Source organism: Schistocerca piceifrons, chromosome 1, assembly GCF_021461385.2.
Source record: "Schistocerca piceifrons isolate TAMUIC-IGC-003096 chromosome 1, iqSchPice1.1, whole genome shotgun sequence".
Lineage (NCBI taxonomy): Eukaryota > Metazoa > Arthropoda > Insecta > Orthoptera > Acrididae > Schistocerca > Schistocerca piceifrons.
The window spans coordinates 680,716,997-681,224,321 of record NC_060138.1 but is presented as its reverse complement, the minus strand read 5'-3'; the positions used below and the strand labels follow the sequence as shown (position 1 = coordinate 681,224,321).

Sequence of the window (507,325 nt, the reverse complement as noted above, 5' to 3'; positions counted from 1 at the left end):
ATCTCATTCTCATTTGCATGATCCAGAAGCTCTTCACATATTGCAAGGCAAAGGTCTTTCAGGTCTGGACTCGTGAACCATGAGGCGAATTTGACAGCAACACAATGCATTGCAATATGTCATGTCAGGATTTCATGATATGATCCAACTGAAATGTTACATTCTTCTGCAGTCTCTCAGACAATCAGAATTCGAGTGGCACGAACAATTTCGTTAAAGTTCCAGACATGAGCACTGTTGGTAGATGTCGAAGGGCGTCCTGAATGAGGTTCATCTTTAACTTCCATCCAGCCATTTTTAAATCTTGTGAACCACTTGTAACACCAAGTATGACTTACACACTTATCACTGTAGGCTTCCTGCATCATTGGGTGTGTCTCTCTAAAGGTTTTCTTATGTTTCATGCAAAATTTGATGCGGGTGCATTACTCCTCTAACTCTGCAATCTCAAAATTTGCGAACTGTGCAACATAACATTCTACTGAATGCAGCACTGAACAATAGCTAACAGACGTACAACAATGAAACTTCTGGCAGTTACACATCAAACACATGCTCCAACACACAATTGGCATGAAATTACAAATGTTCCAGAAGTTTTTGAACAGATTCGTATTCCCAAAGAGGAGTTGACAACTGAGTGAATCCAACATGGCATCACGGATGTGCAAAATACAAGGAAAAGGTTGGATGGTGATCTGGTCAAATTAGACTCATTTATCCTTACTTTCAGTTGCACGAAACTTCCAGAGCATGTCAAGTTAGGTTTCTTTTGCTTAAGTGTGCTGCTGTATGTCCCCAACTTAATTTGTTTTTTGAATGCCAGCACTTTTGGCACACCATCTCAGGATGTAGTGGTGAACCCACTTGTGGCAAGGCTGCCCATGAAAATGTCACTTGATGATCTCCTCCAAAGTGTGTAAATTACTCTGGGGATCACATGCCTGGAGTAGGAACTGCAGTGTCTTCCTTAAAGAAAGGGTGGATGGTGATCCTTCCTTAAAGAAGATACAGGAGATTACAACAATGAAGTACATTTCCATGTGGTGATGCCAGAAACATCTATAAGGCAATGCAGCCCCAAATGTTCGCTGTCTCATGTGCTAATGTCTTCAATAACCAGTTCAGAAATCACTTCTGTTACACAAAATGAGGTTGCTAGTGTTAGCACTAGTGCTTGTATTTCTCAATGCCCTTGTGCTGTTGCAGTTATTTCAACTCCTGTACCTCCCAACAGAACATCAGAAGAGGCTGTGGTGATTGTGACTCCACACCCTCCGCAGGGGAAAAAAAATCATAGTCAGAGGCGAAGAATCAACCACTGATGAGGATGGGAAGTCAGCAGTTTATGTCAATGTTGCTCTGTCTTTGTCATCCCTCATGATTTGTCTTCAGAGCTACTGGACCTTGCTACTGGCTTGGAGTACTCATCTCACACTAAGACTGAGCCTCCGTGCACTACAAAATTCCCTACCTGGCAGAAAGAGAGGGTGGAAGTGCTACCTCCTTGATAAATAGCTCCCATACTACAGTGGAAAATGAATGGGTTCAGTACACATGTGGAAGAACTGAAACTCATAGCAGGAACATCCCTTGTGCTTGTGTTTGCAGGAAACCCTTGTACTATAGGGCTATACCTTCCATTAAAAGGATGACCTGATAGTAAAGAGCAAAGGGAGGGGTCACTGTGTTTGTCAATAATGCCCACCACTCCTCTGGTCTCACCATGGCTACTGACCAACAAGCAGTTGCAGTTGAAATTCATGTGTGTCAGAGAGTCAAAGTTTGCTCGCTGTACTTATCTCCGCAGTATGTGACACTCTGAGGCTCTTATGGGTCTCATAGGACAACTCCACCGACTGTTTCAGTGCCTATCATGTATTATGGAGCTCGACGTCTGCTTGCCCTCAGGGTTTTGGAGAGCCTCATGATGTCTCACGAGCTGTGCTCATCCCACTTGTTTCTGTGCTGCTACTGGGTCATACTCAGCAATCGGCCTCTCTTTCTGCTCGCCAGCCCCTGCAGACTCTGCTCAGCAGGAAGTCACTGATGACCTTTACTCCAGTGACCACTTTCCACACAGGATTCACATACTGGATGGAGTCCTCCCTAAAAGGACACAGCCAAATTGCATGATCAGCAGAGCCAACTGGATGCTGTTCAGTCAGCTGGTTGTGTTTGAATGCTGCAATAGCGTGTAGTGGTGGGTGGAATACATCACACAAGTGATCCGTCGTGTCGCTGATTCTCCAGTTCCAAGTCCCCTTGTCGTCTTAGGAGGTCAACTGTGCCTTTGTGGGCTGATGAGTGCTGTTCAGTAATCCAGGTAAGACGTGCAGCTCTGCAACGTTAAGTGCCACCAACTGCAGAAAAACTCAGAGCCTTTTGTTTAGCAAGGGCAAATGCTCAATGAATCATGAAGGAGAGCAAGGAAAGATGATGGCAAGTGTTCCTGGAGTCTGTCAACCCTTCTGCTTGTTCTGCTACAGTATGGGAAGCCACAAAGAGGATTTCCGGTGAAGGCAGTCAGTTACCTATAATGTTGTTGAAATGAGTGTCTCCAAACAACACTTGGAGGCATCGCACAGACAATGGCAAAATATTTTGCAATGAGTACTGCCACTGCCAGTCAGAATCCAGCAGTCTGTCATTTTTGTGCAATCATGGAGAGCAGTGAGTTGGATTTCAGGTCCTACAGGTGCCCGTGCTCCATGTGGGAGATGGCTTCAGCATTATCTGCGGCTCTTTATACTGCACCAGGTCGCTACCAAATACGATAAAGCATGCTGCAGAACGTGAAAACTGTGTCAAAGGAACTCCTGCTACAATGTTTTAGTTCAAAATGGCAGCAGGCCATTTTCACAACTCATGGAGGAAGGCAGTTTTGATACTATTCCTCAAACCTAGAAAGGACTTCATGTATCCCAGTAGTTACTGGACTGTTGCCGTAATGAGCTATGTAGAAAAGTCTTTGGAGCAAATGATAACAATTGTCTGGTCTGGATGTTAGAGACCAGGCAGCTCCTAAGTAAAATGTATTTGAATCGTTATGGGCAGGACAATGGTGTTCCTCAGGGCAGCACTTTAATTGTTACCCTTTTTGCCATAGCCATCAACAGTATCATATTACAGTAAGGAGATCCTTATTTGTGGATGTCTGCCTGTTCAGCTGAGTGGAACGTGTTTACCTACCAGCTGGCCCAGGTTCAATTCCCAGCCATGTTGGAGATTTTCTCCACTCGTGGACTGGGTGTTGCATTGTCATCATCATCATGACCAACACGCAAGTCGCCCAATGTGCCATCACCTGAAATAAGACTTGTGACATGGTGGCTGAACTTCCCCGGATAGGGGCCTCCTGGCCTACAATGCCACATAATCATTTCATTTTTTTTAGTGAGTGGAGGATTTTGCAGTTTCTGTTCCTCCTCCATTACTGCAACAGCAACTTGTCAGTTGCAACTTACTGTGAAAAGACTGGAGGAATGGGCTGCAAAGACTAGTTAGATGGGTTTTTACATTTTCTGGAGGTGTGTGTGTGTGGGGGGGGGGGGGGGGGGGCGTCTCATTTTTTACACCAAACTGTAGTCGTTACCACACATGAGGGCAAAGGTCCAGGGGATACTGACCATTTTGAAGTATCTTAGCCACAGGTATTGGGAAGTGCAAAGGGTACATGTGCTTCAGTTTTATAGGGCTTTCATGTGATCACAGTTGGACTATGGGTGACAGTGTAAGGGTAAGCGAGACCTTACCTGAAGACAATTGATATTGTACACCAAGAGGAAATCAGGCACTACAGGACCAGCCTTATACCCACCTCCATGCTGAGCCTGGTGAACTGTCACTTATCATCCAACAGCAGCTTTGCATGGTGCACCAGGCATGTATGTTCCTCACTACTCTCACTTCCCCAGCATACCATACTGTTGCTCCTCCAGCTATGGAACACCTGTTTACCACTTGTCCATCAGCAGCGAGGCCATTTGGGATCCATAGAAAATGTATGCTGGAGACCCTTCGTGTGGGGCATGTACAGGCTCAAATCCAGGGTTTTAACCGATGTCATCCAGGTTACTGCAGAGGGCCAAATCAATTTTAGATTTTGTGCAATACAGGAGAGATTGAACCCCTGCTTCTGTTTTTAATACAATGTTTTCCAACATTTTAAATGAGCACCACAACTATGTAGCTGTATTCACAGATGGGTCTAAACCATGGGATTCCATTGGCTGCTCTGTTGTTTGTCCGAATCGGGTCCTCAAGATTTGATGACCTTCAGAGTTCACTGTATAAAATGCCAAATTATCTGTGAACTTAAGGGCACTGGAGCAGATGAATTGTGCCATACTTGGTAAATTCCTCTTCTGTTCTGACTCCCCAAGTGCCCTTGAATCTCTGCAACACTTGTATCTAGCCAATAAAGCAGTCCATAATATCCAGGATGCTCTTCTCCACTTACAAAAACTGAAGAAGGAGGTATATTTCTTCTGGGTGCAGGGCACATGGGCATTGCAGCAAATGAAAGGATGGATATAGCAGCCAAGGAGGTGGGTCTTGATCCTCAGTTCAGTGCGCCATCCCCTGGGATGCTGCCTCCTCACTGTTGAGATACAGAGTCTTGCCTTGATGAAAAGAAGAGTTGGACGTGACAGATAATAAGCTGTGTCTAGTTAAGTCCACAATGCGGCCATGGCATACTTCCTTCCAGTGATGCAGGTGGGACAAGGTCATCTTTACTTGTCTTCACATGGGCCACAGGCCTGTGACACATGACTTTTTGCACTGGTAAAAGGATCCTCCAATGTGTGTTGCTAGTGACATATAGATACTGTTCACCACATTTAATTGTACTGTCTTCATTTTCAAAACAGAGTGCAGCAGCAGCTTTGCCAACAGCTCTGCCCTTCATTTTAAGTGACTTTCAAATGAAACTGGGGTTAGGGTTTTGTGCAATGTGTTTCCTAAGATTTTAGGGAGATGCTCTTAATACATTGACTGGCTCACTCATGTTGGTCCTTTTTTATTTTAAGCAGTTAGCCAGTCACATTTCTGTGTGCTGTTATTTTAACTCCTCAGTCATTAAACTTATGTTTTAATCCCAGGAATAGCACTTCTCACTCTTTCTCCGTTGTCATACAGCATGCGACTAGAGTGATTGTGTGGTCAACTCAAGTGAGGTTGGAGTGAGTAAGCATCATATTGTAGGTTTCCTTCTCACTCTGTGTCAACAATTTTAGCCATTTCCTGATTCACTTCTTTTAATATGTGTAAGGGCACTTATAACCTTGCCACTGAGTGCCCTTAATCTCCATACACACATTGAGTGACGAAAAGGATGAAAGTTGCTAGGAGCAAGGTCCAGCATGTAGTCGATGAAGTCACAGTGAAACTGCCTCAGTAGCATGGTAGATTTCTTGGCTGTATTCGGTTGTGTGTTGTGAAGGAAGATGATGCCCTCAGTGAGAAGCAATGGCTATTACCTCATGATTCCTTTGCACAATCGTGTCGAGGTCTCACAGTACCTGTCAGCAGTCACTGTCTTCCCTCTTTCTATATCTTCATGAGTACAATCACTCAGTTGTCCCAAAACATTGTGGCCACCACTTTCACAGCAGATGGCATCACCTTAAACTTCATTGTCTATGGAGAGGAGGGGTGTTTCCATTCCATTGATAACTGCTGGGGGGAGGGTGGTGGATCCAGGTTTCCTTACTTGTGGCAATGCAGTGAAAAAAACTGTTCCCCTCCCTGGAGAACTGTTGCAAAAATGGCAGACTTGCCCCCCATGAGCTTCTCCTTGTGTTAGTTGGTCAGATTTTGTGGAACCCATCAAAAACAAACTTTCTGGTGCTGCAAATTATGATGAACAGTGTGATGAATGCTTCCGAATGACATTCCGAATTCTACCATCATATACCATAATGTAACCCTCCTGTTGTTCTGAATCAGCTTTTCCACATGAGCTGTGTTCAGATATTCTGAAGCCATGCTGGGTCAGTCACTGTGATCCTTATTGGTGACTTTTCTGTACCAGCTGCAAACATTTGACATTCTGTAACATATTCTCCATATGCCTCCACCAGCTGCCAATAAATTTCAGTCACAGTTACATGTTTTGCGCGCAGAAATGAAATAACATCAGACTGCTTTCTGAGACCAGTTTTCCAAGTGAGTTGCCATTTGTTTTTGCCTATAAGTAACACTGTAGGTGGCGGGTGGCTGAAACTACATCTACAGCTACATAGATACTCCGGAAGCCACTGTACACTGCATGGCAGAACATACTCTGTACCTCTACTTGTCATTTCCTTTCCTGTTCCACTTGAAACTAGAGCAAGGCAAAAATGACTCAATTATGACCAGCAAGTCCAAGTAGCTGCAGCCAGATATCAGCTTTTTCGCTTGTAGGAAAAGTCGGAACAGACGTACCGTCAGTGGTACACAGAATTGAGTGTAGTTGTGGCAACTTTTACAGTGATTTAATGATTAGAGATGCAGTAACATTCAATGTCCTAGATAGTAGAATATGGGAACAGATCCTAAAGTACTCTGATCTATCGCTTCCTCAAGTCTTGAAAATCTTAGAGCAATATGATTCGAGTGCCACAGCAGCCGATAAGTTTGACCAGGCTCCAATTTGTTGGGTTGAGTCACTCAATGCTCGCAACTGCCCCGAGCAGCCACAACAACGAGCACATACACAGTTGTGCGGACAGCCATGTAGGACGGTAAACAGACCTGTGCAATTAGTGAAGTCTTGCCCTAGATGGTTTGCTCACCATAAAAGACAGGATTGCCCATCACATAATGCAACATGTTACACATACGGAAAAAAAGACCATGTCAAAGCACTTTTTTTTCAATGGCACAAAAACACCAATTTTGCCCATTCCCAGAAAAAACAGGTTTGTGCACATGCAATGAATGTTATGTTTACAAAGTGTTTAACAGGTTCTGACAAAAGTAAAATGAAGGTTGTGCCACATTCTCGCCCTAGTGCTGTGCAACGGCGTTCTAACAAACTATTTGTCTCCTTAAGAATTGCTGGCCATCATGTGAACTTTCAGTTGAACACAGGTGCCTTAGTAACTCTGCTTAATTGTGCCATTTACGAACAGTTAGGCTCACCAAGCCTTTCTAAATCTAGCATGTGTCTCACTGCTTACAATGGACAAGTAATTCCAGTGCTTGGACAATGTAGTTTGCCTGCCACTTACAAGTCTCACTCCAGTATACTGAATTTTACTGTGTTGAAATCAAGACACAGTGAGAACATTTTCAGTTTAAATGCCTTTGATTTGTTTGGAATTAGCATCCATGACAGTGTACTTTCCATATCCACTTGTTATCCAAAAGACAGTGTTGCTAGCTTGCTCAAAGAATTTCCTGAACTATTTTCATACAGAATGGGAAAAGCTAGTAACTTTTTAGTGCATGTTACATTGAAAGACAATGACTGCCTAAGTTTTTCCGGGCCTTCCCCATTCCAATTGCTTTCAGAGCCAAAGTAGCCAGTGAACTGAAAGAATTGCAAGATAATGATGTAATTGCTCCCATTCTAGCTATTCAATGGGCAAGTCCTCTCATTTGGTTGCCTAAGCCATTTGTGCTGACTTCAAGTCTACAGTAAACCCACAGGCAGTAGTTGACACTTATCCGTTACCTCACCGTGAGGAACTCATGCATATTGACTTTGCAGGACCATTTTGGAACACTTGTTGGCTCATAGTGGTAGACTCTTTTAGCAAGTTCCCATTTGTGGTGCCTATGGCTTCTACTGCATCACGTAACACCATTCAAGTATTGTCCTCCATATTTTGCATAGAAGGTTTGCCAGAAGAACTTGTGTTGGACAGTGGACCATAGTTCACTTCACATGATTTTGAACAGTTTTGTGAACGGAATGGCATTCGCCCTCTCACAAGTGCTCCATTTCACCCGCATTCCACTGGAGAAGCAGAACGCTTTGTATGCACTTTCAAACAACAGTTGGCCAAGCTTTGCACCACCCACACACAGGAACAGGTGCTGCAACTCTTCCTCACCTCCTATCACTCCCACCCACAAGACAGACCATCACCGGCGGAACTTCTGCATGGCCGCTGCCAACAGATGCTGCTTCACTTGCTACACCCATTGCAGCATCTGGTGCCGCCAATGGTCCTTAATCATTACTTTGTGCCATGTGATCTCGTTCTTTTAAGTTTTAAGGGTTTATGCCAACTGTGGGCATTGGGAAAGAGCCGTGATCCAGGAACACTCACTACACGAAAACGGTGTGGCATTTCAGGGGGGAGGAATGTGCTGGTGTAAGCTGTTGCCAGCACACCAGACAGCCAAGAGGCTGTGAGAAAATTGTTAGTAGGTGCTGGAGCAAGTGAACCTATCAGGAAAGAGGCCAAAGACAAACTCGCAAGAAACGTGCCGCCAACAGCATCTTGACTGCCAGTATTTAGATCACTGCTGTGGACCGGAGGGTCCAATCAGTCACAATTACAGTCACAGACAGAGTCGAGTCATCACTTGCAGCCCATTCACAGTCAGAATCAGTCAGTACCTAGTGACCAGAGTAGTGTACGTAGAGGGACTTGTATTTCACCAGCCGTGAGGCTAACGTGGACCATTATGGGAAGCTTGTACCACAACACCTGGACTGTCTTAAGTACCTTCCTGTTTACGTTAATAAAGAAATCTGTTAATACATGCATGCAGTTGCGTTACAGAAAGAGGATACCAGCCACCAAATAACATCCCCTCCTTGCTTCCCAAGGTACAAGCCTACAGTGACAACGAGACGGCACAAAAGTTCCATTTCAAATTGCTTTGCAACGTTATGCCCAGATATGTAAATGAATTGACCACATCCGCATTAACTTAAATTTTTCCACATTTAGGGCCAGTTGCCATTCATCATACCAACTGGAAATTTTGTCTAAGTTGTCTTGTATCTTTCTACAGTCGCTCAACTTTGATACCTTACCATACACAATGGCATCATCAGCAAACAACTGCCAAATCATTTATAAATTTAGAGAACAACAACAGTCCTATCATACTTTCCTGGGGCACTGCTGATGATGCCCTTGTCTCTGATGAATACTCGCTGTCGAGGTTAACATACTGGGTTCCTTTATTTAAGAAGCCTTCGAGCCACCCACATATTGTGAACTTATTCCATATGCTCTTATCTTCATTAACAGCCTGTAATAGTGCACCATGTCAAATGCTTTCTAGAAATCTAGAAATGTAGAATCTGCCTGTTGCCCTTCATCCATTATTTGCAGTATATCATGTAAGAAAAGCTGAGTTTTGCACTAGTGATATTTTTTAAAACCATGCTGATTCATGGCCATAAGCATCTCAGTCTCAAGAAAGTTTATTACATTCGAGCTGAGAATACATTCAAGGACTCCGCAGCAAACAGAAGTTAAGGATATCGGTCTGTAATTTTGCGGGTCCGTTCTTTTACCCTTCTTACATACTGGAGTCATCTGCACTTTTTTCCAGTTGCTTAGAGCTTTGTGAGAGATGAGAGTTTCACGATAAATGCAAGGGGACAATGCTGTAGAGTACTCTTTGTAAAATCTAATTGGGATTCTCTATGCAGTTACCAACCGTTTGTATCAGACTTACTGCACACTGCTAATTTCTTTATAACAGACTAAACTCCAAACTATTGGTCTTGTATCCTAGTTTCTGATCATCCCTTGTACCTCCATGTTACTTTTGTAAGATACAGGTAGGAAAAAGGAATATTGGTTAACTGTCTTGGAATGTACACACATGGAATTTTAATATCAAATCACATTGTGATGCACAACACTTCTCATTAGTGTCTGCCAGTGGAACATCTCTGTGAGTTTTCACTTTTACTAAACAAAACTGTGACAAAATATGTTGCTCTTCTTTAGACCTTTTCTATTTCATCTATCGTTCCTATCCGTTAAGGGTCCCAAAGTAAAGAATTATACATATTGCCTGAACAAGGATTTTGTAAGTTATCTTCCTCGGGCTGAACTACACTTCTTGAGGATTCTTCCAATGAATTTGTCTGTCTTTCCTATGATTAGTTTTGTGTGGTTGGTCCACATTAAATCACTACACACACACACACACACACACACACACACTCACTCACACTCTTCCAGATATTTTATGGATATGACTGCTTCCAGTGATTGTCCATAAATCATGTAATCATAAAATAATGGGTCTTTTTTCAGATAAAATCCAGTCAGTTGCAATTGAGAGTGTCAGCACAACAGTGGCCTAAGCCACTTTTTTAAGAAATAAAGAAACAGAAGGTTCAAAGTTATACAATTGTGGTTTTTCTTGGAATTTGGAAATCCCACTTTTTTGGTAGTAGTGTATTCCATGATGATTGGTTAACTTAACCACAATGTTATAAAGTTTTTTGTGAATTAGTTTTAGAAATAGTGCAGTTTTTATGAGGCACCTGCAACTCGTTTTCTTGGTTAGACCACTGTTACATTGACATTTTTGTGTACATGAGAAAGAAGGAAAAATGTTATTTTAATAAATGTAATGTAATTAATCATATGTTCATCCTAATAGTTCTTTTACAAATTTTAATATGAATTTAAAGTAACAACACATTACACAAAGTGGTTCTGTCAGTAAAATATTAAGATTATAAACTTATCATTACAAGCAAGAGCTTTCTTTTTCTGTAAACTTTTTCAGTATGTGTTTTGCAAGATTACACAGTAGGCCTACTATACATAATAGGAATATCAAAAATGTCTTCACTGTCATCCTCCACAATATGTTGTATATTTTCATCTTCCTCAGATCTATTTTGAGATACCAGACTATTGTAAAATGAATGGTGAATGGGTGGAACATATTTCAAAAGGTCATCAATATCTTTAAGATTCTTTGCGTTTATTGGGCTTGGATTGGAATGTTTTGGTACTAGCTGAACATGTTGTAGTTCAAGGGTGTGTTTATTCTTTCTCTTTTGTCCTTTAATGATATTCAGATATGCACCTTGCTCTATACCATCTGAATAACAATACCTGACACAATATTTCCATGGTTGTTCAACAGAGACTTTCAGCATTGAAATGTGACTGAAAGCAACAGGTTCTTTATCCTCAGTATGTTTACAATTAGTTATTTTATCAGTTAAAGTCTTTGAACTTACGAAATCAACCTGTTGCGTTTCAGTTACATTAAATTTTCTTTTACCTGTCCTAGTATTTTTTATAACATCTACCCACCCAGCAGGTGTATACACATATTTTTCCAATCTCTTTTTCATCTCTATGAATCCGAAGTCCCTATCACAGGGTAGGTAGCTATGACCTGATACTAGATTATGATGATGATGAGTCCCATACTTCTTTACAGAGCGTAGGGGAGCGACGCGGGAGACCCGCGCCGCCTTACTAGCAAGGTCCTGGTGGAGGTGGTTTGCCATTGCCTTCCTCCGACCGTAATGGGGATGAATGATGATGTTGAAGACGACACAATGACACCCAGTCATCTCAAGGCACGAAAAATCCCTGACCCCGCCGGGAATCGAACCCGGGACCCCGTGCTCGGGAAGCGAGAAAGCTACTTGTGAACTATTTCCTTAACATACTGTTTGTGAATAAGTTGCAACCAAAAACATACTAAGGATATATTCTTATTTTGAGCAAAACAGTTATCAGAATACACGATTGATTTATCAATATTTTGAAGATGGTTGGAAGTATATTTAATTAAACATGATATTATTTCATCAGCACCCCGTCCTGCAATATGTACTGGCCATACATGCATGTGCAAATCATCTGAAATACAATCATGCACAAAAAAGTTACAAGTCCACAACTGCCTCTTGTAGAAAACTTCACTAGTGTGTAGATGGGTTTCACAGAACTGTGGTCTTTAGAATAAGCTGTATCATTCTTTAGATTATTATATGCCTGTTGTGCTTTTAATTGATGCAAATCTAACTCTTTTAGGACGTTAGCTTTTTCAACATCTTCCTCCTCATGTGAAAGTTTTATGCGCATTGAATCACACACCTTGCATGTGTCAGTAGGTGGTGAGGAAAAAAAGTGAGGTTGAATTTTGTATTTAAAATATCCCTGTAAATATACTCACTAACAATATCTTCAGGATTATGTTGCTGTTTCATCCAAGTAACATAAAATTTATACATCATAGCTGCATTAAGACCTTCAGGCAAATATGTTCTGTTTGGAGCAGAATAATGACTTTCACGCAATGGAAAACTAGTAGTATGATTTACAACTAAACTGAACTGATGATCACTAGTTTTATTGAGTCTATTTCCATGTCTTCCACGACCATCTTGTTTTGGTATTCCCTCAGTCTGTTTCTGTGAATCTGCCCTCAAAAGTCTACCATTACTGATTCCAATCAAAGATATGGATGCCTGTTTGCAAACTCTTTTATCACTACCATCTAACGAAATATAATATTCATGGGTGTGTTGTCTCCTACTCTCATTTCCACTCACACCATATCTTTTCTTCACTAGGTTTACTTTCACACACCCACAAATATACACACTTTGTAAACTAAAGTCACACAAAATTCAAAATATTTTGGACACTGTTTTGGGTTTTTCTTCACTGAAACATGTGTAACACTTATGTTGACAACCACATGGTGGGCCTTGTTTACATTTGTGGACTTTCTTACCTGTTCTCCCTACATATTCTTCTCCTGCATTTCTTTTCCTATTCTTTATATTCCTGTCCCAGGAATGTATACACCTTGCCCTTTTCCTTCCACAGTTTTCCACTGTTTCTTCATTATTTTCGTTGCTTGAGACATCACTCTCGGCCTGAATGTCAGCCATACTTGATGTTATTATACGTGATCCAGATACTGACCTCTCATTGGCTGTTTGAGGTTGCACTCAAACAAAACGGAAGTTTGTTCAAGGGAAGAAATTAGTGGCTTCTAAATAAATGTGTAGGTGGTGATATTGGTGTATGCCACATGATAGAAAGGTAGTTCACCTCACTAGACAACAGATGGCACCAATATCTCATTTTCCGTATTGGAGAGGGTTAGACCACTGTTGCGCCGACCCCCTCAATTTAATCCTGAAAAAATAATACTACAGTTGCTGAAAATTACAACCATGAATAAAATAATAATCAGCCTTTTCACCTGCTTATGTGCCATGCGTTGCTGCATTGTGTCAGACAGGTCCAGACAGCTAAAGAAGCCATGTGGATTGGCCTGACACAGCTGCAGTGTCTTGATTGCTGTCAGAAACAAATTACCACATGATACTCCACTTTATCAATGAGCTGCACCGTACAGCTTTATTTCCTCTAGTAGCTCTTAGTATTTTATTATGTACCAGCCAGCGAGGACTGCAGACAAACACAGAATTGACCACTTTTTGAGACGATTAAAATTTTATGACTACTCCATATAACATTACTGGTGAAGGGTCATTAATAAACAGAAGAAAAAGTAAGGATCCTGAGAGGGAAGCTTGTGGACCATTACATTTAATTAGTTCCCTGTTGGATTATGACTGATAGCTCAATATAGTACTTTTCTATTGATAGTCTTTGTTTCCTATCAGAGAGCATTGTGGCATTTCGTGTTACAACATCATATATTAATTTATTTAAAAGGCTATTGTGCAAGTAATTTACTGAAATATTTTTGACAGATCAGAGGCTACACTAGTAGCCTGAAATGTACTGCCTAACTGTTGTGACTCGCCAATCTTTCAAAGTGCCGCCGCGCAGTTATACACATCCTCTACATGCGGCGCTGTCTGCCAGCTATGCAGCAGCAGCACCACCTAAGCAGCCAGCCAGCCAGCCAGCAGCTGCTAGACTCGGACTCAGTTATGATTTGGCTGTTAAAGTGTACACACGTCTTACTCTGTTTACTAGATCTGTGACTTTCATGTATTGCGTCTTCCTTGAAATATATTTGTTCAACTTGAAGTTATAACAATTGGCGACGAGGTAGTGATTTTTCTTTTCCATCGCTGACCCACATGTTTCCATGGCTACTTTAGAGCAACTATTGCAAGGTCTCATAGAACAGCAAACGCTTCTCACAAATGCGCTTTGTGATTTCATCGCGGCATCAAATGCGGGGCATCTCTAGTCGTTGTCTCTACCTCCTTTTCCTCCTTACGAGATGGCGGAAGACTGGTGTGATTACGAAAAACGTCTTCAACAGCACTTCTTGGCATTTCATGCCGCAGACGAACAAACATGTAAGTCTCTGTTCCTTTTATGGATTTCACCTCAAATGCATCGGTTGTTGTCGCAATTGGCTCCTACATCTACATGATTACTCTGCAATTCACATTTAAGTGCTTGGCAGAGGGTTCATCGAACCACAGTCATACTATTTCCCTCCCATTCCACTCCCGAACAGCGCATGGGAAAAACGAACACCTAAACCTTTCTGTTCGAGCTCTGATTTCTCTTATTTTATTTTGATGATAATTCCTACCTATGTAGGTTGTGCTCAACAAAATATTTTCGCATTCGGAAGAGTAAGTTGGTGACTGAAATTTCGTAAATAGATCTCGCCGCGACGAAAAACGTCTTTGCTTTAATGACTTCCATCCCAACCCGCGTATCATATCTGCCACACTCTCTCCCCTATTACGTGATAATACAAAACGAACTGCCCTTTTTTGCAACCTTTCGATGTCCTCCGTCAATCCCACCTGGTAAGGATCCCACACCGCGCAGCAATATTCTAACAGAGGACGAACGAGTGTAGTGTAAGCTGTCTCTTTAGTGGACTTGTTGCATCTTCTAAGTGTCGTGCCAATGAAACGCAACCTTTGGCTCGGCTTCCCCACAATATTATCTATGTGGTCCTTCCAACTGAAGTTGTTCGTAATTTTTATCGAGTAATCGAATTCCAACGGATTTCTTTTGGAACTCATGTGGATCACCTCACACTTTTCGTTATTGAGCGTCAACTGCCACCTGCCACACCATACAGAAATCTTTTCTAAATCACTTTGCAACTGATACTGGTCTTCAGATGACCTTACTAGATGGTAAATTACAGCATCATCTGTGAACAACCTTAGAGAACTGCTCAGATTGTCACCCAGGTCATTTATATAGATCAGGAACAGCAGAGGTCCCAGGACACTTCCCTGGGGAACACCTGATATCACTTCAGTTTTACTCGATGATTTGCCATCTATTACTACGAACTGTGACCTTCCTGACAGGAAATCACGAATCCAGTTGCACAACTGAGACGATACCCCATAGGCCCGCAGCTTGATTAGAAGTCGCTTGTGAGGAACGGTGTCAAAAGCTTTCCGGAAACCTAGAAATACGGAATCAACTTGAGATTCCCTGTCAATAGCGGCCATTACTTCATGCGAATAAAGAGCTAGCTGCGTTGCACAAGAACGATGTTTTCTGAAACCATGCTGATTACATATCAATAGATCGTTCCCTTCGAGGTGATTCATAATGTTTGAATACAGTATATGCTCCAAAACCCTACTGCAAACCGACGTCAATGATATAGGTCTGTAGTTAGATGGATTACTCCTACTACCCTTCATAAACACTGGTGCGACCTGCGCAATTTCCCAATCTGCAGGTACAGATCTATCGGTGAGCGAACGGTTGTATATGATTGCTAAGTAGGGAGCTATTGCATCAGCATAATCTGAAAGGAACCTAATTGGTATACAATCTGGACCTGAAGACTTGCCCGTATCTACTTCTAAGAAACTCATGCTAGCAGCTGTTCATGTTTCAAATTCTGCAATATCCCATTCATCTTCTCTGGTGAAGGAATTTCAGAAAACTGCATTCAATAACTCCGCTTTAGCGGCACAGTCGTCGGTAACAGTACCATCGGCACTGCACAGCGAAGGTATTGACTGCGTCTTTCCGCTTGTGTACTTTACATATGGCCAGAATTTCTTCGGATTTTCTACCAAATTTCTAGACAATGTTTCGTTGTGGAACCTATTAAAGGCATCTCGCATTGAAGTCCGTGCCAAATTTCGCACGTCTGTAAATTTTAGCCAATCTTCGGGATTTTGTGTTCTTCTGAACTTCACATGCTTTTTCCGTTGCCTCTGCTACAGCGTTCGGACCTGTTTTGTGTACCATGGGGGATCAGTTCCATCTCTTACCAATTTATGAGGTATGAATCTGTCAATTGCTGTTGCTACTATATCTTTGAATTTGAGCCACAACTCGTCTACATTTGCATAGTCAGTTCAGAAGGAATGGAGATTGTCTCTTAGGAAGGCTTCTAGTGACACTTTATCTGCTTTTTTAAATAAAATTATTTTGCATTTGTTTCTGGTGGATTTGGAAGAAACGGTATTGAGCCTAGCTATAACGACCTTGTGATCACTAATCCCTGTATCAGTCATGATGCTCTCTATTAGCTCTGGATTGTTTGTGGCTAAGAGGTCAAGTGTGTTTTCGCAACCATTTACAATTCACGTGGATTCATGGACTAACTGCTCGAAATAATTTTCGGAGAAAGCATTTAGGACAATCTCGGAAGATGTTTTCTGCCTACCACCGGTTTTGAACAAGTATTTTTGCCAACATATCGAGGGAAGGTTGAAGTCCCCACCAACTATAACCATATGAGTGGGGTATTTATTTGTTACAAGACTCAAATTTTCTCTGAACTGTTCAGCAACTATATCATCGGAGTCTGGGGGTTGGTAGAAGGAGCCAATTATTAACTTAGTTCGGCTGTTAAGTACAACCTCCACCCATACCAATTCGCATGGAGTATCTACTTCAACTTCACTACAAGATAAACCCCTACTGACAGACACAAACACCCCACCACCAATTCTGCCTAATCTATCTTTGCTGAACACCGTCTGAGACTTTGTGAAAATTTCCGCAGAACTTATTTCAGGCTTTAGCCAGCTTTCTGTACCTATAACGATTTCAGCTTCTGTGCTTTCTATTAGCGCTTGAAACTCAGGGACTTTCCCAGCACAACTACAACAATTTACAACTACAATTCCGACTGTTCCTTAATCCAAGCACATCCTGTATTTGTCATGCACCCTTTGAGATTGCAGCCCACCCCGTACTTTCCCGAGGCCTTCTAACCTAAAAAACCACCCAGTCCATGCCACACAGCCTCCACTACCCGTGTAGCTGCCAGCTGAGTGTAGTGAACTCCTGACCTATTCAGCAGAACCCGAAACCCCACCACCGTATGGTGCAAGTCAAGGAATCTGCAGCCAACACGGTCACAAAACCGCCTGAGCCTCTGATTCAGACCCTCCACCCGGCTCTGCACCAAAGGTCCGCAGTCGGTTCTGTCAACGATGCTGCAGGTGGTGAGCTCTGCCTTCATCTTGTAAGCAAGACCGGCAGCCTTCACCAAATTAGATAGCCGCTGGAATCCCGAGAGGATTTCCTCAGATCCAAAGCGACACACGTCATTAGTGGCGACATGTGCCACCGCCTGCAGCTGGCTGCACCCTGGGCTCTTCATGGCATCCGGAAGGACCCTTTCCACATCAGGAATGACTCCACCCGGAATGCACATGGAGTGCACACTGGATTTCTTCCCCTCCTTAGCTGCCATATCCCTAAGGGGCCCCATTAGGTGCCTGACATTGGAGCTCCCAACTACCAATAAGCCCACCCTCTGCGGTTGCCCGACCTTGAAGGCTGAGAATCATCCTCTGAAACAGGGCAGGCTGCTGCATCTGGCTCAGCCAGAGACAGCACCTGAAACCTGTTTGTCAGACGCACCGGGGAGGCTTTCTGATCAGCCTCCAGGGACGTCTTTCGCTGCCTGCCATGCCTTGGAACGACCACCCAATCAACCACAGGCGAGGGCTTAGCCCCACTGCGGGCAGCAACCGGGGCAACCACAGCGGCAGACCGATCTGGGGACAGACGGGACAAGGTTGACATCCCCGTGATACCCAAGTCCGGCTTTCCACAGTGGTGCCCATTGGCAACAGCCTCAAGCTGCACGACTGAAGTCAGTGCTGCCTGCAGCTGTGAGCGAAGGGATGCCAACTCAGCCCTCATCCGAACACAGCAATCACAGTCCCTGTCCATTCTAATCGCTGTTGAACAACAGTTACTGAAACACGAGTCCGTGCCTAGATAACGCAAGGCAAACACGCAAAGAATGTATGAACTAACGTGTACAAATGCCTAACGACTGCGCTACAATCTGCCTGAATTTACGATTACAGTAACTAAAACTCGAAATTACACCTCCTATATGAAACTATGTAACAAATAAGTGAGCTAGGAGTATACGACTTGCTGCTGGCAGCTGCTTATCCAACGGCAGCAGGAAGCACACTGGCTGTGACCAACCGATACTAGCCATTCAAAACAAAAACAGAAGACAAATGACTACGCGAATTTACACTATTCAGGTACTAAAGCGCGATGCTACAACTCTCAAATACTATAATACACCCGAAATTTATGTATTAAACAATGCAAGTACCCAAAACACGCAAAGAAATTAAGAATTAAACTATGTAACAAATAAGTGAGCTAGGAGTATACGACTTGCTGCTGGCAGCTGCTTATCCAACGGCGGCAGGGAGCACACTTGCTGTGACCAACCAACACTGGCCATTCAAAACAAAAACAGAAGACAAATGACTACGCGAATTTACACTATTCAGGTACTAAAGCGCGATGCTACAACTCTCAAATACTATAATACGCCCAAAATTTATGAATTAAACAATGCAAGTACCCAAAAACACGCAAAGAAATTAAGAATTAAACTATGTAACAAATAAGTGAGCTAGGAGTATACGACTTGCTGCTGGCAGCTGCTTATCCAATGGTGGCAGGAAGCACACTGGCTGTGACCGACCGACACTCCTTTGAAAGATCCTGCGTCTTTGTCCTTTGCTGAAATGTGCTCACTTCTGTCCGTCTAGTGTCAAAAGCAAACGGATGTGGTAGCATCTCGTGTTGCCTTTTATCGTTGTCAAAAACAACCGAATCAGTCCTATCACACTTGGGCTGCTGAACTTCATGGCCTCAGTAGGAAGTGTCAATTTGTTACTGAAGTTCACAAAGAATCCTACGCCGATTCCATGGTACGGGATGCTATTATCCGATCGGCGCCCGACAAAGAAGTTACGCAACATGCCCTTCAGTTGGCAAATCCAACTCTAGATGAAGTCTTATCCATCGCTCAGTCTTTTGAAATTTCTCGCACCACCGGAGCGCAAATAGAGGCATGGGGTGACATCAGGGAAATACAACCTCTGTGGGATGTTGACGAAGCGTGTGGCGTGTCCCCGATGGCCGACGTGGCCGCAGTACGCTCCCAAGCGCAGCCTTGGCCTAACCGTAAACAAACCTCTAAGAAACTACAGCAAAACCAATGGCAACTTCCTTCATGTCTGCGGTGTTTTACGAAACATTCCTGAGAAGATTGTCCACAACGTTGGGCCATGTGTCACAAATGCAAAAAAAAAAAAAAAAAAGGGGGCATGTGTCATCCGTTTGCAAATCCGACCACATACATGATGTTCATGAACATGACACTGATTCTGATTCTGTGTTGTCTGTCAATTGTACTTCTTCCCTTTCAGGGAAGTTATTCCTCACTGTCCAAATACTTGGTTGAGACGTTCACATGCAGGTGGATACTAGTTCTGCTGCCACTATCATCAATTCTCAGACGTATCTTCTGTTGGGTTCTCCAATCCTGTCACCTGTCACAAGGCAATTATGGACTTACAATAAACAGAAGATTTCTCTCTTGGTACAATTTGATGGTGAGGTATCTTACAAATCTGTCGTTCGTACTGTTGCCATATTTGTGGTTGACCATAGTAACGCGGAGAATCTTTTTGGTTTCGATGCCTTTCGCGTTTTTGGGTTCTCCATAAATGACTCTGTCAATATCGTCTCTGATGCTATTTCTTATGCTCAATTGGATTCCTTTTTGACGACATTTTTGTCCCTTTTTTCTCCTGGGTTAAGCCGTGCAAATGACTTTGAAGCTCATATCACGCTCAAACTCACTGCTCGGCCTAAGTTTTTTCGGGCTTGGCCCATTCCTGTGGCCCTTCATGATCAGGTCAAACTGTTGTTATCAATGGAGAGACGTCTACAGACGTTAAAGTAACCTCTGGCGTGCCACAGGGGAGTGTTATGGGACCATTGCTTTTCACAATATATATAAATGACTTAGTAGATAGTGTTGGAAGTTCCATGCGGCTTTTCGCGGATGATGCTGTAGTATACAGAGAAGTTGCAGCATTAGAAAATTGTAGCGAAATGCAGGAAGATCTGCAGCGGATAGGCACTTGGTGCAGGGAGTGGCAACTGACCCTTAACATAGACAAATGTAATGTATTGCGAATACATAGAAAGAAGGATCCTTTATTGTATGATTATATGATAGCGGAACAAACACTGGTAGCAGTTACTTCTATAAAATATCTGGGAGTATGCGTGCGGACCGATTTGAAGTGGAATGATCATATAAAATTAATTGTTGGTAAGGCGGGTACCAGGTTGAGATTCATTGGGAGAGTGCTTAGAAAATGTAGTCCATCAACAAAGGAGGTGGCTTACAAAACACTCGTTCGACCTATACTTGAGTATTGCTCATCAGTGTGGGATCCGTACCAGATCGGTCTGACGGAGGAGATAGAGAAGATCCAAAGAAGAGCGGCGCGTTTCGTCACAGGGTTATTTGGTAACCGTGATAGCATTACGGAGATGTTTAATAAACTCAAGTGGCATACTCTGCAAGAGAGGCGCTCTGCATCGCGGTGTAGCTTGCTCGCCAGGTTTCGAGAGGGTGCGTTTCTGGATGAGGTATCGAATATATTGCTTCCCCCTACTTATACCTCCCGAGGAGATCACGAATGTAAAATTAGAGAGATTAGAGCGCACACGGAGGCTTTCAGACAGTCGTTCTTCCTGCGAACCATACGCGACTGGAACAGGAAAGGGAGGTAATGACAGTGGCACGTAAAGTGCCCTCCGCCACACACCGTTGGGTGGCTTATGGAGTATCAATGTAGATGTAGATGTAGATCATCTCACTGCTTCAGGGGTCTTGCTTCCTGTCACTTCCAGTGAGTGGTCCTCTCCTGTCATTGTTGTTGTTAAGCCAAATGGTGATATTCGTCTCTGTGGCGATTTGAAAGCCACTGTAAATTCTCAATGCCTTATCGACACTTACCCTATGCCTCGACCTGAAGAATTGTTCACTAAACTTGCCGGAGGCCAGTATTTTTCTAAACTTGACCTGTCAGAAGCTTATCATCAACTTCCTCTCGACACTGCTTCCCGGCAGTTTCTGCTCGTTAACACGGCTTTCGGCCTCTATTAATACCAACGATTGCCATTCGGGGTTGCCAGTGCCCCTGCTCTCTTTCAGCGATTCTTGGAACAATTATTGCTCACTGTCCCTGGGTGTATAAATTACCAGATGACATTGTTGTCACTGGTTCCACCACTGACGAACATCTTCAAAATCTCCGCACAATTTTCCATGTCTTACAGACTGCAGGTCTTAAGTGTAATCTTCAGAAATCAAAATTTTTTCAGGCATCTATCACGTACTTGGGGTTTCAACTCTCTCAGGATGGTATTCGTCCGCTTCAGCAAACTGTCGCTGTGATCGATGCCCTTCCTCGCCCTACATCTGTTAAGGAACTGCAGGCCTTCTTGGGGAAAATAGCATACTATCACAAGTTTTTACCATCTGCTGCTTCGGTGGCTAAGCCCTTACATCGCCTGTTGCATAAAAACGTGCCTTTTCACTGGTCCGCGTCATGCGATGCGGCTTTCCAGAAATTGAAGACTATGCTGAAACAGGCCCTGTGCCTGACTACTTATCGACCTGACCAACATCTTGTTTTTGCCATGGACGCCTCTCAATACGGGGTCGGTGCAGTCCTTGAACACTGTTTTTCTGACGGTTCTGAACAACCCATTGCTTATGCCTCCAAAACGCTCATGGATGCCCAACAAAAGTATTCTCAAATTGAAAAAGAAGCTTTGGCCATTATTTATGCTCTTCATACGTTTGGTGTTTTTCTCTATGGATCCAAATTTCATCTTGTTATGGATCACTACTACGCTTTGCATTACTGCCTCATGGCTAGGAATGACGCACTGCAACACCCATGTCCATCTGGATTTCACACAGGCATTGGCCACGGTGTCGTAAGATGCGGCCAGGACTCCATTTTGGCTGCCTGCCATATACCCATACCCATACAAGGTCGTCGGTGATGAACCGGCCAAGCGAAGGCACCCGTGACCATGAGGTGGAAGGCCGCAGAAGATGAAGTAGCGTGCGGAGCTGTCGGCCATGTAAGAGCTCAGCCGGGCTGTGGTCGCCCATGGGGGTGAAATGGTAAGAAGCCAGAAATTGGAGAAGTGCATCATCAGCAGCAGAAGAAGTCAGGAGTTTCCTCATCTGACCCTTAAATGTGCGGACCAGTCGTTCAACCTCACCGTTTGACTGTGGATGGAATGGAGGGGCCATGACATGCATGACGCCGTGACGGGCACAAAAATCCGCCTAATCAGAAGAGGCAAATTGTGGACCATTATCAATAACAAGAGTAGAGGGAAGGCCTTCCAAAGAGAAAATGCAAGCTAGAGCATTGCTGGTTGCCGCGGTGGTAGGCGATGTGCAACGGACAATGAAAGGAAAGTTAGAGTAGGCATCAGTAATGAGAAGCCAATAAGTACCTGAAAAAGGTCCAGTGAAGTCACCATGAATACGCTCCCAGGGCTTCTCAGGCGAAGGCCACGGTGACAAAGATGACTTTGGGGCGGCAGCCTGTGATGCACAAGGGCCGCATGCAGTGACCTTCGGCTCTACCTGATGCTCGGGATACTGGAATCTCTCATTACTCACAATGCCGTCCAATCACCATCATATCGGTGCCAGCACAAGAACTGACACCACCAGGAGACGTGCCCATGCAGGAACCAGATGACCATCATCTGTCGGAGTAACTCTACTCGCCTCCTTCTCCTACGGACACGGACACATTGCCCATGTCTCCTGTTATAACAACCAGACTTGCCGCAACAGGCAGAGTGGTGCATGGGGCCCCAGCAGATTCGACCCCCACGTCTCCTGTCATCTCGACCCATTATCATCAGGGACACTTCCGTCCATATGGGAAGCCTCCTCCTCGAGACTTTACGGCCGGTCAAACAATGGATGTTAGCAATCTACAGGCCACCTCCATCTAGACCTGTGCAAAAACTTCAAAGGGGGGAAAAGTGTTGTGACTCACCGATCTTTCAAAGTGCCGCCGCGCAGTTATGTGCGTCCTCTACATGCAGTGCTGTCTGCCAGCCATGCAGCAGCAGCGCCATCTAAGTGGCCAGCCAGCCAGTGGCTGCTAGACTCAGACTCAGTTATGATTTGACTGTTAAAGTGTACACACGTCTTACTCTGTTTACTTGATCTGTGACTTTCATGTATTGCATCTTCCGTCAAATATATTTGTTCAACTTGAAGTTATAACACTAACAAATTAAGTATGTGTTCTTTCTATATGTGTAAATAGCCTTTTCAGTATCAGAACACTTCAGAACTTTTACAGGAAAGATGCATTGTTATGTTTATTATATAATCTGAGAACCAATAACAGTTAGAGGATTTAGAAATGATTTGAACAATATCTTCACTTGTGACGTTATTTCCATGTAAAACATATCTCCTAGGTAGCTCAGCACTAAGATATGTGTATATGTTGGGTTGATTGTGTTCTTCAGTTCAATTAATGCGAGAAAGTAATGATTATATGCTCACAGTCCAAGAGGTATATCTTGCGTGTGGACATTAACATTTCCTTCTTTGATAATATCCCATTCTGTGTTGTATTTATTGTCATATTCTATGTAGTATATGCATCACACATCTAATGGTAGCGAAACCATCAGAATACCTTTTCAATGTTTCCTCTTTCTGTTTGTGACAAAAGCTAAGTTTCACTAATGCTGAAGAAGGGTATCTTTTTTTCCAGCTGCCTTTTCAGTCTGAGTTGTCATACTCAAGGGTCCAGCTTATATTTCTTACACTATTTTAATAGCATTCTTTTGGAAAATTTAAAGCTCACATTTTTCAAGGAACATTGAGCATGTAGTTCCTTGATATTTAACTGATATGAAGCCAAGTGCCATGACATGTAGGCCATTAACTTTTCATAATGAATCTTCTTCTGAGGTGGTCCAAGTCAGGTGGCAAAGTGGTATGAGAGTGGATTCATATACGGGAGGAAAGTATTCAAATTCTTGTGCAGCCATACAGATTTAAGTTTTTCCACGATTTCCCCAAATCAATTAAATAAAATGCTGTGGTACTTCCTTTGGCTGATTTCCTTCCCAAATCAGAGCTTGAGCTCAGTCACTAATTAGCCTTTTGCTAATGGGATGGGAAACCCTAATATTCCCTCCTTTTTCTGAGTGCAGATAAATAATCAAAAACACTCGAGCTTTAGGAAGAAGAATATGTAAAACTGAATGTTCTGATTCTTGGGCATGCATATTGACCAGAACTAGAACTGAAAATTGACCAGAATTTGAATTGGAAATCACACAGGTTTTCTCAGGCTTATCATTTAATCAAAGTTTACTCTACATGTGTTGTGATGGAAAGATCAGAAAGTTACTTTGCATGCTTTTATTCATTGATAGCATCAGGAACAATGTTCTGGAGCAATTTTACAAGTAATATTCATTGTACAGAAACATTCTGTAATGAAAAGCATCCATGTTTTACATGTGTATAGGCAACAGGATTTTTTTAAAAAATAATCTAGACTTACTAATAACAGTCTCAATACAAATATTCTCATATGAAGTTTGTTATTAACAACCAATCACAACATTAATACAGCAGTAGCATTCATGAAGAAATCACTAAGAATAAAACTGGCCTACACTATTCAGACCTTAACCTTATTCTTGTATTGAAAGGAGCCAAGTATGCACCTATTAAAAGTATCTGACAATTTTGTTTGTTAAATAAACACTGCTGATAGACAATGAAAACAATTTTCAAGCAAACTGAATTTTTTCTGCTTGATATCTACTACCACTCTACGTAAATTTCTACGTTTGTAATATCAATGTGAGATTGGGTTGTACTTGGCAAATTTGTTTGTGATTGAAAGTTAAAGTAAAAATCAAATAAAGTAAATGTTCAGCATGTGGTCATATTTTCACCAAGAAAATGTATAAATATGTAACCAACTGTCATGCTACATGTCATGAGCAGCTGCATATGGTGTTAGACATAACTACATATATGTTCGAGGATATGTAAGAAATAATATTTGGTTTTAAATGAAACAAACTGCAGTGTCACGCCTCTTCACACAGCACACATCACTGTGTTTCACTGTGTGGAATTCAAGTGTGTATAATTTGTAATGAAAGCCATCAAGCCTATATTCAGGACAATAGAAATTGAAATGTTCTATGATGCCTCTCCTGCTCCCAGTCGGCCGTTCCTCTGGGTGGTGATGTAGGCTGGGCTTATGCCGAGTGGACAGGACATTTATAAATGGGCATTTGCCTAGTAATTTGCCAAATGCAGTTTTAAATGCCCAGAACCTGGGCATTTAAAAAAAAGTACTTTTTTTTTTTTTTTTTTTTTTTTTTACTGCCAGAGTGTATAATTTACTAATTCAAATTGGGGGAATGGGATGATACTCCCAATATAAAAGGCAGTAAATGTTTACACTTGCCTTTATTCTAAGAATAAAAGGAAGGAAGAGTGTAGCCGGGTGATGTGTGGATGTGTGTGAGGGCATGTGTTGCTGACAGTTGCTTATAATTTAGAATGTCCTGTTTATTTTTACCAGTTCTACTCTTCTCTCTCTCTCTCTCTCTCTCTCTCTCTCTCTCTCTCTCTCTCTGTCCCTCTCAAAAACACACACATACACACACACACACAGCACAGAGAGAGAGTTGAACAGCTGTGAACAATGTCCTTAGGTCATTGCTTTGTAATGTAACACACTTTATAATCCATGTCAGATCTCTGAATAATACTGAGGAATTATTACTGATAGCAAAATTATAACTGAATTTTATAAAAAGCTGGTATATGTTTCATGACGATAAATGTATTCTTAAATGCTAAACTGTTTTCAGTGGGGGAAAAAATGGTTTATTATCAGATGTAGTGACATTGTAGTTTTACTTTCTGCTCATTTCTTTATATACTTTTGAATGACTGGACTGCTGTGAAGATAAAATGAGAACACTAACATAAAAAAGATTTGATAACAAAGATTCAGTGCCCAAAACACTGGAAACGTTCAGTTCCAATACTAGGCAATTCCTAAAGAATCTGCAATTCTTGGAATTGTAGAATCAGAATTTGTATGTGATACATCCCTAATTAAAATCACTATGAATAAACTTTTCTACTGATATTCCAGTTTTTCTAAGTACATATTAGTGCTATTATTGCAAATAGATAGTAGATGAAATTTTGAGTAAGCAGCTGGTAATTTCAGGTAATTCATACAATTCTGTGGGTTATTTAGTTAATTGGAATTGTCTGACTGTTTGGCAGTCATTAAAATCTGTCATTGAGTGAGAAGGAACATAACCTGATCTCTGTTGTATTTACAGTGTTATAAACAATGGGCTATTGAACAGTAGCAAGATGGTTAAGAAAAAAGAACCTCTTTGATTTTTCACTTTAAAAGGGAAAGAAGGATCTTGGAAATATTGTTTTAAGGAATACAAATAGTCACATTCTGACAAAATGGGAAAGCATATCAAAAAGTGGTTCAAGTGCCTTCAGAATTTGAAAAACCTGCTTGAGTTTGGTACAGTGATTGAGAACAACTTTCTCATTCTTTTACAGTAGTATATTATAAGTAGAAATAATACCCACAGGCTAGCTACTTAATATAAACTCTACTATTTTTCAAAAATTACTTTTAAACTTGAGTGTCACTTTCTTTTTCCATTATGTACTACCCCAAGAACTGACCTCATTAAAGATGTAAAAAGTTACCTTTGCAGATCAATTTATTTGCCCTAATAACTCTTCCCTAATCCTCAAACAGCTTTTTCAATTTGGTTAACCAATCTCTGAAGAAGCATTGTTGCAAAACACCTTTTCCAGTACAAAATACCAGCTTAAAATTTATTTATAAGCACTGCTTATCAATTGATCTTTAAAATGCATAAATGCCTGTGCATTTATGAATTTTGGGCATTTGCCCAGACATTTATCCTGGCCATTTTCCCCAACTTATAAATACCCAGGCATTGTATACCACTGCCTCTGGGGTTTCAGAAGACAACTGCATGAAAACAGCAAGATCAGTGGATAGAACATCTCTCTTCTAAGTCTGCATTTCACTTCAAAGGCGCTCAGTATAGGCACCTTTTATGATGCGGCAAACATCTATATCATTGTCAAACTCTTGTTGTACATGTCCCAACACTTCAGTGTAGATATTAGTAACCACATTAATTATCCTTTCTTACAACTCTTCTAAATTAAGTGGCAGGGAAGGCAGCAACATACAGTCTTTGAAATAATACCATTAGAAGAAACCACATGGAGTTAAGTCAGGTGAGTGTGGAGCTATTCAAGGAGAGAAACCACGTGGAGTTAAGTCAGATGAATGTGGAGCTATTCAAGGAGAGAAAACTCATTATAGGAATCATGTCCAATCCAACGCCGAGGAAGTTTAGCATTGAGGTAACTGCAAACGTCTGAAAGAAATTGTGGGGAGCATCATCTTGCTACAAAATGAAGTATCTACTGTCTTGCTGTAATTGTGGCATAAGGGGTTCTATAGCCTGTGCAGCTACACAAAATCATTCACAATTTCCCCTCAAAGAAAGTTGGTCCATGAAAGGACATGCCACAAAAGTAGCACCATATAAACAGTCTGTCTGATAGATATGTTGTACCGTCCATGAATTATTTGGTTTGTTGGAGCCTTTATCTGATATTTGGTGCAAAATTGTCACTGAACCATCACAACTCACTCACATTTAGTGAATTCAAAGGGACACAAAGCATGCATCACTACATTATACACCACATTCTGAAATGCCTGCCCTGTAGTGGCATGCTCTTCAACTACACCATGGTACATTTAAGAATCTAAACTTAGAGAGATATTTTATAGTTTTCAAACAGCTGTTTTCTGAAAGCTTGGGGGTACTTATGAATAATCTTGTATATTATCCAAGTATATGCCAATAATTAAACTAAATAAACCAATAAACTTATTTTTCTGCCAGCACTTAACCGTGTGAAAACTTAGCTTACCATTGCTTGGTACAGCTGACTGTAACCATTATTTAAAACCAAATGTGAAAAATAATTGTTCATGGTCTGCATAACATCCACAAGCAACATTGAGTTTTCACACAGCTCTTGAAAAAATTCAAGCAAGCAAGCATTGTTTTATTTAGGTCTATAGTATGAACAATTAAAATTGTGGTCTCAAGGCACTGGAAAATGTTCCTGGAACATTGCTTTCCTTTGTTTGAAACACAACAGATAACTACATTTTGTTCTAATTTTAGTGTTTTTCTCACCAGGAAGAAAAATTTTCTGAAAAAAGGTGTTGACATCTCCACCTGATGGTATAATACAACATAACAATGACAGTATTCTCTACATCCAGTCTTACATAGCTGTAAGTGTGGATGCAAGCAAATCCCTTCTAATTTCAGAACCATTTTCATCCTTCAAATCTTTTCAATATTTCTTCTCAAAGTAGATTATGATGTAATAAAAAGCTGATAATAACTTCTTAATGACCTTTCACAATTAACTTCTAGTTAACTCCTACATACAGAAAGTACCATTTTTCTTCCATTTCAAAAGTATTTGAAAACAAAAGATCAGAACACCTTAAACACTTTTCAGTTTTAAGTAAAACACAGTTTGACTTTAAAGAATGGAACAATTGAAGAGACAATCTTCACATTTATGGATGACACCTTAGAGTCCCTAAACAAGAACTGTTTGCCAGTACATGTAGTTTTTGATCAGATTAAATCCTTTGATTGCATTGATCACAGTCTACTATTAGTGAGGCAGTCTTCAGCTTTCGTGAACCATGCAAGAATTTTTTCAGTGATGCAGCTAGGAGTGCTTGTTTGTGAACAGACTGATGGTAAAAATTTGTTACATCAAGAAATCATTGTAATTCTTCAAAATTAAGTGTATGCCTTTCGCATTCATAGTATAGCCTAGGAACTGTACTTCAGCTGCGCTGAAGATGCATTTCAACAATTTGATGAGCAGGCTGTGGGCACCTATATGAGTGGAGATCTGTCATAAGTGTGACTTGTGTTCTGCTTTTGTGTATGACATGACCAGGACATCATCGATATACACCTAAAAAATGTCCTAAGTTATATGTGACTTCATTCATGAACTGTTGAAATGTTTGGACAGCATTACAAAGTCCAAAAGGCATTTGGATAAATTCAAATAGTTTCAACAGTGTGCAGATGGTGGTCTTAGCTACATCAGCTGGTGCCACAGGTACCTGGTAGAACGCACATACCGAGGATGCATTACCATGGACAGTGACTGTAAAATCTTCAATATGTAGCACTGGATATTGATCTGGAATGGTTCTGGCCTTGCGCTGTCTATAGTTGCCACATGGACACCATCCGTTATTCTTCTTTGGAAATAAATGTAATGGAGGTGCCCAACTATTACTAAATGGGTGGCAGATCCCTTGTGCAAGCATGGACGAAAATTCCTGTTTAACTAACTTTAGTTTATGGGGGGGGGGGGGGGGGGTCAAGCAGCATGGTCAAACATGAAGATGTGCTCCAGGTGTAGTCAAAACTAGTGCACCACAGAGTGCTGTGCTGCATAGGTGCTAATTTGGGACTCTGGCATGTGATCTCCGGGAACTGTCTGAGGAGCTCTATGAATGGAGCATTACCAATAATCATCCATAAAGCTTTTTCTTCCACACAATGTTCTTGCACTTGGCTTACTAGATTGGTAGAAGTGTCAAGAAAATGTCAGTGATGGAGGTCAGGCAGCAGCTGATAAAATGATTAAAAGTCTATATGGGCTGCATCACACCCTCTTTGACAAACTGCCATTCAGATTTGCACTGTAGGCCTAAGTTCAGCACTAATGTGATACAATTATACATTGTGAGCATAGAACCATTGGTGGCTAAAAGGTGGCAGTCATTACAGTTGCAACACGTTGTACGGGCAGACAGATAAACTAACTTGTCAGCAACTGTGTCTACCAAAAACTGCAACTTTGTGCCATGTTATGTTACAAAGAGTCAATGGCTGCCATCTGGAGAACCAGTGGCCATCATCACTGACTTCCTGCTGAGATTCCCTGATCACGTGGCAGGCTGTGCTTCCACACTTTGGAACCGTAACATTGATGGGACTAGCTGACTTTTGCTGTCTAAGATAAGCAGCTGTGTTTTTCCAGTGAGCGGTGGTGATGAGATCAATGACAGGTAGTCTGGGTCCATAATGCAGCAACCTGGGCACTGAGCTCAACAACCTGTGCTTATAGCATGGTGAGGGTGTTATCTAACTGAGGCTATGAGCAAACTGTTGCCACATATGTGGACAGATACATTTCTGCTAAGTGATTTGTGGTTTGCACAAGTGCATCTAGCTCACTGGCAGGTGCAATAACCAGTATTCTGCAGAATGTCATCACTGACTGCATTCTGCATCTTCAGTGTAGAGTAGTTTATCTGATCTCTTCGCCTCTGCCTGTGAGAGCCAGGTAGTCAGGGCATCCTTGCTGGTTATGTAACAATCAGTGCTCACTGGTGATGCCAGAATTTCCTGCACTTCTGTGATCACATCTTCATTGAGCGCAGCAACTACATAACTGTATTTTGTGTCATCTGCTGTTGCGTGCACTAACATAAACTAGTTTCTAGTTATGCAAACCAAAGCATGGGATTCTGTTGTCAAAATGGTAGTGGTTTTACTGTCAAGCAAATAAATACTGTGCCAGTATATGGCTGTAGATGGGAGGGGTCTGACGTTGTGGAGTTGCATTGAACTGGGATGCGGAAGATGCGTGACATGTTTGACGCAGATGTTTGTTCTCAGTGCAACGGGACACAATACAAAGCATTAGTGACCATCAGATATCATGACAGGATCTCCAGTTGTTGCAGGGCTAGATGAATTAACTTTATTGCGACATAAAAACTTAACTGCACCTCATATGACACTGTTTAATAACACATTCAACAACAAAGTAAAACATATATGAAATGAAGAGAAAACATAAGTTAACAACTGCACCAAAGATAGTCATTAAAATTAGTAATCAGTTGAGCATAACATAACACTACACTTAACCACATCAAAAAACATATGCAACTGTGCCACAAAATACCTCGTTTGTGAAATTTGTCTCATGAACGTTTAACAAACAAGGATGTAAAAAAATATGGCATACAAGGAGATGACTGAAACATTTCTAGACAGTATTCTAACTGTGGAACAATGTGTTATAAAAATTAACAGTTTTTCCAAATGATGGAATACCTCAAAATCATACAATATCATTTCATGATGTGAACAAAAATCGGATATAATATATTGTAACCGAGCGAGGTGGCACAGTGGTTAGACACTGGACTCGCATTCGGGAGGATGACGGTTCAATCCCGCGTCCGCCCATCCTGATTTAGGTTTTCCATGATTTCCCTAAATCGCTCCAGGCAAATGCCGGGATGGTTCCTTTCAAAGGGCACGGCCGAATTCGTTCCCCGTCCTTCCCTAATCCGATGAGACTGATGACCTTGCTGTCTGGTCTCCTTCCCCAAAAAACAACAACAACAACAACATATTGTAACCTCTTTCGTAACAAACTGTTTTTAGTCAGATTGTAAAAATGTTTCATTACAGGCCACTAATAATGCTTTATTTCAATAAAATGAAACATATTTGATGACAAAAATAGGGATTTTCCTTAGATGCAAAGACAGATTTAAAATACCTTCAGTGATTTCTGAAATAAATCTCAGAAAGATGTACGTCTTTTGAAAGGAGCATGAAAAGGGGGGTGGGGGACTATGAGTTGTATAAAGCAACACTATAGTGAGCACCAATAAAATGTTGCCCCTACTATCTTCATTATTGTAGACTATTACCCTTAACTGTGTTGTCTCCAATATTTAACAGCTATTATAAATTATTATACTTCACAAAGGCTCAAACAGCCAGCAACTGCCACAGTTTTCTCCCTAGCATCATCCATACTTTCTCTTGAAGATATACACCACTTTCAAAGTGTGAAGAAGTACTGCAATAAATAAAATGCCTATAAAACATCACACTGTACAACATACTTGTGGTGAGAACAGTTGCAACTCCTGAAATCTGTCACCTGTGGCCTCTGGCATCACATACATGCACAGCAGTCCTGGGTCCATGGATATATCACGAAAACCCGCCAATTTGCCCACACATATGAACGGACCTGGTGTGTGGGTAAATTGGAGAGTCGGATATGACAGACAGGGACTGCTTGCTAGACTGCTTTCACAGTGGCTCTAACAACAGTCATCAGACACCATAGGTCATCCAAAAACATCGGCCAATAACTTGATCATGGTGTATCTGATCTCATTTGTCAATTTTTGGTGGAACCAAGGAAGTTAGCTTAGGTTAGAATCTATTGTATGTATGGAGTAGGTTGGGTGGGATGGATACCACAACACATCTGTGCTTGGAGATGGGTGCTGCAATGCAGTGATGGCGAGTTATTGGAATTATCAAACAAGTTTTACAAATATATGAGATGAAGAGAATAACACCATATCATAAAAGTTAATAAAAACTTCATGATACCACTTTCATTCTCTCACCACTTGTTAACATCAGAAGAGGCTACCACCTTTGAAGTTAAAATGCCATAACGGATGTGTCATATTTATATGTGTGTAATATGAAAATATATAGTTTTAGTGATACACCATACTAAGAATGTCTCCGAAACATGTTGTTCAGAGTGTGGTTTATTATGCTACAGTGGCAGGATGTGCAACATCAATGTGTAAAGGTTTTGCCAATGAGGTTATGAGACATAACATTTAATTTATGTAGTAAAACTAGATGTTTCTATTAAGCACTGAGGTAGCAAAAATCATGGGATACCTCCTAATATCGTTCTGCACATCCTTTTGCTTGGTTTAGTGCAGCAACTCGATATGGCACAAAGTCAACAAGTCATTGGAAGTCCCCAGCAGAAATATGGAACCACACTCTGTAATGGTCCATTATTGCGAAAGTTTTGCCGGTGCAGGATTTTGTGCATGAACTGACCTCTCGATTACGTCCCATAAATGTTTGTTGGGTGGCCAAATAATAAGCTAGAATTGTTCAGAATGTTCCTCAAACCAATAGCGAATAACTGTGGCCCGATGATATAGTGCATTGTCACCCATAAAAATTGCATCATTGATTGGGAATACAAAATCCATGAATAACTGCAAATAGTCTCCAAGTTGCTGAAATACTCATTTGCAGTCAATGATCGGTTCAGCTGAATCGGTGGACCCAGTCTATTCCATGTAAACCCAGCCTACACCATTATGGAGCCCCTACAAACTATCACAGTGCTTGTTGACAACTTGGGTCCATGGTTTCATGGAGTCTCTGCCACAGTTGAACACTACCATCAGGTCTTACCAACTGAAATTAAATTCATCTGACCAGGCCATGGTCATCTAGGGTCCAACCGATATGGTCATGAGCCCAGAAGAGTCACTGGAGGCGATGTCATACTGTTAGCAAAGGCACTCGCATGGGTCATCTGCTGCCACAGCCCATTAACACCAAATTTCACTGCACTGTTGTATCAGATATGTTTATCATACATCCAACATTGATTTCTGCAATTATTTCACACTGTGTCATTAGTCCGTTAGTACTGACAATTCTACGAATAAACACTGTTGCTCTCAGTTGTTAAGTGAAGGCTGTCAGTCACTGCACTGTCATTGGTAAGAGGTAATGCCTGAAATTTTATATTCTCAGCACATTCTTGACACTGTGGATCTTGGAATACTGAATTCCCTAAATAATTCCAAAATAGAATGTTCCATCATTCCATGTTCAAAGTAAATAAGTATTATTTAAATAATGAAAGGGTAATTTATTTCACAGCAATTGACTTTATTCTAAAAATGGTGAAAATTAATGCAATAATGGCAGTATATTTAGATAATCAGGTCCTAGTACTGGAAACTTCACTGCTCTTTAATCCTTTCAGTCCTGAGAGAAAACAGATTGTAGAAACTCAATTAATTTTGATGGCCTTGCTTAAAAATTTTAACGAATACAGGAAAATCCAATAGAATGTCTTTATTTCAATTTTTTCCCACAAGTTTGGACCCACACAAATATTTGTTAGGCTCTATCTGTAACAATTTGTCAGAAATAAGTAACCCAAACTTCAAATATAGAAAAAGTGTATTTCATCAAAAAAAGTCATGAAGACGATACGACGTAAACTGGAAATGAACTTGTAGAATAAAAATGAATTTTCAAATGTTGAGACATAATTTTCTTTCAAGAGGAATCTCCCAATTGCTACAAAACAAATTGTAAATTAATATATACATGCTACAGAGTTATCACTTCTGTGTATGGTATGAATTTTTTGAAAGGCACAAATATACATTACATTTGTTACACTGGGTTCTTGTTTGCTTTTTACAGCCTGCATTACTACAACACCCTACAGCAGACAAGTTATCAACCGTGGGTCAGTGTGCATATTCATCGAGCCTTTTGTTCAAACACGGTTGTTCAGCAGGTCAGTACTTTTTCTCAGGAACCTGTGCTGCACCATTATCAGGGTTTACTGTGGAAGGCCTTAATTTAGCAGAGAACAAAAGTGACTCTCCAAGAGCCATTCTGAAACCAAAAAGATCTACTTTATCCTCCGCAGGTACTCCAGTAACTTGACAATCTTCCTTGTGTTCTGTCCAGGAACTGATGCAAACCAGGTCTATGATATGAATTATGAGTTTAAGAGTCCATTTTCTTGTTTCTATATATGTTCTGTAGGCCTCCATCGTCCGATCGGCAAATGTCAACTCCTCCCATACCCGTATTATATTCTGTAACAACTGATGGACAAGGACATACACTTTTTTCCTTTTTACTCCACCATTCTACATTTGTAACTGAATTACATCTAAATTGGTTTGACGCCAATGGCACTGCTTTTGTGCTTTCCGCTGAATGATGACAGCATTGTGGGCATTCCTGCAGAATTCTTCCATGTCACCTCTTTTCAATTTTTTCTCCTCAGTCAGGTACACATCTCTAATTCTATTAAGCATGATTGTTCCTGTTCCATACAGTCCTTTTTCTCACAGGGCTTCCAACAGCAAAATGGTTGTAAAATATCTGTCAAAGAACAGATAAGAATCTCTCTCTCTATTGTTTGAATCAGTCGAAGCACAATACTAGGCCATGGGCTGTAGTTGCTTTCAGGCAGAGGTGTTGATTTTCCCTGGTAAGTCTCAAAATCTAGGACTAATCCTTTGCTCATTACTGAAACAAATTTTTTAAAACTTCTTGGACATGATTTGTTTGGTACATATTGCTTCAAGGAACAACAACCAGTAAAAGGTATCATGTGCTCATCGATAGAGTAATGGCCTCCACTTGCGTGGGCACTTTGACACAGGCATTCATCATGAAATCTATTGCAGGTTGAACTCTCCAGAAAGCATTCTTCATGTTCCTTTCTGGAAAACGATTTGTATCAACAACGTGCTACGACTTTCACACAGAAAAGAAATGATGCCTTGTGATATTGTCTGCTATTACTGGAAGGCGAAATCCTTGTTGCCGATACATTCTCATACGTGAGTATTTGGTATTGCCCATTTGAATGAGTACTCTAAAAACTTTTTTTACTTCCTGCATGGTAACTCCCAAAACATTCTTTGTTTTAGATAAACGATACATGTTTTTGTATGTGGATGCAAGCTCAAAATATTCATCAGGAAACTATGTTTGAAAGTACTTCATAGGAGTCATTGGTGATTTATGGAAACTATCAGATATTGGAGTGCTTCATGAAGAAAAAGGGCATTTCCTCCATAGGTGTTTTCTCGCTGTCACTAGATTCAGTTGTTTTGCACATTGTGGTACCTGCTCATTTTGCATTTGCTCCTGTATTTCACTTAAATTTTCTGCCTGCTGGTTCTGAAGGAGGGACTGCTCCTTAGAGTCATTTGATGAACTACCACTTTCAGCAATTTTCCTTTTAAATGTGGCATCCAGAATTCATCAACAATGTTATCGTCACTGCTAATGTCCTCCGCATCTGATTGGGCGAGAAGGTAATGAGTCTCTGCATCTGTCAGCATATCTAGAAAGAGGGACACCTATTAACGCCAACACCTGAAATTGACACAATTGTGTCACTTTGATTATCAAAGCATCTAATGTGGAAATAGTGTTGAACAAACAATCTTTATGCAATGCATTTGATTCATTCATCATTCATCTATACTTCTAAATTTTGATGCACTCTGAAAGCAAGTAGAACTAGTAAAAATTAGCAGTACCTCTGTGCTGGTACTGCAAACAGCTGAAAGCAAGAGGAAACTACAGCAATAATTTTTCCCAAGGGCATGCAGCTTTGCTGTATGGTTAAATGATGATGACATCCTCTTGAGTAAAACATTCTGGAGGTAAAACCACAATCTGTTGGTTATGAACTGTAGGTTAAAACTTAAGAAACTACAAAAAGGTAGGAATTTAAGGAGATGGGACCTGGATAAACTGAAAGAGGTTGTAGAGAGTTTCAGAGAGAGCATTGGGTAATGACTGACAAATACAGGGGACAGAAATACAGTAGAAGAAGAATGGGTAGCTTTGAAAGATGGGATAGTGAGGGGAGCAGAGGATCTAGTAGGTAAAAAGATGAGGGCTAGTAGAAATCCTTGGGTAACAGAAGAGACATTGAATTTAATTGATGAAAGGGGAAAATATAAAAATGCAGTTAATGAAGCAAGCAGAAAGGAATACAAACATCTCAAAAATGAGATTGACAGGAAGTGCAAAATGACTAAGTAAGGATGGCTACAGAACAAATATGAGGATATAGAAGCACCACTGAGTGGTCAGCGCAACAGACTGTCAATCGTAAGGGCCTGGGTTCGATTCCCGGCTGAGTCAGAGATTTTCTCTTCTCAGGGACTGGGTGTTGTGTTGTCCTAATCATCATCATTTCATTCCCATCAACGCACAACTCGCTGAAGTGGCGTCAAATCGAAAGACTTGCACCAGGCGAGCAGTCTACCTGACGGGAGGCCCTCATCACATGACATTATTATTATTATTACTAGTGGTAAGATAAATACTGCCTACAGGGAAATTAAAGAGAACTTTGGAGAAAAGAGAACCACCTGTATGAATACCAAGAGCCCAGATGGAAAACCATTCGTAAGCAAAGAAGGGAAAGCAGAAAGATGGAAGGAATATATAGAGGATCTATACAAGGGCGATGTACCTGAGGGCAATATTATGGAACTGGATGAGGATGTAGATGAAGATGAAATGGGAAATATGATACTGGGTGAAGAGTTTGACAGAGCACTGAAAGACCTGAGTTGAAACAAGGCCCCAGGAGTAGACAACATTCCATTAGAACTACTGACAGCCTTGGGAGAGCCAGTCCTGACAAAACTCTTCCATCTGGTGAGCAAGATGTATGAGACAGGTGAAATACCCTCAGACTTCAAGAAGAATATAATAATTCGAATCCCAAAGAAAGCATGTGTTGACAGGTGTGAAGTTACTGATCTATCAGTTTAATAAGTCACAGTTTCAAAATACTAACACGAATTCTTTACCGACAAATGGAAAATCTGGTAGAGACCAACCTTGGGGAAGATCAGTTTGGATTCTGTAGAAATGTTGGAACACACAAGGCAATACTGACCCTATAACTTATCTTAGAAGATAGATTAACTAAAGGCAAACCTATGTTTCTAGCATTTGTAGACTTAGAGAAAGCTTTCGACAATTTTGACTGGAATACTCTCTTTAAAATTCTGATGGTGGCAGAGGTAAAATAATGGGAGTGAAAAGCTATTTACAATTTGTACAGGGACCAGGTAGCAGTTATTAGAGTCAAGGGTCATGAAAGGGAATAAGACAGGGTTATAGCCTATCCCCAATGTTGTTCAATCTGTATATTGAGTAAGCAGTAAAGGAAACAAAAGAAACATTTGGAGTTGGAATTAAAATCCATGGAGAATAAATAAAAACCTTGAGGTTTGCCAATGACATTGTAGTTCTGTCAGAGACAGCAAAGGACCTGGAAGAGCAGTTGAACAGAATGGACCATGTCTTGAAAGGAGGATATGAGATGAACATCAACAAAAGTAAAATGAGGGTATGGAATGTAGTCAAATTAAATCAGGGGATGCTGAGGGAATTATATTAGGAAATGAGACACTTAAAGTAGTAAATGAGTTTTGTTATTTGGGGAGCAAAATAACTGATGATGGTTGAAGTATAGAGGATATAAAATGTAGACTGCCTATGGCAAGGCAAGCATTCCTGAAGAACAGAAATTTGTTAACATTGAGTGTAGATTTAAGTGTTAGGAAGTAATTTTCTGAAAGTATTTGTACAGAGTGTAACCATGTATGGAAGTGAAACATGGATGATAAAGAGTTTAGACAAGAAGAGAATAGAAGCTTTTGAAATATGGTGCTACAGAAAAATGCTGAAGATTAGATGGGTAGATCATGTAACTAATGAGGAGATACTGAATAGAATTGGGGAGAAGAGGAATTTGTGGCACGACCTGACCAAATGATGGGATCAATTGGTATGACGCTTTCTGAGGCATCAAGGGATCACCAATTTAGTATTCGAGGGAAGTGTGGAGGGTGAAAATAATAGAGGGAGACCAAGAGATGAATACACTAAGCAGATTCAGAAGGATGCAGGTTGCAGTAGTTACTCGGAGATGAAGAAGCCTGCACAGGATAGAGTAGCATGGAGAGCTGCATCAAACCAGTCTCTGGACTGAAGACCACAACAACAACCACCTCTGTGATGTCATCTCAAGGCCACCATTGTAAGGGAACTTGAAACAAACTGCCACGAGGTGCAGCTCTGAGTACAAAATACTAACTAAAATGGACTGTAGTACACAATTTGAAACTTGAACTATTGTATGGACCAGGTCTCAACATTCGTACTTTAACCATGTCACTGTAATCTGACAAAAAACGTATCCACACAGTTGTGTGTATACATTCTGAAAGGGTTAAACACTTGCCCAATTTATTTTAGAAATGAAGTAACAATATTTCTGGTGGGAGTATTATTTCAGATTGAGTTTAGCATATTTTGCCTAGTTGTTGTTTCCAATAAATCTGCAGTTTAAGTCCATAGATTCTGAACTATATCCCTGTTATGGTACTTTTCATTCTCAGGATGCCACAAAGTCCTCCTTTGACTAAACATATAAATTTCTTGCAGTTCAGTTATCAGGCTATACTGCCAGTATTGTATTAATTTTCACCATTTTTAGAATAATATGAGCTGCTGTGAAACCACAAATCTACTTTTCGTTAATTAAATAATACTTGCTTACCCACATACAAATTTTGTTCATGCAGCGTATAATAGAAACATCTACTTTCACCATATAAATTAACCATTATGTGCTCATAACCTCATTAGCAAAACCTTTATATATCAAAGTATGTGAGTGTCTTTAAATGTGACTGCCTGCAACTTGAGGCATCTTCTTTATGGTAAGTAGTAATCTATCTTTCCCTACATTGTTGATATTTGTACACCAAAGTTGTACATTCTGCTACTGCAGCATAATAAACCATGCTCTGAACATGTCCTTAGTGAATGTGTTACTGAACCTACAAATTATTGTAATACATACTTACAAATATGATAAACATCAGGTATTGAATATTAGCTTCAATGGTGGTGGCCCCTTCTGAAACTAATCAGTGGTGAGAGAAGGAAAGTGGTGTCACAAAGCTAACGTGTTTTTAACTTTTGTGGCATGGTGTTTTCTTTTCATCTCATATTTGTAAAACTTTCATCTCATATTTTCATAAAACTTGTCTGGTAATTTCAATAACTGAAGGCAAAATATTTAGTACTCACCGCATTCCTTTCATGACAGATATAGCTTATTTACATGTGTCCAGCTTCTTTTTGATAGTAAATGCCACATTGTAACACTAGTCTCCAAGTATAGAGGTGTCGTGGTTTCCATCCCTCCCTTGGGAGTTAAAGTCTAACCTACTTCATACATAGAATAGATTCACAACTGCCCTAAACTCCTCGATCCCACCAAAAACTGATGAATGAGATTGGACACACTGTGACCAAGCTGTCTGCCTATGTTATTGGGTGACCTCTGGCAATGGTGCCTGATGACTGTTGTTGGTGCCACAGTGAACACAGTCTTATTGGCCAACGATGGACCTCAGATCACGAGGCCAGAAATATCCATGGAACTGGCACATGGTTCAGGCCCATTGCTGAAATGCCCTTGTATATGACCACCTGTTGTAAGAGCACTTGGTCCTTGAAGAAACTTAAGTAATGCTACATTATTTTCCACTTTTTCAAAAAATATAAGCAACTAATTTCTGAGACATTACCTCCTAAGACAACTATAGGAAAATATGTACACCATAAACTAAATGTTTTGTCCTCTGGTCAAAACAATATGGAATTTCTGAGATCAGAGAAATCTCATTGGCTATTTTTGTATTTATTCGTCTGAACACCAAACAGTTATGCACATGAGCTTCAAATATTTTCTATAATGAACTGTTAAAGTGTTTCCATTTAACTATTTACAATCCTATTCAGCTAAGCCCTTAACTGTATGTGGTAGGGTAGACTTTGAACCCTTTAGTATTATGCTTTAGTATTGACATCTTTGGTAGGTTATTACTGACAGTCCAGAATGGGAGTGAGGTAAGTACTGTACCATGTGGTATGCCGTGTCCATAAACCTTTTCCTTCTTCTATTTCTATTATAAGGTTTATAATTTGAAACAGCAACCAGCCAAAAGCATGGTTTTAAAAGTTTATTTCAATCAAACCTTTACTCATTTCAGATTTCTTGCAAGTCAGTTGTAAAATGGCCCATACAGATTTCTTTATTTTCTTCTTGTAGCCTTCTTTTGTTGCTGTTACTGGTTTCATGCAGTGTTGTATACTTCTGTGTAATGTATTCATCATGTATAACCCAATTCTCTGCTATGGAAATAAGATTTACATATCACTTGTTGGAATAACATGTCAGTTTCTCTAATAGAATTTCATGATTTTGTGGCGATGCAAGCAGTTGGAAGTGTGGACTGGGCCTATGTCACAGATGATCTAGCAGCATCCTTGTCTATTTGTTAGCCCTTGTTTTGTGAGATCTCTCTGGTTTTTTTGTGTTTGATTAAAGTAATAAATTGTATAATATTTACATAATATTATACTATTTATAGTCAGTTGTGGATTATAGTTCCCACAAATGTGACACTGAGAATGGCAGACGATAAGCTAATCAAGAGTGAGATTACTTTTCCTACTAAGGTGAATGTTACACCTCCAAGATGCTTACTGAGTGTTTCAGAACACCCTTGGACTATTCCGCAACCAGTGTTAACTTCCAGGGAAGTGCCAGGTGCTTTGCATCTTCTGCAGCTCACAGACATTTCACTGTCAAGCTGCATTGTGTCTTCCAAGCCAAGTAGCAAATTCATCGTGTCACTGTACCTGCTGCAACAGCCTGATCTTTGAAGCCTACTGCATCTCAGATGATAACTTGCTATTCACCCTCACTGTTGGAGTATTGTACTCACACACTTTATTGTTAATATTGGATGTTGTGCACAAATGCCTCCTGGGGTAAATATACACACATAAAGAACAGCATGCTTCACCACATGCACAAATCGATGTACATCTGCAGTCAACAAGTGCTACAAGGTGAAACAATTGGTGACAAGGCCCTGTGTGCTTTTTTTTCTTTTTAGCAGCACTTACAACCACTGCTTTCCATGACCAAGGTTTCGTATGCCACACTCAAAACAGATATGGGTGAGGCAGTTACATTTTGTGGTGAAAAGCATAGTGATTTCCAGTACTTTCTCATCTTATGACTTGCAATCATTGTTCACAGATCAACTAGATCATGTTCTATCATTCAGTGTATCATGTTCTATCATTCAGTGACACAAGTGCCCCCCCCACAAACTGGACAAAATTATGTCATGGATATGGTTACAGGCACTTCCTCTAAGGAGCAACAGCTTCCATTTGTGGGACAAGTGAGTGTACTTTGCAGCACCAACACTCCTTAGTGGCAGCTCCTAGGAACTCCAGCCACTTCCAGACCACTCAGCATACCACATGGTGCAGTGCAAAAGGTAATGTCTGCCAGCAGAAAAAAACTCAGTGATTGAAATTAGGCACTACCAATTGCTGCACTCTACAATGCATACTCACTACTATAAATAATTCTACCTCCACTAGAAGGAGGTGAAAAACTTATACTCTGCTACACGATATCAATGTACTCCCTTGTATTGACCATGTATCTCTCTCAGATACAGCTGACAGTCTCTATTCTTCACAGTGTTCTGACATCACATCGGCTGTACTTTAAGGGTATGTCGAATGAGCTAGTTTATATAATAAACATAGGCTTGGATGTCACTGTTCTCCCTACAGCATCAAGAACCCATTCATCCATAAAATCATGGCTCACAGCAGTGAACAATTCAAGGATTCCTACCATTGGTCTCTGAGATGCAATCATTAATTTAAGATTCACACAGAATTTTCAATGGACTTTCATGATCTCTGATGTTACTGAGCCCTTTCTTGTGGATTTTCTCCTTTGTTACAACATAACTGTGTCCACGTGGTAGGCTGTACTTCATATGAACAATGAAACTGTACAAGGTGATATGATAATTCTATGAGATGCTTTCGGGTTGGCAACTACCACATCCCTGCATGAGAGGACTTCAGCATGTTCAGCAGCACATACGAAAACACCACTGTTAAAGGAGCTCCTTACCTTATCATCCAGTATTAGTGATCTAATTTCAAAAGTTATGAAGATGCACAAACTGACGGGCAGCAAGGCTCTGAATGCCTTCAGTTCAGACAGTGCCACTGCGCTTGCTACAGCTCAGGAGCACCTCCGTTACTCAGGGATGACATCTCTCCCAGCATGATTGTGGATGCCAGCCCGCACAGCAGTTTTGTTAGAATTGTGTGAACATTATATTTCATGTAAGGCAGCAGCAAAGTGCATCATGTGAAATATAATAGACCTCTCTGTTGCTGTTGTAAGCACTGAGTTTTATGTGTGTAATATAATGTTCCTTGGTTGTTGTGTTCTAGGTATTTTACCTGGAAATGCAAATATAGTTACTGGCACTAAATGTCTTTTTCTCACTATTACTTATTCAACTGTGTTGACTCTAATAGGTTATGGGCCCAGCAATACATTTGGAACAAGTATATCCATAATACAGTAGTGAGAAAATATACGAAAAGTTCCAAGTAGTGCACTTGCATGAATTACGAGTTATCCTTACAAGACGAATGCAACTCTTTTGTATTATTCTTTACATTAGGAAAGATCGAAGTTACTGTTGAAATGAACACAGCATAAATTCCGCAGATTGAAAGACTTATGGGTCGCGAAAACTATGCAACTTGGAGATTTTCAATAGAAGAGTATTTACGTTTGGACGTCCTATGGGATGTGGTGGATGGGACAATGAAATCCACAGATCAGAATTATTCAAGTAAGTTTAGGAAAGCAAAATCAAAATTGATATTACTGGTTGACTCAATGAATTATGTTCACATTGAAAAGGTGCGATAGTGAAAGAAGTCTGGGACAAATTACGAAGTGCATTTGGGGATGGAGGTTTTATAAGGAAGGTAGGATTATTACATGAGTTAATCACCACTCAGCTGGACAAATACAAGAGCATAGACAAATACATCAACAAAATTATAGTGACATTGAACCAAGTGAGAAACATTGGGTTTGAGATCGCTGACGAATGAATAGGGACACTACTACTGTTAGCATGAGTGACGTAAAAGTAGATATCTTAGGTGTTGCGAAACAACTCAGATCATTTAAGAAAGGCAAGTCTTCCAGTCCAGATGGTATACCAATCAGGTTCCTTTCAGAGTATGCAACGCAATAGCGCCTTTCTTAGCAGTCATATACAAATGCTCATTTGATGAAAGGTCTGTTCCTAAAGACCGGAAAGTAACACAGGTCACACGAATATTTGAGAAAGGAAATAGGAGTAACCCATTGAATTACAGACCTACATCACTGACCTCAATTTGCGGTAGGATTTTGGAGCATACCAGTATACTGTACTTGAACATTATGAATCACCTTGAAGAAAATGACTTATTGATACATAACCAACACGGATTCAGAAAATATTGTTCTTGTGCAACACAGCTAGCTCTTTATTCCAATCAAGTAATGAGTGCTGTTGACAAGGGATCTCAGATTGATTCCATATTCCTAGATTTCCAGAAGGCTTTTGATAACGTTCCTCACAAGCAACTATTAATCAAATTGCGTGCATATGGAGTATCATCTCAGTTGTGTGACTGGATTCGTGATTTCCTCTCAGAGAGGTCACAGTTCATACTGATAGACAATAAATCATCAAGTAGAACAGAAGTGATATCTGGCATTCCGCAAGGTAGTGTCATAGCCCCTCTGCTGTTCCTGATCTACATAAATGATCTAGGTGATAATCTGAGCAGCCCCCTTAATTTGTTTGCAGGTGACGCTTTAATTTACTGTCTAGTAAAATCATCAGATGATCAATTCCAATTACAAAATGATCTAGAGAGAATTTCTGTATGGTGCGAAAAGTGTCAATTGGCACTAAACAAAGAAAAGTGCAAGGTCATCCACATGGGTACTAAAAGAAATCCAATAAATTTTGGGTATACGATAAATTGCCCAAATCTAAGGGCTGTCAATTCGACTGAATACCTAGGAATTACAATTACGAGCAACTTAAATTGGAAAGACCACATAGATAATGTAGTGGGGAAAGTGAAACAAGCACTGCACTTTGCTCGCAGAACACTTAAAAGATGTGACAAACCTATTAAAGAGACAGCCTGCATTACACTTGTCTATCCTCTGCTGGAATATTGCTCCATGGTATTGGATCCTTACCAGGTTGCCGGCCACGGTGGCCAAGCAGTTCTAGGCGCTTCAGTCCAGAACCGCGCGACTGCTATGGTCGCAGGTTCGAATCCTGCCTCAGGCGTGGATGTGTGTGATCCACTTAGGTTAGTTAGGTTTAAGTAGTTCTAAGTTCTAGGGGACTGATGACCACAGATGTTAAGTCCCATAGTGCTCAGAGCCATTTGAACCTTACCAGGTAGGATTGGTGAAGGACATCGAAATAGTGCAAAGAAGGGCAGCTCATTTTGTGCTATCACGCAGTAGGGGTGAGAGTGTTACTGATATGCGAGTTGGGGTGGCAGTCACTTTGCAGTGAGATCCATTTATGAAATTTCAATCACCAATTTTCTCTTCTGAATGCGAAAATATTTTATTGACACCCACCTTTTTCCCACACGCCATTTGAAAGTGGAAGGGTAGAGAATTAGTATGCAAATGGTTTGATGAACCCTCTCCCAGGCACTTAAGCGTGAATTTCAGAGTAACGATGTAGATGTAGATGTACTGTTGGCAGGACTGCCCAAAAGGTATGCACCTATGATTGTGGGGCTGGGAAGCTAAGGTATACCGATTATGGGCAACAGTGTTAAAGTGAAAATCCTACAGGATGTAAAGAGTATGTCAATCTGTCATGTTGCTGAACTAGTATCAGTCTTAGTTGTAGGAAAGGGGAATTTTATTAAAATTCAGTAAAGACGCAGTTGGGCGATGAAGTCTGGGGCGGCTGGCAGTGTGTGGTAATGGTCGGCAGCCAGTAGGCCAGGCAGGGTAAACATGGCATGGAGTTGCAGTGGCTTATTGCACGTACAATTTGTTTGGATTGGAGCAACAGCGAGTTAGGGAACTGCAGCATTGCTTTAAGTTATTGCAGTGTACGTGGTGAGGCAATAGGATAGAGCCGGGAGTGGCAATGTGTATGTGGCTGATGTATGGGAATTTATCCCTGCCATAGTTTCTGTCTCTCTCTGACACTACATCAGAGGCGAGGGGAAAAGCAGTATAAATAGTCAGGCACTTTTAGCTTGCGGGTTATGCCAGGTCAGTCGAGAGTCGAGTCAGACCCATGCTGGTCTATGCTTATAGGGGCCAGTCTGGCAGCGATGTTGTAAATATTCTGTGTAACCCTGTACTTTGTTTCTATGTGCTTGTTTGGGCTGTATTCCGCCTCTGGGGGCACAACACCGGGTGGGACGGAACGGCAGCTGGGCACTTGGAAATTGCATGGTCTGCAGCGGGTCCAGGACAGGCCACATTCACTTCCCACCTGGCATACCGGGGTCCAGGCGAGGCGTATGCTGTGGGAGGTGCAGCAGCACTGAAACAGTGTTAGGGATGGCCGTGGGTGTTGCCATCCAATAAGCACCACTAACGGCAAGTTGCGGCTCAGTGTCCAGGAGGGCACAGGTTTGAGTCTGGTCCTGTGCTGGGAGCAGCAGTGGCCGCAGGCCACGGGTGATCAGTACAATCATCTTCGTCCAATGATCGGACAGAGCAGGCCGAACGGGGTGGTGGGCGGCGGGGACCATGGACTGTAACAGTCTCCGGAATCATGGGCAGTAGAGTGGCACCAGTCACTATGCCTTGGCGGGTGCCAATCGCAGCTGCGCTTCTGTAAACTAGCTGAATAAAGGAATATTTCCAAATACCGCTGTATCACTCTGCACTGCCCCTTGATGCAATTGAACTTGCTCGGCCTCCTGATGAAATACGGCGCAGTGTGTCCCGGCTTCAGCTCGGCCATCTGGAGTCCTGGGTTCGACCACTGATGGGGCGCAACATATAGGGTAGCACGTCATATGCAACCACTGCTAGAGGTGTTTATAGAACAACAGCTACGGGATGGAATCATAGAGCAAAGTGATAGTCTGTATTCAAGCAATGTAGATCTCGTACCTAAGAATTCGGTGGATGGTACAAGGAAATATAGGTTTTGTTGTGGTGTCAGAAGTGGTACTGGTTACAACACTGGTACTGGATTTCCTTTCCCATATCTTAAGTCGAGCAAGTAGCGTTGAGGTGTGCCTGTGTAGAGGGGTATTTCAGGTGTTTGCTTGCATTTGTGATGGGTGGTCATACACTTCTTGTTATGCCTTGTCGTTCGGGAAGTGTTTGTCCATACTAGTATAGGGAGGAAATCAGGACTGTCACCTGCGCATGAGCACGATGGGCATGGGTGAGCGACATTTGATTTACTGTTTCTGTGTCATTCTTTTGTGTTTTAAGGGGTTAAGTGCCAATTAGGATGGACTTTTTGAAGGTGTCTTTTGTAAGGCCGGAGGAGCCTATAGATTTATCTGAATTCAGGGGAAATGGGGGACATGACGACATAGCGCCTAAGTGATGTAATTTTTGTAACCTGTCAGGCCACGGATTAGCATGTACAAAGTGGGTGCCAAAGAGTTGTTTTATTTGTAACAGATTTGGACATTTGGTGCGCAATTGTTCAGAACGTAGATGGGATGGTTCGCCGCAAGAACTAAGTTTTAGGAGTAGCAGAGTGGAATTAATACTGACAGTAGAGCTATAAGAAAGAATGGAGGAAACACAGCAAGCAGCGGAGGCTGCGGCAGTGACTACAGCAGAAGCTGTAGCCGCTTTAGCCGAGCAAATTCAGGTATTGTCAGAGGCAAGGATAAGGGACAAAGAAAAATATGAAGAACTAGCGGGGAGAGATTTGAAGCATTGCAAGTTGGGGAAGGGATGTCAGGTGAAAGTAAATTACAGGTTGTGGAGTGTAACAGACCATTTGACCCAACAATCGTGGCACTGATTAACCCCTTTTTGGGTAAAACAACGGAGGATGTGTCGGTATTCCTTAATGACATTATCACAATGGCTGAGGCCAATGGGTGGTCAGATGATTTAATGTTGAGAGTGGCGAAGTTACGCTTGATAGGGGATGCCAAGTCATACATACTGTACCATGAATTGCTGAACAATGTGGGGACGTTTGGAGAGCTTGAGGCTGGGTTACGCCAGAGGTACCAAAAACAGAATAGTACCAGGTTTTCTCAGGAAAAATTAAGTGCGTTAGTTACGAGAAGAAATGAGACTGTGGAGGTTTTCTCAGTCAGGATTCAAAAGCTGAATGCACAAATGTTCGAACTGTCACTGAATGGGGAGACGAATAGAGTGCTGTTACAGGAGGCCGATAACAGGGCTTTAGATGTGTTTTTGCAGAGAGTACTGCCAGAGATGTCATGTTGGGTGAGAATGTAGAATCCCAGTGATCTTGCAGCAGCTCTAAGGATTGTCACATACTTAGAGGACGTAGATTATATGACGAAGCAAAGGGTGGAGCATAAAGTTCTGGCAGTGGAAATTAAGTGTTTTGGTTGTGGCCAGGTAGGGCATATTAGGAGGTAGTGTCAGCATCAGTTGCGGTGTCACTCATGTGGGAAAATGGGTCACTGGGCAGTGAACTGCAGGAGTAAAAGTAGGGGGGAACCTTGGCGACAGCAGCCGTTAAATGAGAATGGGACTGCTTCAACCTTCCAAGGGCAGTCCCAGTGAAATTAGGTAATGCGCTTGTAGGTGCACAGACGGAAAGCTGCTTATTAGGCTGGATGAGCAGAAGGGAACAGAGGTTTCTGGTTGACACAGGGCACATGTATCTGTTATTACTTTAGACCTGGTTAGCAGGAGAAGGCTTGAGCCACCATGATATAGGTTACATGGAGTGGGGGATAATAAAGTGGAGTCATTGGGTATGACGATACTTCAATTTGTGGTGATTACAGGACCTAAGTTTAGTGAGCAGGTGGAGGTATTACCATGTATGGGTGAGGGGTATTCGGTGATTCTCGGACTGGACTTCCTTGACAAACATTGTGCGAAGATAGATCTTTGGCAACATACAGTGGAACAATGTTTTGCATGGGGAAAATGGTTGCAAATGGATGAATGTCACAAGGCGCACTTAACGTGAAGGTCATGCCAGCTGAACTGCGAATGGATTTATTAAAGGTCAATCAGCAGGATAACATACTGGCAGGTACAGGGAAGGTAGTCTGGGTTTCGATAAATACGGACCTATCAAAGGAAACGTTGTACATGGTGGAGCCACTTACGAGTAATGAGGAGTTGGATAATGCGCACTGTTTTGTGCAGAGGAGTTTAGCTCACGCAAGTTATGTGGAAGGAGATTATAGGGTTCCTGTAAGTATAGATAACTTCAGCAGAGAAGATTTTAGCTTGTCAAAAGAGTTGTTATTGGTCACATTGGGGGTTTTTGATGAAGATAACCTTGATAGGGAGGATTTGTAGGAAACCATATAGGGTAGCATGTCATGTGCAACCACTGCTAGAGGCGTTTATAGAACAACAGCTACGGGATGGAATCATAGAGCAAAGTGATAGTCTGTATTCAAGCAATGTAGATCTTGTACCTAAGAAGTCAGTGGATGGTACAAGGAAATATAGGTTTTGTTGTGATTATAGGTTTCTGAATGTGGAAACCATTTCGGACGCGTATCCGATTCCGAATATCACAGACACATTGGATAATATGGGACAATGTAAGTATTTTATGGTGATGGATTTACAGAGTGGATACCACCAGTTGGAAGTAGCACCAGGGGATAAGGCAAAAACAGCTTTTACTGTTCCTGGGGGACACTATCAGTATATACGTATGCCGTTCATGTTGAAGAATGCTCCAGCCACTTTTCAGTGATTATTAGATGGGATTTTAAGGGGATTGAAACAAAAGACATGTATGGTTTACCTAGATGACATTATAGTATTTTCAAACAATATACCAGAACATGTATCGCGTTTAAGAGAAGTCCTTAGAAGACTGCGATCGGCATGGTTAACATTAAGTTTAGAAAAATGTAACTTTGCGCAGACGCAGGTCAATTATTTAGGTCATGTAATCAATGAACAAGGGGTTCAAGCCAATCCTCGGTTAACAGAGGCAGTTCAAAATTTTCTGACACCACGTACGACGAAGCAATTACAATCATATATTGGGCTATGTTCATATTATCATAAATTTGTAAAGGATTTTGCTAAAATAGCCGAGCCATTAACAAAGATTTTTAAAGAAAGGGGTTATATTTCAGTGGACGGAGGAATGCCAGCAAGCTTTTGATGAATTAAAAATGAGATTAATTTTAAATTAACAACAGCCTAAGTTGCAATGTTTACCTAGATTTAACTAGGTTTCAGTTGGGATAACCCAACCTTCTTCAGAATAAAAGGAAATATGATTTGTCCATAATGGACCACGTCAAAAACTATAATATAGTAATACATCATCATATTGCAATAACTTATCTGGAAAACAGCAATATGATGATGTATTACTATATTATAGTTTTTACTTTTTGACATTATCCATTATGGACAAATCCTAGTTCCTTTTATTCTGAAGAAGGTTGGGTTATCCCAACTGAAACCTAAGAAAATTTAGGTAAACATTGCAACCAAGACTGTTGATAATTTAAAATTAATATTTGTACAGTTGCTGACAGTGCCGCAAAATGTTGAAAATATTAAAAATGAGATTAGTTTCTGGTCCAGTGTTGGTGTTTCCGAATTTTGAAGAAGACTTCATCTTTTCATGTGACGCTTCAAATGGTGCAGTAGGATGTGTTCTGGGGCAAATGGTAAAGGGACAGGAGCATCTGGTGGCATATGCTTCCAGACAGTTAAATAGGGCAGAGCGGAATTACTCCACAATGGAAAAGGAGATGTTGGCTGTAATATACGGAGTAACGTATTTTCATTGTTACCTTTATGGTAGGAAACTTAAGGTCGTGACAGACCATGCAGCGTTGAGATGGTTACTGGGACTCAAGGATCCTTCTAGTCGGTTAACATGGTGGGCTCTAAAATTGAGTGAGTTTGACTTTGAAGTAATTCATAAGCCAGGAAAGGGACACGGGAATGCAGATGCATTAAGTTGCAAGTTAGACGCATTAGAAGTAATGGGTAAGACTGTCACGGAATGGCAAAGGGCACAAGCAGAGGATGAGGAGTCCCAGGGTTTTAAAACTCAACCACATTTCATTGTGGAGGGAAATTTGTTGTGTAGAGTTACCAGGTGTGGACCACAGGTAGTACCAAAGATTTTGAGAGAGGAGGTCTTAAAGTAGGCCCATTATCATGTGCTTTCAGCGCATGGGGGTCATCAAGCAACGGAAAGACGAGCAGCAGAATGATTTTGGTGGCGCACTTGGAAAAGGGATGTGGAACAATACATAGCAAATTGTGGACCATGTGCACAGTGAGTGAATGCAATATGAGCAAGAATTCCATTGCAATGGTTACCAGAGGCTTCGAAACCTTTCAAGTTTATCGTGCTAGATATCTGCGGGTCATACAACAAAACACTGGCAGGGAATCATTATGTTTTAACTATAATTGATCATTTTTCGCAGTTTCTAGCCCTGGTCACAATACCAGACCAACAGGCAAGTATTGTAGCACAAGATTTAGTAAATAACTGTTTATTGAAGTTTGGGGTGCCTGATACCATAATTATGGATCCGGGAACAAACTTAATGTCCGAATTAATGTCACAGTTGTGTCGTTTATTGAGAATTAAAAAATTACAGACCAGTCCATTTCATCCATAGGTGAATGGGAGAATGGGGTGAGTACATAAGACAATTTCAAAAATGCCAAGTTATTATGTGAATGGAAACCCTGATAGCTGGGACGTTTATCTTCCGTACATGATATTGAGTTATAAGACCAAAATACATTTGGGGGTTGGAATGTCACCATTTGAGGTTGTCTATGGAAGAAATATGCCATCACCATTTGACATTCTATGTCCGAAATTGGGAGCTAAAGAGAACGCAGGGAGAAAATTTGCACGGGCAACGCGGGAAGTCTGGAAGAGGGTACAGAAAGCCAATACAAAAGCGTTGGAAGGCAAGAAGAACAGAATAAGCACTTGGGACCTTTACCGCAGTACAGGGTAGGTCAATGGGTACTGATCATGAATCCATAAACTCATAGGGGAAAGACGACAAATTCTTGATGAATTACCACGGACCATACCAGGTCATGGAGATGACTCCGCCTGTAAATGTTAAAGTGCAGCTGCCAACAAAATATCTATTATCCACATAAGTATAGTAAAGCCTTTTAAAGGAATGGTGGACAGATTACCTCAATTACAAGGAAGTGACCCAACTGCAGAGTCTAGGCAAAGCAAACGGAAGAAGAACATCACAGCAGAGGGACAACAGTGGGTGCATAACGTTCAATATGCATTACGGTCATGGAGGGAGTAAATTATTATATGTGCAATATTGTATGGTATGTTTACATTTTGTGTTTTTGTATCAAGAGATAGTTTGCATAATTTTTATTTTTTTTTTTTTTTTTTTGGGGGGGGGGGGGGGGGGGTCAGATAATAGTTGCATTTTTCTTGTTTGTTGTTTTAGTTTTGTCATCGTATGGGGGAGACTATTTTCAGAGAGTTCGATAGGGGCGGAGTGTACTATCGGTAATTTTGGAGAATGTCATACGGTGTTGTAGTAACTTGTAGTGGAAAGGGGTGGTACAGGCATGTTTCATTTCTTTTCTCATAGGGTCAGAATATATGTGGACATGTGGGATGATAGCCATGGGGATGCTGGTCTGTGGGTACAGCAGGGAAGGGGTTCTAGAGATATTACCAATGAAGAATCTGACATATTTAAACTCCACGTTAAATCCAAAGGTTTTGAAAACATTGCATTCCTTTATTAATGCACAAGAAGGATCTATCACAGTTAATAAAGTATTGGAACACGTTCGAACACTACAACAGCATTGCACCGACCGAATAATGACAGAGAGCATTTCAGCCGCAGGGTGAACCGTTTTTCTATTTTTCTTGAGTATAGCTTTGTGGAGAGTGTGGAAATGTGCACCAGTAGAGGAGGTGCCAACACATTGGTTGCCTATGGCATTGGTAATCAGTGTAAACAGTGTAGAGGAGTAACATTAATGTTTTTATGTTCTCAATAGTTTTAGTCAGTGGCATATAAGTTTTGTGAACAAGGTATGTTTATGCAGCCACAGGCCATGGCTATTATATTTTGATTCGGGATGAATCTTGTTGAAAGGAAGGAGGTATGCTATGCTAGTATTAGTTGTAGAAAAGGGGAATTTTGTTAAAATTCAGTAAAGGTGCGGTTGGGCGATAAAGTCTGGGGCTGCTGGCAGCGTGTGGTAATAGTCGGCAGCCAGTAAGCCAGGCAGGGTAAACATGGCTGCAGCGGCGTATTGCATGGACGATTTGTTTGGAGTGGAGCAACAGTGAGGCAGGGAACTGCAGTGTTGCTTTAAGTTATTGCGATGTATGAGGCGAGGCAGTAGGCTAGAGCCGGGAGTGGCGATGTGTAATTGGCTGACGAATGGGAATTTACCCCTGCCATAGTTTCTGTCTCTCTCTGACACCATGTCAGAAGCGAGGGGAAAAGCAGTATAAATAGTCAGGCACTATTAGCTTGAGGGTTGTGCCAGGTCAGTCGAGAGTTAGTTCGGACCTGTGCTGGTCTGTGCTTATAGGGGCCAGTCTGGCAGCGACGTTGCAAATATTCTGTGTAAACCTGTACTTTGGTTCTATGTATTTGTTTGGGCTGTATTCCGCCTCTGGAGACACAACACCGGGGCAGGACAGAATGGAAGCTGGGTACTTGGAGATTGCATGGTCTGCCTGAAGGAGAGCAGTGACAGTGGTCTGCAGCTGGTCCAGGACGGCCCACGTTCACTGCTGGAGGCGCCACAGCACTAAAAGCGCATTAGGGATGGTGGCGGGTGTTGCCATCCGGCAAGCACCCAAGCACCACTAGTGGCAAGTTGCGGCGTGGCGTCCAGGAGGGCGCGGGTTCGAGCCCGGTCCTGTCCTGGGAGCCGAAGCAGCCGAGGGCCATGGGTGACCAGTACAACCACCTTCATCCCATCTGGCTGAGTTCTATCGTCAGGCGGCCTTGATGACCGCAGCAGCGGTGTTGGCAGTCCAAGAATGCTGAGATGGCCGGACTCGCGGAACAGCATGCGGGTGGCGCGCCAACATTACGCTTCTGTAAACTACCTGAATAAAGGAATACTTCTGAATACTGCTGTATCACTCTGCACTGCCCATAGCCATTATTGAACTTGCTCAGCCTCCTGACAAAGTACGGTGTGGTGGGTCCCGGCTTCTGCTCGGCTATCTGGAGTCCCAGGTTTGGCCATCAACAGGCCGCAACAATGTATTGGAGAAGGGAACTGCACCCACTCATTATTCAAAAAACAAAAGGAAGAAATCAGTGAGGTTGTATAGATATCAGAAGAAGGGGCATATTGAATCTCACTGCAGAGAAAAAGTAAACCCAAGGTCAGACATGCAGAAAAAGAGATATGTTGCTGAGGGACCAATAATAACAGTAAGGCACTTTCATGTTTTCATTCTTTTGGAGATGTGGGTAATTGTCAACTGGAATGGATTTTATACTCAAGTGCATCTGTGCATATTGTTAAATTGTTTTCTTTCAATGTTAAAGGTAAGACTTAAATGGGAATATCTACTGTTGATGGCAGCAAGCTCCAATGTCATTTGCCTGGGAAATTAGATCTACATGTAACTGTAAATGGTGAATTTGATATGGTTACAGCACATGATGTTCATTTTGTAAAAAAAGGTTGCTACTAACCTACTGTCTGTACGGCAAATTGTCGTGAAGGGAAGTACAGTCACTTCTGACATGTACGGAGCAAGAGTAATCAACAAAAGGTGTATTTTTAAATTGGATACCATTGACAGTCCTCCCCCCATGAACCATGCACCTTGCCGTTGGTGGGGAGGCTTGCGTGCCTCAGCGATACAGATGGCCGTACCGTAGGTGCAACCACAACGGAGGGGCATCTGTTGAGAGGCTAGACAAACATGTGGTTCCTGAAGAGGGGCAGCAGCCTTTTCAGTAGTTGCAGGGGCAACAGTCTGGATGATTGACTGATCTGGCCTTGTAACATTAACCAAAACGGCCTTGCTGTGCTGGTACTGCGAACGGCTGAAAGCAAGGGGAAACTACAGCCGTAATTTTTCCCGAGGACATACAGCTTTACTGTATGATTAAATGATGATGGCGTCCTCTTGGGTAAAATATTCCGGAGGTAAAATAGTCCCCCCATTCGGATCTCCGGGCGGGGACTACTCAAGAGAACGCCGTTATCAGGAGAAAGAAAACTGGCGTTCTACGGATCGGAGCGTGGAATGTCAGATCCCTTAATCGGGCAGGTAGGTTAGAAAATTTAAAAAGGGAAATGGATAAGTTAAAGTTAGATATAGTGGGATTTAGTGAAGTTCGGTGGCAGGAGGAACAAGACTTTTGGTCAGGTGATTACAGGGTTATAAATACAAAATCAAATAGGGGTAATGCAGGGGTACGTTTAATAATGAATAAAAAAATAGGAGTGCGGGTTAGCTACTACAAACAGCATAGTGAACGCATTATTGTAGCCAAGATAGACATAAAGCCCATGCCTACTACAGTAGTACAAGTTTATATGCCAACTAGCTCTGCAGATGATGAAGAAATAGATGAAATGTATGAGGAGATAAAAGAAATTATTCAGGTAGTGAAGGGAGATGAAAATTTAATAGTCATGGGTGACTGGAATTCGTCAGTAGGAAAAGGGAGAGAAGGATACATAGTAAGTGAATATGGATTGGGGGGAAGAAATGAAAGAGGAAGCCGCCTTGTAGAATTTTGCACAGAGCATAACTTAATCATAGCTAACACTTGGTTCAAGAATCATAAAAGTAGGTTGTATACCTGGAAGAATCCTGGCGATACTAAAAGGTATCAGATAGATTATATAATGGTAAGACATAGATTTAGGAACCAGATTTTAAACTGTAAGACATTTCCAGGGGCAGATGTGGATTCTGACCACAATCTATTGGTTATGAACTGCAGATTGAAACTGAAGAAACTGCAAAAAGGTGGGAATCTAAGGAGATGGGACCTGGATAAACTGAAAGAACCAGAGGTTGTAGAGAGTTTCAGGGAGAGCATAAGGGAACAATTGACAGGAATGGGGGAAAGAAATACAGTAGAAGAAGAATGGGTAGCTTTGAGGGGTGAAGAAGTAAAGGCAGCAGAGGATCAAATAGGTAAAAAGACAAAGGCTAGTAGAAATCCTTGGGTAACAGAAGAAATATTGAATTTAATTGATGAAAGGAGAAAATATAAAAATGCAGTAAATGAAGCAGGCAAAAAGGAATACAAACGCCTCAAAAATGAGATCGACAGGAAGTGCAAAATGGCTAAGCAGGGATGGCTGGAGGACAAATGTAAGGATGTGGAGGCTTGTCTCACTAGGGGTAAGATAGATACTGTCTACAGGAAAATTAAAGAGACCTTTGGAGAGAAGAGAAACACTTGTATGAATATCAAGAGCTCAGATGGCAACCCAGTTCTAAGCAAAGAAGGGAAGGCAGAAAGGTGGAAGGAGTATATAGAGGGTTTATACAAGGGCGATGTACTTGAGGACAATATTATGGAAATGGAGGAGGATGTAGATGAAGACGAAATGGGAGATAAGATACTACGTGAAGAGTTTGACAGAGCACTGAAAGACCTAAGTTGAAACAAGGCCCCGGGAGTAGACAACATTCCATTAGAACTACTGATGGCCTTGGGAGAGCCAGTCATGACAAAACTCTACCATCTGGTGAGCAAGATGTATGAGACAGGCAAAATACCCTCAGACTTCAAGAAGAATATAATAATTCCAATCCCAAAGAAAGCAGGTGTTGACAGATGTGAAAATTACCGAACTATCAGTTTAATAAGTCACAGCTGCAAAATACTAACGCGAAGTCTTTACAGACGAATCGAAAAACTGGTAGAAGCGGACCTCGGGGAAGATCAATTTGGATTCCGCAGAAATGTTGGAACACGTGAGGCAATACTAACCTTACGACTTATCTTAGAAGAAAGATTAAGAAAAGGCAAACCTACATTTCTAGCATTTGTAGACTTAGAGAAAGCTTTTGACAATGTTAACTGGAATACTCTCTTTCAAATTCTGAAGGTGGCAGGTATAAAATACAGGGAGCGAAAGGCTATTTACAATTTGTACAGAAATCAGATGATAGTTATAAGAGTCGAGGGGCATGAAAGGGAAGCAGTGGTTGGGAAGGGAGTGAGACAGGGTTGTAGCCTCTCCCCGATGTCATTCAATCTGTATATTGAGCAAGCAGTAAAGGAAACAAAAGAAAAATTCGGAGTAGGTATTAAAATTCATGGAGAAGAAGTAAAAACTTTGAGGTTCGCCGATGACATTGTAATTCTGTCAGAGACAGCAAAGGACTTGGAAGAGCAGTTGAATGGAATGGACAGTGTCTTGAAAGGAGGATATAAGATGAACATCAACAAAAGCAAAACAAGGATAATGGAATGTAGTCAAATTAAATCGGGTGATGCTGAGGGAATTAGATTAGGAAATGAGACACTTAAAGTAGTAAAGGAGTTTTGTTATTTAGGGAGTAAAATAACTGATGATGGTTGAAGTAGAGAGGATATAAAATGTAGACTGGCAATGGCAAGGAAATCGTTTCTGAAGAAGAGAAATTTGTTAACATCGAGTATAGATTTAAGTGTCAGGAAGTCGTTTCTGAAAGTATTTGTATGGAGTGTAGCCATGTATGGAAGTGAAACATGGACAATAACTAGTTTGGACAAGAAGAGAATAGAAGCTTTCGAAATGTGGTGCTACAGAACAATGCTGAAGATAAGGTGGGTAGATCATGTAACTAATGAGGAGGTATTGAATAGGATTGGGGAGAAGAGAAGTTTGTGGCACAACTTGACTAGAAGAAGGGATCGGTTGGTAGGGCATGTTTTGAGGTATCAAGGGATCACAAATTTAGCATTGGAGGGCAGCATGGAGGGTAAAAATCGTAGAGGGAGACCAAGAGATGAATACACTAAGCAGATTCAGAAGGATGTAGGTTACAGTAGGTACTGGGAGATGAAGAAGCTTGCACAGGACAGAGTAGCATGGAGAGCTGCATCAAACCAGTCTCAGGACTGAAGACCACAACAACAACAACCATTGACAGTAAACATAGAAACGTTAGTCATTCAGTGTACTCAGCAGAAGGTTTTTTATGGCACCACAGACTTGGACACTTAAATAGAAAGTGTATGTCTGTAATAAGAGATATGGTAAAGGGATACAGAATTACAGTGTATGCAAGGACCCTTATGAGATATGCACAAAAGGAAAACAAGTGAGGCTACCTATTAAGACTAGTAAAAGTAAATTTGCAGATGTCTTACAGTTAATCCATTAACATGTATGTGATCCGATGGAGTGTGAATACATAGGTGGGAGTCATTATTTTCTTATGTTTATTGATGATTATTCATGATATACTCATGTTTATTTTCTTAGTTCCAAAGACCAAGTGAGTGACACTTTTGAGGAGAGTTGTAATATGGTCGAAAGGTGGACGAGAATGAAGATTAAGATCATCAGGTTTGAAAACAGGATAGAATATATTAACCAGAAATTGAAGACACTTCTGGCAAAAATGGGAATCATGCATGGAACTACCAAAGGTACAGCCCATCTCAAAATGGGTTTGCCGATGGGGCTAATAGGACCATTGTTGAAATAGCAGGGAACATGATAACTGATGCTGGATTATCAAAAGATTTTTTGGGCAGAGGCGGTATCAACAGCCTTATATTTGAACAATATATCACCTACAAAAGCATTAAGGAATACATCCCCCTATGAGGTATGGGTAGGAAGGAAACCTGACCCAAGCAATATAAGGGTTTTTGGGTGTGAGGCAATGGTACATATTCCAAAACAGCTGAGTGGAAAATGGGACCCAAAAGCTAAAAAGTATATTTTTGTAGGCTGTTGTGAGAATTCAAAGGGCTACTAATTAATGGATCTGTTGAATAAAAGGATAGTTACAAGCAGAGATGTAGTATTCTTTGAAAATAGAAATGACTCTGAAGAGGGCAAGACTACTAAGTTAACTGCACCTAGTTCCAAGAGTGAAACCTTATGTGAAGAAAAAGGGAGTGAAGAACAGGAAGAGGAGAGTCAAAGGCAAATTGGGACTATTTATGATGAAAATGAGTTTGAGGACGAACAAAATGAAGAGAACACTGTAAGGCATTCTTCTCACATACCAAAACCAAAAGAATATCTGGATTTTGAGATGTATGCAGCACAGTATTTCAATGATGGGCCAGCAACAGGAGAAGAAGCAATGAGTGACCTGAACTCTCAAGAATGGAAAGAAGTGATGGAGAGGGGATTGGAATCTTTATCTCAGAATGAAATCCTTGAATGGGTAAATATTTCGTCAGATAAGAAACCATTACAGGCAAGATGGGTATTCACTTTGAAGAGCCCCGAAAATTCATCACCAAGATATAAAGCATGACTTGTAATAAAAGGATATTCGCAAAAACAAGGGGTATATTACAAAGAAACTTTTTCATCAGTAGTCAAGTATGCCTCATTGAGATATCTTCTAGCCTTGGCAGCAAAACGAAATTTAACAATTCATCATATGGATGTAAAAACAGATTATTTAAATGGGAAATTGAGGGGTGAATGTCATGCCAACAAGAGAAGTCATGAAAACCAAATCGGAAAGGGAAAAGATTTGGCGTTTGTGAAAAAGTATTTATGGACTTAAACAGAGTGGACATCGCTGGAATCGATGTATAAATACAACTCTAATAAATATCAATATGAAGTAGTCTATGGCAAATCCCAGTACATACTATAAAAGGGGAAGAGAAGGGATGATAATAATAATGGCAATAGGGGTGGACAACTTCTTTATCCTGACTGAAAACAAAAGCCAAATGAGAATTTTTAAGAAACAGCTGCAAATCAAGTTTAAGGTGCATGATTTGGGAGACGTTAAACATTATTTAGGTATGCACATCATTAAGGATGAAGAGAGACAAGAATTGAGCATAAATCAATCATCGTATACAAAAAATATCTTAAAGAAATTTGGCATGAGTGATTGTAAACCCATAACTACTCCAATGGAAGTAAGAGTGAAGTTAAATATAAACGAGACAGATGTGGAATGTGATAAGAATGTTCCATATTTAGAAGCAGTAGGGAGTCTGTTATATTTGTCTCAAGCGTAATGACCTGACATTGCTTTTGCCACCAAAGAAGTAAGCAGATATTGCAGAGACCCAAGGGAAAAGCACTGGAAAGCTGTGAAAAGGATGTTCTGATATCTAAGAGGAACTTCAAACCACGAATTAAGATACCAAAAAGAAGGTAATGCAAAACTAGAAGGCTACAGAAATGTGGACTGGGGGAGTGAATTGGGAGATAGGCACCCCACTACTGGCTGCTGCTTTAAATTAATGGGGGGGGGGGCTCATTTTATGGTTCTGTCAAAAGCAAAAAACTGTTGCTCTGAGTACCGTAGAGGCCGAGTATATGGTGCTATCTTACACCACACAAGAAGCATTGTGGCTAACAACATTAATATGTGAAATAGAACCCAATTTAATCGTGGAACCTATAACAATCTTCTGTGACAATGAAGAAGACATTAACCTAGCTAAAATGAGGTCACTAGTGCTAGGACAAAACAATCGATAAAGGCACTGTTTTATTTGGGACCACATAGAGCAACAGAATATTGCCGTGTACTACCTGTGTGCAGATGACATGTTGGCTGACCTTCTGACAAAACCCTTGCACAAAGAGAACTTTGAAAAGATTGTGGGGCTATTTGGTTTACCTTGTAAAGGCAAAAAACCACAAAATATATGTTCATAGGGGGGTGTTGGAATTGTGTGAACAAAATATTTTGTTTGAGATGGCAGCAAAGTGCATCATGTGAAATCTAATAGCTCTCTCTGGTACTATTGTATGCAATGAGTTTTATGTGTGTAATACGAGGGCCATTTGAAAAGTCTGTGCAAAGTCCAAGAGATGGTATCAAGGTCATGTTTAGTTAGTAGCATCTTTGGAAGGGACGCACACCAAGTTCCAGACATATTGGTCTATTTCTTTGTGTTTGACAATCGTGTGAATCAAGGAAGTCAACTGAGTCTCAAGAAATGGACAAAAAAGAATTTCGTGTGGTGATTAAACATTAGTTTATGAAAGGCAAAACGCCTCAGGAGACCAAAGAGAAGCTTTATAAACAATGTGGTGACTCTGCCCTTTGATTGGTTTCAAAATTTTCGGAGTGGCTATATGGGCACAAGTGATGCTGAATGTTCTGAATGCTCTGTGGAGGTTATGACTTCAGAAATCATTGATAAAATCCACGATATGGTGATGGATGACAGAAGAGTTAAGGTGCATGAGATTGCTAGTGCTGTGTGCATCTCGAATGAATGGGTACGTAATATTTTGCATAAACATTTGTACATGAGAAAGCTATCCACAAGATGGGTTCTACGATTGCTCACGCTTGACCACAAACGGAATTGTGTGAAGTGTTGCAAGGATGGTTTTCAGCTGTTCAGGAAGAATCCGCAGGACTTTAAGCATTGTTTCATGGCTGTGGATGAAACATGGATACATTACTATACTCCTGAGACCAAACAACAATCTAAACAATTGTTTACCAAGGGAGAATCTGCACCAAAAATGCGAAGACCATTCCTTCGGCCGGAAAGGTTATGGCGACTGTCTTTTGGGATTCGCAAGGGATAATCCTCTTCGACTATCCGGAAAAGGGTAAAACTATTACAGGTGCATATTATTCATTGTTATTGGACAATTTGAAAACTGAACTGCAAGTAAAATGCTGGCTATTGGACCGCAAAAAAGTCATTTTCCATCACGACAATGCACTAGCACACACCTCAGCAGTTGTGGTCGCAAAATTAATGGAAATGGGATTCCAACTCGTTTCACATAACCCCCCCCCCCCCCCCCCATTCTCCACTCTAGGCACCCTCAGACAACTATTTGTTCCCCAATTTGAAGAAATGGCTGGCACGACAAAGATTTTATTCAAATGAGGAGGTGATTGCAGCAACTAATAGCTATTTTGCAGACTTAGACAATTCCTATTATTTGGAAGGGATCAACAAATTAGAACAGCATTGGATGAAGTTTATAAGTATAAAAGGAGACTATGTCGAAAAATAAAAAAGGTTTACCCCAACATGTAAGTAGTTTTTATTTTTGCACGGACTTTTTAAACGCCCCTCGTATAATGTTCCTTGGTTGTTGTGTTTGATGTATTTTACCTGGAAGTGCAAATATAGTTACTGGCACTAAATGTCTTTTTCTCACTATTACTTATTCAACTGTGTCGACTCTAATAAGTTTAAAGTAAAACATGATACTAAATGCACCATATTTCCACTACGCCAGGTCCACCAGTGGCTTACAATACCCTTCGGTTGGCTCTTGATAAGTATGTTGTTACAAAGAAAGAGTTTAAAGAACTGCTGGCCATGGGTTTACTAAATATTCCAACAGTCCTTGGGCATATCCCCTACATCTAAATTCGAAGAAAGACAGTTTGTTGCATCTGTACAGGGCTATCACACCCTGAATGCATAGGCCACGTTGGATTACTACCCTATTCCCCACTTACATGATTTTACAGCTGCTTTGGCAAGCTAACAAATATTTAGTGCTATTGACTTCCAAAAGGCCTATCATCAAATCACAGTAGTACCAGGGAGGTACAACAGACAGCAGTAATCGCACCTTTTGGCATCTCTGAATATGTATGGATGCCATTTGGCCTTAAGAATGCCACAAAAAACATAGCAACATTTTGTTGACGAGGTTTTTTGCTTTGTGTACCTCAACGATGTGTTAATTTTTTCTGCATCTGCTACAGAGCATGACTTTCACTTACGGACTATTTTTAAGAGAATTTCTGATCACAGATTGAAGATAAACAATGACAAGTTTGTGCTTCACAAACAGGCAGTGGGCTTTTTGGGACATTAGGTGACTCCCGTAGGTAAGAGGCCCTTATAATTTAAGGTATATTTATTTCAATTATTTCCCCTTCCGAAAACACATCAGTAGTTATGCCACTTCTTAGGCATGGATAATGCCTACAGGCACCACCTATCACAGTCAGTGGCAGTCTAGGCACCATTCAAAGTAGTGCCTCCCAGCATCACTTCACAAGAAAAACTCTGTGTCACATGTACACCAGACATGTCTGCTTTCCACAAAGTCAAATCCTCCTTGTGAAGCAGTCCTTGCTCATCCTCTCTCTTCAGCACTACTGGTTGTGGTCGTAGACCTCAGACTGCTATAGGAGCAGTTCTACAACTGAAGGTAAAAGGGCTGTGGCAGCCACACGATTTTTTCCCATAAATTGTTGACCACACAGACTAAATGGAGTGCTTATGACCATGAGCTGTTAGCACTCTATAAAGCAGTTACAAATTTCTGGCCAGAAGTAGAGGCATGCCACTTCACTGTCTTTACAGATCATAAACCTGTTTCTTTGGTATTTAACATCCCTTGCAAATCCTGTTCTCCCCAGCAGTTTTGCCAGTTAGAATTCATTGCACAATTCAATACCAATTTCTGTCACATGCGAAAAGCTAACAATGTAGTTGCCAACTACTTCTCAAGAACCAACATGCTCTCTGAAAGAGTGGATCCAATGGATCCAACCCAGCTAGCTATGTCACAGGAAACAGACGGGGACTTATACGAGTTTCTTACCAAATAAATGACTGGAATGCAGCTAAATCAAGTACCTATGAGCACCTTCCTCATCCAGTGTGACATTTCTCAGAGCTGACCCTGACATTTCATACCTTTTCATCATAGGAAACAGATTTTTAACACAATTCACGACTTCGCACATTCTGTAGCCAACATGACTATTTGTATCGTAGGGGTCAGGCATGTTGGGCCAGGAGTATGACATGATTGTCATTTGGGCAGGAGTATGACATGATTGTCATTTGTGGGTTAAAACCTGCATACTTTGTTAGTTGGCCGAAGTTGGATGCCATATCCAAAAGCTTCTCGGCTCCTTTCAAGGTCCACCAGGCTGTTTTTCTCATATCCACATAGACCTCAGAGCCACTTGCCCCAAGTGCAAGGATTCAAATATATTCTCATAGTTACTGATAGGTCTACTAGCTGCATCAAAGTCACTCCAACTATAGACATTTCTGGGGAGATCCTGGCAAAAAGCCTTCCTGACTACATGGATTTTAATGTTTGGGTGCCCAACATATGTGACAACAGATCAAGGTTGACAATTTGAGCTTCTTTGTTTGACAAACTAGCTGCTTTATGTGGGTTCACTCCTCAATGTCCCAGCAGCTATCATCCAGCAAGCAATGGCATGATGGCACACTGGCCACTCACGTCAGCAATAATGTGTCACAAGCTTTCCTGGTTGACAGCACACCACTGGTACCACTCAGGCTGTGGACTGCATCCAAAACCAACCTTGGTGCTTCAGCAGGAGAAATAATGTATGGTGAAACCCTGAGACTTCCACTGGACTTTTACTCCATACAACAAAAAATCCTAAAGACCCTTGCTTATTGGTGCACAAGAAACTGTATTTCAAATTTCTGACCTTCTATGGTGTCTTGCCACACAAATCCACCCATTTTCATTCATAAAAGCCTCCATCACTGTGCCCATGTACAACTGTTATTAGAGCACCCTGGCAAACATCTTACATCAGTCCCTTTCCAGTTTCTGATTTAGGTTTTCCGTGATTTCCCTAAATCGCTCTAGGCAAATGCCGGGATGGTTCCTTTCAAAGGGCACGGCCAACTTCCTTCCCCGTCCTTCCCTAATCCGATGAGACTGATGACCTGGCTGTCTGGTCTCCTCCCTCAAACAACCCAACCCCCTTTCCAGTTTTAGAAAGAGACGCTCATACGATGACACTCTTTATTAACCCCAAGCTAAACAGGGTTTCCACTGAAAAAGTAAAACCAGCATACCTGCTTCCTCAGATGACACTGTGCAACAGCAGCCTCTCCATCAGCTGATACCTGCTTTTAGACTTTCTCCTGCTGACCAGGCCTCCACTCCACTGGCCCCAATGACCACTATGCCATCATTGTCAGTGTAGTCAGATGCTGCAGACACTCAGATATAAACAGGCACTTCTTGTCTCAATGAGTCCTCTCATTCACTATTGCCAGTATGGGCCGCATGGGAGCAGGCAGGATAATTCAGCACAAGTTTTCTTTTATTGCAGGAGCTCCACTCTACAGGAGGGGGGCTGTGTGGTGACAAAATTAATCAAACAAGTAACTGATAATGTGGACTATCTATGTGCCTATGTGATGGGCACTCTAACAGCACCTTTGTCAATTTCTTACTCCTTATTATGTGAGATCCCTCTGGTTTTCCCCAGAGGATTTTGTTCACCGATTTTCACGTTTGATTAAAGTAATACAGTGTTTAATATTTTCACCATCCGTATTCAATTGTGCATTATAGGTCCTGCAATTTACAAACTCATAAACCTTGGTAAGTTTGCATAAAATTCAGAAATGACTATTTACCTCATATAGCTTGTCACATTATTTCCAAATCAGCTACATCAATCATAATGTTTCATTCTACAAAATCTCCATTTATTATCATATAGCCAAGTAGTATCAAAACATGCAACATGAATCATTATAAGTGCATTTTTAGCAAATTAACAACTAGTTTTTCACAATACGTTTCTCTGTGGAAAGTAATATTTTTCCTGTGGTTTGGTAGAATAGTTGCAGATAAACATTGACTGCAGTATTTATTTAAAGTGGATTTGGCTTCATGTTGATTGAGGCTCTGCCTCTTTCTTTGGAAGGTTGTCATTTATTTTCCTGTGGTTTTCTTCTTATAAACATCATCTTGAAATTAAAAAAAACAAGCAGTCATGGTTGTAGAGGTTTTTTTTGTTATTATTTCCCAATGATGTTGCGATGTAACATGCTCTCTCGCACATCAATGGCAGTTCTGCAACATAAATTGTCCACCTACCTTGATACTGCTGCAGATCTGCATACATAACTCCTGACTGCAGCTACTTAAGAGATCTCAGAAAAGTAGTGTTGAAGAAACTGAGATTTCATAACTACACGTCGGAGGCCACTATAAGTGCAAAAAGCTGAAAATAGTCTTGTGAACTCTAAATAATAAATCAGAAATGGATTGCTGTTCAAATTTCTAAGTTCAATGGTCCTTTTAAACTTGCATTAGGATTTTTTTATTGCTATTAAGCAAGATCATCTGCCCACATGTGTTCAAATCATTTAAGTTCCTGGTCACAGTCCTTGTCACACTCAAACAGCCAGAACTTTTCCTATCCAATTCCGAAATCATTTATGAGAGTAACACAGTCAATAAACTGCTATTTACTTTTGCACTCGGCATTCAGTGGTTGTCTTTAAATAACGTTTTTGCTCGCCATAAATACTCAGTTATAAAAAATTTACTTAGTACCACCACATTTTTAGTTCAAAGTTTACACACGCGATTTTCTCCAGAACAAAATATCTCTTGACTCTTAAAATTTCACAAATAGTTAATGGTAAACACCAGCTACCTTTATCACTGTACCGAAACGCGGAAGTCACAATATCACTTCATTTTACACATAATGCGTCTGGACGCTTTCAGCATGACCGGCTCCTTCGAAAGCTAGTCCACCACTTCCTTCTCCTCTCTCTGCCTCTACAAGCACCTCTATCTCATCGTTAGGTGGCAAAACTGTCTCAATTCTTATTGGCTGTACAGAATTACAGCCAATCTGAACTGACTTTCAGGGCACGGCTCACGCCAAAATCTAGCAAGAACCAACCACTGCTCTCAGCTCATTGACTTCATTAAAATAAGCAACTCAAAACTCTCTTGTTAAACAAATAAAATGAAATAAACTTTAAGCTGTACTTTACATCTGGAATTTAACTATATAGTCGCGAACATTCTGGCTGTCTCTTACACATTCAAACACGCTTGGACATCCGTCATCCACTAGTAGGGGAACCACCGGTGGATTCGTTCCCACAATACAAAGCTGGAACACTTGCAAGTTCCTATAGAGAATTTCAAACTGACAATTTAATATTGGCGAATGTCCCACATACACTCACACAAGTACTCCCTTCACACTCACCCTAACACAAAACATAAATATCTACTTGAAATTCTTAAAGTTATTACTACAGCAAAATTACAAAAGGTTTTCTAAAATGAGAACTTTACAAATTTGAATCTAAACACTGAAGGCATTATCACATCTTTTCAAATAGTCGCATTTGGTGAACTATTGACATATATATATTGATTTAGTTTTTTAAGTGACGGATAATTACGTTTTTTACTGACTTCTATTTTTTTTTAGAATGAAATTTTCACTCTACAGTGGAGTGTGTGCTGATATGAAACTCCCTGGCAGATTAAAACTGTGTGCCAGACCGAGACTCAAACTCGGGACCTTTGCCTTTTGCGGGGAAGTACTCTACCAACCGAGCTACCCAAGCACGACTCATGACCCATCCTCACAGCATTAATTCTGCCAGTATCTCGTCTCCTACCTTCCAAACTTCACAGAAGCTCTCCTGCATACCTTGCAGAACTAGCACTCCTGGGAGAGACAATATTGTGGGGACATGGCTTAGCCACAGCCTGGGGGATGTTTCTAGAATGAAATTTTCACTCTACAGCAGAGTCCAAATTATGACAGTTATTGACTTCAGATTTTGGCAGATTGTTCCTTTACACAACAGAAGGTTATGTACCTAATACGAAGTTCCTCAAACTATTTCTAGATCAGTTATTAATTTGTAAAGTTCCAGAGAATGTAACTACTCTGTAAGTGCCTCTCCGATACTTTCACACGCTGCAGTTATGCCATATGGTCATGATGCACATCTGTGGGACATAGCTCGCCCGTTGCAGATTGTATAAGATTCTGACTGCTTACACTGGAGCCCACATACATTCATACAAGAAGGCTTTAATAGACAAATTGGTGATCGTGCCCTAGCTGCGATGCCTCAATGTGATTTACCTTTATTTAGCCATCTTTGGATTGACTGATATTTGGTAGCGATGGGTACATGGGATACTGCACATAAAGTACCCAGCAGGTAAATGCCCTTTGTCAAAGCTTTAAAAATAGTGTGCGGTGTCCTTATTACGGTATGTGGTGCAGTGTGGCGCAAACCAAACAGGATCAGGCCTACAGTAAATTTTTATATTATAAACCTGCTGGACGTGTAGTTCGTATTCTGACTGTACACATTGTGCTGGATATCCAGTTTGTTTTACTGCTTCAAATTGTTAGTTTTTGTTGTTTTAATTCAATTTGAAATTTTGTGTTCTAAACTTCAAGAATTTGCATTTTTGTTTCATAACATTATTTTTGAAAGAAGTATTTTTTGTTTAACGTAAGTCACTACTCTTGCCGACACAGAACAGGCTGTAACCATAAGTCCCAAATGATTTAATTAACATTTGTCTATGTAGAAATGTTACACAATTTTTCACACTTGTGTACATTGCAATTCCTTGTCAATTCTCCTTAAGTTACATGCTTTCACTAAAACTAATTATGTCCTTTCAAACATGCTGCAGACATACACATTTTGAAGTATTAATCTGAGTCTAATTTGTTTCAAATGAATTTTTTTAAATTTTGTACATTTGTTTGTGATTCATTACAAGTCAAATAAACTGTATGATAAAAAAAGTGTCATATCAAATAAATACTCATTTCCAAGTTTACATCTCTAATTACTTTTTCAGTTTCAAAATAATCAATGAGATGGTGAACCTTCAATGTAAAATGTTATACTTATGTATTGTCCACAACAATGTCCCCAAAAGAAATGTTTCTGTTGATTCAGATTCATAATAATTGAAATAATTTCTTCAGTGTGACCAGTAGTATCACATAACATGTATGCAAATTTGTTTTTGAAAGTGTACATGAGAGACCTTGTATCAATTACTTCATTAATGGAATTCTGCCTACCCCCCCCCCCCCCCCCCGATACATATCAAGCTCAGACAGAATTTAATTTATTTTTGTATGCATGTTCCACAGATTTATACAGCAGTAATATGGTCAGAATGAATATTACTTTTATAAAAAAAAATTACTTGCACAATGCACAATAATAAAATACTTATTCATATTATTGACTCAGCAAAGGACTTGGAAGAGCAGTTGAACGGAATGGACAGTGTCTTGAAAGGAGGGTATAAGATGAACATCAACAAAAGCAAAACGAGAATAATGGAATGTAGTCTAATTAAGTCGGGTGATGCCGAGGGAATTAGATTAGGAAATGAGACACTTAAAGTAGTAAAGGAGTTTTGCTATTTGGGGAGCAAAATAACTGATGATGGTCGAAGTAGAGAGGATATAAAATGTAGACTGGCAATGGCAAGGAAAGCATTTCTGAAGAAGAAAAATTTGTTAACATTGAGTATAGATTTAAGTGTCAGGAAGTCGTTTCTGAAAGTATTTGTATGGAGTGTAGCCATGTATGGAAGTGAAACATGGACGATAAGTAGTTTGGACAAAAAGAGAATAGAAGCTTTTGAAATGTGGTGCTACAGAAGAATGCTGAAGATTAGATGGGTAGATCACGTAACTAATGAGGAGCCATTGAATAGAACTGGGGAGAAGAGGAGTTTGTGGCACAACTTGACTAGAAGAAGGGATCGGTTGGTAGAACATGTTCTGAGTCATCAAGGGATCACCAATTTAGTACTGAAGGGCAGCGTGGAGGCTAAAAATCGTAGAGGGAGACCAAGAGATGAATACACTAAGCAGATTCAGAAGGATGTAGGTTGCAGTAGGTACTGGGAGATGAAGAAGCTTGCACAGGATGGAGTAGCATGGGGAGCTGCATCAAACCAGTCTCAGGACTGAAGACCACAACAACAACATTATTGACTACAATACTGTATTAGAAACACAGTACTGGTGTATTTGTACTTGAAAACTTGTCTAAACTAAGCAATCTTTGCATGATAGTAATCTTATATACGTGATACTGATATTTGCACTTGAAAACCTCATGCAACTGTTCATGGTAATTACTTATTTTCAAAGCTTGTATATGCAAACTCATAAATACAGTAAAAATTCTGATCCAACCAAAACTACCATAATTCCACTTTTATGTATGTCATCAAAAAAGTGATGAAGTATTTTTTATGCTGCAAGTATTTTTGACAATTTATTTCATCATTTCCTCAGAATTATTGAGATCCTTAGTACAGTAAACCATGCAAAACTATTCCACCTGGCATAAAAGATGTAAAGACAGGTGAAATACTCTTAGACTTCAGGAAGAACGTAATAATTCAAAAAAAGGTGGGTGTTGAAAGGTATGAATGTTACAGATCCATCATTTTAACATCGCAGTTGAAAAACACTGAAATCAATTATTTACATAATGTTTGGGTTCCGGAGAAATGCCGGAACACATGAGGCAATACTGACCCTAAATTTTAGCTTAGAGGGTAGACTGAAGAAAGGTAAACCTACATTTATAGCATTTGTAGGTTTAGAGAATGCTTTTGACATTTACTGACTGCACTCTGAAACTTCTAAGGTAGCAGGATAAAATAGATGGAGCCCAAGTTCGTTTACAACTTGTACAGAAATTAAACATGAAAGGGAAACAGTAGTTGAGAAGGAAATGAGATGGCTCATAGTTTTTCATGACAGTATTCAATCTGTACACTGAGCAAGCAGCAAAGAAACTGTGACGAAATTGGGAAAGGGAATTGCAGCGAATAAGACAGCTGCCAGAGACACTCTTAATTTGGCAATGGCAATTTTTTGACACCCCATGGAACTAAAACATGAGATTTTCTTTGGGTTAATGAAGACACATCTCACCATACATTACATCTGAAGGCAAAAATTCTAAAGAAGATAGTTTTCTAAGCCATGAGAAGTTGCCTGCACTAATCATGTCATGTCCAGAAATCTTTTGTGGCATGTTGAGAACTGCTTCCTTGTTGTTCATTTCATTGTTTCTAAAGTCTGTTTTGTCAGAACAGTGACTTCTGCTGCAATTTAAAAGATTTAATGATTTGCATCTCATCAACATGTATCTTGTAAATAAATGATCTGTTATTTTTAGAGTTCCACAACTGCTAATAAATCTGTGCCATGCAATGGCTGATTTACCTTATCACATGCACATAAGAAGTTAGGATGGTCATTGCACAGCATTACTGACATTACTCACCCTGATGTGATTAAGCCTACAGGTGACTGACCACGGAATTGTGAAATTACCAAAATGCATGTGGTAACACAAGAAGATATCAGACAGTAAGCCATTACATTACCTAGGGCACCTGCGTAGTAAAATCAACATAGTAACTGTGCCTGACACAGATTAGATTACATTAATACTAGTTCCATGGATCATGAATATGATATTTCATAATGATGTGGAACGAGTCAAATTTTCCAATACATGACATAATTAAGTTAATTTAACAACATAATTAAGTTAATATAACAACTTTTTTATTTTTTTGGTTTTTTTTAAATTTTTTTTCTTAATTTATATCTAAAAATTCCTCTATGGAGTAGAAGAAGTTGTCATTCAGAAATTTTTTTAATTTCTTCTTAAATACTTGTTGGTTATCTGTCAGACTTTTGATACTCTTTGGTAAGTGACCAAAGACTTTAGTGGCAGTATAATTCACCCCTTTCTGTGCCAAAGTTAGATTTAATCTTGAATAGTGAAGATCATCCTTTCTCCTAGTATTGTAGTTATGCACACTGCTATTACTTTTGAATTGGGTTTGGTTGTTAATAACATATTTCATAAGAGAGTATATATACTGAGAAGCTACTGTGAATATCCCTAGATCCTTAAATAAATGTCTGCAGGATGATCTTGGGTGGACTCCAGCTATTATTCTGATTACATGCTTTTTTGCAATAAATACTTTATTCCTCAGTGATGAATTACCCTAAAATATGATGCCATATGCAAGCAATGAGTGAAAATAGGCATAGTAAGCTAATTTACTGAGATGTTTATCACCAAAATTTGCAAAGACCCTTATTGCATAAGTAGCTGATCTCAAACGTTTCAGCAGATCATCAATCTGTTTCTTCCAACTTAATCTCTCATCAATGGACACACCTAAAAATTTTGAATATTCTACCTTAGCTATATGCCTTTGATTAAGGTCTACATTTATTAATGGCGTCATACCATTTACTATGCAGAACTGTATGTACTGTGTCTTATCAAAATTCAGTGAGAGTCCATTTACAAGGAACCACTTAGTAATTTTCTGAAAGACATTATTGACAATTTCATCAGTTAATTCTTGTTTGTCAGGTGTGATTACTATACTTGTATCATCAGCAAAGAGAACTAACTTTGCCTCTTCATGAATATAGAATGGCAAGTCATTAATATATATTAAGAACAACAAAGGACCCAAGACCGACCCTTGTGGAACCCCATTCTTGATAGTTCCCCAGTTTGAGGAATCTGCTGATCTTTGCATATTATGAGAACTGCTTATTTCAACTTTCTGCACTCTTCCAGTTAGGTACGAATTAAACCATTTGTGCACTGTCCCATTCATGCCACAATACTTGAGCTTGTCTAGCAGAATTTCATGATTTACACAATCAAAAGCCTTTGAGAGATCACAAAAAATCCCAATGGGTGGTGTTCGATTATTCAGATCATTCAAAATTTGATTGGTGAAAGCATATAAGGCATTTTCTGCTGAAAACCTTTCTGGAAACCAAACTGACAATTTGTTAGTACTTCATTTTTACAGATATGTGAAGCTACTCTTGAATACATTACTTTCTCAACAATTTTGGATAAAGCTGTTAGAAGGGAGATTGGATGGTAATTGTTGACATCAGATCTATCCCCTTTTTTATGCAAAGGTATAACAATAGCATATTTCAGTCTATCAGGGAAAATGCCCTGTTCCAGAGAGCTATTACACAGGAGGCTGACAAACTTACTTACCTGTTGAGAACAAGCTTTTAGTATTTTGCTGGAAATGCCATCAATTCCATGTGAGTTTTTGCTTTTAAGCAGGTTTATTATTTTCCTAATTTCAGAGGGAGAAGTGGGTGAAATTTCAATTGTATCAAATTGCATAGGTATGGCCTCTTCCATTAACAGCCTAGCATCTTCTAATGAACACCTGGATCCTACTATATCCACAACATTTAGAAAATGATTATTAAAAATATTTTCAACTTCTGACTTTTTGTTCGTAAAGTTTTCATTCAATTTGATGGTAATACTGTCTTCCGTGCTCTTGGTTGACCTGTTTCTCTTTTAATAATATTCCAACTTGTTTTAATTTTATTATCAGAGTTGCTGATTACAGACATGATACACATACTTCTGGATTTTTTAATAACTTTTCTTAATATAGCACAGTAGTTTTTATAATGTTTGATAGTTTCTGGGTCACTTTCTTGCTGTCAGATACATTTCCCTTTTCCGGTTACAAGATATTTTTATACCCTTAGTAAGCCATGGTTTGTTACATGGTTTCTTAAGAGTATATTTAACTATTTTCTTGGGGAAACAGTTTTCAAATGCATTTACAAAAGAGTCATGAAATAAATTATATTTTAAATTGGCATCAGGTTCACGGTACACCTCATCCCAGTCTAACTGCTGTAGGCTTTCCCTGAAATTTGCAATTGTTAAATTGTTGACTGAACGTGCTACTTTGGAGGACTGTTTAGTAGTGCTGAATGGAGCTATGTCATATATTGTAACACATTACTTCATATGCTCTGGAGTAGTTGTCTTCCATCTTGAGTTAACCCCTTCATACCCAAATAAATTTCTACTCAAAAGAAAAGTCAAAAGTCATCTTTTGTTACTAGTAATGAAGTGTTACAGAGTACATAAGGTCAAATCTATATAAGATATATTATACCTGTCAGGTATAACTGGGTATATCGCATATTTCTGACAACAGGCCTTGAGAAATGAACACTTATGACACTTCATTTAATAATAAATCTTTATTTAACTTTTGATGATGCAGTAATAGGATTTAAAAATGATTAAAAACAAAAAATACAAGCTGAAATATATTTTCATTAATTATATGTAACTGGAATTCTCAGATGAAGTTTACTCTTTTGTTTGGGCAAAGATGAATGTTAAACTTACCACAAATGAATACTGCCTGTCCTTTAGCATTTGATCTTTTAAATCCCTGCCTTGCATTTGTAACCTGAGGCCAATGACATACTGCATTAATTTGGATGGACTTAACTGAAACTGGTTTCGTTGAACTCTGAAGTTTCTTGTATAATAATTCTGCCTCAACACTGGCTGAAAGGCTACTTCTCTTTTTTATCATGGCTTTTCCCTACTTGCAGAGTGCATCTACTACTTTGGATTTGAATTCTAGTGGATAATTTTGTTTCTTACAGGGTATCTCGAAACTGTCACAGACCCTCTCCACGGTTGGTACATGAGCTCTCAAATGTCCATTTGCATTTTGAGATGCACAAAACCCTGGAGATACAGCACTAAAAAAATAAATGCTTTAGACTGTTAGCAGTTCATTAGAATTTCCACATCACATTGAATGTGAAATGTAATCAGTCAAAACATGCCGTGGTCAGATGTTAATACAGGGTGTACATAAAGTCTGGGAACACTTTCAATTATTGCACAAAAATCAAACATTGTACAGATATCACACATATGTCATTTTGAAGAGAAACCCTGAAAGTTTTTTTCACATATACCGCCATAGCATTTGCCGACAGTCAGCACTAGTTGCAAACATGGTAAGTTCAGGTGCAGAGCGAGCTTTCTGTGTGGTGAAGTTTGACAAAAATAAGTATGCTACAGCTGTTCAACAGATGTTTAGAACCAAGTACGGTAAGAAGCCACCAACAAGGAGGGCTATTTACCACTGGCACAACAAATTCATTACCATGGGTTGCTTGTGCCCAGCAAAGAGAAGTGGACATCCCAGTGTGAGTGAAGTAAATGTGGAGCGCGTACGAGAGACATTCATAAGGAGTCCAAAGAAATTGGTGCAACATGCATCCCATGAACTCGAAATGGCTCCAATGACAGTGTGGAAAGTCCTGCAGCAGAAGCTGTCGATGAAATCATTCAAATTGGAGCTAGTGCAGAAGCTCAATGATGACAACATCGACAAGCGATTTGAGTTTTGTTCGCAGTTGCAACAACTGAATGAGGATGGGGATGTCATTGATGATTGCTAATATTTTAGCGACGAAGCCACTTTTCACGCTAATTGGAAAAATAACAGGCATAAGTGTCGAATCTGGGGTACAAATCATCCACATGAATGCATTGAATTAAAGTGTGATTCCCCAAAGGCAAATGTTTTTTGTGCCTTGTCATGTCGAAAACTGTACAGGCCATTCTTCTTTGCCAAGAGCACTGTCACTGGATATTCCCACTTAGACATGTAGCAGCAATGGCTGATGCCTCAAATGCAATCAGACTCTCTGTTCATCTTTCAGCAGGATGGGGCTCCACCCCATTTTCATCATGAAATTCTTGGGTACCTGAACACGGAGCTGCCACATCGATTGATCAGCCGTACTACAGAAGGGGACAGCTGTTTCATGAAATGACCTCCCCAATCACCAGATCTCACTCCATGTGGCTTTTTTCTGAAGGAAGACATTAAAGATGTGGTGTATGTACCACCTCTACCATGTGATGTAGCAGAGCTCCGGGAGAGAATATGGCCAGTCGAAGACATCATGCTGGGATGGGTATGGCTAAAATTTGGTTACTGCATTGATGTCTGCCAGGTCACTCATGGTTCGCTTACTGAATGTTTGTAAAAAAACTTTCAGAGTTTATCTTCAAAATGCAATATGTATGAAATCTGTACAATGTTTAGTTCTTGTGCAATAAATAATTGAAAGTGTTCCTGGACTTTATGCACACCTTGTATGTATTATTGAAAACAACACAATTGGTCACTGAAGTATCCCGGTGCTACAAATCAATGGGAATATTTACTTTCATTGCATTTGATTTTATTTCCACAGAGTTACACAAACAGTCTTTTCAAATTCACTTGCACATGCAACTAGATTATTGCATTAAAATGTGATTTACATCACATCACAGATATAACACAACAAACAAATAATTTTCAAAACTGAACTTCCCTCTGTGACACAGAAGGCCCTGCAGTTATTCCAGAATGAACTCGTCAGTTGCAAGTGGTGCAGAGCAGTCACCTACATCGTGTTGGTTTCACTGGAAATTTGATCAGGTGCACCTTACCTTGCACCTACTCAAATGGCAATGGCAGTTGGACATAGGCACATTGGATTGTTGGACAGTCTCTGTACTAGTGACTGGGAGAGTGGATGGAAATTTCTTTCAGATGCAGGCTCAGATTTGTGCATTTACCCATACACTTTCCTATATAACTGCTGGCTGCCAACTTTGTTCTGACATTCTGTTGCTAATAAGTCATCAACAGCCACTTATGATATGGAATGTACTGAGCTGGACTTGGGGCTGTTTTGTGCCTTCATCTGGAATTTTAGTGTGGTGAATGGCACATAGCTTATATGTGGAACTGATGTCTCAGTATATTACCACATGTTACCTGATGTAGCAAATGCCTGCCTCATTGACAATGTCACCAAAAGTTCTGCTGCTGGATTCAAACACAGTGCAGTGATTCATAGTGTCAGGCTAGTGCAGGCAGCTAAAAGCAGAAATGCCTACTTGCTCGATCAGTTTCCAGCTATAAGCAGACCACTGATGCGTCAAGGGAGGTATGTCACAACACTGCATTTTGTCAAAACTATCAATGGTCCACCAGTTTCATGCTGCCCTAGATGTTTAGCTCCCAACCCTCTCACAATCACAAAGGCAGAGTTTAATTCAATGCTTAGGGTGGTATTATTCACCCCTCTTTTAGTCCTTGGTCTTCATCCCTCCATCTTGTACTCAGAAAGGGTGGTTTGTGGCACCTGTGTGATGATTACTGTGTGCTGAAGGCAAGAACAATTCCATGGTCATTGCTGCTACCAGAGAAACTGGAAGCCATCATGAAGATCCCACATCTGGAAACCATCAAGGAGCTGTACCATTTCTTAGGGATGATGAATTTTACCTGCAATATCTGTCCCACTCTACTGACTGAATTCGCCCATCCACTGGACAGATGAGATGAGCTCTGCTATTAAAGCAGCAAAGCAAATCCTAGCAAATGTTGCACTATTGGAACACCCTGTATTGGATGCAACACTAATATTAGTAGTCAGTGCCAGAGAGACAGCTATTGGTGCAGAGTTGCTGCACAAGTCAATGGCAGCCACCTACCTTCTTCTCACACAAGTTCTCCACATCTCAATAGGAATGAAGTGCTCATCATCGTGAGCTTCTGTCCATATAAGAAAGCAATCAGGTACTTTTGAACACAGTTGCAAGCCAGAGAATTCATGATATTTACCAGTCACAAACCACTTACCTATGCCATCAAACAGGGTAACAAGCGTTCACCATGGCAGTGCAACCACCTGGAAATTATTCGTCAATTCAGCACATTTATTATGTAAACAACATGGTCTCCAACTGTCTGTCTTGGATTAACAATGTGATAAGTTTTATTGATGATGTTCAGCTTGCAAAGGTATGGGCATCTGATGAGAAACTTCAGAAGCTACTGTGTGATGTACTGTATTGTATCAATTACAACTTGTCAACATACCTGGTTATGATGTCCAACTATATTGTGACATTTCCAGTGGAAAGTCTCACCGTTGCTGCCATCTGCTTTCTGCAGACCTTTATTTGACAGTGTCTACAGCCTTTGCCATGCTGGCATTAGAGCAATGACTCACCTGCTGTCAAAATGTTTTGTCTGGCCTGTTTTTCAGAATAATTGTCACAAGTAGGTTTATGCATGACTTCAGAAATAGCACAGTAAAATAGCCTGTCATGTGCATGTGCCTATTGGAAAATTTTCATACATAGCAATGGACTTTGCACATGTGAACATTGATGTTGTAGGCCACTTCCTGCTTCTAGTGGTCAACGTTATTCATTGACTGCTTGCTGATCATATTGAATAATAACCACTTGGCTGCTCTTGTAATTAACTTGTTCAACAACCAGTTTCATAGCCTAGGAGCCACACCATCAGATTAAATCTGTTAAATTAAAAAATGTGTCCACTACAACTGTGGCTGAATCATAGTTACAATCAATAGTGGGAAATGGAGCAAATTACTTACATGGTGAATCAAGACCTTGAAGTTGCAACATGGGCAGGACCGAACACTCCTTGTCTATGAATAAATGATGTAGTCAGAAGATTGTCTAGTAAGTGGAAATTAGGGTCCATAGTTGCTTAACCAAGCCTAAAAATTTTTTAAAAACTATAAGGATCGTCAAGAAATATCCTCCCACCTTAATATGATAAAAGATGGGCTAGAATACCAAGTTAAAAATTAAAAACACCTACCATGAGTCCAACAGACAACAATAGGCCAAATATTACCAATTAACTATGAGATATAGAGACACAATCTATCCAGAGGGCCAAAAAATTAATGAAAATGTGGGAGGTACCAAAAAGAACCCACTTAGTAACAAAAACAGTATAAAGATGATAACTTATGGGGAAATTTGTGTGAAAATGATGTACCATAAATACAGCAGACTGCCTATTGACTTTTACACAATGGCCAGTATCTGTACCTGTTGTCTACATACTGACAGAGACACTAGCCTTTGCATTTCATTTCAAATTGGATTTCTTGCTTCAGATGGCATCTGCAAATTACTATAGATAATTCAAGTTTGATTCAGAGTTATTTAACCAAATCAGCAAATTCTGTGGCACTTTCCATTGATAAACAACCAGTTACTACCTTGCAAGCAATGACATCGAATGAGGGTACCATTCACTAAGGGCTGCATTAACATGTCGCACCACACGCCGGACAACCACCACATTACCTACAGTCTTACTTGGTCTTTGCACTACTCACAAAATGGACTTAGTGTCATCATCAGTAGAACACATACATGCCAAAACAATTCAGCTGCCCACTGAATTCATCGATCTGAGAACTTCATAGCTACCAGATCGTTGTCCATCAGACTTTGTTTGTCACTTGAAAACCACATCAAGCCTCCAGACATGGAGCAGCACCTACCTTCATGCATCAGGATCTGCAAATGTACCCAAAATGTAGATGGTGTCAAACCTCTAGCTCCATATACAGGTCCACATCGGTTGGGCAAAAGAGGAGTACTAAATGGTAACACTACTACTGTCCCAGCTGACAGAGTAGAATCAGTGAGCTTATTTCCACAAATACTACCTACACTTGTAACTCAAAACCATTCTCAGGCTCAAATGCAATACTAGTCATTTCCTTTCCTGTTTATTCACAACTTCCATCCTGATAAGCCGCCTGTTACTACACAGACAGTGCGCATGCTTGTGGCAGTAAATGAGGGAAATGTGCTGCTTAATTTTACATAATTCCATAGATGATCACATACTGTCAGTGTTTGATCACTTTTCCAGTATATTGGGACCCATTAGCACAACAGATACTGGTACTCATGGTGTTACAGGAGTGCTCTACGTTGTTTAATACTATTTCATAACTGACATCTGATACTAAGCAAAAAATACTTCACTATGAATGCTGGGTCATCCCATTCTCTTTTCTCTATCAAGATATGACTATTTTATTGCACCTAATGATGCTGTGAAACCAGTCATGCTTATAAACAAAGTACTTACAGCTGAAGTGGTCTCACCTCAAAACCTACTGCAGCTGGCCATGACACTAAATCAGTGGAACTCCACATGTGTATCAGCATCTTCAAGAACTTCGTTGACTCTCTTTCTGCATGCCTCACAGAAATCTACACTGCAAAATGTGGATAGTCAAGCTTTTGACAGGTTATCACATTAATGTGACTGGGTAGTGTATAATATACTAGACTTTTCCCATTGCTTCAACCATGTCATGTTTGATACATACATCACAAAAATTTCCTCCACTTCTCTTTGTCATCTCCTCCTGCTCCCTATCTCTGCCCATCTCCTCCTATCCTCTCTCTGTCCATCTCCTTTTCCCTCCCTTTTCTGTCCCTCTACTCATCCTCCTCAATCACTCTGTGACCATCTCCTCCTCCCTCTTCTCTCTCTATCCATTTCATCTCTCCCTCTACCTGTCTCCCTCTCTTTGTAAATCCCATCTTCCCCTCTTTTTCTCTGCAGGGCAACCAACATGTAAGGGGCTTGAAAACAGTTTTTTTTTGTCCCTGATGTGTAGGCTGTGTTGCAAAATTGATTGACAACCCAGGCTTCTATTACTGCAACCCAACACGTCTGTTGTGTGAGGCAGCCTACATGTCAGGGGTTGCAAATTGTTATGTGCCCCTGACGCGCGCGCACACACACACACACACACACACACACACACACACACACACACACACACACATGTACATATACTGAACACACCTCCTCCTCCACCCTCTGTGTCCACCTCTTCCTTTCCACATCATCCTTCCATCACTATCTTTCCATCTCCTCCTCCCCACTCTCTCTGTCTCTTAATCTCCTCCCCCTCTATCTGTCCATTTCTTCCATCCCTTCCTTCTGACCATATCCTTCTTCCCCTCTCTCTTTCCGTCTCACGTTCTTCCTTTTCAACCTTCCCACTATCCCTCTACACCGTCCACCTGCCTCATGCATCTACCCTCCACAGTTCTCAGTGTCCATTTCCTCCTGCCCCTCACTCTGTCCATCCTCTCCTCTAATAATCTCAAACTGTCCCCAGCCATGCTCATTGGAATGTGGAGCCCCTATAATACATTTAAATAAGGCTTGTCAATACTACTCCTACACACACCTGTCATGCAGGGCAGGCTACACATATGGGACTTGAAAAACCATTTATTTGCACCTGATGTACAGGCCACTGTGCATACCAGACTGATACTGCTCCAACACATCCCATGTATCATGCAGGGCAGCCTTCATGCTGTGGCCTGAAACACTGTTTCTTGCACTGCCATGTAGGTTACCCTGCAAAACTGGTTGATTTAGCAGGCTGATATTGTTTGTACACAATATGCCTACTGTGTAAGGCAACCTATATGCCAGGGATCGGGAAAAATACATTTTTAACTTTACCCCCCATCCCTATGTTTAAAAAGGGATAGGGGGTACAGATAAAAATGCGTTTTCCCGGTCCCTGGCATATTATGTGTGAACAGTATTAGCCTGCTAAATCAACCAGTTTTGCAGGCCTCATGATACTCATGGGGCCTGCTGTTTCTGTACCAAATTTGGCTGAAATCAATCTAGGGGTTTGGGAGATAATTCCGAACATACACACAATTGCTCTGATTTATATAATATAAGACATATATAGAGTAGCCTTCTTCCGATGGTTTTGCCCACATATGGATTTGGCACATCTCCTCATCCTCCCCCTCTGTGTCCACCTCTTCCTTCCTCTGACTTTTGTCCACCTCATTCTCCCACCACTATTTATCTACATCTACATATATACTCCGCTAGCCACCAAGTGGTGTGTGGCAGAGGGCACAATTCGCACCAAAGTCATATTTCCCCCACTCTTTTCCACTCGCGGATCGCACAAGGGAAAAACGACTGTCTCAACGCCTCAGTACGAGCTCTTATTTCCCTTATCTTTGAATGATGATCATTACACGATTTGAAAGTTGGTGGTAATAATATATGCTCTACATCCTTGGTGAAGATTGGATTTTGAAATTTAGTGAGCAGCCCCTTCTGTTTAGCGCGTCATCTATCTGAAAGTGTGTCCCACTTCAAACTTTCTATGAGATTTGTAACGCTCTCGCGATGGCTAAATGTACCAGTCACGAATCTTGCCACTCTTCTTTGGACCTTCTCAATCTCTTGAATCAGACCCAACTGGTAACGGTCCCATACAGATGAACAGTACTCTAAGACTGGATGAACTAACGTATTGTAAGCTATTTCCTTTATTGAAGGACTGCATCGCTTCAGGATTCTACCAATAAACCGCAATCTAGAGTTCGCCTTAACCGTTACTTGTGTAATCTGATTATTCCATTTGAGATCATTTCGAACAGTCACACCCAGATACTTGACCGATGTTACCGCTTCCAAAGACTGATCACTTATTTTGTACTCATACATTAAAGGAGATTTTCGCCTCGTTATACGCAGTAGGTTACACTTATTAATATTGAGAATAACTGCCAGTCATTAAACCACGCATTTATTTTCTGCAAATCCTCACAACTTTCGTGTGATACTACTTTCCTGTAAACTACAGCATCATCGGCAAACAGTCTAAGGCGCTGTCAATACCATCAACCAGATCGTTTATGTAAATCGTAAAAAGCAGAGGACCTATTACGCTGCCCTGGGGCACATCTGAAGTTACTCTTATTTCTGTTGAAGTTACCCCATTCAGGACGACATACTGCTCCCTGTCTGTTAGAAAACTTTCTATCCAACCACATATGTCATTGGATACGCTGTAAGTGCACACTTTTTGTAGCAAGCGACAGTGTGGAACTGAGTCGAATGCCTTTCGAAAGTTGAGAAATATGGCATCAACCTGGGAGTTGGTATCTAGAGCCTGTTGTATATCATGCACAAAGAGGGCCAGCTGTGTCTCGCATGACCGCTGTATCCTAAAACTGTGTTGGTTTCTGCAGATGAGCTTCTCAGAGTCTAGAAAGATCATTATGTCTGAACATAAAATATGTTCCATGATTCTACAACAAATCGATGGCAGTGAAATTGGCCGGTAATTATGTTCATCTGATTTTCTACCCTTTTTATAGATTGCTATAACTTGGGCCTTCTTCCAGTCCCATGGAAGTTTTTGCCGTTTCAATGATCTCTGGTAGATGACGGATAAGAATGGTGCTATATTTGTAGCGTAGTCAACATAAAATCTTACAGGGCCAGATGCCTTTCTGGCATCTAAGGATCTTAACTGTTTTACAATCCCAGATACACTAAACACTATGTCAGCCATCCTTTCGTTTATTCGATAGTTGAATTGGGGAATGGTGCTCCAGTCCTCTATCATAAATGAGTTTTTGAAAGCTAGGTTTAGAATTTTGGCCTTCTGTTTATCATCATCAGTTACATTACCCGTACTGTCAGGAAGAGAAGGTATTGAATTATTTGTAGCGTTCATAGATTTTACTTATTGCGGTTATTTTTAGAATCTGCAGATAAAATATTGCTTTCAAATTCGTTAAAAGAGTCTCTCATTGTCCTTCTGACAGCTGCTTTCATTCCTCCACCCTACTCATCTATTTTCTCTCTCCTTTTATCCAGCTCCTCCACTCACCCTGTCTGGCCATATCTTCCTTCCTCCCCTCCCCCTCCCCCTCCTGACCATATCCTTCTACCCCTCTCTGTTTTCATCTCCTCTGCCTCCTCCTTCTTTTCCATCTGCACACTCTCTCTGTCCATCTACCCTGTCCCTCTCTCTACATCCACCTCCTCCTCCACACTCTCTCTATCTGTCTCCTTCTACCCCTCCTATCTCAGTCTGTCCTCTCCTGGCCCCCTCTCTCTGCTCATATCCTCCTGCCCTTTCTCTCCTTATCTATTCCCTCATGGCCCCTCTCACTGTCCATCACCTCCTCTATCCATCTCAACAATTCCTCTGCCATGCCCATCCACACAAGTAGCAATGCAGACAGGTTGATACTGCAGGCTTCTTACTCCCAAAGACACCTGATGTGCAGGATAGCCTTCAAGTCAGGGTCTTCAAACCAGCTTTGGTCCATACATATAGGCTGCCATGAAAAGTAGGCCAATATTACTCCAAATTAATGTGCCGGGGCAACAAATACAGCAGGAGCTGGAAAAAACATGTTTTTCCCCATAGCTACTGGAGCTAGGTTATAAATCCCACAGTTCTGATACTCCTGAGGTTTGCTGTTTGTGTGCCAGATTTATTGAAATAACAGAATAGGTTGACTAACCACATCCCATACTGTTTGTTTAGTACAAATAATGCAGGTAAAAAACATTGTAAGCACAAAACATTGACGTTATATGCAGAAATAGCAAGCTGACAAGGCATTGTGGATTTCATTTGATCTGGTATTGATCTGTTCTTAATGTACTGTCCCATTCTGCTACATTACAAACACCCCCCCCCCCTCTCCAAGTACTTCACCTACAAATAAGACCTAAGGGCAAGACTCAGCCAAGGCATGCATTCATCAGGGAGGGAAATTTGTTACAAAAAGTAATTGTGGTGTGTGTTTTTGCTTGTGAGACAAAGTGGTGACAATAACCTGTGTATTAATCATGTTGTAGGAAAGTTCTTGTAGGATGAAATACTTTCAGATTAAAGGAGTGCTACTCCCTCCCCCCCCCCCCCCTCTCTCCCCCCCCCCCCTCCTTGCCCTTCTTCTATGGTACCCACTAGACTAACAGTGCCAATGCTGTATTTACCAGCAAGGAATGTGGGAGGAAGCATGGCAGATATGTAGGCTGGCACAACTGTATCACTCACATAGAGATCATGAGAATAAGATTAGAATAATTACTGCAGGCACAGAGGCATTCAAACAATCATTTTTCCCATGCTCCATACATGAATGGAACAGGAAGAAACCCTAATAACTGGTACAATGGGACATATCCTCTACCATGCACGTCACAATGCTTTACAGAGTATAGATGTAGATGGCTTCACCTACCATTACCAGTGATTTTTATTCAAACTCTAAGCAACGACCTGGATCGAAATTGGAATCCAGGACTGTTCGATTAGTAGTCAGTCATTACCACTAAACTACAGTAATCAGTACAGATTTCTTATAGAGTGGATTTAAGAAGGATGCATGGAAGCTGAGTCATTTGGAGACAAATAGAAAAGAAACTGAAGTCATCGTTGTAACTGCAATTTTACACAGTCATACGATAGCAATGGGTAGATACCTCATGGGTCAACAGAAAGCTCCAACTTACCACAGACTCCTCCCTGTAGAATCCTGTGTAAGTTCCATGACAGTCTCCATTATCCTTTTGCAGGAGTTACACCAAACTGTTACAATCCTTGCAACAAATAGTTTAATTCCTTTTATATCTACTGTCACATCTTTCTTATGTTCTCTGGTGTCAATGAATAGTTTTGTAAAAGTTTGGCTTTTCTCTTAAGTGATGACTTCTGATTGTGGCTTAAGCTCACCTTAATGCCTGACCTTTGGTAAAACTAGAATTTCATCTTTAGATTTGGCAATACAGGCTTTGAGCCAAGAATTTAACACAATATCCAACTGCATAAATAAATATGACACCACCAGATCTATGTGCCATTCATTCTTGATCTAAAATACAGTAACTCTTCATATTAAACATTTCTTTACACAGGGCATTACAATAATTGCTTAATTCTCAATCTCTATGAAATATCACATTGACAGATCAAAATACAACAACAGACTGTACTCATTTGTTCAATTTAGTCACTTTCCCTATTTTCACTAGTGGCTGTTCCTCCAGGGTCCGTGCACTTCGCTGACCTAGACTGAGAATGCCCCTCAGCAGATACTGCAACTTGCTTAGTTACTGTAATTATTGTCCCACTCTGAAGACACGTCATCTCTTCCAATTACTTGCCACATGCAAGTATATACCAAAAACTGCACAACAGTTGCATTCTCACAAATATTATGTTACTCTGTCATTTTATAGTTCACGAGCATCATTTACAGTATTAGCAAGGTAGAAGCAGGGCTACCTATGATCTTTCCAGAATGATGTGTAACACCACCTATTCCATCACTCAGATGTACCATTTTATCAAGTTCACAAATTATACATGGTGATCAGTTCTCCCATATTTCCTGGGAGCTCCTGTAACATAGCAATTTATCTTTAAAGTCCTCCTGGCTTCTTTATTGACTGCCTGCTTCTCTTGCATATTTTGTTAGTGATTTACTGTTACATTAATCCCATGAAGTACAGGATATCACTACCAGAATTCTACACCTTTGTAGATCAAGTGTGAACTACTTATGCACAGATGTGATACCACGTTTCCTGGCATTCCCATAGTTTTTCTCACTACTTTAGGGCCACATGTTCTTAATGTATCTGACATTGCACTGATGACTGACTGGTCAGTATCTTTTATTGTTAGCATCTGACCATCATGATCAGATAAAACAATGGCTACTGGTTTTACAACTAAGTCACTGCAGTGTATTGGATTTAAAAACAAATTGTCAGTTGTTGTTGAGCAATGTTTTTCAATCCTCATAAGGAATGTTAACATTGCAAATAGCACAAAGTTGTGCATCAACAATTGTAGGTGTCCTTGATCAGTATCGTCTGACAAAAGAGTCAACATAGAAGTCCCCATAAATTATGATCTTCCAGTTAATTCTCTATAACATTACGCATATTAAAACTGTCTCTAGCTCCTTTATGAAGCTTATGATACTTCCAACTGGTGGTCTGTAAATTATCAGTATTACAAGCTTGTGTGTTTTCCGGTACACTATTGTGGCACAGCAATCAAAGTGTTGTGCAACATAATATTCATTAACCTGAATGATCTAAATGACTTAAATCTACTTTTTCTGATATAAACCACTCCCCCTTCCTTCTTACTGGTTCTCCAGTAGTGCAGTAGTGGCTTGTGTGAATCTAGATGAATCTATTCAACTGTAGTGATTTTGGAGTAGTGTTCTGATATGCACAACAAATCTGTTGACAGACCATCTATCTTACTAGTTTTCTGTATGGATATGAGATGTTCAACCTTTATTTGTTTTTAGTTTTTTTAAAAAAAATGAGACTTATGATGTTTTAATTGAAGATACTAAATGTGTATTCCTTTCCATCCATGGCTTGTCCAAGCTACAGTATTTAGTTTTGATAGTAACTGTTTCAACTGTACTTATATTTATTCTACAGCTTTCTCTATTGAATAAAGTTACCCTTAAAAATGTCAAGGGAACACACTGAAAATCACTCAAATGGAATAGATACTGCTTTGGTCAGACAGGTTGCTCCTGGCAATTAGTTGTGCAAGTGTTCAGATGTAAATCATGCCATGTATGACAGTTAGTGTGCAGTGTTACATCAGTCACACATGAGTGCACATCCTTCTCTCCTAAGTGATTTTTCAAGCTCTGTGTTAACATGTTCCACATAATATTTCATCAAGGGCTTGTCACATGGTTCAGAGTGATATGGGTTTCACTCTAGTGTGAGAAGTGTTCTCACCAATGTGCCTCATTTCATCCTCAGTTGTTTAATTAAAGTTATGGTCCAAACTGTTGCTTGCATGGGCCTCTATTTTTACAAAATATTTTTCCAGAACCTTATCCAAAGAGCTTAATTATAGATGACATTCCTGAGCCCTGTACTTTGGTTAAAAATATCAGTTACCTGGTAAGTTTCTCCCAATGAGTTCTGTACAAGGTATGACATTTCCCTCCCATTATCACCAAACAGCAAAAAGATGTCTTGGTCTTCTTAAGACTTTTCTACCTAGACTTAATTTGCAACTTATGCCTTGTACCTACAGTGAGGCTCCATCTAAATTTCTTCGGTTGTTTAAATGTTTTTGTCCACAGTCTCACAAGTACTGAAGCCAGACTGGAGGTACCTGATTTACAGAGTCTCTTGGATCTTCCAATGATTTGGATATCCTGACTATCATCCTGTTTTCCGGTCTAGCCGTAACATTACTCCTGAAAACTGCTGCTAATAAAACTGCTAACTCCTCTTGTGTTACTACCAAATTGGCTTAAAGCTTCTAGATAGACTGCTCTTTTTCCAGTATTCTGTAGTGGGTGTGACAATCACTACAAACATGATCATCATCATTCCTCATGTAGTTTGTGTTGTAAAATCCCAAATTGAAATCAACACTTACATTCCTCACACTGACTGCTATTCCTGATGATTTTCTGGCAGTTTGCACACTTATCCATTTTGATAGTCAGTTAAATTGTAGACTGGAGGAAAGAGTATAATTACCTTTCTCTGTAATCCACTGGTTTTGAAAAAAAAAGCTTTTGCTTTAGTGCAACAAAATTTGTACTAACAACCCTGAAGAAACAAGATATTGTTTCAACATAGGCTGAAGTTACGAGTAACATCTGCAACTTCCAACTGACTTTATCAGGATAGTAAGAATGACCTGCATAATCAGAATATTTCAGGAGGAGTAGGAGGAGGAGGAAGAAGAAGAAGAAGAAGAAGAAGTAGGATGAGGTGAGAAATTCAGAACTGAAAGGGGAGTCAGGTAAGGAGATTCCACCTGATAAAAACTGTTCTCAGTAACATTACATCAATTTTTTTTTTACCTTTAAATTGGAAAGAGGAAGAATATCTCTGAACAACCTTTGTTTTGTACAGTTTGCGTCTAGTGGGGTGGAAGAAAACTTTTGGTAGAACAAGTCTGAACGTAAGTGCATATCAGCATCTGTCATTTGATGTCCACTGCAAGGTAAATGCTTCTTCTAGAGTTTCTCATGCACTGCGGTCTTCAGCAATGCATATCCATGCTGTTCATATATGTTTTCTGTCATCGAATAACCTTACATTAGGCTGTCATCTTATCTCTTGAAATCCAGTAAAGAACTACTTTGGTATACCCATCATCTGTTTACCTTGTTACAGAGGAACACCCCCCCCCCCCCCCAAAAAAAAAATGGAGTTTCATTTTCATTACAGCCATAAGCTTGTTGATTAGCAAGTAATGGATGATGGAAGTTGGGAATTATTCAGAGAGACAAGAGAAAAATGGAATAGAACACATGGTTATAGCTTTACTGTAAACTGGAGATGGGCTGCACAGGTAGATAGGTGAAGGAAGCTCATCACTCACGTCCAAGGGATTGTAAAATGACCAAATCAGGCGAGATGATGGCTTTAATAAGACATATAAGAGCAATATGTCTGCTTACAGCGGAAGACTGTAACATATACAGAAGTGTGGTGGAGGCCTTTCCAGCAGTAGCTATCAAATGCCTGCTTTTGCTGATGATAATTATAATACAATTATCAGTAAAACTATGATTGCTGTTTCTCTTTGTTATATTGTCAACACACGACCTTTTGCTGCATGGTAGTATTAAGCTGTTCTTTTTTTCTCAAAATATATACTTTATTGCCAGTGACTAGAACTCATTACTTCTTACTCTTTGTTATACAGGGTGTTACAAAAAAGTATGGCCAAACTTTCAGGAAACATTCCTCACACACAAAGAAAGAAAATATGTTATGTGGACATGTGTCCAGAAACGCTTACTTTCCATGTTAGAGCTCATTTTATTACTTCTCTTCAGATCACATTAATCATGGAATGGAAACACACAGCAACAGAACGTACCAGCGTGACGTCAAACACTTTGTTACAGGAAATGTTCAAAATGTCCTCCGTTAGCGAGGATACATGCATCCCCCCTCCGTCGCATGGAATCCCTGATGAATAATGGCGTATTGTATCACAGCTGTCCACAATACGAGCACGAAGAGTCTCTACATTTGGTACCGGGGTTTCATAGACAAGAGCTTTCAAATGCCCCCATAAATGAAAGTCAAGAGGGTTGAGCTCAGGAGAGCGTGGAGGTCATGGAATTGGTCCGCCTCTACCAATCCATTGGTCACCGAATCTGTTGTTGAGAAGCGTACAAACACTTTGACTGAAATGTGCAGGAGCTCCATCGTGCATGAACCACATGTTGTGTCGTACTTGTAAAGGCACATGTTCTAGCAGCACGGGTAGAGTATCCCGTATGAAATCATGGCGGTGAATCGAGGAAGTGCAGTACATACTGACGAAACTAAAATGAGCTCTAACATGGAAGTTAAGCGTTTCGGACACATGTCCACATAACATCTTTTCTTTATTTGTGTGTGAGGAATGTTTCCCGAAAGTTTGGCCGTACCTTTTTGTAACACCCTGTATACTGTATATTCCATGGTGCTAGAGTTCTGAATTATGTTATTGTTTGACTTGCTGAAAAACCTTCCTTTTCTTGAGCTTAATTTATCTTTTTAAATATCAATCTACCCCTGCATTTGAATAGATGTGCAGACTATTTTGGTACAGTTGCCAATATTTCATTTCTTCTTTATATCTTGATGCTGAATTCTTATCTTTTGACAGTACCATTAAAAATGATAAATTCATGCCTTGACAAACATGGAATGCTCTAATACACTCTACGTCAATTTTTCTTAGTTGGAAGAGAACAGTATGGCAGATTACACACGTACACAATCAGTTCTGATTATATATTTCTTAATACCGAAACCCACCCCATTGCTCAACTATGCTAATGTTCGCATTGCATTGGTTTTTCGTTTTTAAATATTACCAACTCGTAATTAAATTATGCATGCAGTGGGCATAAGAAACCTGATACCAGTACTTCTTTTGAGACGCATCCGTTGCTCGTGCGTGGGTAAGGGAACACGGTTACTCAGCTAAATGGTTATTTTTGTCACTGCTATGGGCGGGGTCCCAGTACGACCGTCGCTAATCAGAACTGAAGTGTTCTGCTGAATCGCTTTGTTTTAAGAAGCAACCTAAGACATTACATAAAAAGGCGGAACCGCTATCGTTTTAGACTTCAGCGCTATTAAGAGGCAGTAATTACTTAGCTGACACACAGCATTTGTCGCTGCTGCACTTATGACCAAACAAACTTTCTCATTATAGATGAGGAATCCAACTGAATTTAATGTGCAGAAAGACAAACTGTTCACGTAATAATAGAATATTGAGGTATTCATAATACTCGAAAAATACAGCAGCGCGTTTCACAAGAACGGCGCAATTTTCTTCACCATCCAATACTTTTTATAGAGAGTTTCTCCTGCGTCCCACTTCCCCTTATTAGGGCAATCAGCTGTGCTTTATATGGCACTGAAATGAGTGTTGAACATACGAGTTAAAAATCAGCTCAAAAATTCCTGGAACAGAGTGAACTTCTGAAATGCTTTTTCGGTGGCAACAAATGTACTGGGAAATATCGAAAGCCATCTCAACAATATGTGTACTTTGACTCAATAATCAATAAAAACTCAAATTCTTGACATATCCGTACTCTACATTCCACTACAATTACGAAGCTGCTGCAGGTAAGCCAACTTATAAGTGAGCTACCGAATAGCTGAACATGTTTATTATATCCACGAGACTTGTTTCTAAGCAAGTAATGCAGAGCAGAATTAATTATATGACTATTATAATGCATATTTTCACATGACTGTGAATTCTGCCTTAAAGGACACAAAAATAGTAATCCCACACTCTATTTATTGGTTGGTGGACCTGTGTAGATGCTTCAGTTGTTTTGAAATATCTCGGTCGCTACGGGTGTGGTGGGGTGTTTACATCTGAGTCATCAAGGCGTTTATACGAACATTGTGGCAGTTGTGAGCTCGGAAATTTAACGGCAGGTACCTGAAACCAGGTAATTTCAGAAGTGCAACATACTTTAAGCTTAGGATGCCGGGGTACAAAAAATTTTCTGCAATACTGTACATTAAAATGTTTTTGTTGTAAGAAGCTGTCAGCTGCAGTGCTGTTATTATCTGCTAGCACGGCGGTGAACTAAAAGAAAATATTTTTCGACATTATAGTAAAGCTAGTATCGAATAAATGCCCTCAAATGAAATCTCAGTAATCCCTCGCCCTTCTTTCATTTTCTGAAGTATTTAGTTGTCGCTTTATGTGTTGTTCGGTGTAGTAGTAATAGTCGCAGCTGTACTTCCATGTGTTATGGAGAGTAACTGTAAGTCACAAAGACTGATTTTATATTATTAGCTGACAGTATTACTCTAGTACTTTCATTTTATTATCAATAAAATTTGTCCTTACAGCGCCTTTACAAATATTTGCATTGTTTCACTGCAACTGCAAGAGTGCAGCTGTGGTTATCGCCTCAGCCTGTAAAAGTAAGAATTGAGCAGACATGTATTTAGCAAAGAATTAGTGTGCCGGAATATATAACTCCTCAGATATTATTTGTAGAGCTTGAAACTATAACCACACCTGCACTCTGTCAGGTGCCGTGAAGCAAATGCAAACAGTTGTAAAGATGATGTAAGAACAACTTACGAAGCTGTATTTTTCTTCTTTGCAAAGTAACTAGAAATACGTTATTAAAGTTAAAACGATTCCTAATAGTATCATGTAGCCACTGTAAAGCCTAACAGGAATTCAGTCAGATTATCACTGTTTTAGAATATTTCTTGTATTTAACAAATATATCGTGAAATCTTTTGTTTAAATGTGATTTTACATGCAGTACAGAAAATGTCAACTTTATGTTGCTGTGCCAAGCAATAAGATTAAGAGAGCAGAGGCAGTAACAGCCCTAGTTTGCGCAGAGGAGGCCTTGCATAGATAGTTTTGAGTATGCTTGTTCTGATGAGGTTGGTATTTAAGCAAGGGCTTGCACCCCCAAGTTTAGAGAAAAATGTGAGTGTAAGAAAACAAAATAAATGCAGTCTTTGCACCTTTTCAAAAGCAAACAAATAGGAAATGCACAGTTCAAGGATATTAGCTAATGCCAGTTCACACAAAAATGTTATCAACTCCAGATTACCAATAAATTGAGCCAGCTGTTTAATTTGCTTTGTGAGAAGATATGGGTCTACAAATCCATAACTCAACAGCAACACAATAATGTCACACACTGAAACATACACTACTGGCTATTAAAATTGCTACACCAAGAAGAAATGCAGATGATAAACGGGTATTCATTGGACAAATATATTATACTAGAACTGGCTTGTGATTACATTTTCACGCAATTTGGGTGCATAGATCCTGAGAAATCAGTGCCCAGAACAACCACCTCTGACCATAATAATGGCCTTGATACGCCTGGGCATTGAGTCAAACAGAGCTTGGATGGCGCGTACAGGTACAGCTGCCCATGCAGCTTCAACACGATACCACAGTTCATCAAGAGTAGTGACAGGCGTATTGTGATGAGCCAGTTGCTCGGCCACCATTGACCAGATGTTTTCAATTGGTGAGAGATCTGGAGAATGTGCTGGCCAGGGCAGCAGTCGAACATTTTCTGTATCCAGAAAGGCCCGTACAGGACCTGAAACATGCGGTTGTGCTTTATCCTGCTGAAATGTAGGGTTTCACAGGGATCGAATGAAGGGTAGAGCCACAGGTCGTAACGCATCTGAAATGTAATGTCCACTGTTCAAAGTGCCGTTAATGCGAACAAGAGGTGACCAAGACGTGTAACCAATGGCACCCCATACCATCACGCCAGTATGGTGATGACGAGTATACGCTTTCATTGTGCATTCACCGCGATTTCGCCAAACACAGATGGGACCATCATGATGCCGTAAACAGAACCTGGATTCATCCGAAAAAAGGACGTTTTGCCATTCGTGCACCCAGGTTTGTCGTTGAGTACACCATCGCAGGAGCTCCTGCCTGTGATGCAGCATCAGGGGTAACCGCAGCCATGGTCTCCGAGCTGATAGTCCATACTGCTGCAAACGCCGTCGAACTGTTCGTGCAGATGGTTGTTGTCTCGCAAACGTCCCCATCTGTTGACTCAGGGATCGAGACGTGGCTACACGATCCGTTACAGCCATGCGGATAAAATGCCTGTCATCTCGACTGCTAGTGATAAGAGACCGTTGGAATCCAGCACGGTGTTCCGTATTACCCTCCTGAACCCACTGATTTCGAATTCCGCTAACAGTCATTGGATCTCGACCAACGCGAACAGCAATGTTGCGATACGATAAACTGCAATCGCGATAGGCTACAATCCGACCTTTATCAAAGTCTGAAACGCGATGGTATGCATTTTTCCTCCTTACATGAGGCATCACAACAACATTTCACCAGGCAACGCTGTCAACTGCTGTTTGTGTATGAGAAATCGGTTGGAAACTTTCCTCATGTCAGCACGTTGTAGGTGTCGCCACTGGCGCCAGCCTTGTGTTAATGCTTTGAAAAGCTAATCATTTGCATATCACAGCATCTTCTTCCTGTTGGTTAAATTTCCCATCTGTAGCACGTCATTGCCGGGGTGTAACAATTTTAATGGCCAATAGTGTATTTTTTTTGTTACTGTCTCTTGATGTATAAGGATGACATGAGTGTGAAAGTATCAAACTTACTCTTAAAGTGACTCAGTTGATTGTTGATGAAGTAACAAAGAGATTAGCATTTAACATATTGACAAGATTGAGGAAAAGTTCAGTTTGGGGAAGGAAACCAGTAGTATGCTTTTCAAAGGAGCCATCGTGGCGTTTGGTGTAAGCAAAACTTTAATGTGGGTGCCCAGGTAGGAATTTGGACCATAATTCTCCCAAATGAGTGTCCAGTGTCTTAACTGCCACATCATCTCAGTTGTTTATGGACATCTGTTGGGTTACATACTCTGCCAAATAGATGATGATGATGATGATGATGATGTAGCAATTTTCAATGCTTTGGCTATCCTTTTATCAGCTGTAGAAGTTTATTACAAAATTCAAAATAACTGTCTTGTACTGTGCCCCACATATCTCGGCAAAATGAAGTCAGCACAGAACGAATTTTCACTCTGCAGCAGAGTGTGGCAAAAGCTATGGCCTCAGGTTTGAGTCCCAGTTTGGCAGAAAGTTAAAATCTGCCAGGAAATTTCAGGTTAACAATTTTTTAAAATACATAAAGGCTCTAAGTTGCTTAAGTCTGACAAATTAGGAGTGAGACCTGTCAGCAATTCCATAAAATGGCAAGTTACTCATGGCACATTTGGTTCATGGTACAGCATGGAAGTTGGTTGATTTGCTTATTTCTCTGTATATCTTTAGGGCCTTCATCTAATGTCATATTGTTCCAAAAATCATTTGTGCATCAGTGTTCTTTACATTGTTTTTATAATATTGTTAAGTTGCTTTTATAGGTTGTCAATATTCCTTAATACACTGACTGGCACGCAAAAGTTAAGCACTAAAGTAACTTCCACGTGACATCACTGCCAAGTAACAAAGCTCAATGAAACCTGAATTATATGTAGAAAAAACTGCTAAAGTAGTTATATAATTATAGTAATACTAATAGTATAGTAGGTAGCTGGGAGCAGTTCCAATGATTGGAGAGTCAATTATGCTGAAGTCACTGTGATTTGTGAAAATCTGCTGCATATTACAAAAGCCATGATTGTTAATAGAATGTGTAATCATGTTTGACAACAGTGTACATGCTCTGCAATGTTCTCCCATACTGGGTACAAAGTTGGCAAGGAATTCTTATGGTAGGATGTTCCATTTCTCCCATCAGTGCAGTTTACAACAGCTGGAAGGTCGTTACTTTACATGTGAGTGTACTGCAGTACGTCCCACCGCCACATCCCACACTTGCTGAATGGGATTAAAGTCGAGGAAACAGGTAGACCAGTTCATTTGCCAAATATCTTCTCATTTTGAGAACTCCTCTGTATGCACTGTTTTATGTGGTTGCACATTGTCATCCATAAAAATTAAGTCCGGGTCAGATGCACCCCTGACACACACATTGGGAAGGATTACAGTGTCAAACTAGCAATGACTGGTGAGTTTGTGCGTTCAAAGATTTTGAAGTCAGCACACCCATGCAACATTATGCCTTCCCACATCATAACACCTGGACCACCATAACGTTTGTGTTTGACAATACTTCTGGGTGCATTACGTGTTTCCACCTCTTGTCTTATGCGTGTGTGTCCAGAACCACAACTCGAACTGAAATTGGGCACATCTGAGTGGAGCACGTGGGTCCGCTCCTTATTGGGCCAGTCCCTATTCTCTTTACGTGAAATTGGGTGCCTTGCAGTCCTGTTAAATGTGGTTGCAATTGCACCTGCTGTTTGACGTGGGTCCCTTCTTGCATGTTGCACAATGTAGTGGTCATCTGCTGCTGTGGTTGACCACTTCCTCTCCTTCGGGCAGCAGTGCCTGTGGTTCAGAATGTACCCCTTGTACACAAAACAGTGCTGTAAGCAATAACAGACCCTCAGGTTACACTGATCACAAGTTTGTTCTTCTTCCAGTTTTGTAAAGATTCTCCCCTGTGTGCAGTTATTCAAATGTTGTTTCCAGGTCACATTGTAATGAACGTCGCCACAATGCACAGTAACTGCTCGCTGATTGGCACACATTGTTGCGGGGCCAACCTCAATATTCGCAATAGTTACACTGATCCCATGCCATATGACATCCAACTTCCTGTGCTTGACTCTGAGACCTCTGGCAACGTGCTGCTCCTGAACTTTCATTCATTATGTTGTGTTACTGTATTTAACTTTGGCAGAGTATTGTGTACTATGCCAGAGAAGAAACTGGTAAAATTGCTAATGGAATTATTTCTAACTCATAGACAGCTATTCAGTGTTGGTTGGCCTCTTTTTCTCAGTTACTGTCTCAATGAAAACTCCATTTCGTACTTGGCTTTTTGCGGCTATCTCTTATTGCTGTAATTCTCATGTGGGTGCTCAGGTTTTGAGTTTTGTGATGAGCCTGTCTCCTCTATCTTTTTGGGGTTACATCATTTAAAAAGCTTTTGTGTGATAACCTCGATTTTACTTTAAGCTTTGTTCATGAAACTATTATTTTCAGGAATTTCTCTTAAGTTTCTTGATATTACGGAGCTATAAGTAATTTTTAATTTTAGTTTACATTTTTTGTTCCAATACCTTTTTGCTTTCAATGTATAGCTTTACATAATTGAGCCTTCTCATAACTTAAGAGTAATTTTATTCTTGTGCTGCAATGGATGTCTGCATTTTCTGACCCAATAGCAATTTGTACTGGTATGAAAACAGAAATTCTCATTAATCACTATCAAGTTATGAGATTGTTATTTAACATTGAAAATAAATGTGTACTAAATTCTCCCCATTCTCATATGCTAATGGAAGCTGAAATATCAAAAGTACTTTTTGTCTTTCACTCAGAAAAAATTATATGATGAAACTCCTATAGGTATTGTTGGTTGGTTGGTTTCATGCTGTAGGGATTATTTGCATTACAAATTGTAACGATGTGGTATGTTGAATGAGTCATGTTATATTCACTTCGCAAATTAATGTGTAAATATGGCTGCATGCTGAACATAAATAAGATTGTTTTGTTTTCTTCTTCTTCTTCTTCTTCTTCTTCTTCTTATTATTATTATTACTACATATACAGATGCACGCCAGTAATTCCTACCCAGCACCTTTCACATATTAGGCTACATTAACAGACATTCTTGTACAGAATAGAAACTGTCAAGCAGAAACTTTTTCAGTTTGTTTTAAAGTTCTGCTCTACTGTCTTGTCAGACATTGTATGTGAATGAATAAGTTGCAGCATTGTGCATCCATTTTTGTGCTAGAGATAACTTAATGATAGTCAAGAATTTCATTTTTCCTTCTGGTATTGTAATTACATATGTCATTGTTCCTTTTGAACTGCAATAGATTATTTACAAATTTACAACAAACTTTGTGAGGGAATAAATATGCTATGAAGCATCAGTCAGATGCCCAAATCCTTAAATAGATGTCTGAAAGATGATGGAGGGTGAGCACCACGCAATTCTTGCAGTATGTTTTTGAGCAATGAAGACTTCCTTAAAGATGAGTTACCGTTGATCATTATTCCCTGTGACATTATTGAACGACAATATATATCGCTGATTTCTCTCTCCCAAGATTTGCAATGATTCTAAGTGCAAGTGTGGCGGCACTAAGTTGTTTTAAGAGTTCTAAGTCTGCTTTTTCCAGTTTCAATCCTCATCAGTATGTACACCTAAGAATTAATGAAATTTCTGCCCTATTTATTATTTTGTCACCATGTGTCACACTTACAGTTAATGTAGTAGAGCTAGATGTTCAGAAATGAATATGTTGTGTCTTTTTAAAATTGTGTTTCGCAACGTGTTCAGCAACAGGGTGGTCCACTTGTTTCTTGGCCACAGTTTGTCGGTGACCATTCATGTGGCCAGACAGCTTGTTGGTTGTCATGCCTACATAGAATGCAGGACAGTGGTTGCAGCTTAGCTTGTAGACCACATGAATGGTTTCACAGGTAGCCCTGCCTTTGATGGGGTGGATGACGTTAGTGACCAGGCGAGAGCCATGGCTCATAACCCCTGTAATAGACCTAGATGCAAGACCTGTCCCACACATCCTCCCACCACCACATATTCTAGTCTGGTGGCCAAGAAACAAGTGGACCACCCTGTTGCTGAACATTCTGCCAAACACGATACCTTTCATTTCAATGACTGCTTCACAGCCTGTGCCATATGGATCCTTCCCACCAACACCAGCTTTTCTGAATTGTGCAGGTGGGAACTTTCCCTGCAATACATCCTAAATTCCCTCCTGGCCTCAACCCTCGTTAGTCACTCTTCTCACCCATCCAGCCTCTTCCCTGTTCCCATTCCAGCACTATACAGGCATCATTCCACCAGCACACCCACTCTTTTTATTTATCTCCTATTCCGCTCCTCCCCCTGCCCCCCACTTCTCCCCTACCCTCCGTCTAACCTTCAGCACTTCACTGTCCACCACCCCCACCATACTATCCCTCCCCGCCCCAACCTCTTCCTTACCCCCTCCCAGTCGCCACTCTCATCATGCATTGGTGCTGCTGCTCGCAGTGTGGATTCAGTTCCCTGAGACTGCAGTCGAGAGAGTGTGTGTGTGTGTGTGTGTGTGTGTGTGTGTGTGTGTGTGTGTGTGTGTGTGTGTGTATTGTTGACAAAGGCCAATGACAGAAAGCTTTAATTGTGAGAGTCTTTTTGTTGTGCCTATCTGCGACTCAGCATCTCCGCTATATGGTGAGTAGCAACTTTCCTTCCCGGAAAATTTTAAAAATTGTGCCATTGTGCTGGAGAGCATTGAAAAAGGTGAGGCAATGGACATAAGTTTTGACTGCTGTAACCATGATTGACAAGGCCTGGACAGATGTCAACCCTACCACTCTTTATAACTGCTTCAAAAAGTGTGGGTTTGTAATCCAAAGAGAGAAAGCAGAACAGCCAATAGAGTTGCCATAATTAGCAAATTCAATCCTGCTAGACTCGTGGTGGTCACTTCTACCCAGCTGTGGTGAGTTAAGCTTTGAATATTTCATTCATGTTGATGACGACGACATTGGTGTCTGTGTTTGGCTTGTCTGGATGAGAAAAAGAAAGATGATAAAGCACAACTGCTAACTTCACATGCTAGAGTTTACTTTCAGTCGAATTCTCATTTGTCCCCCCCCCCCCTCCCCTTTCCCCTCGATTATTTGAACTCCTATTATTTTGAACTCTAGGTAATCTGAACTTGTTCCCCAGTCTGTTGAGTTTCAAATTGAGAATTGACTGTAGTTTGTATTGGAATCATAGCTGGAGCATTGGACATTCTCTTATTGACAAGATACAAGAGCAGCATAAAAACCGAAGACTCTTCTGTTAAGATTTATTGTTAGTCTTTACACCACATCGGGCCTATGTGTGTTAAAGAAAATAAAAATAATTTACTCTCTTACATGGATAGACAGATTATATTCTTCCTGTCTCCACAGCTAGACCTGAAAGTGGTATAAAGATTTCCTAGAAATCGTGGTGAAACTTTTCAGTTTTGAAAATCTAAAATCTCATTTACTGATGATGATTTGGCTGTCTTCAAGTATTGCATTTGAAGGAAATTGCTGTTTTGAGTTGTCTTATGACGCATCATAAATAGTTTTGGAATGTTAACCTTATTTATTACATGAAAGCAGATAGTGCACACACAATTCTAATGCTTAAAACTTGTGTATTCTTTCAGATTAAACATGTCTTCACGCAAGACTGCAGGACGTCGTGCCACGACCAAGAAACGTGCGCAGAGGGCGACTTCTAATGTATTTGCAATGTTTGATCAAGCACAAATACAAGAATTCAAGGAAGCATTCAACATGATTGATCAGAATCGTGATGGCTTTGTTGATAAAGATGATCTTCATGAGATGCTGGCATCTTTAGGCAAGTAATTTTGCTGTCAAGCGACATGGACTTAGTGCTATTAGAGAAAGCAGTTCTCGTACATAACAAGAAATGATACCTATATTAAATAATGTAATATTTGCACTAAAATAGTCATATTTATTCCTAGCCTGAAAGGTAGTTATGTTAATAACACTTTGGCTTTGACATTATCACTTTTTGGAAATCAGTTTTGTTACGTTTAGAAGGTAGTATTGAGCATAGTCTTACTTGTTTACTAGTAAATATCTATACAGTTTTTCCATTCATTTAGTCCAACGCTCAGTTGATTCAATCACATGATGTAACTCATCGCTTTGGGAAGGGACATATCTAAAAGTTAACTGGTAGACTGCACCAACAGTTGTGCATAGTATGCAGCCTCAAAAGATTTTTGTAATGAAAGTAAATAAATACTTTTGCAGTACAATTTGATATTCTTCTGTAATAAATATTCTGTTGTTGAAAACAGTGTAAGACTTGGAGGAGGAAATTAATTTGCTTATATCCCTTTCCAGCCATTGACCTGTTTCGAATATGTTGCATTATTTCTCACTTTGTTAGGTCTTTTTTGTGACTTAGGCTCATCACAGTCTCTGATCCTAATTTACTTCACTTCTTGTAGAACTAGCCAAATTACTTTATGGCTATGCCTAGTTTCATTCTCTTCTATCCGTGAAAACATAATCAGAATGTTCTAATGCTACTTTATATGCCAGGGTTTTAATTGTTTTCTTGCTTGTTTCAAGTGTTAAATAATGAGTTAGGCCCTTGTTTTTTTTCCACTGTGGCTCAATTTACAGAGTGTTAAAGATTGATACAATTTTGCGAGACCACATGAATGGTGATAGAAACAATATGTAAATTTTGACTTAGTCATATGACTGCAAAGTTTTTATTTTTTAAAAGAACCATATGATTTTACAAGTGGGTTTCTTTTATGCATACACGCACAGCCTTGATTGCAAGTTTTACAATTACATTTAGGATCAGTTTCTGTTTACCTTTCTCCAATGTTCAATGCGCCATTTTCTTGATGCACGAAAGGATGTCAGATGATGGCTTTTGTGAACATGTCTGGAGGAGTTACCGTGTTCTGTGCTGTTACTATGCTGTGTTGTAATTCATCCAGAGTTATCGGAAAGGGAGGCACATAGGCCTTCATAAACCCTCACCCCCCCCCCCCCCCCCCCTACTCCCACAAAAAATTACATATTCCGAGATCAGGTGATCTTGGAGGCTAGTGGTGCAATATGAAATCTGTACACTCCCTACAACCAATTCAGAGCTGTGCTCTCAACAAAAATCACCCCACACTGTTGTAACTGAATTACAGCTGTTGAAACAGAGAACAGAAAACACCCCCCCCCCCCCTTTCCTTAATACACATATGGTAATGGATTTTTTAACCCATGCTGACAGCTTACAACTGGTGCCGAAGTAAACTTTCAGTTTTGACTCGGGAGTTAAAATCCACCCCAACTTTATATCTTAATTCATATGGAAATAGGCTTTTACAATTGAGTGAATCCTTTCGAAACAGCTTGATTTTATGCGGAGAGATATTTTGGTTTGAGAAGAGTGCTGTAATATCTTTATTTTGTGTGTTGAGAGGTACATTTTGTGTTTAATTATTTTTGGGTGAGTCAGAAGTCTGTCCTCTTAATCTCTTTTTTTAAAAACTGATGTCAGTTATTTTTACTTGTTCTGTTTTCATTCTCCTGAGTTACCACACAACATTATTTAAATTGTTGTACTCGTGGTGGTGGTGGTGGTGGTGGTGGTGGTGGTGGTGGTGGTGGTTGTGGTTGTCTGTCTGTCTGTTCTTTATGTAATTATAATAGAAGGAAACATTCCACGTGGGAAAAATTATATATAAAAACAAAGATGAGGTGACTTACCGAACGAAAGCGCTGGCAGGTCGATAGACACACAAACAAACACAAACACACACACAAAATTCAAGCTTTCGCAACAAACTGTTGCCTCATCAGGAAAGAGGGAAGGAGAGGGGAAGACGAAAGGAAGTGGGTTTTAAGGGAGAGGGTAAGGAGTCATTCCAATCCCGGGAGCGGAAAGACTTACCTTAGGGGGAAAAAAGGACAGGTATACACTCGCACACACGCACATATCCATCCACACATACAGACACAAGCAGACATATTTAAAGACAAAGAGTTTGGGCAGAGATGTCAGTCGAGGCAGAAGTGTAGAGGCAAAGAAGTTGTTGAAAGACAGGTGAGGTATGAGTGGTGGCAACTTGAAATTAGCGGAGATTGAGGCCTGGCGGATGACGAGAAGAGAGGATATACTGAAGGGCAAGTTCCCATCTCCGGAGTTCGGATAGGTTGGTGTTGGTGGGAAGTATCCAGATAACCCGGACGGTGTAACACTGTACCGAGATGTGCTGGCTGTGCACCAAGGCATGTTTAGCCACAGGGTGATCCTCATTACCAACAAACACTGTCTGCCTGTGTCCATTCATGCGAATGGACAGTTTGTTGCTGGTCATTCCCACATAGAATGCATCACAGTGTAGGCAGGTCAGTTGGTAAATCACGTGGGTGCTTTCACACGTGGCTCTGCCTTTGATCGTGTACACCTTCCGGGTTACAGGACTGGAGTAGGTGGTGGTGGGAGGGTGCATGGGACAGGTTTTGCATCGGGGGCGGTTACAAGGAAAGGAGCCGGAGGGTAGGGAAGGTGGTTTGGGGATTTCGTAGGGATGAACTAACAGGTTACGAAGGTTAGGTGGACGGCGGAAAGACACTCTTGGCGGAGTGGGGAGGATTTCATGAAGGATGGATCTCATTTCAGGGCAGGATTTGAGGAAGTCGTATCCCTGCTGGAGAGCCACATTCAGAGTCTGGTCCAGTCCCGGAAAGTATCCTGTCACAAGTGGGGCACTTTTGTGGTTCTTCTGTGGGGGATTCTGGGTTTGAGGGGACGAGGAAGTGGCTCTGGTTATTTGCTTCTGTACCAGGTCAGGAGGGTAGTTGCAGGAAGCGAAAGCTGTTTTCAGGTTGTTGGTGTAATGATTCAGGGATTCCGGACTGGAGCAGATTCGTTTGCCACGAAGACCTAGGCTGTAGGGAAGGGACTGTTTGATGTGGAATGGGTGGCAGCTGTCATAATGGAGGTACTGTTGCTTGTTGGTGGGTTTGATGTGGACGGACGTGTGAAGTTGGCCATTGGACAGGTGGAGGTCAACGTCAAGGAAAGTGGCATGGGATTTGGAGTAGGACCAGGTGAATCTGATGGAACCAAAGGAGTTGAGGTTGGAGAGGAAATTCTGGAGTTCTTCTTCACTGTGAGTCCAGATCATGAAGATATCATCAATAAATCTGTACCAAACGTAGGGTTGGCAGACTTGGGTAACCAAGAAGGCTTCCTCTAAGTGACCCATGAATAGGTTGGCGTACGAGGGGGCCATCCTGGTACCCATGGCTGTTCCCTTTAATTGTTGGTATGTCTGGCCTTCAAAAGTGAAGAAGTTGTGGGTCAGGATGAAGCTGGCTAAGGTAATGAGGAAAGAGGTTTTAGGTAGGGTGGCAGGTGATCGGCGTGAAAGGAAATGCTCCATCGCAGCGAGGCCCTGGACGTGCGGAATATTTGTGTATAAGGACGTGGCATCAATGGTTACAAGGATGGTTTCCGGGGGTAACAGATTGGGTAAGGATTCCAGGCGTTCAAGGAAGTGGTTGGTGTCTTTGATGAAGGATGGGAGACTGCATGTAATGGGTTGAAGGTGTTGATCTACGTAGACAGAGATACGTTCTGTGGGGGCTTGGTAACCAGCTACAATGGGGCGGCCGGGATGATTGGGTTTGTGGATTTTAGGAAGAAGGTAGAAGGTAGGGGTGCGGGGTGTCGGTGGGGTCAGGAGGTTGATGGAGTCAGGTGAAAGGTTTTGCAGGGGGCCTAAGGTTCTGAGGATTCCTTGAAGCTCCGCCTGGACATCGGGAATGGGGTTACCTTGGCAAACTTTGTATGTGGTGTTGTCTTAAAGCTGACGCAGTCCCTCAGCCACATACTCCCGACGATCAAGTACCACGGTCGTGGAACCCTTGTCCGCCGGAAGAATGACGATGGATCGGTCAGCCTTCAGATCACGGATAGCCTGGGCTTCAGCAGTGGTGATGTTGGGTGTAGGATTAAGGTTTTTTAAGAAGGATTGAGATGCAAGGCTGGAAGTCAGAAATTCCTGGAAGGTTTGGAGAGGGTGATTTTGAGGAAGAGGAGGTGGGTCCCGCTGTGACGGAGGACGGAACTGTTCCAGGCAGGGTTCAATTTGGATGGTGTCTTGAGGAGTCGGATCATTAGGAGTAGGATTAGGATCATTTTTCTTCGTGGCAAAGTGATACTTCCAGCAGAGAGTACAAGTGTAGGACAGTAAATCTTTGACGAGGGCTGTTTGGTTGAATCTGGGAGTGGGGCTGAAGGTGAGGCCTTTGGATAGGACAGAGGTTTCGGATTGGGAGAGAGGTTTGGAGGAAAGGTTAACTACTGAATTAGGGTGTTGTGGTTCCAACCCTTCCTTCCATCAGTCCCTATACCAGTTCCAAACTGAACAATCCATTGCCCTCACCCACCTAATCCTTCACCTACACATCAACTCAGCCAATGAACACACCCGTCAACTCCTATCCACAATAAAAGTCCTTAATCTTTCCTCTCCCATATCCACACCGGCTGTTCAGAGCATCCTCGTACAGGCCAACCGTCAATTAGAACAGCATGCCACCCTCCACCTCAAAAAACTATCCAATCTCCTGGTTTCCCACCTCCGGAAAGGCAACTCACTCACCCTTCACAACCTTTCCAGCAAACCTCAACCTCCTCTCATTGCACACAAACCCAGTCTCTCCCATCTACTCAATCTCCCACTTCCAGCTCCACTCCCTCCAAAACCTCAAAATTCCGATCAACACAATCTGGAACCACAACACCCTAATTCAGTAGTTAACCTTTCCTCCAAACCTCTCTCCCAATCCGAAACCTCTGTCCTATCCAAAGGCCTCACCTTCAGCCCCACTCCCAGATTCAACCAAACAGCCCTCGTCAAAGATTTACTGTCCTACACTCGTACTCTCTACTGGAAGTATCACTTTGCCACGAAGAAAAATGATCCTAATCCTACTCCTAATGATCCGACTCCTCAAGACACCATCCAAATTGAACCCTGCCTGGAACAGTTCCGTCCTCCGTCACAGCGGGACCCACCTCCTCTTCCTCAAAATCACCCTCTCCAAACCTTCCAGGAATTTCTGACTTCCAGCCTTGCATCTCAATCCTTCTTAAAAAACCTTAATCCTACACCCAACATCACCACTGCTGAAGCCCAGGCTATCCGTGATCTGAAGGCTGACCGATCCATCGTCATTCTTCCGGCGGACAAGGGTTCCACGACCGTGGTACTTGATCGTCGGGAGTATGTGGCTGAGGGACTGCGTCAGCTTTAAGACAACACCACATACAAAGTTTGCCAAGGTAACCCCATTCCCGATGTCCAGGCGGAGCTTCAAGGAATCCTCAGAACCTTAGGCCCCCTGCAAAACCTTTCACCTGACTCCATCAACCTCCTGACCCCACCGACACCCCTACCTTCTACCTTCTTCCTAAAATCCACAAACCCAATCATCCCGGCCGCCCCATTGTAGCTGGTTACCAAGCCCCCACAGAACGTATCTCTGCCTATGTAGATCAACACCTTCAACCCATTACATGCAGTCTCCCATCCTTCATCAAAGACACCAACCACTTCCTTGAACGCCTGGAATCCTTACCCAATCTGTTACCCCCGGAAACCATCCTTGTAACCATTGATGCCACGTCCTTATACACAAATATTCCGCACGTCCAGGGCCTCGCTGCGATGGAGCATTTCCTTTCACGCCGATCACCTGCCACCCTACCTAAAACCTCTTTCCTCATTACCTTAGCCAGCTTCATCCTGACCCACAACTTTTTCACTTTTGAAGGCCAGACATACCAACAATTAAAGGGAACAGCCATGGGTACCAGGATGGCCCCCTCGTACGCCAACCTATTCATGGGTCGCTTAGAGGAAGCCTTCTTGGTTACCCAAGTCTGCCAACCCTACATTTGGTACAGATTTATTGATGACATCTTCATGATCTGGACTCACAGTGAAGAAGAACTCCAGAATTTCCTCTCCAACCTCAACTCCTTTGGTTCCATCAGATTCACCTGGTCCTACTCCAAATCCCATGCCACTTTCCTTGACGTTGACCTCCACCTGTCCAATGGCCAACTTCACACGTCCGTCCACATCAAACCCACCAACAAGCAACAGTACCTCCATTATGACAGCTGCCACCCATTCCACATCAAACAGTCCCTTCCCTACAGCCTAGGTCTTCGTGGCAAACGAATCTGCTCCAGTCCGGAATCCCTGAATCATTACACCAACAACCTGAAAACAGCTTTCGCATCCTGCAACTACCCTCCTGACCTGGTACAGAAGCAAATAACCAGAGCCACTTCCTCGTCCCCTCAATCCCAGAATCCCCCACAGAAGAACCACAAAAGTGCCCCACTTGTGACAGGATACTTTCCGGGACTGGACCAGACTCTGAATGTGGCTCTCCAGCAGGGATACGACTTCCTCAAATCCTGCCCTGAAATGAGATCCATCCTTCATGAAATCCTCCCCACTCCGCCAAGAGTGTCTTTCCGCCGTCCACCTAACCTTCGTAACCTGTTAGTTCATCCCTATGAAATTCCCAAACCACCTTCCCTACCCTCTGGCTCCTTTCCTTGTAACCGCCCCCGATGCAAAACCTGTCCCATGCACCCTCCCACCACCACCTACTCCAGTCCTGTAACCCGGAAGGTGTACACGATCAAAGGCAGAGCCACGTGTGAAAGCACCCACGTGATTTACCAACTGACCTGCCTACACTGTGATGCATTCTATGTGGGAATGACCAGCAACAAACTGTCCATTCGCATGAATGGACACAGGCAGACAGTGTTTGTTGGTAATGAGGATCACCCCGTGGCTAAACATGCCTTGGTGCACAGCCAGCACGTCTCGGTACAGTGTTACACCGTCCGGGTTATCTGGATACTTCCCACCAACACCAACCTATCCGAACTCCGGAGATGGGAACTTGCCCTTCAGTATATCCTCTCTTCTCGTCATCCGCCAGGCCTCAATCTCCGCTAATTTCAAGTTGCCGCCACTCATACCTCACCTGTCTTTCAACAACTTCTTTGCCTCTACACTTCTGCCTCGACTGACATCTCTGCCCAAACTCTTTGTCTTTAAATATGTCTGCTTGTATCTGTATGTGTGGATGGATATGTGCGTGTGTGCGAGTGTATACCTGTCCTTTTTTCCCCCTAAGGTAAGTCTTTCCGCTCCCGGGATTGGAATGACTCCTTACCCTCTCCCTTAAAACCCACTTCCTTTCGTCTTCCCCTCTCCTTCCCTCTTTCCTGATGAGGCAACAGTTTGTTGCGAAAGCTTGAATTTTGTGTGTATGTTTGTGTTTGTTTGTGTGTCTATCGACCTGCCAGCGCTTTCGTTTGGTAAGTCACCTCATCTTTGTTTTTATATATAAATGTTCTTTATGTAATGTATATTCAGTTTCCTTTAAGTGTTCTCCCTCTTCTTACAGTAGTGCTGTATTGTTTTTAAACATGTGGCAATATTTGTTATTTTTCTTTTGTGACTTTTTTTCAGGCTGATTACTTAATGTTAAGGATGACTTTTTCATTTGTACTAATCTAGTACAATGTTTTCAAGGAATTATTGAGAGTGAAGTAGTCAGTATCCAAGCATTTTGTACCTTGGGCTTCACTTTGTATTTTGTGTCAATGTTTCTTGTGATTCAAAGGCATCATGCAGCCAGAATAATGTATAAAATTGTTATGAAAGGGATAGATTGTTAATCACCATAGAGATGACACATTGAGTCGCAGACAGGCACAACAAAAAGTCTGTTATACATTTAGCTTTCAGCCAGAGCCACCTTCATAAAAAGAAAACACAGAAGGCAATAGCAGCTCTGGCTGAACTGAAAGTTAACTGTGTAGCAGTCTTTTCATTATTTTTTATATAAAATGCATTTTAACCATCAGCTATTTATTTGTCTCGTTAGTCATCTGCCGGTTTCGGTTATTAGCCATCACCCAGGATGTAGGGTAAAGCATCCCATATTTCTTTGAAGCTGAACAATATTGAAATTGTACAGTTTGTCTTACAATACTGACACTCATATCTTAATGTCAAACAGACAGACATCACAGGAGAAACTAGACAAACAATTACTCATAACTGTTAGTCTTGTTTCTCCTGTGATGTCTGTCTGTTTCTCATAAGATATGAGTGTCAGTATTGTAAGACAAATTGTACAATTTCACTAGATAATTTCGATGCTGTTCATCTTCAAAAGAATATAGGATGCTTTTAACTAATCTCTTGTACCCTACATCCAAAAGGATGGTTAATAACCGAAACTAGTAGATGACTAATGGGACAAATAAACAGCTGATGATTAAAATGCATTTTATAAAATACTTAATGGCTGTTGAACCTCACATTTCAGATCTTTTCATTGTGCCTGTATGCAACTCTACATGCCATCTTTATGGTGAGTAGCAATCTGTTCTTCTCATGATATTGTTGATATTCCTACCTGGTCTTTCCATTGTTTATATGATGATGGTGTGATATAAATGTGGTAAATTGTTTCATTCTTGAATTTCAGTACACACAAAAATCATATCTAATAATGGCTTCACAATCACCAACATTAGAACTGATTATTACATAGTATCTTTTTTTGCAGGGAAAGATGTAACTGATGAGTATCTTGAGGCAATGATGAATGAAGCTCCGGGCCCAATAAATTTCACAATGTTTCTGACACTGTTTGGGGAACGTCTACAGGGCACTGATCCAGAAGATGTAATTAAAAATGCATTTGGGTGTTTTGATGAAGAGAACAAAGGAGTCATTAATGAGGAACGACTTAGAGAACTCCTGACATCAATGGGTGACAGATTCACAGATGAAGAGGTAAGGAACAGTTTTCTCTAGTGGAAAATATTTTCATAGGAACTTTCGAAAGTAATATATTACAAATTTTTTTGTAATTGTTGCATCAGATTTGTAATATTATTCTGTTAGTCTTGTTAGTCTGTTTTAGTGTGTGTATGCATATACACTGAGGTGAAAAGTCATGGGATAACAATATGGACATTTACATATGGCAGTAGTATTGTGCACACAAGGTCTAAAAGGGCAGTGCATTGGAAGAGCTGTTATTTGTACTTAGGTGATTCATGTAAAAAGGTTTCTGATGTGACTGTAGCCACACGACAGGAGTTAAGGCTTTGAACACGGGAGGATAGTCGGAGCTAGACACGTGTGATATTCCATTTTGGAAGTCAAGAGGAAATTAGATATTCAGAGATCCACAGTGTCAAGAGTGTGCTGAGAATACCAGATTTCAGGCATTACCTCTCACCATGGACAATAGAGGTCAAAAGTCTTCACTTAACAACCGAGAGCAGCGACATTTGTGTAGAGTTGTTGTTCCCAAGGCAAGCAACACTAAGTAAAATAATTGCAGAAATCGGTGTGGGACAAAGGACAAACACATCTGTTACAACATAGTGGTGAAATTCGGCATTAACGGGCTATAACAGTAGATCACCGATGCGATTGTCTTTCGCTAACAGCAGGACATCAGTTGCACCACTTCTCCTGGGCTTGTGACCATATTGATTGGACACTAGATGATGGGACAACTGTGGTCTGGATGGCTGTAAAAACAGCATGGCCCAATATTTCTGCCGGGAACTTCCAATGACTTGGGGAGTCCATGCCACATAGAGTTGCTGCATTACGCCGGACAAAGGAGTTCAGACACGATATGGGGGGTATTCCATGACTTGTCACCTCAGTGTATTTTTATGTTCCTTATTGAGGTAAATGATTTGCTTTTTGAGAGGAAAATTATGCTGGAATTCATATACAGCAGAAAACTTCTGCCGCGAAATGGACAAGACACACACATTAGCATAACAAGTTAGTTATAAATCGCTTCTCATCTGTGATATAATTTTTTCAAGAATATTCCAGGCATGTGAGAAAAGTAATGAGACCGACAAGACTGTGAGCAATATGGCAATGTTGTTTCTTCTGTTTGTGGAGACTGGTGTGTTCATCTGTTCCAGATTCTCAGTCAGAGTTTCAACTCAGAACAGCCCTCATGTGATTTTTGAGTGTGTCATCACTGAAGTTGGGTTGTTGTTGTTGTGTGTTATGAAAATGGGACACAGGGATTTAGAACAATGTTATACCATCAAGTTTTGGGTTAAACTCTTGTAGTCTGTGATTGTGACCTTTGAAAATTTGAAACAGGCCGAGAACATGTTAGAGATGAACCTCGTTAGGGAGACTACAACTTTAATTACTGATGAAATCGTCAGATGTATGCAAGCTCATGTGAGATCAAACATTTAACAATACTAACTGTGTACTTTACAAAGATGTCCTTGAAACACTCACGAAAAGGTTGCAGACAAGTGGATGCCGCAACATGACAACGCCCGATGTCACACGCCTACTTCCATCATGGAATTTTTGACCTCAAAAGGCATTCTTATTGTTCCAAAAGCCTCCTGTTTACCTGATCTGAGTCCATGAGTCTTTTTTTTCTTTGATCTAAATTGAAAAAGTCTTAATAGGATGTCATTTTGGAACTCTGAAGATCATTCAAAATAATGTGACCGACATGTTAAAGGCCCTACTATTTTAGAAGCTTTTCAGTGCTGCTGCCAAGACTGGGAACAACTGATCTGCTGGTGCGTAGCTACCAAAGGGGACTACTTTGAGGGGGACATTATTGTTTGAAAAAAATAAAAACTTTGATATACAGAAAATAAATCTTACTTTTCCCCCGCACCTCATAAAATCTCTCTCAGGGTTTAAATTCACTTTTTTGTTTTGCCATAAGCAGTTAGCAGGTGTCATTAAAAGCGCATTTCAATGTGAGTCGTGACTTACCAGTATCATACTGGTTTAATATTAGTTTGCTAAAAGCCTCCTGTTGTGTTAGATGAATTTAAGTTGCAGTTTCCTTCAACATCAGTGCATAGAACATATTCTTCGCCCTTTCAAGTGATAATCAAAATTAGTATTGCTGCTAGTTTGGTCAGAATTCATTAGTTACACTTGTCATATTCCGTAGATACCACAGAGAGTGGCCTCTGTGATATGGACAGAAATTAAAGATCTACATTTTACATAATTTAAATGCAGATTAATGACAATGCTAGGTACTTTTCAGCTTGTAAATATTTGTAAAAGGGCATCTTCTAAACATCATGACCAGCGTTTTAAGTCCTTTAACAAATAGTGCTAATTATAATTATAAACTAAGTTAGATTAGAGTTTCTGTGAGTATACTCCTCGATGGAGTAGCAGGAGTTGTCCAACACATTTCTTCAGTTCAGTCATACACTCTACCGCATTATTTTCATGGCATTTAATGGGCCCAATGAGCTCAAATGTCCAGATACAGTGCGAGTTGTGCTTTTTCTGTGCACGGGCCCCCGCGCGCGCTCGCGTGTGCGTGTGCGTGCGTGCGTGCGTGCATGTGTGTGGGTGCGCGCGTGCTTTCTATTTTGGAAGAAGGAAATACCATATTTACTCGAATCTAAGCCACACTTTTTTTCCAGTTTTCGTAATCCAAAAAACCACCTGCGGCTTTGAATCGAGTGCAAAGCAAGCGGAAGTTCTGAATAATGTTGGTAGATGCCGCCACAACCAACTTCTGCCGTCGAATATATGTAGCGCTACACAGGCATGCTTTGTAGGCACAGAGATAAATACTGGCGCCAAAACCTCTGGGTGGAAGACGAGCTTTTTTTTCTCCGCCCCGAGTTTTGACCACTGCATTTTCATACATTATCCAACAAAGTAAATACAAATTCCGTATTCTTCATCTTCGAAAGTAGCAGAATTTCGATGTACTACAAAAATCCGACTGGCAAGACTGTTGCTAATAGGAACCTGATGAAATGTGAATCACGTGCAGTTTTCTCTTCACCATAAGAATAATACGAATATAAACATTTTGCCATATATTCTTTCGTGTTTGCTGCTATCTCATTTAAATCCTGTCTGCCTAATAAACTAAGAAACTAGAGTGAGACAACAGCAAACGCGGAAGAATATACGTATCGTGTCATGTTTATATTCGTATTATTCTTATGCCTAATAGTGATACAGTCAGAAATGAAGCATGGCAACTGACTAGATTTTTTAATCTAAAATGACTAATTTCTGTGCAGAATTTGATATACTAAAGAAGTGGCCGCAAAGATTTTCAAACGGAGAAAAATTTTCGTCTTAACTCTCGTTCAGAACATGTTCTATCGTACGCAGTCTATTATTTGGTTCTTGTTGATCATTATCAAAGAAAGCAGCAGTGTAAGTAACAACAAGTAGCAGTCACTTGCCATTGTTTCGCTAATGAGACAATTCCTCTCTTTTTTTTAATTGTAAGCGGCAGTAGCGCGCACAAAAGCAAGCCATGCCGCGGGCAGCGACAGGCCGTAAACACGCACTATCAGAATGCGACAAACAATGCATGACGCAGTACAGTAATGCATTTTCAACTTAGAGTGACGTAAACGCCTATAACAAAGAAAACGGCACTTATCAGATCAAAGCAAAATAAGCAATCCATTCAAACCACACGAAGCACATGAAAAATGAAGGGTACCCGTATAAATACGGACGGAGCGCCTGACGCATAGCAATGGCTATCTGGTAAAGCTTAACTGCTAAGCTTACGACTCGAACCAAACTATTGTAGCTGTATCGTCTTTCATTCGACCTAAATTGTGTCTCATATTACAATGGATCAACTTTGTTTCGATTTGAAGGTGCGGCCTAAAACTTTTCTCTCCCCTTGAATTTCGAGTCTCAAATTTCAGGTGCGGCTTAGATTTGGGAATTTTTTTTTTTTTTCCTTGATTTCGAGTCTCATTTTTCAGGTGCGGCTTAGATTCGAGTGCGGCTTAGATTCGAGTAAATACGGTAGTCTGAATGCTTAATATTTCACCAGTCTTCTTCATTGTGCCTGTCTGCAACTGAATACCATCCGTATGTGGGGAGTAGCAATCTATCCATTCCACATTGTTGCTATAACAGTAATTGTTTTTATTGCAAATATATGTGGTATTTTGGGTAATATCTTGCACAAGTTTTTTGTGTACTGCACCTGAACTTAATTTTTATAGTAACAAGTGTGAGCTTGTTATATTGAGTGCCTGGTTACAGCATTTGTGTGTTTGTAATGAGAGCACACCAGAGATGTACTTTCATTCTTTGCACAGTGTGTTCTGTAACATCATAAAAATATCTTTGCTCTGTTTTGTCATCGTTGTCACTGTCACTTTTAGTTCTAATAAAAAGTGTGTTTTGTTGTTTGACTCAGCTTTTATTCTGCTCTGTGAATTTCAGCAAAATATAATGATAGACAACAGCTTATGGGCTCAGGCAATCATATACATATTTGTTTTGCAAATTCACTGTGTTTGATCAGAGTTTTATTCTAGTGAATCATGATGCTTAAGTTTTGACACTTTGGTTCTGGAACCATCATATTTCACTGGTCTTTTGGGGAAAACTGTATGTTTGAAATACGTCCAGATTTACCCAAAGATGGGTAAATTGAAGACTTATAGTATCCAGAAATTTGACTGTAAGAATTTCCAACTGTGAAAATATCAGTTGCAAATTATTTTTCATGCTGAAAAAGTTCGTGGTATCATGGAGGGAAAACAGAGGCCAAATGAAGCTGGCGAGAGTCAAATAGCATGGGATGACTTAGATGCGAAGGCCATGCCTATTCCATCTACTAAAATGGAATTTGACCAATTGTACTGTGTTATGATATGCACAAATGCGCCTGAAATGTATTTCATAATAAAGATTATTTATGAACAGCAATCTGCAGTTAATAAAATTGCCTTGAAGTGTAAATTTTGTGATTACAGAATGTTCTCAACTGACACAATCGCACAACACAAGTTAAGTCGAGTCTTTGGTACGAATATTAGCTGATATTGGGGAACCTGTTACAGAAGTTGACAAAATGGCTAAAATTTTGGGAAGTCTGCCCTCGAAATTTGGAACTTTCTCGACTGCTTGGGACTAGTGTTGAAGATGAGCAAACATTTGATATTGGACTTCCAGGATTATTGAAAGAGGAACAAATTTTTTTAGCATGGGATGAAATGTCAAAAGCATTACATCAGTTAATGTGGGCAAAACAAGGAAGTTAAATTCAAAGAACAACAATTTGCCTAATAGGTCATTAGTAAAAAATGTTACCTCTGAACACCAGGCTTTAAGTGCAGAGCAAGTGAATGTTTTCACTCCAGGTTATGAAAATACTTGGTTAACTGATAGTGCTGCTTCAAAACATGTGATGTCACCCAGAGATTGATTCAACATACTTTTGAACAAATTCAATCTGATGATGCCTGTGTTCAAATTGGAGAGAACTCAGTTGTTAAAGTAGAAGGCATCAGATCCATTGAAGTATTGTTTCTTTAGTTGATGGAAAATGGCAGCCTCACACTTTGGAAAACAAATTATACGTTCATTAGCTAAAAAGAAATTCATTTCCAGTGGGAGCTGTTACAAAAAGAGTGAAAGTGGTTTTTGATAACAAGAGAATAAAAGTATGCTGTTTAGGTCTAATTGCAGCAGGAATTAAGGTAGGTAATCATTGTTATCAAATGGTGTTTAAATGTCCAGATATACTACAGGCAAATTCTACTTTCTTGAATTCTATTAGGATCACTCCAAAAGAAATGCACAGTATTTTTGTAAAAATACAGTTTTCATTCTGCGTGTGTGAAAGTTGTACAGTGTGTAGATACATCCTTTCTGTTTGTTTTCAAACTTAGTTCAACCTGTTCCCGTGAGTGGTGCTGTCACAGCATGTCTTAAAGATGTCTGCTACACTTGACACTCGTCAGAAGCAATGTACTGCCATGGAATTCTTGTGCTGTGAAAATGAGACAGTGGGAAACATCCACAAGAGGTTGAAAAAGGTGTGTGAAGATACTGCTGTTGATCACAGTACAGTTAGTCAGTGGGCAAGCAGGTTACGTGATGAAAGTGGGCACGGCAGTATTGAGGATTGTCCTCGCAGTGGCAGGCCTCGTACTGCACACACTCCAGACAATGTGCAGATAGTTAATGAATTGGTGACTGCTGACAGACGCATCACAGTGAATGAATTGTCATGCTACGTTGGGATAGGGGAAGGAAGTGTTTGCAGAATACTGAAAGTGTTGGCATTAAAAAGGATTTGTGCCAGGTGGGTTCCCAGGATGTTGACAGTGGCTCACAAAGAAACAAGAAAAACAGTATGCAGAGAACTTTTGGAACAGTACGAGAATGGTGGAGATGAATTTCTTGGAATAATTGTGACAGGTGATGAAACATGGCTCCATCATTTTTGTACCAGAGACGAAGAGGCAGTCAGTGGAGTGGCATCATGCAAATTCACCCAAGAAAAAAAAAAAATTCAAAACCACACCTTCTGTTGGAAAAGTTATGGCTACGGTGTTTTTCGATTCCGAAGGACTCTTGCTTGTGGACATAATGCCAAGTGGAACCACCATAAACTCTGATGCATATGTGACAACACTGAAGAAACTTCAAGCTCGACTGAGCCGTGTTCGACCACATCGGCAAAAGCAGGATGTTTTGCTGTTTGCACGACAGTGCACGGCCACGTCAGTCAAAAAACCATGGAAGCGATCACAAAACTCGGATAAACAACACTGAAACTGCTGCCTTACAGTCCTGACCTGGCTCCACGTGACTATCATCTCTCTGGGAAATTGAAAGACTCTCTTCGCGGAACAAGGTTTGAAGTGATGACTCCCTTGTGCACGCTGCCAAACAGTGGCTCCAACAGGTTGGTCCAGTCGTCAGGCGCTGGTTCCAAAATGGCGTAAGGCAGTTGAGAGGGATGGAAATTATGTGGAGAAATGAAAATATTGTTCCTAAAGGCTGTATCTACACACTGTAAAACTTTCAAACATGTAGAATAAAAGATGGATTAAAAAAAAAAAAAAATAGTGTGCATTGCTTTTGGAGTGACCCTCGTACAATGATCAAGTCAGCACACAAAATATTTTTAGCAGAAACAACTAAAGCACACAATAAGTGAAGTATGGCGCTACAATAAAGCAGCTTTGTTACTACTAAATTTTAGAGTTTTAGCGGACTGCTGTTAATGCGAGGTAAACAACAACAAAATTTTCTTACCACTGTCAATCACTCTCGAGAAGGATTTTCCACTTTTATATGCGAAGTTCAGCTGAGAAACAGTTTCTTCCTCAATAAAGAGATCATCTTGTAAAACGCTGTGCATTGTCATGAAATGAAGATAGAAACAAGGAACCACTTTTGAACACTGGAAGACTGGTAGTAACCAATAACAATGTGCTGTGGCTGCATGCACTTTTTCATTTATGCAGTATTGTTTATTACATCCAAAATAGTATTTCATTCTCTCTCTCTCTCTCTCTCTCTCTCTCTCTCTCTCTCTCTCTCTCTTTTTGTCCCCCATATATGTGGTGGTTTAGGTCATTTTATTTGCAGATAATTTAAAAAATTGGTATTCTGCCTGTAAGAGTAGGTGCACTAAGAGTCAAGGATATGAACTGACTGAAAAATGCAAAATCGATAATCTCAGTTACGGGATATTGTTTCTTCACCGAAGATATCCGGAATTTACCAGGGGGGGACCAGGATGCAGATGATGATCAAGAGGAATCTGTAAACGATGATGATAGCAAACAAGTCAGAGAAAATGAAAAATTGAAGCTGAAAGATTGATATAGTCTGCTAGCACCTGCCCGTTTTGGAGCCTGAGATACAACCTGTTCTGCCATTTATCGCTGAACGTCACATTTTTGAAGAAGCAATGACATCAAGATACATCAAAGTGAAAGAGAAGATGGCATCTTTGAAGAAAAACAAAGTTTGGGCTCTAGTACTACAATCACACAACCGCAAAGCAGTTAAATGAAAGTGGTCTGTCGTGTGAAGCTTACTTCTGAGGGAAGAATTGATTGCTTCAAAGATAGACTATGTGTTTGCAATTACAGTGTGCTATTCACTTGATTAAAACTGCAGATCATCACAAATGTAAAAAATTATTAAATATTGCTGCATATGTGAACATGTCGAGAGCAGTGAGACTGAAGTTTATTTTGCTTTTTCTGGTAGTTGGCAGATTTGTTTACGAAACCCTTAAGTAGAGACAAATACATATAGGATAGAAAAGATCTGTTAGTGGTCCTTAAAAAATCAATAAAACGAGTGGGACTGTTAACAGGAGTGAGCTAGGTATATTGAATGTCTTGTTTTCAGTATTCACAATATGAACACATCAGAGATGTACTTTCATTCTTTTCATGACAATGTTCTGTAATGTTATATATACTTAAATCTTTGCTGTGTTTTGTTGTCTTGATTACTGGGTCACTTTTGGTTCTGAAAAAGAGCTTTTTGTTGTGAGTTTGTTCTGTTCTGTGATTTCCAGCAAAATAGAATTACAGACAACATTTTAATATGCTCAGACCAAAGGTTTTTTTGGCATTTTTATGTTTAGATTGCAGTAGGAGAGTGACTCATTCCTTGTTTCACAGATTACTGAAACTGATTTGGACAGGAACAGTTTCCAGAATTTCTTCTTATACTAAAAAATTACACAGTTTTCTTTTTTACAGGTTGATGAAATGTATCGTGAAGCTCCAATAAAAAATGGGATGTTTGATTATATTGAGTTCACTAGAATCTTGAAGCATGGTGCCAAGGATAAAGATGAGAAGTAGAATCACATCTTAGCTGTCAAATACTGATGTGCCTTACTTCTTGACAGTGTTGAAGAACAATCATGTCTTACAAAATGTGTAAAAATAAACCCTAACTTATTTGGATTTAAATTTTTTAGCTTTTTATTAGTAGGTTTCAAAAAAATCTGATGCAAATATGTTGTAAAGATCCTTGTATATGGGACCACAGGTGACTGGCATTTTCTTCTTACTTGCATTTTGGCTTTTGTTATGAAGTGATAAAGGCATAATTGTAAACTGTTTGTGTTTTACTATGTGTAATTCATTCCAACATATACTTATATTAATAAGTTACTTGTACAGAAAATATTTTATTAATTTTTGGCTCTTTCACCCTATTAAAGTCTGTAAGAAACTTGAATTCTGTACTTTGATAATACAGAAATATGATTGTACCCTGGTAGTCTCACATTCAGTATTCCCGATAAATGTGATATTTTTTAATACATTTGTTACATAAAATTGTGACATCATCTACATTTTGTTTGTTTCCATATTTTAGTCAGAGCTGAATCCCGTGACGGTTCCTTAATAAAATATACAAAATCAGTAGCGTGTTTGAGTTGTTACACCCAAATTCACTCATTTTTTAAATTTTTTGTTACTTTTGTTTGTACCAGTGTTACAATCATTTCTATAAAACTTTGTTTAGTCCCTTTATTCTACTAGGATCGATCCTGTCCTGCTTGCTTCACGTCTCATTAAATTAGCTTACTCAAATATTACTTTTCATACCACTGCGTATATAACTGGCTTTTGAAGAATTCACGAATTTTATATATATATATATATATATATATACATATATATATATATATATATATATATATATAAAAAAACAAAGATGAGGTGACTTACCGAACAAAAGTGCTGGCAGGTCGATAGACACACAAACACACACACACAAAATTCAAGCTTTCGCAACAAACTGTTGCCTCATCAGGAAAGAGGGAAGGAGAGGGGAAGACGAAAGGAAGTGGGTTTTAAGGGAGAGGGTAAGGAGTCATTCCAATCCCGGGAGCGGAAAGACTTACCTTAGGGGGAAAAAAGGACAGGTATACACTCGCACACACGCACATATCCATCCACACATACAGACACAAGCAGACATATATGTCTGCTTGTGTCTGTATGTGTGGATGGATATGTGCGTGTGTGCGAGTGTATACCTGTCCTTTTTTCCCCCTAAGGTAAGTCTTTCCGCTCCCGGGATTGGAATGACTCCTTACCCTCTCCCTTAAAACCCACTTCCTTTCGTCTTCCCCTCTCCTTCCCTCTTTCCTGATGAGGCAACAGTTTGTTGCGAAAGCTTGAATTTTGTGTGTGTGTTTGTGTTTGTTTGTGTGTCTATCGACCTGCCAGCACTTTTGTTCGGTAAGTCACCTCATCTTTGTTTTTATATATAATTTTTCCCACGTGGAATGTTTCCTTCCATTATATATATATATATATATATAATGGAGGGAAACATTCCACGTGGGAAAAATATATCTAAAAAGAAAGATGATGAAACTTACCAAACAAAAGCGCTGGCAGGTCGATAGACACACAAACAAACAAACACAAACATACACACAAAATTCTAGCTTTCGCAACCAATGGTTGCCTCGTCAGGAAAGAGGGAAGGAGAAGGAAAGACAAAAGGATATGGGTTTTAAGGGAGAGGGTAAGGAGTCATTCCAATCCCGGGAGCGGAAAGACTTACCTTAGGGGGAAAAAAGGACAGGTATACACTCGCACACACACACATATCCATCCACACATACACACACACATATATATATATATATATATATATATATATATATATATATATAAAAACAAAGATGATGTGACTTACCAAACGAAAGCGCTGGCACGTCGATAGACACACAAACACAAACATACACACAAAATTCAAGCTTTCGCAACAAACTGTTGCCTCATCAGGAAAGAGGGAAGGAGAGGGAAAGACGAAAGGAAGTGGGTTTTAAGGGAGAGGGTAAGGAGTCATTCCAATCCTGGGAGCGGAAAGACTTACCTTAGGGGGACAAAAGGACGGGTATACACTCGCTCGCTCGCGCGCTCGCGCACTCACACACACACACACACACACACACACACACACACACACACACACACACAAGCAGACAAGGGAGCGGAAAGTCTTACCTTAGGGGGAAAAAAGGACGGGTATACACTCGCACACACACACACACACACACACACACACACACACACACACACACACACACACACTATCCATCCACACATATACAGACACAAGCAGACATGTCTGCTTGTGTCTGTATATGTGTGGATGGATATGTGTGTGTGTGTGCGCGAGTGTATACCCATCCTTTTGTCCCCCTAAGGTAAGTCTTTCCGCTCCTGGGATTGGAATGACTCCTTCCCTCTCCCTTAAAACCCACTTCCTTTCGTCTTTCCCTCTCCTTCCCTCTTTCCTGATGAGGCAACAGTTTGTAGCGAAAGCTTGAATTTTGTGTGTATGTTTGTGTGTCCATCGATGTGCCAGCGCTTTCGTTTGGTGAGTCACATCATCTTTGTTTTTAGATATATTTTTCCCATGTGGAATGTTTCCCTCTATTAATTCATATATATATATATACAAAAATGATGTGACTTTCCAAACGAAAGCGCTGGCAGGTCGATAGACACACACAATTCAAGCTTTCGCAACAAACTGTTGCCTCATCAGGAAAGAGGGAAGGAGAGGGAAAGACGAAAGGATGTGGGTTTCAAGGGAGAGGGTAAGGAGTCATTCCAATCCCGGGGATTGGGGGGAAAAAAGGACATATACACTCGCACTTACCTGTATACACACGTATCCATCCGCACATACACAGACACAAGCAGACATTTGTAAAGGCAAAGGGTTTGGGCAGAGATGTCAGTCGAGGCGGAAGAACAGAGGCAAAGATGTTGTTGAAAGACAGGTGAGGTATGAGCGGCGGCAAATTGAAATTAGCGGAGATTGAGGCCTGGCAGATAACGAGGAGAGAGGATATACTGAAGGGCAAGTTCCCATCTCCGGAGTTCTGACAGGTTGGTGTTAGTGGGAAGTATCCAAATAAGCCGGACGGTGTAACACTGTGCCAAGATGTGCTGGCTGTGCACCAAGGCATGTGTAGCCACAGGGTGATCCTCATTACCAACAAACACTGTCTGCCTGTGTCCATTCATGCGAATGGACAGTTTGTTGCTGGTCATTCCCACATAGAAAGCTTCACAGTGTAGGCAGGTCAGTTGGTAAATCACGTGGGTGCTTTCACACGTGGCTCTGCCTTTGATCGTGTACACCTCCCAGGTTACAGGACTGGAGTAGGTGGTGGTGGGAGGGTGCATGGGACAGGTTTTACACCAGAGGCGGTTACAAGGGTAGGAGCCAGAGGGCAGGGAGGGTGGTTTGGGGATTTCATAGGGATGAACTAAGAGGTTACGAAAGTTAGGTGGTCGGCGGAAAGACACTCTTGGTGGGGTGGGGAGGATTTCATGAAGGATGGATCTCATTTCAGGGCAGGATTTGAGGAAGTCGTATCCCTGCTGGAGAGCCACATTCAGAGTCTGATCCAGTCCCGCAAAGTATCCTGTCACAAGTGGGGCACTTTTGGCGTTCTTCTGTGGGAGGTTCTGGGTTTGAGGAGATGAGGAAGTGGCTCTGGTTATTTGCTTGTGTACCAGGTCGGGAGGGTAGTTGCGGGATGCAAAAGCTGTTGTCAGGTTGTTGGTGTAATGGTTCAGGGATTCCGGACTGGAGCAGATTCGTTTGCTACGAAGACCTAGGCTATAGGGAAGGGACCGTTTGATGTGGAATGGGTGGCAGCTGTCATAATGGAGGTACTGTTGCTTGTTGGTGGGTTTGATGTGGACAGACGTGTGAAGCTGGCCATTGGACAGGTGGAGGTCAACGTCAAGGAAAGTGGCATGGGATTTGGAGTAGGACCAGGTGAATCTGATGGAACCAAAGGAGTTGAGGTTGGAGAGTAAATTCTGGAGTTGTTCTTCACTGTGAGTCCAGATCGTGAAGATGTCATCAATAAATCTGTACCAAACGTAGGGTTGGCAGGCCTGGGTAACCAAGAAGGCTTCCTCTAAGCGACCCATGAATAGGTTGGCGTACGAGGGGGCCATCCTGGTACCCATGGCTGTTCCCTTTAATTGTTGGTATGTCTGGCCTTCAAAAGTGAAAAAGTTGTGGGTCAGGATGAAGCTGGCTAAGGTAATGAGGAAAGAGGTTTTTGGTAGGGTGGCGGGTGATCGGCGTGAAAGGAAATGCTCCATCACAGCGAGGCCCTGGACGTGCGGAATATTTGTGTATAAGGAAGTGGCATCAATGGTTACAAGGATGGTTTCCGGAGGTAACAGATTGGGTAAGGATTCCAGGCGTTCGAGAAAGTGGTTGGTGTCTTTGATGAAGGATGGGAGACTGCATGTAATGGGTTGAAGGTGTTGATCTACATAGGCAGAGATACCTTCTGTGGGGGCTTGGTAACCAGCTACAATGGGACGGCAGGGATGATTGGGTTTGTGAATTTTAGGGAGAAGGTAGGGGTGCGGGGGTGTCGGTGGGGTCAGGAGGTTGATGGAGTCAGGTGAAAGGTTTTGTAGGGGGCCTAAGGTTTTGAGGATTCCTTGAAGCTCTGCCTGGACATCAGGAATGGGATTACCTTGGCAAACTTTGTATGTAGTGTTGTCTGAAAGCTGACACAGTCCCTCAGCCACATACTCCCGACGATCAAGTACCACGGTCGTGGAACTCTTGTCCTCCGGAAGAATGACGATGGATCGGTCAGCCTTCAGATCACGGATAGCTTGGGCTTCAGCAGTGGTGATGTTGGGAGTAGGATTAACGTTTTTTAAGAAGGATTGAGAGGCAAGGCTGGAAGTCAGAAATTCCTGGAAGGTTTGGAGAGGGTGATTTTGAGGAAGAGGAGGTGGGTCCCGCTGTGACGGAGGACGGAACTGTTCCAGGCAGGGTTCAATTTGGATGGTGCCTTGGGGAGTTGGATCAGTAGGAGTAGGATTAGGATCATTTTTCTTCGTGGCAAAGTGATATTTCCAGCAGAGAGTACGAGTGTAGGACAGTAAATCTTTGACGAGGGCTGTTTGGTTGAATCTGGGAGTGGGGCTGAAGGTGAGGGCTTTGGATAGGACGGAGGTTTCGGATTGGGAGAGAGGTTTGGAGGAAAGGTTAACTACTGAATTAGGGTGTTGTGGTTCCAGATTGTGTTGATTGGAATTTTGAGGTTTTGGAGGGAGTGGAGCTGGAAGTGGGAGATTGAGTAGGTGGGAGAGACTGGGTTTGTGTGCAATGAGAGGAGGTTGAGGTTTGCTGGAAAGGTTGTGAAGGGTGAGTGAGTTGCCTTTCCGGAGGTGGGAAACCAGGAGATTGGATAGTTTTTTGAGGTGGAGGGTGGCATGCTGTTCTAATTTACGGTTGGCGTGTAGGAGGATGCTCTGAACAGCCGGTGTGGATGTGGGAGAGGAAAGATTAAGGACTTTTATTAAGGATAGGAGTTGACGGGTGTGTTCATTGGCTGAGTTGATGTGTAGGTGAAGGATTAGGTGGGTGAGGGCAATGGATTGTTCAGTTTGGAACTGGTATAGGGACTGATGGAAAGAAGGGTTGCAGCCAGAGATGGGAACTTCAAGTGTGAGGCCTTTGGGGGTAATGCCAAATGTCAGACAAGCCTGAGAAAATAGAATATGGGAGCGTAATCTGGCTAGGGCGAAGGCATGTTTGCGGAGGGAATGTAAATAAAACTTAATGGGGTCGTTGTGGGGGTGTTGTGAGGGTGACATGGTATTAGAAGGTGGAAAGTGTAACATGAGGAAATGGAAATGAAAATAAAAATATTTGGGGAGCGATAAAGGTGGACTGGAAAGTAACTGGAGATCCTCATCACCTTAGCCAGCTTCATCCTGACCCACAACTTCTTCACTTTTGAAGGCCAGACATACCAACAACTAAAGGGAACAGCCATGGGTACCAGGATGCCCCCCTCGTACGCAAACCTATTCATGGGTCGCTTAGGGGAAGCCTTCTTGGTTACCCAGGCCTGCCAACCCAAAGTTTGGTACAGATTTATTGATGACATCTTCATGATCTGGACTCACAGTGAAGAACAACTCCAGAATTTCCTCTCCAACCTCAACTCCTTTGGTTCCATCAGATTCACCTGGTCCTACTCCAAATCCCATGCCACTTTCCTTGACATTGACCTCCACCTGTCCAATGGCCAGCTTCACACGTCGGTCCACATCAAACCCACCAACAAGCAACAGTACCTCCATTATGACAGCTGCCACCCATCCCACATCAAACGGTCCCTTCCCTACAGCCTAGGTCTTCGTGGCAAACGAATCTGCTCCAGTCCGGAATCCCTGAACCATTACACCAACAACCTGACAACAGTTTTTGCATCCCGCAACTACCCTCCTGACCTGGTACAGAAGCAAATAACCAGAGCCACTTCGTCATCCCCTCAAACCCAGAATCCCCCACAGAAGAACCACAAAAGTGTCCCACTTGTGACAGGATACTTTCCGGGACTGGACCAGACTCTGAATGTGGCTCTCCAGCAGGGATACGACTTCCTCAAATCCTGCCCTGAAATGAGATCCATCCTTCATGAAATCCTCCCCACTCCACCAAGAGTGTCTTTCCGCCGTCCACCTAACCTTCGTAACCTGTTAGTTCATCCCTATGAAATCCCCAAACCACCTTCCCTACCCTCTGGCTCCTATCCTTGTAACCGCCCCCGGTGTAAAACCTGTCCCATGCACCCTCCCACCACCACCTACTCCAGTCCTGTAACCCGGGAGGTGTACACGATCAAAGGCAGAGCCACATGTGAAAGCACCCACGTGATTTACCAACTGACCTGCCTACACTGTGATGCATTCTATGTGGGAATGACCAGCAACAAACTGTCCATTCGCATGAATGGACATAGGCAGACAGTGTTTGTTGGTAATGAGGATCACCCTGTGGCTAAACATGCCTTGGTGCACGGCCAGCACATCTTGGCACAGTGTTACACCGTCCGGGTTATCTGGATACTTCCCACCAACACCAACCTATCCGAACTCCGGAGATGGGAACTTGCTCTTCAATATATCCTCTCTTCCCGTTACCCACCAGGCCTCAATCTCCGCTAATTTCAAGTTGCCGCCACTCATTCCTCACCTGTCATTCAACATCATCTTTGCCTCTGCACTTCCGCCTCGACTGACATCCCTGCCCAAACTCTTTGTCTTTAAATTTGTCTGTATATGTGTGGATGGATATGTGTGTGTGTGTGTGTGTGTGTGTGTGTGTGTGTGTGTGTGTGTGTGTGTGTGTGTGTGTGCGCGAGTGTATACCCGTCCTTTTTTTCCCCCCTAAGGTAAGTCTTTCCGCTCCCGGGATTGGAATGACTCCTTACCCTCTCCTTTAAAACCCACTTCCTTTCGTCTTTCCCTCTCCTTCCCTCTTTCCTGATGAGGGAACAGTTTGTTGCGAAAGCTTGAATTTTGTGTGTACGTATGTGTCTGTCTGTGTTTCTATCGACCTGCCAGCGCTTTCGTATGGTAAGTCACATCATCTTTGTTTTTAAATATATTTTTCCCGCGTGGAATGTTTCCCTCTATTATATATATATGTATTTATAAAAAATTAAAAACAAAGATGATGTGACTTACCATACGAAAGCGCTGGCAGGTCGATACACACACAAACATACACCAAGTAGCATCATTTTATATATATATGAAAGGATGTGGGTTTTAAGGGAGAGGGTAAGGAGTCATTCCAATCCCGGGAGCGTAAAGACTTACCTTGGGGGAAAAAAGGACATATAAAAAATGATGCTACTTTGTGTTGGTGCTAGAAATGCAGTTTTGTGAACTAAAACACTTATTTTTTAGTTACAGTCATTACTTTGTAATTCCCTGTATCAAGAAAAGAACAGGCAAATGTTCAAGAAAATGAAAATAGGAAAAATTTCTGCTTACCAGAACTTAGCAGGTGTATGCAGACCTAATAAGACATAGCCTAGCTTTCAAAAACAGTTGCTTCCAAACTTCAGAAAAAGTGGACAGAATCCATTAGCCTGATAGGGCAGGAAAGTAAGTTATGATCGGGGCACAACAGATGGCAGCAACACAGGACTAAGAGAGAAACAAACATCATCAATTAATAAATGTAAGTGAAGAAATTGCTTCAGGTACAACAAAATATTAAGAAGAGACAGAAAATAAGAACACACATACAACAAAAAAAGGGACAGAACTGGTAAAAATTAAAAGGAAGAGACCTGGATGACTCAGAGTAACTTGACCCCATATGAGTGATAACACACAACATATCAAATGCACTAAAAAGTAAATTAGTCAGAGGCTGTAAAATTAAAATTACTGAAGGGATCATAATGCCATTGCCTACAGAAGACTGTGAGGTCACTGTAAGAGTGCTGAGGCCCCTAAGTCGCCGCTAGAGGGACATTGGCAAACACCCACAGGACATGGTGAGAATTTTTACACTTCGATCATCCACTGCACTCAGTAGTGCTGAAAACAGAGAAATGGAGGCATTGCAAGAAGAGCAAAGGAGTGTGGTATATTTCTGTGCTGTGGAAGGCGTGCGGGGTATGGAAATTCATGAACAAATGACACAACTTTATGAATAGCACTGCATGTCAGTCACAAGGGTCAAAGAATGGCACAATAGACTGAAGGAAGGAAGGAAGGACGGACGGACAAAGGGATTAATGTCATAAGCCACTGATGCATCATCCGGAACACCATGTTGCATTACAATACCATTGTTCAGCAGGTGGATGCTCTCAACATGGAAGACCAAAGATTAATGATTGTAGCCATTACACCCAGAGGTCAGATTGAGAATCAAAATTGCAATGGATGTGCATTTCCATTATTCAGTGAATTTCTGTTCCTCATACTCCTGTTGTGAGGAAACACACAATGCCCCTGTTGTTCTTCTTTCGAAGACGCCATTTCTCTGCTTTTAGCACTACTGAGTACACTGGATGGTTGATGTGTGCGCATGCTAACTCTGCGATGTGTGTCCTTGTCTGTAGCAGTGAGTTTGGGACAGCGTTTGTATAGGGGTCACACCGTCTCCTATGGGTAATGGTGTTATAATCCCTTCAGCAGTTTTCATTTTACAGCTACCAGCACATTTCTTTTTGTATGTGCCTTATAGCTGAACTTCTTATAAGTAAAGGTGTGAGACAGAGGATGCTGGAAGGAAGTATCAAAAGTGCAGAAGTCCACTGTAATCTTTCTTTTGGTGAGATTCATATATCTAAATAGGATCATTTGGCATTGGTCAGGTACTTCACCTAGTCATCCAGTCTTCCAGCTGATGAAGGTATGTTGAAATCTTGCTTTGTACTGCAGTGTTCTTGAGCTGTATCAGTAATGTCTACTCCTCCATTTGAAGTTCTTGTCATGATCGATCAGGCTCTATAATGATTTCATTATTATTAATCATGGGTAGTCCCATGTGATTAACTCATAAAAACAAAATTTTCTAACTTTGTAGAGATGTATGAGGTTTAAACTATTGTTAACCATAAGAAAATAATCAATTATTGATAGTATAATGTAAATGGACAGATAAAAAATCTACTCACCAAGTGGTGGCAGGGAACGCACACATACAAGGATTTAACTTTTACAAGCTTTGAAGCCACAGTTAAACCCTTATGTGTGTGTGTGTGTGTGTGTGTGTGTGTGTGTGTGTGTGTGTGTGTGTGTGTGTGTGTGTGCCTCTGCCACCGCTTGGTGAGTAGATTTTTTTTTATGAACCATAAGAAGTTACATGCCGGTATTTTGCTCTATATTACTTACTACAATTCCAAATCCCAGATTAGTGATAAATAAAACATGTAATGAAGCAAGGATGCGAAACATCAATCATTTGTTTTTGACTATTTTGGAACACACTTCATCTGTGTGACTTCTCATCACTGTATGGCTTCATACCTGTGTAAGAGCAGCGCTCAGACCTTATAACATGGAACATACAGTTTCGTCTTTGCGATGTGGGTCTCCCTCTCATTACCCCTCTACATAAAAAACAGCACACCTCATCAAGGACTTGATAATCCCTCCTGTGGGTCCATTTATCCTTCCTCCCTCCTGTACAAAAAGGTGTTTCCACATCATCTTAAAAGCCAGTAATTGTCTTCTCAGCTTATGACCCTTACTTCTGTAACTTCCAACACTGAAGTTTCTCGTTAGCCTAGTGACTTTTATCCAGCTAATTAAAACAGAAGTCTCGTGCTTCCTTCCTTTACATCTTCTCTTTATGCTTTTCACAATGCCGTAACTCACATATGTTATCACAAATATTTCATAAAAAGCCTTCTCTCAGATGCACTTGTCTTCTAAAAGCTGGTTGTCAAGCACTCATTCCTTGTTACTACCTCATAAAATTGTTCCTTGTTTTTTATTATTCACACAGTTACATTCTGCTTATTTAAAAATAAATCATGGAGAAGTACAGGCAAGTATACCTTTGATTTGTTGTTTTTCCTTTCCATTAATTGGACAAATACAAGCTTACATGTGTGTATATATTTATTTATTTATAAAATCCCTAGGTCTTATTAAGAACAACTCTATTTAAGCCTTTTATCAATTATCAGGTACAATACCTTCGCTTTATAGCCCTTCAATTCTTTCCCTTTATCTTAAAATATGTAACAGATTACTAATTATTGTGGCTTTCTTATACTCTTAACGTGCAAATTGTTCACTAGTGCATTCTTCTCGGAATGCTAGTTCTTTTAGATTAATTTCGCTACACATCTGAAATAAATCATCTGCATTTTCTTATCAGTGATAATGCTAAAGACATCTGTCGTGCCATCAGCAAAACAGTTAGCGTTCCTCGCGATCCCATTCTCACATACTTGTTAATACACCACTTGTTGCTTTTTGTGCTATCATTAGCATCCTTCCTCTCCCCCTGTGTAATAGATGTTACTGGCAAGTGCGTCCTATCATAATTTTCATGACCTCGTCCGTGTGTCAAAAGAAAAGAGGGAGAAAATTGTCAATATGTCTTTTGTGTATTATTCTGTACCATCTCTCGGCGTTAACGAAGAAAACATGTTGTAATTGCCACCATGTGGCACAGATAAATGGGGGGGGGGGGGGGGGGGGTCCAGTGACAGAAACATATGAATCTGGAAAGAGGGAAGACAGAACTCCCGTTGGAGAAGAATGAAAGGGAAATATAACAATGAAGTTGTTAGGATTGAAGACACACAGAAGACAATTTCTGTACCAATGCCCACCACAAGGTACCATTCCTGATAGGCTTCTTCATCGAGTTGCTGAAGGACAAAGTGTGGTCTTCATGACCCATAGAACAGACTTGTCTCAGTTTCACACAAACAGGCCCTGAAAATTGATCCTATCTGCAGCCCTGTCAGTAGCCAGTACAGATTGGGTAATAACGTGTCAGTTGTCAGTAGTAGACAGTTTTGTTTAGTCATCAGTCGGTAAGTCAGTGGCTATTCGCAGTACGTCACCATTTTGAAATGTATGTATTTACGTATAAGTATCTCGGCTTACAATACATACAAAACATCTTGCAGCCCCTAACTTACTGCATAAAATATGTACAAAACCTAACCATTATTCATATGAGATGTACACTGTTTATGAATAACAGTCTTTTTCCGTTACTTTCATGATGTGAGATAGGATAGCAAGTGAGCGATATAAATTATAGACAGTAGGATTATTGAAGAGGAAGAAGCTGCTCCATGGAAAACTGATATGAAGTAATGAAGCATTTAACTCTGAACCACGTGGTAATCTATCTGCCTAATCTGCAAAGGTGGGATATTCTCCTAAGGGCTAAATTTCTTTAACGTAATCAGTATTGTATAAGCCCTTCTCCTTACCAGTCTGTGGGTCTACTGAGTATACTGCCTTCGGATGTGGTCCTTAGTAGTATGGACAAAAATTTACGTGTTTCCTTTTTTATATTAGAGCTAGGATGAAAATCCTTCACCAATAATAAAGCTTTTAATCTGGAATGCAGGTACAATTCCTTTCTCATTGCATTTCTTCAATCTGTTTTCTGTTTGTTTTCGTAAGCTGCCTTTTAGCATATTCTGCAGTTGACGCTCCTGTAAATATTGAAGTGTTAAACAACTTTAATAGTGAAACTTACTGGCAGATTAAAGCTGTGTGCCGGACTGAGACTCGAACTCGGGACCTTTGCCTTTCGCGGGCAAGTGCTCTACTGCCTGAGCTACCCAAGTACAACTCACGACCCATTCTCACAGCTTCAGTTCTACCAGTACCCGGCACACAGTTCTACCAGTTCTACCAGTACCCGGCACACAGTTTTAATCTGCCAGGAAGTTTCATATCAGCGCTCCCTCCGCTGCAGATTGAAAATCTTATTCTGGCAACATTGCTAATGGTTTGCCAATAAAAGCCCTATTCATAATTTATACTGGTGATAAAACCCATAGACATATGGGGTAATTCATTCAGTGTAGACTGTAACTCTGGAATCAATTTAGCCCATGTTTTATGTTTGTTAGAAAAATTGTTCTACACTCCTGGAAATGGAAAAAAGAACACATTGACACCGGTGTGTCAGACCCACCATACTTGCTCCGGACACTGCGAGAGGGCTGTACAAGCAATGATCACACGCACAGCACAGCGGACACACCAGGAACCGCGGTGTTGGCCGTCGAATGGCGCTAGCTGCGCAGCATTTGTGCACCGCCGCCGTCAGTGTCAGCCAGTTTGCCGTGGCATACGGAGCTCCATCGCAGTCTTTAACACTGGTAGCATGCCGCGACAGCGTGGACGTGAACCGTATGTGCAGTTGACGGACTTTGAGCGAGGGCGTATAGTGGGCATGCGGGAGGCCGGGTGGACGTACCGCCGAATTGCTCAACACGTGAGGTCTCCACAGTACATCGATGTTGTCGCCAGTGGTCGGCGGAAGGTGCACGTGCCCGGCGACCAGGGACCGGACCGCAGCGACGCACGGATGCACGCCAAGACCGTAGGATCCTACGCAGTGCCGTAGGGGACCGCACCGCCACTTCCCAGCAAATTAAGGACACTGTTGCTCCTGGGGTATCGGCGAGGACCATTCGCAACCGTCTCCATGAAGCTGGGCTACGGTCCCGCACACCGTTAGGCCGTCTTCCGCTCACGCCCCAACATCGTGCAGCCCGCCTCCAGTGGTGTCGCGACAGGCGTGAATGGAGGGACGAATGGAGACGTGTCGTCTTCAGTGATGAGAGTCGCTTCTGCCTTGGTGCCAATGATGGTCGTATGCGTGTTTGGCGCCATGCAGGTGAGCGCCACAATCAGGACTGCATACGACCGAGGCACACAGGGCCAACACCCGGCATCATGGTGTGGGGAGCGATCTCCTACACTGGCCGTACACCACTGGTGATCGTCGAGGGGACACTGAATAGTGCACGGTACATCCAAACCGTCATCGAACCCATCGTTCTACCATTCCTAGACCGGCAAGGGAACTTGCTGTTCCAACAGGACAATGCACGTCCGCATGTATCCCGTGCCACCCAACGTGCTCTAGAAGGTGTAAGTCAACTACCCTGGCCAGCAAGATCTCCGGATCTGTCCCCCATTGAGCATGTTTGGGACTGGATGAAGCGTCATCTCACGCGGTCTGCACGTCCAGCACGAACGCTGGTCCAACTGAGACGCCAGGTGGAAATGGCATGGCAAGCCGTTCCACAGGACTACATCCAGCATCTCTACGATCGTCTCCATGGGAGAATAGCAGCCTGCATTGCTGCGAAAGGTGGATATACACTGTACTAGTGCCGACATTGTGCATGCTCTGTTGCCTGTGTCTATGTGCCTGTGGTTCTGTCAGTGTGATCATGTGATGTATCTGACCCCAGGAATGTGTCAATAAAGTTTCCCCTTCCTGGGGCAATGAATTCACGGTGTTCTTATTTCAATTTCCAGGAGTGTACATAGACATAAAATTTCCTCACTATGCATTCACAAGGATTTCATTTTCAATGATATTCCGAGACAGTTATATATGTCATACCTTCCCAATCTAAAAGTTTCTTGAAGTTATTACTTGTAAACTAGCTCTTTTTATCAGTAAGGTGTCTAAGAGGATTACCCACATCTACATTGGCTTGTTTAATGGGGTGAAGTTTTATATTTCGACCCACACATTATTAGTATAAAGATGTGTTACCCTTCTCAACCTATAGGTAATTCTCAAAAATAAATAAAATAAAATAAACTGATAGCCGTTAAATCATGTAATCTTTCTAGTATTATTGTCATGCAATCCTGGTATTATTGTGTAGCTTCTATTGTAGATGGCTATTATAATCGTCAACTTTTTGACATACCACACAGGGTGCAGTAACTTCATTATTTTCCTACTTCAGCTCTTAAAGTAATAAAAATTATTCATGTATTTAATGCACTTGCAGATACCGAAATGTCTGTATTCCTTACGGATAAGCTATATTAATTCTTCTTCAACACTTCGAGATATGCATAACTTCCAACTAGATGCAGTGTTGTTTAATCTCCAGAATGAAATATCATTAATTATTGAGGCGGACAGTTCCAAACCTCAACATGCCCAAAAAATTTGAAAATCAAGATACAACACACTCTAGAATCCTTGTAGCATTCTTTGTAATGTATTAAGAGTTATGTCTGTAATTTCTCATGACCATTGGGTATTAAGCATTGAAATTTGCATTCTGATGCATCCCAAAACTTCATCTGTCCAATGTGAATTTCAAAGTTTCTCAAGGAAATGTTTACCTGTTATGCTTGTTTAATGTACTCAAGAAAAAATATGCGCACAAGCAGTTGTATTACACACAGTTACATGATTCATCACTTTATAACTCTAAAAATACTGAAAACGAGCTGTGTTCAGTTAACAGAATGCTGCAGGATGAAATGGTTTTATTTATGTTGTTTATACCCATATAACAAACTTAAATACTGGTAAACAATCAGTGTAAACAGTTCAACACTTGAACAACAATGTACTTCTGCAATGGGTTTTGCTTCATTAATAGCATGCAGCATTATTGAGCACTGTAACTATAATGATGCAGATTCAAATGGCCAAGGAAAAAGATGATGTTAGTTTGTGAAAGTATTATTACTTCTATTGAATTAGGGCACAATAAGAAGAAGAATTAAGATATCTCTACGTGGAAGAAAAACCAAGAGGAAACGAGCAAGGTAAGAAAGATTTTGAAACATTCCTTATATTATTCCTACAAAGATTGCCTGTAGTTTATGCAAGGTATCCGATTAAATCATTTTTTTTCGTGAAATTGTGAATTAACCTCAACTGAATGTTACTAGTGCTGCTGCTCTGTGTTTTTAACCTGTATCTTGCCATTAAATAGTCAAAAATTACAGATCCAGTTTTTTCAGTATTTCAAACATGTCATCCAAATCTCTTTCAAAGAAATGAAATTGTAGTCACCCTCAAAAGTTTAGCTTTAACTGCAATGATCTTGGAATGCAAGACCTCAGAAAGTTTCACCAGTCATTTTATGAATCTCGCAATAAAGTATGCTAAGATTCATTCATTCTTCGTTACATGATGCAAGAATCCCCACAGTGCAGAAGGCCAAGATTGGGTGAAAGAAAGCAAAGTTGTCACATCGAGATACTATACACCTCAATTTGTTTCTGAAAAAAGAGAATCACTCAGTCTGTCATAATGTTTGTTTCCATTTTGGAAATTTCAAAATCTAGGGTTCAAAGACTTGGTAGATGTCAGTTAAGACTGGGTTATCACCACGAGAACGAAGAGGGGCGATAAACATTAAAAACATTATGTGAAACGAACAGATGGTGTAAAGAAATTCATTCAGTCTCTGACACCCATTAAGTCTTGTACTGCTGTGATCTCTTGAAAGTGCCAAGTGAACTGTCCATTCTAACATTGTGGAGAATGCACAGTGCAGCAAAAAATCTTGAAATGAAAGTGAAATATGATTTCTTTTATAACATTTTTAGCACAAAATATAAGTTTCAGGACACTGGCTACAGACAAGTGCTCAAAATGTTCTAAGTTAAAAGAATGCATTCAGAGAGTCAAAACAGCAGGTAATGTTGCATTAACAGATATGTTGCTCAGTGAACTTGGTTATCATGAATGGTGTGTGAAACTGCTGAAAATTCAGAATGAGTGAGAAATAGCTGTCTTTTAACTGCAAAAAATATCTCTTAACAACGGAAGCTATCAGATCAGGTGTCATATTATATAATATGCTATATAGCCACCAGTTTTATATGTTTAACTTCAAAACTTGCTAAGGAACTTTGAAGGTAAAGCAGTCTTAAGGAAAATTCAGTTATATATTGCTGGACAGAAAATTAATGTTTCAAATGTTCTAATGAAATAGCTTCCTGTGTGCATCATAAATTAAGAAATACATTTTGTACTCCAATGGTCGACACTGTATGCCTTTTTGCCAATGGATGAGGGGGTCTAAACAAAAACCAAATGGTGATGGGTATGCTAAGTAAGTGGTTGGCAACTGAAACACCAACCCAATTAAAAAAGGTAGTGGTAATTTTTCCAGTGTCTGGCCACTCATATGCCACCAGATCAAGTTTCTGGTTATGCGGAAAAAGATATTCGACGATGGGAAATAATTCTAAATCCACAAGACTACATAGATGTACTTTAGGACTTTGGAACTGTCATCCATTTGGATGTATTCTGTAGTGGAAAAGAGGCAGTGACTAATGGAATGAAACCACAGCAAATTGGCACTTAAAGTTTGCCCCTACAAAATTATTCATTATCCGCAGAAGCAAAGTAACAACAATCCAATGTGAAACAAGGTATCTTGCACATCTTGGAGTGGCAAGGGGTGTCTGGGGAAAAAAAAGAGCGGAATCATTAAGCAGGTGGTTGTTGAATCCAGCTACCGAAATCTTCAAAAATCAAAGACATTTTGAACCGCCAAATAAGCACTTTGGCACTGAGTGTGACACTAATCTGAAGCTTAAGTTTTACAAATAACTGCTCACGTCGTGCAATTTTGACTTGAGACAGCAGCAAGAGGAGGAGGAGGAGGAAGAAGAAGAAGAAGAAGAAGAAGAAGAAGATGATGATGAGCCAATGACTGACAAAGATGCTGTTTAATCCCATTCTTCACTGACTCAATGTTTTGTACACCATAAACCGTTATTTTTAAGCTATTTTCAGCCACGACTGTGTGTTCAATGTATGCTATATCAATAATGCATAGCATACACATTGTTAACCATACAGTCAAACATTTTCGAAATTTTGTTAAAGAAAGAACTGCTTGTTTGTTTCAAATTATATTTTGAATTACAAATAATTTTCAATGGTAACAAATGTATCCCAAATGGGTGCTCCATTAATAGCCCAAAATATTTTATGTGGGCAGCTAGAACTCATCTGAATTTTGTTCAAGGAAACAACTTTTTTTTTCATTCCAGTTGTCATAAATTACAGTTATCATTCATAAAACACATATTTATGAAATACATACTTTAATAATGCAAAATATTTCACCTGAGGAATTTAAATTTTAATTATTACCTAATTGTGCTCAGAGAAGCAGTTTTGTTTTTAGTACATTGAGACACAAATGATTATAAAATACATATAATGTAAATAGTAATTACTTTGTTCGTGTAACTACTTTATAATGATATTAAAAATGAGAATATGTCTCAGATTTCTTATAAATAGTTAATGATTTCCAGAAACCGTCATGTTTTATCCGTTCCAAAACTCATTATGTCCATGTTTGTTGATTCCAAAATGAAACATGTCCTCTTGTACTTCCCAAAAGACAACATGTCCATTAAACATTTGCTATTATTTATGAAAAATGTCAATGTATTTTATAGCAACCATTAAATATTTGTTTGAAATAATTTTCTGCATTTAATTTTGCTTTTTATAGATCTTTAATTTCAACATAAAGTGATACTGTAGTTTTTTTCTGTTTTTCTCCATTTCCCTTGACATGGACATGTTCAGTTTTGGAAATGACTGCATAAATTGTCTGTTACTCATGTTCATCTGGTAACATTCCTGCACGTCTGCATCATTGACATTTGACACTAAAGTATTCATCCATCTTTATTCCTTGCTTTATTCTTAAAGCTAAGAACCTTACCTCACTATTCGCATAACTGAAATGTTAAAAAATTAATCACAAAAATGACACCTGCTCCCTCAATACTTTTCATTTCATTCTAACATAACGTTAACAGTGCATCAGGGACTTGGTTGTGAGAATGCAATTTATTTCTATTTGGAATTCTTGTAAAACAATGCCCACCTCTTTAGACGACTATGCAATAGCATACTTTCCATCAGGAATGCTAACTCTTGGTCAGTATGGTTAATTATCTTTGATCCCCAAATTAACATCTGGAATTTTTGTCTACTCCTAAAAATAGCTTTAACTCATGCTTTTTAAGGCACCTACTCATGAAAGTGGCAGTCTTATGTTCACCAGCTTCTGGATTCCAATCTCCTTGAAGTAATTCTGCAGTGACAACATATTCTGCAGCATCCTCAGCTCAGTTAAACGGCTCATACATCAGTGAGTGACTCAATATAGGTGCTTTCACCAATACTTCTCTAATAATCTTAGAAGCTGCTTCTTCCCCTTCATCTTGTATCCACTTAGACTTTTGTTTTAATAATGATAACAGTCAAGAATCATTTATTACCTGACCCTGCACATATCAATGTAAAAGCATCTCAGAAGAGTGTGCTAGTGTCTGAAGTGTTTGTGTGAGCATAACAAAACCACAATAATTAGTTATCCAGTATGTATTTTAAAATAAAGTTGAAGAATTAAAGAGCTATAAATTAAAAAGCTTAAACAGAGATTAACAGCTAATGAAGAGGTTTTGTTAATAGGATATAGGATATGTAATATATGCAGCTTGTATTTGTCCAATAACTGAAAGGAAAAACAAAATGAAGGTACACTTGCCTGCATTTCTCCATGATTTTTCGGAAGTAAGCGTGAATAATAAAAAACAAGGAACAATACCATAAGCTAGTAATACGGAGTAAGTTGTTGATGAACAGCCCTTAAACACAAGCACATTTGAGTGAAGGTTTTTTTTATGACATACACTGATAACATATGAGGTCTATTCAAGACATTCTGGAACTCTGTCCACAAAATTTTTCTACACTTACCTTTCAGCTATTGTGCATGGTCTCCTTCAAAATACTCTCCTCCACAAATGATACATCATTCCCAACGCTGTTTCCGCTTCTGGAAGCAGTCTTGGTATGTCTCTTCCTGGATTGCACAAAGTGATGTCTGTGAATTTTCTTTTATCTTGTCTATCATTGAAAATCTTCGCCCTTTCAATGTGGTTTTCAACTTTGGAAATAAAAAAAAAAAAAAAAAAAAAAAAAAAAAAAAAGAAGGTCCACAGGGGCCAGGTCTAGAGAGTACAGAGGATGAGGCAGTACACTGATTTCGATTTTTGTGCAGTAGTCATACACCAACAGGGATGAATGTGCGGGTGCATTATCGTGATGCAAGAGCCATAAATTAATTGTATCACCACATTTCAGACCATTTCCTTCTCACATTTTCTCGCAGGCATCACAACAAGTCCCAATAGTTCTGGCGATTTCTGGCAGTGATTAAGGGTGACAGTGTGGTACTGGTATGCAAGACTTACACTCCCTCTTGGCTATCGAACTTACGTGGAGTCGCTTTGCCAATCTTCTTTTCAGGATAGCTGGCTGCGATGTCCTGCAAAACGTCTTCTCCGAAGATAAGATGCTACTTTGGAGGAATTTTTTATTCTTTTAAAATAAATCTGTACACTTGAGAATACTTTGAATTCAATCTCACTGTATTTTCATCACACATAACAGTTTTCATACAACTAAAACATTTTTCTTAAGTTCGAAACCTTCCGGTCTGTCAGAAACTATCACATTCATTTTTCCATAATACAGTCTACAAATCTCTCCAAGTTTAACAAGACAACTGTCCCGACCTTATGAAAGTATGAGAAAGAATGAATAAGTAATTGTCTCTTCTCTTCTTTCACCAACATTCAAATGTTCGCCCAATAATGTTTGACACTGCATGGAGTACGGCACGTTTATTCCTTGAAGTGGACGTGTAACTTCTTAGGCGGGCTCGGCGACTACCTGCCCGCGCCGATCATCCGTCCTATACACATCCATCCTACACACACATTATTGTGGTGCAGTAGACACAGTTCTACTTTACCACACTCATCTCTAAAATAATGCTCGTTTGAGACAGTGGAAATACGAGGGTCTCTAGAACTTACCCCGAAATTCTCAAGGCACTACATATCCCTCCCCTTAGCTAAAACACATGATATTTTATACATGTTCATTATATACATCAATATTGTATTCATACAATATTACTTTACATTTCCATCAATTTATATAACATTTTTCTAGCCATCGGGTACTTCGTATATAGCTCTCTTTCCTTTTTCTTGTTAATACCATTATAATCATGGAACTTTTGATCAACGTAGACTTTGTAAGGACAATCATCTTTTCTGTTCCCTTTCCAATCGTAAATTCCAAGTGTGCCTTACCCAAGTGTACGCTGTTGTTCGATCTTACTTCGCGTACTACTTTTTCTAAGTATGGATTCATTCAATACCCTTTACAATCTGGAGGAACTCTGGGTAAATAAAGGTGTTCTTTTCAACACATGTAACTTCACACAAACATACCAATGCGAGTGGAAATGAGAATTCAAACTTAACAGAATAGTCTCTACAAAATGTGTCTGCCCTTTTCCTTTAGGCACATTACCTATACCTCACATATGGTTTGATACTATGAAAGCACTTCCTCCTTCCATTTTGGTAGGTATGCCCCTTTAAACAAATTCCTAATATATTATGGTAGACGTCAATCTCCTTCTTGGTGCCCCTGCCCGCACAGTATAGGTCAGTCTTTCTTGAGTCTGCCTACCTGCCCTTTTCCATCCAATCAATGCTGGGTGGGCCCTCCTTCTCCTTCCTGAGTAGGCGCCATAGTCCATTGCCCTAGCATACATCTTTATGTACCCTAGAATTCGAATACTTCTTAGAGAAATAAACATCCTACTTCACTCCTTACACTCTCTTCTCAATACTTTCTTTAACCCTTTAGAGTCCTCCATTACTCTTCCAGTCCTATGTTCCCTTATACTCTGCTTGCCCATTATCCTACAATTCATCAGAATAGTCGTTAGACACCAATTCTGTCCACTTAAGTATGCGATGAAGCATAACGAACCACAATATGTTCCTCCTTCTCTCATGTACACCTACTAGTGTAATACTATCATCATAACCATAAATACTTTTAGCTCTTACATATACAAATATATCCCTGTACATACCTTTATGTGATGTGGAACTGTCACCTCACATAACCAGGTGCACATACCAATCACTATGTGCACACTTTTCTCCCTCCAACACATAATGGTTCCCACATAATCTTAAACTGTACCCTTCCTGTTTGTGTCTTTGTGTTTCATTGTGTGTATGCATATGGGTAGTCATGCAGCCTGATTCTTCAGCCAGCTTATGGGAAATAAGTTGAAGGTTATAGAAAACTACAGAAATTGAGAAGGACTTCAGCGATAGAAGTGTATGTATATGGGCAGAGGGAAAGATAAACTGGTACTCAAAAGAGAAGTAAGAACGTAAAAAGTAGAAATGGTTGCTAAGATTGAAGAAGAGAAAGAAGATAGCCCCAAAGACAGGAAACCCTTTCCCAGGATCCCCACTTCGCCGGTACTGGAGTGAGAAGCCGGAGGAGGTATGTTGTTAAACGTCTCGTGCAGAAAGGATTTTTCTCACCTTCATCTATGATGTCCCCAAAGAAAGATCTTAGCAACTCCTAAGGAATGGCAATGGTGAAGAACCAGTCACACGTGTGTGTGTGTTCCTACACTACTCACCCCTTTTAAAATTTATATAAACCCTCCCCACTCATATCACATTTCACAAAAAGTATAAATTATTCCATAATAAGTAGAAAACTATGTATCATGTCATCATAAATATATAATTATTCATATTACATCATATCCTCCAATAGTTTAGGCCTGAATCAGATATAACTATATGTTGGTTGGCTATGCAAAAATATGACCTAATTATACGCAGATTCAAGATCCTTGATGTCTAGGGTGGAACATGCTGTCAACTCATTTTTACATTGAGATTAGAGCGGAGAATGCAGCCAATTCACTTTTACCTCGAGACTAGAGCGGAGCCTGTGTTTGACTTACATATTACAAGGCATTACCAAATGCCTTAGTCTTGACTCGATACAACAACAAACCCATCAAGATGATTATATAACTGGGGACCCTAGTGCCCTTAAAACAAGTAAGACTGCGTATAATGACAAGATCACTTAGTGCTACCTCCACAAGAAGCAAAGAAGCAGTATGACCTTGATATTGGTGATTTGCTGCAATTCTTGCTTGTCCGCCACGGCAGATGAGTATGCTGAAGTACTAAACTATATGACAGTATAAGAGGATGAGAACAGATAGTATAAGACTTGAAGAGAATTTGGTGTGGGAAAACGAATTTGGAAGCAACACCGAACCCAACTCGGGATCCGACGGTCGTCACTCTGCCCAATGACACAGAATGTTAACATTCCTGGGGAATAATGTGACTCCGCCCGGATCCCATGGACCTGCTCTTAACCTTTCTTGATCAAGTGCAGACCAGTACTTTTCATTACATTTTGTGTGAAAGTCTCCCCTCAACTAAACAATTACCACTTTGCTTGTCAACACTACATTCTGTGAAGCTACCGCTTTCTCTATCTTATTAAATTCCTTCCACAAATCGTCTATGCCTCTTTTAGTATCATCAAGTTCCGATGCTAAACGTGAAGGAACGTTGTCTGTTTTCACCCTCTCAGCAACTTTCCAGTCGATTAATTCCTCTACCTGTTCCTCCAGACCACTTATATTTATGGTGTCTGAGGTTGCTAGCATTTCATTAAAATTTCTCTCTACCTCATCCACACTAGTGTTGACCCAGCAATTTGCGATTGGACAATAGGGATCAGTTTGTCGTCTTTCAATGGTATCTTTTAAGGTATGTAATCTCTGTTTCACTGCGCCAAATGTAACATCACACACACTTTGAAATGACCCAAATTCTCATTAAATTCAGACGCTATATTGGTACACTTGTCCTCAATATCAAATTCTAATATCTGGGTCAACTTCTGAAATTGATCATCCTGCTTTTGGTTAAAGTCTGTAAACATTATTTCATTTGTACAGTGAAAGAATTACTTAATTCATTCTTTAAATCTACTCATAAATTTTCCACTTTATCATTTAACATCTCAAATTTAGAATTTAAAGCTCCACCCTGTGCTTCTAACTTTTCACTTAATGTAGTAGTACTTATTTTATTTCTCAAAGAGTCAATTTGAGCAGTTGAAGTTACACTCTGTGCTTCTAACCTTTCACTTAAAGTAGCACACTGTGCTTCTAGTTTTTCATTTAAAGCAACATTTTGGTCACTTATTTGTGCTTCAAGTTTCTCACTTAAAGAAAGATTTTGGTCACTTAGTTCTTGTCTCTGTGCATATAACTTGGTATTTAACTGAGTATTCACTGGGTCTAACTTCCGACTTAGTCCCTTAATTCAATTTGCAACTTCAGTCGAGTCTGGCGTGACCTTAGTCACTGTCATCGCCATGGCTGGTTCTACAGTTTCTGTAGGTTGTTGGTCCTTCTCCATAGTCCTAATTTTCTTCGATCTTGTGAGCATTGAAAAAAATCACCTCTGTAAATAATGACCACCCTAGTTTACATTCAAATAGTTATTATCTTGAGCTCGTCCGGCATAGGAATGTAGGCTGTGTCAGTGAGGTGTAGAAACGGCACCGGTGAACCGTATGGGCACTGGCAGCGTCAAATGTTGGCCGTGGTGTTGGCATCGTCGTCGGCGGGCACAAAGTCAGCAACTCAAACAGCAACCAGCAACGATGGCGGGTTACTGTGACTGCACAGGCTGGTTACTGCATTAGCGTCGGTTCGTTACTACAGTGGTGTCAGTTGGTTACTGCGTGTGTGAGGATTGCTTCCTCCCCGCAACCAAATCTTCTTAATTGAATCATGCAGACCAGTTTTTTCGTCTCGTTATTATATGTTGTTATGGCAACCATCAACTTTTTCTCACCTCAACCTTCTTCAAAAAAATTCCTCCTTTTCGTGTCCTGCTCACTCTGGATGCCATGTTCTGGCGGTTTTAACGTGACGATTTACTGTAGCAGTTAATTGATCAATTACGCAACAACTATTGTACACTTCAAGTGGACAAAGCAACTATACACACTGAGATTCTCTTGATCCTTTGACACATGAATATTGACATTTAGTAAGTTCCTGTAGGGCTTCTTAACATCGGAAACAATTAATTACTTTTTCAATGAATACTGTTTTGAAATTATCTTCAGTTTAACAAGACAACTGTCTGGACCTTACGAAAGTAAGAGAAAGAATGAATAAGTAATTGTCTCTTCTCTTCTTTCACCAAAATTCAAATGTTCACCCAATAGTGTTTGATGTCGCACGGAGTATGGCACGTTTATTCCTTGAGCTGGACGTGTAACTTCTTAGGCAGTCTCGGTGACTACCTGCCCATGCTGATCATCCGTCCAATACACATCTGTTCTGCACACATGTAATTGTGGTGCAGTAGACACAGTTCTACTCTACCACACTCATCTCTAAAATAATGCGTGTTCGAGACAGTGGAAATACGAGGGTCTCTAGAATTTACCCTGAAATTCTCGAGGCACTACATAATATCATCAATTAACAGTTCATCCCTGTGGCATTAATTCAAGATGAACTAGTCCTTCACTGTCAAAGAAAACCATTAGCATGGCTTTGACATTTGACCTGATCTAATGGGATTTTTTTTTGGTCTTGGAGAACCTTACCTGACCCACTGTGAAGATTGAATCTTGGACTTCAACATCATAACCATAGACCACATCTCATCAGCAGTTATGATTCTCTTAAGGAACATCTCATTATAGTAAACACAATCCAAAAGCTCTTCATAGAATGTGAGGTGAAGGACTTTCTGCTCTTGATTCATGAGCCTTGGGAGGAAACTGGCAGCAACATGATGTATTCGAAGACACTGCGTAACATGCCTGGCTGAATCCTTGTATTAATGCCGCTGAAAGTTCATGTCGCAACCGGATGTAGTGAAACATTTCCTCACCCAGTAGATAGTGTGCAGTGCTCCTGACCTACCTTGCTTCGCTTATTCAATATTGTCTTCTTGGTAGCTGCGTCCGTCTCACCCAAATCACACTGCAATTAAGAAGCCAGGATCCTAGATTATGTTTTCCAAAATTAAAAGTCAATACCTTATTCATTGTTGAACACTTATGACAACCACAGTAAGATTTATTTGTTACCACTCACACACACAATCTTCATGTGACCAGGCCTCTTACACTTAATAATTGTCACATTAGGTAGGTCAAAAACTTCCAGTCTTTAACAATGTTCACAATACACGTTAAAAGCTCAAAGCCGAATACAATTACACTTTTTTGGTACCGACCGGAAAAGTTAAGCCTCTATTTCAAGTATTATCACATCACAGTCTGGCACCGACTTGCCGCACTTTTGCTCCATGAGAATCTGACCGAGAACTAACTGAGAATGGCACCAGCTCGGACCTTATATAGACGAGTGCTTGAATGTTTGACTATTTCTTTTAATATATTGTAGTTTATAATTTCCCAGGGTTAAAATGATACTTTCTAATTGGTTTTGAAGTTAACTATTGGGTTTTATTGCTTAAATAACATGAGTGATGTATCAATTTAAATACATAGAACTAACTTGTGCATCCGCAGTGGGAATTCCCGACTTATAACCATGGCAGCCCTCTTGAACAATCAGTCTTACTTATTCAAATTTACTTAATTCTTAATTAATGCACTTACAAAGTTGAGACTTGAGTCATTTTACATAGAAAAATATAGGTAGCAAAAGTATCAAAACAGATCTCAGAATTATTCAGTAGTTTGGTCACAATTGGCACTGAAAGTCATACAGGCCACAGATTTCAAGTCTTAATATCTATTTAACTAATAGACTTTAGGTTAATTTAAACGCTTCGCTGGAATCAGTAAAATTTAGGCTTTCTTTTGGATGCAGTCTTATAGCTGAATTCGATCCGTTAGCTCACTCGAATTTTACTCAATATGTATTGCACAATATACGTCATTGTTCATAACTTTTAATAGGATGCATTTCCAATAAAACTAATTAGCTCATTACTTTCTGAATAGACATTAGAATGTACTTAAATAATAAGATTTTATTAGGGGAATTTTATTTAAACTATTTCTGAATTCTGTGCTTTGAGGCTGAAGGCCACAGAATATGTAGTCGGAATTTGAGTAGTGAAAATGAAAAAAAAATAAAAGTTCATTGCTTAACTAAGTTACTGAAGGAGTGTAAAACCAAAACAGGATAGCAGTGGGCAACCCTGCTTCGTTACATCCGCCCCCCCCCCCCCCCTCCTCCAATGGAATTACACTGATGAATATTTTTAAATATGAATCTGGATAATTATATGGAAAAAAAATTACATACAGGTGTTACATATATACCAACATCATTTCACTGTAAATTCACACATGTAGCATTTCATACACTAAAACATTTCAATAGAAAACCCTGGAGGCACCGGTCATCAAATAACACATATTATTAAAAAAGACAGAGTAAGAATTAACACATTTAAATTTGAATTTTCAATGACATATTGAAATCTTTCTATCTCAATACAAGAATAGTTACAAAACAAAAGAAAACATGTAAAAAAAATTGGAATAATAATGTTTACATTACATGAAAACATTCTTATTTCACTCATATGACAGTTATCTGACAGCTTGTCAGTTATATCGACCATAAAACAAAAGCTCATTCATTTTAAAATTATAACATAAAGTCTTATATGAGGTAACATACAAATACATATTTAACATTATTTAGTACTGCAGATCAATAAGGATTTCCTCAAAGCTTTCAATAAATAAAGTTATAGTATTATATAAACATTGCATATGAAAAAACATTTATCTTTATGGAAACTGTTTCTATGATACGTTCTCCACTTATTGTTTCCTAATTAATTTTTGCAAAGGAGGTAAGATATGATGGAGTCCAACCTTACACATACTTTGCCAAATGCTAAATATTTTTCAACTCTTGGATTCAACGGGTGCCATTTTAATAATTAATTCCTTAGGATTGCCATCTTGATTATAGCAGAGAACCAATTTGTTGCCTTTCTTTACCAAGGTGTCATAATACCTGTTTATATTCTAGTTCTTAAATCCTCATTATAATGCTTAACTATATTTCAGTTGTGCCATACTCTCTTTTTTCCTCTCTTAACTGTAAACATGTGAAGTGTATCCCTACTAAAACATTAATTACAGCAGACAGAGGGTCCCTAACTATTCCCTAACCATTACTTCATTTTACTATTTCATACTCGTGTACTTAATATTCCTTATTCATCATTATTTTCATTATCATTATTAAATAATTAATTAACTAACCCTCTGCTCTGTCTTCACTCAACCTCTAATAACAAGAAAGACACTTCACAGTAACACTTTTTCATTCTTATCTTTGACTTACTTGATATACAGAACTTCATTATTGCACACTTGAACACTTGATATACTTCAATACTCATCATATTACTGATTATTCATGCCTGAAGGATCAAACTATTATCACTCCTGAAGATGTTTACTTTATTCTATTTATACTCCATATAGGCAACTCCGTTTCATCACTAGACAGTATAAACAATATTCCTTCTAATTATATTTGGAAAAAAAAGCATTCTATTTCTCATATTATTTTGTAACCTCACAATATTGTTGCTGCTGTTCACTGATAAGCTATTACTCTACGATCAGGCAAGTGTTTTCTTACTTTAATTTGTATTTTACCTCCTAGGTTCCAAAATAAATGTAATTGCTGTCCAAGCAATCTGTAGCATTTCTATTCAAACTCCAATACATGTTATATTTTTACAACTTATTTCAAATCACTTTCCACCCTTTGTAGCTTCCTATTCCACCAGTTACCAAATATCATTACTAATACATACATAAATAGTAAACTGAAAATTAAACTTGCACGGCCTAACTTATATGATAAGAACACCGACCAGCTAAGATATTTTCAACGGGCACTTGCCAAGTAGAAAAATGGGTAATATCAATAAAGTTTATCATTAATCACGTTCCTCCTCTGCAGCTTTCTATCTAATTATTTCTCCAAATACCATTACAAATACTATGACAGCACCTTCAAATAATAATTATTCATATACCACAGCAACATTGATCCGTCTTATAGACAAAGGGATAGTTAAAGATAATTGGTTTCACTTATACACTTAACACAGGATAGCAGAAAAAGAAAAAAAACTTGCCTGGAAAAGAAGAATGGCAAAAACAGCTGGGGAGGCACCAAACGCCAACTTAGTGTGTCCATTAAAATAAATATAGACCCCTACCCTAGTAGGTGGTGTACTTTATGTCCTACTTACCATGCCCTCAAATCTATTTGCAAATTGTACCTCTCCCAATTTTTTAAACAGCTCCACTCACTATGGATCAATCTTTAAATGTCTGACTGGCAGAATATATGGTTTTAGATCAATAATGTTTTTAAGGCCATAAATTTTACCTGCTTTAACATAAGCCAATTCATATGCATTATCATGTGCTATCCTTACTATTTTAAAAGGGCCATGGAAAATGTGTAAGAATTTCTTCATTTACTTTACTTGCCTTTTCCTTGATTTTTACGAACACCAAATCATTTACTTTAAAAGTAACAGGGCTTAGATTCTTGTAATGCCTTTTCTTCCTACCCATGGCTTTCTTTTTCATCATTTCTTTTGCAAGTCTCACTTTTTCGTCATGAGCTATATCACTAATTACAGGACAATCTACCTCCTCGCTTATAATATTTTATGGTCTCTCTCCAAACATTACGGTAACTCCATTGGAGCAAATCCTGTTGATTCATTCCACATATGATTCATGATATCTTCAAAGGATTTAATATGACCTGCCCGTGCAGTGTGCTTTTTGCTACAGTAAGTTCGACACAGTCTATTTATTTCTTTCATTACTCTTTCAGTCATATTTCCTTGGGGAAAGTAGGTTGATATCTTAATATGTTTTATTTTGTACATGCCCATACATTGCATAAATCTTTCTGATAAAAATTGGGGAGCATTGTCAGACAGTAAAGAATTTGGTACTCCTACGTTAGGAAAATAATCAGTCTCTAATTTTTCAACTATTGTTTTAGTATTAGCCCTCTTCATGGGATACAACTTAACGAATTTGGTGAAGGTGTCCAAAACAACAAATATATATTTACAATCTCCTGTAGAAGCAGGAAGGGGTCCTAGTAAGTCAATCGCTAAAAGTTCCTTAGGTTCAGAAGGGAGGACAGGATGCATTAAACCCCTAGAAGTATTATTAGCTGTTTTTACTCTCTGACACAAGTCACACTTTTCTAATCTCTGTTATACCTTTCTCCATAGATTATTGAAAGTTACTGTTTCTTGAATCTTAGCAACAATTTTTCTAGCCCCATAGTGCCCATAGCTTTCATGCAAACAATCTGTCAGTTTGTCAACATGTTGTTCAGGGAAACACAGTTTCCAGTCCTGATCATTTACGGATTTTTTTCTAAGTAGAACCTCTTTATACATAGTATAATATTGTTTTACCTTGGGATAATCATTGGATTTATAGTATTGTAAACCAATTTTAAATTAGGGTTATCATTCTGGTCTTTCTTCATTTGTTCACAAATTTTCCTGACAGCTCTCTCACCCTTCACCCCCTGCATACAGAACAGTTTAATATGGTCTTCCTGCCCATCTTCATTTTCCTGGTCATTTCTACCCAATGGCATTCTAGATAAAGCATCAGCCACTATATTACTTTTCCCAGTTACATATCTCACTTCCAAATCAAGTTGCTGCAAATACATAGCCCACCTAGTTAACCTGCCATGTTTCAATTTACATTTTTGTAGGTAGCTCAAAGCTTTATGATCTGTATATACTATTACTTTATGACCCAACAAATAGTACTCAAACTTTTGGCACCCAAAGGTGATAGCTAAGGCTTCTAATTCTGAAATATAATAATTTTTCTCATGATCATGTAATGTACAGCTGGCAAATGCTATAGTTCTGTGTTCAACACCAGTTTCAGTCATTATAACTGAAAGATTTCAACTCCCAGCCCACAAATATTTGTATCAGTACTCATAAAAAAAGGTTGTGAAAAGTCAGGATGGTACAATAGCTTACTGTTTACTAATTCTGTTTTTAATTTCTGAAAAGCTTCTTGGCATTCCTCTGTCCAAACCCAGTGTACATTTTTCCTCAGTAATTTACCCAAACATGAATGATTGATCAGACACATATTTTCTGTAGAACCCAAATAGACCGAACATAGCTTTCAATTCTTTCTTATTTCTGGGAGGCAGAAATTCAGCAATTGCAGCCAATTTACTTTTGTCCGGTAGTTCATTAATTCTGTGTCCCAAAAATGACAGTTCCTTCTTAACAAATTCTGATTTACTTAATTTCAGTTTTATCCCTCCTTGGTATATAGCTCTCAACACAGTTTCCAAAGTCTTATAGTGCTGAAACCACTCGGAATTTGCAACCAATAAATCATCTACATGCAATGTTATTTCCTTGGATAATACGTCTCCTAATACTTTATCAATAGCTCTGATAAAAACACATACAGATATATTTAGACCAAAAGGAACCATACAGTATTGGTAGCACTTACCTTCATGTAAAAATGCTGTACAGGGCCTAGATCTCTTTGCCAGACTAATATTCCAATATCCACAAGTCACATCAAAAGAAGTCAGAAATTTACACCCATAAAACTTTTGCAAAATCTCGTCAATGTTAGCTGGTCTGTCACTCTCTTTTATTACTGTTTCATTCAATTTCCTAGCATCAAGGACCAGCCTAACACCTCCATCCTTCTTTTTTACAACAACTAAGGGGTTTGAGTACATGCTGTTTGATCTTTCAATTATATTCCAGGACAACATCCTTTGTATTTCTTTCCTTACAGCTTCCTTTCTAGAACATGGTATAGCATATGGCTTTTTAAAGAATGGTTCATGCTCTTTTAACCTCAGTTCACATTCAAAGTTCCTTACTAAACCAGGTTTATCAGAAAAAGATTTACTATTTTGTAACAAGATCCCCTTCAGTTCCTCCTTTTGTTTGACTGTGATACCCTCAATAGCCTCTACCTTCTTTACTATTTCATTCTTAATCTTTTCTTCCTCACCATACTCAAAGTTTGTTTCCACAGACATATATCTTAAAGGTACATCTAAACCACTTTCATTAGCGCTATTGATCTTTTCTGAAAATGCCGTTTCATACATATTCTCTTGACTCTTAAAACCAATTTTACCATTTGCAAAATCAATATTTACATGCCACTTACTCAAAAATTCGGTCCCAAAAATAACTCCAACACTGAGACAGGGAACCACTAGGAAGTTGCATTCTAATAGGTGGTCTGCCAATTCCACATTTAAGAGTACTTCATGTTTCATGCTTTTAGATAGTTTACCAGTATTACCAATAATTTTTATACCAGATACATGCACAACAACTATTCCTTCAGTATCTTTAATAGATTCAAAGAAAGCTTGTGAAATACAGTTTAAATCACTACCACTGTCCAGTAAACATTTCACGGGTACAACCTGCATCTTAGCAGTAATTACAGGATGCCATATCTCACTAACTCTAGCCTCTGTGTTCTCCTCATACAAAAGATCTTCAATGATTTTCTCCCTGCTAAAATGGCCATCTGGTTCCCCAAAACCTTCATTAATCACAGCTAAATGACAGATAGCTTGGTCCTCTTCACTTACCATTTCTTCTTCATTTTCTACCATTTTTTTCATTACCTTACCTGATCAGACATACATTTAATATTCCTTTTACTTATTAAACTATTCTCATTATCCAACACAAATTCAAACATTTCTTTATCATCATCATCATCATCATCAGTACTAGAATCATCACTATCCTCACCACTACTTAAGATATTCTTAGACTCTGAACTACTGCCACTTTCACTTTCTATCAGTAAATCATAGGTGCAACCACAACGGAGGGGTATCTGTTGAGAGGCTAGACAAACGGGTGGTTCCTGAAGAGGGGCAGCAGCCTTTTTAATAGTTGCAGGGGCAACAGTCTGGATGATTGACTGATCTGGCCTTGTAACACTAACCAAAACGGCCTTGCTGTGCTGGTACTGCGAATGGTTGAAAGCAAGGGGAAACTACAGCAGTAATTTTTCCTGAGGGCATGCAGCTTTACTGTATGGTTAATGATGATGGCGTCCGCTTGGGTAAAATATTCCGGAGGTAAAATAGTCCCCCATTCGGGTCTCCAGGGAGGGACTACTCAAGAGGACGTCGTTATCAGGAGAAAGAAAACTGGCGTTCTACGATTCGGAGCCTGGAATGTCAGATCCCTTAATCGGGCAGGTAGGTTAGAAAATTTAAAAAGGGAAATGGATAGGTTAAAGTTAGATATAGTGGGGATTATTGAAGTTAAGTGGCAGGAGGAACAAGACTTTTGGTCAGGTGAATACAGGGTTATAAATACAAAATCAAATAGGGGTAATGCAGGAGTAGGCTTAATAATGAATAAAAAAATAGGAGTACGGGTAAGCTACTACCAATAGCAGAGTGAACACATTATTGTGGCCAAGATAGACACGAAGCCCATTCCTACTACAGTAGTACAAGTTTATATGCCAACTAGCTCTGCAGATGATGAAGAAATTGATGAAATGTATGATGAGATAAAAGAAATTATTCAGGTAGTGAAGGGAGACAAAAATTTAATAGTCATGGGTGACTGGAGTTCGAGAGTAGGAAAAGGGAGAGAAGGAAACATAGTAGGTGAATATGGATTGGGGGTAAGAAATGAAAGAGGAAGTCGCCTGGTAGAATTTTGCGCAGAGCATAACTTACCGTAATCATAGCTAACACTTGGTTCAAGAATCATGAAAGAAGGTTGTATACATGGAAGAACCCTGGAGATACTAAAAGGTATCAGATAGATTATATAATGGTAAGACAGAGATTTAGGAACGAGGTTTTAAATTGTAAGACATTTCCAAGGGCAGATGTGGACTCGGACCAAAATCTATTGATTATGAACTGTAGACTAAAACTGAAGAAACTGCAAAAAGATGGGAATTTAAGGAGATCGGACCTGGATAAACTGACTAAACCAGAGGTTGTACAGAGTTTCAGGGAGAGCGTAAGGGAACAAATGGCAGGAATAGGGGAAAGAAATACAGTAGAAGAAGAACGGGTAGCTCTGAGGGATGAAGTAGTGAAGGCAGCAGATGATCCAGTAGGTAAAATGACAAGGGCTAGTAGAAATCCTTGGGTAACAGAAGAAATATTGAATTTAATTGATGAAAGGAGAAAATATAAAAATGAAGTAAGTGAAGCAGGCAAAAAGGAATACAAACGTCTCAAAAATGAGATCGACAGGAAGTGCAAAATGGCTAAGCAGGGATGGCTAGAGGATAAATATAAGTATGTAGAGGCTTATCTCACTAGGGGTAAGATAGATACTGCCTACAGGAAAATTAGAGAGACCTTTGGAGAAAAGAGAACCACTTGTATGAATATCAAGAGCTCAGATGGAAATCCAGTTCTAAGCAAAGAAGGGAAAGCAGAAAGGTGGAAGGAGTAAATAGAGGGTCTATACAAGGGCGATGTACGTGAGGACAATATTATGGAAATGGAAGAGGATGTAGATGAAGATGAAATGGGAGATATGATACTGCGTGAAGAGTTCGACAGAGCACTGAAAGACCTGAGACGAAACAATGCTCCGGGAGTAGACAACATTCCATTAGAACTACTGACGGCTTTGGGAGAGCCAGTCCTGACAAAACTCTATCATCTGGTGAGCAAGATGTATGAGACAGGCGACAGAGACTTCAAGAAGAATATAATAATTCCAATCCCAAAGAAAGCAGGTGTTGGCAGATGTGAAAATTACCGAACTATCAGTTTAATAAGTCACGGCTGCAAAATACTAACGCAAATTCTTTACAGACGAATGGAAAAACTAGTAGAAGTCGACTCTGGGGAAGATCAGTTTGGATTCTGTAGAAATATTGGAACACGTGAGGCAATACTGACTCTACGGCTTATCTTAGAAGCTAGATTAAGGAAAGGCAAACCTACGTTTCTAGCATTTGTAGACTTAGAGAAAGCTTTTGACAATGTTGACTGGAATACTCTCTTTCAAATTCTGAAGGTGGCAGGGGTAAAATATAGGGAGCAAAAGGCTATTTACAATTTGTATAGAAACTGAATGGCAGTTATAAGAGTTGAGGGGCATGAAAGAGAAGCAGTGGTTGGGAAGGGAGTGAGACAGGGTTGTAGCCTCTTCCCGATGTTATTCAATCTGTATATTGAGCAAGCAGTGAAGGAAACAAAAGAAAAATTCGGAGTAGGTATTAAAATCCACGGAGAAGAAATAAAAACTTTGAGGTTAGCCAATGACATTGTAATTCTGTCAGAGACAGCAAAGGATTTGGAAGAGCAGTTGAACGGAATGGATAGTGTTCTGAAAGGAGGATATAAGATGAACATCAACAAAAGCAAAACGAGGATAATGGAATGTAGTCGAATTAAGTCAGGTGATTCTGAGGGAATTAGGTTAGGAAATGAGACACTTAAAGTAGTAAAGGAGTTTTGCTATTTGGAGAGCAAGATAACTGATGATGGTCAAAGTAGAGAGGATATAAAATGTAGACTCGCAATGGCACGGAAAGCGTTTCTGAAGAAGAGAAATTTGTTAACATCCAGTATTGATTTAAGTGTCAGGAAGTCGTTTCTGAAAGTATTTGTATGGAGTGTAGCCATGTATGGAAGTGAAACATGGACGATAAATAGTTTGGACAAGAAGAGAACAGGAGCTTTTGAAATGTGGTGCTACACAAGAATGCTGATGATTAGATGGGTAGATCACATAACTAATGAGGTGGTATTGAATAGGATTGGGGAGAAGAGGAGTTTGTGGCACAACCTGACTAGAAGAAGGGATCGGTTGGTAGGACATGTTCTGAGGCATCAAGGATAACCAATTTAGTATTGGAGGGTAGCATGGAGGGTAAAAATCCCTTTATTAATACTGTCATCAAAACTGCTCCTACTGTTAACAACGATAGGTTTTACTCTCTCCACTTTGTCCACATAACTTAAAAATTCATTAATGCTACTCCTTGGAGCAGGTACCAACAATTCTCTAACCTTTTGTGGTAACTTTGTTTCCAATCCCGTAATAATCACTTCACTACCCAATTCCTTATCTAAATATTTCAGTTTGTTAATCCAGTACTGACAAAAGCCATTGACAGTAACCTTTCTAGATTCATATCTCTCCCCTCCCCAAAACTCACTCAGAATCTTTTGCTGTTTCTTAAAATTTTGCACTTTCTTTTCCATTTCAGCTAATTTAGACCCTACACTAGTGTTTACAGTCAGTAGCTTAACATCTAGTTCACTCTTTACATCCTCAATTTTGCTTTCAATTTCAGATCTATTTCCAGCACAAAATTTCCTAGTTGCTTGTACTTCAGTCTTACCCTTTTTCTCAAAGGCCTGTACTGTATTCACAAAGTCCTCACATAACTTCCTCCTCCCCTCAAAATAATTGTAATGTTCGTCAAAATGTAATATATATTGTAACTTTCATCAGAATGTAAAGTGAGGAAAACAAAGTAGTAGAAACTGAGCGAGTGGGAAACATTAGTGACAATGTGAGTGGAATGAAAGGGCGTGACACTTTAGGGGTAGAGAAGTTGAAGTATTAGAATTCACAGACGACAGGTCAGAATTAAATTCGACCATAACTGACAGTGAAGTAAGTGGTATGCGGGTGGAGGAAATTAAGGCTTCGTACACTGCAATTAGAGAAAAAGTGGGAAGAGAGAGGAGTAATGTTGATGGAAAGGATTTAAGTGAGAAAAAGAACACTGGTAGTGGCGCTCAAAGGGCACAGGCTTCGTCAAATGAGAATAATTTACAAGATATGCTCATGCATATCATGAGGGCTATGAATAATATGCTCGTACGATACTTTAAAGTTCCGGGTGTCTTCTCCGTCGGTCGTCAGCCGGTGTCTTGTTTATGATGTCCATGGTCTGCTACTGCTGCAAACGCGTGATCTGCCAAGCTGCTCCCTTTCGTATTCAGCGTCTGCTGTCACTGACCCTGGTCAGCTATGTACGGCTTGCGTGGGTTGGCTGCTGCTTCCGTCATGGCCGCCGCTGCTGTTAACTCATCGCGTTGGTTGGCTGCTACTGTTGCTGCTGTCACGGCTATCTCTAAACTGCGTCGAATGTAGTTATACATGTACAGTTCTCACTTCTGCTGTTGTTGCCACTGATTTCACTCTAAGTCGGTCTTCCAAATATATCTTAAGGTCGGTAAGTTCGATGTCCTCAGCCAAAGGGGCACCACATCTAACGCGCCAGGCTGAATCCTTGTATTAGTGCCACTTAAAGTTCACATCACAACCGTATGTAGTGAAACATTTCCTCACCCAGTAGACAGTGCGCAGTGCTCCTGACCTACCTTGCTTTACTTATTCAATATTGTCTTCTTGGTAGCTGCGTCCATCTCACCCAAATCACACTGCAATTAAGAAGCTAGGATCCTAGATTACGTTTTCCAAACTTAAAAGTCAAGACCGTATTCATTGTTGAACACTTATGACAACCACAGTGTGATTTATTTGTTATCACTCACATACGCAATATTCATGTGACCATGCCTTTTACACTTAATAATCGTAACATTAGGTAGGTCAAAAACTTCCAGTCTTTAACAATGTTCACAATATGCGTTAAATGTTCAAAGCCGAATACAATTACACTTTTTTGGTACTGGCCAGAAAAGTTAAGCCTCTGTTTCAAGTATTATCACATCACATTCCGGCACCGACTTGCCGCACTTTTCTTCCGTGAGAATCTGACCGAGAACTAACTGAGAACGGCACCAGCTCGGAACTTATATAGACCAGTGCTTGAATATTTGACTATTTCTTTTAATATATTATAGTTTATAATTTCCCAGGGTTAAAATGATACTTTCTAATTGGTTTTGAAGTTAACTATTGGGTTTTATTGCTTAAATAACATGAGTGATGCATCAATTTAAATACGCAGAACTAACTTGTGCATCCGCAGTGGGAATTCCCGACTTATAACCATGGCAGCCCTCTTGAACAATCAGTCTTACTTATTCAAATTTACTTAATTCTTAATTAATGCACTTACAAAGTTGAGACTTGAGTCATTTTACGTAGAAAAATATAGGTAGCAAAAGTATCAAAACAGATCTCAGAATTATTCAGTAGTTTGGTCACAATTGGCACTGAAAGTCATACAGGCTACAGATTTCAAGTCTTAATATCTATTTAACTAATAGACTTTAGGTTAATTTAAACACTTCGCTGGAATCAGTAAAATTTAGGCTTTCTTTTGGGTGCAGTCTTATAGCTGAATTCGATCCGTTAGCTCACTCGAATTTTACTCAATATGTATTGCACAATATACGTCATTGTTCATAACTTTTAATAGGGTGCATTTCCAATAAAACTAATTAGCTCATTACTTTCTGAATAGACATTAGAATGTACTTAAATAACAGCTTTTACTAGGGGAATTTTATTTAAACTATTTCTGAATTCTGCGCAATGAGGCTGAAGGCCGCACAATATGTAGTCGGAATTTGAGTAGTGAAAATGAAAAAAAAAAATTCATTGCTTAACTAAGTTACTGAAGGAGTGTAAAACCAAAACAGGATAGCAGTGGGTGACCCTGCTTTATTAAAACTGCATCAGGATTTGATGACATGATGAAATTTTACATTCTTCTGCAACCTCTCTGACAGTCAGTCATCGATTGGCATGCACAATTTCGTTGACGTTCCTGACATGAACACCATCTGTAGACGTTGAAGGGCATCCTGAATGAGGGTCATGTTTAACTTCCGTCTGGCCATTTTTAAACCATGTAAACAATTTGTAACCCCGAGTACAGCTTAAGCACTCATCATCATAGGCTTTCTTCATGATTTGGTGTGCCTCTGTGCAGGTTTTCTTGAGTTTCATGCAAAATTAATGCAGACTCATTGCTCCTCTAACTCTGCCATCTCGAAATTTGCAAACTGTGCAACACAATGTTCTAACTCAATACGTCACTGAACAATAAATAACAGACATACGACAATGAAACTTCTCACACTAACACATTAAATACAGTTGTGCACAGGGATGCCAACCAAATTTTGTTGCAACATGCCATTGGCGCGAACTTACAAATGTTCCAGAATTTTTCGAACAGACCTCATATATGTGAGTTATAGCATTGTGAAAAGCATAAAAAAAGAATATAAAGGAAGGAGGCAGGAAACTTAGATTTTAATTAGCTGGCTAAAAGCCACTAGGCTAAAGAGAAACATTAATGTTGGATGTTGGAAGTTATAGAAATAAGAGTCATTAGCTGCACATATGGTTTCAAATTTTTAAGACTGTGAACCCAGATTTTGTATGGAGAGAGGAAGGATAGATGGACCCATAGGAGGGATGGTCTAATCCTTGGTCAGGTGAATCCATGGAAGGATGATCTGTACACTTTCTTTATGCAGAGGAGTGAGGAGAGGGACACCCACATCACAGAGCTAATCTATGTAAACAGTCTCAGCCTGAAGGATAAAGTGTAAACTGTACAGTGACTATTACTCACAGGGGTGAAGTATTCTCCAAAGTGGTCAAAAGTAAATATACTTACCTGGGCAATGATTGATGTTTCGAATATTTGTTTCCATACATATTGATTTATCAGAAATCTGAGATTTCTTAGGAAAGAGTGCAATTGTTTTAGTTCTGAGGCTCTGGACAGTCTTTTATGGACCTTAATCTTTATGCATCTGGTTTGTGCCATTTATGCTAAGCAGATGCCCTAACAACTTTTGTTCTTCCCTGCCAAAATGAGACTTTGATAACTTAATAGTACTACCTTTCTCAGAAAACTTCTGTGCAGTTTTTGTTAATAATATACAATGCTCTTCCCATATTTCAGACACTAATGTCATCTTTGTAAATAGTTCAGTTCTGCTATAAGTCTTTACATAAAGCTTCATCTAAGGCTCAGACAAATACTGAATCTGTAATATATAGGCTAAAAGGTAGCATTTTGAATTGATATGACTTTCCATCAAAAAGGGAAGCTGCATAAGTATTTCGGATTTTCATGTAATATTACTTGGCAGTATCCAACTGTCAGATCCATTAAAATGAAATATCTGACTTTTTCAAACATAGGAAGCAGTTAGCAGTTCAATGACGCACATGGGTCTGTTTTTTTTTTTGGTCTCTGTATGCTTATTGAGAGTACGTATGTCTAGGACCAGGCGCACTCCGCCTGTGGCTTTTTTAACAACTAGCAATGGATTGTTGTAAACACTTATGCTATGTTCAGTGACTTGATTTTCTGTCATTTTATTTATTTCTTCTCATACCTCCGGTCATAAACTTAAAAATACAGGATAAGGTTTACAAAATGAAAGACTCGCACCCTTTATTTTAAATTGACAAGTGTAATCACATATTACTCCCAGTCTATATGAGAATATTTATGTAAATTTCCTTAGGATACTGTATAATTCTTTTTCCTGCTGCTCCCCTATGTGGACAGGTTCATAAGCTTTACTATATATTTTGTTGTTATCAATTTCTATACTACTTGTACGTTCTTCCTGGCCCACCAGTCTGACATTTGCAATTAAACAGATATTGTTGACCAATATGTCTTGTTTACCCACTGCTGGATTCACCTTGAAGGGTACTACTATCCGACAAATATCGGTTTTCCAGAACAATAAAGCTGCTTCAAAATATAAAGTCACCCTATAAATAACCAGTCAACACAAATGGTAATTGTAAATTAGCATTCAGTACTATAGATAAAGTGTGCATAAATTGAAAATTTCCTATGCTAATAGATACATGGTTTCGTGTTTAATTAACTTACCTTTTCTTCCAGTAATTTTTACAATATATACACCCGTAACAGGCAGTATAGGACATAGATCTTTATTTCTCATCGTTTGTAAAAATTCATGTCAAATATGGAAATCTCACTGCCTGAGTCTATAAAAATATCTATTTTCTTTCCATATAATTCCACAAGTATGAGGTTTGGTTGGGTTTTCTCATTTTCATCTAGTAACTACTCTCACATAGGTATTTTATTCCTAAAGGCTATAGACTTTTCTATATATAAGCCTATGATTGTATTGTTACATCCTGTATCATGTCACTCATACCAGGATGTTCCGTGTTTTTGGCCATAGATGTATTCATAGGTATTCCATTACCTGTATCATTCTTGGTTATGTTTTGTACTAACACTTGAGACTGTGCGTTATTCCTTCTCCGCTCTCATGAATGGCTTTGACTATTGCTTCTGTGGCTCTCACAATGTAAATTAGTTTCCTTCATTCTTGCAAAATTGTTGGTAAAATGTTTATCTTCCACATAACTACTGCCCCAGTTTTTTTCCCGGACATCATAATTATGTTCTTTATTTAATGTGCCAAGCCATTCAACGCGTGTCAATGAATCACTAACAGTTTACTACTGTCTACACCAAATTACCTTTCTTTTATAATGGGGTAACCTGCATACTATTACCTTCGCAAGGTGTGCTTCCTCTATTGGTTTATCTAAACATTTACATCATGTTAAATGCCATTTGTATTTATTACAGCTACTCCAAGAACTACTATAGCGTTTCGGGTCTAATAATTCTAAAGTAAGTTTCTCTTGTGTACTAGAGGACCAATATATTTTTTTAAATTCCTCTTGAAAAATCATCCCAGGATCTAAAATCTTCTGAACGAGCTGTTCCTCATTCTGCTGCATCCCCTACCAATTAACTAAGGGCAAAGTTAGTTTTCCATTGGTCTTCCTACTACTTAGGTATTATCTAGAAAATGCTTGCCGAAAATAGGCAGAGTCGCTTCCATGCCAGATTTAAACTTTAACAAATATTTGGATAAATCCATACTGGTATTACTTTGAAGCTGAAGCTCCTCTAATACATTACTTTGTAACCCAGAACTATTGAAAGTCTTTTTCTTATTAACTTCTTTCTGGGTATTTTCTAATGCTTCCCACAACTTCTGAATTTCCTTCAGATGTTCTGCAGTGTAACCCAAGGAATTAGGTGTATCACTATTTAATTCAACTTTCTCTTGTACTTTTAATTCAAGTGTTATGGGCTCTGGTTATGGCTTGTAATGATCTATCACCATGATATGTTCGTAAGCACTTTCATCTTATGTAATTTTTACAGTCATCTTCTCGTAGTTACTTGATGCTGTGGACCTGCTATGCAATGCCGCTACTTATACCATGGAACTGCTTCACTGTCTGCAGAAGGTTGAGGACTGTAAGAGAGCTCTATACTCTTCAGGCTATGAAATGACATAACTGCCTGTTAAAAACTCTTCTGCATTTTGTTCCTCTTATATAACATTCATCTACATTGGGTGAACAGATCTGATACTCACTAGAACAACATTTTTGAAGTGAATCCCATAATTCACAGAATGATTCTCTTCTGCCATCCTCACTTGTTTCTGGGCACAGACATTGTGGGCAGCACCTCTCCCTCCCTCCCCCCTCACCCCATCTCTCTCTCTCTCTCTCTCTCTCTCTCTCTCTCTCTCTCTCTCTCTCTCTCTCTCTCTCTCTGCCTTCCAAAACACCATCAAATCCCAATGCCAAAGCATATATCACCCTTTCACAGAGGGTAGAAATGATCGATTGCCGTTATGCTTAGATGATGTTCTGTGCCCATGTTTCTTTCATTATCTATGCATATATGTCAACACAAAGTGCATACACTGGAGATTCTCTAGATGCCATTTTTACTTGAATGTCTTTTATCTGACTGCGAGAATGAGGTGGGACAACTAGTTACACCACACAGGGCAGGATGCCCCTTTGCAGTACTCACTGGTGACATATATCATTTGTTTTACTTTGGTTATGTGGGCCTGTATTACCTGTACGATTTTGGTTGGGTGGCCCATTTGAATCAGCTTGTAGATTAGTCCATGGTGCCATAACTTGTCAAAAAGTGTGTTCTGTGTCTAAGAATGCTGTAAGTGTCCAGTGATCTCTGTTGAATCCTTTTGTGATTCTATGAGTCACTTTTATTATAGTAGAATGCAGTCAGCTGAATGGGTTGCTAAGTGGGCGCACCCCTAGCAATATTGTTATTCATAAGAGTTTCACCATCACTATGGATACATTGTGCACCTAATAAATATTCTATTTGTACTTTAATTTCAAATTTCAGCCATACAGTTTCTGTCTCTGTTTTCAAGGATTCCAATCTGTTTTTGATCTACTGATTTTGATACAGTCTATATGACCACAGAAATAATGCATTTATCGTCCTTAGACACAATTCTTTTTATTGAGGTGAAACAGCATCTGTGGTGAACCTTCATAAGTGAACTCTCTTCAACTTGCTGTAGAGACCAACTGGAAATATTTGACAGGGCCTCATTAAATTTTTCATGATATTGTAGAGAGTGCAATTGTCTGCCACCACTTCAGAATGACTACATATAGCAACAAACCAGACTTGCTCTGAAATGATTTTAAGTGAGGAAGTGAAAAATTGTGCTCAAGTGAACATGACTGCAATGAGAATGCCTTTAAATTGCAATATGACTCTACACAAATGACACATTTTAGCAAAGTATATCTAGACCAGTAAGACATGTAGTCATGTAAAGAACATTTGTGGAGCTACGCAAGAAAAGCCCTATTCATGGGTGCGTAATAACATTGAAATATATCCGACTAAAGATACAAACAATACATTATGTACTCTACAGTGACATTAACATAATTTATTTTGAAATAATACAAACTGTTTATCTTATACTTGTGTAAATAGTCTTGTACTTGCCCAGTTTGTCAAATCACAACAAGATAAAAAAAGACTGATTTTTGTTAAGAGTGAGAAATTATTTCAGTGTTCACGTACAATAGCTGCTCATGGTCACTATTTGCCTCTACATAAATGAAATATAAAATTGCATAATCATTGTTTCGTAGATGGATACATAGCTGTTAATAACAGTTAATGCAACCACAAATTCAACGCTATACAGACAAGGCAAAAATGTATGTAGTACTTACCAACTTCAAACCAGTAAATTGATGCCATTGTCTTTGCTGCCTGAGGTTTGTTATGAAAGGCTCTATAATACAGACCCTACTAATTACTTGTTGATAGTCCTCAGCCTGTAATTTTTCTGCATGCCTTACACAGTCCAGTCATGCATTAATCGTGATGGTCTTGATTTCTACATGCATAAGACTCTCAGCATCTGCAATTTTAAAAGCTTAGTATTTCCCCCCCCCCCCCCCCCCCCCCCCCCCCCCCCCCCCCCCATGAACCATGGACCTTGCCGTTGGTGGGGAGGCTTGTGTGCCTCAGCGATACAGATAGCCGTACCGTAGGTGCAACCACAATGGAGGGGTATCTGTTGAGAGGCCAGACAAACGTGTGGTTCCTGAAGAGGGGCAGCAGCCTTTTCAGTAGTTGCAAGGGCAACAGTCTGGATGATTGACTGATCTGGCCTTGTAACAATAACCAAAACGGCCTTGCTGTGCTGGTACTGCGAACGGCTGAAAGCAAGGGGAAACTACAGCCGTAATTTTTCCCGAGGGCATGCAGCTTTACTGTATGATTAAATGATGATGGCGTTCTCTTGGGTAAAATATTCCGGAGGTAAAATAGTCCCCCATTCGGGTCTCCAGGGCAGGGACTACTCAAGAGGACGTCGTTATCAGGAGAAAGAAAACTGGCGTCCTACGGATCGGAGTGTGGAATGTCAGATCCCTTAATCGGGCAGGTAGGTTAGAAAATTTAAAAATGGAAATAGATAGGTTAAAGTTAGATATAGTGGGAATTAGTGAAGTTCAGTGGCAGGAGGAACAAGACTTCTGGTCAGGTGACTACAGGGTTATAAACACAAAATCAAATAGGGGTAATGCAGGAGTAGGTTTAATAATGAATAGGAAAATAGGAATGCGGGTAAGCTACTACAAACAGCATAGTGAACGCATTATTGTGGCCAAGATAGATACGAAGCCCACACCTACTACAGTTGTACAAGTTTATATGCCAACTAGCTCTGCAGATGACGAAGAAATTGATGAAATGTATGATGAAATAAAAGAAATTATTCAGATTGTTAAGGGAGACGAAAATTTAATAGTCATGGGTGACTGGAATTCGAGTGTAGGAAAAGGGAGAGAAGGAAACATAGTAGGTGAATATGGATTGGGGCTAAAGAGGAAGCCGCCTGGTAGAATTTTGCACAGAGTACAACATAATCATAACTAACACTTGGTTTAAGAATCATGAAAGAAGGTTGTATACATGGAAGAACCCTGGAGATACTAAAAGGTATCAGATAGATTATATAATGGTAAGACAGAGATTTAGGAACCAGGCTTTAAATTGTAAGACATTTCCAGGGGCAGATGTGGACTCTGACCACAATCATTTGGTTATGACCTGTAGATTAAAACTGAAGAAACTGCAAAAAGGTGGGAATTTAAGGAGATAGGACCTGGATAAACTGAAAGAACCAGAGGTTGTGCAGAGTTTCAGGGAGAGCATAAGGGAACAATTGACAGGAATGGGGGAAAGAAATACAGTAGAAGAAGAATGGGTAGCTTTGAGGGACGAAGTAGCGAAGGCAGCAGAGGATCAAGTAGGTAAAAAGACGAGGGCTAGTAGAAATCCTTGAGTAACAGAAGAAATATTGAATTTAATTGATGAAAGGAGAAAATATAAAAATGCAGTAAATGAAGCACGCAAAAAGGAATACAAACGTCTCAAAAATGAGATCGACAGGAAGTGCAAAATGGCTAAGCAGGGATGGCTAGAGGACAAATGTAAGAATGTAGAGGCCTATCTCACTAGGGGTAAGATAGATACTGCCTACAGGAAAATTAAAGAGACCTTTGGAGATAAGAGAACGACTTGTATGAACATCAAGAGCTCATATGGAAACCCAGTTCTAAGCAAAGAAGGGAAAGCAGAAAGGTGGAAGGAGTATATAGAGGGTCTATACAAGGGTGATGTACTTGAGGACAATATTATGGAAATGGAAGAGGATGTAGATGAAGATGAAATGGGAGATATGATACTGCGTGAAGAGTTTGACAGAGCACTGAAAGACCTAAGTCGAAACAAGGCCACCGGAGTAGACAACATTCCATTGGAACTACTGACGGCCTTGGGAGAGCCAGTCCTGACAAAACTCTACCATCTGGTGAGCAAGATGTATGAAACAGGCGAAATACCCTCAGACTTCAAGAAGAATATAATAATTCCAATCCCAAAGAAAGCAGGTGTTGATGGATGTGAAAATTACCGAACTATCAGTTTAATATGTCACAGCTGCAAAATACTAACACGAATTCTTTACAGACAAATGGAAAAACTAGTAGAAGCCAACCTCGAGGAAGATCAGTTTGGATTCCGTAGAAACACTGGAACACGTGAGGCAATACTGACCTTACGACTTATCTTAGAAGAAAGATTAAGGAAAGGCAAACCTACGTTTCTAGCATTTGTAGACTTAGAGAAAGCTTTTGACAATGTTGACTGGAATACTCTCTTTCAAATTCTAAAGGTGGCAGGGGTAAAATACAGGGAGCGAAAGGCTATTTACAATTTGTATAGAAACCAGATGGCAGTTATAAGAGTCGAGGGACATGAAAGGGAAGCAGTGGTTGGGAAGGGAGTAAGACAGGGTTGTAGCCTCTCCCCGATGTTGTTCAATCTGTATATTGAGCAAGCAGTAAAGGAAACAAAAGAAAAATTCGGAGTAGGTATTAAAATTCATGGAGAAGAAATAAAAACTTTGAGGTTCGCCAATGACATTGTAATTCTGTCAGAGACAGCAAAGGACTTGGAAGAGCAGTTGAATGGAATGGACAGTGTCTTGAAAGGAGGATATAAGATGAACATCAACAAAAGCAAAACAAGGATAATGGAATGTAGTCTAATTAAGTCGGGTGATGCTGAGGGAATTAGATTAGGAAATGAGGCACTTAAAGTAGTAAAGGAGTTTTGCTATTTGGGGAGCAAAATAACTGATGATGGTCGAAGTAGAGAGGATATAAAATGTAGGCTGGCAATGGCAAGGAAAGCGTTTCTGAAGAAGAGAAATTTGTTAACATCCAGTATTGATTTAAGTGTCAGGAAGTCATTTCTGAAAGTATTCGTATGGAGTGTAGCCATGTATGGAAGTGAAACATGGACGATAAATAGTTTGGACAAGAAGAGAATAGAAGCTTTCGAAATGTGGTGCTACAGAAGAATGCTGAAGATTAGATGGGTAGAGCTGAAGATTAGATGGGTAGATCACATAACTAATGAGGAAGTATTGAATAGGATTGGGGAGAAGAGAAGTTTGTGGCACAACTTGACTAGAAGAAGGGATCGGTTGGTAGGACATGTTCTGAGGCATCAAGGATAACCAATTTAGTATTGGAGGGCAGTGTGGAGGGTAAAAATCGTACAGGGAGACCAAGAGATTAATACACTAAGCAGATTCAGAAGGATGTAGGTTGCAGTAGGTACTGGGAGATGAAAAAGCTTGCACAGGATAGAGTAGCATGGAGAGCTGCATCAAACCATTCTCAGGACTGAAGTCCACAACAACAACAACAGTATTCTTCTGTGATGTCAGCTTTCAACTGTGCCTGTATGATCTCAATGGGATTGTAATGGCAGTGGTATGGTGGCAGTACAATTATTTGGTGCCCATGTTGTTTAGCAATCTCATCTATCTCATAGGTACGGTAAGGTGGCTTATTTGTGTTGACAAGTAGCATCAATTCCACTCTGGCTCAAGATGGATTGTGAGGGCTAACCAAGCAATAATATCAGATTTTCTAGAATGGGTAGTAGGAACTTTGTTGAGTTGCACTGAGTAGACACTGCCATTTTCCATCACAATGACTAAGTTTGGGCAGAGGTATGGCAATAACTGTTGTATAAACCATTATTTAAATACACTGTATGTCTTTTCACTGTGGCAATCCTCAGAGCTCTTCAACATTCAAGCATTAAATATTGATTTACTCTCAGGTATAAACCCTGTGTCCGCTGCTCCTGCATGTATGACACTAAGGCCACTACCTTTACCTACTGGAACTTTCGACCAACAAACTCATTTTTCAGCGCACTGACTTTGCGTCATTCTGGTTGACATACATTTTGTCGATATAATAAATTTGAGGTGTCTCACTCATTCAAATCTCCTCCATTCTTCTTAAAAATACAGTCCTTGCAGCCACAATATCATATCTCTCCGTAAGGAATTTTCTCCCATTGTTTGTCTTACACCATCAAAAGCCTATGTCCTTTTATATTTGTAACAGTGTCCACCAACTGTCATTAACATCCAAGTTCTCTTTCATTTGCAAAACTAAACTGTCTGCAGTTGGGTATTCGCCTCTCAAACATCTATCAAATATTGTCCAGTGTAAAAGATTCTTGGAGAAATCATCCAGATTGCCTACTTCTTTCTCATGATTGCTTCACTTCCCTGGCAGTTTAAAAGATGCCACACCATTGGCTTTATCAAACAAAGGAAAATCCAGGATGGAATGTAACAATATAATGAAAAGGATAGTTGTTACTCACCATATAGTGGAGATTCTGAGTTGCAGAAAGGAACAACCACCATCATTTCCCAAATCCCTCAACATGCAAGCTAACCTTACATCAGCAGAAAGATCTGCAATTCACCACCTAAAAACTGATCCCAACCTTACAATGCTACCTGCTGTCAATGGCTCCACCATTGCTGTTTTGAACCACAAGAATTATTCGGGTGAAGGATTCTGCCAGCTGTCAGGTTCATCCATGCACAAACTCTGCACACAGTGATCTCTTTCCAGAAACCCAGCAGGATCTCCAGTCTCTCCTCAAGTCCTCAGGCTCATCCCAGTACCTTTCACTGGAGCCCTTCTCTCTCCTCACTCCTATCATTTTCCAAACTCATACTTTCTAGATGCTTCCTAAAATCCATAAACCCAACCACCCAGAATGCCCCATTGTGGCCAGTTGCTGTTCCCCTGCTGAGAAAATCTCTGCCCTCTTACAACAAGACCTTCAGCCTATTACCCATAACCTACCCTTCTATATAAAAGCTACAAACCATTTCCTCCACCGACTCTCCACAGTTCCTGTTCCTTTAACACACGGTGTCCTGCTCGTCAGTATTAATGCCATCTCCCTTTACACTAACATCCATAGTGCTCATGGCCTCAACACTATTGAACACTACCCTTCCCAATGCATGATGGATTCCAAACCAAACACCTCCTTTCTAGTCGCCGTGACAAACATCCTCACCCACAATTACTTCTCCTGTGAAACCATTACCTACAAATAAATCCAGGGTATGGCTATGGGCATCTGCATGGCACCATTCTATGCCAACCTATTCATGGACCATCTAGAGGAATTCTTCCTAAACAGCCAGAGTCCCAAACCACCCACCTTGTTCAGATTCACTGATGACATTTGGATTGAGGTTGAGCACATCCTATCCACATTTCTCCAGAAGATCAACACCGTCTCTCCCATTTGCTTCACCTGGTCCTACTCAATAAATTATGGATAAAATTATGTCTACAGTGTCCTGAAATATGTGATAGCCCTAAAATTTTGTGTGAGGGTATGCCTCCTGAACCTAACGTGTCAGGTCTGGTGACATCTGTGCCCTGCTCTTGCAGTTTCTTTAGTGGACGTCGATCATGCCATGGGGGATTTCTTTATGAAACTCATGGAGGTCTGCTTTGATGTCTTCCATGTGGTTTCCTTTGTTTTTGGGCATTCAGGGTACCTAAAGTTTCTAAAGTGTTTTTTTTTTTATTTTTTTCCCCTCCTGCTATCCTTATTTGGCATCTAAGAACACTTTTTCACCTGATTTCATCCCAAAATTTGTAATACTGATTTTCTTTTTGAGGTACTGCTGATGGTGTCCAGCCAATTGAGGGTGAGTGGTGCCTGGTAGTGGGGGCGGGGGTGGGGGGTGGGTGGGTGGGGTGGAGATTTTTTGTTTTGTAGTTTGATTGCCATAAGTCTTTGGTAACTTGAGAGGCAGCACTTGCAGTATTTCTGGGGCGAAGGCGTGACAGTGAGGTACTGTTTGCCCCAGCCACAGAGGTATAATTCGGTGGAGTAGGGGAGATTCTTTCCCTGTCTCTACTGATCCTTGGGTCTTTCTTACTTTTTGTTTACTGTGCATGTTGTCATACCAAGGGGCACTTGACAAAATCTTAGTTTTCACATTGCGTCAGCTAATGTCTAGGCTGAAGGTATTTATAAGTGTTCGAGTCTTATACTAAAAGTGCATGGGTGTAGATTCAACTGCCTTTGACATGGAATGTGTCTTCCTGCATTAGGAAGGGGCAGTATTGATCTGTCATTAGACTGCTGTGTCAGAACGCAGCAGTTTTGCTGCTCCATTTGGCTGCCCTGCTAGCTCTGATCATATTACATCATTCCCTCTCATTTACTGACCAAAACTGCTATTTTGAGAAGATATCGAAACTGAGTAGTGTCCTGGAGCAATAAAATTAAAATAAATGTGGAGTAGCATTCTGTTGCTTGTTACAGACTACTTTGTAATTTTGAAACTTAGTTTGATCTTCATAAGATGTAAAAGTTCAATGGCCACTCTCAATGTAGGAAGTGAAAATCAATCTATGGCTGTCACATAAATTTAATACTAAATTAAGATAGTAACCATCCTTAAAGCCGTTAGTGTATATAAAAATGGATGTGAAATGGTACATTAAGCCATTATGGATCCAATTATTAGTGGCTAAAAAATGAAACTGCATGCTTTTCATATCATCATCCAACTACAAAAGAAGAAAAAAAATGTGTGGGCAAACACAAAACCAAAGTATAGGATAGAGATGGGAAATCAACTAATTGCAAGAATAGGTGAGTTCTTATATTTAAAACATACTGCTGGCTTTGAGATAATGTAATGGAAAACATATCCTATTAATTGCTAGTAATGTCAATTTTGGAGTAAAAATAAACTAACAAAAATGAAAAATGCCATCACCTACCATCACATAACTGAAGGATGACAGATGGATCAGAACAGGAGAATACTCTCTCTCTCTCTCTCTCTCTTTCTCTCTCTCTCTCTCTCTCTCTCTCTCTCTCTCTCTCTCTCTCTCTCTCTCTCTCTCTCTCACACACACACACACACACACACACACACACACACACAAACACACACACACACACACACACATCACAAGAAATTAAATGTACACCTACATAAGTGATACATTTAAAAACAAAGATGATGTGACTTACGATACGAAAGTGCTGGCAGGTCGATAGAAACACAAACAGACACATACATACACACAAAATTCAAGCTTTCGCAACAAACTGTTGTCTCATCAGGAAAGAGGGAAGGAGAGGGAAAGACGAAAGGAAGTGGGTTTTAAGGGAGAGGGTAAGGAGTCATTCCAATCCCGGGAGTGGAAAGACTTACCTTAGGGGGAAAAAAGGACGGGTATACACTCGCACACACACACACATATCCATCCACACATATACAGACACAAGCAGCTTGTGTCTGTATATGTGTGGATGGATATGTGTGTGTGTGCGAGTGTATACCCGTCCTTTTTTCCCCCTAAGGTAAGTCTTTCCGCTCCCGGGATTGGAATGACTCCTCTCCCTTAAAACCCACTTCCTTTCGTCTTTCCCTCTCCTTCCCTCTTTCCTGATGAGGCAACAGTTTGTTGCGAAAGCTTGAATTTTGTGTGTATGTATGTGTCTGTTTGTGTTTCTATCGACCTGCCAGCGCTTTCGTATGGTAAGTCACATCATCTTTGTTTTTAAATATATTTTTCCCACGTGGAATGTTTCCCTCTATTATATTGATATCATACATAAATGATAACATTGACTATTTATAAGTAGACAGACGTGGGCAGAGAGAGAGGTGAGCAAGGTCCAGAGGACCGTTGGTATCAGTGACAAAATGATGTGTGTAATTTCAGTCACTATGGGTCAAATAATATGATGCCAATGAAAGTGAATACATCAGCTAAATCCTTTTTCAGGTATCTTTAACTTGACATGTGGGTTATTGCTATGTCGTATTGCATTTACGAGTTCTTGATTTATTAATATGTGGCATTCATCCACTTTTTATCAAATATATTCCACAAATTCATCAGGTACAAACTAAATATCAAAAAATTCACATAAAAGCTTCTTTTAAAGAAAGATTTATTGATCTCTTTTTATAACATACTAGCGATCTGCCCCAGCTTCAGACTGGCAGCACTGAGTATCTACAACAGGATGACTTGTCTGGTCTTGTGGGAATTTTGTTTATGAACCACTGCTTAAAGTTATGATTAAAACTGAGAGAACAATTTCAGGTAATTGAATACCATGAATTTCATATAATTTAAATGGTTTAAGCAATGAATGCCTGGGAACTTTTCAGGAGGCATGAGTGTTTTCTGTTCCCTTTTTAATTGACATTTTGAGTGACACCTCATGGCCACAATGGCAGCTGCAAGCTACTGTGTGCTGCCAAGACTGCCCAATTGCAGTGCCAATCTGGTGAGAGCTATATTGTTTTTGCATGACCTTTGCTCTTAGTTCCTGTCATACCCCCTAAACATTAACTTTACAACAAAAGTTCTGTCCTTAGGAGCTTAATATTTATGAATTCAGCAGCAGCTTATGCAGGCCTTCCAGTAGCAGCAGTTCACTCTCAGTACTAGCTCACACTGGCCCACAATTAGCAGTAGCTTGTGCTGGTCTACCACTGCAGTCGGGCAGCCTTAGGCAATTCCCAGCAATCTTGTCATCCACCACTAGATGGTAGCAGGAGAATTTAATTCAACATAGTTCTACCAATTTGCATTAAACGTTTATAAATTATACACACAAACCTTCTTCATGGATCAGTCTGTCTGTTAGTGAAAATCGTATCAAAATCCCTGTAGTAGTTCCTGAGGTTACCCTGAACATACAGGTAGAAACTTTGGTGTGTGATGGTAGTTTATATATGTGTAGAAGATGTGAGTACTTAAGTAGAAGCAATATGAGAGAGTCATTTAAATTCTCACCACTTCTGATTGCAAAGTAACTGACATCACCATATCAATATTATGAAGCCAGTCTGGCCTCACCTCCCAAAGACTGGTCATTTGTGTGTGAGTTGCATTTGCGTGAGTGTGTGAGTGAGTCTTGTCTGTTTTCAACAAGGGCCTTTTTGGCTGAAAGTTGATTTTGTGACAGTCTTTTTGTTGTACCTATCTGCGACTCAGCATCCCCACTATATAGTGAGAAGCAATTATCCTTTTCATAATATTATTACAATCCATCATGGATTTTCAGTTGTTTGACTTCACTATATGGTTGAGCAGAGCAGTCAGATATGTGCCAGGATGCATGTTTCAGTGTTCAGCTGTTATCGACCACCTTATTGTGATACACTATTGTTGGCAGAAAGTTCTCACTGTAGTGGCAAATGTTCATTGTCGTCTCTGCTATTGTCACTCAGTGCTTGGAAGGATTTGAATTTTTTGTGGTACCTGCCATTTGAAACAACTCTCTCCAGACTACCAAGAAAAGATACATTATCCAAAAACATAACCAGTAATTGCATCAGTGCAGATTTAATATTTAGAGTGTTGGGGTTTATCATACAATCTGAAACTTCACATAAAATTTCTAAATGTTGAAAGTAAGTGAAACTGGTCTTTCATTTATTATTGGTATAAACAAAGATCCTTTCACATTTCAGTTCAATAAGTTACATGTTGCTCACTTAGAATTTGATTTATTTTTACCACTAATAATATCCATCTATGTGACTGATGAGTGCCCAACGAGTTTCTGGTTGATTTTGCATGCATCGATTTTTCTTGTCTCAAGCCAGGGGGGCATGCACATTGCAGCAGCTGCATCATTTTGTTGTGGATGTAAGGAGAGAAATGGCAGAAGTTGGGAGGTGGTGGCCTGGAGGAGGTTGATGACTGTGTGAACGAGCATGAAGTCATCGGCATGGAGACACTCAGTTGTGGCAAGGACGGGCAGCATGGTGGAAGTGAGCTGTGCAGCCAGCTGTTTGTTTGTATGGCAGGGTTTGGTGGCTCGATGAGCAACCTGAAATGGGGTTTGTATCTGTGCTTTACTTCCAAGGACCTTTAAAAAGAAAAATAAGACAAGGGCTAAATTGCTTTCTGGTGAAGGGATATGTGCGGGATCAGTGTCATTTGTATCTGGGGACTAGACAGGCAAACATTTATCTGCTAGCACTGCAAGAATGACAGCATTCAGTAACTGTATTGTGTTTAACTGTTTAATGCAATTTAGCATTCATCTTAATCATGAGTGTCGCCAATCATGAACACAAACCTATCTTGTTGTTAAGTAGTGGAGCAAGTGTTCTTTTAACCTCCTTATTTCAATAGCTGTCTGTCTAAGGAGGGCCACTTAGCTTCTTGGCAAATAATGAGTATTTAATGTGGTTAGGTTGCTAATAAGAAGTGTCTGTTGAAAATTTTAGTATATTAATGTGTACCTTAAATATCTGTCTATGGCTATGGGTGTGCTGGTTTCAAATGTAAATCCAGTAGTTATCCTGTTGTTCTTTGCAAGAATACTGGGAATTCCTGAAATCCTGAATGTAGAAGTAATTTAATTCTGCAAGAGGCTTAATTCTTGTAGTTGCATTTTGCTGGCCTCATTCTGTTTGTGCTTTTACTTGTGTTTTAGTGTGCTTGCTGTGTTTAATATTCAATTTTAGATTTCCTGAAGTCTATCTTGAAAACCTGAGTCAAGCAGTAATTTAATTCTGCAACGGAATCTTTTTTATATTGCCTGTTTCAATTTTTTAATTTTAAATTTGGAATGTAAATTCTAAATATTAATTTAAGAAATTAGCTGAGCACTAAGAGTGTTGTAATCCTAGTGCCATTTGTTGGTGGAACGTATTTTCCTTAACCATTGTGGCCAAGTGGTAATGTAATTGCATGTGTTACAAATAACAAAGATTTTGTCAAATCATCCTACTGCTTCCAGTCCAGGGACCTTGTTTCCTAGATTGATTGGCTCTAAGGCTAATTTGCTATCACCTTGCAGAATGGGATTCCAAATGGTAGTAGAGTGTAGTTTTTTAATTTGTATTTATTTATTTATTTTTGACACATGCATTGGCATTTGGACAGAGTTTAATTAAGCCAGTGCTTAATTGTCAAATTGTTTAGTTGTGACTGACTTCTATTTAGCTCTGATTGTAAAAATCTCTTGTGTTTGTAGCATTCTCTATCATGGGAGCTGGAAGTGTTCTCAGAATAAATTATATGAGGAAGGAACAGCTTCAATTTAATTGTGTGTGTGTGGGAAGCCAAACCAAGGCAGTGCTGCCAAGCTGTGTCTATGCTTGTGGGGAACATTAGAAAAGCCCATTGATGTCACAGCCCAATCCACTAATGAGGTGAGTACCTCTTGTGCCCCATGCTTCACTGTGTTGGATGTAGTGTGTGAGGGGGTAGATTTTTTGGAAGGTATTATGCTTACTAATGCACAGAGGTTGAGGCTGCATGCCCTGATGGACCATGTAATAAACAGAGTGAATGACCTCTGTTCCTGACTGTAAAAATGCATCCTCTATACAGGCGTTGCAAGAGGAGATTAATTTGGTGTGGCTGCTTATCTTCCTGAAGTTGGCAGGTTGGTAGCATGGTGGAGGAAAACCAAAGGCATAATACTGGGGAAATTACTGGATGGTGGTAGATTATTATAGTCATTTCTTGAAGCTTTCCAACCCATTTTTGCCAATCATTCAGAGGGTCAGGAACCTTTCAGTTGATGATATGTATAGTATAACAAGATTATTGTGGATAACTGTTAAATTGGAAGAGCAGCTGGCCATCTTTCAAGTACTGGCACAGTGATTTGTCTTGCAATTTAGCCACTAACACAGGGACATTTAAGCCATTTGAGAGCCAAAGTACTGGACGTAGAAGGGGGTTTACTGCTTCTTTGCAAGATAGTTATGGAGCAGTGTCTTGGTTCATGTTGGAGAAAGGACTTGGTTATTAGCTAATTCATAGGGTGCAAGTCGTTGATGAAGCATTGGTAGAGTGTGCCAAGAAGGTGCAAGTAGCCTGGATTGCCCTGTCTCTTGAGATCTCTGAAACTGATGCCATCCATTATATTTTGGAAGGGGTGTGTCCATCTGATCGTTTGTGAGTTGTCTTTGGTAAGAAATCAATATCATTTTCCAGTCTGGATAAAATGGTTGTTCACACTGACAACATTAAATATTGTGATGAACAATGTGGGGTGACATCTGGATTTAGCTAGCACCACGACTCATTGTGGCAACTTGACACTGAGTGTAAGGGGCATGTAGTAAATCTGCAGTATTGTTTCAGGTGTGGTAGTACTGAACACTTAGGAAGACAGTTTCAAGTACTGGGAGAATGGGATGTGAATTCATATGCCAGGCATTGCAGCGGGGGACCATAAGGCCCCACTCACCACATGAATGCTATAAGGTTTGTGCTGTCAGTGGAGTGCGCTTACCCTCAGTATGTGCCATTGTGGGTAAGGAGCCAGTGTGTGCTGTGCTATATTTCAGAAGCAGTGTTTCTTTAATTGATTTTGACTGGTGTGAGGCTCATAAGCATCTGTCAGGGTTGACCCGGTTACAACCAGGGAATGTGGGGTATTGTACCACCTCTGGGGACACTTTTGAGATCACTGGGTAAATCCAACTCAATCTCAGGGTCAGGAAGTTTATGTTGGCTATTAAATAGTGGGTGATGAAAGGTTTGGTGGTTAGGTTAATGATTTCCTAGTCTGTACACAGTGTGTGTTAGACTACGGGATGGGAGATCCGTTCTTTAAGTTCTGCCCTGAGGCAACGTTTAAGTTCTGTAAGCATTTTGCATCTACGAGTAATAGTGTTTGTAATGTTCAGGAAGAGGCAGCTGAGTTTGGGATGGGATATTTCCTGGCAGTTGAAATTGTTGTAGCAATTTCTGAGGTACTGCCTCATAGACTGGGTATGACCAATAAAATAGAGTGTAAGATTAAAGTAACTGACCAGAAACCTGTCTGGCAGACTCCATACCAGCTTTTGCATAAAATTGTAGATCAGCTCTTAGAAGATGATGTCACTAGGCAGTCAGTGTCTCTGTATGCCTTGCCCATATTTTTGGTCCCTAAGGCCAATAGGGGTGGGTACTGTGCAGTAGTGGATTATCGGCATCTAAACCAGATTGTGGTTCATGAATTGTTTCCACTACTGGACTTACACAACTGTTTTAAGTGGTTTGTGGGGGGCATGAATTTTCATTGTTTTGGACATTAAGCAGGAATACCATCAGATGCCACTAGCCAAGGAATCTAAACCATTCATCACCTTCTGTATGGATTATAATCTCAATGAATTCAACCGGGTGCCTTTTGGGTTACTCACTGGGTCAGTGGTTCTCTCACACTTGTTAGATAGTGTGTTTGGAGATTTGAAGTTCAAATGTGTATGTCATTAGTTGGATGAATTTGTGATGTACAGTGTTAGTTTTGATAGACATTTAAGGCACCTAGAGTAGGTCTTGACTTGGTTAAATGAGGCGCAGTTGATGGTAAAACCGAGTAAGGTCGCTCTTGGTAGACAACAGATTTCTTTCTTGTGGCACATTGTGTCTGCAGCAGGGATTAAGATAGACCCGTCACACACTAAGACTATTTACAATTTCCCTGTTCCTCGCAACAAGAAGGACATGGCATGATTTGTAGGAATGATGAATTTTTTTGTAAGTTTGTTTTAAACTTTGCTGTTATAGCAGCACTCCTCTACCAGTTGAGGTGCAAAGTGGAAAAATTTGTCTGGCACAAAAGTCAACAACTGGCATTTGAGGGGCTGAAGTATCGCTCCAATATTAGGTGTGCCAGATTTCATCCTTCCCTTCATTGTCCAGATGGATGCATCCTGTTCTGGTATTGTGGCCGTTCTTTTGCAAGAGCAAGGGGGAGAGCGAAGGTTGTCAGCTTGTCAGCTTGTCATCTGTCTCTCATGCTTTCCAGCTTTGGGCCACCTTATTATCCTTGGCCTTCATTTGCTGAGTGGATCAATAGGAGTTTGAAAGCTGCTCTGATAATTTATCATTCTAGCTCACAGATGAAGTGGGAAAAATCTGCAGCTTGGCTTAGCCAGGCATTCAACACAGCCTGCCACAAGTCCTATAAGAGCACCCCAAATGAATTACTGTTCCCATACTAGGTAAACTCTCCCCTAAGTAATCTGTGGTCCCTTAATGACATTCTACCAGAGTGTGTTAACCTTGGTGGTCTTAGACCAAGTAGGAGCTCGAAAGAAAGAATAGCTTTCCAGCCCATCAAAAACAAGCACACACCGGCATGTGGCACGTATTGTCGTGGGGGACCATGTTTTTGTGCATAATGTCTGGAATCAGAGTAAGAAGGAGAAGGGGGTAACTGATAAGATAATGTCGAGGCATGCGGGGGAACCATATACTGTGGTTAAAATTCTGGGTCCAGTCAAATAGCTGGTGGAGGAGACAAGTAAGTTGAGAGCTCTTCCCATCAGGGTTGTTTCTGGTTTCCGGGGGGCAGGGGGAGGTTGGTGCATGTGCTTTGACCTTCGTGTCAATTTTGCATGCATCGATTTATCTTTTCCGAGCCAGGGGGTGTGCGCACTGCACTGGCCACAAAGTGGTGACTGTGTGAATGAGCATGAAGCTGTTGGCATGGAGACAGTTTCGGCAAGGATGGGCAGTATGGCAGAAGCAAACTGTGCAGCCAACTGTTCCTTTGCGTGCCTGGGTTTGGCAGCTTTATGGGCAACTTGAAAGGGGTTCACGTCTGTGCTTTACTTCCGAGGACCTATAAAAATAAAAATATGACAAGAACTAAATTGCTTCCTGGCAGAGTGGTGTCAGTGGAACCAGTGCTGTTCATATCCATTAACTAGACAGGCAAACAGTTGTCTGCTAGCTCTGTAAGAATGACAGCATTCGGTAACTGTATTGTGTTTAATGGTTTAATGTGATTTAGCATTCTACTTAATGTTGAGTGTTGCTGATCTCACACACCATTGTAGCTTGTTATTAAGTAGTGGGGCCAGTGTTCTTGTAACCCAATTATTTCAATAGCTGTTTGCTTAAGGTGACCACTTAACTGCCCAGCAAATAACAAATATTTAATGTGGCTAGGTCACTAATAAGTAATGCATGTTGAAAATTTTGTTATATTAACTTGTAACTTAAATCATTGTCTTCTGCTACTGCCCTGCTACTCTCAAATGTACATCCAGTAGTTACGCTGTTACTGTTTGTCAAGAATACTGTGTGAGCTCAGCCATAGTTGTCAAAGGTTGAAAATTAAGCTTTGACATTTAGCTTTTTGTGTGCTTGCTCTGTTCAACACTTAATTTTAAATTTTCAGAAATCATTCTTGAAAACCTAATGTAATTCTGCACGAGGCTTAATTCTTATAGTTACATTTTGCTGGCCTTATTCTGTTTATGCTTGTATTTGTATTTCAGTGTGCTTGCTCTGTTCAATATTAAATTTTAAATTTTCTGAAGTTGTTCTTGAAAACGTAGATCAAGCAGTAATGTAATTCTGCAAGATGCTCAATTTTTTTATATTGCCTAATTTAATTGTTTTTCATTTTAAATTTCGAATGTAAATTTTAATTTTTAATTTAAAGGATTAAGTGAACGCTAAGAGTATTGTAAGCTGTGTGTTGGTGGATGGTGTGACCAAGTGCTGATGTAGTTGCATGTTTTACAAATAAAAAAGATTTTGTCAAAGCACCGTGCCATCTCAACTCAGGGACCTTGTGTCCTAGCTTGACTGGCTCTAAGGTCAATTTTCTTTCACCTTGTGGAAGCAGATTCCAGTGATAGACTGTAATTTTGCTTTAACCTATAACATCACCAAGGTATTGTCTTCAGTAGAAGGACTGGAACAGGGGCAATTCAGCCTAGTCACAGCTAACGAGGGGTGATTTCAGCTGAAGTAGAGGCTCAAATTTCAAAAGACCACATTGAAACCTGTGAGAATGTTCTGCTGAATACCTTTCCCCATCCAGGATGCAGTTAAAGTTGTTGAGAGGTGAGCAACCTACATCATGGTAGCACAATGGAATTTAGCTTATGGTTGGTTGTAATTCTTCAAAGCTTCTAGTTGTAATTTTATTGGATTGATTTTGATTGTATACAAAACAATGAGTATGAACTTAAGTGTTATTTATTTAAATACTAGGCTGTTACAATAGGAAAAAAGTTACATAAAATCTTGCAGTCTTTATTTGTTTGTCAATAGATATATTTTTTTAGTCTACAGAAATTTCAGGTAGATACATCACTTTTAACCAGTAAAAAATTAGTTTATGAAACTAATAATTACTGATTCAGTTAAAATCCATATTTATAAAACAGTAAAATTTCACTTTATAGAATATTTTGTGCATCTTAACTCTATTTATTCTTTTTATTTTTCTTCCCCAAAATAGACAGTAATTTCTTAGACATGAAATACGGTTTCTGAGGAGAGCCATCATTGCGTTCAAGGTCTTCCACTGAAAGCAATAAATGAAAATATTAAATGAGCTGATAGCTAAATCATAATTCAAGGCTAAGTGTCTAACAAATGCAGTAGGGTCAGTTAAGTAAAAAATGAAAAGAAGATAAGAATTTCTGGTCAGAGAAACAAGGGTAATATCAACAGCAACAGAAATTGGTAAAACAGGAGCAGGATTCCTTATGAACAGGATGGCAGGGCAAATAGTGAGTTTTTATAAACAATTCACTGATAGTGCTATTGTCTTCAACATCAAGAGCAAACCAATACCAACAACAGATAAGGTATAAATGCCAATGTCACGAGCAGAAGATGAAGAGAGACAGAGTGTATAAGAGCAGGGAATGGGTAACTTGGTACATGAAAGGTGATCTAAATCTAATTGCCAGGAGAAACTGGAGTACTATAGTGATGGAGGGAATAGAAAGCAGAGTTATGGGAGAGTATGAGGCATGGCAGTAACATTATCTTTTCCTTTTTTCTGTCCACATTGTATTCAATTTCTCATTTCTTCCTATTTGAAAGCCTTCTAAAATTAGTATTTTAATCTTAAAAACATTTTGCATTGTTATTTCCATTCTTTGATGTTTCTTTCTAGATATTTTCTCAGTTCTGTAATCTGTGCTACTGCTTTTTCCAGAAATACAGGAATATTTGTCCTGTCAGCCTGTTCTTATTCATTCAGTAAAGATGTCCAAAGAAAATTAATCCTCACTTTGTCATTACTTTTGACATTTACTCTATACATTCATAGATCTCCTCCTCATTAATTCTCATTTTCCAACTATCTGTAGTTTTTATTACACTAATTATTTTTGTAATAATCCATCGTTCAAGTACCCCTGTTCTGTTCAGCTTATAGTTCATTGTCAAGCATATGAACACTTTGGTCACACCACTGTGGAGTAGTGATTTGAGTTTTGTTTTTCCACATATACATTTCTTGTTGTAGATACTTTCGGTCAAATCATATGCTTTCTCCATTTTATTAACTCCTGTGTTTGTTGCATAATTTTTCTAGTCCATTTTGTTGTATGGTCCTGCAAAATATAAAAACTTACTAGCTCACTCTATGTTCTCTATTTGTTATTCTATGTATTTTGGTGGTTTTTATATTTGTCATGGTTGTTTTTTTTCTAGTTTAAAGATTGAGACTAGCTGTTTTTTACAGATTTATTGGAGTAACTGCTTCTTTCGGATTTACTGACAGTATAATCATCTTCAAAGGCTGCAGTTTACCTTAATTGTGTTTGATTTTCTTCCCACAATTATTGCGTAAATTTGGTATTTTTTTTATCTCCAAATCACAGATCCTTACAGTTTTTTCTAAAATACAGTTGAACTGTGAAGGTGACAAGTCATCCCCTTGTCTAACACAAGTTTTTATTTTAAATGATTGTGATACTTCTCCCATATCATTTTTGTTGAAGCTTAATGGATTATGTTTGTTAGTTTTGCTTTAACACCAAATCTCTAACGATTTTATCTACCGTTCCTTTGTATTTGGAGTCAAATGATTTCTTGAAATCAATAAATGATACTACTATATGTTAACATTCTGTAGCAAATTATTGATTTTAAATTAAAAATCTGTTCTGTGCAAGATCTTCCCTTTTGTTTAAAGTTTCTTCAACTCTATTAAGGAGAATTTTTAGTAATATTTTGTATTTTACTGGCAAAAGTGACACTCTTCTGCAGTTACTGACATTTTTATGTAGCAGATGGGTTAATCCTATTTTCCACTCTTCTGTGATCCTTTCTTCTTTTCCAAACGTTCTCAGAAAGCAAGTATAGATAATTTTTTCAGTAACTGTTCTGTAATGGAGTCTTCATCAATGATTATATTATATTTTATTATTATTATTATTTTTGTTGTTGTTAAAATCATTCCCCTTACAAGTACTTAGAGCAATCTGGTAGTTTGTTAAACCAAATCACATGAGTGATCTGTTGATACACAAATTTCAAACTGTCATTTTTAATTTTGTTGTCCTGCAGAACTGCAATATTTTCTCCTGGTGTTGTGATTTACATCACTGCTGTCGATAACTTACACTGGTTAATTAATAAAGAATGTAACTAATTTAAAAATGTCCGTAGCATATATAGTTAATTATCTGTGTCACACAAACTCTTCACAACATGATTCTCTATGATCCATCCCATGTATAAGACTTACTGTCCTGTCCAGTAGCACCAATATTCTTTTGAAAGTACATCAGTGGCACACCCCTAGTTCAGTCCCAGCATGAATAATGGTGTATATTGTTCTATAACATACTATTTTTAATGTTTGGCTAGGAACTTGTGCTGATCTTCATGGTTATCTTTGATAACTGTTTCCTGTATGCTATGCAACTTGATCGATGAGCAGGGGAAACTGTGTTTCATAGTGTGACTTGCAGAAGCAGTTAGAAAATGAATATTTAAATATGCTTAAGTTGGTTTTACTGTCATTTTGCAAAAACTCAAGCTAAGATAGAACTTCTTTCTTCTTTAAAGATGAAAACTTATCACTGTATCTGTGAAATCATTCTTTGTATGTTTTAACTTCTTTAATACAATATGATTTATGTAGCACTTGGTAGTGGAAACATAAAAGACAATAATGATGGAACAGCACAAAAAACACTGTTTCAGTTTTCTTATATGTTCTGATAAAAAATACATAAAACAAATCTTTATAATTTTACCATTTACACTACACTGCACACTGTGATATAATTTCATAGTCAATTATCAATTGGAAGACAGAAAGTGAAAAAGGATCTGATGTTGAGGAGGTAAACTTGTCAGTACAAGCAAAAATGTCTGATAATATATAAAATATCTGTTTTCATTTTTTTGTGTGGTGTACTAATTTACACCATTCTATACACACTCATACTGATTTGAAAGTTATTTGGATCCAACAGGAATCAATAATATCATTAAAAGCAACTGATGTACGTCATCTGAAAATGGACCTCGTGTCATTTTAAGGAGCTCAGAGTGGTTTTTATAAAGAAGAACATTTTGTGAATACAATGATGCCAAACAAGACAAGTGATACTTTTCTCCATGAGATATAAATATGTACAGATGTTAACAGTTTGCAGTTGGCAGGCATAAAATGCCAGCTGACAGTTATGTTACTGTAGCAAGGAAAACCTACACATACAAGATGTTAACTACGCTCTTGCTGCTAGAAATGAAAAAGGTGAAGTTGCTGTGAATATGTATGATTGGTTAAATATCTTGAAGAACAGTAATGCTAACAAAGTACCTCACACAACTTAATATGTCCACTTTGAATTCAACATTAACTACGAAGGTAGTGTATGTTACAAAAAGGATATTACTCAAAATAAATTTGTGCACCACATATTTCCCAATAAAATTGGACCTGTTGTGTTTCCTGAGGCAGTCATTTTAGCAGGGATGACAAGACAATGAAAGATTATGTTTTTAAAAAGATCAGGACATATTACAAAGACATTCTGTTTCCTGAAGTAGACCTATAACCTGAATCAGATCCTAAGTCAGTGAGCATGAATATCCTGGGAAAAATGTGACTAGCCGGATATTTTAGAAGCAAAAAGAAGAGGCAAAAACACTGTGTTTTAAAAGATCTTGAGCCCCTTAAAACACAAGTATTTTAGAAATAAAAAGTCAAATCTTTGGCCACAAAATATGGGATCCCTGTAATGTGGTTTTGGGCCCATTAATGGCTTCAAAATCAAAATACAGTCCAAGAGATACCATAACAGGGAATAAAAATACCATTGTGAAATTTTCACTCTGCTGCAGAGTGTGTGCTGATATTAAACTTTCTGGCAGATTAAAAACTATGTGCCAGACCGAGACTTGAACTCAGGATCTTTGCTTATTGCAGGAAAGTGCTTTACCAACTGCGCCATCCAAGCATGACTCATGATTCATCCTCACAGCCTTACTTCAGCCAGTACCTCATCTCCTACCTTCCTAATTTCACAAAAGCTCTCCTGCAAAACTTACAAGACTAGCACTCCTGGGAGAAAGTTTTATATCAGTGGACACTCCACTGCAGAGTAAAAATTTCATTCTGGAAACATCCTCCAGGCTGTGGCCAAGCCATGTCTCTGCAATATCCTTTCTTCCAGGAGTGCTAGTCTTGCAAGTTTCAAAGTGTGCTTCTGTGGAGTCTGGAAGGTAGGAGGTGAGGCACTGGCAGATGTAAAACTGTGAGGACAGGTTGTGAGTCACACTTGGGTAGCTTAGTCGATAGAGCACTTGCCTGTGCAAAACCACAGGTGCTGAGTTTGAGTCCCAGTCTGGCACACAGTTTTATTCTTCTGGTAAGTTTCATAAAAATACCAATAGTTTACCAAAAACATCTGTGCAGGGTGTGCTAACTTTTATCAATTTAAGACCAATTTATTTGGTTTTAAATTTTTTACACTATATTGTGCTTTCAGTCTGAAAGTGTTAACCACTTAATGTGTACTGTTAACTTTAAAAAGTCTGTACCATTTAACAAATGACATTTTAAGGGCCATAGATAAGCAGAATTTTATTCTTGTTGTTGTGGTTGTCAATCCAAAGATTTGTTTGATACAACTCTACATGCTACTCTATCTTGTGCAAGCATCTTCATCTCCAAATAACTACTGCAACTCACACCCTTCTGAATTGGCTTACTGTATTCATTTCATGGGCTCCCACTACAATTTTTACCCTCGTTATGCAAACACACTCTTCCCTCCAATTCTCAATTGGCAATCCCTTCACATTTCAGAAAATGTCCTATCAACCTATCTCTTTTTCTCATTAGGTTGTGCCTCAAATTTCTTTTGTCCATAATCATATTCAGTACCTCCTAATTAGTTATATGATCTACTCACCTAATCATCAGCAATCTTTTGTGGCATCACATTTCAAAAACTTCTGTTCTCTTCTTGTCTAAACTGTTTAAGATCCATGTTTCACTTCCATACATGGCTACATTCCAGACGAATACCTTCAGAAGAAGTTTCCTAGCACTTACCTCTATATCTGATGTTAACGAAGTCTACATTTTATATCCTCTCTACTTTGGCCATCATCAGTTATGCTGTTGCCCAAATAACAAAACCCACTTACTACTTTAAGTGTCTCATTTTGTAATACAGGGTGTCCGAAAAGACTTTCCCTGATTACATAAATTGATAACTCAGGCTAGAAGTAAGATACAAATATGAAACTTGTGTCGAATTGTTTACAACTATCAATTTTTTTTTTCTGTTTTAGGTTTGCAGTACATAAGTAGTGGATGAGGTGCAGTGCCCAAGAAGCCATGTTAACCAATCAGGATAAGGCACAGTATGTCCTGTGGTACCATGAGACTCGATCACCAACCACAGTGCAGAGACACTTCCAGACAACATTTGGAAGGAATCCACCTGATGTCAAGAGCATTAAAGGCTGGTATGAGAAGTTCAAGAACACAGGATCAGTTGCTGACCTTCCGAGATCTGGTCGACCAAGAAGCTCAGCAGACAGGGTGGAAACTTGTAAGGCAGTCTTTTCTGTGAAGTCCGAAGAAATTGGTGCGCAGGGCCCCATGTGAATTACAGATGCCAAAAAGCTCTCTCCATGACATTTTACACAAACGTTTATTGTTTCATGCATACAAAGTGCAAATCGCTCAGGCCTTGTTGCCCAATGACAGTACATGTCGATATGACTTTGCGGTCGAAATGCTATCACGTATTGAGGATGATGATGGTTATCTCAGACGAATTGCCTTTTCCGATGAAGTGACCTTTTTTGTCAGTGGAGTAGTGAATTGCCATAATGTGTGCATTTGGGGTTCACAAACCCCTGGTGAGGTCATGGAGTGCACCAGAGGCAGTCCAAAGGTGAATTTTTGGTGCGCGCTGTTGCATGATCGAATTATCGGGCCATTCTTCTTCGCAGAGGCTACCATCACATCTGCAGTGTATCTGGACATGTTGCAAGTGTATGCTGTTCATCAGCTGCTTCAGTATCTCCCCGATGTCTTGTTTCAGCAAGACAGTGCACCGCCTCATTGGGGTTTGGACATCCGTGCCTATCTCGATATGACCTTTCCTGGATGATGGATTGGTCATGATGGGGCAATGGTTTGGCCTCCACACTCTGCTGACATAACCCCATTAGACTTCTTTTTATGGGGTTATGTCAAAGACGAGGTCTACCGAACACGTGTACCAGATCTTGAAACCCTGCGGCAACGGATAACCACAGTCGTTGAATCGATCCCTCCAGATATGTTGGCTAATATGTGGACGGAAATTGAATATCACCTAGATGTGCTACGTGCTACCAAGGGTGCTCATGTGAAAGCTTACTGATGTGTGAAAGAAACTTTGATAGTTTGTAATGTAATCAGGGAAAGACTTTTCAGACACCCTGTATAATTCCCTCAGCATCACCTGATTTAATTCAATACATTCCATTATCCTTGTATTGCTTTTGCTGATTTTCATTTTAATTCTGATTTCAAGACACTGTCCATTCTGTTCAAATGCTCTTCCAAGTCCTTTGCTATCTCTGGCAGAATTACAATGTCATCAGCAAACCTCAAAGTTATTATTTATTCTCCCTGACCTTAATTCCTACTTAAAATTTTTCTTTTGTTTCTTTTGCAGCTTGCTCAATGTACAGATTGAACAACATTGGTGATAGGCTACAACTCTGTCTCACTCCCTTCTCAACCACTGCTTCCCTTTCACACCCCTAGGCTCTTCCTGCTATCAGGCTACTGTAAACATTGTGAACAGCCATTTGCTCCCTGTATTTTATCCCTACTACCTTCAGAATTTGAAAGAGAGTATTCCAGACAACACTGTCAAAAGCTTTCTCTAAGTCTATAAATGCTGTAAACATACATTTACCTTTCCTTAACCTATCTTCTAAGAGAAGTTGTAGGATCAGTATTGTGTTGCGTGTTGCTACATTTCTCCAGAATCTGAACTGATCTTCCCCTAGGCTTCTACCAGTTCTCTCACTCTCCTGTAAAGAATTTGTGTTAGTATTTTGCAACCATGACTTTCTGAACTGATGAGTCTGTAATATTCACACATGTCATCACCTGTTTTCTTTGGAATTGAAATTATTAGATTCTTCTTGAACCTCAGGGCATTTCACTTATTACATTCATCTTGCACACCAGATGGAAGAGTTTTGTCATGGCTCACTCTCCCAAGGCTGTCAGTAGTTCTGGCAGAATGTCACCTACTCCCAGAGCCTTGTTTCAACTTAGGTCTCTTACTGTTCTGTAAAGTTTCTTGCATATCATATCTCCCATCTCATCTTCATTTACGTCCTCTTTCATTTCTATAAAACTGCCTTCAAGTTCATCTCCCTTGTGTAGGCCCTCTATATACTCCTTCCATCTTTCAGCTTTCCCTTCTTTGTTTAGGACTGGTTTTCCATATGAACTCTTGATATTCATACATACATCTGCTTCTCTTTTCTCCAAAGGCTTCATTAATTTTACCTGTAGGCAGTATCTATCATTCTCCTAGTGAAATATGCTTTTAAATCCTTACAGTTCTTCTCTAGCTAGTCCTGCTCAGCCATTTTGCACTTCCTGTTAGTTGCACTTTTTAGGTGTTTGTATTCCCTTTTGCTTGCTTCATTTGTATGTTTCCTCCTTTCATGAATTAAGTTCACCTTCTGCGTTATCTATGGATATCTATTAGTCATTGTCTTTTTACCTGTTTCATCCTCTGCTGGATTCACTATTTCATCTTTCAAAGCTACCCATTCATATTCTACTGTAGTCCTCCTTCCTCTTCTAGTCAATTGTTGCCTAATAATCCCTCTGAAACTCTCAAAAACCTCTCGTTCTTTCAACTTATATAGGTCTCATCACTTTGATTTTCTATCTTTTGGCAATTTCTTTAGTTTTAATCTACAGTTCATAACCAATAGATTATGGTTAGAATCCACCTCTGGCCCTGGAAATGTCTTACAATTTAAAATCTGGTTCCAAACTCTCTGTCTTACCATTATATAGTCAATCTGGAACCTTCTGGTGTCACTGAGTGAGGTGACACAGTGGTTAGCACACTGGACTGGCATCCGGGAGGCTGACAGTTCCAAACCACATCCAGCTACCCGGATTTCAATTTTCCATGATTCCCCTAAATCGCTCCAGGCAAATGCCAGAATGGTTCCTTCAAAAGGGCACAGCCAATTTCCTTCCCCATCATTGACACAGTCCAAGCTTGTGCTCCATCTCTAGTGAGCTCGATGTCAACGAGAGGTTTAACCCAATCCTCCCTTCTGGCATCTCTTCCATGCATACAACCTTCTTTCGTGATTCTTAAACCAAGTGTTAGCCATGATTAAATTATGCTCTGTGCAAAATTCTACAGGTGGCTTCCTCTTTCATTCTTTTTCCCCAGTACATATTCAGCTACAGTTTTTCCTGTATTTCAAATTAAACAATGATAAACCTTGAAACATATTATCTCAAATCAACTATTTTCCATTACCAATATTCAACTGGTCGTAGCTCACTGACATTTGGAGATAGAAATATATTTGTTTATTTATTTTCAAATTGTTGAGAATTTAATGCAAAATGTAAAAATTACAATAGCTCAAAATCCAAAATTTTCAACATGACGTTTCTTTTCACTTTCTGTCTCACAAATATCGAAGTAATTATATATAAATACAAAGATGAGGTGACTTACCGAACAAAAACGCTGGCAGGTCGATAGACACACAAACAAACACAAACATACACACAAAATTCAAGCTTTCGCAACAAATTGTTGCCTCATCAGGAAAGAGGGAAGGAGAGGGGAAGACGAAAGGAAGTGGGTTTTAAAGGAGAGGGTAAGGAGTCATTCCAATCCCGGGAGCGGAAAGACTTACCTTAGGGGGAAAAAAGGACAGGTATACACTCGCACACACGCACATATCCATCCACACATACAAACACAAGCTTGTGTCTGTATGTGTGGATGGATATGTGCGTGTGTGCGAGTGTATACCTGTCCTTTTTTCCCCCTAAGGTAAGTCTTTCCGCTCCCGGGATTGGAATGACTCCTTACCCTCTCCTTTAAAACCCACTTCCTTTCGTCTTCCCCTCTCCTTCCCTCTTTCCTGATGAGGCAACAATTTGTTGCGAAAGCTTGAATTTTGTGTGTATGTTTGTGTTTGTTTGTGTGTCTATCGACCTGCCAGCGTTTTTGTTCGGTAAGTCACCTCATCTTTGTATTTATATATAATTTTTCCCACGTGGAATGTTTCCTTCCATTATATAAATATCGAAGTAAAGTTGACTGCAACACTTAGCAACAGAGTGTTTGACCCTAACCCAAATTGATATTATATAATTCTATTTTTTGTTCATAAGTCATATTTGTAACAATAGGATAACCGTGTTGATTTATTGGGGATTACATAGATACCACATGATGATTCTGAAACCATATTTTAGGATTCCTGTAAGAAATACATATTTTGCCACCATACTACAAACTGAGGAACTATAACAACTAAACATTGTAACAGGATAATAGGTTTCATGGTGGATCTGCTCATTTGGCAAATTCCAAAATTGTGTCACATGTTAATGAAAGAAGTTACAATGCAATATTGAAATTCAATTAAATGATTATTTTCAAAAGTTATGTTCTTTCAGCTAACGATGGAGAACAAAAAGTCATTGTTTTATAAATAAAATTAAATCAGTTGGTGGAGAAAGGGACCAAGTCATTTTTGGGAGATTTTCGCTTTTTTACATAAATGTATTGAACAGACTAAGACACACCTTACTGTCATGAAACGAACTATGTTTGGCTTCTTCCTGTGAGAATAACATGAGGTCGATTCGTTACATACTGAGGAGGAAGGAAACAAGTCAGTGACTTAGTTCCTTTCACCGCCGCACAACATGTCCCGCCATCAGACTGTACTGTCAGTGAGCTTGTACTATGCCACATTCAAACTAGATGGCATTGGCTTGTAGCACACAGGTGCAGAAAGTGTAACAAAACACTAACTTGGCGCCAACTTTGTGATGTGTTATGGTTATTGTTGATTATTTTTGTTGTAAGTTATTGAATGCCATCTATCAAAATATCTCCCAAATGGAAACGAATGAAAGTGAGTACAAGAGGAAGAGAATCGAGGAGGCTAGAGTTCATGGATTGCCATGTAATGACTACAGTGGGAGAGGAGTTTCTGAAATATCTATCGGTGCTGATTGCATGTAATGCATCAGTACTGACATTTACGCATTCAGCAATTTCAGTGTAACATAAATTCCATAGCATGTGCTACATGCTTTATGATTACTTAATAAATTCCAGATGCTGAATGGAATGTTCCCAATGTATCACTGAGGATTATTGCATTGAGATACTTTCAAACTTTTTAAATATGGAAAAAAATAGTCAGTTAACAACAGTCAACAAGGGTTAATTGTGGCAGGGGTCATTATGAAAAGGAGATGAGTAAAAGTTGTCAGTGACATTGATAGCATCAAGAATCAACATTCCATTGTTTACCATGCCATTGTCTGTGGAAGAAGAGTTCATGTCTGCAAACATGCTTTTCTCACTCTTCATGCTGTATTACAGAAACCCATTTTTCGTATTTGTCAGTTACTAGTTAAAGGTCAAATTCCAAAGGACAAGTATGGAACAAATTCATGCATAATCAAAATTTCGGAAAATGTAATAAATTTCATAGATACCCATATCACATATTTCCCATTCAAAAAAACTCACTATTCTGGGAAGGAAATGCCCACTTGGATCTGAAAACTGTGCACAAAATGTTCCTTATGAATTATCCAGAAGTAAATATGAAATACAACTTCAGAAGTAAATGTGAAATACAACTTCTATAGGAAACATTTTTGTTAAAGTTATACTTTTCCTTTTGGTCATCCCCAAATGGATGTATGTAGCAAATGTGAGGAACTTCAGTCCAAGTTAAAAAGTCCACATATCTCTGACAGTAGTAAAAGAGCTGTACAACTTGAATTGGACATTCACAAGTGGTGGAGCAGGACGTTTTATAAATTCATTGAAATAACTGAGTAAGAATGTATGTGCAGCGAAAACATTGTTGCAGTAGCTTTCAACTTCATGAAAATTTTGCCTCCCCCAAACTTCCTAGTGCAGGAAACATTGTATTTACGTCAGCTGTAGGTTAACTGTTTCTGCATTTATGATATAAAGTCCAGGCATCCCATGGTGTCTTGTATCATGAAGGTGAAGCAGGAAAAGGTAGCGAATGAGGTCTGTTCATTCCTGTACCACTACATAGAAAACTAAGTACCAAAGAATGTTACAGAAGTATGCCTGTTCTCAGACGAGCACCTGGTCAAAATAAAAATAATACTGTAGTAAGGATGACACAGTGAAAAATTAAAAAAAAAAAATCACTCATATTTCCAAAAGGTCACTCTTTTCTTCCTTGTGGCCATGTGTTTGGAATACTGAAGCGACAAATAGGGAAATGTGTGAGAGTGAACACCCCTAAAGAGTATGTGGAAACCATAGCAAACAGTATTTATGAAGTTACAGACATTATGGTGGAAAGTGAAGACATAATGGACGTTGACACATGTTGGCCTCGTCATTACAAACCAACAAAAACAAAATTTTTCTGTGGCAATTTTCAGAGAATTTTGTTGTGAAGCAATGAAATTGGGACTCATGACTACCTACCCTTTCATACACAGCTGTGCCAGTCACTCCTTTAATTTGGGAAAAACTAAACTTGCTTCATTTCAAATTGGGTTGTAAAGGCTACATGATGGAAAAAAAGGTTAGGAACAATAAAAAGAAAATTTAAGACATTCGGAAACTGGTTAAGTTTATGGATGGAGAAGACACTGAGATTTTTTATGAGGATATATTGAAACGGCCGACTATAAGTGATAACTCAATATGATAAATTATGAACTATCCAGAACGTTGAATTCTATGAAGTAGTAGTTTTCATGTTCAGTTGAAGATAATCTTTCATTAGTTCATCAATAACTTTGAGTTTTAGACCAGTAATGTGTAATTTTGAATGTGTTATACTCATGAAGAGTGCTAAATTCCCTTGTTGACTGGAATAAGAAACTATGTTCTAAATTTTCAATTTTTTTCCAGAAGATACTTCTTAGAACACACGAAAATTATTTTTATACCCAGTATGTATGATAAGCATGCAACAAATGTCAAAAATTTCAGTGCGATTTGTCAAATAGTTTAACAATAAGACTGTTTCTTGTCTCTCCTGAAAAGTAAGAAAATGTGACCTAGTTCCTTTCTCCACCAACCAGTCCAATTGCAACCCAAATGCATAAAATATTAATTACAATATTAAGTTCTCCATAACATCAGAAATATTATAGGTGCAGAAAATGTAAGGGCAATTTTGGAATTGGTGGAAAAATTCCTTTAAGTTGAAGCATTTTACACATCCATTCACAATCATCTTAAATTCAATAAAAATTACATTTACTTATTTATTTTTGCTTAAATGGAAGATGGTCGTCTGAAGAAAAGTTAGCTCAAATGTGGTTGCTACCACATTCATAGAAATTAAAAGTAATTTAATAACATGGGAAAAACTATTCTGATTTAAAACCAATATAAATTAAAGTAACGTTAGCTCTCAGGCAGATTACTTCTGGGATTTAGGAACATACATATTTATATTTCATTTTTGTCATCTCACATCCTTTAAACTGGTGGCGAGAGCCACGTTTTTATACAGATTTTTTGGAGTCACCAAAAGGCGGTTCAGAGTGAGGTTATTTTTAAGCAGTCACCAAGACCTCCAATAGATTATTTTTGTCAATGACTTCAAAAAGCAGGTTGGCAACAAAGGGAAAACATGGCCAGCAGCTAATGTTACTGTGATTTGTATTGTACACTATGTTAGTAATAAATATAACCATATGATGACTTATTTTGATTTATTAGTTGGTGTGTCAAACATAGTGCATAGCTCAGGTGAACCTTGGGAACATATTCATGGAATGGACTGCAGCTACAAGGTGTACAACTTTGCTTCCGCCATTTGCCGACAGGTGGCGACAATGGTAAGTGGCGGTCGAAAGAAACAGATCACATATGTCAGGCAGTTAGCTTGGACCTCGGTCAACATAACCTCATTCAAACATTAGTCGATTTGTCTCTGCAACATAACGTTGTTGTTGATCGAAAATGTCAGTTTAGGAGCCTAATTCTCATCATTTGCAGGAGGTGTTACTCATTTTGTTTCAATATGAAGAAAACTGTGTCTGAGATTCATCGAATGCTCTCAAGTGTGTATGGTAAGGACACTATTATTGAAAAAACATATGGTGAGTGGTTTCAATGCTTCAAGAACGCTGATTTTAACGTATTTTAATGTCGTAGGCCGGCATAGTGGTGGAAGAGAGAATGTTTTCGAAGATGCAGAATTGGAGACATTGCTGAGTTGAAGACTCACGTCAAACTCAAGAAGAATAGGCATGATTAGTAGGAATGACACAGTAAGCTATTTCAAAACGTCTCAAGGCTATGGGCATGATTCAGAAAGAAGGAACTTGGGACCCATGTGAGCTGAAACCAAGAGATGTTGAACGGCGTTTGTGGGAGAGGCAAAAACAGAAGGGATTTCTGCATTGCATTGTGACCGGGGACAAAAAATGGGTTCATTATGATAACCATAAGAGCAAAAAATCATGGGGATATCCAAGCCATGCTTCCACATCGACAGTCAAACCGAATATTCACAGCTCCAAGATTATGCTCTGCATTTGGTGGGACCAGCTCGACATTGCGTACTACGGTGTTAAAACGAAGTGAAACAATCACAGGTGCTTGTTATCAAACACAATTAATGGATTTAAGCAGAGCATTAAAAGACAAACGGATAAAATACAGCGAGAGGCACGATAAACTGAGTTTGCAGGACGACAACGCTCGACCCCATGTTGCAAAAGAGGTCAAAACATACTAGGAAACGTTAAAATGGGAAGTCCTATCCCACCCGCCATATTCTCCAGACATTGCTCCCTCTGACTATCACCTGTTTAGATCAATGGTGCATGGACTGGCTGACCAACACTTCCAATCTCATGAAGAAGTCACAAATTGGATCGATTCATGCGGGATTCATACACTGCCTGAAAGATGGGAGAAAGTAGTGGCCAGCGATGGAAAATAGTTTGAATGATACATGTGTAACCAATTTGTTTCATTACAGCCTCAAATGTTGGGGAAAAAACGGCAGAAGTGAAGTTGTATACCTTGTAGTTTAATTAATCATTTGTTATAAATGAAATCCATTGCATGGGGCCTCAGAATATAATTTTTTATTGACCTCAAGCACAGAAAACACCACAATACTCATATTCAGTATACTTTTCTGTCACATATCATAGTGTAACAAATGCAGTTAAAACAGTAAGTAGACGACCCTGCTTAATTCATAAATTTTAAACTAAACATCTTCATGGATAAAAGCAAATAAGAATACTTACGAAAGCAAAGGAATAATGTGTCAACAGCCATACTGTAAACTCCAAAACACACATGTGCTATGAAATATGTGCCTACGCCAACAAGAAAAACAGGTACGAGATTGTATTCATCAGAATCTTGTCTTCGGTCAACGAACACGTAAAATGATAGTGCCAACATTCCAGCTGTTACTGCCAGTTTTCCCAAGAACAGTAGGAAATCAGTAACCTGTAACAATGAGATTTCGTGTAATCAGACATCTAATTACTGTTGTGCATAAAAGCTACAGATCACAGAAAAGATGTGTAATAGAAGTTATTTTTGGCAGGAGTTGGACACGAATATTCATAACAAAATATTTAAATCACCAGTCCTTACCACATTCCATTCTTTAAACATCAGCCTATAAATATCATAAAACTGCTGCTAGCAGAAGTGAAGGTTTCTGTATCCTCAGTAATAACTGATGTAGAACTAAGACATCATTAAGGATAAATGTGGAGTGCATTTGAAGTTATCATGGCAACAAAATACTCATTATATTAAATGGGTAATCAAAAAATTTATACATATGTTAATGTACCTTTGCTGTGCTTCCCTGTGATGACAGGGACCAAGGCAACTCTCAAAAAAGCATTACATCTGGAATGGAAAATGTATAGTAATCTCATGAATGGGGAAAGCAATATTTGAAAAGGAGTACACTGCTACACTCACTTGGGAAATATGAGTTGGAAAATTGTGATCATGGTGCTGATGCATGTACTATGAAGAGAAAGCAGAGTTGAACAAGATTTTTTGCTAGAAGAATAGAGATTCTAGAAGTGATTTTCAGATACTCTCTGTTGTGTTTCTCTTTATCTTATATGTCCCTTGACCTAGCAGAAATCAAAATGCTTTGGACAAAGAATGCTTCTTGCAAATCACTGTGAACAAAAAAATTGTAATAGTAGTGACAGTGACTCCACTAAATGTTGATCGTTCATCATATTACATTTTGTATCAGAACAGGTGATGCAATTCCTGATTAATATGAGGCACTACTGATGACTCCTACTTGGAATGAAGTTTAGTTTGATTGTCTTAGAGTTGATTGCCTCTTTGAGTAAGTTTTAATGCTGTGAAAAAGAGGTAAAGGTAAGTCTGATTTTCTCTGTAGCACTACATATGGAAGATGGCACTACTTGGTTTACTACCTGTGACCTTATCTTTTCCTATAACTTGCTACAAGCGTCATCTCCCTGAATGCAGCAGAAGTATAGATAATTGTAATCCATCACACCTGAGGGAAGGTCTCAGTTTCTCATATATAAAAATGATTCTCTGTGAAAAAAAGCCATCTATGATGTCACAAATTACATTCTCACAGAACATCACAGGAAACATTTCAATTTAGTACTTTATGTGCCCTTCCCAGGCCATTGGTTATGAGCATCATAAAATTTCTTTATGGATGCAAGCTAAATCAAGGCATTAATGAGTTTACCTTTTGCACTGATGGATTTTTAACATAATTACAGAAAATAGAGGATCATATTAACAGTCTGTACCAGAGCAGAAAAACTGAACTGTGAAAGACACAAGATACAATATGGTGCTTTACAAGATATATTCCTGTTCTTGCCCTTAATGAAGGACCTACTAAGTACATCAAAAATTTATTCAAAACTGTAATGGATGTTCATGGCTCAGGTTTATGCATCAAAAACAATACTTTGCCACATTTCCTACCAACTCACTTGCTCCACAAGTATATAAATGATTTGCTGCAAATAGTTTACACATTGATCTTTTTTTAAGGGGAAAAATACTTAAGTCCTTCAATAAGCTATCATTATTAGAACTTATGTACCAAACTGAGGCCTACCATACTCACAATACTCCCCCCCCCCCCCCCTCCACACTAATCACAGAAGATTTTTCTCACTCTCTCAACTTTCAGAATATCTCTGTCAGATCACATTATTCTTCACAACTAATTTCCTAACCACACAACCCATCTCTGTGATTACTTACTTGTAGGACTTGTTGCATACACCCTTCTACCAGCACCTATTCAAATCCTGTCATTGTTCAGCTTTTTTTATATTAGGATCACCACTTCCTGCTTCCTATCTCTTTGCCATTTCTTATTTTCTGGTATTCTGATATGCAATGAAACAATGAAACTTTCGCTACTTGAGTTGGCCCCCCCATGAAAAATGAGTGACCATATGGCAATGACCGAGAGTGGAATAAGGATGGACTAGGATGATGTGGGGGTTGGGTGAGTGAATGAATGCAACTTTTGGAGGGGAGGGAAGGATTTTGGGTAGAACGTCTCTCTTTTCAGAGTATGATGATTTAGCCTCACACCCTCCACCCAACAGTTTCTGCCCCTTCTGTCCCATAACCTCCTCTCAATTCATATCCCCTCACCAGTGGCTAGCACACTGGACTCGCATTCGGGAGGATGACGGTTCAATCCCGCGTCCGGCCATCCTGATTTAGGTTTTCCGTGATTTCCCTAAATCACTCCAGGCAAATGCCGGGATGGTTCCTTTGAAAGGGCACGGCCGACTTCCTTCTCCATCCTTCCCTAATCCGATGAGACCGATGACCTCGCTGTTTGGTCTCTTCCCCCAAAACCAACCAACCAACTACCCCCTCACCATCACTGTGCATTTCTCTCTGCCAATGCACCCTCTGATCTTTTCCATTTCTCTTCTCCTCTCATTTCCACTCCCCTTTTTTTCTCTCTCTCTCCCTTCCCCATAGCCCTCCCAATGCTGTACCAGGCATCCTTGTCTGCCACTTCTGGTCTCATCATGTTTCACCAAGCAGCTCTGTTTCCTCTTCCCCCACCTATACCCTGCTATCCATCCCCCCTTCCCCTCTCCACTATGGATTGTTGCTCCCATTCGAGATGTTTCAGTTTCACTCTGGCCTGAGCAACCAGAGATAGCGGTCATGTGTGTCTGAGATGTGCTTGCTTGTGTGAATGTGTGTGTGTTTTTTCTTTTCTGATAGAGGCTTTGCCCAAATTCTTAATGTGTAACTAACGTTTTGATGTGCCTGCCGGCAACTAAACTTATCATCCTTACTGTGAGTAGCAGCTGTTTGTAATCCTTTATCATACAGTATACAGACATGATGTAGAACCTATGACTTTATGTGGCCAGTTATTGTACCAGGTATCATGGTAAACCTGTAAAACACTAACCTAGAATTAAGTAGACTATCATATCAACATATCTTAGTTAAGTAACCTTGGGAGGCACTGAACAGGGGTGTCGAGCTCGAGATCAAATTCCGAGACCTAGTCCCTGGTCAATGCAGGTGAAAAGGGACCTCTACTACTCAATCTAACCTATCCCTTTTTACTGCTCTTCTTAAATAAAAAATTCTTTTATAGTTTGCTATTTCCAGTATGATACATAATAGTTTTTTATAAGTGTAATACAGCCATCATTTACACAAAGAAAGAGGACAAAAGTTCTCCACAAGGCCCCACCTCCACATGGTGCTGCGTGGGCAATGGAACCCGCTGCCTCAGCTGCATAGCATGTGAGCTGCATGATGGGGTCCACTGGTCTTGGCTAAATGGACTGACTGGATCACTACGGCCCACACAAAACTTGTTGGATGGTGACAAAACTTGTCAGATATTTTTCTTTTTTTTATAAATACAAAGTGCAACATGTAATACATATTGATGCTTGCATTTCAACCCTACGTTGCCTTACCAGTACTGGCACCCAACAGCAAATCACGACACTAATACTCCCAACAATGCAATTCCTGCAGCGCACGTTCTGAACATCATTCCTATAAAGTTTAGTATCAATATGGTAAATAGTTTTCCATCTACACTGTCTAACATAATGGAATCTTAATTGTAACTACCCTGTAATACATTGCTAGTTTTTTTTTTTTTTGGTAATCCAACTATGTTGTATCTCCCTAGGTGCAAAATTCATCCTGACTCTCTAAATAAATCATTTTTAAGCTCATTTACTGCAACCATTCCTCCTTTTACCTTCAAATTCAGTGCATGCTTCATGCCACACACTCCTCATATTCATTTTGGCTTCATTCAGCTTTTGATCATCTACTGAGCTAGGATTTGGCTTAAATCAGAGATGAAGCTAAGCTCCGTTTACTATGACAGAAACTTTCTAACATGGCTATTGTACCATGATCGGTCTTTCCATCCTTCAAAACTATGCTCAGCACATACTTATCCATCGCATTTTATACAAGGCTTTTGAGTTTTACACGTTTGTGCTCCACATCTTGAACATTTGATGTTGACTGCTTAGATATTCAGCAATTTGTATTCTGTAACTTGTTCTAACCAAAAGTATTTTCTTTCCTTTTTAAACATTTCTTATAACAACCATAGTAAGTGATGCTTTCACAGCCTTATTAGCATTGATTCTCCCCATGACATTAATTGATTAAAAAAGTTTGGGTCTATCAATAGGGACGGCTGGGACATTGCACTCAACAGGTAAATTCTTCTCTTAACTGCCTGAAGTAAGTTTTAGACAAGACATTCAGAACATTAACTCATATCTCTTTCTCTGGCACCAGTTTCAATTGCATGGCTGTCCCATTCTAAAGCAAGCTGGCAAGTTGAAGTCTCTCCTCGTTACAATTGCATGATCAGGAAACTTACTCTTGATATTCTTCAAGCTGTCTCTGAAGTCCTCTCTCAGTACTGCCCCTAATGCCCATGGTCTATAAATGCACCTGACTGCCATGTTTTGCCCAAATTTGATGCTTACATTTACCAAGACTACTTCACATTTGAAATTCTGTAATAAAGTCGCCAGACGCTATAGAGTTCATTATAACAATAAATGTATGACACCATGACTGGCACCCAGGCCATCCTTGCAATACAACTTACAATCTGAATTTAGTATTTTGCTGTTGTTCACTGCTGGTTTCAGCCAACTTACTGTTCCTAATACTGGTACTATGTGGGTATTACTACCTTTAATAACTGAGACGGTACTATGTGGGTATTAGGGTATTACTACATTTAATAACTGAGACTATCTCTGAGATCTCACCACAGATGATACTGCAGTTTACTAACGACACATTAACATTTTATTTTTCTGGTCTGCAAGGCTGAAAGTTCTCATCTAAGAGTAATGTGGCTGATCTGCATTTGATTTCAGCAGGCATTTCATCATTGGCCCTTAGGAGGGGTTCCTCTAACCTTAAGAAAACACTATGTGCATGCCACACACACTCTGCCAGCTGAGTAATAAAATTCTTTGTGTAGTGCACTCCAGATGTATTCAGGGGAGCCTTACAGTTCTCCATCTGACAGTGTTGGAAAAATTTGCAACCAGCATTGTCATAGAACTGTCTGAGCTTTGGTTTAGACCCTAGACTTGGCTCTAACCCAGAGGACTGCAGTGCACCACTGTAAGTTGCCTAGTGCTTGTTGGAAGTGGTGGTTGTTTGTGATCATTACCAAATTTGCAATTAGGTTTAGCGAAATCTTTGGAAGATGTGAGGAAGCAGTATAATTTTTTTGGTACTACAAATTATTGTGTGGAAGAGGGATCAGGTGAATAGGGCAGCATAGTTTTTAAGGTATTGACATCATATTCACACTATCCTCATTTTGGTTTTTTGGCAATTTTTTCAATTTATTTAAAGAAATGTTCTGATGGTTCCTTCAGCATGAACACAGCCAGCCATCTGTCCTGTCATCTTATAAACACCATTACAGTTATGTTATATGTGTCTATATATTTGGGGTATATATTTTCATTGTATTATGATGTCAAATCATATGAGGCCTGTTCAAAAATTTCTGGAACATTCATAATTTTTACACCACTGGTGTGTTGGAAACAAACGTGGTTGGCATTCCTGCACACGCCTGTGTTTAATGTGAAATTGCCACAAGTTTCATTGTTGTATGTCTGTTAGTAACTGTTCAGTGCTGTATTGAGTAGAATGTTATGTTACATAGTTTGCAAATTTTGGAATGGCAGAGTTAGAGGAGCAATGCATCTGCATTCAATTTTGCACGAAACTCAAGAAAACCTTTATAGAGACACATGAAATGATGCAGGAAGCCTAAGATGTACTTGGTGTTACAAATGGTTCACACAGCTTAAAAGTAGCTGGGCAGAAGTTAAAGATGACCCTTGTTCACCATGCCCTTCAACATCTACTGACAACATTCATGTCAGGAACATCAACTAAATTGTGTGCACCAACTGAAGACTGACTGTGTGACAGATTGCAGAGAATGTAATATTTCAGTTGGATCATGTCATGAAATTCTAACACAGCATCTTGGAATGCACCATGTTGCCACCAAGTTCGTTCCATGGCTCATGAGTCAGAAATAGAATGACCTTCACCTCACAATCTGTGAAGAGCTTTTGGATCATGCAAATGAGAATGAGATATTCTTTAAGAGTATCATAACTGGTGATGAGATGTGGGTCTGTGGTTATGATGTGGAGACCAAGGTTCAGACTTCACAAAGGGCCAGGAAAAGTTCTCCAAAATTAAAAAAGGCTCATCAGGTCAGGACAAATATCAAAGTCATGCTGAAAGTTTCCTTTGACTTAGAAGGACTACTTCATCACGAATTCATGCCAGAGGGACAGTATGTTAATCAGTGGTACTATTGGGACATGTTGTGACACCTGCAAGAAAATGTGGGAAGGAAATGGCCTGAAATGTTGTGAAACAACTCGTGGCTTGTCCGTAATGATAATACAGCCACATATTTGTCCCTGTTGTTGTGTGACTATAGCAGAAAAAATGAAATCACTGTGCTGCCGCATCCTCCGTACTCTCTAGACTTGACCCCTGTGGGCTTTTTTTTTATTTCCAAAGTTGAAAACCCCATTGAAAGGACAAAGATTTGCAATGACAGATAAGATAAAAGAAAATTTGCAGACAGAGCTTTGTGCAATCTAGCAAGAGGTGTATGAAGACTGCTTATGGAAATGACAATGGCACTGGGAGTGGTGTATCAGTTGTGGAGGAAAATATTTTGAAGGAGACCATGCACAATAAGTAAAAGGTAAGTGTGGAAAAATTCTGTGGACAAAGTTCTGAAATTTTTGAACAGATCTCATATATCACTATCAGGTGATCCTGGATGGATAAGTCAGCAAACAGAAATTTTAAAGCTGACATAACGATAATTATTTCAGATTTTTGAAGTCATCTCACCTTAGATTTTTTGCAGATGATGCAATTGTTTATAATAAAGTGCTATAGAGAAAGTTGCAAAAAGGTCCAGTCAGATTTTATATAAATTTAAAATGTGTGAAAACTGGTAAGTTGCTTTAAATGTTCAGAAATGTAAAATTCTTCACTGCACAAAATGCAAAACTGTAGCAACCTAGGACTACAGTACCAGTGAGTCACAACTGGACTCAGTAATCTCATACAAATAAATGAGTGTAGCAATTTGTGGGGATATGAATAAGAATGATCAAGTAGCCTAAATTATACATAGAGCAGGTGATAGAATACATTTCATTGGTAAGATACTCCAAAAATGTAGTCAGTTTGCAAACGTGAATGCTTATAAAACACTTGTGTGAGGAACCCTAGAGTATTTAAGTTGTGGTCGCCATTTCATTTGTGCTCACGACTTAAATATTCTTGTGCAGTATAGGAGCAGATGATTTGCTGATGATGACTGACACTATGCTAGAACAAACCTAGTCATTTAAAAATAGCCCAAAACTGGCTATAGCAAAAAAATAAAGATTTAAAAAAAAAAAATTGGTGAGTGCATCCTCTCTCAACTTTTCTTAAATCAATAATATCTACAGATTTTTTGAAGGCTCAGCATGGATAAAACAGAAAGGCATCAACCCAGAGCACTGTCATACACCACAGGGTTTGGGAATAATTTTAGACTACATGCTGAGTTTTGAGTAGCACTGTGGGAGGGCGGGGGGATACCTCAATTTTGTTTCATTAACAGAATCCTTACCACTAGGACTCAACCAAGCATGGCTCATATGGAAGTTACTGAAAATGCTGCATGCAGTCATTAGCAGTTCTAAGGAAAATATGATAAGGTGGAGTTTCCCTATAGTTTATTCCCACTGTGGCTGTTGAAAAGACCATTCCCAACAAGTTTGAAGTAGATGAAATTAGCACAGCCTGGCTTGTGCAGGGGTTGGACAAAAACACCAGAAAGATAATACCTTATCATCTCTAATATGGTTTAGGAAACCTGTTGATATTCAAAACATCTTCCAGTCATTTTTGAATGGATAAATATAGGTCCTGTATGGTTTTCAGGGGAATCTTATACCATTGTTCCTGCAAAATAGTGGCACGTTTGGGTAACGATGATGGAGCTGGATAGTGATTACACACTTTCTTCTCCAAAGTAGACCACAAAAGCTCAATAATGTAGTGATTTGGTGTCAATGATATCCTTTTGATCACAAAACCAACCCTGGCTGATGTGAGCCGTGTGAATGGGGATCTTCTCTTGGACCACATCATAACTATTGAGGAAATAAGCTTTGTACCATGGCGTGGATCTGATCAGCCTTGGTACTAAAGAGACCTTGCAGAGTAACCACAATACGCATGGAATACCATGATATGGCTGCTCAAATCATCACCAAATGGCCACCATGTTTAACTCTTGGGATGTAAACTCGATCACAAGCTGGATACAGTGTGAAAAAGGACTCATTTGGCCAAATAACTTTCTTCTATTGCTCCATAGGCCAAGTTTTATGGGTTTGGCGCCATGTTTTCCTGTTAAGGGCATATGCATCACTGATGAATGGTCCTGGAATTCCAATTCACCCTACAATTCTCTGCTTATGGAGCCTCCTTCATTTCTTTTTGGTGCTGTTATGGTTTGTGAGTGTGATATTCAGTTCTACAGTGACATTTGCAGCTGTAATCCTCTTATTTTTTGTCACAATCCTACCAATGACCTTCTACCATGAACACTCAACACATACTTTCTTCCATGTTGTGACTTAGTGGATGATGTTTTTCTTCTCTCTCTATATGTGGAACAAATCTTCGATACAGTGCGTCTTGAAACACCAAATACTTCAGCTACCTTGGTTACAGAAGCACCCACCAATCTGTCCATATCCAAGTTCACTTAGTTCTGACATAAAGCACTCAACTACAAAGAACGCTGTTCTACAGCAACTGACACTTGCAACATATTTAAGATATTGCACAAGTACCATTCATGGTCAAATACAACAGCATAATATGCAGACTTGGCTAGCATCTGGATTTACATTCACGTGTGCATTTCTCATGGTGTTCCCATATTTTTGTCCAAGTGCTGTACTTAAAGTGAACCCACAATAGCAAGCAAAAAGTGCTACAGCATGGCCCTTTACTGGGTGACTGCAATACGACATCCAGTATCATTGGCCAGCATCACAGACAACCAGAAAGTGTGATGAATTGGGGTGTCACTGATAAAACATGTGCTATCCAATGCTATGTACAGAGAGGCACTGAACCAGCAACCATTGCATCAAGGAACTTTTAGGATATGGATACTACCTCTCCTTCAGCAAATTTCACATACCATGATTTAGGAGGACAACAGCCACACATGTATTGAGAGGAACAAAAAGTACCATTACTACTTCTTCCATGGTCTGCACTTTCACTTGTTATGTTACACGTCAAAAATGTCTGGAAAGTGGTTGGTCAACAATTTTCTGTCTCAGTCTTCGAGCAACTACCCTTGTTTTATAGTGCTGCTTGAAAACTGTGTGATGTATGATTCCTCTGGAATGTATTCAACCTCCTTTGTTTCCCTGCAACACCACTTAAAGGCTCTGATCACAGCACATATGGACATAACAACATGCTGCTCAGTGCCAGAGATCATTCTCAATTTTGCAGTCCTAATCATTTGTTTATTGTCATGTACCTAAGCTGTACTATGAAGACAATTTGAATAATGTGTTATCTTTGGCATTACAATGTTCACAAATTTTTGTTAATTTTCTTACTTGTTGAAGGAAAATAGATCTGATGAAATGAAATGAAATGTCATATGCCGAGGGCCTCCCATCGGGTAGCCCGCTCGCCTGGTGCAAGTCTTTCAATATGACGCCACTTCGGCGACTTGCGCGTTGATGGGGATGAAATGATGATGATTAGAACAACACAACACCCAGTCCCAGAGCGGAGAAAATGTCCGACCCAGCCGAGAATCGAACCCGGGCCCTTAGGATTGACAGTCTGTCGCGCTGACCACTCAGCTACCGGGGGCGGACAATAGATCTGATTAGTAGTACAGAAGGAAGAACCTATCAAACATGTAGTGGATTTGGAGCAGATCACCACTAGGAATTCTAAAGATAAATAGATAAACACAAGTGGCAAAGAACAGTTTTGCTACGAGGCACCAATCATGTGCAAGGCAGAGTCCAGTAGCTAAAGGGAAAAATATTTTTATTTTATCCATCATTCATAATTCCAGACACAACTGTACTGAATAGTAAGAAAGAATACTAAACAGTATCTTCACTCACAAATATTCACAAATGTAAATATTTGTAACTGAAAATATTAATTAAAACTGATTGGCAGTCATGTGCGTGAGGTTTGCTTCCTTGTTTGTGTTTCTCTTTTTCCAACAAAGGCTGTGGCTGAAAGCTTATTTGTGTCTTTTAATTGTGCCTGTCTGCAACTTAGCATATTACCTTTACAGTAAGTAGAAATCTATTTTCCTGCATTGTTGGGAAGAAAAAAGTTTGTTTTGGGGTAGCAGATCACAAGTTTCAGGAAACCATATGTTACCTCTCAGCCATGGAGCAGAAAACTTGGCCATGCGGGGTAGCTGTGTGGTCTTAGGCATCTTGTCACGGTTCATGTGGTTCCCCCCCCATTGGAGGTTCGAGTCCTCCCTCGGGCATGGGTGTGTGTGTTGTCCTTAGCGTAAGTTAGTTTAAGAGTTGGATTAAGTAGTGCGTAAGCCTAGGGACCGATTACCTCCGCAGTTTGGTCCCATAGTCCTTACCACAAATTTCCAGAGAATTTCCAGGAAACTTGAGCCAAATGTGTAAGAATTTTTGTGAAGATCAGGTACTGATTGCTTGGGGGGGGGGGGGGGGGGGGGAGCTGAAAATCTTGGAAAAAATGTAAAAAACAATATTCAGAGTGATCTGTAAAAAACAGGAGCAGACAATGAAGTCACTAATGTGGGTTCTGTGTGACTCTTATCGTGTCACCATGCTTGGCTTCATTCTGCTATGAAGTGAGTAAACACAAAGCTGAGCGAGTTCCCTTAGACAGCTGTGAGATACTAATTTGATAATGTTCCAAAGGATGTCATAGTTTTATGGTACAGAATGGGATATAATAAAATGTATCATAAGTGTTAGAGCTTGTCAAAATCTCCAGAATTTATAGGTATAATCATATAGCAGAAAGTGCAGGTTGGAATGACAACAATACTATGAAATGTATAGATCACTTCTCACTGTAAAAATGACACATTGAGTTGCAGACAGGCACAATGAAAAGAGTTACATATTGAGCTATCAGCCAATACCTTCTTCAGAGGAGAAAACACAAATACATTCACACAAGCAAACACACCTCATGCTGAAAATCTTGGAAAAAAACGTAAAAAACAATATTCAGAGTGATCTGTAAAAAACACGAGCAGACAATGAAGTCACTAATGGGGGTTCTGTGTGACTCTTATCGTGTCACGGCCATGCTTGGCTTCATTCTGTTATGAAGTGAGTAAACACGAAGCTGAGCGAGTTCCCTTAGACAGCTGTGAGATACTAATTTGATAATGATCCAAAGGATGTCATAGTTTTACTGTACAGAATGGGATATAATAAAATGTATCATAAGTGTTAGAGCTTGTCAAAATCTCTAGAATTTATAGGTATAATCATATAGCAGAAAGTGCAGGTTGGAATGACAACAATATTATGAAATGTATAGATCACTTCTCACTGTAAAAATGACACATTGAGTTGCAGACAGGCACAATGAAAAGAGTTACATATTGAGCTATCAGCCAATGCCTTCTTCAGAGGAGAAAACACAAATACATTCACACAAGCAAACACACCTCGTGCACATATGACCACTATCTCTATATGCAACAGCCAGAATGCAAGAGAGATCTGTATAAATACAATATTCTGGCCATAGCTGCCAGAATGGTGGTCATGTGTGTGTAAGAAAAGCTTGCTTGTGTGAATGTATGTATGTTTTCTTTTCCACAGAAGGCTCTCACTGAAAGCTCAACATGTCAGCTTTATGGTGAGTAACAATCTGTCATTTTCACAATATTGTTGGATGCATAGGTATTTTACAACAAAAATAGTAATTAATAAGTATTTAGTTATTTTGATTAGATAACTGATATTGATATTGTATATTGATAATACATTTTAGAAGCACTGGGAGGGGGGGAATCAGAATGTGATTATAACTTGCCACCAAAAGACAGGTGACAAGCCTTGTGTTAATAAAGCAGCAGACTAGCATCTGGCTGTTAAGGATCCATGTATAGAAAGGCTCTGACAACTAAAATCAGAAGATAAGGATAATGCATTATTAATTAGTATAAAGAGGAAATGAACATGTCCTGAAAACACTACACTCATAAGTGGTGACCATGCAGAAGATTTTGGAGGAACATATCACACAGGTATAAGCAGCAGACGTGGTTGATGTTCATGAAAAGAAAGAAACGAGAGAAAAGGGTAATTAAGATAACTGAAAAAGGATTCTTTAACCACTGAAAAGAGAAGCTGGCATTAGATTTTAGATAAAGAGGTTACACTAAAACTTCATTTATAAGTTTTTCACTTATAAGTTTTTCTCACTTATGGCAAAATATCCAGTGTGCACAAGTTATGTTGCATGTTTCAGAGTGGGTTGCCTGGAAGTGGATTGGTAAGACTATAATAAAATTTGATAGTGTGATAGGGAACTTTGTCAAAGTTAGGCATTGGTCAAATTTTCTTTGATCAAATCTAGTGCCTCACCTTAGATTTGATCAAAGAAAGTTTTCATCTTATGTTTACTGCATGGATAAATCAGCAGCTTGGAGCACTAGCATTGCTCCAGCTGTCTGACACACAATATTTATCAATATGACTCCCAAATTTACATGGTGCGTCGCATATATAACGAAATTGATGGAAAATTCAAGGCAGATGAAGCACTGTGTATGTTACGACATCCTGAATACAAAAACAGAATAAAAAGTGAGAGCTATAAAAAAATTGTGGATGCTATTAGCTGCGAAGTATGGCCAGGATATACCCCCAAGAATACAAAGGAGAAAATCTACAACTTCTGTGGAAATAAAATCATTTTATGACTGCAGTATATATTAAATTTATTTACCTTCACATATTCTTCCTTCAGTGCGTTATAAATAGCTTCAAACATTTCTGGTATTATTTTAGTCAATGTGTACTGCAGCATTAGAGCACTATACCGCTACCGTAAACTAGAGTAGCTAGAAATTGCAGTATTACAGCAAGTCTGTCTTTTGTGGTTGTATAATTTCTGAGGAGAGTGTTCAGTTTCATAATATGAGGAGCCAATTTCTTGAGCACATAATGAAATGTACTCTCATCCATTCCCAAAGGGATTATTATGCAACTTTACATCCTCAACTTGCAACTCCCATAGCAAATTTTGCCAAGCCCCCTTGGTGTTAAGAACATTGTCACGTTTCCCACAAAATACACTAGTAACAAGAAATCATGGATTAAGACAAAAGTTTTCAAGAGCTGCCTTCACAGTGTCGATGCAAAAACAGGTGCAGCAGGCCAGAAGGTTTTATTGTTCGTAGTCAGGTATGTGCAGCACATCCTCCCCTTACTTCCTATTTGAGAAATGTGACTGGGGAATTCTTTCCAGCGAACTGCATGAGTGAGTTCCAGCCACTTGACCTTGGAGTAATATATAATTTCAAGTTACATTATTGAAAAATGCTCCTGCAGCATCCCATCAAGTGTGTAAACATTGAAAAAATGGAAGAAATGAAAATAAACATTTTACAAGTAAGATTTTTACTTGCCATTTATTTCATGTCGTGCTACCAGAGCCAAAGAACACTTTAAGAAATTATTAATGAATTTGTTTCTTCTAATAGTCAATGCACTACATTGCAGCCTCATGGCACAAAGTTTCAGACGATACTATTCGGAACTGTTTCTGTAAAGCTGGATTTGGAAATGAAGTCCATGATCATGGTGGAAATGATCATACTGATGATATTCCACCTAATGATGAAGAATGGAATCGACTTTAAGAGCACGCATTATTTGAGTATTACGTGAACATTGATGTAAACCTCATCACTACAGAACCCATGACTATCGCTGACATAGTTCAATGTGCATCACGGGACCTGGACAAGGAAGAAACTGACGATGAGGATGATACAGAAGAGCTTCAGCATTCCTCCGTGATGTTTAATTATGCAGTAAATGCGTTAGAAATATTTAAACAATTTGTGATGCGCCGCAATGTTTCTGACAAAATAGTGACTGAGTTATCCCATTTTGAAGGTACAGTGTATGCTATTGCTGCGTCAAAGAAAAAACAAGCAAAAATTATGGACTTTTCTTCAAAATGATGTTTTCTTCTGTCTAGAGGTTTACATTTTTCTTTATAACTTTGTTAAGTACGGTGCCTACTAAGCCTATATAACGTTTTGTAGAATGAACCTTTTTAATTACTGGATTTATCATTTGTGTTTACCAATTAATTTGATAGTATGATACTGTATTTCATATATACATTTTTCACACTATTACATTTTTTTCTGTAGTCCGTTGAAAAACATATAAACGAAAGTTTACTGCATTCACAAGGAGGCCAGTGAATGGAATGAACAGGTATTTGTATGAGAACAAGCAAATCACAATAAGAAGTTAACAATAGTGGGGATGAAAGCCAAATGGTAAACATTATACAATTCCTATAAATGAGAGACTGCTGGATCATGACTAAATAAAGAAACTAATTGCAAGCACTGCAGAAAACACTACAGAAAATATTAATTTAATTTGAATATTATTAAGAATGAGAAATGCATGGAGACAATAAGACTACACCAAGAATAAATAGTCAGAAAAATTTGAAACCAACAATAGCAGCAAACAGAGCTACAGGGAACAAAAAGAGCTAACACAAGTCACAGAAGAGAGGTAGATAATTCTCCACAAAAAGTTTGTCTAGGTTACAACCAATTAGCAGACAGGCCTGACAGCATGAGCAATAGTAGCAGCTGAGCATCCAAAAATGAGGTGATTTATGTTTGCTGGAAAAGGGCTGGGTAATTTCCAAGAATGATTGCCTATCAAAGCTGCAGGTTCCAAACGATACATATCAAGCGTGCAATCATAAATTGATAATGTGGCTCTGGTGGCGGGTGTTATGATCAATTATTTGTGACCGTCATTTTTATCTGTTTTCTGTCATTCCCTCAGTTGCTCTAAATTACATATTTCCGCGAATTATTTGTGAGTTGCAAAGGAAACCAAGACAATTTATGTCTGTAGTGAGTGGGATGTCTGGTGTTCTTGACATTCCTTTGGCAGATTCTCTCACATGGAAAAATCTAATTCCACACTTTCCCTGCATAGAAAATTGTTTGAGTTTTTTTCACAAATATGGAGTACTACTGGATGAGGAAATGAGGGACAGTGTAGAGTGTGTTGATACAAAGTGTGTACAACTTTGTAAGAAGAGTTTCGATGCTGACATACTGTTACAATTTCATTGCAGAGTGTGTGGAAAACAAATGAGTATCAGGAAGAATACATGGTTTGACTCTTCCAAATTATTTGTACAGACCAGTGTAATTCTTCTATCTTGCAGGATTCAAGACTACACCTTGCAAGCAACAGAATCGGAAATTGACTCATCTGTTAATACCGTGTGCGACTATCTCGGGTTTTGCAGAGAAGTGTGTTACGTGGTAGTGACGAATGACAGTGTACCAATTGGTGGACTGAGTAAAGTTGCGGAAGTGAATGAATCTCACATAGCAAGAAGGAAGAACCAGAGAGGATGACCTTCAAAGAGTGAAATCGATCGTATCTGGGTATTTGGTGGAATTGAACGAGAGTCCCGGAAGTGCTTCGTTGACAGAATATTGTCCAAAGACAAGGTCACTTTAGTAAACTCATTACAGACGGGTTTCAGTTCTACAAGACACTCAAAGCAGAAGGATTTGACCACGAGTTTGTCAACCACTCTGTGGAGTTCTTGTCTTCGGATGACCACAGTGTGCACAAACACAGAACATCGCGTGGCTATGGAAATCTGTGAAGTCTTCCATTAAAAGAGAAGGGCATCCATGACAAAGAGACGAACTATACTTGTTTCAGTACCTCTATTTCCACAACTTGCGTTTGAAAGGAAAAGTTAACACATGTGACACTCTACTCATATTTTTGTGTGATATTGGCAGAGTTTACCCAGGTTACAGCAAAAAGGGAATGCTTCCCATAACATGCACATCACATGGACTTCCACATGATGACAACACCAACGACGAGTAAGGTAAGTCATCTCCTTTGCAATCACAAGTATTTTTGTAACAATCTTCTTTTGTCATTGCAGTAGTGACCACCGTAAACAGACTTATAATGCCTGCCACCAGAGTCGCATGATTGATTTAGTATCACACGTTCGATATATATCATTTGGATAGACAATCATTCTTGGAAATTACCAAGGGCTGCATGCATACTGGACAACTCATTAATGAGTGCTGTTTGCTTCAATGCATCCACTAGATGCAGCATGCCACTCACCATGCCACATCATCCACAAAAGAGCAAATCTGGTGGGTATTGTGAGAACAGTTTAATGTATAGGTTGTAAGCAGGTAGTATTTTTTATTACGGAAAATGTATGTGAACATTTACTGAGTAGTGACTGCAGTTTTGTGATAATAGCAATAGTAGCCTTGTTAGCCCCATACTACAGTGAACACTGATAACTCACCATTAAGCACCCATTAAGTCAAATCCAATCCATCCTACAGTGAGGCTGACACTACCCTGCACTGTCGATGCTGCTGCATTTTGTGGCAAAAGCAGGAATGGTGGAAGTTCTACCAATGTATTCAAAGCCTTCATGATGGGTGCCATATGTTCTACATTCCAGATTTTTCTTTTCTGTGTAGAAATACAACATATGCAATATGTCAGGAATGAAGGATTGTGCATGTTGGGGAGGTAGTAGGCAAGTGTAAATAGTAGATGAGTGTAGGTGTTGTCATGCAAGCTATAAATGTAATAATCCTCCAGAGATGTGCTCTAGTATATATGTTGGCTGATGTCCACAGAGTAACTGAGTTTCATCCATATTTCATTTCCCCTTTTCCATTTATGCACCACAGTCCTTCTGTTTCTGTCTGTGATTCTTTTCTCTATTTAGGTACGTGAAAGCCATGATACAGTGCTGAAGGAATAAAAATAGACCAGTGCTTCAGTAGGTACTGCACATTTGGAACAGTGTCTTATGGTAAGAATTTTTGTGTTTTCATCATGTAACATCTGATTAAAAACAGTGCAGTATGGTGATGAATGCATGATGTGTTAATCCCATGACACCACTGCTCTGATGCACTTGGTCTCTTAATTTCAGCTGGCATGATGAAAAGAATCTGCCTGAGGTAAATCCCAGATCCAGAGAAGGGAATTATGGGCAACAGATCAAGACAGTCATAACAGAAGAACTTGGTAAGTTTAAAGGAAAAAAAATATGTTATGATGAGAAAGTGGTAGTTGTGTAATAGGAGCTGAAATAAGGTAGCACAGGTTGGAGCTGCAAGAGTGTCTATGGCTTGTTGTGAAATGGGGTCAAAATAAGGTACGATGGGTTGAATCTGGTAAAGTGTATGTAGCTAATCAAATTCATCAGTGATATCCCAGATCTTATGGACCACAGTACACTGACTCCCTCTCTGGGAAGAGATGTAATGTGAGCTTTGGGTGATAGTTCTCCAAGTGTTATAATCAATACTGCAAAACTGTAGTATTTATATCATGGACACTTCTTGTAAATAGTTTATTTTTATGTCTTTCTGGCTGAATTCATGTCCTTTTACTTTAAGTAACAAATTTTACCAGTGGTAGGCAGTTATCATGTGCTAACATGCTACAGTACACTGCAAATATTGCACTAAAATTATGTCATTTCACTTCAAATGCGAGACAGAAATAGCACTAAAATTGTGCCACTTGTCTTCAAATGTGAGCTGTAACTTGCACTAAAATTGCCATTTTTCTTCGAATGCATGCTAATAAGAAAATAAAATGGACAAAAATGTGTTTTGTAGTACTGTCTCCACAAGAACTAGAAACCAGTGTTGAGTGCTGAAATAACAGTTATCCATGCTATGATCAACTCTGGGAAGTGTCTTCTACTGTGTATGCTTTGATGTAACATCATCCCTTCCAGCAATATGAGTGCTACATTGCTCACAGCACCAGAAAAGTAATTTTCTAAGTAATTTTCTTTGAAATTGTGTGGAGTGTACTGTGCAAGCATAAAGTATGAGTCATTTTCAAAGCCCCATCTGTGTGACTCTGCTTTGGTTGAGTGATATAAAGTACAGAATTGTAATTTGTGGACCCAGGTTTCATTCCCACCACACGCACAATGCTAAACTATTCATTATAAAATTTAAACATAACAGTTCAGTTTCTATACATAAAAATGATATGGTCAATTTAGTCACAATTATTACCCTTTTTAGTCAAAAGACTATAAGCTAGATGATGGTAAAACAAGTGAGCATACAAGGAAATTTAGTATGAAAGTTTTTCTGTACATGATGTGCTAAAGAGACCCATTTTTCAGTTAATGTTTGGAGGAGAAAGTGAGATTTAAAGAGTTACGTAGATGTATTTCAAGTGTAAACCCAACAACAGAGGGGCATCAGCCGAGGCTCAGTGATCTGGCTTAAGTAACTCTAAAAATTTCAAAATACTTGCAAAATATTTTGATCAGCTTCTTCATTGTCCAGAACCAGTCCAAAACCTCAAATATTAAAACACCCATGAAAATCTAGAAGCAGATTGACCCCCATCCACCAAATGAATTGCTAAAGTTATTAAAAGCTTATAAAGCTGGAAGAGAGACTATTACAGCAGAACTTTTGAAAGGGTCTCTACTAAAAATGAAAACTGAGTTAAAATTAATCTTTGAGAAAATCTGAAAAAAACCCTCTCTCTGGTGAGTGGAAGATGACCCTGCTACATCCACTCCACAAGAAAGACAATAAACAAGATGTTAAGGAAAACAGAGGAATTTATTTTCAACCAGTTGCATAAAAATATTTTCCAAGATTGAACTAAACAGAGTAAAAACAACACTGTAGGCTGATTTAGGTAAATATCAAGATGGTTTTAGGTAGGCCAGTTGATGTTCTGAACAAATATTTAATTTCAAGTCAATTATTTTCCACAGATTACTGATGGCATGAAGCATATTGCACAAGCATAGAGTATGGAGGATTTTTAAAGCACTGCTGTAATGACTCCACTGTGGGCAAGTGGGCCCACTAAGAAATGCAATAAAATAGATTGGTAAATAGACCCGGATTCGATCCCTACCAATACTAACTTACTTTTCTTCTCATTATTCTCAACATTAAACTATTAATTATTAAATTTAAATATATTTAAACAGTTCAATTTATATACATAAAATTAATGTAGTCAATTTAGTTATGATTACTACTAGGGTAAATCAAAAGGCTATAGGCCACTACATTGTAGCACATTGGTATAATTTTGCACAACCTGTCAATGGATTTTATGATGTCATGATAAGATGTAATCAGTTAATAAGATGATATATAATTCGGGGAATAAGACAAATACATTGATGGTTAGAGATTGTTGATGAAGGTAAATACAGTTTTAAAGTTTATGTGTACAGCTTCTGTAATTTCATATAGAAGAAACGGGAGTATTATAGTGCAGAAATTTCACAATTGTAAAAAAACCTCCCAGAATCCCAAACCATATCCCTGCAAGTTGGTGCTAACACTACTGCAAAATGGATGAGTGGATTAAACAGACTGACAATGCTTTATAAACTAACTTTATCTTGAGACTCTATGGGGCAATATAGGTAAGTGCTGTACCAAGCAGTAAGTGGATCATTTAAAAAGTGGAATCAAGCACGAACTTTGTGACAATGTCGTTGGTGAACAATAATCTGAACAGACCAAACAGGGTCAATGTGACAATGTCATTGCTGAACATAAGACTGAACAGTGCAAATGGGGTGAATGCAAATACATGATGCAACTACCATGTGAACATGCTTTTTTGCAGTGGCAAGGACATACACTGATAATGAAAAATACTGTTGTAGTACATTGTGGGAATTAAACAGTCATCATCCAGACAATTATAAGCTTGGCAGCAGCATGGAATTTGGGTCTGAGTTCTTCAAAGAGGGAATGAATGTAGTGACAATGGCTGCCACAGCTGCCCTGAGCATGTGAATTTCAATAACCAGATGTCACAGCAATTAGTCATCATGGCCAGTATCAGTACACTAGTATGACCACTTGGCCAGCAACCAGCAGCTTTACAAAAATTGAGAATGCATCTGTTGTGTTTCATCTTGGGAGATATATGGAGCCTAGGGCATCTGCATGTCAATACAATTGATCCTTACACATAAGAGGCAACAAATCAGCAATCACTGTGGGTCATGCTTCTCCTGTGTGGCCTGGAGAAGTGCCATTATTGTCCCACTGATGCAGTCATCATCATCATCTATCAGCTCATGAGATCACCCACAGTACAGACCAGCATCAGCTCCAGTGGGGCGAGGATCAAACTAAGACCCTTCTAGTCACTGGACTGCTGGACATCTACTGTCATCATGTGCAGCCAGCCAAATATCAGGGACCAGAATTTGCTTCCTAGATGACACTGTCCTAACTGCAAGCTGCTGCTAGTTGGCTGACAACCTCATGTGATCGCCACTAGGCTGTTAAGACTGGGCTATGTGGCCAGCATTGACTCAGTGTCAGCTGTGCTGAGTACCTGCTGTGCAAGCACACTCCACTCTCAGCCACACTGCACTGTTTACGAGCTGTGGTCAGGATCGTGACAGTACTCTGCAGCTGTGGACCATGGGTTTGATGCCCATCTTACACCTGCTGACACGGTCATTGGATCTCTGATATTGATGAACCTAAGGAATAAATCAACTAGTTCTAACAAGAGTATGTTGGATTTGGACCTGTTCTCATTAGAGAACCCACACACCTAGGGTGAGGGGGTCAAACTAGCCATCCTGACAAGTCTATGCCTGACCACCTCAACCTGAAATGGGGTCGACTCTGCCCTGCACTGTAATTGTCATTGCAGTACGAGACACTTTTGTAATTGAGCCAAGAAATTTGATGATGGAAACTAGATAATGGGCTACTTTTTAAAAAATATACTCAAGCTATAAGTGGTGACTAATTGAATCCCAGAAAGCTGTATAGAAGTTCTAACACAATAAGTTTATAGTGGCTATTAGCAATTTTGAGCTAGAAGTGCACTATACATGTGAAGTATTACCTCTATGGCAAAATATTTAGAACAGTACAAAGATATTACTTTAGGTACTATTATTTCTAATTACATTAATTTTAATTTCTACAGGGAGTCACATTTAGAGACCATAGGTGTCTTCTACATCAACAGGAATTCACTGGAGTGGAAGAAGTGGCTCATTAATAGATTCTTTGGGTTTCTTTAATTTGTACTTTATTAGTAGACAAGTTTCTTTATGGCTGCTGGCAAGTTATTGAAATTCTGTATTTCTAACTAGTGGATATGTTTCTGGACCAAAGTAAATGACTTTAAATCTTTATATAGGTTATTCTTATTCCTAGTATTGATTCCATAAACTGGGTTGGTTGCCTGGAAAAGAGACACTTTATTTATGACAAATTTCATTAAGGAACAAATATACTGGTGAGCAGTAGTAAGTATTCTTAGCTCCTTGAACAGGCCTCTGCAGGACATTATTAAAAATAATTTGTATCACATGCTTTTGGATTTGGAAAAAATTAGACTGGCTTGTTGTTACCCAAACAACGACATTATGAAATGAGAGAAGCAAAATATATGAGCTTCTTTATTACCTATATCAGACATCATCTACATTCAAAATAAAGGTTTATTTAGAAAACAGAAAAAAAAAAATCCCACGGCCAACTGTGAATTAAACCTTGGATATTTGGATTTTTACTTTAACAGCCACTCAGTCTATTTCTTATTCACTACTCAGCTTAAATTTTTGGATAAATAGAGATGTTAAGTCTACTAATACTAGTACAATAAAAATAACTTCTGATGACTACAACTTGTAAAATAAGGAAAGCACTTCTACAGAGGGCTTTTTACCTTGTCAAGCACTACTGTTCTTAGGATATTCCTCATTATCAGGTTGAACGCAGTTCTGGCAGACTTGCAGAAATTCTTTCCATGTATAGCACACATAATGTATGCATTTTTATTTATAAATTTTATAAATTTTTCAAGGCACCAGAAAAAGCAACGCAGACAGCACATAACTGCTTTTATAAAGATATTGTCATATTTTTGTAATTTTGCATTGATATACTCCAACACAAGTCTGATAAACTTGCATATAGCTAATATGAGTGAACCAAAAGCCACTGTCCCAAGATGATAGCTGGAAAAATAATAAGTTGCAAATTTATAAAAGCTTTCACATGCAAATATTAACAGTTAACTTTAAGTTTGTTATGATAATGTCAAGCTCCTTAAAAGAAAAGCATCATTATGTACAATGAGAGTCAAATAGAAGTTAAATATGTCTCATTATTTAAATAAGAAGTACACAAGAATGAAATACAGGGTATAAAACATCAAGACAAATAATTGGAATGGTGAATCCACTATACCATACCATTAAAAGCAAAGCAATGTAAATCTGAAATAAATTCATCAAAACAGACAACATACACACTCATGCAAATGCAACTCACATGAGGTCGTGTGTATGCGAGTTGCATTTGCATGAGTGTGTATGTTCTCTATTTTTTAGGAAGGCCTTGTTGGCCGAAAGCCCACATTCTGACAGTCTTTTTGTTGTGCCTATCAGCGACTCAGCATCTCTGCTATATTGTAGGTAGCAACTATTCTTTTCATAAAATTGATGGATATATACAGAAGTTAGCTGTTGACAGAAATCCACAGCAGAAAATGAATTGAAATGTGAAGTGGCATACTGGGCAATATAGGTGAATTCCTTTTATGCAACACAGGCGGTGAATTGTATCATTTGTTCTCTGTTGCATTGTATGGTATCTTGCCATGATCTCTCTGCTAAAATGTAAATGTTGTGGGACTAGGGCCTCCCGTTGGGTAGACTGTTTGCTGGGTGAAGTATTTCGATTTGACGCCACTTTGGCGACTTGCACAGTGGGGATGAAATGATGATGATTAGGACAACACAACACCCAGTCCCTGAGTGGAGAAAATCTCCGACCCAGTTGGGAATTGAACCCGGTCCCTTACAATTGACATTCTGTCGCGCTGACCGGGGGCAGACATCTCTCTGCTGATATGTAGCAGGTTAGATTAGACACACTGTTCATTCTGCAGACGCATAGTGAGAAGAAACTTGAAGGTGTGAAGATCATTTGCAGCATACAATTTTCAAATCATTCGATTTGATGTACAAGAGGCATGTCATGATTTAAAATAAGAAACATTTTTTAAGAGAAATGTGGTAGTTTACATCATTTTATATACATTATGAGTTCCTGCTACACAAATGCATAGTACAGCATCTAGTATGCAAAAATAAAATGTATAATTTACCTTGTTCAAACTGTGAAACTGTCCTCAATGAATTCTTCAGTAGAATAACAACACTTTCCCACCAGGAGAATAAAGAGCAATATTTTCAGTGAACCAAGCTCCACATTAAATATGTTACTATCTTTTATTTTATTGTAACTCTTAAACCCCAAATACCCTGGTGTCTGGGCTTAGAATTTTAAGAGATTAGTCAGGAGTTTAAAATTCTCTCTGTGGCAAGTGCTGTAGTTATGGCTGAGGGAGTAGATGGTATTTTCAAATCTTTTAACAGTTATCTGCAGTTGTTTGGCAACTCACATGTTCCTAATTATTTTCTTTTGTAATACGAGGAGTCTTGTGACAGTTGTTGAATTTTCCCAGAAGATTATGCCACGACAAATAATTGGCGCAAAGTAGCAGTGATAGACTACCTTTCTTGTGTCTATATTTTTCTGGCACCAGCCAAAATACACACTGCAAATACTATGCTGTCAGGAATCAATGCATACTCTCCAATCAAGATTTTTATCAAGATTTAGGCCTATGAACCTTACATGATTTGCTTCGATGATATCTGATCATTACAAGTTACCTTTATTGTAATCTGTTTTAATGATTTCATTTCAAATTGCATTTTGTTAGTTGCATTTAGTTTTAGTCCATTTGGCTGGAACTAAGATTCAAGTTTCTTTAGAGTATTTTTACACTTTCTGGGATTCTTTTCAATTAGAACTGAATTATTTTCAGCAAATAAAACTGAATGAACATTAATAACAAGTGGTAGCTCATTTATGTAGAAAGGGAAGTGATTCCAGTTTGAGGAGTAATTTTTTGAATTTGAAGTTACAGTTACTCTTTGTTTCCTGTCTGTTAAATAAGAGTTGAAACACTGTAAAGCAGTGTCCCTGATTCCATACAGCTGTAATTTGTGGAGAAATAGGGAATCGTCAACTGAGTCAAAGACTTTTGTCAGGTCACAGAATATTCCTGTGACTTTTTACCCTTATCTAATGTGGAGCATATTGTTTTAGTAAACTCATTGATGGCATTTACAGTGCTTTTTCCCTGTTGGAATCAAAACTGGTTTTTAAAAATTATGTCATCTGTAATTAGAAATGTTTGAACTTGATTTGTTGTAGTCTTTCCAAACATTTAAGAGGAGACCGGTAGAAGAGAGGGTATGGTAGTTCCCCATAGCTTCTGTTAATCCCTTTTAGAATACTGCTTTTATCTTTGCATATTTAAATAGGTTTGGAAAACATCCCTGCTCAAAGGATTGGGTTATAGCAACTGACAGTAGTTGTCAAATGATACTATACACACTCTTGATTACAGAAGTTGGTATTTCATCTTGGTCAGGTGATGTTTTCTTTTTGAAAGACAATATTTCATTTTTGACATCCCTTTGGGTGATTTTTCCAAGCCCTTTCAAAGCTGTATTCTGTTTTTTTCCCCAAGCTTATGAAATATATCGTATCTTGATAGGCTTCCATAAATACATCTTATATTGCTACATATAAGAAGAATGAATTGAAGCAATTTGACACCTGAACAGGGATTATTATAATACAATTTTGAAATTTAATTTTCAGAATCTCTTGACTTTTAATTTTGGCTCCTAATTCTGACTGAACATCTGACCACACTGCTTTTGTCTTATTTCTATGTTTCAGGATAAATATATTATTTGACACTCTTTTAGCTGTTGCTACAACTTGCGTGGATACAGCTTTATATCATTTTGACATACATAACAAAATGAGGATTTCTGATTGATTTTAATTCATTATGTAAGCTCTCTATATCTGGCACTGAACTTTTTATTCCAGGTGTAATCCAGTTAACTTCATTGTTTACTTTCTTTTGACAAGATCTAGGGGGAAAAGATTCATTAAATGCCTTTACAAAAATTAAGAATTTGCCGTAGTTCACAGAGCTCTATCAGCCAACTCACAACACTTAGTTTATTGCATAATAAATCCATATTCTTTTGCTGGAATTCCTTTTGTACACACTGAGTTTCTTTATGTCTCACACAATTTACCTTGTCTCAAAAATGGAGCTTCATGTTAGTTGCCAATAGCTTCCAGTGGCTTCTGTTTAAGAATGTTTTTAACTTGTAGCTGGTTTTTGATAATATTTCTTCTTAACTTGATTTCACTTACTCATTATTGATGTGTAGCAGAGTAATAATGTAACAAAGACTATTAAATATAGTATTTGTAAGATTTTCTTGACTGAAAAACTTTTAAATTTATATAGAATATTTGTTTCTAGGTATATGACCATTTTGTACCTTGGGACAGTTTTTAACATTTGGAAAAGCCTTAATTTTCTGGAGTAATTTTTGTAATTTCAGAAAAAGACTGCAGCATACATAAAGTGAATGCTATTATTTCAACACAGAATAAGAAAATATGTCAAACTTCTGTTAAAGACTAGAGGTGACAGAGGTGGAAGTTTGAAAAGTGTACCAAAATACAACAATCTTCCCTACACATACTGAAATATGCAGGATAATTTTTATGCTACTGTAGCTAAACACTGCCACTTTATAAGGCTTGCTCACAGTGCCAACATCAGGCATTACATAGCATTCTTGTCATGTGATATACTTAGTAACGTATGCATTTTTGTGTCAGGAGATAAACAAAGTTGTAAATGAAATACGAGCACGCAGCAGCCTTGTCTTAAAAGACAGTCCTACAGAGCATGACTGTACACCTCCGTTTTTAGAGAAAACGACATTACAGATGAAGGAAAGTTAGAAACCACACTAAGTGGAAACTGCAGCAGTCTAATTCATTCAGATAATTGTGCAACCCCAGATCATGTAGCGAAAATAAATGAAGACAGAAGGTTCTGTGAAAGTAGAATGCCATTATGTAGCAGTGACAGTTTCCTCCTCCTTCATATAAATGTACAATCTCTTACGTGTAAAATCAATGAATTACAATACTGGCTCAATAAAATCTACTGCACTGTTCTATGCATCAATGAACACTGGATGAAAGACACTGAAATAGACTTGTGTGTTCCTCTTGGATATTTGTTAGTTACAAGCTACTGCAGAAAAAGTATTACACATCGTGGGGTCTCAATATATGTCAAAAGTAACCTTGAATTGCACTACTCAGTTATAGACCTTAGTAGAATATGCCTTGAAGCTACAATAGAAGTAGCTGGTGTGGTAATGCACGAACAGAAAACCGTAACTGTCTCAATCTATCGAATCCCAGGCTCTGATGAGATAGTATTTATAGAAAAAATTAATACTTTAATATTGCTGTTGTCAAAATATAAACAGCATAGAATTGTAACTGCAGGTGATATTAACATAGATATAAGGGCAAAGAGAAAAAAATGTAATTCATATGATTAACACTCTGAAGTCATTAAACTACTACTGTATCGATGAAAAACCCACTAGACTGAACGCATGCCTTGGTAACATAATTAGCAATGTACAAAGAGACTCCATACACTGTGATGTAATAGAACTAGGAATATCAGATCACGCAGGGCTATGGCTTCAAACAGAAAAGTCAGCCTTCAGTTCTACAGAGAGAGAAGTGACATATAGAATTCTAGGTGAATCCAATGAAAACAAAATGATAAACCAGTTAAAAGAAATGGATTGGACTCATGTAATGGATAACAAGAAAACAATTAATAAATGTTTTTCCATTTTCCTGACAGAGATCAAGCATATAGTAGAAATGACATGCCCCTTGGTAACCAAAAGGTACCAGAGTAATATTACTCATAAGCAACAAAATACTAACAAGTGGTACACCCCACAACTTAACAAACTCAGAATACTACTGATGATTATGAAAGACAAATCTCATAACAGTGATAGGGACAAGGAAAATTACACTAAAATGAGAAACCTTTACAGATTAGAAATAAAAAATGCTAAGTGCTGTGCAAATGAGAATATATTTTAAATTCTAAAAATAAATGTAAAGCTACCTGGACTGTCATTAAAAGGGAAATTAATAATACCAATAAAGAAAGGAGTATCCCTATTGACTCCAATATTCTCAATGAATATTTTGTAAATAGTGTCACCACTCCACCCATCAATTCTGCCTCTGATGCAGAAGCATTGCTCACTTGTGCAAAACAGACAAGTAGTGAGAAGTTCAGTTGGACCCGAATCACAATAAATGATATTCATAAGTCAATAAACAAATTAAGTAATTCCAAAACAGAAGACTATTATGGACTCAGTTATCTCATCATAAAATGTATAGCAAAAGAAATTAAAATGCCACTTCTCTCACTATCAAACAGAGTACTGGGTGAAGAAATATTCCCTGACTGTCTTAAATCACAGTTACATTGCCTGTGTATAAAAAAAGGCGAAAGAAACCTCCCAAATAATTACAAATAGTACCAACCATATCCAATGTTGTTGTTGTGGTCTTCAGTCCTGAGACTGGTTTGATGCAGCTCTCCATGCTACTCTATCCTGTGCAAGCTTTTTCATCTCCCAATACCTACTGCAACCTACATCCTTCTGAATCTGCTTAGTGTATTCATCTCTTGGTCTCCCCCTACGATTTTTACCCTCCACGCTGCCCTCCAATACTAAATTGGTGATCCCTTGATGCCTCAGAACATGTCCTACCAACCGATCCCTTCTTCTGGTCAAGTTGTGCCACAAACTTCTCTTCTCCCCAATCCTATTCAATACTTCCTCATTAGTTATGTGATCTACCCATCTAATCTTCAGCATTCTTCTGTAGCACCACATTTCGAAAGCTTCTATTCTCTTCTTGTCCAAACTATTTATCGTCCATGTTTCACTTCCATACATGGCTACACTCCATACGAATACTTTCAGAAATGACTTCCTGACACTTAAATCAATACTGGATGTTAACAAATTTCTCTTCTTCAGAAACGCTTTCCTTGCCATTGCCAGCCTACATTTTATATCCTCTCTACTTCGACCATCATCAGTTATTTTGCTCCCCAAATAGCAAAACTCCTTTACTACTTTAAGTGCCTCATTTCCTAATCTAATTCCCTCAGCATCACCCGACTTAATTAGACTACATTCCATTATCCTTGTTTTGCTTTTGTTGATGTTCATCTTATATCCTCCTTTCAAGACACTGTCCATTCCATTCAACTGCTCTTCCAAGTCCTTTGCTGTCTCTGACAGAATTACAATGTCATCGGCGAACCTCAAAGTTTTTATTTCTTCTCCATGAATTTTAATACCTACTCCGAATTTTTCTTTTGTTTCCTTTACTGCTTGCTCAATATACAGATTGAACAACATCGGGGACAGGCTACAACCCTGTCTTACTCCCTTCCCAACCACTGCTTCCCTTTCATGTCCCTCGACTCTTATAACTGCCATCTGGTTTCTGTACAAATTGTAAATAGCCTTTCGCTCCCTGTATTTTACCCCTGCCACCTTTAGAATTTGAAAGAGAGTATTCCAGTCAACATTGTCAAAAGCTTTCTCTAAGTCTACAAATGCTAGAAACGTAGGTTTGCCTTTCCTTAATCTTTCTTCTAAGATAAGTCGTAAGGTCAGTATTGCCTCACGTGTTCCAGTGTTTCTACGGAATCCAAACTGATCCTCCCCGAGGTTGGCTTCTACTAGTTTTTCCATTCGTCTGTAAAGAATTCGTGTTAGTATTTTGCAGCTGTGACTTATTAAGCTGATAGTTCGGTAATTTTCACATCTGTCAACACCTGCTTTCTTTGGGATTGGAATTATTATATTCTTCTTGAAGTCTGAGGGTATTTCGCCTGTTTCATACATCTTGCTCACCAGATGGTAGAGTTTTGTCAGGACTGGCTCTCCCACGGCCGTCAGTAGTTCCAATGGAATATTGTCTACTCCGGAGGCCTTGTTTCGACTCAGGTCTTTCAGTGCTCTGCCAAACTCTTCACGCAGTATCGTACCTCCAATTTCATCTTCATCTACATCCTTTTCCATTTCCATAATATTGTCCTCAAGTACATCGCCCTTGTATAGACCCTCTATATACTCCTTCCACCTTTCTGCTTTCCCTTCTTTGCTTAGAACTGGGTTTCCATCTGAACTCTTGATATTCATACAAGTCGTTCTCTTATCTCCAAAGGTCTCTTTAATTTTCCTGTAGGCGGTATCTATCTTACCCCTAGTGAGATAGGCCTCTACATCCTTACATTTGTCCTCTAGCCATTCCTGCTTAGCCATTTTGCACTTCCTGTCGATCTCATTTTTGAGACGTTTGTATTCCTTTTTGCCTGTTTCACTTACTGCATTTTTATATTTTCTCCTTTCATCAATTAAATTCAATATTTCTTCTGTTACCCAAGGATTTCTACTAGCCCTCGTCTTTATACCTACTTGATCCTCTGCTGCCTTCACTACTTCATCCCTCAAAGCTACCCATTCTTCTTCTACTGTATTTATTTCCCCCATTCCTGTCAATTGCTCCCTTATGCTCTCCCTGAATCTCTGTACAACCTCTGGTTCTTTTAGTTTATCCAGGTCCCATCTCCTTAAATTCCCACCTTTTTGCAGTTTCTTCAGTTTTAATCTACAGGTCATAGCCAATAGATTGTGGTCAGAGTCCATATCTGCCCCTGGAAATGTCTTACAATTTAAAACCTGGTTCCTAAATCTCTGTCTTACCATTATATAATCTATCTGATACCTTTTAGTATCTCCAGGGTTCTTCCATGTATACAACCTTCTTTCATGATTCTTAAACCAAGTGTTAGTTATGATTATGTTGTGCTCTGTGCAAAATTCTACCAGGCGGCTTCCTCTTTCATTTCTGTCCCCCAATCCATATTCACCTACTATGTTTCCTTCTCTCCCTTTTCCTACACTCGAATTCCAGTCACCCATGACTATTAAATTTTCGTCTCCCTTCACAATCTGAATAATTTCTTTTATTTCATCATACATTTCTTCAATTTCTTCGTCATCTGCAGAGCTAGTTGGCATATAAACTTGTACTACTGTAGTAGGTGTGGGCTTCGTATCTATCTTGGCCACAATAATGCGTTCACTATGCTGTTTGTAGTAGCTTCCCCGCATTCCTATTTTCCTATTCATTATTAAACCTACTCCTGCATTACCCCTATTTGATTTTGTGTTTATAACCCTGTAGTCACCTGACCAGAAGTCTTGTTCCTCCTGCCACCGAACTTCACTAATTCCCACTATATCTAACTTCAACCTATCCATTTCCCTTTTTAAATTTTCTAACCTACCTGCCCGATTAAGGGATCTGACATTCCACGCTCCGATCCGTAGAATGCCAGTTTTCTTTCTCCTGATAACAACATCCTCCTGAGTAGTCCCCGCCCGGAGATCCGAATGGGGGACTATTTTACCTCCGGAATATTTTACCCAAGAGGACGCCATCATCATGTAATCATACAGTAAAGCTGCATGCCCTCGGGAAAAATTACAGCTGTAGTTTCCCCTTGCTTTCAGCCGTTCGCAGTACCAGCACAGCAAGGCCGTTTTGGTTATTGTTACAAGGCCAGATCAGTCAATCATCCAGACTGTTGCCCTTGCAACTACTGAAAAGGCTGCTGCCCCTCTTCAGGAACCACACGTTTGTCTGGCCTCTCAACAGATACCCCTCCGTTGTGGTTGCACCTACAGTACGGCTATCTGTATCGCTGAGGCACGCAAGCCTCCCCACCAACGGCAAGGTCCATGGTCCATGGGGGGGACCATATCCAAGATAGTAGAAAATTGTGTGCATAAGCAGATATACGGTATTTTGAAACCAACAAAATTTTAAATGAACAACAGTTTGGCTTCAGGTCACACCTGTCAACTGTAAAAGCAGTAGAAGCTTTGCTGAGCAATGTTTATGAAGGGTATGAAAAAAGGGTATCAATGTCTGGAACACTTATTGACATAAGTAAAGCATTTGACTTGGTGACACATGATATACTCATCAAAAAGTTAAAATATTATGGCATTGAAGATGATACACTCTATCTATTCAAATCTTATCTAAACAATAGTTTACAACTTGTATATGCAAATAAGCAGAGGTCAGAAATACTCCCTATAGAAAGAGGAATATCCCAAGGGTCTGTTCTTGGACCTTTTCTGTTCATTGTCTATGTTAATGACTTCTCAAATTACATACCGTGTAAAAACACACTATATGCTGACGATATGACATTAATAAGTACAGGAGAGAACTTACAGAGTGTACTGGACAAAAATAGAGAAATGATGCAAATGGCTAATTACTGGTGTCAGGCTAACCAGCTGTGCATAAATAAAACAAAAACAGAAGCAATAATATTTAATCTCAAAGTAACTAAGAATGAAAACAAAACAGTGAAATTACTTGGACTAATCATAGACCAAAAGCTCTCATGGGAAGGACACACCAATTATCTATGTAGTAAACTAGCACGAGTACTTTTCTTATTGTATAAATCAAGAAACAGTATGAGCAAGCAATTGCTACTCCACTCATACTATGCTTTTTTTCATTCCCAACTGCAATACGGAATATTGCTTTGGGGTAACTCCCCAGGGGCTGAATGTATTTTCAGATGGCAGAAGAAAGCAATCAGGTGCATGGAAGGGTTAGCACCCAGAGAGTCCTGCAGAAATTATTTCAAATCTCTTGGCGTAATGACAGTGCCAAGCATGTACATATATAACTGTTTAATATATGCCAGAGAAAATCTGAAAAAATTGAACATGAGATGTGATGTGTATGCACACAGTACAAGAAACAGCCACCTGCTGGACTTGCCTTCCACAAGACTTGCTGTAGTCCATAATAACTATAAGTACTTAAGCATCAAATTTTTCAATAAGTTACCATGCTCAGCTCGTGCAGTACCACTAAATAAATATAAGAATACATTGCAAACCTGGCTAAAAACAAGGAATTCTATACAACTGAAAATTTTTAGAAACTAATCATCAAAATATATGTTTTACCTAAGTTATGAAGGAAATGTTTTAATATTATATAAGCTAGTTATTTTCTGTGATTCTTTTCTTATGTGTGTATTTAATTATTGTATAAAACATTGTTTTACATAATGCTGAAGAAAAGGTCTGTAGTTCCTTTTCTCCCCATTCTGTAACTATTTGAATATCATACTGAAACTAAAACTCTCTGTAAACTATGATGAAGCCAATTGTATGAAAAATACTGAAAGGCTAATAAAAATATTCTATTCTATTCTATTCTATTCATCAGTTGGTCCTCCCAAATTTCATCAATAGAGTGGAAGATATGGTTCAGTAGTGAATACTATTTGTCTGTCGTAAGCTATAGTTTATTAGTAAAGAAACTTTTCGTGGTTGCTGGAAAGTTACTAAAAACAATGGAACATCTTTCTCAATAAAGGTGAGTGACTTTGAGTCTTTATGTAGATTGTTTTAATTACTGCTGATGATTTCATGAAGTGAATTGTTGGATAATAAAAGAAAGATATTACTTATAAAAACTTGCAATATACTCAGAAGCAGTAGTTAGTATATTCTGTTCTTTGAATAGTCTTCTGCAAGACAGTCTTTCTTGTATGCTACAAATAATCTGTACTACAAGCTTCTGGACATGGAAAACTTGAACTTGTGTTTGTGAGTTCCCCCAAAATATGATTATGTTTGACTTTGTGGAATAAAAGAAGCAAATATCATTTTTATTATATATGGCCCACACCTAATAACCTTCTCACAGATTTGTTTAGGCATTTCAACAGTTCTGTGGTATGTTACAGCTAACTGAATTTATCATCAAATTGCAGTACTGAGAATTTAACACTGTCATCCTCTTCCATCTGCATGTACTAATGTTTCATGCATATGTTGTGAGGAAGCATCTTTCAGATTCTGAATACCATACATAGAGTTTTTCTTTTCTTTTAATGACAGTAAATGTGTAAAAAATCATTTATTATTCTGAAGGAGGAAAGAAAACTAGTAATGTTTAACATGTGAAAAATCATGCAAGACTTTTCTTGTAGCTGTAGGCCTTACCAGTTTCAGAAGAAGACCCTTATTCTGAAAGCTAGCAATTTTACATCTTTGTATATGTTTCAATCTCTCTAGATTTTTCTCTAACCATATAATAAAGATTTGTAGTTCATTTATCACTTTCATTGATAAAAATAATGAATCAAGTAGCATGAATAGAATATAGAAAAATCTGGCATTAAACACTTTGGGACAGTTAGTATTTTGTTAGCCACTGACAGTTCATAATTGGATAATTATGTTGTGCTAATCCTCCCATATAAAGCAGTGTAGTGCATTTACACTAGCTGGTGAATAATATTGAATCATTTCCAGGTAAGTTAATGGGATTATGATATGAGAAGTATGCACTGATAGAAGTTGAGCTTTAATAGAACATTGGGAATTAAAGATGCTGAATGGAATTTTATAGCAGGTTGCCAACAGACATCGGGCATGAAATTGGAAATCCTCAAAAATTCAAAACTAAAGTAACAGAACACCTTATTAACCACTCCTACTGTAAATTAACACAATATGTAAATTATGCTTAAACTACTTTTCAGATGAAACTGATTTGTAACTCTACCAGTGCATAAGTGGCTAATAGTGTTCTGTGTAAATACTTACTCAAAGTAGTAATAAAAGTGTCAGCTGAGCAATGTAATAGGAGGAGCAGTTTCCTCCCTCCTTTCCCTTCAAAGTATCTGCTTTTCACTTTAAATACACATTCAAAGTAATTCAGAAGCCATTCCCATGAATGTCAGTGTGATTAGATTAGTCCAAGTTACAGTCTGTGGTTAGTACACATTACAGAAGTTGCCTGTGTTGGTGCTTGTGTCTGTTGATGTATAACTTGACCCATTCCATGTTCTTGAAGGATTTATTCACGACAGTGTTTGAACATGGTGTATGAATGAATATAGGAACAGAAATTATATGACCATATTCACAATCTGCACCAATGGAATAAAACTGAACTTGGAGTGGCAAAACATATAAAAGGGACTCATACAAAGCTTGGTGCTGGATGCCCTCCTGTTCTCAACCAGTAGAAACTACTTTCTAAACACTATAAAGGAATGTTAATGAATTATATGTTTCCAGATGAATCAAGCATATTAATCCAGGGCTGAAAGTAATCAATGCTAAACATGTTTATGGTGTTAGCAGAACAGGTTTGCAATAAGCTCTCCTTAGTCAGTTTAATCCATGAAACTTCACAACAGATTAGAACTGAATGGCAGACCATTACTTGAAACTATACTGTTCTTTTCATGGTTTCATGAGCCACAATGTCATCAAATCTACACAGGCATGAACTGGCAACCTTCCTTTATAGCTTTGATTCTGTCAATGCTGGTAACAAAAGCAGCAAGACTGAAACTGTACCCAGGAAAGAGTATGCTTGAAAACATGAGTAAGAAAAACTGTCCCACATAATGCACTTGAATATAAATGGCCTACATGCTGATTTTCCAAACAAAACTCACAGAGTTGATGAATTACAAATTATTCTTTCCGAATGTAAAAATATCAAAGTTATTTGCCTAAATCAATAATGGCTTACATTTGATAATATCAGAATTCTTAATAAAACTGAAAATTAATAGCCAACTGTTTTTGTAGATGAGAAAAACCATGTGTAGGCTCTTGCGTACTTACTTATTCTAATATAAAATATGAAATAAGAAATTATCTTAATCATTTGAATGAAGAGTGTGTATTTGAAAGCTGCTGTATTGAGTTGAGGGACCCAAATGTCATAGTACTTTCCATTTACAGAGAACCAGAGAAAGCTACAATTGAAACTTTTCTGATGAAGTTTCAGTGTCTGCTTGAAAATCTCAGTAAAGAAAAAAGGAAAAGATTGTAACAGCTGTTGACTTCAATATTAATATCACAGTTGAAAGCAATGATGTGTCCAAATTCACTGACTTAACAAATAAAAAAATTGGCTTCAAAGTAAACTTGATGCAACCCACAGTAGGAAGTGCACAGTCAGTGATCTGTATTGATAATATTGTAACAAATAATGTGTTTGAAGAAGTTTACAAGTTTTGCTTAGATTTGGGAATCTCTAATCACTCTACACTTTTCATTGAACTACCAAAAGTAAACCAAGAAATTCCATAAAACAAAAGCCATATGAAAAGCAACTTCAAAGAAAAAATCACTATATTTTGTAATAAATTAAGAGAGGTTGATTGGCCTTACGACAGCTGTAGTGTGATAGTAACTTTGACAAATTTTTAAGTAGCTTCTTCAAATGTTTAATGAAACTTTTCCACATAGAACCGCATGTAACAGAATAACTTGTAACCTTAAATGGACAACTCACGGTATAAAAATTTCTAGTGCCAGGAAGAGGCAACTCTACAATGAATTGAAATGTAATAAAAACAGACATTTTGCTGAGTATATTTATTTATTATATAATTTACTATATTTAAAAAAAGTTGTGAAGGTAGCATAACAAATTGCAAATAATAAATTCATTGTGCAACATAAAAGCAAGACAAAGGCAGTGTGGTCCACTGTCAAATCAGAGTTAGGTGTTAGAGTTACTAGTAATGAAATATCTAGGATTGAAGTAGATGATAGCTTCATCGTAAATTCAGTTGAGATATCAAAATGTCTAAATGAATTCTTCATAAATGAGGCCGACTCAGATGTTGATGTAGAAGAATATCAGAATAAAGTAAATCCCTTTGGACCCCACCAAGAAACTCTTGTACTGCATTAAAAATAAAAGGTCTGCTGGGTGTAATGGGATACCCACTAAAGTGATTAAACCAGTGTGTGATGCAATAGCACCTCCCCTAACTAAAATAATCTACTAATCTTCTGAACAGGGATGCTTTCCTGATGTGTTGACGTATGCTGAAGTCAGATTTCTATTCAAGAAAGTGTCAAGGGAAGACATGGGAAACTATTGCCCTATTTCTGTTCCTCCAGTCCTGTAAAAACTATTAGAGAAGGTAGCTACAAACCAGGTCAAAAACTTCATTGTAAAAAATATCAGGGGAGCAAAGTTGCATGTGTCTCCTGTAATCTTACAAAGGTATTTGACTTTCTAAACCATGCCTTGGTTATCTAGGAATTAGACAAATATGGAATTAAGTGGTCACATCACACTTGCACAACAGAAAACAAAGGGTAACTATCACTACAAACACAGTGCATTATTATTCTAAACGGAGTGCAATATCACAAGATGTGCCTCAAATGCTCCATTTTGGGGCCAATCCTGTTCCCACTGACTTACCCATGAATATAAATTTCCTATCAGTTCTGTTTGCGGACAATACTTCTGTTTTAGTTGATAATGATGATGCATAAAAAATTTTTAGCTCCATTATAAGCACACTGGATACCCTAGAAAACTGGCTCCAGTTAAATGGGTTGAAACTAAACACTGAACAAACCTGTGCTTCAAAACCAAACATTCACAATGTATGGAACTTAAAATATAGTACAACATAATAACCAAGCTATGGAAGAAATTGACATAATCATATTCCTTGGACTAAATGTAGACAAGAACTTAAGCTGGACAATACAAATTGAATTCCTATCAAATAAACTAAGTGGTTTTGCATTTTCAGTGCAAATATTAGGAAATTCTACAGACATGAATATGCAAAAAATAGAATATCAGAGTTATTTTGAATCTATCATTAGACATGGTATAATTTTCTGGGGAAGTTCAAATAGTGTTTGTTGAATATTGAAACTGAAGAAGAACATTATCAGATACATGTGAACTGCACAACAAACAGAATCTTGTTGCCCATTACTTTGGAAACTATGAATCCTATTTGTTCCCTCCATATACATTTACAAAATTATAGTCTTACTACACAACAGACAAAAATTATTTGAAGAGAATAATTTTAACCACACATATAACATGAGAAATAAAAAGAATTTTATGCTACCCACACATCAATTGAAAATTATATACATGGACTCCACAGTATATAGGTATGATAATACATAATATGTCAATGTGCCAAAAACATATTTAATATGAAGCCAGAGATTCTAAAAACAAAGCTACGGCAGATTCCATGGAATGCCACTACTGGCATCAATCCACTTCCTACTAACATCTTTCTTAAAATAGCTCCATGCTATTCTTGAAAAATATTTACAACACTTTACCTTATGTAGGCTAAAATTAGCAGCTGTAGATGTTGCATCAATATTTTGAAAAAAAAACCAATGAACTGATTACTATATAATACACTTTAGATCAATGGCACATGCACTTGTCAATCATTAATTCCACTGACGAACTATTCCCGTGATTCTTACAATGAGCGTAATATAATTAAACTGACAGTTTTCTAAGTGCTGTAGTGTGGGCTGTATACATCGCACAATTCTGAAACATCATAGGTATATTCACTAATTTGCACACTCATGAACTTACTGCCACCAAGTGAGGACTATAAGTAGTCAAGATGTGGTATGCATACAGGGAAAGGGGTTGAATGATCAAACACAAGATAACAGTGGTTCTGACATGTTTATTAGGATAAGGTCACACATTACAACATGAATTCAATATGGACTCCTTACTCAGCAACACACTGTATCTGTAACATGGCAAGGCTGACAGTTGCTTGCAGCATGTCCACTGTAATCAGAGTGATATGATGTCATATGCTGTCCTTCAGATATTCCTCCAACCAGAAATCACTTGAGTTTAGGTTGGGGGATCTGGAATGCCACACATATTGAAATTGCCTAGAGGCGATAAGGTCATTATCAGACACTTCTGGAAGCAAACTTACACCTGGTAAGCAAAATGTGGTGTTACCACATCTTGCATGAAAATAATGGTGTGAACATAGTTGCAGTCTTGCAAAGCTGGAATCACATGTTGCACAAGGAGGTCCTTATACTGTCACTGCACAGCTAACAGGTCCACAAAGTGTCATATCCTCAAATAAAAATGGATTGAGAATGAAGGAGCTTGTGGAGCCTTATCACACAGTCACATAAGCTGAGTCCAATGGATCTTCCTGCACATGTGGTGGAGCAGAACCCCATAGGTGACAGTTCTGTGAATTCATGAAACTCTGCAGAATGAAATGTGCTTCATCCAGCTGAAGAATGTTTACTGGCCACATGTCATCCATTTCCATGCATGCCAAAAAAACAAAGGGCAAAGTCATGGCACTGAAGCTTATCTTGTGGCTTTACTTGGTGCAAATTCTAAATCTTGTATGAATACCAGTGTAAAATGTGCCACAAAATCTTCTGAACTTTTGACCAGGGAAGAGACGATTCCTGTGACATAGGACGGGCACTGGCTGCAGAATTTAAGGCACATGCTATGTAACTGGCTATAGCTACTGCAATTGCATTAACAACTGCCATACGAATAGGCCACCTCCCTCTCTCTGCTGCACCACCTAATTTACCTGTTTCTATAAATTTTGTGATCATATTCTTCAGTCAATTTACTGACACGAGGCCTCTTTGCAGCTGCTTCCATTGACAATATTTCTGCAGTGCAGCACTGCTATTGCTGTTGTTCTGATAATATACCTTTACCATCAGTGCACCATCTTTCTTCTCAATAGCCATAGCATTTTGTATGCAAAACGTCAACCTTCTTAACCATTTACACAAACAGCCTCTTCACAAAAGAAATCAAGATGTGTCACCAGGTGACAAACAGGAAATATTTCACATTCTGACTGCTTACAGTGCCATATTTTCACCTGGTGTTGGAAAGTAGAACTACAATTTTTTTTTTATTATTTTTTTTAAATTTTATTTTATTATTATTATTTTTTTTAAAGCATACTCTGTGAGTGCACTTATTAAAGAACATACCTATGATTTTTCAGCATCCTGCAATGTATACAGCCTGTACTGCAGCACTCAGAGCATTGTCAGCTCAATTATAACCATCTGGTAGATGCTGATGTGTGACGTCACTGACAGCCTAATCTGTTCTGCCATATTTTCTCACATAAGACTTTTACTGATATATATTAAAAACCAATCTGCATATCAATATTCTAACATAAATCACAGTTAAAAACAGTAAGTAGAATTCTTAATTTCAAGGAATTCATCAGTCTCTGCTGATTCTATGCAGTCCTTGCAGAAGGAGAAACCTTTAAGATATTTTGATCTTGACCTGTTAAAATGTAAATTTCCTCCAAAAAATAGCAATAAATTAATAACTGATTACTTTCAATCCTTGTGGATCATCAAATGTTTTCTTCCATATTTCCTTATTCTTATCATCTTTACTTAATTTATTTCATATAACTTTTCCACAGAAACTTTACCTGCAGAACTCTAATTACTGGGCTGTTTATATCTGTTATGAAGATTAGGGAGGAGAATTGTAATTACTGCTTTTGACTCATTTTATAAGCAAGTATTTTTACTGTAACACATTATCTTCTCATCTTATCTGTGACATTAGATTAAATTAAGAAAATATATCACTGAATATAAATTGAAAAAAAAAAAAAAAAAAACACGAGAAAAATATGAAAAAATAAATAAAAAATAAAACCAACTTAATAATAAAATGGTAAGTCTTTGCTCAACAAAAACTGTTTATGAGATTACTTCCAGGTGCATATCATGTTTTTCTTGGACATAAGTGTTTTATAAAAGTATCACCAGGTATTCTCAACTTTCAAATGAACCTTGTACTCTGTTGACATGGTATATCAGAGATACCAACTTAAACTGCTTGGTATAGGAGGTAATTTAAATATTCTCCTTACTTGGAGCGCTTGGGAACACAAAAAGCAATGTGCAATACACATCAGTGAAACAAATGATCCAGAAATCTTTATAAGACACTAAACTGTAGCAAGTAGCCAGGTTTGATTTCCTCCATGGATGCCCCTAGGACCTCATGGTTCATTATGTCTCTATTATTGCATTACTGCTGCTTGAGCTGATGATTTATTCAGTAAAGTCTAAGCAATACAGATTTTTGATTGACTGTAAAGTCTATTGCCTACACATAGTAAAGTGATTTTCAATAGAGATACAAAGGTGGCCCTGAGGATTCTTTCTGTTCCACTTGTTGTTTGCGGATCACAATTGCTTTTATTCTAGCTCTTTTTGCAACAGTGATAAGAACAGGAACAAGTACATCAGCACCAAATGTACTTGCTTCAACAACAGATGTTTGGGTTTTAGCTTATCCAGAATATTAATCAATGTGCACAACAAGCAAGCTGTGAAGGCAAATAAAGAGAAATTTGGATGAGGATTAACAATCATGAAGAAGAAATAAAAGTTTTGAGCTTTGCCAGCAACATTGTAAATGTGCCAGAGATGACACAGGACTTGGCAGATCAGTTGATAAATATTGTTGTTGTTGTGGTTTTCAGTCCTGAGACTGGTTTGATGCAGCTCTCCATGCTAATCTATCCTGTGCAAGCTCCTTCATCTCCCAGTACCTACTGCAACCTACATCCTTCTGAATCTGCTTAGTGTATTCATCTCTTGGTCTCCCTCTACGATTTTTACCCTCCACTCTGCCCTCCAATGCTAAATTTGTGATCCCTTGATGCCTCAGGACATGTCCTACCAACTGATCCCTTCTTCTAGTCAAGTTGTGCCACAAACTTCTCTTCTCCCCAATCCTATTCAATACCTCCTCATTAGTTATGTGATCTACCCACCTAATCTTCAACATTCTTCTGTAGCACCACATTTCGAAAGCTTCTATTCTCTTCTTGTCCAAACTATTTATTGTCCATGTTTCACTTCCATACATGGCTACACTCCATACAAATACTTTCAGAAACGACTTCCTGACACTTAAATCTATACTCGATGTTAACAAATTTCTCTTCTTCAGAAACGCTTTCCTTGTCATTGCCAGTCTACATTTTATATCCTCTCTACTTCAACCATCATCAGTTATTTTGCTCCCCAAATAGCAAAACTCCTTTACTACTTTAAGTGTCTCATTTATTGATAAATAATGTCTTGAAAATGAGATGAATATCAACAAAAGTCAAACAAGAGTAATGGAATGTAGTTGAATTTAATCCAGTGATACTGTTGGAATTATGCTAGGAAATAAAGACACTAAAAGAAGTCTAAGTTTTGTTATCTGGGCAGAAAAATAAATGATGGCTGAAGTAGAGTGTATACAGGGTGTTACAAAAAGGCACGGCCAAACTTTCACGAAACATTCCTCACACACAAATAAAGAAAAGATGTTATGTGGACATGTGTCCGGAAATGCTTAATTTCCATGTTAGAGCTCATTTTAGTTTCATCAGTATGTACCGTACTTCATCGATTCATCGCCAGTTGGCCCAATTGAAGGAAGGTAATGTTGACTTCGGTGCTTGTGTTGACATGCGACTCATTGCTCAACAGTACTAGCATCAAGCACAGCAGTACGTAGCATCAACAGGTTAGTGTTAATCACGAACGTGGTTTTGCAGTCAGTGCAATGTTTACAAATGCGGAGTTGGCAGATGCCCATTTGATGTATGGATTAGTACAGGGCAATAGCCGTGGTGTGGTACGTTTGTATCGAGACAGATTTCCAGAACGAAGGTGCCCCAACAGGAAGACGTTCGAAGCAATTGATCGGCGTCTTAGGGAGCATGGAACATTCCAGCCTATGACTCGTGACTGGGGAAGACCTAGAACGTCAAGGACACCTGCAATGGATGAGGCAATTCTTTGTGCAGTTGACAATAACCCTAATGTCAGCGTCAGAGAAGTTGCTGCTGTACAAGGTAACGTTGACCACGTTACTGTATGGAGAGTGCTATGGGAGAACAAGTTGTTTCCGTACCATGTACAGCGTGTGCAGGCACTATCAGCAGCTGATTGGCCTCCATGGGTACACTTCTGCGAATGGTTCATCCAACAATGTGTCAATCCTCATTTCAGTGCAAATGTTCACTTTACGGATGAGGCTTCATTCCAACGTGATCAAATTGTTAATTTTCACAATCAACATGTGTGGGCTGACGAGAATCCGCACACAATTGTGCAATCACATCATCAACACAGATTTTCTGTGAACGTTTGGGCAGGCATTGTTGGTGATGTCTTGATTGGGCCCCATGTTCTTCCACCTTCGCTCAATGGAGCACGTTATCATGATTTCATACGGGATACTCTACCTGTGCTGCTATAACATGTGCCTTTACAAGTATGACACAACATGTGGTTCATGCACGGTGGAGCTCCTGCACATTTCAGTCGAAGTGTTCGTACGCTTCTCAACAACAGATTCGATGACCGATGGATTGGTAGAGGCGGACCAATTCCATGGCCTCCACGCTCTCCTGACCTCAACCCTCTTGGCTTTCATTTATGGGGGCATTTGAAAGCTCTTGTCTACGCAACCCCGGTACCAAATGTAGAGACTCTTCGTGCTCGTATTGTGGATGGCTGTGATACAATACGCCATTCTCCAGGGCTGCATCAACGCATCAGGGATTCCATGCAACAGAGGGTGGATGCATGTATCCACGCTAATGGAGGACTTTTGAACATTTCCTGTAACAAAGTGTTTGAAGTCACGCTGGTATGTTCTGTTGCTGTGTGTTTCCATTCCATGATTAATGTGATTTGAAGAGAAGTAATAAAATGAGCTCTAACATGGAAAGTAAGCGTTTCCGGACACATGTCCACATAACATATTATCTTTCTTTGTGTGTGAGGAATGTTTCCTGAAAGTTTGTAACACCCTGTATACATAGAATACACACTAGCAAAAGCTGGAAAAATGTTTATGAAAAATAGAAATTTGTTGACATTGACCATAAATTTAAGTATTAGGAAATCTTTCCTGAGTGTATCTGTCTGGAATGTAGCCTTGTACAAATGTGACATGTGTATAGTAGAAGTTTAGACAGGAGGAGAATAAAAGCTTTTGAAATTTGATGCTACAGGAGGATATTGAAACTTAGATGGGTAGACCATACAATGAGGAGGCATCAAGGAATCATCAATTTGGTAATAGAGGGAAGTTTGGGGTAAAACTTGTAGAGGGAGACCAAGGCTTGACTACAGTAAGCATTTCCAAAGGGAAGTACATTATGTAGTTTTGTGAAGATGAAGAGGCTTTCAGAGGGCAGTATAGTGTGGAGAGAAGCATTACATCCATCTTCAAAGTGAAGACAACAACAACATATACTTTTCGTTAAATTTAGATAGTATTTTTCATCTTATTTTTAAAGCTGGTTGTTGACATTTACTGAAATATGTAAATATACCACTGCAATTATCTATTTCTTACATTTATGTACACCTTATGAAATCTAAAATATTCCCCTTATTGCATCTGTTTTACTTTTGGTCAACAATGTTAACTTCCAATATGAGAAATCTGTCAACTAATGCACTATTAATTTAAGTAGAACTACAGTTTCAACAATGATCCATTCAGTGCCTTGACTGGCTCAAGTACTGATGCACATAGTCAGACCATCAACATCATTCCATCATATTTCGGCCCTACTGTCATGAAACACATAATTTCTTTTGCCCCAAAGATTCTTTCAGGAGTGTAAGAGAACTTTTCCAAGATAATAAACAGAATTAAAAATTTTACATTTAGCAAAGGCCATTGTTAGACCACACTGTAGACTTTCTGATGAAATATCATAGCACGGTGTGTATTGTTTCAATTTGAGTGTCTGCCATGTAGACAGATGTTCACACTTAGGCAGGGGTGGATAGGGCTGAGCAAAGAGCTCACACACAGGCAATCAGGCAGGAACTACCTGAGATAAAACAACTACTGAAATGCAAGACAAGTATGGAAATGAGAACAAACAAATTGGTGTGCACAGCACAAAAGCATTGGTTTTTGCAGTCTGCTGGTTGGCATGCAAACTACTTTTGTTACCAATGTGACTTGCATGAGTAATGGAGTTGTCAGAAGAGAACATAATGTTGATAATAAAATGAATATGGATACCACAGTGTTTGTAGGATCCAAGAGATCCACAACACAAAATGTTAAACAAGAAAAAAATGTGCTTGGCAGTATATTGCTGAAGCACTTGGAGGTCCAAGACAAAAAATTCATTATTTGGTTTCATCAGGTGGGAATGAAATAAATCTTTTGAATTTATTTTATTACAAAGGAAATGCATACATTTCCAAGAAACTGAAGGAATATAAATATGTATTAATTATATACATATGTGTTAATTATATTACATTCTCTTAGCTTACATTCAAGGTAGCTGTAATCACATCACAGATGTATCACCACAATTTTATAAGCTTCTGATGAAATAACTGAAGAAATAAAAATTGTTTTTCCCTTGATCACATTTTTCCCTTGTTATTACATAGCAGATTTTATCACATGGACAGTATGAGAGATGGCATGTATATTTTTACATTACATTATTGTTGGCTTACACACATTATTTTCCTTATATATACTTTAATTAAATCTGAGTGGTTTCCATAGGGCACTACAGATCTAAGGAACTATATGAAATAAGACAACTACTGAAATGCAAGAGAAGTATGGAAATGAGAACAAGCAAATTATTCTCAAATGCCTGTTTGCTTATGTTTGTTTTCATTTTCTCTATTGTAAACAAGGCTTTAGGCCTCAGTTGAGCATCTACAGTTAAGGATGAGGGCAGTCAACACCTTGTACACAATACTGGAAAGTGCTGTAGTACTGACAACATATACTGTAAGAGGACCAGAAAATTCAACCAAAGTAAAAGTTATTAACATTTTATCACATTTGTGGAATATGATGTTTCTTTTTATTAAAAAGTGATGAAAAAAGCCTGTGATTAGACATGGTTTGCTTATCTCCAATTTTATAAATAGATGTTACTAATTTATTTCTATTGGGAAATATGCCATAAGCCATTGATTGACAACACATATAGCTTAAGGGTAATCCTATCATAAATGTATAAGAGTTTTAATATTTTGCTGGAAACATCACCATAGTCAGCAGAATTGCTACTTTTTAGTGACAAGATAAATTTTGTAAACTAAATAGGGCTGGCACTTTTGAAATAAATGTCTGTTGGTGGTGAATGCAGTGTCTGCACAACTAAATCTAATGTAGCTGTGTTTGATGTTTATTAGTGGATATTCTTGTAGTCTCATTGGACACATTGATGGGCCACTCAATATAACTATGCATACAACCAGCAAGGTCACCAGATGTGGCATCAGATCATGTGGCAAAACATCCATTGCAGTTTTAAGGGCTGCCTCAGTCCCTTGACAACAACCCGATGTTTACAGCAAGCTCTCCAGTGTACCTATTGATGACAACCCTGCACTACATGGTTTTCTCCTGGACTGTGATGTTGACTTTGTTGTTACCCATGAACAATGTTTGGCTGGCACACACAGATTTCCCTGTATGCCTGATGGGCACTTTCTTTGTTCATCATTCAACCAACCATTTGATTTTCAGTGAATAAACTAATGGAGTAATGGTGCACAGAGACTCTGGTTCATATCCAAGTGCTTCCCAATTGAACTTACAGTGTTCTCCAGCATTTATATGTGATTCATTCAACAAACATTCAGAGTACTATATTGATCACAAGATACACATCTACAGAAGTCTTTTGTGTATTTCCAGAAGAGACAGTAATCATTACTTTCTATGATTTGAATGTAAGTGAGATGTGCTTAATACAATTTGTGTTGTTGAAGATGCAGGCTTATGTAACTAATACAATGTTTGCTACACCTTGGAGGAAGCAATCGCTGAATTACTTGGTGGCCAATGAATTTAAACTGTCACCACTTCTGTCAAAGTAATTTTCTGACAGCTTAATTTCAGTTTGATTTTTTAGTGATGATGCTAACCGTTTTTGCTTTATTCTTGGAATGCTCTATGTTTCTGAGCACAGTGATTCACTGTTTAAAAATTTACAGCAGTAATGAGTCTCAACTCTTGGCTACAGCTTTTCCTGTGAATTAGGTAGAGCTCTTTCTAGCACAAGTTACTTTAATCCCAGGAAATGTACATCCCTTACCTTTACTTCTGTTTAATTTTGACCTTTATTTAATTTAGGATTGCTGTAGGAATATGTTCAGGAGAGAGTTAAATTTTCTACGCCCACCGCTTGTTTTATAAATTTCTCCCCACCATTTTCCCATAATTTCTCTCAGTCATTATTTATGATTTTGTGATACACATCTTTCTTCTATGATCTGTGCATATTTGTTTTTTAAAGGGCAGTATTCTTAATTTCCAGGCAATAACAGTACTATCAGTTATGTAACTGGTCAAAGGGAATCTCATTTAGAGTCTTGGGTGCTTTCTACATTGAAAGCACTCATCGTTAATGGCAAAGGGAGCCTGTATGCTTTATGTGGTTGATATCACAGCTTCACAGCAGTTATTGCTAAAATAATACACTGATTGGAAAATTTGGCTGTAAATGAATGTCGAGAACGCAAGTACAACTGAACCAAAGGAGGCTGAAAATAACAGGAGCTAGTGTATGTAGAACATGAGAGCATTAGTGTGTAGAGTTACGCTAAAGAAGACTGCAGTAGCCTCAGTATGAAAAGCAGTACCTACAGCCTAAATGTTAACACATTGGTTAAGCTCAAAGAAAGCACAAATTTATGATTCCTGTTCAGTCAAGGTTTTAATTTAAGAATGCAATGAGGAGGAAAAGAATTAGAATGAAAATGACAATGATACAAAAAAATAAAAATGGAAAAAGAGGAAGGTGTATGAAGGGATACGGCACATGCAGTTATAATAATTCTGCAATTGATTTTTCAGTGCATCGAGCTGTAGGTGCCAGCCAACAACCAACCTTAGTACTTTCTTGAGCACCACATGCTCATTGTGTTGCTTATTTCGGAGGTACATGTAGAGCCTTGCCTTGCATAGCAGGTTGGATTATGGTAACACTGCCCTCCCACCATTGCAATGTATCAATCACAAAGTTATTTTCATCAGCTTATATACCTGTTGAACATTAGATGGACTGATAAGGTAAAGAATGAGGAGGTTCTGGGCAGAATCGGAGAGGAAAGGAACATGTGGAAAACACTGATAAGGAGAAGGGACAGGACGATAGGATGTCTGTTAGGACATGAGGGAGTGACTTCCATGATACCAGAGGGAGCTGTAGAGGGCAGAAAGTGTAGAGGAAGACAGAGATTGGAATACATCCAGCAAATAATTGAGGACGTAGGTTGCAAGTGTTACCCTGAGATGAAGAGGTTAGCACAGGAGAGGAATTTGTGGCAGGCCGCATCAAACCTGCCTGTCTCTGTCCCTGTATGCCCATAATTTGTCTGTGTTATCTCATTCATTCCTTGTTGTGTTCTGAAGCAGAACGATTCTTTAGTGTAGGTCTCATTATGTAAAATGTATTTACAAATGTTAATAGGTTCAGAGAAGCAGCTATCTTCAACATATTATATTACATTGTATTTTGGTGTCAAATTAAAACAAATGAAATTTTCAAGCATCATGATATGCACCTGATTTGTCTCTACACCATATTTTTCAATTAATTAACGGTGCTTTACTCCAAGTTCTAAAGAACAAATATGACATAATAATTACTTACCGCACTGTGCGACCAATGCTCCACAATGATGTCAAGAAAGGAACATCATCTTTTTTGAAGGTCCAGTACCAAGTTGCAAATGCACCAGCTAGTATCATTTCAGAGAAACCAGACACAAAACACATTCCCCATAAGAATCCAAAAATATTTACAACATGGAAATATGTCACATATTCTTTATACTTGAATGGTTGCTCAGTGCAGTTTCCACAGGTTGATGTAAAAGTGGAAGGGTCACAAATGTCTCCTGCATTGTACTAAAACAAAACTAGTTTTTATTAGTTTGTTTTACAGTGACACATGCTTTCATTTTGGAAAGTTCTCAAGTTTCAGACATCTTACCTCATTATTGCTACATGATATTTCAGAGCTCTTTGTAAATCTGTAGGTTGTGTCAGCACACGACAACAGATAAAAAGTTACAATTATTGCCCATGCAATTACGATGCACTGCAGAACCCAAGAAAGTACCGGAAATGCCAATGTGCTTTTCAAACAGGCCACAGCTCTGAAAAAAAAAAATCATGCAACTGCCTTAAATATTTCATTCAGTTTTACTACCTGAAAATTCACGAACATAAATTACCATAATAACAGCTAAAGAGACATTATGTTTAAGATATTTAAGAAATCAAACATTACTACCAAAACAGCTGAAACATGCTTTCTCCTGCCTGCCTTTATCTGCTATTAAAATATTTCCCTGGCCACTATGATGATTACGTTTTGAGCAGTAAAATGTCATATGGTGGTGTTGTGTGGTCTTCAGTCCTGAGACTGGTTTGATGCAGCTCTCCATGCTACTCTATCCTGTTCAAGCTTCTTCATCTCCCAGTAATTACTGCAACCTACATCCTTCTGAATCTGCTTAGTGTATTCATCTCTTGGTCTCCCTCTATGATTTTTACCCTCCACACTGCCCTCCAATACTAAATTTGTGATCCCTTGAGGCCTCAGAACATGTCCTACGATCCCTTCTTCTTGTCATGTTGTGCCATAAACTCCTCTTCTCCCCAATTCTATTCAATACCTCCTCATTAGTTATGTGAGCTACCCATCTAATCTTCAGCATTTTTCTGTAGCAACCCATTTCGAAAGCTTCTATTCTCTTCTCATCTAAACTACACTCCTGGAAATTGAAATAAGAACACCGTGAGTTCATTGTCCCAGGAAGGGGAAATTTTATTGACACATTCCTGGGGTCAGATACATCACATGATCACACTGACAGAACCACAGGCACATAGACACAGGCAACAGAGCATGCACAATGTCGGCACTAGTACAGTGTATATCCACCTTTCGCAGCAATGCAGGCTGCTATTCTCCCATGGAGACGATCGTAGAGATGCTGGATGTAGTCCTGTGGAACGGCTTGCCATGCCATTTCCACCTGGCCCCTCAGTTGGACCAGCGTTCGTGCTGGACGTGCAGACCGCGTGAGATGACGCTTCATCCAGTCCCAAACATGCTCAATGGGGGACAGATCCGGAGATCTTGCTGGCCAGGGTAGTTGACTTACACCTTCTAGAGCACGTTGGGTGGCACAGGATACATGCGGACGTGCATTGTCCTGTTGGAACAGCAAGTTCCCTTGCCGGTCTAGGAATGGTAGAACGATGGGTTCGATGACGGTTTGGATGTACCGTGCACTATTCAGTGTCCCCTCGACGATCACCAGTGGTGTACGGCCAGTGTAGGAGATCGCTCCCCACACCATGATGCCGGGTGTTGGCCCTGTGTGCCTCGGTCGTATGCAGTCCTGATTGTGGCGCTCACCTGCACGGCGCCAAACACGCATACGACCATCATTGGCACCAAGGCAGAAGCGACTCTCATCGCTGAAGACGACACGTCTCCATTTGTCCCTCCATTCACGCCTGTCGCGACACCACTGGAGGCGGGCTGCACGATGTTGGGGCGTGAGCGGAAGACGGCCTAACGGTGTGCGGGACCGTAGCCCAGCTTCATGGAGACGGTTGCGAATGGTCCTCGCTGATACCCCAGGAGCAACAGTGTCCCTAATTTGCTGGGAAGTGGCGGTGCGGTCCCCTACGGCACTGCATAGGATCCTATGGTCTTGGCGTGCATCCGTGCGTCGCTGCGGTCCGGTCCCAGGTCGACGGGCACGTGCACCTTCCGCCGACCACTGGCAACAACATCGATGTACTGTGGAGACCTCACGCCCCACGTGTTGAGCAATTCGGCGGTACGTCCACCCGGCCTCCCGCATGCCCACTATATGCCCTCGCTCAGAGTCCGTCAACTGCACATACGGTTCACGTCCACGCTGTCGCGGCATGCTACCAGTGTTAAAGACTGCGATGGAGCTCCGTATGCCACGGCAAACTGGCTGACACTGACGGCGGTGGTGCACAAATGCTGCGCAGCTAGCGCCACTCGACGGCCAACACCGCGGTTCCTGGTGTGTCCGCTGTGCCGTGCGTGTGATCATTGCTTGTACAGCCCTCTCGCAGTGTCCGGAGCAAGTATGGTGGGTCTGACACACCGGTGTCAATGTGTTCTTTTTTCCATTTCCAGGAGTGTATTTATCGTCCATATTTAACTTCCATACAAGGCTACATTCCATACAAACACTTTCAGAAAAATGCTTTCTGACACTTTAAAACTACACTCAATGTTAACAAATTTCTCTTCTTCAGAAGCACTTTCCTTGCCATTGCCAGTCTACATTTTATATCCTCTCTACTTTGACAATAATCAGTTATTTTGCTCTCCAAATAGCAAAACTCCTTTACTACTTTAAGTGTTTCATTTCCTAATCTAATTCGACTACATTCCATTATCCTCATTTTGCTTTTGTTGATGTTCATCTTATATCCTCCTTTCAAGACACTGTCCATTCTGTGCAACTGCTCTTCCAAGTCCTTTGCTGTCTCTGACAGAATTACGGTGTCATCGGCGAACCTCAAAGTTTTTATTTCTTCTCCATGGATTTTAATACCTACTCCAAATTTTTCTTTTGTTTCCTTTACTGGTTACTCAATATACAGATTGAGTAACATCGGGGAGAGGCTACAACCCTGTTTCACTCCCTTCCCAACCACTGCTTCCCTTTCATGCCCCTCGACTCTTATAACTGCCATCTGGTTTCTGTACAAATTGTAAATAACCTTTCGCTCCCTGTATTTTACCCCTGCCACCTTCAGGATTTGAAAGAGAGTATTCCAGGCAACATTGTCAAAAGCTTTCTCTAAGTCTACAAATGCTAGAATTGTAGGTTTGCCTTTCCTTAATCTTTCTTCTAAGATAAGTCGTAAGGTCAGTATTGCCTCATGTGTTCCAACATTTCTACGGAATCCAAACTGATTTTTCCCGAGGTTAGCTTTACCAGTTTTTCCATTCATCTGTAAAGAATTTGTGTTAGTATTTTTCAGCTGTGACTTATTAAACTGATAGTTCAGTAATTTTCACATCTGTCAACATCTGCTTTCTTTGGGATTGGAATTATTATATTCTTCTTGAAGTCTGAGGGTATTTTGCCTGTCTCATACATCCTGCTCACCAGATGGTAGAATTTTGTCAGGGTTGGCTCTCCCAAGGCCGTCAGTAGTTCTAATGGAATGTTGTCTACTCCTGGGGCCTTGTTTTGACTCAGGTCTTTCAGTGCTCTGTCATAACAAAAGCATTTAAAACTAGTAATAAATAATATTGTTTTGATTGATGATTAGCTTTACTGAACTCAGGCTAGAGATGGAAAGGCTATCATTCATATATCAGGGAAAGATTTTTGCTGATGACTGAGCTGATCACCATGAGCACACTTATTCAATAATGAACAATAGCAAATATTGTGTGTCAGTAAACTGCTAATTAAGAGACTGAAGCGCCCAGAACCGGCCGGCAAATATGTAAGATAACAGTAGAGTTATATTGGTCCTGGTAATCATATAGTACACAAATAGTGCATTCTGAAGTAGGACAAGTCAATGTATAACAAAATATAATATTAAATTTGCATTAATGTCACTATTTCTACATTAAATGGTCACTGAGTTACAATGTACAGAGCAAATATTGTACAAAAGTAAAGAGTAGATATTTTAAAGCAGAAACAGCATGTACTGTACTGACAGATTAATGTTTGTATTTCAGTAACATTTACATGGTAAATCATTAAAGTTCTAGTAACATATATATGATGCATCACTAAGGTAAAGACACAAATTGTTAGTGAACTTTCTGAAGGAACTCGTGGAGGCTATAGAAGCAGTGATGAGTCAAATATGCCTTAGCAGTTGACTTGAAATTTGCCAGGTCATTTATTGATAACATTGTTGATATTATTATTATTACTATAAATCACTTCAGAAGCATCACATACATGGAAATACATATTTAATAATCAACTAAAGACAATAAACAACCCCAAGCTCAAGCAATATACAGTAAGATGTGAAACATTTTCACTCCACTGGGCTTGGCCGATACAAGCTCTTTCCAGCAACCATCCACTGAGCATCATGAACAAGAGAACATACAGTGTGAAGAGATCAACCTGGTAAGAAGGTCAGAGCAGAGTAGGGAACATCAAATTTAACAAATTTTTCCAGATAACCATCTCTTCAAAATACATCAGCATGGAACTATGATCTTAAAATGAACATAAATCAGTGATGAGCACGTGGAATTTTTTCCTTTTGCATTTGAATGTGACCAGCAGTGTAGTTTTGCCGTACGAGCAACTACTGTGGTGTCTGTGCTCTGCTGTGATTTTTGAAGCAGGAATTTTGAGTATCCACTTTAAAAAAATATTATTTGGGAAAAAATGAGGGTTTAAAATTTAGTTCCTGTTTTCTTTTTCACCATTGACTTAGTACAAACATAGTGATCTACTGTATTTTTTTAAGAATAAAAGTTCATTCATGTCCTGTGTACTTTAGCAGAAATTAAAGAATGTGACCTTTGGTTTGATTATTAATAGCACTGAATATTAGAATACCACATGTTGACTATCTTACTGCAGTGCTGCTTCTGTAGCATAGGTTATCATCTTAAGATGTTAATGTCATTACAGCACTTTTCATGTAGTTGATTTAGTAGTAAAGTTGTAGTCAATGAACATCACAGAAAATTCATGTCTAAAGTGGCCAGTCATGAACAGGAATTTAAAGTTTGTCTAACTCTGACTGAGTAGCTGAAACCATTATTTTCACTAATTTAATTAGTAGCAGAACTCTTTATCAGAGCATCTATTAGCTGGGACAAGTTAGTTTAAATGCACACACTTCTGTGATTTAATCACTGGCTGTCATTTTAAGGCTGTTCCTCCACAACTGAGCATTTCCAATTTACAGTTTTCTGTACAATGCTGCTGAAATCAGCACCTCACACCCTGCTCTGATCTTACTAACTGTTTTTTTCTGCTCTGCATACATAATTATCTGTGTTGCCTATAGTTGTTCCAGGTCTTCTAATATCAAGGGAAAGCCCATTGTACAGAGTGTTATTGCAATTAGCAAAACAAGTCTGAAATTCTTTCAGAGATGTGGCCTAGCTCTTCTTGTATTAAGATGCAAATTCTTCTGATGGATGCACTGGTGGTTCTTGGATTTTATACACCTCCTGTCAGAAAGTATCTTGTTCCTCTAAGCCTGTGCTAGATCTAATACTACTGTTGTGTTCCATGAACTGAGTGTTGTGTGGAAATAGTTTGGCTTTCTACTTGCATGTATCTTCTTCCCTTCTAATTGGCTTTGATGTGTCACCATCAAGGTAATATATTTTTCAGTTGGCATTGATCATAGGCAGCCAGTTACCAGCCTGCAGCTTTCATGTATGGTACAATCAACTTTCTTTGCATGGGTTGATTTCCACACTATGGGTCTAGCATATTAAAAGTGGAGAAGCACATTGCTAAAGCTGCCTTTTTTTATAACTGATGATGTGGCTTACTAAGTGATGCTGTATAATTTCCAAGACATGTTGCGTCTACCACTGGTCTTTGACCATGTTTCTGGAAAGTTAGAACTTGATGTAGGGTAATTTCCAAGTGAAGTGGAATTGGCACTGCCCTCCAGTATCATGCCTCACAATGAGATCATTAGCTGCCTTGAGGCTTGTCAATTATGAAGATGAAAAGTGAAAACCATCAAATTACAAAGGAAGCTTGTTTATTTGACCCTCATTAATCTTAAACTCTGGTGCATGTAGAGATTTTTTTTAAATATGTAGTAAATGTACAAAATTTGATACTCTGAAAGTAATAGTGGCAACAATTGATGGTGACAGTCACTAAATTTAAATTCAGCCAACCACTATACTAGGATCCTGGCATGGTGTCAGCTAACAATGTTACACTGGCTGCATTGTGTAAAGGGACACCCTCCTCTAGCATTACTTTTCCTCAACAGAAATAGTATAAACCAGAAATATTTTCGACTTTTGAAATGGATCAATATTGTCTCAGCTATTCTTCTAAAAAAAATTTCGTATGATTTTGTACACGATGTGTTATAATTCAAGCTAAAATCCATAAACAGAATTTATTTTCGTTTTTACACTTGATATGTACTAGCTCTGTATGGGCAGTTAAATTTTTTTTAATTTTTTTTTTATTATTTATTTATTTATTTATTTATTTTAATAGAAACATTTGAATTATGAAATATTTGGCACACGTAAAATTTATAATATGTATTACACAATTTAGTATTGTTTATTATGTTTATCTCTGGATTCAGTTATAAATTAATAATATACAAGGTGTACAGCTTAGCTTCCACCATATTTTCCTCAACATTTGAGGCTTTAATGAAACAAATTGGTTACACATGTATCATTCAAACTATTTTCCATCACTGGCCACTACTTTCTCCCATCTTTGAGGCAGTGTACGAATCCTGCGTCGAAAAAATTGTTCATCTTTTGAAGCGATCCGTGAATCGATCCAATTTTTGGCTTCTTCATGAGATCGGAAGTGTTGATCAGCCAGGCCGTGCACCATTGATCCAAACAGATGATAGTCAGAGGGAGCAATGTCTGGAGAATATGGCGTTTTGACCTCTGTTGCAATATGGGGTCGAGCATTGTCATGCTGCAAAATCACTTTATTGTGCCTCTTGCTGTATTGCGGCCATTTGCCTTTTAATGCTCTGCTCAAACACATTGTGTTCGATAATGAGCACCTGTGATTATTTCACTTGGTTTTAATACCTCATAGTACACAACGCCAAGCTCATCCCACCAAATGCAGAGCATGATCTTGGAGCTGTGAATATTCGGTTTGGTCGTCGACGTGAAAGCATGGCTGGGATATCCCCATGATTTTTTGCATTTAAGGTTATCATAATGAACCCATTTTTCATCCCTTGTGGACAATGTGTTGCAGGAATCCCTTCTGATTTTGCCTCTGAAGCAACTGTTCACAAACACAAAAAGGCCGTTCAACATCTCTTGATTTCAGCTCACACGGGACCCAAGTTCCTTCTTTCTGAATCATGCCCATAGCCTTGAGACATTTTGAAATGGCTTGTTGTGTCACTGTCACTAATTGTGTCAATTGTTCTTGAGTTTGATGCGAGTCTTCAGTCAGAAATGTCTCCAATTCTGCATCTTCGAAAACATTCTCTCTTCCACCACTATGCCAGTCTACGACGTTAAAATCACCATTCTCGAAGTGTTGAAACCACTCACAACATGTTCTTTCACTAATAGCGTCCTTACCATATGTACTTGAGAGCATTTGATGAGACTCAGCTGCTGTTTTTTTCATACTGAAACAAAACAGTAACACCTCCCGCAAATGACGAGAATTAGGCTCGTAAACTGGCATTTTTAATCAAGAACAATTTTATGATGCAGACACAAATTGACTAATGTTTGAATGAGGTTATATTGACTTTCAACAGATGCTTACCATTGTTGTTACCTATCGGCAAACGGCGGAAGCCAAGTTGTACACCTTGTAAATTAACAGAAATTCATTTGTCAACAGAATTTGTAACCCTTTGGAATATTGTTAGTACTGCAGAGTGAGGTAGTAATGGGCATGCCTCTGATGTGATCGTATGTGTTTCTGTAATTTGGAGTCACAACGTAATTTCGGCATTGTTAATGTGAAAATTCAAAAGACAGTGTGATACAGAGAAATACGGGAGAATTAATTATGTCAATTGGAACTGAGATCCTAAAATATGAAAATTTCAGCTTATTGTAAATCTTACTCCTCTTGAAACTTATTAAAAGAATAGCATAAAGACAGTGACAATCAACAAATGATGTGAGGGAGGGGTAGATTACAAGTGGTGGTGTTGTATGGAATCAGTTGAATAATATTTAAGTTATGTTTGTTGCTAAAAAGGGAGAGTAATTTGTGTCATTTGCAGTTTATGTAGGAATGGATTTCTGATCACACAAAGAAAGAAGACCAAGGGCTGCCCAACAAGTAAATAGTATTGACAGTGATGATATACTACCAACAATGATGGACTGGATCAAATGAAAGAGAACTTAACAGCTATAACCAGGGGCATCAGAAAGGAAAGATAAGTACAAACTAGTTGTGAAGTTCATTTGTTTATGGATTCATGTGCTTGTTGACAAAATGAATAGAGATGAGTGTAGGAGTGAGGTAGAAGTGAAAGCTGCAGGATCCAGTCGAGACCTGTCCAAGCCAAGTGAAATCGTAGTCAGCAAGGAAACAGTAAAAACTGATATTTTGCAGTTAATATTGGCAAAACTAGAGGAAATGAAGACAGGTAACAATAGCAAATTTAGTGCAGTTAATGATAAGTTAACTGAAATAAGAACTGAATACAACAGTAAAAAGGATAGGCTAAAAGATCGAATGAACCAACTTAGCAGTCAAGTTTCAGAGATAAAAAATGGGTTGTCTGAGAGGTTAAAAAGTGTGAATGAAAAAGTTGATGTTTTATAAAATAAATTTATTGTTCTGGAAAATGAGTTGATTGTTGAATCAGCAAGACCATAGAAGAATGTTAATGAGGTCAGAATTGAACAGAAGGCTGTAATGGAAAAAAATGGAACAAAACATTGCCAGTTTAAACGAAAAAATTTTCAATGTTCAAAACAACATGCAAACTAATGTAACTGCTTTAGATAAAAAATTTCAGAAGTTCAGGAAATGTGTGTGAACCAACATCTAAGTGTAAACAATGGTATTGTAAGGTCCAACACTTCTATCAAAGGTTTTCCATCAGACAATTACATCCAGTGGATTTCCTGCACCACTGCAGAGATAGTTTTGTGTCAGGCATGAATGACAATCAAAAAATTAAATTTCTTAAAATATGTATTTAAGGCAAAGCTCTATCATGGGTAAATTTAAATTTAAGTCAGTAGGAAACATATCAAAGTTTCGTGAAAAGTTTTTTAAATAAATTTTGTTCTGAAGTTGAACAGGGGAGAATTAAAAGTGAATTTTTGAATGGTCTTAATTATAGGAATAGCGACGGTACCTTGAAAGGGTTTTAGAAGAACCAATTTAAAAAATTAACACACCTCGACAAACCATTTGACAAAATGACGTTGATTGATGCATCAAAAAGGAGATTAGCAGAAAGGAAGCAGTGGCGTTTAGTACACAGACCTGATGATTGTCTTGAACAGTTTTTATGGTATGTTGATAGGCTGGATAGGGCAGTAGAAAGAAGTATGTACCATAACAATCGTAATGATAGAAATCACCATGGGAGTGGTTCAAATGGCTCTGAGCACTATGGGACTCAACTGCTGAGGTCATAAGTCCCCTAGAACTCAGAACTACTTAAACCTAACTAACCTAAGGACATCACACACATCCATGCCCGAAGCAGGATTCGAACCTGCGACCGTAGCGGTCACGCGGTTCCAGACTGTAGTGCCCAGAACCACTCGGCCACTTCGGCCGGCACCATGGAAATAATTACAGAAACAGAAATAATGGTAACTACTATCAGGAACAAAATTTTGAACATCAGCAGGATAGGAATAATGGGGATAACCATGGTCAATTTAATAGAAGAAACTATTATAGAAGCAATTACTTGTAAAACGGCAGTTTGCCTTAATGAAGCACCACAGTTTTGGGGCGAGGAAAAACAACAAGCACAGGACTCCCAAGTTAAATTTGCAATTAAGCTATAATAACAGTGTTAATGATATGGCACATGTATCTGAAATGGCACAGGTATCTGAAATTGAACAGAAGGAATATCAGATGTCTCATTTATGTTTTGATCAAATGTTTTGGGATACTATGTTTAATTATGATGATGCAGGAACTAATCATAAACCAGAATGTGAGAGTAGTGAGAATTTTGATGTAGGATGTACTAATGATTTTTCTCTTGGTGAGAAAATGGTGTATGAAAATCAGATGACTTTTGATGCAGATGTGAATGAGAGCTGTAAAATCACTGAGGTTGCTAAGTGTGAAACTGGTGGCTTATTGCAAATGGATGTAGGTGAGATAAGTGACTTTGATGTACATGAAACTTGTATTGTTAATGATGTTGTTGATGAAGTAATTTTGGAGGAATATGATTATGATGAGTATCAGGTATTTGTGGAGTTTGAGAATAATGAAATTTCAGAGTTGTTTGTGAATGATGTTGATAATAAAGGTAAGGTAAGTGACGTATGTGATGATGTAAGTGAGATTCATGGATAACCAGCCCAGTTAAAACAGTTTTCCATTAATATCATTCAGAGTAATGATCCAGACAGTAAAAGTGAGTTATCTGTGAGCTTAGAGAATAAAGGTGAAACTTTTTGAAGTTTGTTTGGAACCAGATTGTTGAGAACATACACACCTGGAATTTGAAATAAGAACACCGTGAATTGATTGTCCCAGGAAGAGGAAACTTTATTGACACATTCCTGGGGTCAGATACATCACATGATCACACTGACAGAACCACAGGCACATAGGCACAGGCAACAGAGCATGCACAATGTCGGCACTAGTACAGTGTATATCCACCTTTCGCAGCAATGCAGGCTGCTATTCTCCCATGGAGACGATCGTAGAGATGCTGGATGTAGTCCTGTGGAACGGCTTGCCATGCCATTTCCACCTGGCGCCTCAGTTGGACCAGCGTTCGTGCTGGACGTGCAGACCGCGTGAGACGACGCTTCATCCAGTCCCAAACATGCTCAATGGGGGACAGATCCGGAGATCTTGCTGGCCAGGGTAGTTGACTTACACCTTCTAGAGCACGTTGGGTGGCACGGGATACATGCGGACGTGCATTGTCCTGTTGGAACAGCAAGTTCCCTTGCCGGTCTAGGAATGGTAGAACGATGGGTTCGATGACGGTTTGGATGTACCGTGCACTATTCAGTGTCCCCTCGACGATCACCAGTGGTGTACGGCCAGTGTAGGAGATCGCTCCCCACACCATGATGCCGGGTGTTGGCCCTGTGTGCCTCGGTCGTATGCAGTCCTGATTGTGGCGCCCACCTGCACGGCGCCAAACACGCATACGACCATCATTGGCACCAAGGCAGAAGCGACTCTCATCGCTGAAGACGACACGTCTCCATTTGTCCCTCCATTCACGCCTGTCGCGACACCACTGGAGGCGAGCTGCATGATGTTGGGGCGTGAGCGGAAGACGGCCTAACGGTGTGCGGGACCGTAGCCCAGCTTCATGGAGACGGTTGCGAATGGTCCTCGCCGATACCCCAGGAGCAACAGTGTCCCTAATTTGCTGGGAAGTGGCGGTGTGGTCCCCTACGGCACTGCGTAGGATCCTACGGTCTTGGCGTGCATCCGTGCATCGCTGCGGTCCGGTCCCAGGTCGACGGGCACGTGCACCTTCCGCCGACCACTGGCGACAACATCAATGTACTGTGAAGACCTCACGCCCCACGTATTGAGCAATTCGGCGGTACGTCCACCCGGCCTCCCGCATGCCCACTATACACCCTCGCTCAAAGTCCGTCAACTGCACATACGGTTCACGTCCACGCTGTCGCGGCATGCTACCAGTGTTAAAGACTGCGATGGAGCTCCGTACGCCACGGCAAACTGGCTGACACTGACGGCGGCGGTGCACAAATGCTGCGCAGCTAGCGCCATTCGACGGCCAACACTGCGGTTCCTGGTGTGTCCGCTGTGCCGTGCATGTGATCATTGCTTGTACAGCCCTCTCGCAGTGTCCGGAGCAAGTATGGTGGGTCTGACACACCGGTGTCAATGTGTTCTTTTTTCCATTTCCGGGAGTGTAGATAAATGTGCATTCTGCAATAAGTTAGCTATGGTTAGTCAGAATTTGTATCCAAGTTGGTGGAATTGAAGTGAAGGAAGATCTAAGCAGGAAGTGTAATTTTGTCAGGAATATATTTTGTGTTCCTCCTGTAACAAATGATGTTAGTTGTATCATGGAATCCATTTGTTGTGTTCAATCTTTACCTGACAACATGAGTAACCAAAATAATGCTATGATACCAGTAAAGTTGATAAAATCCTGTAAAGACAGTGTGGATGTAGAATTTGATGAAATTGAAAGTGATCTCTTACGTGAAGTGTCTAACAACAGAGAAGATGATTCAGATATTGGATGTCCCTACATTAAAATTAAGATTGATCAGAGGGAAGCGAATTGTTTGAATGATACAGGAAGCTTAATTTCTGGTATGTCTGAACAATTTAGAGACAAAATTAAGTATAGTAAGAATTTTGTGGAAATGCCCATTGTAGGTGTAAAGATAACAGGAGCTACAGGTAAGCAAATCAAATTGGTAAAATCTCAGGTACTTTTTAACATTTAGTATAGAAGACAAAACCTTTGAACATGGATGCTTAGTGATCGCTAGTCTGACAGAAAATATAATTCTTGTTATGGATTGGATAGTGATAGTTGAGGCTTGTTTTGGATCGAATGCTAAAGAATTTTTTATTTTGGAATCAAAAAGTAATACTTATGTGAAAACTAATTTCTGTATTTTAAACTGTGAGAAATCCGCTGCTTGTGGTCTCATGGTTGCATTCTCACTTCCCAAGCATGGGGTCCCGGGTTCGATTCCTGGCGGGGTCAGGGATTTTCACCTGCCCCGAGATGACTGGGTGTTGTCATGTCATCTTCATCATCATTCATCCCCATTATGGTCGGAGGAAGGCAACATCAAACCACCTCCATTAGGACCTTGACTAGTACGGTGGTGTGGGCCTCCTGCATCGTTCCCCTATGCTCTGTCAAGAATCATGAGACTTCATTTCCAAACTGTGGGAAAAGCTGTAATTATTTTCAAAACATCGTGAACCAAGGTGTGTACCAGGTGTTTGATGATGATATAGATTTTGATGAGATTGAGGATCAAGATTTTAAAAGTTTAGTAGATTCTAAGATAAGGAAAGCTACAACTCTTAATGACCAACAAAAGGAGCAACTTAGGAATTTGTTATGGGGGTTTAGAAATATATTTAGTGAAAGACCAGGGAAGGCGAGAGGCTATCAGTGCATGCTTTACCTTAGAGATCATCAACCTTTCTTTCTCAAGCCTTTTCAAAAAGGAAAGATGTTGAGAAAGAAAACCAGAAAATGGAAATATGGGTGGTAATTGAGAGAAGTAGGAGTGCTTACAATAGTTCTTCAGTTGTGGTAAGTAAGAGAAATGGTGGAGTGAGAATTGTTTTGGACTCTTAGATATCTTCATAAGCGTATTATCAGAGAGAATGACTATCCTGATCACATGGATGAGCTGTTACACAAATTTGATTACGCAAAATACATGAGTAGTTTTGACCTGACCTCCGGCACTTGAAATTAATTCTAGAAAGTATACTGCATTTTTGTTTGGAGGTAAGTGTTTTCAATACTGTGTGATGGCATTTAGGCTAAATGTATCTGTAGTTGAGTTCATACTCTGGTTTCTGACTTGGTAAGTGGAGTGAGTTCAAAATTAATTGTTTATGTTGATGACATTTTGGTCACTGAAAATACTTGGGAACAACATTTAGATCTGTTAAGAGCAGTGCTTCCAAAATTAGAATCATGAGGTATGACTTTGAAAATAGGTTAGTGTAAATTTGGTGTGGAAGAAGTTAAATTTTTAGTACATGTTATATCTGAGAAAGTAATTGCACCTGATAAAGAGAGACTTGATGCTATTGCTAATTTTCCTATTCCTTGCAACAAAAAACAACTTAAATCATTTTTTGGATTAACTGGATTTTGTAGAAAATTTTGTAGCAGCCAAGCTTTGAATGCTCCATGCCTATGTGAACTTTTGACGAAGAATACTGTTTGGGAGTCGAATCAGGATGCTTTCAATGAGATCAAAAGATAGTTGTGTCAAAGTCAGATACTGATCAGATCAGATCTGTCTATCCCTTTTTGTATTATGACAGACAGTAGTGATGTTGGATTGGATGCTCATTTATTTCAGGAGGTTGAAGATGATGGTGTTATTGAACATAGATCTCTTTCATTTCCTTCTAGCAGAAGCATTAAAAGAAACACTGTAACTCAGAAAGAACTTTTGGCTGTACATTAGGCATTCAACAAGTTTAAAAATTATCTACTAGGTCACAGAGTTATCATCTATACTGACCACCAAGCATTATGTTATCTTGAGGTGTGTAAGCTGTACCATAACAAAATTACTCGTTGAGCCTTGTTTTTACAGCAGTTCAATTATGAAATCAGGTAAATTAAGCACACAGACAATGTAGTTTCTGATGCTTTGTCTAAGCTACCTTTAGGGAGTGAATCATCTAACAACTTTGGAGAAGGAGAGAGAGAGTTTAAAATTATATACTTGAGAAGTGTGAAAGAGGAAAAGAAGATCTTGAAAATTTGTCAAGACATACGCAGGTACCAAAATCATGATCAAAATTGAAAACTGGTTAGGAGCATGTTGGGTAAGAAAGGAGGAGAAAAGACAGAACAATATTATAAGGTACACAAGGGTATTTTATTCAGGAGACATAAGACTGACTCGGATGATTGGAAACTGTGTTTACCTGAACAATGTATTGATATTTTACGAGTGTCATCCACAAAGTAAGTTCCATTTGTTTATACAAAACAAACAGATACAGAAAACATATTTATTGTACGAAAATCTACAACTGTTAAACTACTTTTCTACATAGCTTCGAAAATTTTGTAGGCACTTGTTAGAGCATGGCACAAGTTTTTGTATGCTTTCTTCATAGAAGGTTGCTGCCTGTGTATTGAACCATGTGGTAACATGTTATTTCAGCTCGCCATCATTGTTGAAGTGCTGACCACCAAGGACATATTTTAGATGTAAGAATAGATGAAAGTTGCTAGGAGTGAGGTCCGAGCTGTATGGAGGATGATCAGACGCGTCCCAGTGAAATTCACATAAGAGTTGTTTGGTCACATTCACCGTGTGAGTTCAGGCAAGAAAACAACACCTTTCGGCAGTAATCCTCGGCACTTTTTCTGTATTGTGTGGCGCAATTTCTTAATGGTCTCACCATAACCATGTGCATTGATTGTTTGGCCTCGTGGTAAAGAATCAATCAGCAAAATGCCTTTTCTGTCCCAAGAAATGGTGCACATGACTTTTTGAGGTGTCAAGATTTGCTTAGGCTTAACCTTCATTGGGGATTAAGTGTGCCTCCATTCCACTGATTGCCATTTTGTTTCAGGAGTATCGTACAATACCCAAGTTTCATCCCCCGTGACTATCAGAGAAAGAAAACCATTGCCCTCTTCATTGTAGGGTGTCAAAAACTGAAGTGCCACTGCCAATCCATTGTTTTTTAGGTTGTTCAGTAAGAATTTTGAGTAGCCAATGTGTGCAAAGTTTTCGAAATTTCAGTTTTTCAGTAACAATTTCATGAATTAGTGATTGTGATATTTGCGGAACTTCCATAGCAAGGGCACTAAGTGAAAATTTACAGTTGTGCTTCATCTTCTCTTCAGTTGTGTGAACCAGTTTATTAGTAACCACAGATGGGCATCCACCTCATTCTTCATCGTGCACTTGATCACATCTTTCATTGAACAATCTGGCCCATCTTCTAACCAGTGAATTACTCATACACTACTGGCCATTAAAATTACTACACCACAAAGATGATATGCTACAGATGCGAAATTTAACCAACAGGAAGAAGATGCTGTGATATGCAAATGATTAGCTTTTCAGAGCATTCACAAAAGGCTGGCGCCGGTGGCGACACATACAACGTGCTGACATGAGGAAAGTTTCCAACCGATTTCTCATACACAAACAGCAGTTGACCAGCGTTGCCTGGTGAAATGTTGTTGTAATGCTGCGTGTAAGGAGGAAAAATGCTTACCATCATGTTTCCAACTTTGATAAAGGTCAGATTGTAGCCTATCATGATTGCGGTTTATCGTATTGCGACATGGCTGCTCGTGTTGGTTGAGATCCAATGACTGTTAGCAGAATATGGAATCAGTGGGTTCAGAAGAGTAATTTGGAACGCCATACTAGATCCCAACGGCCTCAAATCACTAGCAGTCGAGATGACAGGCATCTTATCCGCATGGCTGTAACGGATCAAGCAGCCACGTCTCCATCCCTGAGTCAACAGATGGGGACGTTTGCAAGACAACAACCATCTGCACGAACAGTTCGACAACATTTGCAGCAGCAGACAGGAGCGCCTGCGATGGTGTACTCAACGATGAACCCGGGTGCACGAATGTCAAAACGTCATTTTTCCGGATGAATCCAGGTTCTGTTTACAGCATCATGATGGTCACATCTGTGTTTGGCGACATCACGCTGAACGCACATTGGAAGTGTGTATTTGTCATCGCCATACTGGGGTATCACCCAGCATGATGGTATGGGTCACCTCTTGTTTGCATTGACGGCACGTTGAACAGTGGGTGTTACATTTCAGATGTCTTATGACCCGTGGCTCTACCCTCCATTCGATCCCTGTGAAACCCTACATTTCAGCAGAATAATGCATGACCACATGTTGCAGGTGCTGTACAGGCCTTTCTGGATACAGAAAATGTTCGACTGCTGCCCTGGCCAGCACATTCTCCAAATCTCTCGCCAATTGAAAATGTCTGGTCAATGGTGGCCGAGCAACTGTCTCGTCACAATACATCAATCACTATTCTTGATGAACTGTGGTATCGTGTTGAAGCTGCAGGGGCAGCTGTACCAGTACACATCATCCAAGCTCTCTAGAATGAAATTTTCACTCTACAGCGGAGTGTGCACTGATATGAAACTTCCTGGCAGATTAAAACTGTGCGCCGGACCGAGACTCGAACTCAGGACCTTTGCCTTTCGCGGGCAAGTGCTCTACCGACTGAGCTACCCAAACACGACTCACGCCCTGTCCTCACAGCTTTAGTTCCACCAGTACCTCATCTCCTACCTTCCAAACTTTACAGAAGCTCTCCTGCGAACCTTGCAGAACTAGTACTCCTGAAAGAAAGGATATTGTGGAGACATGGCTTAGCCACAGCCTGGGGGTTGTTTCTAGAATGAAATTTTCATTCTACAGCAGAGTGTGCACTGATATTCTAGAAACAACCCCCAGGCTGTGGCTAAGCCATGTCTCCACAATATCCTTTCTTTTAGGAGTACTAGTTCTGCCAGGTTCGCAGGAGAACTTCTGTAAAGTGTGGAAGGTAGGGGACGAGGTACTGGCGGAATTAAAACTGTGAGGACGGGGCGTGAGTCATGCTTGGGTAGCTCAGATGGTAGAGCACTTGCTCGCGAAAGGCAAAGGTCCCAAGTTCGAGTCTCGGTCCGGCAAACAGTTTTAATCTGCCAGGAAGTTTCATCCAAGCTCTGTTTGACTCAATGCCCAGGTGTATCAAGGCCATTATTATGGCCAGAGGTGGTTGTTCTGGGTGCTGATGTCTCAGAATCTATGCACCCAAATTGCATGAAAATGTAATCACATGTTAGTTGTAGTATAATATATTTGTCCAATGAATACCCGTTTATCATCTGCATTTCTTCTTGGTGTAGCAATTTTAATGGCCAGTAGTGAAGCATTTTGTCTGTAAACCTCACATATCTGCTGATGAATTTCCTTTGGTTTAACTTTCTGTGCATTTACACAGATCTGATTTCACATGCAGCGGCATTTTCAACTACGGCCGACACTATAAAGAAGCACTACAAAGCACACATTGGCAGCAGCAATCTGAAAATGGCGTACATGTCTTCTCCTTGAGTCAGAGTAACTGCTGCACATGCTTGGAACTGAGATTGTAGCCCTGCCGCGGATAGAAATAGAAACGGAACTTATTTTGTGGATGACCCTCGTATTACTTCAAATGCACACAAAAGATTCAGGAAAGCATCAATTTTTATAACACATGACAGAGAGTCAAGAAGAAGATTGCCAGCTGTGACAGATGTCAAAGAGTGAAAGTAAATGACAAACAAGTAGAGGCCAAATGCAAAACATACTGTATAGTAGTAACCTAGATCTCATGTCTGGGCATTAATGGACCTTTGCCTAAGTCTAAGAATGGATTTTGTTATGTTTTTGTGGTGGTTGATGTATTATCGAAGTCCATAAAGCTGTTTACTCTTAAGAAAGCTACCAGTAAGCCAATCATATCTAAGTTTGAAAACACATATTTTCATCAGGTGGGTATTCCTAAATCAATTTTATCTGCAATGGTTCTAGTTTACATCACAAGCTTGGAAATATTTTGTTAATGACACAAAAATAAGGCCTATTCTATCCTCAGTGTACCAGCCGTCAAGTAACCCTGCAAAAAGATATATGAGAGAAATTGGAGACTGTTTAGAACATATTGTAGTAAGAATCATATCAGTTGGATAGATTATGTCAGTGATTTTGAGAATATTATGAACAGCTTACAGGTTTTTCACCATATGAAATCATGTTCAATCGCAGACCAGGTAACTTTATTTCTGAGAATGTTGAATTTTCTCCAAGTAAAATTCTGTCACTGCAAGAGAGGGAAGAGAGTGTCAGAGAGATGATGAAAAAGCAGGGGGTAGGAGAAAGCAGAGACATGATGGTAAAGGCAGATATCCTAAATTTGATGTAGGAGATCTTGTATTGATGAAAGCCAAATAAAAATCTAAAGTGTTGACATCTGAGATAAAGAAATTTTTCGATATTTATGTAGGACTCCTGTATTCTAAATATAAGGAGGTTTTTGGATTATGCAATATCACTGAACTGAAAGCTTATACACATGATCCATAAGTGTCTATCTTTTTTTCTCTTTCCTTTTCTTTTTCCATTGTCAGGAATGTAGTATGTAAGAACATGTGATTTCTAAAGTTTGTCTTGTATATTAACTGAATTTAAATTTATAACACACTACATTTGCAGATTCATATGACTATATAATTGTATTTATTTGTCAGGAATGTAGTATGCAAGATAATGTGATTTCTGAAGTTCTGTCTTATCTATTGACTGAGTTTAAATCTATGATACACTATGTTTGGAGGTTCATACAACTATGTAAATGTTTTGTAATAGGTCTGTGCTTTATCACCTTACTAGTTCATTTTTTCATTGCATTTAGCTCTGTTTATTAAAGTTTCATAAGTGAACACTTTTTAATTCTATATGACATAAATCCAATAGAGTTGCTTTTGCAATATAAATAGGGAGAGCATGTGGTGTGTGATGTGAGGAAGATTTTGAACAGCATATTTAGTGCACAAAACAATGTTTCAGGATTTGATGTGAATGCTAGATAGGGAGTTAGCTATCCATTAGACTGTGTGATGAGAAAACTAGTGAGGAAACTGAAAGATGTGGATGGATGCACTTCCCACACTCCTGTATGGCTGTACCCTGCTGGTCCAATCTACTGCAAGAGATCATAGGTGCTGGGTAATGTACTGAAGCCTCTGTCAACTACATCAAGTGTTGTGACTGAAATTTGTACATTGTTAGCCAAGAAATTATCCTATATGAAGAATTCAAGGAACTATTTGCTTAGATAAACTGTTACTGGCATGGACAAAGTTAGGTCACATAAATGTATGTTTTTCAAGCAGTGGGGTTAACATCCCAATACATTATAAATTTTTTTAATCAATTGTAAATGAATCTTCTAGGCCTCTATGTACATAGATTAGTTTGTAGGAACAATTAGCAAATAGTGTGGAAGACATTTACTTATGTAGACAGTACAAGAAGATGTATACATGTCTGATTTCACATGTTGATTATGATCCTCAAGTTACTCGATTATGTCATGATTCAAAGTAATTTATTACTCTGATTACCTGTATTTATCCTGAGTGTTGTAATATAGTATCTGATTGGAACTTGAGTTGTAGGCAAACTCATGCTTAACTCTGTTTTGGGTGCCCCTGGTCATCGTGACTGTGTGCGTGTACTCAAAGACAGCGTGCAACTACTGACTGAGACTAGATGCCTCCTATAATTACTCTTCACATATGATTGAACTTATTGATATGATTATGAACTTTATTCATTTTGTTGTGTCGAAACATTTTTGCTGGTCTGTACCTGGTGTGGTTTGTACTCATGGCTCTATACCCACATCGTAAGCTTAGGCCCTAATATTTTTTTCATTATTTTGTCTTTTCATGAGTCAGCACTTCCTTAGATACTCTGGTTTATGTGTCTGATTAATTTTGTGCTATATTCCTACTCATGACTGAGTATATTCTTCTGGTCTGTACCCATCGTTGTGAGTTTTTCGAGTCCGGCTCACTCATCATACACTTAGGTTTTACATTTTTTCTCTTCTCTTTTGAAGATTTCAACAGTGTGACTTTATAGATGTGAACCTGCAATTTGTAATTCTAGTAATATACATTGCTTCTGCACTTATTTTGATAGTTTAGCATTGTAATGTTGTAATTTTGACTTTGTATCAATTGTCTTGTGACAGAATATTCCACAGATCTGAAAATCTGAATGCCATGCCCTGATATATGTAGAAATTATGACTTGTATAGTAGACAATTTTCTTATGTTTTATGTAATATGTTTTGTATCAGATACTTGTATACCCTACAGCTGTATTATATCTTTTAGTATCATTTTGTATACTGTTTGGCAAAACTTATAGTCTGTCACAAAATATTGTAAACACAATGTTTTCAAATTTTGTGAGGAGGATACTGTAAATGGACACTCTCCTCTAGTGTTACTTTCCCCCAACAGAAGTAGTCGATACCAGAAATATTTTTGACTTTTTAAAAAGGTGTCTCAGCTGTTTTCCTAAAAAAAAAAAATCATATGATTTTGTACACAATGTGTTATAATTCAAGTTATAATCCATAAAAAGGAGTTACTCTACTTTTGTTGTTACAATCGGTATGTACTAGCTCTGTATATACAGTTAAAATTATTATTTTTTGAATTTACGAAATATTTGCCACACTTAAAATTTATATGATTAATTATGCATTTTAGTATTGTTTATTATGTTTACTTCTGGATTCATTTATAAAATAATAATAAAAATTAATAGAATTTAATTTGTCAAAAAAAGTGTAAACCTTTTGGAATATTGTTAATAACGCAGAGTGAGGTAGTAGCAGGCATACCTTTGGTGTGATGGGACATGTTTTTGTAATTTGGAATAACAATGTAATTTTGGCTTAGTTAATGTGACAATTTAAAAGACAGTGTTATAAAGAAAAATGTGAGAGAATAAAATATTTGTGAAAACAAAAAATACAGTGCACGCAATTCTTCAGGATTAATTAGGTCAATTGGAACCACGAGATACTAAAATTTGAAAATTTTAGCTTCAAGAATCAGTCCCTAGACATGGAGAGCTGGAGCTAACTATGAGAAAAGAAGATAAGTAAAAAGTTTATCGTAAATCTTACTCCTCTCAAAGCTTATTAAAAGTGTGCCATGAAGACAGTCACAATCAACAAATGATGTGGGGGAGGGGTATATTACAACTGTTACCATTTGTTGCGAGAGTAAAATGGTGTCAAAGGGAAAGAGCTGGTAATATCCAAGGGCAAAAAATTGGATGTACTGCATCAGATACATAAATGAGAATCACTGAAAAATATTGATGCTGAAAATGCTGTTGCCAATCTAGTGATATCAGACTGAAAGAATAGCCAATAAGAAATTGAATACCTTGATTTCAAAATGATAACAAAGGACAGTTTAGAGAGTCACAGGACATGCAAAAAAGCAAAAAATCAATTGGTAGATGACACTTCTCATGCTGTCTAGTGTAACGTGGATGAGTATCATTCTGGCTTCTGGCCCAGTAATTCAGGAAACAATGATAAGTTTAAACAAGAAGCTTTATAACGGTGACCCTAATTTCATGATGAGCCAGGGTTGGTTACAAAGATTGAAAGTTTGACAAGGGACACATTAGCTAACAGTGACTTCCAGCAGATGCAATAGCAACTGAAATTTTCAAAAAGGAATTCAAAAATATTGTTTCTTTTCACAAGTTGACACCAGATCAACTGTACAATCCTGATAAATCCAGTATTGCTGGCTGCAATGCTCTGTCACATCAGGATGTAGAAGAACTAGTTCGTCGAGACATCAACTTGTAATTTTTACCATTTATTGTTACTGCACTGTTTCTGACACTACACCAAGGAGTTCTGGAAAATATTAAGTGTGTGTATAAGGGAAAGCTATTGAGTAAGTTTGTTGAAGAAGAGAGACAAATGGTATTATAATACTTTTGAAATATATAAATGTAAGAGGCATTTGATCTGTGTCGGATCGTGTTGCTAAGTCAACAAGCATGAAATTTTGAAAAAATCTATGGCCGTCATTTGTGGGTCCACTGACAGTTTTCACACTGAATAAAGAAAGGGGTGACAATGTCAACTCATCAGAGTTTGCTGAGGTATTTGCAAACATACCAAGATGCTTACATATAGATGTTAATTACTTAAACAACTGGCTTTGATATGACAGTGACACTAGTAATGATATTGATTTTTGGTGACACTGTCACCATTGGTTCAACTGTAGACAGTGCGTAGTGTTTCGAGAATTTCCTTGTAAAATCTAGAACCACTCGGCCTTCTACCATCTAAAACACACAATATTTTAAATATAAGTGTGAGAGAGCCTATTTACTGTGCATCACCTGTCTGTGTTTGCAGGTTTGAAGTTTATCGTGAGACGACTATTAGATGTGGTGGTCAAACGGCACCAACAAGTGTTTGCCGGTCGCGCCATGGAAGCCTTAGTGAAAGAACAAGGAGTGTTTATGTATTATGTGCTGTTTAATAACTTTGACTATTGTAGTGAAAGAAAAGAAGGACTGTTGAAATATTGTTAATTAATGTTCATATTGGACATGAAGAGGATAAGACACGTATTGATATTCATATTGAGAAAGGACAAGGTTATCAAGCCAACCTTGCCTTGTATGTAAATCTACTTTGTTCCTAACATTTGGAGACGCGAAGAGACTTACTTGATAGCATTTGTTTATGTGAAGACTGAGATTAGTAAAACATTTGATGTTCAAATACACATCACTGAGTGAAGCCAAAGAAACTTTCCTTTCCCCCCTCCAACATATGCGTGAAAATAATACGTAGTTTGTGTATTTAGATGATATTAAACACAGGGTGTTCCAAAACTATTCATTCAAATTGACACAGTAGGTAAGAATATCAAACTTAGATAAGATACATATGGTTTGAAGGTTAACTTGTAATGTTATGGAACATTTTGCTCGTGGTGCTAAATGGGAATGTGTACTGACATTCAAATATCCATAAGTCACATGTCTGGGCACATGACATGTGAATAAATCAGGTACCTGACCTCATGGTCATCAACTGTGAATCAATATTGTTGTGTGGGTTGGCATTCAAGGTGATAGGTTGATTCCACCTTAACTGATGAAGATATTGGGTCTTATTGGAACATGAGTTGCCGTAACTGCTGCAGGATGTACCTGTGAATGTTGGATAAAGGATGTACTTCCAGCATGATGGAGCACCAGCCCATTTCAGCATTGCTATGAGGAATCATCCGAGAGCCACCTGTGGGAATTTACGGACAGGCTGAGATGGCCCTGTGGCCCGGCCACCCAGGTCATCTGAGCTCCCGTGTCTGGACTTCTCCTTCTGGGGGCATACGAAACAGGTGGTGAATGAAACCATTGTGGAAACAGAAGAAGACTTCATTATTAGAATTGCTATTGCTGCTGATGCCCTTGCAGACATGCCAGGAAACTTTGAACAGATACAACAATCAATGATGCGATGATTTACTACACGCATACAGGACAAAAGTTGCACATTCGAGCAGTTCTTGTGAATCCCATTGCTGTAATTAGCATGCATGTCTGTGCACTGATTTATATGAACAGCAGCTATTACAATGCTGCATTGAGAGAATATTGCTGACTGAAAGGTCTGAGGAGAGGCCCGATGTCATTAAGTAGTTTAAAGATGATAATGAAATTCCAAAACATAATGAGCATGGTGTGGCACCTGAAAGAGGAAGACACTCTATCCTGGTGGAAGTTATTGATGAGGTTGCTGTTGTTGTAACCGATCATGCAGCATGTGGCCCAGGTAATGCTAGTGCTCATGCAGTGTCACAAGATTTGTCAATCCCATGGCCAAACAGTATGGAAAGTATTGCGGTCTATTTTACACTGGTACCAATACAAGATGCAAACACTGCAGCAACTGAAATCTCATAGCTTGCCACAATGTTTTCAATTTGCTCTTTGGTTTCTGGTAAGGATAAAAAATGGAGACGTGTGTCTGGGCAATATTCTACGGATTGATGAGGCACATTTTACACTACAGGGTGCAGTGGATACAGAGAACTGCCAAAATCGGGGTACTGTTAAACTGTTTGTTGTGCATGAAGCGCCATTGCATTCACCACATTGGACTTTGTAGTGTGAATTTACAAGCAACTATATTCTTGGTTCATTCTCCTTTGAAGAAAATACACCCAGAGGGCCTGCAAGGTCTACCATGACATCTGCAGATTATTGAGATCTCATTCCACAGCATGTGATTCCTGCTTTGGAAGAGCATAGTTGTGTGAAAACCACTGTTTTCATGCGCGATAGGGCAACACATCATGTCGCTTTCCCAGTGAAAGCTCTGCTTAAAGCAAACTTCCACGAACATGTTATTTCCAGAAGTTTTCCAGATGCATAGCCTGCAAGATCACCTGATCTGAGTCCATGTGGCTTTTGGCTCTGGAGATATCTAAAAGAATGCATTTCTCAGGGACATGTTCAGTCTCTACCCCATACAAAGGCCAGTATATGGGAAAATGTTCCTCAGATTTCACCAGAACTGCTGTGAAAAACTGTCGATTTCATTGTTTTGCAGATGCAGCATCTCATCAACTTCTCCAGTGTTGTTATTGAGCAAATTGTGTAATCGGTGGTTGATATTAAAATCAACATTATGTCTTAAGTCTTTTTTGACCTTCACTGCTCACACCCTATTTCTCATCCATTTCATAAGGAAATATTTATATATGTCTCTCTTGCATTCACAGTGTCAGATTTGCACCTGGTGGCCAAAAATGGAATTAATGTTTTTTTCCAGCATAAATCAGTTCCACATTAACACATTAGAATATCTAAAAATATTACGCTGTCTAACAATGGTTATAGCCCACACTGGACTTCTGTGAGTAGCCGCACTTTAATTATAATCACCCGGTACATGCACAGAAAGGAAAACAACAATGGTTCCTTCAAATCAAAAGAGTTGTCCTATAAACAGCATTATATACATAAGATTTGTTGTGACATCATATCTGTATCTTCTGTCAGAAACAAAGCAGGCTAGTACTGAACGAGATACTGTGGAGACAAGCACAGAATATGAAAACTTCACAGGTTTGCTAGATTTGAAGAAATTTATTATTTCTTAGTTGCTTTGAGACACAGGATCATATTGTTGCATATGAAATAAGGAACAGCAGCCTTTTCAATGACAGCTTTTAATTGTATCAAAAGAAAAATTCAGTCAAGAAAATTGTGGGACAGAAAATCTGGCCAGCACCTACCATCAAAAGGCAAAATTCTTAATATTGCTGATGGACACACATAAAATTACAAAGGACTTTGTTTCATGCTGGGCTCTCAGTGACCTGCTTCTTTTTGTCAAGCCTTTCCTAACCTATCCCTCATTACTAACTCTGAAGGGAAATAGTAGTTCCAAAAACTAGGACAGTTTATTGTACTTCTATATGGACCAATCAGCAGAACCCATGATTGGAATTTTCATTATGAGGATTAGTACTGGCCAAACATTCTATCACATTATTCTACAATATGTGTTTCAGAAGAGAAGATATATTATTGATAAAGTGATGTGATTGATAGAACTCCTTGCAAGTAAGTCACTTTGTTATGCAACAGGAACAATATTTAACATATAGGGTGTTTTTGACAATTAGAAGTGGCCTAATTTAGCAACAGCAAGGAGATGTATTTCAGTGTGTCTTTACTTCATTCTATAGGATTTGAGAGGAAGGTTTCAGATAGATTATATAATGGTAAGACAGAGATTTAGGAACCAGGTTTTAAATTGTAAGACACTTCCAGGGGCAGTGGTGGACTCTGACCACACTCTATTGGTTATGAACTGTAGTTTAAAACTGAAGAAACTGCAAAAAGGTGGGAATTTCAGGAGATGGGAACTGGAAAACTGACAGAACCGGAGGTAGTAGAGAGTTTCACAGAGAGCATCAGGGAACAATTGACAGCAATGGGGGAAAGAAATACAGCAGAAGAAGAATGGTTAGCTTTGAGGGATGAAATAGTGAAAGCAGCAGAGGATCAAGCAGGTAAAAAGACGAGGGCTAGTAGAGATCCGTGGGTAACAGAAGATATATTGAATTTAATTGATGAAAGGAGAAAATATAAAAATGCAGTAAATGAAGCAGGCAAAAAGGAATACAAATGGCTCAAAATTGAGATTGACAGGAAATGCAAAATGGCTAAGCAGGGATGGTTAGAGGACAAATGTAAGGATGTAGAGACATATCTCACTAGGGGTAAGATAGATACTGCTTACAGGAAAATTAAAGAAACCTTTGGACAAAAGAGAACCATTTGTTCTAAGCAAAGAAGCGAAAGCAGAAAGGTGGAAGAAGTATATAGAGGATCTATACAAGGGTGATGTACTTGAGGACAATATCATGGAAATGGAAGAGGATGTAGATGAAGATGAAATGGGAGATATGATACTGCATGAAGAGTTTGACAGAGCACTGAAAGACCTAAGTCAAAGCAAGGCTCTGGGAGTAGACAACACTCCATTAGAACTACTGACAGCCTTGGGAGAGCAAGCCCTGACAAAATTCTACTGTCTGGTGAGCAAGATGTATGAGACAGGCGAAATACCTTCAGACTCCGAGAAGAATATAATAATTCCAATCCCAAAGAAAGCAGGTGTTGACATATGTGAAAATTACTGAACTATCAGTTTAATAAGTCATGGCTGCAAAATACTAATGCTAATTCTTTACAGACAAAAGGAAAAACTGGTAGAAGCCTACCTTGGGGAAGATCAGTTTGGATTCCGTAGAAATTTTGGACCAAGTGAGGCAATACTGACCCTATGACTTATCTTAGGAGATAGATTAAGGAAAGGCAAACCTATGTTTCTAGCATTTGTAGACTTAGAGAAAGCTTTTGACAATGTTGACTGGAATACTCCCTTTCAAACTGTGAAGGTGGCAGGGGTAAAATACAGGGAGCAAAAGGCTATTTACAATTTGCACAGAAACTAGATGGCAGTTATAAGAGTTGAGGGGCATGAAAGGGAAGTAGTGGTCAGGAAGGGAGTGAGACAGGGTTGTAGCCTATCCCTGATGTTGTACAATCTGACAATCTGTATATTGAGCAAGCAGTAAAAGAAACAAAAGAAAAATTTGGAGTAGGAATTGAAATCCATGGAGAAGAAATAAAAACATTGAGGTTCGCCAATGGCATTGTAATTGTGTCAGAGACAGCAAAGGACCTGGAAGAGCAGCTGAATGGAATAGACAGTGTCATGAAAGGAGGTTCTAATATGAACATCAACAAAAGCAAAACGAGGATAATGGACTGTAGTCGAATTAATTCGGGTGATTAGGAAATGAGACACTTAAAGTAGTAGATGAGTTTTGCTATTTGGGGAACATAAGAACTGATGATAGTTGAAGTAGAGAGGATATAAAATGTAGACTGGCAATAGCAAGGAAAGTGTTTGTGAAGAAGAGAAATTTGTTAACGTTGAGTATGGGTTTAAGTGTCAGGAAGTTGTTTTTGAAAGTATTTGTATGGAGTGTAGCTATGTATGGAGGTGAAACATGGACACTAAATACACTCCTGGAAATGGAAAAAAGAACACATTGACGCCGGTGTGTCAGACCCACCATACTTGCTCCGGACACTGCGAGAGGGCTGTACAAGCAATGATCACACGCACGGCACAGCGGACACACCAGGAACCGCGGTGTTGGCCGTCGAATGGCGCTAGCTGCGCAGCATTTGTGCACCGCCGCCGTCAGTGTCAGCCAGTTTGCCGTGGCATATGGAGCTCCATCGCAGTCTTTAACACTGGTAGCATGCCGCGACAGCGTGGACGTGAACCGTATGTGCAGTTGACGGACTTTGAGCGAGGGCATATAGTGGGCAGGCGGGAGGCCGGGTGGACGTACCGCCGAATTGCTCAACACGTGGGGCGTGAGGTCTCCACAGTACATCGATGTTGTCGCCAGTGGTCGGCGGAAGGTGCACGTGCCCGTCGACCTGGGACCGGACCGCAGCGACGCACGGATGCACACCAAGACCGTAGGATCCTACCCAGTGCCGTAGGGGACCGCACCGCCACTTCCCAGCAAATTAGGGACACTGTTGCTCCTGGGGTATCGGCGAGGACCATTCACAACCGTCTCCATGAAGCTGGGCTATGGTCCCGCACACCGTTAGGCCGTCTTCCGCTTATGCCCCAACATCGTGCAGCCCGCCTCCAGTGGTGTCGCGACAGGCGTGAATGGAGGGACGAATGGAGACGTGTCGTCTTCAGCGATGAGAGTCACTTCTGACTTGGTGCCAATGATGGTCGTATGCGTGTTTGGCGCCGTGCAGGTGAGCGCCACAATCAGGACTGCATACGACCGAGGCACACAGGGCCAACACCCGGCATCATGGTGTGGGGATCGATCTCCTACACTAGCCGTACACCACTGGTGATCTTCGAGGGGACACTGAATAGTGCACGGTACATCCAAACCGTCATTGAACCCATCGTTCTACCATTCCTAGACCGGCAAGGGAACTTGTTGTTCCAACAGGACAATGCACGTCCGCATGTATCCCGTGCCACCCAACGTGCTCTAGAAGGTGTAAGTCAACTACCCTGGCCAGCAAGATCTCCGGATCTGTCCCCCATTGAGCATGTTTGGGACTGGATGAAGCGTCGTCTCACGCGGTCTGCACGTCCAGCACGAACGCTGGTCCAACTGAGGCGCCAGGTGGAAATGGCATGGCAAGCCGTTCCACAGGACTACATCCAGCATCTCTACGATCGTCTCCATGGGAGAATAGCAGCCTGCATTGCTGCGAAAGGTGGATATACACTGTACTAGTGCCGACATTGTGCATGCTCTGTTACCTGTGTCTATGTGCCTGTGGTTCTGTCAGTGTGATCATGTGATGTATCTGACCCCAGGAATGTGTCAATAAAGTTTCCCCTTCCTGGGACAATGAATTCACGGTGTTCTTATTTCAATTTCCAGGAGTGTAGTTTAGACAAGAAGAGAAGATAAGCTTTTGAAATGTGGTGCTACAGAATAATGCTGAATATTAGATGGGTAGATCACATAACTAATGAGGAGGTATTGAATAGAATTGGGGAGAAGAGAAAGTTGTGGTACAACTTGACTAGAAGAAGGGATCGGTTGGTAGGACATGTTCTGAGGCATCAAGGGATCACAAATTTAGTATTGGAGGGCAGCGTGCTGGGTAAAATTTGTAGACAGAGACCAAGAGATGAATACACTAAGCAGATTCAGAAGTATGTAGGTTGTAGTAAGTTCTGGGAGATGAAGAAGCTTGCACAGGATAGAGTAGCATGGAAAGCTGCATCAAACCAGTCTCTGGATTGAAGACCACAACAACAACAACAACATAGGATTACTCTAAACTGATTACTGTAGCAGCATCCTGTTCTTGAACTGCTGAAAGAAACAGCCAGTTGGTTATCGTTTCACGGGATGTTAGAGCACAGTTGTGCTTAGCATTAGGGACATGTGCTCCACAGCATGACATCCTGGAATATGGGATATTTCAGCAGTACTAGCTTAATATGTAAGTCACAATTTTCATTTGTGGTATTTTCTTCTACTATTTTCAGGGATATCAGTGTGAAGGGCATGTGTATGGAGGGCTACCCCCTCTCCCCACTGCCCTCCATCTAACCTCCCAACTGCACATAGCTAACCTCTTCAACTCCTCCTTGTGCCCTCGCCAGCAGCATTGCACTGTCCGCACCCCTACCCTACTATCCCTCCCCCTCCCCAACCCACCCTCCTCCTTACCCCCACCCAGTCACCACTCACATCATACACTGGTGCTGCTGCTCGCAGTGTTGCTACTGTTGCCTGAGACTGCAGCCATGTGAATGTGAGTTGCGTTTGCGTGAGTGTGTGTATGTCTGTTGTCTGTTTTTGAAGAAGGCCTTATGGGCCGAAAGCTTTGTGACATATTTTTTGCTGTGCCTATCTGCGACTCAGCATCTCTGCTGTATGGCGAGTAGCAACTTCCCTTTTTATAATATTGTTACATAATCACAATGTTAGTTTACCATTTGTCTGTGATCAAAGAAGCCCCATCACAGCTTGCTGAAATAACATTCAGTTTCGGAATGACAGAGGGCTTGTAGTAGTCTCTGAAGATCACTCCCTTGTTATACCATAGATGTATTCATCTGTACTATATGGTACCAAATGCATCAATTGAAAGGTGAAAATACTTATTAGGCACTACAAATTAGGAAAAATAAGCACGAAAAATGAACAAGGAAAATCCTCCACTTCAGAAAACTGGGTTATTCCAAACTCTGTGAAGTGCAACAAAGCACAACATGTTGTCATCTTTGTTCAAACCTAGGCTGTTAACAGTCCATTGCACTGGGCACTGTGATTATAGGTTTCCCACATTCATCTTGTCCCATATCAGCCTGGGTTACACTTCACCAAAACAACCCAAAAATGTAGCTTTAAAAACCTGTTATTCAACTTTAATTATTCCAGTCAACTTTAAAAAATAGAAGCAAAGAAAAGAATGCAATAAATTCACCAACATGACCAGACATGAAGTTTTTTAAGCAAATAGTGTTATTTAAGGCATAAATTCAGTAACCGTGTTTACAGTTTATTAGCCAGTTTCCTCAAATTGAGGAGTAGTAATCAATTGAAGTTTTTTTAAGTAATCAAGAGGAACGGCTGAAGTTTTTTGAACTAAAAAATGATGATGTTAGAATCTTACCTCTGTTTGCACAAATTTATGTGTATGCCCTTGTGTGTGTGTGTGTGTGTGTGTGTGTGTGTGTGTGTGTGTGTGTGTAAAAACTCTATACATGACAAAATATAAGGAAGTTTTAGAATATGTGATTTTTATTGTTTTTGTACACAACTGAAATAAAAATTTGTTTCCATGTTACAGTATCTACATTTTGTGTATACTGTGTACCATTATAGAAGTAACCTATCTTTATCACTGTAAAAAACGATCAAAGTATAAATAAATATTATTATTATTGTTGTTGTTATTACTATTGTGAAATGATACACTTGGAATATTACTGAAGTATTAGTAAAATAAAAGTTACTCATTCTCTGCTGAGAGAAATGTGATTTCCTTCAAGTTTTAAATAATATCTTAGAAATTATCTGAATTTTATGTAGTTATATTGTAGTAATACAATTACAGTTGATGGCAAATAGGATAAGAGAAAATGTTTAGAACTTACCGACTTGCTTCTCGGATTAAGCCAACTGCTATATTTATTCTTTTGCGCAAAAACAAAAGAACGAGCAGTACAATCACCAACATAATAGATGACAAAATGAGAAGAACCAACCAAGTGTCTTTGTTTGCAAGGACAGCTGAGGAGCTTTCTTCAGGAGCCTTAGTACGTAACTCATCATACTTTGCATAACAAGCATACACACCTGAACACAAAAGGATACATAAGACAATAGAAAAAATTTAATATTTTTATACAGATGCCAGTATTGGTTGTTTGGCGAACAAGCTGTTAACATGTAATAACATTTAAAAGATGTCAACAAACAGGATATACTAGTTCTTAACAGCCAACTTTGGAAAAGGTTTGTCTCAAGTGTAATTTTTGGAGGTTTCAGTTGACAATGGCAATATCCTTTAGGCTCTCCTTCAGAATGGAAACTACAGGCTAACAAATGGATGATAATGAATAAATTAATAACAGAATGCAAAAATGGAAAAAACAGTACCACAGCAGTACAGCTACACTCACAGTGGGTAATTATAAAAGGCAGCCGTACATATTTTGAAGCTGGAACCATTTACTTTAAAGGGCTATTTCAAAACTTTTGGACATATGTCTAACTTTTTCACATAAAATTAATTAAATCTGAATCCCAGAAAGACACAGATTTTGTGATTTAGATCAAATGAAATTCATCTTATTGCACTAGACATCAAAATTAAAGGATGTATGCTAGTAGAGACACAATAAGCACAAAATTCCTTGGTGTCCAAGTGTACAACAAGAAAAAAGCAAGTTGACCAGGAAATGTAGATTGGCTTGCTTTTAAATTAAACTGTCTGACACTGTGCTGACCTAGAGTCTAGGATGCTAGTTCATTCTGCAACCTTTGCTGTAGAACTATCTTCTAAAGTTAATGAGTATTACGAGGTGCATTCAAGTTGTAAGGCCTCCGATTTTTTTTCTAATTAACTACTCACCCGAAATCAATGAAACTGGCGTTACATCTCAACGTAATCTCACTGCAGACGTACACATTTTTCACAACGCTGACGCCATGATTCCATGGCAGCGGCAAAGCCTTCTTTAGGAGTCTGTTTTGACCACTGGAAAATCGCTGAGACAATAGCAGCATGGCTGGTGAATGTGCGGCCATGGAGAGTGTCTTTCATTGTTGGAAAAAGCCAAAAGTCACTAGGAGCCAGGTCAGGTGATTAGGGAGCATGAGGAATCACTTCAAAGTTGTTATCATGAAGAAACTGTTGCGTAATGTTAGCTCGACGTGCGGGTGCGTTGTCTTGGTGAAACAGCACACGCGCAGCCCTTCCCGGACGTTTTTGTTGCAGTGCAGGAAGGAATTTGTTCTTCAAAAAATTTTTGTAGAATGCACCTGTTACCGTAGTGCCCTTTGGAATGCAATGGGTAAGGATTACGCCCTCGTGCCACCATCATTTTTTCAGCACTGGTGGTTACCCGAAATTTTTTTGGTGGCGGTGAATCTGTGTGCTTCCATTGAGCTGACTGGCGCTTTGTTTCTGGATTGAAAAATGGCATCCACGTCTCATCCATTGTCACAACCAACAAAAAGAAAGTCCCATTCATGCTGTCATTGCGCGTCAACATTGCTTGGCAACATGCCATACGGGCAGCCATGTGGTCGTCCGTCAGCATTCGTGGCACCCACCTGGATGACACTTTTCGCATTTTCAAGTCATCATGCAGGATTGTGTGCACAGAACCCACAGAAATGCCTACTCTGGAGGTGATCTGTTCAACAGTAATTCGGCGATCCCCCAAAACAATTCTCTCCACTTTCTCGATAATGTCGTCAGACCGGCTTGTGCGAGCCCGAGGTTGTTTCGGTTTGTTGTCACACGATGTTCTGCCTTCATTAAACTGTCACACCCATGAACGCACTTTTGACACATCCATAACTCCATCACCACATGTCTCCTTCAACTGTCGATGAATTTCAATTAGTTTCACACCATGCAAATTCAGAAAATGAATGATTGCACGCTGTTCAAGTAAGGAAAATGTCACCATTTTAAGTATTTAAAACAGTTATCATTCCCGCCGCTGGCGGTAAAATTCCATCTGCCATACGGTGCTGCCATCTCTGGGACGTATTGACAATGAACGCGGCCTCATTTTAAAAATATGCGCATGTTTCTATCTCTTTCCAGTCCGGAGAAAAAAAATTGGAGGCCTTAGAACTTGAATGCACCTCGTAATGCAGAAAATGGGGCAATAATAATAATAATAATAATAATAATAATATATATCAAGACCAGATTGAAGTTAGCTTTGCTTTCAGATTTGTTTTGCTGACATTTATTTTTCCTTAGCAACACATGCACAAACAAGCTACACCCAGATTCTTCTCAAGCATGATTTATCCAGTAATCCAGTTAGTAAAATACATAGAATCAAACCCACTATGCTGACAAAGACACCTGAAATGTGAGAATTAATTTCAACTAAAGATAACATGTTCACATGCAGATACCCATATACACAGAATGCAAATAATTAAGTCACAGAAAATACGTGTTGCACAGTTTCTGCCTTAACTTCAGGTGATCATTACTACATGTCACTTACAGTATTTACAGTACATCAATTATTTAGTGTTGTGTCAAAAAATAAACCTAGATTAACATGCTGATTACGAAAATTTGGCAACTGGATATCACAGGAAATACTTGCTGTGTGTCATGTTGCGATGATGAATGTCTACTTAGGAATAGGCCTCTCAATATCAGGTGGGAGCTGTGCTTATTTTCTAAACAGCACTGAACCTTATATTAGGTCTTCCTGAGGGACTGGTACATCTCACCAAGAGGAAAAAGAAAAGAAAGAAGAACAAGGAGAAGAAGAAGGATTCCCCATTGCATTTGTTCATCATGTGGTGGTGACTATGAGTCTTCTATTACCTGGGCAGCTCACCATATAGGTCTGCTTTAGTAAGTTATGCTTATTGTTCGGCATGTTTGTAACTCGTAGAACTACACTGTTTTGTGTCTGCCACTTATACAGCCCTGCCAGAGAAAACGAAGCTAACTTCAAGACCTTAGAAATTTTATACTCACTTTCAAGTGTAAAACTTAACAGTGTAATGTTATAATAAAAATACATTTTATTCACTCTACAATTTATAGTTACAATCATAGACACTCAGTTTTCTTATGTACACTTTATTCCTTGTCCAGCATTCTGAGTTACACAATTTAGTTTAGTGCAAAGATCTTTACTCAAGCTATCTGCAGATATAATACCAGAAATTTGGAATCCTTGCTAAGTAAAGAAAATTAAAAACATATTGTGGTGTCACTGCCGGACACCCCACTTGCTAGGTGGTAGCCTTTAAATCGGCCGCGGTCCGTTAGTATATGTCGGACCCGCGTGTCGCCCCTATCAGTGATTGCAGACCGAGCGCCGCCACACGGCAGGTCTAGAGAGACTTCCTAGCACTCGCCCAGTTGTACAGCCGACTTTGCTAGTGATGGTTCACTGACAAAATACGCTCTCATTTGCCGAGATGATAGTTAGCATAGCCTTCAGCTACGTCATTTGCTACGACCTAGCAAGATGCCATTATCAGTTGCTATTGATCTTGTAATTCATGTATCGTCAAGAGCGATGTTCACCATTTATGGATTAAAGTTAAGTATTCCACCAGCTACGTCCATTTTTTCTAAAGTCTAATTTCCCTGTCCTGTTCCAGACCTCAAGCCAGCCTGCGTGAGCTAAAACACGTGCCTTTCGGCTTCCTCTAATATTCCTGGGTTGGCTCTCCTGCAAATCCACAACTTTTGGCAACGAGGCCCCTGCGTTTGTATCGATATTACCCTGATGTACTTGTGTAATGGCTTCGCCACAATCTCCAGATGTACTGTCCGAATTTCATCGCCTACAGAATCAGCAGACGCAGACCTTACTGGATGCCCTTGGACAGCTCGTCCAGGGTCAATGTGCAATGCAAAACGATGCGGCAGCCGCCGCTCCACCGCTAACGCAGCCACAACACGCTGTTGCACCAACTTTTCAACCTTTTGATGCTGCAGTGGAAAGCTGGACAGAGTGGTCACGCCAATTTGGATTCCATCCGGCCGCCTACAGAATTCAAGGTAATGAGCGGCAGCCTTTTCTCCTTTCCTCCGTCGGGGTACAAACGTACCATGTGATAGTCAAATTATTTCCCCGACGTGAAGTAGCAACTCTGTCCTACGAAGAAATTTTGTCTGCATTTGATGCATATTTCAAAGAATCAGTCAATGCAGTTGCGAAAAGGTATACCTTCTTTCGTACAAAACATACGGCAGGTCAGACTAATCGGGAGTGGGTTGCAACCTTGCAAGGCCTTACTAGGGATTGTGCTTTTGAGTGTCCATGTGGACTCCCTTATTCAGATACTATGGTACGTGATGCAATTGCACAGAACATTTCTGATGTTTGTATACGGGAACAGATTTTGAAACTAGTCAATCCCTCCCTTCAACAAGTGATGGACATATTGGATCGGCAGGACACACTTGATTTTGCTCAGGAATCATTTCAAACTTCACCACCTGTGTGTCAGGTTAACCGGCCCACCAGGCCCCGCTGCACGGAGCAGTAAACAGTCCTCGCGCCCGGCCGCGCAGCGGCCGCCAGGCTATCAGCCACGTGTGGCGCGCAGGCAAGCAAATTCGGTGCTAAAATCACGCCCGCGGTGTGCTACTAAACATTTGCGTGAGAATTGCCCGTCATGCCAGGCTATTTGCTTTTTCTGTAATAAAAAAGGACATGTTCAGAGTGTTTGCCAGAAAAAGCTCAGATCGGACACTCACAACCATTCCAGGCCCTTTGCTTTGTGCTGAATTCGAACCAAGGATACTCAGGCTCATGAAACTTTGCCCATGGAAATTCATGTAGTTCACTCCACTCTGCCCAGTGCCACTCTCTCTAACAGTGACTGTGTTCATCCCACAAATAGTGTGCGTCGACATCGCCGGAAATCCCGTCAAGTCGCAAGTGACTCTGTACCAGTGTCAGTTCACGTTGCATGAGACAGTCGCTCTTGTCGTCAGCAGGACAATAAACTTTTTGTAGATTTGGACATTAACGGCAAAGTGATACCATTCCAGCTTGATACCGGAGCTGCAGTTTCACTGATCAATCACGACACGTACAAACAGCTGGGCACACCTCCGTTGCGTGTCGCAAATGTTAAGTTAAGTAGTTATTCAGGACAAGCGATCCCTGTGTTAGGACAGTGCAGCCTTCTTGCAACATATAAAGGACAAACAAAACTTGTGTCATTTTACGTCCTTCGTTCTTCTTCTGCAGTGAACTTGTTTGGTTTCAATTTATTTCAGTTGTTTAACTTGTTTATAGTAAATCAGATCCTATCAGTGAACCAGACTGTGCCTTCAGACAGTGTTTCTCGTCTTTGTGAAGAATTTGCAGACATTTTTGCACCAGGCCTTGGTTGCACTAAGAACTATAAAGCACATTTGGAACTGAAAGTAAACGCGCAACTGAAATTTTTCAGAGTGTGCAATGTTCCCCACACATTGCGTGATGAGGTCGCAAAAAAATTACACGATTTGGAATCACAAGGTGTGATTGAACGTGTGCAGGCTTCTCTCTGGGCATCACCCTTAGTAATTTTGCCAAAACCTTCCAGAAAATTGAGACTTTGTGTGGACTTCAAGGCAACAGTGAATCCACAACTAGTGATTGCAACTTTTCCTTTACCCCACCCAGAAGATCTTTTTGATAAACTGTGCCCGGGTAAATATTTTTCGAAGTTGGACCTAGCAGATGCATACTTGCAAATACCGGTGGACGAAGAATCCCAGCGCGTTTTGGTGGTTAACACGCATCTTGGTTTGTATCGATTCAAATGACTGCCATTCGGGTGTGCATCCACCCCTGCATTGTTTCAGCAATATCTACAAACTGTTTGTGCGTCGGTCCCTACCGCAGCAAACTATCTGAACGATATTGTGATCTCCGGAAAGACGGAAAAAGAACATTTGGCCAATCTCAGAACATTATTTCAGGTCTTGCGACAAAATGGTCTTCGCTTGCGGAAGGACAAATGTGTGTTTTTTGCTCGTAACTTGACTACCTGGGACATGTACTCAATGCCCAAGGCATACATCCCAGTCCCGAGCACCTCCGTGCCATACAAGACTTGCCTTCGCCGCAGAATTTGAAGCAGCTACAGAGTGTGCTGGGAAAAATTAACTATTACCATAAATATGTGCGCCACGCCTCTTCCATTTCAGCTCCGCTTCATTGCTTACACCGTAAAGGTGTTCCGTTCGTCCGGACGACAGAATGTGAATGCACCTTTCACCAGTTGAAATCGGCGTTGCTTCCCAATACTTGCCTTACACCATTCGATCCCCAGAAACCCCTTTTGTTGATGGTGGATGCATTGGATTTCGGGATCGGTGCTGTGCTTGCGCACAAAGATGGATCGCATGATCGCCCTATTGCCTTTGCGTCCAAATTGCTCTCATCTGCGCAAAGAAATTATTCAGAAATCGAGAAAGAAGCATTGGCTCTCGTATTTGGTGTTACAAAGTTTCATGATTTCTTGTATGGTCGTCACTTTACCATCATCACAGACCACAATCCTTTGACATCGCTTTCTCATCCAAACAAGCCTGTACCTCCACGTACAGCGCAGAAATTCATTCGCTGGTCTATTTTCCTCTCGCAGTACCGCTACGATATCTTGTATCGGTCCACTGCTAAGCACGGAAATGCCGATGCGTTGTCCCGTTTGCCTGTTGCTGAGGATAGGGCATTCGATTCCTCCGCACTTGCTTGCATGTTCATTGATGCGGAAACCGATGACGTGGTCGAATCGTTTCCGACAGATTTTCGTCGTGTAGCTATAGCCACAGCTGCCGACCCTGTCCTTGCTACCATTCTGCGTTTTGTTGCTACGCAATGGCCCTTGTCAAAGTCACGGATCGGGGATTCGTTGGTTCGCCGATTTTTTGCTCACAAGGAGAGACTTTTTGTTCAACGTGGTGTTTTGCTGTTGCGTTCTGATAATGATCAGTCCAGGGTCGTGGTCCCACGTCATTACAGTCTTCTGTCTTACAGCTTCTCCACCAAGGACATTGGGGTATAGTGAGAACACAACAACTTGCTCGTCAGCACTGTACTTGGTTCGGAATCAATGCCGCGATTACGAATATGTGCTCTTCTTGCATGGTGTGTGCCGAACAACAATCAGCACCACTGCGGAAATTCTTTGCATGGCCAAAAGCCACTTCCCCTTGGCAACGCTTACACATCGATTTTGCTGGTCCATTCTGGAATGCTCGATGGTTGGTTGTGGTAGATTCATTTAGTAATTTTCCTTTTGTTGTCTGGATGTCATCCACGACGTCATCTGCCACCATCCAAGCATTATCTGCTATTTTTTGCATTGAAGGTCTTCCACAGACTATTGTTTCCAACAATGGCCCACAATTCATGTCCGCAGAATTTCAATCATTCTGCAAGGCCAATGGTATTCAACATCTGACGTCCGCGCCGTTTTCCCCACAGTCAAATGGTGCTGCTGAATGATTGGTCAGGACTTTCAAGTCACAGATGTTGAAGTTGAAAGAGTCGCATTCTCAGGAGGACGCGTTATTGCTCTTTTTGTCCTTGTATCGCTCTCAGCCCCGAGATGGTCGCTCACCGGCTGAGTTGCTCCACGGTCATCATCATCAAACCTTGATGTCTTTGCTACATCCACCGCATCAGGTTCCTGTGCAGCGGCAGCCACCTGCTTTTGCTCCGGGCGATGTTGTCTACTATCATAACTACCGAGGTTCACGGCGTTGGCTCGAAGGGCGCATTCTTCGCTGCCTCGGACGCGCTATGTATCTGCTTTTGGGGGTCTCTGGTGAGGTGCGCCGGCATCTCAACCAGCTGCACCTCTGTCGTCGCATGGGATCTGCCACTTGCCGTCTGCTTTCAGCGATGGTCCCATCTGGTCAGCACCCTGGGGACCCATCTACTGGCTCGCCTCAGCCCCAGGTGTTACCGATGCTGCCTTCCATTTTGCCCCATGGCGACGCGCCGCCGCCACCGCCGCCACAGCCTGTTCTCCCGCCGCCGACGCCCTCAGTGGACTCGTCGCTGCAACTGCCAAGCGCCTCCCTGGGTCACGCGCTGCCGATCGCTTCCCGTGACCGGATGTCCTCCAACATGGAACTCTTGCCCGCTCCGGACCATATGTCGTCTTCGCCCGTCGGGTGCCCCGACCCGATGGAGGTCGACCCTTCGTCCCCTCCTGTCTCTCTGTGGGCGCATACACTGCATGTTGGCGTGCACCCTGGAGCAGGTTTTCAGGCGTTTCCTAGCTCCCCGCAGACCAAATGGCAGGGTGCGGGTGGCACAGCCTCGCCTGTTGTCAGGCTCCCCACCTCGTCGCATACGTCAACATGGGGTCCTCCCCACAGCGGGTGTAAGCCTTATAACACAGCCGTATGCCGATTTACGGGGGAGGAATGTGGTGTCACCGCCAGACACCACACTTGCTAGGTGGTAACCTTTAAATCGGCCGCGGTCCTTTAGTATACGTCGGACCCGCGTGTCGCCACTATCAGTGATTGCAGACCGAGCGCCGCCACACAGCAGGTCTAGAGAGACTTCCTAGAACTCACCCAGTTGTACAGCCGACTTTGATAGCGATGGTTCACTGACAAAATACACTCTCATTTGCTGAGACGATAGTTAGCATAGCCTTCAGCTACGTCATTTGCTACGACCTAGCAAGGCGCCATTATCAGTTGCTATTGATCTTGTAATTCATGTATCGTCAAGAGCGATGTTCACCATTTATGGATTAAAGTTAAGTATTCCACCAGCTACGTCCGTTTTTTCTAAAGTCTAATTTCCCTATCCTGTTCCAGACCTCACGCCAGCCTGCGTGAGCTAAAACGCGTGCCTTTCGGCTTCCTCTAATATTCCTGGGTTGGCTCTCCTGCCAATCCACAACACATATCTCACTAGTCGTTTCTCCTGCAAACTATGGCTTATCTAATTTCAAAGCCTGTACTCTTACAACATCTAAATATTAGCTATGCTCTGACAATTATCAGTGTACACACATAAATATTAACTAAGCACTTGTTCAAAAACAGTATCAGCACGACTACAGCACTAATAGCTCTTTGTCAATGCAGCAGCTTTCCTGACAGTTTTATCATGTACATTTATAACCCATGCAACTACAAATAAAAAACAGTAGTTTACAGATAATTAACTATTAACAATGGCTAAAAGTTTCTGACAATTTCTCCTCTCTTCAAGGCAAAATATATTCATCTGCACTGTGTCTATGATGAAATCTGTAAATCACAATGGATGAATTTATATAATAGGGCTATCCAGAAAGTAGTCTTCAATTTGATGCAGCCTGGAAAATAGAGGAGAAAACAGAAAAGTCATTATACTATATAATATCACTATCCAGAAAGTAGTCTTCAATTTCATGCAGCCTGGAAGGTAGTGGGGGAAACAGAACAGTCACTATACTGACTCATGCAGATGCTCAGGGTGCTTATATCTGTGACAGCATGTGAGCCACATTGCTACTCACTCACCTACAGTAGCTGTTAAAATGAGTGTTACAACTGAAAATCCCACCAAAGGTGAAATAAATTCTGTAATAATGTATTTTATGGCAGAAAATTTCAAAGCTTTTGGTATTTATAGCAAAATTTGTGTTCTATATGAATAGAGTGTGGTGAGTGAATGTAGTGTGTATCACTCATCTAATTTGTTAAGTTCATGTTGCTGGGAGAAGTCTGTAGTCAGCAATAAACGCAAGTTCAAAACTTCTTTCTGTGGCTCTCAATATTCAGTGGATGACTGCTCTACTCAACATCCATTTTCATTACAATGCAGAGGAAGAAGGTCTACTGAATAGAATCATTATCATTGCCCACCTCAAACCAAAAGTTATCTTTACTGAGAGCAGGCTGTGTGGCAGTTATGAAGTCATCCATGAGCTTTCATTGTGGGCACTGAGAGTGTTGCTGGCTGCATGGCCTACAAAAATGCTGACCATTGTACTGCCAAAAGTGGTTAAAACATCACCATAGAAGTTGTACCACTGTAGAAGCTGTACATTTTATATCAGTGTTCATCAGCCAAAGTATTTGTAAATTAATATGAAAAATTTCCTTTCTGCATTCATGTGTTGTGTCATTGAGGTAATGATCAGCTGTATCGCGGTGGTCACAAAATCAACAAATGTGGATTTGATTACAATTCAGTGAACATTCATATAAAGAGATATGTTGTACTGCATGTAACTAAAATTCACATGAGGAGATAACTTTTGTTTGTACACTCATGTTCAGAAGAACAGAAAACTTTGAATGACTAGATATAGGACGTTCATATTCACAGGACATGCATGTTAGTATATTCTGCATAAGTGATTAGCATTTGAAGCATGTTGGTCCATGGGTTCCAGGAGACACTGCTATCGCAACACCACCTACTGGCAAAATGTGCCTGCAGCTCTTGTTCTTCCTATAAACCAGAAGTAATGAATCAACGTGACTTGAGCAGACATGTGGGATGCCTCGCAAATGTATGTGAGAACTGTATCACCAAATCAGTGAGTTTGAAAGAGGGTGCATTATTGGCATGAGAGAAAGTGGTGCATCTATCTGGTAAATTGCTGCTCATGTGGGACAAAGTGTTTTGAGGTGCAACGGGTGAGTGCAGACGGTTCACAGAAGGCCATAGAACATGACAAGACAGGTCAGGTCGTATCACCCAGACCACTCCCTGAGAAGATCGACACCACATCTGAATGGCATTGCAAAACAGATCTGTGTCCTCCTCAGCTCCGGAACAATAGTGGAACAGCATAACACATCATACACTATCAGAGATGAAGTCCATTGCTGTTTACTAAGGCATGGGTGACATGGGGGTCACCCACGTCTTTGCCTACCTTTGACAAAATGTGCAGAAATATGCTAGACACCAATGGCGTATGAAACGACATCACAGGCAACAGAAACGGCATCAAACAGTGTTCTTGGACCAATCTAAGTTCTATTTGTTTGAAAACAATGGCCACATTTTGGTTCACTGCAAACAGGGGGAGCAGCATCACAGTGAGTGCATTTGCACAAGACATACACCACCAATTGAAGGCCTTGTGGTGTGGAGTGCTATTAGGTACAAGTACAAATCACAGAAGCACAAATCACAGGTGGTGCTCATCCAGGGCACTGTGACAAGTTCGACCTACATGAATGGCATCCTGTGACCTGTAGTCATACCCTTTTTGCACAACACCCCAAATGCCAATTTTCAGCAAGACAATGCATGACCACATGTTTCTGCAAGAACATGTACCTTTTTGGTGTCACAGGATGTCAGCCTTTTGCCCTGATCCACCAGATCACCAGACTTGTCACCAATCAAAAACATATAGGATATGGTGAAACGACGGTTGCAGTGCTGTGACCCAATGCCAACCCCAAGACACCTCAATTTCATAATTACAGCATATGTAAACAGTAAACATTGGATATGGTGATGATGAACTATTAACTTGGTGTTATACTATAGCGTTTGTTAATCAGCAATATAACTGTGTCTTTTTTACTATAATTGAGTCTTTTTGTTGTGCCTATCTGCAACTCAGCATCTCTGCTATATGGCGAGAAGCAGCTTTCCTTCTCATAATAATGTTACTTTCCATCCAGGATTTTCCATTGTTTGATTAACTGTGTATACTGAGAATTTCAATAGTAGTCAATGCAAACTTGTTAAAGCAATACTAAAATACACATGAATCTTCTGTATTCTTAAATGTAAGTCAATCCTTATTCATTTGACTATATGTACATATGTATGTATGTATGAATGTGTGTTGTGCTGTTTAGAAGTGGGTTATGCTACTGAACCGATGACATTGTAATTTGATTTTTTATCATGTCTTGTGTACAATAGAGGGAAGTTATTTGTGAGTTCAGTGTCTCAGTTATATTTTTTCTGGTCATGCAACAAATTTTTATTCATTCACTCATACTCCCATCATGTACTGGTGCTGCTGTTCACAGTGTGGTTTCAGTTGCCTGTGACGGCACTTGTGTGTGTGTGTGTGTGTGTGTGTGTGTGTGTGTGTGTGTGTGTGTGTGTGGGCGTGTGTGCACGTATGTGTGTCTATTGTTGATGAAGGCCACATTGTTTAAATGTTTATTCATGTCAGAAAATACAGTCATGATAATAGATAAGGAGTATAATATTGTATCAAGTGGTGAAAATAATTGGATAGAGATAAAAACTGAAGTAGACAGCAGTGAGATGTTCGGAGATTCTGGTATAGGGGACAGTAGTTTGTCAATAAACATGGAAAGCCTGAATGTAGAATCATAACCTATCTTAGACAAGATCAGACAAGAAGAGTATAGGCCTGAGTCAGAAAGTTTTCCAATTTTGGTGAAAATGCAGAATCAAAGATTTTCAGAGTGCAATAGATGATTGGAACAAACAAGTAAGCAATTAAAATAGGATCTTATCATAAGGATTGACCAAAATAGTAAGCAATTTGTCACAAAAAGTGATGAAGACAACAAATGAATGGAGAAATTTATAAAGAAGGTGGGTGACGAATGTAGTCAAAAGACAGACTCACTCAATGATGAGTTAGATCAGCAAGCCACAGAATATACAAATGTTTTGAGAAGGCAAAACTGAAATTGGTTAAGTACAGAATGAACTCAGCAGAAACACTGCAATTTACATTACACACTTAAAAAAAACTATTTGATGTCAAAATGGGTGCTGACAATAGACAAAAATTTGATCACATTATTGACATAGCATCAGAGCAAAACACATGCTTACTCTGTGCAGATGAGGTTTGCGGAGAGGTAAACAAGATGCAATCACTTATTGGCAGGTTAAGTATAAAGTTGCACAACAAGTGAAGAACAAAGTGAAATTTCTATCACATAATAGAGGAGTAACAGGAAGCAACCTAATAAGAGCACAAAATGATGCCTTCCTTAGCAGGGTGAAATTTAGAAAATTTGATCCAAATGGAGGATGGCATCCAGAGGATTTTTTTTTAGATCAATTAAGAAGTGTGCTACCTGAACTGTGGGATAAACAATGAAAAATTTGCTACCTAGCATTGAGAAGGGAGGAAAAAGCTTGTACTTGGGGTAGGGAGGGGGAGTGAGGATTAGATGGAATGTAAGATCTATCCCAACCTTGTACAAAAACAAATCTCCCATGCCTTACTTTCCAGTCTCCCAACACCTCCCAAAGTCCCAGGTGCATTCCCCTTGTAACTCAATACCACCCAGGACTGGAGCAACTGAATTACATTCTCCACCAGGGTTTCAATTACACCTTGTCATGCCCTGAAATGAGAAATGTCCTGCCCACTATCCTTTCCACCCCTCCTACAGTGGTATTCCGCTGTCCACCGAACCTACACAATATACTTGTTCATCCTCACATAACACCTGCTCCCAATCTCTTTCCTTTTGGCCCATATCCCTGTAACAGACATAGATGCAAGACATGTCCACACATCTTCCCACCATCACATACGCCAGTCTGGTCACTAACATCACCTGTCCCATCAAAGGCAGCGCTACCTGTGAAACCAGTCATGTGGTCTACAAGCTAAGCTACAACCACTGTGCTGCATTCTGTGTAAGCGTGACAACCAAAAAGCTGTCTGTCAGGATTAATGGCAGGATATACTGCTAATTGTTACTATCTTCTGGCATTGCCACTTTGTTATAGACAACCACATCATCTGTGAACAGCCTTAGACAGCACCTGACACTTTCTACTAGGTCACTTATATATATTGTAAACAGTAAGGATCCTATCTTGCTTCCTTGGGGTAGTCAAGAAATTACCTTTACATCTGTCAATTTTGATCAGTTAAGAGTGACGTGTTAAGTTTTGTCTGCAAGGAAGTCTTGAAGCCAGTCACTAATCTGCTATGATACTCAATAAGCTCTTTTTTTTTTCAGTAAACATCAGCATGGGACAGTGTCAAATGCCTTCCCGTAGTACCCATGGCATCATCTTGAGCACCATGGTCTACGGTGCTGTGGATCTCATGGAGGAACAGAGTGAGCTGAGTTTCATAGCATCTCTGTTTGGGGAATCCATGTTGATTTTTATAGAGGAGACTTTTCATCTCCAAGAATTCTTAATTCTTTATAAATCTTGATAAGAATTCTCTATGCCTAACAGCCAATGTAGTAGACTGTAATTCTTTGGATGTGGCAGCTCTTGAAACAAAGCCACCTTTTCTGTTGATGGGAAGATATAGTCCTGTGAAACTCTACCCATGGATTTGTCTTCTTTTAATAACACACCATAAATTCGTGACCTTTGCTGTACCTCAGCCACACACCTGATGTGTGATTTTCCATCAGCAGAGAATATCAAAATGTTATCAAGATACATAAAACAAAATAGCAATCCCAGCAGCACTATGTCGACAAACCATTGCCAGGTCTGAGCCACATTTTGAAGTCTGAAAATCATGCACAAGAACTCAAAAAGGCCAAAACATGTGATCACTGCTGTCTTGGGAACAACCAAAGCTGCTACAGAAATCTGGTTATAGACCTCGTGGCAACCCAGGACTGCAAAAACTGTTGCACCAATGAAAGCATACACAGATTCTTGAATATGTGGAATAGGACATTTTTCTGGAATGGTCCTGGCATTTAGTATCCAGTAATCCCCATAAAGACTCAGTGCACCATTTTTCTTCTGGAGCAAATGTAGTGGTGAGCCCAGGGACTGTCTGAACGTTGTCTGTTACAGGAACGCAACATCTCTTCAAAAACTTTTTTTTCCAACATTTTGTCTTGTGTAATTCTACAGTAGCACCGCCCAACTAGTGGCCCTGGGGCCATATGTTGTAGCATAATGTCTTGTGCTGTGAGCTGTGCAATAGCGTTGATCCCTGCAGAACAGGCTGTTAATGTATACTGCTGATACAATGTTTCCTACCATCTGCAGAACTGTTTGAACCCTCACTGACTGTACTGCTGCTGACTCCACTTATGAGCCAACTTTAGACACATTCACTGGCAACACAAAATGTGTAAGATAATCTGCTCCTAAGATAGGTGGGAAAATGTCTACTACCACAAAAGTCCAACTGAAAGGAGTAGTGAAACTGACGTTGATTATCAACTCTTTGCAACCCAGCATCCTGATACTAGAGTTATTGACAGCTAACAGTTGTAATACTCTGGTGCTATTGTATCCAGTGTGTACAAGGTTGGCAGAGTGTTGACTTATGTACCAGTATCCACCAAAAGTACTAACCCACATTGTCTGTCAGCAATGAGCAACTGGTGCAATGTTCCCATGTGTTTCTGTTGCACTCCTGATTGATCTGCAAGGACATGTGGTTCTGCAGTCTCAATGGTACGTTAATGCAGCACACTGGTCCAGGAACCAGTGTTAGGCTTGTTTCATATCAAGTCAGCATCACATGGGGGTGCCATGGCCTGTGGTGCCTATTGCTGACTGCTTTTGCCATTTGGGTAATCACAAGGCATCATGCTCTTCATAGCCTGCAGTTGAACAGTTCTGCTCTTGCCATTTGGGTAACCACAAGGCATCCTGTACTTCATACCCTGTGGTCAAACAATCTATGATACCAAAAGATGGCCAATGTGGCATCTTGATCTTAGGTGCAGTCCTGAGCTGGTGGATTAGTAAAACATCGTGCCCATGGGCATCTGTCTGAACCCATCTGAAGCTTCAACACCTGCAATCAGTTGACCAACTTTACCGGTGTGGTTTGTAAATCTTGATGAGATTGGGTCTTACTTGGCATTCACCAAAATGATGCCACTGTGCAACAATGCAGGTCTTCTTCTGATGCCTCCAATGCCTGACTGTTATGTGTGGCATCAGTATCTGATCAGTATCTGGTGGTGCTACAGACATTACAACTGCCTAGTCTAGCATGCTGTGTGCACAATCATCTACCCACAACAATTCATGAAAGGGCTGTCCCTCTTGTATTATCAGTGTTAACTGCACCTGTGGAGGTAATTGCTGTTGCCAGATGATAAGTAGCAACTCTTTGGAGACAACACTAACTTCTTCCACCATAGCCCATAAATGCCTCCAGAAATCCAAAGAGGTTCTGTCATCTCTTCACTCATGATACAGCATCTGCTTGAGCTTCTGTTCAGGCAACTTGATGCAACAAGTGATCAACACAGCGTTGAGTGCATGGCACATCCGTCAGTGCGGAGACTGCAGGATGATATCCATAAGTACAGCAATTACCCTCTGGTCTAAATTACTGACAGCCAATGTAAATTGCCCCTGGTACACCATGATCTTCTGTTGGGTGAAAATAAATTCTAAAATTGTGAACCAAATCTCAGGTTGTGATGACAAAAATGGTGTGGACCTTAACTGTAACTGCAGTACAGATGACAAGAATGAGACGGCTGTCAATGGCAAGCAATATGTAGGTACTTTCGCAGTATGGAAGATATCACCAAAGGTTGTAAGTTCACTGTACCCAGGCATAAAACTTCAATTTCCTGTTGTAACTGCTGGATCTCCTCACCAATTGTAAGTAACAATTTTGCTGCATCTTCCGTGACCATGAAAAAATAACACAAAATGTGACCGTAATTTCTGTTTGTGAACTACTTTAATCTCGGAGTCACCAGTAATGCATGCAAATTACAATATCCACCTATAAGGTAGCTCCACTTTATTAGAATGGAAAGCAACTCAGAACAATAACTCAAGGAACAATTATAAATGCCACTCACACACTCCAGGAAGTACACATGGCACTTCACTTGGGTAGATACTTATTCCCATCACATGTACACAAATGTAAAGTTGTGTGTTTCATGAGAAATTACGCTACTGTAGCCCCAGCTACAAAATTAAAATCTTATTACTGTAGTTTGTTGTGTCACTAATTCAGTGAGTAAGTATCTGTGATGATAACTATCACACAACCAAGGTAATACGCAAAATGTATCTCTGACTTTGATTATTGGTAGAATACTACAACACTGTTATTATAAAAACTTTTTTATGACTAATACTGGAATGGTGCTCAGTTGTGTGGGATCATTATTAGGTCAATCAATGGACCCTAAGCACATACAAAGAGGAGTATCGTGACTAGTTGCAGGCTTGTTTCTCTCAGCGGAGCGTATTAACGCAAATTCTGAAAAATATCCACTGACAAATATTCAAAGCAATGTCTAATATGTTGAGAAAATTATGTAGCAAAGTCCCAGAACCATTTCTTTGGGAGAAATATATTATTGTTCTTAAGGGGAGTATCAATGCCCTTTCTTGATAATGTTATATTTAACATATTTATATCCCATTTTCTCAGGGACTAATCAAGGTAATAAAACAAAAGGTAATAATTTCAGAGCTTTACTTAAGTAGTTTCTGAGATAGTGGGAAACATCTACAAAAAAAGTAGTTTTCCAGATATGACACTTGAAAGCTGAAGTAACGGAAAACTTGCTTTTGAATTAAAACTCTCCAGCTTTGTAATCTTTATCTTCTTGATGATCATCCTGATGCAATCTCTTTGTCTGAGGGATCTTGCTGCTGCTGGCGTATTTTTGATGTTGTACTTTTGACCATAATTTATGACTTGGAGACTCACGGTTTATCCAGTTCTTGTAGGATTGCTTCCCTATCATGGCCAGTCTTAATAATTCCAAATTGCTTCAGAACCTTTATTCTGCCTATATTTCCATCACTGAAGGTGATCACAACATCACTGACCTCAATCTTTGGTGTTTCCAAGCCCAAAAATACGTCTTAGGGCACCCTGACCCATAAACATTGCTGAAAGGGACATTTGCATTTTGAGTTTTTCCTGTGCGACATTGCTTCAGAAGACCTGAATGTGCTAGGTCTCTGTATAGTGTCTTTATTATTGCTTCAGCAGCTTCATGGCTAGTGTTTCTATGGATGTGTTTGGTTCCTGCTACCTCAGCTTGGTGGCATTTACACCAATCAACTGAACACGAGTTGTGTAGTGGCTTGTTATCACTTGACGTCTTGTGGAAAAAATGTTTTTAACACTGCTTTTTAAATTCCTTCCACGTTGTTTATATTCTTTCTAATGGCTTGGTTGACTGAGTGTTTTGTCAGTCAAGTGTCTGCTAATACTCTTGCTATCTTCATGCTTTTTGCTGGAAAATTTCTGCCTTCTTTTACGCAACTGGCTACCCATTTGTTTCTGCACATGGCAGACACATTCTGATTTGTGCAGTATTGGGTCATCACAGGGTCTGCTGTCATTTATTGATTTGGATGAACTGGAATCACCAACACCAAAGAATTTAGCAGAGCAAACTCCAAGTTGTCCTTGAAAGCACTGAAAGATCTTCATAGCTAACGCACTTTCCATTCCTCCTCTGGATCCTTGCACGTTTTCCAACAATTGTGTTCATGCAATTGTTGCTTTCCATTGTTGGTACCCACTTCTGTGCATCCATGGCAGTGTTTTGACAACACTTCAACATCAAGCACCTTCCCAGTATCAATAATTATGGCAGCTGCACAAGAATTTTTAGAGTGATTGCACTTTTCTGCCATGATCTGACAAATGCTATTCAAATGTCATTGTTAGCATCATTTTCTTCAACTACTTCTACTGTTGCAAATTTCATTGATTTTTCTGCAGCTACTTTTATTGTTTTCCCTACAGCATCTGTGTGTCTCAAAACATTAGTAGGAGAGATGACAGATTCATAAGAGCACACAAAGTTTTTTCCAGCTTTAGAGTCTTTACCAGCCCATAGAAATATCTGATGTTTGTCTCAAAAAGGTTATTGCTTTTACATTTCTCATATGTACAAACCCCCCCCCCCCCCCCCCCCCCCCCCCCATGAACCACGGACCTTGCCGTTGGTGGGGAGGCTTGCGTGCCTCAGCTATACAGATGGCCGTACCGTAGGTGCAACCACAACAGAGGGGTATCTGTTGAGAGGCCAGACAAAAATGTGGTTCCTGAAGAGGGGCAGCAGCCTTTTCAGTAGTTGCAGGGGCAACAGTCTGGATGATTGACTGATCTGGCCTTGTAACATTAACCAAAACGGCCTTGCTGTGCTGGTACTGCGAACGGCTGAAAGCAAGGGGAAACTACAGCCTTAATTTTTCCCGAGGACATGCAGCTTTACTGTATGATTAAATGATGATGGCGTCCTCTTGGGTAAAATATTCCGGAGGTAAAATAGTCCCCCATTCGGATCTCCGGGCGGGGACTACTCAAGAGGACGTCGTTATCAGGAGAAAGAAAACTGGCATTCTACGGATCGGAGCGTGGAATGTCAGATCCCTTAATCGGGCAGGTAGGTTAGAAAAATTAAAAAGGGAAATGGATAGGTTAAATTTAGATATAGTGGGAATTAGTGAAGTTCGGTGGCAGGAGGAACAAGACTTTTGGTCAGGTGATTACAGGGTTATAAATAAAAAATCAAATAGGGGTAATGCAGGAGTAGGTTTAATAATGAATAAAAAAATAGGAGTGCGGGTTAGCTACTACAAACAGCATAGTGAACGCATCATTGTGGCCAAGATAGACACAAAGCCCATGCCTACTACAGTAGTACAAGTTTATATGCCAACCAGCTCTGCAGATGACGAAGAAATTGAAGAAATGTATGATGAAATAAAAGAAATTATTCAGACAGTGAAGGGAGACGAAAATTTAATAGTCATGGGTGACTGGAATTCGAGTGTAGGAAAAGGGAGAGAAGGAAACGTAGTAGGTGAATATGGATTGGGGCTAAGAAATGAAAGAGGAAGCCGCCTGGTAGAATTTTGCACAGAGCACAACATAATCATAGCTAACACTTGGTTTAAGAATCATGAAAGAAGGCTGTATACATGGAAGAACCCTGGAGATACTAAAAGGTATCAGATAGATTATATAATGGTAAGACAGAGATTTAGGAACCAGGTTTTAAATTGTAAGACATTTCCAGGGGCAGATGTGGACTCTGACCACAATCTATTAGTTATGACCTGTAGATTAAAACTGAAGAAACTGCAAAAAGGTGGGAATTTAAGGAGATGGGACCTGGATAAACTGAAAGAACCAGAGGTTGTACAGAGTTTCAGGGAGAGCATAAGGGAACAATTGACAGGAACGGGGGAAAGAAATACAGTAGAAGAAGAATGGGTAGCTTTGAGGGATGAAGTAGTGAAGGCAGCAGAGGATATAATAGGTAAAAAGACAAGGGCTAGTAGAAATCCTTGGGTAACAGAAGAAATATTTAATTTAATTGATGAAAGGAGAAAATATAAAAATGCAGTAAATGAAGCAGGCAAAAAGGAATACAAACGTCTCAAAAATGAGATCGACAGGACGTGCAAAATGGCTAAGCAGGGATGGCTAGAGGACAAATGTAAGGGTGTAGAGGCTTGTCTCACTAGGGGTAAGATAGATACTGCCTACAGGAAAATTAAAGAGACCTTTGGAGAGAAGAGAAACACTTGTATGAATATCAAGAGCTCAGATTGCAACCCAGTTCTAAGCAAAGAAGGGAAGGCAGAAAGGTGGAAGGAGTATATAGAGGGTTTATACAAGGGCAATGTACTTGAGGACAATATTATGGAAATGGAAGAGGATGTAGATGAAGATGAAATGGGAGATAAGATACTGCGTGAAGAGTTTGACAGAGCACTGAAAGACCTGAGTTGAAACAAGGCCCCGGGAGTAGACAACATTCCATTAGAACTACTGATGGCCTTGGGAGAGCCAGTCATGACAAAACTCTACCTTCTGGTGAGCAAGATGTATGAGACAGGTGAAATACCCACAGACTTCAAGAAGAATATAATAATTCCAATCCCAAAGAAAGCAGGTGTTGACAGATGTGAAAATTACCGAACTATCAGTTTAATAAGTCACAGTTGCAAAATACTAACGCAAATTCTTTACAGATGAATGAAAAACTGGTAGAAGCAGACCTTGGGGAAGATCAGTTTGGATTCCGTAGAAATGTTGGAACACGTGAGGCAATACTAACCTTACGACGTATCTTAGAAGAAAGATTAAGAAAAGGCAAACCTGCATTTCTAGCATTTGTAGACTTAGAGAAAGCTTTTTACAACGTTAACTGGAATACTCTCTTTCAAATTCTGATGGTGGCAGGGGTAAAATACAGGGAGCGAAAGGCTATTTACAATTTGTACAGAAACCAGATGGCAGTTATAAGAGTCGAGGGGCATGAAAGGGAAGCAGTGGTTGGGAAAGGAGCGAGACAGGGTTGTAGCCTCTCCCCGATGTTATTCAATCTGTATATTGAGCAAGCAGTAAAGGAAACAAAAGAAAAATTCAGAGTAGGTATTAAAATCCATGGAGAAGAAATAAAAACTTTGAGGTTCGCCGATGACATTGTAATTCTGTCAGAGACAGCAAAGGACTTGGAAGAGCAGTTGAACGGAATGGACAGTGTCTTGAAAGCAGGATATAAGATGAACATCAACAAAAGCAAAACGAGGATAATGGAATGTAGTCAAATTAAATCGGGTGATGCTGAGGGAATTAGATTAGGAAATGAGACACTTAAAGTAGTAAAGGAGTTTTGCTATTTAGAGAGTAAAATAACTGATGATGGTCGAAGTAGAGAGGATATAAAATGTAGACTGGCAATGGCAAGGAAATCGTTTCTGAAGAAGAGAAATTTGTTAACATCGGGTATAGATTTAAGTGTCAGGAAGTCGTTTCTGAAAGTATTTGTATGGAGTGTAGCCATGTATAGAAGTGAAACATGGACGATAACCAGTTTGGACAAGAAGAGAATAGAAGCTTTCGAAATGTGGTGCTACAGAAGAATGCTGAAGATAAGGTGGGTAGATCACGTAACTAATGAGGAGGTATTGAATAGGACTGGGGAGAAGAGAAGTTTGTGGCACAACTTGACTAGAAGAAGGAATCGGTTGGTAGGACATGTTTTGAGGCATCAAGGGATCACAAATTTAGCATTGGAGGGCAGCGTGGAGGGTAAAAATCGTAGAGGGAGACCAAGAGATGAATACACTAAGCAGATTCAGAAGGATGTAGGTTGCAGTAGGTACTGGGAGATGAAGAAGCATGCACAGGATAGAGTAGCATGGAGAGCTGCATCAAATCAGTCTCAGGACTGAAGACCACAACAGCAACAACATATGTACAAAATTCTTTCTTACTCTCACAACTCAAACAAGAGAACTAAGAACTAAACTGTTCTTTTTAAGAGATTTTCAGAAATTATTATGTCTCCATCACACAGATTACAGTATGTAGTTTGATTAAATATTGTTTTCAGTACACTTAAATCTAATATTAAATTTATATCACTGGTACTGGTTTCACTGAATATTTTGTTACTGTTCACAAGTTTCTTTTTGGATGCACTTGCTGGTGAAGAACAGTGTTCAGTGTTGCTTGCCCTAACCTCATTCTCTGGATGTAAATTTCCAACAGGACATGTTCTGTAGAATTTATTTCCCTTATTTTTTCCCCTCTTAAATATTCCCTTTGGTAGAGTCATATTAAAGAGGGAAACACAACTCAATGAGCAGTAAGTCCAATATACACAACGCTCAATTAATGGGACTCACAAAATACGGATGACACCATGCACTATACCACAACTTGGAAGCAATATCACAGCAACCAATGCAGCCAACCTGTGCAGTAGGATGTCTACTACCATTTAACATAAATCATAGCCTTCTAGAGCAAACAGTTCCCAAGATATCTTGTTGCAACTTAACAAGGGCTCTTTCTACCTGTAGAAATTACTTGTGCTGCAAATTATTTCATCAAAACATACACCAAACTAAAGATAAACCCTGAGCAACAATTCTCCACCATTTTATACCCAACCAGCTTTTGTACTCCCTTTAAGCTCTTATGTTTTGGCCTCAGAAAGATAATGAAGGGACATATAATTAATCATTCTTCCCATGCTCCATCCATAAATGAAATGTAAGAAATGCTAATGTATGGTACTGTGCTGAAAATAATTCCATCATGTGCTTTATAGCAATTTACAAAATAGATATGTGGATGTAGAGACACTTCATTTTGGTGAAGAAGCACACAGACTTACATCAGTCACATTTCCCAATTATTTTGGAGGGAAAAAGAAAAAGAGAACATCATGCTGGCAATTTTTCATACCTGTTTCATGTGTGTATCTACAATAGTTGCACCATAGCAGTTATGCTTTACATACATATTTGTATAGCTAATGACAGTAGAAACGTATTGAGATGAATGTTACAAGTCTCACACACATGTGTGTGTGTGTGTGTGTGTGTGTGTGTGTGTGTGTGTGTGTGTGTGTGTGTACTACACTGGGAGTTTCTCTCTCTCTCTCTCTCTCTCTCTCTCTCTCTCCCCTCTCTCTCTATGACAAACACACACACACACACACACACACACACACACACACACACACACACACACCTTCCATGCACAATTAAAATTCCCAAAACTCTGCTCAAAAAGGACACAGACAGAATTTAGAGTGCTTTGATAGATGTAAGGATTTTCACTGATAGTGTTTAACTTAAAATTGAAGAGGACCTAAGAATGTGAGTTAAGTTCATTGCCACACTCCAGTGACATATTCGGAGTGATATCTCAGGATACTGATGAGTGGATATTTACAATTACTCTATTTAAGTTGTATGTGAAGAATATACTTATTCTCTTTAAGTTGTATGTGAAGAATAAACTCTCAGTGAACTTCTTGGTCTTAGAGCGTAAATACTCACAGTATGCATTAAGTCCAACAGCAGCCAATAAAGACAGCCAAACCATAACACCAGCCAAGAACTGCATCAAGATTATGTAGACAATACAAACAACTTCTGCTATACCCATGAAGCCTGCTATCCATGGCCAGTTATCTTCCAGATTTGCAAGAATTGTCTCTCCAATCTGAAAATGAAATTAAATTACCACTTTTCATTCTTCTCATAAATTAGATTTGCTTTGACACTTCAACTTTTAGAATGTCTCATTCGAACAGCATATCATATGTATCAATTATTTTTACGCAGGAGTCAGTAATTGTGACCACATTGGCCAAAGGACAAAAATGGCAAGTCAGTGGCAAAGAAATTTAATAACTGCCTTGAAGATGTTGAGAAGCCTCTTCTTGATGCTAAAACACAAGTTCTAAGATGACTTATCGAGAAAAGCTGAGTAGTATTACATAAACAAGAAATACTTCCTATCGTTCTACAAAAATTACATTTATTTGTTTCATGAATCAGTTTTTGTCTTCTTAATCCATCTTCATAGGTCAACCAAATGTCACAAATATGGATAAAATGAAACACATCTTACACAGATAATATTTATATAGAAGATACAAAAATGACAGTGTGTTGTTATTGTGGTCTTCAGTCCAGAGACTGGTTTGATGCAGCTTTCCTTGTTACTCTATCCTGTGCAAGCTTCTTCAACTCCAAGTAACTACTTCAACCTACGTCCTTCTGAATCTGCTTAGTGTATTAATGTCTTGGACTCCCTCTATGATTTTTAACCTCCACGCTGCCCTCCAATACTAAATTGGTGATCCCTTGATGCCTCAGAACATGTCCTACCAACCGATCCCTTCTTCTAGTCAAGTTGGGCGACAAATTCCTCTTCTCCCCAATTCTATTCAATACCTCCTCATTAGTTATGTGATCTACCCATCTAATCTTCAGCATTTTTCTGTAGCAACCCATTTTGAAAGCTTCTATTCTCTTCTCATCTAAACTATTTATCGTCCATATTTAACTTCCATACAAGGCTACATTCCATACAAATACTTTCAGAAAAATACTTTCTGACACTTTAAAACTACACTCAATGTTAATAAATTTCTCTTCTTCACAAACGATTTTCTTGCCACAGCCAGTCTACATTTTATATCCTCTCTACTTCAACCATGATCAGTTATTTTGCTTCCCAAATAGCAAAACTCATTTACTACCTGAAGTGTCTCGTTTTCTAATCTAATTCCCTCAGGATCACCTGATTTAATCCAACTACATTCCATTATCATTGCTTTGCTTTGCTGATGTTCATCTTACATTCTCCTTTAGAGACACTGCCCATTCTGTTCAACTGCTCTTCCAGGTCCTTTGCTGTCTCTGACAGAATTACAATGTCATCAGCAAACCTCACAGTCTTTATTTCTTCTCCATGGATTTTAATTCCTAGTCTGAATTTTTCTTTTGTTTCCTTTACTTTTTGCTCAATATACAGATTGAATAACATCAGGGATAGGGTAGAACCCTGTCTCACTCCCTTCTCAACCACTGCTTCCCTCTCATGCCCCTCGACTCTAATAACTGTCATCTGATTTCTGTACAAATTGTAAATAGCCTTTTACTCCCTGTATTTGACCCCTGCCACCTTCAGAACTTCAAAGAGAGTATTCCAGTCAACATTGTCAAAAGCTTTCTCTAAGTCTACAAATGCTAGAAATGTAGATTTGCTCTTCCTTAATCTATCTTCTAAGATAAACAGTAGGGTCAGTATTGCCTCACATGTTCCAACATTTCTATTGAATCCAAACTGATCTTCCCCGAGGCTGGCTTCTACCAGTTTCTCCATTCATCTGTAAAGAATGTGTGTTAGTATTTTGCAGCCTTGACTTATTAAACTGATAATTCAGTAATTTTCACATATGTCAACACCTGCTTTTTTTTGGAATTGGAATTATTACATTCTCCTTGAAGTCTGAGGGTAATTCGCCTGTCTCATGCATCTTGCTCACCAGATGGTAGACTTTTGTCAGGGCTGGCTCTCCCACGGCTGTCAGTAGTTCTAATGGAATGTTGTCTGCTCCCAGGGCCATGTTTTGACTTAGGTCTTTCAGTGCTCTGCCAAATTCTTCACGCAGTATCATATCTCCCATATCATTTTCATCTATGTTCTCTTCCATTTCCATAATACTGTCCTCAAGTACGTCGTCCTTCTATAGACCATCTATATACCCCTTACACCTTTCTACTTGGAACTGGTTTTTCATCTTAGCTCTTGATATTCATATGAGTGGATCTCTTTTCTCCATAGGTCTCTTTAATTTTCCTGTAGGCAGTATCTATCTTACCCCTAGTGATATATGCCTCTACATCCTTACATATGTCCTCTAGCCATCCTTGCTTAGCCATTTTGCACTTCCTGCTGATCTCATTATTGAGACGTTTGTATTCATTTTTGTCTGCTTCATTTACAGTATTTTCATATTGTCTCCTTTCATCAATTAAATTCAATATCTCTTTTGTTACCCAAGGATTCCTACTAGCCCTTGTCTTTTTGCCTACTTGATCCTCTGTTGCCTTCACTATTTCATCTCTCAAAGCTAACCATTCTTCTTCTACTGTATTTCTTTTGCCCATTCTTGTCAACCGTTCCCTAATACTCTCTCTGAAACTTTCTACAACCTCTGTTTTTTTTCAGTTTCTACAGGTACCATCTTCTTAAATTCCTACCTTTTTGCAGTTTCTTCAGTTTTAGTCTACAATTCGTAACCAATAAATTGTGGTCAGAGTCCACATCTGCCCCTGGAAATGCCTTACAATTTAAAACCTGGTTCCTAAATCTCTGCCATACCATTGTATAATCTATCTGAAAACTTCCAGTGCCTCCAGGCCTCTTCCACATACACAACCTTCTTTGATGATTCTTAAGGCAAGTGATAGCTATGATTAAGTTATGCTCTGTGCAAAATTCCACCAGGCGGCTTCCTCTTTCATTCCTTATCCCCATTCCATTTTCATCTACTACTTTTCCTTCTCTTCCTTTCCCTAATATCGAATTTCAGTCCCCTATAACTATCAAATTTTCATCTCCATTCACTATATGAATAATTTCTTTTATCTCATCATACATTTATTCAATCTCTTCGTCATCTGTAGAGCTAGTTGGCATATAAACTTGTACTACTGTGGTAGGCATGGGCTTCATGTCTATCTTGGCTACAATAATGCATTCACTATGCTGTTTGTAGTAGCTTATCCATGCTCCTATTTTTTAAATTCATTATTAAACCTGCTCTTGCATTACCCATATTTGATTTTGTATTGATAACCCTGTATTCATCTGACCAGAAGTCTTGTTCCTCCTGAAACTGAACTTCACTAATTCCCACTATATTTAACTTTAACCTATCTATTCCCCTTTTTAAATTGTCTAACCTACCTGCCTGATTAAGGGATCTGACATTCCATGCTCCGATATGTAGAATGGCAGTTTTCTTTCTCCGGATAACAATGTCCTCCTGAGCAGTCCCTGCCCAGAGATCCAAATGGGGGCTATTTTACTTCCGGAATATTTTACCTAAGAGGACGCAATCATTATTGAACCGTACAGTAAAGCTGCATGCACTTAGGAAAAATTATAGCTGTAGTTTCCTCTTGCTTTCAGCTGCTTGCAGAACTAGCACAGCAAAGCCGTTTTGGTTAATGTTACAAGGCAAGATCAGTCACTCATCCAGACTGTTGCTCCTGTAACTACTGAAATGGCTGCTGCCACTCTTCAGGAACCACACATTTGTTTGGCCTCTCAACAGATACCACTCCATTGTGGTTGCACTTATGGTATGGCTATGTGTATTGCTGAGGCACGCAAGCCTCGCCACCAACGGCAAAGTCTATGGTTCATGGAGGGAGGATGTACGGTGTATACATAGCCAAACATTACATTTTTTGTCTTGCAGATATAATTATCTTAACTAAAAACATGAAACAAAATTAATGTGGAAATACATTTAACAACTGATGAAAAATAAAGTTGAATTTACAATTTTCATCTAGTATATGTAACTACATCTTAATTTAACATAGAGGATGGGGAAAGGAGGGAGATGAAACTAAGTTTGGTCATTAAATACCAAGTTGTTATTCTGCGTCATCTGTTTGTTGATTTCAAGAAGGATAATCTCTCTGCTGTTCTTAACAGATTATGAAACTTAGCATTCTACATAATATGAGTGGTTTTCTATTAAATGATGATCAGCAAAGGTGGATTTTTTTCTTTCTTAATCTCCATGTTTTCTCACATTAAGAGAATCTAATTGCCACTGATCTTGCAGAGTGACCAATATATACTTTAGCACAGTGCTTGCGCATGATTTTATACACACCACTTTGCATCAAAGATTGCAGTTTGTCTTTACTATTGAATAAAAATTCTGATATGCTGAAGGTATAACAAAATGCTGGTCAGTAAGTTATAAGACTAACTTTTTTGCAGGCTTATCTTAAATTCTGCTAATATATGGGATGATGCCCCTGTATTTATTATTACTGACTGGTTCCTGTTGGCCAGCATACAGAAATGGTATAATACTATGCATTTTCTTCTTTCATAGTATGTTATCAATCAGAACAGAGCCAATGCCATTACTAGAAGTGATGTGTCTGATGCTCTGTAGTTCAGTTTGAAAGGCAGACTCAATGGAACAGATATGAGGTAATGCACCATCAAATGGAAATGTGCATGTTCATGATCATGTAGATGCTGGGAACTTGCAGTGATTATCATATCTGTAAAAATGGTTTTTCTGTAAATGCTGAATAACTGTCTGTTTATGCTAATACATATCTTTAATAAGGACCTTTATTCCCTCTGTTAATTTAAGTTTTAGTTATGAACAGTATATTAAAATTGAAAAATTTTTCATCAGTTGCTAAATGTATCTCCACATAAAAACTGTTCCTATTTTAGTGAATGTAACTATTTCTATGTGACAAAAACTGTAACATTTTCCTATGTAAATACTCAACAAATCATTTTTGTATCTTTTGTGTAAATAACAATGTGTAAGGGCACATAATTTGATCTGTGTCTGTGACATTCAGCTGTCACTTCAAGGTGGCCTAAGAACCAGGTAGGTGGAGTTTATGAAATAATATAATTTTTTCCAGGACATAAGAAAGTGTTTCCTATTTAATATTATTATCATGTTCTGCCAAGCACTGATAGAAAATTCAGTTAATGTGAAAAGCAGATTGGTTAAAAAAGACCAAAGCTTGCTTTATTTCTGCTATCACATACAACATCACTGGCAGGAGCTGGTGTGATCTACATGTACATCATACTCCACAGCCCCCCTAATGGTGTGTGGAGGAGTGATCACAGCAGGTGAATGTTACCGAAGTTGTTTAAGGTGGAATAGCTCCACTTGATCTGATGTCATGCTAATTGTATTTTTATTTCATCTTCTACATTTATGTCTATGTCTACACTACGCAAACAACCGTAAAGTGCATGGCAAAGGGTATGTCCCCATTGTAACAGTTATTCGATTCATATATGGAATGCAGGAAGAATGATCGTCTGAATACCTCTGTGTGTGCTGTTATTATTCTAATATTATCTGCATCATCCCAATGTAGGGATATGTAGGGGGTTGTAGTACTTTGCTATAATCATCATTTAAAGCAAGTTCTTGAAACTTTGTTAACAGACTTTCTCGGGGTAGTTTACGCCTATCTGCAAGAGTATACCAGTTCAGTATCTCTGTGACACTCTCCCACAGAGAAGAAAAAAACAAACCTGTGACCATTCATGCTGCCCTTCTCTGTATACATTCAATATCCCCTGCAAGTCCTACATGGTAAGGATCCCACACTTTTGAGCAATATTCTAGAACCAGTTGCACGACTGATTATAGATATCTCATTTGTAGACTGACAGCACTTCCTCAGTATTCTACTGATAAACCAAAATTAGAACCTGCTTTATCAATGACTGAACCTATGTGATCATTACAATTCATATCGCACCAGCTACTGCCAGTGATGTTATATGTGATAGCAGAAATAACGCAAGCTTTTATTTCAGTATATGGTGTACACGGATTACGCAAGATCAAGTGAAAATCAATGAAGCTTATTAGGTGTGGAAAGTTGGTTGGAACCTGAAACTGATAGCAGGAGATTTTTTGGGAAAATTTAAATATATATCGAAAGGATAGGCTAATGGGAAAAGGAAGTGGTATATTTGTCATAGTAGACAAAAACTCAAATCCACAGAGACAGAAATTGAAACAACATGTGAGATTGTTTGGCTGGACTCAGTATGAGGGGTAATCATAAAATGATAACTAGATCCTTCTGTTCCTGACAAGACTCATCTCCTGATGTAACCAAAAACCTTAGAGAAAATGTCATTTCACTTGTATGTATGCTCCCTAATCATACTGTAATCATTGGTGGATACTTTAATCATCCATTAGTCAACTGGGAAAATACAGTTTTGTTGGTGGTGGGCATGATAAGATATTGTATGAAACGTTACTAAATGCCTTCTCTAAAAACTACCTAGAACCGATAATTTGGAAACTCCACTCATAATGGAAATGTATTGGATCTAATGGCAACAAATAGACCTGACCTCTTTGAGGATGTCCCCGTCAAAACTAGTATCAGTGACCATGACATGGTAATGGCAACAATGATTACCAATGTACACAGGACAGCTAAAACGAGCAGAAAGATATATATGTTCAGTAAACTAGATAAAAAAAGTTAGTAGTATCATGTACAGTATCAATGAGTAACTTGAAACTTTCAGCACAGGTCAGGAGTATGTAGAGAAACTACGGTTCAAGTTTAACAGAATAACTGATCATGCACTGGACAGAGATGTACCCAATAGCATTATGGGAGGGACCCTCCATTGCATACAGTCACTGTAAAGAAACTTCTGATGAAGCCAGTTTGGACTTACATTCTCCAATGAAAAGGAAGCAAAAACCACTAATTAGTATTTCCTATTAGGGACTAAAATTGTATAATAACTTGTCCAAGGAACTGAAAGACAAAGCTAAGATATGTTTATTTAAAAAGGCAGCCTAAGGGTACCTCTTAAACATTGCATATTACGCAGTTAAAGATTACTTAGAAAACTCAGAGTAGAGGTTAAAGATAAAGAAAAGGTGACTTCTAGTGCATAACACAAATGTCTCACCATTTTTCTGAGTTCAGAATCTCAGTTATCATGAAGTATCACTAACTCGGTTTTTCAGACAGGCAGAAAGTAAGGCATACAGATGTAATAGAGGCGTAGCAGTATGGTCATGGATCTAAAGTGTATGGGATTGTGTACAGTGAAAACTCTAAATGAATAGTGTACATTTTTTATATTTAAGTCATTAAGTTGAATGAAGAGTCCATAATTATTTTTATTTTATGAAGTTAAATGAAGACAGTCCCGGGTCTACAATATTTCCAAACCAGGGGAAAAAATTGATAGTGCCTCCCAATCAAGCATTTGAGACAAGATGTAAAAAAAACTCATGATTTTTCAAAAATATATTCACGTTGCCACACACATTTTTCTGAAGAATTTGATAAATAAAACATATATGTTTGAGGAAATGTAAGACATGTTATTTGGTCTTAAGTGTGCCAAAGTACCATGCCACACCTCTTCACGCAGCATTCTTCTATCACATATCACAGTATTTTGCTCTGTGGAATTCAAACATGTATATTTTGTAATGGAAGCCATCAAACCTATATTCAGGACAGTGGAAATTAAAACTTCCTGTAGTGCCTCTCCTACTCTTAGCCCAACGGTTTGACATTCTGCCCCCTTAAAAAAATTCATGAGAGCTGACACATGAGGATGTAGGATGTCTGTGAAGTTTCATTAGGCTGTCAGAGTTCCCTCAAATGCATTTGAGATAGGACATCAAAAATTTTAAGAAATAGATTCTTGAAAAATATATTCGTCTTTTAGTGAATGTATTTCTAAAGTGTTTGATATATAAAACGAATATGTTTGAGGAAATGTAAGACATGTTACTTGGCCTTAAGTGTGCCAAATTACAGAGCCACACCTCTTCACATAGCATTCTTTTATCACACATCGCTGTATTTTGCTCTGTGGAATTCAAACATATATATTTTGTAATGGGAGTCATCAAACCTATATTCAGGACAGTGGAAATTAAAACTTCCTGTTGTGCCTCTCCTACTTCCAATCCAATGATTTGACATCCTGCCCCCTTAAAAAAATCACATTTAACACTGGGTGGGATTATTTGTGACCGGGAGAATAAGAACTCTTCAGAACATTTGCACTCTTTGTTCCCTATTGGCTAATAACTTCCTCTCTTAACATAAAATTAAATGTGGGAAACATAAAACCAGTAAATACAAGAGACAAACAAGACAGTAGACATTTCTTCAATCCTTAGATTCCAGAGCTTTTTTTCCCTATAATCTTGCTACAAATTGACAAGGCATGCATTCCTTTCTGTGAAAGAATCTATTACCTCATCGAAGTTCATAAAACATTTTGCTATGAGAAAAATCAAAATGTCATTGTCAAATACTGAAAAAGTTGTTAATATGAATAGTACACAAGATCGGTATGGTTTCTCAATCTAATTACATCTATTTTGTCACTGTCTGCTGTTATGTAACAGTTTTCTCAACTAAATTTTCCCTTTGATTTTATATGTGGAAAATTTCATCCCATAAACATTTAGGAATGTAGACATAGTAAAAATATCCTTTATTGAAATTAGTAAACTATAATGGCTTTCAAAAACACAGGTTTGCATGGTGCTGACAAATTTTCAGAAATAATTCTGAAAATTAGTTCTACCTTAATAACTAACTTAATAAGCAGGACTTCACTAGAACATGAAATTTTCCAGATGTATTATAATACTATCACAGATTTGTTTCATCTATAGGAAAGCATCACTGGAATATTGGGAATCCTAAATAGGTTGACAGTTTAAGATTGATGCCCATTATCTTGGACCTCTTACTTAAAAAGTATCAAGACCGGTATTAAGAAGGGACTCTACGAATATAATAAAGCTGCCTACATATGGCAAAATAAATCTCAGGTGAACAGCCTGGTATGAGTGTGCATAGGACACAATATTTTGGCAATCGACCACATTGTCATCATCAGGTGCATTGATGTACTGACCGGCAGTGGGCCGGCGCCATGTATATATAGGACAATCCCCCTCCCGCTCCTCGCTCAGGCACTTCCTATGAGTCGGTGCGGTCCGGGCCCCGCGAATTGTCCAGGTACAGCATCTGTTCTGCTGCCGTCTGGATGCTGCGTCCTAGGTCTTCTTGTTCAGGAGGGTCTGCCGGCACCAATCTCACTATTCTTCCCTCCTCCCCCGAAGTCGGTACACTCTGGGAAATATCCGTTTTCTTTTTAATCCAGGTGATTGCGGGTTCCCACGCCTTGCTAAGGATGTAACTGCTGTCACGATTTAGTTGTGGCTCCCTTACTCTGATCTCTATGGCTTCTTTGATGACACAGTCCCAGTATTTGGAAGTCAGTGTCAGGACTTTGGTTTGATCATAATCCATGCTGTGGAGTTCCGACAGGCAATGCTCAGTGATTGCCGACTTATTGGGCTGTTGCAGTCTAGTGTGCCGTTGATGTTCTCGGCATGGGTCCTCAATGGAACGAATGGTCTGCCCTATGTATACACTACCACATTGGCAAGGTATCTGATGAACCCCTGATTTACGTAGATCAAGGTTGTCCTTGACACTACCAAGAAGGCTCTTGATTTTGCTTGGAGGACGGAAGATGGTTTTCACTTGGTGTTTACGTAAAATGCGTCTAATTTTTCCAGATAAGGCCCCCCAAAACAAAATAATAGCCAAGGCCGCCTCCTCCTGAGGTTCATCCTCAGTTTCTGCCGGTGCTGCAGGTGTGGGATGTAGAGCCTTCCGAATTTGCCTTTCCTTGTAACCGTTCCTCCGAAACACGATTTTTAGATGGCCCAATTCTTGTTGGCGTCTGTCTCTGTCGGAGATGGTGTGAGCTCTGTGTACAAGAGTTTTGAGCACACCATTCTTTTGTGTTGGGTAGTGGCTGCTATCCGCATGTAGGTACAAATCGGTGTGTGTCTTCTTCCTACACATGCTGTGGCTCAAAGTGCCGTCAGCTCGTCTTATAATCAAAAGATCTAGGAAAGGGAGCATCCCAACCGTTTCAATCTCCATGGTGAACTTAATATTCTCGTGTCTGGAGTTGAGATGTGTGAGGAAGTCTGCCAGTTTATCTCTTCCGTGTGACCAGATAACAAAGGTATCATCCACATATCTAAAGAAACAGGTGGGTGTTCCCATAGGGACCACAAACACTAATGACAGGGTGCACAGAGGCCTTTTGTAATATATCACACCTCCCCTGGCTGCAGCATAATTGCTTCTGTTAAGCTTTGTGGTGTTAGCTATTGTTTTCTTCTTTATTTTTTTAACCATAAAGTATTTCTTTATAGCTGATACATACTCACTTAAATAGCATTTGTCTCTGCTGCCAACTCATTTTCATCTGTTATGAAATAAATGAGGACAGGGTGAGGAAAATGTATCTTGTCTTCTCCTTCTAACCATGGAAGAGGGCAGATGAAAAAAAAGGCATGCTCATGTCTTTGTTTCCTAATTTATAATAAGAATTTTAAAATACAATAGTGTCGACTACATTATGAAACTACTTTTGCGACAGCAAAACTGTGCCTTTTTCAACTGTGTTTACTGCTGTGTTAGTGAGTGATCTTTTGCAATGGCAAAATAGTCATTTATCAGGTTTTGAAATAGAGCAGTTGCTTTTAGAAAGTGATGATAATTTCAGTGACAGTTCTGCAAGTTTTCAAGATACAGATGTCAAGACTAAGAAAAGTGACTTTGATTCAGAAACATCTGATGACAAGACACTACTGCAGCAGATGGTACCTAGTGCATGTGTGCATGCTAGTTTGGTTTGTGATCAATGTCAGTTCTGTGGTAACAGTAGTACAGTTGTGGCACCACTTTGCTGACAATAACCTGTATAATTCACTAGGCACTGTCAGCAGAAAACTATTCAAAATTCGCCTGATTGTGGAGCATCTGTGCATGAATTCAGATCACTATACATGCCAGAAAGGAACCTCGCCACTGATGAATTGTTGTTGCTCTGGAAAGGATGACTTGGACAGAAGCAATTTATTCCATCAAAGTGCAGCAGATTCAGCATCCAATTCTATGGCCTATGTGAAAGCAGCTCGGGGTATCTACGGAATTTTATTGTTTAAACCGGAAAAGACAATAATTATGGTAACCACTATCCAGAAGAAACAATAAGAACTCAAATTGTTTTGGAGCGTGCACATGACCTCTTCAAGAAGGGTCACTGCATTCATCTGGATAACTGGTACACCAATCCAGATTTGGTTTAAAAACTAACCAGCTGTACAGGAAGGAGTATGCCGACTTCATAAAAATGGAAAAACTGGAGAAGGGAAGAGTACATAACAGGGAACAGAGGAAACAGGTGTAATGAAATGTAAGGACAAAAATTATGTTGTTGTAGTCAGTACCTTCACTTTTAAATGTGAACTTGAATAAGGGAATCATTCAACAGTCACATGTTGTTATTGATTACAACAAGAATATAGGAGGCATGGCCGGAGTAGGCTGAAAACTATTATCAGAAGCTTTTCTGCCACTTGTTGGACACTGCAATGCCTCAATCCATATGTTCTATATTAGAAACACAGTGAAACTAAATAGAATGAGCATTAGGATTAGTCTTGGCAGACAGTTGGCCATATCTTCAACACAACAAGGGAAATCAGTAGGGCACCCACCTCAAAGACCGAAAGCAACACGCCTTACTGCCAGGCATTTTCTAGACCTTCTGCCACCCACAACAAAGAAGAGACCAACAAAGAAGTGTGTGATGTCCTGAAAGAAGGCCTTTGCGAAGAGACTTCATACTGGTGTGCAGAATGTGAAGTTTCTTTGTGTGCAGCACCTTGCTTCAAAATTTTTTCTCACTGAAAATGACTTGTAATATCATGACAACAGATTTTTGTTAACTTCTACAATTCATTTTATTCATTCCCAACCATTATCAATTCAATTCAAACATGAACGAAAACTTTTATGTATGAGAAAATTACACAGCACCACCACACCAGGGCTTGCTGGCATGACTGAAGAAGAGGCATGCACTCATGAACTACACACTTAATAGGCTAAATAGATTGGCATTGGAAATGACAAAAAGAGTAGGTTCATCAGATGGGTTAACTGCAAAAGTAAACAGCATGACTGGGTCACAGGCTTTGTCTACACAAAATGTTCAGATGGAAACAATAAAGGACACATTACCAAATAAATTTGTACAGCATGAACAAGATTTAGATAACAAATTTTATGAACAGGAAAACAATTTAATGGAAAAGTTATAAAACATGGAAACCATATTAGAAATAAAATGTGGTACATGGAGTTGACAAAGACATAAACAAATACTGAAAATGTTTGATGACCAATTTATGGAGTGGTATGAAATGCAAGGTAAAAACTCTTAGATGGAGAAAAGCACTGGCCGAGGAATTATTGGATGAAATTCAAGAGGTTTTAATGGCTACAAGCTGCAGACAGATGTGCACACAGCAGAAATTATCAGAACCCATATCAATGCATTATAGAACAACCATGAGAAGTGCAAATGCAAGATTTTGGAAAGGACAGGCAAGATATATGGAACCTTAGTCAGTAATTAGAAACAGTAAAAGAAGCTTTAATTTCTAACATAGAAAGAGTTAAACAAGAGACAAAGTAAATTATGGGTCAAGTTGAAGCAAATAGTATTTGGATCCCCAAGGATGATGATTTGACATTAAAAAGTTAATGAACAAAACTCAGTCAGTTGAGATAGTGAGTTGGGAATGCCACTAGTACATAAAATGTTAATGTTGTGAGAACTGATGGTGGGATGTGGAGGGGGGGGGGGGGGGGGGGGAGGTGCTAGGATATAATGACCACATACATCATAGAGGATAATATGATTCGACACACACAAATTTCTGCATTCATACCCAGAAAACATGAAATTCACTAGTGGTATTCATAAAAAGTTTTCACAGTTTTCTGTCACAAACTTAGACAGGAAACCAGATGATCAGTTTAGTCAGAGGTTACATGCAGTGTGACACAGCTTTGTGGACAGTGGAAGGTGGTGATGCTTATGAGACTTACAAAGAGTTTGAAAGTGCATTTTTGTCAAAATACTGGTCACATGGGTTCAGGAGAGATTATGGAAAGAGGTTTCCAATCTGGAGCCATCCAACGTAAGACAATGCAGATATTTTGGAAAGTATTTACATCAGGCAAAGCACTGGGACAGGAACATGCCACCAGTAGATATCTCATGGATTTTAAAGGGAAAACTATCACTACACATCAGAGGAAAGCCATTAACAGTACCAAATTACAATTTACCAGAATTTCTGGAGGCACTTTATGGTATTGATATGTTAGAGGAAGGTAGTAGAGCTGTGAGTGGACAGAATTTTAGGATGTCATGGAATAGTGGAAGAAATTATGAAAATGATGGAAACATGAGCTCCAGAAGATCAAATGGGACAGATGCACAACAGAAGAGCAGTGGAGGAGACAGAAGAAAAACAAGCGACTGCACACATGATGTGAACAACAGTAGAAGGCATTGGCAATCACATAGCAACCAGAGGTTCCAACCTGGCTGCTGCAAACACAATGCTGTTGTTTCCTATAAAGAGCCTGAAGTTAGGAAGACACAACAATAACTGAAAAGTAAGAATTCAGGAGGTTTAGATGAGGTTTTTATCTCTGTTGTGAAGGCAGGATTAGATAGCTCCATTAACAAACATAATAAATGAATCCTTTAGTTCAGGTGTTTTCCCAAAGTACCTCAAGCATGCTCAAGTGGTGCCCTTACCAAAGAAAGGTAATGCAGGAAGTATTGAAACCTACAAGCCAATTTCACTGCTGCCTTCACTCTCAAAAATAACTGAGAAAGGGAGACTGATAAGTTACTTGAATAAATGCAAGCTCTTTTATTGAAGTACACTCTGGCTTCAGAATTGGAAGACATACAAAATCGTACGTTGTAGACTTCACAAAAGTGGTACTTAAAGCTCTTGATAGGGTTGACTGTGTTTCAGGCATTTTCCTAGACTTGTCCTAGACTTCCGGCACTGTTGGCCATAAGATACTAGTGAGTAAGCTAGAAGTGCTAAGTATAAGAGGAACAGTGAATGACTGGTTTCAGAAAAAAGGATACAAAAGATAGAGATTGTCACACATCTGCTGATGACAAATTTTTAATAAAACAATTGTCAGACAAGAAATACATAAAAATATGTGTTACTTAGGGTAGTGCACTGGGTCCAATACTGTTCTTAATATACGAGGTGCACAATAAAGTAATGAGACTGATTTTCTTTGCAAGATGTGGCAACCCTGCAGGCTTGTGTAGGCATAATAGCTTTGACCTTGCTCTATAAGCTGCTTCTAGTCCAAGCGGCACATCGATGCAACTGCTCAGTCGTGAGTTGTGTTGTAATAAGTTAACAAGTGTTTGTGTCTCATGTCACGGAAATGGAACCGCATAATATTGCGCAATGGTATGCCATTTCTTTTTGCGTTAAATTGGGTGAAAACATGACGACAACTTATGGCAAGCTTCAGAAGGCTTTTGGAGAGGAGGTTATGTCAAGAGCTCAAGTTTTTAGTTGGCATAAAAAGTTTAGTGAAGGTAGAACAAATGTCGAAGATGAAGACCGCAGTGGATGACCATCAACCTCACAGACAGATGTCAACTCGGCCAGGGTGCATGAACTCATATGATATGATCGAAGATTATCCATGAAATTGATTGCAGGAGAACTGAACATCAATCAAGAAACAGTATGTCTAATAATAACTGAAGATCTTGTTTGAGAAAAAAAATGGTCCCCAAAAATCTCACACCACAACAGCGAGAAACAAGGAAAAATAACCTTAAAACAAATTTCAGTACTACCACAGCCACCTTATTCATCAGATAACACTGTGGGTGACTTTTTCTATTTTGAAGAGTCAAATGGTGGTCAAGGGACACAATTTTCAAACAACACAAGATGTCCAAAAAGCTGTGATGAGGGTCTTGGAGGATATTACAGAAGATGAGTTCCAGAAATGTTACCATCAATGGCAGAAGTGCTGGAAAAAATGTGTGCAATCAGAGTGGAACTACTTTGAAGAAGACAACACTAAACTTGACTAATACAGTAAGCAACATTTTTTTTCACATCAGTCTCATTACTTTATTGTCATACCTCATATACCAATGACAGTAACATTATGGTCACCATTAAAACTTAAGAACTCCTACTAGGCAAAGAAAATAAAACCTTCGAGGATGTTTACAATTGGGCAGTATGTAATAAATTTACACTGAACATAAAGAAAACAAACAGTATTCACTTCAGCATGAAAAGAGGAAGCAACTCATTCACTTTAATCATAGATGATAAATCTATAGATTGTGTAGCAAACACAAAGTTTTTAGGGATGACTATTGGTTGTCAGCTAACATGGAGTAAATACACAAAGATACTGGCAAAAAGAATGTCATTAGTATGTGACACTCTTACTTTGTAAAAGTCTATGTCTTATGGTGACATACTGTGGCTACATACACTCAATTCATAGCATGCGTTTCTTTTTTGGGGAGTGAAGATCAAAACATGAATGTGGTTTTTAAACTGCAGAAAAGGCTCATAACAATAATAACTGGAAGTAGAAGTTGGGCTTATTGTCAAAGAGCTATTTAAAAAACTGGGCATCCTTAATGTACCAAGTGAATACATATACAAATCTGTGGTGCATATCGGGAAAAATATTAATGAATGCTGCATTAACAGTTCTACACTTAATGATGGAACAAGAGCCAGTTTGGAGTTACATTTACCTGGGTAAAACAAACAAAAAATTCAAAACAGTATTTTATATCATGGAATAAAATTGTGTAATAAATTTCCAAATGAACTGAAAAAGATTATGGCACTAAAACACATTTGTTTAAAAAGGCAGCTAAAATGTTCTTCACAAGTAATGCATATTACATAACTAAAGATTACTTAGAGGACTCAGAGTAGTGGATAGTAATGAAAGAGGACAACTACAGCACCTTGTCACACTTCAGTACTTCATTATGGTTTATTGGTTTCACAAGGCTCTTGTGTCAAGATGCATAGTGTGTGATAGTAATGTCTGCTGGCTTAGTTTTTCAGGTGGGCAGTAACAGGCACAGCAGCATCTTCTCAGTCTAGGAATCATCAGTGGATGTCTTAGTGTGAGTGACTGCAAAGAGAGGAACTATGTTTTACATAGCAAGTGAATTGAAACAGTCCAGGAGTCATAAGTGAGTATCCTCAGTGTGTGGGCAGTGAAGAAAAAATGTGCACAAATGAAGAACCATTATTCATTAGAGAATTATTGAATCAGCAGTGTGGCTATTAACACTGACCTCATACAGGAGAGTATGGAGCTGCTTTGTCCAACCATCCACATTTGGGATTTTCATGGTTTTCCTGGATTGCTGAGACAAATGCAGGGATGGTTCCTTAGTCAAGGCCACAGCCAACCATGATCATTTGTCCTATCCACATAGGCTACCTGTCCCATCCTCCAAAAACATGTTATGTATGCTGTGTGTTATATTTTGGCCCATTGATGGCACTGTATTACCTTGACAAATTCTATATCATTGTGAAATATCCTTGGATAGACAGACAGACAGATGGATAAATAAATGACATTAATGGGAGGGTTGACTGACAATGACAATAGAATAATAATAACCAAAATGATGCACACCAATGGACTAACAGGGATACAAACCAGAAAAGAGGTGGACAGATACACCATGATTGGGAAAACTGAGTGTAGTCAAAACTAGCTCCGAATCATTGACCAAAGGCATGGGAAGGGGCAGTGTGAAAGAAATAAAGCTATTAGTGTGCCCTGGTATGAAAGTTCCCAGCAGATTAAAACTGCATGCCAGACCAAGACTCGAACCATTGCATTTCATAGGCAGGTGCTTTACTGACTGAGCTACCTAAGCACAACTCACAAGCAGCCCTCACAGCTTTACTTTCACCAGTACCTCATCTCTTACCTTCCAAACTTCACAGAAGCTCTCCTGGAAAACTTGCAGGACTAGCACTCCTGGAAGAAAACTTTTTTAAGCTATTATGTTGCAACAATTGGGAACAAATTGAAGAATAATTAAAATCCAAGAAATGAAGATCCAAAATAACAAAATGTAACACTCAGGAATTACAGCAATCAGCAGTTAACATGAACATAAGTGAAATAACAGTTGTATCAACAGTGGATACAGACTCAGATCTGAGTTTAGTTTCTGCAGATTTATTTTGCGGACTGAATTACAACAAAATATTGACATTGTCAATCAATGACATAAGACTGGTAACAGCTGCTAGACAGTGAAAGAAGCCTATTAAGCTGCTAATCCATTCAGAATCAAAATCAAAGGGATGGAAAGTGGAACATTAATTTTTGGTGATTGGAGATTTGTTTATTGACTGTGTTTTAGGAACTGATTCTTTACAGGATGAGGATGCAATGATCAACCTTTCTGCTGGCAAGTTAATGATTTGTAGTGAAAGAGATTTTATTGAGGCTTATTTGCTAATATCCAACACCATGCATGGGAGGTTCTGTGATCAAATACAAATATGAATAGCAGGTACTAAAAGCAGGCTCCTACAGGAAGTATATGCAGCAGAACAGGTTGGAATGAATGTCATGGAAGCAATTTCAGAAAAAATAAATGAAACAGATTAATTACAATGCCATGTACAAGCAGGAGCTGAAGGATGTACTGTGTGAATATTAAGATGTTTTAAAGGAACAACATAGAATAACTAAATAATATGAATCAAACAATGGAAAATCCAGGATGGAATGTAATGGTACTATGAAAAGGATAGTTGCTACTCACCATATAGCTGAGATGCTGAGTTGCAGGTAGGCACAATAAATAGACTGACAGAAAATGAACTGTCACCCAACAAGGCCTTCATTGGAAATAGACGACATACACACACAAATGCAACTCACACACATATGACCACAGTCTCTGGCTGCTGAGGCCATAATATGAATGTAATCTGGATGTAAGAACCCATGAGCCATTTTGCTTACACCAGGGGTATACAGATTTGCTAGTACCACTGGCTGCAAATCCCTCACTGTGATGACACAAAGGCTGCAAGTTCAAAAATAAAGTGCTAGAAGACAAGTTATTACTCTGAATTGCGATCCCATTGCCTCAATTCCAGGTAGACTGGGCTCAAAACAATTGAGTTCTACAGTGGCCTGCTCTCTCCTTTTTGGGAAGGAATGAAAAATGAGTAAATTAATAATAATAATAATAATATATTACAAGAATTAACAGTGATGGGTGGGTCTATATCTACATCTAGGCAGAGAGTACTTTGTGTACCACTGCCACTTTCCCATTTTCCTGTTCCAGTCGTATATTGAGTGTGAGAAAACAGATTGCTGATAAGCCTCCACATGGGCTCAAATCTCTCTGATTTTATCTTCATGGTCTTTTTGCGAGATATACACAGCAGGAACCAATATACTGAGTGACTCTTCTAGGAACACACAGTCTCAGAACTTTAACAGTAGACCATACCATAACGCAGAATGCCTGTCTTGCATCATCTGCCACTGGAGTTGGCTGAGTATCTTCATGATACTTCTGTGCTCATTTAATGAACCTGTAGCAAAATGAATCCTATCTGGTGCGGATCCCAAAAATCCTATCTGGTGTGGATCGCAAACTGATGAGAAATATTCAAGTATTACCCAAATGAGCATCTTGAAAGTTACTTTCTTTGTTGATGGACTACATTTCCTGAGAATTCTCCCAATGAATCTCAGTTGGTATCTGCATGCCTGAAGTTACTTTTACATCTAAAGACTTTTATCACTTCAGAATGACATGCTGTGTTCTGGTTGCTATAAACTTTTCAGTCCAATCAGATAGTTGATATGATATTCCATACGCTTGTATTCTGTTCTTAGGCAGCATGGAAAAACCGTATCAAATGTGTTCTGGAAGTCAAGGAACACAACATCCACATGGGTATCTGTATCTACTGCTTTCTGGGTGTTATGGATGAATAGAAGGAGCTGGGTTTCATGAATCTATTGTTTTCAGAACCTATGTTGATTACTTCAGAGGAGATTTTTGGTAGCCAGAAAGGTCTTTGCACATATGGGCCAAATGATCAGAAGTAAATAGAGAAATTAAACAGATGTTAGATTGACAAGATGCAAGGGCCATCAATCAGTAACAACACACCCACAAAATTTGGAAGAGCATTTACAGAAGTTTCATAGAGTACAGTACTTGCCAAATATGTTTTATTGTATCCAGAATGAGATTTTCACTCTGCAGCGAAGTGTGCGCTGATATGAAACTTCCTGGCAGATTAAAACTGTGTGCCCGACCGAGACTCGAACTCGGGACCTTTGCCTTTCGCGGGCAAGTGCTCTACCAACTGAGCTACCAAAGCACGACTCACGCCCGGTACTCACAGCTTTACTTCTGCCAGTACCTCGCAGGAGAGCTTCTGTAAAGTTTGGAAGGTAGGAGACGAGGTACTGGCAGAAGTAAAGCTGTGAGTACCGGGCGTGAGTCGTGCTTCGGTAGCTCAGTTGGTAGAGCACTTGCCCGCGAAAGGCAAAGGTCCCGAGTTCGAGTCTCGGTCGGGCACACAGTTTTAATCTGCCAGGAAGTTTCATGTTTTATTGTATCTTATTGGCAGGTACCTTTGACAAAAGAATCACAGAGGTGTACCACATTTATATTTAACAGAAAAAGATACCAAATTAAAGTTCTACTGATTGGTTTGAATAAGCCTCTAACAAAGTGTTGGGACCATAATTATTAGATCAACTACATGTTTATGTTGATGACTTGTTAATAACTACTACAACACAGCAAGAACATTTGGAATTAATAAGAGAGATGGGCTACTACAAGAGTGTCAAAGAGTTAGAGTTACAGCAAATCTTAAAAATTTAAAGTCTGGAAGGACAGAGATCAAATTTCTTGATCATATCATTTCTTCACTAGGATAATACCTGATTGACATAAGATTACATCAGTAAAAATCTTCCAACATCACAGTTAAAAAGCAGTTGTGGTCATTCATTTGATTATATTCTTTCTATTGAAGATTTCTTCCAAAGCAGGGACTGAATAGTGAAGCTATAAACTGACTCTTAAAGAACCATATGACAAAGGCAGGAACAGCAGAAAATTAATCAGCTTTGTACATAATTAGATAGGAACTGAGTCAAGCCAAGATCTAATATGATCTAGATTTAATCTTTGATTTTGGTTTAACAACTGATGGTTCACATGTTGGGGGTGGAAGATTTTTTGTTTCAAATTCAAACTATTAATGAAGAACTAAAATTCTGCACTACTTGGATTGCAAGAAGAGTGTTAATAGACTGTGAGAAGTCACATTCTACCAACTAAGAAAAATCACATGTATCTACATCACTTTTCATATTTGTATTATAGATGTCTTTAATTTTATGTTTACATTTGCATGCACAAAGGAGTATTGAAATTCAAGTAATATGTGTTACATTTATTCAAGGACCTCATAAATGTGCACAGCAAAGGCATTTTGCTTTGTTTTAAAGTATGTGCTAGGAAAAGTGTTAAGTGGAACTTTGATTGTGACAGCTATTTAACAAGAACGTGTAAGATTGTTAACAGCATGTGGAGATTTAGTATTAATGACTGAAGTTAGTATTTTACTTACAAACATGTTAAATCTGTGCAAGGCACTTACTAATGTTATCTTTAAATATTATTTAGTGAGTAATCAACAATTATGAAAAGGGTAAATTCCTAATCACCATCAAGATGACATATTCATTTGCAGATAGGCACAATGAAAACACTTTTACACACTAAGCTTTCAGCCAAAGCCTCCTTCAGAAAAGGATGAAAAACAAATACAAATGACATAAGCAGGGACAGCTTCATCAACTGAGACTGCAGCTATAATCTTAGCAAGCTTGGGAACCAGAATTGAGTGTAATTTAGAAGACTCACAGTGAACATAATGATCTGGTGACCAGGATGGACAGAGCACCTACATCAACACTACCACAGATGCTGACACTAGCATGTCTGTGACTGCTGCTGTATGGCTGCAGCATGCAGAGGGAAAGGCTCATGGGGAGAAGGGATATAAGTTGGCCAAATGACTTCAGGAGCCCAGTTTGTGAGTGCATGGTGGCAACATGTCTGATCACCAAAGTACTGTGACCTTTGAACACTATAACTGGCAATACACCTGCAGACTGTTAGATCATCAGATATGCCAGGAGAAACTGAAGAATCACATCATATACCTTTGTAAGGATAGGACGTATTGCAACATGCAGAAATTCGACAAGCTGCACCACTGAAGGTGTCGTGTGTTCAATGATCTTGCATTTCTGAATAGATGTTGTGCCCAGCAAGTTGTGCCAAACTTTGCTAAGGTCAGGCATGGCATCAATTCTGCAGCAGGCAGGACAATTAAGAAGCAGGCCAGCCTTGCCGTGGTACATGAGAGAGTGCACTTTACCTGCCAGAGCCTTGAGTACAACTCCCAGGAACTATATAGACGACAGTTACATCTGGTCAATCATTTCAACTCCAGACCTGAGACTGCATTGATGGTTTATCTGGGTTACAGCTAATTCTGCACACAGGTGGGACATCAAATATCAAAATTCTCGAGTCTCTCTGTCAAACTGTCAATGGAGGCCCAATGCAAGCTGGTCGTTAATCTGACTGACACGGAGCTGAGTGGCAATGTATTTTCAGTTCCAGAGAAGGGACTTAACTTTGCTCCCACCTCTAAGTTCACACTGGTCATGGACACCATCAGTGCAGTTGAACAGATTGCGGTGTGCCTACATACGAAGTCGAACATTACGAGCCAAGATGGCAGCTATTCATAATCTTAGAGAGTGCCCTGAAATTGTTGTCTTACCTGCTGACAAAGGCAACAGTACAGTCATTATTTCCAACAATTTAAATTGAGAAGATGTAGAGCCTGCTAGATGATGACTCCTACAGGAAAATCAATGATGACTCCACAAAGAAGGTGGATAACTAGCCTAGGACTCTTCTCAAGGATATGGACTTACCAGAAATGGTTGCCAAGAAATTGTTATGTCAAGGACCTGTGCCAAAAGACTTTATGGACTCCCTAAAGTCCACAAAGATGAGGTGCCATTGCAACCCATAGTCAGCAACATTAGAGCACCTATATATTTGATGGCAAAATACCTGACAGAGATACTAAGCCCTCATGTGGGTAAATGACTTTATCGTACCTGCAATTTTGTGGATTTTGTAAAATGCCTCGAAAACTTCACGGTGAAAGACTCAGATATCCTGGCGAGTTTTGATGTCATTTTGTTATTCACCAGGGTGCCTCTATGAGAATCTAGGCTTATTGGTCAGAAATTTGACAAGAAGACCACCAACCTGCTCAAGCATATCCTAACCACCACATATTTTCTGTTTAATGGAAAATACTTTGAGCAAACAGAAGGAGTCACAGTGGGCAGCCCACAATTGCCCGTGGCTGCGAATTTGTATATGGAGTACTTTGAGGAGGAAGCCCTGGCATAAAACAAAAGAAAACCCACATGTTTTTTTCCGTTACGTGGATGACGTGTTTGTCATCTGGCCCCTTAGAAAGAACAGGCTCCTTGACTTCCTTAGACATCTGAACTCCATAAAGCCAAACATCAAATTCACTATGGAGATCAAAGCAGAAGCAAGATTGCAATTCCTGGATGTCATGGTCAAGAGAAGAGCTGATGGCACCCTGGGCCAGGGTGTGTATCAGAAGAAAATCCACACTGATCTGTATTTGCATGCAGACCACTGCCACCATGCTTTGCAGAGAAATGGGGTACTACAAACACTAGTACACAGGACATGCACCATCTGCAGAGGGTCTGACCAGGAGCTGGAACAGCTCAGAACTGTGTTCCAAGAAAACAGGTATCCAGAATGGCAGATTATGTATGCCCTGTGCCACACCACAACAGTACAACCTATGGAGATGGAAGAAGTCGTGGAGGAAGAGGCAGCCAATAGCGTTATACCATACACTGGTGCACTATTGAAAAAAATTGGGTGCATACTGAAGAAGTACTGAAGAAAAACTATCTTTTACCCAACCAATACAACATGAGAATTATTGGGAAGCCTCAAAGACAATCTCAATTTGTGGAAGGCTGGCATATACTAGATTCAATGTGAATGTGGAAAGACATATATTGGACAGACAGTACACACCATCAAAGATCACTGCCAAGAATATCAGGGGGCACACTCGACTGATGTATTCCAATAAGTCAGTAGTTGCAGAGCACTGTTTGTCCATGAATCACACAACAGAGTATGATGGTACCAGGATCTTGGCACAGAATTACAAATACTGGGACAATGTCACTAGAGAGGCCATAGAAATTCACACCAGCAATGATCTCATCAACTGAGATTGTGGCTACAATCTTAGCAAGGCTTGGGAACCAGCTCTGAGTTTAATTTAGAAGACTCTCAGCAAACAAAACAATCTAGTGACCACGGTGGACAGAGCACCTTCATCAATGCTACCACAGACACTGACACTGACACTAGTGTCTCCGCAACCATCGACACATGGTCGTGGACCATGGAGGGAAAGGCTCTGGGGCGAGGGGATATAAGTCGGCTGCATGCTCTAGGAACTCAGTTCGTCAGTGCAGATGATGATGGTGATATGTCTGATTGCCAAAATAGTGTACATGTATAACACTAGGAAATGGTAGTACACCAGGAGAAAATTAAGAATCATATCCTTTTCATAAATGCTGATCTTACAGCCTGGACTATCCATTGTTTGATTTAGTGAGTAATGCCAGCAAAGAAAATTTTAAATCAGCATGAGAAAACAAGAGCACATTATTAGTAACACATGTGTTTGCTAAGGAATTGTAGCATTGACTGCCTATACAACTATTGAGCACTACTAAAAAGGTGAACTAAAGTGAGGTCAAAACAGTAGGAGAAGGAACAGTGGCAAGAACTTGCCTTTAAACAGCCAGTAATGACACAAGACAGGAAATAAGGACACTGATGAACTCAAGCATCATCCTATGATCAGCAAGGTTTTCACAAGTAAGAAATGCCTATACCACAAATGGAATAATGTTACAACACAACACAACACATACAAATAGCAGCTACAAACTGAACAGTGATGTGTTTCAAATGGTCCGTTAATCTTGGCTAGAGTGTCAGCTATATTCTGTGATTACATTGCAAACTTTCAGGGATGATGGGGTAGGGTAAATGTATCAATTCCAGGTAAGGGACCCTGGTACGGAAATGACTGAGTTGAAAGTTATAAGGAAAAATTGTTCTGATAATTCTGACAGAGGTACCGGTACTCTTGTTGCTAAGATCATAGGGTGAGCAACTTTTAGAGGTGGTAGTATGAACCAAAATAAGAAAAAAAAATGTTAAGTGAACATGGGCTCTGGACTGCATGTCTACAGACCTATGAGCACTTGTTCATCTTCACTATTGTGAAACGCATCTTTCTATTGAACAAGTGCCCATAGCTCTTAAGGTATGCATTTTTGAGCCTATGTTTACTAGACCTTTTTCTCTTTTTTTTGGTCCATACTAGATCCTCTGAAAGTTGCATACCCTATAATTTTAGCAACAACAGTCCCAGTACATGTATTCAATGTCAGAGGTATCATAAAGTTTTTTGCTTATATCTTTTGACTCTATTGTTTCCAGACCAGGTCACTTACCTCATTAATACTTTTATCCTTCGCCATCATTTCTGAAAGTTTGTAACAATATCATCAGACCACCCTGTACAGCACATTCTACACGTGTGCTGTGACAGATGCAAATTTTGCGACATATGAACCTAATTAATGACTTACATAAGGAACAAATGATGGAATAAATTCAGCTTTGCCACTGCAAGATGATTAACTTGTTTCACTCTAGGTAGTGCGGATTTCTGTAAGGTGCAGAAGTGTGTTTGTACAAACTGTCTGACATAGTATGTTGCACTTTCCTCACAAAATATGATAGTTAATGGATTCTCTCATGAAGAAATAATTAATTTGCCACATGAGGAATATCATTTATTGTAATATTTTTATATGATAATGTGGAACTAACACTAACAAAATATCTTTCCTTACAGAATATGTCATAAGGGAGTTTGTATGTACGAGGGTTGTTTTTTAAGTATGGGCTGTTTGCGCAGTATAGTCCCGTAGTTCGCGCGGACGCCACAACAAGCAACCGCGCCACTTGCCAGCATCCTTCCCGTTCACACTGATGCAAGTTGCAGCTCTGTAGCTGACATGTACGCATCGCTGTGCTACTTTATAATGTTTACGATTATTGAATCGCCCGCTGCGTGTGAGATACGGTCAGTGATATGTTTTTTGACCGCGAGAAGCCTATCAGCTGCAGAAATTCCTCGTCAGTTAACAGAAGTTTATGGCTTGAATGCAATGAGTGAAGGTAAAGTGTGTCAATGGGTTAGAGAGTTTAAAAATGGCCGTCAAAAGTCCATGACGAAGAACGCTCAGGCCGGCCCTCTGTGATCACTGATGATTTGGTGGCTGCAGTCGAAACAAAGATTCGTGAGGACAGAAGATTCATAATTTCCACTCTTTCTTTGGAATTTCCACAAGCTTCAAGATCGGGTTTGTACAAAATTGTGTCTGAAAACCTAAACTTTAAGAAACTGTGTTCTCGGTGGATACTCAGACTCCTCACAGAGGACCACAAAGGGAAGAGATTTGCCACTTCATTGGACTTTTTAATTTATTATGAGGAAGAAGGGGATGACATGTTGAGTCAAATTGTCACTTGAGATGAAACATGGGTATCCCATATCACTCCCAAAAGCAAGCGACAATCGATGGAAAGGCGACACACAACCTCACCCGTCAAGGTCAAAGCCAAACAGATGCTGTCAAAGCGCAAGATTATGGCAACTGTGTTCTGGGACCGGCGTGGTGTTTTGCTAGTGGACTTTATGCCACAAGGAACGACAATCAACTCAGATGCCTACTGTGCAACTCTAAAGAAGCTCCGCAGAGCAATTCAAAACAAAAGGCGCTGCGTGCTGACAAAAGGAGTTTTGCTCCTGCACGATAACGCTAGGTCTCACACCTCCCAAAATACTCGGGATTTGACTGATTCTTTTGGCTGGGAAGTTTTGGACCATGCACCATACAGCCCCGACCTTGCTCCTAGCGATTTTCACCTTTTCCAGTACCTGAAACACCATCTTGGCGGGCAGCACTTCAATGACGACGATGAAGTGAAAGCGGCCGTGAACTCTTGGCTGTCGGAGCAGGTGGCTGAATTCTTTGAAGAGGGAATTAAAAACTTAGTTGTACGGTATGACAAGTGCTTAAATAAACAAGGCAACTATGTAGAAAAATAGGTAAAAGTGTGTAGAATCAGAAAATAAAAGTTTTTTTACAAAAGTATTTGTATCTTTTTTTAAAATAAAAATGGCCCTTACTTAAAAAACAACCCTCGTACTAAAATATGTATTAATGGTAGTTGTCACTTCCAGCAAACAGATTAACTTCGAAGTTAAGTAAAATATTCAAACACTTGTACAACTTTTGCACATTCTCAGTTCTGAAGAGACAGACCCAAGATAAAGCAACTGCTTGCTAGACATCAACATCATGCCCTACACTCAGCTCATTAAAAATAAAAACAAAGGACATTTTAAATCATTTAATTCTCGTCTGGGCCAATGTCATCCTACTCATAGTTTTCACAAGATATCATTTCCCTTGATCTAATAGTGGTAAATGCCAGGACTATGAAGGCACTGGAGTCTCCCATGAAAACTTTCCATAAATATGAATTAAGTTGTCCAACCCAGCAAATTGCATTATGTTTTACACTAAGTAAATGTTGTTTTGTGTAAACTAGGAGAACTGTTATTGTATCCAAGTATGTTAGGCATCAAGCTTTTTTCTTCAAGTCTTGATGATTCCTCCCTAATATTAAAAAGCTTCATACATCAAGTTCAGTTTTTCTTGACTGTGAAAGCTAAAAATAACAGACAAATCGTGCAAACATACATACATAATACCCATGAAGGGAGTCAAGTGGAGCTGAGCTACAGCAGTAATTAAATTTATAACCATCGAATTGTGCCATAGCTGGGAGTCCTGTAATATATAGCACCTTCCCTGGCTAAGCATTTCCAGCTATGTGGTGTTACATATTGTTTCATCTTAATTTATTTGCTCATGAAGTATTTCTTTATCATTGATAGGCACTCCGCAGTCCAGCCCAAGATGCTGGAGTTACTGGTGATGTGTGCATGAGGTGTGCTTGCTTGTGTGTGTGAATGGTGTGTGTCTCTCTTTTGAGCCGAAAGCTGTGTGTAAGTGTCTTTTAATTGTGCCCGTTTGCAACCTGATGTGTCTTCTTTACAACAAGTAGCAATCTGACTTTTCCTACATTGTTGTCCATTACTGATAATATTTTCCAAAATATGTTTATTGGCTCAATTGAGGATTGCTATTTTAACTTAAATTAGCACTTTTTTCTTCACCCCCCTCCACCCAATATTTCTTCATTGAGTCACTGCTTTTCTTTTTACATTCTTCTCTTCATACTAAATTCTGTCAGGTGAACATCTCAGTAAATCTATGTTTGTGAATTAAGCTTCTAATTTTTGTTCTATCTTGCATGGTATCTTCATTACTGTCAATTTGTTTTTAGATATTCTTTAACTTCTGTTATCCAGTTCTTGCGGTTTCTCATCAACAAGAGTAAGCTTAGAATTTTTCCCTGTTGTTGTCCAATTTAGATAGGTGACCATAACACTGTAATCGTAGTTTCCTGATAGTATCCATGATTTTTCTGTAACTCAATATATTGTGATTTATTTTTCATCCAAACTGCTTATTGACATTTTGATAACAAGATTTTTCTGGCAATTTTTATTTCAAGTTTTTCAGTGACTTATTTCAGATCTGCTGCTAATTATCATGGTTTCACATCCACAAAGATCTTCATTTTTAACAACTGTGTTATAGTGTTATAAATTTTCCCCATGTGATATAAATATTTTATGTATATGTTCTTGATGAGTTTGTATGCTCTCTGTAGTTTTGGAATTTTTTCTTTTTTATCTACCTGATGTAGCTACACTGACTCAATAATTTCTCATAGATACTTAAATTTATCTACTTGGTACATTTTGCCAAATTTGGTGATCAAGGGTTAATTGTTGAGTCATGATTTCATCCATTCCATATAATCCATCTTCTTGTACAAAATTTGGAACAAAGTTTTTGCTGCTGTTTTATGATATTTCTGGACACATTAGTTTACTTATGGTTTGTTATTGAAGAATTGAAGAGGATTGCAATATTTTCAGCAAATGCTAGACAATGAGGGAAATCGGAGCCTTCTGCTAGTACCTTCAGGTTTTTTATGTATTTTTTTTTTATTTTTTTGCAAAACTAAACTGAACAGTAATGTTGATAATCCATCACCTTGTCTGACAATTCTTTTGATTTTGAATGGTTCAGAAAGCTCTCACAAAAATTTAACTTTCTGTTTCATGTTGATCAGAGATAATTTGATCAGGCACTTGTTTTTTGTCAACTTTGAATCCTCTGGTATGCTAAAATGTTTTAATCTGCCAGGAAGTTTAAAATAAATGCACACTTTATTGCAGAATGGAAATTTCATTCTGGAAACATCCCCCAGGCTTTGGCAAAGCCACGTCTCCACAATATCCTTTTTTCCAGGAGTGCTAGTTCTGCAAGTTTTCGCAGAAGAGCTTATGTGAAGTTTGGAAGGTAGGAGACGAGGTACTGGTGGAAGTAAAGCTGTGAGGACTGGTCGTTAGCTGTGCTTGGGTAGTTCAGTTGGTAGAGCGCTTGCCCACAAAAGGCAAAGGTCTCTAGTTTAGTCTTGGTTTGGCTCACAGTTTTAATCCGTCAGGAAGTTTCAGTTGTTCATATGATTTTGAAATGCATCCCTGTTGATTTTTGAACATGTTGTAAGTTGATTTCTGAATGAATTGTAAGTCGATTTTTGAATGTGTGTATAGTGTGCATGTTGTCTGTACCAGGGGAATCCCCATCACATCTAGAAACAAAAAACCTTTCCTGCAGAAAAAAGGGGACAGGGCTGTATGAGCTGAGCTGTATAAATGCAAATGGGTGAATGTCAATTGCTGTTGGTTTACCTGGTTGACTGGGTGTGCTAATGATAACCATTGTTATAATCATTAGCAAAATCCATAGATTCAGACTACCAGAGTGGAAATAAATGACTAAAAGGAATAACAGGTAAGAAAGATTACACATTATCTTGTTGGTGTATCCAGGAAAATGAAATTTTGACATAAAATTTTTGCCACATCATTACACTACTAAGGGCCAGTTCTACAGCCCCAGGTTAGCCGCTGCTTAATTCTATTCTTGGAACAGCGCAAAAAACTCATTGTACAAACATGTAATAGTGCCTAAACATAAAATAAAGGCGGGTAACTGAACCTGTGATTCTGGCAGGGTTAGTGAAGTTAACTGGAGAATGAGTTTTGACAATGGCAGGAATAATAACAGAATTAGTAATGACAAGATTGTTTGTTAGTACAAGGAAGGAGAAGAAACAGGGCAACCACAAATTAAATGGAAGAATATGACGAGTTCAAATTCATATAAATTTTGTACTACTACTACTACTACTACTACTTTTCAATCTCACGCTCGAGAAACTGGAGCAAATGAATGACACGTGAAACTATTTCCTAACATAAAACTTTTTGCTTTTAGTAAGCCTAATAGGCATCTGATATCAGTACTTTGTGAATTACATTTTGTCATGTTATATATGTAAATGAGGTAGATAAAAAAACCATTTTTGCCAAAATAGTATTGCTTATTTGCCATATATTACAGCTGCTGCAATATCAGAAAGGCCTATTTCATTTCATCTAGCAGACAGTGACAAAATAGACGTATCAGATCGAGAAACCACACAAGTCTTGGGTACCATCCGTAATAACAGCTTTTTCAGCATTAGACGATGATGTTTTGATTTTTCATATAGAAAAATATCTAACAAACTTTGCTGAGATAATAGATTCTTTCACAGAGAGGAATGCATCTCATGTAAATCTGTAACAAGATTAGAGAGAAAAAAATTATGGGACTTAAGGATAGAAGAAATGAGTTCTGCCTTGCTTGTCTCTCATCTTTACTGCTTCTATTTCTTGTATTTAATTTTATGTCATACAAAAGAGAAAGTTCTGGCTAATAGCCAATAAAGAGTGCAAATTTTCTGAAGAGTTCTTATTCTCCCGGTCACAAATAATCTCACCCAGTACTAAATGTGAGGTTTTTTTAAGGAGGCAGGATGTAAAACCATTGGACAGGATGTTTTAATTTCCACTGTCCTGAATATGGGGTTGATGGCTTCCATTACAAAATATACATTTGTACACCACAGAGCGAAATACAGTGATGTGCGATAGAAGAATACTGTATGAAGAGGTGTGGCACTGCACTTTGGCACACTTTAGACCAAATAACATGTATAACATGTGATAGTATCATAGTGCCATTTTTGAACAGGATTATGCTCGTTCACATGGATGTATTTCTATGCAATGTCTGTATGATGTTGAGGTACTCCTGTGGCTAACAAGATTCCCAGATTTGTTCCCAATCAAACATATAGGATCAGTTGAGCATCAGCTCTGTCCCAGTGCCAGTATGCAGGATATCAAGGATTGTTATGGGACATCTTGTCTCAGGAGAGGATAAAATGGTCTTATGATACCCTTACCAACCAAATCAGTGCACATCTCCAGGCCAGAGGGAGTGCAAATTCATACTGATATGTGGGCTCATGAGGCCAATTTCTTTGTAAATTTGACTTAATTTTGTAATCACTGGCATGACATCACATAACCTTCTTGGTGCATCATATTTTTTGTCAGGCAGTGTATTTGTCAAGCCAACAGCCTTGCTGCAGTGGTAACACCAGTTCCCATCAGATCACCGAAGTTAAGCACTTTTGGGTTGGGCTAGCACTTGGCTGGGTGACCATCTGGTCTGCCGATTGCTGTTGGTTTAAGTGGGATGCACTCAGCCCTTGTGAGGCAAACTGAGGAGCTACTTGATTGAGAAGTAGCAGCTCTGGACTCATAAGCTGACATATGGCCAGGAGAGCGGTGTGCTGACCACATTTCCCTCCATATCCGCATCCAGTGACACCTTTTGACTGAGCATGACATGGCGGCCAGTCAGTACCGTTGGGCCTTCCAAGGCCTGTTCAGATGGAGTTCAGTAGTTTTAGTGTATTTATCAAACAAACTGTGAATCATTTGCAAACTTATTTTTTGAGATTTATCATTTATTAAATGAATGTTTTACCTCTCGGTGAAAGCTCATAACACATTATTAGACCAGTAATAACTTTAGTCCCTCAATATGTGTCGTCATCTTTTATAGACCTATCAATGTTTTTGCATAATCTTTTCATAATAATCACAAATTACAAAGCATCAATTACTGTGAATGTTCATCCTACAATAATCATATTAATAATATTCTAGTATTATAGGGAAATTTGGTAGCTTCATTCAGAACCAACAAGAAATCTGTCATTAATAGAAACCCTTGGAGAAAAATTCAAATGTTAAGCCTCTGTCCTTGTGTTAAATCTTTACACTGTTGGTAACTCTAAATAGATAGGATTGTAATGATTGTTTTACATAAAGAAATAACACACACACTTTTTGTTCTAACATGAACTATGCAACAGGTTAATGTATTTAAGTGTAAGAGCAGCGTGAAGAACCACCCATAAGAATATTTTTTGGTGGGGACAGAGAAGTGAAACAGATGCTGGATGAGGAGTTTTTGTGAGACGGAGGTGGAAAGTTGTGAGAGGGGATGGAATGTGACATGGAGATATGGTAGCTGTCAGTGAGGTACCAAGCAGCCAAGAAGCAGCAGAAAAAGTCCACACATGCCAGAAGATGTGACTATACACAGACATCAACTCATTAGCCTGCATTCTCTGAGATGCAAAGTCAAATTACAAATTATTCCAGCATAAAACACATTGAGTCTATAATAATTAAACATGCATTAGTCTTGGAATAAAGATTTCCTAAGTTGCATGAAAAAAGAAGACCACTGCCATCTCAAAAAACAGCCCAAATGAATATAAATACTTTATACATGTTGTTTTTGACTACTCAGATAATTCTAATGATAGTTCAGAGTTCAGTATCTAGTAATGTTTATTGAATGCATATATCTTCATTCAAAATGCATGATTCATTTAATCACTGACATTCTCCAAAGTCCATTCCTTCATTAACTTTCTTACAAAAGCCTTAGCAGGAAACAATCACAGAACAAGTAGGGAGCCTGTTGGAGTCAACTTGCAGAAGTCAGGGCAACAAGTCAGCAAGTAAGTGAATTAAACTGCTCTATAGGTCTGTGACCAGCTAGAACAACAGATGGCAACATTATCAACTGACTTGTCTTCTTTTTACTTAATTAAATCTCTCATTTTAATTACATCAGATACTACTGGACACAGACAATTATTTACAACTTCTTTTTTGCTTTCTTTTAAGAAATTAGTTACAAACTTCAGAAGACAATATTTACTATGTTTTGGTATGGTGTTAATTGGGCTCAATTTGTTCCATGAGCATGAAGTTGTTGGGAGTATTGATGGCAAGATGGGCATGATGGCTCTGAACCAATATACAGCACTTGATGATTATGCAAAAGGAAAAAAAAGATAAAGAGAAGTTAGATTAGGAAGGAACATCATGACCCCAAGGGAAAGTTCTCTACAGTTCAGATGGGAGACAAGATTTTGGTTCAGATCACAAGTCTTACAAAATAGAGTCTGAAATACCAAAATTTTTTGAGGTTTGTGGAGAATCAACTGATTACTGGAGAGTAGAGAGTTAATAAAAGGAGTCATGAAATTCAAAATCTGTATGAATACTTGTGTGGTGCGGATGGCTTCCCAAAATGGTTGTGGATTTCTTCTTTTTTTGTGTTTCAAGCTGCAATATCTACATTCTTATAGTACTTGGCCACTCTTTCAGTTGAAATATCTTATGTGTAGCCTTTATTCCTTGGGACTGATGGGAAGGAGTACACTCTGACACAGGCCAAGAAATGTGTAGGCGACATAACTGTTGAATGAGGAGGATAAAGAGTCATTGGAAATCTGGACTGATAAGAGGAAGATGTGGCAAAGATAAAGTTAATGAGCCCAAAAGTAATTGTTGCAAAGAAAAGCAAGTGTATGGGAAGTAAGGTAAAATAAAGAAGGGAAAAAGTACAATGCATTGTGATAGAAAAAAGCCAGAGGCACAACAGAAGGGAATTTGAGCAAGTAAACTAATTTACAGGGTATAAAAAGGGAGGGAAGAGAGATCCCACATGAGGCGCAGATAATGAAAGGGAGACACCATTTAAAATTTTAATGTAGTAAATAGGCATAGAGGGAAAATTTAAGGACAAGTAAAGAGAAAGTACAGATGTTGAAAGAATAAATTGATTAGTTATCTGGTAAGCATTATTCTATTCAAAAATAGAAAATCACCAAAGAAATTAACAGCTTACATATCATATGTACAATGAGCATGATCCAAAGTTATACTAAGAATAAGATCAAATAAAGACCAGACAGAAAGAAAGACCACGACTCCAAACAACTTGAGTAGTTGTGGTGTAGTTTGTATGAATATCTATGCTATTTATACATCATAAAAGAGTTACATTTTTGAGATTCATTACCCAAAATGTAAGGCAGGGAAAGAGAGAGGAGAGGAGAGGAGAGGAGAGAGAGAGAGAGAGAGAGAGAGAGAGAGAGAGAGAGAGAGAGAGAGAGAGAGAGAATTTGTATTCTTTCTTTAAATTTTCAGTCTTAGTCTGCACCAATGTTTTTTTCCCCACTTTTATCAAATGTAAAGAATATTTTTCATTCCTTATGATTAAATTAAAAATTAGTGTCAGTGTTCAGAAAGTCAAGTGACACTAAATAACCATGAAGTAAGACAGATCAAAGAGAGGAAATTTAGGAAATGCAATGACTTCTGAACAATTTTCCTACTGTGGTGGGAGGAATAGTTGCAATAAGAAAGTTGACTATTGGGGAATTTTCCTACTGTGATAGAGTGCTTGGAAAGTGAAAGTGGAGTGATTTATTGGAAAGACACCTGTGAAAGATATTTCCCACTGCAAGAGGAGAAGGTTCTTGTAAAACTAATGTACTTATAAATGACTTTAGGACGTTAAAAATCTACTAAATTTAATTTGTTCTATTTTTTATTGTTGGGAGTTTTCTTTGAATCGCTCCAAATGAAGAGAAGTATATTTGTGTTGTTAATATTTTCTTTCTTTTTTTCAATTTTCTCTAAATTAAAATTAGCAGTATTAAGAACTTTTAAAAATCAATCCAAATTACGTTTTGTTGTTTTTTCTTCAGAGAAAATCAGTTTAAATTAGGTACATTCTTGTAGAAAGTGATCACCATATACAAGAGGTCAGTAAAAATAAACAATTTTTTTATGGTCATGTTATATTGTTGACAATTTTTGTTCTTACTTAAAAATCTACTGCTTTATTTCTGAATGTATCAGTCCAAGATTAGAAAACCTACAAAGAAAGAAAGGAATCTCGAGGGTGTAAGAAGGAGGGTGGGGGCAAAACAGGATGCTGGGCCATGTTACATTCCATCCCAAAATGTTTTCATGACAATGTAAATAACGTGTGTCATATGTAACTGTTCTGCTATTCTTAGATCGAAACTAGTTTGATTACTTAATTTTGTGCAACTTTGCTAAGGGATACCAAGATGTTTTGCATTCTAGTCTCTGCAGAAAGGGCAGAAACGGTGGGGTGAAGTTCATTAAAACCAACAAGAAATGTCCCTTTTGTTCAAACCGTAGGATGTAAATTCAAACTGCGACACTTCTGTTACTATTTTAGGCCTTTATACAACTGGTAATCAAACAGATAAGACTACAGTGATTTATTTACATATTATTATTTATTTATTAATTTACAGACAGGGATAACGTGCTCATTTTATATAGTAACCTGAATCCTGCAAGGATTTAATTATTTAAGTGAAAGAACAGTGTGAAGAGTGATCAGACAGAATGTTCCTTGGTGGGGCAGTGATGAAATAGACAAGTGAGAAGAAGTCTTCATGAAAAGAATGTGGAACAATGCTAGAATGGTTGAAATGCAACAAGGAGCTATGGAGGCAGTCATCTGCTGAAGCAGAAGAAGACACTACATACACTAGCCGATGTGGCTTCACACAGATACCTACTTCCAGGATATCTTCCCTGAGATAAAAAGGGTTGGCATTTGCTGTAATATATAGATTAAGGGGACCAGCACCCTATTGTAAAATTGCTCATGTAAATTCACAGACTTTTTGGAGGTGGTTTCTGATTGCTCAAAAGTTGTAATAGTAGTTGAGAGTTCCATTTCAGTGCCTCGTAATGTTTATTGAATACATACATTTCCACTCATACTGCAACTGTTAACCTGCCAAAGCCCACTCCCTTATAGGCTCTCTTACCACAGGCCTAGCAAAGAATAATTACAGAAAAGTAGGTAGTCAGTTTAAGTCAATGTAAAGAACTCAGGTGCCGAGCAGATTTTGCCAAGTAAGAGGATTTAATCTATCTATAAGACTGTGTCTAGCTAAAACATTAACAAAAATGATAATGTTATTGACTGTCTTATATTCTTTTTACTTAATTAGCCCCATGACTTTACTTACAAAAAATACTGATGGGAACACAGATGATTGTTTATATTTTTGCCCTTTTCCTTTAAGAAGTTAGTTACTGATCTCAGTAGACAATATTTACTGTGTTTTATTCTGATATTAACTGGGCTCAAATTCTTCCATCAAGTTGAAGTCACATTCTAATTTTGTTCAAAGTGTCATACCCACTGATCGGGTTACTCTAGAATAACGGCATAAATATAACAAGTTTCACTTTGTGACAAGCGAGCATTCTACGCCATAGCCAAATGTGAAAGCTGGACAATCAAGAGACAGTTAAGGTAGGTGTGATCACAGCCAAACCTTTTGCCAGAGGCAGTTCTTTGCAGCAGATATATTTGTACAACATCAGGTGGTTGCAGGAACTCTGAAGTGTCACTTTATGTAGAATGCACATTCCTATACTCAGTTACATTTAGTTTTGTCAATAAGATATTAAGTTGTTGAATCTGACTCAATGTCACAACCAAATGATTGTCGAACTATTGCTCTCATATGAGTGAGAAGATTCTTTTTTAAGCCCTAAAGTTCACAGTATTAAATGTCGGATCATCCCTTTGTTGTTCATTAGTGTCCTGATAAATAGAACATAGCCACTTGTGTTTCAAGATATGTGAAACGCTGTAGGCATGATACTGTTGTTGTGGTCTTCAGTCTGAAGACTAGGATGATGCAGCTCTCCATGCCAGTCTGGTCTGTGGAAGTGTCATCATCTCTGAATAACTAGTATAACCTACATCCACTTAAACCTCCCCTGTATTCATCTCTTGGTCTGCTCCTACAATGTTTATCCCCCACACTTCCCTCTATTACCAAAAGTGAAATTCCTTGATACCTTAAGATGTGTTCCCTTCTTTTAGTCATGTTGTGAGGAACTTATTTCTTCCCCAGTTCAATTTAGTACTCACTCATTAAATTTTCAATCTACATTACGTCTTTCAATTCCTTACACTCCATTCAAATAACTTAAACAAAAAGACTTCCTTATAGTTACATCTACAAAAGGGTGATCAAAAAGTTTTCATTTGCGGGCATTACTGCAGCAAATGTGCAATGCAGCATGACTCCAGTGCAGGTATATAAGCAAGGCTTGGTGTGGCATTCGTGTCCTTCTGAGTGACATGCAGTAAATGCCGAAATGTGAACTATGGCAACACTATTACCAGATGTGACCAAACAGGACCAATGTGCTGTTATTCTTTTCTTGGCTGCTAAAGGACAAACACTGATAGACATCCACTGGATAATGGAGAGTGCGTACGGTGAAGCATGTCTATTGAAAGCAAACATTGCGAAACGGTACATCAAGTTCCATGCTGCTCACAATTTCACACAAGATACTGGTAAATGTGAGAAGCAAAAGTTATGCCAACTCAAGTGTAAGAAACTCGAACAGCTGCCCTATAGTCCTGATCTCTCCTCATGTGATTATCATCTCTTTAGAGTATCAAAAAGACCTTGAAGGGTCGATATTCCTGTCAGGTGAGGATGTGCAGTTGCGGACTTCTTCTTGTAGCAGGACATGGTAAATGGGTATCTTCTACCTGGTGCATCACTGGGGCTATTGCCGCAATGCCTACAGTGATTTTACCTGACTTGCGTACCTGTTCTGGACTGTAAGGCTTACAGATGGAAACTTCCTGATCACGTCTTTATATTAGGTGTTAACAAATTCCTTTTTTTCAGAAATGTTTTTCTTACTATTGCAATCTATGTTTTATGTCTTCTCTACTTTAGTTATCATCAGTTATTTTGCTGGTCAAATAGCAAAATTCATCTACTACTTTTAGTGCCTCGTTTCCTAATTAATTCCCACCCTCTGAATCACCTGATTTAATTCCACTACATTCCATCACTCTTCTTTTAATTTTATTGGTGCTCATCTTACAACCTCTTTTCAAGACACCATCCACTCCATTCAACTGTTCTTCCATGTCCTTTGCTGCATCTCAAAGAATTACAATGTCAACAGTACATGTGAAAGTTTTTATTTCTTTTCCATGAATCTTTATTCCATTTCCAAATTTCTTGTTTCCTTTACTGCTTGCTCATTGTACAGTTTGAATAACACCATGGGTAGGCTGCAACCCTGCTTCACCCAGCTCTCAATCACTGCTTACCTTTCATGCCCCTAATGAGACTCCTCTTGTTTTAGACTACATTTTATTTTCTAAAGTTAAATTTCACTGGGACTTGATGCAGACAAAATTCGCTGCTTTAAACAGCACTGTAGAATACAATAGCATTGAGTAAGAAGCAAGCTCTCACAAAGACATTCATGATGAACAGACACAATGGTGTGATAGTGAATCACTTGATTTGGGGGAGACAACATGAGCTTCAAGAACAAACTGAGCTTGGTGATTGATACATAGGGGAACCACAGGTGTTCTGGCTCAGAATTTTACATATTAAATATTAGTTATCAAAGTTCATTTTTGGTATAGCAAATACTAGGAGCAGCTTACAGGTAATCAGAAGTTTAACACAACAATACTACTCAGCAGTAAATTAATTAAATCAACAGACAAATCAATATCGTTAAGCTACTGACAATATGCAGACAGCTAAGAGGTTTTATGAAGTATGCAAGAGATTTTGGCTGCTCATCAATCTCACCAGTCAGTGATAGGATATACTAGGAGCCTGCTTTTATGTAATAGTCAGCAATAGAATGTACTCAGAGCTTGTTCTTCTGAGATAGTTGGTTTTACCATGCACTCAAATGTAATCAACTTTTTGAGATGAGCTATTTATGTTTATTTAATTGTAAGTGTTTTACAGTGTTCACTAATAAAGGACTTATTTCAAGTAAATTAGCTACCCACACATCCACCTGTACTCACAGGTCACCTGCTTGCATCTTCTGGAGCACCCTGTGTGCTACAAGAACTGCTTTGAGGGATGACATCAACAAAAGATCCACATAAAAAAGGTTGGAGGAAATCCTATGTACTGATTCATTAAGATATTCCAGGAAAGAGTTAGCTTAACTAGCACAGTCTCATGTACGAAGGTATGAACAGCAATACTGTATGGCAGCTACACCTTTTTCTATAGCCTCATGACTAAACTGAGAAACTTTGATGGAGGTTTAGAACTGTATATGGATCTTGCACCATTGACTCTTGTAACTGTCGTCTGGTTTCTGTGTAAGTTGTAGATAACCTTTTCTTGCCTGTATATTATCTCTGCTATCTTCAGAATTTCCCGTCTAAAGCTTTCTCTATATCTACAAATGATATATATAGAATCACCTTTCTTTAACCTTTCTTCCAAGGTAAATGCACAATCAACACTGTCTTGCATGTTCTTATATTTCTCTGGAACCCAAGCTGTTCTTTGTCAAGATTGGGTTCTACCAGTCATTTGAACCTTCTATACCTAATTCATATTAATGTTCTACAATCATGACTTGTTAAACTAATGGTTTGGATACTCAGGAAATCCAGACAGGGAAATTTGGCAGGGGGCTTGGATATTACCCTCTCTGTCCTTAGAAGAGATGCTGCTCATAACCCAGAATTCAAGATGACACTGACCACAGAGAAATAGCTTGAAGAGGAAGTGTCTGTATGACATGTATGTAACATGCCTCAGAGTCAGGCCTCTGGAAGAGTTGGAAAATGAAATAACCAAGTAAGGCTACATTTTGTCCAGCACAAGAAGAAATGTTTCAAGTATATTCTTAAGCTTCTTCTAGTAAGCAGCAATGCATAATCATTAGTCTGTATTCTCAGTGAGACAGCAACACTTTTTACTCACAAACATCAGTGTTACAGTGAATCTCAGTCACAACTGGTTGCAGAAAATACAAATGATTGTTCCACACAGTCATGGTTCCTAAGCTTAGCCAGCATGGCCAGAATTAATAAACATGTGAATGAGTACTTAGCATTCCTGTCTGGAAAGTTGGATGCAGAATGACTATTGCTGCAAGAAAGCCAAACAACTGATCTTTATTTAAGAATTTGACAGTGGAGGTGCTGTCTTCCCATGTACAAAACTGGGAACATAGATTCTATTAATATTATATGCTCCCAGTACATTGTTGCCACAGAAATTTTTCTTTTTCCTTTCCATTCAGGACAAAGATATAAACTTCTGGCTGATATGGGCACAGCTGCCCCCTCAGTCAATTTACAGGGATACCAGCAATAAGGAGCATCATCCTTACAGCCCATTTGAATGGATGATGCCATACCATTGATAATCCTCATTATACTCACGTGACAGGGTAACTGCAAGTGGTGAGGAAACAGCATCTCTGGCCAGAAAAACATGTGGGTCTGTCGGCCAACCAATTTAAAGCAAAGTGGCCACAGACTCTTTAATCACTGCTGTTTGAAAACTAATGTGTTCCTTTCCATAGCGAACTTAAATATTGATGATGATTCTGCACTGAACCAGTTCTTTGGGCAGTTCCTGTTATGACTGGTCCTGCTTGGGATCTGAATATAGCATCATTCCATCCACTGCTCTTAAGTTCTACTTTGACAAACTATTCTGCCAACAGACTGATTTAATCCTCTCCTATGAATAGAGTAGTTTTCACCACAGTAATTCAAGTGGTGTTAATTTAGATTGTATTCACTGCAGTCCTGGAAAATTTACAAGTTCTGTAACTCTTATGAACTATGTGTCATTTATTTAAGCTTCGGTGTATTTGAAAAAGCGTTTATAAATTACTTTTGTGATCTAAACAAGGGTTACAAAAGGATTCACAAAGTTAATCTCTGGTACTATTATTTTTATTGAAATACAGGATCTTTGTCAAAAGTCTGCAATAGGTTTGAGTTCAAGCTACGGCACACAAATCAGTTCCAAGTGTATGTCACCATTAGTCCAACAGCTACCATAAGATTTTGTAGGGATCAGTAAGTTCAGTTCATTCACAAAGAATCACTTAAAACTGTACAGATTACAAGAAATGTGAATTACTGTACACATTTCAGCTACTGATTCAGTCACATCCACAGTACTCTTAAGCAAACCAAACAGATCATTAAGAACTTGTGCAGAGTTTTGAAGTATGATTAATGCATAAACAATAAGGCACACATACTTAATTCCATGCCTGGATGAACTTTTAATCTAAATTAGCAATCTGAAAATATTTTTCTAAAACTGGCATAGCAGATGCCTAATTCTTACCTCCTATAGATGAGGAATCAAGGAGACTTAGCTGTAGTAAATATGTCTATTAAGCTCTATCAGTACTATAAGTTAACCTTTGGAATATTGTAATGGAACTGGTCAACAAGCCTATTTTCAGCATAATCCAGAACATAAGATACACACATGTAATGGGAGTACCTGATATGCTCAGACAACAAGACTACCCGCTACACAAAAATACTTCATACCTGATACGCTCATACAACAAGACTACCCGATACACAAAAATACTTCAGAAATCATATGAATTTTAGTTTCCATTGTTATGAATGGGTAAACTATGGAAAATTTTTTCACTTAGGTACAAATATACTAAAATGTATAATAAAATATTTCAAAATGTGGTTACTTTAGATTTGAGAGCAACTTTTTAAATGATTCAAACCTATAAGTGGCTCTCAAATGAAAATGACAGATGGAAAAAAGTACATAAGCTGTTTACTATCTCAAAAGTAATTACCATAACTGTTAATACATATATCTCACTGTGAGAGAAGATGACCAATGATATCATGCAAAATATCTGCGGTTGCCTACAAAAACGTGGTTGTACGCAGGCATGCACATCTTCATCCATCTTCATCCAGAGCAGATCGATGGCCACAAATGTCTTTCTTCAGAGCACCAAAGCTGTGAAAATCACAGGGGGAGAGATTGGGACTATATGGGAGATGTGTAAAGGCTTCCAAAAAACTTCTGTAGTGTAGTTGAAACAACTTTGGCAACAGGTGGTCTGGCAGTATCCTGCATCAGAATTATGTGATCCTTCAACATGCTTGCATGTTTGACTTGATTTTGCTCTTCAATTTCTCCAAAGTAAAAAGCCCATGAATGTTGACAGGTGGCATAATTATGTTCCTGGATAATGCCCACCCACATCTTGCCAAGGTTGTTTTGACAACACTGCAAAAGTTTTGCTGAGAAGCCCTTTTACATCCTCCATACAGTTCCAGTCTCTCCCCATGAGATTTGCATATTTTGGAAGCCCTGAAGAAAGACATTCATGGCCCTTGATTTGCTTTGGACAAAGTGGTGCACACCTGGGATTAATCGTGGTTTCATAGGGAACAGTAAACATTATCCATGAGAGCACTGACCATCTTGTCTCACAGTGAGATAAATGCATTAACAGTTATGGTGACTATTTTTTAAAAAGTAAACAGTTTACTTACTTTTTCCATCTGTGTTGTTTTCATTTAACTGCCCCTTTCATTATTATTGTTATTATTATTATTATTATTATTTAAATAAATATTTGATTCTTATTTGAAGGCCTTCTCCACTGTAAATATTGTCTAATATTACTGATTCATAAATTGTATCTTTTGATGCTAACAATCAATACGTAATTGTAGCATCTTTGAGTTGTGATGTGACGTGACCACTGTTGGTCACTTTAAATAGGAGCTGGCTTTTGTGCTGATGTGCTGCTTCATGTTTTATACTGTACTTGCCAATTGTTCATGTATTGTACTATGATGGAAGTTGGAAGAGGTTGTAAGGAAATTGCTATTCTATTCTGAAGTGTCATTGAAGCTTAAATGCCTTTTTTTTACATAGAAGAGATACTGCCAGTAGCAAGGTTATTCTGAGTACACAGTTTGAAGTTAACCATATCACCCTCCAGCATGCAGGGATTGTGTACTTCTAGATGAGCCAACAAGACAATGAAGACATCTAATCCAAAAAATGAGATAAGTAATATAATAATTGCTAACTAATTCTATTCATAACAAATAATACATGAACAATTCTACCAGTTTCTCTTACTAGAAAATGTATTATGTAAAGAAATGTAATGAATAGAATTGTGAGGCCTGCAATCAAAAATTGCTAACTTTAAGCAGAAGTAAAGAGATAAGCTGGTTTAAATATCAAGTATTCCGGCAACACACCAAAAGTTTCCGTAACAACTAAAATGTCATTTTGTTTTGGTGTGTGGACTGTTTAATGATAATATTGAGATAGGAATGAATCAAAAATTCTATCTGAATAAGCTCAGTACTTAGCTCACTAAGCTGGATGAGGCATGTTTAAAATGTAACTCAGACAAATGCAATTACTTTCAAGAACAGGTAGACTACCTTGGGCATATTTGAGTATTGGTATGAAAAGCACCTCACCTACTAATGCTCATGTGCAAGCAATTGAAGCATTATCAGTCCACAAAAAACTTAATTCACTTCCAGGCCTTTTTCAGAAAGTTACACTTCTATAATAAATCCATTCCCAATGCTGCACATCAGCTAAATAGCATTCACCATGAAGGTGCTCTGTTTCAATGGTTGACAGATTGCAAAGCACTATTTCAAACCGTTAAAACAAATTATGCTTTTTACCATGTCTTGTGAGATTCACATCAGGTAAGCAGCTGGTGCTGGGAAAGACATACACATACAGGATAGGTACTACTGCTACACAAAAATAAACATGCTAGAGAACACAATTACGTATTTTCATTTAAAATACTATATTTAACTCAAGTGAAAAAGTGGTACTTGTTATCACAGATCTGGTGCAAATATCCCAAGTATATCTCTATAGTGTAAAATGTGTCTTTGTTGCTGACATAAACTTGCATCTCTAGGTGAGGTTGCTATTGCAAATTTGTGAAGTGGTGCTTGACTCAGAGGCAGTGACTTCAAATCCTAGTGGTGGAAGAAATTTCCATTGCTACACTCTATTCATTGTACATTTAACACAGAGGTAAACATTTCACAATGTATTCCTCTGAATTTGTTGTTGGTTCATTGGCATCTACTTCCTGAAGAATGGAAATAATGCTCTCTTGGCTACAATTAGTATTGTATGCTCGCAATGGTGAGGCAGAATGAGGCGTAGAATATTCAAATGACAGAAATATGCATTTTAGTACTTACAAGACTGCAGTTGAGTGAATAAGAACATAGTTTCATAAGAGCAAGATCTCTGCATCAAATCCTGCTGCTATTACTTTTTTTCATTCCCACATAATAGTAACAACAGGTTTATTATGACTGTGCAAATTATCAATATTTGGTGATACAATTATTATTTACATAACGTTTATCCTGGAAAAAGGAGAAATCTTTTTTTGTATGGAGATTTGAAATAAAAAAGCTTTTAATCAGTTCAGTATAGTCATTTCATTTCATCTATATTACTATATCTATGTTTTTGACAAGTATAATATGTAACCTATGGTATATTGCACTAATTAGGATAATACTGTTTGCAGAACTATGGAAAACAATAACTACTATGGCATACAGCACATGTGATGAATGCTGAATTTTTGCATCAGTATGATTTTTCAACATGTATATTACAAAAAAACTTGGTTAATATTCATAAATGATTCTTGCTCGTCACACAATTTAGCAGCAAGCATACCACATACAATGAAGCATATCTCAGAATATTGGTACAGATGACTGGTGGTGTATGATAGGTCGAATTTTTATGCAATTTCCTCTAGATGCCATCTGACTATTGTGTTTAATGATGTACATGCAATTTTGTAGTCACTTTATAAGGTTCTTCACCTGCATGTGAAAATAAACATTGCAAGGCAGCACCAGTGATGTATATTTGGGAGCGATTATCTTAATACTACATGTTGCAACATAATATGAGAATGAAAAAAAAGTACCAATAGACAGATTCAACCCAGGGACCTCACTCTTATGAAACTAATTGCCTACTCACTCAGCTGCAGACTCCTTAAATACTGTCAACCATAAAAAGTATATAAGTGCAATTAAAATTTTCAGGCTCCATTTCCTCAAAAATGGTTGAGAGTTGTGTCTTCCTGTCTACATTTGTTGAAGTCCTAGTCGTGCCCTACACATCCTGTCAATATGAATCAAATCAGTGAGGGGACGTTCGTACAGTCCCCTTTTAACATTCTTACAGAGAACGCATCATTGGAAATGGTCTTACCTTTTTTATAAGCTCTTACAAAACAATGCTGAATAATAAAAGAAGTTTGGCTGACTTGTTACATGCCCATCAGCCATGGAAGCTGATAATACTCATGATTCCACAGATGTTCACTGGCACCAAATGCTTATACATCAGTCTATCCAGAGAGTAGCAGTCTGGGTCAGACTGTACAGAAGCCAGCTTGGCTTGATACCAGCAACCGTACAGATGGAGCAGACATCTGTGCATGAGAGCCTTTCAGCGTTGCTGTAACCAGATATGCCCACAGTGGTCTTACTAACCAAAAGCCCTTCTGCTGACAGAGAATGACCTGATGGTCTCACTGCAGAGACAGTCAAAATAACCTGAGAGCCTGCCTAGCCTACTCTCTTGCCTAACCAGCTTTATGAAGACAGTGCTGCCCCGCTGCCAAATCCCCACCAGTCAATGGGCCTATGAAGAAGGATGATGATCTGAAGTAACTATAGTTGACTAAGGTTGGAGTCATAGACCTAAGATCTGTGTAGTGGCGGGGATGGGGATGGGGGTGGGGGGTCAGGGTGGCATTCTGTTGTGATAGATAGTAATACCAGTGATCCTGAAGCAATGATGCACGGCAGGTTATGTGATAAATGATAATGTGGGTCACACCTCTGACTTTGGTGTGGTCATAAGTTAGGCACACAGAGATCAGGCTCTCATTCTACAATGTGCCTGGCTCAATTGCCATTGCTACAAAGAACATTGCTGTATTCTGGACTGCAGTTTGCCTTTGATTCGATAGTACTGCTACATGACAGTATTGAGTTTTGCATATTGTAAATGTAGAATAAGCTACACTATAAATAATGCACAGATGATACCACCTAACAAATGAAGGAATGGAATATGTAGTGACATGGTATGGAAACAACAAAGAATGTATGAAAGCAAAGCTCTTAGAACATGATACAATAAAAGTGGAAGAGACACACTTGCCACAACACATTCTGTTTCCTGATAAGCTGTTAGATCATTGACAGTCTGCATGACAGAATTTGTTGTGTGAGTTTGGTAACCTCCTATCACTGGACAACATGGATAGCAAACTCAGAATTCAAACTGAAGCCACTTATTGATTTATGTCCATACAATAGCTTATGAATTACTAATATTTATTATCCAGATAAATATATCTGTAAGTACATTTGATCAGAATGTGGAAGTAGGTTTATTATAGGTTACACAATAGTAAATCAGAAAGTTTGGCCATATTTACAGAATACAGGAGTATTTAAAGGATCTGCAATTGATACTGATCATTTTTTACTGGGATCTGAGATTAAGCTTCCTAGTAGGTTTCTGAGGAAAAAATGAACAAGTCAGAAAAATAATAGCCCAATTTTTAAGCAGTTTTAAAAAAATCTGGAAACAGACATCTGCATCAGATGAAAATGCAGAATTTTGTCAGAGATAAAACAGGAGTGCAGCAAGTTAAAGGAAATTTTAATTAACCCTGCTAAGGAAATACTTGGAACATAAAAACTACAAAAACCAAATCAGTTAAAATTACAGAATCATGAACTCAAGTAAGCTATAATGGAAATAAGAACTATATCTGATTTGGATCAATGGTAAGAAAGTGGAAGAAAAGGTACAGTACATAAAGCAAAGAGCAGTAGTTCACAAACTTGATAGCAGAGGTAGCTGAGAAAGAAATGTTAAAAGACTAGAATGTGATTTAACTGGAGCTCAAAAGTTTGGATTCAAAATATTCAAAAATTTGCACATTGAAATCAATGGGAATGCAAAGATAGACATAATACCAGGAAGGGGATGCTTACAGTACTACAAGCAGCTATTAGTCAAGGAATATGAGCCCCACTATCCAAATACTATGAATGTTGGAGAATACAATAAAGTCACAATGAGAGATTTTGAAATTAGCTGAAAGATGGCCAGGACCAGGAAGGCTAGAGCCATGAGTAGAATAAATCTGGAACTTACAAAATATGCCCATTAAATGTATAAAAGCTATTTGTGCAGTTGGTGAATGATATTTGTTGGTTTGGGAAAGTTCCTGAGAAATGGAGGATAACAATAATTATAAGTACACACAAGAAAGGAGACAAAAAAGAATGCTCAATATAAATTTAAATGCTGCTTATACAATATATTCATCTACGATTAAAAGGAAACTCCAAGTTCTCCTAGCAGACAGTGAAAGTGCTTTACAAGAAAATGTGTTTAAATTAAATAATGTTTTACAAACTTGGAGTCAAGACATATGACAACAAATAAACATGAAAATGACAATGACAGAAGAGATTAGGCACTACAAAGGAAAAATGGTGTGACCAAATTAAAAGGATTTTCCTTGAGCACTTGTCATGGCAAACGTTACATTTCAACCAAGCTGGAAGATGGAATATGAGATGGCCAATGAACAGATGGAGACAACAGTTTTGTTAAATTCCTTTGGTTTGAGAATGGTTCAACACACACTTCTTGAAATGGAAGAGTAAGAAAAAGAAGAAGAAGATAGAGAAGAAGAAATACAACTTCAATCACTTTAATGTGATAAAAATCATTAATGTGGTATTAGGTACTATACTATGAATGTATATAGCTGCCAATAAATGAGTACTTATGGATGTGTAGAGAAATGGCACTTTGTGTCCGTCTTCAACTGAGTGTCAAGCTGTAATGGTTGGCAAACTGTTAACTACCACTTATGGCACTGTAACGTAGTTATATTTCACTCATCATTTTGCTTCACAAAATAACCATCTACTGCATATTTCACAGTTGCATGATAATGTTATTATATTCAATGTCAAGTAATAGTTTGGATGAAGCTTTCACAACCCTTATCTGTTACATTCAGATAATCAGAGGATTGCAAAAATACATAGGTAAGTACAACCACATAGTGTGGTTGAAATAACTTTATACTACATATTACTTAAATGAAAATGCACAAATGATTGGGATACAGAACTACATAAGATCTCAAAGAATACTGTCAAAGACTGGGAAATTAAAGTGGCACAGATAAACTTGTTGCAACAAATTATATTTGCAATACAGTCCCTTAGGTGAGACATCAGTATGGTGTGAAGCACGCACAGGCCTTAGGTTAATCAGAAACTCTGAATGTTGTGATATGGAATAAAATGGTGGCTGGGTATGTTTCTATGGTATTTGAGTGGTTTACAATTCATTTGTTAGAGGACTATTCTGAATCAGTGGTTGACTACTCATGTTTCAGAGATGCTTCATGGGCAATGCATTAGGCAAAAGTGCAAGGTAGCTATACTTCTTCAAAGAAGACTGGGCATAGCATCCTACTGAAATATGGCATATGGAGTTGCCTGAAAAAGAGGAGTACCCAAGGCTCTAAATTTTCCTTGGCGTAGTGGTTAATGTTCAGTTTGCTCTCAGTACATATGAGTGGAGACCACATGTTGTTTCCAATCATGTTCCAAACCATTATGCTCTATCAAAACTAAGGCCTCACACTCTGTTTCTTGAAACCTTCTTGTCCCTTGGAGTTACTCCAAAAGACCTAACACTGAAAGTCCCTGTTTCTGGATGTAATCCTAATCTACACCAGGCTCTTTTATTTTTAAATACAGCAATCTCTTGCTCTTACTTGGCTAATCTGTGACCCATCTGCCTCGTTAGCCAATTTCTACTCTACCAGACTTCTCTCTTACTACAACATCCTGCAGTTATCTGCCCCTCATGTTTCTTTGAATGGTATCATCTGCCAAGCCAACTTCAAACTGCAACAACATGCCAGACTTCACCTCAAAAGCTATCCTACCTTCTCCTAAACTACCTGAACAGTAATGTTTCCCTTCCTGTTCCTCTGCAGCTCACTAAACAGCCACACATCAACCACCACACCTCTTCTACAAACATCTGCAGCTCGTGGTCTCGCAGTCGAGTTCTCGCTTCCCGAGCATGGGGTCCTGGGTTTGATTCCCGGCAGGTCAGGGATTTTCACCTGCCTTGAGGTGACTGGGTGTTTGTGTTGTCCTCATCATTTCATCATCATTAATGAAAGTGGAGAGACTGGACTGAGCAAAGGTTGGGAATTTGTACAGGCGCCAATAATCGTGCAGTTGAGCACTCCACAAACCAAACATCTTCATCATCGCCAATAATCGTGCAGTTGAGCACTCCACAAACCAAACATCTTCATCATCATCACATCTTCTACAAACTAAGCTTGGTCAATGTCCTTAATATCCAACAGCCTTCACCGCTGTGTCCCCGACCAAGAGTAACCCATTATCACAAGAACCAGTCACAACAGTACAGTGTCCTTAACCTCTCATCTAAAGCACTCTCTCCTCCTGAATTATCTGTATTGTCTAAGGGTCTCACTTTCAGCCCTAAACCTGCATTTGATTATGCTGCTTGGTGAAGGACCTACTTTCCTTTACATGTAAGATCCATTGAAAATATCACTTTGCAACCTAATCCCAAAACCTTTCAGACAACAAATCTGACACTTAACCCTACCTTGAACAGTTCAAACCATGGTCCCAACATGATCTGCCGCCACTACCTCAAAATCATCCCTTCCAAGAATTCTTTGCATTGAACATTGCTTCACAACCCTACCTCAGGCCCCTACAACAACCTGTTCTCTGCAGAACTGCAGACTCTATGTTCCCTAAAGGCTGATTACTCCATCATTATCCTCCCAGCAGACAAAGGATCTAGTACTTGACTGAAAGGAGTATGATACTGAAGGTCTACACCAGCTGTCTGACACCTCTACATACAGCATGTGCCACCAAGATCCCATCCCTGTGATTCAAATTGACCTGCAGCCCCTCCTTAAAGCCTCAGGCCCTCACAAGGACTAACACCTCAATCAATAGAACTTCTCACCACACTCAAACCATGCACCCCTACCTTTTACATTCTTCCAAATTTTGGAGCACACCACATGACACTCATTGTTACCCAGGTCTGGAGTGTGTTACACAGCCACTTTGACAGGGCCATGACTTCCCAAAATCATGCCCTGAAATGAGATCCATTCCACCTTAAATTTTGCCCACCACACCTAGAATAGTTTTCCGTCACCCTCCCAATCTTCACAATATTCCTGTCAGACCCTATGCTCCTTCTGCAACCACTCCCCTACCCTACAGTTTCCACCACTGTGACCATCCCTGCTGCAAGACTTATACTGTAAAGGGAGAGCCACCTGTGAAACGACACACGACATATACCAGTGGTTATGTAAATGCTGTTCAGCCTTCTACATCAGCAAGACTACCACCAAATTATCAATTAGGAGAAATGGGCATAGGTAGAGTGTGTATACTGGCAACTCACAGTATCCTGTTGTGAAGCATGCTCTACAACATGATAATCGTGATCTCGGCACCTGTTACACCACATGTCTGGATTCTTCCCTCAGTGACCAGTTTCTCAGAACTCCACAGGTGGGAACTAGCACTACAACATGTCCTTGGTTCTTGTCACCCAGCTGTCCTTAATTTACTTTAATTTCTTCCATCTCAGCATTTTTTCAGCAACTACTATTTGCTTCACTCTGTTTTAGTTTTCTATGTATTTCATTGTCTTACCCACCTATTTTTCACTGCCCCCTTCCCATCTGTTACATACACTCTTCTTAACTCATGCATGATGTTCAAACAGTAATCTCTGTCTGCATATCACCCTGGCTCTCAGGTTTTCAAATCTCATCTGATGCTGTTTCCAACAATCAGTCTTTCCTTCTCATCCCGTGCAGTTAGTGTCCCATGGTTCTGGGTGACTTTCATAAAATCTACCGCTTTTCCTAGACCAGTCTTTTTCCTTCACCTCTCTTGCTTCCCCTTCAACCCTTCTGTCTGAAGAAGGAGCCACTGGCTCCAAAAGCTTGCCAATTACAGCTCTCTTGTATGTGTGTGTTCTGCCACCATGTCGTGAGTAGATTTTTTATCTATCCAATTGAACTATTTTGTCAATATTTGATGGTTTTTACTGTTATATTAAACCATTATGATACGCATTCATCCATAATCCTGCTCAACTAAGCAGGCTGCCATATTGCACACATCATAGTAGCATCCAACATGTACATTACCATCACTCTATGGCAGATTGAAAAGGAAATCTTCCAGTACATTTTATCATTCAGCATGCGAGTGATAGGTCTCCCATGCTCATTGTAATAAGAGGCAATTCTGATTCCTGAACAAGACATTCCAGTGCAGTGTCTTTTCAGTCCAGACCATAGGATATGGTATTCAACCACTGATGGAGAGGGGGCTATAACCATTGCATTATATCAATACCAGTCCAATACTGTGGATGAAGCTATGCTGTCACTTAGAGCCTTACAAAGAACGTATGAAATATTCAATTTCACTTCGGTGAATGAATCTATATACATGCTCAACACTTCATATGACCCACCTCTATCAATTGCTTTCACGCAGATGTCACTGTCACAGCACCACATTATGATTGTATCAATTTAAATGTCATCATATAATCAGACAATGGAAAGCCCAGGATGGAATAATAATCTTATGAAAAGGAGAAACTGCTACTCACCATATAGAGGAGACACTGGGTAACAGACAGGCACAACGAAAAGACTTCTATACATTCATCTTTTGAAGTGAAAAACACAAACACACACACACACAAACACACACACACACACACACACACACACGCACAAAAAGCACAACTCACATGATCAATGGTTGTGGCCACTGCAGCCAGCAGGAGGTGGAGGGAGAAAAGTTCTTTTAGAGGAGCCAAAAAATATATCTTTTGATATAGTTTATGGTACAGTTTCGTATATGTACAACATCATACACACGATCACATAAAGGTACTAATTGCATTCATTATGGGTTATAAATAATAGAAACATTATGTTTAGTTTTTGTCAGGTACAATATGCAAGTATATTATTTTCCAGTAAAAGGTTTATCATCTCATTGTTTAGCTGAAAAAGGGAGAGTCCTAAAAAACAAAGAGAACTCTTTATTTAAATGTTTCTCACTGTAGTATTAATTATGCGACCTGTTAAGTACACAATGTGCAAATTTCTAATTGCAGACATTTAATTGAAAAGAATTCCAGATAGAAATTTGTTATTCAAAAAGAAAATATTTGTTACCTGATTAATAAAGATACAAGATGATTAGTTCAGGTGAAAACATTTCATTAAAGGAAAATTCATCAAGGTGGTTAGTAAACAAACTTATAAATCTACAAAGACTTGCCTTAAATCTGTAATTAATATAAATTACAATAACTTTTGTACCATAACATTAAAACTGTAGAACTAAACAATGTTATATTTGTTTATAACGGAGGTCCTAATTGAAAAGTATTGCAGTTAGGAAAGATCAAGCTTTAAGAAATTTTTGGCACACATGAGAAAACAATGTGAAAATGCATAATGTGCCAACCAGGTAGTAACATGTTTCCTTACATTTTAAAGATTAAGTGCAGTGAGTCACTACTTGTTGAAATGTAAACACAAGTTCAGTCTTTCAAATATTATGACTTCTCATAAATATAAGTTAATTGCAATGTTTATTATCAAGATGTGACTGCAAAGGTGTCATTCTCGAGGAGAATACATAGCAAAGAAATATATAAAGGAGAGTTTCAATCTTAAGTATGGAAACCTGCCCCATAAAGATACTGACACCAACAGTTACCTAGGACTATTCCACTAGACCATGAGAGGATGTTTAGTAGCTCTGTTAGCATCCCCTCCCAGTGAAAACTACATTGTGCAATAGTACTCGTTTACCAAACCAGAAGTGCACTAATAATGAATCGCAATTCATGTACTATTTAACAACATTCAACTACATGCAGAGATTTTGAAGAATGAAGTACTGATATTTTATATAGCTAATTTGGTAAGTATACTTACATGTGTCAAATTTTGTTTAATAGTTTGGCCATCAATAAACTCTTCCACATCAACTCCTGCTCTCTTCAATAATGTAGAGTTGATCTTAGGTACTGGCAGACACCTTTTACCAACTGCAAAGAAAAAATATTTCTGAATTTTAAACCAGTGAGCAAGGTTTATATTAAGATACTTCTTTAAACAATAACTCAGAATATTAAAACCAGTCAAGTATGTTAAACTAGAGTACTAAGAGAATACATTATATCATTTTATTCTGTTGAAACATAGACCAACAAAAATCTAACATCACAACAGTTGTATTACAGCTTTTCTGCAAAATTTTCCAAGGCTTTTTTAAACCAACCAACCATTGGTTTGATGCAGCTCTCCACGCCACTCTATCCTGTGTGAGCCTCTTCATCTCTGAGTAACTACTGCAGCCTACATTCTTCTGAATCCGCTTAGTGTTTTCAGATCTTGGTCTCCCTCTACAATATTTACCCTCCACGCTTCCCTCCAATACTAAATTGGTGTTCCCCACATGCCTCAGAATGTGCCCTACCAACCAATCCCTTCTTCTATTCAAGTCATGCCACAAATTCCTGTTCTCTCCAATTCTATTCAGTAACTCCTCATTAATTAAGCGATCTGTCATCTAATCCTCAGCATTCTTCAGTAGCACCACATTTCGAAAGTTTCTATTCTTGTCTTGTCTAAACTAATTATCATCCACGTTTCACTTCCATACATGGCTACACTCCATACAAATGCTTTTAGTAAGGGCTTCCTGACACTTAAATCTATACTCAATGTTAGCAAATTTTTCTTCTTCACAAACGCTTTCCTTGCTATAGAAATAAGTATTCCTCCACATTGTGTATTATCAAATGACAATTTTTGAGCTATTTGAAGAGAATAAAATTGAAAAATGTGCATTTCACAGCCAAGAAATGAGTTTAAAGTCTTCTCAAGAACATTTTGGCTTCAGCTTCAGAAGGTAAGTAACAAAAAGGAGGGAGGGGTGGGGAAGGGGGGGGGGGGGTCACACATCGTAATCAGATATGAGGGTGGTTCAGAAAGTAACCACTGTTCTAGTGTGGTGCTCGTATTTGCATGTGGAGCACCACCATTGTCACTTCCGAATGTTCTCTGATTCAAAAAATGTCCAGCTGTGGAAGTATGAACTTCATTCTTTCATGTATTCACTTGTTAGAACCCCAAAACACGAGCACTATAATAGCATTTCCCGCAAAATGCAAAGTGTGAGCAGTAATAAGATATCTCTCAGCACAAAACACTTCAGCAGCAGACATTCATCTCTACATGTGTACTGTCCAAACTGTGAAACTTTGAAGAAATACAAGTGAGCCATCCTAAACAAATGTCATGGTATGCTGATATTTAGTGTTGCGTTTGTTCATGAAAACATTCCTCCTCAAAAATTCCAAAAAACTCTTAGAGATTTTGAACCAGTTCAAATGGGACATTTTTTATTATCCCTCATACAGTTGTGATTTGGCGCCAGGAGATTATCATCCCTTCACTTACACGATGAGGTGGCTTGAATTGCAGCATTTCAGTGATGACGACAAACTTCAAAATGTTGTAAAAGGTTTGCTACTTGTCCAGGTGGAAGTATTTTATGAAGAAGGAATTTTTAAACTAATGAACAGTTATTATCATAACTGTTCACCAGTTTAAATTTAAATGGTTACTATGATGAAAAAAAGGCAAAAAGCTGTAGTTTCGAGATGTACATGATAGAAGAAAAAAATTCTAGGCCAGTTTTTTTTCTTTTCCTTTTATTTAGAGCCAAATGGAGGTTAATTTCTGAAATAGACAACCTGACTCAGGAACCACAGTGGTTGACTGCTTCAAAGAAAACTTGGAGAACATCATGAGTAAGTTTCCTGATCATGCTATAATAGGGGGAGACTTTAGTTTGCCAGGTATTAAACAGGGAAGTCATACAAACTGGGGTAACTGTCCTGGGTGGAAATTTCAGGGGGCACCAAATTCACATTCTTGAAGAAGAAAACCTTGTTTCACAAACTGTCCTCTATCCAGCACATGTTGTCTATCAATTATTCTTATGATTTTGAAATGGATCCCCGTTGGTTTTTGTACATTTTTGGACACCTTATAAGTTGATTTCTGAACTAATAATAAGTTGGTTTTTCAATATGTGCATAGTGTATGTGATGTCTCTGCCAGTGGAATCCTCATCACATCTAGAAAATCTAGAAATTAAAGTTTTCCCGCAGACAAAGGGGGAGGGCTAAACAAGATGAGAATAATAAACCCAAATGAGTGAATGCCAATTGCTGTTTGTTTATGCGGTTGACTGGGTCTGTGAATGAAGCCGGCCAGGGTGGCCAAGCGGTTCTAAGCGCTACAGTCTTGAACCGTGCAATCGCTATGGTCGCAGGTTCGAATCCTGCCTTGGGCATGGATGTGTGATGTCCTTAGGTTAGTTAGGTTTAAGTAGTTCTGAGTTCTGGGGGACTGATGACCTCAGAAGTTAAGTCCCATAGTGCTCAGAGCCATTTGTGTGAATGATCAGCACTGTTATAATTATTGGCAAAATCCACTGATTCAGACTACCAGAATGGAAATAAATGAATAACAGGGATAACAGATAAGATAGTTTACATATAAATCTTGTCGGTGTATCCAAGAAAATGAAATTTTGACAGAAAGTTTTTGCCGGATTGTTACACTACTAAGGGACAGTTCTACAGTTCCTAGTTAGCAGCCCCTTAAATTCTTTTCTCGGAATAATGGGGAAAATGCATTGTATGAACAGGTAATAATGCCTAAACCGAGAATAAATGTGAGATAACTAAATTGGTGATTCTGGCAGTTAACCAGAGAATTAAGTTTTGACAATGGCAGGAACAGTTACAGAATTAGTGATGGCCACATTGTTTGTTAGAATGTGGAATGAGAAGAAATGGGGAAATCACACAAAATTATATGAAAGAATATGATGATTCCAAATATATATAAAAATTTCATACTACTACTTTTAGATCTCATGCTTGAGAATCTGAAGCATATGAATGAAATGTGAAACTATTTCCTATCATAAAACTTTTTGAATGTAGTAGGCCTAATAGGCATTTGATATTGGTACTTTATGAATTGTATTCTGTCGTGTTTTTATGTAAATGATGTACATAAAAATGAGCATTTGTGCCAAAACGGTCTTGCTTATTTGGTGTGAGTTACAATTGCTGCAATATTATAAAGGCCTGTGATATTCTACACAGATTAGCTGGTAAAACTTACTATCTTTCACGTATAATCGTATCATAGATTTATAGAGCAAAAATGGGTATCAGTCAACTGGAAAAATGTTCAGGTTTTATGTTTTTTGTATGGTATTGATCTTTTCATTTTATAATCAGGTTAGTGGCTGGGCATCAGATCTTGACAGACTAGGTATCAAGAAGTTTAACTGATATTTTCATGCTGTAAGTTAAAGATTAACACCTATAATTGGAATAACAACTTTCATAAGCTATCTGGGTTGCTAACATGTGCTTACTGACATGATAGATGAATATATCTATTCCAGTTAGTAATATCTGATGACAATCCATAATTCCTACCATGACTGAAAGTATGTAAGAAAACAATACTAATAAATAGCAAAGCAATTTAGTGATTCAATAGATAATGATTTTCAATCTAGTCTGTTACCATCTACAGCTCATAAATAATCATTCAAGTTACCAAAACATGGAGGCAACAATGAAATTTAAGAAACACATAATTTAAAAAATTTTGTATTACAAAAACTATTAATCTTCTCCAAAATTTATACCTCACAGAAAGCTCAGGTGATAGAGACTCCAGAAAAATTCCCACTTTCCATCAAACTTGCTGTATTGAGGATGATTTGAAATATGCAAGAAAAAATTGCATCAGAATAACATATTCAAAACACAACTGATTCTACACACTTAAAAAAACTGAACAGCACTGAACAAGCCACAGCTTTAAGAAAACTAGATTAAAATGCTAATGCAAAATGTCACTCTCTAGTCAACTTACACATACTGTTAACAAAAAAGTCATAAAATCATATTGCCATAATTAAGCACCCATGTAACATTTCATTTCTGCAAAAGAACCATTGATATCTGTCCTATTGTTACCATCAATATTGTATTTTGTTAAACATCTGTGAATGAAAATAATATTGTAAGAAATCATACGATACCAAAAGTTTTCAATAGACCTTAAAATCTTCTGAGGTAAAACTGACTCGAAATGTGTACATTCTAGAGGTAAATTTAACTACTGTGCAATATTCGTGGAAGTGCTGCAATATATATATTGTGTAGCTATCAACCTACCAGTGAATAAATGGAACATATTTAACAGCAAATACTGCATTGCTTTTATTTAAGAGACAGCAGATGAAATTATTACCAAACTACTCATAACTTTGAACCTCGAAAAAACAACATAATGCCATAAAGTTCAAAATAACAATTCAATAAACGAAAATTTCAAAAAAGCATTTATCCTGTCTCATTTAACTAAACCTGCAGAAATGGAATTTGTTGTACTAGCATCATGACCTATGAGAACATGTACAAGTTCCAGACATGAAAGCTGATTCCAGTTTAAAAGCAATTCTTAAACTCACATTTTGCAATGTTCCTTTCTATGTCATAGGTTTATATAGATCCCCCTGTGGAAATTTTGATGCTTTGCTGAAATCACTTGATGGAGTTATAAGTAAATTAATGTCAGGTCATATAAGTGCAAATCTTGTCACACTGAGAGATCTGAACATCAACACTTTACATGATGGTCAGGAAAGCAAATGTTTTGAAGATTGTATCCTGTCTTATGGGGCTAAAGCTCTTCTTGGTATAGTACCCACCAGAATAGGTAATACACATAGTAGTTCAATTGATCATGTTATCACAAATTTTGACTACATCCCCTCACAGATGTCATAAATGGTCACCTCTCAGATCATTTAGGCCAAACACTTGTGCTAAAATGCAATACCAAATACAAACCAAGAAAAATTTATGAGCACAGGCGAATACTATCTGCAAAGAGCATTGCTACACTGAGATTTAGTTTAACCCAGGACTCATGGGAATCAGTTATTACTGCCATTGGGATCAACAATAAATGGAACATGTTCACAGAAATTCTGGCTGAGCACTTAGATAGAGCCATGCTGTTAAAAAAAGTGGACAGTCAGAAAAATAAACTTTAAAATCAAAAACTGTGCCATTAGATTTTAAAACAAAAGAGCTGAAAGAAAAAATGAAAAACATGCATAGCTTACATAGACTGACTAAATCAGAGCTACATAAAGAATTCTACAAGTAGTACAAATATAAGTACCGCAAAAAAGACAGGAGAATAAAAGCAGAACGAATTAGCCAACAGATACAAGATTCAGATAATGTTTCAAAGACTTGCTGGACAATTGTAAATAAAATCAGAAAAAAATGAAACAGAAACAAAAATTAATAATGAACAATTAACTGCGAATAATGATCATATCTCTGATCCCCCTCCAGTCAGCAAAATTTTTGATAATTACTTCTTAGATTCCATCGAAAATGGTCTCTCTATGAAACAGGATAGACAGCACAGTAAGAAACACAACTGCAGTACACTACCCACACTAAGCAAATATGACAGTCTGCAGCTTATGGATAGCCTCAGAAACAAAAAATCAGCAGGATTAGATGAAATTTCTCCATACCTATTGAAGAAATGCAAACATGAACTAATGAAACCAGTAGTTCATCTAATAAACCATGTTCTCAAAAACAGTGTGTTTCCTGACAAGTTGAAACTGGGTATAGTTAAACCATTACACAACAAGGGGGAAAGAAAGGATGTACAGAACTACAGACCCATTGCCCTAATCTCAACTTTCAGCAAACTGATAGAGTAAATAATATTTAAAAAAATTCTGGAACATTACAACAATGCTGACATATTAGGTGAATTCCAGTATGGTTTCAGAAGAGGTCGAAGTACCACCCCAGCAGCTGTACAATTTGTCCATCATATACTTGAAAAAATAAATGAAAAATTCCAAGCAACAGGAGTACTTCTGGACCTCTCAAAGATTTTTGATAGATTACATCATGATGTACATTTATCAAAAATTGCAAAGAGTGGTGTCACTGGAAAACCCATGCAATTGCTAGAAACATATTTAAAGGGTAGGCAACAGTGTGTGAAGGTTACATACTCTAATGGAGAAATACTGGAGAGGAGAAGGTCAAGTATAAGAAACATACAATTTGGTATTCCCCAGGGCTCCATTTTAGGTCCAGTCCTATTCATACACTAAGTAAATGGTTTCCCAAGTTCTCTTGACAATAAGCAATTGATCATTATGTATGGAGACAATACATGTGGTGTCTGCTGTGCAGACAGTGAGTCCTGCCTAGTTGAAGAAATACATAACGTTAATGAAAAGTCTAGAGCTCACTTTGAAAAAGACAATCTAAAAGCACACATAGAAAAAACGAATATTATTCATTTTAAACCAAGTGGCCGAAACAGACAAAAAACTGTGACTGATCAAACACCTGTACAGATCGTTAATTCTTAGGTTTATGCATAGATGATCAACTTTCGTGAAAGCAGCAAGCTGATTATGTCTGTAAAAAAATAACACCCAGTCTATACGTGTTCATCTACATCTACATTTATACTCCCCAAGCCACCCAACGGTGTGTGGCGGAGGGCACTTTATGTGCCACTGTCATTACCTCCCTTTCCTGTTCCAGTCGCGTATGGTTCGGGGGAAGAACGACTGTCTGAAAGCCTCTGTGCGCGCTCTAATCTCTCTAATTTTACATTCGTGATCTCCTCGGGAGGTATAAGTAGGGGGAAGCAATATATTCGATACCTCATCCAGAAACGCACCCTCTCGAAACCTGGACAGCAAGCTACACCGCGATGCAGAGCGCCTCTCTTGCAGAGTCTGCCACTTGAGTTTATTAAACATCTCCGTAACGCTATCACGGTTACCAAATAACCCTATGACGAAACGCGCCGCTTTTCTTTGGATCTTCTCTATCTCCTCCGTCAGACTGATCTGGTACGGATCCCACACTGATGAGCAATACTCAAGTATAGGTCGAACGAGTGTTTTGTAAGCCACCTCCTTTGTTGATGGACTACATTTTCTAAGCACTCTCCCAATGAATCTCAACCTGGCACCCACCTTACCAACAATTAATTTTATATGATCATTCCACTTCAAACCATATCTTAATTCTGAAACCCTAAGGACTGCATATTATGAATTAGTGTACTCTTCCCTGTCTTATGGAACAGCACTGTAGTGTGGGACATACCAAACTAATATAAAAATGGTTTTTATAAGCAGAAGTGAGCCTTGAAGATCATAGCAAAAGTAAAACCAGGAACTTCTTGCAAACCCCTATTCATCAGACACAATATTCTCACAGTTTATGCTATGTATATACTAGAAACTATAATGCTAGTGAAAGAAGACACAAAGCTTACAAAAAGAAACATGGATATTCACAACTATGAAACAAGGCATAGAAAAGACTTTCATATGTTTAACAGAAGATTAACAGCGAAAAGCCCCTATGTCAACGAAGCTGTTTTTAATAACTTGTTACCAAACAAAGTTAAGATATTGACAGTGCATACTTTCAAAAAGCAAGTCGAGCAGTGGCTTATCCAAAACTGCCCTTCTTACTTGAATTTCCCATGAATTGTAATGTAATAAGAAATAATGTACGAGGGTTGACTAAAAAGTAATGGCTCCACCTTCGTAACTCTTCAACAGTTGGCAGCATTGGTATCCAGAAGGTACGGGCTTGTTCCATAGCCTCTTCTCTACGGCTCCAGTTGGCAGGAATTCTTAGCATTGAACAGCTGTGTTGTTACAGTGCAAAGTATGGAACCCTGCACTGACAGTCAGTCAATGCGATTTAAGCAACGTGCAGTCATTGAATTCTTGACAGCAGAAGGTGTCACCCCAAAGGAGATTCGTCAGAGAATGAAAGCAGTTTATGGTGATTGTTTTGATGTGAGTACTATGTGTCATTGGGTGAGGACGTTTAAAGATGTTGAGGTGGGAACATTTGACCTGTGCGACAACAAAGAGTTGGATGTCCTGTGACAGCAACCACCAAGTTTCACAAGCAAAATGTTGACAGATTGATTCAGGATGTTTGTCGTATCACTCAGAGAGAAATTGCAAACACAACTGACATTTCACAAGAACATGTAGGTTACACTATTGCATGACAATGCCAAACCACACACTTCATGTGCCACCACAGCAGAACTTCAGAGACTGCATCTCCCAACCATACGGCATGCTCCATACAGTCCAGATTTAGCACTGTCTGACTTCCATCTATTCCCGGTAATGAAACACAATCTGTGGGGACATCATTATGCTTCTGATGAAGATGTTGAGAGAACTGTGAGGCTGTGGTTGTGGAAACAGAGTGTCGACTTCCTCCATGACAGCTTCAGAAAACTTGTTCATCATTGGCAGAAATGTATCCAATTGGCTGGTGATTATGTGGAAAAGTGAAGAGATGGAAAAAAGCCACCCTGGTACAACAACTGAGTTAGAAAACTGCTATTGAAGTAAAGGGAACTTCACAGCAAACATAAACATAGCCAAAGCTTTGCAGACAAACAAAAACTACACGAAGAGAAATGTAATGTGAGGAGGGCTATGCGAGAGGCGTTTAATGAATTCGAAAGTAAAGTTCTATTTGCTGACTCAGCAGAAAATCCTACAAAATTTTGGTCTTATTTCAAAGTGGTAGGTGAATCAAAACAAAATGTCCTGACACTCTGTGACCAAAATGGTACTGAAACAGGGGATGATAGACTAAAGGCCAAAATACTAAATGTCTTTTTCCAAATCTGTTTCACAGAGCAAGACTGCACTGTAGTTCCTTCTCTAGATTGCTGCACAGATGACAAAATGGTAGATACTGAAATAGATGACAGAGTGATAGAAAAACAATTAAAATCGCTCAAAAGAGGAAAGGAAGCTGGACCTGATGGGATTCCAGTTTGATGTTACACAGAGTACGTGAAGGAACTTGCCCCCCTTCTTGCAGTGGTGTACCGTAGGTCTCTAGAAGAGCATAGCATTCCAAAAGATTGGATAATGGCACAGGTCATCCCTGTTTTCAAGAAGGGACATTGAACAGATGTGCAGAACTATAGACCTATATCTAACGTTGATCAGTTGTAGAATTTTGGAACACGTATTTTATTCGAGTATAATGACTTTTCTGGAGACTAGAAATATACTCTGTAGGAATAAGCATGGGATTGAAAAAGGCGATGGTGTGAAACCCAGCTTGCACTATTGGTCCACGAGACTCAAGAGGGCCGTAGGCACGGGTTCCTAGGTAGATGTCGTGTTTCTTGACTTCCGCAAGGCATTTGATACAGTTCCCCACAGTCGTTTAATGAACAAAGTAAGAGCATATGGACTATCAGACCAATTGTGTGATTGGATTGAAGAGTTCCTAGATAACAGAACGCAGCATGTCATTCTCAAAGGAGAGAAGTCTTCTGAAGTAAGAGTGGTTTCAGGTGTGCCGTAAGGGAGTGTCATAGGACCATTGCTATTCACAATATATATAAATGACCTTGTAGATGACATCAGAAGTTCACTGAGGCTTTTTGCGCATGATGCTGTAGTATACCGAGAGGTTGTAACAATGGGAAATTGTACTGAAATGCAGCAGGATCTGCAATGAATTGACGCATAGCGCAGGGAATGGTGATTGAATCTCAATGTAGACAAGTGTAATGTGCTGCGAATACATAGAAAGAAAGATCCTTTATCATTTAGCTACAATATAACAGGTCAGCAACTGGAAGCAGTTAATTCCATAAATTGTCTGGGATTAGGCATTAGGAGTGATTTAAAGTGGAATGACCATATAAAAGCAATCGTTCGTAAAACAGATGCCAGACTGAGATTCATTGGAAGAATCCTAAGGAAATGCAATCTGAAAACAAAGGAAGTAGGTTACAGTACACTTGTTTGCCCACAGCTTGAATACTGCTCACCGGTGTGGGATCCATACCAGATGGGGTTGATAGAAGATATAGAGAAGATCCAATGGAGAGCAGCACACTTCATTACAGGATCATTTAGTAATCACGAAAGCATTACAGAGATTATAGATAAACTCCAGTGGATGACTCTGCAAGAGAGACGCTCAGTAGCTCGGTACATGCTTTTGTTGAAGTTTCGAGAACATACCTTCACTGAAGAGTCAAGCAGTATATTGCTCGTACCTATGTATATCTTGCGAAGAGACCATGAGGATAAAATCAGAGAGATTAGAGCCCACACAAAGGCGTACCAAAAATCTTTTTTTCCACGAACAATATGAGACTGGAATAGAAGGGAGAACCGATAGAGGTACTCAAAGTACCCTCCGCCGCACACCGTCAGGTGTCTTGATGAGTATGGATGTAGATGTAGATGAAGATCACACCCTAAGGATTATTTCTGTGTTTGATTTATTAAAATATTCCCATACAAACCCAATTAACAAAGGAGGAGGCATTACTTTTCATTCAACCCTCGCAACTTCAATTTATCATGACTTATAATGTAATAAGAAATAATATAAACTAAACAAATTGTAGTTGTAAAAACTTTATACTTAGTTAAAATGCACATGTATGTAAAATTACATATTATGAGCAATAAAATTGAAATTGAAACTGAATTCAGGACATCCTAGCAGGTAGACTGAGACACATTGTTCTTAAGGGGATGAGATTAACAGATGTACAGGCAATTTTGGGAGTAGCATAAATATTGCTATATGGCTATTACTGTTTACAATATATGTAAATATTCAAGTACTTAGTATCTGTTCACAGACAATACTGCCATCAACAGAAAGGCTGCTGTGCCAAAGACTGTACCAAAATGCAGGAAAACCTACAAAGGATTGATGATTGATGCAGGGACTGGCAGTTGACTTTTAATGTGAATAAATGTAACACACTGCACATGAATAGGAAAGAGATCTATTACTATTGAAAATAAATCACTGTTAACATTAATGATCATAATAAACCTAGGAGTAACATTCTAGAATGGCCACAGTGGAATGGATATGTAAAATTTTGTAGGAAAATCAGATCCCAGGTTGAGATTCATTGGGAGAATCTTAAGGGAATATAATTCATCCACAAAAGAAGTTGCATATGAAGCAATTGTTCAACCAATTTTTTAGTATTGCTCAACAGTCTGGGACTCTTATCAGGTTGGATCAATAGAGGAGAGACAGGAAATCCAATGAAAAGCAATGCATTTTGTCAAGAGGTTGTTTAGTAAGTGCTAGAGTGTCACAGAGATGCTCATCAAATTCCAGTGATAGGTGTTACAATGGGAAACACACAAAAACGGAGTGTACCAGCACTACATAAAACATTGTCTTCCATTAAATGTACAAAATATTCTCTTGGTCACATTTTGTTAGAATGTACAATAAGTTGCAGTTTGCAGATTCACCATCAGTACTTGCTATTCTGACTGAACTAAGGTAATGTTGATATGTGACCCATTTCATTGCTTGTGTTGACATGCAGCTAACTTCATCAACTGTGCAGTGTTCATCATGGACTTTGTTGTCATTATAGTGCAGTGGAAGTGTACTCAAATGCAGAGTAGGTAGATGTTCATTTTCTGCACAGATCAGCAGATGGTAATGGGCGAAGCATACTACATTTGCATTGGGAGAGATTTACAAGACAACAGTGCCCTGACAGAAAGACTTCAAAGAAACTGATCATCATCTTAGGGAGCACCGTCCATTTAAGCCTACAACTTGCAACTGAGGGAGGCCTAGAAGGATGAGGACACCTCAACTGGAGGAGGAACATCTTAATGCAGTTGATGACAACCCAAGTGTCAGAGAAAGACTATTATCTACAATGAGTAATGTTGAACATATGACTGTCTGGAAAGTGCTACATGAGAACCTGCTGTATCTGTACGAAGCACAGTGGGTAATGTAGACAGTATTAGCAACTGGTTTTCCTGCAGGGGGGCACTTCTGCAAATGGTTCATTTACCAATGTGTCAACCATTACCTTATTGCAAATGTGCTGTTCACAGATGATGCTTTGTTGCAATGTGACCAGACAGTAAATTTTCATGATCAACATGGATGGGCTATTGAGAATCTTCACGAAACTTTGTAGCTACATTATTAACAAAGATTTTCTGTCAACGTATGTGCCAGCATTATTGGTAACTGGTTTGTTAGGGCTTTCCACACAGTCTCAACAGATAAATCTATCATGCTTTTTCCTATTGAGAATCTTCACGAAACTTTGTAGCTACATTATTAACAAAGATTTTCTGTCAACGTATGTGCCAGCATTATTGGTAACTGGTTTGTTAGGGCTTTCCACACAGTCTCAACAGATAAATCTATCATGCTTTTTTAGAGAATACTCTAACCATTCTGCTAAAACATGTGCCTTTGCAAATGTGACACAACATTAACTTCATGCAGGATGCAGCTCCTCATTTCAGTGTTAATGTTTGTAGCTTTCTAAGTAACAAATTCCATGGCAGACGGATAGGTGGAGATGGAGCAATTCCCTGAACTCCACATTCTGCAGACCTAAACCCACTGACTTATCTGTGGGAGCATTTGAAAGCTCTTGTGTATGGAACCCTGGTACAAGATGTAGTGTCTTCATGTTCATATTGTGGAAGGCTGTCAAACAATACGCAATTCTCAAGGGATACGTCAGCACATCAGGAATACAATGTGATAGCAAGTTGATGCACATACAAGTATAGGCAGCCTGGGAGAGAGTCTATGCCATGTGGATGTTCATTACACATGTAATGTTTGGTGCAGACCCATGCATTTTATGCTGAAGCATTTGCATCATCTGCTAGGAAAAGTGAGTGGCAGGTACAAACACTGGGGAGCATTTCATCACGCTGGCAACTATTTGGTATATTTCACCATACAGATGCAGTCTGAAGGAGCATATGGCCTCCCAGCCACGTTGCAGACTTTCCAGACCATGGGCCTGCTACTACTCTGTCAACCAGCTCTTCAGTTGGAGTCACAAGGCTGATTGCACCCTGTTACCATTCCTCCCACCAAGGAAAAATCCTTGGCAGTACTAGGAATCAAACCTGGACTTCCACATGGCTGCTATCTATTCTGACCACTCAGCTATGGAGGCAGAAAACTGTAATATATGGGAAACATTAATTGAATAAATTCAAGAATTTTTGTAAAACAATACTTGCAGTTGGTATTTACTGAATATTTTTTGTTGATTAATCAGAACGTTGTTGTGGTCTTTAGTTCTAAGAATGGTTTCATGCAGCTCTCCATCCTAGTGTGTCCCATGCCAGCCTGTAGTTTACAACCCCCACCCCCATCACCACTTTTCTTTACTACTAAATTAGTGGTGTCTCTGTGCCTAGTCCGCGCCCGCTGGCTGAGTGGTCAGCACAACAGAATGTCAATCCTAAGGGCCTGGGTTCGATTCCCGGCTGGGTCAGAGATTTTCTCCGCCCAGGGACTGGGTGTTGTGTTGGCCAGCCACTGTGGCCAAGAGGTTCTAGGTGCTTGAGTCTGGAACCGCGCTGCTGCTACGGTCGCAGGTTCGAATCTTGCCTTGGGCATGGATGTGTGTGATGTCCTTAGATTAGTCAGGTTTAAGTAGTTCTAAGTCTAGGGGACTGATGACCTCAGATGTTAAGTCCCATAGTGCTTAGAGCCATTTGAACCATTTGAACCTTTGTGCCTATCCTATGAATTGATCTCTTCTTTTTTCTCCAATTTGAATCAGCAGTTGATCTTTAGTTACTCAATTTTCCTCTCAAATGTTGAGCATCCCTCTTTAGCTCCACTTTATGAAAACCTTGCATCCTCCTTTTGCCTCTTATTTATAATCCACATTTTGCTTCATGAGAACTTATAGTTAGATTCTTTCACTATCTAATGTAGTTGTGGTTGAACATTGTATCCTTTTCTTCTGTGTAAATGTAAATTCATGTAGACCTGACCTACATAAAAGGCTGGACATGAAATATTATATATGTAGTACTTTCAGTGCACAGACACAAGACATGGGGAGAGGACTCATGCAATACACCAGTTTTGATCTCTGCAGTTCGAGAGTGAATCTGTAACTGTGCCTTCATTTCAGCACATTAATGGTGTTTTGTTTCGGTCTGGAACATGGCAGCTCAACTATAGTATATTTTTCTTCCCCTACATTTTGTATAACTCTTACCATCACTGTGGGCTGTATGTTAATTTGTTATGTCCCCCCTGTAGTAGATATCTTTGGTTCAATAAATACCATTTGCATATCAATGCATTTAGTTTGTTTTTCTTGTTTCCCTGGCACACACTCACCCTACAGCAATCAGCTTGTAGGATATTTCTAGCTGCACTAGTGAGTAAAAAACCAACACCACTTATGAGCCTGGTGAACAGTCTGAATTCAGTTAAGTGCAATTAGCATAATCCTAGATGCAATGCACACATGCACTGATTCTGCTTTAAGAATGCACTGATATGCAACCCTCACAGCTTCTTCAACACCTCCACGCCCTCACCAATCCCAACATAATACCTGAACAGCTATTATTCCCCAACTGGCTTACACATCTGCCTGCCACAATCTGCACGTCCCTGGCCACACTTGCACAGAAACACTGATGCTGTGGCTGTTTTATCAGATAAAAAAGCTGCCTCTGCTGCCGCCGCCACCACAGCCACTGCCTCCATGTGCACAATATTTACCGACTGTTACCCAGCACCGCAACAGTCACTGGTAGTGACGTCCAAACATGCAGCAAACTCAGGCACTCCTGCCACTCACCCCACATTCCACTACCCCTGTGGAGATGGATCACTTAATGACTCAATGCTGCTCTGGAATACATACATGCATCCACATCTGCACCAGGCTCAACTCAGTCACATGACACCAACAAGCACTGTGCACACAGTGCATGACCTTCGTAATGCCTATACCCTTTAAGGATGGTCACCTGCCCAACAGCCTCCCCAGTGTGCATGCCTGCACAGGCGCAGCCTCTCTCCCTATGAAGATGTTTGGGACCTCAGTGGTCTCTGCTGGTACCATGAATGTTTCGGCAGCAATGCTACAAATGTTTGAGCACCATGCTCATGGGCCCCAAATCTTTTGTCCAATAAATACCATTTGCATGTCAATGCATTTAGTTTGTTTTTCTACCTTCCCTAGCACACCCTCACTCTACAGCAATAAGCTGTGCTAGTGAGTAAAAAACCAAAGCCACTTATGAGCCTGGTGAACAGTCTGAATTCCAGCAATAGGTGCATCCAGTTGCTCTGGGACCTCACAGCACCTATTTGTAAACAATCGTTGCAACCTATCCTTCATTATGGCATACCTAGTTGATATCATATCTGACCTATTCACTTTTTCCTGCAAGTAGTTATTGTCTTCTGGTTGCTGTACAACTTCCCCCCTACTCCTCATTACAGCTAATTGCTCAGCCATCACCGCCGACTTCTCCCACACCTTATCCATTGATCTAGTCCTCGGTTGAGACTTTCCATAGGCTTTCACCACTGCCAACATCATGGACCCTATCATTGGTGCTGTTTTCATTTCCCTTTAAGGTCTGCTCCTTGCCCCAGTGAATTCCTGCAGCATCAGTGGTACAACCCACAGTCACATACCCTGCCAGTCCTAAGTAGTTATTCACTTTCCTGTCAAGTAGCTATCCTATTCTGGTGCTTTTGCCAATCTTCTCATGAATTTGCTTCCCCTTGCTCATCCTTCTAGAACCCCCCCCCCCCCCCCCCCTGAAAGTGCACCATGACACGGAGCACTACACAGAGACAACATCAGGTGATCAAGTTTTATGCAGCACCCACTGCATACCACCAAAGAACGAAAAAAACTGCTCAGGCTGCAATTGAGACAGCTACCACTCCCAATGTGCTCCACTTCTTTAAAAGCCCATGGGCCTCTATACTGCATTTGGTCCTCAAAGAAGGGATGACATGGTGCCCTTGCAGTGACTACTGGGCACTAAACATGAGGACAAACCTGACCATTACCCCGAGCCCCTCCAGCAAAGCTACAGCAATGACCTATCTGGTGCAAAGGTATTCAGCAAGACTGATTATATGAAAGCAGTCGCACAAATCCTGGTCGCCCCTGAGGACATTGAGAAAACAGTGATTATCATGGCTTTCAGCCTCTTCAAGAGAGTTTTTATGCCATTGGGCTCCACATCATTGCCCAAACCAGGCAGTGCTTTTTAAACAATGTTCTGCACTACACCCTGGATGCTTTGAACATCTGGATGATGTCCTCATCTACTCTCATAACCTTGCACGGCGCTGCCAATACCTACAGGAGTTTTTCTTCTGCCTCCAGAAGGCAGGCGTTATAATTAACCTGGAGATGTGCATTTTTGGTACTCCATTGAAAGATTTCTTTGACACACTGTATCCGCTACTGGCTCCCTCCACTTGCTGAGAAGGTCCAGGCAATAATCAACTTCCTGCATCCCACAACATTCAAGGAAATCTGTCAGTTCCTCAGCATGCCAAATTTTTTCTGAAACAACCATAGAAATGCCACAAGTGTACAGGAGCCCTTTTCCTTGAAGGCAAACATGCAAAAGGAAGTGTCCAAATGATGAACAGTTTTGAGTGCTTGAAGTATGACCTAGCTGTAGCCGCCCCTCTGGCCCACCCCCACTACCACCTTGCTCACAAACATCACTGATGCCAACCAATTTGCCTTAGGTGCCACACTCTACTAACGGAAATACCCTCAGTTGAAAGGTGTCCCTTCACTGTCTTCACTGACCACTGCCTTCTTACAATAAGGTTTTGTCAGAAGGAAGGCATCAAGATATCGCCAACACAGTTCTGCCAGCAAGAATACATGGTGCAGTTCACAAAAGACACCCAATATGTAGCAGGCACTGCAAATATTGTTGCCGACTGCCTCAGCTGCTCCTGTGTCCTTACCTCCTCCCTAGACTACAGGACCCTGTCCTTTGCCCAGTCCTCCAAACCTGAGATGCCCAAGTTACGAAATGCATGAAGTTCCATCACTGAGCTCTATATCTGATGCAACCTCCTTACAAACCCCAACTACTCAGGTGGCTCAGCAGACCATATTCATTCATAGCTCCACCTCAACTTCTGCAAATTGGCCTTGGTCCACCTCCATGGCCTATCACACCTCAGAGTCTGTGCATCCATGGCACTCATGCAAGGGTATTTCTCTGGCCCAGGATTCAACGAGATTGTAGTAGTTGGGGTTGTACCGGTATATCATGCCAACACACAAAGTATGTGCATACTCCAATTGCTGCTTGTGCATGTTCTTTGGTTTTTTAATAACATTTCTTAGTAATATTGAGTATTTTGTATAGTGTACAACTATTGGAGGATCCCTACTTGTTCTTGCCACAAGATACATTTACCTTTTCCTTTCACAAGATTCTTTAATCCCTGTAGTGATCCATGGTTTTTACCTGGCTATTTAGTGATCTTTTTGACTAGCTTATGTGGAAAGCTATTTTCAAATAATGATATGAATTTATCATGGAATAGATTAAATTTCACGTTAGCATTTGGTTCATTATAAGTTACATCCCATGTCATCTACTGTAAACTATTCTTAAAAACATTTGTCCTGCTGTCCTTAATTATTCTAACTGATTTCCACTGAGGAGTATGTTCTTTATCCTAACTAACACTGAACCATGATCACAGAGAAATTTGTTACTGGGTAAACAGTTATTTTCTTACTTTGAGCTTCATAAAAGGAAACATTATCAATTAGGATCCAGTTATCTGTATCCACCGCTGTTGAACAGTTAATTACTGAGACCATGTTGTCGGATCCAAATGAAGTTTCCAGATAATTTTTCCTATCAGAATCCTTTTGAAAATTCTACACTGAATTCAGCACAGATTAATTGCATGCTTCATTCTGACAGGTAATACACTACAGTATTCAGATTCCTCATAAATAGTTCAAAATGTCTCAGTGGGGTTCTATATGCAATTACAATGAAAAGTGAACTATTTTTCAGCATTAATTCACAAGCACACATTTCCATGTGCTGATCACTATAAAATTCACTTGTCTCAATGTTTTTGAACCTATTTTCTGTCTTAATGTATGTAATAACTCCTCCTTTTCCTATGTCACTTCTGCATGAGTAAGCCCTAATAGCGTAATCTTTTATATGTAACTTATCAAACACTGTGATTACATGGTGGTCAGACAGGCACAGGATAACTATCTTTTAAGAGCACTCTAAATTTTCCATGCAGAAAATGTGGCTGGAATCTTTTCTTCATGGCTGACACAATTCCCAGTGATATGTGATGTTTAATTACAGGGGCAGGAAACTTAACAGCTTGCCGCAAAATGCCACCAGATAGGTGTACAAGCAGCTAGGAGACTACATACCACTAAGTTGGCCTTGCATGACTACACAGTACAAGCACTGCAAGCTACTTGTATAATCAGTGAGAACCAGTGAGCCTGCAGTCCCTCTTCCTAGACAGTTATTCTGGGAATTGCTTCACAATTTCCGCCGCATTAAATTAGCAAGGACTGCAGATGGCACCCCCTGCACCACTGCCACCCCCTATCACCCCTTCCAAAGACCCACCAAATGGTGCAGTTTGCATGTCCATGTGAGCATGTTCATGGGCTCCCACGTACTTTCAGAAAGTCACCTACCTACATGCATGTAACCTCCAAGCGTATGAAATATTTTCATTGTTTTAATCCTTTCACATAAACTTACAGCTGATCTTTTACTATCTAATGTAGTTACGGTTGCATATTGTGCCATTTCTCTTGTGTAAATATAACTTCATGCAGGGATGACTCACCTAGAATGCTGGAAGTGAACTATTGTATACAGTGTTTTCAGTATGCAGATGCAAGTCATGGGGATAGGTCTCATGCAATGCACTGGTTTTGTTCTATACAATGTGAGAATGAACCTGTAACTGTGTTTTGTTTTGGTCCAGGGCAAGGCAGCTTGACCTTTGCACATGTATGTTCTCCCACCTTTTGCATAACTCTCAATGACACCATTGGTAGCATGCCTATATGTTAATTTTTTTATACATTTCCTGAAGTAAATGTACTTTGTTCAATAAATATCATTTGCATGTCAATACATTTAGTCTATTTTTCCTCCTTCCCTAGTACACATTCACCCTTCAGCAATCCACATGTAGGATATTTCTAGCTGTGCTAGTGAGTAGAATACCTATTTCTACACCAGTTTCCAAAAGGCCAAGACCAAACAAGATAGGCAATTATTAGACAATTTCTCTATTTCCAGTAATTGCCAAAATATCTGAAAAGGCAGCAAGAAGTCAAATAGATATGATAAATGCATAATTCAAATGGTAATGTGAATGTGAATTTTGTACAAACACATGACACTGGAAGAGTATAGAAACTTACATTAATGTCCAAATAAATGTTAATTTTTGGGTCTGATGTGTGATATCAATGAAAAGAAAGACCAATTGCTACATGTTGTCCAAATAAACCAATATAAATCATAGCTTAACAGTTTTTACATGGGTTTACATTAAAACCAGAATCGGTGCATGAAAATGGGTGCCACTTGAATGTCATAGAAAACTAACAAAGTTTTCAGTGAAAGTATTGCTATAAACTACATTTTTTCTAATTACATGTTCAGTTACAGAATACTATAGCTTCATTTCAATAACAACCGAATAATTATTTCTGAGGGTCATATAATGGTGAACTATATTATAAGAAAATTACAAATAATGTGTTTATGATTATTCAGCAACTAGCATACTACAGCCACTGTAAGAGAGTATATTTTGTGTTTTAGAAAGACCAACATGGATAACATTATGATGACTCACCCCGCTGGCTTGGAACATACCAAGCTGCACATTCACCACTGTTGACAGCATTTGTAATGCTTTCCATACTCAATAGCTTCTCCTTTGTTCCGTAAGTGCAGTAGAGATCATTTATTATATCATCATATCTTTTCAGTCCACTGAATGTAAAATATTTCTGTGGACACTCACTCACACATACCTAAATAGAAACAAAAGGCATCAGAGACATGGAATTTTTTAAAAAAGATGGGCAGGACCTTGCCACCAAATATTTATGTTCTCTGCTAGCACACTGATTACAAACTGATGAAAATTACAGTAACTAAATAACGAGAAAAGTTCCAGGTAACTAATACCTAAAAGTGCACAGTTACACATCAGTAGCATTATTCATCTATGCTCAAAAAGTGACACTGTGGTAAAATCATATTATGTGGATATAATTCTGTATTCAAAATATCACTGAGGAATGTGCAGCCATGGATAACTGGTATTATTCACAGACTACTTTAGGTGTCTGCTATCCATTGATGTGTGAATGGGAAAAGTCACCATTTAGTACGCTTCAATGTGTAGTTAGTGAACATTGTAATACAGGTAACACCTACTGCCTAATGCTAAGACTGTTAAGAGATAAAGAAGCTAAGTCTTAAGCATTTGGGATTTCATACTGAATCAAGATGATCTATGGAGAATATATTACAATTTACAAAAAACAATTGAGTTACATAGTTATTTCTGAATATCAAGTAGATATTATTAAAATATTCCAGTCTCACTTTTCTTATGAAATGCTGCTGTGGAGAAAGTCTTCTCACATATTTTACAGTTTGAAAATGCAAATGCATCGAAAAGCATCTAGTGAACAAAGAAAGTGTTGTGGTGAGTAAATAATCACTGTCAACTTCTCTTTAGCAAAATTAACCACAATTAAAAATTTATAAATAAATATCACATTGCAGAACATTAAAACGAATGTAAGGGATTGTGATGCAATAAAAAATATTCACCGGACTAACAAAATTGGCAAATCCAATATTTAATGGACAAGACACACACAGGCAAAAACAGCCCTCTCACTCAGAGCCAGGTCCTGAAATCACCTTCCACTTGGCCCATGTCTTTATAATTTCAAGTTAAATTGTGTAATTTGTTGTTAAACGCTCAGTTTAATACAGCAACACAATTCTTCAGTGTGCTTAATGTTAACAGGGTATTTTAAAATTCAGAGCGAATCTCTGTGTGCGTGTAATTAGATAAATGTAAAAATGCTTATTTAATGGTAAATGGTGAATAAAATTTCTAAATAGACGTCTAATTCTAACTAGGCAAGAGGTACTACTGGCTATGTACAACATTTTATGTGAAAATTTAATTCCAGGCTCTGGTCACATGCTTGATCAGACATGTTTTTTTTTTTTTTCCTTTCATCAACGTACATTTTGCTTGGCAATGGCCTTGATGTTTGACCTGTGGTGGATTTCGAGGCTGATGAAATGTTTTATTTATTTATTTAGCGCCCGTATTATCACATTCAAGATACTGGATGTGTCAAAGTACAAAACAGTATAAAATATTATATATTTAGACCATGTACAAAATCTTAAAAGTTGTATCAACACATCTTTATAACAAAAACAGTATTTTGCTTAATTAGATTATAAAATTATATACGTACGTACAGATAAAATAAAAGCTAGTGAATCACCTTTGTTGATTTTATTAAAACTATTAAATACCAATACTTTAGTTAAATAGTCATAGTAACATATGGCACAAAATTTAGGTGCATAATTATATACATACATGGATAAAAGAAGTTTAGTTTTACCTAGGAATGGTTTGATAATTATGAAATTTTGTTCAGAGATTTATGAAGCAGACTACAGATTGGAGCAAAATTCCAGGTATTTATTAAAGCTGTAGAAGGTGTTGTTTGCTAGTAGCTTTTTTAGTTCTTTTTTAAATGAATTAATGTTTGGTATTTTTTTGATGTTATCTGTCAGTGTGCTGTAAAGAATTATTGGTTTGTAAACAGCACTGTCCTGATATATTGGTTTTCTGTGCACATCCCTATGATAGTCATCCCTGTTCCTTGTTTGGTAATTGTGGATCTCACTATTCAAAGCTGAAACTTGATGGTTTTCAATGAAGCAAATACTTTTGAATATAAATATAGATGGTAAGGTCATGATTTTTAATTCCTTAAAAATACCTCTACACGATGCTTTATAAGCAGCATCACTTATTAATCTTACAGGTTTCTTTTGAAGCTTAAAAGACTGCTTTGTAAATGAGTATTTACTCAGAATACTATACCATACCTCAGTAGACTATTGTTTCAGTATTACAGTAATCTTTAAGCATTCTTAATATTTAATAGTACTTACTTAATTTTTTGTTAAGCATTTCTACATGTTTCTCCCCATCTTAGATGCTCATCCAACCATAATTTAAAAAAAAATTATGTGATTGTTTTGCTGAATATGGCTATTCGATAATGTGAATTTTACGTTGGTCCTATTTTTGTTTTTTATATGGTTGAAGTTCATCCATACAGTTTTCTTATTACATTCAGTACCCAATTTTAGTTAAATGGGGGTGGGGAGGGTATAGGGAAGGATGCATGAGATGAAGAGGGATAGGGGGATAGTGTGATGCAGATCTTTCCCACAGATGACCCAGTGACTGTACAACAAAATGAAAGGAGTTTGGAGGACAGAGCATATAAGAGGTAGGGAGAGGGAGATGAAGGAAAAAGGGGTGGGGGGAAGGGGGGGGGGGAGTGGAGGAAAAGAGAGAAAGTTGAAATTGAGGATGGAGAGAGGGGGGGGGGGGATATATGTGTGTGTGGAGGGGGGGATGGAGGGGAGGGGAGAAGAAAAGTGTGTGCGTGCATGCGTGTGTGTGTGTGTGTGTGTGTGTGTGTGTGTGTGTGTGTGTGTGAGAGAGAGAGAGAGAGAGAGAGAGAGAGAGAGAGAGTTTAGTGAAAGGTAATATTACACAATGTTTTATTATTCCATACACTTTATGAAAACAATAGTAATTGGTGCTGCAGTGTTGCTTTTCTAGATGCTCTCTTGAAATATAGAAGCAGCACTTTACCAATTAATGCTACACTGTTGAATTGAAATTGTCTGTTATTATTTTTGTGGATTTTTGTAATGCATTATACAGTTTGATGCTGTGATGGGGTATGTCTTACTGTAATAGTGCTGTACTTGTCTGTTGTATATGTACATTATTTACCTGTCTTGTGTGGTAGCTATGTATAGATTAATTGTGGGTGATGGGTGCTACTGTTTACTTTTTCTTTGACAATAATTACATTTTCTAATATGTGGAGACTTGGAAGTGGTAGTATTTTATTTTTCTCAAATAGTGGCTTGGATAATGATCTTTGGCTTAGCCTTTCCATTAATCTAATAATCTCTCTCTCTAATGTAAAGGATCTCAAACACGTTCCACACTTTCCCCAAAATGCTACTCCATATTTCAATACTGAATAAACATAAGCAAAATAAATGGCCCTGAGATTGTCATACGATTTAGAGTTTCTTAGTACTCTTATTAAGAAACATGGTGTACTTAGTTTTCTATTTATGTGGTCTACACATGTATCCCATTTTGTATTCTGTTGTATCCATACACTGAGAAACTTCATATTCTCTGTTTTTAGGATTGTTTGTCCATTAGTTTCAGTATTTATTACTGGTGTCCTGTTCTGGGTGGTGAATATGTGCATTGCAACAGTTTTTTCCAGACTTCTGTTTGCATCACAGTACTCTACTATATATTTGACCACTAATAAATCCGACTGATTGATACTGACTGCCCCATTTACTTCATGGGTTATCTCTGTGAGACTCTTTTTTTCCCATGGAGATATGATTTAATCCAGTTATAAGCTGGTCTCCTAATACCCTAATTCTGAATCTTATCAAGTAATCTTTCTTAACAGATAGTATAAAAAGCTTTTGATTGGTCAAGTAATATCCTCAGGGCATGTTGCTGCCTATCTAGGACCTGTAGCATTTCATAAAGAAAAGAAAAGGTTGCTATTTCAGTTGAGTGACTTTTCCTAAAACAATGCTGTGATCGTATTAGTATATTATACTTAGTTACTACCTAACAAACTCGGAATTGCCTGGGTATTCATTTTGCCAATTTTGTATTAGAAACTAAAACAAAAAATTAACTGTTTTTTTAGCATAATATTGAAAAAAATTTATTTCCATGTATCCATGAAAAAAAAACCTTTGAAATAATGAAACTGTCATAAAAAAACAGTATGTATAATGTACCAATGTACAAGTGCAGTATCCAAGTTAATAAACAGTTTTTTATGCTAGGTGCAGCTGCTTCATGTGCCTACAATGTGCTTTTCTGGAAGTAAATGGCAACACCTTTTCATGGCTCTACTGAAGGTTATTGTTTTCATCTACAGACATTTGCACTTCACAGTTGAAAGCTGTCAAAAACGATGCTAGATGTCAGAGATTCTTTAAGTCGATTTGAGTGTAGGAGTGCCTTAGTAGTAAAAAAATATGTGTATTAAAATTTCATGCAGGATGTGGCATTTTATCATGCATTTCAGTGTTTGTGATATCATATCTCTGGAATTATGTATGGTACCATGATACAATTATGTAGGTTCATATGTGTTCACTGTCTGCAAAATTTATTGTGAATGGAGTTAGTAGCACATAAGTAATAAAATTAAACATCATGCATTATGCAGTAGCTTTTCATACTTCTCATTGGTTATGAAGCTATATCTCCTGAACTGTGATAGGTAGCTAGGTGGTTCTTACACGCACAGAAATTGTTGCCTGACAGTAAAATATAGGTGTACCATATTTGGCTGAAATCAGTTCAGTTGTTTAGGACACACATACACTTATTTTTATAATGTGTGTGGGCAAAATTAGACATCTGTATATACGAAAGTGTCTCTAGAATTTTCAAAAATACAGACAGTACAAAAAGATGTCTATAGTTTGACACCTCTTCCTGGCTTTCTTTTTTGTGAAATAGTTCTAAGTTACCAGTTGAGAAGGACAGGTTTACTAGATAAGTCAGCAGTTCAGAGAGTAAACGACAAAGTCTGGTATGTTATCTATTCATAATGAGTGTTTTTGGCAAGAGAATTATTGTGTTATCTACCTCATCAATATTTGATGTCACTTGTGTGGGATGTTTATGGGTGACACTTGATTCAATAAGCTTTTCTGCTACATTAAAAAAAACAGTTAAGCACATTAGCTACATCAGTTTGTTTGCTGACAGTCTGTAGATTTTCCCTCAACTGGATATTATTAATTTTAGTTTTGTTGCTTTCTGTTTCTTTCTTCACAATAATCCAAATAACTTTCATTTTATTGGGTGTGTTTCTTCTGTATCTGTCATTTTACATCATTTTGGCATCTTTTATTGTGTTCCTGAGTATTATTTTATAACTTTTAAAATACCCATTAAATTCATGTGTTGTAGGACACATTTTAGTTATTCTGTAAAGGAACTGTTTCTGTGTGCAAGATTTCCTAACATCCACTGTGATCCATTTGTTTGTATGAGATATTTTTGACCTACTCTTCAGAGAGAATGCTATGTCAAAACGATATTTAGTTGTATCTACTGCATGGTTATAATTAAACTGACAGTGTTCCAAGTACTGCAATGCGGACTACATGCATCACAGGATGCTAAACATTATAGGAATGCTCATTAATTGATGCGCTTGCAGAATATGTTTAAAAAAAAAAGTCCCACTTTCTGCTACCAGGTGAAAATACGGCCCAGTAAACAATCAGAATGTCAAAAGTTTCCTGTATTGATGTCAGTATGCTGTTTGTCGTTTGGTGATGCGTGTTGATTTCCTTCATGAAGTGACTGTTAGTGTAAAGGGTCATGACAGCTGAAGTTTTCCACATGACACACAATGCTATTGAGAAGAAAGACCATGCACTCCCAGCACCTGTTTTGTCAGCATATTAGTGATAGCAGTGCTGCATTGTGGGAATATCATCGACAGAAACAGTTGTGAAGAGGCCACATGTCACTAAATTAGCTACAGAGTACGATCAAGAAATCTGAAGAAATAGATGAATTAGGTGGTGCAGTATGAAAAGGGAGGCAGCTCATTCCCATGGTAGTTGTTGATGAAGTTGCTGTAGTTATACCCGACCATGCAACACATGCCTCAAATTCTGCAGACAGTGCTCAAGCTGTGTCACATGAATTGTCCCTCCACAGGTAAATAGTTCACACAATTTTGCAGTGGATTCTATACTGCTATTCCTACAATATTCAGAATCGGTACCAAATGAATTCCCAAGATAGGCTACAACATCATGACTTTACCCTTCATTTTTTGACATACATGGAAATGGAAGACATGTGGCTGGGGAATAATCTTTGGACAGATGAGGCACCTTTTACTCTGCATGGTGCTGTGGATGCACAGAACTGCTGCATATGTGGTTATACTCAACCACTTGTTGTGCACTCAGCTTATGTGATTGTTTGGTGTGGTTTTATAACCTTCATTTTCTGTCCATTTTCTTTGACCAGATGACACCTCGCATGTCTGTTAGGTGCACGGCAACATCTGCACCTTATAAGAACCTCTTTATGCAATAAATGATTCCAGCTTTGCTAGAACATAGCTATCTCTGCACCACTACCGTATTTACTCGAATCTAAGCCGCACTTTTTTTCCGGTTTTTGTAATCCCAAAACCCGCCTGCGGCTTAGAATCGAGTGTAAAGTAAGCGGAAGTTCTGAAAAATGTTGGTAGGTGCCACCACAACTAACTTCTGCCATCGAATTATGTAGCGCTACACAAGAATGCTTTGCAGGCACAAAGATAAATACTGGCATCTCCGCCCCAAGTTTCGACCACTGCATTTTCATACATTATCCAACGAAGTAAATACAAATTCCGTATTGTTCATCTTCAAATGTAGCAGCATTTCAACGTACTACAAAAATCCGACTGGCAAGACTGTTTGGGATGTTTGTCAATATGGCCAACTCTATGTTCTAAATTTTGACCTGCCTGTGGCAAGAGATAGTTGCTAATAAGAACTTTTATGAATCGTGAATCACATGCAGTATTCTCTTCACCATAAAATTAATACGGATATAAACATTTTCCTTGTATTCTTTCGTGTTTGCTGCTATCTCATTTAAATCCTGTTTGCCTAATAAACTACGAAACTAGAGTGAGACAACAGCAAACGCGGAATAATATACATATCATGTCATGTTTATATTCGTATTATTCTTATACCTAATAGTGATACAGTCAGTAATGAAGCATGGCAATTGACAAGATTTTTAAATCTAAGATGACTAATTTCTGTGCAGAATGTAATGTACTACAGAGGTGTCGGCAAAGATTTTAAAACGGAGAAAATTTTTCGCTAAACTCTCGTTCAGAACATCTATCATAAAGAAAGCAGCAGCATAAGTAACAACAAATAGCAGCCTCTTGCCATTGTTTCGCTAATGAGATGATTTTTTTTAAAAAAAAAAAAAAAAAAAAAAAGAGGGAAGGGCGGTAGTGCGCACAAAAGCAAGCCATGCCGCAAGCAGCGACAGGCCGTAAACCCTCATTATCAGAATGCTACAAACAATGCATGACAGTACAGTAATGCATTTTCCGGTAAACACCTATAACAAAGAGAACGGCACTTATCAGATCAAAGAAAAGCAATCAATTCAAAGCAGACGAAGCACGTGAAAAAGGAATGGTACCCTTATAAATACGGACGGCGCACCTGACGCATAGCAATGGCTACATGGTAAAGCTTAACAGCTAAGCTTAAGACTAGAAACAAACTACTGTAGCTGCATCGTCATTCATTCGAACTAAATTGTGTCTCATATTACAGTGGACCAACTTTGTTTCGATTTGGAGGTGCGACCTAAAACTTTTTCTCTCCCCTTGAATTTCGAGTCTCAAATATCAGGTGCGGCTTAGATTCGGGAATTTTTTTTTCCTTGATTTCGAGTCTCATTTTCCAGGTGCGGCTTAGATTCGAGTGCGGCCTAGATTCGAGTAAATACGGTATTTTCATGCAAGATGGGGCAACACCACATGTTGCTTGCCAGCTGAAATATTTGCATCAAGAAACCTTTGGTAAGAGCTGCATCATCTCTACATAATTTCAAGATGTGTTGCCTCCTCTGGCCTAAATCCATGTCACTTCTTGTTGTGAGGATATGTGAAAGATTGTGTCTATCGGGGGTGTATCCAGACTTTTCCTGATCTGAAGGGTAGCATATCATGACATATCACTCTGATTACAACAGATATGCTGTGAGGAACTGTCAACCATGTAGTGTTATGGAAGCAGCATGTTGCTGAGTCTGGAGACCATACTGAACACATATTTTAACTTCTGCCCATATCCTAATATACATGCCAGAACGAACTTTATCATGTGTTTGGTCATTCCTCCCCTTTTCCTGACCCACATTACATTCTGACTGCTTACAGTGCCATATTTTCCCCTGGTGGCTGAAAGTCAAACTATTATTTTTTCAGCATATTATCTTCAAGAGTCTTCCATTTTGGTTCCTTCAGTATCTCCGTCACTCTTCCATGGATTAAACACACCTGTGACCATTCATGCTGTCCTTCTCTGTATACATTCAATATCCCATGTCAGTCCTATCTGGTGCAGGTGTCACACACTTGAGCAACATTCTAGAATTGGTCACACAAGTGATTTCTAAGCAGGTCTCACACACTTGAGCAACATTCTAGAACTGGTCACACAAGTGACAAGTATTCTACCAGCAACCCATAGTCTACCACCTGCTTTACCTTTTTATCTACAACTGAACCTATGTGATCATTCCATTTCATATCCCTACAAAGTGCTACACCCAGGTATTTGTATGAGTTGACCAAATCCATAAGTGATTTGTTGATATTATAGTCATAGGATATTATGTTTTTTCTCTTTATGAAGTGCACAATTTTACATTTCTGAACATTTAGAGCAAGTTGCCAATCTCTGCATGATGTTGAAAACTTCCCATTATGAACTGTGCATGGTCAACTATTCTTTTAAACCTGAGCCAGAGTTCCTCTACATGCTCCTGCCCTGTGCAGAAAGTTCATAAGTGGTTCCTAATTGAGATATGACACTACTCATTTTTTTTTTCTAGTTTACTGAACATGTGTATCTTTCTGCTTGGTTTAGTTGTCCATTGTACTTTGGCAATCATTGTTGCCATTACCATGTCATGGTCACTGATACCAGTTGTGGTGTGGACATCCTCATCCTCAATAGGGGTCAGGTCTATTGGTTGCCATTACATCCAATATATTTCCATCATGAGTGGTGTTCCTACCTATCTGTTCCAGGTAGTTATCAGAGAAGGCACTTAGTAAAGTTTCACAGGATGTCTTATCACACCCACCACTAACAAAACTGTATTTTACCAATTGATTGTTGGATGATTAAAGTCTCCACCAATGATAACAGTATAAATGGAGAACTTATATACAAGTGAACTGAGTTTTTCCCTAAAGTCTTTGGTTACATCAGGAGATGACTCTGGTGGGTAATAGATGGATCTAATTATCATTTATGCCCACTACTGATGCTGAGTCTTACTCAAGTAGTCTCACATGCAGCTTCAATTTCTATCTTGGTACTTGCATTGTTTAATTCATAAATTTCGGGCATATTATAGTATTTAAGAGTTGTAGCATCGCGTTTTAATACCTGAATAGTGTAAATTCGCGTAGTCGTTTGTCTTCTGTTTTTGTTTTGAACGGCCAGTGTCGGTTGGTCACAGTCAGTGTGCTCCCTGCCGCCGTTGGATAAGCAGCTGCAGCAGCAAGTCGTATACTCCTAGCTCACTCATTTGTTACATAGTTTAATTCTTAATTTCTTTGCGTGTTTTTGGTACTTGCATTGTTTAATTCATAAATTTCTGGCGTATTATAGTATTTGAGAGTGTAGCATTGCGTTTTAGTACCTGAATAGTGTAAATTCGCGTAGTCTCCTTCCACCGCCGAGCAGTGTCAGCAGTGCGCAAGTAGCAGCATTACTGCATTTACTAGGCAATCTTGTATTTTAATAACCGTTTAAATTTTGTCGATTTGTTTGCGCTCTCTGTAGATTAGTTCAGACGTTCTTTGCAAAACAGTTTTTAGCATGGATAGGGACTGCAACTGCTGTGTTCGGATGCAGGCTAAGTTGGCATCCCTTCGCTCCCAGCTTCAGGCAGTGTTGGCTTCAGTCACACAGCTTGAGGCTGTTGCCAATGGGCATCACTGTGGGGGTCCGGATGGGGGTTTGTCGGGGACGGCCAGCTCGTCCCACGCATCCCCTGATCGGACTACGACTGTTGTTGCCCGGGATACTGCCCGCATTGAGGCTGATCCCTCACCTGTGGTAGAGTGGGAGGTCGTCTCAAGGTGTGGCAGGGGGCGAAAGACATTCCGGAGGGCTGAACGGAAAGCCTCTCCAGTCTGTCTGACGAACCGGTTTCAGGCTCTGTCTCAGGGTGATACTGATCTTCGGCCTGACATGGCTGCTTGTCCTGTTCCAGAGGTTGCCCCTCAGTCTGCAAGATCCGGGCGGTCGCAGAGGGTGGGCTTACTGGTAGTTGGGAGCTCCAATGTCAGGCGTGTAATGGGGCCCCTTAGGGAAATGGCAGCAAGAGAGGGGAAGAAAACCAATGTGCACTCCATGTGCATACCGGGGGGAGTCATTCCAGATGTGGAAAGGGTCCTTCCGGATGCCATGAAGGGTACAGGGTGCACCCATCTGCAGGTGGTCGCTCATGTCGGCACCAATGATGTGTGTCGCTATGGATCGGAGGAAATCCTCTCTGGCTTCCGGCGGCTATCTGATTTGGTGAAGACTGGCAGTCTCGCTAGCGAGATGAAAGCAGAGCTCACCATCTGCAGCATCGTCGACAGGACTGACTGCAGACTTTTGGTACAGAGCCGAGTGGAGGGTCTGAATCAGAGGCTGAGACGGTTCTGCGACCATGTGGGCTGCAGATTCCTCGACTTGCGCCATAGGGTGGTGGGGTTTCGGGTTCCGCTGGATAGGTCAGGAGTCCACTACACGCAACAAGCGGCTACACGGGTAGCAGGGGTTGTGTGGCGTGGGCTGGACGGTTTTTTAGGTTAGATGGCCTTGGGCAAGTACAGAAAGGGCAACAGCCTCAACGGGTGCGGGGCAAAGTCAGGACATGCGGGGACCAAGCAGCAATCGGTATTGTAATTGTCAACTGTCGAAGCTGCATTGGTAAAGTACCAGAACTTCAAGTGCTGATAGAAAGCACCGAAGCTGAAATCGTTATAGGTACAGAATGCTGGCTTAAGCCAGAGATAAATTCTGCTGAAATTTTTACAAGGGTACAGATGGTGTTTAGAAAGGATAGATTGCATGCAACCGGTGGTGGAGTGTTCGTTGCTGTTAGTAGTAGTTTATCCTGTAGTGAAGTAGAAGTGGATAGTTCCTGTAAATTATTATGGGTGGAGGTTACACTCAACAACTGAACTAGGTTAATAATTGGCTCCTTTTACCGACCTCCCGACTCAGCAGCATTAGTGGCAGAACAACTGAGAGAAAATTTGGAATACATTTCACATAAATTTTCTCAGCATGTTATAGTCTTAGGTGGAGATTTCAATTTACCAGATATAGACTGGGACACTCAGATGTTTAGGACGGGTGGTAGGGACAGAGCATCGAGTGACATTATACTGAGTGCACTATCCGAAAATTACCTCGAGCAACTAAACGGAGAACCGACTCGTGGAGATAACATCTTGGACCTACTGATAACAAACAGACCCGAACTTTTCGACTCTGTATGTACAGAACAGGGAATCAGTGATCATAAGGCCGTTGCAGCATCCCTGAATATGGAAGTTAATAGGAATATAAAAAAAGGGAGGAAGGTTTATCTGTTTAGCAAGAGTAATAGAAGGCAGATTTCAGACTACCTAACAGATCAAAATGAAAATTTCTGTTCCGACACTGACAATGTTGAGTGTTTATGGAAAAAGTTCAAGGCAATCGTAAAATGCGTTTTAGACAGGTACGTGCCGAGTAAAACTGTGAGGGACGGGAAAAACCCACCGTGGTACAACAACAAAGTTAGGAAACTACTGCAAAAGCAAAGAGAGCTTCACTCCAAGTTTAAACACTGCCAAACCTCTCAGACAAACAGAAGCTAAACGATGTCAAAGTTAGCGTAAGGAGGGCTATGCGTGAAGCGTTCAGTGAATTCGAAAGTAAAATTCTATGTACCGACTTGACAGAAAATCCTAGGAAGTTCTGGTCTTACGTTAAATCAGTAAGTGGCTCGAAACAGCATATCCAGACACTACGGGATGATGATGGCACTGAAACAGAGGACGACACGTGTAAATCTGAAATACTAAACACCTTTTTCCAAAGCTGTTTCACAGAGGAAGACCGCACTGCAGTTCCTTCTCTAAATCCTCGCACCAACGAAAAAATGGCTGACATTGAAATAAGTGTCCAAGGAATAGAAAAGCAACTGGAATCACTCAATAGAGGAAAGTCCACTGGACCTGACGGGATACCAATTCGATTCTACACAGAGTACGCGAAAGAACTTGCCCCCCTTCTAACAGCCGTGTACCGCAAGTCTCTAGAGGAACGGAGGGTTCCAAATGATTTGAAAAGAGCACAGATAGTCCCAGTCTTCAAGAAGGGTCGTCGAGCAGATGCGCAAAACTATAGACCTATATCTCTGACGTCGATCTGTTGTAGAATTTTAGAACATGTTTTTTGCTCGAGTATCATGTCGTTTTTGGAAACCCAGAATCTACTATGTAGGAATCAACATGGATTCCGGAAACAGCGATCGTGTGAGACCCAACTCACTTTATTTGTTCATGAGACCCAGAAAATATTAGATACAGGCTCCCAGGTAAATGCTATTTTTCTTGACTTCCGGAAGGCGTTCGATACAGTTCCGCACTGTCGCCTGATAAACGAAGTAAGAGCCTACGGAATATCAGACCAGCTGTGTGGCTGGATTGAAGAGTTTTTTGCAAACAGAACACAGCATGTTGTTATCAATGGAGAGACGTCTACAGACGTTAAAGTAACCTCTGGCGTGCCACAGGGGAGTGTTATGGGACCATTGCTTTTCACAATATATATAAATGACCTAGTAGATAGTGTCGGAAGTTCCATGCGGCTTTTTGTGGATGATGCTGTAGTATACAGAGAAGTTGCAGCATTAGAAAATTGTAGCAAAATGCAGGAAGATCTGCAGCGGATAGGCACTTGGTGCAGGGAGTGGCAACTGTCCCTTAACATAGACAAATGTAATGTATTGCGAATACATAGAAAGAAGGATCCTTTATTGTATGATTATATGATAGCGGAACAAACACTGGTAGCAGTTACTTCTGTAAAATATCTGGGAGTATGCGTGCGGAACGATTTGAAGTGGAATGATCATATAAAATTAATTGTTGGTAAGGCGGGTACCAGGTTGAGATTCATTGGGAGAGTGCTTAGAAAATGTAATCCATCAACAAAGGAGGTGGCTTACAAAACACTCGTTCGACCTATACTTGAGTATTGCTCATCAGTGTGGGATCTGTACCAGATCGGTTTGACGGAGGAGATAGAGAATATCCAAAGAAGAGCGGCACGTTTCGTCACAGGGTTATTTGGTAACCGTGATAGCGTTACGGAGATGTTTAATAAACTCAAGTGGCAGACTCTGCAAGAGAGGCGCTCTGCATCACAATGTAGCTTGCTCACCAGGTTTCGAGAGGGTGTGTTTCTGGATGAGGTATTGAATATATTGCTTCCCCCTACTTATACCTCCCGAGGAGATCACGAATGTAAAATTAGAGAGATTAGAGCACGCACGGAGGCTTTCAGACAGTCGTTCTTCCCGCGAACCACACGTGACTGGAACAGGAAAGGGAAGTAATGACAGTGGCATGTAAAGTGCCCTCCGCCACACACCGTTGGGTGGCTTGCGGAGTATAAATGTAGATGTAGATGGAGATGTAGATTTGCGTTTCTTGTCTAGTGTGACAAATATACCACCTCCATTACCCATTTGCCTATCCCCAACAATCTTACTGCTATAAATTTCAGGTTTCAACCAGCTTTCTGTACCTAGTATTATACAAGCTTCACTGCTTTTCATGAGCACTTCAAACTCTGGCAATTTGTTGCAAGTGCTTTGGCAGTTTACCATTAGGATTTTAATACTCTCACGTGTGGCAGGTATTTATTTTGATTTACACTGACACTTCTGGGTTTCCTACAGCTATGATTATCTGGATTAGATGGAGAGTCACCTAATCTAAAAAAACCTTCTGCACACCTGACACACAATCAGCTACCTGAGTAGCAGCCTCTGACGCTTAGTGCATGCCTGATCTATTTAGGGGGACCCTACAGGTCCCAACCCTACGGCATAAGTCCAGGAAGTTGCAGACTAGCTTGTCACAGAACTTGTGAAGTCTCTGGTTCAGTCCTTCCACTCGACCAGTACCATAGAGCCACAATCAGTTCTGGGGACAATGCTGCAAATTGTGAGCTTCGCTTGACACACAAGGCTGGCCTTCTCAACATTCTCTGCCAGTCACCAGAATGATACAAGAGTGACTTTGGAGCCCAGATGACAGGCATCATTTGTTCCAACGTGTGCCACAACCTGCAGTTGGTTGCACCCTTTTTCCTCGATGGCTGCTGGAATAGCCTCTTCAACATGTTGAATGAGGCCCCCAGGCATACACATTGAGTGCACCTGTTGTTCTTTCCTGTCACTTGGTGTGTTTGCCTCCTCCTAACACCAGACAAAACAGGTTTCCCCAAAACAGGTGAAGTGAGTCCCACTGGCACAGTTTCAGTTTCAGTGCAAGATAGCACCTCATACCTTTTGGTTAGGGGTTTGTTACCACACCACGAGTCCTCCCTGGTCCCCATCCACCCTGTACAGGATGCCTAGATCTACCATTGACATACCAATCGTACTCAAGTGGATGGGTAATGACAGATCTTGTACTTTCTGCAGAGGAGAGAGGATCCACAGGAGAGTGTAGTACCTGATGTATCTCTGGCCAGGTATCACAGATACATGACTCTCTAGAGCTCTTCCAAATCACTGAAATGAAATGATCGTATGGTATTGTTGGCCGGAAGACCCCATTTGGGGGAGTTCGGCCGCCATATTGCAAGTCCTCTTTAGTTGACACCACTTCGGCGACTTGCGAGTCAATGATGATGAAAAGGATGAAGAAGCACACACAACACCCTGTCCCCTGCCGGGAATCGAACCCAGGCCCCCTGCATGGTAGGCGGTAACGCTACAGCTACGCTATGGAGGCAGACTTCCAAATCACTGATTTGCAGCAGCTGCTCTCATATATGCTTGTCAGTTTGTTGGCCTTATTACTTACAGCATAAAAATTTATGATTTGTTCATAGTGGTCTCCAAGTCAGGTCTTTACTATTTCTGCTTTGTAATGTTGCCGATTAGAGTTAATTATTATTTGATCTATTGTGGATTTATGTTTCTCATGCAGGTGAATGTATCGTGATTTTCAAGTTATAAGAGATTAACAGATTGTGGTCACTGGCTGTGGAAATTATGGACATGTGATTTCCCTAACAGTCAATGTTTAAAGAATCTCTGAGCAGGGCTTTTCTGACTGTTAATTTATAATTTAGTATTGCTGAGCAGTGACACACTGATGTCAGTTATTCACTGTTTTAGTGCTTTGGAGAGCTTCTAGATGGATGTTTCTGCTGCCAAAAAGTGACAAATGACTTTAAAAAAAACTTATTACAGGAATGTTCAGTTCCCACATATTCATTGTTGTTGGTTATTCTCTTGTTTGACTGATGAAGAATCTCTGCCTGAAGAATCTGGTTCTGAAGTTGAGAATGGCAGTTTTGAAACTGACAACAGTATTTATGAAACAGATGGTAATCTGCTGTTTTCCTTCATCTTATAAGCAGGAGCCACCTGCCAAAAAAAAAAAAAAAAAAGTTTATGACTTCTGGGCAAATGCAGCAGACACTGTGGCCCAACTGGAATGTGTGAAGAGATCCAATAGTTCTTTCTTTACTGGGTTTGCTCAAGTCTATACTGAAATCACCACAGATGACAGTGATTTGCTTGTTTTTTGTAGTTTGAATTAATGTGTTTTCCACATGTTGTAGACGTTTCTTACGTCTCAGTCAGTAGATCTGCAAAGGGATACTGCAATTATTTTGAGTGATGATAACCGTATAGCTGATTTTTCAAAATCCTGTTCAATATTTACTGTCTTTAGTTGCTCCAGATGTTTGTATGATATTCCTTTTTCTTTTTCTTGAAAAAAAAAAGGATGGAGTTTCCACAACAATGGAACTGCTTTCTACAAGTGTAGGCTGCCTATTGATAGTTTGTTATGTTCACTGTTTGTAATGCGTCCTATCTCAACCAATGCTCATTCAGACACAGTACAGAGGCATCAATTAACTCACTTGAAAGCATCACTTCCAATTCTAATAACTTATTGCACAGGTACTGGACATTCTGATGGGACAGCATAACATTATGGACCATTTTTTTTTCTGGAATTTTTGGTTGAGCATTTATCTCTGCTTTGCTTTCTGACTCCTGTTTCTCATTACATTTTTGAGTAAATGATTTATTTTACTGGAGGCTACAAGTTTCTTGATTAAGTTTACGTATATGTGATCAGTGTGCTAAAAACAATTTTTTCGATTTTCAGCACGTTCTAGTGGTGAACCTAGATATTCACATCAAACCATTTTCTCTGTTAGTTTCTCTCTGATGTCGTCAAAGAATTCTCCATAAAACCTTCAATTTCTGCTTTAATTTTGACACTAGTCTTTACTGGAAAGTCTACAGGGAACAAACTGAACTCTGCTGTAAGTATTTGTGTGAGAAAGTTGTACACATAAATCTCAACATTCAACTTTTTCATCCACGAAGCATAGCTTCTTATGCATTGTTATCACCCATTTTTTCCCCAAGTGGAAACACTGGTCTTCATAAGCATACTGAACGCTGCTTTTATACTTGCTTTCTTCATGTGGTTATTGAAGACATGTTTTTGTAAGTAAGAAGGTGAAATATGAATCCTGAAGTTGCTTGCTTATTAAAATTTAATGTTTCTTTTGTATGGATCTGTAAATACCATTTGTCTCATCCAGGACATCTACAATATTTTGGTTTGGTAGACAGGCCTCTAAAAGGTGTGAGGCCCACAGGTAAGTGTCCACTATGCACGTGGGATAATCTAACACCATTTTCAGTGGCTACACCAAAAGTTCTTATTCCAGGCCTAGCTCTTGTAAGTAGTTAAACCAGTAAAGAAACAAAAAAAGTGCAGCACTAAAGTATGCAGACAAAAGCTGTTAAATGTTTGCTTTCCCTCTGAAGAACACAAAACATGCATGATGAAAATGCATTGCTCTAATCAAATACAGTGGGGCACTGCTATGAGTACTCCCAAAGACAGTGCGTGGCTGAGCCAGGTTTTTTGTAGTCAAATCAGTTTATAGAAAAACTTATGCCAGCACAAAGCTACACTGCAAAATTCTTGCATGTGAATCTAGTCCTATAAATACACACGCCCACCTAAAACAAATTTAAATATAGCTCACGGGAAAAGTTTTCAAATGCCACTTCTACTCAGAAGCAATCACTGTAGCCTACATTGTTAGGATTTTAATGCAATTACGTTTATTTATGTTTTTGGAGTATTTGCTCACACAACATTATTGTTTTAAGTCTTGCAAGTATAAAATCTAATAAGAGATAAGTGGAAACCCAGGAAGCTACCATCAGAAATATCTAACTTAAAAGCAATGACCCTTCAGTCTGCTCTGTGCAGAATCACAAGAGTGATGTTTTTTCATGAAATGTCAATGTGGTACTTTGATAACCAAACATATGCTGATTACCTCTTATTTTTACACTGTTTAGTCTATTCCAAATAATATGTGGTATTATATAAATCTGCATGTTACCTTTGTTGTTGGGCAGTCAGTGGCCGAAAGAGGGGATGTATTTAACACACAGTTTGTCAGCTCAAAGTACATTAGGTACGGTTTATTCTTGACACCCTCATCCAGTCCACATCTCTGTCCTGATGAATCCTTTGGATGTAGCAATTGTGTTGGATCTCCATTTACAAATGCTGGCAAAAAGCAAAGAAGTTGTAAAGAAAAGTGCTTGTCAAAGTTGGGAACAACTAGAAATGGAGGACAGTCATTATACAGGGTGATCCATTATTGTATCCCTATTTTTATTTCACTGCTTTTCTATCATAAACAATGTTAACTCAATCACTCTATCATTATAGTATGCCCTATTCTATGATATAAATGTAAATGTTGTGTGACTAGGGCCTCCCGTCGGGTGCACCATTTCGCCGGGTGCAAGTCTTTCGATTTGATGCCACTTCGGCGACTTGCGCGTCGGTGGGGATGAAATGATGATGATTAGGACAACACAACATCCAGTCCCTGAGTGGAGAAAATCTCCGAACCAGCTGAGAATCGAACCTGGGCCCTTAGGATTGACATTCTGCCACACTGACCAATCAGCTACTGGGAGCAGGTTGTATGCTATTATGTAATTATATTATGAAAAGGATAGATCCTACTCACTGTATACCGGAGATGTTGAGTTGCAGAGAGGCGCAACAAAAAGACAACTCCCATTACTGGGGTCCTAGTAATGATAGTCCTGGAGCTATGAATGAAAAATTGTTGCATATTTGTTGTTTGTTGCAGCTTTAACCACAAATTAAGTGAAGATGATGCGCAGAGACAACACATTTCTGACTGTATTTGAATTGCAGCTAGGATAGAAGTATGGCAGACACTTGCATGGTGCATAGTGCAACTATGGTTGGGATGGGGGAGGGGAAGATACAAAAGTCTTGATGTGAAAACACTAAAGAGACTAGATGCAAATTTGTTGTGTACAGATTCGGTTACTCAGAAAAGGGTGGCTGAACCCCCAAATAGAGTTGACAGGACTAAAGACAGTGCTGCTGGGGCATTTTGCTCGAAGTCCCACAAAGTCCCTGAGACAATAGCAAAGGGAAACTGGTTTATCATATGGTTCAGTCCAACAGATAATGAAGGAGATCGACTGGAGACCATGGAAACCACATTTTGTCCAAGCATTATCAGTGGCAGACTGTGATGTTAGGATAGAATTTGCTGAATCCACATTACAATAGATGGAAGAAGAACCAGATATCCTGTGTAACATTTTGTGGTCAGAAAAAGTTTTGTACCATATGGGTGAGTTCATAAATCACCATAAATGCCATTACTGGGGTCCTCATAATGACAGTCCTAGAGTTATGATTGAAAAATTGCACTCATGTTCTTCATTGACCATATGGTGTGGTATTATTATCACAATATTATTATCAGTCCTTACATTTTTCATGAAACAACGAATGTGCAGACATATGTACATATGCTATGTACTTTTGTTCATCCCATTGTTTTAACCTGTGATAGTGTGGACAATGTGCACTTCATGCACAATGGAGCTACTCCCCATCTTGCGTTGATTTCGTGAGAATGGCTTGACAATACTTTTCCATTCTTCTCAGGATATTTGAAGGAAAAAGTGAATTCCAGAAAACTGCATGATTCGGACACTTTAGAAGCAATCATTAGGGAAGAGTGTGCATGGGTACCAAACAATATGTTCCGACAGTCTGTCAGTAGCGTGGCACTCCAACTTAAACAATGTGTTACTAACGCTGGTGCCTATGTGGAAATATGAAATGGCAAGGACCACAGCACATAACATAATTGAAAGCAACCATCTGACAGCGAATAATAGTTAAAAAAAATAGGGATGTAATAATGGATCAACATGTACATTAAAACAGTTTTGACAGCATGATACAGTTCTGATTCATGGCTTTCACATTTAACTCTAAATGCACTTTGTGACAAATTCATGAGATGCTTTTGGGAATATAAGATTGCTTGAAATGAGTATGTATTTTAGTATTTCCACAGTAAAATTCTGAATGGAAACATGAACACAGTCACCAGAAAACTTTTAGAGTATAAAGTTATGAAAATGTACTATAAATAAATACTGCTATTGGTACAGACTTACCCACACATCCAATGGCTATCCATGCAGCGATGAATACTACCCATAACAAAAGACATATAACGTCGGTGCAAGAACGATGATGTAGTGGCCCTCTGAAATCTGGGTCATGCTGAAATTTCTTACCTGTGAACATATTTAATTTTGATGAGATAAGATCAAATCTACAAATACAACAACAACAGAGAATTGGAACAATCTTTGACAATACTCATGAGGTAGTTCAGTTATCATCTCTTTGCAAACAAACAATTTGAAATGAAGATGACACTGATGCACGAATAATAAAATATGGATATGAAATTTTAGGTGGAACAAAGTTCAATTACATGGGATGAATTCGGATTAACTGTGGTCATTGAGAGTACACAAATTAGGGCAGTATGGATGATTCAGAATTGTTTGTATCCCATGGGTATGACAGAATTCCTGGAAATCTTAACTACCAGCATTCTGAGAAAAACACCTGAGGTCTCATGAAAATATACTTAAAAAAATTTAAAGAATTTTTTTCTTAAGACAGCTTCTATGACTACTCCCTAACCTACTTGTCACCCCTGTAGAATATGTGAAGGCAATATAAGACTAAAAATATCATGCCACATCTTGACATATCGTATTTACAACTGGATCAAGGCAGCATTCCTCAAAAACCATCTTGTATAACACTGTTTGTGCAATTTGACCACATCTTCACAGAAAATATATTTTCGAATGGTATTTGTTATACAAGGAGTATCAGAAAGAATCATCTGATTTAAACAAATTGTAACTATTATGTTATTTGAGATGAAGAATAAACAGCAAACTCTCAAGTTTTACATGGTTCATGCTAGGTAGCAGCAGGGTGCATCCACTTCAGTTCTATTAAAAATGGTGTCAGGACAAAAGAAAGTGTTTTGGAACAACAGGAAGTGTTTTGTATTCTACGTTTTGCACAGTGCGGGTCAGTACTAACTGTTCGGCATGACTTTTGTTCTAGGTATGGTGAGGATCCTCCTACAGCACAGAGCATTCTATGATGGCATGAACAATTCTGAAAAACAGGTTGTTTGTGTAAAGACAAGTAGCTGGGCCATCCCTGAGCATCTGACACAGAAGTCAAATGCATCCACTATTGTTTCACAAGGAGTCCGCAGAAATCCATTCACCATACAGCTCGACAGCTCAACATGTCCCCAATGTCCATCTGTCATGCGTTGTGTCAACGTTTACACATGAAACCATACAAAATTTAGCTACTGCGAGCTCTGCATCAAGGTGACAAACAACAATGTGTGGAGTTCTGTAATTTCATTCTTGGCAAGATGGAGTATTACAGCTTTCTTCCATGCTTAGTGTTTAATGATGAGGTAACATTCCAATTAAATGGGAAGATAAACCATCACAATGTGAGGATATGGGGTACAGAACAATCATATGAAGTTGGACAACATGAGAGGGACCCTCCAAAACAATTACTGAATGATGGATCGGTAGCAGTGGACCAAATGACTCAGTCTACATTACTGGGCTCCAAGGCCACCTGACCTGACTGTATGTGATCGTTTCTTGTGGGGGTTTATAAAAGACTCCATTTATGTCCCTTCATTACCAACAAAAATGAATGAACTGAGACATTGCATAACAGCAGCTGTCAAAGCTGTAACAAAAGACAGGCTCGCTGCAGTGTGGGAATAATTTGAATGCCATGCATCTCAAGGGGAAAAAAAAACCTCTTTGAGTTTCGATAGCACTTCCAATCACACTTCAACATCATCAATCACCTACTCTTCCTCCCAATGACAGATATATGCAGGCGCTTTCACTGGTGACTCTGGAGTCCAATGCAAGAGCCCACTTGGCACCCTTGGGTGAAACAAGCATTATACCACCATGAAAGAGGGGTTCATCAGAGGTGCTTGACTGCATGTTCATTTCAAACTAAGTTGTTGAGCCATGGAATTTAAGGCCATCCATGATGAGTTTCCTCCATCTGCTGTGTTCTTTGGTGAGCTCCTCCCATTTGTTACAGTCAGTATAAATTGCTTACATCTCACACTTGATGCAGCCTGTAAAGTGCAGTGTGGGTCTTCTCTTCAGTCTCTTGGCATGTTCTATTTCACAAAGTAGTGTGCATCAGGGAGGATGGGACTGATCTACACATTGTAGCCCACAGGCACCATTTCTTGAGAATGGCAGTGCTACTTGGCAGAACTGCAGTATTCAGGACCATATCATTTGTCACATGATCCCTTCAGGTTATGCCTAGCACATTTTGTAGCCACTGTAGATAAAAGGTGTTGTGGTCACGTCCTTGTTTAGCATATGCTGTTTAGGTCTCAGCACCAAACAAGAGGGTGCTCAATGCACATGCATGATAAATAAATATTTTGGTGTTCTCAGTAGTTATGTTCAACTCTCATTAATTCTATGATTGACACATACCATTTGTGAATTAATCACAGTGTTTCCAGTTACTTCTTTAATGTCACTAACCCTCATCATTCACACAACACACTATCATGTCACTGCTGATAAACCCTAACAAATGTGAGTGGAACTCACAAATGGTTAAGTATGCCCTTTCCAAAGATCCAAGGTGTGAAATCATTCACCACATTCTGATGTGTACAGGAAATGGTTTTAAAGGTGAACTTCCTTACTGTTATCTGTCCACCATGAATTTTAATACCACTTCTCAATCTTTCTTTGAATTCCTTCATTGATTCTTTGACACGTAGGTTGAACAGTAAAGGACAAAGACTCCATCACTGCCTTATGCCCCTTTTTTATCTGAGTAAATATATCTTAGCCTTCCAGTCTTGTTGTTCCCTCTTGGATCTTGTACAAATTTAATATTACCTGTCCTTCCCTACAGCTTATACCTATCTTTCTGAGTATTTCAAATTTTATGTTGTGAAATGATTTCTCTAGACAACCAAGTTCTATGAAAAGATTTTATTTTTCTTAACTCTTCCTTCTATCATTAAGTGCACCGTGAAAACTATTTCTGGTGTCTACTTTTCTGAAGGCCAAACTTACTGTCACCTGCCACTTCCTTGATTTTTTTCTGTTCTTCTGTACATCATTCTTGTAAGCAGCTGGGGTGCATAAGCTGTTCATCTGATAGTGCAGTAGTTCTTGCATTTATGTGCCTTTGTTGTCTTCGGGACTGTGTGGTGGGTCTAAGTTATGGTTCCAGTATCATACTTATTACATGGTAACTTGAATAATCATTTTGTTTCCACTTCCTCAATGAATTTAGAAACTCTGATGGAATGTTATCTATCCCATTTGCCTTGTTTGAACACAACTTGTGTACAGGGCTGTTAAACTATGATTCTAATATTACATCTCCTTTGTTTTCCAAATACCTGTTTCTTCTTCTATAACAGAAATGGAATACTGACTCTCAATGTAGGCGACATCTGAATTTCTCCACCTCAAGCATCAATAGTAGAGAGTGGTGGGGATAATTTCAATGATGCTAATTGCAGAGCATGAACACGACAGAGGAAAGTGCATTCAACATTACTGAAACTGCAAAGAAAGATAATAATGACTCTTATAAAATTGATAGGAATGGTTTGGATTTTGATTATAACTTATGAAACAATCTCTGTTAATCTGAAGAATAAACACTAGATACATTACTGTCAACTTATGTGAAAAATATTGTGAATGAAATCCAAGTTTCTGAGTACTGCACATATTAAGAATCATGGATGACTTTGGTCAGCCAATTAGGTCTAAGATTCCTGAAGAACAGACAGTTCCTCTCCAGTTATTTTTTGAAGGAGTTTGCATAATCAGAGCAAATTTATCTGCAACCATAACCAAAAATAAAATAAAATAAATAAAAATAATTCATTAGCTATGACTGGTTATCTGTAGCAATTGGTCATATTTAAAGTTTTTGTGGCTGTGACTGCAAATAAAGATATTTTGTAATAGTTAACACTTCCTGATGCTCTGCCATCAAACGCCTGATCCACAGTAATTTTATTATCAGTTATTTGTGTAAATCTAGTGGTGATAACTATAAAAAGATGGTACTATTTGACTTTTATGGAAAAGTGCAGGAAATTATTATAACTTAGTTCAAGATGTGAATCAAGCACACTCGTGAGCAACTGAATTAAGACACATCTACTTCGTCATACTGACCATAACATATAGTGTCATAGACTCCACACACTGAAAGTGCTGCTAAGTGCTGATCCAAAAATCAGCCAACTACTGCCACACCTCTCTTAGATGGTCAGACAAGCACCCGACGTTCACTTCTTTGCTCAATGGCTCCCAGATGCACCCAATAAAAGGCAAATGTGTCTGCAAGGGGTGACTGGGGGTGGGGCAGAAGGGCCTCTTGCCCCTCCTGAATTATGAGGTACAGAATTTTTATTCACTGCAGAGTTCTCACAAATTTGGCACTGCCAAGTGCAACAAGAAGTACTGTGGCTTTAGCCATCACCTTATAACTTATGCTTTTTTGGTTGTCTAGCTACTCACTGGATGTAGAGTTGTTCCCTTGGTGTGGCGGCCATTTCTGCACTGTTCAGCAGTCAAGCCACACATGAACCTTTATAGAAGAGTTGAAGTACAGTACCCTATCTTTCCTCTGTTATTTTCATGTATTCTTCCTACTGAGAAGCACAAAAAGGACCAATAAAATACACTGTTGCTCATATACTGTCACCAGTTCCTGCTCAGATACTGTCACCAATTCCCAGACACCCTTCTCCATGGCTGTAGCTAGGTGGCCGACATCCATCCCCAATCTCCACAATGACATCCTTTCCTCCTGTTGCACAACTCTACCACAACTATAGTTAACCTGTTTCCCATACACAAACAAGAACTGTGACAGTCTGCTAAGACTGCCTTCACACTTACATGACATAGCAACTGCAGCAGAGAAGAGGAAAAAACGTCTGAACTTTCAAGGTTGGAAAGATGTCCTCTCCAGAAACAGGTATCTTCTTGATTTCTATGGGATACAAAAGAGTGAACAAGCAGTCAAAGTCTTACAAATTCTGTGCCCTGGGCAATATGTCTGCACAACAAAGTATCAAACTGCGGAGATAGATCCATTTAGATTCACCTCTAGACTGTTGACAGTCTGTTCTAGTGGGCAGTTTAATTGATGTTTTGAGTGCTTTCTATACATGCACAGTCAAATGGTGAAACTGGATCTCAGTATATGCAAAAAACTCAAAAAAAGTAAGTTTCATAACACATTTGCTTAGAATATATTACTCCAAACAATATTACAAAATAGTAAACATGAAAATAATGCAAATAATGTGACACATCAGCTACTATTAATAAATGTGAAGTTTTGTTAATAAATGAAGTTTGGCTTTGCAGTTGAATAAGCATTGTGTTAAAGTTTATTTCCTGTTTCATTGTCTTTGGAGAGTGTTACTCAAAAGAATTCTACGATGGTTGGTTTTTTAATGATAAGCAACAGAAATTTCTAAATCATTAACACACTCATTTTAGATAGCATTACTGATATATGAATAAAAATATCTTTGTGATTATTTTCAACTTTATTTCCTATCTTGTTCAATACAGCAGATTTAATCATATGATTTCAGAACTATAGCAAAAAAAGGCTTTGATAATCATATTGAAATACACTGACGGAAATGGGAACCGTTACATTGTAGAGATGTTCATTGTGTGACAAGCATTAAAGGATTAAATTTCATGCCATTCAGAACTGATGTCCATCCTCAGCTTCAGTAAAAGGTGTGACCCCACAATCTTTCATACACTGTTGCATTAACTACGGAATGGAAGCAAACAGCCCCCAAATGTCATCTTGACTAATTTCTTGCCATGTCTAAAACCTACAAGATCTGTTCAAGAAGTTGAAATGTTCTTCTTTCTGCATTTAAAAATAATGGAAGTCTTTTTTCAGTGGAGAAGTGTTGGGGAACATTCATGCCCTTCAGTGAATATGTGTTGGGAAACATTCATGCACAGTCATGAATTTTTCTCTGCCAGCAGAAAGCATCATCCACTGGCAATTTGCCTACAAGTAAGGATATGTAGTTAGCACTCCTTGGATTTCAGTAAGCTATAAAATGACAGAAAAAACTGAGTAATGATATTAAATCAATTTTTTTCAAAAGCTTGGTGATAGTAAAGCAGAAATCACTGACAAGGTTTAATGGCTTTTGGGGATGATACCACAAATAATGCATGGATAAAGGAGTGGTCACCCATAATAGACAGTGGAATTCAATCACACAGAAACTCACAAGAGCATGAAATATAGACCGTACAATGTTAGAGGAGATGCATATGCAATGTAACTACTTGCTCACTGCTCACCAGCACTAACAGAAATTTTCCACCATGATGCACAGCTTTTTACAAACCATACTGTGTTGCAGGTGTAGAAACAGCATGGTATGGGTGACTCTCAATGCTTCACAATAAGCATCTAAGAATGGACTTGGTACCATGTACTGCACTATTTGAGATAGAAAGTCTGTAGCCATGTGATGTTCCATTGTGGCTGAATGAGGGACTGAGCTCCAGTGTTGTTGCCTTGAAGAGAAGAGCAATGTTAGGTCGAAAGAAGCTAAGCTAGGTGTGGTGTTATTGTCTTGGTCCCTTTAGGAAGAATCTGTAGTAGGCGGGTGTTCAGTTGCATGACAGAACTGAGCAGTTTTGGTGGAAGCACACAAAGGTGCGAGAAGAAAAAACCTCACTGCGTCAACAGACACCCGTAGTGAGCTAGGCACGTGCAGAACAATGTCTTACTGTCAAACTAATGCATGGTGAATGGCCATTACACATTACCTCCCCTCTGTATGAGTGGAACTTGGAGGGGGGCATGGTTGGGGGAACCAAGCAGGGTCGTCCAGAGTAATAGGATCAAGGGAAAGCAGCTGGTGTGCAGCCTGTGTCCAAAGCTGTGTGTGCAGTGAGGAGGTACTGGGATAGATTGTCAGTGCGGACAGCTGGGTGGCCAAGTTTGACAGAAGAAAACGCCTGTGTGCCGGGCCTGCTAATGGTTCTGGCATGTGGATGAGTGCCGGCATGTTGAGGCAAGGCATGGCACTTTGAATGCATCAACTAACGCTGCCATGAGAGTGGTGAAGGTGTCAGGGGTAGAGGTGTGGCATCAGGAGTTAATTCACTGTTCGTGGCAGCAGAGTTGAAATCACTGTGTCGGGCATAGGCTGCAAAGAGAGAGAGCAGGAGGGGTTTGGGATAGGGGCATGAATGTCCCAGACGTTGGGATGCTTGCACTTGTGTTGTTGCTAGTCAGTGGTTGAGGCCAGCATTGGGGGGTTTGGCGAGTTTCAAGTTATGTCCTAGGTTTGGTAGGCCAGCTTTCAGGGGGTAGGGTTGTGGGTCAGCAGCAGGGGAAATTTGAGTGATGTTGTCAGCGGCACCGGTGTCACTGGCAGGCATCTGCAGGGTGTTCACAAAGTGGTGGGTGGGCTGAGTGGTGTGATATCGAGCAGCATATAGCCAGGCTTCAGTCTATTGTCAAGATGCTTTGTACATTTATTGTGAAGGTGTAGGAAGCAGTGGGGGTGTGCACTGATGCACAGTGTGACACAGGTGATGAGGTGAAGTCACCATGAAGGAACGCCCTATGTTTGCCATGGCATGGGGGGGGGGGGGGCGATGTACATGGTCCACACAGTCCTGCAAGCTACAATAAACTCCGGCATGATGTCTTCTGCAGGCAGGTCAGTGGGCTCCGGGAAATCACCTGGTATAGTGAACTGCTGGCCACAGACAAGGTCAGTGGCTGATGTCTCTAAGTCGGCCTTGTGAGCAACACTGAGGCCGAGAAGGGTAGTGGTCCACCTGCTGTTATGGCAGGTGAGGCAACCTTCATGGTATTGAAGGCAAAACTGTTCTACCATGCCTCTGGTGACTGGGTCGTTGCCCAGTTTCAAGTACAGGCCAGCCTGCAGAGGTCCATCAGCAAGCGAAAGAAGGAATATGTAAATTTACTCCCACAGTCTTTTGTGACGTAGTATGGGCAGCCTAAGCTGGCAGTCTACATAGAGATGAAGCTGGAGCCTACTGTGATGGGAGTGATGTGGGATAGGGGTGCTGTCTCAGGCCAATGAGTGAACCTGCCCAACTTGGTGAGGAGGTAGCGGCAGCACACAGAGGATAGTAGAGGCCCAAAAATGTCCTTGTGATCATGGGTGAAACGTTGCCTCATGTTTCGAAAGGTGGTTATGGTGTCATGTAAGTGGTGGCCTGCCTTAGCACACTACAGGTTTGGAAGGTGCGGGCCTATGTATTTTGAGTCCTTCTGAGTAACTGACCACACCAAATGATGCATCATCAGAGTGGCAGAAGCACACACACCAGGTTAGGCCAGGTTGTCTAACCAGTCGAATGCGGTCTCATGGAAGGGAATGGAAAAAAATGGTCATGGGGAGCTGGTGGATACATTCCAACAGATACTGCTGTCTGAGCTGAGGACAGACTTATGTTGAAGGTGTTTGTTGTGTTGGCATTGATGCAGGTGTCTTGGAGGCATTCAAAGATAATGTGGAGGTTCTCGAATTGTTCCTCAGGCATTGTGGAGAAAATGAGACTTTGTCTAAGTAGGCGAGAAACTAGAATGGGCAGCATTATGGAGGTCAAATATCATAAAGACACTCTCGTACAGGCCAAATGGTGTGATGATGATGGTGGTCTTGTGGATGTCCTTGGGTGCAACAGGAATCTGGGTGAAAGTTTTGGAGCAGTCGAACATGCAACAGATTGTAGTCCCAGGCAGAACATTGTTGTAGTTGCATAGGCGCAGCACTGGGTACTGGTCAGGAACAGTACTGGTACTTAGTACTCAGTAATCACAGATGGGTGCCAGGAGCCATCCTTTTTGTTTTTTAACAAAGTGAAGGGCAGACACTCATCGGCCCTTCAAAGTATGCAGCATGCTGGCAGTGATTAGCTCATCAAACTCTGCCTAGGTGATCTTGAGCTTGTTCACTGGTAGGGCCCATGGCTGGCAGAAGATGGCTGGTCTAGGTGTGGTATCGATGCAATGGACAGTAAAATGGTGGACCTCCCAAGGTGTGCTGGACAGGCATGTGAGAGCAGGAGGTGAAGGAGGGCAAGTTTCAGTTTGAGCTCCTGGGTGATGCTGAATGCCTCAAAGTCCAAGGTTGAAGTGATGGTGCAGGTGTGGCCAAGGCAGTCATTGACACCATTGCTAATTCTGGAAATGTGCTGTATGTTGGTAGTAAACTATGAGATGAAAGATTGCTGCAGGAACTGACTTATGTGCACTGGGCAGTGTCATCTGAGAGGGCACACGTTATAGACTTGTGATTGGGGTAGACTGAAGAGACAGGCCCCCACCAATAGCTGACTATATCTAATTACTTCGCAGATGGTGAGGAGCTCTTTACCGTTAAGTGCTCCTGTGCCATTGAGTGACAGGGAGCTTGCATGATAAAGAAGCGAGTGGCTGTCAGGTGTAGCTGATGTGCTGCTCCAGAACTGCACCAATGCCATCTGGCTGGCGTAAATGATGGCAATCGGGGCATTGGGGATGGGTGGGGGCAAGTGAGCAGGATATGTCTGTGAAGTCGCACTTGACAGCAGTAAATCCTCCATGGCACTGACTAATTCCCATTTGTTTTGACGCATTAAGGGTGGGGTCAAGCAGCTCCTGCATAGCAGCAGCAGCATCATCTAGGTAGCAGCAGAAGCAGCTCAACAAGCCAAGGTCCTTGTATGCTTTGCGGTGCAAGGAATCGAGGATGACTTGTACCTCTCAGGCAAGCTATGTGAGCTGGCGGCAGAGTTAGTGTGGCCCTTGAACAACACTTCACTGACACCAAAAATGCACTTTGTTGTGTTGGCATTGATGCAGGTGTCTTGGAGGCATTCAAAGATAATGTGGAGGTTCTCGAATTGTTCCTCAGGCATTGTGGAGAAAATGAGACTTTGTCTAAGTAGGCGAGAAACTAGAATGGGCAGCATTATGGAGGTCAAATATCATAAAGACACTCTCGTACAGGCCAAATGGTGTGATGATGATGGTGGTCTTGTGGATGTCCTTGGGTGCAACAGGAATCTGGGTGAAAGTTTTGGAGCAGTCGAACATGCAACAGATTGTAGTCCCAGGCAGAACATTGTTGTAGTTGCATAGGCGCAGCACTGGGTACTGGTCAGGAACAGTACTGGTACTTAGTACTCAGTAATCACAGATGGGTGCCAGGAGCCATCCTTTTTGTTTTTTAACAAAGTGAAGGGCAGACACTCATCGGCCCTTCAAAGTATGCAGCATGCTGGCAGTGATTAGCTCATCAAACTCTGCCTAGGTGATCTTGAGCTTGTTCACTGGTAGGACCCATGGCTGGCAGAAGATGGCTGGTCTAGGTGTGGTATCGATGCAATGGACAGTAAAATGGTGGACCTCCCAAGGTGTGCTGGACAGGCATGTGAGAGCAGGAAACTGCACCAGGAAATCAGTCTATAGGCCAGAAAAGCCACATGCTTCACGTCAAGAAACATAGTGAAATGCGTGATCTCCCAGTATTACTGTTAATGATGGCAATGTCAAGGTGCAGGCGGTACTTTCTGATGAAATCTGCTCCAAGAATGGGGTCACTGATGGTGAAGGTAAAGAGGAAATCCCACTGGAGATTGAGGTTGAGGATGCAATAATGTATGCTGTGGGCGGCGATAGTAGAGTTGTTCGGTGCCATCAGGAGGATCACTTAGGTGGCACCAGAGTTCCATATCAGCGACCATGGGAAGACAGACTCGTTCAGGCTGGTGTCAGTCAGGAATGGCGTGGTGAAGCACGTGTCCCAGACGAAAAGGCACTGGGAGACTGAGCAGGAGGCGCGCCTTACCCCAGCAGCTGTTGGAATTTGGGGCCCAAGAGTAGGCCACCCTGCAGTTATCAGCATCCAGGTACCAGAAGAAATGCGCCATGTCGCAAGAGGCATTGGCAAGGCAACTGGAGCTGTGGCAGTGATAGTGTCAGTGCACTGGTGGCTAGAACTGGGCACTCGGCGGCGGTAGTCTGCAGCATTGCCATGTCGGTGCTGAGGTGGGCGAGGATGTCACATACTCCTAACTACTGGCACTGTGCTGTCGATCAGCAGGGACGGTAGTGGATGGTGAAGTCATTAGTGGCGCATCGAGCTCTGAGGATGAGCCCATGATGTGACGGGTGTCAGTGTGACAGCTGTCTGTATTGGAGCCGAAAGATATGCAGCCAGATATAATATGAGAAGCTGTCAGAGACCATGTGTGACTCCGTCAGGCTTGGGAGGTGGTGCAAGACGTGAGTGTTGCTCGTCCCAGTACTGCTCAAGGAAAAGGAGGACCAGGACCCACTGCATTTCGAAGGACATAAGCTGCATCAGAGGCAGTAGCAGAATGTCTCGTATTGTTGGTGGCTGGGGGCAATGAGATGATGTTGCTGACCATCACACATGTCGGCTCAAGTTGGCTGTTCACCATCGTGAACTTGTTGGTGTCATGGCTCATGCTGCTGCTGGTGAAGATAGCGTCTGCTGAGGAAAACTGCAAGCGTGGGCCCTGAAGATTGAAGGGTGGCAGATGATAATGGCATGGTTGGATGAAGCTGCAGCAGCAGGAGAAGAGGGGACCTAGGTTAAGGGCATGTACAGGCCAGGCACAATAGTGGCAGCTGTAGATATTGGAGCTGATGTGGACAGCGTCGTGGAGTCACCAATTCTCACTTCACATGAGTTGTGCCCGCAGGTCGACATTGAAGTATTGTAGTTCCATGAGACACCCAGTCAGGTCGGTGACGATGTCAGTGGGTGCTGGAATGGTGACTGTGGGCAGTCCACAGGAGTGGACATGCTAAGTGCTCTAAAGGGAAACAGGTTGTGGTCCAAAGTGGCCCAATAGTGTCTGCATCTCAAAGTTCATCACATGAAACAAAATAATAACCTTAGAACAATAGTGACTGTAGCACAGAAAAGAATGTAGCTTGTGTGGTGCACACACAAGCAGGCGTCTGTTATGTGCGCCTAATGGGGCAGGTTGGCTAGGACTGAGGTGGCCGGCAATATGCTGAATTAGAAAATTGAATTACTCAATTTCATAGGTGGGTCACCATTGTAGGAACGTTAGCTCCTACTCAACTTAGTTAAGTAAGCTACATAAAAATAGCTAAAATTGAGAATGTGGGAACAACCAAGTTAGGAATGGGCACAATGAATAAAATTCACAAGATGTTTAAGACAAAAAGAAACTGTTTTATTGAATTAACGAAACTTCTACAAGGAGCATTGAAATTATCTCAAGAACCAATAGATTTTTAGTGGTCCCTGGAACTATGAGGCACAATATTAATGAGACTTATTAGTATGTTGAATACCAAAGAAAGGCATGGCGGCACAAGGCATGGTAAGAATGATGTCCTTAGTAGCCAACTGTCCAGAAAATAAACACTCCACACATGGTCCAACTTGAGTGTGAAAACAAAGAATAAAGTCACTAAATCGGCTGCTTGAACCATCAACAAATTTTCTAATATCGTGAGGCGTGTAGAAAAAAATAAAGCTCAGGGGAGTTTGAAATATAGACTTAACAAACAATGTCAGAGGCGGTCTGCATGCACAGTAACTAGTCGCTCAGTATTCGCCACCGCTGACAGGAATTTGCCGCCACGAGGTGCGGAACCGATTAACGACTCACGTGAGGAAGTGGCCAGGCAGAATTCAGTAGCATGATACACAATCTTAAAGCGAGCATACCAGCTGTGATAAGCTGGAGCTCGAATCTCGGCTAGCACCCACGTAAGCACATGCACTTGCTGGTGGGAGAAAATTTCTTATGGTACGATGCGCTTTTTTGACGTACCACGATGTGTTGCAGGTGCAGAAACAGCGTTTTATGGGCGAGTAATACTTTCGCAACAACCATCTAAGAATGTTTTCGGTACCACGTACTGCTCTGTTTGAAATGCAAAGTATGTAGCCACGTGATGTGTCCATTACGGCGTAAGTGCGGGTCCAGAAACTAGTGTTTTCGCCTCGTAGAGAAGAAGAGAAGAGAACTCAGAACGAGGTTAGGCCGATGGTAACATAGCTAGGTGCAGAGATATTGTATCTGACAGGTCTCTAGCTGCATAGCAGAACCGAGAGGTTTGGATGGAAACAGAGGCACATAAAGAAGAACCTCCTTACTTCAGTAGACGGCCGTTGCGAGCTAAGCGTTTATGGAAAAGGCCGGACTGCTAAAACAGATGAGCAACGAAGGGTCGCCGCAACCATAAGTACAGGGGTTCGTTTTACTACGTAACTTCAGCGCCATGTGCTTAGAGGAGGCAGTTAGCGACAACAGAATCAGAGCCAACCTTTAAAATTACAGTAATTTTGATAAAATTCATTGTACTGAACTGTTAACAACTATGTAGAGGTTCGTTTTACTTAGCTCTGGGGTTCTCTAATGGCGAGAGCCGGCCGCGGTGGTCTAGCGGTTCTAGGCGCTCAGTCCGGAACCGCGCGACTGCTACGGTCGCAGGTTCGAATCCTGCCTCGGGCATGGATGTGTGTGATGTCCTTAGGTTAGTTAGGTTTAAGTAGTTCTAAGTTCTAGGGGACTGATGACCAAAGATGTTAAGTCCCATAGTGCTCAGAGCCATTTGAACCAATGGCAAGAATCACTAACAGCAAATCACCGATTAGCGTACATATCGTGGTCAGTTTAAAGGGCAAGTTTGACCTAACGGACATGAGACATTAAAAACACAGTAAACCGAGGGAATGGAGAAATACATGTCACTGAGGAATGAAATAAACAGGAAGTGCAGGGAAGTTACGACGAAATGGCTGCATGGGAAATGTGAAGAAATAGAAAAGGAAACGAATGTCAGAAGGACTGACTCAGCATACATCAAAGTCAAAACAACCTTCAGTAACATTAAAAGCAAGGGTGTCAAAGTTAAGGGCGCAATGGGAATTCCACTGTTAAATGCACAGGAGAGAGCGGATAGGTGGAAGGAGTACACTGAAGGCCTCTATAAGGGTGAAGATTTGTCTGATGTGATAGAAGAAGAAATATGAGTCCATTTAGGTGGGACAGAGGATCGAGTATTAGAATTAGAAATTAAAAGTGCTTTGGAGGACTTAAGATCAAATAAGGTAGAATGGATAGATTACAACCCATCAGAATTTCTAAAATCATTGAGGAAATGGCAACAAAACGACTGTTTACATCAGTGTTTAGAATGTATGAATCTGACTTTCGGAAAAATATCATACATATAATTCCGAAGACTGCAAGAGCTGACAAGTGCGAGAATTATCGCATAATCACCTTAACAACTAATGCATCCAAGTTGGACAAGAATAATATACAGAAGACTGGTAAAGAAAATTGAGGGCGTGTTAGAAGGCGATCAGTTTGGCTTTAGAAAAGGTAAAAGTACTAGAGAAGCAATTCTGATGTTGCGGTTGATAATGGAAGCAAGACTAAAGAGAAATCAAGACACATTCATAGGATTTGTTGAACTGGGAAAAGCGTTCGACAATGTAAAATGGTGCAAGATGTTCGAAATTCTGAGAACAATAGGGGTAAGCTGTAGGGAGAGCCGGGTAATATACAATATGTACAACAACCAAGAGGGAATAATAAGAGTGGACGATCTAGAACGAAGTGCTCATATTAAGAAGGGTGTAAGACAAGGCTGTAGCCTTTCGCCCCTACTCTTCGATCTGTACATCGAGGAAGCAATGATGGAAATAAAAGAAAGGTTCAGGAGTGGAATTAAAATTCAAGGTGAAAGAATATCAATGATATGATTCGTTGATGACATTGCTATCCTGAGTGAAAGCAAAGAAGAATTACATGATCTGCTGAATGGAATGAACAGACTAATAAGTACAGAATATGCACTGAGAATAAATTGAATAAAGATGAAAGTAATCAGAAGCAGCAGAAACAAAAACAGCGAGAGACTTAACATCTGGATTGATGTTCACGAAGTAGGTGAAGTTAACGAATTCTGCTACCTCGGCAGCAAAATAACCAATGACCGATGAAGCAAGGAGGACATCAAAAGCAAACTAGCACTGGCAAAAAGGGCATTCCTGGCCAAGAGAAGTCTACTAGTATCAAACATAGGCCTTAATTCGAGGAAGAAATTTCTGAGAATGTACATCTGGAGTACAGCACTTTATGGTAGTGGAATATGGACTGTGGGAAAACCGGAACTGAAGAGAATCGAAGCATTTGAGATGTGCTGCTGCAGATGAATGTTAAAAAATTAGGTGAACTGATAAGTTAAGGAATGAGGAGGTTCTGCGCAGAATCGGAGAGGAAAGGAATGTGTGGAAAACATTGACAAGGAGGAGGGACAGGATGATAGGACATCAGTTACGATATCAGGGAATGACTTCCATCGAACTAGAGGGAGCTGTAGAGAGCAAAAAGTGTAGAGGAAGACAGAGATTGGAGCAAATAATTGAGGACTAAGTTGCAAGTGATACTTCTGAGATGAAGAGGTTGGTACAGGAAAGGAATTTGTCGCGGGCCGCATCAAACCAGTCAGAAAACTGATACCCCTGCCCCCGTCCCTCCGAGAGAGAGAGAGAAAAAAAAGGACATGGAGGGGAAACCCGGTTATACATACGCGTAAATACTGCCGAGGGCGATCAAATGATTAGTGAAATTTAGCCTGTTAGCAACTGGCACATGGGTCTGCCACTCATGAATTGCAAGTTCTGTTACATCTCTTCCAATTCACTCATCTAAAACTACATGTTACAACGAATTAGCGCCCTATGAAGTCGCATGTATTAGCTTAGTAGCCATGCCAGGAGGGGGGGATGGGGGGAAGTGGAGTTAAACCAAAGCGACTGTGTTGATGGCAGATGGTCTGACATGGACTAGGACAAAAAACAGTCACAGTTTCATTCATTATACGCGACTTTAATCGCGTTATACGCAATTTTCACCGAAACATTATTGTTTGCTATGCTGATGCCAACGAGTCGGTTCCTATGTCTCCATTCATAATCTTGCCTAAACAAAGCAATCTGAACTCATAGCGGACCACCTGAGCGTAGAACGAACCACGTTCCAAAGAAAAGACGTATTCAAGACTCGACTGCCCAAGAAAGTTTGTCTTAAAAAAGCAGTCCGTTGGAGAGCTGGCCTGTCTCTTGACATGGAGGAGGAGGACTGTTACGTGAGTCTAGCTAACAAAGCGGACCAAAAGAAAGGGAAAGCTCCAAGTTTACGGCATTCTATGTTACTGGACATCCACGGAATGCACACAGCGAGGTTGGTATTACTAAGCTCTGAGTAAGGAGGTGGTGGGGGGGGGGGGGGGACTTCGCTGTCCTCCACCGGATTTAAAAACGCTCACCCACACGTTTAAAATGGTTCAAAACAAACATTCTTAACACTCTAGCAATGCAGAAAATGGAAAAATAAGGAAGGGGCGAAAGACATACCCCTCTCAGGAGCATGAGTGCTTGTTAATGAGATGGGGGAAGCATTGGACCGGTACATTCAATTTATATCTACGATTTGTGCCTGAGGAGGCTGCCAGCAAAATTCTGCTGACAAAAGAGAAGCAACGCCATCTGGAAATTGTACAGGACATGTTGGTTCAGTTTTCTGAACACAGACAGTAAGACGTTAGTTTTGGAAATATATAACGTTCCAGAGGTCAAAAAAAGTAACGCAGGTCTGTAGCAATGTCAAGGTCATCTTGACAGTTTTCTGTGACACTCATGGGATGGTTGCATCACAAATACAGACAATAAGGCCAAATATTCACAAAGGAATACTACCCAGGCCTTTCGTCAGCTCGTGATGCTGTGAGGTGCAAACCACAGGATACGTTGCCAGCAAAAATTTGATAGCTCCATCATGATAACGCAGCTGCCCATGCTGCGTACGTCTGACTGAGACTTTCCTTGGCAAACACAACATTCCTATGGCTAGTCAGGCTCCCTACTCCCCTGGCATGGCTTCATGTGAGTTTTGACTATACCGCTAAAAGAAACAAGATTCGAGTCAAGAGGAGATATGCAGAATATGACAGTCTGACTGATCACTTCACAAGACGAGATCCAGAAGTGTTTCCAACAATAGCGGGAGTGATGGCAGAAGTGTGTGCATTACCAAGAAGACTACTTCAAAGAGAAGTGAGGATTCTGTACCTCCATATAAATAAATTTATTTCTGCCAATCAAAGGTTCAATACTTTTGAACACTGCAGTTCACGTTAACTGCTGTCTAGAGACTGATATGAAAATATACATCTCTTCATCACACCCCACACAAGCTCTGTGGGTGACAAACCCAGGGACTGGGCAGGCTAGTCAAGGATCTGTGCATTCCTCAAAGTGTCTAGTGTGAAATGTAGGAATATTCCATTTGGTGTCCTGGTCATGGAGGATATGACAACAGGGTTTACAGTTCACATCACATACTGAAAAGCATATAGCTCATTCAACCATTACTCGAATGTTGGAGGAAAATGGGTCTCGAGAACTGCTGTATCCTGTGACCTTGCATCAAGTCGCCTACGGTTATATTGGCGTCCATCTGATCACCACAGACAGAAGTGAAACTCGTCGCTGAACGCTACATAATGCCACTCGATGCCACATTTGACTCTGGCTCCATACCATGCAAGTCTCTGTTGACGATGACACACCTTCTACAACCTCAGGCCGGATTTCAGCTGTTCATCAGAGAAAGGTGAAAAATACTAAGCAATCCTACAATCTTCTCACTGTGCGGTCCTTCAGGAAAGGCTCGTGCCTACTCTTCTTTCCACACTCTTGTCCTGAGTTCATCTTCTCATCACTCATTCTGCAGCCATAATACTTCAACTAACTGTCATTACAGTCTGCTCTCATGTCCCTCATGCCATGAATCGACCTATCTCAAAGTCGGAACGTGGTAATAAGCTGCACGTGCAAGTACTTTGGGCATGCTGTATTGTGATGTACACCTGAAAAGTTACAGATGCCCCCAACAGCCATCATGTACTCGCACCGTTCTTCACCTGTAGGAATGGCTTCGTTTTCTACGCTATAAACATTGAAGATAAGATGGCATAAGGATGAAATTTTAAACAATGTAGCCAACAGGCTTGTAAATACTGCTGCCGTAACCTATTAACGCCAAATTTTGCCGCACTGTCCTAACGGATACGTTCGTCATACATCTCACACTGATTTCTGGAGTCATTTCACGCAATGTTGCTTGTCTGTTAGCACTTACAACTTCACGCAAACATCGCATCTCTCGGTCGGTACGTGAGTGTCGTTGGCCACTAGGCTGTCCGTGGTGAGAGGTAACGCCCAAAATTTGGTTTCTTGGCACGCTCATGACACTGTGGATCTCTCGGAATACTGAATTCCCTAACGCAGGGCTTCCCAACCTTTTCAGCTGACGGACCCCTTCTTCAGTCAAAAATCCATGGCGGACCCCTAGTCAGTCAAGAGCACAGTAACTTCAGATTTCAGAGCGAAACCCATGGGAACTGAAAGCTTCCTAATGCAAGTGCCACGTTCCCAATGACCCCCGCCCCCCTGAAGTATCAGTAGTCTTTGGTTTAGAGATGAATGAAAACAACGTGAAATTAACGATCCAATTTGAATTCCCACTGTATCCAGACACTTACTAGTTGATTTACTCCCTTTGTTCAACACACTATAGCCTGATTAAAATTACTTGGTAATTAAATTTCACACTTACTAGTGGATTTACTCCCTTTGTTCAACACACTATAGCCTGATTAAAATTAGTTGGTAATTGAAATTTCATACGATGGAGCTCTCTTGCTCCAAGAGCAATCAACGTTACGTCCAAACTGTTCGCTGTTGACAAGCTGTCGCTTATGGTCTGTTCACTTCCACTATTTGGCTACTGTTGTGTAGGGAGCATGCATATTTCGTAACAGTCGTGTGTGTGTGTGTGTGTGTGTGTGTGTGTGTGGTTTTTCGTGAAATCCGAAGAAAAATGTTCACATGTATGTAAAGTCTTCCTTTGGTCGTCCTTCCTCCTCATTCATTTCAACTGGAAACTTCCCTTATTGTGAAGGCGATGGAGGAACTGCAGCCTTCTTCAATGATCCTGACTTCAGCCACCGATCCATGTTAGAAGTAGTAAACTGGTCAAAAATCGTCTTATGAAACAGGTAGTGCACTGACAAAGCAAGTTTAACATTTAATGATGCCTGGGGCCGCATATGTGCCAGCGAGCGGTGTGATTGGTCGCCAAAGTTCGCTCCGCGCATGCGTAAAAGGTTTCAGCGTGAGCCAGCGCACAAACGACCCCCGTATTGTTGCTAAACAGTCGATCAGAGAAGCCGCATTCTCCGGAGCTAAACTGTGCATACGTTCTCACTTAGGAACCGCAAAGGCTGCTTGGGGATACGACCTGAAGTAAAAGTACACATGTTGTTCACACGAAAAAAAAAAGTGATGAATTTGATTTTCACATTTTTATTCAATAATTTTACTCATTATTTTACACGATTTGGTGAAAGGTGGCCGCGGACCCCCCAAGAGCCGGCGGACCCCTAAGGGGTCCGCGGACCACAGGTGGGGAAGCCCTGCCCTAACGATTTCCGAAATGGAAATCCCATGCATCCAGCTACAGTTACTTTTCCGTGCTCAAAATCTGTTAATTCCCGCCGTGCGGCCATAATCACGTGGGAAACCCTTCCTCATGAATCGGGCCGGCCAGAGTGGCCGTGTGGTTGAAGGCGTTACAGTCTGGAGCCGAGCGACCGCTCCGGTCGCAGGTTCGAATCCTGCCTCGGGCTCCGGTCGCAGGTTCGAAGTCGCATAGTGCTCGGAGCCATTTTAACCATTTTTGAACCTCATGAATCATGTGAGTACAAATCATCGTTCCACCAATGCATTGCCCTTTTATACCTTGTGTACACGATACTACTTGGTTCAAATGAATCTGAGCACTATGGGACTTAACTTCTGAGGTCATCAGTCCTCTAGAACTTAGAACTAATTAAACCTAACTAGCCTAAGGACATCACACACATCTATGCCCGAGGCAGGATTCGAACCTGTGACCGTAGCGGTCGCGCGGTTCCAGACTGTAGCGCCTAATACCGCTCGGCCACCCTGGCCGGCCCACGATACTACTTCCATCTGTATATGTGCATATCGCTATGCCACGACTTTCATCACCTTAGTGTATAATAATGTAAAATGTAATAACTTGAACGTAATTGTCAGATTTATTGGAGATTTGGTACCTAATGTTTTCTGTGTTTGCATGTGGCAGTTGGCACCGTGCGCACATGCACTGCTTACTTCACGTAAATGCGCGTCAGTAGGCATGTGAATTCGCTTAAGCCTGTTACATTGGTACAACGTCGTTTACGGCGTGAATATGGACAGCGTCCAGCTGACGATCTTCTCACTTACGTAATAGTGTAGAAATGGGACATGCGGCTTCAAGAAACTGGAAGTTTGCTTTCGATATCGAGCCACCACGCTAAACTCGCAGTTCCAGAGGCTACTGTTGGATTAACAATCCGACAAGCAAGTAGGCAAGGCAGTTCCAGTTACCTCGTTCGACAGTACACGGTGTCGTCCACAAAAGGTTGCACCTAAGGGTGTACAAACTGCAGTTTCGTCACAAAATCAAGCATGAATACAGGCCGTGACTGAAGGTACTCGCGTAGACGATTCTGGGAAAATAGATGAAAATGCGGCACTCCTCGATTTCGTCTGTTTCTAGGACGAAGCTGCTCCACACTTATGGGACGGTAAACACGCATAATGGTTGCATCTGGGGAAATGAACCCCCCCCCCCCTCCCTCCCCCCCCCCCCCCCCAAGCAGTGACAGAAGTGTGGACGTGATTCTCCGAAAGTGAAGGTGCGGTGTGGATTGTTAAAGGAGATGGGTATAGGGCCATTCGTCTTTGCGGAGCCTACGATTAATGCAGCAACGTACGTAGACATGTTGGAGCTGTATGCTACGCCACAACTTCCTCGTCACGCGATCGTTCAACAACATGGCGCACCATGCCATTTGCTCACACTGTGAGGGACATTTTGGATCATGACTGCCCAGATCCTTGGATTGGGAGGCACCAAACAAGCCTTGACATAATGTCGCTTGACTGTTTTCTGCAGCGTTTTATCAAGAATCAAATGTACCAGACATCAGTTCGTGATCTACCAGATCTGCGCCAGTCATAGTGCAGATCGTGCCACCGTGGTTGGTTGGTTCATTTGGGGGGGAGGGGACCAAACAGTGCGGTCACCGGCCTCATCTGATTAAGGAAGGATGCGCAAGGAGGTCGGCCACGTCCTTTCAAAGGAACCATCCCGGCATATGCCTGAAGCGATTTAGGGAAATCACGAAGGCCCAAAATCAGCATGGCCGCACGCGGGTTTGAACCGCCGTCCTCCTGAATGCGAGTCCAGTGTGCTAATCACTGCGCCACCTTGCTCGCTGGTGTATTAGGGGTGTAAAAAGGAACATTATGAGTTATCATACTTGTAAAAACATATCGTCAATAAATGTCTCAATGACTTCTCCAGTTATTATGTTTTACATTATTATATGTTTAACCCAGACGCCATGAAAGTTTTGTAAATCTCCTCCCAAATTTAGTTCTTGCAGAACGACACAGCTTCAATCTCATCGAATCTGTTACTCATATCAAAAAAGACAGTTTTGAAATCTTGTACTTTCTTGTATAAACTTCGGTGTACATATCCACGGAAAGAGGTATGGTAAGATGCTGGGAAGGAGGCACACGAGCACCCCCGCATCTGTGGAGTTTTCCTCAAACCGTTCTGACACACTCTTTTACGGGAATTAAGAGTGGCTGTTATTTCTGTGTGTTCAGTAGTAACATTTTATTTCTTTCCTTTGTGGATTTTACTAGAGTTGCAGCCACGTGAGCTACCTTAAGAGTGCAGATTCATGCAGGGCGTCAATGTCGCCTGATTCACCTTTGAGTTAGCAACTTTTGCAGACAGCTGTTTTTGAGCTATTATCGGCAGCCGTAGTTCTTAGTTTGTACCGCGGTTCAGATCGATCGTTTTTTACTTGGATCCGTTTGGAAGTGAGCAGTAACAGTTTTTCTTCCACTGTGCAGTACTTTTTTAACTTCCTTACTCATGTGTGTATTTTACGAGGTTCAAGCACTCTCATATCTAAACTGTGCTCATGGTTCTGCCAGCTTTACCCATAGCTTGTGTGTCTCAGTTTTTTTTTTAGATTATCAGATAAGGTAGCTTTAGATCTGTTCAGTTCTTCACTTATTTAATTAGCCCTGCGTAACAGTAAAAAATGCTTACGGAGTGTGCCTTGTGTGCAAGACGGCCACAGCCCGCATGCAGCCGAAGTTACAGTTACAGTCTTCAAGCTGCGTCGCTGGGTTTCGGCGACACTTGGGCCTTCGGGGTGAGTACTGTTATACTAGTCGTGCTATTGGCGCCGCCTGGGATCCTTGATTTCGTCGTACCTTATAATGCGTTTTACGCGACTATTTCACTCTCCCACAAGTATGAACAACGAGCAGTACTATTGTAATGGATTTCTAGATGAGAGTTGAATGCGCGTACTAGCCGTAAGCTGTCATCGCGCGCGATAACAATAGAACAATGAAAAAGTTTTCATTGCTAAGAGTACTACTGAGTCACCATGAGCTAGTCCAGCTGTTAGGACTAGGACCCGATCTTCCAGCAAGGTCCTGTTTGTACAGATGGAGTAATTATTGTTCTGAGCTACAAAGTAAGGTGCGTGATGGAGCCCCTCGACGGGCAGATAGGTCACGAAGGGAGTGCAGTGTAGAACCGGTATGGGTTCCATGGGTTCTCCCCGCACGTGTGGAAGGTTCTGCTGGCCACTTTGAAGTGAACTCGCGCCTGTACCAATGTAGTCTGTTGCCTAGGCTCAGGAGCCATCGACACTTCTATTCAATGGCTAGCTGCGGCCAACATTAATCCTTTGGTTTGGAACCAGGTGGTAGACTCCAACCAGTGACACCGTCGATTCCGCGATGATATCAGATGCTGTCACATGGATCCTCCTCCCATCACCAACGTGGCAAACATACACTACACTCTGACCACCGTTACTCAGACAGTAGAGTTGATGTGGCATGTGCAGGAGTGATTTTCATCTGTACAGCACGAGCAGTTAGATGTATACCATAAAGCCATGGGCAAGTCCTCTGTAGTTGTCATAGAGGGGAATAAATGTCACTGCCGTTCAGAAAAAGAAAATTCAAAATAATATTAGTTAACTGCAGAAGCATTTTTGGTTAAGGTCCCAGACTTACTCTCGCACTCATAAATGTTCACTACATGCATGTAACACTTGGGACTGAAACTCTGTTTAAACTAATAATAAACAGCACTGAAATATTAATGGTGGACCTAAAATAAGTTTGGCTTAGAGATTAGATTAGGTTAGATTAGTTTTTCGCTCCATGGATCCGTGCTGAGGTGATCCCCGTGGATGTGGAACATGTCAATATTATTATTATTATTTTTAAGCTGAAATAACAATACTAATAGTGTGAATATATACAATACATCATTTGTTTCTATTAAAAAATTCGTCAATGGAGTAGAAGGAGTTGGCCACTAGTAAGTCTTTCAGGCTCCTTTTAAAATGATCTTTATTTGTAACTAAATTTTTTATGTTTGCTAGAAAATTATTGAAGATGAGTGCTCCTGAGTAGTGGACCCCTTTTTGAACCAAAGTAAGTACTTTTAAGTCCTTGTGCAGATCATTTTTGTTCCTGGTATTGTATGTATGAACTGAGCTGTTTGTTGGAAAAAGAGATATATTATTTAGCACAAATTTCATTACGGAGTAAATATACTGAGAGGCAGTAGTTAGTATACCCAGTTCTTTGAAGAGGTTTTTACAGGACGCCCATGAATTTACTCCACAAATAATACACATTACACGCTTTTGCACTCTGAAAACTTTTGTTTGACTTGAAGAGTTGCCCCAAAATATTATATCATATGACATTATGGAATGAAAGTAGGCAAAGTATGCAAGCTTTTTCATTTTCATGTCGCCTATGTCAGCTAATACTCGAATTGCAAATACAGATTTGTTAAGGCGTTTCTGCAGCTGTGGTGTGCTCCTCCCAACTGAATTTATTATCAAGTTGTAATCCCAGGAATTTAAGACTGTCAATCTCTTATATCTGCTTTTCTTCATACTTTATGCATATGCTGGGTGGAAACCTCTTACAGGTTCTGAACTGCATATAGTGAGTTTTTTCGAAGTTTAATGTCAGTGATTTGGGTTTAAACCATTTATTAATATCCATGAAAATATCATTAGCAGATCTTTCTAGAACTACACTCGACATACTATTTATTGCAATACTTGTGTCATCTGCAAACAAAACGAACTCTGCTTCTGGCAGTGTAACTGATGAGAGATCATTAATGTACACAAGAAAAAGCAATGGCCCTAAGATGGATCCTTGTGGGACACCACATGTAATCTCTTCCCATTCTGATGATTCATTAGTCTCTTGCACTGACACCCTTTGTTTCCTGTTAGCAAGGTATGACTTGAACCATTCTGTGGCGCTGCCCATGACACCATAGAATTCTAATTTATTTAAAAGGATGTTGCGGTTCACACAATCAAATGCCTTTGACAAATCACAGAAAATACCTGCTGCTTGTAATCTGTTATTTAAGGAATTAAGTACACTTTCACTGTAGGTGAAAATAACCTTCTCAATATCAGAACCCTTCAGAAATCCAAACTGTGTTGTTGATAATATGTTATTTGTGGTCAGATGGTTGAGAAGCTGCCTGTACATTACTTTTTCTAAAATTTTTGAGAGTGCTGGCAAAAGTGAAATCGGTCTGTAGTTTGATGGTATCTTTTTATTCCCTTTCTTGAATAGATGCTTAACATCTGCATATTTTACCTAGTCAGGAAATGTCCCAGTTATAATTGACTGGTTACACAAGTAACTTAGAATTGTACTAAACTCACATGAACATGCCTTAATTAACTTTGTTGATATTTCATCGTAACCACTAGAATGCTTTGTTTTTAAAGATTTTATTATGGAAGTTATTTCTTTTGGTGAAGTGAGTGACATATTCATGTACCTGAAGCTATTTGTAAAGGCCAATTTCAGATATTCAAGGACATTATTTACTGATCTTGACAATCCCATTCTACCAGTAAGGGATATAAAGTACTTGTTAAATAGATTTGTCACACTATGCCCATTGGTTACTAATGTGTCATTTACCCTTAATGTTACTTGCTCCAGTTCCTTTCTGGTTCTACCAGTCTCCTCTTTCACTATATCCCCATACTGTTTTTATTTTGTTCCCTGACATTGCTATCTTCTTCTCATAGTGCATTTTTTTAGATGTCTGAATTACTTTTTTAAATATTTTACAGTATTCCTTGTATTTAGCTAAATCATCAGCATTGGAGCTATTCTTGATGGACAGATACATTTTCCTTTTTGTCTTACAGAAAATCTTTATTCCTTGTGTAATCCAAGGTTTCATTATAGACTTCAGTTTAATTTGGGTAACTTTTAGAGGAAAACAGTTTTCAAAAATGGTACTGACATTGTTCACGAATGTGTTACATTTTTCATTCATGTCATGAGCACTATAAACATCTTTCCAGTTCATATCTTTGAGCTGTTTTCTAAAACACTCAATTTTTGGTTGATTGACTACTCTCCTGTACTCAGATTTAGCAGTCTTGATAATCTGCTTAGAATTTACATCTAAAACAAGGAGCTGCATGTCATGATCTGATAGTCCATTTATTACAGGTTTTATGATATGATTTTGTTCCTTTGATCTGTTTATAAAAATGTTACCAATGGCTGCCCTTGAGGATTTAGTGATCCTAACTGGAAAGTTTACAGTGTGAGTTAGATTGAAAGACAACATTACTAACTGCAGTAAATGTTTACTGGAAGATTCCATTAGAAAATCTGTATTAAAGTCACAAGCAATCAAAATTTCTTTGTTTCTTCCTGTTAAATAACCCAAAAGAGCTTCTAGATGATTTATGAATAGATTATAGTTTCCTGCAGGTGTTCAGTAAATAGTTACTATTATATAGGATCTGTTATGGAACTATACTTCTGTTGCACATGCTTCTAGATGCTGCTCTAAACAGAATTTATTAATGTCAATGTTCTTGAATTTATGGCAGTTTTTAATGAATGTGGCAACTCCTCCTCCACCCATATCTACTCTGCAAAAGTAGGAAGCTAGCTTAAACCCTGAAATGTCTAACATATCTGTACCAATGGCCACTTGATGTTCAGAGAGGCAGATTATGTCAATTTGGTTAGATGAATTCATTTCATCAATACAAATGAGTAGTTCATCAACTTTATTTGTGAGTCCTGGATTGTTCTGGTGTAATAAAGATAACTGATACTGCATACTAATGGGATTATAACTGCTTTGGTGAAGACGAACTGGCAGTTTCTGATTACTTTCTGTTAAACATTGTTTAAATGGAGGCTGTATGCTACAATCTGACTCCTGTTCATCTGTTTTCTCAAACTGAGTGTGTTTGCCAATCTCTCTTAAAACTCGTTTTCTTTCCCACTTCCCTACCCTTAAAAAGGCATCCCTATGACACCTGCGACCACTGGTACACTGCATGTGTATTATGCGATCAAGTCATAGTGAAAGGTGCAGATTTCAGTCCAAGATGTGTAGGCTGGAAGATGAATGTGCATATAACGGGAGTGAGGAACACAGAATCTTGTTACATTGTACTAAATGTATTTTGCTAAATTTATCTTCAGTAGCTGGTGAGACAACTCACCCGTGAAGAAAATGTATCAGATTTGCCAGAAACATATGAGACATAACTTTACAATTCACAGAATGTGGGGGTAGCATAGATACCCTAAAGATATTATAGGATAATTGACCACTGGTCTTGAATGAAAAGTTATTAAAAATTTCTGTTTAACAAGTCTGAGACCAGCATGAGAATTCACGGGCCCTCCAGAGGTAGACGAGTGGACTGGAGTCCATCGCTAGCGACTAACGCTCACTGAAGGTCGCTTATTAAGTTTGCAAAAACAGCTACAGTTCTCACAATATCTGCCTTTAAAATTTGTACACGTACACATCTCTGAATATTTTTCCCACTCTGATCTTGGAAAGATTCAACAGTTTCTTGAGGTGGTGAAAATCGCTATCCATGCATACCGGTATTCTGTTTGACATAAAAAAAAACAAAAAGCAGTTGTCACCCAACAAATCAGGTGAGTACATATCAGAAATTAATTTCATGTTTTCCTCGGTCAAATATTCAACTGTCTGACGTGCTGTGCGACAAATGGTCTTATATGATGCGGAAAGGTGTAAATTATTCGGTTGTTTTTCCTGATTATTGATGTTTTCCAACCTTTTTAACTTGCAACTCACCTCTCACTCCCACAAGCTCTCCTACCTGTAAATCTTTCACACCCACTAGTCCAGCGCCGTCGCTAATAACCATGCACTCGCACTTGCCCTTTCTCACACTTTCATTCAGCCCAACTCATTGTCATTATCTATTTGTGTATCTCTGTCGCTGTCTGCTGTGTCGCAGCCACAGTGTCCTTCGTTCTGCTCTGCTATTACTACTATCTCCTCTCATTGTCACTGTCTCCATTCATTCTTTCCCACTACTGCTGTCTCTTCTTACTGTCACTACCTCTCTCTTCCTCGTTGTCATTGCCACAGACTCTGTGTCTCATTATCACTGGCCCTTAACCACTTCCCCTTTCTCCTTCTCTTTATTCGTCTCCCATTCGCACTATTTCCTTCACTCTTTTCCTAGCACTCGTCTGTCACTGTGAACTATGTTCCGCTGCCACTGTGTCCCTCTGGTTCTCTCACACTGCCATTGCCTCCTTCGATCTTTCTATATCACAACCACAGTCGACTATCTTCCATTATTTATTACTTTTCTGTCCCTTTGCCACTACCACCGTCTTCTTCTCTCTCAGCAAAAAAGGCACGAATACATTCGGATTCCAAATTTTTGGCGAAAATTTTTAAAGCTGATGAGGAAGGTAGAACGAGGCGGCTAGTACCCCACTTTTCAGAGTCTTTCAAACAGGAGAATATTCGCCTTTTTTTTTAGCTCCGAGAGGAGCATTTTTCCGCTGGTTCCCTTCTTCTCTCCGCTACAGCCCCCCGGCTGTCATAAAAATGAAAAGAATTTTATGGGTCAGTAAAATTTTAGTAGTTTATTTATGTGTAACTGAAATAAAGCGAAATCAATTTTACACATCAGACCCGATTTTACACGCACAAAAATTTTGCCTGTCCTTCAGTACTACAATATGAGGTTCCCAGAACCGTTCCGATGATAATGGAGACAGCATATTTCTCCGCACTATGTCACTTTATAAACTATGTTTTCGCCTCACACCGGATTTTACGTGCTTATTTTAGTGTACAAGTAAGGTAACTTTCAACCTCTCTACAGTATGTCGGAAACGCATAAAGATATCAAGAAAATTTTCAAGACTCTTCGAGATAGGGATCTTAGAAATCTATCGTACAAATTCTGGCCATTTTCTGCTGTGCATGGTCGTTTTGGAACCCGCGGCTCGGTTTCGGCACCCAAACACTGTTTTTTGGGCATTTCTCGATAAAGGATTTAGATTTTTGGAAAAAATGTTCAAATGTGTGTGAAATCTTATGGGACTGCTAAGGTCATCAGTCCCTAAGCTTACACACTACTTAACCTAAATCATCCTAAGGACAAGCACACACACACCCATGCCCGAGGAAGGACACGAACCTCCGCCGGGATCAGCCGCACAGTCCATGACCGAAGCGCCTAAGACCGCTCGGCTAATCCGAGATTTTTGAAAACTGGGAGGCAGCACTTGTAGATAAATACCTAGAAAATACACAGCTAAAATGTGAGGATATTTTTGCTGTTATTTATTATTTAGGTTTCGCCTCACACCAGATTTTACGTGCGTCTTTTACGTATACAACTAGGGTAACTTTGAGTCTCTGTATCTCGGAAACGGGTAAAGATATCACGAAAATTTTCAGGGTCTTTCGAGATCAGGATCTTAAGAATGTATAGTAAAAATTACAGCCATTTTCTGTGTAAGGCTGTCTTGGAACCCGCGGCTCAGTTTTGGTACCCAAAAAGCATGTTTTCGGTTTTCTGAGTAGCCGCCCATGAAATAAATGGTGCCTCCACAAGCCCCTTAAGGCCCACCGTGGACCACGTCTAATGAAAAAAGAACCAACAAATTTGTTCCATTTTCCTAAACTGGAGGAAGTTTGTAATATTCAAACTTTGAACCTGTGCTGTAGCACAGTTACAGTACGGCGATGTCCGCCTCTTTAGCTGAGTGGTGTGCGCTTCTGACTGCCATGCAGTGGACCCGAGTTCTATATCTGGCCGTGTGGGAGATTTTCTCCTCTAGGGGACTTGGTGTTGTGTTGTCCTCACCATTACTTCATCATCTTCGTCACACAAGTTGCCCAGTGTGGAGTCAACTAAAAAGACGTGCAACTCGCCAGCCGAACATCCCAGGTGAGACTTCCGGCCATCAATGCCAGACGGTCATTACATTTATTTTTTTCAGTAAGATGATCCTCCTGTTGCGTGTACAAATGGTCCTTAGCCCAAGGGCTATCCCAAGCCCTTGACCTTACCTTTCTCTCTCCAATAGCGCACGAGGCGTGAGCCCCGAAAAAATCACGTTCTTATGCGCGGCGTTTTGGAACATAGGTATTTGTACCGTGTGCTGTCGCGTGCATACCGATGTGACGTAGTCTTATATACCGCCAAGAGTTTTTACAATGCGCAAATCGGGGAAGTGGATTTTCCCCCTTTTCGCCGCTTCGACCTGGCGCGCAGTGTGAACACTCAGGACGGCGGCTTTTGCCGGGCCGGGCCAGTAATCCCATCCCTGACCGTCTCGGCGCGCAGTGTGAACCGCAGCCTAAGGCTTAAGACAGGAGCAAGATGTGTAGGAGAGCTCGCATGCCTCTCCCATTTAACTCTTAAACTGTCCTTTTTGTTTCGGTCACTTTTTGCGCCCCCTCTGTGCATCCGCCATTGGCTATCTCCTCCCTCCCCTCCCGTCTATAGCAAAGTAGCAACCCAGGTCCGGATACGAGCCTTGAGCCGGATTAACGAGTGTCGGGTTGGGTCTCTTGCTAGCCTGAATGCAGGTTTTAGGAGTTTTCCTACACACTACTAGGAAAATGCCTAGATAGTATCCCATCTCCAGCTCAGAAATACAACAAAAACAGTTACAACAAACCAATAAGGGGAGAAAATTACATGATTCGCAGACACGATTTGTCCTCTCTCTCCAAGAACCATAGAGTAAATGACACTGTGGTGAAAAAGATAGTATCAGGACACAGAAGAAAACATCATCATTTACACATCCAGCATGGGCTGAATCTCATCATATGCCTAAACTGCGAGTAACAAGAACGACGCTAAAGAGATACCAAGAAAATCTGCACTCCTGTACTGGAACAGTTCCGCGTTCTACTAACTCTTCCAAAATTTCTACAAGGCTTACATTCTTAATATATTGAGTTGGAGCATACGTTCGTGGCGTTTTTCCATAGGTTTAATAAATACAACAGATGCACATGACATTTAGTCATCAACAGTCTGCCAGGGGTAACTTTTCGATTCCGCGAGTGTAGAAATCACGTGGTTTTGAGGCGAAGAACTTGTCGAGAGCTGGTGGGGACGCATTTTCATCCGGAAAGGAAATTCCTTGAAGGCTGTTCCACAGCAGGCAGAAAAGGTGAAAATCTGAGGGCGCAAGATCAGGTGAATAAGGTGGGTGTGGAATGACTTCCCGACTCAACTCCTGTATAGCATTTGTAGTGAGCGTAGCAGAATGCGGACGGGGCGTTATGGTGTAGCATCGCTTCGCGCAGGCTTCTTGATCGTCGTTCTTGGACTGTACCTGCAAGACGCCTCAGCTGTTGACAATAAATGTCAGCAGTGATGCTTACCCCTCGGGGAAGCAATTCGTAGACGCCAAACCGTCGCTGTTCCACCAGATCCGTAACGTTTTCTTTTGTGGATGCGAGCAGATCTTCGTACGGGGAGTTTCTGCTGTGTTTGGGCACAACCATTCGTTTCTTTTCCTTATGTTAGCATAAAGACATTATTTCTCGTCATCAGTAACGACACAGGATAGAAATGGTCGGTGTTGTTCACGAGCCATTTGATAACGAACAAGCAGAGAAGCACATATGGCCACCAGCTGATTTTTGTGATTTTGGCACAGAGCATGCAGTACTCACACACCCGATTTTTTAACCTTCCCCATTGCATGTAAATGTCGCACGATGACGGTATGATCACAGTTCATCACATCTGCCAGTTCTCGAGTACACTGAAGTGAATCACTGTGGATTAAACGATCTTCATCAAAGCCCGGAAGTCCTCCAGAAGGTGGAGAGTGAGTAATGTAAAAACGATCCTCCTTGAAACGAGAAAACCATTTTCTTGCCGTGCTGTGTCCAATAGCATTATCACCCCACGCGGCGCAATGTTTCTGACTGCCTCCGGTGCTGTCATCCATGCACAGAACTCAAACAGAAGAACGTGTCGGATGTGTTCCGATTTCTCCACTTGGCACTCCATTTTCCAGCGTCCACAGCTCCACTCACTATCTCCAAACGACAATATGTAAACTCAAATAGCACGAGTGAACTACAAATAAATGACAGTCGATAAATAAACTCGTAGCAACCGGAATACCAACACACAAAACAAAAACGCTATGAACTTATGCATCAACCTGATATTATAGTCGTAACAGTAGTAAATATACCAACAGAAAGTTCTTGTTTAGATCTCTCACCCTCATCTGTCAAATCAGATATCACGACGGAGAAAATTCGAAGGTCACTCAATTTAGTCTTCAGGCAGTTTGTGTTCGACGCACAGTGAAAGAACATGTCGCTACCAAAGGAAAGATGTCTAATGATATCAATGACCTTGAATGACACGTAATGCACGCAATTTTTTCGTGGAACTCGTAGAACTGAATTTCACCATAGCTTATGAGAGGGAGAGGAGAATGAGATTTTAGGATTTTGACTTTGAAGCCGACAGCGACCGATCTCAAGATCAGATGCGACAGAGGCGGCGAACGAAATCGGCCATGACGTTTTTCAAGGACTCATGCCTGCATGTATCTTAAACTACTTAAGCAAACCACGGAAAGCCGGCCGGGGTGGCCCAGCGGTTCTAGGCGCTACAGTCTGGAGCCGCGCGACCGCTACGGTCGCAGGTTCGAGTCTTGCCTCGGGCATGGATGTATGTGATGTCCTAAGGTTAGTTAGATTTAAGTAGTTCCAAGTTCTAGGGGACTGATGACCTCAGAAGTTAAGTCCCATAGTGCTCAGAGCCATTTGAACCATTTTTTAAACCACGGAAAACTAAAACTGGACGACCGGACGGTGATCTGTACATTGCTACTTTTCAAGGCGACTCTAGTGCCTTAAGCACTCCACTAACTCACTCGATTGAACTTTTTCGGCATTGTGCTGTGTGCGCTAGCAAATAGCAGTGGTCATGCTATGGCGCAGAATCCTTAAAATGTAGTAAGAAACAGATTTATAGTGTTCAAATGCAGACAAGTGTACCGTTTCATTAGCGCAGCAATGTGGTTTCCTCCTACCTTTAACAGACGACATTCCTCAAAGGACGGCTCGGTCACTGTGACATTGCCTGCGGAGAAACCGCACTGCCCTAAGAGACCGCTGCAGGCGAGCGCGACACACTGCTTGCTTTCCCTCACTGGCCGCTGCACAACACACTGGCAGTCCCCCCTGCGACACCGCAGAGAGTTCACAGACATCCGACACAGCCACAGATAATTCTCGCACGTGGGGCCCCAAGCTCGGAGGGCAGTAATCTGACGCTAGGATTCGTTGCTACAGCTGCGTCACGAGTCAATGCACACAGGCGCAGCCTGCTGTTGCGCGTTTGATGCGGGCAGTGGGGGAGGGAGCAGAGGGACCGATGCAACAGTAGTTCCGCTGGACGCCGCAGGCCAGCGCTTCAGGACGAAGATGCCGAATATGTTAGGAGACACGGAACTATTTATATATTCCGCTCCGGTCGCTGCCGCCACCCCTCGACAGCTACACCGTGTGACAACAGTCCATTGGTAAGAGGTCGTCTCTTCCAACAGAAAAAAAGTGATCACAAAGATGCAAACGCAGCGAAGACGTGTTGCTTCGTCCATTTAGAACTAATAAATGGTGTTGCGGAAACGGAGCACACAACTAGACGTAACTCGAATTCATGTCATTAGAATTTTAATCTTCACGTGCTCTGTTTTCTAAGAGGCAACTCTGAGTTTATGTATCACTTGGGGGAGAGGCAAGCTGAGATGCAATTAGGGCTGCAAGGTGTCTAACATTTACTCTCGAATCCGGTCAAATATATACAACTCCGGTCTGTCTGGCCTTATATCCATGAAGTAGAGTACACACAGTGAAAGCCAGTTCCAATCTAAAGAGGAGAAATAAGGAGTTATAACATAAATATAGATACACAAACCTATGCTATTCTTATGTCTGTGTCCTACGATTTTGTTCGTTGACCGAACGAGCATTTAAGAAGAATGAACACTTAGTTGCTATCGTGAGTAACAAATGGAGGCTGTTTACTGATTTTGTTTTTAGGTTAAGCAGATTTCGCAAAAAAACTGTCTATAATTGATTATTAATACACGATTGAAAATACTGACGTGACTATTTCTATTTAAAATAAGTATCCGGCTTTTAGGGCAAAATGTTCAGCTAAATATAATTTCAAGTCAAGAGTTTCTATTTTCGGACCTGGCAATCCTACGTGCGGGGAAAATTTATTAATCACTGACTTCATACTTCTAGATAGCACTACCATGTGGCTACTACTAACGCTTCACACGGTAAGACAAAATTCGCACAATGAAGCCGCTGTCGTGTTAGGTGATTGTCGTTAACACTGACTGACATGACATAATTTTCAAGACATTCAACGTAAGTTCTTGTGGAATAACAGGCAAAATATTTGATTACAGTTTGTTATGCATGACTGTCTTAGAAATTGTGTGTTTCACCGTCACTATTTGTTCATGTCTTATTGCTGTTAATCGTACTTCAGGAATAATGCTTTCAACGTAACCGACTACGGAAAGTTGCCAATATTGCCAAGCACTGAAAATCTACTGAGCACTGGCTATTTCCTAGTAAATACAGTTGGTAATGCATTTACTGGGTTAAAAAAAAGTGGAATCTAACCTTATGATCCCCTTATGTTTAAAGAGTAAGATTTTGCTGTGGCAGAAACCAAAGATCATGTTCTTGTTACGGGCAACGCTAGAACTTAATTTGCTCCTCCTCAGGCTTCAGAACTTCAAGGCCAACTCAGCTTATTAACTCCAAGTAGACAGAAACGAAGAAACAAGATCTTCAACAAATGGTGCTCCTATTACAACGAAACAGTGCCGCAATATTTTTGACGAGATTGTAATATGTAATTTGCAACCGTTTCAACAAGCTCCTCTATGAAACGGATGCGGATTGATACAGAAGCACACATGGTGCAATAAGAAGGTGTACAACAAAATTAAATAAATTCAGAATGAAGTGTAGTACAGCGTCCTGCATGTGATAAGTTCTGTGTTGAATCTGCATCAGAAGACTGGAGAGTGCGTCGCAAATGCCACTCCTTGTGTCTCGAGGAATGATCGAACATTGAACGAGGGAAACTGTATGTGATTTTTGTTAATGAAAAACACTGATTTTCAGTTACATTAATTTTCAACATAACAGATCTTCCTTTACTTAATACTCAATAAGAAATACATAAAAATGTAGAATTAATTACTGTGTTGTTTATACTTCCCATATGTATTGAACTTACTGATATCTTGCCCTGTGTTTCAAAGTTATCTTGGGCAGGGACTGAGGTATCCATTTTGAAAATAGGGAAAATAATCATCAACTACTTCTCCCAACATCTTCCATCATAGTTTTTATATTAGGATGATATGTTGACGCTGATGGTATCGCGTTTTTTCTTTTAGAACACCGTCCAGCGCAAATAAGACAATTCTGTGTTCTGTTAAATGGGTGTTAGGAGCAAATTTGCCTTACTGGACAAGAAGGTATGGAACATAGCTATATCTCTTTTCTACATTTGTATTTTCCTGAAGCTTTTGAAATGTAATGTTGCGTGGATTTTCTAGAGTTCATGTACTCTTTCTTCTACTATCTGACAATTCCTATATTTTTACATTTCTATCACTCACTGATGCATGCTAAAAAACAGATCTGCCATTCATTTTACACAAAGCATTCCGTTGGTCGGGTCTGACATACATCCCACCCTTCCACGTGATATTCCAGTACAGATTAAACGAATGTTTCAGATGAAAATATCAGTCATAGGTGATGTGACGAATGAACCGAGCCTTCTACTTACTTGAGCCACGAGAGAATGTACGTGAGCGTCTGATACATATTCATTCATATTACTACCCCAAGATACTTGTATGATATGACGTGTGAGCTTGTGCTGGAGCTTGTTTTCAGATGTCGCTTCTTCACATATACACTCAATACCTGAAACCAGTCTGATATTACAAGCGATTCTGCGCGTCGTGGATTGGACAAGTACTTCGTAGATCTCAGAGTGTGGCACCAGATACCTGCGCAACTCCCATCAATTACGGTTTCGTGGTTTGTTGGCCTAGAGCTGGGTCATGTTAACGTACAAGATGTATTCAGTCGGGTTCAGATGGGGCGAATTTGGTGCCGAGACCAACGCGAGTCACTGTCGTGCTCCTCAAAGCGCTGTAGCACGATTATAGCCGTGACTTATTTTTTTCGTGTTAAAAAGGAAAGTGTGACTGATGCTGACGTTTCATTCAAAACGTTCACGTTGTACGCAGCTGTCATCACGCCTCCGAATACTACCAGAGATCCCATGGAAACCAAGATGAACGACTCCCAAAGTACAATACTAAAGTACAGTAATGCCCTCGCAGGCCAGCGTCCTTGGCGCGGTTCATATTTTGAGCAGACGTTCACCTGGATGGCAACGGATCTGGACACAACCATAGCTCAAGTATAAAAAGAAACGTGATTCACCCGACCATGTGAGTTTCCATTGATCCACGGACCAATCTCGATGATCCAGTACCCTGCAATAGTAAGTGATCATGTCGTTTAATCAACACGGCAACGCGTAGTGATCGCCTGTTGGGGAGTCCAACGTTCAACAATTTGACCCAAACGGTGTGCTCCGAAACGTTTCTGCCAGCGCCACCCTTGTACTCTGTCGCCATGTATGCCACATACCGCCGCCTATTCCGCTTTACAGAGCGGGTCAGCGTCCGAACTCCACATTCTGTCATGTGGCCAGTGGGTCGTCTATTCGTGGTTTCATTGCCTTTCAACCACTTCGGACATGTCCGAAAGAACAGATGCCAGCTTCATATCGTTAAGCTAACCGGCTGATAACCTTCTTCAGTGCGGATGCACACGAATTGCCTGAACTCTCACGGGACTCGGTGGATTGTCTGCCGCGAGTAATGGGTATAATGGCAGGGGCACTACGAATGTAGTGTGTGGACTGTAAGTTGACAATGTGGGTCTCACGGGGAGCGTGCCGGCGATAAGTCCCTGCAGTCGCACTATCCTCTGTGCCCTCGGTGACTCAGATGGATAGAGCGTCTGCCATGTAAGTAGGAGATCCCGGGTTCGAGTCCCGGTCGGGGCACACATTTTCATCTGTCCCCGTTGATGTATATCAACGCCTGTCAGCAACTAATGGTATTGATTTAATTGTAATTTCACTTCCATTGATGTTCACGATAGTAGCACGCAAACAGCCGCCAAGTTTCACCGTTTACGAGATACACATTTCCAGACGTCGGGTCATAACGATATGCCTCTTGTGAAAGTAGCTTGTGTTTTGGATTTCCCCATTTGCGGTCCACATCGTCGCTAGGATGATTCTCCGTTCATTTCTGCTCCGCTGCAGCAATGATCGTCATGTAAACAAACTTTTTTAATTACATTTTCCAGCCTCACCTCACACAGATGATATAACTGGTTTCAAATTCTTAGAAATTCGTCATCAAATGATTTGTTTAAAATAAAGAAAAAAAGAGGGACAGCCGTCCTTATGACATTATTTATTGTGTGGTTACCAGTTGTGAGAAAGAGGAATTCGCTAGCGTCGATTATAAATTTAAGTGCTAGGAAGTTTTTTTTCTGTGGGATTTGCCTGGACTGCAGCGTTGTACGGAAGTGAAACATGGACCATTAGCAGTTCAGACAAGAAGAGAATAGAAACCTTTGAAATGCTGTACCATACAAGAATGTTGAAAATTAGAGGGATAGATCGAGTAGCTGGTGAAGAATTATTGAATCTAACTGGGGAAAAAAAGAAATTTATAGCACAACTTACTAAAATAAGAGTCTGTTGATAGGACACCTCTTAACGCGCAAGGAACCGTCAATTTGATAATAAAAGCAAGTGTGAGGGATAAAAATTGTTGAGTGAGGCTAAGGGGTAGTGTTAAAAGAAAAGAAAAAATTCCTTGACGTCTATATTTATGTGCTGCTCCATGACTCTGCTGTCAATATCTTTATTCTTGGCTTGTGTGTAACTTCTGTGTATTTTCTTACAGTAAATGTGTTTTTTTTCGTATCCAGGGTGTAATTACAAAGTTAATAAAATGCTTCCTTTCCTTTAAATAATATTTTTCATCAGGTTATGGGCCCAGTACACGTGTAAAGGCAAACAACACAGTTTCATTAAAACAATATTTGAAATTAGCGTATGTCTGTAAAGAAACATGACTGCTAGCGGCGATTATAAGGTCAGCATTGATAAGCTTGAAGGACCTGACGACTGGGCCAAATGGAAATGGCATATTTCTATGGTGCTACGTTCATATGGACTAGAAGACATTATTAACGGTACACGTGAACGTGTAGAGTTGCCGCAAGATGCGACAAGTGAACAAAAAGAAGCGTACGTGGAATGGCACAAGGACGACGCAAAGGCAGCAAGTCTTATAGCAAGTGCGCTAAGTAAACCTGTTGCAGAACTCGTCTTAACGTGCAAGAATGCTAAAGAAATCTGGGAAAAATTACGCGCCCGATTTGAACGTAGCAGTACTCAGCGTTTGAATATGTTGATTGAAACATTTTTCCGTGTTAAACGTGATGAATCGGAAGATATTAGTGCACATGTGGCCAAACTGCAAAAGTTATTTGTGGACCTGAACGATGAATTATCAAAACATGAAGAAAATACGCTATCTGAAAGAATCTTAAATGGTCGAATTTTGTCTACACTGGGAAAAGACTACGACAATTTTAAGGATCTCTGGGATACGATACCGACAGAAAAGCAAAGCTTGAATTTATTGATTGAAAAACTCTGTACTATTGAACTGCGTGAACAAGACGTTAATGGAAGTGCAGCTTTTGTCGTTTCTAAAACAAGAAAACGGCAAACAAGTAATCAGCAAGTAAAGATGACGAAGTCACAATTAAAACAGAAGTTTCCGTGTAATAAATGCAAACAATTAGGTCACTGGGCAGCAGAGTGTCCACAGAACACTCGTGACAGCAATAAAAGAAAAGAGAAGAAGCGAGACAGTGAACACGCTGCATTTACTTCATACGCTATGGGTGTGTGTACCAGTAATCACAGTGACCCAAATAAATGGTATTGCGACAGTGGCGCTACAAATCATATCACTCCCAACAAACAGTATTTTGTTTCGTATAGTGAATTTGATGTTCCTCAAGTAATTTCATTGGGAAAACAAAATGTGAAAATGTGTGCGTACGGTCAAGGAACAGTTTACATCCAAATCCGACGAAACAATAAATGGTACAATGGACAATGTTTTATACGTCCCTGATGCAGATTTCGCAGGTGATAACCGGACAAGGCGCTCAACAACTGGAATTCTTGCAAAGTACTCAGGTGGTGCAGTGTCATGGACAAGTCAGTTGCAGAAAGTAGTGGCCACATCCACAACCGAGGCGGAAATAATTGCAGCTAGTGAAGGAGCAAAAGAGTTAGTTTGGTTACGTCGTCTGCTATCAGAATTAGTGGAAATGTCGGGGCAGCCTCCAGTTCTTTACATTGACAATGCTAGTGCATTGAAGTTGGCAAAAAATCCAGAATATCATCGACGTTCTAAACATATAGAGGTCCGACATTTCTATGTTCGTGAAAGATATCTGAACGGTGAGATTTTCTTGGAACACATTGATGGACACAACCAGTTGGCAGATATTTTGACGAAACCTCTTGAACGAGTTCGATTTAATTTTCTACGGTCAGAAATTGGCATGCAAGAGACAAAGCAATAATTTCATGATTTTTTCTTTTGGAGGAAGTGTTAAAAGAAAAGAAAAAATTCCTTGACGTCTATATTTATGTGCTGCTCCATGACTCTGCTGTCAATATCTTTATTCTTGGCTTGTGTGTAACTTCTGTGTATTTTCTTACAGTAAATGTGTTTTTTTCGTATCCAGGGTGTAATTACAAAGTTAATAAAATGTTTTCTTGCCTTTAAATAATATTTTTCATCAGATAGTACTCAGTAAACAGGTTCAAGTAGATGTAGGCTACATTAGTTATTCGGAGATGAAGAGGCGTGCAGGATAGACGAAGACCACAACAGCAGCAACAACAACAACAACAAAAAGTCTTGTGGATGGCATTTCAGCACAATGGATATACAGTATACAAATGTTTTGAGTATATATAGTACATTCTGTGTGATTCCTACTCGGAGACGAAAGTGATAAATCCGGCTTATCCACCTTGACCTAACCTACATTTGATATTCATTATCAGGCCGCTGACCTTGGTATTAACTTTATTATTTCATACAGCGGGTTACTTTCCTTCAAGCTCAATGCACAGACTGCAGGTATTCCATGCTGTTATTACATAAATTCAGTTCTTTTTCCAACAAATTCGCAACTGTATGACATTACATTTACTTATTTGTATTTAATATTGCCGCTGTGCCACAGGAAGTATGGTTAGGAAAAGGCCTTTTATGTAGACATCTTCTGGTTTCATTGCATGTATTTAACATCGAATAGATATCAGTTGATATTATGTGCCTGCATTTTTGTAGACAATTCTTTCACAAATGGCCTCTTTCAAATAAATGAGTTTTCTTGCTGGAACATTGCCCAGGAGTGCAAGCCAAGACGGTAGGACAACTCAGTGCAGGATATTTAATTTATATAGACCATTCATACTACTTAATGGGAACGCTGCGTTTTTTCTGCCGTAGCAATTCTACATTTTCTGTCCCCTCTACTTCGGCCGTTGTTACTTATTTTGCTCACCAAATAATGAAGCTCATCTACATTTTTAGTGTTTCATTTCCAAGTCTAATTCCTTCAGCACTGCTTAATTCAATTTGAGTACATTTTATTGCTCCGTTTTTTTAATTTTTTATGTTCATCTTGGAACTTGTTTTCAACACATTGTCAGTTCCGTTAAACTGCTCTTATAAGTACCTTTCCGTGTCTGAGAGTATTGCGATGTCATTGTCAAACACCATCGTTTTTGTTCCTTTTCTCCGAACTTTAATCACCTTCTCAAATTCGTTCTTAGCCTCGTTTACTGATTGCTCAACGTACAGATTGAATAACATTGGGGATAGGCTACAATCCTGTCTCACCCCTTTCTCAAACACTGCTTGCCTTTCATGCCCGTCGACTCTTATGACTGCCGTCTGGTTTCTGTTCAAGCTACAAATAACCTATTGTTCTCTGTTTTATCCTTGCTGCCTGAACAATTTCGAAGAGTGTACTCCAGTCAGTATGCTCAAAACCTTTCTCTGTCAAAGCTATAAACGTAGCTTTACCTTTCTCTGACTATCTTCTAAAATAAGTCGTAGAGTCAGTAATGCCTCGCGTGTTACTACATTTCTCCGGAACCCAAACTGATCTTCCTAGAGGTCTGTTTATACCAGTTTCTCCATTCTTCTCTAAATAATCCGAGCAGGTATTTTGCAAGCATGACTTGTTAAACTGATATGTCGGTAATATTCACAACTGCCAGCACCTTCCTTCTTTAGAAATGGAATTACTATGTTCTTCTTAAATCTGAGTATATTTCGCCTGTCTCATATACCTTGCACACGGTTGTTTTGTTGTGCCTGGGTCTCCAAAAGATCTCAATATTTGGGATGTAATTTTGGCTACTCAATAGGCCTTGTTCCAACTCACGTCTTTCGTTGCTGTCAAATTCTCGCAGTTTCATATCTCCTATCTCATCTTCGTATAATCCCTCCCCTTCTCTATTCTGTTGTCTTCCCTTGCACAGTCCTTCTATACATTATTTCCAAATTCCCCTCTTTTTAATTACTGGCTTGTACAACTGCACCTCTTTCTCCAAAAGTCTCTTTCAATTTTCTATAGGTTTCTTAGTTATTAATGCTTCTACAGCTCTGCATTTTCGTCTAGCCATTCCTGCTTAGCCATTATGTACTTCCTGTAAATCTCATTTTCAGACTCCTGTATTCCCTTTCACTTAATTCATTTACTGTATTTTTATACTTTCTCCTTTCCCCAGTTTAACTCAATATCTAATGTGTTATCCAAAGATTTGTACTAGGCCTTGTTTTTTTACCTACATGATCCTCTGCTGCCTTCACTGTAGCATTTCTCAAAGCTCCCCAATGAGTTTTCTACTGTATTCCTTTCCCCTGTTAAGTCAATCGTTGCCTAATGTTTCCTCTAAAACTCTCAACATAGTGTTCTTTCAGTTTATTCTGGCCCAATGTCCTTTATTTCGTACCTTTTTGCATTCTTTCTGTTTTAATTTGCAGTTGATAGTCAATAAATTACTGTCAGAGTTCATATTTTTCCCTGTCAATAAGTTACAGTTTAAAATCTGGTTTTAGAAACTTCTATTTTATCGTTATACAATCGATCTGAAACCATCCAGTGCCACCGTCTCTCTTCCACTTACACAATCTTCTTATATGGTTCTTAAATCAAGTGTCAGCGATGATTAAATAAATTATACTCTGTGCCAAATTCTACTAGGCTGTTTCCTCTTTCATTCCTTTTAACCTGGTCCATGTTCCGCTAGTAGTAGTAGAAGTAGTAGTTTTATTTATCCGTAGATCTCTTTTTACTAGGATATAGGACATGTCAAAGTTCATATAAGTTTATACCAATTTAAAATAAGCTAATTCGTATACACATACGTATTGTGTGGGGGTAAGTTTCTCTAGGAAAGGAAAAAAACATAGTGTGACGGTGTTATGTGGAATGTTGTATGTTTTATAATCATAATTATTATTTATTCGTATATTTTTTTTTTTTACCAAACCCCTACTCTGTTTTATCTGAGTAATCCTTCAATGTATAAAAAGTATTGCATAACAGGTACTTTTTAGCTGCCTTTTTAAATAAGTGTATTTTTGCAATTTCTTTAATCTCTTTTGGTAATTTGTTGTACTGTTTTATTCCTTGGTAGAAAATGCTGTTTTGAGTTTTACGTTTATTTTTTCTTGGAAAATGTAAGTTGAGTCTACCTCTTGTTCTATGGTCATGTACAGAACTGTTTGTGCAGTAATTACCAATGCTATTTTTGATGTGTACAACTGACTGGTAAATGTATTCACATGGAGCAGTTAAAATCCCCAGTGTTTTGAACAAATCTTTACAATGAGTGGTGGTGGTGGTGTGTTGGGGCTTATGGGCGCTCAACATCGAGGTCATCAGCGCCCTGACACACATTAAAAGGAACAAATGTGGACAGACCTAAGAAAACTAAAGCAGGAAAAGAAGGAAAATGCTACATAAGAAAGTAAAACCTAAGGAAAGGGGAAACATAGCAACAAGAATGTCACAGGAAATTGTTATTGGCTGGCCACTTATATAAAATATGGGCGAGCTTGTCACACAGTGAGCAAATTAAAATCCTCTCCCTAAAATCTTTGTAAAAACATTTGACAGGGCACAGAACTTTAAAACTTTAACCACATTCGTCCGAGTGTTGCCTAAAAGAGATGGCAGGTCCACTGGCAAGTCAGCCGCGACCCGCTGGTCAGAAAATAAAACACAATCCAATAAAACATGGCGCACAGTGACCTGGACGCCACAAGCACCACACATTGGAGGGTCCTCTCGCCGGAGTAGGAAGCCGTGCGTCATAGGGCTGTGGCCTATCCGAAGCCGAGTGAGGAGAACCTCGTCCCGTCGACGGGGCTGAAAGGAAGTGCACCACACACGCGTTGTGGGTTTGACTATGCGGAGCTTATTGTCAGTCACTTCCAGCCACTCATCCTCCCACCGACGCATGACCCGTGAGCTCAACAGCGAGGTGAGTGCGTGCAAGGGGATAGCACACTGAGATACTTGTGGAGCGAGACACGCCTCCTTGGCTGCGAGATCTGCCCTTTCATTCCCAGCAATGCCAACATGCCCCGAAACCCAGCAGAAAGCTACAACTTTCCCCAGTCGCTGTAGTCGGAGGAGGGCATCCTGGATAGTCTGGACAATTTTGTCTGCCGCATACAAACGTTGCAATGAGTGAAGGGCACTGAGTGAATCGGAACAGACAAGAAATTTAGGAGAGGAAGAATGTCTCATGTGCTCCAGTGCCCGCAAGATCGCAAACAATTCTGCATCAAAGACAGTAAAAGTCTGAGGCAGTCGGACCTTGAGGACACGATATGGAAAAACAACTGAGCAACCAACAGAATCCCCTTCTTTCGACCCATCCGTAAAAACAGCTACATAGTCGTGGTGCTCAGATAAAATGGCAGAAAATGCTGCATTAAAAACGGTGGCAGGAGTGCAATCTCTCTTGTACTGCAATAAATCTAAAATCACTCCGGGCCTCTTCAGTAACCAGGGTGGCAGGCGGTTAAAACCTTGGATTTGGGGTTGTACAGACTCCACACCGAGGGACTCTAGTACACGTTGCACACGGATCCCAAACGGCAACGTAGCCCGGGGACGGCGGGAAAAAAGGCGGTCCAGAGGTGGATGGGCAACAAGATGGTGAGCAGGCGATCTGGGAGCTGCAAGAAACTTACAAGCCTGGCGCACCAGCAGGAGCTGCCGCCGGATGGTAAGTGGCGGTCCGCCAGACTCAGCACAGAGGCTGGGTACGGGACTGGTCCGATAAGCACCCGTGGCCAGTCGGATCCCAGCATGGTGAACAGCGTCAAGGATCCGCAAATAAGATGGCCTCGCTGACCCATATACTGTGCACCCATACTCCAGCCGTGAACGCACAAAAGCTCGATAAAACTGTAGGGGACGCGCCCTGTCCGCGCCCCAAGACCTGTGGCTGAGGCACTTGAGGATGTTCAGTGCCTTCAGCGTTCTGGCTTTCAAGTCTCGTAGGTGTGGCAGCCAAGACAACCTGGAGTCTAAAATTAGGCCCAGAAACCGCACTGTGTCTCTGAAATGTAGGACAGTATCCCCCATATGCAAGGCAGGCAAAGATGACGAGAACGATTAAAATGAACACAAACACAATGAGCTCGACTACCATTTTTGGTTATGATTCTTATGGCTCTGTTCTGGAGTTTGTGTTCATATTTTGTGCCTTTGTTCCTCAAAAACGAATTCCATAGCTAAGAATTGAGTGTACATATTAACAGTATGTAACTAAAAGACACTGCATGTTACACACTGATGATAGGAATCCAAGGGCATAACATGCTGATGACATTCTGTTTGCAAGTACCTTTGTGTGTTCACGCCACTTTAACTGAGAATCAATATTCATTCCTAGATATTTTGCATTTGTTACACAGTCTATAGAGGTGCCATTCAATGCGATGAACGAGTGTTGCAGGTGGCATGCAGACAATATGACTACGAACAACAGAAAAATGGTAGGGAACAGCTGATGAAGACGTTAAAGTCATGTCCATGGCAATCAAAAGTACTATATTTGATGTACTCATCCAACCGATACAGCAGGAGCATCGAGGTGATGCTTACTCCTGCTACGATGCGGCGCGCCTATCGGCTGATTGTAGGACGTAATATGGGCTATTGAAAATGATATGATTGTCGAAATCGGTTTAGCCAAAAATCAATTTGTGTGAGCAGTGAATGATAATCTCTGTAATCAGAATGAATACAATTCTGGATTCGAGGATACGACAGCGTCGTTTCATGGAGTGAAGAGCGTCGTTTCATGAAGTGAAGCACGAGACATTGATTACGATTTGTCCAAATGGTGGCGAAGAAATCAGTTGTCTTTCAGTTACTCTTCTATTCCAGTAAGCTATGCTTTGGCAACAGATTTCAGTCTTCTTTTCCCAACCACTTTCATAATTATACGTAACAAAACAAGCACATTGTTTACATTACACTAGTACTCATCACAGACAAATGAGATACACGGTTGAACACAATGCTCAGTGTTTCAGCATGTCCCACAAACATCAATGAAAACAGGTTACAACGATCGTGTCGAATTAAGAAGTTGGCGGGGCAATAAAATCTTGCCAAATAACTAACGTTCGTGCATTACCAGGATTATATGGTGGGATAAAGTTTGTTGGCATAAAGGGTGCGTCGGGTATCCATAGAAACAAAGAATGCTAAGTCTGATTTACCTGAATTTGCCATTTTTACGTGATATTAAAGCCCACAAAAATGAATAATAACTGAAAAGTACGTTATAAAAAACAATGTTCTGTTCTCAGTTGCGCGAATTTCGAGTTTCTTGTGGACAAAATAAGTCTGTGATGATTCAAAATTAATGATTACTGCCAATACAGACCTTACAGTTAGCTAATGTACAGGAGCAATGCGGAAATTCTGGTAGCTATTTTATCTGTGAGTACACTACAGATAACTGTTATCTGCTAATACCGATAACGAATCGGCTGCAATCAACCTTCCGAACACGAACTTGTCCCAAAAAGTTCCATAATTTGACATTTCGCTTATATTTTTAAGCAAATTCGAAGGTAGTAATAAACTTTTGGAATGGAAATATCTGAAATGCAGAATAGAACACACTGAACATAGGTCTGAACGTAATAGAACTTTTAAGACTATTTCGACATTAAATAAATGACAAAATCTGTGGTAATTACTGATTGGTCTCTCTGAACATCAGACTCCTGACTATCGCCACGAACGAAGAACTGGCGTAGTATCTCGAGACTTCTTGTTAAAAGCTGAGTGGAAGTAAGTTTTTGTGAAAATTTTGTTACAGAAGGTTGTACGAGATCTTGTGAAATTGATAGCATAAGTAGAAATTTGACAAAGCGTACGAAGACAGTTACAGATAGAAACCAATCGCGTACTAGTACGCTACAAGTAGATCCTCAGTAATGCCTGCAACTTAGTTTGTTTTCTGTCATTCTAGATTTATCTTTGACTCAGGTCGCCAGCCTTTTCTAATAGTTACACAGAAGGCAACTGTTACGACATTCTTATGGATAATGTATTATTGCAGACAACATTTCGTACTTGCGGAATTCACGAACACTGTGCCTGCAAAGCGTTAACATGGTGTTGATGCATTCTTTTGTCCATAAATTACTGGTGACAGTCACTATTCGCAGGTACATTACGAACATTAACTGTGAGGATACCGGAAACGTGATCCTGGCAACTGGGAGTTAGTGCCCGCTGCCTTACAGTGAGGTGAAATTTAACAAGTAGTAAAAACAGAAATCTTAATTTCATTCTTAGTACAGTATTTTCGGAACAAATAATAAACCCTCGCATTACTTCACTGACTGATCTGTAACATGGGTTGTCACAACATACTACCGCAAGAAACAGGATTACCAGCTATCGACGATAAGGTTTCGGAAAATCAAAGTTTCCGTCATCTTTGATAATCCTGTAAGTAAGCAATAATTCTATAGCTGTGAAAAAACAAACAGTGTCCGACAAGTTCCCGTACCGTTCTCGGCTTGCAATCGTGCTAGAGACAACGAAAATAAAACAGCTGTGCTGTTATCGGGGCTATAGTGTAATCGAAATTATACACATTTATTTTTTCCACCTCTATGTTAGTAACATTAACAGAGAGAACTGTATAAAATAAATTCGGAAAATAATTTTTATGAACATTTCTCGTGGAGAAAATCAGCGTTCTACCTAAAATACTGTAAAAATGGATTAGTAACTCCAAATGAGCAGTTGACGTTCGTAGAGCCATTGCAAATATATACACTCCTGGAAATGGAAAAAAGAACACATTGACACCGGTGTGTCAGACCCACCATACTTGCTCCGGACACTGTGAGAGGGCTGTACAAGCAATGATCACACGCACGGCACAGCGGACACACCACGAACCGCGGTGTTGGCCGTCGAATGGCGCTAGCTGCGCAGCATTTGTGCGCCGCCGCCGTCAGTGTCAGCCAGTTTGCCGTGGCATACGGAGCTCCATCGCAGTCTTTAACACTGGTAGCATGCCGCGACAGCGTGGACTGAACCGTACGTGCAGTTGACGGACTTTGAGCGAGGGCGTATAGTGGGCATGCGGGAGGCCGGGTGGACGTACCGCCGAATTGCTCAACACGTGGGGCGTGAGGTCTCCACAGTACATCGATGTTGTCGCCAGTGGTCGGCGGAAGGTGCACGTGCCCGTCGACCTGGGACCGGACCGCAGCGAAGCACGGATGCACGCCAAGACCGTAGGATCCTACGCAGTGCCGTAGGGGACCGCACCGCTACTTCCCAGCAAATTAGGGACACTGTTGCTCCTGGGGTATCGGCGAGGACCATTCGCAACCGTCTCCATGAAGCTGGGCTACGGTCCCGCACACCGTTAGGCCGTCTTCCGCTCACGCCCCAACATCGTGCAGCCCGCCTCCAGTGGTGTCGCGACAGGCGTGAATGGAGGGACGAATGGAGACGTGTCGTCTTCAGCGATGAGAGTCGCTTCTACCTTGGTGCCAATGATGGTCGTATGCGTGTTTGGCGCCGTGCAGGTGAGCGCCACAATCAGGACTGCATACGACCGAGGCACACAGGGCCAACACCCGGCATCATGGTGTGGGGAGCGATCTCCTACATTGGCCGTACACCACTGGTGATCGTCGAGGGGACACTGAATAGTGCACGGTACATCCAAACCGTCATCGAACCCATCGTTCTACCATTCCTAGACCGGCAAGGGAACTTGCTGTTCCAACAGGACAATGCACGTCCGCATGTATCCCGTGCCACCCAACGTGCTCTAGAAGGTGTAAGTCAACTACCCTGGCCAGCAAGATCTCCGGATCTGTCCCCCATTGAGCATGTTTGGGACTGGATGAAGCGTCGTCTCACGCGGTCTGCACGTCCAGCACGAACGCTGGTCCAACTGAGGCGCCAGGTGGAAATGGCATGGCAAGCCGTTCCACAGGACTATATCCAGCATCTCTACGATCGTCTCCATGGGAGAATAGCAGCCTGCATTGCTGCGAAAGGTGGATATACACTGTACTAGTGGCGACATTGTGCATGCTCTGTTGCCTGTGTCTATGTGCCTGTGGTTCTGTCAGTGTGATCATGTGATGTATCTGACCCCAGAAATGTGTCAATAAAGTTTCCCCTTCCTGGGACAATGAATTCACGGTGTTCTTATTTCAATTTCCAGGAGTGTATTTTATTGCTTTTGTACGTCCATCCTTGTGATCGGAGGTCTGTGGGACTTAGGCCGTTCACTTATGTAAGGCAATGAAACAACTGCAGCCGTTCTTGTGATGTCATTTATTGTATGGCTGCCAGTTTCGGTGCTTCAGCGCGCCATCTTCAGGCCTTAGCTGTTAATAGTTGATGGTTAGAGAGAGAGCATCACAGTTACACAGTTTTGGCTACTGATGCATCGGCTATACGGATGATGTTAACCCTTTGAGCATCAGCTAAGATCTGAACATGGTGCACTGAAGCGCCGAAACTGGTAACCACACAATAAATGATGTCATAAGGACGGCTATAAGGTGTTTCATTTTCTTACCTGTATTTCATATTTCATTATACTGAGCAAGCAGTAAAGGAAACAAAATGAAAATTTGGAGTAGGAATTAAAATCCATGGAGAATAAATAAAATCTTTGAAGTTTGCCGACGACACTGTAATTCTGACAGACAGCAAAGGACCTGGAAGAGCAGTTGAACGGAATGGACAGTGTCTTGACAGATAAGATGAACATCAACAAAAGTACAACGAGGATAATGGAATGTGGTCGAATTAAATCAGGCGATGCTGAGGGTATTCGATTAGGAAATGAGACACTTAAAGTAGTAAATGAGTTTTGCTATTTGGGGAGCAAAATAACTGATGATGGTCGGAGTAGACAGGATATAAAATGTAGACTGGCTATGGCAAGGAAAGCGTTTCTGAAGAAGAGAAATTTGTTAACATCGAGTACAGATTTATGTGTCAGGAAGTCTTTTCTGAAAGTATTTATATGGAGTGTAGCCATGTATGGAAGTGAAAGATGGACGATAAGCACTTTAGACAAGAAGAGAATAGACGCTTTCGAAATGTGGTGCAACAGAAGAATGCTGAAGATTAGATGGGTAGATCACGTAACTAATGAGGAGGTACTGAATAGAATTGGAGAGAAGAGGAACTTGTGGCACAACTTGACTAGAAGAGGAGATCGGTTGATAGAACACATTCTGAGGCATCGAGGAATCCCACCAATTTAGTACTGGAGGGAAGCGTGGAGGGTAAAAATCATAGAGGGAGAACAAGAGATGAATGCGCTAAGCAGATTCAGAAGGATGTAGGTTGCAGTATTTATTCAGTGATGAAGGGGCTTGCACAGGATAGAGTAGCATGGAAAGATGCATCAAACCAGTCTCTGGACTGAAGACCACAACAACAACACATTTCATTGCGGTCAAGACTGTTTTAATACAGTTTCAAATTCAGACGACTTGAAATAAGACATAAGGAGAGTATAGAGTGTCCATATTGCTGATATCCGCATTAAATGCGGGTTGTAAGAAAACTACATGTACAAAATTTTGAAATGTTTAGAGGAGATAAAAGAAACACTTTTTTAAGCGACAGAATGTCACAGATGCACCGTCTCACTAGAGGTCTGTGAAGATTTTGACGCTAGTGTTGTTCATCAACCTGCGTGTGAAGAATATTATCTTAGAGATGTTGCTGAAAAGTCGACCGTTCACATTAATGCACAACCAACATCTGCGTGCAAGTAATTGTCCAACATGCTGAAAACAACCAGACGTTTCACGAGTAATGGATGCAGTTTCACCCAAACGGACAATTAGTTCTTGTAGAGACTGTCGGTGTCTCGTACACCAGGCGCTTCATCTTCCCCCACAAAAAGAAATCAGTGTGCGTGAGATCGGGAGAACGTGGTGACCACGCACTGGTCCACAACCTGCAATCCAACAATTTGGGGAAACGTTATCTAAATGTTCATTGATATCAATGGCAAGGTATGATGTCACCTCGTCATGCTTGAATCATAAGCGTTGCCTGGCTGTTAGCGAGACATTCTCATACATTTCCGATGGTGCTTCACGAAGAAAGATACGGTAATTTCCTCCAACGAGCGTATTGACCAGGAGATAAAGGCCATATCAGATGGTCGTGAGCAATGCAATCATTAGCAAGAAAATATCAGTTGTGCATTAATGCAAACAGACGACTTTTCCAGCACACTGCTAAAGCAGTATTCATCACATGGCAATTGGACCACCGTGTCTGAATATCGCTAGTGTCAAAACCTGCATGGATCCCTAGCGGGAAGTTGTGCATCTGTGATATTTTTGATACAGACTAGTAAAATTGTGTTTCTTTCCTCGTCTCTAAAGACATTTAAACTTTGTATACGTAGCTTTTTTTACCCTGTGTATAAATGTCTTGCGGGACAGTGGTTTTGGTCTTAATGTTTACTGACATTAACATTACCGTACAACAAATGAAATACGTTATTCGTAAGTATTTAACGACATGTGATGCTGCGGAAACATGATGTCACTCGAAATACATTTACACTAACTGAAAAAAAGTACCCAGACACCTCTAGGGGGAACTGATCACCAGATGTCACGAGAGTCGAGCCGGCCAGTATTTTATTGTCAGTAAGGAAAAAGTAACTGCAGAATGGCTCTATCGGGAGTGTTCAGTGACTTGGAATGTGGACTAATCATTGGATGCCACCTGAGAAACAAATCCATCACGGGCATTTCAGCCCTTCAGGGTCTTATCCGCCATCGACGCTCTGTATCATCTGAATCAGAAGCATGCGGCGGGAAAAGCGATTGCGTAGTTTCGACCTTCGAGCGGAAAGACCTTTTTGTGAGGAATTCAGATTTCGGTTTTCACTTAACTGAAATCTTTTTAGTAACCTAACTGATCCACAAAGTATTGTATAGAAGCTTTCAATTCGGTAAGTAATGTTATATCGAAATACAATTTTCTGAGTTTCTCTGAATAGTCTGTAGTTAATACTTGACGGTGGAAACTATATAATTTAGCCTGCTTCGTGTCGAAAATAAAACAACTTAAGTTTTGTCAGGGCTTAACGACTCTTCTCTGACCTTTATCTGTTTACTTGGGATGTGTTTGTTCAAGTGGACGATAAGTTTAAACTTGTTATACAACTCCTCTATGCCCTTGTTCTCCTTTTATTCACAGGTAATGCGCTAGTAACTGCTCATCTACTATACCTATCAAAAAAACTCTTCTACTTTTCTTGTAAGATTTTTCGCATGTAGTAATTACTGTCGTTATAATGCGACGTAGTCTCTGGTCCTCTCTCTACACAGAATGTACACAATGTCAGATGTACTCGTTGACGTCGGAGTGTTATTAGTCGAGATGTGAATTCCGGGACTTTCCTCTGAAAAATCTGACGAATAACAAATGATAATCCTTATTTTACTGTTCTTTATATATTTTGTTCACGATTCGATTTTAGTATTTGTGGGCTAGCAAATGTTCATTTGCAGATCTAATAATTCCGCCGAATCTAAAAACATCACACCTTTTCTGCGAGTCCATGAGGCTGTTCCACTGCTTTACAGGTCACTGAAACTACTGAGTTCAACACGAACTTAACATTACATAGGATGTTTATGTTGATGTTAATAGAGCATTCTTTCGTATTTAATATCTCCTTTCACAAAAGGACACAATTAAAACATATGAACTAGTTAAATGAAGCAGGTTTATAAAAGAGCAATCAGCCCAAAGTAGCAATAACGTGCAATTAAGTTGTTCATTGAACTGATTTTCTGCAAAATGCGAATTTTTTTACCTCGAAGTCGTTAATGAAAAAAAAATTTAATCATCGCTGCAAATTTATTCCTCATTTTGATGCAGAAGTCACGTGAATACAGTGCCAAATAAAGTGACTTGGGACGAAGCACAAATTGTCGCCGTGTAGTTTCTAACTTCGATGCACAAAACGAAAGGTTCATAAACTCCGTATCCGGCGATAAATGCAGCTGGGAGCTGCCAGGTTTCATACTGTATAACGCATGTCATTAACGAGGCACTAGTGGAATTATCAAAGTCTAAAACAAACACAACGATGTGGGGTGCACATTATTCAGCAGTTTTTTCGACAGCTGAAACAGCGTGGGAAATGTTGGAAGCTGGGTAAACAGAGTTCCGCATGAGGTTATTGACAAAGCATGACGCACGTATCTGGGAGCATGCCTTTATCTGATATGCCGGAAATTAGCTTTTCTGAAGCAAAATGCGACTAGAGACGAAACAACGCCGTTACGCAATAATCTTCGTAACGCTGCATAGCTTGTCAGGCAAACGAAAGCCTAAGTTTCACGTGAGCAAGAGGGTGACGCATGTAGGTGTGGGGCTGGCCGTTTCTGAAAACTGGTGTACTCCGGCACCACACTTTTTTGAGCGCACAGGGAACCCACGCTGAGATCTCTTAAGTTTTCTACGGAAGTGAAGTTAAATAAACAACAAGCGATGGCTGTCTTCTTGGAAGTCAAAGTTCGTTTGGGTAATTTTCTACCACGATGTTTCTCTTTGTTACCAAAATGACGTGTATGCATGAAATATTTACGCTTCTGGGAAACATAAATTTCTTATTTTTTTTTGGTACTGTTTTATAGCTTATACACAATCCTAAGTTAATCTATATACTGTAACAATTAAGCGGACCTGCATTTCTTGTTGCCGGCCGGGGTGGCCGAGCGGTTCTAGGCGCTTCAGTCCGGAACCGCGCGACTGCTACGGTCGCAGGTTCGAATCTTGCATCGGGCTTGGTTGTGTGTGATGTCCTTAGGTTAGTTAGGTTTAAGTAGTTCTAAGTTCTAGGGGACTGATGACCTCAGATGCTAAATCCCATAGTGCTCAAGAGCCATTTTTGCATTTCTTGTTGTTGCTAACTATCGCAATTTTTCCATTATAAACCAAATCTACGAAATTATTAGTGTTCTGAAACAGTGATGTGGAAAAGAGCTCAGAATAATGTGAAAGCAATAATAATAGTTAACAACCAAAGAAAATTATTTTTCTCACAACAGATTTAAGTTTTCAAATTTCATGTGAACTTGTTATCTTCAGAATAAAAGGTGATCTCGGAGGTTATGGAATGTAAAAAAAAAAAAAAAAAAAAAAAAAAAAAAAAAAACTGTGTGTAAAATAAAGACGTAAATTCTCTCGTTAATTATTTAATATTCTGTAAGTTCGCAGACAGTCATTTTCGTGTATTAGGAAAACCAAGTGTCGTTACCAGTACAAAAACTACCTGTGTTCATTTAGAAAACACTTCCCATATCCATTGTGCTCAAATTTCGCGAATGGTCTTCTTTCTCGGCGGGAAGGAGTTACGCCGTTTAATAATCTATCATAATACATATATGATTTGTTCAAACGACTTATATGTTTGTGAAAATGGTGTTACCACAATGACGTATCGTTGGAAAACACATACGGCATAGAACAATGACTATTTTGGTTCAAGATCGGTCTTTCTTTCTATTGACACCGTGGCGCTCGAAGTTCTGTCACCAAGCTTGTCATTAATCTAAAAAACGTATTATTTGTCCTGGCTTTTAACATGACCGTAAATCTTACCGCCTAATGCATGCAACTAGTTTAACTGGAAGGCGACATTACTGCGCTTTTCTACCGCTGGTCTGCAGCAGGTGCTATTCTTATGCCACCGATACGTTTGGTCTGTTACCTAAGTGAGTAATCTTAAGAGGATGGTTAAGCTGAAAAAAACACATTGAAACCTACGATCAGATTCTTCAGCCTTTACTCCAAAGCAAAAATTGTACAGTTGCCGTGGGTTACTTCTCTGACACTATTTGCTAATTTGAGACACGCAAGTGTAATGCGCAGCTAGCTGCCAACTTACCGTGCTGCTCGCTGCTTTTCTTCCCCATGGCGGCTAGGCTATGACTGAGGCGAAGCTACAAGCCAGCTCTAACGGTTATCGGCTTATCTTCAGCAGAATACGATAGCCAGTCCGCAGATAAGGTTCGCGAGGCGGTGCATTTTCCTAGTCTTTCTGAAACCGGTCTCTTCCTCACAACGTTTCCGGCCCAAGTACACTTACTGCCTACTGCAGAAGAAGATTTGTGGAGCATTCATGAGACATTAGTTGCAATACAGCAGGAGGAGCGCTTTACCACAGTAACAGCAAACAGCCAGGATTTAGTCTATGAAGTTCAACTCTATTCACAATAACCCGTAATCAACCGAAAACCATATTCTCAACAATTCTGGAAATACAGTGAGACAGTATATCCTATTCTGCGTAGTGTGGCTCGTATATCTTTCGGAATAATGGCTTTCTCTGTTCGTTTTGAAAGACTGTTGTCTAAGGCAGGGCCAACAAAACCTTGTTCGAATTCTGTGAAAAAAGATACCTCCTTTCGCTTCCCGAAAACTTCTGTTGCTTGTAATCATATTCACAACAGTAACTGCTTTAAAAACACCGCTATTGATTGGATTCACTAATAAATGTTTAATAGGTATCCTTTGATTACTTCATGCATGCAGTTTCTGCAAGAACACCGTCATTGTTGAACAGTAGTTGTGAGGGAAATTCGAGCGACTAGTTACATATTACATGGTTTAAATTTTATTTCATCCGCCACCAATCTCTCAGGATCACTCAGCCATTTTTCGCGATTAGTGTACCCTCCATCAACATTACAAACCACTGCGTAGCAATTTGTTGTTACATTATGACTGATTACTAGGGACCGGATTTTTATATGTTTAAATACTTTAAAATATTTTATTTTTTATGTAGCAAAATATAATAAGTTTGCATAAAAATGCAAAAAAACATTTTGTTTCAATATTGCAAAACTTACTTAGGTTAAAAAATAATTCACTGTCATGGTGATGTAGTGGTAAGTTGAAACAACTCAGTGTTGCAGTGAACCACAAAAACTAATTTTAAGTTTTCCGTCGCAGACCAATGTCAGTTGTTTCGAAATAATGCACGACACTGGGAAAATGACCTGTGAACATCACATGATGATAGCCATGCATTTTTCGTCAAAGAAACGTCACTGGCACATACATTTACAATTTCCCCAACATCTTTCTTCCCCTTCCAAAACTTTGTCAATTTGACACATAGTATGACATTCACCACTTTTTTCAATTACACTTTTAAATTTCTTTTTAATAGCTTCCACTTTTGGACTTTTGAGTGAACTAATTTTTTCTTCTGTGTCATGCACCTCATTAACAGTCTCAGTTAACGAGCTGGTTGATGTTTCTAATTTTTTGACAGAGTGAAATTAAAAACCTCAAATTGCAGACATGTAATACAATTCATGTTTAGAGTACAGCCGTTGAGTAAGTTCTGAAGAATTTGATTCGTAGAAGCGTCATCATTATTTAGTTCGTCAATAACCGATTCAAACTTTTCAAAATTGTTTGCATAATACACTGTTGCTTCCAACCATGTCTCCCAACGTGTAACTATGGATGTGGGGTGGAAGTGAAAGATCTGGATTTTTGGCTCTGAACAAATCATTTCTTTTTGGCGCTCTCACAAACACTTTTTTGCTAATATGAGATCAATTTGTCAATTTTTGGATACAATATACGTATCTGCTCACATACTCCGTGTAAACCAAGTACTATGCAAGTCACGTAAATCATGCGTGGGAAGCTTACAGAAAGGCCTTCGGTTGTGTTCTTCATATATAGACCAGCATCCGTAAGTAAAACACTACAACTATCACCCCTGTTCAGCCATAACAACTGCAGAGATTCACTGAATAAGCGAGCCATTGTAATGTGATTGGTGCTGACTTTTTTTACATTCTAACAGAAAACACCGCTTGGGAACTATTTCACGATTTTTCTAGCACACCTATCACATTTCCCACTTCTCTACCCGCTAGAATCTGGCGGTTCGTCAATGATTACTCAACTTCTTTTTTCACATTCTGTTTATCTTTCTTAGTGTTCTTCGTAACAGACAGGCACATAAAATTTTCTTAATGTTGATTCTGCTGGTGTTTCCAAATTTGTGTTTCATAAGAAAATTTCTGAGCGCTGGACATCTCAATTTATATACTGGAATATCACATGAAAGAAAATTGTTGAATAAATCTTCATAATATTCCGAACTTTTTGAAACTAGGGTATGTGAGAAAGAAGCTGCTTCACCTAAAAGAACTTGACTAGAAGCGGCCATTCTATGTTTACTACCTGCTAAATGCCACAAGACTTGAGATCACTGGTCTGAATTTACTGATTTCCGATATTTTTGACAGAATAGAATTCTTCCATCAATTGTAACGAAGCCACTAACATATTGTTAACAAACGTGAACGAATACTTTACTTTCGGCACTATCGCCAATAACTTTACTTAAGATATGGTACTGTATAAAAGCTATGATTTAAAGAAGAACGAAGGCAATTACTGAACACTATTGTGCATATTGCATCAGCCGTGCACATCATAAATAAGGGATGCCCCTTTCAGACGACAAGACAGTACGTGTAGTAGAGGTCACTCAGGACGCAATATGTTTACGAATTAATTTTATTCAAACTGCTTTCTCATAATATGACAATGCATGAGATTTTTCTGTTAAATTTAAGAATTTTCACAAAGGAAAGTGAGAAAGTACATGTTTTAGCTAAATTATTTAAACTGTTTATTTACATGGAATATTACAAAAATATGTATTATTACGTGAAATAGAATTTGTATACGACTGAAGTGTGCATTTTGGGAACTTCAGCCTTAGCTAAAAGTTTTTGTCTCCAAGCGAAAAAATTATTTATTTACCTACAAATCCGTACTCTGCTGATTACTACCTTTTATATGAGTGTAGTTCCTTTAGACGTCGAAATTATTAAGTGTGCTGCATTAAGCGTTGAAATACTAGATGGACGTTAAATCTTTCTTCCAAGTAAATGCATGTAAGTAGGCACATCCAACGTATAACTAATGAAGCAGATACGCAGGCATTTAGTCTCTTAAAAGGTAGCCATGCCTATAGTGTAGTGAACAGTTTCACTGATACTCTGCGCGTTTTGTATATGCAGGGTGATTCCTTGATGATGTTACAAACTTTCAGGGATGATGGAGAATTGTAGATGTATCAATATGAGATAACTGACGACCAAATCGAAAGTTACATGCGAAAATCGTTCTGATACCTCTGACAATGGATTTCTTCTACTGCAAGCTCTTTGCTTTCCGTCTTTTGACAGAAAGTAGTTTGGACGAAAATGGGTAAAAGTGTCCAGTAAACATAGGCTCTGAAGTGCACTCCCTAACAGCTATGAGCACTTGTTCATTTTTGCTACTGTGAAACTCATCTGTTCTACTGAACAAATGCTCATAGATGTTAAGATACGCATTTTAGAGACAATGTTACTAGGGTTTTTGTTTTGTTTTGGTCCAGACTACCTTCTTCCAAAATATGGAATGCAAAGAGCTTGCAGTAAACGAGGTCCACTCTCAGAGGTATCGGCACGATTTTCGCTAATAACTTTCGATCCGGTCGTTTCCGGACCAGGGTCCCTTACCTCAAATTGGTACATTTACCATTCTCCACCATCCATGATAGTTTATAGTATCATCACGAAGTCACCCTGTATAGATGAACGTGATAATCTGCCGCCGAACTCTAATCGCAGACGCTAGCGGCCCACCACAACTTTCTGTCCCGTGTCTACCTTCTCATCTCAGACCAGCACTTAAATTCCATGCCGTCAGTTACTTGTTCGATGTATTCTAGTCTCTGTCTTCTCCTACAGTTTTTGCCTTCTACATCTTCTGAGATCATGTAAGCTCTTCCTTTATGTCTTACCACATGTTCTATCATGCTGTCCCTTTTTCTAGTTAGTGTTTACCAAATAACCTTTTCCTCGTCGGTTCTGCGGAGGAATTACTCATTTATTGAACTATAAATGGATTTGAATTTCCGTATCCTTCTGTAACATCACATCTTAAACCCTTCGATTGTCTTCTTTCACCGTTTTCAATCCATGATTCACTTCAATACAATACTGATCTCCAGACGAACATTATCAGAAATTTCGGCCTAAAATTAGGCCTACGTTTAACACCAGTAGGAAACAATAAAATTCTCGCTAAATAATCACGACGGGAAAAATCAGAGTAATTAGAGCTCTTCCTATGCATTACTCCTGAATGGAACCGAAAAGTTTAGTTAACAAACATTATTATTGCGGTTTTTTACTCACTGTTGGGAATAGGAGTCCCAATCTATAGTAGATGCTAATATACGAGTAATACACCAAAGATACTTTTAGGTTGTTACAAACATGCCACACCGTAAGGTGGCTTGCAAAGCATGGATGAAGATGTAGATGAATGAAGGTGCCTTGCGGAGCACAGATGTAGATGCAGATGAATGAAGAAATGCAAATTTAAAATTAAGTAAGTAACTGACGAATGGAACTTCCCACTTGATATTACATTTCTTCTATTCTTTGGGAATGCTTCAGCTTGAAAAGTTTTGCGGTGAACACATGCAGGTTGCGTTAAGCGTCCGACCTTGCAGTGAGTCATATATGTGAACGACAAGAGTTTTTGGAAGAAAACACTGAAGTATAATGGAATTTTTGCCTTTTATAAGGAAGATCAGGAAATCGAGAATATTTTTATCTGCAGAATGTGGCTTGCAAGAAGGGCGTAGCTACCTGTTACCACTCCTGATCATGTTTGATGATGATGATGATGTTTGTTTAGTGGGGCGCTCAACTGCGCGATCATCAGTGCCCGTACAAAGTCCCAATTTTGACACGGTCCAATTCTTACACAGTCCTATTAGCCACTGTCATGAATAATGATGATGGTGATGAAATGATGAGGACAACACAACACCCAGTCCCCAGACAGGTCCTGATCATGTGGTACTGCTTTAGGCTACATGTGAAAAATGGTCTAAATTTTTGATGCAGTGAAGAAAACTGTAACGGTGGTCCATCCACTGGATAACGAAGTTAAATTCGACGATTATTGGAGTTCTTTTCGAGAAGAGAAAACCATATGTCTGCGTCAGGTACTTATTTCTTCCTTCCGCTCATTTGTTAAATCATCTGTGAAGATTCTAACAAATTCATTAAAAATACATACCTTACACGTGTTTCCGAGGATATTAGCGCTATTAACACAATTTATGAGTATTCATCACTGACCTTACGCTAGATTATCGCGTTGTGGGTTTACCACACTAGAAGAAAGATACACTTACATGTTTGTTATGTTATTTAAAAATGGAAAAAAGCAATTCCACATTATTTCTGCTAGCAATTGTTACGAGCATACTAGTAATGTGTGGTAGCTCTCAACTATGGACCGTATGGATTCAGTTCGCTAGCACCAACTTTCGAACTCCATTCTGATTTTTGCAGTGATTTTGACGGCTACTAGATGCAGACAGTTTTTCACAGAAGCTGGTTTTCATGTATCTGGCTAGGTGAGTCGTCATGATGAGGATAACACAAACACCCAGTCCCCGGGCAGGTCCTGATCATGTGGTACTGCTTTAGGCTACATATGAAAATCGACTAAATTTTTGATGCAGTGAAGAAAACGTTAACGGTGATCCGTTCACTGGATAACGAAGTTGAATTCGACGATTCTTGGAGTTCTTCTCTTCGAGAAGAGAAAACCATGTGCCTGCGTCAGGTACTTATTTCTTCCTTCCGTTCATTTCTTAAATCATCTGTGAAGATTCTAACAAAATGCATTAAAAATACACACCTTACACGTTATTCCGAGGATACTAGCGCTATTAATACAATGTATGAGTATTCAGCACTGTCATTGCGCCAGGTCATCGTGTTGTGGGTTTACCACAATAGAAGAAAGATAAAGTTACATGTTTGTTATTTTACAATGTAAAAAACGCAATGCAATATTATTTTAGCTAGCAATTGTTACGAGCATACTAGTAATGTGTGGTTGCTCTCAACTATGGATCGTATGGATTCAGTTCGGTAGCTAGTTTCGAGCTCCCTTCTGATTTTTGCAATGATTTGAAGGGCTACTGGATGGAGACAGTTTTTTCACAGAAGCTGGTTTTCCTGTGTCTGGAAAGGTGAGTCGTCATAATGTGTTCCCCGTTTGCAGAGAAAACTGAATGGTTTCATGTACCCGGACATGCTAGGGCAATGGCTTATGCCACAATTACAGCAAGGCATTGGAGACATCATTTTGAGACAAGACGGTGCTCAACCACACGTCCTCTCGTATGTTCTTGATTACCTCAATGCCGCAGTGCCTCAAAGCTGAATTGGCCGTACTTCCCATCATGACTCATGTCTTCTTCACTAGCCCCCACCGTCCTATGACTTGACTATATATGGTTTCTTATTATCGGATTATGTCAAAGTTTATGTGTTCCTCTCCCACTGCCATCCAATTAGGAGGAGTTGTAAGGAAGTATAATTAATGCGGTCGTTGGTATCGGACATGACATGTGAGGACCTGTATGACAACAGCTTCACTATCGTATTGACAAACTGCGCCCACATTGAGCATCCATAATACGAGTTAAAAATTTGGAGAGATGCTATATCCACAGATACGTATCTATTTTCTGCATGTCCTTTAGTTTTCGCGCAGTAGTCTTCTGAAAGTCTGGAGGTCTTACAGATAACCCTGTATTTAACCATGGGTGCGTAGATAAGTAGGCCTGCAGTTTAACACTACTGCAGGGTACAAAACAATGGCATCGATTGATAGAGTTGTTGGATGTACTCCTGAGGGATATGGTGTCAAATTCTGTCCAAATTGGCACGTTAGATCGCCAACATCCCGAGCTGATTGGAGGGCCCTGCTCATAATGCTCCACACGTTCTCAATTGGGAAGAAATCTGGCGACCATGCTGGTCATGTTAGGGTTTGGTAAGCACGAAGCCAAGCAGCGAAAACTCTTGTTTTGTGCGGGTGGGCAGTATCTTGCTGAAATGTAAGGCCAGGATGGCTTGCCATGAAGGTCAACAAAACGGGACTCAGAATACCGTCTGAGCACCGATGTGCTAGATATATATGCGCGGATAACAACCAGTGGGGTCCTGCTACGAAAAGAAATGCCACCCTAGAGCACCAATCCTCATTGTCGTGCCGCACGGCGGGCGACAGCCAGGATGGTATCCCACCGATGGGCGGGGCCTCTCCAGACACGTCTTCGCTGGACATCGACTCTCAGTTCGAATCGGGACTCATTACTGAGGACAATTCTACTTCAGTCAATGAGATTCCAGGCTTAAGGCATGTCTGGAGACTCTCCGAACAGCATTCGGATACCAACCCAACTGTTGCCCGCCTTACAACCCGACAACCAAGAGTGATGGTCTGTGGCGCCATTTATTTTCATGGTAGGACCCCTTTGGTTGTCATCCGATGCACCCTTACAACACAGCGGTACGTCGACGATATTCTGAACCCCGTCTTGTAGCCCTCACGGCAAGCCATCTTGGGCTTACATTTCAGCAAGATAATGCCCGCCCGCACACGGCGAGCGTTTCTACTGCTTGTCTTTGTGTTTGCAGAATCCTACCTTGACCAGCAAAATCGCTGGATGTCTCCCCGACTGCGAAAGTTTGGAGAATTATGGGCAAGGCCCTCCAACCAGCTCGAGATTTTGACAGTCTAACGTGCCAACTGGACAGAACTTGGCACGATATCCCTCAGGTGAACTCCAACAACTCTGTCATCAGTGTCAAGCAGATAAATCATCCAATTTTTCTGTAATTGTAATCATTTATTTGTCTGTATATGTACATAACATCTACGTAATTCCATCTCATTCGAATAATTCTTTCGTGGTGCGTCAGTTTTTTTTGCCTTACAATGTATATACATCACTTGTAAACCCACCTACATAGACTGTAGACGTTGATCAGGAGTCTTGTTCCATCGAAGAGCTCTCTAGGTCAAAAATAAAAACCTCCTATCCGGCTTTGAAGCAGTCACGCCAAAACATTCCGACTGGTGTGAAACTGCGACTTACATGAGTTGGGTGGGCAGCCAGATTAATATTGATCTACGTATGTCTCACACGGATAATGCGCTTTTATCTCGTACTTTTTAGGTCACATTCGACGTATTAATTGGACGAATGCATCATGTGAGGTAGATTGTCTATTATTCATAAATTGACGGAAGTCACCTTAGATCATTTGTCAGGTGTTGATATACACTACCTGACAAAATAAGTGAAGCATCTAGAAAACATGGCCAGATGTCAAGGGTATGTAAATTACTAGAATTGTAATTCTCTGTGTCATATAGAAATGGGTGCGTTAATGTTGTTCGTGTTTAGTGTTGTTACTAGGCCTGACAGTTCATATAACGGGCGTGAAAGAATCAGATATTGCGTTATCACTGTAAAGGACACGTACACGTATGGGACAGCGTTATCAACGCATGACAGAGTTTGAAACTGGCGTCACAGTGGGTTTCCATTTACAGCGTTATCAACGCATGGCAGAGTTTGAAACTGGCGTCACAGTGGGTTTCCATTTGGCCGGCTGGCCGAATCGTGCAATATCCAGCTTTATGAGGCATTTGGATGTGACGCTGGCCCGATGTTGGACTGCATGGGAACGTAAGGCCGGCATACTCGTCGCCAAGGATCTGACCGACGACGTCTGCCACCAGTACGGAGGATCACAGTATTGTGTGCCAAATATATCGTAAACCCCTCACACCTGTAACTTTCTGAGTCACCCCGCACCATTGATCGGAGACTGGTACCAGCCGGACTAGGGAATTACCTTCCGATGTGTAGTCTGCCTTTCACACCAGAATATAAACGGGTGTACTCGTAATGGTGCTGTGGCCGGGAAGCACTGACAGCTGAAGAAGGCAGTCGTATTGCGTTCAGCGCTGCACTACGCCGGTTGATCATCGACGACGAGTATGGGAGAGCTCGCATTCTTCCATGTTTTGGAGAGGCACTGCGGTGTTACTGTTCTCGTCATGGGCAGCCGTATCACTTCAAATCACACCTGGTAGTGATTGAGGGAACTCTGACAGCACAACATTATGCCACGAACGTGTTTCGTCCTCATGTGTTATTTCTCATGCGACAGTATCATGATGCCATTTTTCAACAGGACAACGTACGTCAACACACAGTTTTTGTCTCTATAACTGTCTGTGGGATGGTGGGGTCCTACTGTGGCCAGCATGTTCAGTTGACATATCCCCGCTAGAACACGTGTGGAACCAGTTCGGACGCCAGTGTCGTCCCAGGAACAATATCCAGGATATCAAGCGCCAACTACAACAATTGTGGACGAGCTTGCCTCAGGACAGAATACAAAAGCTTTCTGACACCCTTCCTAACCGAAATAATGCATGCTTTCAGACCAAAGGGTGAGCTACGTCAGAGGCCATAATGCGAAGTGGGCTGAGTTTTCAAGTTCTTTGGGAATGTGACTCGTTTTTGTAATAGTTCTTTGTAAATGTGACTCGATTTTGTAATAACCAAAATAACTCCGAATTCCCTCTCAACCCATGAACGTTCATTCCCCTTCGACCTCCCTTTCTGGGTGCTTCGCTTTTTTGTCATGCAGTTTAGTTAGTAAAAAGATAAGTCTCTAATCATACGGGGCGGGATTGTACGGGGATATGTTTCGAAGTATGGTGGTCTCCAGAGGCTCTTTAACTACATTTCCTTTGGTTTCTTACAGCCATTTATCTTTGTATCCGTATTGCACCGGAAATATTTGTCCAATAATGCCAACGACGACAGTACGGGCTCTGTTTCTTATTTTGGAACAAACTTGTTCCATTCACTCATTGTACTTGTTGATAATAGCAATATTGAGACTGAGCACAAACTCAGATTGTTTCAAGGATAGTAAACGAAATCGGCCGTGCCATTTCAAAGGAACCATCCCGGTATTTGCCTGGAGCGATTTAGGGAATCTGGATGGCCGCAAGCGGATTCGAACTGTCGTCCTCCCGAATGCGAGTCCAGTGCGCTAACCGATGCCCCCACCTCGTTCGATCTCTTCGCCCTCAACCTTAGATTCGGCACTGTTCGGTCTGTCCCTGGTTTGTTTTTCGGAAGTTTTAGTTGTACGTTAACATTGATACGCAGCAGTATGGGAGGTTTACTGACGAAGTGTTGATCGAGGTGCACCTCGTGACGGGTGCACAGATTGCAACGGAAGAATGGCAAAATTCTATGCTGAGTTTTTCCCGCAGCAACGGCAACCAAACCACATTAATTTTGTATCTGTGCATGGAGGCCTACGAGAAACTAAATCCTTTCGTGTTTTGTTGATAGCACATTACACGAGTGTTCATTGCTAAGCAGATATTTTCACAGAAGCTACGGTAAATGTGGTAAAAATTTTTATAAATCGTAATGACATTATTGCCTCGTAACAAGCCGTAGAAGACCACGTGTCGCTTATAAGAAAATATGCAATAAATATACTTGAAGTGGACTTAGGGCTCATCTGTACAAAGTGAAATTTTCTTAGATAATATTCTGTGAATAATGGAAGCGTATCCAATAAACACTGTAAACCTGTCACCACATGGTACGTAGGTGGAATTTTAATTTATGGCGCGTCGTTCAACCACAGGTGTTGCAAACTTGAAAAGAACTAGGTTTGATGCTTTATAGCACAAAACGGATTTTATATACCATTTTATACAACACAGAAAGCAAGAGCAAAATCAGAAGTAAGTATAAATATAGTAGCATTAATTTCACAGGAGCTGTCGTAAAGTTTGGGAGTCACTTTGAAAGCGTTGTGGAAACAAATAATTACATGAACAAGTGGCATAGTGGTTACAGCACTGGACTCACATACGGAAGATAAAATAGTACTGCCATTCTCAAACAATTCTTCCGTTTTTCTTAGAGGATTTAAGGTGGAGGCCCATAAGATTGCTCTGAGAACTTCGTGACTGTTCGCGTGTCATTCTTCCATTACATTCGTAATGGTAGTGCTTTCCTTAAAGGTAAAGCTTTATCCCTCTTTTTTGAATGTTATACTAGTAGGACCAATAAAGGTGCCATTTAAGGCAGCCACATGAATAACAGAGGACGCAAAGCACAGCAGCAATGCTTGTTGAGAAGAAGAGTCAGAACACACTACGGGATGTTGGTTCACGATTAACTTTAGAAGAAGCAGTCGTTAATCCTACATTATTGCTTGAAACCGGGTTGGAAAATGTCTGTATAAGCACGTCAACTTAATCTGTGATTAAGCTAAGCTCCTTTCACCCGTTCTGCGTGATCGATACGCAGTAATCTGCAAAGAATGAGGGTCTCGTCTCTGGATACTGCACTTCACTGGCAGTTTTTCATAAAACAATAGTCGCTCACAGAGGTTTCACAATCTCGCAAAACACGTTCGTAGGTATATACAGAATCAGGATAGTCGCTCACAGAGGTTTCACAATCTCGCAATACACGTCCGTAGGTATGTACAGAATCAGGATAGTCGCTCACAGAGGTTTCACAATCTCGCAAAACACGTCTGTAGGTATATTCAGAATGAGGTTTGCATCTTTTTCCACAATGTAATATTGATGGCAATTGATAAGCGAGTGATACAGATGTGATATTTAGCTATTATTGTTTCCGTGGTATCGAATCACTATACACAGTAGTAGGCCCAACATGAACCAAGGTCCTGCCTTCGGCCCTGAAAGCTGCCAGAAAGGTGATAACTTCATACCTAACATGTTTGCATTTACAGTTTACCTGTTATCTAAGCGCAATCCAGCTTCATAGAGCCATTGTGAGTGCGGTTAGAAATATTTATTTTCGGATGGGAACCAGAACGTAAACAGTGCGCTGTCCTCTCTATCTCTCTCTCACTCTTTCTCTCTCCCCCATTCACACACACACACACACACACACACACACACACACACACACACACACACACAGCATCACACCAGTTACGTTACCTCAGTTCCAGTTCGACATGCGAAATCTTTCGATTTCTTCTATATTGGTAGGGTACGAGCTACTCAAGTTTCGCACGTCCATCCTACTATGCCTCATGTCAGGCTGGGCACTGTACCCGAAGCGAAGCCTCTCTCATCCAATACGAGGATGAACAAATATAAACCGAAATTTGTTCTATGCGCCTTATGTAAACAGAGAGCGGCACAATGTATGCTCATTGTTACTTTCGTTTCCAGTGATCGTCCTCCACGACTAGAAAGTCGTACTGCTTCTTTTGTCAGAATCGCAATATCAGATCAAGAGGTACCGTCATTTGTTGCAAGTGGACTGTAATCAAGTTTCTCACAACAGAGGGCGTATAACCATCTGAAATTCTGGATAGACTTGCGGCACAGTTTTGGGACAACACCCTGAGAACGACTAAAGCGTACGTATGGTACAAACAGTTCTTACAAGGGAGAGAAACAGTTGAGCATGCAACTCAACAACGTCGGCCGAGGACCAGCATCACAGGATCAGTTTCGCACTGTTAGCCAAATTATTGAAGATGGTCGCCGAATAACAGTTGCTGAAATTGCTACTGAGGCTGTCATAAGCTACGGTAGTGCTCAGACGATCATTACTGGCAATCTTGGATTTCGAAAAGTGTCCGCAAGCTAGCTGTCTCGTCTTCTCACCACAGAGCTCAAATTTCATCGTCTCGACGTGTGCAAACGCCTACTGACACGCTACCAAATTGAAGGAGAACATTTCTGGCACTGGATTGTGACTTGCCAAGAAAAAAGGTGTATCGTTACACCCAAGCATCGAAAGAAAGCAGCATGGAATGGCAAAAAAAAGAACGAATCTGCATCCGTCAAAGGCGAAAATCATCTTTCCGCGGGAAAGCTTCTTGCACTGCCGTTTTTTATTTTAAAGGAGCTGTTCTCAGCGATTGTCTCCACGAATACCGTACTGCGAACGGTGCATGCTATTACCAACTTGTGAACTAACAAAACCTGTATATCGTCAGAAAAGGCGCGCATTTCCAATCCGCGAAATGATCGTGCTTCGTGGCAACGCTCGACCGCACATAGCTGCCCGACCTCAACAAAAAAAAAAATCAGGAATTGTTCTGGACCACACTAGAACATCTTCTCTACAGTCCACACTTGCGAATATGGACAACCATCAGCTGCATAATGAACTGATGACAGTGACAATTTGTGCCGGACCGAGACTCGAACCAGGATTTCCCGCTGATTGCTAGCGGTCGCCCATATGCTATCCGAGCACGCTCACTTTCTTTCCCCGATTCGGCGATGCAATTTATAACACTACATATCGAGGGCGGCAATTTTAGTCGACGCTGTTCCTCGAACTGTCCAAGCTGTGTGGGTTCCAACAACATATGACTTGCAAGCAATGGGATTGTACAGTGCTGGCATAGAACTCTAAAAGACATGCTGATGTGGCACGATAATAACCGGACGTTAGCTCTGGCGCTGTTGTTACTGTGTCTCAGCACAGCTTTCGAACCAGGTATGGAGCATCGAGAGAGGAAATGGTTTATTGGCACACATTACGCCTGTCGTCGTATTTTTATTTCGGCACAACACCTGTCAGCTGAACCAGAGCTACCCTTTTTAATGCAATAAGTTATGATCCAAATCCTAGCTATGCCCTTCGGCAGCATCCTGCAATGGAAACCAGAAAGTTATCATACACAATGATCTTAAAAAGTGCTCAGTGTGATGTTAAGGACAGATGCAATGCGGCCAGAGTTACAACCGCCATACTCTGGACATTTCCAAGTCTTTAAGCGAGAGGAACATACGATGGAAATAGCGTGCAAGGGCAAACCACTAATGGTATCACTGGAGCGAGTCAAACGGGCATATTTGGTGACACCTAACACCCCTGCATAACGACAGGAAACTTAAACCAATACAGTAGTTGGATTGGTTACTTAACCCCAATGTCAGCCGCGCTTCAGCAAACAAGCTCGCGGAAAGCACCTGAAGCAACAGCAGCTTACACTAGAGCAGCCAGTGCGGGGGAGGGGCGTGAGAGACGGCTTTGTATGTGGCAAGAATCAGCTTTGTATAATAATTAGGTTGTTTGCAGATGACACTGTCACTTATCGATTAATAAAGTCATCAGAAGATCAAAACAAATTGCAAAACTATTTAGAAAATATATATGAATGATGTGAAAATTGGCAGTTGACCCCAAATAACGAAAAGTATGAGGTCATCCACATGAGTGCTAAAAGAAATCCGTTAAACTTCGGTTACACGATAAATCAGTCAAATCTAAAGGCCGTAAATTCAACTAAATACCTACGAATTACAATTACGAACTACTTAAATTGGAAGGAACACATAGAAAATGTTGTGAGGAAGGCTAACCAAAGACTGCGTTTTATGGCAGGGCACTTAGAAAATGTAACAAATCTACTAAGGAGACTGCCTACACTACCCTTGTACGTCCTCTTTTAGAATACTGCTGCGCGGTGTGGGATCCTTATCAGATAGGACTGATGGAGTACATCGAAAAAGTTCACAGAAGGGCAGGACGTTTTGTATTATCGGGAAATACGGGAGAGAGTGTCACTGAAATGATACAGGATTTGGGCTGGACACCATTAAAAGAAAGTCGTTTTTCGTTGCGACGTAATCTTCTCACGAAATTCCAATCACCAACTTTCTCCTCCGAATGTGGAAATATTTTGTTGACACCGACCTACTCAGGAAGAAATGATCACCAAGATAAAATAAGGGAAATCGGAGACCGTACGGAAAGATACAGGTGTTCGTTCTTTCCGCGCGCTATACGACATTGGAATAATAGTGAATTGCGAAGGTGGTTCGATGAACCCTCTGCGTGGCACTTAAATGTGATTTGCAGAGTATCCATGTAGATGTAGATGTAGACAATTAAAAGTATATATTGTTCTTTGGCCTTCCGCCTGAACTTTGTCGATGTTATGTTTTCTCTTCATTCTTTTTGACAGTTCTTTGTTTATCTATCATTGCCAAGTTGTATTACGTAATCGTACGAATGAAATCAGGATATTCGGTTATGTACGTACTACTGAATTATTACCGAGTGTGTTATGGAAGAATCCTATAAGCCATTGATTCCGTTGTTTCAGGAAGGAACAGTGTGGGAGAATAGAGATACGTGACATTACTGCATCTGTGAATCTTGTAAAATGATGATGATTGTTATTTTGCCTATCTAAATACACTCCTGGAAATTGAAATAAGAACACCGTGAATTCATTGTCCCAGGAAGGGGAAACTTTATTGACACATTCCTGGGGTCAGATACATCACATGATCACACTGACAGAACCACAGGCACATAGACACAGGCAACAGAGCATGCACAATGTCGGCACTAGTACAGTGTATATCCACCTTTCGCAGCAATGCGGGCTGCTATTCTCCCATGGAGACGATCGTAGAGATGCTGGATGTAGTCCTGTGGAACGGCTTGCCATGCCATTTCCACCTGGCGCCTCAGTTGGACCAGCGTTCGTGCTGGACGTGCAGACCGCGTGAGACGACGCTTCATCCAGTCCCAAACATGCTCAATGGGGGACAGATCCGGAGATCTTGCTGGCCAGGGTAGTTGACTTACACCTTCTAGAGCACGTTGGGTGGCACGGGATACATGCGGACGTGCATTGTCCTGTTGGAACAGCAAGTTCCCTTGCCGGTCTAGGAATGGTAGAACGATGGGTTCGATGACGGTTTGGATGTACCGTGCACTATTCAGTGTCCCCTCGACGATCACCAGTGGTGTACGACCAGTGTAGGAGATCGCTCCCCACACCATGATGCCGGGTGTTGGCCCTGTGTGCCTCGGTCGTATAGAGTCCAGATTGTGGCGCTCACCTGCACGGCGCCAAACACGCATACGACCATCATTGGCACCAAGGCAGAAGCGACTCTCATCGCTGAAGACGACACGTCTCCATTCGTCCCTCCATTCACGCCTGTCGCGACACCACTGGAGGCGGGCTGCACGATGTTGGGGCGTGAGCGGAAGACGGCCTAACGGTGTGCGGGACCGTAGCCCAGCTTCATGGAGACGGTTGCGAATGGTCCTCGCCGATACCCCAGGAGCAACAGTGTCCCTAATTTGCTGGGAAGTGGCGGTGCGGTCCCCTACGGCACTGCGTAGGATCCTACGCTCTTGGCGTGCATCCGTGCGTCGCTGCGGTCCGGTCCCAGGTCGACGGGCACGTGCACCTTCCGCCGACCACTGGAGACAACATCGATGTACTGTGGAGACCTCACGCCCCACGTGTTGAGCAATTCGGCGGTACGTCCACCCGGCCTCCCGCATGCCCACTATACGCCCTCGCTCAAAGTCCGTCAACTGCACATACGGTTCACGTCCACGCTGTCGCGGCATGCTACCAGTGTTAAAGACTGCGATGGAGCTCCGTATGCCACGGAAAACTGGCTGACACTGACGGCGGCGGTGCACAAATGCTGCGCAGCTAGCGCCATTCGACGGCCAACACCGCGGTTCGTGGTGTGTCCGCTGTGCCGTGCGTGTGATCATTGCTTGTACAGCCCTCTCGCAGTGTCCGGAGCAAGTATGGTGGGTCTGACACACCGGTGTCAATGTGTTCTTTTTTCCATTTCCAGGAGTGTATGTTTCTGTGGCAAAAGCTGTTGTATTTACTCACAGTGGGTTTGATAACCACATACACAGTATTAGTCACTAACGCAGGGAAAAATATTCGAGCCGTCTGGAGTGCATGTCCTGTTCCAGAAGCGCATAGGTAGAGTATTACCCTATCCGACCTATTCGGCACGTATTTAAATGTGTGATGAATCACTTAGATTACGACAGAAAAGAAAAATTAATGAACTATTGACAGAATCCTGACACATATAAATTAATATGAATCAAAAGAACGCCTAGTAAGAAACAAGTAATTAAAAGTTCCGGCGACTGCTTGAATACTGACGGAATAATGTTTGTACATCATCGGTCAGAACGTAGCTTTCTTTTAAATCAGCTCCTGAAAATGTCAACCAGCATGATTATGACTTCTTTTTACATCTATTAGTGACTGACGATTCATCAATCGCTTTTATTCCAAACATCTGTGGCAGCTATGAAGTTCAAGAGGATAGGTCCAAGGCAGTTCTGAACGCACTTCGATAAATTAAGCCGTTCACATGGCACTGTTCCGTTTTTTGAGGTTGTCGTGGAACTGAACCGCTAAACCTGGAAGTAGACTATGCATCAAGAGGTTTTGAGGCATAGATTAAGAAGTATGTTGTTCCATTATATTGAAACCGGTAATTTCCAACAATGATTCCCTATCGAAGTCGCTGGGTACAAACGATACATATAGAACGTGCGATGGTAAATAGATCACGTGACTCTGGTGGCGGGCGATGTGATCAATTATTTGTGATCGTCATTTTTATCTGTTTGCCGTTGTTCCCGTAGTTGCTCTAAATTACACACCTCTGCGAATTATTTGTGAGTTGCTAGGGAAACCCAGACGATTTACGTCGTTAGTGAGTGGAATGACTGGTGTTCTTGATGTTTCTTCGGCGGATTCTCTCACATGGAAAAATCTAATTCCATGTTTATCCAGCGTAGAAAATTGTTTGACTTTTTGTCGCAAATATGGAGTATTACCACACTAGAGAAGAAGGGACTGTGTAGTTCGTAAGAACAGTTTCGATGCTGAAATATCGTTACAATTTAATTGCGGACAGTGCGGAAAACGAACGAGTATCAGAAAGAACACATGGTTCGACTCTTCCAAACTATCCATCCAGACCACCGTAATAGACTTTAACATGAGGACAACACCGACGAGTAAGGTAAATCGTCTCCTTTGAAATTGCAAGTATTTTTGTAACGCTCTTCTTTTGTCATTGCTGTAGTGACCAGCGTAAACATATTCATAACGCCCGCCACTGGAGTCGCATGATCGATTTACGATCGCACATTCGATATGTATCGTTCGGACCCAGCGACTTCGATAGGCAATCATTCTTGGAAATTACCGAAATCTCATATACTGCAGCTGCACAATGCAGTGCAATATGTCCCATATCCTATAATTACTTTGTAGAAAAAGGTTCTACATGGCAGGAATTGAAATACTCGGTGATGAGTTTCATGCGAACATGACGCCCTTCTGTGGAGAGCTAGACCTGTGTAGCATACATCTGTAACTTTTGGTTGTTCGACTAGATCAGTAGGTCTTATGGTTACTAAGGGTGAATGCGACGGACGACCTATGTGGTTTCTACACACCACGTCCTCCTAACTTGTTTCTCAGAGTGTGGTCTCACCAGTAACTCTCTTCATATATCTTACTAGCGAAACCGGCAATTCTTCGCAATTGCTGAATATGTAGGAATTGGATATATAGCATCCTTACTGTTTGTCCATCTCCTCCTCCCCATTTTCTTAGTCTATTCCCTCCTCCTCCACCCAACCCCCCCCTCTCTCCCTGGGCACTACTACCCCTGCCCCGTCTCTCTGTCCATCCCCTTCTATTCCCTCTCTACGAAAATCCCCCCCCCCCCTGTCCGCTTATGTCTCTGTGACCTTGAGCCCTGTTTGTTGCTATTGCAAGCGAAATCTTGTTTGGGAGCTGAAGTCGCTTAAAAGAATGGCTAAATCGGTAGGTACTGTTGATATACGAGGTTGAGAGAAACCTTTCTAGCTGTTCGATAAGCTTCAATGATAGTTTTAAGCTGTGAATGGATAGAGTTACAAAGTTTCTGGCGATTCATTTTCCATAGTAGTATTCTTATCGAAAGCCGATAAACCATAAATACAACATTTCTGTTTTCTGTAAAACTGACGGCGAGGAAGAAAACAAAACAGCAAATTGCTGTTTATATAATGTTTAGATTTGTTTTTGGAGGATGTCTGCCTTGAGCAAATGACCATTATATCTTTTCTTCTGTTTCTCAGACATGTTTCGCTAATGTTTCACCATCATCAGTGGGCTTTTAATTACTTTCTATCAAACAGGAAAAATGCTTTTTACTTCTTTTACACATATAAATTTCAGTTTTTATGAGAGTCTTTCCAATTTTTTAAAAACTGAAAAAGTTTTGTTTATGTATGTTGTTACCACATGCTCTGGTTTTCCTGCGTTTCCGTTTTTTATTGCACTTGTTGTCTTTCGCAATTTGTCATCTGCAACCATATGGAACTTAATGTAGAAAAGTTTTTGCTTCGTAGTTTTTGTCACAGAGAGCTGTGTATTCACGTATAATTTGTTTTGCTTCAACTATGGCTTTCTGTATTTGATGGTACTCTTCAATTATTACTTTTTATGGAGACTGTTGCTGCATTTGAGAATTTTCAAGTCAGTGTTGATGTCTTTTGCGCCATGTTTCATACCCACAATATGTTCAGCAAATGTAGAATGATACATGTTACTATTTAATGCCCCTCTGGGTATTGTGCATCTGATATCAAAGTTTCAGCTTGTCTGCCCCACATAAACTGATTTTCAGTCCTGGCGCGCCAGTTGTTAAATACCAAATGTGTTGTGTTTGCTGTGTTTGTATTGTTTGCCCTTAGTTTTCTGTGTACTGAGTTGCCTGTCCTGTAAACTAGTTTTAGCCCTTGTTTCTTGAGTATGTTCTCTATCCCGTGAGTTGGCTACTTGTAAGTGAGAGTGTGCCATTTGTTTGTTGTTGTGAGTGTTTATATTTTGTGTGTGCTTGTGTACATGTGTGTGTGTTTTCTGTGTGTTTATGTACTGTGTATATACGTTCTCTGTGGTTGCGTTTGTGAGTTGGTGATGAGCTGTTTGTTTTTATGTAGTATTTGTTCCCTTTATTTTTGTTTGAATTTTGTGATTCAGTTTGTCTACAATGTTTGTATCATATCCTTTCTCTACAGCTATTTGTTCGGTCGTCTGTAATTCATTTTTGTTGTTGTCTTCGCTGAGTGAAGTTTTGCTCAGTCTGTGCAGTACATATTGGAAACCTTCTGCTTTACATGCATTTGGATGATTTGAGTATTTGTGAATTATATTATTTGAATATTTGTGTATGGTGTGCTGGTCATAGTGACTGTCCTGAATATGGAGAACTGGTGTTGGTTGTGTTTTTGTATTGTGAGGTCAACCAAATTTAATGTCCTGTCATTTTCTCTTTCTATGGCGAATTTTATTTTTGGGTGAACTGTGTTCACGTCATTGTGGATTTGTGGGATGTGACTGGATGTTTAAGCTAGAAGGCATATGATGTCATCTATATTGTAATACCCACATATTTCCCTGTATTGGTTGGGTCTTACTGTTGTTTCAAACATTTGTTTTCAGTGTGATTGAGAGAAATGTTGGCTACAATTTCATTGACTGGTGACCTCATGCGAAGCCCATCTTCTTGTGGTTAGTTTCAGGATGCTAGTTACTTCTTTTATGTGGGGTTTGGGAATGTCTTTCTATTGTTCTCCTTGTTGTTGACGATGCTGATGGTTTCTGTGGTTGGGATATTTGTGTACATCGATGTGATGTAGAATGATGTGAGTATGGCTGTGCTGGTTATATTGATGACTTTGATTTTTTGTGTCAGCTCTTCAGTGTTATATATGCTTCTTTTTATTTGTGTGTATATAATATCTTTGTACGCATGTATGTATGTTTCTGGCTAGTTGATATTTGGGTGCACTTCTGAAATTAAGAATTGGCATATCGGAATACCCTTCTTGTGGAGCTTTAGTAGGCTGTTAGTGTGGGTGCCTAGTGGTTCTTTTGCATTAGCCATTTTACTTTACGTTTTATGAATATGTGCGAAATATTTTTTGTAAGTGTCTGTGTGGTTTTCAGGTATCATTGTGTTCGGTAACTGGTTAGCTTTGTTACGTCATTGTCTTCTGGGTATTTAAAGATTTTATCTTTGTATTCCTCCGTTTCATAATTATCATGGTTTTGCTCCAGTTCTGATCTTTTGACGAGAGTCCCATTGTTTTTAAATTTGCTCATATTTTTCAGGAAGTTTTTTCTTCTTCAGTTTTTATTTTTGTCTATGTCTTGTTTTATTTTATTATGGTTCAAATGGCTCTGAGCACTATACGACTTAACTCCTGAGGTCATCAGTCGCCTAGAGCTTAGAACTAATTCAACCTAACTAACCTAAGGACATCACACACATCCATGCCCGAGGCAGGATTCGAACCTGCTACCGTAGCGGTCGCTCGGTTCCAGACTGTAGCGCCTAGAACCGCACTGCCACCCCGGCCGGCTATTTTGTTATGCATCTGATTTCTTCGACAACTGCCTGTCTTCTCAGACCCTCACTGGAGTTTGAGTTATTGGTCCTTTCTTGTTTTTTTATTACAAATTCACTGTCTGTGACAAGGTTCTCTACTGTCTTGTGTGCAACGTATGTGTCGGCGCTGTATTTAGGTCCTTTTCACGAGAAAATTTATTTCTTGCTTACTTAATTGTATGTCAGTAAGATTGACTAGACATTTGTGGAATATACGATTTGTTCGCTTTCTGTTTTTATGCATAATGATTTTAATTTGTTTTAAAAGTATGTTAGGTTTGTGTTGTTGACTTCGCCATTTTATTTTTATTACTGTTTCCGCGTTTTATTTGACTGTATTCGTGATGTCATTGAATATTTCGGATATTTTGGTATGACTACCTACTTCCATACGAATTTCGAATAGTTCAACATTTGGTTACCTCTTCTTTGTATCTAAGTATCTTATTTCTTGTTTTCCAAATAAAATTAGTTAATATTACCCCTAAACATAACATTCTCAGTCGTAAAATTTCGAGGTAAACGACTTTTATACATTGAGTTCTATATTTCTGCAGATGAAAATTGTAAAAGAAAACAAGTACAATAAAAAACATGGGTACACAGGAAAATCACAATATGTGGTAACGAGGTACACATAAAAAAATTTGTTTTTTTTTTTTTAAAAAAAGAAAATACCCTCTTAAAAACTGAAATTTATATATGTACAAGTACTAAAAAGCATTTTTCCTGTTTGACAAAAAGAAAATTAAAGCCAACGGAAGCCGCTGAAACTTCAGTGTAACATGTCTGGAAATATCCTAGAAGAAAAGATACAATAGCGTTTTGGTCAAGGCGGACCCCTTCAAAAATAAATCTATTTGTAAGCAAACACGGACGAAGATTACGGTTTGTTGATAATTTTTACTTTTGGACCATCTAATTGCAACTGAATGAAACACTAGTTTCGTGCCATAAGCGTTTCACCTTTGTTCTTTGGAAGGCATCTTCAATAGCCTGGAATACGTACATTTTGTACTTATACTATTTAGTTAAAATTTTGGCACAATGTATACACAGGTTATAATCAGTTCTGGTTGAAGTTGAAGACGGACAGAAGAGCTTCAATCTCAATGTTTCAACCTCAAGACGATTACACAATGACTGCAAGAAAGCACAAAACATTAATGAATTTCTCGCAGGCGGTTTTAACACATAACCGTACAATCTCCTTTAAAACATACGTAGCGTATGTGTATCTGCATGTTCAATGGAATGTCTTGTAAAAATTAGAAGTAAGTCACTCAAAAAATTTTCGAGTTTTGTGGTAACAACTTTTCCCCTCAATATGTTACATATATATCTTTATATCATATATGTTGAAAAATAATAGCGTATGTCCATACGAATGTTCATACACTATCTTGTAAAGTATGAAGTAAATCGGTGCGAGTGGAATATCAACTAGCCAGAAACATACATACATGCATACAAAGATATTATATACAAGCAAACAAAAGAAGCATACGTAACACTGAAGAGCTGACACAAAAAATCAAAGCCATCAAAATAACCAGAGCAGCCATACTCATCATTCTACATCACATCCATGTACACAAATATTCCAACCACAGAAACCATCAGCATTTATTGAAGATATAAATATAAAATTTATACAGTCCTCGTCGTCTGAATGTTCATTAGAGTATCGTGTTAAAATCTGAAGCAAATAGGACCAAAAGTCTCAGATTTTTGGTAACAACCCTTTCTCTTTATATATGACATACATGTTCATATATTACACAAAACAGACTATGTCCATCCGAATGTTGATTAGAGTATCATGTAAAAATTTGAAGCAGACTGGTGAAAAATTTTTCGAGATTTTTTGTAACAACCTTAAACAGCGACTTGTTTTTATATAGATAATTTAAATTTTACCGTACTTGCAATACAATTCGTGATATACTCCTACAGTGACGGAAATAATTGCAATACCAATAAGGATTTGTGCGACACAGAAGTTGATAGTCGCGTTTCTACATCTGAAATATACTGTCTATCCAAATTTCGCTCCAGTGAATAAGAGTGGAGCTAGTAGTGCCACTAAAAGCATGTAAATCAGGATTTTTTTAAATATACGCTCTAACGGTCGTGAGCGTCAGTTTCCTCCGTGATTGGACGCGGTGAGTTGATGTTAATCAAAAATGTCTTTACGGCAACGAAGATGTCATTATCATCACATCACTGAGTTTGAAAGAGATTGTTTAACACCGCTACAAAAAGCTGGACGTTTCTTCTGCGATACTGTAAAAAGACTTGGCAGGAATGTAGCCACTGTACATGATTGCTGGCAGCGGTAGTATGGCATCGTACTGCTTCAGCATCAGCAATTAGAGCAGCAGTTGGCACCACAGTGATACAACTAACTGTTACAGATCGGTTGCTTCGACGACAGCTCCGACCAGGCACCAAGTAATGTGCGTTCCACTGACCCCAAACCACTTCGATTTGAGATTTCTTAAGAGAGAGCTCATTGGAAGGCAGGGTGGTGGTATATTGTGTTGTCTGATGAAAGCTGGTTCTGCCTCGTTGGCAGTGGTAGCTGTGTGTCGGTTAGAAGAAGGCCAGTTGAGATCGTGCAATCAACCTGTCTGCGTTGGACCTACACCTTAGGTTGTGGTCTGGGTTGCGATTTCGTATGACACCAGGAGCATCCTCGTGGTTATCCCACGCACCCTGACTACAAATTTGTCCGTCAGTACAGTGATTCGAAGTGTTGAGCTGCCATTCATCAACAGCATTCCCGTTTTCCAACAGGATAACGCTCGATCACATAGCGGTGTTGTAACCCAACATGCTCTACAGAGTGTCGATATGTTCCATTGGCTTGCTCAGTCGTTAGATCTGTCTCCAATCGAGCACATAAGGAACATCGTTGGACGACATCTCCAGTGTCATCCACGAACAGTATTAACTGTCCCTGTTCTGAGCGACCAGGTGCAACAGGCACAGAACTTCATCCCTCAAACTGACATCTGGCACCTGTACATCATAATGCATGCACATGTGCATGCTTCCTTTCAACATTCTACAACTACATCGTATTCAGCAAGTCACCTAATGGTGTGTAGTGGAGGGTACTTTTTGTACCACTAACTGAGCCCTCAAATCGAGTTCCATTCGCAAATAGCGTGTGGGAGAAAAAATAGTAACACTCTGTATTAGCTCTAATTTCTCGTATCTTCTCTTCATAGTCATGACGCGGGAAGTATGTAGAGGGAAGTAATATGTTGTTTGACTCTTCCCGGAAAGTGCTCTTTCCAAATTTCAATAGTAAATCTCTCCGTGATGCACAACGCCGCTTTTGTAACGTCTGCCAAGAGAGTTTGTTGAGCATCTCCGTAACGCTTTCGTGCCGACTAAACGAACCCCTGGCGAAACGTGCCGCACTTCGTTGGATCTTCTCTATTCTTCTATAATCCCATCTGGAAGGGATCCCAGATAAGTGAACAATACTCAAGAATAGGTCGAACACACGCCTTACAAACCACTACCTTCGTGTATGATTTACATTTCCTCAAGATTCTTCCTAAGAATCTGAGTCTCGCATATGCTTTTCCCACTGTTTATTTTACATAGTCATTCCACTTGAGGTCGCTCTGGATAGTTACTTGTAGATATTTTACGGCAGATACTGCTTCCTGCGGTTTCTCATAAATTGTATAGCTATACAGTAGTGGATTTCTCTTCCTATGTATGAGCAATATGTTATTTATTTACGTTCGGGGTCAACTGCCAGAGCCTGCACCACTCATCAATTCTCTGGAGGTCATTCTGCAAATCGTTACTATATTCTGGCATTGCTGCTTTGTTACAGACAACCACATCATCTGTGAACAGCCTTACAGAGCATCCAACGCTTTCTACTATATCATTTATATGTATTGTAAACAGTAACGGTCCTATCACATTTCCTTGGGGTACACCGGAAGTTACCTTTACATCTGTCGATTTTGTTCCGGTGGTAACACCAGTTAATAGTACACCAGCATTTCACATTCGCGATGACTTATCTCGCGCTTACTTTAATCTGAGAGCTTGTAACGTTAATTACAAGTACCTAAACAAATGTATTCCCCAATTTCCATTACTCTACATTAATTTAGTTTTTGGTTTTGCGATTTTTTACGTCAGTATATTTATTATCCAGCCTGTAATTATGCATAACGCCAAAACGTTCTGCAATGTACTCTGCACGTCAGCAATCGATCTTTGGAACATGCTAACCAGTAATCTAAGAAAAAACTTCATGATGCACTTCCTATAATAACCAGCACATATTCTTTCTCGACTTACAGTATGGCGTCACAAATCTTCGGATACGTGCTCTGTATGTCACTAGTGACTAGCCTACACATCTGAGTACGTAGCGGTGCAAGGAAGAACTGTGAAGTCGGAATGAGTCAACGGAAGAAGTGAGTAATGAGAGTGAGCTTAGTATCTGCATGGACGTGACAATGCGCTAAACAACGATGTCGCACACAGAACGGCACGGGCCGACTAGCCCAGTCAACGAAGACCCAAAAAAGACCGAGGGGAAACAATTCGTGCACTCGCAAATTTTTGTTGTGGCAGGAATAGGGTTGCCATATCTAGCTGGGACCTCGTAGGGGCACTCTGTGATGGTGGTGTAAAAGTGAAGTAAAATATTTATTTAATATAACTATTTTTTACTTCGAACACCATATTTTTCGGAAAATTTCACCTTTTTCAGAAAGTCTTTTTTTCCCTTTTACGTATTTATAAAACTCCATTCAAGTCAGCTTGTAGTTAAACTGGCATTGTAGTACTGATTCCACAGTCCCTGGCAGCAGTCGATTTCTTTCATCAGTCCACTGGGACGACATCAGTGGCGCTGTGTGCGGGAATACAAAATAAATAATCGCATAAATTTAGCAGTTGGCATCTGCGTTCTGCATTTTCAGTTTCCGTAAGAAATGAATCTTCTTCTCTTCCACGGAATGTTTAGACTTCCATTCTTCCAAGTCTCGCTTAGTTCTGAAAAGCTCTCCAGATTCATATATTCCTGAAAACGACTGTCGCCTGAGATCTCACAACATTTTGTCTCAAGTATATAATAGTGTTTTCCATTATCACCCAATCTGGGGTTTCAGATAACGTCATCCAATCAAATACTTGATATTTATTAAAAGAAATACCCCATTTCTGTAAATAATCAAATGCTACGGAACCAAAAGCTATTGTCTTTTCCTCAAATTTCGAAATAAAATTAAATGTTTCTTGGTTAAGGTTCTCATTCTTTAATTTGTTCAAAATCATCTTGATCCCTGAAGATGGTCTATTAAGCCCAAAACTATTTTCGAAATAAATAAAAATCAGTAGAACAAAAACATTGTTATTGTTATTCAACCTTAAATATGGAATTCTTCTGCAATGAAGCAACGGAAGAGTCCATAAATAAGAACTCTCTCCAACTTCTCTGTCCTTACCGTGTATACTGAACAATAATTAAATATCTACAAGAAGATTATTTCAATGTCGACAGTTAAGACTCCAGCAGCGATTGATATAGTGTTGTGTGGAATATGGACAGGGCATCCAATTCCATCTACATTTTTTCCTCTTTCTTCTTTAATTTGGCGAAACATATTTCGTTGCTCGCGTCACTGAAGCTCTCTGAAGTTGTTATTGGTATTAGCTCCACAAAAAGCTATTAATTTATCTAATGGAATTTGCAGTTGTCTTAAGGTGTCTAGAGAAAACTTTGCAATTGTCCCCGATCTTTAATCATGAATATAGAAATAGGCTTTGGTCTCGACGCTGCCATGAATATATTTGTTTGAATCTTAGTAGAAATGTGGTGCCTTATATCTGCCGAGGTAAAACAGCTACAAATCTCACACAACACTTCCTTTCTTGACAAATGACCACTTTTTTGCGTAATCATCCGAAAAGTTACACTTTGTCTTTCCATCCTCAGGCTTTCGTAAGCTATGATAAGACGAGTGTATTAGACGGTAAACAATCGACTTTAGTCATCGAAGTATACGTCATTATGCACTTCATACCCTACGTAGCCGCAATAAACACTTCAAACGGTACTAACTTGCAGTAGTTGTTCGTATTACGTTTAGAAAGAATCGTCTTGTAAGATCGTTATTCAAATGGGAACTACCCGCTTCTTCCGCACGGCGCTACTTAAATACTCATAATTCCAGCCCCGTACTATAGGGGAAGCCCGTATTTTCTCAAATGATGGCGCTAGATATAGAAGGTGCTTGCATCGACGATACAGGATACGCAACATGTAACGCCATCTGTGAGACGACCTTGTCAACATACACTTGTTGACATACGTCAGCCGGAAGCGGTGGTCTAGCGGTTCTAGGCGCTCAGTCCGGAACCGCGCGACTGCTACGGTCGCAGGTTCGAATCCTGCCTCGGGCATGGATGTGTGTGATGTCCTTAGGTTAGTTCGGATTAAGTAGTTCTAAGTTCTAGGGGACTGATGACCACAGATGTTAAGTCCCATAGTGTTCAGAGCCATTTGAACCATTCGTCAAACTAACTGAGGTTGCGTGTTGCGCTAACAGACGGCGTTACTTCAGTACTTGAGTCAAGCTCGTAACAGCATTTTGCAAAAACGGGACAAATTCGGTTCACGTCGAGGTGTCGGGACAAGAACTTCCATAGCGGTGGCGGTCCCGATATATCGGGACAGATGGCAGTCCTGGGCAGGAGGGAGTGTCTTGAACAACATACTGAAAATTCCTACCTGAGGGATGTGAGCGCTGGGGTAGGGGGCGTTTAAATGTCATTTTTTATGTTTCTCTTGAATAACTGGAAAACCGCGGCTTCCAGCGAAAATGTTTCCCAGTACAAAACTTCATGAAATTTCCTACAAAAATGTCCTGTGTTTTAATGCTATAAAATAAATGTATATTCTTAGATGAAGTGGGTTAAGACCAAATGTTAAATGTCTGTACCTATCTGAGTACAACAAAACCATATAGAGGGATAAATTGTGTTATTGGGATGTGACTGGCGGCAGAATGAGGGAGCAGGGATGGAAGGTAGAAATGTGAGGGAACGCACATAGCTAGACGAGGTCACTTGCTTCCCTCATTTGTGCGTCACAAAACGAAGAGCGAGCAAGTGAGTCTCCGCTCTGTACACTAATACGTGTAACGAAGAACTTAATAGATTCTGAGCGTCATGGTGATCAGAGTCGCTGGAAACAACTATACGCTGTTGCACAATCATACCGGCCCTTCTGCAGCATGCCTGCAGAGTTTCATTTTTCAGAAATGGGTTGTGGATAGACACGTCTGGGAAGTGTTTATTTTCCATAAAATGCGTTAACAGTAAATGGAATACAGATATTAGTTACTAATAAAACTACACATATGTGAGAAGAGAATATACGTAAATCTCCGCACACCGTCTTGCACTGCTAGTAGGGAAATTGATCGTTAGTCATACTGTACGACTTTCTTTTGGGAAAGGTCAGTTCCCCGACCACCATAACCACTCGCACTTCAGTTTGCACCTGGAATAATCGACTATCCCCTCCCCCCCAGAAAGATTGGCTGTTTAAGTGTTTAACGAAGAAGTTAATAGATTCTGAGCATCATGGTGATTAGAGTGACCATTTGACCAGTGTTCTGAAAATGCCGTTATTCAATGGAAGTGGTCTTTTTTAATATGGAAAATGCGCCCATCTTTAGGTGTGAGGCCTGATAGCACTAGCCACCCATACGTGTTCAAGGATTTTGCAGATAGAGGTTCTTTCAGTATAAATCGAAATGTTTCCCCTTGGGCATGGGTTTGGTCAGACATGACCGTAGAGCAGACTCTAATGTGTTCCATTAAAAGCTCAGATGTTCTTGACACGAGGAAGAAGCATAAATGATTCCGTTCTAGTGAAGTGGATTGGAATATCCCCTGGAGCAACCACCGTCTGCTCGCATAAGAGGCGTTTACTGGAGTGGCTTTTTCAAGTGGGACGCAGAATGTTGTTCTACGGGTATCACGGCAAAATAGGGACGGACAATACCGGACAAGAGTGGTTCAATGAGCATCTTCCTTTTCCGAAAATGAATTCACTTATGTATCTGTCGATAGGAATAATATAAAACTCAAAAGTAAATAGTCACCAAGTCCTAGAAATTGGCCCCAGAACCATGCACACAGTTACATTGGTTGTAATTTTGAAGGCATTAAACAGTCTCACAAGGGAACCTCCCCATCACACCCCCCTCACATTTAGTTATAAGATGGCACAGTGGATAGGCCTTGAAAAACTGAACACAGATCAATCGAGAAAACAGGAAGAAGTTGTGTGGAACTATGAAAAAATAAGCAACATATACAAACTGAATAGCCCATGCTGAAGATAGGCAACATCAAGGAAAGTCGGAACTCAGGAGCGCCGTGGTCCCGTGGGTAGCCTGAGCAGCTGCGGAACGGAAGGTCCTGGGTTCAAGTCTTCCCTCGATTGAAAATTTTACTTTCTTTATTTTCGCAAAGTTATGATCTGTCCGTTCGTTCATTGACGTCTCTGTTCACTGTAACAAGTTTAGTGTCTGTGTTTTGCGACCGCACCGCAGTACTGTGCGATTAGTAGACGAAAGGACGTGCCTCTTCAATGGGAACCGAAAACATTTGATCGCAAGGTCATAGGTCAACCGATTCCTCCACAGGAAAACACGTCTGATATATTCTATACGACACTGGCGACGGCATGTGCGTCACATGACAGGAATATGTTGTCGACCCACCTAACTTATACACTTCGCGAATGGGTAAAAAGATTCTTCTACCTTGCCCGATTTAGGTTTTCTTGTGGATGTGATAGTCACTCCCAAAAAAGTGATGAAAACATAAGAGTTTGTCATGTAAACCGGAAATAAAAAATTAAAATCTTCACTGGAGGGGAGACTTGAACCAAGAACCTCTCGCTCCGCAGCTGCTCACGCCAACCACGGGACCACGGCGCTCCTCTATTCACATTTCCCTTTATATTGCCTATCTTCCAAATGAACTACTCAGTTTGTATATTTTGCTTATTTTTTCATAGTTCCACACAACTTCTTCCTGTTTTCTCGATCGATCTGTGTTCAGTTTTTCAAGGCCTATCCACTGTGCCAAATTATAACTAAATCTGAGGGGGGTGCGATGGGGAGGTTCCCTTGTCAGAAGAAAGGGGTGCTGTCTTTGGTTAGTATGAACACCACCGCAAAAGTGCACGGTAAAACAGTATCTGTATACCCTCTAACAACTCTCCAAAGGACAGCCATTACAAAAAAAGATTGATGAAGGTGTTGGAACGCTTATGGAATACGAATTGTCTCCATTCCCGTTTGTTCTTTTTAGTGAAGGGGGGATGAGGAAAGGAAATAAATCTTCTGTCTAAGATGCTTTCCCAGAGGACAATTATGCAACTCATGACGTAGAAATGGTTCAAATGGCTCTGAGCACTATGGGACTTGACATCGGAGGTCATCAGTCCTCTAGAACTCAGAACCACTTAAACCTAACTAAACTAAGGACATCACACACATCCATTCCCGAGGCAGGATTCGAACCTGCGACCGTAGCAGTCGCGCGGTTCCAGACTGAAGCGTCTAGAACCGGTCGGCCATCGCGAACGGCCATGACGTAAGAACGAGTGCCAATGTAGTAGATGGAGCTTCACTGCTTGAAATAGAATGTGGGCACCAAGCTTTCCATACTTTGCAATCAGTACATAGCTTATGTACTCAAACATTATGGTCAAAATTGTACTGTGGTTTTTGATGGTTATGGCGACGTCAATAGTCGGAAATGAGCAAAACAGAAGAGAAGGGACCTCACAAAAACTTCAGTAGACACGAATTTTAATGGAAGCATGAAGCATGACTGTCACTGTTCAACAGGTGTAGCGAAAAGAACAAAACCAGACTTGCGGAACTCCTCTCCGGCAAAGTGACAGCGAAGGGAATAGAAACAGTAGTTACTACAGGCGATACTTGTGGTATTATAGTGAGATGTGAGTTAGAGAAAGCTGACCTGTACTCCACTGTCACGATAATAGGGGAGGATGTCGACTTGATAGTTTTACTCAATTCACGACCAGGCACTAAGATATACTTCACGAAGCCTGGTAGGGGCAAGGTTGAATCCAAATTGTTTTCAACAAACAAAGCTCCATCAATTTCCTTTGCTGAAACCATCCTCCTCGTTCTCCTCCATGCTGTTAGCGGGTGTGAAACGACATCCGCCATTTACAACAAAAGCAAAAGAAACATGGTCACGCTGTTCACTACAGTTCCTAGGCAAATGATGACAATATCTGACATCTTCACTAACCCGTCGACACCAGTAGAGGTCTCAAAGGCTGGTGAGACAATTTCTTGAAATTTACCAAGCAACTAAGTATCAACTAGATCCGAATCAACTCCGGTATTCTGTATGCTTAAAAGCTTCATCAAAGCCAAATCCTAACTTGCTAACTGCAGCCAATCACAGGAGCTGCGCACCACCATTCTTTAGAGTTTATTTCCAGATACATTAATGTTCTGTTTTGATGCAGTATAATACTTTTTACAACACCATTTTTTGTTACTTACAGGTGTTTGGCTACTTATTTACAGATACAACAGTGGCTCAGTAACCCCTTACTGCAGAGCCAGAGGGGATAGAACGGAGGGGAGGATGGGATGCTCTACCCAATGACAACCAAAGACCCAGTAGCACCTGAAGATACTCCGAACAATATCTTTCACCGATGTTGCACTGGGTGTCGGGGACGATGTGGATGCCCAAAAGCCGGCATTACATATTCCATGGCCCACACGGACAGTGCTACGATAAGGCGGTGCCTCATGGGAGAGTCTAGGTCTATGTACATATAAAAAAATAGGAGACCTTACTTTTGGGATTACTCTCGTATGTTGTTCATGACACTCTCCCATACCACTGTACAAAAATGTGCGACTATACGGATTTTCCCCTAATTTTCCTTCTCTGACTGGACTAGACCAAGGCCTGACAAGAAGCCGGGAAAGGAACCCCGCAAGAAGAAATGGAAACTCGCCGTGCGAGTCAGTATCCGGAGTGGCAAAAAGTTGAGATGTGCAGGGGGATGAACAAAACAGACGGCAAGAGCGCGGCTGACGACTGAGCACACGACGCGAGGTCGCGGAGATTGGACTCAGCTGTCCGCATATTTCGCCAAGATAACCACGCCAGGTCATCTGCCTCCATCACGATGTCCGTTGTCGGGGATACTACTGCGAGTTATATAGGGCAGTTCACAAATTCTGTCATTCCATCAGAGTTCGTTGGAGTCACACTTGCGCTCGTCCATTGTTAATGGCTCATTACGAAACAGAAATCTCAATGAAGCACTGAACCAATCATTATGTGGTAGACTTTCTAACAACCCTACCATAACAAAGGTCAAAAATTAATTATGATTAGTAGTGTTGGTCACGCTGCTAAATATTGCATTTTCGGGCAACAACGTTATATTATGTGGCAGGTGTCATTAGAGCAAAGTTAATAAAGTCATTTCATGAAATAATGGATAAACTAGGAACTCATCTTTTCGTGTTTCCCACGCTGGTCTCGTTGTGAACTCATGGCCCAATCGTCGAAAATCTAGGAAGTGATGATTCCAAGCTCCGATGCAAAGAGGCTTAGGTGTTATTCTGCGATATTAAAAAGTTTTATAGATGTGTTTCATAACCTACTCTTGGAGATTAAACTTTCGCAAGTTAGCACAATGGTGATGTAAAAAAGTAATCAGCACTCCGAATTTATGTTACACTTCTTTTTTGATTACTTTTGTTGCAATATCACGTGACTCACAAAACATCACTTCACAATATAAAACATACTTGAAAATATCTTCCTCACTGTTAAAGTTCACTATAAACTGACTACAATTTGCGTCTTTTCAACATGACGACCAAGACTTGACTCTCCAATAACCGCTTACGCGCCCAAAAATCAAGAGTTACAAGTACATCAAAGATAATATTGACAAAAGAAAGAATACACATAAGAATAATATCATTGCAATATAAACATATCGATGTATCAAGGTACCTATACATTAATGAAATCAAATCTGAATGTTGTCACATAAATATGTAACACAGTAGAATATTGCTGGCATCGAGAGGTTGAGGTGAGGTGCCGTAATGGTTACGTAATTCAACTACCATTACAACTTATAACATTAAGTGGTAAAGACGTAAAAATTTTAAGGCGTACTGAAGGACAATTTACAGATATGCTTGCCAGCTCATCCTTAGTATTTCCACTTCAGCTCAGATGGAGAGGTCAGTGACGGATTGATTCTTCCAGAGGCCAAAAGACGCCTTTCACGCTTGCGTCGCTGATCCAAAACTGCTAATCACAATGACGAATGTTGGACGTTGCTCATTTGGAGAAAATCACACCTACCTTTGTTCGTGGAACAGAGGAAAAACGTTCTTTTGACTGGACTCTGTACTTGTTATGGCACTAAGATGGGTATGTGTACAACTGAAAGACGGATGCTATGATGATCTGGGGCTGTTATCCTGATTAGGTTCGGGACTTTGAATTTGGTCTATGTCAATAATAACGTAGATTGTTTAGACAATAACATGGTTTAGCTGTAACTACTATTTAGAATTGACTTTTTGTTCATCGACATGACTATAATGCTGATTAGATTGGTCTGCTCAAAACCTGAGTTTATCATCATTGGATAGGTGTGGGAGGTGCAGTAGTTTGAGGCATCCCGTATCAATCCACATAAAAACATGGCAGCTGAACACCATGTTTTAGGAAGAGTGGAAAGCAATTCTGTCCTAAATGTAACGGAACGTAGTGTGACTGATTTTTGTGAACATTAAAGTTGTAAAATTACTGAAAAGAGATTAGGCGTGACTGGCGTCTTGAAAACGAATACCGATGAGTATCAGAAGACTCTGAGGCGGACTTTTTTACCTAAGAAGCCACTACCTTTTCCAGCTGCGCAACTGAATCAATACACATCATCAAAATTTATCTTCTTTTTGCTTCCTCTTCCATTCTTATTTTCTCGGTCTGGCCGCTGCTGCTAAGACACACCACCCCTCCCTTCTTTCTCAGTTGACGTTTATCTTGCTCAGTTCGTCAACTAACTCATTTTTATGTAATTACGTATCCATTTCCACACAAGTCATAAAAGTGTACTATGTACGAATGTGTGTACTCTAACGTGACCAAAGTCATGGGATAGCGATATGCAAATATACAGATGGCGGTAGTATCGCTTACACAAGGTATAAAAGGGCAATGAATTCGCGGAGCTGTCATTTTTACTCAGGTGATTCATGTGGAAAGGTTTCCGACTTGATTATGGCCGCAAGATGGGAATTTACAGACTTTCAACGCGTAGTGGTAGTTGGAGTAAATGTACGGGGCATTATATTTCGGAAATGGTTAGGGAATGCAATATTCCGAAATCCGCAGTGTCAAGAATGTGCTAAAAAATATCAAATTTCAAGCATTACCTCGCACAACAGACAACGCAATAGCCGGCGGCCCTCACTTAACGACCGAGTGCAGCGACGTCTGCGTTGAATTGTTAAGCAACACTGTGTGAAATAACCAAAGAAATTAATGTGGAAAGTACGAGGAACGTATCCGTTTGGACAGAGCGGCGAAATTTGTCGTTAATGGGCTATGGCAGCAGACGTCCAACGCCAGTACCTTTTCTAACACCACGACATCGCCAACAAAGCCTCTCCTGGGCTCGTGAGCATATCGATTGGGCCCTAGACGACTGGAAAATCGCGGCCTGGTCAAATGAGTCCCGATTTCATGAGTTGGTACGAGTTGATGGTAGGGTTGAATGTGACGCAGATCCCACCAAACCATTGACCCAAACTGTCAATAAGGCAGTGTGCAAGCTGGTGGTGGCCCCATAATGGTGTGCTGTGTTTACATGGAATAGACTGAGTCCTCTTGTCCAACCGAACCATCACTGACTGGAAACGGTTATATTCGGTTTCATGGAGACCATTTGCAGCTTTTCATGAACTTCATGTTCCCAACAACGATTAAGTTATTATGGATGACAATGCACCATGTCACCGGGCTACAATAGTTCGCAGTTGGTTTGTTGAACATTCTATACAAGTCGATAGAACATGAACACCCAGAACGCCCGATATGAATCCTATCGAACATTTACGAGACATAATCGAGAGGTCAGTTCGTGCACAAAACGCCGTACTGGCGACAGTTCCGCAATTATGGGCTGCTTCTGCAGGGTCCTTCCAACGACTTGTGTCAATACCATGTTGAGTTGCTGCTCTACGACGGGAAAAAGCAGGTCCGACACATGAGATAAATCATGACTTTTGTTACCTAAGTGTATGTATGTGGTATGTACGTTCCACATCTCTTCCGAAACCACTGGATCGATTTCAACCAAACTTGGTACACACATCACTTACTGTCCGGAAAGAACTACTGCGCTCGTAAGAACCACTTTCCTCTCAAATAGACGGGGTGAGGGTGAAAAAGCATCGTAGCTCACGACGCGCAAATAGGCAGACTATATTCTTCCAGAATTTGAGAATGAGAGCTGACTTGCAACTAACTTTACGCCTAGATCTTAGTGGGCATTAGAAAACCATCGACACTGATAAAACACCCATCTGTCAATTTAGAAAAAAACCAATTCACTGGGACCTATACGAATTATCCGCTGGTACACCAACCAGCACTTGGGAAGTATCCGACTAGCGATAAAATACGAACCTCAGCAAAGTGACGTCGTTTGCTCTATTTACTTTTATGGTAATAGTAATAGTAATAATAATAATAATAATAACATAGAGGTAATGAACCAACTGTCCTTAAGATAAATGTTTGAAAACCGTATTTTTGCTACTTGTAAAGCGAGTTTAATAAATTAAGTCTGGCTGGAGACACCTACAAGACTTTAGTATTTCCATGTACAATAGATATACACATATTAAAAAAACAGTCAGCCAGTACTCCGACAGAGTGTTTTGTATATGTATTTGTAGTATATATCCTAAAGTATTCATCAGTGGTAATAGTGTCGGTTTCACGGCGGCGATGAAAAGGATATTAAATTGTTAGTAAGAAAACTGAATTTTTAACATGTTGGGAACACACGTACCGAATTGGCCGTCTTTGTCGTAGACGTCCGTGGAAGGAATCTTGTCTTCATAGAGCGCCAGCTTAAAATCTCTAGGTTATCGCTTACCAGGTTCACAATTTCGGGAAAGGAAGCCTGCAATACCAGTAAATAATCATAGATATACTAATTTCTACATTTTCAACTACCACACTAGGATTGACTGAAATGTAATGCCTCCACCTTCGTAACTCTTCAGCAGTTGGCAGCATTGGGAGAGTAAGTTTAAAGATGTTGAGGCGGGAACATCTGACCTGCGTGACAAACAAAGAGTTGGACGTCCTGTGACAGCAACCACCGAGTTCCAGAAGCAAAATGTTGACAGGCTGATTCAGGACGATCGTCTATCACTCAGGGAGAAGTTGCAAGCCCAATCGTCATTTCGCAAGAACATGTGGGCCACAGTATTGCTTTACTTGGCTATCGGAAGATAAGCAAGGTTATCGTAAGATCTATGCACGATGGGTACCCCGCATCCTGACTCCTGACATGAAAGAGACGAAATTTGCTAGGAACTCGTCTCGCGTTACGAGAATGAAGACGCACAGTACTCAGATCATCAGAATCACCATAAACTGCTTTTATTCTCTGATGAATCTCCTTTGGGGTGACACCTTCTGCTGTCAAGAATTCAATGATTGCACGTTGCTCAAATCGCATTGGCCATACTTTACACTGTACCAACACAATCTTTCAATGGTAAGGCTTCCCGCCAACTGGAGCTGTAGAGAAGAGGCTACGGAACAAGCCAGTAGGTGCCGCATAACAATGCTGCCAACTGCTGAAGAGTTACGAAGGTGGATGCATTACTTTTCAGTCAACCCTCGTAGTTGCTATAAAAGTATACGGTATCATCGGTTCTCTTATACGTAAAAGGCGGTCAAAATAAAGCTGGTCCATAAAATGTTTATAAGTCTGACACAAAATAAGTGCCAATTAACGAACAGGAGAATTGCTCTTTAAGGCAGATACTGTTCACGTCAAATCATGATCTTTGTGCTGTTTAGATTACGTTGACACCAAATGCTGGAAGCACTTTTTGGGAAAGTTTTATTTTGACTGCCTTGTATTTAAGAAAAGAAATGCATATTTACAGGTTGCTTCACGGAGAAAGTTAAAAATTTCGGCTGCCCAGTGAAAACACAGTTCAGAGTTTAAATGTCAATGTTTTCAGTGGTCGCAGAGATAGTGTTTACAGATACAACACACGTATTAATCCTCGAAATACCATGGGGGAGGGGGGCAGGTCCTTCTTGTCCACATTTTGAAAATATTTTAATGTAGTTAGTTACCTAATATTAACAGTCTGCTTCAGTTTCTTTCAGATTTCGGTTGATTCTGCTCCTCGTGATATTACAATGGTATATTACAAAATGGCATATTGTGATTAAGTTTACAATGCCAAAGACAAAATCCAAAGATTATTTAACGTTTCTGGTAGTGTATAGATGGACTGGAACTACAGTGTGAATAAACATGTTTACGTGCATTTGTACACTTACGTATATATGTGTAGATATGCACATCCACATGTCTATTCGTACTGTGCTTCAAACCCATGTATCCACTACTGGAAACAGTAAGGTGTCCTTCGATTTTTCTTAGATTTGTAAACTTATATCGACAGTGTGACACTTTGTAATATACCATTGTAAACTTTAACCTAAATCTGAGAATAGAAAAAAGAACTGAAGCATAATATCAAAGCAACGGAATATGAGTCTCCAGGGCTCGAAGTGCATCGTGCATAGAAATAAACTCACTACTGTAACAGAAGGGGGTTCTTTTTTAATTTACGAGAGTAACACAGTCACGGAACAAACACGGATAACTATGGATAAAATTAAGTAAAACACTTATTTAGCAATACGTAACTTCACTCTACTGGCAATAATCGAATATAAGGTGTTGCGTCACTGTTAACAGGACACAGATCAGTCTTCTAATATAAGATTTATTACCGCAGAGCAGAAGAATCTTAGCGTTGGGTTGAGTAACTTATAAAGTTAAATGGATGGATAGCTTTTTTGAAAATAACTTTCTCCTACAATCTTGTATTTAACCCTCTAACGGTAAGGTGAAGTTTCCTGACATAAACGGTAAGGTGGGGTTGGATCAGACCCCACCCTCCAAATATCGATTTTGCGGGATAAAATAAAAAATGAATAATGGTAAAAAGTTTTATTATCAATTAAACACACATAATATTTGTTATAACAACAAGTTTTTTTTATTTTTATAGTCAATAAGTAAGAATATAAAGTACTTTGGAAAAAATAGGAACTTGATTACAAAAAAATACCTTAATAGAAATATTCTCTATAAAATTATTGAAAACAGTAAAAATCAATAGATTCAGTCATCAGTCATCGTAAGTTTCACAGCCAGTTTGTGGGCGAACATTATCCTGTTGTGACAAAGCATCACCTTCCTGCTGCAAAAACGGCAGAATAACGGGTGCGTTTTTAGAAATTCTAAAGATAGGAACTAAATGAGAAACATCTCTTACTAATTGTAGAAAATAATTATAGTGTCAGCAGTTTCGAAATATAAAGTTCTCAATAATAAATGTCTTTGTACACATAATGTAATAGGAACAAATAATAAATGTATAATGTTATCCTGGAAACGATCACATACAGCCCTGAAAATACATATTTGGCACAATTTATCACATCTCAGTTTCTTTACAGCCAGGGCATATAATAACTTTATGCTCCCCACGTATAGAACGATTACACTTACTACAAAAAGCATTCCCCTTCCTATCTTTTGATCTGTCACAAAAATCACATCTTCTTTTCTTCAGTGGCTGTGCTTGGGTAGGCTTGTCTAATTCGATTGGTTCTTTTTCTAAAAGTTTTCCAATAGACGAACGGAGCTGACGGGGAAGATGTGTTATTCAACCTCTTTTCCATAAGAGGTTTTGTCAAAGAGAGCGCAAGATTTTTGAGGAATGATATTCTCGCGTCATTTGAAAAGCTGTCCATTTTGCTATTGCTTTTGTAAATAGCATAAAATACCGCATGGGCCATCTTCTCGATTTTCTTTTTGTGGTCTTGCTGTGGCAAAGCATATCTAATACATCGACCCCTCCTTTAGTTAGATTGAAGAACTCCACAATTTCAGGCTTATTTGATTTTTCATTTATCTCTCCAGAGAAGTGCATAGTAAATGGCACTAAAGTTTTTTCGTCCTGATACATAAATGTTGAAGAGCCTAATGGAGCGGAAAGCAGCATTGATGGTGGTATTTGCGGTTCGTTCCTCCCCAATGTACCTACAAATGTGAGTTTCTTTTGGAGTAGGGCGTCAGTCACCTCCAGTGAGGAGAACCAATTGTCCGTTGTAATGTTTCTATTACCCCTGATAGATTCCGTCAGGCGCAAAACATACTGGGCAGGTAAAGGCAAATCTCCTGGTCTCCTCTTTATTCTGTTGTCCTTGCCAGTGTATGGAATGCCACGCAAAAAATAGAATGTCCTTGCGTCGCATAGTGACATTATTTTCAACCCATATTTGTCGGGTTTCGATGGGATGTACGTTTTGAATGGACAGGCACCCCGAAAACTCAGTAGAGTCTCATCTACTGTGACATATTCAGATGGACTATAATTGTTTTCACTGTTGGATTCAAACATGTCCCACACTTTCTGAAAGCCGCAAATTTGTCGTTGATTTTTCTGGCCTCAGGTGGCTTTATCATCGAAGCGGAGGTTTTCCAGAAGAAATGCAAACCTTTTCTTGCACATAGTGCAACGGAATACCGGAGGTCAATAGGTTGCTGAGAACATCTCATCTACACTGAGCGTAGAATTTTTTAGGACACCACTCATGAAGAGAAGGCCCATCAACCCTTTTATTTCAACGCTCTCTGTTGGTGAATGTAACCACTGGACCGTATTGTACTTTTGCCTGGATTTCTCGATTTCAAGATTTGTGTACAAAACCATTTTTTCTATAATTTTCGAATCTATAAATAATAAAAATATTTCCAATTCACTAGTGACCCCCCTTGCTTCCCCACGTGGACCAGGGAGATGAGTAATAATATTTGATGCTGATGTCCTATAAAATTTTGAATGGATGGGTTTGTTGGCCCATATTGTCTGTAAGTCTTTAGCTAGCTCAAAATTTCTCTCATCAGCTACATCTGACTGAGAATTATCAAACTCAACTGCTCCTGCCGCACAATGAAATACATCATCCTCGTCATCAGTATTAGATAATACATCATTCTCGGTTTCTGAACAGTTTTCTGTATCGATATTGTCGCCATCCTCTGACTCAGCCTCCTGTCGGGGAAACTTGTTGTATATCTCCTCAGGAGTTCTAAGGGGTTTATTAAGATACTAGAAGAGAAAACAAAACATAGATGTAATATAAACATAAATATGGGGTTGAATCCTCCACACAAAAGAAACTAATAAGTGTGACGTAAACAGTAAGGTGGGGTCGGATCCAACCCGAGCGCGGGTATGTAGGTTTCGGATAGAGAGGGTAGCTGCAGATCACTCACCAGACTGACGTGGCCTCCTCAGAGTTCCCGGGACGACTGGCTGCTAGGGTAGCTGGAACCACAGCGCTCTCAGATATGGGAGTGGGGAGTTATAAACAAAACACACTCGCTGGGGTCGGATCCAACCCCAACCTTACCGTTAGAGGGTTAAATTTACGACTTACCTGAAACAAAGCCAGAATTTCTTCAGCACGTCAAAGCATCCAGTGTTCCTCAATTCAGTCCCAAATTTCATTAAAGCATCTTTCATTTCATTAAAAATTTCAATTTCCTTAAGTGATCAAGAACTTTTTGAAAATTATTATTTCAAGAGTCAAACTGAAACTACAACAACAAGATTTATTTATAGAACAAAACGGAATACACAGACACCGTGAGAAACAATTTTGGGATCTTAACGTTGATACACGCATTAATTTCCACTCGACTTCTAATGTATATGATATCATGATTGAATCTGTATTTATCCACGATTATATGGCTATACAGTCTTTGATGTTGATAAACTTCTTTACGATGTACGTCGTCGTTCATATGATGCTTATTTACAAATACATTGGAGCTGTGACGGTTGGACTCATTTTCCAAGGATATTAAAAATAAGACACTGTACAATAGAACATGTTCTAGTAAAACTAGAAGGCATAAAATATCACCGTACACGAATTGAGCCATCTTTATGCAAAGAAACAAAGTACAAATTACGATCACTAGCCGTCTTGGAAAGTAAATTTGGCTTTTAGTGTCAGGAGTCTCCGAAGAGATGTTCGGCTTGTCTTCGGTGCAGCTCTTTTCATTTAAGCAGAGGGGCTAAATCTTTCAGGGGATTGGGATATGTCAAGAAAGAAAGCAATACGGAAGGAAATGGCTTTGGCTTATACTAGGGGAACAACACCGGAATTTGCCTAAGCTGAAAATGGGAAACCACAGAAAACCGACGGATGGATTCGAACAACCCCGTCTCCCGAATCCAGGGATTGCTAGCTCAGCGCTTCAAGGGCAGAGCTACCCCCGTCGGTGGAGTAAGTGAAATAACTGGTTGTTATTCACTGTTTTCAAATTAAATAAAATGCATTACAACGAAAAATGGAATCCTGATATTGCATGTTTTTTCCCCTGATTCTGCATGTTTCGTAATTTGATAGTGCATGAATGCATGCATTCATTTGAAGATTTAATTTTGCAGGGAATTTGTGGCTTTAGTTACTATAGCATTAAATAGAAAGAGTGGGGTGAGCTGGGGAGGGGGTGGGGGGGGGGGGGGACCATCAGTGCGCAGTCAGCTCGCACGAACTCAAGCAGCCCGCTGAAAAAAATCTTTTAAAAACAAAGAAACTATAGAATGTGTTATCATAAAATACCCTTTCTGCTCGTCACAAACCAATACCTATCGTTCCGAATCGGAACCGGTTTTCATAATTTAGGATCGCCCAGATGTCCAGATTTTGGCTGATAATGACAGAATTTTGAACAAATTTTTTAAAGTAATGAAACCACCACCGTTTGGGCGATATTTTTGTTGATCAGCGCGATTTGTGGACGTCATAGTAAAATCCAGTTCTACGTTTATGCAATGATTTTAGTTTAATGTTATTTGCAATGATGTTTACCGCTCCGCTGCCTTGTGAAATACTGAAATATTTCAACTTTAAGGTTCTACCAGTCTCCAAATAACGATTCCATTGTTAACATTAAACTGCTAAAGATGGGTTATTAGGCTATTATATTTTCAACTTTCCATAACGCTGATGGGCGAATCAAAATCGGTTTTCTTCTTTCTTGTTACTAACTTATACGTAATTATAAACTAGGAGAACAACACACTACACAAAAATAAATATGGCAGCACTTATACAGGGTGATTCAAAAAGAATACCACAACTTTAGGAACTTAAAACTCTGCAACGACAAAAGGCAGAGCTAAGCACTACCTGTCGGCGAATTAAGGGAGCTATAAAGTTTCATTTAGTTGTACATTTGTTCGCTTGAGGCGCTGTTGACTAGGCGTCAGCATCAGTTGATGCTAAGATGGCGACCGCTCAACAGAAAGCTTTTTGTGTTATTGAGTACGGCAGAAGTGAATCGACGACAGTTGTTCGGCGTGCATTTCGAACGAAGTATGGTGTTAAACCTCCTGATAGGTGGTGTATTAAACGTTGGTATAAACAATTTACAGAGAATGGGTGTTTGTGCAAAGGGAAAAGTTCTGGACGGCCGAGAACGAGTGATGAAAATGTAGCACGCATCCAGCAAGCATTTGTTCGCAGCCCAGGAAAATCGACTCGCAGATCTAGCAGAGAGCTGCAAATTCCACAATCAACTGTATGGAGAGTCCTACGAAAAAGGTTAGTTATGAAACCTTATCGTCTGAAATTGGTTCAACTACCCGAGGCGATGGATCGGCCGCCAGGCAGCCCATGACAGAGCACTTCATCACTGGCCTCCAAGAAGCCCTGATCTTACCCCCTACGATTTTTTCTTATGGGGGTATGTTAAGGATATGGTGTTTCGGCCACCTCTCCCAGCCACCATTGATGATTTGAAACGAGAAATAACAGCAGCTATCCAAACTGTTACGCCTGATATGCTACAGAGAGTGTGGAACGAGTTGGAGTATCGGGTTGATATTGCTCGAGTGTCTGGAGGGGGCCATATTGAACATCTCTGAACTTGTTTTTGACTGAAAAAAAACCTTTTTAAATACTCTTTGTAATGATGTACAACAGAAGGTTATATTATGTTTCTTTCATTAAATACACATTTTTAAAGTTGTGGTATTCTTTTTGAATCACCCTGTATTACGTTAAAATGCAAGCAAGAACTAAACTGATTAACAAAACAAAAACTAAACTCAAATAAGGCCAACACTTTACAATAGTTGGTCTTGGCTAAAGTAAGGATAGGCGACAGTGCTATCTATATATCGATAGCCTGAATATATCGATAGCCCTGTTGCCTATTGATAGTGCGTATTCCTTTTTCGGTGCATGATTGAAAATTAAACTATAAGGGCGGTCAAGAAGTTTCCGTTAAATGGACGTACAGTCCAGAATGGGTATGCCATTCAGGCAAAATCACTTTGGGAATCAAGGCAATCATCCCACTGACGCACCAGGCTGAATATGCCTGTTCAGCATAACACCGTGTCCTGTTGTGTGAACACCGTAACTGCCTGCTGCACATCCTCGTGCGAAAAGAATCGTCAATCTTTCAAGGCCTTTTTTTTAAGAGATCGAAGGCGTGATTATAGCACGACGAGAGTCAGGATGGGTGCTGGAATGTCTCATACGTAAGTTGGTGTAACTTTTTCCTTATATATTTGCGATATGGGGACGTTCGTTATCATGAAGAAGCAGCAACCAATGTCGTGCTATTCCACGCCTGCCCTTGCCTACAGATATTCTGCCCGATACACATTCTTCGTTCTCCGATGGTTGTCCATCAGTAACTATCCATCTGCAGCCAAGAAAAGAATAACAGTGAGTTGGTCTTGTTTAGATTTATTTGGTAATAAAGTCGTCTTAGTCCATGTTTCCGCATTTATCGCACGCACGTCGGGAAGACAAGAATGCCAGACTGTACCCTTGCCTACATGTCGGTGCTTATACAGGGTGGTCCATTGATCGTGATCGACCGGCCGGAGTGGCCGTGCGGTTCTGGGCGCTACAGTCTGGAACCGAGCGACCGCTACGGTCGCAGGTTCGAATCCTGCCTCGGGCATGGATGTGTGTGATGTCCTTAGGTTAGTTAGGTTTAATTAGTTCTAAGTTCTAGGCGACTGATGACCTCAGAAGTTAAGTCGCATAGTGCTCAGAGCTATTTTGATCGTGATCGGGCCAAATATCTCATGAAATAAGCGTCAAACGAAAAAACTACAAAGAACGAAACTTGTCTAGCTTGAAGGGGGAAACCAGATGGCGCTATGGTTGGACCGCTAGATGGCGCTGCCATAGGTCAAACGGACATCAACTGCGTTTTTTTAAATAGGAACACCCATTTTTATATTACGTATTCGTGTAGTACGTAAAGAAATATGAAGGTTTCGGTTGGACCACTTTTTTCGCTTTGTGATAGATGGCGCTGTAATAGTCACAAACATGTGGCTCACAATTTAAGACGAACAGTTGTAACAGGTACGTTTTTTAAATTAAAATACAGAACGTAGGTACGTTTGAACATTTTATTTCGGTTGTTCCAATGTGATACATGTACCCTTGTGAACAAATCATTTCTGAGAACGCATGATGTTACAGCGTGATTACCTGTAAATACCACATTAATGCAATAAATGCTCAAAATGATGTCCATCAACCTCAACGCATTTGGCAATACGTGTAACGAAATTCCTTTCAACAGCGAGTAGTTCGCCTTCTGTAATGTTCGCACATGCATTGACAATGCTCTGACGTATGTTGTCAGGCGTTGTCGGTGGATCACGATAGCAAATATCCTTCAACTTTCCCCACAGAAAGAAATCCGGGGACGTCAGATCCGGTGAACGTGCGGGCCATGGAATGGTTCCTCGACGAGCAATCAAACTGTCATGAAATATGCTATTAAACACCGCTTCAACCGCACGCAAGCTATATGCCGGACATCAATCATGTTGGCAGTACAAAAATGGTTCAAATGGCTCTGAGCACTATGGGACTTAACATCTGAGGTCATCAGTCCCCTAGAATTTAGAACTACTTAAACCTAACTAACCTAAGGACATCACACACATCCATGCCCGAGGCAGGATTCGAACCTGCGACCGTAGCAGTCGCGCGGTTCCGGACTACAGCGCCTAGAACCGCATGGCCACCACGGCCGGCTTGGCAGTACATCGCCATTCTGTCATGCAGTGAAACATCTTGTAGTAACATCGGTAGAACATTACGTAGGAAATCAGCATACATTGCACCATTTAGATTGCCATCAATAAAATGGGGGCCAGTTATCCTTCCTCCAATAATGCCGCACCATACATTAACCCGCCAAGGTCGCTGATGTTCCACTTGTCGCAGCCATCGTGGATTTTCCGTTGCCCAATAGTGCATATTATGCCGGTTTACGTTACCGCTGTTGGTGAATGACGCTTCGTCGCTAAATAGAACGCGTGCAAAAAATCTGTCATCGTCCCGTAATTTCTCTTGTGCCCAGTAACAGAACTGTACACGACGTTCAAAGTCATCACCATGAAATTCCTGGTGCATAGAAATATGGTACGGGTGCAATCGATGTTGATGTAGCATTCTCAACACCGACGTTTTTGAGATTCCAGATTCTCATGCAGTTTGTTTGCTACTGATGTGCAGATTAGCCGTGACGGCAACTAAAACACCTACTTCGGCATCATCATTTGTTGCAGGTCGTGGTTGACGTTTCACATGTGGCTGAACACTTCCTGTTTCCTTAAATAACGTAACTATCCGGCGAACGGTCCGGACACTTGGATGATGTCGTCTAGGATACCGAGCAGCATACATAGCACACGCCCGTTGGGCATTTTGATGACAATAGCCATTCATCAACACGATATCGAGCTTTTCCGCAATTGGTAAACGGTCCATTTTAACACGGGTAATGTATCACGAAGCAAATACCGTCCGCACTGGCGGAATGTTACGTGATACCACGCACGTACTTCTACGTTTGTGGCTATTACAGCGCCATCTGTCACAAAGCGAAAAAAGTGGTCCAACTAAAACATTCGTATTTCTTTACGTACTACACGAATATGTAATAAAAAATGGGGGTTCCTATTTAAAGGAACGCAGCTGATATCCGTTTCGCCTATGGCAGCGTCTTCTAGCAGGCCAACCATAGCGCCATCTGACTTCTCCCTTCAAGCTAGACGAGTTTCGTTCTTTGTACTTTTATCGTTTGATGCTTATTTCGTGAGATATTTGGCCCAGTCACGAACAATGGACCACCCTGTATACCCGCATCGGAGTCGCGCTACGTTGCATACACGCTGCAGCAACGTCCTCAAACGAAAACTTTTTGACCGACTCATATATTTTTCAGTTTCATTACACGCAACAAGATCCTGTGCCATTTGATTAAGGTGCCAGGAGGGCCCAGGCCTCCTGGATCCCCCGTTAGCTACTTCTTTGGCTGTGTGAGAACAGACACACGGCCTTGGTTTGTGTGAGATAAGACGTAACTCGAAATGTAACAATACGAGAGAAACTGCCAATATACAGCTTCAATGACAGAACAGAGCAGACACGTTTGAGTTGGATTAATAATCTGGAAACAATCGGTAATGAAAAATTATCTATTTAAGATCTGCATACCCTCTCTTTATTGACAAGAGTATCTTCCCTATATTAACATCATGTCTACGTTATCTTTGAACGTGGGTGAGAGGCTTATTCTCAACATTCCCAGATAGCTCGCCCTCGGATTTTCGCCTTATACTCTTTTCAACTATATCAGAAAGAGACTTCTCAAAAAAGGAAAACTGTTTATCAAATTGACACTGTTAACGTAGTCTGTCGTAAGGCAACAAAATATTGTAGGTTATGGAATCGAATAATGTCCTTAGTATGTCATTTGTTTATATCAAATACACGTAAACATAATACTAAAATTATTTTTGTAAACCAGATTTGTACCAAATTTACCTGATCCACCACAACACTACCATGAATTTGTGCATGAACTTAAAAAATTTGTGGTGATATCAGTTGTTACTGTCAACAGTGATAAAAATCTACTGCATACATGGTGTTAAGGATACGAAGATAGATATTTTTACTAGCGACAGAGAGTGTACTGAACAACATCACATCAGGATTTATCTCATTTGCAGACTAATAATTGTAGCTATTAGGAATAGTGTGTTTCTGGGTTGGTTAGCACCTCCAAGTATACATGTGGTAAGAGCAAGTCATTAATGCTTGTATTCTTATATTCCTCTGGGCAGCAGGTTAGGCGTTGATGTGTGAACGCATTGTCACAAAACGTTTATGCTATACTGACAGGTGTTGTCCACTTAGTGGTGCAGTTAAGACTATGCAGCACAAAGCAGGTGTAAATTATGTGACGTGTTTGCAGGAAGAGTGGTAGATGCAGAAAAAAAAATTAACACACTTAAGTGGGTTCATCTTAATGCAGCAATGATCAGAATACCTGCACCCATACCCCTAACAGCCTGTACATCTCAAGGTGTTGGTCAGATTAATGCAATCCTGTTTCACCATCACTTGGTTCGTTCTGGGTTTACGATCTTGTTTATGTTACAGAAGAGAGGTGATATCTATAAAGACACCCACAGAAAAATTTTCATTTTCACATGATAGTAGCGAGTATTGCTCACTGGGCAACTTTTCTGCACACTTTTCTCGTCTGTACATGTGGATCACGGCTTCCATCAAGTAAGAGTAAGATAACACACCTGTCGTCAAAGGCAGCACTTTTAGCTAAAGATATCGGAGGCATATTTTCCTTATTTCCTGGAAAATGAGCAATTATGAGACTTATCTTTACTAAGTGCTTTTGCAAGGCAGTCCCTTACCTGAATAAGCCGTCATAATACCGTTGTCTAGCTGAGGAAGACAGAAGAAAGATTAAATTTTACTTCCCGTCGGCTTCATTACGGACTTCAAAGGTTCCCATACTCGCCTAAAATGATCTATGAAAACTATGTCAAACATAAATCAAAATAGTTGGACGGAAATTTGGGCCCTGGCCGTCCGAAATACGAGTAAAAAGTTTTAGCCACAGCACTATCGCTCTTGGGTAAGAAAGTTCAGAACACTGTGTTGACTTGAAATAAAAAAGGTTCTAAACGCGAGTATTATGAATTTGAGGGAAACGAGTTTTAAGTGTACTAGGTAATTACTGGTGATACTTGCATACTTAATGTGTTTTATTTGAGAGTTAGGCGTAGTGTGGATCTAGTTTCCAAAGGAAATTACACACTTTATATTGCAGTTGTAAAAAACTTACTGAAAGTGGAAATGTAATGAAAAGCTCTCCACGTGCAACAATTCAGTACTCAGCAAAAAGATAGTAGAAGTTCATTCTGCTTTTGTAAAACTGTATGTGGTCATTGTTTGTCAGGTATGGCGTTATTTCGATCAAATCTTACTTCTTTTCTTCACAGATGTGGCTTGTAACATCCATTGCAGGTAGGTAACAGGCAATCAAGGGTTATTATTACTGCTTGGCTAGTTTACCTATACTTTTGCGAAGCCTCACAAACCATGTAGTACAGCAGGATATTTTTTCCATTTTCTCTGCTTCATTTCATTCTTCTGGGAGGTATATTTACTGCGACTAGTAAGATGCTTTTTTGTATTGATATATATCTTTTACTGCATCTTATTTTAAATTTTTTCTCCTATTATTACGTCTGGATATGTGCTTCCACTGGTATGCACATCATCCACTTTGTGAGCTTATTAAAAATACACACTTCAGATGGATAAGTGTCCACTATCATGCACATTATGCGAGCAACGAGGTTATTAAAATGGTGCACTGTGGATGTTGAGATTCCCCTGTCGTAGGACAGATGTGTACAATTACTGGCCAATATCGTTGACGTAAATCTGTTGTAGAATTATGGAACGTTATTATTATGAATATCAGACATGTCATTGGAGAGTGTATTTTGCACTGCTGGCCCCAAAGAACAAAAATTATGGAACATGTTTTATGTTCAAGAATTTTGACGTTTGTGGAGAACGAGAATCTCGTCTATGAAAATCAACATGGACTCTACAGAGATTTTGGGAAACTCAGGTCGCTCTGTTCCTCCATGAGATTCACAGCGCTGCAGACAACGGCGGTTAGGTTGATGCCGTGTTCCTTGACTTCAGAGAAGTATTTGACAAGGTCCCGCACTACCATTTAGTGGTAAAAAGAGCTTATCGAGTATCGGACCAGATTTGCGACTGGATTCAAGACTTCCTTGCATACAGAACTCTACACGTCGCTTTTAACGGAACGAAAACGACAGATGTAAATTCCGGAGTACCCCAAGGAAGTGTGACAGGGCCATTACTGCTTACGATGTAGGTAAACTATCTAGCAGAAAGTGTCGTCGGATGCTTTTTAACACTATTCTCAGATGAAACATTTGTCTGTAACAAAGTGTCAACACCAGACGACAGTATCAGTATACAGAATGACCTGCACAGGGTTAATAAATGATGCAGGCTCTGGCAGTTCACCCTGAGCGATAATAAATGTAACATACTGCGTACAGATAGAAAAAAGTCCACTATTGTACAATTACACAATTAATTACAAATTGCTGGAAACAGTATCTATTGTACAATATCTAGGAGTAACTATCCAGAGCGGCCTTAAGTGGAATGAATCCATAAAATAGATAGCAGAAAAAGCAGATGCCAGACAGATTCATAGCAAGAATCTTTAGGAAACGTAACTCATTCACGAAGAAAGTGGCTGATAAGGCTGCCCTTTTAGGACCGATCCTTTGATAAAGTTCATCTATAAGAGATCATTACTAGGTAGGTCTGATACAAGAGATAGAGAAGATCCAACGAAGAGCAGCGCGTTTCGTTTCGTCATGGGATCGCTTAGTGGGTGCGAGAGCGTTCCTAGATGCTCAACAAACTCCATTGGCAGACGTTGCAAGGGAGGAGTTCTGCATCAGGGAGCGGTTTAATATTGAAATTTCGAGAGAGCACTTTTCAAGAAGACTCGGAAAACACATTACTTTTTCCCACACACATCTCTCGTAATGGCTACGATGAGAAAATTCAAGAAATTAGTGTCAATACAGAGGATTATCGACTCTCATTCTTCCTAAGCGCCATTCGCGAGTGGAATGTGGGGGATCAGTAGTGGTACCAGAAGTATCTACCACCCACATTTAGGTGTCTCGCAGAATGTGAATGTAGATGAAGATGTAGATGTAGACTCACACAGATCAGGAGAAGAGCACACGAATGGGCTCATATACATGAGCAGTGGTACGTCAACGGAAATAGAAGCGAAATTAATGGTGACAATTGGTATTCAGGAAAAATATAAAGTGTATATAAAAGACTGGAAACACGTAACCGAAAGGAGCATGAAGGTTGATATGGAACTCTGTTGCAGAGAACTGTTGTTCACTTGTATTAATGGCCCATCTGCAGACCGTAGTCAAACAATGAAAGAAGAATTCGCATCAGCCCTTGTTGATGTGGTATCTGACGGCGGGGGAACAATAAATTCACGATGGGCGATTTTAATGGACGAAACTGTTCCAAGCGGTGGTGAATAATTAAGTCATGATAATAGGGCCAGCCTCAGGATTATACGTGACGTACTCCTTTCACATCCTACAAGTTCCTTACCAGCGTAAGAACATTCGTAACTGCACCGAAAGCCGGCTAACCAAACAGCTGACGTCCGTCACTAATTATGTAATATTCCGACAGTCATCACCAAGCATGGTGAATAATACACCGTTCTTTCTACTGGGGAAATGAGTGTGGGACTGACCACTTCCTACTCCGGCCAAATTATCTTCTTCTTTTTTTTTTTATAAAAAAAAAAAAAAAAAAAAAAAAAAGGAAATGTACATACGAGAAATGGTTGAAAACAAGCAGGAAAAAAGGAAAGAACAGTATATGTGAGAAATGGTAGAAAACAAGCAATCAAGAAAACAGGCAAATGTTTGCTGCGCAAAGGGGGAAGGCCGAACGAAATAGAGGTATGTCAAATCGGGAAACACGGCTTAAGAGGTGGGAAGAGCTAGGGAGTGTAATAAATGAAAACCATAGGAGGGAAAAACACGATCTACCCTTCACCATTCTAGTAATGGAATAGTTACATACCGCATCTGGGGTAGGATAAAACTGACGCCTACAGCTTGCAAATAAGCAACAAATTTAAGACATAACGATCATCGAGGGTGAGAGCATTCAGAACTGTGTAAAATAACAAAGCCACGGGTCCTAGGGACATTACGATTGAGTTAGTTAAGAATATATGACATAGGCGAAATAACCCCAAGCTTTAAGAAGAACGCGGTAATCTCAGTACAGGAGAAAGCCGGTGCTGACAAGCCTGAGTACTGCCGACCTTTAGGTTTAATAAATCGAGGTTGCAAAATACGAACATGAATTGTCTACAAAATAATGGAACAACTGGTTTGAAGCCGATATGGGAAAAGATCAATGTAGGGAATACACGAAGCAACGCAGACCCTACTACCTATTCCTACGACTAAAAACAAATGACAGATTGAAGATAGGTAAACCAGAATTTATAGCAAAGACAGATTTAGAAAAAGATTTTGATTATGCTGATTTCAAAACGCCGTTTGAATTTCTGAAAGTAGCAGGGGTAAAATACAGAAGGCGTAAGATCGTTTGCATCTTGTACAGAAATCAGACTGTGGTTATCGAAGGACATGAAAGGGAAGCAGTAAATGAGATGGACACTGAGACAAAATTATAGCTCATCCCCGATGTTATTCAGCCTGTACATAAAGCAAGCGATAAAGAAAATCAAGGAGATATTTGGAAACTGAATTAAAGTAATGGAGGTAAATGTGAAAGTTATAGGGTGACATCAAGGCTTGACTACACTTCAAAATGGATGTAGGTTGCAGTAGTGATACAGCCACGAAAAGATTTGCACAAGGTAGAGTAGTATCGTGAGCTCGATCATACAAGTATCTAGATAAAGACTATAGCAGCAACAACTACTGCAAATTCAGGTGGTACTAACTGGACTTTTAATGTCTGCATGAAACTGAAAACCCTGAGCAATGGAAACTAGCTTTGATCACAACTATAATAAAGAAGGGGGATAGAAGAAACTGCAGTAATAATAGAGGAATCAGTGTTGATAGCCCATTTTGTAGGCCACAGTGCCACATTTTATGAGACAGGATTGAGACTGAATAGCAAGAGGTAGAGGATAGTGCTGCTTTAAAGATGACAGGACTTGACCTGATAATATATTTTCCTTAAGAAACTTGAAAGAAAATCGGCGTATTAGGAATATGGCATTCATCTAATTAGTACAGGGTTAAGGATGCGTTGTGGCATGGCACCAGAGAGCAGAATGATATCAGTATGGGATCAATGTAGAATTAATAAACAGTATGTAATCTACATAAAAGGCTTCTACACGACCCTGAGGTGACAAAAGATGTGGGATAGCGATATGCTCATGTACAGATGGCGGTAGCATCGCGTACACACGGTGCAAAATGGCAGTGCATTGGTAGAGCTGTCATTTGTATTCAGGTGATTCATGTGAAAAGGTTTCCGACGTGATTATGGTCGCACGATGGGAGTTAACAGGCTTTGAACGTGCAATGATAGTTGGAGCTAGACTCACTGGACACTCCATTTCGGAAATCTTTAGGAAATTCAATATTCCGAGATCCACAGGGTCACCAGTGTACCGAGAATACCAAATTTCAGACATTACCTCTCACCGCGGACAACGCAGCGGCCGACGACTTTCGCTTAACGAACGGGAGCAGCGGCGTTTGCACAGAGTTGTTGGTGCTAGCAGACAAGCAGAACTGCGTGAAATGACCGCAGAAGTGAATGCGAGACGTATGACGAACGTATCTGTTTAGGACAGTGCGCCGAAATTTGGCGCTAGTGGGCTATGGCAGCAGACGACCGACGCGAGTGCCTTTGCTAACAGCACGACATCGCCTGCAGCGGTTCTTCTTTGCTCATTATCATATCGGTTGGACTCTAGACGACTGGAAAACCGGGGCCTGGTCAGATAACCCGACTTTTTGGTAGCTGATGCCATGCTTCGAATGTGGTGCGGGGCCCAATAAGTCAAGCACCTAAGTCGTCGCCGCGCGAGATTAGCCGAGCGGTCTCAGGCGCTGCAGTCACGGACTGTCCGGCTGGTCCCGGCGGAGGTTCGAGTCCTCCCTCGGGCATGGGTGTGTGTGTTTGTCCTTAGGATACTTTAGGTTAAGTAGTGTGTAAGCTTAGGGACTGATGATCTTAGCAGTTAAGTCCCATAGCATTTCACACACATTAACATTAACCTAAGTCGTCAACAAGGCACTGCGCAAGCTGGTGGTGGCTCTATAATGGTCTGGGCTGTCTTTACATGGAATGGTCAGGGTCCTTTGTTCCAACTGAACTGACCATTGACTGGAAATGGTTATGTTCGGATATTTGGAGAACATCTGTAGCCACTTCATCTTCCAAAACAACAACAGAGCTTTTATGGATGTCACCGGGCCACTACGGTTCGCGATTGGTTTCAAGAACATTCTGTACAATTCGTATATATTATAAAATTGTTTTGGACACTACGCTCTGTAACTAAAGAGTATGGATCGCTAGAAAAATAAATAGTGTGGAGAAGGATACGAGTAGAACCTGCAGAGCCGGCCGTGGTGGCCGAGCGGTTCTAGGCGCTACAGTCTGGAAGAAATAATGAAGATGGCAGAAGCTAATATAAACAGGAGTGAATGAAACTGGATGCTGCGGTGTAGATGTCTTAGAAGAACGGATAAAGGCGGCCTTAAAATACGGAACAAAATTTCTTCTGAAAAAGAAGACGAAGAAAGTTGCCCAGAACATGTGAACTACAGGCAGGCAGGGATAACGATGTACACTTCTTTGGGTATTGGGTGCAGAAAACTAGTAATACTGCAAAATATTCGAACACTGTCTTTGTTTTTAATGTAGGTGTGGACTACATGGATGCAATGAAATGTAGAACTTCCAAAACGCGATCTGACACGGAAACATCGTGGGTAGCACGGCGAAGAATTACTATGTCAATATAAACGTACAAGAAGCGAAATGAAAAGTGGTAATTCGGCTGCATAATGAAAAACGTCGGAACATCTACCTTGAAAGTTTATTTTGTAGTAGGGTGCTTCCCAATTACAAAGACAACGAAAAACAAAACAAATAATGGACGGTCGCCGTCTCTCTCGGATTAGAACGTATTTATTGTGCGGCTCAACAAACCGCAATAGAGTACGATTGCATTTGAGAAGACTATTTCAAACAAATGAGCAGAAGGAAACGATTGAATAGTGAAGCAAATCGGAAGAAGCTGCAACAGTCGCCAGTAAATATCTTCATGACACTGAAAACCTGTGTTAATATGTTATTTTGGGCCATAGAAAAGAGGTTAAAATATTTCTATCTAATGGAAGGCATATAAACTGGTATAAGAAATTAGAACACAGCGCAAACATCTAATTCGAGCTGTAAAGCACGGGTGTGGGTCATTACTCGTCTGGGCTACATAGTTTCAACGGAAGTCGGAAATCTCGATTTGAATAGAGACAATAACCAAAATGACGCATATTCATGTACTGCGAGAAAATTTATACTCAAGTGCGCAAATAGTACGTTGTGAAAACAATTTTGTCATCTAACTGGGCAGTAATCCTTACCATAGTACGGTGTCGTTTATGTGGACCATTTCAAGAAATCTGAAGATATTTCTACAGCCTCATGAAATAATCTCATAGAAAAATCATGGAATGATTTCGTAGTCTACGTTAGAAGTCATTACAGTGCAGATAAATGTTACTTGAGGAAGGAGCTTAAAAGAATGGAGCAAAATATCGGCTGTGGGGCCATTTAAAATTGTGTGACACGACAGGCAGTGACTACATCTGACCAAAATGTCGCAGTCATTAATTACTTCATACACTACAAAGAATTAAAGATAAGCTTAAATGAAGAAGGTAGCAGACATTCTTCGAGTTCATAAAAGAAGCCACATAATGTCCCAGTACGTAGGAACGTACAAAAAATTCAGGGTAAATGACCGAAGAGTTAGGGTAACTGTCACTGCAGTTATCATAGATGCACGCTACTATACCATATCACTGCCTAACGACAAGCTCAACAAATACAGCATAATCGCCGCTTGGTCGACCAGCTGTTGATACGAAAAGTTACTAATACGTGACACCAGAAAATATTTAAGATTTTGGAAAATGACAGATGCAATGCAGGTGACCACCAGTTTTCTGTGTTTATGTTTACTCCGCTAGAGCTGTTAGAAAATGTGTACTCTCCCCACTAACTGTCAGCTTGATGGCGTTACTCTACCAGAGATGTTTCAACGTTTAGATGCCCCTCATTAGCTAATGAGAATAAACCAATCAAATGTCATCTGTAGTTGAGACAAACCTTTAATAAACATTTCAGAACCGTTACCAACTTCAAAAGGACTACGTAAATTATATGAATAACAGAATAGTCAACATGAATCTCTGTGTCAAACGACAACGCGTCTTGCCTTCCTCCAATGCGACACTTTTCTACATTCTTTTGAAACATTTGAATAATTTAGATCAGATTCTAAGCTATGACATGTGATCCTTTAAATTTTTACACGATACGTGACTAAGAGTTGTCTGCTCTATGCACAACAGTATCATATGTTTCACTTATCTACGCTAACAATAAGTCATGTTATGCTTAGAATGATGTAATATAAGGAGGTTCACTTTCGTTATTTGTTAGTTTTCAACGAATCTACGAGGAGGTTTAATGAGATTACGTGCAGTCCAGTAGGGATACAGCTCTCTCAACGGAAACTTAAAATAATCAATATTCTTTCTCAAATAAAAGCAGTTTAATGGCTTACAGCTAGAATTCTAGCGTGCACAACAAAATCATCTGACGTTACGAAAGTTTTCTCAGCGTTTAGTACATTTTTCAACATTATCACTCTTTTGTTTAAAAAAACACGTGATTTCGGAACTTACCTGATAAGAATTTCTTTAACGGCCAACACCTTTACGTCTGCGACTGACATTACTACATATCATCTCTTTTAATGCAAGAGGGATAAACTGAGTTGTTGAGTATATACGGCTGCGGGGTTTTCGTTAATAAACTTTACTACACATATGAAAATACTCGCGATCTTCCACAAAGACGTTTTAGTAGAATAATCATTAAACTTCAGCTTCTGTGCTATTTCATCACGCAACTGCCTCACTGAATGCTAGTTAACAATGACATCGATTGACTGTTGTAAACCGCATAACGGAAGACTCTTTCGCTCGCTGAATAACAGCTTCTCGCTCATAGAATAGGAATGTCTCTGGAGTGATCATAGCTTACTCCCCACATGTCGCCACCATAACATTGGAATTGTCATTTAGTACGATGGCGTTTGTTTTCAAATGTCATTAGACTGAAACTTCAGTATCACACGTACTTATATTGTTTATAGACATTTATTTATTTGTGACAGCAATAATGAATAATTGTTGTTGCTACGGATGGAAAATGAAGAGAAGGAAAAGTAAGTTATATTCCGTCCTGACGTTTCCATTGTTTGAGAGAAGGAAAAGCAGTAGGTGAATATGGTATGGGAGAAAGGAATGAAGGAGGAAGGCGTCTGGCAGAATATTGCACAGAGTGTAATTTAATCCTTGCTAACACTTGGTTTAAGTATCATGAAAGACAGTTCTGTACACAGAAGATCCCTAGAGACACAGGAAAATTTCAGGCTAATTATATTGCAAACACAGCGATTTTAAATTTTAAGACATTTCCAGTGTCATATGTGGATTCTGACCACAGTTTGTTGGTTCTGAACTATTGTTTAGAACTGAACAAATTACAAATGAAAAGTCGCTTGTGTGGAAAAATGTTCTCGAACCAGCCCTGAGTAGGACGTTCCAATTCTCCGCGGCTGCAGGTGCTCGATGGGATTTAAATCGGAGGAAAGGGCAGGCAAGACCATTCACCGAATATTCTCTCGTTCCAATATGCGATCGTGCGTTGTTATCCATAAAAATGAAGTCAGGGCCTAATACACCTCTGAAAACACGCACTTGGCGGAAGAGTAAAGTGTCACAATAACGTTAACTGGTGATTCTACCATTTTACTCGTAGCGGTCATGCACATTACGCCTCCCCACACCATAAAACCTGAACCATTGGCAGTTTCAGGCAGTCTGATAACGTCCTGTCTCTAAATATCAAGTTTGTAAGGTACAGTGGAATGCATGTAGTAGCTACTTCTTTTATAAGAAAATTAGAGAAACACTGAATATCTTCATTTCTGTAGTTGTTCACCTGTCGTGTATCCTTAGAACAGATAGTTCTTTATCAAAAATATGCATAGCTCTGCTTCTTGTGAAATGGAAGTCTCTCTACATTGCTGTCTCCATCATTTTCATCTGACATGGCTAACGCTCAAAAATGTATGAAACTGTTATTGAGCTTATCTACAATGAGAGGAACAGATAAATTTTCTGTGATGAAGCCTGTTTCTGCTTTTACTATTTTCCGAACTGCTTCACATGTGCTGCAGTAATAAACGTTTCTTGGCTGAAATGATCTATGTGTCTGTATATCTTTTTTATTCTGTGTATGCACTGATTATTTGTCTAGTATTTGTTACAGTAAATTTTTAAGACAATATTCAAACTATTCAGGTATGGTGTATATCACTCAGATACACTTCGCTATCTTCTTACCATTTAATTTATTGTGTTTAGTGATAAGAGGATAAAATTGATATTTGTATTGATTAGCAGTAGCTTCAATATCAAAATGTATTTATCTTGTAAGTGAGTTTTGAGAACACTTCTACTTAATTTGATTTCAGTTATTGATTACTTTTGTGTAGTAGAGTTAACACTGTACAAGGGCGATCAAAAAATTTGTGTTTGAAGGCATTGCTGCAGCGTAGATGACTTCGGTGCCAGTATATAAACAGCGACATGTAGGCAATTGCGTCATTCCTGTCTCTCTGACGTTCGTGCGGTAAATGCGGAAAATGAGCTATGATGACGTTACAACCAAATGGCCGGCCGTTGTGGCCGAGCGGTTCTAGGCGCTACAGTCTGGAAACGCGCGACCGCTACGGCCGCAGGTTCGAATCCTGCCTCGGGCATGGATGTGTGTGGTGTCCTTAGGTTAGTTAGGATTAAGTAGTTCTAAGTTCTAGGGGACTGATGACCTCAGAAGTTAAGTCCCATAGTGCTCAGAGCCATTTGAGCCACAACCGAATGCCTCCAAACAGGACCAAAATCCTGTTTTTAATTTCGTCGCTGCTTCAAGGAAAAACATCGGTAGATATACATCGTAGAATGAAGAGCGCGTATGGGGTAACATGTTTGACGAAAACCACCATTGTGGACTGCTTCTCCACGATAATGCACGTCCCCGTATAGCTAACGTCGTGAGGCAGACGTTAACGCCAACTCAAGTGGGACGCATCCAAGCACTCGTCCTACAGTCCTGATCTCTCCTCATGCGATTATCACGCCTTCGATCCCATAAAAAACAGGCCATGGAGAGTCAGCACTTCTTGTCACACAAAAAAGAAGAAAAGGAAGATAAAGTGGTTTTAACGTCCCGTCGACATCGAAGTCATTAGAACGGAGTGGAAGCTCGGATTGTGACAAAGACGAGGAAGGAAATCGCCCGTGTCCTTTCAAAAGAACCATCCCGGCATCCGCCTGGAGCGATTTGGGGAATCACGGAAAACTTAAATCTGGATGGCCGGACGAGGGTTCGAACCGTCGTCCTCCCGAATGCGAATCCTGTGTGCTAACAACTGCACCACCTCGCTCGATGTGTCAGACGAGAAAGTGCAGCAGGCAGTCACGGACCTCTTAACACAACACGACACGCTGTTTTGCCAAACGGATATCTCCAACTTGGTGCGTAGACAGGATGACAGCCTCACTGCACACGACGATTTTGCCTGATTGGCACACCGATTCTGGACTGTACGGCCTTCCGACGGAATCTTTCGACGCCCCTTATATGGGGTAGAAAACCGAATATAGTATTGACACGATTTTTTTTATTGCAATGTTTTTAAATTTCAATAGATTATTTGTTCCTAGACGCCTTCATGATCATGTTGTACCTCTGAACATCCCTGCACAGTTGGAAAGATCTTGATTTTACTGAGTAATTTTTTAATTTCAGGAAAACACGAAGCCAAATCATCATCACCATTACACCCAATCCAGTGATGCGGAAGTCGTTGCGACCGACATCGGTGCTCAAATGAGAGGTTGGCCCCTCTTGTTGGAAGATGAAATTCTCGGAATCAGCAGTCAGTTGTGAAAGCCACCACAACTGTAACATATCAAGGTAAGAGGTACCTGTCGCAATCTTCTCAAAGAATAAAAATGGCCCACACAACTTCGTTTGGGACACTGTGCAGAGAACATCAACTTTCGGCGCATAATTTCAAGAGGATTTTCAGTACCCCACACTCTAACATCGTGGCGATTAACCTTCCCAGATAAACGGAGGTCTCGTATATTCCAACACACAAAACTCTATTCTTGCTTTGCCGCCATTTTATCAAAGCACTGCGCTCGTAATGCCAAATGGTGAGGACAATGCGAACTCCGTCAGTTTACGGTTCTATTTATGTATCAGTCATATTTGTCCATGTAATATTTGCAAAATATAGAATTTTGAAACGAATGAATCATTTATAGTTGCCCCGCATTAAAACTATTTGGAATATATTGTTAATTTTTCAGTTACAAAAATTTTGGCAAGTAAGATTCTATATATTTTTAAAACTAGTTATATACCGTGTGGACATTAAGCCATACTCCATCAGTCATGCACCATCTTAAACCTTGAAGCAGAAGAAAGTCTTTTGTTATGGAAAATGTGATGCTTCTAACATACTTGAGTTTCGTTAATATCCCAACAGTTTATCTGTGTTAATTTCCAATAGTTTCGATTTCAAAACGTGTATAAATTGAGACTGATTTTTAATAATACTTCTGCTTAATTTAATTTCAGTTACTGATCATTGGTGTGTAGTAGATTAGTAATCTAAGAGACAGACTAAATACAGTGTTGGTAAAATCAACTCGATTGCAACACCTTTAAATTTCAATATGTTGTTTTGTACATGACCGTACCGACCTTGGAACATCCATTCACATTTGGAAAAACTTTAATTTTCTGGAGCAAATTTTGCAATTCCAGGAAAGGACTGCAGCACATAAAAAAATGCCATCATTTACAAATGCAATAAGAAAATACATTAAACTTGGATTACAGTGCTGATTAGCTGTGAAAGTCTGAAAAGTGTTTCGTGGTATGATACTCTCACCTACTTAGTTGTCTATCAGACGTTATTTTTTTTGTATTAAGTTTTCCAAAAACCAATACTTTCTATCTTAAATGAATCATTTCCAAGACAGTGGTAACCCAAGTAAATGAAAGGTATGAATATTTTGCTAAAACTATCTAGTTACAGAATATTTTCCAAAGTATCCCAACAGTTACTAGATTTTTTGAATGATTTCTTGAAGCCTTCAGTTCCCATTTTCTTTATTTCCTGTACAATTGTACAATTTCGGCCTTAGGCCATTTTCAAGTATCTAAACAGAAGTTTTAGTCATTGGATACATTAATGACACTTGTGATTTTGATGTAGGATCAAGTCATATTCATCGCTGCTGCGAACCCTATCGCACTGAAAATTATAGTTATTAGATTGTTGAGATGAACATTCACAGAGGACATCCCCCCTCCCAAAAAAAAAAAGAAGTATTTGCGCACAACGCCGAGATTAACTGCGCGTCACAAAATATTATTGCTCGTCAGAACGAAGAATGAGTATTACGGCATATCTGAAACAAAGAAAGATAATATGTATATCTGACAAGTTTCATTCTGGAAAAGATATTAACTTCACATCTTCAATGGTATCTAACAGTTATAAAGCAATAAGTATCGTACGATATATGAGGAGTTATATTTCGAATTCCATTTTCACAAGGTTTTGGTTAACATACAGCAGCATCTAAGGAAAATAATGAGTCTGTTGTTCCTTTTACTTTTGCTGACGTGATGTACATTGTCGGAAACGTCTGTTAACAATTTCTCTATAGCCCATCTACAAACGAATGCACATTCAAATTCAAGTAGGTTTATTTGCCTTTAAACAACTGTGATGTTGTATAAGACGTCGTCAATATATACACAATTACACAGGTGATTTCTGTGTATATTGTCTTCTATTCACCACATGGCTAATTTTAGTTATGGAAATTATATAGACTACCAATTAATTTACGTGGAATAGGACACATTTATAACACTAGATTGTACTTCTTCACTATCTACAAAGAAAGCTTTTTCTTTTAACCAAGACACTATCTCTGTTTTAAATAATACCTTTACATGTAGTAGGCTATAATGCTCAACAGTATGTTGCCAACATCTAAAAAAATATTTGTGAATTTACAGAATGTAGCCCAGGGACTGTCCAGCTACTTATTGTTCTAGTTCCTGTGAGCGCACGTCTGATATGATTTGTTCCACGGGGACATTCTGTTTGACATGCACAAATACATCGATTATGTGTAGACTACGGCTGAAGGTATTTTGTGCTGAATAAAGTATTGTTAGTAAATAATGAAGTTATTTAATAAGTACCATTAATGGTTTCGTACCGCCAGAAGGAAGTTTCTTTTGTCGCAGGAGACAATACATGAAAAAGGTCACAATGTACCACGAGAATGAGCTCTTCACTCTCACAATTTTTTAGATGTAACATACTTATTGGTAGAACTTTTCCATATGGATGTTCCGTCATAAAATGCTAACCATGTAAATGCCTAATTAATTTACATAGTTATTGAGTTCATTTTGCCCGTTATTAATGCTTCCAAATGAAAAGAGGATGTATAATGACAACTTCTTTTCCTTGAAAAACTGAGCTGTATTTTCCATAATGGAGTCATTCGTTAGTTTGACAGCAGTCGTTCATTGTTTGATGTGATGAATTTTTGTGTCATCAGCATATGTTGCACATTTATATGGCTGGAAGCACAGAGCCTTAAGGAGTTTATGATAATAGTTTGGGAAGATCAGATTTTTTATTTGAAAATAACAGTTAAACTTGTTTTGTGTTTGTCGAATATGATATCATTAGTACTAGGACTGGTTTTACTTTTTTCATGACTTTCACATTTTTTAATTGAAAATAGTACACGAGACAGTAAAAGGTTTTGGTTAGATCTCATAGAATGGTGTAAGTGCCGCGTATTTTCAAAACCAAACATTAATGATAATACTCCTTGCACTGATTCAGTTGTTGATATCTCAGTTTACT

The 507,325-nt window shown here is 39.8% G+C and overlaps 2 protein-coding genes, 1 long non-coding RNA gene and 1 pseudogene across 6 annotated transcripts; 3 read left to right on the top strand and 1 right to left on the bottom strand.

The window, feature by feature from the left end:
• Positions 1–91,601: 91,601 nt before the first annotated feature.
• LOC124788880 (myosin regulatory light chain sqh) lies at positions 91,602–118,750 on the top strand. Its single transcript, XM_047256166.1, has 4 exons — positions 91,602–91,727; positions 100,071–100,267; positions 109,087–109,316; positions 118,076–118,750. Exons 2-4 carry the CDS (start codon positions 100,078–100,080, stop codon positions 118,178–118,180), a joined length of 525 nt encoding a protein of 174 aa, XP_047112122.1. The 5' UTR covers positions 91,602–91,727; positions 100,071–100,077; the 3' UTR covers positions 118,181–118,750.
• A 59,126-nt stretch (positions 118,751–177,876) lies between these two features.
• LOC124788711 (choline transporter-like protein 4) lies at positions 177,877–444,273 on the bottom strand. Of its 4 annotated transcripts, none has more exons than XM_047255992.1 (12): positions 444,245–444,273; positions 389,899–390,021; positions 387,771–387,940; positions 369,754–369,934; positions 349,787–349,899; positions 296,769–296,934; positions 272,958–273,159; positions 241,419–241,584; positions 241,077–241,333; positions 215,109–215,400; positions 192,705–192,912; positions 177,877–178,223 (listed from the first exon to the last, which is right to left on the bottom strand). In XM_047255992.1, exons 1-12 carry the CDS (start codon positions 444,270–444,272, stop codon positions 178,123–178,125), a joined length of 2,007 nt encoding a protein of 668 aa, XP_047111948.1. In that variant the 5' UTR covers position 444,273; the 3' UTR covers positions 177,877–178,122. The 4 variants fall into 4 exon arrangements, with proteins under 4 accessions (XP_047111948.1, XP_047111955.1, XP_047111963.1 ...); XM_047255999.1 differs by lacking the exon at positions 444,245–444,273 and adding an exon at positions 422,559–422,791; XM_047256007.1 differs by lacking the exon at positions 444,245–444,273 and adding an exon at positions 394,774–394,853.
• LOC124788740 lies at positions 210,152–214,439 on the top strand. Its single transcript, XR_007016097.1, has 3 exons — positions 210,152–210,204; positions 210,328–210,422; positions 214,362–214,439. It is a non-coding gene; the product is annotated as an uncharacterized LOC124788740 (long non-coding RNA).
• Positions 327,957–328,074, top strand: LOC124722338 (annotated as a pseudogene).
• Positions 444,274–507,325: the final 63,052 nt, after the last annotated feature.

Bases quoted from the DNA above. Each gene is read 5' to 3' on its own strand.
- LOC124788880 (XM_047256166.1), top strand. From the start codon at position 100,078: ATGTCTTCACGCAAGACTGCAGGACGTCGTGCCACGACCAAGAAACGT. The intron at 100,268-109,086 runs GCAAGTAATTTT...CTTTTTTTGCAG, and splicing joins TGAGATGCTGGCATCTTTAG to GGAAAGATGTAACTGATGAG. The intron at 109,317-118,075 runs GTAAGGAACAGT...TCTTTTTTACAG, and splicing joins ACAGATTCACAGATGAAGAG to GTTGATGAAATGTATCGTGA.
- LOC124788711 (XM_047255992.1), bottom strand. From the start codon at position 444,272: ATGGGGAAGAAAAGCAGCGAGCAGCACG. The intron at 390,022-444,244 runs GTAAGTTGGCAG...ATATGTTCACAG, and splicing joins GAAAAGCAGCGAGCAGCACG to GTAAGAAATTTCAGCATGAC. The intron at 192,913-215,108 runs GTAAAAAGCCCT...TCATTGTTACAG, and splicing joins GAACAGTAGTGCTTGACAAG to GTTACTGATTTCCTACTGTT.